Source organism: Harpia harpyja, chromosome 5 (genome assembly GCF_026419915.1).
Source record: "Harpia harpyja isolate bHarHar1 chromosome 5, bHarHar1 primary haplotype, whole genome shotgun sequence".
Taxonomy (NCBI): domain Eukaryota; kingdom Metazoa; phylum Chordata; class Aves; order Accipitriformes; family Accipitridae; genus Harpia; species Harpia harpyja.
This window is the reverse complement of record NC_068944.1, coordinates 19505719-20082434: the sequence shown is the minus strand read 5'-3', so window position 1 is coordinate 20082434 and position 576716 is coordinate 19505719. Positions and strand designations below refer to the sequence as shown.

Sequence of the window (576716 nt, the reverse complement as noted above, 5' to 3'; positions counted from 1 at the left end):
GCTCTTGCAAAATGACACACTTCAGATGTACTTTGGTAATATTTTGTGGGAGTTTTCTGAGCCCACTTGCCTATTTCCAGGGCCCTTAAACTTACTGATCAAGATAATTTTGCTCCCACTTCAAGACCTCAGGCTGAATCCAGCTAAGGCAAATGCATACTTATTTCTACAAAAGGCTTCATGAGTGCTTCCAGCTTCACCTGAAAACAAACTACCTTGACAGTTTCACCGCATCCCTAATCTCACACCTGCCCATTCCTACCAGAAAAGCACCACTGTCCTCCCGTGTGCCAGCTCGATCCCCTTCCTCCCCGGGGGCATCTCACCTGCTTTTGTCCCCCAAACCCACCGGGCTCCCTGCTGTGTCGGGGCAGCAGCCCCTCTGTCCAGCCCCAGAGCCTTCATTGTCATGGTAAATGGGCAGCTTGAATACCAGCTCAGTTCTCACCCATGTGCAAATCCTTCTGCTTTGGGGAAATTCGCAGGACCCAGGCAGCGTCAATCCTCCTGGCTTCAAGGCTCCCTCACTCAGGGTGTGAAGGCTGCCAGCAGCAGGAATCCACAGCAGCGGGGTACTGTGCTGCTTACTGCCCGTGAATTTGGTGTCACCGAGCAATTTGGGACACAAGAGCTGTATGGTGTGAGCTGAGGTCATCCTCCGCTTTTGGTCTCACATTAACATTGCTCTTGCACTCTCTGGGGTTTGTTCTGAGTTTTGTAATCGCCTTCCTCCCAAACCAGTAAGTTTTGACCATCATCCAGCCAAAGGCAAAACCTTCCTCGTCCTTAGGCCTGAAGGACTGCGCTGGAGGGAGGGCAAGGGGCAGGCGGGGAGGAAACAGGGACCAGGCGGACCTCCTTTTCCACGGGAGGGGACTGGCAGGATCAAAGCCAGCCTGGTTGCTTCTGAAAGCTGCTGGCTGCCCCCCCCTTCTTCCAGAAACCCTCTCTGCTTGCAGGAGGGGGAAATAGCTCTGGGGGCAGCTTTCCTCTGGGCTGGCAGAAGCTGGAGGCCACGTAGTCAGGAAGGACTTTAATGCAGTCAGGCTGGGGCTGGGGAGACTGGACCTCTGCCTGTAACCTGCCTCCCCGTCTTCCCAGGGTTAAATCACGGTATTGAGCAACACCTGAAATAACGCTGGCTGGTGAACTGGGACCAGGAGGCAGTGCTAGTTTCTAGTCCCAGCTTAGCCCCAACCTGTTCTGTGATGCCAGGAGACCAAAACCCCGGCATGTGCCCATTTCCCCTCTTACTCCTGACGGTTTTCCCAAGTTACTCCTTGTTTCGCTAGGCAGTGGATGAAACCAGAGAGGCTACAGCCCGGGCTGGGGGGGGCTGTCATTGCTGAGGCAGCATTGAAAAGACCGAAGCTGATGGTGGAATCTGAGCAGGTCCTGTCCTCAGCTGGGAGTGCGCTCCTGCTATTGCCAACTGAGGAAAGTCACACCGCATCCGTGCAAACACTGCTGAAGATGGCTCCAATAGCACAATATAGGGACAGACTATGGGGGAAAAGGGTGATGCCCAGTTTTGGGGCACAGCTGTTGTAAGGGGTGCCCTGGCAGTACTCCAGGTTTGAAAGCTCAGGTTGCTGTAGTGGGTGCTTTTCATCCGAGCTTTCAGAGACATCACATCAGTTGGGTTTAGTAAATATTTCAACAGTGTTTTGAAGTTCCAATGAAAACAGAGAAAGCCTTTGATGTCTACAGATCCTTTGGCCCACCGTACACCTCACCCCATACTTCTCAGCAATGTTGTTTAGTCAGTGTTCACTGAGGCCAAAGGGACGCAAGGTGTAAAATCTTGGGCCCACTGAAGTCAACAGCAAACTTTTCCCTGGTTACAGTGAGGCCAGGCACACACTGAAGTCAGTCAAAGAAAGTGATTTCAGTTTCTCTGTTTCTTTCACTCTCATTAAAACAAAAAAGAACTCTGGTCAGAAAATCAGAGCCTCTTTTGTTTTAAAAAACCCAAAAGTTTGGGAAAAATGTAAATCAATAATCAGGATGAAATAAGCAATATGTGCATGGAATTAAAATTTTTTTATTAGTCATTTATTTTTGCAGGAAAGGTTGCCTTGGGCAGTAATCCATGTGAGAACCAAACGATATTTTTTTTGACTACCAGCCTGGAAGCCCCTGTGTCACCAAAGCGGTATTAACAAAAGCCTTCTGGGTAGATAGGCAGGGATTTGCCATATGGGTTTTCCCAACAGAAAATTTGATTTTTTCAACAAAAATATTATTCTCTTGTTGAAAATGCCTGTTCTATAATATGGATATTTTGTGTACATTAATCACTCCAGGAAAAATTCCTATCCAGCAAGCCTATTCAGTGCGCTACATTATTTTCCTTCTTTGTGTTTTGTTTCCCAAACATAAACACTAATAACAACTTTTGGGTCTCCCAGGGAGGCTCCCAGGTTTAATAAAGACTATGTTGTGAGTCTCTGTCATGATACATTTCTGCTTGTTTCAAAATACAGTGGAAAACAACTGAGGGCCAAAGAATGCATTGATACAAATTGGGGATTTCTGCATTACCTGTGTGGGTGTTTAAAGGGCAGAATACTCTGCACGCTAAAGTTTGATTCCAGTAGATATACTAGTATATACACATGATTTCTAGTTTGTTTTCCTCTCTCTTTTTTCTCTGCTACTCTATTGTTCTCCTTCCCTATGTTTCCTAATATTTTGTCAGTGTTTTGTTTATGAGTATCTTTTTTCTTTTTTTTCCACTAGGATGGATTTTAATTTTCTTTCCTTTTTCTTCCTTTTCTTTTTAATTGCCTTTATCTTGCCATCCCCATTTCTCTTCCTTTTTCTCCTAGTTCTGCCTGCCTTTGTGAGAGCTCACCCTTATCCCCAATTTAGTGTGGTAACACAGAAAAAAATCCCTTGTTTTCAGAAGCTCCTGTCTGTCTCAGGACAAGAAATACGCTAGGCTGGCTCCTGACAAAACATAGCCCTTTTGTTTGGCATGTGCTGGCTCCCCCCGGAGTTGAATGAAACAGCTTTGTTTTAGGTGTAGATAGTACGCTGGGGCTGCCTGGCAGGTGCATCTTCCAGCCAGTGTCACCCAGCAGTAAATTCTGTAATTACAGGTCATGGAGGTGGAGCTCTCCTTTGAAGTGACTTTTTCAGTTGTTGCAAGCGGATACAATTTGACTGAGATATCAAATGCAGATAGCAGTAAAAATTTAATTAACAAATCAAAGCTTTTAACTGGGGTTTTAGAACTCAAGCCAACAGGTTTCTTCAATCTAAAGAAATCACAGAGATCGAGGGGCAAAGGCAGTGCCTTTGTAGTGTATACAGCTTACGACCTTTTTTATGATGCTTGCAAAGATAAAGCTTATTTAGCTGTTACTTTTCCCTTTGGAGAAGCTTTTAGATCTTCCCCAAAAGCAAGGATGTTGTTCATTGTATGCTTAATTTTCACCATTTTAACTCCTCAGTGTGCATGCATTTTCTCTCGTAATGCTGTGGATTACTTAGCAGGAGAAGATGGAGCATGCTCGCACTTGCCTTTCCTGCAGTTTTGGCTGCGCAGAGTGCCCCAGCACTCCGAATTCATGTGCTAGCTTATTCCTCTTGTGGTAAGCCAGCCGGTGGTGGTATCAGTGGCCTGACCTGTGGGGCATAACATTTCTTCCATGATTTTCTTATTGCCTTAACAATGGAAGCCTCATTGAAATGAGGCTGAAACTTGGCTCTTAGCTTCTTCATCTATAAGTGGAAAAGACAGTCTTTGCTTTCAGTGCTTTCTAGGGATGCTGTCATGATCAAAGCAGCTAGGTCCACACGCTGACTGCCTCAGTCACACTACTCATTCTACTGGTAATTGGGAGCTGGGAGACCAGCAGTCTGCCGGTTACGTGTTGCATGTGTGATTACTGCTGCCTGTGAACTGAAAGAAATGCAAATGTGCAAAGAAATAATAACAACAACAAAAAAAATCCACATGCCCAGTGCCACCTTTGCTAGAAGCCGTGTGTCAGAGCACCCCAAAAGCACATAATGAGAGACATATGGATAACCAAAGGAGGTTGCACACTCTATCTCAATAAATGGAACTGTCTTGCATTTATGGGTCAGCTGTTCCTCAGAAATTATTTCCAAGGATGTTTACAGACTAAAGTTATGAAATGCTGCAGAAAAGATTAAAAAGGAAGATGGTGACCAAAAGAAAAATTATCTCATCTCGGGTGTTCACCATGATACTATGTATTTGACTTTGCAACACTGAAAAGTGCTTCAGATGAAGGCACACTATACTGCAGTGATCACAGACTGATCTTCTGTGAGTCTGTGGAGGCGAGTTGTTATATATGCACTACTCATGTCTTTCTCAGTGCATCTGGGATTGGCCCAGGCATTTCTGCAAGTGTGCACACAAAGATCCTAGTTCAGGAAACATATACCAGTATCAGATAGCACTTAGGAAAACCTTAAGTACAGAAGCACTTCATCATGGTCTTAAGGACCTTCCTGAAATGAAGCCAAAGAACCTGAGTCAAAGACCTCTGGAATCAATGCAGCACCACAAACTCATGCTTACGCAAATGTAGGGTTAGAGGTGCTAGCCTAGAATTCCAATGTACAGCTTTGGATTTCTGAGCTGACTTCTGGTTGGACTACTGAAATAAAATCCTGCTGAGCACAATAAAAATGGCAAGGCTCCTAGTGAATTTGTAGTGCTGGGCATTTATAGTACAGTTACCCAATTCTGAAGTATAAACTGACAAATTACCACTGCTGCAAAAGCATCAAAAGCTTTCCAAAGCTGTAGCGGGAGACAAAAGTGAAAGAGAAAGGAAGGAAGGAACAAAGGAAGGAAAGGAAGGAAGAAAGAGAAAAAAGAGAAAGAAAAGGAAGATTGGCCATCTTTGTGTTTAAAGTAGTGAATGAACTTCTTGACATTTGCATTACTAATTTTGGTGCTTTGATGGAAATACTCTGTTACCATACTTTAAAGACCCAGATATCACCTCACTCAGCTAAGAAAAAAGGAGGAAAGACTTCAAAGTGAAAAATTACCTGTTGATGATGTATTATATTTAAAGACTCTGGCTGTGGATTAAAGCTTGTTCTAGGGTTGTTAATAGCCTGCAGTAAATGACTAATGAATCAAAGAAAAGAAGCAAAAAGCAGCTATAGTTGAAGGACATTCCCATTAATACCAAAGGCCAGAGTTGAAGTGTTAAGTGTAACAATAAAATACAGTCGTTTCACACTAGAGTGTATAAGAATTTAGAAAAATGGTCACAGGTGAATTATTAGTGATTATGCTTTGAGCTTTGTTCTTTGCTGCAGCCTGGCACTTTGAGGCCATGCACAGTACCAGGTTTTCCACCCCTCTGTTTTTTCTGCAGTTCATGTGCAATTTTTATGTGGTGTAATGAAGAGAATAGATTTGAATGTGAAGAGCTATGCCTACAGCAGTGGTGGAAACAGTGTGCTTCCAGAGAGGAGAAATAAAACCTCAAAGGAGGAGGCACAGAGCAGGAAATGGAGAGAAAAGAGCTGAAAACAGTGCAGAATAAATTGGATGTCTGCAGGGATCTTTCTGGTTTTGAACTACTGATAATCTTGATAAAATAGGAAAGCAACTGATTTGAAGGGGTGGTTGGGGGAAACAATCTCAATGTATTTTAGCTAAGTAGATGACAGCAGTGCTTCAATCTGTGGTCCTTCGATCATGGCCCCATCTTCTTCCCACCAAAGCAACAACTGGCTACAGCCAGTCCTCACATGAGCAAGGGCGGAGGGCCCTCATTTCATACAAAATGGAGCCCTAATCTGAGAAGCTTTAAAAGAGGGAGTGTTTTTATTTAAATGTGTGGGAATTGAGGTCATTTGTGAATCCTGAACTTTTCAGGGGAATATACTTTTTCTCTTTGAAAATTATTTTGGGAGAAATAAAACACAGTGAAACATTGTGAGCTTGCAGTCCATTAGGCTGATATATAAGGCACAGTTTTAAATTACTTTTCACCTCTTGTCAGACCTAAGCTTTTAAGGCTGCTAAGGGTTCTCACACGGGGTTTAGGAATTGACTGAAAATAAGGGAAAGCGAAATGTGGACGATACACATGCACTGAAGAGCTAGTAGATATTTTCAGTGAGAGTGATTAATTTTAAGGCTTAAGAATCAATACATTTCAAGAAAACAAACCAAAACCCAACAAACCACTACCAGACAAAGCTAATAATACCCTAGGAGTGACCTACAGATAATCCCTGTCTTTCTGCACTTTGTGGTGGATTGGGGTAACAGGGCACCTTCCCGACGTAAGTTGTAAAACCAGCCCAGCTGTGCAGCAACCACCACATCCAGTCTGCGGCATGTCTGAATCATGAGCCTTAAGTTAAGGACAGCAGAAATTTGTACTCAGTGGATTTCAAGGAAGAGCACCTGCATTGACAAAAACATGTGCCGTTCACCTTGCTCTACAGAAGCAAGGACCATGGGCTCAAGGGCTGTGTGGGAAAGTCACCCCAGGATCCCCATCCCCAGCAGGAGGGACTGCGTATGCCTGGAGCCCACCCTTAATCACAGGATGCAGTCTGGCAGGAATCAGTTACTTTTTAAGAGCCAAGACTGTTTGTTTTCAACCAGAGTAAGCCACTGGTTCAGCACTGGGACCTGCTCAGCCATTCTTCATGACATCACTCTCACTGAGTGAGGACTTATCAGTCAGCTCTGATCTCAGTGAAAGGATTGCTAATATACATCTAAAACCAAAACTCAGCCTAAAACAGGTGTCTCTGAAGCAGCAAGAAGGGTGTGAGAGAGAGAATGAGTCAACTTGTTAAAAGGCTGAAAAGGGCGGTGGTACGTGTGATGGCTGGGGACAAGGCTTCCCTCCTGACATGTAGGGTTGCTTCTGAGTGTCTGCTCCTCTCCATGGCAGTGACTGCTGAGGGACCCTGCACCCTTGTATTTTATCAATACAATCACCTGCTTATATCCTCGTGGCAAGTGTGCACTGTATGATAATTATAGGACTAAACAGAGGACAAAAGTGTCCTGACAATTTTGAATATCAGTCTTTCCCTTCCCCCCACCCCACCTTTTTATCTCCCACTTCCTTGCTGTCTCCTAGACCTCAGCTCCTGCTGCTTACCTTGCGCGAACTCATGGAACCCTACTTCAGGCAATTTAATTCAAAAATTCAGCAGATGACTAACCCATCAAAAGACTAAAACTGGTTCAGGGAAGTTTCTGACAAGCATGGAGGTGCCCCAAGGGAGGTCTGGGCAGCACCAGGAGGTTCCCTGAAAGGATGGAAGAATATGAGAGAAGGGAAAGACAGATGAGACCTGCCTTTTTCCACAGGCATGAGCTGTGAAACAGCATCCAAATGCATCTGTCTGAGTTTCCTTAGAATCCCTGGAGAGAGCTGGGCAGTCTGAGCTGTCGAAGCTGAACTGCTCTCTAGGAGTTTCTACAGAGAGAGCCTGAACAATTAATGTGGACTAAAATACAAACTTTTGGAAGCTTAAAGTTAAATGAGGTAAAGCTCAACCATAATCCTTAGCACTTCAGGTAAATGTTCACTATTATCCCTGTATTCACTGTTTCCCAAACACTTGAAATCTGTGCTTCCCCTCTCCATGAGTGACAGTACTCAACTCGCCTGCATGCTGCTCCCATGGTCCTAACCCCATCTCCAAGCTACGTGCTTTCTCACAGTGAGGCTTCACAGTATGGCAGATACTTGGCTGTCCTGTTGGGTTTTGATGAATGAAATATCAGTGAAATGCCTGATAAGGCCAAAGGGAATCACTTAACGTAAGCACACTGGTTCCTGCTCCAGAGCAGTTGTCCCAGACTCTCCACCAGCTCACCCCAAAATCTGTGGTTTGATTATGGCTGGGCCACATTTTTCACACTTGTGTTCTTCTTTGCACCAACGAGAGTTATATAGATGAGAGGTCTGTCTGCACCCCTTGCTATTGGAATTGTCCCATCAAAGTACCAAGGGCTTGAGGGTGGCTTTGCTGGGAATAGGTGGGCAGAAGCTAGCGGCCAGAGTGTATCCTGCATTGGCACTGCCTGCTGCACTGCTGTGCCCTTCTGGGCTGCACAGCCCCTGTCCCGCCTCTGTCAGTGTGGTCCCCATCTATATTAGCAGGTATATGTTGAAGGAAAAGCTAGGCAGATATTTCAAATGTGTTTCCTTGCTTCTTTCCTGCCTCAGACACATACTATGCATGTATGCAACAACTGTCTGTCTGTTTGGGGTTCTTTAATGGACCATACATATTACTGCAATAAGCTGGCCATTTCCACATCATATCTTACCCTTGTTGTCTGCAGTTTTTGCTGCTTGCTCCAAGGATTGTGTCTTGCTGAGTGTTTTGTGATTGACTCCCAGATCTCTGCAAAATCTCAGACTCGGTTTGCCAAACCTTGCCGTTTTAGTGCATTATTTGTACTGTAGCAATGCCCGGAGGCCCCTTTGTGCAGAGCAGTGTCTGTGGCTGGTACACACGCAGCTGTTTGTCCTAAGGTCCAAGACATGATCCCACAGCCCCGTCCCTGCCTTTCTGGCGCATGATGTTCTCAGCCATCGTTAAAGCTTAATATGTTCCATTCGGCACCATCATGAGAAAGCTTTCTTGTTTGGGGAAAAATGTATTATTAAGCCCAAAGCAAAGATGCAGGCACTTTTTGGTGGTGGTGTTGATTATTCACAAAATGTCATTCCCAAGTTGCCTTGTTTGCCAAGTGTGGGACATATGTTAGTAATTGACAATGCGCAGTGTGCATCTCTTCTATAAATGGCTGTTTCAAAACACAATTAGTAATAAAATAAGGCGGCCAAGAGGTTCCCCAGAAGATCAAGCACTGCACCTCTTTTAAAACTGTTATCGCTAGCAGGCAAGACTTGTTCTCCCTCCTTCTCTTCCAGACTGCTTTTCTTCCTGCAAAACCTCAGGCCTATTCCCCATTTTTGCTTATGTTGCAACTTAGGGGTTTTTTGTTCCTTCAGGAGACAGCTAGTTGAAATCTATGTCTTCTGTGTCTTAATACACTTTCTACCAACATTTGTGCGAGCCTTAGTTGAACAACTCCAGTAATGACACACAATGATTTTCAAGGATGTGAAGGAGGAAATAGTTCTAGGAAACTTACTTCATTGTTCCTGTGGATTTTATCTCTTCATTTTAGTTACATTGCACATGGACATAAAATATCATAGATACTTTAAAAGAGTCAGAGACCTGAATTTGCTGTCATGTCACCACTGCTTTAATGTGAAGGCATTAATTCAGATGGCATAATTTCTGAACACATCGGTGGGGTTGGAATAAATCTTAACATATCAACCCCAAGCGATTTACAGCAGAAGGGTTTGAATGTGCAAATATTTATGCAGGTGTGCAGACCTGCAGAGTCTATTGCTGCCACAGAGCTGTTTGCCCGAGGAAGTTATTGGTCTGTAGTGATGGAGGTAGAAACGGGCTTTTAAGAGACCTAAATACCACTGGATAATGAATGGTAAGGACAACACAAAGCACATAAAGAGAAAGGTGCCACCCGTATGAGGCACACTTGGAAATGGCACTGTCAGGTTTGTCTGATATTTGGAGGGGCAAGATTATTCAGTTATTTGGGTGGCTGGTCATGTATTTTTTTCATGGAGGATACTATGAGTTTGAGTGCGGTTGGGGTATAATGATGTGTAGGTGGATGCTGGAAGTCCAGACTTCTGGTGACTGGGCCTACTCCATCAGCTAGCAAGGAGAAGAAGAGAAGGAGGTGCAGATGACTGATGCAAAGTTATACCTGGCCTTTATGATTGTCAGTGTCTTTTTTTCATGTCTTAACTGGACTCCTCATTGCTACGGGACACTTGTGTAATAGAAGAACTGGTTTACATCTTTGCATGTTCTTTCCAATGCAACACTAACTGCTGTGATCCACCCCCAGTAAGTATTAGCTAACTATTGCAATATGTTCTGTGTGGGGTGTAGCCTAAACCAGAAGTTGATGCAAAATACCGCATCCCACTTCCCAAGCAACAACCATAGCCAAATTGCTCCATGTTTTACATGGAGCAGCAGCCCAAAAGAGCATTAAGGTCAGCAGGAATCTTTCCACTGACTTCAAAAAGCTTTGCCTCAAGCCACCCAAGACAATGTTAGGCACTGATTTTTCCCCCAAGGTGAACATGGCTTAGGAAACATTTCTGAGAGCCTGAACTCTCTCTTTTATCCAGTGTGGCCAGGAATGATCTCAAACTAGAGATGTCCTGGCTCTGGAGAGGTGGCACTGTTTGGCTGGGAATGGAGCCAAACCTTTGGCTTTTTCCCTTTGTCTGAAGTTTCTCAGCCTCCAGGATATGAAGCTTTCCCTGGCCCTTGGGTAGGAGAATGCAGGTTAGTCTTTCCACGTGGAGTCAGTATTTGTTGAGCTGCTTTTCCAGGTTGGATTGATTGTTTTCCTATTAAAGGAGGAAAGAGAGGTAAATTAGGTCACTTTTTGGAAGGAGGTAGAATTGAATTATTGTTCTTAACTACTTCATATCTCTGCAAGCCCTATGTACGGGTTCTTGTGCATCAAATGAAGTAAAAAACATAAATAGAAGGTCTGATTCCTGCTTCTCTGAACCCAAAATTTTAATGATAATGGATTTAAATTCAGCTGTTTGACTCATCATTTATGTACTTTGTATAAGGATGGTACAGCCTGACAGCATCACTGGCTGGTAAGAAGTCAGAGTAAGTGTTCTAGCAGGGCTCAGGCACCTTGACCACTATTGTAAAAAAAAAACCAACACAAAACCCAACCAACCAAAAAAGCTCTGGAAGTAAAAGTATCCCATGCAAACCAAGGAACTACCTTGATGACCCCAGGGCCAAGCCATTACTTTTCAGCTCAGGGTTAAAACTTCATATTGTACATTTTCAGGACGTAAAAAAATGCAATGGTAAGTTAGAGAGGTTAAAGTTAAGTAACTTCCTCTATTTTTATTTTCAGCTCTCCCAGCTATGATCTATTAAATTACTTCTTGGTAGCACAGAGACAGTAACAGTGATTGCAACTCTGGCTCACAGGTGTTGGGTAACAACATGTCAGGGCCTGAGCTCTTCCTCTCTCCCCCACTGTTGCTGCCACATGAGCTATGATTATTATCCAGGGAGCAGCGGGAGAAGGATGGAGAGGTAGCACGGGGCCATGCAGAGGAGGGGAATCAGGCATGACAAAGTTAACCATCACCGCCCATTAACTGATTTCTCCTATATGCTCTTCTTTCCAGTGGGAGACAGAGACAATAATATTATATTATTGCTGACAGTAACGCCTGTGTTGGGATATATGCTTTGCTGACAGGAGCTGAAGTCTTTGAGGTATTTGCTATTGGGAGCTTGGTCCCATCCCTCCTGGTTTGTTTATTATTTGCAGCTCTGCTGCCTTGGTCTCTCGGCCAGCTGGCTTGTGTGGAAAGGGGATTCCTGGAAGAGCAGTGTGAGGCTGGCTCAGGCCTTGGGGGGTCGTTACCATGTCCCTGATCATGCGCTTGACACTGACACACTGAGTGATGTAGGACCAGGCACTTGCTGTCTTTGCCTCCATTTCCCTTTCTGTGAAATGTTGTTGTTGGTGCTTACTTCACAAACTGCATGAAGCTGAGCCATTGCCAAGCTCTCTATGAGGCAGCACATAACATCAATTAGCTGTGTTGTATGGGCCTAATCTGAGAAAGGAAAAGGTTGTTTCGTCATTGTGGCACTGAGAATATTATGTTTCTCCATCCACCTTGGACAGCTAGCCTTGCAGGGGACAAGTGAGAATCAGTTGTGCACTTTGCCTTTCTGTGTTCAGATACAGAATCATCCTGGAAATATGGTGGTTGTCAGCATTTATCATCTGACCTATCAAAAGATTAAAATGTCATGTGCTTTTATTGGTTGTCTTTGCTCTGGCTCCAGTATCCAATATTTTACTTTGCTTGCTTAATGGACTTGTAATAAAAAAAGAGCTAAAAATAAACTAATAATTCTCTTTGTTTGTTTTCTTAATGCTCACACTCTTAACCCATTACTTCTTAGTCTTCTCCAAATTTCTGTGAATTATACACTGAGGATCAACTTCTGCTTCAGTTTGAAGTCAATTGCAAATTTCCCATAGACTTTAACAGAAACAGAAGATACCTCAATGCCTCACCAAAGCTTTTTAAAGATGAAGATTCTGAGTTCCTTAGAGGAGATGCTTTGGACTCTTCAGACTATGAGTTGATTCACTGAATCTTCATGCACATGAGAAAAGGGAAAAAACCCCCTTGACTCTTTCTTTCATGTTACTTGAACAGCAAAAAGCGCCTCATTTGTTTGTGATTTATACTGATTAAACAATGGTCTTATGGATTACTATGTATTTTTCTCAACAGAGGAAAAGCATACAGGGTAATTTTGACAGTTGATTATTAACATCCTAGTTCCACCAGTATAATCTTAGCCAAAAAACTTGCAGCATGGGATGGTTTCTTTGTTTAGCATTTTAGAGATGTCAGACAGCTATTTTTTGCACAGCCTACTGTGTGGCCTTGAAATCAAGTCTATAGCTGCATTACATTTGATAACAGGTTCCTAGAAACCAGGACCTTGACAACAGGCTGTCATTCATACCTTTTGCAGGGTGGGGTGAAGGTACGAAATCTGCTCATTATAAAAGGGCCAAATCACATTATTGGAGAGGATCACATTACTGGACTTCATGCACTTGATGAATCTCTGGCCTTGTGTTTGCTTCATGATTGCCTCCAAGATGTGAAAGTGGAAACAGATTCAAGAGCTGTGAGGGCCCAAATTTCAAAAGATCAGGCCTCTGCGTGATGGAGTGCATGGCGAGCAATGCAGGAGGAAAAGGACCTGTTGGAAAGCCCACATTTGTATCTATCTTAACTTCCGCAATAATCACTGTAGCTTCCTTTCTCAGTTGTTTCCTCATGATTCATTGATTCTCCTGCATCCAGGCTCAGAGATTTCATGGTTCCTGACAGCCCACCAGACTCCAAGGAAAGAAGGACCATATGCGTATGATGAAAAGGGTGAAAGCTTTATGCAACCAGCTCTACTTTCCCTTCCTTGTACAGGCACTTGCTTATCACTGTAGTTTTCCTGAAAGATCAAAAATAAAGTCTTCCTGGCTTTGGAGCAGTAAAAAGTAGTTTTTATTGCAGAAATGTGACACCATAGGTGTTAATGCAAGTCCCATTATTTTGGTTCTTTGACATAAAAGAACGGCGCAGCTGCCTTGCCATATTTAATACTGCATTGTTACCAATATTGTGCGAAGGCTTCAGTACAAACTGAGCTTAACAAGTAACAATGGCATCACACCAATAGCAATAATCCGAAGTAAGTTACCTCTTCTCCCTTCCTTTGTTTGCCTTTGCATTTCTGTTCCAGGTAAACTATGAAATGCTCTAGGCCATGCATTTCTCTGAGGTGACTGCAATTCTTCAGTAGCAAGCATCTCTGCCCTTTAGCTGTGAACCACATGGTGCTTCAAACAAGACAGCAAACCACTAGGAATGTCAGCTGCATCCCACCCTACTGGGAATTTCAGATTTTTCTGAAGACAAAAATATTTTCCTTGGCTGATACTCTATAATAGTAAATAATAATGCTGTGCTTTTAAAATGTGTTTTTCTAACCTTGGAGTCTGAACACTGTATATCACATACTTTTAATTGAGTCTGCTATTGTTTGAAAAGGTTTGTATTACCCTTAAGACTGAGGAAAAGCTGCAATCCAAAGGAAAATGAATTCTCAGCCAATGCAATCCAGAATTCCTTGGCTTTATTGGTAGATGACTAGTCTTGTTTTCTTCAGCCCACCTATTTGACCATTACACAATGGGCAGATAGGGTGTTAGCACCTTTTAACAGATAATCACCTGGCTATCAAGAATGCAAATGATTCAAGCTGAGCTGTTTTACTTTGCAATGCGGTGAATGAAGGTACCATAGCTTTATAACTCTAGCATGTTTTTCAAGCAGATACCTGAAGGTGCGTATTCAGTGGCTTTGAACGTGTTGGGTCACTGTCTTTTTGCTCTTTTCTTTTTTCTTTTCTCTGTTCTATTTTCTCTTTTTTCTTTTCAGCTTTTTTTCTCTTTCTTTTATTTTTTCTTATTTATTCTTTCTGCTTTTTTCTTTTTTTTTTTTTTTCTTCTTCTTCCTTTCCCCCGTATTACTGTGGTTTTGTGTTTTTCAAGGTTATCTGTCTGGAAGCAAAACAAACATTGGCTTGCTTTCTTTCAAAGGAGGTTTTGGTTGAGGTAATAATAATACATTTGTGGTGAGCAGCAAGGGACCATCTGTTCACTGCTGAAAAAAATAGTCACAAAGTAAGCATATCGGTGAAGTGCACCAAACAGGACAAAGCAAAGCCTCCAGAGCGCTTCTCTCAAGGCTATTATTTAAAGCTTTTGGGTTGCTTCAACCCCCATGACTTTGAACAGAGCTTCTGAGGATGTCTGGGTTAAAGCTGCCCACTGTTTTACTTGAGTGACAGCCTATCTTCCCACTTCTTCAGCCCCTGGTCTGCAGGCAGGCAGATACAGACCAACCTTACATCACACGTGCAGGGACTCCAGCATACTGAGAGGGCTCTCAACTTGCACAGGTCCTCCAGACCCCTCATATTCATGTCTGCCATTAAATCAAAGGGAAATATTGCCTGAATGGCCTCCCCACAAGCTCTGCATGTTGACTGTTTACAAGACATGCTCGCTTCCAGTGTTAGGTGGTGAAACTTTTTGGGTACAATTGCCCTCTCTGCATGAATGTGTATAGGCATGGATCCTAGGGAGAATGTTCTTTGTGTTTTCATTTCTTCTGCTTGGCAAGTGAGGGTTGCCTTTTGACAGAAGAACTGGGAAACTCGGCCCCTTCTACAGTCTCCTAATGCTGGGGTTAAGGCACTGGAAGGATCCAGGAGAGAGGCAAGGAAGGCAACAAGAACCATGCCTGCTCTGTCTTGGGAAGGTCCACGCTCAGGCTGTCTCCCTGGCAGTGCCTGCAAGGCAGTTCCTCGACCTGCAACGACTCTGCCACGGTGAGGTGTGTGCAGTGGAAGAGGATGAGATGGGAAGGCCTGACTGAGTCTGCTCAAGTTATTTCAGAGGATGCAGTCTCTGTAACATTGCTCAGGCTTTTCCACTGCTGCCTGCAGCCTGCTTATCACTGCGCTGACAGGCATTTTGATCCTAAGTGGAACTGCAACAAATTCGGGATGTGAGCTTGTCTGTTCCAGTGAGCTTAGAAGGTCCTGATCCCTTCATCACAAGAAATTTACAGGGCAACTGGAAAAAGTTCAGAGATGGGCAACAAAGATGATCAAAGGCACAGAAAGGCTCTGTATGAAGGATGACTAAGCTAGGACTTTTTCGTTTGGAAAGGAGATAATGGAGGAGGAGGTGATGGATTTACAAAAAATCTTGAGTGGCACGGAGAGAACGAGTAGACTGATTTTTTACTCTTTTCCAGTACAAGAGGTGGGAGGCATTAGATGAAACTAATAAAACAGTAGGGCTCCAAACCAAACGTCTTCTCAGGCAGCTGACCTGCGAATCTCCTTGCCAAAGGATGGTGTGGGTGCTAAAGTTTTATATGGGTTCATGGACAGACTGGAGAATTTAATGGAAGAGTAATCTCCTGAGAGTACTAAATACATAGAAACCACAGCCTCATCAGGAAGTTCCTGTCCTGAAATGGCTGGAAACTGGGAGAGCGTTACAGGGAGTTTTCATATATGCCTGTTAACTAGGCATCCGCTCTCAGCCATGGTGAGAAGCAGGGTATGGGCTAGAAGGACCTTCAATCTGACATTTTACAGATTTTCTTCTGTTCTTCACTACAGTGAAAAGTCTGCAAAGCTGTAGAAACTGAGGGTAGGGTTTGCCTCACTTAACTTTAACCATTAGAAAGCAAAGGCTCTAGTCACTTAGCTCCCCCAGTAATCAGTGGCGCAGAGGGCACGTCGCCCACCCTAAGAGAGGTATCTAAGAGGATGGGTGAATACCATGTCCAACTACCTTCTATTTCTGATTTCCCACATGGTCTGGACAGCTGCCTAGGGTTAGATGATTACTTTATAACTTTAGTTAATCTTACTTCAGTGAGACTGATCCTGATTAAAGCAAGTTTTAGCAGTAGGTTCAAGTCCTTTTACTGGAAGGTTTTAAATGCACACTGCGTTAAGGCTAACATTTGTTAGATGTGTGCTCTGAAAAAAGCTCCTTGAGCATGACTGGGAATTTCTCTCTTCAAAGGTCAGTAGACTGTAGCAGCAAAACCAGTTAAGCTCTACCTGGGGTCTGAGGAAGCTTTATTTCAGAGTGTGGGACTGCTGACATTTCACTATGTATTTAGACGCTGCATCTGAAATTAATTGAGAGGAAGGTGACTGATAGCTGATAGACACAGATTGCTGGCTTGTGTTGTACTATCCAGAAACATTACATGACCATTCCCAGCTGTTATTCCAGCATGGGGTACCACCAGCTGTCTCATCAAATCACACCACAGAGCAAGAGCGCAGAAATCTTCCATATTGTCCTGCCACAAGAAAACAACTACCACTGACGAGGCCCCAACAACAAAAAAGAAAATCTTGAAAGCTAATGTTTTTGCTTCCTCTGATTACATTTTACCTTCCAGGAAGCAGATGTAAACACAGTCCAAGTTCATTCTAGCTTTGTAATTACCAGCCTTTGTTTTTGTAAATGTATCTAAACTGCTAACTTCATTTACACAGCACTTGAATTACTCAGAAAATTCTTTCTCATCCAGACTTCTAATATGCAGTGTGACAGACCTTGGCACTGGTGGAGCAGCGTAACCTGCCTGCGTTCTGTGGGTGCTTCTGTGGATGTGTTGATCATTACAGCACAGCTTTCCAAAACAAACAGATATTGCTGAATGTTATATACATATTAATTAAAGTGAAATACTTGTATTTTTTTATTATAAGTCTGTGTTTTGGTTCTGCCTTTTACAAGAGATTGTGGCATTCAAGATGTAAAGTCAAATTTGTCCCAGAATTTAGATTTCATAGGGACGGACTTAGTAAAAGCCAAGTTTAGCAGAAATAGTCCCATTCTACTTTCCTTTTCTAAATTTGACTGAGTGTAACTGTTTAAATGAATAACCAGTATCTTAATAACACAAAGGCTACTATATTTGATCCCAGATATGAAACTGGCAGGAAATGGGTTACTATAAAATGCAGAAGTGAGAAATCTGCTTTCACCAGCTTCCCTGAGAAACAGGGACAAAGCTTAAAATTGTACTTTAATTACCTTTGAATTTTAGAAATGTCAGATGCTATTTGATAATTAGATATGGAAAATAATAATAAAATCTCTAGATACTAATGCTTCTGGGTCTTAGAGTGTCATAAACCTGGAGTAATGCCACTGAACATATCTAAATGCCATTGATATAGAGTTGGTGGAAGGCTAGAGTCAGATCTAAGACCTTTTTTACCTTCTCTCTTTAACCTGGCCAGACCTTTACCTGCCACGGTCTTTGCTGTGCTTGCAAAGCTCAGACATCAGTGCTTTTTACCTAGAGAATGAGAAGCAACAGTATCCTCAGGTAAAAGGAGCTCTATTTAAACACATTTGAAGGCTACACAGCGTGGGAGAAACTCAAAGTTTGAGCCAGCGTGGGTGGCTGGATACTCTGAATATTTTTATGGAGCTTTTAAAAAAGATGAGCTGACAGCATCTTACCTTACCTACTACCCTGAATGCTATTTCGTGCTGTCCTTGAGCAAGGCTTCCCCGGGGGAGGTAAGGCTTGTCAAGTGACTAAGAGCTAGCAGTATTTAGACATCTACCTCCCCTTCACTGCCGTTAAAATTAGGCACAGAAATGCCTTGGTGGATTTGGGCCTGGTGAGCAGTGAGATATGGCAGGGAATCAAAGTGACCTGCAGTAACAGTGTGGCGGCTGAGTGGCTGCAGCGGGCGTTTTGTGGCTATGCTGAAGGCGGACATACTGAAGGAACTGTCTCTGCCTGCACGAGGGCTGTCCTCCTCTCTGTGCGCGAGCCCATGCTCACCTGAAATTGATGCTGACTTTCTAGGATGGATGGGAATTACAGCTGACCAAATAATTTGTGCTAGCTGTCCCATCAGCTCTCTGAAGAAAGTGTTTTCTTAGAAGCACTTTTGGAAGTCCTCTGCAAATTTGTGGTGTGGCACTTTTTAGGAATATGCAAGAAGTGATGCTATGAGCAGCCAGACAAGGGTTGGACAGTGTACAAAGAGAGCTTCCAAGAAAGAAGGCTAATATCAACAAATATAGGTCAGATACACATAATCATTTATCTGTTCTGGCCATGCTAACAGTAAACCAGCTGCAAACATATGCAGATGACATGCTGAGTCTACTTCAAAGGCTTTTTACAAGTCCTTAACTTGGACCCAAGCAGGGCAATGCGGGTGCCAAGATAGACACAGAAATCTTCCTTGGACAACCATTTCTTAGCCTGGCATTGCATCTCGATCACCTCCTTTCAGCAAAGGAGAGCTGCTAATAATTAGCTGGTTTCATCACCGTTATAATCAAGAAGCTAGGCTACAGGTCTTGTATGGTTATACTTAATTTTCAAGCCTAAAGGAAGGGAGAGAAGCTGGTGGGGGAGAAGGTGGGACATGGCTTTTAGCTGGAATAATCTGTGGGACTGGGCAATTTAGCTAGAGGGCCATAAAATATGCAGAGGAAGGATGAGGAAGCTGCTTCTCATGCTCAGCAGCTCTTTTGGACAACATGCTGGAAGTTTGCACAAGGGGCAGGCTGTCCCGCAGCCCTCACACAGCCACCGTCCAAGGGCCGTGCTGGGGGCGGAGAGGCAGGAGAAGGCACGTGGAGCAGTTGGCCTGGCCTGCAAAGCCAGGAGCTGGGCAGCGCGGGAGCAAGCGGCATGCCCGCTGCGAGGGCTGTGTCCCTGTTAAGGCTGCACAGAAACTGCAATCTCACTTTGCAAACTTTCTGAGGGTTTGTCATGAGCCTTTTGCGGCAGTGACATGCACCCAGGCTCATACACACTGTGTATGACCTATGAATCAGCACTGACGTGTTTTAGGCTTGATGAATTTTCTTTTTTCCAGACAGGTAAAAGATCTTTTGCAAACCTCTTTCAGCTGTAGTCCCAGTATATTTTCCATACTGGATACAGCTACAGATTTATTCTCTTACCAGAGACAAAGGTGCCACAAGGGTTGTGTACAAAGACAGGTAGCAAATAGGGCTGATACTTCTGGACTGCAAATCCTAAAGAGATGTCATCACAAATATCTGTTGATTTTGGAAAATAATACTGTGCATGAACAAAACACTTCCTGGGATTGTGATTTTTCAAAGTGCTGCAAGTTGGAAGTTGTTTTTCATTCAACAGCCACACCTGTGACTCCAGCTGTCCCTTCAAAAAGTTAAGCTATTTGTTTCAGGAAGCCCCTCATCCAGAGGACTGCCCCTTCAAAGGGATTCATAGTCCCACATTGTTGCCCTGCCCTCCCCACCCCCTTTTGGGCTTCATTATGTATATGCTGATGAGCTGAGGGTGGTGCCAGGTGATAGATTGCTAGCAGGTGATAAATTGATAGATAACCAGCTCATTAGTTAAAAGGCTTGTAAGTAAAGTAGGGAAGAAAAGACAGTGGAGGAGATGGGCTTGGGGAGGAAAGTGCTGTTAGTGCAAGCTGATGAGAGCTCCTGTGGAATGTGATTAAAAAGAGTAAGTCTTAATCCAGCTGTATAGATGGATGTTGCGTGTAGTTAATGCTGCTTTTTGGAAGGGGTGGCTAGGCACTCCCCCCATGGCTGGAAGTTTTCCTTCTTTAGCTCCTTATACATGTGAACTTTGCTGCTTAAGAGTATATACATAGATTGCTGAGCTTGTGTGTATCCCTCTAAGGCTGCACTGTTATAATCTTAAAATGAATAGCAATGGTGTTTGCTATGGGGGGGGGGGGGGAAGTCCCTTTCTTGGGAAAGCAAGTGGTGGGTATTCTTTGGTTAATGCTGGCTCTCAGCGTGGCTTGAGATGCAGTTTGAAATGTAAGGCCATGCAGTTGTATGGCAGTGCCACCTTCCACCTAAGTAAGGCTCTCCTTTGTGTTGAAGAAGCTATTAAGTTTAGTCAGACTGCAGGGTGCGCTGAGAGCGATCTTGCTTTCCTGTCCAAGATCAAGGCGTCACATGTGGTTGCTACCTATGAATTTTAGTAAAATCCCTGTAGATAAATGTTGTGGTTTCTGGTAGTATTTTTTAGTTTAGGAGTTCTCAAGACAGTAAATGCTTTCCAACATGTGCATGGTTGGTAGAAGCTACCCCTCTGCCCTTGGTTAGCCAGAGCTCACCTTTAATGCCTATCAAAACTTAGTTCTTGAAAACTGGCCCCTGTGAGAAACACTTTTAATGAGCTGGACTTTCCTAAAATGAAGTAGGTGCAAATGAGTCAATCTAATTACTTCAACTTGAAGTAGCAGTTTTCCCATGTAGTCACTGAGGATTTTTCTCATGTCTAAAACCATTTCTGACAGAACTAGGAGGACTTGAAAATACTTCTGGTCAGTCAGGGCTGGCAGTCAGCGTGAAACTATCCGTGTGTTGGCTGGTATTGGAGTGAGATTGGTCTCTTGCCATTGTTTTTGGCAACAGAAGTTACACAGGCAAAAGACACAATACTAGAGTCAGACACAGGCTTATGGATCCCCTGTGGCTGTCTCCACACCTATGAAAAGAAAATACATGATATTAGTGATGACGCACCAACTTTAGGAGCTGTTCCAGGCCTTGTCCCCAGAGCATCCAAGGGAGATAAGAGTTAAGTATGTGCTCCAGGAAACAGAAGAGCAAACACACAAAGTATGTTAAGCCCAGGCAGCCAATCTGCAAGGATGCCTTGCACAGAATAAGCCTACCAGGAACTACAGCAGATATGTTGGGGCTTTCACAGTTTGTTCTGCAGTAGGAGATTAATATAGACTTCTGCATTTTGCCTACAATACAAGGCTGGGAGCAGGTAACCGGCTACCTCTTTCTGCAGAGGTTCCTCGCTGCAATGAGTGTAGCCTGGGGAGGAGTCTGTACTATCTGCAATGCACAATCACAAAATGGTCCTAGACACAGAAAACTATTTATGTCATTATTGAAGCATTGCTACTTGACAGCAGATACTCTGTTAAAATCTGTGCATCAACAGCTCACTGGAGGAAGCAATGCTTACTTGCAAGCAAGTGGGTTTGAAGATCTATCACTACAAAATTTTGGCAACATTCACACTGTGAATATGTGGTGACACTGGTATTTTATGCCCAAAGTTACTTTAGTGCTGCAGGCAGCTGTATTCCAAATTATCTGGGCCTGGATAAGCGTTGTAAGCGGTTAGTATTCTATTAATGTAAATTACAAAATACTTCTGAATATCTGTGCCTAGAAAGCACCATTGGTAGGGTGAGGGGGAAGTGGGACTGAGAACTTACAACAGCAAACTTTCCAGGCGGTCTCTTCTATCATTCAGTAAAGGGTCACTACTGCTAATTTTCACTACCAGTGTCTACTTGTTAGTGGTGTACAACACCACCTTAAATCCCTTCAAAGACCTTTAAGTGAGCTGCAGTTTGGAGGGAGGCTTTTTTTTTTTTTTTTTTCTTCTTCTCCATTAGAACAATGGAGAGAACTGGAAGGGGAGAAGCTAATAAGAGACAAGCTTTTGGGGTCATCCAAGATCATCTTCAGCTGAAAATTAGAAGCAGGAACATCAGATTAAGAATGGGGTGAGAACTATTGCTTTGACGATGAGAGGACAAAAAAGAGTTTCCAACCCATTCTGAAGTTTGCCAGCCCCTTGCTCAGTAGGGGCGCTTTCCTTAAAAATCTGGATTACATTGTGGGGCCACCCTCTAAACCAAGATACTTGTAGCAATACAGTCTGTGCTGTAAAGGTGGGAATAACAGTACATAGGAGGGATAGGAATAAATTCTCAATAGCAGAGGAGGTGGGGTCTTGCTCCAGGTTGTGTGAAACCCACACTGGGGAATTTCTCCATGTGTGTCTACCTTTTGGTGAAAATACCATCTTAAGAATTTCCTGCTCTCTTCCCATCCACAGGGCCTTACTCATCTTCCCCCCCCCCCCGCCTTGGCTGGGATGCACAGCTGTTTAGCAGGCCTTTAAAAATCCCTACCAAAAAACCATAAACCAGCGCTGTGCCTGAGCTAATTAACGGGCCCTACCTATGTTAGCAAGGTACTACTTCTTCCAGTCCAAAGTCTCTGTGTGGAGCTCACACCCACCTCCCCAGCCTGGATCTAGCTTGGGGACCCAGGTGTGGAGTCCCATAATATGGTGTAGATGAGCCTGGTTTATCCCATGTGCTGGCCACATCTTTGACTATGGGAATCCCAACTGGCTCTGTAAGATCTGGTCCCTCTTTATTAAAGACACTCTGAATTACCCTGTCTTCATGTGCTTAAGGGTTCTCCTGACAGGATGACTTCTTAGAGCATCATGTCCTTAAAACTTAGGTAAGTAGTAGGGACATATGAGGATAGATTACCTATACCTGACCCTATAAATACATACATAATCCTGGGATTGGCAGCCTTGTGGATGGATATCCACATAAGCCAGGCCTATCACTGGGGGTTATAAGTAGCCCATGAAAATAAAGAGAATCACAGCAGCAGACAGTGATCCCAGCCCTTAGGTTTCCTCTATGTAAAATATACATTCATAGTAATGTTTTTGGTGTTTTCATCAACAGTTCAGCTACATGGGTGTCAGTTGGCTTAAATTTAAAATTTTTGTTGATAATTTGCATTTTGAGTGGATGTCACAATTTTTTTATAATGAGATATCTACAAAAACTTGATATCATTAAAAATACAGTGTCTGCAGAGAAGCCCCAACGTGAAATTTGCTCAGGGTATTTCAAAGAAAACATAGTTATTGAAATAGCTGTTGATCCAAAACACTTCACATGTGGGAAAGCTTAGCTGAAGAAAGAACAGTTCATACACATAAAGATAGGATATCTATAAAAAATAGGCATATAACTCGACCATTTAAACTCCTAATCATGAGTTTAAATAGTGAGCTCTAGCTCATTTCCTTTTCCCACTATTTCATCTGTGGATTTATGGCTATAAACTCTAGGAGAGAGATGCAGTTTGTGTGTGCTATCCTCCTTCATCTGCCCTTTTAAAAAGGCTCACACCAATGTGGTTCTCTTTTGGGATGGCACATTTTCATATGGTAGGAATATTTTGTTTCCTTTTAAAGTATTTTTCTATTGTGGCTCTGTGTTTTAGAGAAGTGCCTTAAAAGTATACTGTTGGCAGGACATGGCTAGCTTTTTCAGTATATTATTAGCTTATAAAGGCTGGAACTTGCTAGATAAACTCTATTGTAATGTATGCCTATATCGTGCCTCTGAGCCTTTTAAATGTACTGTAACTTAATGCTAACTATCAATAGTATAGTAGTTCCTGTACTTGGAATTTAAATGCTGGAAGATTTGGCTTTTTACTGGGTTCACTAGAAAGTTTTTAAGAATTACATGCCAGAACTTCATTTTTTCAATCAAGTTTAGGTTTTATTTTAAGAAGTCTGTATTGACTTCATGCTGAGGTCTACGTGCACACACATCAGCGTGTGGGGAGCTCCATCCTGTGTGGCAGACCCCAGCGGCTTCCCTGCCCCAGGGTGAGAATCGTGGTGGATGTGTGGGTGCCTCACTCTGTGCAAAAGCTGCCCCTGACCCGCACGCAGATGAGCGACCATTGCTCTCTGATGCCACTTTGGCTTGCGATGCTGAAATAGAGCTGAACAGGGGGTCCTGGCCCAGGAGCAGGTGGTTAGGGCTAGCTCTGTGGCACGATGGAGGTAAGGGTCTGGGAAGTGGCTGGATGCTGCATGGGAAGCTGGGAATGGCTGCTGATGATGGTAAAGTACCCTGCTGTGGCGTCACATAAGTGAGGGATTTCCAAACCCATGTGTCCAGCACGTGGACACGTTAATGGATCCTAGGATGTAATTAGCCTTACTGAATGGATCAAAGTGCTTATTTGCTACAGCCATGCTTAGCACAGTTTGAATATTTTATACCTTTCTGGTTTTAGTTTAGGCTGAGTTTTCTTATCTGCTTCCAGCTGGGTCACATGAGTGTAAACAGATCAGTTTGTCTCTAAGGATATGATTCCAGAAAACTGGGAGAGCCAGTCCGGTCCAAAACACTATCTGCAGAAATGAAGATTTTAACACTCATATTAGGTTGGCCAATCCTATACTGCTTCTGTTTCCTCTTTGCTGTTTTTCTTGGGTAAGCAGATAACTTTTCTGGAACAAAGTCTAATTTGTTGAACTGATTCTGACATTCCTGCAATGTTCCTCATTGGGTCCCATTAAAACAAAACCAAAAAATTGTCTGTTCCAAAGTAATGCACAAAAATCAATGTGATTGAAGACTTAAACTTTAAGAAAGGATAGTTGTAAAATAATTTAGGTCCTTGAAAACCTTATCCTTGGACTTTCTTATTAATATTCTCCCAGAAGACTGCTAATAAACTGAGGACCACAAGTACTCATTGACTTTGCTTTTCAAGAGTTACACCTATGTGCTAGACACCTAGGCAGATTGCTGCCTAGATCTACAGCCAACGCAAAACTGGCTGTAACTGCCATAAAAGCCACCCACCTCTCGATCAGCCCAGCTGATGTTTGTATTTCCTGTAGTTTGGTCAAGTGCCTGGCCTCAGCGATTTAGGTGCTCAGCAGATGACAGCTCAGTGCAGAGACAATGCGGGGAAAATGTCAGCACTTGGAATAGGGACAAAGGGCAAGTTTGAGGTTCGGAAGCTGCTGGAGGTGCTGATGGCTGATGATGGAGCAAGCACCAATTTCTGTGCTTTTCAGGTTTGTCTTTCAGGCAGCTGTAGGGTTCGTGCTACTTGTGAAGAAAAGCAGGAGACTGGTTCTGCCTCTTACTGGGAAAGGCACAGGAAGAGTCAATTATCGCCAGTCACTCTACATAGAGGTGTGCAGCCATACCCTGTATTACTGTGGTGAAACTCACTGAAGCAATTAAACTTACTGACTGCAGATATAGACCAACTGAGCACTGAGGCCCTGCCTTCAGGTGATAGGATCACAGTCTTCTGGATGACTGCTACTCTCTATTTATCCTTGAGTAAGTACGTCTTAATTTCTCTTCTGGATATAATGCATGACTAAGATTAGTGGGACATCCAATTAGTGCTTGGAGCACAGTCAAAATCATCTTCTCACTCCCTTACTTTGAATCCCACCTCTTTCTCCACTTCTTTTCAAATGTCCACTCCCTACGTTTTGGGGCCTCTGCTAGGCAGGCACGCTGTATGCATCAGATCTCTTCAGCATGCCAGCATGTCTATCCCCTTTTCTCAGCCATTAGCAACAGGATACCATCCATTTCTCTCATCCTGCTGCTGTTCCTCCCTTCAGTGCTGCCTTTTATAAAAATAACATACTCCCTGACCTTTCCCAAAGAAGTCTGCAGCCTGCTGTGTTTGTCTGTAGTTAGCTTAAAGTGCTCTGAAACAGCAGGGTCTGAGTGCGGGTTTTGAGTTGGGTTTTTGAGGTGGTTTTTTTTTTCCTGGACACTCAGTACAGTGAGATTTATGTACAAACTGGGATATTAATGAGACTCATCTTAACTTCTTGACTGTAAAATTATTAACTCGCTTAGTGCCCTCAGTAATGTCACTCAAAACCAGGGAGCTCGGATACTGCCTTTGGGTTGATTCAGAGTGTCCAAAAAAAAAGCAGGGTTTTTACTGTTACCACTGTGAGAACCATACATGCTGTATTTAGTTGTAGTTGAGAGATGTAATGCGAGGGTTTGGGCAACTACTTTGTGTGTTTTGGAAGACAGCCCTAGCAGGCAAACCTACAGACTGGAGATCTGGGAGTGCATCTGCTGTTGTGTCCCACCAGCTCAAACTGCTTGTTTGCTAATAGCAGAGACTTTTGTCTGGTGTAAAATGTTCAATTTTATTTTTATTCAGCCATTGCAGCCAAACTGTGATACCGTCATGCACATTGTGTACTACCCTAGGCTTGTGCTTCCAAAGTCACTTAAAGACCTCTCTCCCAGTGAAATTCCCCCTAAAATCGGTTCCTTATTCTTCAGATAACCCTACTGCCATCTGTAGATTACTCACGAGTCATTTTATTGCTCAGTTTAAGTGAGGGTGGCAGACTCTGGCATCAGAAATATCTTTCTCCATACTGCATACAAAATGGAAAAGGCAGCGGATGCGTTTGAAGAGATGCGCTATTAATTTTATGTATGCGAAGGGGCTTGTTTCAGGCGGCGTTTGTGTTTCTTGGCAGCAGAGGACAAAGTGTGGGTGTGACAGCCGCCGGTGCAGGGGCTGAGGTTAAAGCTGCAGAGCTCACTGTGGGCAGTGCCATCCCATCGTGAGTTTCTGGGGGAACGGCATGGCATTAGTCAGCTGGGCTGCAGGTGCTTGAGCCTAAACAAATTCCCGGAGATAATTAAATAATTTAGTTACAACAAATTTTTTTGATCTTTCTAGACAAATACAATACTAGGTCAAGCAGCTGGTGTTTAGTTTCCCTCTAGATGTCCGTAGATCTTACTCTAAAAAGAGTAAGCATATTCTCAAATTTTTGTATGGAGACTGAGAATATGACTGAGGACCAAAGGTAAGAAGAGTGCACACCTGCACGGCTTTCTGAAGGAGGCTGTTCCTTGGTCCACTGATTAAGGCCATATAGTATGTATCAATGTGACAGAAGAACCAAACTCAAGTGGAAAGATATCCTGGGGCAGAATCTAATTTTGTTTGTGTTGGTGGATATGTGGGGTGATCCAGATGATTTCAGTGAAAGACACTTAGGGACCAACAGAACTGAGATCAGGACATCAGCCATGAACTGCCTGTCTTTGCATCACTCCTCCTTCTGACTTTTAGTTGGCTTGGGGGGTTCTTGCTTTGATAGCACTGTTTTTTAGGCACAGAGAACCTGTCAGCAGGCCAGACTGACCCTTTCAAGCCAAGGGCAGTGCACCTCTGACGTGCCCAGCAGTGCTCTAGGGACACGCCATGTGGTGGGACCTGGGGGACTGAACCTCCAGAATCTCCATGATCTTTCTATAGAGCAGCAATGAAAACCACCTCACAGAAGTGCCACGTTGAATGCTACAGTTTACTAATTTTATGATGTTTACGTATGTTAAAGCATACTGCCTGTGTGCCCTAAGACTATTCATAACAGAGGCATGGGGCAGTAACGCTCCCTCGTAGAGCCTTGGGGGGATTGCAGGTGTCAGGAGCAGGGAAGTCTGCCCACCCCTCGCCCTCACCCGCTGGAGCAGCCGAGTGAGGAGAGCCCTGTCCCTTCCCACAGCCCCTGCAGCTCAGTTGGGCTGTGGCAATTCTCCTTCCCAGCACCACAATCCATCACTAGGAGGGCGAAGAGCAAGTCAGAGTGTTCTTCCTCGAGACGGGGTGCCTTTCCCAATGCACTGCTACCTGTCTGCACCACACACGGAGCAACCTGTTTAGCTAGGCCGGATCTGACAACTGAAAGGAAAACATGATGTGCTGGTGTATCTCACCCCCAAATTTCTAGCAGCAAAGCAAGTGTCCTTAATAAGCAGGTAGCTCTAACCAGACATAAACACACAACACTGCTTGTGGTCTTTATCTTGCACTTAGGCAATATGAGATACAGTTTTAAAAAAGCCAACCAACCAACCCTGCAGTTAAAGCTGAGAAGCTTCCTGCTTATCCTGCCTAGAAGGTGGCTGGTTTTCAGCAGTAATTTTCCAAGCCTTCAATCCATTTAGAAGCTTCAGACAGCGGATGCTTCTAGCACCCAATACACGTGTGTGGTATTTTTGAGCAGACTGCTTGCTGATGAGTTAATGCATTACAAAAAAGAGCTGTGTAACCAGAGCAACTCCATGCAGCAAGGCTTTCAAATGATCTGTACATGGAGAGAGACGTTGTTGTGACCTGAGCTCCGGTGGCAGTGGCAGGGGGTGGAAAGATGTTGTGTGGTTTTCTGTGTTAAGTCCAGATTCTGACTAACCCCTGTGTGGGTGCTGGTATCCAATGCTGAGCTGTCCTCAGCTGGGTACATCACATATCTCCTTTCCAGCCCCATGGGCTGGGGGAGGGAAAAGCGCAGGACTGAGCGTAACTGGGATTAGGATTTGGCCCTTAAATGGCTTTATTAAAGTGTGAGACAGTGATATTGTTGCCAGCCAGCCAAGCGGAGAAAGTACTGTAAGGTCATCACACTGAACACCTCCTCCATTTCAAAGCAGAGGAAGGCCTTTGTGTTGGAAATCCTATTCTCCTGACCAAAATAGAAAATGGCATGGCAACCTCCCCTTTTTTGGTTCTTTTCAGGTGCTTACACGTTACTTGTTATGAATAGATGTAGGTAATTTTGCTACATTATCTATAGACTTATTTTCACTAATCCATGCAGTTGTGGGCATATTGAAGTTCAGGATTGACCCCGGTGTTTCTATGGTTCTGGATTTTCCATCTGATGTGGTTTTGAAAAATACTAGTAAGTCCTTGCAGAAATCTTTTGTTTCTAACCACAGCTCATGGATATTCTCCAGGCAGAATAGCAAAAGTTGTTCTGAACTTCCTCCTCCTGCTTTCTATTAAAGATTGGTTGATCCTTCTTCGTTTACCTTGCATTTGAGCTATGGTGTTGGGACAAGTCTGTTCTATATACATATAATCAAGTCCTTTCACCAAACTTCCCCATGGCATGTTCCACCATAGATTAACAATGGCCACTTCAGGCACAACCCACATGCGGCAGCTGTGGGTAGCAAACAAGATGTTTAACATCTCCTACAGAGAGAATCACAGGACCAGCTGCAGTCTTATTAAGTCTCTTGTACTCTCCCATTCTGATTTTGTCCATTTAAATTCTCCTGAAGAGGGAGTATCAGCTTTCCAGAAGAGAAGAAACATTGACTACTTACTGAGCAACAGATGAAAGCTATCATTTTTAATCTTACAAATTTTTTTGACATTGGATGCTTATACTGGAAGAGACATTTTTCACTACAAACTATTTCTATTTTGCTTTGTAGAGCAAATGAAATGATTAAAGCAGGAGCTATTCCCAGTTTACAATCACTTCTTCAAGATGGTAATAATAACTGACCTCAGGTTAGTCTCTCTATAAATTATATTTGAAATCGTGAAAGTTGCGAACAAGCACAGCCAGACTGTCCTCCAAACATATTTTCCAAGAGAGAAAGTTACATCAGGTTTGAGCAAGACATGGAGTGATACTTGCTTTAGTTCTTAAATGCTGGTGCACTAAACTGAAATCAAACACTTGTATCCCATGTGTGAGAAGTTTTGCTAGTCATTAACAAGAAAAGTATTATGGTTAATCTGAGGCTTTTCTAAAGCCTTTTTTGGCAATTATGCTATGGAAGGGAGCAGCTGAAATAATAATAAAACTTTATACTTACAGAGAACTTTCATCTGGGAATATCAAAATAATTTATAAGCCTAGTTAAGTATATCTTGGTATTTTTCTAGGATACTGCTTTCCTGTGGCAATTGGTAAGCAAGTAATTTTATCCTGGTTTAGCAGAAGGGTGAAGTGGGGCACTGAGAGGGTAAACAACTTGTGCAGGGCCACTGCAGCAGATCACAGGGGGGTTAGCCAAGATTCATGTGCACAGAGGTGGGTTTTGCATTGCCCTACTCATGACGGGTTTGGGTTACTTTCTGATTTTTGATGGTAGGGAGTTTCTCACTGCCAAGAGCCTTTCCCCCGTCAGTGCCAAGTATCCACATCCTAAGGCTCTGCCTCCAGGCACTGGTAGCTGCTTGCCTCCCTCTTAATTTCATTCACCCCCAAGGATCACTCAGTAAGTCCCCTTCAGATGCCCAAGCTGCTCTCTTCCTCATGCCAGAAAACTGGGCTCTGCAGCAGGCACTGCCCATCCTGAGTGAGAAGCCCAGCTGGGACATGGAGCATCCAAGTGACAGACTCCCAGAGAGCCACATTTACTGGGGAGGCAGAGATGCTGCAGCCATGAAGCATCTTCTTGTTCCTAATATGCATCCCAAGGTACCTGGAGCACAGCAATCCTTCAGTTAGAAGTGATGAAGGTCCACCTCATGATGCAAAGTCCGTAGCTGAGCACAAAGGATGAAATCCCCTGGCCAGTTGAATATGACACCACTTTACTACATCTGTGTTTAGGAGCACCCAAAAACCTAGAGTCTGTCAGCCACTCAAGAGATAGATGCCTTCAAGATATAGGGAGTAGCTCTGATCTGTGAGATCTTCAGGTCTCATTCTTGAAACAAGCTGATCCCTTGCTCCAAACAGCTCATTTCTGTCTGGAGCTGCAAATACATCTTCTTTAACAAGAAGATATTTTCAGAGGCTATAAATCAAACAACTCTTCCTCATTAAAGGAGGAATTCCCCATCTTTCAAGGCAGAGAGGTTGTAAAAGGACAAGGATACTCCTTGCACTAGCCCCAGGTCTCTCTGAATGGTCTGGGCTGGATCTGAAGCAGAATAAGCATTGTGTGCTTGAGAGAGAGAGAGATTTTCTGGTTGCTCATTTCTGCTGCCCATCTGAAATCTAACTGTGAAAACTCTAACTAACTGGGAAATCTAAACCTAGAATTTTATAACAAACCTTTAGGCAGGTGCCACTGTGTAGTCCTATGGATACTTGCAAGATGATTATGAACTCTACTTGTTCAGCTTTCTGTATTGGGCAGAAAGTGTTTAAAGGAACAAATCAAGGGGTGAAAAAAAAAAAAAGAACTCTGCATTGTAGCTCATTGTCAGTCACACAAAAGGATTATTAATTTTTTTGTCAGAGGTTCCAATAATATTTTAAAAAGCACCCTTTTCCTTTCTGGGATGCAGCATACGAGGCTTTAACTGTAGGTGTATCGCAGATTTTTCACCCTGTGCTGTTCATTTTGTTTTGCTCTCTCCCTTCTCCTTCAGTGGTGCCTTCTTCCTACAATTTATAGCTGAGACTTTCAGACAGGAGGCACGGTTTAGAGAGCACAGTGTAAGGCTCTGGAATCCTGACAGAGCATAGGAACAATTCTGGGACACCAGCACCTTTGCAGGACCAACGAGCTAATTGTTCAGGTAAGGGGATGCTGAAAATAAGCACTTGCCTCTGAAAATCTGGATTTAGATCCCATAGCCCAGTTATAAGGGGTCTCAAAACAGAAAATACCTTTTGTTTAGCTGGAATGTACCACACTGCTAATTCAAAACTCCGAAATGCCACTACTCCATCAAAGAAAAGGCAATCATGTATCTGCATAGCTTGTACTCAGGCACACTCAGGGCATTTTTTTTTTTTTTTTTTACTATTATCTTTATTTTGCCAGTGATTCTGTTCTATTAACATGACTAGATGTGCAGATCCCGATGTCATTAATGGATTGTGTAAAACTGAAGATAGCAGGGGCCAAGCAGATCTACTGGCAGTTTTGTTCATTAATGAGCTCCAACTTCAAATACACCCAAAGCAAACATATGTACACAAGTCTTAAAACCAGATCTGTTGAAGGGATTCCAGTCCGGGACATTTTATTAACCTCCACATAACTGATTGCACTTCAGCTCCACACATGTTTTGATTTGTAACTGCTCAAAAAAAAATCAACACCGTGTGCATCTCAGATGCCTGGTTGAAATATTTTGTGAAAGTAAGGGATCAAAAGCAGGTCAGATGCCTCATTCTGTCTTGCTCAAACATGTTCAAAATCAGAATAATTCTTAGCATTTGGTCAACTTTATTAATGCTTTTTGTCTTGGTTTCTTAAGTCTCTGTAGAGAAACATAATAATCTGTGACGTTTTATGAATTCAAGGACATTTTATTTAGTCACCTGTCTAGACGTGTACATGAACAAATTAATTGCTAGTTACTTCAAGATGTGCATAAAATACTGACAAACCAACATATTGAAAAAAGTCCTTTTATTGGTTGTTACCTGTTTGAAGAGCATTAATAAGGTATGAAACTGAGATGTTAAGTTAGTAAAAGGAAAAATCTCATGCAAAATGAATAATGCAGAGGCTCACCTTCCAGTAACTGAGACACAGGTTTTTGGTCTGATGGTTCACGTTTAGACTATCGTTATAGTTTGTTTTTTCTTCAACAGTTGATCGTGACAGTGAAGGACAGAAATCTCATCTTTGGACTATTTACTAAGTTCCATTCTTTTAATGAGCATTCAGCCAATTTGCAAATAATTTTGCTGCTGTTGATCACAATTCCACAAGCTTCTTGAGTGCAGAATCTCTCTCCAGTGTGTGTGGAAAGGTACCTTCAATAGGTACCTTTAATGGTCTTAAGAAGCAGCTAATTAGAACCAGCTATTTTAAAATGAGCAATGTCACTTTAAATTGGAAAGCTTTCATATGTCTTTGATTCTGTTACCATTAATTGTTTTCCCTTGAAATCTGCTATAATTTATGGGAAAACATTAGTCTGTTGTAGAATGACATGAAACTGGGATTTTGTAATCCTTCTGAGCACTGTTAAAATGATTTCCCACAATTGTTATTTCCTTTAGGACGATGAAATGTCCTTATTAACATCGTGTCCCGTATACATACCAGTTGTCTGTAATAACTTGGCTGGTTGGCAATCAATGCCTTTTATGGGAATTTTTTTTTTTGTTTAGCTGTAGTCTCACCTTTCACATGGATGATATGTCTCAACCATATTTCTGACCAATGTGTATTTCTGTTTATACATATATATGCATGCCTGTTGGGCTAATTTTTATTTTGATCATTGAATGTGTGGCAAGACTAATTACTTTCACTGTTTCCTTTGACTCAAATATTTTGAAACTTTATGGTACTTCGAAAGTGGCTAACATTTGGTTTCTGTTTGGGATGAAGCTCTGAGCCAACTTTTTTTTCCTCTCTTCCCCCTCCCTCATCCCCCAACCTGCCTGCCTAATATCTGAGCAATTTAACTGTGTGATTAATGTAAAATAAAGATCACCCAGGCTTTCACTCTCTGTAAGATGAATGATACTCCAAACACAATGTAGTTGAAGAGCCTTGCTCTTCATGTTGTTTTTTTTTTCTAAGCACGCTGGATGATCCGTATGAGAGGGACTTGGGAGACTAATGCTGTGTTCCCTGCAAGATTCTGGTGTGATGATAATGTTATTTTTAGGGCATCATTCTTGATATTGGCTAGCATTACTCACAGCCTTTAATCAAAAGGAAGAAGTGATAAAGACATCTTTATGATACACCCTTATGAGATAAGCATGAGAAATATGGAAAAAGATTAAAGACCTAGTATCTTGGCCTTGGAGAAAGGGTCTTTGTCCTGTTAAAAATAAAGCTGACCAGATGTGCTCATTTAGGCATGGCAGCCCTCATTTTCTCATTGAACTCATCCCTGGTTAGGCTTTTAAAATCAAAACCTTAATTTTGACTCTTGTCTTTGAGTTCCCATAATACTTGTTACACTACTCTGTGATCGAGCGATGCAAGGCACTTCAGCTTGTGCCTTTTTTCTGCACCTGAATAGTCAAAACAAGCTGACAATTAAATATGTGCTTCAATTCCTCACTGAATCAGGGCATCAAGTGACAAAGTTTGTCCCTTGCTGACCTGTTCCTGTGCATGAACTTCTTCATAGTTGTATTGCAGTGAGTCAGGCTGACAAAGAACCAAACAGTCGTAGGTGCAATTGTCCTAATAGGAATTACTCAACCTGCACATCTATTGCTCTGAAAGTGCCTAAAGATATTAAAAAAACAAACAAACAAAAAGTAAAATACCAACCTGGCCCCTTGCCCCTGCAGCACACACCTATTGGGACTGCACACGCTTGCTGCTGTTTGAGGATGAGCTTTGTCAGAAGCAATGGCATCTGGCAGGAAGGATTCTGCATTTACAAATTAAAGGTTCACGCAGTTAACCGAGCTCTTCTACTTCAGGGTCAGACACAGCTTGTGGGAGCATTTTTTCATTAGATTTTACAGTTTAGAATGGTCTGAATGTATCAGCCTGCAGGACTGAGAGATTAAATTTGTGAGTGGGATTTTAACAGGAATATTTGCATACAGCTGTGTGCTCTGGAATGAAGAAGTATTTTCCACTCGCTCGGGCAGCTGACTGTGTAGGTTCCTAGTTTAAAGTATGGAGGAGAAACAGGAAAGCTCTAAGAACTACATGTCAGGACAGCAAGAAGCTTCTGGATGTATCCTAAAATAAGACCTTCAGTTATGTACCAAGCACTTATTCCATCATTGTGACTACATTAACTTCCCACTTAGTGAATTCCCATCCCCTTCTGCATTTTTGCAGCAGAACCACAACTCTAGGAGAATATATATTATTAATTTAAGTGTTGTTTCCCTGTTTTCTTTATGCAGCCATTGTCTGCTTTTGAATTCTCTTTAGGGGAAATAAGTCTATCTTTCAGATGCCTTTTTCCATAGGGTATAACTGTTCTTTCTTGTCTATCTGGAAACACTACTGGCTTTTTCTGGGAAAGCGTAATGGAAGAAGAGTTGTTTGGGTTTTACAAGTTCTTAAAAAATAATTTGATTACCGTTAAGTGGAAACACTTTTAATGCTTTCCTATCCTAGATGGGAGCTATCAGTGTTGACAGAAAAGCCCCAGGAGGTGGAGAAAATAGTAAGTAGTCTTCCAAAGTGAAGGATTATATATGTATCCAAGCATCTAGCAGTTCAGGTACTAATAGTTTATCTTCAAATCAAAAGGAAAAGCCACATGGCAATATTATACTACCTGCTGAAATCCTCTTCCATTCTTTAAGATTATGCCCCAGGATTATGGAGAGGAGAGACAGGGAGATCATTTTATAAAATCCTTCAGTGGTACTTCACATCCATCATTCCCAAATGATGGCGGAGGAGCCGGTGGTGATCTGGGAAGCCATGGATCATGCTGATTCCTGTGAATCAGCACTGCAAGGGCTCCACTGGTGTGCTTCAGATCCCCTCCTGTCTTGTCTCACCAGTTGTGGCGCAGTGCCACAGCCTTTTCCCTACACTGGGACCTGCTGTGCAAAATGCATCCTTTGATGCATGGCAGGTTGCTTGGTGGGCTGTGCCCCAGGCTGCACCTTTGCGTGATGGTTTGCAAGGGGAAAAAGGCACGTGTAGAGCCATCACGTACCTACATCCAGTAATTGGCCTGACTTCTTCAGACCCTTGTATTGTTAGGAAGTGGGGTGAGTAAAGATGAATGATATCTTCAGTGGTCATTAAAGTGCAGCAGAAACCTCTGAGGGGGCAGGTGAAGATTGTCTGGCTTCTGCTGCCTAATGAGCCTTTTCCTGGAGAGTGTCAAGCTGAATTTGTCTCTTTGTTTAAACATTGGCTTTCAATTTATTACTTAAGGGACCCAGCCTTAAATTGGAGATGGGTCATTATTTGCCCTTTTTAATGGTAAACTGAACTGTGCACACAAACATGTCAGAAACAGCTGAGGGTAAAATGCTTTCCAGTCCTCTGGCAGGACATCACTTTATGTTGGTGTCACTTGATTAACATAAACTGTCAGCAATCATGGCAATTAGAGAAAAGTGCAACTTTATTACCTGCAAACTCAGCAAGACAGTTGTTATTGGTTTGGTATGGCACTAGGATGGAGAAATGATCGCTCTGGAACCATGACGCCCAGTGCTGCGTGCTATGTTAGCACCAAACGGAAAGCCTGTTTCCATCCCCCAGCACTTGGAGCAGAGGGGCTCTGGCCTCCTTGGCCACATACTATTTTCAGGCAGCCAGTAGACATCCTCCAGAAATGTCCAGGCAGGGCTCCTGTGTCGTCTGGAGACACAGCTGTGCTGTTTCCAGGTGCTGGTAGGCTTCCTTAGTACTTGGGATATCAGTAGGCAATAATATAAATTTATCCAGTAGTTTTTCCTCTTTGTAGGGTCTGCATCTCTCATTAATTTTTGTTGGCTGCAGAATATTCTGAATACCTAGTAGTAGATTAAGCCCACAAAAATAAGTATGATCCTCTTGGTTTACAATCTAAGCAGTGTCCCCCAGGTAATCCTTTGGGTTTTTTCTCCATCACTTGGTGAAATGGAGCCACATGTACCTACCTGGAGGAATCCATGTGGGAATAAAAGCATCCAAATAGCTAAACGTGCTGCTGTTAGAGCATGCAGATTGGGGGTTAAGAACCTAAATAAACCTCATTTACTGTATATAACAGACTGCATATATTACTGTATGCATTCAGCATTTCCCAACAGACTTGTGGGTTTTCTGGCTGATAGACAATTTCCTTTGTCGTATAAGTGATTGCAATAGATGATCAAGACTAAGCCGTGCTGGCAGAGTTTCATTCAGTGCTGGGATGTTTCTTCTGATGTGTAACTATCTCCCAGAAGTGAGCCTTTATGCTTACCTAAGTCACAGCTATGATTTCTCCCCACTCTGCTCCCCACCCACCCAGCTTTAAAAGTAATTTTACTTCTTGAGCGTATGTGAGAGTGATACCATTCTGCAGTCAGAAATGTTTGAGGATTGGGGTTTTCTTCAGCCTCCTTATATTTACTTGTTTGTTTCTTTATAACATCATGTTTCTGCTTCAAAATATGTTTGGCTACGCAGGAAGAGTATCCATTGCAATTTATTCTTCCTGACCTTTTGTGAATCTAAAATAAACTGCTTTTTGGAAAGAAACCAGAGGCTCTCCTCTCCATTCCCTTCAAACAAATCTGACCTTACAGTTGTTTCTCATGGAGACAGCAGAAGCTTCTCTTTGAGTCAGTGAAAAGGAAGCAGGAAAGGGTAAAATTTTCCTATGCTGATCTTACTGATTTTTTTTTTTTTAAGTATTCAGATATTCTTTAAAGGATACTGGATTTTTCAGACCTCTTCTCTCATTGACTGGGCTGCTTTGCCTGTCATGCACTCAACTTTTCGTTGCTTTAACTGAGTATCTGGCTTCCCCCTGCCAAGCCCCGTACATATGTTCACTCTCCTGGAGCCCCGACACGGCTGCTGCTGTTCCCTCTAATGCGTAGCCAGATGGGATGAGAAGTTGTGCAGAGGTTGCGCTGAACTGATGACGTAAGCGACTGCAAGCCCCTCATACAGCCCTTGTGTGAATTTGGGGGGATATTCTCCCAGCTGGAGGGGTCGTGAACTGTGAGTCCAGCCGTGAGTACCGGAGAGCGAGAGCGGGGTAGGGCATTGCTGATGAGGGTGCAACACCTGGGCACATTTATGGTCCTAGCGGTCATGGTGAGGCACATTCCAAGCACAGCATCAGCTTGCAGCTGATGCTGATCAGGTGGGTTGCTGGAGCATGGAGATTCCGGTGGTGTCCGTATAGGCCTAGAAGTCCCAGACAAGCTCTGGTGTCTTCTCTTGCACATCTGATCTCAGCTCCGGCTTTTCCCAGGGAGTGCTCAGCTTGGTCTAGGAGAGAAAGTCGGCTGACTTGTATACATAACTTTTTGTATTTTCAGACTGGGGGTGTGTGTTTGGAAGAAGATGACAAGCTCTGGCGGGCAATGACCATGAAGTTCTCAGTCTTAACTATGTGCATCTGTCTTATCCAAGTTTAAGGCTTCAGATTGTGCAAAGTACTTTAAAATCACTCTCTAAAATGAATAAGTAATGAACCGTCCTGCACATTGTTGGGGAAAACAATGCTGTTGGAGGAGATCAGGAAAGGTTCCTTTCTGACAATTATTTTTAACAATGTGATACAATTTAGCTGAAAGTTGGGGAACAGCCGGGGGCAAGGGGAGAAACATCCCTCCCATTGGTTAACCTTGCTCAGGAAATGTGAATCACTGAACTAAATAAAGTTTGTAAAAGATGCTTTGAAAATACTGTGCCACGCCCTATAATTCAGCCAAGAATGAAGGAGGAGGGAAAAGAAAACATCAAAAGTCCTTGCTTCTTTTTATATTGTTTCCTGGCACATTTCTGTTTCTTCCCTGCCCCCCCCCGCCCACCAGCCCCAATCTTCTTTCTGGTTTGGTTTTGTTTTGTCTTTTTGTTTTTTCTCTTTTTTTAAAAATCCTTTTCATTTTGTGAAGCGGGTACCATAACCTTAACCACCTTGTTGTCTACAGACAACAACAATGATGAGAAATGCCAAGGGAGAACGGAGTCCTGTTGGGATCAGAGGACAACAAAGACAGTTTTTTAACATTTTTATTAGGACCTCATGATGTACACATGAAAAATTAATTTCAGAACATGAACTGCTCTTCAGATGGCGCCGTTTAAATCTGGAGGATGTTAACATTCCTGCTGCATGACAAAGGTCCGCCACCCCCTGTGTTGATACTCATCCTGCTCAAAGGGGCAATAACATCTAAGGATGAACAGAGGCCGTGGCACCAAATCCTGCTTGAAGGCTACTTTCACAGATTTATCTTGGGATTTTCTAGCATTCCTTGTCAGGGTCAGTTTGCCCTTGAGGGCTAGGCTGCATGGCTCTAGCTCCTTGCAGGGCTCCAGCTGTTTCATCATTTGCACACACTTGGATGTATGCTTTGGCAGAGAGGATAATTAGTGGTAGAGGAAGACAGGCAACAGGAAAGTGCCTGCCCCAAAAGTATGGAAACAGGGGTTTCAGCACTGTTTTAGCAACCACTGTTGTAGTCGGGTGACGTCGTGGGGAAAAGGCGTAACCTGTTTGTATGGACAAATCCATGCATGGGTCCCCCCATGCTGGTGTGGCACTGGGAACCGGCAGCGGCACAGGGTGGCCGGGTGATGGTGGGCGGTGGGAGGCGCTGGGCTTGCAGCCGCAGCGGCGCGCTCCCCCAGCCCTTGGGGCAGCAGGCTGTGAAACCCATCCCTGCAGCGTCTGCCTGGCATTCGGTCTTCCTTCCTAAAACACCATACTGCTGGATGGACCGCGGCTGCCCTGCCCTTTCTCTGGCCCTGATGTATGCCTTGTGGGCAGCTCGGAGGGGCTGGGACCTGGGGGTAAGCAGCCGCCCGGGCTTGGTGGAGAGGTGGCAGCTCTTGTGCTGCTGGAGAGGCACTGGCAGAGTAGAACAGGGCCATGAACCTGGCTTGTCATCTGCTTTTCCATCTCTGCTTTGCTGCTTAACCCCTTGCCCCTCCTCATAAAAACAAACATGCGCAGCCTGACTTCCAGGTGCTTTTGCTAGTTAAATGCCCACGACAGCAGACACTGCCTGGGGAGGGCTGGGGCCATCTGCGGGCTGTGGAGGAAAGGGGGCTTTCTCCCCAGGCTGCCGAGCTCTGCAGCCACTATTTAGCCCGGGGACTGGACTAGCACAGATGTGGCTCAGGCGTTCCCTACAGAGCAGTAATGACCTTTGGATCTGTAGCTCCACTGTCCCCAGTCCTGGTGCTTTCCCATCTGGTTCCTGCTATTCCCGTAAATCCCTGCTGGCTGTTTAATAGCAAGCGGGACATTTCAATGAAGCTGAGGTCACTTTGACTTGCCAAATGTCGCTGCTTCTAAACTGGAACCAGACTGAGCCGAGGGCAGCATTTGTGCTGGGGGGAGCTGTGACAAAGTGTCCTACGACTCCTCATCAGACGTTGATTGTGAGCCCACGGCCTGAGCTCAAGATTTGCTTTGTGTGAGGGTCAGCCTCTGGAGCACTTTTATGAACATGCTGCTGAGTGGACTGTCTTTTCTTTAGACATGGGGTTTATGCCAAAATCCTTAAATAATTGGGTTTTTTTGTGTTTGTATGTACATGCTATTTGTGTATACCTGAAGTTGCCCAATGTGCCCAGCCTTTGAATTACCCTGTCCCTGTGAGGAATATGCAAAAGCACCCAGTAGCCCATCACGAGCGAAGAAATTTCTATATATCATTAAGGTAAGTGAAAGCTGGAAACAGATGATTTCTGACAACCACTTGGCTTGCAGACCTGTCAGTAGCACCAAGGCTCAGTGGCCAGTCAAGTGCTACTGAAACACCCCCCCTAGCCTGGCTCATCGTGCTGTCTCCGAGCACAGCCTTCCACCGTGAGAGCTGCCTCGGAGACTGCTGCACAGCAGGGCTCTGCTCTTGGTCTGAGGATGGGAGACTTTAAGCTGCTCTTCCATACAAAGCTTGGGTGCCCTGCAGAAGAAGGGATTATGCTGTTCTCTTCTCACCCACCTTTTTTTTTTTTTTTCTTTTCCTTTCCTCCTAAGAAAGAAACAGGGAGAAAGTTTGTGGGGGCATAGTGTTTGCTGATCTTGTGCAAAGCATGGTGACAAATGACAGCTGGAGAAGCATGACAAGGCATGTAAACTTGAGCTAATGGAAACCTATGTGCCAATGGACTGTTTATTCAGGCCTGTCACTGTCAACAGAGACCCCTTTACAAGACAGGTATTGTTTGTAGTAACAAGTGCACCATGAAGGGGAATGTAGCTTTGAATTCTATGAATTTGCCTCTTTAAAACAAATTAAAAAAAAAAAAAGTCCTTAACCCATCTTTACATGGAATAAGGGTGGTATGTAAACACCTGCTTATATGTCTGCATATTTTGGGTTTAATCAGTCTATTTTTCATAAATCAAGCTCCCTCTTAATTGCATTCTTTTCATTGGTACTGTTGAACCCATGTTACTGTCCCAAGTGTATGAATCGAGTTTGTCACCTTGAAGCTGTATCCTTTGATATCACTGACTGAAGCAGGATCAAAAAAAGAAACCAACAGTGGTGTCCCAATGTTTTCTTTCTGCAGAACAAAAGGAAAGATTGTTTCTTGAGCAGACTGTCACCCTTAGTATCCTGGCTTTTCAGCAAAATGTCTCTCAGCTAAGCAAACAATAGTGAGAGTTCATTTTGAACAAAATTCACTGTTTTGCAGCCACTTAGACAAAATCCATACAAATACTTAAACATGGCATAAACAAAGCACTAAATCTTGTGTCAATGCTGAATTGGGATGCACTGTATCCACTCTGTAGGAGAGAAATATCCAAGGAGTTTTGCAGATCTTTGAATGAATTTATGACACACCGTTTTGCTCTTTTTAAAAAATAAAAACATTCTACAGCTGTAGAGTTCTGCTGAGCCCATGGACCTATATGGATACTGGTGAGATGGATACTAGTTGATTGAGACTGAGAGCTCAGTGAACCTGAAATAGGACTAGATGTTTAATATGGGTAAAAACTTCATCCACATTAGGCAATTTAGAATAGCATTCAAGGTTTGGCTATCGGATCTCCTGAGTTGCATCATAGAGAAATGAGTGTGTGATGGCACACACTGGAAATTTGGGATCAGTCTGTTTCTGATTCTACTCTGGCTTTCTGAGACAGATACTTAATTTCATCGTGCCTCAGTTTCTTCTACTTTAAAAAACCCCATGCTTAACAGTGCCTCCCACAAAAAGATACTGTGAAATTTAATTGCCTGTAAAACTCTTGGAGATCTTTTGGAGAGATCTCTTCAGAGATACGTGTCTGTGCAAGGAAGCAAGTATGGGTTTAAATGATGAACATTGCCATGCAGTGAGTTTTGACCTGGGAGAGAGGAGTCCTGCCATGAACGCTGTCTCTTGTTCCTTGGCTCGCTGGGTCTTCTGCAGAGATGGCTGCAGTGCCAGGGTGTCAGTAGGGCTCCCTGCCCAGTCCGGGTGGAGCTGATTGAGGGACAGGCCTGGATGTGCTTGGGGTATGCTGGCTCACCAGCCAGACCCCTCCCCAATGTTACTTAATTCCCAGAGCAGCAGCAGAAGCTATGGGAAGGCAGTCCTGCAGTCTGCTGTTGGAGATAAAGTTTTAAGCTCTCCTGTTTTCCTTGGCACTCCGGCTGGCTGGGCGCACGGGGAACATGTTCGAGTCATTTATGCGTGTGGCATTTCTGTGCAGCCTTGGGAGGACCCTGCTTACCAGCCTCTGCTCTCCAGTTCACCAGAAACAGCACTGAATTTGTGAGCCTCTTGGGAGCTTAACTCGCTGTTATTTGGAAAAATGTCTGCTTCTGGTCTTAAGGTCTTCTTCATAGCAAAGCTTTGATGGTTGGCTGTTGAAGTCTTTGCAAAGCAATCTAAGAGGTAAAATGTAAGCAGCTGCTCCTGGAAATAAGTGGAAATGGAAAGAAATGGTATATTTGAGTAGATTGGGGACAGAATGTGCAAAGCAGTTTAAGCCAGAGCAACAGTGATCAGTGGATGGTGGAAGATTTGCTCTCAAGTGTTTCCATTTTTCTCTATCAGCTCGAGAAGTGAGTGAATTGCTGGCATTTGGTTCAGGAATTATACGCCCAGACCTCTGCAGGCAGTGACAAACTCTCAGATGTTACCAACACCAGAATTCAAACTCTACCACTTGCATCTGTGCTTAAATACTGTGCTTGCTAGCAAAGCACTTGACAAAGTTTCCTGGCCAGTGTAGACAGTAATTAATTGGTTTATACATGTTTATGCTGGACAGAAACTAACCCCCTGTTAGTAAGAACCATACACAAAAATGGTTTTGGCAGAGTCTGGACTCAAAGAATACAGGCTGGAAAGACTGTACCTTAAGTCACACAAAACATCTCGTTTCCTTTTGCTTTCATTAGGAGGTATATTTGAATTTTTGCAATGGAGTATGTTGCAGAAATCCCCTGCTGCCCGTGACTCGGAGCTCTGGATCCGTAAGCAGCACAAACGTTTCAGCATCACTCCCTGCCTGAGCCAACCGTGCTGCCCTGATGCAGGGTGGACTGTCGGGTTGCGTTGTCCCCTGCATGAGGCTACAAGGGCTTTGTGCCTCTGCATGGCCCGGTGATGGAGGGACAGGCAAACCTCATTTGAGGGCCTGGCCATGGCACTCAGTTGTGCTGTGGAGATGTAAGCACAGCCCCAACTCCCTACTCTCACTCTGCAGCACTTAAGCTGCTTTGCCAGTCTGGAAGGGTAGGACATTGCAAGGCACCTTCAATAACAAAAGCACATCGCTACTAAGAGCCCAGTTTTATTAAGAACATTTGGAATTCCCAGGCTAAAACCAGATGTGCTTTTCTAAAGGTGCTTCTGCTGAAAGGTTAATTTTGTATTAGTTACCGTGCAGGAGAGAAATGATGTCATCAGTGTACAGCAAGTCATTTGTCTCTTAGAAGGGTTAAGGCAAAGAAAACTGTGAGTCATTAGAAAGTAATTCCCTTATTTAAAGCACACATGAAACAGGAGTCCGGATGGCAAAGGAACAAAGCCTCATTCTTTCATGTGCATTTGCCGAACGCCTTGGTGTCTTAGATAAAGAATAAGTATCTACTAGTGGATTAACATTATGAAAAAGTCAGGATTAAAAGAAAAAAATGCTCAGCGAGGCTGTGTAATTGAAACTCCATAGCAGTTCAAAAGCTTAGGCCAGTAAGCTCCTGGCCACCAGCTAATTCATGTATTTTATGACAAGGAGGCAGAATGCTAATCATCAGGGCAGCATCTGGAGGGGGAGCACGAGAGGGACACATGGATATTCAGTGACAACCATCCGAACTTCAGAGGTAGTACAGAGGGCTATTAATGCACTCCCTTGCCCTGTCTGAGAGTGCTGACCTCACTTCTAATCCTGCCCCTCCAGGGTACTTAATTTCCAGCATTGCTCAACCCAGTCAGGCCTGTTTAACAATTTCTTTTCTGAGTTAGTCTCTTTGAAGAGGCCCTATTTTCTGTTCAGTGACATGAAAGAGATACTGATGTTGATTATCAAAGGCATGTGCTCCAAACCACCAAGCATCTAATGCCCAAGGGAGGTAATATTATCTCTGCCTTCAACTTTTACATCCTCCTGCCAAGAAAGATGCGGTGGTTAACTAGCACATCTTTTTTGCTTCCTACTAATTTTACATGAGCTATTAATCAGAGGGGAAAATTAACTAATTCTTCAGCTTGTAGGTCATGCTAGGGCAGCACTCTCATCTAGATTAAAAGGACGGCAGACTGCTATACCTTGCAGCAAGACAGGTTTATGTACGATCTTTTCACTATATTGTACCAAGGAAGTTTCACTGTGTTTTCTCAAAGTCTGTGCCCAGTGACTGCAAACCTTAGCCCAACGGCACAGCTGGAGGGCTGGGTACCCCCACGTACTCCTGCCTCTAGGAGGAGTCTGCTCCACCTACCAACTGCCAGGGCAAAAATGGGTCAACATCTGCCCATTCACATTGAAGGACAGAAGCTCTGCTGAAGAAGGAGCTCTTGGGCATTCAGCTTTTGGTCATGAGGGGAGCCTTGTCTACCAAGCAATCATCATTGCCTGAGCTTTTAACCCAGAAATCCTTGAAATGACACTGAGGGCAGCTGGAACTCAGAGGTAAAAAAAAAAAGGGGGGGGGGGGAAGTAATTCCTGTCTTAAATGAAACTATTGCTCAGGGTTTCTTTCTGTAAGGTTTCCCTACTCATCAGCTGAGGAAATTAATCTGATTCAGGGCTGCAGAGAGAGTTGTGGCTCAGCTTAATTGCATAAAGCAGTGACAATTGGCATCATTGCTGAAACTCATCTCCTGAAGCCACGATGATTGTACACGTGCAACAGCTGGTCCTCTGAGGCAGTGAATCAAGTGTTGTTCTATCATATGAGCTTTGCTGTACAACAGCAACCATACTGGGCATGCACAATATATATCGTTCTTCATACTGTAGATTCTGCAGTCTAGACTCAATGGCTCAAGAGGTCTCCTACAGCTTTGTGTCAATTAAGACTACACAAAAGGAGACAGTTTCTTCTTGAGATGGGAATTGAATCCTAATCTCCTCACCCTGTGCTTCTCTGCAGGACTTCCTCCCCCTCCAACTCTTACTGTATGCTTGGACTTCCAAGATGACATAAGTAAGCAAGCCCAGAAGGCTGAAGGAAACTACTTAGCTGGAGTTAGGTGGATCAGCATTTCTTCATCTTTTGCCCATTTCAAGATCTCAGAACATTGCATTTGTAGAAGCTGTTTGTTAAAAGATGCACACAAATCTACACTAAGTGATTTTAAGATACTGTGTGCACTGATAATGAAAAAAATGGTACGTGTAGATATGCTCACACAATTTTCAATTTTTGTCTGTGACAACATTTTGGCTAAGGGGCTTTAAGTTGACAAAAATAGGTCATATTAGCAGCTAGATAGATTTATGGCTATTTAAGTAGGTCAGGTACTCTTCTTGAGCTGAATACCAAAAAGTCAAGTGAAGAGTATCTAATCTCTTTTCAGTGAAATATGGCCATGTGAGTTTTTATAACATTTTACAAATAAATTGTATCAGAACACTGACTAAACACTTAGAAAAGTGTCATTTTAACAGAGTGTCTGAAAACAGAATGAACATGAACTTCTCCACTACCGATGGATCCTTTGTGTGCAACTGTCATCAGTTTGTCTGTTGGGGTTTTTTTTATAAAGATGGAAATGCACGTGCAATATCTCATATAATTATTGCAGTGGAGCGCACACAAAGGACTTTGGGCAGTAGGGTTATCTGATCTGTATGCATTCTTGCTGTGGTGCCAAGCCTAGGGAAGTCTTTCTGCTGCTTACTTGTGGACCTGCCCTTGCTGTATGCAAACCTCAGATGCCCCTTCTCTGTAAGAGCTGACACCAAATATTTTTTGAGGTTTTTCACAAAAATTATTTTGACTGAAAGATCAACACTTAGCTGAAGACATTCAAGCCTTTGCTACTTACAAGCTTTGTCCTTTATTTGGAGCGCAAAATGTAAACAAAAACCTCCTTTGGCACTCTTGCTTGGTTTTCAGCTCCACATTGCTACCAGCTAATGACTAATCCCTTCACAACTGAATTTGCTAATGAGTTTCTGCTAGGAAACACAGAAATAACATGTAGGAGCAAATGTTCATGGTGCGCCTTCATAAAGTGCTTGGATTTGGTCTTCCAGAAGAGGATTCGGCAGTGTTTGCCTCAGTCTTAATTACTCCCAGAATGAAAGAGCAGTGAGATATGTTCAGATGGTTCAGTTCTGACAGAGACCGATTTTACTCAATAGTGTGTCTGCACATATTAATATGTTTTACAATGACTGCGCTTATTCTGCCAACACTTATCCCTGGAACAAAGGACAATGGCAGCGATGTATACAAGCATGTGTGTAAAAGCCCATACTGATGAGATCTACACTGGGCAGATCAAAAAACCTGGACCCTTCCCACAGGAAAAAAATTAAGTACGATTGCAGTTTTATCTTGATTTGGAAACCAAGTGTCCTGGCTCATCACCAGCATCAGACTTCGGTTCTTTTATGCTTCAGCCTCTGGAAAGTCCAGCCTTGGACCGAGGCCACTGGGTAATAACTGGAGGCTGCCACTGATCCAGAAAACAGAAGGAATTGACATAATGGCAGGGCTGGAGCTAACCAGACTAAATGAACCTCTGTTCCTCAGTCGTGACTTGGAGGGAGCCATGGAAAGAGCTAGCAGATAGTCCAGTCTCATGCTGAAACCAGGGCAGGCCTCTGATGGCAAATCCACAAAGGTCTGAACTGAATATCAAATGCTGGTTATAAGCTGGCTGATGTGTTTTCCCAACAATCTCATTTCCCACTAGGACAGTTGGTCTTTGTTGTAGGATGTTCTTACAGTTCAAATATTCCTTGTTCCAAGCAAAGGCAAGTAACTTTACCTCGCTTTAATGTTGCATGTTACAAATAATACCTAGATGTTGTATGATCCAGCTTATTCCAATTCTGCCCTCACGTGTGCATAAACCCTGAATATTTCATTTAAAAAAAATCTTTAAAAAATATACAAATTTTTAAAATGCTTTAGCAACTTACCTTGCTTTGGGTTTTTTAGACTAGCTGTGAACTAAGCTGTTTATATATATAGCTCTTACACTGGCAATGGCAGAGCTATAATGAAAAGACTATATTTGCAGCAACATTGCTAACAACATATGCATTTGCTCTTGTCATTTGACAGAAAATGAAGAATTTTTCCAGTAGGCAAGCTGTGCAGCTCTGAGTAGCTATATCCTCTGATCTTGCATAATCTGCGGCATTTGAAAATGAAGACTTTTCAGGGGAGGGTTCTGATTTCAAGACTAGTAGCTTTATAGGAGTGGAACTCAGTAACACACCGGCATTTCCATTTCAGTGACATTCGTACCATTTTGATGGAATCTTGTGCTTTAGGGGGATTTTTTCTGAAACTGTTTCATTTTGGGTTTCCTTCGATCTGAACACTCAATTCCTGATCTCAGAACCACTGGAACCCATGGATCTTTGACCACATCCCCCAGGTATAATTGGGTATATGTTAGCCTGCTGTGAGCAGGCTATGTGATAACTACACGAATGCTATGCAGCCCATACCTAAATAAAGGCTGTTAGTAAAGCAGCATTTCTAATATCCTGCCGTATCTACCTCCATTAGACTGATACGGTCAAAATGCTTCCACTTTTTCATAACTCACTTTGTAGGCAGTATATAGATTTTTCCACTGATGAAATTTCTACCACCGAGTTGAGCCAGTTGGCTGAGTTAGGCCCATTTTTGACCACTTGAGTGTCTATAAATCAGCTGATTAACCACCGCTGCCAACACCACCCATTTTGCCAATGGGCTGGGTAGCTGTGAGCAATTACAGAGGACATTCAGGCAGGGTATGATCTTCCCTAGAATGAACTCATGTTTTGTGGAAGCTCCATGTCAGTTTTTTTCTTCTCCATCCCCATTTCACATAACTCTTGAGTTCAAAGGATGTCCAAACTGTAGGCTGTATTCTTCTTTTTCATTATAGCTCTGCCAATGACCAGCACCCTGGAAAGTGTCTTGCAGAATTCATGGGAATGTAATGTTGATGTTTAAAGAAGTCACAGTATTTTATCCTGATGGTGTCAGTTTCTCTGTGCTGTGGAATTCTGTTGTTGGTCTGCTCAGTATTATTAAACAATGTTCAATTCTTTTATACTCCGGAAAGGACAGTAAATGGGTTTATTTTTTAGTATCTTGAGTTGTTATAAGAAGCGCTGGGACCAAGTTCAGCCTCAGAGAACATCCATGCACTGTGCCTTCATGTGCTAAGTTCACAACTGATTAAGGATATATGTGCTACTTAAACTGAATAGCTTTTGTGACCTTAAAATAAGGTAGGCAGTTTCTTCTGCTTTATTCCCTCCTGAAGCCAGAATTTTTCCTGGATTTGTTCATATGACAGTAATAATCCATCATAATAAATTTCAGTTACAGTGCTGCTCTCTTTTTCATGCCAAGCCCCCCTGCAGAACTCTGCCAGCTTCTGTTATAGGGTTTATTTCTCCAAATATACTTCAGAAGGTGGTTTAAAGGTTCTATACCAAAAGTCATGCTTTTTCTGAGGCCACTTTCCCTGTGCTTATATTACTAGAGAGAGATACACAAAAGCTTTATATAATTTATTGAAAATTGGAACTGATCTGGATAGTCCTTCTCCTTCCATTACACTGCTCATCCGAGCTCAGCAACCATCAGAGAAATGCTGGTGGTCTTGAACATGAACTGATATGTTTTTCCAGTTGACAGCTTTTGACTGGAGACAGACACAGTTGGCCCAATAACTCTTTCTGGGCAGAATTTTTGCATGCAAAGCAACAAATGCAACCTGTGGTCAAAGAGTAACGTAACCATTCTTAGTCAGCTATTTCATCCTCATGCAATCATCTTTCAGCACTGCTGTCTGACACAAGATGACACTTGGATGGTTTCAAACAGATCTGCTATTGTCATTCTGATTATGGCACAGCCGAGAGCTTTGATCCGCACAGTAGGCAAAAAGGCTGCTGGCAGTATGGAAGAGCCAGTTTTAAAAAAAATGTTCCTAAAATAAAAAGCTGCAAACCCAAATTTAATCTTCTAAGCCCTAAGCTCCCCTCCATAACTCCCAGTTATGGCCGTATGTCTTGAAGAAATAACATTACATATTAACACAGGAACCAGGAATAAAATCACATTCCATTCATAAATCGTCTTGCACCTTGCAGTCCTACTCCCACCTCTAAATCCCTACTGAGATGCAGACTGGAAAAAAGAAAAGGCACAGCAACACACTGCCTCCTCCTGTGTGCTTGCCTATCAGAACAGGGCTCGCTCCTTGGCTGGGCTGCTGACCACCGCTGCGGCACAAATATTAATGTGCCCTTAAGCTCCCTCTTCTGATTTTGCCACTGATCCACTGGAATCCACTTCAAGGGGAGTTGTATAAGATTGGAGGGGAAAGCTCCTCTGCAATCATACACTGAACTTGGGAAGTGCCTATAAGAAAAGGAAGATCTGGATCAGTGTGGTCTGTGGCCCATATTTTTTTATACCGTGGCCCCAAGCAGGGAATGGAAGAGAAGGAGGAACAACTAGTTCCCTGTAAACCCTGCGCATGCTAAACATCTCCTGGTGTGCCCATGTGTGTTAAGCCACCATCAAGCTCTTGGAGAATGGATGTGTTCATGCAATTCTGCCCATATCCTAAACCAATATCTGGCCCCACTAATGAAAACATTTGCCCACCTGAGCTACAGACTGGCTTTTCCTGCTAGGTCTTGAATTGAGGATAGAGCAAAGCTGTACTGCTCTGGGAGCAGAGCCAAGGAGTTTCTGCTACAAGTTGCCTGCTGTTTCTCCAGGGCAGGCAGGATCAAGCCCCAGCCCTAGTGGAAGAAAGGCAGTGTAGCTGCTCTTACGGTAGGTCTTGCCCAACCGCAGGAGCAAGCCCCAGCCCTAGTGGAAGAAAGGCAGTGTAGCTGCTCTTATGGTAGGTCTTGCCCAACCGCAGGAGGAAGAGCAGCTTCTGTGTAATCGGCCAAGCCAGAGGGTCTCCCACGAGCAGCCAGGCTATTTGCCAAGTTTTTTTCTCTTGGTGTTTTATTCTGCCTGTGACCACATCTCAATTGTCATTTGAAAGCAAAGCCATGCAATCCTCCCTCAGGGACAGAGCCTACTCCTGCAAGGCCCCCTGCACTGCCTGCTCGCTGCTGCAGAAAGCCCTCCCTGTCTCAGTGACGTAGCAACAGTCGTGCCAAAGCTTTGCCGGTGACCGCTTGCATGCTAACTATTGCCTGCAGCTGCTTCAAGAATCAGCTGCTTGTTTGAGGCTGAAACAACAATGTCAAGGTAAAGTAGGCCCTGCTCAGTCACCACATCCACATGGAGGAAATTGTGAGAGGCAGCTTGGCCCGTGGTGTGCACCCGTGTTATGTGCTTGCATTTGCTAGCAGGGCAACAGCCCTGACAAGGCTTTGAAACACACACTTTGGGGGCAGTGAGGGAGGAGGCATTCATACTTTTGCTGCTTCTGCACTTTTTCAGTTGAGAAAGATTTTGCCACAGCGCATGCAACGGAGCAGGAGAAAGCACTGGTTCTTCCAAGCATTTTTACAACATGTTTATGTGATTCTTAGGGAGAAGAGGACTCTTCTCCTTACTTGACCTGTTGCATCCCATTGCATTTCATTTGACTTTGCTGATGAGCACAAGATGCTGCTCTTGTAAGCTGGCAAGCGTCCCTGTGTGGCGGCTTGAAAATCTCCGCAGGTGCCTTCACCCTCCTCCCCATCACTCCTCCACCTGCCCAAGGGGACTAGAGGCAGGTGGGCAGGGAAGTGGAAGCCACCAAGGAGGTGGGAGGAAGCGCAGCTGAAGGAGGCAGAGCTGGAAGCCTGGCCTGGGAAAGGGGAATATAGAGGCAGAAATATGAGGGGCAAAGAGAAGGGCTTTGGGAAAGGAAAAAGGGAGGAGGTGAAAATAAGAAATGATCCTTCCTAGTCTGCAGGTTCCCCAGGCAGGGCACTTTACCTGTCTCTGTGACCATATGCTGTCCTGCCCAGGTACTCCGAGTCCTGCTGTGTTGTGTAGACTTCTGAACAAGGTGGTGGGAACCAGGGGGCTGAGGCTGGGGGTGCAGCGGTAGCTGGTAGCTCCTCTTTGCTAGGGGAAGGGTGATATGCAGATGTTATGCATATTCCTTTGCATTGCTTGATCTGTTGAGAGCTTTCTCTTAGGTAAAAGCCGTTGCCTACACCTAAGGTATGGAAAGACACCATAAGTGGGTTCTGTGGAGAGAGAGCTTGAAAATTATATAAGAAAGGAAAATACACATCATAAAACGAGATAATGCCTGTCACAGAATACCTTACAAGACCTGTGCCATTGCTCCTGTGCTGAGCTACTAATGGCACTGGTACTTTGAGGAGGGTTTCATGACCTTTACTGATCACAGTCTTTCCCCTCAGTCCTCTTCCCACATTCCTGTATATGCTCCTGTTCTGTATTCAGCAAGCTGAATAAGTGAATGAACAAATAGTTCATATGCAGCATGAAATGCTGAAAGCAAACTTCCATAAATGGATTCTAGTCTATAACTGTCCAATTAAGAAACTGCAGCAGCTTTACAAATCAAGTGATACTAGACTTGGGCAAGCCAAGCCATCTAAGGTACAGCCAAGCCATAGTGAAACAAGCCAAAAAATCGGACATCAGCCAACAAAGCTGACTAAATACATAGAGTATGAAAAAGAAAATACATAATAGATATGTGAGGTCACTGTGGCCACCAGGAAACGGTGCCAAAATATCCTTGCTGGCTTGACTTCCCTTGGCTTAGATTTACGTGTGGATGCTGAGCTGAGCCCAAACTAGGCATCAAGCGTGAGTCTGGCCTGCTCCTTCATCGGCTCAACAGCTCATCCTTGAGAGGCTGTGTGAGCTGTTTTTGTTACGGAGATTTGCTTGTCCATAGGGAAAAAAGCTGAAAAGTCTGATCTGATTTCCCCTCATTGCCCCTGAAATGAGGCCACCTTTTAAGGTTTCACCAGGATCACATCCATTGATCTTATAATGGTAATTTCTGTTTCTGATTTTTCAGCTGTGATCTGATTCCTGAGAGCTGGAGCTACTGAAAGCAGCCAGATCTGGCTTTTTCATTTGTAGTTCTTTCTCCCCTGCACAAAATGTCATAGGTTTTGAGAAGTGTTGAATGTATGGTGAATGTTTCCAAAGGCTGAATGTACTCCAAATGTCATATTTAGGCAAAAGCATTTTATTAGTGTTTTTAATTTCTTTAATGAGATTCTTCACCAAGATCTGTAGATGGCACTAGATTAGTTTTCTATAAGGTATTTTGTTCAAGTACGTATGCATTGGGGCACGTGTTTGTGTTTCCCTCCAAACAGGGAAAGGGCTCAACCTGCACTGAAAGGAAATAACTAGATGCCATTCTCCAAGGGTTTGGGTCAAGGATTGAGGGCGTACCCAGGGTATTTTATTACTGTAGACAAAACTATTGACCAAAGGCTTTACTGTGAATACCAAGAAGTAAAGAAATTTCATATATATCAACAGTAAAGCTGAAAAGCAACAGTAAAATACGTCAACTTTTGATATTTGCTTGTCTCTGGAGTCCCTCAGCTTCCTGCTCCTTATGCTTACAATGCCTATTGGCAAGAGAGGCTAGTGACATAAAAACAGATAAGAAGAGTCAAAAAAACCCCCCTGAATCAGAAGTAGAAAGCTCTATGGGTTCTTTCCATAGCCACCGGTGGGTTTTGGACCAAGGCTTTCCTGTACTAGAAATTAGTCAGAGGTATAATGTTTGGCTCAGAATACACACTTCAGATGCCTCAAAAAGGAAGGCCATTCAGATTTGATGCTGATATGCAAAACGAATGTTAAAATTAATAGGATTACTTACGTGATAATTGTTTTTCTTCAGGGCAAAATGCTAATTTGAAGAAACAAGAACCATGACTGATCTTTTGGTTTGTAATTACCTTTATAGATACACAATTGTGTGTTTGGCACTGGCAACTGAAATTGTTTTATTTGCTTTTCTTTGTGCATGTTGCCTGTAATTACCGTATCTGAGCACAGAAAACTCTGTGTTGTTGTTTTGTAAGACCAAAAGGATGAGGGGCCTGTGGTTTAGTTGCTGGATAATTGCAAAGAGATTTTGAATACAAGAAAATTCCTAAGGAATTGCCTGCTTTGTTGAGTTGCTTTTATTATATTTCTTCTCTTTTTTTCTAGCGTTCTTAAGGGTGTGCGGTGGGAGGAGAGATGGCAAGAGCATGTTGGCTTATTTACTACTCACAGAGGAGTTCAAGCATTTCTCTGCCTGCTCTAAGTATTGTGGAATGTTGCTAACAATTGTAAATAATTTTATGCTTATTTTGCAATGTACTTGAGCTGCATGACTGAAATTGGTGGTTGTTTTGCTATTGTCATAATGGATGGAAACTGAGACCTTAAGCAAAAATGTGATGCTGAAGTGTACTTCCCCTCCAGTCACATGCAGGCCTTTCTTAGTCCTGCAGGCAAATTCATTGGTACCTTCCTCTGATTTTTGGAAAACAAAGGGTTGGATGGAAAGGACTGGTTAAAACATGAGGATTATGACCAAGGATGGACAATTCAGCATGATGGTGCCATATTTTCACTTCCCTTTGGCTTAATTTGAATGTTCAAAGCACAGAGGATTTTGTTCTGTGACCTGGGTCTGCACAAAATACTCATAGCATGTAGTAAATATGTCCACTGGCATACTTACTCATATATTTTGGTTTTTAATTTTCTAATTGGAAAGGTCCCTTTACAGCATTCTGGCATAGTAAAACAACTCCAACACAGACATCATTTTCAAGGACTCCTGACTGATGTCTAGACTTCTATCGTATTTATACACACACATACTTGTATGTAAGAGAAATGCTATGGGCTACAACCTTGCCCATTTGGCAGAAGAGGACTCTCCTTCATAAAAATGAGGTTCATGTGTGCTGTTCTTAGCCAGTGGAATAAACTTCCCCGGGAACTGAGGTCCTGCACAGACTTAGCACTGTCTGCCTGCCTGCTTCAAGTGCAAAGCTACTTCTTCAGCCTTGTCTTCTGTAGTATAAATACATATCAACATACATAACAACAATTTAAAATAATCCCTTCCAAAAAATAAGACACTTCACTGCTCACGTCTCCCTTCCCTGGGGAATGGTGAGCAAACGGATGGTATGGGCCAGATGTTAGTCGCATGGGAAGCTTTCAGGAACTGCTCAGACGCTATGGTGAAGCGTGCAGTATAGGAACATGAACACAACAGGAGGAAAGATCCCCTGTAGCTGCTTGCCAGCACTAGGCGAAACTTTCGGTCAGGGCTTAGGCCTTTCTTTGCCAGAATCTCCCTCTTAAACGCTGATAATTTTTGGTTACATACTGCATTATCTAATACATCCCACCTTTCCTTTGGCTTCATGACGGCCAAACGTGATATAAATGAGGGTAAGGGCATGCCCGAGTCTTCTCTTGTGGACTGTGAGAATCTGGTCCCAGAAGTGAGTTAAACTGTCAGACGGGAGCCTCATTAACCTAGCTATCAGTTGTGAGCATTTCCATTGAATGAGTTGTGGTTCTTGTTTCTTCAATAAATTTGTTGCTACAGAATAATTTGTAGTTTCTCTCGTCTCTTCACCTGGACCTTGCTGTGTATTTGTAGGGACACTCTACATGATGGGAGCAAGGAAGGTGAGATGTACAACCTAGAGCTATCGTACTTCCATTTTTCCCCTGCACTTTGTCTCTTCTGATATTTTCTCAGTTTAGAGGATTTCCAGGAGTGCCCAGAAAATCCTGAGGAGATATTTGATAGCCCTAGGACAACAGAGAGAAAGAAGAGATAAAGGAAAGTGGAACACAACCACAGACTGTGTTTGCTTCTCCCCGAAGGTGCCTCTTTGGGTGCGCAGGTGGGTGGCAGGAGGAGAGCCCCAGGCAGCCGGAGTGGCTGGGGCAGCCCCAGGGGACGATGAGCGGGGCTGGGGTGCCAGCCTTCTCCCTAGCCAGAGATAGGGGAAGCACCTCGAGGGAAAGGTGGGATTTTTCCCTGGGTTGTACCTTGGTAGTATCTGGCTCTGTGTTATCAGTGAAGCTTCAAATTGCTTATCTTTTGCCTGCATACCTATGTGTTTCTCTCTCTTGCCAGCCCAACATTTCTTCATCTGAACGTGTGAATAATAACCCTCTGAGTAGATATGGATAAAATAAAAGCATATTAAAATCCCCAAATATTCGGGGAAAGATTTTATCTTTTGTTACGTGGAAAGATGTCTGCAGTCTGGCTTTAATAAAGGAATAACTTAAAAGGCAGAAAAATAAGCAGCAGAACATCAGCTCTCACTTCAGTGTGTAAACTTTGGAAAGGCCACCTGTCAGATCCCTGGTGGAAAGCAGCATTTTGTTTGGCATCTGGCTGATTGCCACGATGAAATGTTGAAGTGTTTGGAAACTTGTGGGACTTTCTTCAAAAGGCACACTTCCCCTCCCCCTTTCTCTAAATAATTAAATCTGTTCTGGCTTGCAGTTAAGAAAAGATAAAACACAACGGCAGGATTCTTTCAAACACACTAGCTAATAACGTGGGGGCCTTTCATGCTATTTATTTTAGCTTTCCCCACATGAAATACAAAAGAAATTGCCTCAGTGTCACCTTAACTTTTCATCCCAGGCAGTCACCAATTCTGATCTCAGTAACAGTGAAGTAAATCTGAAGTAACTCTGCTGAAATGTGACCTACTTGCAGAGCGCTCCGTACTTATTCCAGTGTAAAATTGGCATATGAACACAATTGTGATCTTATTAGTCTTATTCTGTCATAACACATATCAGTCACTGAAGCTACTTCAGATTTCGGGGACTCACATGAGCTACTCCTGATTTAGGCAGTGTGACTGAAAGCAGAATGAGACCCACAGTTGTCAGCTGGGTGACATCTTGTCTTGCAAAAAGATAAGAATTTCACTCGAAGTCTGTTTGACGGCCAGCATATTTTGCTCTGATCACTCATTTTGACTGTATTCCCTAGCATTACATTGTGTTTCAGGGTCCTGTTGGAGGCAAGTTGCTTCATGATTCCAGCACTTCTAGGAATGCAAAACTCCAGATTAACACCATCTGTTGTTTGAAGATAAAAGCAAAGACGCTGATGTTAGTGGCTAGTTCTCTTTGTAACTGCTGTTCTGTTAAGTAGCAGACACTACAAAGCTACTCTTGCCCCAGTAGATATGCATGGGGCTGCCAGCAAAGGTATATGTGCTCCTGAGAAGTTGGACCCAAATTTTGCTACAGTTATTTGTGCTATAAAAAAACCCTGGGTTTTATTCCCTTAAGTCTCTTGCTGGCTTTAGTGCTCATGGGCAGGAGGGCCTGGAATCACCTTCAGCCACGATGCACAGACTGGGCTGCCAACATACAGCCTTCTCCACGGTGTCCCACTAACACATCTTGAATAACACATCTTGAAGCTTCCTGGGAGCGAAGCATGAGAAGCCAGTCTGCAATGTCACTGCTGCACTGGAGATGGCACGGTAGAGCCGACGGAGAAAACCGTGCACTGCTGAAATACTCCCCCCTGATTTCCAACATGTGTTATGCATACTAGGTAAGAGGGTGAGTGCTGTTCCTTCTGGGCATCTAGTGCTTCATCTTGCATATGTGAGTTGGAAGAGTGCAGGGACGAGTCAGAAGGTCGGTTATCTCATCCTGCACGCAGGTTAGTAGAGCTAAAGAGGGGAATTTGCTCCAGAAACAGGAGCACAGGCAGAACCGGGAACAAGGCTGTAATTCTCCAGCTGTCTCTGCACAGGTCTGGCAGCGTTTTGGCCTGAACTCAGAAGGACCCTGCCAAAGGCTTCCAGACAATGCCCAGCTACAGCTGGGAATTAGCACAGGACAAGGACCACTCCCAAAAGGCTTTTTGGGTGCAACCACACTGTTTGGAGGGTAAGGCAATTTACCTTACCCTATAGTTGTGCTGTGCCAGTTGGCCTCAGGGCAAAGATGGTCCTGGAGCAGAGATGGGTCATTTCGTTTACCACCACAATGAAGGTAGCTTGAGTGGCTCTGATCTACCCTTGGAGGAGCCCAGCACCTAATTACTTGAGCCTTGTAACAGGGTCACTTTTGAGCTGCATGATGTATTTCCTATTGGCTCCCATGAGGTACAAGTCAGGCTTAGCTGCCATTATCCCTTGACTTCAGCATGCAGTAGTTTAACAACAATATCAGTTTTGAGATGTGGGCAGTTGAAGATACAGGTAATCAGACGGCGATCACCAAATTCAGCTTGCAGGAAACAGTGATGTCTTTACTGACACTTGTTGAACTTCATCCAGGAATCTTGGGGTCCCATATCAACCTCTGTCACACATCTTCTGATGAAAATTTGTTTTTTAATCTTTTAATACCAAGTCTTGAATGTTTTTTCTGTGTTTTTAGTGAGTGCATTAGTTTAAGGAGGAGCTTTGTCCAAATTAGAAGTGAGGAAGTCCTCCAGGACATGACTGGTCCTCAATAATTCAAAACTGGCACCAGTGCCATTATTTTAAATAAGAGCAAGATATTTCATTGCTCCAACATGATTTAAAATCTTTTTTGCATGACAAAAAATCAGAAGAAAAAAGGTATTCCTCTCTTCATCACAAACTGTCTTGTCCTGATGTATTACAAAATACAAAAAACACTGGAATACAGAAAACATTGAAAAACTTTTCACTTTAGTATCATCTCTTGCCAAGTACTGGAATCCTTACTCAGGCAAACACAGTGAAACTCATGAGAGGCTTCTTTAAGTTAGGCCTGCAAAGATTCATCTGAAATTTCCTAAATAAGTACACAAATGGCTCCTAAGTGGAACCAAACGCCGAGTAGCTGCCGGTCACATTGCCTCATGTTCTCTCCCACTGATTTGCAGGATCTCTGTTCCCTGCTTTTTTGTGATCCCACATGGGAGTGAAGGGCTTCGGGTTAACCCCATCAACCTGCTTTCTCCCTTTGACCCTCCCCCGTGTTCCCTTCAGACCTGCAAGGGTAAGGAGACATCCCAATCTCCCGTAGCTAGTCTTCAGGGGAATTATACTGCAACCATGTTGGATGGAAAGCTGACGGACAGCTTAAAGGACTTCTTCCTAGTTTAGGATTTGGAGACAAGCCCTGTGGCATAGCCCGTGGAGAGAAAGCCTGTCCCTTGGTGGAAAAAAAAAAAAAAACAACGCACAAAAACACCGAAGAAGCTGTGTGAGGGTATTTTCTCACAAAGGTTTCCTTCTCTGGAGCCCCTTCCTGTGGGTTTAAACTACAATGGGGATAGTTCAGGCCACTGTAAATGTTGGTACAATTGAAGGAAAGCAAGAATCTAGTTTGCCCTTTCCTGTCAAGGAGTCATTTCTTCACTCTGAAAGTGATGACTGAGCCCTGATCCAAAGAAGTCCTGAATGCTCAGCAATTCACGTTAAGGAGCAAAACAAAAAGCAAAATCCCGCTTTTATTCTGCCATGGCATTTTGGTAACTTTTCAACATGCTGTCATCTGGTGACAACAAAGACCTCATATCTCCTTTCAAAAGCCTTCCTTTTGACCTTGTATTAATTAGAGTACATGTAAAAACAATTGCAAATTAAAATGCAGAATAATCTCTGTGTTAGCTAAGGCAGACATTTCTAAAAATAATGAGGAATAGCACAAAGAAATATCAAGACAACATCTTTGCATAAGCTTCTTGTGCTTTGTAGATATCTGTGGTTATTCTGCAAACTCGCACACATTTTCCGACCTTTACAAGGTCATGCTTCACTAAGATCGCTAGTCATGTGTTTAAAAAGTAATATCTTGACTTTATTTTCAAAGCAATCATTGGATATATAACTCCAGGACTCATTTTGATCCCCCTGGTACAGGGATGTATACATGCCAGGATGTACTACCTGAAGACACTACTTGAGAATCATACATGGAGCTGCTGGAATTTTTGTGTTTGAGTGTGCATATCCGAACTAAGGGGGGGTGATATAATTGTTATATTTGGGGATTTCCTTGGGACTTCTATAATATTGTGTCCTCTTGAGGTTCAGTGAAGACACCTCTAGCTCTCCACCCCATTTATTAAGCAAGTAAGATATAGAAGCACCTAACTCCTATTCAGAGTTAAGGGAACTTGATCCTTATAGGTAGTTTTGGTCACTCTATAGAGATTGCTACAGTGACAGCACAAGTATACTTGGGTCCCAGTCATTTCTTGAAGGATAAGAGAGAAAATTCCTTGAGGCAAAACCTATTTCAGTTATGTGTAGGTCTCTCCTAGTTTCTCACTGCTGTGACAAGTAATTTTTCATGGTTTCGTTCTCACAGGGTGCTTATGGAATAGGGTGGTGCTATCTAACTTCTGTTCATTTCAGTGAGTAACTGAGATATATTTTTGACTGAGAATCGAGCCTGAGCAGCCTGCGCTGTAACTCAGAAAGCCTGTGGGTGTTACAGGAATTTGTCTTCACTTTATGTTTCCTTTCTAATGTTTTAAGTAAGGACAGCAAGATGTCTGTCCTTAACCAGGACAGACTACAATGGTGAAGCAAACATTGATCCAGATCCAAAGAGGTACCTGGTATTTCACTGGTTTGGGACAGTGGGAGTTAATAGGAGCTGTGAGAGCTCAGCACTTGACAGGATTGTACGTTCACTCAGAGGGAGCCACTTGTCCGTTCATCTATCCCACCCATCTGCCCTATGTTTCTATGTGATAAAGATATAGCTAGTTATGTGAGAGGGACCCAGGGATGTATGGAGCCTGGAAGCAGGTGATGGTCCCTGAACCAAGTCATCTGGCCTTGCCTGCCTGGAGCCTGCTCCTCATGGTCTGAGAGCCAAAAATCAGTTGTTAGGGCAGCAAAAATGTGCTTGTCTGCTTTCCTAAGCCACCCGAGGATTTGCTGATGGGCTACTTAGGAACAAGCAGGAAACCTCAGCTCATTTATGCTTTTACAGGTCAACAGCAGACCTATACATGTAGTAAGGGACTGGCAATTGTGCAAAACTTCCCTTTCCTGTCAGTTCATGGCTCACATGAATAGAGAGGTTGAATATCTTTCAGCAGGTGACATTAGAGGTATCTAGAAGCAGCATGAAGCGTGACCACAAAGAAAAGCAATGTTACCCTGAAGGTGCAACTTACTGTTAGCTTTCATTGTGTCACGTCGTATGAAGACTGGAATCAGCCTATCTCAGATGCTTTAAATTCACAAACTCAAATTCACAGTACAGGCCAACATTTAAATGTGGCAAACATTGCAAATGTTGCAAAAAGGCAAGTTTTTCTGACCTCAACAGGTGAACAGCTTATGCCCAGAAGCACAACAACTGGTGAGCCTCATCCTCTTCTATCCTCATTGGCATAACTGCAGATGCTATTTTTCTTCTCATAAGCATTTAACCCTCCTTTCAGTCATACAAAACCACTTGCTTCCATAATATCCTGAGGCAGGATATTAGCTTGTACACTGGTATATTTTCTAGTAATCAGAGGTCTGTCAGGTAAAAATAAATAATTCCATGTTATCATTAGAAAGCAAACTGCTATTCAGCTTTCTACTCTATTGTATCCCCAGAAGTCACAACACAGCTATAAGAAAACAGTATACCAATTTTTATTATTAAAAAATGAGAAAAAACACTTAATGGAGACACTTTTTTCTCCAGGTGAGCCACCTCTTTTAGCAGCTAAATGTAAATAAATGTTTTAGGACAAATAATCAGACAATCAGTAACAGAAAACTGAATACAGACTTTGAAAGTCTGAAAAAGGAGCACTCACTGTCACAGACTCTATTGGGCATACCTATGCTTGGTTCATGTCTGCACATGGTGTTCTGGGCCGATCCAGCACTGCGGGGTGCAGAGTAACTATTTCACCCTACAAATCTACTCCACCATGCACAGCTGGGTGATTGGGCATGGGAAACTCTCCTGAATAAGATGTGGCCTTTCTTCTGTCTGCTAAACAATTTGTTCCATTGGTTGTTTCATGGAGAGACCAGACAGTTTTTCAGAGCTTTGCAAAGGATGAAAACAGAAAGATCTGATCAGCAGTTAGCTCTTGCTCAAAAGCAGGGATTGTAGAAGAAAGGAACTGGAGAAAGAAATACTTTTTTCCTCTCCTGGCTGAAAGCTTACTTAACTTGGCTGGTTGATGCTGAGGCTGGGAGAAGATTGCTCATGGTCCTCGGTACCTTCTCTGGTGTTTGTCAGTGATGAGACGATGCTTCCCAACAGGAATGCAAGAAACATACCAAGTTTCCCAACACCATGTTCTGCACCTTACAGCTGAATAGGATGCAAATGGAGACTGTCAGTGTGTCAAGTGAAGCTGACCACATCCCATAGGACTTTTCTAGCCACTATGGATGGGCACCCAGATTATGCACAGCCCAGCTCCATCACGGATTGTATAATTGTTTATACCAACATTTGTTCAGTATTTTGACTTCAGGGAAAAACAAGCTTAAAGGATAAAGACTTTCAGGCATTGGTCTCCACTTCAGATGGTCCTAATTTACAATACAATCAATGTCGTTGTCGCAAACCTACAAGATGAGACAAATACAAACAGACAGGTAAGACAAAAAAAAGAAACAAATTGAATAGGATATTCCCAATTCTTAGGAGTCAGTGCTGAAAACTCTTGATTCATTTGGCCGTAATTCAGCTGATAGCAGATGCTTAGGGGAAGAATGTAAGAACAGTGCAATTCTAGAATGACCTTTCCACTGCTTTACCTCCCAGCTTCCATTAGTAACTTGTTTAGCGGCTCCTTAAGCCAGAAGTTATATCCACATTGTTGTGCGTAACCATGCTGTGTGAGCTGTTTTTTCATGAATTTGTCTTAATTACTTTCTAAAAGTAATTTTGGGCTCCAGAGCATCCTGTGGCAGTGAGTTCCACATTTTAATTATTTGCAGAAACATTATTTCCTTTTGTTTGCTTTAAACTGCTTGCTTCATAATTTCATTAGTTGCCAATATATTCTTACACTTAATTGTTCCCTATTTACTTTCCCTGAACCCAGTCACTTAGTATCATGAGATCCTTCTACAACTCTTTGCTGTCTGCTTTAGTTTTGTCTAGCCTGAATAATTGTGTGTCATTTACTAACTTCATCACCTCACTCTTCAGTCCCTTCCCAATTCATTTAATGAACTGCATGAGTCAGTATAGCTCCCTTGGGCCTTACTGCTAACCTCTTCCAATTGCAAAAGCCAACCATTTACTACTACCCTTTATTTTCTAAAAAAGTAATAATCTATGTGACCACTCCTATGACAGCTTAGTTCCTTTAAGCATCTCTGTTGAGAGATGTCAAATGCTTGCTGATAAAATCACTCTTATCGATTGAATCGATGTTACTTGCAAGTTCAGTGATTGGATCAAAGAACTGTACTAGATTAATAAGGTAATACTTTTTCTCTCAAAGGCTTTATTCTCCTCTTCAAGCCTTTCCTAGGTACATCACATTTATCCATATATGCACTAACTCTGTTCCTTTTAAATTTTCCATTGTATTTATCACCTTATATTTCTCTCGTTCTCGGGCTGATTTAAGTAATATATCATGCACCACAGTTCGTTCATAGCCTTCACAGAATGTTCCTCTGGAGCACTTAGGTAAATACCACATGGTCCTGATTAACAGTTATTGTGTGGTTTACATTTTCTTCTAGGCACAAAAGTCCTTGTATCAACACTTCAGTCTGAGATAAATCTTCAGACTCTTTCTCTGTAAAGAATGGTGCTGGGATGAGAAACTCCATAAACTTCTCTGCAGTGAGCAGTGAAGCCTTGGCATCAACTTCAGGTTTTCTGCTCTATTCTGATCTTCCTTGAGTATGCCTTTTACACATAGATCATTTTTCAGGCTCACCAATTCTCTAGTGTGTTTCCTGCTTTTGATGTTTGAATAAGTCTCTATTATTAGTTTTAATACCTTTGGTAAACTGCATGTTTCATGTTGGCCTTCCTTATTACGGCTTTATGTTTATCTTGCCAATGTTTATGCTTTCTTCCATTTTCCTCTTAAATATAACCCCCAGTTTTGAAGAATACAATTTTACTCCTGATAGCTTGCTTTGCTTTGTTTTTTAGCTGCATTGGTTTCTTTGTGTTTTGACTGAACGTTTTTAACTGTTAGAAACATTTAGGCTTCTAACACAGTGCCCTTAAACTATCTTCTTGCTCTCATTCTCCCAGGTGTGTTACCCTGCTAGTTGCTCCACCTGATTAGCTTTGTCTTATCTTTTGCTGACTTTTCTGAGATTCACTGCTAACGGTCTGCATTTTTGGGGGGGGGTGGAGAGGAGGGGTATTTTTTTGGCTAGCTTTTTCTGTCTGAGAAGAACATGGATTTTCATCATGTTATGATCCTTGACCCAGAATGATTTTGAATTAAGAAGTTGTAAACCAGCTCCTGCTCACTCCTCAGGCCTAAACCAAGAGCTGCTTCTCTTCTTTGGATCTTTCATTATTTTTTTCAAAGTGCTACCATTTTCATTATTTACAATTTATATCAGCCTTCCCTCGTGGGATGTTTACCTTGTCTGCAGTAGGGTGACTGAAATTTCCAGTTACTATTGCATTTTCACCCTGACAGCCTCCAACAATTCGTTGACTGCAGTTTCTAGGACCCTGAACATGTCTTTTCCTACAACTTATGCCCTCTCCAGGTACTACAGAGCATGAGCTGTCTACCCTTGTCTCGTTTATTTTCATGCTCATTATATTCAGCATAGCTTTAGGAAAAGAAGCTCTACAACTGTGTCTCCACAGTAGCAACCTTATTCCATGGGTTCTGGTATCCTGCCTTTAACAACGTGCAATGCAGGCTCCCAGAAAAATGAGAAGCCCTGTGCAATACTTCAGAGGAAAGAATTCTTCCTAAAGGTCTCCATATACTGCCACAGGATCAGAGCCAAATGATTGTAGACTTCTACATGAATACTGGAACTGATGAATTTTTTCAATGTCTTTGTGCCAGAATAGTTTTTGTGAATGTATCCCAGAAACATTCCAAAGCAGATTATAGCAATCTTAAAGAAGGTCAGCTTTGGATATAAGACTCTTGGCAATGGACCTTTAAACTTAAAAATAGCAGTGGCCAAACCTACAGGTCTTAAATTACTGTGTCGTCGTTGCACCTGAACCCTGAAGCTGTGGTAAGACTTCATGTTAGATATCTCATAGCCTGAGTAACTTCTTTGTGTGAAGAGCGAACGGCATTGACTCACGTACTTCTTGCCACATTACAGCTGTCTGTCTCAGTGTCATAGTTAGAGATGAAGGGAGTAAATTTAAAATAGGAAAAAATACAAGCTTAGGAAAGTGGGGAGAAAAATATTTAAGGACACTATTTCTGAAAGGTAATAGAAAGGAAGATTCCTTACATATGTGGATCTAAACTGCTATAGATCTTAATGGGGAACATCAAACAAAAATATTTTATTAACTGTTAAATGGAAAGCAAATGTACCATTTTAAGGAATTATTTTTACCATCTGGTATCAGCTGTAACGTTATATTCTCCCCTCTCCCCTCTCTGCATATATAGTAAGCCATGTCTAGCTCTTTACTTTTTAATATTGTTTAATGCCAGAAGGAAGTAAATGCCAAAATGGCCTATTTCCATTAATGCCATTCGTTCCCCATAAGTTCAGTTTTCATTTCAGGTACACAACAATGACTGTACATCCCAGTTCTCTATGGTTATTTTACATGGTCCCTGGGATGTATCAACACAGACTCTGGAGTGATAAAGGGGGTGTGCACAGTGCTAAACTGTGGAAGAGGGAGTGACAGAAAATGATAAAGGATGAGGATGCTAAGATGAAAACAACAGACTAGTTAACCAATAAATGGGGTTTTTTTCCCCTTATGTTCATATCCAGTAAATTAACTTAGTCCCAGGCCTAACATCCCAGATTGGAATTACTCTGAGACTCACCTTGGGTCTCATTGTTTTGGGAAATCTCTTTAAAAATGTCATGTCTTCTCTGTTATCTGCAGCAGTATTTCAAGGACAGATGGACTTCCTCTTCACATATGATAGTGCTGTGCTATTCCCAAGCCTGATCTCTTGGAAAAAGGCACTTATTTTATCCTGTGAAAAGTCCACTCCTTGCCCGTGTTTCAATCACCCTCTGCATTTTGTCTTTCATGTCCATGTTGGAAGTCTCACAAACCACACTCCCAAAACAAATGTGTGGTTTAAGATAGTATTTTTCAATCAACAGCTCTTATTGCTGTGGATAAAGCTGAGTGATAAGTTAAAGAGGACATAAAGGCACTGAATTCTGTAGCCTTCAGTAGCTGTGTTAGCTTGGGTTGAAGTCATTGGCTCCAAGTGACTTGAGGTATTCTGTGACCAAGTTGCAGAACTTGAGTGCAAACACTTTTTCCTTGCACCTTTGCCAAGAGACCAGTTCCCCTGAGCTTGGAGGAAACAGCTAGCACATAACACAGTGGATGATTAGGGATTGTTAGTCTGAACAGGAGCTACGTCTTGAGGTATCATGACTGTTGAGATATAAGTACAAAGCTGCAATATTCTGCCCCATACTCTTCCATTTCCTCTTGTGTATGTACTCAGAGGTGTATCCTGTGGAAGCAAAGACTTCCCTGCTGTCTTAAGCTCTAACACGAATTAAGGTAGGGAAATTCTGAGACAGCTGAAGTTCCAGGGACACTGCTGGACTCCTCTTGTGATCATGAACACGAGCCTTTTGTTACCACACACTCCAGAACATGCTAGAGCATGTCTAGTCTGAGGCATCCCAATGCATGTATCGTAGAAAACAGGTACTGTAGAGAGCTGCAGAGGGGACATGTGAAGTTACAGGATCTCACTTTCTTATGGGAATTTTTCAGGTAACTTGGAGAAGGAATAGGACTTCTGAAGTGTGGACCCAAGGAAGAGTTAACCAAATGTATTTGCAGTATTACCAGTAACAGAGGATAACAGAGAGCAACCCAGCCCAGCAGAAATGTCACAGACCAGATGGACAGCTAGTGTCATTCTGGCTAAGAGAGAAAAAGTTGCGTTCCTGGAACTACGGGCAAGCTCTTGGTGAGTACACTTGATCTCCAAGAGGCTGCCTCATCTGCATGGTTGTGGTTTTTTTCTTTTACACTTTTATTTATAAACATTTTTTAAATGTATCATCTACTCTAAATGTTTTAAGTACTTTGATTTGTACTTTATCTTGGCCTGGATTAAGAGTGATTTCAAGAGAGATGAGTAACAAATAATTACTTAAGCAGGGACCACTAGACCACAGCTGTACCTATCTGTTAGGAAAGCAGTGGTCTGGTTTTGGATTAGATGTTGCAGCTTGCACGACTCAATTTTACCCCTCTGTAATATCAGCAAAATGTAGGTTGCCTTCAAAAAGCTGTACTTAGCTTATGACTGCATTCACCACCTTTTATGTCCAGTGCCACAGAAGGCTGCCAGGCGCTCTCTGGCCCTAGGCTGAGACATAGCTACTGCATCTGCCATAAGAGGTGGGTCTCTACTGCATTTTCAGGAAGGATGTACTCAGGCTGGTAGCAGTCTAGCTATGACAGGCTGACAGTCACTGTAGGATGAAAATGCACTTGAGAAACATGGGAAATTAAACCCATGTTGTGTTCTCTCCTGCCATTAGGCGTCTGGCTCTGTATTGCTTTCTGTGTAGTCACTGCTAGCTTGATACCAACATCTGAGCCAGATTGTTTAAATCTAGTTCAAGTATTTGTGCATAACAGAGCAATATAGAAGTATCCAAGAACTCTCATTACATTGAACAGACAAGCTATTTTATATTTTTAGTGGAAAGCAAAAACCCCCTGCAGTCTAAAAAATATTTATATAGGACATTGCAATTATTGTTCAGAATTAATGAGTTTTATCCCCTCCTTTTGGCTTAAAGAACACAAAATCCAAATGAAAGGAAACAGATGTAGTTGTTTTAAGCATTTCCAAAGGAAACTGCAGTAAAGTCTGAAACATCACTGTATAAAAGCCTAGTGTGTCATGGAGATGTTCTGATATTGTTTTCATTTGCCAGCTGTGTGTAAAGAGGGAGTTATGTCTGTGGCCAATAGGTCTTCCCACATCAGAGCAGTAACAACAACAAAGCAACGGAAATATTAGGGAAACGCTAACTTTACCTTCAAATACACTTGATTTTCCTAAACAAGAAAGATGGATTAGGAATCAGTTCAAAGGAAAATGGTCAGAATTTATAACGCTCTACTGAAAGAGACAATAATAGGAAGAAAGAGCATTAATAAAATGAACCACTCTAAAGGGAGTATGGCCAACAAATAAGATATCAGAACGTTACCTCCTGGCTTTCCTCCTTAGCTTGTGCTTGTCAATCTCTATCCTCCAAGAAAAATACCAGCACTTTCAGTTGGTCTGAAGAGATATGGCATAATAAACTAGCAAGGTATTTCTGGGACTGCAAATCAGGTGATTCAAGTCCAGCTCCTGCCTCTGCCTTTACCATTGGTGTTAAGTGTTATTATCTGTGTTACGGTAACACCTAGAAATTGCAGCCCCACTGTAGCAGGCATTTCTACAGCAGACTGATAAAACTATAGTCTTTGCCCTGGAAACACCTGCAGCCTGGTGATATGAGCTTCCTGTGCTTTGGTTTTCCTATCAGTCAAATGGGGAACTTCTGTTTGACCAGGATGTCTGTATGACTCGATTGTGGGTTTCCGATTGATGTTCTTTTTCACCTACTGCCCACTGCATGGGAAAAACAACTGTTTGAACACTGCAATCCACAGATCATAGGTCCCAGTTTTGCATTCAACGCTACACCTTGCAGCGATATGTTCAGACCTTACTACATATGGAGTCCAAGCTATTGAGCACATTGGAAAAAAACCCAAAACAGAACATCCAAGGGATCAAACTTCTTAAAATTCTTTTGAATCACATCATTGCATGATAGGATGACACTTTAAATTACTGACATTTTCACACAAGAATGCAGTGGAAGTGACAACATATCTTCTGTGAGCTGAAAAAAAATCATGCACAACTAAAATAAGATAATGGCTAAGATCTGGAGTGGAAAAGATGATAGTTCCCTGGGAAAACCCTGTCTTTGGTTTATATTTTCTTAATGTATTTCTCTGAGAGTGTCTTTCTCCAGTCATTTGAGATGCTGACACTGATAGTCATTTCAGTAACTTAATTTCTCTCTTTGTTTATTCTGGTCACCTTTTGCATTTCGAAGGATTATCCTTCAATTTCCAAGAACTATGGTGTTGCCCTGACAGCTTGCAATTAAACCATGAGACTTTTTTAAAAAAAAACCCTCAACCTTAAAAAACCTAAAAAAAATTTTAAAAAACCTAATACCCTAATGAAAGATTATATGGGAATAAACTTCTGGTGACCCAACAGAAAGAAAATATCAGAGAACAATAACCCTTTCAGAAGACAGATATTTCAGTAAGTACATATCCTGTTCAACAAATACTATCTAGAATGTTAATATAACACAGGGAGGCTGTCAAAGCTTACCTGCTGGACAAAAGCTCTAGAAAAGAGGACTTCTGTTTTTCTATCAAGGGAAGATACATTCTCCAGGTAAAGAGAGGGGTGGGCTGTCTTGTGACCATAGTACATTCCGCATGGCTGCTAGTACCAAATGCAGCCAGCACAGAGGAGGGGAAGGAGAAGGAAAGTCTCTTAAATTCTTTACTCCAAGCTCAGTACATCAACTCTTTTCCTGGGAAGTGACAGAGAATAGACAAAAGTCACTGTCTTTGAGCAGTCTGTATATGAGCACCATCCACCAAAGAGGATCAGCCATGAAGGTATGGATACTCTTGCTATTTTCATGTGGTTTCATCAAACTGTAACTGTGAGAGTCAATATGCTGAAAGAAGGAAAACAGACTGGCAGCCATGGAAATGCAAAGTCCACCTGTCTGTGGGACACAGCAGCCTAGGGCATGGGAACAAGCCCAATTGATTATTGGACACTCATAAGGTACATTTTGTAAACATGAGGATGCTTCTTGTATGCAATAAGAAATCTTTAGCACAGACATCTGATTACATAAATCCAGCTGAGATCAGCCTGAGTAAAACAGGAATGAACATAAAGGTTATGTTCACACTGCAGTGCTACATGCAGTCGTTTTGTCAGACAGGTTCCTGTTGAGCTCATGGCTCCAAAACTGATAGGCTCTCTGATATGCTGGTGATATCCTGTGTACGTTCTGCATTTGAACAGGATACTAGGATTTACATGCACTTTATGCTGTAGGAACTAAAGCTCAGAATGATCTATTGCACATACTTGACTGCTGTCAACTCAGCAGATTATGCATTTGAATATAAAACAAAATACTTCTGTCCCCAAACTGTACTAAAAATACAGTTCATTTTATGAATTAATACCTTGTTATGTATTTGCACTGAGAGTTTGGAGGACAAAAATTAGCACTTTTGCCTGGAACTTCATCTCAACAGCAATACGGACAGAAAAAAAAAGAGAGTGCAAGATAAGCATCCCTGTTCTGCACAGAGTCAAGAAGCCATGGGGCAGTTTATCGATAAGAATTCCCTCTCTGCAGAATCCTACAGGAGCCATGGGGGAAGAATCTACATGAGAGCAGTTACACAAAACCAGTGGATTTGCAGTAGCTCGTGCCGTACCTGCACAATGTTTCCCATCCTGCACCTATTCGGTTGTGCTGGCAGAAATTCAGCCATCATTGGGGCCTCTGGTCCCACCTCTAAGGACGTACAGCTGAGAACAGGACACTGTTGACTTAAGCTGCAGGAAGAAGAGGCTTGGAGTAATGAGCCTGTGCAGAAAGGCTCTGCACAGTCCTGCTTTGAGAATGTGTGTGTGTGTTTTTGGAGGGTGTGTGTGTGCCAGAATACAGCTAGAGAACAAAGGTACAGGGTAAGAGTCATCCTACATTCAAGGTCAAACTTTTTCAAAATCCTAAAATAAACAGGGGTCATCCTGTATTCATGATCTTATTCTGCAGCAAATGCAGTATTTATTCAGCTCTTTCCCTTTTGCAGCCTTTATGGCTGTCATTTCCAATTCTAGGCAGAACTGCAATGAACCTTGTATTTATTATCTACAACTCAGTACATGGCATTTTAACATCATTTTTTTCTTCTCTTTTGCCTGTACCTTGCAATTCTGCATTTTGGGTCTATACCTGCATGTTTTCAACAGCATTACCACACAGTTGTCCCCTAAAAAGACATCAGAAGATTCCCCTCTACAGTCAGCTCCACATTCCCCATTTTAACCCCCTGTATCTTGAGTACGCCAGGCAGCCATCCTGGCCCAGTTCATATGATACTGTTCTGGTGATTTGCAACCTAATTAGGACCCACCATTCCAGTTTATCAGCAGCACAGAATGTGCTGCTTTTCTGTGGTATTATCAGCAGAAGCTCAGCAGAGTTGAGAACCTGCATCTTCAGGAAGGCATTTCATTTTCAAGTTTTTCAAGTTTTTCAAGCTAGGAACTTGTCGTACACCTTTTTTATAACACACATGCACACACACACACCCAGTTTTAATAACTGAAAAAAAGTGTTTGAAAGGAATTTTGAGGAAGAAACTTTGTTCGGTTAAGACACCAGAGCTTAGTTCTTTGGCTACTGTGGACTTCCTAGGAGAAATGTGGCCAGCCTTGTGAACATCTCCATTCACTCTGAGTAAAATTAGAAAGTGAGAAGGCTATTGTGAGAACAAATCAATGAACAACTGTTCCTAGGTAGCATGGGATTGAGACCACATAAATCCACAGAGAGCTAAAAATCTAGAGGCTGGAAAAAAGTGAGCAGACTATAAGAATAGAGAGTGTCCTTCATACTGTCCCACCAATGTACCTTGTTAGCATGGACCAGGAGAAAACATTCAGAAATAAGAGGATAATTCGTCCCCAGGCCCATTAAATTCTTGGCCCCTGTTTAGCAGGAGTGTCCAGGGAGGTCATGTCCTTTTTTGAATGGAAGATGTTCCTTAGGATGGATAACCTTGAGACAAGCTATTAAATTCACACAGGTCACAAATAATCCTGCAAGCTGAAACAGCTTGATCTTTACCACTTTGGTCTAAAGCCACCTAGGGACTGTTGCCTTGGTAGAAGTGTTCTATCAGCCTTATTTATCTGAGATAAGTTTGTGAGCAGACTCTGAGATTAATGAAAGACAGAGAGATGTTCCAACAAAGACCTTGGAGGGATGACCCAGTATCTACACAGAAATAAGACATTAGAAACCTGCCCTCCTAAATATGGCCAGATGCATGAACTGGGCTGGGGCTATAGCTAAATGGTTTTATTTGGCTAGGCACAGAAGTACAATCTGTATACTGAAACTACAAGATATATAAGAAAGACAAATGAGAGGGCCAGAACTCTGTTCTACTTGTTCACATAAGCCCCAAAGAACAAACCCAGGTAAATCAAGGGGAATGGGCTTTTTCTAGCGTAATGATAGCAGCACTCTGTTGCGGTCCTTTTTAATCATCTTTAAAAACCTTCAAGATTTATCTTTTTTACATTCAAATTTAACTTCCTATCAAGGTTACCTCGATAAAAAAAAGAAGGCTGATCTCATTTCCACCAACTGATTTCCAAGTTGTTATTTACAACAAATAATTCTGACCTTATATTTCCAGATGCATGTTATAGGCCAGGGAAGAATATATATGGCAGACTGTCATACTCCGATCCTATGTCTCATTTCCCTTTACACTTACCAGGCAGACTTCCTTTTCAAAGAAGGCTGCTGAAAGCATTTTTTAATAGATAGAAAGCAATTTTCTTTTCCTGTGGCCTCTGCAAGAATTTAAGATCTTAGTGGTATAACTCTGTGAAAAGTGTCTGTCTTGTTGCTTCCATTTTATCCTTCACTAATCAGCATTTGCCTGTCAAATACAGCATTGTAAGGGCAGTCAGCTGGCATTAAAAGTAGTGCTGACTGAAGTCTGGCAAAGCTGCAGCAGTACAGGATAGAGCACCAGCACCAGGCAGAGATTTGGGCTTTCTGTGTTGATAGACTATAAGTGACAAGGGCCAAGAAGAGAGAACTATTGTGAGGCAGGAAAAAAGCATGCTTGCCCTTAAGTGCTATTCCTCATATAGAAGATACGTTTAAAAGACTGTTTCCTTTTCATTTTTATTTTTATTATCTTATTTTATTGTTCTTCTGAAAGATGGCAAAGCTGTTAATGTCCTCACAAACTTAAAGCCAAATACCTATACCTCCCCAAAGTCTCCGATCTTTAACAGATTAGCACTGGGCACATGCTGTAAGGAAAATAGTCCAGTGTGCAATGTATGCACTTGGCTCTAGTTCCTCACAAAAGGGCACAACAGCTGCACACATACATACAGTGCCTACAGCTAGGCACATCCAAGGGGCACAAGAGCATGCTGTCTGATTCTAACATGTATAGGAGAGTTATTTGTGTAAGAAACCTGAATGAGCTGCAGTCCCAATATGAAACCTTAATACAACTTAATTCTACTTAGAGTGGTTGAATTTCAAAGTTGTGCAATAGGCAAGCAAAATGTGAGCACATCACTTAAACCGTGTCCTGAAGCCTTGTATAAGAAGATTTAAAGAGTATATAAACCCCATTTTGGCATAAAAGCCATTTCACATCTGGAGAGACCAGAATAGGTACAGCCCTTCTTTGATTCAATCTGTTCACAGCTACAACGGATAAACTGTATATGAAGGCTGCCTTTGAAGATTGAAAGGCTGCTAAGAGTGAACCCTTTTCGGTATCTGTGCTAAGTATCTCTCTATCAGTGCCTTTCCTGAGAAATGACTCTATTGGGTATTTCAGCTAGAATTTGGCTTTGAGCATGTATGCTGATTCCACCAGGTACTAATTCGCGACAATGCGCTCAAGCATTGCCAAGTATAAGCATGTCACGCCTATTCCACTCTCAGGACTTTGTAAAGGAAACCAGTAAGTTCATAAAATCCCAACTGTCACAGACAGAGGAGAAAGGGAGATGCTGTTCAATGTCTCTTCGAGGAAAAGCACCAGGGGAATCAAATAAAGCTACTAAAATCCAGGTTTGAAATAAACCAAGGAAGGTAATTCTTACTACACCAGGTAGATGAGCTGTGAAACACCTCTTCAGAAGATATTGTAGAGGCTGAAACCTTAAATGTGTGGAAGGGAAGACTGGACAAGCTCATGGAAGAGAAACCCACCAAGGCTTATGAAATATACAAAACCTAAATCCTGCTTAGGAAGTCTCCAAACCAAAAATGTTTGGAAGACAGGAGAGTTCAAGGGGAAGTATCATATATGATTGCCTTACTACAGAATTTTCTAGGTATTTTGGGTACTGTTGAAGAGCAGAAGACTGGAAGAGACGGTTCTATTGTCTAACAAGGTGTGACCTTTCTTTGCTTCTGATAATCCTCCTCAGCCTCAGATTTGTCAAGCATGACCGTCTTCAAAGCAAGCAATCTTTTGTTTTGTAATGTAAAAAAGCCTAATAAGTATTTGAGTTACAATGTAACATTAATGAGTCATTGAAAAAGGTAAAGACCTCAAAGAGAAATTATAATGCAAAAGCTGTGAGATTTTTTTCTGGCTTGCTTTATTATACGGATATAAAGGGGATTTTTTTTCAGCTAAAAATAAAAAAGGCTCACTGGTTGCCTCTAAAATGCAACTGATTTAACAAACTGCAGTGGCAATGGTTCCAACTGAACACATGGGAAAATAAGAGAATAACTGTTTTGCTGCTGTTACATGTAAGAAATAGGCATCTGTAACAATGACAGCTGAAAAACTTGCAGATGGATATGTGATTTCCAAGCTGTCTGTGAAGGTAGAGGAGCACAGTGACCTAACGGAAGGCTGCAGAACCAGCATAAATGTGGCTGATCTGCTAGAGGCAGAAAAGTCTTTAATATCCCTTGGACAGTACCTACTAGCCCTGTATATCATCTGATCAAGCTTCCACTAGAATAGTCTTTCTTCTATTTTTCTCCTTAAGAATGTTCCTTCTCAAGAATAGTACTGGCATCTATAGCGGCTTCTGCTGCTTGCCCAGACTTTTCCCCTGATAAACCTGCTTTACTTCTCCAACTAGCTGAGAAAAGATTCTTCTCTGATTCCCATCCCCACAGGATAGCTGAAGAGAGCAGAATCCAGCAGTGACAGAAAATTCATGATGCAGGGTGAATATCCTTTAAAAATTCCTACTAAACCTTGAGTTAAAGAGATTTCCTGTCTGTGTTACATCACAAATGTGTTACTTCCCTTCGTCTTCCTCTCTGGAGGAACGCAGCAAGCATCAAATGATGCAATGGAAGAAGGCAATCCTTACTACAGTGTTTTCACTGTTTGTCTCTTTTTTTTACAAGCTGAGATTAATATGCTGTGGAGAGATTAGAATGCCAAGATATTTGTGGTTCATCAAAATGGAAGCAGTGATTGGGAGATTTGCTATATAAATGTGTCTGCGGGCCAGATTTGCTTAGCAAACCCACAGCTGTACTGCAGTAACATACTCATTTGCTTTCTGTCTTTCTAGAGAGTTACATGAAGAAAATATAGGGTCTCTTCCAGTATGTATGTACAACAATCAATCTGGACTACTTCAACAAAATTTACAATAAACATCTGAGAGGGAAAACTTGGTCTCAAGCCAACATTTCTCCTGATAATCCTAATGAAAAACCAGATGATGATCTGAATTAAGATTTAAGCCAGAGCCTTGGTCCAAACTTCGCTGAAGTAGGAGGATATTTTCATCCAGATTTAGGTCAGAAGTTTGCAGATTGTGACCTGTTTCTGTAATGAGCCAAATCCACACATTTGACAAGCAACAACCTTTTCAGAAATTCCAGTTTCAAAGCTTGGGTCAGTCTCAGCCACTGATTGCAGGTCCATCACTCCCTGGCTATTCTGTTTGTGCATGTGTAAATGTGGCTTGAATTATTTTTATAACACTGCTTGCTGCAAAGAATGATAACCCACTTGTCAAGAACAGCATGTCTGTAACATAAGAAATTAATCTTTTCATGCTGATTAGCTGCACTTTGTAGCAGTGATCCAAAGAAGAACTGCTACTTGTCCCTTTAGTAATATATTCTGTACTCTTTTGTCATTAACTTTTGAAGGGATAAGAAAAAGAAAATACTTAAGATTACTAGTAGCAAATAACAATGTCTACCATCAAAATATTTTTTTCAGAAGGCAAAAATAGATTATGAAGTAATTATCTGGGCTAAAAACTGCATCCCAACAATCCTTTGTTATGCACTTTCTTTCCCAAAGGGTTTGTAAAGGAATACATCATTTGCTATGTCAGTGTAGGTTTTACTTCTTGGCAAAAGAAAAGTCCCGGAAAAAAAACACAAAACCCCCAATTATAATAAAATCTAACTTTAAACACCAGCCTGCTGGAGGTGGTCTTAACATGACAGATTTAAACATTAAAGTCAACTAACATTATAATGGAAATGTGATGGGGCTGACAACAGTATTGCTTACTGGAGGCACTCACGTGCAATCTTAGTGTACAGCTGAACTGAGATAATTGAGTCCTAAAGGATTAATCCAAGAGTCTTGCCCAATTCTTCATCCTACTGGAGTAACTTTACCTTTGATTTCTGATTTGGTAATGAACATTTCCTTTTTGTGGATTCTTCCAAAGCAGTTTGATCTTGAGGTTTCTGTCAATAGGCCACCTTCGTTATTCCCAAGAGCTTGGATTTACGTCATCTGATTTTTAACATCTACATTATTCTCTAGAGGGTCCCTGTTGAACAATAAACAGGATGATGCACCTGTAAGGGCAGTTGAGCTCCAGAGCAGTGCCCTGGCCCCAGCAAAGCAGCACTCCTTCACAGGTGGGCATCCTCAGGCAGACAAGGAATCTGTGGCTTCCCTTTCCTTGTTATTACTGTCATTGCTAATCATTACCCGCACTGTTCTCACCAGCGCTGGAGAAATCCTTTTTCTTGCAGGGGCTGCTACATTATGGTCACAGAAAGATTTCATTTACCCTCTATTTGTTTTCACAGAATTGCCCTGCGACTGGGGTGGCAGGCAAGGGAAGCCAGCCAAGGGAGGATACCCAGCCTCTCTCGTAGCACCGCCTGATGTGAGACACATTCGCTTTGGCTGCGTGTGACACAGCTGATGCTGAACGGCTGCACAGCCCCATCGTTGCAAATCGGGATGGAGGCCTCTCCGCAAGCAGTGTGCCGCAAGCTGCATGCTGGCCCAGGCAAGCACCGTCCCTGCCTCGAGGGACTTGGAGTGATACTGCAGTGCTGCAGCAGAGCCCAGTTGTGAAAGCCTGTTTGTCTCTGTGGAGGAATGACCAAACCCCATTATGCAATAGTGGGTTTTCATTCCCTGCTGCCTTTACTCCGTGGTAGCAATATGGAAAATTTAGGATTTGTAATGTAAAATCAAGGGAAGAGACCATTTTTCCTGTCAGAAGCCAGCTTGTGATGTACTGTGATATAGCTGTGACAGCTAAACCTAAACCTGTTTCATAAAGAATGGGTACATTTAGTATAAATGACAAAATCAGGAATTTTATTTTATATGTTTCATAATGGGCCACTTCAGCTCGGTGTCATGTGATTTATTTTAATATTTCTATGCTCTGGCACAGAGACAATGTTTAGATATAAACCCATACATACCCAAACCAAGATGGTAATTTCACAGCAAACAGTTAAGAATCTTCTGCTTCTCTACACTGCACTGAAATTTAACTTAAGGTTGTGTAACACCAGAACACACCGCTCCTGTTTGGCACCACCCTAAATGTTTCTTAATACATGTTCAAATAGAGCCCTCCTGTGTTCGCTAGCTTTCATTACAACAGCCATTACATCCGAGAGTTCATTTATTGACCTACATTCACAAGACTGATCTCCAGAAGGGACAGCCAAGCTCCTCTCCTCTGGCCTTTACACAACATGGACTGTTGAATTCCACTTGCCAAATACTGTGTCAAGCTCCAAAAGCCTATCTTTTATGAGAGATTTGGTTTTGATTTAAAGATGCTTTGAGCAGGGGAGGTAGACTAGACCATCTCCAGAGATGGCTTCAACCTCAATGGTTTTGTGACTGTATAATTCTACGGTACCTTTCACATATGATTTTGAATCATACAGGCAATTTTCCACATGACATGGGAATATGTGGTACCCCTCTTGTTATCTTACTCCAGAAGCCACGGGTGAAGTGAGGAGCTGCAGTTAAAATGTTTTTTCCTCCTGCTTTTGCTGTAGACTCTTAGCCAACTATGTGGAAAAGATTACATGGTCCTTGCACCCATCTGCACTTCTGTTTCTCTTCTGCAGACTTTAAACCATTCAGAAGAATACATGTATTTTAGTCTAGTGGTACTATCACAGGACACTTTTACTATAAGCAGCACTTAGAACAAAACAGGAGAGAGAAGAAAGCAGCCACCAGGCAAAAGAGAAAAATCAAAACCTGAAACAAGATGAAACAACGGGGAAAATAAAGAGAGGAGAACAGTGTAAAAAAGGTAGGAGGTAGAAAGCAAATGCACAGAAGTGGGGCATGACACAGCGCTCTGCAATACTGTGGGACAGACAGGTATGTAAGAAGCACATCCATCCCAGGGAAGAGCTGGCACACAGAACTGTAGGGAACACTACCTTCAGTTACCTTTTCTCCTCTGTAGGGGCATCTGTAGTCTTCATTAATAATGTATGTATGCAGGGGAAGCAGATCTGTAAGTGCAGTAATTGTTCTTTGTTGAGCAGGTCTAGAGACAAGAAAATACAGTTTGCAGCTTAAAAGAAAGAATTGATAGTTGATTCACTTCCAAAATTCTTCAAAATAAAAATGGAGAACTACTCCCATTTTCATAAATTCCTTTTCCAAATTGGGTAAACATAAAGAATATAATTTTTACAAGGCAGCTTTCATTCCTCCAGCTTGAAGTTTTCCCACTAGTGCTTTCAGAGAAGATGACATTAAAGGCAATTACATTTAAGAGATGTCACTATACTCACTCTCATTTGGTTTTTACATATGAGAAACAGTTTAATTACATATCTGTGGATAGCCCAAAGATAGGCTAACCTGATCTTTTAGATTACTTTAACATAATATTAAACATTTTCTTTTCATGAGAAAACCACCTCTGGGTTCTCTCCCACATGCACCACAGTAATACACCATATGTTCTATGTATCAAATTAAGGAGCAGAAAACAAAGTCGGCGATTTTATCAAAATAAGTCACACAGAAAGAAAAGGAGGATTACTTGCACTGAATTAATTGTAACTGTTCTGTTTTACAGGACTCAGGTGAAATACAAAGCTTTGGTTAAACTAATGGGAAAAAATGAATGTGACTTAGAAAGTACTATCACAAAGGAAATCATGTATTTTCTAAAGTTTTATCTGTGTTTCAAGGGAAATTTATGGTTAGGCCACAGCTGACTATTCTGAATGACCCAAGTCACTTACTCTCCTCTAAATGTTTGTCATCAACTCACATGAGTTGCTTACAGTACAGTGGTAGTTTGTAACTAGTAGGTCTACTGGAAGAGAAATAAAAGGTCTGGTGGGAAAATGACATGAAACGCCTAATGTCTGCCTAGACTTTCAAAGCTTGTTCTTTTTTTTTCCCTGGAAGGAAATTAATAAAAAGCTTTAAATGCAGACAACAGGCTAGAGTTGGGGCTAGTGGGAATGCACATTTGGAACATCTTGTCCAACCCTTCTAAACAATTTTTCAAAGGGTCATAAATGACCAGTGAACCCAAACTGCACGTCAGAGAGTACATTGAGATGAAGCTATAAGAATTCTTCTTATAGCTTTTAACAGTATTCATTCACACAGAGGGCTAGGGGGGGTTGAATTTTTATAGAGGATGGAAATTTCAGTCCTGTTAGTGACTTGAAGGAAACTTTCTCCAGTCCACAGACAGAACTCTAAAGGAGATTTTTACTACCTTTATCTAGGGACTAATGCCTAATCTACAGATGTGGTCTTTGTAGGTGATTAAAGAGTCTTTAGGCCACTCAAGCAAGTGGAATCCTGTTACCAAATTCTCCTTTAATATTTTTAAAACTTGCTCAATGCGGTATTTGAGAATCAGAATCATCAGCTTTAATAGTGCTAAACGAACTGGAAGCTTTATTATCTTTACTTCTGATGTTTACACTGAGAACAATAGAGCTTCCCTTCTGAGTCAGCTGGGCTGCCCACAGAACTGACTTCAATACCCTGGGAGGCCTTCAGCAGCATAACCACAAGGCTGCCACATAATTTTTCATAACCAGCTCATTAAAAAAGACTTCTGTAAAGGTGCATATTTTAGGCTGTTGCCGACACATACTGGAGCAGCATGATAATAGCGTATGTAAATAACAATTCAGAGCAGGAGAACTGATTCCTCTCTAAAGAGAAATAGGCTCTGATATTATTAATGAGCAGTGTTATGAGGTAGGGTGTTCAGATACATGACCAAAGCAATTAATCTCAGAAAGCATTTTAAGCTGAGGAATAAAACATTGTATGTTGGAGGAATGCAGCAGACGTTATAATTACTCCATGCTACCATGTGGAACAAAACCTAGCAAGTGTGCATGCTATGAAAATGAACTTAACTAATGAGATCACTAGCTGTGCTTCTACCAGCATTAAAACACTAATGTGTGTCATTCACAGTTCGAAGTGGAGAACATCACATGGCAGCTTCTGTCCAAGATTGCATTCCTGGTTCAAAGGCAATCAGCTAGGATGCCAGAAGAACTACACATGCTTTTCTGAAGCAGACTAGGGAAAACAACATTGACAAAGGTTAAAACAAAACCAAGGAATCCGTTTCTGCAAATGTTGCTTCAGGAGTGCAAAACTATGCAGTCAAAAGAAGTGACCAAAAGCTTGGACAGGCTTATTGATTTTATTGAATATTAGTGATCAGGCCATTGGAGAGGAACCCCCTGATCTTTGTTTCCTCACTTCCCTGTTCATGGATGTAAAGTAGAAGCTGGCATCTGGAAGTACCATTCATTATGCAGTTTGGCAACCCTGTAGAAAAGTGGAAAAATCTAATTATGCTTTAAAAACTGATGAAAACTGTTATGTTTTCCTGCCCCTGTTCTCGGATCTATGTCAAACATCATTTCAGTGACAGACTGAAGGACACAAGCTCATGTCAGGTTATGAATGCCTCTTGATTTGGGGAACAGCACTACATTTCAAACTTCATTTCCATGTTATGTTCAGTGAGGCACTGAGCATCTCGTGGAGATTGCTCCAAAGCAATGAAAGAGCCATCAAGAGCCATTAACACTGGATGGATCCAGTGAGAGGAATAACTGGCTTTCTACCAGGACAGTCTGATGTGAGAGCCTTCTGTGGAAAACAATTCAGAAAAGACAGACAGAATAAAGAAAGGGGAGAGATTTCTAGAGGTTCTGGATTCAGAAAGCTAAGGCAGAAAAGGTGTCATATATTTAACTGATGTAGGTGCTCTATCCTGAAGAAGTTACTCATCAACAGAAAAAGAAGCTAAAGTAACACATTTACACAAGAAGCTAAATTACACATTTAGCATGTGGTACTTCAGTTGGCTTAACCAATTCCTGCCCCCACCATGTATTCCTGACACCCTCTTTGTGCAGGTGTGACTGCTTTGTAATTGCATGAGGGAGTAGAGCTAGCTAAGAAGAGCCTAGCCCCCAAAGTAAGAATTTGTTCACTGAGAGACCACACAAACATTTGTGCTGGAACAATGCAGGGTCGCAGTGGTGAGTGTGAACATTCTTGCATAATGAGGACTGGGAGATAATGAAACTGGTACTGACACCAGAAGAAATATACACCAAACTATCTCATAAAAGCAGGTAAGAAGAACTCCATAGTCCTTAAAGATATTGACCAAACTGGCTTTGTGGGACAAAGCCTTCACATATTATTCTGCAGCAGGGCTCTTTATCTCCTCCTTTTTTTTCCTAAAGCTAGATCCGTTTTCTCCAATTCAGGTCACAACATGATTACTCATGTAACTATCAGCACACAGGAAAAGGCAGCAGGAAATAAAAAGGAAAGGCAATATATCACCAGTGATTCCATCCTGGGAACCACAGGTGGGAACAACAGGGGTGGACCATATCAGATACACTCAGGAATATGTTTTCCATATATTTGCATTGGTGTATGTGGAAACAAAAACCCTGTTTCCCAAGAAAACAAATGCATACAATTGTACTCCATGTATTGGTTAATATCCCACTTCAACTTTTGAAGCTGTTAGTCAAGTGCAACAGAATTTGACAGCACTAGAAATAAGTGTGTCTAAAAAAATGGAAACTTTATGCAGGGTTTGTGAAATACAAAGATAAATACAGAGGAGAAAACTCATTCACAGTACCACTGAGGGAAGACTGTAGAGTAATCTCTACACTTGTTGCAGGAGTAACTATGACTCTCTTAAGACGGGACCATAGTTACTAGCTAGGCTCTACTGTAGAGGCTACGCTTCCTCATGGTCCTGCTGGATGCCCTTCGGGGTAACCAAGAGAGCCTCTGCCCCGGCGTGTTTGGAGTTACAGTTGCTTCCTCCCTATCGGCTGGCTTCACTGACCACTCTATAGTTTTTCTTTAGGTGAAACCAAATTTTGGCAATAGATCCTACAGATCATTGTCCGGAGCCTGTGCCCGTGGGTGTAGTTGGGCAAAGTCAGGCAGCTGTTTGAGGGTGGGCCTTGTGTTTGCCCTCGCTTTGTATATGATGTTACGGTCTGGCTGATATGGGTTGCTTGGTGGCCACACAAACAAGTCTATTGGACTCATGGAATGACGTGGTCCTTAGGAACATCAGGGACCACAAAAGACTGGTGGAAGAGGAAATGGATCTTTTGGGGCTGGAGTTTACGAACTCGGAATTTTGTGGCTTGGAACAGTGTCATCCTTCCACCAGGAGTGACTATCTTGCCAGGTTAGCAGAGGTGTATGAGGTGAGTGACTATCTGGCTAGGTTACCAGAGGTGTATGAGGTGACCACCTCTCTGATTCTTTAGGGCACTAACATCAGCCCACGCACAACTGATGTGGAACGTGAGGAGGGTGAGGAATCCCTGCCCTCCATGACTGTGGCCCAACTTCCACCAATGCCGTCAATACCTATCCTGGCTACCAGAGGAGATCTTCCAACCAATAGCACTCTGGTTGTGAAGGTCCCAGATAAAAGTCCATCATGTCCTTGTTGCAGGAACCAGATAGAAAAAAAGTTAGAACTAATTGATAATCTAAAGAGACCTCGTGGAAGCAAAAAGATCCTGTTTCAGCAAACAAATGTGAAACATAATAGTACCGCCTGCCACTTCACAAAGTGCAAGGGGGCTGTGGAATCTGCCCTGATGGAGGGCAGGAGCTGTGGAGAATGCAGTCGTGTGTTTGAAACTAAAATCAGTCTGACTCAACATAATCATCTGGCCCACCCAATTACTAGGAATGCGGAACAGATCTTAGCCTCCTGCCGGAAAACAGGTATGGCACAGGCAGTGCACACATACTAATGGGTATTGCCCAGCAGTTTGGAAAGCTAGGATCAAAAGACATAACCAACTGTGTGAGCTACTGGCTGAGGAAGCTCAGAAGGATTGGCTAGTGTTTCACAAGCCACTTTCACAAGACCACCAAAACGAGCTCTACAAGCCTGACCTAATATTTGTTAAGGGTGGTCAGGCACTGCTGGTGGATATAACCATCAGATACAAAAGCAAATTATCATCACTTGCCGATGCAGTGGCTGAGAAGGTGAGGAAGTATCAACACGTAGAGAGCAAGTCCAGGAGGTGACTGTGGCAGTACATTCCCCCCCTCCCATCCTGCCAGCAGGAAACAAAACTTCTCCAGGAAGGGAGAAGGGGAAGGAAACCCTGGAGGCTGCAGGTTGAAATTTGAACTGGCCAATTGAGAGGCGCCAGGTACACCGAGGTGACCCTCCTGGCCAATAGGATTAAATGACCACAGGTCAGATTCGACAGGGGTATAAACGGGGTCCCGCCGGAGGACATGTGGGAATCAGTCCTCCTCGGAGCAGCGGGTCTGCAGTTGGGGAGTCCCCCTCGGGTCGGGGCACCACCTGAGGTAACTCCTCGAGGGAGAGAGCCCTCAGCTTTTAGGTGAGTGAGACGCGCGTTTTGAGCCATCACTTTTAAATCCAAAGGGTTCTTAAGTCGGCTGTGTAGTACTAATTCCCCTTACATCATTGAGCCTGTGGTTTTATAAAATGTTACTGGACTTCTAACTAACTTTTGCTGAAGAATAAATCTGAGTTTTAACACCTGTTGGATTTGGTTAGTCGTGCATCCATAACAGTGACAAATGCCAACAATGTAGTTTGTCAGATTCCCCACTGGAGCAGGTGGGAAGTGGTATAGTGGTAATTTCAGGCTTTTATCTGACCTTGGGCTCTTGAAAACCCAACAGGAAAAGGTGGCTCAACTCTTCTCCAGAAGGGCTTTATTCACATCTGTAGATATTGTACATATCTTTGTGAGTCATGCATGAGCTATTGCATAAAATTAATTTGATTGTACACAAATTACATTTGCGGATTGTCATGATCTAGGGAAATGGATTCTTGTCGGAAGTAAGGGAGGCAGGAGGGATAGTAGGTAGGGACTAAAAGTGACTTGGTAATCATGACACATCATCTTACCCACCAACAAAATCAACTGGCCCTACCTAGGTGGACAGGCTACCTTACTTAACCTGGAAAAGGAACATGTAAATTATGTGTTCAGTAAATAGTGGGGAAGGCATTATGAAAGTTTCACATTGGAACACCTTACTAGACATCAGAATACCCTCCTCCTCTCTCACGTCCAATGAATCTGGAAAGCCAATTAGACATTACCTCCTTCCCCCAGTTGGGATATTTACAATGTCTCTTTATTCTCTGACATCTAATAAAAGGCATGCTCACACTGTAGTCTTCTGCTATTTAATTAAAGACAATCAGCAGGGAGACACAAATCTGCAGAAAACCAGTGTTCATTAATTTTGCTGCCCTCAGAGTTACTTGTTTGCTTTCTGCCATATCCATTCAGACAGGAACTAGTAACGTCTCACACCCAAATGAATTATATGGATTTAATGCTGAAGACAGGAAAAGAAAATGTACTGGAGCACTGAGGTGCTGGCACTGGGATGGAGTGATCACAGAACACATTTTTTGTGTGTATAACAGGCCCAGAATGTGTCTGAACCAATTGTTCATTAGACCACTAGTGTTAGTAGCAGTCTGCCTGGCAGGAGGAATATGCAGGTCCCTCTCCCTTCCTCACAGGTAATTTCCTCAGTGTGGTGGTGTAGCTGTTGTTATTGTAGCTATGACTCCAACTCAGACACTAATAAATTACAGGGTAGAACTTTCCATGTCCTGCTGCCAAAAAAGGGTATCAGAAGAGCTGGGAAATCCAGATCTAGGAAAAATTAATTCACCTTCCAGATCCAGCGGAGTAGCAGATAGGATTCAGCAGCTAACTTAAAATACAACTCACTGCAGTCAGTCCTGACTTTCTGAACAAGAACATGACATATTCACAGCACAGTCAGAGTTAATTGGGAAACAAATTTAGCTGTGGTCATAGCAATAGTCTCTTACAATGACCAACAGCTCTCTGAAGGAAGCCCAGGCTGTCCTTATTGCAGTGCTGTGGGTGGACCCAGCCATAATGGTGGAAGGCGCTGTCCCCAGCTGCCTGCCTCCAGCCTCTTGCCAGAGGTTAGCCCCATGAAGTCTCACACAAGTGCTTTTTAACCCATTTCAGACAAAATGAACTTATGCAGTTCATTTTTGATAACCTGATGCCTTTGGTTGCAACGGTGTACATAAAGAAATGCTTAGACAGGAGACAGAGACCCTCCACGAGGTGTAGTGATGGGCAGCTGAGGACTGGCTAGTGATCAATGGCTTCTACTGGTACAGCTATCTGCAGCGTTCATATCCGTCTAGTAAACAAAATGTGTAAGATTATACTTTAAAAACTTTGTCATTCCAACTGCTATCACTGTAAAATTTTTTCACATTGTACCTGGTCATTTTTCAACACCAAATTCTAATTCACAGCCAAGGACCAGATGCTGTGATATGATCCTTCCCAGATGTAAAGTCTCCGGAGGTTCCATGTCTACATAATAAAAGCTACCCGGGAATATCCTACTTCATTTAATACTAGTCTTGGAAATCTTTCATCTGGTCATTCCAGTACAAAGTGTAACCAGACAGCGCACATGTGTAGTTTCACTAGAAAGTGAACAGCTATTTATAGCCCAGGGAACACAGCACCCAGGAGCACTAGCACAAACAAACAAACACACAAACAGTAAGTCATTAACTGCGTGCTTCAGAAGAACACTCTAAGATTATTCTGTCCTTTAATGCCACAGTTCTGTGATTTCATTTTCCCAGCTAACACAAGTTTATTTGAAAGGTAATGCAGCAAGTTCATAGTCATATGGCCAGATCGATCCTGGCCATAGCAAGGGAAAGAAAAGACAGACATGATGACACAGGAATCTCTCTGATCACAGCTTCCTCTACTTTTTACCTGCTACCAGTGAGCACTTGCCAGAATCCTTTTTGCGTATGTATTATGCAAGATAGAAAACCCCTCTACAACCTTTTTTTCCTACTTTGTTCTAGGACATAGACTAATAGTATGCAAGATTTAGTGGCGATTTTCCACCAGCTGCAATAGATGATAGCCTCTCAAGTGCACTGCAAGAACCAAAGTTAGAAAATTGTTTCCATGTCATCAAGGGAATGTAGGAAATGTAAGGGAGAGTAATTCAGACCTGTGAGTTTGATGCCTACCTAGAGCAAAACAAATCTGTAAATATTGCTTCTTTTCAACATTTAAGGTAGGAACAATCGCAAAGCTCTGATTCCTGTAAACAGTATGGACTTGCAATGACTTCTATGCTCTGGTAAGAATTTTGCAAGTTTAACCAGCTTCTCACTTTGCTTCCCCCCATGTTGATAAATACTTCTCTTACTCACATTACTGGAAAACAGTAATGATGTCCAAGTTTGGAGAATAAACACCTTCTTGGGCTCAATCACTGATCTTCTGTTACTTAAGAACGTTTGAGATGATTAACAAAAATAAGGAGTCAAGGGAACTGGACGCATGGGCAGCAACTTTAACATTTTCAATTCAGTTACCCAAATTACACACTCGGAATCTCATACGATGGCGTAGCCCGTGTTAGCAACTCTGGTGTTCTCAACCACCACGCACACCTTCTGCTTTGGATTTCTGTGCCAGCCTGACTGAAGACAGCCTCTTCTTTTTGCAAATACCAAACGAGGCAGAGGAGCATGCCTCAGCAAAAAGGCCTCTGGAGGCTTCTTTCGGAGCCGGGCAAGCAGTGCTTTTCAGCCTTTGGCCCACGAGTTGTGCATTTCCACCAAACACCGGCCTCCATTTGAAAACCCTGGGACACGCAGGCCTGCGCTCGTTCCCGAGTTCTGAAAAGCTTCTCCTGGCCTTGGACCGGGGGCGGGGGGGCTGGGGGCTCCTGCCAGGGAGGCGCCGTCCGGCTCCCCGGAGCGAGGCACAGCCCAGCGCCGTGGGCAGCCATTCGCCTGCACAACCCCTGCCAGGCGATACCGCCCAGAGGGCTGCCGGCGAAGGAGCGGGACAACCCCCCGCCTCACAACCCGCGACTGCGACCCTCTCGGCCGCCGCGCCCGCCCTGACAGCGGCGGCGCCGGCCAGCCCCGCCCTGACGCGGCAGCGCCCCGCCCCCGCCGCCGCGCTCCGCCCCCCCGCCGCCGCGCAGGCGCGGTGAGGCCGCGGAGGGCCGAGCCCCTCCCCTCGAGGCCCCGTGAGCCCCGCGGCGTTCCGTAACGGGAGCGCAGGGAGGCGGAGGGGTGCTGGGCCGGAGGGGCAGGCCCGCCGCGCTGGCGAGATGGCGGCGCAGAAGATTAACGAGGCGCTCGAGCACATCGCTAAGGCGGAGAAATAGTGAGCGGAGGGGAGGGTGGGGGAAGCTGGCGAGCGGGTGCGACGGCTGCCGGCTCAGCGCCCGGGCCGTCAGGCCCGCCCGGCTGTCCCGCCCTATGCGGGCGTCGTGTCGCCTCCTGCTCGAGCGGGGCTCCGCGGAGCGCGCTGCTTGCCGCCGCGGCCGCCCTCTCCCGCGGCCTCTGAGCCCTGGGGCTGCCGTCCGCAGGCTTCGCCCGGCGGCTGGGCACCCCCTCCTCGCCCCGGGGCCGCGGGGGGGCGAGGGGGGCGGCGCGTTCTTGGGAGTTGTAGTTCTTGCCGGCGCCTGTGCGGGGAGAGGAGGCTTCGGGCGAACTACAGCTCCCATGATGCCTTGCGCGGAGTGGTGGGGCCCGGGGGGGGGGTGGCCGACGCGCGGGGCTGAGGGATACGGCAGGTGCCAGGCGAGGTGACCGCGGGGGAAGGGGAGGGAGGTGCGGAGGGAGTCGGAGGACGTGGCCGCTTGGCCCCTCTTCTGCCTCGGGGGCCCCTCCCTAGGGGGGTTGGCTGCTAAAGGGCACCCTTCGTCCCCGAACTGGGAGAATAAAGCGGCCCTAAACCGGAGAAGTCGTGTCGGCGAGGCTGTAGGGCTTGGAGGCCTGGGCAGTTTCCTCAAGGGCCAGGCAACCTTTATTGCCCTGGCCCGAAGGGGAAGGGGAGGGGAGTCGCTTCTGCTCAAGTTAGTGGGAGAAAGGTAAGCGGGAGAAAAGACTTAGGGGGATTGTGGTGAATAAAGAGCTTCACCTTGCTGAGGTGGGGGTGTGTGTGTGTGTATTTGTTTGCTCCCCACCTGTGAGAAATGTGCGGTTGTTTCTTTTTAGATGGCCTCAAAGACCTGTGCTGACATTTAGCTTAGAGGCTTTAACATCTACATATGATAGTCTTTTAATGTGGATTTTAACACTGAATATAGCCATTCTGCTTGTAAGTCTCAATTTCACAGACTACAGTATAGATGTAATACAGCTGACTAATCCAGAGATGCTATAATTTTAGTAAGAATAGTGACGGGCCATCTGGAAATCATGGATCGAAAGTATAAACTGTGATAGAGGAGAGACCTCCTCAGAATAAAAAAGTCTGTACCAGAGTATCTTAGTCAAATTACTTGACCAAAAGTGCCTTTCAGTGGAATTCATTTTAAGCTTATCCTGGAAAGCATTTGAAGTAAAAGGCACCTACATCTTAAGTTGTGTGTGTATTAAAGCGTTGTGTATTTCAGCTCAATGCGTTTGAGACTTTGCCTGTGATAAAAATAACACAATATAAAGGCTTGCTTTAGAGTTACATACTGTGGTTTTCATCCAAGTAAGAAAACAAAACCAACATAGTCTATATACAACTGTTTTTCCGAACTAAGCGTATATTGCATCTGAAGTGTCTGCCTGCAACAAATATGGAAGTGGACTCTAAAGTTATGGGAATTTTTATATTTGTTTTAGAAGTGAGGAAGTCATGAAATTGAAATCAGCGTTGCCTGATGACTCACCTTGTTTTGCAATGTATATTTTTCCCTATATGTATATCTGCGTGTGTGTGCATGGCACCATTTAGTGTCATGATCTATTGTAGACATATAAATGACACATGAGGCTTTGTCTTTGTGTTGGTAACTAAATTCTTTCATTTGTGTATGCAATGGAGAGTCTTTGATAATTCTCAGCAGCAAAAAATTACCATAGAGGAACACTGGAAACTTCGTGATGTGTAACAAAAAATATTGCCAGGTGTTGTGGTATTAGAAATCTTGAGATACCATGTTGGTGTAGGTGGAAGTATTTTTGTTCTCTTAACTTTTTACTGTTGAGGAGCTGGGCTTGTGTAGACTGTCTGGGGACAGCAGAAGCATGTTAGAGAGGATGCATGTGACTATGGGAGATCATTGCAGTGTTTGATGCAATTCCTAACAATGCCGGCATTTATTTTTATAGTCGTGATGCCACCATAGTATTGGCATATGGGTAATTGCTCCTTTTTGGAGGTAAACTAAAGTTTTAAATATATCTAAAGTGCTTTGAAGGTAAAACATAAAATCTTTACTAGTTGTTAATAGGCCTTTCTTCTTGCGTTTTAGTCTGAAAACTGGATTCTTAAAGTGGAAACCAGATTATGACAGTGCAGCTACTGAATATGGGAAGGCGGGTATGTATGGCTGTAAATATGGCCATATACTTTATGGTTTCAAAGTATTCTTTAAGCTTAATCTCTGATAACATTTTATGTATTTTCAGTACATTGCTGTGTTAAGTAAAACTGTTGTGAAGACAAAAGAAGATGAAACAACAACAACAAAATACTCTTAGTAGCACTGTAAAATAAATTTCAGATTGTACTTGGGCATCTAGAATTGTTGTCAAAACAAAATTATTTTTTTCCAAGCTTACAACTTCTACTTTGTATATATTACTACATGTAATAAAAATGCTTTCCTTTTTTCACTTGTCCACCCCCAAATCCCATGACTTTACCTACAAAACAACAAATATTTGAGCTGGTTTTAAAACTTTGCTTTTTCATCATCTTATGAAGTATGTCCTGACAAAGACTGTCTCAGTATGTTAGAGAGATGCTGCCAGGTGTTTTTTTTTAGGCATAGTAAGATCTCTTTCCTCCTTTTCTTCCACTGCAAGTGTCACACTGAATATAAAATTCTTACTAGTTGATTCCTTTTTGCTCTTAAACAATTTTCTTCTTTTTGATAATAGTAATTTATTTTGGTTTTTTGGCTTCTTACTCTAGGCATGCCTATTCATTCATTTAAGCCTGGATAAAAAAATACAAACTTGGAAGAGCAACTGGAGCATTTATAAATTGAAATTTATTTTAAATCCTACTTTAATATCCTATCAGTCTAATGGAGATAGAAATACATATTTGTGCCCTGAAGTGGTTATGTTGAGGAAGTTGTTATAGGTATGCTTTGTTGATGGTATACTTCTACTCCTGCCATACTGATTTTATATAACCTCTAATGATTAAAACTATAAACATATGCATTCCTGCAGTTCTGTAATTAAAATACAGAATGAGCGAGTTCCAAAATCCAGCTAAACACATTATGCACAATATGGTACAGTGATGGCATGGATGTGTTGTTGACAGTAAATGTTTTTAATGGTAACTAAGTGACTAATGAAGCAAGGAGGACTGTGATGGGATTTTTTGGAAGAGCTTGGTAAGCTGTAACTATTCATTTAAAGAATCTGTTTGCATCTTTTGGTGGCTAAATTCTTGAGTAGAAGTGGTGAAAAAATGAAAATGGCAAGCTGTAAATAAGAACTTTATTTGATTTCTTGCAGCTGTTGCTTTTAAGAATGCCAAGCAGTTTGACCAGGCAAGGGAAGCCTGTTTACGGGAAGCTGAGGCACATGAAAACAATAAAGCGTATCTTTTCATTGACTGATATTCTTTTTTTCCAAGAAGCTGACTAGTTGCTACTTAGAATGGGTTAATGGGGGTTGGTAGAAGATGTATTTAATATATTTGCACATTTTGTCAGTGTAACAAAGTTGTCTATTAGAAGACTATTCCTGTGTGCTCTGAGTGGGAAAACTAAAGAACTCTTTTGGTTAGAAAATCTGTCTTGTTTCCATTAGCATCTGGAGTGTTAAGATGCTGACAAGTGCCTGAGATGTCTAGGTACTGCTTCAGAAATTAATATATTTTTTTAAAAATACCCACAAATGGATAGTATAAACTAAATGCAACTCTGACAATTACAGTACTTGTAGTAGTATTTAGTAACCAGGAACATATTTTAAATAAATGTGCTTTTTACAACTTTACATGCAGTTATACTTTGGTATGTTGCGTTTATTCTGTCCTTAGAAGCATTTATTTTTGATGCCTTGTCTACAAACGTAGGTTCAATTTGCCTTTTGGGGATTCCTTGCTTTGAAACTAGTACCTGTGTAAGATTTTGTACACTAACAATTTTTCTGCATTATATTTTTGTGGCTTTTGTCCTTGACTTTGATAATATTACTTCCAGTCTCTTCCATGCTGCCAAGTAAGTATAGAAGCACTGAGTAATCTGAAACAAATTTTCTGACATATGGTACAAGCATGAACTATCATTTTGATCTCGCTGTAGTAAATGGTATGGTTCAAGTGATTTTGCTGTTTCAAAATGAGTTTAATGGAAGTGTGGGCTAGGAAGTCTGAAAACCTGCAATGGCCATCTGAAGAAATGATGATTTTGACATTCTTCAGCATCTTTTGATATCAAATGTTTTTTCTTAGATTAACTTTTTGTAATTTTGAAATTCTACACTGTTGAGCTTATAAAGAAATTTTTAATTAAAGAGTACTTCAAAGCAAGCAGTTAATGACAAATAATCCAAATAGTGCCTGTGGGTCAGATCATGAGAATAGATTTTTAGTGGGGAGCGTGGTTGAAGTATTTCTTGTGGAAGATAATGTTACACATATGCTGTCTCATTAAATAAAACACTTGAAACATCTTCAAAGCATTTAATATTAACAGTGAAGTGATAGCTGATGCGTGTTAACTTTGCTGTGTAACTACAGCTTGCTGAAATACACCATATCTAACTAAATTGTAAATTTTTTCTCTGCAGAGCTTATGAACAAGCTGGCATGATGTTAAAGGTATTTTCATTTATCAGTTTTTGATAAAAAGTTCTATTTTATAATGAAGAATATTGTGTACTGGACCATTTTACAAATATATGTAAGTGAATTGCATATTGAAGTGATATTTTTCTGTTGACTCATAGTCCTCACCAACACCCTTGGTAGATTAGGGAAGTGACACTTGTAATGGGGAAAAAAAAAAGGTTTTCTTTTTGTAGAAGAAAAGGTGAGTGCCTCGTGTTAGAGGGTAACAGAAGAGTGGTGCTGCTTCTTCTCTAAACTACCACAAATTCAGGCCTTACATGAAAGTTTGGTACTTACAAGTGAATTTGATGGAGTTGGTGGTCAGCTTTCACTGGCTCTACAAGTTTGTAAATAAAAATCAGAATCTTAATAAGATATTACAGTTTGCTTCGATTTGTTTCATTGTACATAAGCACATCCCTCTGACTGTTGCTTTGCAGGAGATGCAGAGACTCCCTGAAGCAGTTCAGCTGATTGAGAAAGCCAGTATGATGTACCTGGAAAACGGGACACCAGACACAGCAGCTATTGCACTGGAACGGGCTGGAAAGTAAGTCTGTGGTATTGGTGGCTAGGATGCATGCAGGGCATGGGTATATCTTTGGTTTTCTTTCTTGTCTTTTTGATGCTTTTAGGTAAAAAATATTTCATCTGAAGAGAAATGATTTATGTTTATTACAGGTTAATAGAAAACGTGAGCCCAGAGAAGGCTGTGCAGCTCTATCAGCAAGCAGCATCAGTGTTTGAAGTAAGTGGGGGGTTTTTAGGTTGTTGTTTTTCTTTTTTTCCACCAGCAAAGAACTTTCCAGTCCCAGAAAGTATACGAAGATGAATGAATTGGTGTTTAGGGTCAGCTATAAAGTTAAGAAAAAGCCTAAGATTACGTTCCAAATTATTTTTCCTTCCTTTCACATCAGTGGCTGAGTAAGGAGGCTGAGGGCTTCTTATGCTGCAGAGGGGGAGATTACAAAAGTTAGGAGTCAGTTTGCTTTGCCTTTTTCTCAGTTTGGGACTTGACTGAATCTGAATTTTGTATGTTGCCAAATTTTCTGCCTCTTGTTGGGCAGTCCAGAGGGTAGGCAACATGGCTGCTGTTGAGTCCTGGAGCCTAAAATAGTTTGAAATCCTTCAAGGCACAGAAGAGAAGAGTTTGCTTAATAGTCTACCCATCCCGTGAGCAGGTGATTTGCCTTTTTGCTACTGCCTTTGGCATTCTTCTCTATCGTCACTTGCCACATGCTTCCAGATGAGCAAGTTTGCATTGGTGTTACTTTGCTCTGTAGATGCGTACGGGAGTTGGCTGTGGGACTTGGGTGCGCCATTACTCTTCATGTTTCCCTTGAGTGTGTGAACTGCTGATACAATAATTAACAGTTGTTCTAAGTTACAGATGACATACTTAGATTAAGGTCTAGTGGTCTTAACTCTATGCAAATGAAATACGAATGCATGAATTCTTTTTGATCTTCTCTAGAATGAAGAACGTTTGCGGCAAGCATTAGAAATGCTAGGGAAGGCATCAAGACTTCTAGTCAGAGGACGCAGGTATAGCTTTATGCCTTCTTGGTTTTTTAAATGTAATTGAATCTTTAATAGTGATTTTTCACTGGTGGTTTTTTTTTTTCTTCCTGTTGTTGGGTTTATATACTGTTACTTAATTTTACTTTGAGACACACTTCAAACTAAAATGCAGTTTCTGTGGGATTGCCATGTTCATCCAGGAACCACCTGTTTTGTGTTCTGGGATGGGAGAATGTGGGCTGTAAGTCTTTGTTTCCTTTGTGTTTGTTGAACAGCTAGAAAGCACATACACCAGTTTTCATTAATTCTTAAACTACTTCAGGAATTATTTTTTTTCTTTTTCTTCCAGCGCTAATATGTAGAAAGTACTTGAAAGTCTTTTATAGCTGTGGAATATAAAACAGGGAAATTAGGTAACTAACCTGAGGAAAGAAATCTGTTTGCAGCAGTCTGATTCTGGACTTCTTAAAGAAGAGTGTATTTTGGAGTCTCAATGGGAATTTATTTTAATTGTTAATTGCTAGCACCAAACTTGACCTGCAGTTCAGCATAGACTTGCTTCACTGAAACATATAGTTCCTTTAAGAAATTGTCTGGGTTTCTAACTCTACGTTTAAGACACTTTATTTCACTGCAGAGTTGTAGTCAGAAAAGGAAATTTACAAAGTAACTTAAAAGTCTTTGTGTCAAAGCAAGTCAACATAGCTTCAGGACATCTGAAGGACTTGGTTGCTCTGCTGCTTTGTAGCTCATGTGCTATTGCTAATTTCTAGAAGTTTAATATGATAATTAAATTGTATTCAAACTCAAAAGCAGTTACTGTGACTTAATATTGAAAGTTCATGGATATCTGACTTAGTGATAGCTTATTGTAACCTCATGACATACAGAAATCTGTTAGGGTGCGTAACAAGGCGTTCATCTTGTACAATGTTACGAAAAATGAGGTTTCTCTGAATGAATACAAGAGATGTTCTTAGCCTGCACATATACAAAAGGAACTGCTGACTATATGTTTCTTCACCTAGTCTGTTAGTAAGATGTACTGCTGATTTTTAGTAGTGTTGCTTTTTATTCCAGTAGACTTGGCAGTGTATCAGTTAAACACTTTGTAATTAGCCTCATGTTCATTATGCTGTGTTCCTGGCACTGATACTGCTAACTTTTTTTGGTTTTTTTAGATTAGATGAGGCTGCGTTGTCTCTTCAAAAGGAAAAAAGTATTTATAAGGAAATTGAAAATTACCCAACATGCTATAAGGTAAATTCTAAGACACAATTTCTGACAGTGCATTTTGAGTTTTTCTGGGTAACTACTGACAGCTGACATCTGACTGACAATATGTAGCTCTTGATCTGGGATATGTTTCTTGCCAAATAATGAGAATTTGTGGTAGTGCATGTGTCCCCAACTTCTAACTGCTTTTTTCACTACTATAATGTTGAAGATAAGACACTGTTATCTACAGGAGCTGTCAAAAACAACAAACACATAAAGATGTGTTATCAAAAATAACAAACCACAAAACTGTTACTTGGTGCAACAGTTCATTACAATATTACAGGAGATAATCTATTTCATACTAGCTGAGGGTGTGGCTTACTACTTTCTCACTATGTTGTTCTGACTCTTTTGTGTTAGTATCGTAGAATTATTGTGGAACATAGTGACCTTTTTCACACTAAATATTAGCAGTCCAGTATTTTTCTCATATTTTACTGTTAATTTCTAAAGAATCATCAGGTTGGGTTTTTTTTGTTTTTGTTTAGAAAACTATTGCTCAAGTCTTAGTTCATCTTCACAGAAATGATTATGTTGCTGCAGAAAGATGTGTGAGGGAAAGCTATAGGTAAGTCTACTTCATATCCTGTAATTTTAAACTGAATATTTCATTAATGTAGATGTATTCTTATGAAAGAGTAATGGAAACGCTGTCAAGAAATTTTAAGCCTGTACTTCTCTTGACTTACAGTACAATAATAGCATTCCCTGGTATATGGCTATCAGGAATTTTTTTCCACTTCTAACAGGTTCAGCTGTAATTACCATGGTGATTCTTCTTAATGAACCTAAAATTAAAAGTTATTCATAAAGAAGTAGTTATGTGTGACTGGTGAAATGAGATGGAAATTAGAAATTCTTCCCATTTTTTTTTCCCTTGTTAAAAGCTGAGCAGAATATTGTTATGGCTGGGATTCTTGCCTTACTGATATCCTTTGGGCTGTGTCTTTTCTTCAGACAGAACAGAGATGGATTAGCTATTGTGAACAAATGTTCAGGATTAAAAGTGGGTATTTCTGGGTGTCGCTACCTGAATTTTATTTTTTTCAGAATCTTTATGCAATGTCATGTGTGGAGGCCCTTAAAAAGTTGAATTCTAACTTGCCATTACCATATTTTATTACAGTTTGAGGATCGAAATATGGAATGCAGTCTCAAAATGCACAATAGCAGCATCCCAGTATAATCAATTAAACTATCTAGTATGGTGATTAGATTGAAGGAAAGATTAATCTAAATGTTTTTGTTAAAGAAAAGTTTGCAGCATGTGAATTACTACGTTTCTGGTTATGTTGGTCTAGGAGATCTTGCCCTTGTCATACATCGGAAGAAGAAAAGCAAGATTTCTACTTTTTGTGACTTTTTTTTTTTTAGATAGTTGTTTGAACTGGAAGATAATTTAGGAAGCGGAAAGTAGTCCAGTTGAATACATTGAAATGAAGAAGGCATTCTTTACACATCCAGGAGAAAATTCTGGTATCAAAACCTGGATTAGTGTTTAACCCTAGTTCCAGAGGCTTTCCCAGCAACTCTGTGTTTCAGCTTTCATTAGGACTTCAGTAACAAAATACTGAAACAACATATTTTTGCTTAAACTGTGCTTTTAGTGAAATGACTTGAACATATGTGTAAGTTAAATTGTACTTTGTTTCTAGGAAGAATTTTTCAAGATCAGTCTTTAAACATCTTGCTTATATTTTCCAAGTCTTCAATTTGTATTTTATATGTAGAAACTCATTACAGAGTTTTTCTGTATGCAAAGTAGAGGAAGAGTTTATTGACTGGTCAGGAATAATTGAAAAATTTAATACTCTCTTTTTGTCTTGACTATGATTGTGGTCTTACTCTCAGCATGCAAACTAATGTTGCTGCAAGTTTAATTTTATGGTTATGATCCATGTACCTGGAGAAATCAAATGGTTATAGGCAGTTTTGTGGAATAAGCAGTCCTTCAGATTCTTAAAAGCTGCTTGCTCTTCTGCTATTGATCAGCAGCATTTAAGATGGAATAGCTGAGTGTCAAGTAGATTGCTGAAATGCCCTAAATGAACTCTTTATTTCCTTCAGTATACCAGGATTTAATGGAAGTGAAGACTGTGCAGCACTAGAGCAACTTTTAGAAGGGTATGACCAGCAGGATCAGGATCAAGTTTCTGAAGTCTGTAATTTGCCACTCTTCAAATACATGGACAATGATGTAAGTAGGCGGTTCCTATGGATTTTTTTAATAATACTTTTGCTTGTTCAGGTTGAGAGATATTTTTTTTCTAGTAGAGGAAAATAAGAAGGGCAGGGTCCATGTATTTACTGTGATTTGCTCTGTCATCCTACCCTGTGCCTGTGAACATCGGGTATTCTTTTACTTTGCTGCCTGCTAATGTAAATTCCCACATTGTTGTTCCTTTCAGATGGTGGGAAGGCTTAGGTGAAAGAGCAACTTGTTACGGATTTGCTGAGTTTGACGAGTTGACCAAAATTCAGTTCCCTTCTGCTTGGTTCCTTAGGGGCCAGAACAGTTTGCTGCTTATGCTTTATCTCAGAAATACCATATAGTTGATATGGGTGTGTAAATATTACAGAATATGATGCCTACAGGATGGCATTGTTGAATGTTTTTTCAGTGCTTATTCCTCAGCAGGGTACTAATTAGTGAAAGATTTTTTTTTTTAATTTTAAGTGGTTGTGTGTTGTCTGCCCCCCCTTCTTTTTTTTTTCTTCTTTTTTTTTTTTTTTTAAATTGTACTTGTAAATTGTAGGAAGTATAAGGATAGGAAAGGCGTGAAGTAAAGGAGACATCCATCCATGCCAAACTTTGTAACAGTATTGACTAATTTTACCTTGTTACTGTGTCGAATACGAAAAATTAAGGTGTTAGACTTACTGAAAAACACTTGTAAGATGTTTTACATGAACTATTACTAGATAACGTATGCATAGCTGCATACTGAAAAATTATTTTTAAGTAAAGCTTGAACCACAGAAGCTGTGGATGTGGCCAAATTATTCTATAATAAGCAGTATCAATACAGATCTCGCATCCCATTCTCAGAGCGTGTGAGGTGGAATAAGCCTAACATTGGTTCATTTTTTTCTAAGCTGGAAAAACGTACTCTGAAAGCAGCATCAATGTGTTTTCTGGACTGAATGTTACCTGCTTGTTTATTGTGAGCATCAGTCAATTCTGTGCAGTGTAATTCAACAAGATTTTACTTCAGTGATAGTACAGAAATTAAACTTGCCTTGTTATTGTCAGTATGCCAAGCTTGGTCTTACCTTGGTGGTCCCAGGAGGTGGAATCAAGAAGAAATCGCCCAACGCTGCACAAGACAAAGCAAGAGGACCAGCTGCAGTGGGGTCTCATGCTGATGAGGAGGAGGATGAATATTCTGGTGGACTATGCTAGCTACAGACATAGTCTTAAATATCTGACTTATTTGTGATGTTGAGCGTATCCAAAGGTACCAGATTTACCAGAGCTTCATTGCAATTGTGATATGGGAATGCTAATATGAATTTGGCAGCTTCTGGGTACAATACAGGAGAAAAAGCATGATTGTACCTGTCATCTTGAAACTTCTTTGGACTTCATTTCTGACCTGGTAGGAGCTTCCTCAGGGCCCTGCCTTCAGTTGATGGGAAAGATTTGAGAGAAATTTTTACTAAAAGCACAGTTTAAAAGAAACCAAAACCCCAGAAGCACTGGAGCAGGGGAAGTGGTACAAAATTTTAAATGCTGGGTTTCAACAGTTGACACTTTTTGGTTCAAGGAATATGTTTGTGATTTGTTTTCTGAGTTAAATATACCATCATGCATCTGGCTATTTATCTTCTGTTTAACACTGTTTAAGGCAGACTGTGCCAGGGAGGATTTTTCACTAGTACAAGCACTAGGGGGAGCATTCAGTTTATTTTCAACATGTTTTTACTCCACTGCAGAATATTATTTTAATACCTTATTCTTTGCAAGCAGTATCCATGTGGGTGTGGAAAATACTAAGTCAACTAGTTTGAAGCTATCTTGCAAGCTTAAAAGTATACACACATCTTCATCTCAAGAACTTTATTGACCTGAAGTCTTTGGAAATAAATGTGTGCATAGTGTTTGTAATGTACACCTTGGGAATGGAAGGAGCGGACAAGCTTTCTTAGCGATGTCTGAAGCATGCCATAACAAAAAAAGAAACAGAAGGTAGCAGATAATGTGCGTTGAATATAAAGCTCTGAAGACAATGTTTAACAAAAACTTAGGTGGAATGTTTCAATAATATGTTTGAGTTCATGAGTGTTCTAGGTGTTTATTTACTAATCAATACACTACAAAGACATTTTTTTCTTTCATATTTTCAAAGCATAGAACAGCGCTCTCTTACAAACGGCGTTTTTCAAACTAGCTCGGAATCCAAAGTAACCAAATTTTAATGCATCTTGTCTATTTTTATTTGGTTTCGAGTCATCATTAGTTTTGCAAGCTTCTGTAGTGTCTTAAATGTGTTTGACCATTTTATACTTAAATGTTGACAACACTAGAAGTTATACCTGTGGTCTCTTTCTTCAGAAGAATCTAATAAAGATCTGCACTAGGGTGAGATCATTTGGAATCCAGCAGGGATTTGTGTGTGATACGTGATGCCCAAAGTTCAATAAATAATACACCAAAAGCACAGTGTTAAGAGTTGGTACAGTTTCTGCCATATTAAGGAATTGGATGTCTTAAAAAATATCAAGCATATGTCTGACATATGTGATGTCTGACATCAGTGTGTCAGACATAATTGTGAGGAAGGTAAGCTTTTAGAGGGCTAATACTCACTTTCCTCACGGTGGATAGCATTCAATAGCATTGTGATGGGTGCATGAACTACAGCGTAATTTGAAGGTAGGGCTGCTGTAAAAGTCAAGCTATTCAATTTCATGGGTGTTCAAAAAACAGTTTAGTCTCTTTGTATTATGTAGTAATAACCTTGCATTTTAAAGCTATTTGAGACTACACCTGTAGTTTTTTACTATCTGACAGGTTAATTTCCCTTTGTTAATAATGATGTATATAGAAGTTTTCTATAAAATAGTCTAAACGAAATTTTAGGAAGTGAGTTGCTTTTCTCTGAGAATGATTACAGGTGTACATGAAAGATAGTTTTGAAGACTTTCCTGTAACTCATCCGTTTTCACCATTGGAGCAACTCACTCCAGTTTACTTAACTTCTGCCCTCTGGATTTGTTCATGAAGGTGACCATGCACTTTTTATGGAGAGTCTTTATCACAAGTAGAAAAAAACCCACACATGTAGGAGCACTGGGAACACTCAGTAGTTTTCTTCAGGCATTTCCTGCTGCATCCAATTCTGAAATCAGTTTTGTTGAATGGTCCCAAGGAGTCTACTTTTTTGTGTGTGTGTGAACAATTGTATATATCTGAGAAGATGGCATGTATAAGAATAAAAATTGGGAGCCTTGTGTGCTCTGTGAAAGAACTTGCAGACTTTATTTAAACTGTGCTTGTAATGCTAACAGGCCCTTAAAAGAAAAATTGAAATTTATGCATTGGATTCTTAAAGCATATTTTTCATATTGCCAAAAAAAAAAATAGATGTGCAAGACTGTCTTCGCACTCCCCCAGCTTTTTGCTTTTTTCCTTGTGCCAAGTGTGGAAAATCTGGGACAAAAGTAACTTGTACCTAAACATGTTAAGCTGCCATTAAATTGAAAGGGGCTTCTCTGAATCTTAGGAGTAGAATTTTAATCTTTGATTGCAATGTTGCTGCAAAGACCAAATCTGCAGAAATTGAAGTGTCTGAAAATAAGATGGTCTATTTTATATAACTTATTCTCCTATTTTAGGCAATGAAATTGTGATAGGAATGTTAACTGCCTTTTAGTAAATGTTTAACTATAGAAGAAGCTGTCTGTATATTATGTGTTAGTGTTTGTGTCTCTTTCAAAGCAATTTGCACACTTATTATGTAAATATCATTTCAGTGATTTAAAGTGGAAGACACCATTTACAGCAAGAAAGTTTCCAAACCCAGTGTTGACTGTAAGAAAAATAAGTTGTGCATGAAGGCTGAGCGATGGCCAATGCAATGTATATGTAAACTCAGAAGATTTCTAAATCCTCTGCAACTTAAGATCCAGTATGCCCAAGTGCAGTGTGAAACCTGTGCTTTATTTGTTCTTTTTCCAAATCTGTGGTGTATTAGAGTACAAAATGTGTTTGTAACAGCTCTACAGATGCTGCTTCTTGAAAGAGGCTGTGTGTTTCACCAACATAAAAAATAAAACATGAAACTAATGCATTTTTGCTAGCTTTCCCTGTTGTTGATAGGTTCTGCTGAGCACCACTATCTGAAAATGAATATTGTGTTTAATCTCAAGCAGATTTTGTATGTGACTGTGCAGATCTTGTCACCAAGTGTTGCAGGTATATTATGTGGTCAAAGACTAAGTCCTGGGAACCTACTGGCTCAGGTTTGAGTGTTGAAAGTCAGTTGGTGTCCAATCGTTGTGGCTTATTCATGAGACATTGGCTTACAGCCCATTTCATTTATCCTGTGATTTTTGTTTTTCTAACTGACCCTTTGGTACCTTTGCTGGCTTTCATTATTTGAGATGGTGACACATCTCAGGCAATTCTATCCACTCAGAATAAAAGGCATGTATGTGTTTTGCCTCTCCACTGATTGTAACATCTTGGTGGTTCATTGTTATCACTTCACTTCCCAAAGGCTTGTATTCAGAAAACAGAATTGTTATATTGGGTGATTGTCAGACCTGAATTTGTCAACTTTAACAACACGTAGAAATAATTGATTCTCTAGTCCTTAGTATTCCTTAATCTTGGCTAATTATGCAAGGCATAGCTATGGTTTAAAAAAAGACTTTCTAATAATGAGGAGGACATACAGATTCTTACATCTGCCATAGAGATACAGCACTTTTTTCCACAGTTAGGCTAGTTAAATGTGTAGCAAACTCTAGCAGTCTTCTGGAAGAATACACAAATATACTCCAAGATTTACCTGAATGTGCTGAAATCCAGAAAGGACTGAGAATGTTAATGGGAGCTGCAGAGACGTGAGAAAGGTTCTTGCACCAAACTGTGCTTTGCGTATCGATACTGACTGACAGATGTATCGTGTGTGCCTCTGGGCTCTGCTGGAGGCTAAAAGAGGTGTCCAGACCAAACCGACTGAGGGTCAGTTGAATGTGGAGGATACCCTAGCTATTAGAACTTCAGCATTCATTTCTAGCAAGGATAATTTGAGAAATGGTGTTTTCTGACAAGCAAGAACATGTCTAAGTGACTTAATTGCTGTTTAGGTCATGGGTTTTTGCTGACTTAAAACCAAGGCTTGGGAGTGGGATGAAGAGGAAGGTTAGTTTGGTTTTGGAATGATTCATGCTTTACCTGTGTAATTTTACTTATATGCTAAAGTGTCACTGATGTATGTTTAAGCAGCTCTATAGATTGATATAGTGTTTTCTCCCAAAGTTTAATTTGTAATTCTGTTACAGATTGGGGGGAGGGGATTTTCTTTTAAACCTGGAGTGTTATTTGTATTTGAATGAAAACTGATTCTGTTAGAAGTACATGAAATAAGTAGGTTTCTGTTTGTGCTGATTTAATACAGAAATAGTGAAGAGGGTGGGGGCATTTGAAGTATTTGCTGTGTTCTGTTCATTAGAGTTAATCATATTTATCACTTGGGTCAGGTTTTCAAAGCAGTTTTTGTCCATGGGAATGCAAGCTTGTCATTATTCAGTTGGATCCAATAGGGAGTTTAAAAAACAACTAGATTTCAACATTTCAAAAGCCATAGATCTTTACACAATTTAAGGATGTGGACTCTAACTCTTTGGAGACTTCATCGTTGCAGAAAAATCACCTTTTCTACTGTTTCAAAGGCAAACTTGCTTGAATACTTGAAGGCTGAAGAATCTGGCGCTGAAGTTCTTCAGTGTTGCAGGAATCATTCCTTGGATGCTGCGAATAAGCAGCTGTAAAAATTATAAGCACTGAGCTTCTCTTGGAAAAAATAAAACCTTTTTTTATCATCTAGGTTTATAATAAGTAGTGAACTCTTTTGGATGTAGGAAATAGAAAAAAGAAGCCACCCCAGCAGCTAGTGTGGTAATAACATCGGAGCAAGTAGATGTAACTTCCCAGAACAGGAGGGAACCACTTGGGATCTGTGGGCGTTTGAGCAGGAATGTTAATCTCTAAGCTAATGGTCTGTAGAGGCCAGCATCCCCAGGAGCTGGGCTCATCTCTTCCTGTACGGTAGTACCCGTTGGAGATGATGTACGTCAGTGCTGTATCTGACCACTTTCCAAAAGGCAGATGGGTCGTTGTTTGGGAGCCGCTGTCGTTGCCCTTCAGCCAGGGTTTCCAGTGTGTCTGCGGTGCAGCAGTGTGGCCTCCAGCCTGGAACGGGAGCGAGAGGCAGCTGCAAGGCTGCATGTACGTTTAAAGACCATATGGCTGTTACTGGCTCATCTGCCGAGTCTGATGGGAATAGTGGTAATGAGCGTGGCTGGGCTCCAAGGTGCACGCCGCTGGGACATTAACAGGTGTGCAACCAGTTTGGATTACTAGACAGAAACCTTTTGATACTGGAGTGACAGAAGTAGGCCCTATCATGTGTAAAGTGAAAATGGGTTATCATTAGTTGCCTTGCTTGTTTTGGATATGTGTTTCTGTGCCTTTATTTTGCATCGTTGCTAAGCTGGGTGTAACCCGGGATGGGTTTGTTTTCCCCAGAGAGTTGTTAGTTTGTTAGCACTAGATGGTGCCGCAGAACAACCGCAGGGCTTGCCTGTGCTGGTGGGAAGCCTTTGCTCCCTGTCTAGGGCAGCTTTTATGTTTCGATAAGCTCAGCCTGAGTATTGGTTTGGTTAGAAACATCTGCATGGGGACCTGCTCTTGCTGCTGCTCCTCACGGCCTGAGACACCAGCTTGCAGTCAGCGGAGGGAGCAGTGCTGGGGTGCTAAGCCGTCACCTCCTCTCCAGCGCTGGCTGGCACTGCACGCCCGCTGCCATCCAAGCCCTCCACCATGGACGGTACAGTACGGCTGCCCTGTGAGGCAGCCGTCCCCGCTGCTGGGGCAGGCGGGCTCAGTGCTGCGTACAGCCTTGCTCCACCATTACCCGCTCTTACAGTTGGCCTCACCATCGTGCTGAGTCCGAGCTGACACGCTTCCCAGCCGTGAATTGCGAGGGCTGGCTGGAGGGCTTCCCCAGCGGCCTGGCAGAGCTGGCTGCCAGCGAACGCTCCCGCTCCTCGCCTTGTTGGAGGGTTGGGGGCGAGGGGCTGCCTCAGCTGCCCACCGCTGGACCCTCAGGCAGTCTGTTGCCCCGTGGGCGGGAGGCAAGGGGACCCCTCTGCAAGAGCGTGGCTCTGGTCTTAAGGAGGAAGGCTTGACGCATGCTGTGTTTTTCAGGATGCCTGGGAATAAATACAGGTCCAGTCCTCCCTCCCCCTTGTGCTGATACCCACCTCCTTCTCACCTGCCCCCCCTAAACTTAGACAAACGCATTTTATTTTTGCCAGAGTGTGCCATTGATCACATCATAAATGGGCCCTTCAAGAGGTTCAAATCCCAGCAGTGATGGATATGACCGATTCGCTTTTCTCTCTCCCCTTCTCTGAACACGGGCCTGGGAAATTAGGTGATTAAGAGCCAGGTTACAGAGGGTGGATGGGTGAAGAGTACGTAAAACAGTAGCCAGTGTGCAGTATAATTTGTTAATAGAGATTTTCAACTCTAGGTCTGGCTGATTCTGCTACAGTTGCAACTCTCCTTGCAGCCACAAAATTTTATGAAATGCCTGATGGACAAAATGCGGTGTTAAGGACAGAAATCAACAAGCTGGGGCGGAGGGGGTGGAGTTAGCTGAACATGGAAGGAGTGAGGAAATTGGTCATCATGCAGTGGTATGTTGGCTGGTGGAAGAGAGGGCTCCTGCTGGAATTTGCCAGAAGGACTATGCTTCCAAAAAATGCCACTTTCTGATTCACCCGCAAAGGCAGGGAGGGAGGGATGAGGACTGGCACGACTGCTCTGTTCATGCCGGGGAGAGGTTCTGCTGCCATGTGTGATGTGAGGCAGTGTGAATGTAAACACGTTCTGGGATTTGTGTCCGTTGCCTGTCACTGACTGCAATTCAGGAATTAAAGGTAAAAACCTTATAGCAGCAGACAGGGACTTCTTTTGTGTGTGTGTGCAGCTGACAACTTTTTAGCCAGTGCTTTCTGTGCTGCACTGCTCAACAACTGTCCCAGAGTAATTGTGTTAGTAATAATATAGCAGAGAATTCATGAAGTGTAAAGACCTATGGTACCCCGTGTGTCTTATTGGTGCCAAGTGTTTTATTTAACTGACTACCATCCAGTAATTTTCTGGCTCCCGTCTTGTGTAAATGTATGATTTTCCAAGCTGAATAGCTGGAGAAAGAATGAGGATCCTCTCAGCTGCACCGGAGCCTGGAGCACAGGCTGGTGTGTAAGGAGTGAGCGGTTAAAGCTGGGTGGACTTGGAGGGTAAGGCAGCTGTGTAGCAACACCAACTGAGCAAAATATTTTAAAGCTTTGATAACAGAGATGCAGAAACACTGGTATATTTAAAACTTCTTTAAGTAAGATACTATTCTGGTGCTTCAGTGGTCTTAATGTTTATCCTCCCAAACTTACCAGAATACTGCATCTCATGGGAATTCCTGAGAACTAATTTTCTTTGAAACACCAGCAGAGAGTTATTTCTCCCCTGCTTTGAAATACTTCAGACTAGTCCTGATGCAAGACATGAGTCTGGTGACAAGCCCTGCTGCTGAGGAACATTGGAAAGGAAAAGAAAGCACCTTTGTCTTCTGTTGATTCAGACAGAGGGAGAAGTATGTAGAAGGCTTATGTGGATTTTTTTCCCCTTAGATCTTAATATTCTCTAACGTAAGGATTAGAGTTTTTTTCCTTTGTTGTTCATGCATGTTAGTATGTGATCTGAAATTCAGATAGCTGTTTTTCTGTATGTGTCATTCTGTAGCCATTAGGGAGCAAAAAATTTCTTGTGGTTAAGATGGGGACAGGAGGCAAATCAAGAAAGCAAGCATGCACGTGCCTGCACACACTAGTTACTTGTTTGTCTTTGGATGTGTTAACACAGAACTACTTCTGATCTCTTGAAGGATAGGCTGTCAAATGGTTTCACATATATATGATTTTGCTGCGTTTTTTGCAGTCCACATCTGTGATCACTCCACTGGACTTTGAAATACTTTGTTAAAAATGTAGGGGGGAAATTCAGAGTATTTTTTTTTTTCCAGGGTATTTCAGGAATAGTAAAAAAATTGAAGAAAAGCCTATGCCTGTTGAGTTTTCCTTATAGCAGACTGCATTGTGAATAGTTCTGCTGACTACGGTTATGTAGTCTTGCTATAACAAAAAATATTGGCCGCTTTTAAATATAGATATTGCAGCTACTAGGACTCTGATCTTTATGGACCAGAAGATGGGAAATGTTAATTAATAGATTCAATACGACTGAAGCATAGAAAGAGACAAGGAGGCAGTGTATGTTGTGGAAAGGAGTGGACTTAGAGAGCAGAAACCAAGGAGGGTTCCTGCCCAGTGCTAAGAGCACTCGTGGCCTCTTACGATTTCCTGACCATAAGCATGAAGAAGGGTGAAGGAACAACTGGAGACATGATGTTTTGTTTGACAAATAACAGAAAACCATAACATGAATCACGCATCTGATGGCTTGTGTAAATCACACAAGTGTCTATTTTTGTAAGAGATTTAAAGGTGTTTTGAGCATCATTGACAATTCTGCTGCAATGCAGTAGGGGAAAGCACTTTTTTATGGTGTCTCTTCAGTTAATGTCAAAGTTATGTTGCTCTGATCTAATGCATTTCTTCAGTGGAGTTTCCAGATGTACAGCAAATGAATAGAGTGTAATAAAGGGGATCCCGTTTGTTGTCTGCTGCATTGTTTCCTTTCACTTTTCTTTAGGGGTGTGTATTTTGCCTTTGCTGCAGCAGCAGTATTCCTTGAAGGCTTTGCTGTATAGCGGTTTCCATTTTTTTTTCAGTTTACCCTGAAGGGAACCCAAATCTTTGCTCTGGTGGGATATTCCAGTAAGTCTTCACCCTTTTGACCATTTTTTGCTTGATTCTCAGCATCTTATTAAAATCGTTGCTTTTTAATTGACAGAGTTCCGAACTTGGTTTGTGCTCATTGGAGAGAAACAAGTAATAAAATTAATGTGCTATGATGGAGCTGGAGCTGACGGAAGGCTCCTGGTCTCTGTCAACAGTCCAGGGTGTGTTGTGTTCTGGTGGCAGAAAGGCTGGCATTTTCTCACTATTTTGGGTTTTTACCTTTGACCAAATACAAATAATGGGTGAATGTGACACACAATCATTAGATTTAGGCCATGTCCACGTTGAGAGTTGTGATAGATTAAATGAAGGCTTGAATTTAAAATACACGAACTATTCTGCAGTAACTTTCCACTCCGAAAGCAGACTTAAGGGCTGTCATCCATCACCAAACTCTTTTTCTTTGAGTGAGGAATTCACACTCCTTTGAGTTAACTGTGGTGTGGCTCACTAATACAGCATATGCCACATGATATAGAAGTATAGCGTTTTGAGACAATTGGGTTAAACGTGAGTTATTTGCTTGAAATATGAAAGCTATGTTTCTTGTCAGTCTCTTAAGCTGTTTCAGTGTAGTTATTTGTGTCTTTGGCTCTCTTCCCAATTTTCCTAAACATCGTCTCCAAGTAGTGTTTAAAGATGTTGGTATTCCTGATGTCTAGATGAATGGTTGAAAATCTCTGGCAGTGATTTTCTCTTCACATGAAGATTTAAGTTACTCCTAGACAGCTGTGGTATATTTTTGTTCACCCCGTCAATCTCTAAATTATGTTTGCCCCTATGGCTCATTTTGTTTAAGGGATGCTACATTACATACCAACTGTGTGAGCCAGACTGTGATGCTTCATGGCTCTCAAAGTGTTCCAGGTTTTTTTGGATGAATGACTGGCAGCCTGTGGGCCTTTGGCAACCTCTTATAGCCAGGCTGTGATCAAGTTGTTTGGAGCAGAAGTCTAGGACAATTCTTGATTATAATCTTGTTTCTGCTGGTTGAGCTCTTTAATACAAAGATCTCAATGGTAGGAAGGAGAGGCTGCATGAAGAGTCTGGGAGCTGCACATCCCAACTGCACTGAAGTTAAAAGAAGCAAAGGGTGAAACTCCTGTAACCAGCAGGAGAGGATGAAACACTGCGGTAGTCTGTGCATAGATCTGTCCACACCTGTGAGTGTACATACCTTAAAAAAAAATCACTTTCAGGAAAGGACAAGAAATAACTAAAATAAGGAAACAGCAATTTTTTTTATTTCTTCAGTGATGCTTTTTTTTAAAAATTTTATTTTATAATTATGGGTGTGTTTGTAGCCAAATCAATGTGATCACAGAGCTAGGAGCAAATCCTGAAGTCTGGTTCCAGTTCTTGGTCAGCAATTGAACGTCCCTGGAGTTCAGTGTGGGAGATAAGTTGGAATCCAGCGTTCTCCAAGTGCACATCAAGCTGAAGCCGTAAACTCACTCTCTCCCCTTAATGTACTTGCCTACAGACTTAATGTAGCAGATCCTCAGCTGTGTGCAAGGTGCGCTGCCTTGAGGCAGCCAACTGTACCCACAGGCCAAAATTCGTGCAGCGAAGGATTGCAAACTTCTGGCTTTCACCGCTTTCTCCCAGACAGGCCTCCATGGCAGGCAAGGGCTTGACTGCGACTCCCGTATGTTTTTACCAGTCACAGACTCCCTCTCTTGGGGGAAAGATAGCCACTTTCTTCTCCCATCGAAGGATCTAAGTACTGGATTGTGCTTGCTGAGGCACCAAGTGGAAAAGAGGCAAGTGGACAGGAAGGTTATGTGGCCAAGGATGAGTTGGGGGCTGAAACAACATCTTCCGTTTGTCAAGGCCATTTAATTCCAGGCAAATTGTCTTTTGAGCTTCTTAAACTATACTTGGGGCTGTTTGAGTTATTACTGAAATGCAGCTGTTCCCAGAGCTGAAGGCATCAACAACATAATAGTATGCAGAAGCCCCACAGTACAATAACATGAAAAATTGTGCTCTCCAAATAATACTACAGGATGGATTTAAAATAGGAATTTGATGCTATTTAGGCTAATTGCTGGGCTGATTAGCTTGCCATCATCACTTCTGGTTCTGCTCATTGCCTTGGTTCAAAAGTTTGTCAGCTATTCGCTTCCGTCATGAGCATTTATAGTCACGTATTGCGGTCATGACCCTGTTAACGCCCAGTGGTCTTACACTGGCTTACTGTCCTTGTGTTTGTTAAACAGAAATTGTCATGTTTCACTCTGTTGGTTTGACAGACTTAATTAGGCAGTTTCTAAGCAGTAGTGCCAGGTAGGAATAAATCTGCCAGACAGTAACGTTGCTGTAGTTCTCCAGTTATAGTGAGTGGGTAACATCAGGTCAACAGCACTTGTCTTCGCATTTAGTGAAACTGGGGCTGAATGAAATGTCCTGGAAAGGTATAAATATATCTGAAGTATTAGCATTCAGAAATATGAAAAAAACCCCTCTGAACATTATGCATTGGAAGCATTAGCACAATCTGATATGCTGTCTATTACAGTCAGTCCTTAGGTAATTGATGGCATTAAAATACTCCTAAGACCTGGAGTCTGACTTTTTTTGCTTCCTCCTCTGCTCGCCTCCTTCCCCTGCCCCTTGCCCTCCAAAAAAAAAAAAAGCTGTGGTTCTCTAATTTATGAGACAGTCTCATAAATTACCACAGTGGAGTTAGTTGTCCAACTGCCTGTGACCTGTTGGGTATTTGCTGGAAAAAAAAAAAAAAAGAATTCTGAGTTTCATGAATCTTAATGTGAATGATTCTCCATCTGAAGGTTTGGACTGGATTGATTATTCCCCAGTTTAAGATATTTCCCTCTTCCATTCCAAGAGTAGTAACATTAACCTATTCTTACGGAACCTGTCACCCAAAATGCAGATAGCAAAGAGTTGGAGAGAAGAGCTGGCAATTCACCCATAATTTCAAAATGTTATTGGTCTCCAATTACCACATTAAAGGGAAGCCAGAATCATTTCATAGGTGACTTACTAACCAAGAACGGAGCTAATTTTAACAGAGGACATTAAAAAAATTTAGACCAACACTAGTGTTGATGTTTGTATCCTGAACTGGATGTAACTGGAGTTGTCCAGTGAACTGGAGTTGGGACTCCGAAAACTGTCTTGTTCCTCTATTTCTCAAAAGGAGAACATGCTCTGCAAACACGTTTTGAGGTATTTTCTGTCCTTTGTGATGAGTTTTGATATTCATATAGGCCTCACATCATCAGTACCAAGCTGGATAGGCAAAGCCTCGCTGAGAATGGTCAGTACTGTCTTGCGCCTTTGAGAGGGGCAGGTTGCTTGGGGATGGGGAAAGGCAGCGTAACGTCAGCCCTGCACTCCTAATATTAAGCCAGGAGATCGCCACTGTATTGTAGTGGTCCTGACACCACCATCCTTGAGAGGGTGAAGACAGGAGCTGTTCAGCTGTCATCTGCTTGTGTCCACAACAAGTTTGCAGACCCTCAGAGTTTCTTTAACCCAACTTAAAGGATAGGGCTGGTGTCCTGTGTTCCTGAGGTTTGAAAAGACCCTCAAACTCTTAGGAGTGTGTGGGAGTTGCCATGTGTATAGAATCGTAGAATCATTTAGGTTGGAAAAGACCTTCAAGATCATCGAGTCCAACCATCAACCATGCCCACTAAACCATGTTCTGAAGTGCCTTGCCTACATACTTTTTGAATACCTCCAGGGATGGTGACTCAACCACTTCCCTGAGCAGCCTGTTCCAATACCTGACAACCCTTTCAGTAAAGAATTTTTTTCTAATATCCAACCTAAACCTCCCCTGCTGCAACTTGAGGCCATTTCCTCTTGTCCTACCTCCAGCCACCTGACAGAAGAGACCAGCACCCACCTCATGAGAGCGTAAGCTATGAAACTTGTGATGTTTGTGCAGCTGCTTTGAGTTTGTGTTTCAGAGTCTCTGGCTCATGTAAGCCATCTGAATTGTGTGTTTTCTGTACGTCCATTTTACTGGTAGGAAGAGTTAGAAAAATACACACACATCATTGCCCCAAAGTCAGAATTATCTGTGAACCTGCAGCCCAAAGCTGTACAGCGCAGGAGACCCAATCTATACCTCATAACCCACATAATAGGAAGGATGCTTATCAGCAATAATCTTGCTTCTGTCTTTACTTTTTATCTTAGTTCATTTAGTTTTGGCTGCTGAGACACATGCATTTATAATGTTTTAAATGTTTTAAACTGGGAGTGATGGTTGAGAAGCAATCTAGCCAAAACAAGGACAGTGCAGCTAGGGACACTGAGTCTCCTCCAGACTTGCTCCCTTCAGGTGAGAGACGAACCATTCACTTTACTGCATCTGCTTTCTCAGGTAGAGCTGCCTTGTGCAAATAATGGCAAAAGGATGTCATCTTCCAAATGACCAACAGAAATGGGGAGATAATGTTCTGGTGGCTTCTCTTAATTTAAAATATGACCTCATGGGACTGAGTGGTCCTTTTCTTTTACACACCCGCTTCATCTTGCCTCTCTTCAGCCCCTAGAAGGAGATACAGCACTGAAATCAAGACAGGGTATTGTGAGAAACTATGCTCCTCATATGGGGCAGCTGAAGAAGTCTAGCATCTGATAGTAATTGATTAGTAAATTAAATTTTAACAACCTAGAGGCTGCATGCAGTCCAGCCCTGCTCCCCTAATATAAATCATTCAGATTTGCAAATATGAAACACATGTTTTCTGTCTGACCTTGTCTTTTATGGAACAGTGGAGATTGCAAACGCAGATGCTTGGGTTTGTCTGCTCTCTTGGCCGCCGAGGCCCTAAATGGCAGCTTTGCTCTCAGAGCACACGTTACGTTGACGTTGCTTTGCGAACTGGAGAACAGATACGGCAACAGGCAATAAAGCTGGGCTGGATCCTGTTCAAACAGCTTTGCTCCCTTTAGGCCTTGTTCACCTAGGGCAGGACTGTGACCTCCGATCACAGGCCCGGCCCCGCTTCGTTCCCTTGCCGGGGAGGGAGGAGGACACGAGCTGCCCCCATAATGTGGCTGACAGCAGATGGCAGTCAGTCACCTGCCACCTCTGCATGCAGCGAAGTGCAGGTTTTGCCCATTTCCTAGCTGGTCTGGCTCAAACTCTACAGCCTTGGAGCACTCTGGCTCAACTGGTCCCTGACAGCTTTCCCCAAGCTCGTTCCCTGTAGCTACAGGCTCCAGCACCGACTTGGGCACTGCCAACGCTGCTGACCCTTTTCCCAGAGGTGTTTAATGAACTTGCAAAGTCAGTTTTCCCCTTAAGGGCTGAAGCCTGTGGGCTGTTATCCATCCCCCCCCCGTCCCGTCCTCCCCCGGTGGAAGCTGGGGCTCCTTGCGTACCATTTCTTCCCCCTTTCTCATCGGAAGGGCATGTCCCAGTCTGACACCTAATTTTTAGCACTGCTATTCTGGAGCTGAAGCGGAGACTGCATGTTTAAAGCCTCAGATCTGCTCTGACTGCAGTCAGTGGGAATTTTCCTATGTAGGTGCTAAGTATTATTCAGTGTAAGCAAAACTTGGCCCATTAGTTTTATTTTCCATTATAAATCAAATCCTCTCTGTAATTTTTGCCTGAAGCCTTTCCTCCTAGAGAGGAATTTGCTGTAGCTATAACGTTGCCATGAAGTATTCCAGCCATGAGAGCTTGAAGAGAGCTTTCTTCCTTTCTAGAAGTCATGTTTCTTAGGGACTCTGACTTGGTCTAAGACCTCTGAATGTGATTTATTGATGTATTCCGACCTAGAGAGTAGTGTTGCTGGTTGTTGGGAGAGCAAATGGATTCAGTCCCGAGGCCAACAGCTTTGTAGGCTGAGAGTTTAGCAGAGCATGTAGCAGAGCTCTCTTTAGGTCCCTGATGAAGGCACGTGTTTTAATGCCCATATACTGCTGCTCTCTGGGGCTTAATAGGACAGTTTGAAAAATTTAGGTCCTGAGCTTGAACTTGCTTACACCAAAATAAAGCAAGCCCTCACTTCAGGGGAAGCTGGGGAGTGCCTTCCCTCAGGTGTGTTACAGCCCGAGGAAGGGGCACTGTGCTACTCCTCCTCAAGGAAAGGAGGTTTCAAAACAAACCTCTAGGTTGTTAAAATTTAATTTACTAATCAATTACTATCAGATGCTAGATAAAGCAGACCTCCCCATCTGTGGTCACGCTGTCCCAGCAGAGCCTTGGTGATCTGTAACACCCTGTGCTGGAGTCTAGGAGAGAAAATAGAGGCAGTGAGGATGAAGGGAGTGAGAACCGGAGAACTGAAAACATGCAGAGGCCAAAAGCTGGAGCTGGAGCATCATTTCAACCTTTTGCTTTGAGGGGACGGTGCTCTTCAATAACCTCCGAGGACTCTGATTGCCTCCTGTCCGCACCTGTGAACGGGACAGGGCAGCAAGGATGCCTCAGTGGGATGAAACAGTTAGTACCAAGGTTCTAGCACTGACGTCGTGTGTGGTTTGAGTGTTTTACAGTGACCTAGCTCTAGCCTGGTCCTGTGGATCTTCTGTACTTCTCCATGCCCAACCCTGTCACACCTCTTCCCCAGAAGGAAAAGGGCTGAACGCAAAAGGAACCTGGTCCCATGGACTGAATTGCCTGTAAGTGGTTATAGCACATTAAATGTGCACCTGCAGTGCACCCTCTGCATTAGCTTCATACCAAAGGGATTCAGTTCATGTGCTACAAAACCATCCCATAATGCAAATCAGAGTTTGGTAAGAGGGAGATGCTTGGGAAGCTGCCCTCAGTCCTGTACTTCAGATCCAAACTACAGTGCTAATGCTGTGGACGCACCAGTAACAGGAAAAATAGACATTTAAATTTTACTGCAAAGAGGAGTCCCGAGAGAGCCCTGTGATATCTTCACACTTAGCAACACTCAACAAGATTTTGTTCTGAAAGTATTTCATAGCCTTTTAATATCTAAAGAATTGCTTTGAGGTGGGAGGGAATCATTTAAAGTACTTTGGTTTAGGTGCATGAAAGAGTTTACTCACGTGACTAGTGGTACGGTGTGCAGTTAAGCATTGTTTTGGATGTTCGCAGATGATCTTAAATCTTAGTTACATTACTCATCTTTAAATCTTACTGATTACATAAGGCATGTGAAGCTGCCTTTGTGCAGACTGCTGTCAGCAGGCTTACACTCTTTCATTGCCTTCTTTCTTGTCCAGGGTGTTCGGTGGCTTTTGTGTGTGTAGCTATGGCTTTTTTATTATTATATTTAAAGGCTAGAGCTCTCATTTCCAAGCTGATGGAGTCCTTACCAAAGTTAAATGAGACTTTGGAGCAGTCAAGTATATGGTGAAGGTGGAAATTAAGTTTTCACCTACTGAAAGATTTTATGTTAATTTTTTAACATGACATCCCTGCACCAGCCACTGAATAATAGCAGTGTATATGCTAATATCATTAATGTATCTTGTAATGGAAGAAGCCCTTTCCAGTTGTTGTAGGAACATCTTCAGACTATGCAGTCATTTCTATTAGAGGGCTACAGTGCATGTAGATATTAATTTTATGTAGGAAGCTAAGTTAATGTACTTTATTCTCCAGAGTAACAGGCTTATATTATTTGAGACAGTGTTTTTTATCACTTGTTTTAGGCTTTTAAACCTGAAGATGTTAGTCATTAATGCCTATTATTGTAAAAATTAAAAGCTAAGGTTCCTGCATGAACTGATGTTGGATGACAAATTCCTGCATTTCAGTATCATTTTGATTTGTGTGTTGCTACTCTCTGGATGTGGTTTGTAGTTCTGCATTAATTTAAAGTAGTAACACTAGGAATTTTTTTTTGTTTTCCTCTGAGGGAAGAAGTGTTAACAGCTATGTTATGAAGTGAGAGGCAAGAACACAGCAGCGCTCTCTAGTGAAGTTCCCATTTCCAGTAATGTTTGCAACCAAATGATCTTTTATCCTATATTGTACATAGCCACCAGGATCATGAGAAGAGACTTGCTGGTCTGAGCTGTTACCCAGCCTTTCACTGGTGCACAGGCTGGCTTCGTTGTCCTGCTGCAACTGACTTTTTTTATTCTAAGCAGCATATTCTTTTATTCAGCAAGCAATCTCCTTCTTGCACCTGCAGTGCCTCATCTTAAACCTGAGGCCAACTGGAAGGCTGGTTGTTGTGCTTGCTTGGTCCAAGACTGCACTGAGCTTTGCCTCTGTTGGGGCGTGAAGGTGTCATGGCTCTCTCCAGCTGGACCGTAGCGGGGCTGACCCACACTGGGGAGAGGGCACGTTGCCTTGCACGACACAGCTCTGTAGCTGTTTATGTGCACTATCTGGCAGGGAAGAAGGGGAACAAGTCTGTCTCTGGTGTGATGGGAGAATTTTGAACCTTGCCTTTGTGCAAAGTCCTTGTTACTGCTTTGTGGCCACCAGCAGCTGTGGGGCTGGGGACTCAAGGCAGAGATGACTATTCACAGGTGTCCTGGTTTTGGCTGGGATAGAGTGAATTTTCTTTCTAGTAGCTGGTATAGTGCTGTGTTTTGGGTTCAGTATGAGAAGAATGTTGATAACACACTGATGTTTTCAGTTGTTGCTAAGTAGTGCTTAGACTAAGTGAAGGATTCTTCAGCTTCTCATGCCCAGCCAGCAAGAAGGCTGGAGGGGCACAAGAAGTTGGGAGGGGACACAGCCAGGGCAGCTGACCCCAACTGACCAATGGGGTATTCCATACCATGTGACATCATGCCCAGTGTATAAACTGGGGGCAGTTGGCCTGGGGGGGGGTTCGCTGCTCGGGAACTAACTAGGCATTGGTCGGTGAGTGGTGAGCAATTGCATTGTCCATCGCTTCTTTTGTATAATCCAATTATTTATATTATTATTGTCATTTTATTATCGTTGTTATTATCATTATTAATTTCTTCCTTTGTGTTCTATTAAACTGTTCTTTTCTCAGCCCATGAGTTTTACTTTTTTTTCCCCAATTCTCTCCCCCATCCCACTGGGTGGGGGGGAAATGAGTGAGCGGCTGCATGGTGCTTCTTTGCTGGCTGGGGTTAAACCACAAGAGCAGGCTTGTGGAGTTGACACTGGAGACTGAATCTTTCATGTGAAGAATGAGCAATGTGTGTATCTCCGTGATACCTACCACTTTTGGAAAAGGTGGCAAATGTAGGACTCAGCTTGCAGTCTTTCAGCATGTTACCTGGATATTGCTTTGCTGGTCTGGGTAGAACCAACTGCTTGCTAACTGCCTTGCACTGCTGGAAAGAGTTACTGCATTGTGGGGACTGCTCTAAAATGCTCATGTTCGGGATTCTCCTCATAGAAGAGGAGACGTAAACTCAGCCCATCCGCTATATTCTTAAACATTCCCTAAGCAATCTCCCTTGAGGGAACATCAGAAATTTATTTTTTTTTTAATCACTAATGACTTAAAGTTCTGCTTTTGCTGAAAAAAAAATCATACCATAAACCTACCAATGTAATGAATCAGTACACTATGTGTATACAATACGTATGAACATATGTAATATGTACAAATATATGCATTGCATTAGCAGATACAGCAATCGTTTAATGCATTGTCACTCAAACATGCTGCAGGATGCCACATCGTGCACATGAATAAGCTATAAGTGTGTTTTCCCAAGCTGTGCTACATGGCTGTGGATCTCTGCTCTTGCCTGGTGGCTATGTGCAATACCTAATGGGAGAGATTGCATAGGTTCAGACTTTGCTAGAAATGAGACTATATGGAGGGGAACTTCACTGCTGAAGGCTACCATATTGTTGCCTTTCTTCTTAATTATGACAGCTGTTAACATTCCCTCAAAAGTGAGACTTAAAGGTGCAGTGCCAGCCCCCCCACCACCATTCCAACTTATCTGAGAGCACAAAGTTCCTACAACAAATTTCATGGGTTTCTTCTGTAAGGACCTTGAGGCCAGCAAGCTGCTTATGGCCATAGCTGAGCTGGGATCAGCCATCCGGCTGTGACAGCAGCAAATTCCACTAGCCACCCAAAGCTCTTCTCTCCACGTTGTATAATCACTCATATACCTAAATTTATTTTTCCCTTTTTATTCCAGCCCCTGGGGAATTAGGGAGTTAAATTTTATTTAGTGTCAGCCCAATTGTCTGAAACTTCTTTGAGTGTAAACTGGGGAGTCCCTGGGAGAGGGCTGGAAGTCCTCCAAACTCCTAAGACCTGCAGACTTTAGGGAGCTGTTGCACGCAGTTTTTCAATGTGGATTTCTTTGCCAGATCAGCTCTGAAGCAGATTAGAGATCATTGTGATGAAAGCTAAAGAAGGCTGAACGCTAAAGAAAATACAACAGCTGCTGGAATGTGCAAATGTGGGGTCAAAGCTGTACACGACTGAGGAGAGAGATCCAAGAAATAGAAGTTCATGGGCTGAGACTCACTGAAATGATATCAATTACAGGACTGTTCAAGGTAACTTCTTCAGACGAGCTTGTATATAGGACATCAAAAACTAAGTCTCTTTATAACCTTGTCACATCTACATGCAATTGTTGCCTTTCAAATACTGGTTTGTGCCTTTGCCTTTTGATCCTAGGTGATACCAGGCCTCCATCCTTTCTTTGCCTTTCCTTCTCTGTGTGCGTCTGTCTAGTGGTCCCATTGATTTGTGTATTTCAGAGAAAGGTCTGGCTGGTGCTTGAATCGCTTTGCTTCTGTTTTCATTACAAGATGATGCCAGCCGCTTCATATTGGGCTGACCTGTTCAGTTGGCTTTAGCTCGGACTAGCTCTACTATTTCACATTCACATAAGCCTTACTGATCTGGTTTATCTTAGTCCAAGCATGGCAGCTGCAAATAAACAAAGTATTTGCTAGTCGTGAGCACAGAGAGACTCAGCCGTACAAACTTGTTGGCTCTGGAAGTAAGCCTGAAAGTTAAATAAACCAGGAGAATGGGCAACTCCCTCTACTAGCCCTGGAAAAATGCTTGGCTAAAAAGGAGATCTGGGCTTCTGTTCTCAGTTGCAGCCTTTTTGTTAAGCTCCTAGAAATCCTGGGAGTGGGTTCCAGCTCAGCTGGATGATTTCTTTATGATCTCTGGGATCCAATTAAAAATAAACAAACACATCATCCAGCAATGTCTACTTTCCCTGCTGCTAGCTCATGCCTCTTTTGGGGAGTTGCCTATCTCCAGGATTCTGAAGAAGTATCCACTTTTTCCCTGCTTATTGCAATACATCCATAAATAATACATTTCCCTCTCTAAATTATGTTTAATTCTTCTACCAAGGTTATTTCAAAAGAGTTAGCAAGCACAAGCAAAATCCATATCCCCTCTTTTCCCTCTGTTTTCCTACAAGCTCTCCTGCTTATTCAGTTACAAAGGTTGATCTCTGGGAGTTTGGAGAGACTGTGTCTGTCTCCCAGAGAGAGACAGACAGCTTCGCCTAAGAAGGGATCTGCTTACCTTGTCATTTTACTTGTAATTCAGCAGCTCAGAGGTCACTTCTGCCTTATGTTACTGAAGAACCAGAGCAAAAAGGATGTGTTTTGCATGACTCACATAACCCACATTTTCTGTAAACTTTAATTATTTTCTGTGTGGTGTTTGCCTTACGCAATGAAATCACTGCTTTCCTGGTGCAATTTCTTTATCCCACTGGTGCAAAGCTGTAAAGACAATTTAACCTTTGACAACTGAGGCTCAGCCACTGCTGCAACACATGGTATTTATAATCCTACCGCTTGATTAGGTGCTGAATGGTGTCTGGAGAGGCATATGTGATAATTCAGTTAACTTGAGTGGCTCTGTTTGAAAAAAGATAAAAAACTAACTAAATGAAAAAAACCAAAACCAAACCCAACCCTGAGAAATTATGTCATGGACTCATTCCCTAAAACCCACTTCTGTTCTGGGGCTTGCACCTCTGTTAGGTACTTTAAGTAAGCAAACTTCAAGCTTTTAAACAATATGTTGAGAATCAGTGCCATAAAAGCCTCCAAAAAGTTTTCTAAGTCTTGATTTTGCTTTTGACCGGCACCGCTGGTACTGAAGATGTGAAGAGAGACAGCAATTCTCAATGAGCTATGCAATTATGTTGGCTAGAAAATTATACTTCATTCGACCTCCATAAAACTCAGTCCCTATTCTAAGGAGGCTCACGTGTTCCTCACAGTAACGCCATGTCTCGTGTGTTGGCTAAATGTTTGGACAAGGATCATCCCAGGCCCAGGAGGGCCGGTGGGTTGCGGTGCCGTGGCTGTGCCGAGGGATGGCTGGAGGGCGGAGGAGCCTCCTGGAAGAAAGTGTGAGGCTGGTCCCATCCTGCCAGCCTCCTCCCCATGCGCCTGCCCACGCCGTCATGTCTAGACTACTGCCCCGCACGGGGTGAGGACGCTGAGCTCAGCCCTTTCAAGTCAAGGAAAGCTCCTGTCGAGTGAATTTTGCCTCGGAGATGAATGTGGGCTTAAGCATCCAGTGGGTTTATAATCAGTTTGTATCCCTAGGCTCTCCATGCCTGCATTCTACCGGCTCAGGGCCCTGAGTGGATCCGTGCTTTGGGACGTTATCACTACCGTCTGGCAGCTGGACAACTTGTGTCTCATGAATAAATTTCTCTGCGATTTCAGAACCAGTTTTGTTCTGACCCGGGGTGAGACACACAGCTCTAAAGAGTTTTATGGGACAGGAATGCCATAAAAAGTTGAAAGCCAAAAATAACTTTTCTCCCCCTCCCTCTTTTCACCTCCTACCCTCCAAGCCAATATTCACTCAGGGCATGGAAAGGAAGGGAGAGGCATGTGAAGGCTGTCAGAAACAGCAGTGGCTGTAAAACTTTGGGGGAGTGGGCTGCAGCATCTGGTTTGGTTGCTGAGTTCTGAAGAATTTCATCAGTAATAAAGCTTCACCCAAACGTTGTTTTTGACAGAACTGTAACTCCTGTTGAAAATGACTCTTGGCCATTTTATCGGCTGTAATCAGCACCTGGACGAATTTAAGAAGTAATAGCTACGTTCTAAATGCAACCAGCACTCTCTGCAGGAATAAAGTTTGAAGAAATAACACTTCCCCAGGAGATGGAGCAAGAAGATAGTGTGTTGCAGATGTCTTTAAAAACAGAGTCTGATGCAGTCAGGGAGAGAGAAATTAAGTAGAATAGTTTCACAGCAAGATGCTGGACACAGAGAACCTCCAGAGCACAAAGTGGGACCCAGCAGCAAGGACCAGAAGATCAGTTTGGGTTGGGAGGGACCACTGGAGGTCCCAGGAGCAGCCCCTCTCCAGGCAGGACCAGGCTCATAGCTGCATCAGCTTGCTTAGGGCTGTCTGGCTGAGCCTTGAACATCTCTAAGGACAGAGATCCCACAAGTTTTTTCCGTCCCTCGTGGTAAAAAAAAGAAATTCTCATATCTAATGGGAATCTCCTGTGTTGCAACTTGTGTCTGCTGCCTCTTGTCCTGTCACAGTGCACCTTGGAGAAGAGTCTGCCTCCATCCACTCTATGGCCACTTACTAGGTAGTAGATGGCGGCAGCTGGCTCTCCCTTTAACCATCCCAGTTGTCTCTGCCTATTCTTACTTGTTTCCTAACACTGCTTAATGTTTTATATCGCTTCCAGAGACTAGATCTGGGGTCAGGAAACAGCATTAAATGTAGGTTTGTCCCACAAGCTGAATCCCGGTGAGCAGCCTGGGGAGTGCCAGAAGTGGAAGGAGCATGTGTGGAAGGAGGGGTGTCATGGGGACAGAGGGGAGACTCCTGCTTTAGACCTTTGGGTTGATCAGCATAAACCTTTCCTATGGCCTGGAATTGAATGGCACTAAATCTTGACAGCAACCGTCTGGAAACTTGTGCTAGTGATCGCTGCTGGAAGGGGTCAGCTTTTATGCTTTGTAACATTCTTAATAGGTGCAGTACAGTCATGTCTCACAGGCACCCTTTCTGTAGAGGTTGGTGGGTTTTTTCCCTGGTGTGGATGTTTCTCAGGAAGTGTGCATGATGGAGGACCAGGTGTAATAGTGTACCAGCAGAAACAGCCTACTGACTGACTACAATGGCTCAATGTGGCTTTCGATCCTTTTTTTAACTGTTTCTCTGCAGCTGTGATCATTGCAGAAGGTGGTCCTGTGGAGCGGGAATGGCCTTGTGCAACAGGTCCTGGGAATTCAACGCCACTTGTTTGCTGGTTGGTAACTGTTTGCGAGAGAGGGTGGAGGTCTAGGGATACTTTCCAGAAACAGAAATAATCAGATGCTTGCACCATGGTTCAGTGTTCAGTTCCTATTCCACTGGCTGAAAGACTCTACTTAAAAAAAAAAAGAATAAATCTTGAATTGTACTGCTCTTGACATCTGAACCATTTCTCTTCTGGTTTTATATGAAAGTGGGATATAAGTTACAGTTGCTTTGGGAATCCATACTTCAGACTTTCTGACTTCTGTGAGTCTAATTTCTCAATCTGACTATTTCATTAAACATATAAATTGAATGAGGCTATAAACACCTGCAAGTAAATGTCTTAATTGTTATGTCAACAACGTAAGCATGTATGGCTTTTTAAATGGCATGAAGGACCAAATCTTCTACCAAATGTCCTGGAATCTAACTATACAAATGAAAATCTTCTTGCCAAGTCTTGCTTAAATGTAGCACACATTTTTATTACAAAAAAAAAAAAAGAAAGAAGTGAATTGCCAAGGTTTATTTTTCCTTCTTTAGGTGATGTCGTTAAACTATACTGACAGGGGTGGTAGGAGAAGGGGAACCCGTGTCCCCGTTCTGCAGCCTGTCTCTGGTAGCATCTGCCTCTCTGAAAGCCAAGTGCACCTGGACAGAGGTCTGCTCGCCATCAGTCTCCATGCCTTTGTGACGGTGACGCTGGCTGCCACAGCAAAGGTATACACCATGCTTTCATCTGTAGCATCTGTAGGGTTAAGAAAGGACAGGTGCAGTGCAGAGTCCTTGTCAGCTATGGGTACCTGCAGCTGCCTTTGTTACCTCCAATAGTCGGCCCCCATCTCACCCTCTCTAATGCTCTTGCCCCTCCAATTCCCTCTTTACTGCTGCCTCTTTTTTGTGGGGCTTATATGAGTTAGGGGTTATACAGGAAAAAATATGTTGGTTTTCATCTGTTGATTGAATTCAGCTACAGTCCATGGGAAACAGGTTTTTGAAAGTCATAAACTAGAGCGTTGGCTCAGGCTGACTTGCGGTGTCTGCCTCTTGGTGAAATGCAGCCAAATCATGCTGTTGATTAGGAACAACAGTCCTTGATCTATTTTGATCCATCTTGATAGGTTTCATAAGCACAGGTTGGGAAAACTGATGAGGAAAAAAAGAAAAAGAAAAGCTTCAGTTCATAGTCAGCAGCAAGATGCAGTGTACTGAGAGCTGGCTAACCATTCTCCTTTGTGGACCTTCCAGATGAATTTGTAATAGCAAAGGAAGAATGTTTTTGGAAATAGGTGTTGCCAGCTGAAACAGAAAACACATTTCTGTAAACACCAGTTGCTGCATTTGTTTTTTTCTCAGAATTAAAACTGATGCTTTTTCTTTAACAATCCCTCATGTCTGGTCACCCTTGCGTCATTTTTCCATATTACCTGTTGCCATAGTATCCAAGTAATTATGCCAACATGATTTGAGATGAGTGAAATCGCTTGTTGCTGTGTGTTTACCTTTAACTTGGACAATGAGAATATAATGGAAAGCTGTACCAGATGTTTAAAATTCACAGGGCTGAGAACTGTATTTGGGTAAGGGTATTCACATACACAACTTTAGGTATATCCTTTAGCTCCCTCGTTTAGCACCATGGCTCCTTGCATGGTCAGTGGAGAGAGATGCCCGAATTCAGAGAATGCATGAGCTGGCAGCCTGCTTTGCCCTCAGCCATATAGGGAGCATGAACATAAGTGTTAAACCACTGTTCTTCTTTCCTCAGCATATGTTTGAGTGGGGTTTTTTTTGTTTGGTTTGGGGGGTGTGTGGGGTGGTGATATTGTTTTTTTGCCTTGCTTTCATAGCCTTACTAGAGCTTTTTTGTGCTAAAGGAAAAAAAAATTGTGTGGTCTTATGAGAAATATTTATTAACTTAATTTTCTTTTCTGAATGCTTTATCTTACTGTTGTTCTTGTGCATATTCTGCCTTGGAGATGATCCATATTCCTTAAAATACTTTTCCCTGAGAGCAAACACACAGCCTGCATGCAGGTTGAGGGAGGAAGGTTTTTCCTTGTGGCCTCTAAGAACATGCAGAGGGGATGAAAAGGCTCCCTTCCATGTTGTCCTCAGGGCAGTTTGTTCCCTTGTGCCAGAGACATGGTCTTTCACTGATGAACTTCCCAACCTGTTGCTACATGTAGTTACGATCTGTGCTGCTGCCACCAAATGACAAAAGCTTCTCTTCAACAACTGACCAGCAGAGAGAGTGGTTTTTTTTGTTTCTTCTTCCAGATACTGTGTTGACCTGCAGCCCCAAACACAAGTAAAATAATTGTCTTTTCTTGCGCATGTGACCTATACTAATATTAAAAGATGAAGTGTTGTAGTAAATGAAGGCTTACAACTGTTTACATGTTGAATAGTTCTGATGGGAGCCAATGTGTGACCAGGAAGGACAAACTTCAAAATGAGTACATCGTCTACAGAGCCCTTTTAGAGAAGTTACTTCCTCTGCCTGTTTCATTGCACTTACTTACTCAGCTCCTGACCTGCAAGGCAGAAAAGCTCGCTCTTAAGTCACTCAGCCCTAGACTAGGTTTACCCCCCTTCAGGTTGGTTATGTTGTCAGCCTGCTCCTCCAAATCCCTTCATAATTTTTCCCGTAGCTCATGCTCTTGTAGTTGGGAGTGAAGGAAACCTCAGCGTGCTGTGCTGAGCTCCAAGGAAATGCTCCCACGTATTGCTCAGAGGAAGCTGGCTGGGAAGATGCCATCTTCACTGCTCTGCGTGGCTTGCTCTTTACTTCATGTCAAGGAGCTTGAGCTCAGTGCATGGGCAAGCCTGGCCACAGGACTCTACCTTAGATTGCAGGCGTTGAAATGGGCTTCCACAGGCTGCAGTCAGGACAGTCGGTTCAGAGGTGTTTCCTACAAAGCTCAGCAGAAGGTGGCACCCTCTCTTTGGGGTTGGCCACTTTGGTGCCTCCAGCCCCTGCCCAGGATGCCTTGAGTAAGTGCTCAGCATGGGGAGCACCTCCCTGGATGTCTTTGGGAAGAGAGCTGGGGCCATCCAAATCCATGCTTGGTCAGCTGAGAAGGGAAGGTATGGCTGGAGCTGGGGAAAAAAGAAATGCAAGGGTTGCATTCTGAGCATCCATCTTCTGCTGCAGCACAGCAGACTTGGCATCTGTCAGAAACCCTGGTGGAGACCAGTGTCCTTCCTGTCATTTGGACCCTGACCAAGACCACCAACGGTTTTTAAAGTTTTTTTTTTTTAGCTGAAAGTAGCTGAAGTAGCTGCATAAATCCCACGGCCCTGGAGGAATGGCTGTGGAGTCTGTCTAGGCAAAACAAGCAGGAGAAATATTACTTCATCAACAAAGTACTAAGGATATGTTTTGAATCCACACATCATGAGCTAATTACCAGATGGGCTGAGTACTGCAAAAGAAATGGCTCAGATGATAGATAAACATCAAAAAGGATGATTCAAAAAAGCCATCTGAAATGCATTTTGTATCCTTGCTCACACAGACGACCTCCAGTCATTTTGTTTTGCGTCTCTGTACCTTTTGTGCTGTTAGATTTCCTCAGGTTTTTGGTTGAATACAACAGTGCCATTTCAAAGGAGAACCATTGCTCGGGCTTTCCTGGTACCTCATGCTAGCACAGGAGTAGAAGCCTGCCTGCGCGGAGGGTTCTGGGGGTGGAGATGGGCTGGAACCACTGGGGAGGGGGCTGGGCTCGCTGGTGCTGGGAGCTCCGCAGCAGGACCCTGGCACCTGGGAACTCATGCCGATTTTTAAGGGCAGCGAAGGGGATCTGAGAGCTGGCACATGCAAGATGATGACAAGGGCCAAGGAGCCCAGCAGTAAAAGCCACGTTGTTCTCATTAGGCACAAAGAGAGCGAACAGTCAAGCCATGCAAAAGTGCCAGTTTTTGTCCTCCAGGTGTCCCTTGGAAGCAGACTGAAGTAATAGACTTTGTTTATTTGGCCAGCAAAACAATTGATAGATAGAAGCATTCCTTGAGGTCTTTTTTTTCTCATCTAACTATTTGTTCCTTAATCTGTTTTCTGCTTTTTCCTTCCCCTTTGAATAATAAGGCCAAAAGTAGTTTCATCTGCATTTCTGCTCATCTCTAAAGTCATCAACAGTGAGCACCATATTTGTGCTCAGCTGATGGTGAGCTATGGACTAAGAATAAAAAAAAATGAAAGCACTTTTGCATAGCTCATTTGCCTTTTTGCAGGCCAGGTAACATAGTGTCGTATCAAGCTTAGAGTATCTGGAGCTCATCGTATTTTGTGATGCTTTTTGAGTGAGAGTATTTTTAACCTTTAAAAGGTATCTTTAGAAGGGTGGAATCCTTCATCTCTGAAAAGGAGGAATGTACTGTCCAATTTTTGCCCTAACCTTCCATGTGCTTCCTTTTGAAATGCAATGAGCTTTATAGCTGGCCTTCTCTTTTCTCTCTCTGATCCCCGCCTCTCTCTCCCTCCCACCTGTCCCCAGCATTGGTTAAAAACAGGGAGCATTTTATAGCTGGATGAATATGTAGTTAATACACTGTCTTGACCTCCAAAGTTTAGCCTCTAGAATGTATTTAGAGATGTCAGCTGAAAGGGTTCATTAATATTTTACTGCATTACCTCATTCTTGCCGCCACAACGTTAAAAATGTGCCTTCCCTGAATGTTTGTTACAGGAGTCTCATTGGTCACGTTGCCATGAGCTGTCTGTGTCTGCTGGCAGCTCCCTCTTCCTCCCCAGCACGGGCTGCAGGAGGCAGCAGCTTGAAAAATTAATGAGAGCTAATACAGCAGTCCTGTGCAATTGAAAAAGAAGACACACACACACACACGCACATATGCACAGATGTGCAATGGCCATGCATGTGTGTGTTTCATGTAGACACCACTGCTACTTGAACATACAAGACCAGATGCTGAAGTTGCGTAGCAGGCATTGGCTGGCATCCAGCGATGGAGCAGCGTGCACAGCTGGCTGCCTCAGGCCCTGTGAAAGTGTCAAATTCCTCACAGTAAGACCAGATTCCCTCTGAAAAATGATACCGTCTCATCAAAGCCTTTGCAGGAGGTTTGGGTTGGAACCACAGCACCGAGAGCTTTGTGCTAGCAGGAGATCCTCATGCATTCAGTTGTGGTACCTCATACCTAGTGGTGCCAAAAGCAATGAGAAAGGAGCAGGAGAAGGAAATGAAGGGACTACATGTGATGTTACTGGTGTGGGGAGGCAGGAAGAGATGGTCATAATACATCAGAGCTCCGTGTGTGATGTGTGTCCCTTTAGATAACTGACCCTGGCTTGGGCTCATGAGCTGGTGAGTGTCGAGCCTGCACAGGGACATGGCTGGGATTTTCATTTCATGCATTTTGCTGGTTGCAAGCATATAGGTAATTTCTGCGTATTGAGGCGGGAGAAAGACAGTTTCTGTCATACATGCATAATCCCCCAGTTATTCTTGAGAGAGGAAAGTCTGCAGGTGCCCTGGTCATCAGTCATTGTCCAACTAGTCTTCTCCATAGCAAAAGATTATTTTCATTAGATTTCTGTTTTAATAACAGCTCTAAATAGCAGTCAGTGGAACTGGCCTTGGGAGGTGCCTGTCAGGCTAGGAGAGGCAAGGAGAGGTGTTTGGTGACCACCTGCATGGCTTTCTACTTGTGCAGCACATCCCTCAGGCAAATCTTGAAGCTATGTTGTAAGTGATTTCTCATACCATGAACTTTATCAACTTGAAACATAGGATTGACGGAGTTTCTTCAATCATAGGAGTCTCACTGAATGACTCTGAATACTATTTCTCCTCCAGCTCTTTTTCTGCTGTCCTAAGTGTACACCTTAATTCTTAATGATGTACCCTACAAACACCTGTAGGAGAAGCCCTTCAGCGCAGCGCAGCAGGGTCGTAGTGCACTTGTAGCTTCTGCTCCCTTGGCCATTAAACAGGGAATCTGCCTTTCCTGTTGCATGCTCACAGGTTGCTTTGCTCTTACTTTCCCCAAGCTTTTAATAAAGCATTAGATTTCCTCTGTTTTCCTCCCTCTCAAGAAAGAAGCAACAAAAAATGATCTAAAATAGCCTATATGCACTCAGGGGAGAAACACTGTTTAAATATCACATGATGCTGTGCAGAGCAGCAGCAGTTTTACTCTCACAGCATCGCCCAGGGATTAGCAAGTCAGGGAAAACCGCGAATGCTTCGATTACACAAACACCAGGAGCTGAACGATTTGCCTTGTCACACAGGCAAGTGGGACTTCTGGGATGCCTGGTGTCACTGCGTTGGGTGTGTTGTCAGAGCAGCCATCCTGGCACTGACTTCCAAACTAACACCACTGCGTGTGTAAGCACACACAGGTTTCTAAATAGAGCTGAGGAAAACATACTGCAGCTGAAATCTGCGTCTCCTCCTGTTTTCTGAAGTTATGTCAGGACCATCAATGGACGTAACAAGGGAGTAAATGCATTCACAGGCTGGGAAAGAAAACCAGCAGGTTTCTTTGTTCCCTGTGGTCTGGGGGAACTAACACTGGTGGTGATTCTGCTATCTTGTAGTAAAGGAAAGAAGTAAGGAGATGAGGGGGTTTGTTTTGTTTCTTGGAATGGCTAAAGATAAAGGAGTGGCCAATATAAATGCTACATTGTAGGTACATGTCAATTTAAACCATGTCTTGGGAGCGCAGGCTTAGCTTTTGCCTGGCAAAGCCTGCCTAGCCATTGCTCCCACCGTGCAATTTTTTTCCAAGTTCCTTAAGAAAAACCCTTTGGTAAGTGAATTTTTTCTTCTTTTTTTTCAGTGGAAATCAGAGAAAAGCGAGAGAATTAATTGAACTCCTGTTTCTCTTTGAAGGCACTGGCAACACGACTCTAATGCTGACATGTTATGGTGCAGAGGCATGTGAACGCAGGCAATGCCATGGCTGGGAGCTGCTCCTGCCCCAGCCTTGCCTCTGCCTCACCCCCCAGCACCGGCACTGGGGCAGGGGCAGGCCGTCAGCCCTGAGTGAGATGTGGCTCTTTCCCAGGGCTCAGCCCCTCAGTCTAACTAACTTTTTGGTGAACTTGGTTTTTATTGTGAACACAAGCTGCTATTGGGGCACCTCTTGGAGCTGAAGCCCAAGTCGGTTTTTGGCCGTGGCTGCAGGCAGTGGGTCTTGGCTGTGGGACCTGGGAAGCCCGCCCTGCAGCTTCAGCATTGACAGCCTGCTGAAATGTGAGCACTCTGGTTTTAAGTGGTGTCTCTTTAAACAATGTTACCAGATAAATGCTGGAAATGAGATATGACTGAAATTTCAATAAATATGACATCACCTCCTTGGCCATGCCATTCTTCTCTTTGAAAAAAGTCTATTTGAAATAGCAGAAAATCTTTATTGAATTTGCAGTCAGCTCCCTGTCACGTTACAACCGGGTGTTAAAATGCCCACAGGCTTCACACAGGTGTTCCTGCTCTGCCTTGCCTATTAGTGCAGTGTTGCACAGGTCGGCTGGACGGGAATAAATGGCCTGGACCCTGTGTTCAGCAACAAGGATCACTGAGGGAAATGCAGGGTGATGCTCGCCACTACCACATGGTTGCTGTAAGAACTGTTGTAGCAGAAACACAATTTCCACAATGTAGTGGAAAAATGAAAGCTCAGCACTGTGAGCAAGTCAGGGCTGCCAAACCTGAGCCTACAGAAAACTGGGTCATCTTCAATGTAGTGCTTGATGCTGCAGGAACCACCTGGGTTTGCTGGGAGAGGGGCAGTATGAGAACGTGTTGCTGACAACTGTGATGGCCTTTTACCCCTCTGGCTAATGAGCGCTGCCTATCACAGAAGCAAAGTATCACCTCACCTTTTACCTCACCAGAAAATTGGGTTTAAAAAAAAAGAAAAAAAGAGCAGCTGCTTCAGTTTAAAAGGTGAGTTTGTGGGAAGGTGAGGAAACAGAAAGCAGCATTCAGCTCTGGGTCTCTCCTGGCCACTTGGCTGTGTGTCCTTTTCTTAGACAGAAGTGAAGCTAAGGCAGAAACTGCTGAGGGGCCCATTTTCAGGTAGTGTAGTTAGCATTTACTTAATTGCGTGAGAGAATGGTAAATGGGGACACCTTGGTGTGGTAACAGTTCAGAAAGACTTACAGCTTTTTTTGTGTTCTGACACTGGCTGCTGTGTAGGAGAATCAAAAATGGGGTATAAAGAGAGCAGCCACAAGTGCGTGGTGTATGGCAACGGTGCATGGAAGCTGCAAGCACTCACCGGGAGCAGACCCCAGGGACAACCCCCCCCCCCCCTTTGGCACCTTATTTCATGTAAGAGAGCAGGCTAATTGGCTCAGGAGCAGTGGGGTCAGGTGGCTGCTGTTGTCCTGATGCAGCACCCCAGTGACATTTACCAAACCAAGCCACTGGGCGCTTTCCAGGCAGCAGCCGCTCCCCTGGGAGCTCAAGTGTTTTGGAGAGAGCACCGCAGGAATCAGAGAAAAATCCCTTCATGGTCTCCTGGCCCTCATGTAAAGTGAAACTCCTGCATAAAGGTGACGGCCAAGCGCTCAGGAAATGCTCTGAACTCTTCTTGGACTGAGTATTCACCAAATCTGTGAAGAACTCAAAGTAAGGGTGCCAGCATTAGATCTCATCAGACTTGGCCTCCTTCCTCCATGCCTCGTTCTCCATCTTGGACCTCGAACCAGGCCACATCACCATTTCCTGAAGCACGGCAGAATCAGCACGTCCTCTGCCAGCACCTGGAAAGCAACTTTCCTGCCAGCTAAACAGAGGAACCGTACTCTCCGGTAAGTGTGCGCATCGGACTGGTTGCATTAATCACGATGCTGTTGGTATGTGGTAGCCCTAAGGTGAGCTGCGTTTTGCAGATGTCTCCTTCAGTTTGGCCTCACAGCCGTTGTTACCTGCTAGCTAGCTCGCTGGGCTGAGGTGCGGGCCATCCAAAGAAGGGCCTGGTGGGCAGGCCCCTTCCAGAGCGTTCCTCTGACGAGGGCAGCGGAGCTGAGGGGCTGCAGGCCCCACTTGCTGGACACTTTAACAGACAATGGCTTCCCGAGCAGAAAGGACAAGTTGCCATGCTACAAAGCTGTGAGAAGGAAATCCAAACGGGTACGGGGAAAACCTCTGTTCACCTCGAGGGTGGTTTAAGCCCTGGGACAGACTGGAGGGGTTGTGACGTTGCCTTCTTTGGAGACTGCCAGACCACAGCTGGACAAGTCCCTGAGCAAAGTGATCTCATGTTGAAGTTTGTCCTCCTCTTAACAGTATGAATGGTCAGAAAAGCATAGGTTCGGCACTCTGACTGTCTGTGGTGCAAGGGTGGGGTTTGTGGACTATTATCAGCATAGCTCAGCCTCATAAAGAAACAATTTCGCAATTTCTTTTCTCAAAAGCTGTGAGCTAGGTTGGAAAAAATGCCTTTTGTGACAATACCACAGACATGAAATTTGTTATTGCTGACACCGAGGAATAGACTAAACTAGACTATATTTCAGTTGGAAGGGACCTACAATGATCATCTAGTCCAAGGGCCTGACCACTTTAGGGCTGACCAAAAGTTAAAGCATGTTGCTAAGGGCATTGTCCAAATGCCTCTTAAACACTGACAGGCTTGGGGCATTGAACAACTCTCTAGGAAGCCCGTTCCAGGGTTTGACCACCCTCTTGGTAAAGAAATGCTTCCTGACATCCAGTCTGAACCTCTCCAGGTGCAGCTCTGAACCTACAGCTTCTTTGGAAACACTACAATATCAAGTCCTGTAAGGAAAGTAAAAACACTGATGCTTATAAAGCAAAACTGGTTCTATTTTAAGGCTGTTTCTTCTTGTCTTACCTAGGCTTATTCCATTGAAGAGCTGCTCCTGTATTGAACAAAACAGGAAGGAGTCATAAAACCTGGCAAAATAACCACAAGGATCCATTTCATTTAAGCCTGACCTGGTAACCTTCTAAAAGGCCATTTAATCCCATCTACCCAGTTCAGTCCATTTGTATAGATAAGGGCTTATGTTATCATCTTGTGAGGCATGATTTCTTGATTACAAGGGTGGAAGAGGGAAAACAGAACCTTTCCCTGGCAGTGCTCAGCTCTGAAAAATTGGACACAGGGGCTTACTACAGACTTATGTGTCCGTAGGTACAAGTATTTCTGTGTAACTATACTGTTGCTTTGGACCCAATGACTTTATTCTGACAGTTTGGCAGTGGTTGTTACAGCAGCCAATACACTGTTTTTTTCGTAAGCTACAGTGTCTCTGGCAGAATCCCAAAAGCATGGCACAATTCAGGTTGTAAGGGACCTCAGGAAGCTTCAGGTCAAACCTCCCAGGCAAAGCATGGCCAGTTACAACAGCTTGCTCAGGGCCTGTCCAGTCAAGTTTTGAAAAACTCCAAGGCTGAAGGTCCCACAGCTTCTCTGGGCACTCTCTCCAGTGTTTGACTCCTCTTACAGTGAAAACAATTTTCCTCCCTTGTCACGATTTGTGTCTGTTGCCTCTTGAGCCATTGTTGTGCAGCTCTGCAGAGCTTGGCTCCGCCTTTTCTGCACCTCGCCATTACGTAGCTGCAGACACCAGTAAGCTCTCCCCTTGGACTTCTCCTTTTTAACGCTGAACAACCCCAGCTCCCTCAGCCCCTCCTCGCACGTCACGTCCTCCAGCCCTCTGCCAGACTCACTCCAGTACATGTCTTCCTTGCACTGGAGACCCCAAACCTGCATGCAGCTCTCCAGATGTGGTCTCACAACTGCTGAATAGAGGGGACTAATAAATTTCCTTGACTTTCAGATGTGCTTTTGTAAGAGCAGCCCAGTATGCTGGCGGTTTTCTTTGCCTCAAAGGGACACTGCTGATATACGTGCAACTCCCACCCCCGTCCCCGTCTCCTTTTATCATAAAGCTGTTCCCTAGCCACCTACCTAGTCTGAGTTGCTGCATGGGGGACTTTGCATTTGTCTTAGCTGAACTTCACGAAATACCCGGCAGCTCATTTCTCCAGCATCTTGAGGTCCCTTCTGAAAGGCAATCCTGCCCTCTGTGCAACAACTGCCCACCCCATGCCCCGGCAGGGCAGCTGACACACTTGGGTTATCACAAACATCCCCAGACCCAGATTTGGTGTGGTCCACAAACTAGCTGAAAGTGCACTCTCTCGTGTCCTCCAGGTTGTTAATAAAAAGACATTAGCTGGTACTGGCCCCAGTATTGATTCCCTAAAGACCGCCACTAGGAACTGGCTGCCAGTTTGACTTTATCTGGACAGTTGGGCTCAAAGGATGGTCATCCGCAGTACACTTTTCACCTGTTGTAGTTAGCTATCCAGTCCATGTCACCAATTTGACTATAGATTGTTTTAAAAAAATAAATAAAAAAACAACAGAAGAATCCTTTTATTTTCAAAGTTTGATCAATCCATGAAAGAAAGAGCAGCACATTTCTGCAAAGCCCAAATGACTGTACAGCTCATTCTGCAGATAGATAGATTTTTGTCACCAGAAAGGAAGTGCCTGTTAAACAGAAGGAACCAGGAAGGGAGCCAGGACCAACTGTGGCTGGCATGGTTCTGCTGGCTGGTACCTTTAGAAACACATTACACCCTTCACACTTCTCCTTCCAGTGTTGCTCTCCTTAAAATCACTGAACACCCAGGTAAGGATCCATCTAACCACAACGGACGTTTTAGCATCCCTGTTGGATCCTATGTCAGGGCTGACCTGCACATTTTGATTTTCATTCACAGGTCCTATGGAAGAAATGGAGCAAAATTCTCCACTGGGGAATGCTGCCTGGCTGCATGAGGAGCAGCCACCTTTCCGTTACACTTCGGAGGAAATCAGGTTGCCTTCCAGTGAGTTCCAGTCACCAAATAATTTTATTGTTACAATATGATGAAGCGATTTTTATTTTGTGCACTTTGTGGTGCTCAAAATGTTAGTTTTCACAGTATAGAATGGATGTGACAGCATTTGTCATGGAAGCACTCAGCAGAGTATGTTGCAACTTCATTTAGTTGTGCTGTTTTATGAAGTTCTGCAGTAAAATGTGCCAGCAAATCATGTTGTATTAGTTTCTTTCTGGTGATTAACTAATCATTCGTATAATAAATAGCAGCTAACTACAAGAAAGAGATTTATTTGTCACAGAGTTAGAAGAATGTCAAACTTTTCCCATTTCATGTAAAAAGGCAGAGGAAAAAATACTTCTAAAATGACTTTGCAACATGTGCTTTATTTTAAGTCATTACTGAATCAAAACTACACAGTATACCCTTTTAACATACCCTACCCACTCAATTATTTTTTTTTTCTTAATAATTTTTTTAACATGGAATGAAACCTACACTGCAATTGTAAATTTTCATGCTACAATGTTCTCTAATGAGCCATTTGTGTCACTAATAATAGTAATTTAAGAAAAAGGCCATTTTCAAGCTCATATGTATGTCTATATTTGGGAACTTAAAAAGAAAAACCCATCTCAGATGTAAAAATGTGACTTGGAATATGTAAACATTTTTGTATACCTGAAACACTGGAAGAAGAGTATCAGTGAACAGCAAAACAATGGTTGCCTTAAATCATCGAAATGGGAAAAAGCATGTCATGGGGAGCAGAGAGAAGCACACACTATTCAGTCTTTAAAGGGTTATAAGAAATGAAGTAGCTCCTTAGGTCACTGAGTTCACTTTCTTTTCTCTTTTAATGGAAAGCAGTAACTTTGAAGAGAATGGCCCAGCAGAACACCCCAATAATTCACCATCATTATTCTAGCCATTAGTTAACCTTGACGAAGTGTCAAGTTTCAGTTGCTTTTTTTTTTTTTCCTGAGAAAAGTCATTGATGTTTGGTGGAAATGTCTCCTGTGACTGTACAAATAAAATAAGGCATTTAAAGAGATTGTTACTTGTTTTCTTTTTGCTAACAGAGGCTTGTCCACAGTGTCCTTTGTACATCAAAACCTCTGCTTTTCTACAAATGGGTATGGCTAGAATGTCTTCAGTTCCCACTGCAGCTCTGGGTCTTGGGTGTCCTGAAGGCTAGTCAGTGTCCCATTACTGTAGCTTGAAAGTCAGTGATGTACAACAGCATATTGCACAATCCAATCTGTATGGCTCCAGAAAGGGTTAAGAAGGTACACTGGAGTCATCTGTGGGTTCACTCCTTTCTTTTCTCTTTAAGTTGTACTGATTGTCTGGAAAATTAAATTAGCCAGACAAAGATGCAAACTTTTTGTTGATTAAATTACAAAGCAGTCCCCAGATTGTAGAGGAGTGGCACATTAAAAACAACAAATCATCCAACCTTCTTCACTGTTGATCCTTAATTTGAAAGGCAGCATGGATTCCTAAGGCTGTAGCTTCCAGGACTCCTTCAGTGAAAAATCATTGCTACCTAACTATAAAAGGCTTAGCTCTTAAGAGAATATTGTGCTTTTTTTTTTTTCCCTTTAAAATTCAGATGAAATCAACTCGATTCGCAGTGTGACACCAAAGACATCAATTAGTTTTTTCCCTAGTCCACTTGATCATAGTCTCTGGCGAGCGATACAGGAATATTAGTTTGGCATATAGGTCTTCTTCTAGTTCCAGTTCTCCAGTCTCTCGCACTAAGAAAATGTCAGTACACAACTTCAAGATTCGGTCTACGTTGGGTAGCTCCTCAAACATGATGGAGTGAGAGATCCCACTGAAAAATTCACGGACGAACTTCCCTATCACCAGGACAACTGAGGCATATAGTCCCATGATGCTGAAAAGAAAGAAAGGAAAGAGTTCAAATCATGCCTTGAAAAAGGGTCAGCCAAGTGTGAGCAAGCTCATCTACATGGCTAAGTGTAGTCTGTCAGCTGAGTGAACATTAATTTCTAATTAGGATCTTATTTCTGCTGTGCTGCGGGATGAAGGAAAATAAGGTCTCTTCAAACACCACAGAAATCTGGGAACATAAACAGCTGAGGCTGCTGACTTAAATGGTTTAACCCAGTCGCTGACAGTCTCACGTCCTGTCTGCTACAGCTTGGAAGTCACAATGGGAAATCGGACAACGGTTGGCTGCTAAAGGCAAATGATCTGTCAGGTTTCATATCTAGTATTTTTTATTAAAGTACGTGTAACTAGTGACAGACTAAAGTTTACCTGTCCTCCCCTGATAAACCTCCTACGAGGAGTTCTCCAAAATCATGCCAGAAGGGCATACCTCCTGGGAAGGCACAGTCTCCTGCCTTCCCCTGTCTGTGGACATGTATTTCATAACTGTTTCACACCCAGGGTCCTGGCTACAAGATTGGGAAGGTCACCAAAACTGGGCAGAGTTTGGGCAGAACTTGACCTGTACCTAAACTAACATCTTTTGAATGGTTTTAGTTCAACAGGAAATGGGTGCGAAGGGTGCTTCTGCTTTTTTTCCCACTGGAGAGCAGGTATCAAGGGTAATACCATTCCTTACAAATATGAAGCTTTCTATAGGTAACATTAATAGACATGAATTTGAAAATCTCACAAAACCCCTTTTCAAAATGTTGTTATGTTCAATCACTACAACAATAAAAAGAAGTAAAACCCCCAAACCAGCAAATAAAGTCACCTCTACTTCTATCTTATCTACATGATTTTAATTTTACATAAAGATTCCTTCTTACCCATAACCAGCCAAGAATCCAAGGCTTGGTGGACTGACTTTATCACTGAATATGAAGAGTTCAAGACTCTCCTCAGATGTTTTGTATCTTTTTCCAAGCTGATTCAAAACCCACCACTCACGAACTCCCTCATCAGACACATTTTTGACCAGGGAAACTGTAATGTTTTCCCATCTGCAGTCTATTGAAAAAAAGAAATGTTAATATATATACCAAGAATTGCAAAAGTCTAACTGTTTTGAGTCATATACTTCAAACATCTGCATAATAAAGTGACTGAGCAATGTAGGAATAGAAGTTCGTTATAATTCTCCTAAAACCTATTTTACATTATTTCTGTACAAAAGTATAATATCTAGACTTCTGTGGTTTTCCTTCTGCAAATCTCATCTGAATGTGCATTAAATAAATAAAATGTTTCATATCACCTATGTTTTCTTCTGTACAACTGTCAAATTATTTCAATATTTTCAGGCCAAAGTATCAATGACAGTCAGCATGTCTGCATTTCAGGCCTAAAGACAGACATTTAACCTGGAGGGATAGTGGTCAGCTTCTGTATGTCAGACTGAAACTATCACTGTAAATGACTGTTATTCTCCTCTATCAAGAAAAGCATACTATCCTATTACGCATACTAATCACACAGACAGGAGGTGAATGCTGGCCCTCCTGATTTCTGGGGAACGTACGTTAGCAGTGTATACATTAAAGCCCTTTTGAAGAATCTCAGATTAAGAGTTCTTTAGGGCAGGACCTGACTAATGACAGTGAAGCACTTGTAACTTATTGCTACTGGTATTTTCCCCAACTAATCTAATCATGCTCACTGAACCTTGAACAGTAAGCTACTACACAGTAATGTATTACATAGTACTACTACCACACCCGAGCGCCAAATTTAACCTCTGTTGAGCAACCGCTGTTCTTAGATAAAGACTTGTTCCTACTCTTCCAACCCAACAGGTTTTTCACTTGCATGTATGCGCACGTGTGTGCATGTATTCTGGATGTCTGCGAGTACCTGTATGCATTCTGATCGGGTAATAGCACTCCAAAATTCAATGTTTTATCTAAGCTGGATTCTTTGTAGCTAATAAGGAAGGAATAGTTAAAAAAATAAATCATTCAGTGTCATTATTTAAGCTGAGGAGCTACATTAGCAGACATGCAGCACTACTGACTGTTTGTCAGGTAGCAGGGAGATGCCGAGAAGTGAAACTTGTCATCACTTCCTCAGAAAACAAGGGAAAGCAGTTCCTGAAAGCAGACCTGAAGGAAAGGAGCTGGCCTTCATCCTTAGAGTCCTTACTGTTAAACACAAAGCTAAAATACATCCAGATGCATTTTCTGCCTTATACTGTATTCCCTCATCTCTCCCCAAGCTTACAGGCACCAGGTAGAAACCACTGTAAGTGCATTTCAGCCTGAGGTGCCCCATAACAGCTCAGTGAATGTGTAAATGTGAGTGCTGTGTTGCACTTCTTTCAACCATAGTCTGTTTTCCATGGTCTGGACACATACCTGTCAATAGCTGCTTTATGGGTTTTGCCAGAGAATCACTAGGAGCCTTGATGTAGTACGGGTACACTGTCTCTAATGTTCTGGAAAAAATGAGAAAGCAAATATTTCATATTTTTATACCTCTAAAATAATTCAGAAATACCTAACAGGACTATACACACTTCCCAGTAATTCTTGGCTTAAGCTATGATTTTATAGTGTTCAGATGTCACATCTGAAAGTTAGCTGGATTTATTAACTATGTTCTGTCAGTACTTCAGCAGGGAGCTCCATCCATAATGTCGCCATTCACACACCATGAATCCTACACACCTGGGGCACGTGTGTTTGCAAGGAATGTAGACTTTATATTTTGTTCCCCTTTTTAACAAAGCTGCTTTTATAGTCAGCTATGTAAGCAGCACAAAGAAAGGTAACACATCACCAGTAGTAAACAAGCTAGAAAAATATGTAGCTAGAAAAATATGTAGCTAGAAAAATATGTGGTGAGAACAGTTATTTCTTCAGAATTGCAAGATGTTTCGATAATAACACCTGAAAAGAGTGAGAATTTTTGCCAGAATCTTTCATTGGGAAATATTTGCACAGTCTATAGGAGGATTTCAAACTTTAAAAGAAAGATGTTTGCGAAAGTTCTTCCACTGGACTCAAAATTAAATCACCTTAAGTGGGAATAAATTACCAGTATCCAGAGAGAGAGACACTTCATTAAAAGCAGAGATACTGTCCTAACTTTTTCCTCAAATGACTGAAAAATTCCAGGGAAGGGGAGCTCTCAGGGAAGTCCTGTGACACTTTGCTACATTGCATACACCAGGCTGAGGAAGAACAGAGGTGGCCGATTTAAAATCCCTCCTGACCACTCCAGCAGGCCCGAAAGATAGGTAAGAGCTTAGCAGCTAAGTTGTCCCAGCACAGGAGGTGGCAGAAAGCTCCTTGCTGAAGTAGGCAAATGGCTACGGGCTGCCACAACCATTTTTCCTTCATGACAAAGTAAAAAAAGCTTAAACCAACACTATTATTGCCACACAGGCAAATGCAGGTATATCTTCTATGTTACTGCTTGCTTCCTGCAAAGAGAGAATTATGAATGAACTACCTCTTCCCACAAAAAAGCAAAATCTACCCTCCTTGGCACTACATCCCCTTAGGAAATATTCCCTTATCCTCACAGAGCAGAAAAGTAAAAGAGGCATAAAATATTTTTTAAATGCAATGATCAGATGTGCAACCGCAGTCTGTTTGGATGTACAAGTGTGCGTGGGTGTAGAAAAATAGCTCTGCACAGAAAAGACAAGTCTCATTTGCACCTACTAACATACATGAACCTCTCAGAGTTTTCACTGTCCCAGCTGGCCTCAGCTTTAACTTTTCAACTCTTGTGGCCACAAATCAGACCGGGTGCCCCTCAGGGATGACACATTGGCTTAGCAGTATTTAAGAGACTACTGCTGTAAAGTAATCCCCAGTGAGTAGGCGGAAGAGGAAGAGCCAGACTCCTTTCAAATCTGAAAGGAGGCACCACTGCTGTTAATGCTATAAGGCTATATCCATAGAATAATGTTTGATATTCATATGAAGAGCGTGCTCTTTCTGCCTTGCGAATTTCCATTACAGGAAAAGATCTGATGTCAGAAACAACTGCAGATGTTACCCTTTGACCACAGTGATTTAACACTTCCTTGCCAATCCAGTACTATTCAAGAATAACAATGAGAAATACAGTCTGGATGGTTATTTAGAACAAAAAAATCATGAATACAACATCCTCAGATCAAGTTGAACTGAAGTAACTCAAAGGAGAGTTTAACTGTGAGTATACTGTAATGAACTCGTGCTTATCCAATAAACCAAATAAAAAATAACTGATAGCTTCACCATGCTTGTTGGTGGTGTTCCAGTGTTCATGGTCTTCTCAGCCTACATTTATCACAGGAAATAAGCTTTTACCTTTAATGTTACTATTATGAGACTTCAATGCTCTTGGCCTCTGTGAACAAGGCTCCAAAGTTATTAGAGGGGAACAGATAGGCAGACAAATGATACGGCTTCACAAGCCTGACCTCCTCAGGAAATTAGGTTTAAAAAGGGAAGGTTTGCCTATAAATAGGCAAAGAAAATAACTTACACCTTTTCCAGTTGCTGTCCAGACATCATTGTAGCAATATCTCTTCTGGTGTTCTCTGGTAGGGGAAGGGTAAGTTTATCTGATGCTATTTCAGCTTTGGCACCAAGGGTGAGATTTCTGTTGTAAGTAGAAGAGAAGACATATTGTCAACCTACAATGAGAGCATAACTTAAACACTTGTTTGCTGAACGCTAGAGGTAGTTGTCTAATGAGTCTAACTGCACTGACCCCGGCTAGCCCAGTCTTTGCTAAAGCAAGCATCATGCTGCCTGTACCTGAGATGGTGTGCATTCTCACAGAGGCTATGTAGCAGCCTTAAAGGGGTATTTTTCTAACTGACTATGCCTTTGTACGTATTACAGGACAATGGTGACAGATTAATGTTAATTTTGCTCACTGCATCAGTCAAAACAGAATGGGAAAGGGAGGATGCCTGCAGGCAACAGGACTGTCTGCATTACCACACATTCTGTGCCAGGGCAGCTAAGGATGCTGCAGTCGGCTAGAGCTTCCCAAACCCCCACCTCAGCCCAGCAGACTGGGCCAGTTAGATGTGTGGCTAACAGGATGATAGGACTCCCCTGCCTCCTCCCCAGAAGGCAGCTGGGGCAGGATCAGCTTTTGCAGGACGCCTTGTGCCATGCCCTGTGGTCGGGATGCAGCAGCTGGGCGAGCAGCTCCCAGGCTGCTGGGGGCTGCACAGAAACATCCCCGGCAGACGATGGGCAAAGGCAGAAAGCACGTATGCTGCCTGAGGGGCACAGAAGGCTCATCTTACAGCTGCTTGTGGTCTCCTGCCCTAGACGAAAGACAGCAGTTTCCCTTCATGGAGAAAAAGTGGGAGGTCACTGTGGTAAGTCTTTACCACTTTCAGTCATTCACGGTCTCAATGTAATCCACAGGATATAATTTGAGGGTGAAAAAGGTCTCTTTCAACCAGTGTATGAATGTTTGTAGTTATGCAAGCATACGGGCAAACTGAGTAGCAGTATTAAAAATTAATATAAGGTTCAGAAATGATGGAGTGATGTAATTCGCTAGCTAATAGCGTATGCTTCCAGGAAAACCAGGGGGGTCAAATAAAGTTGAATTGAGGGTGCAGATTCATTACAAGCCTATTTTTGACTGTGGAAGGACTGACCCAGCATATTCAGAGCTCCCACAGTGATTCAGCTGACCCGCTTCTTGTGCACAGTCTTTTGCTGAGGATTGCTGTAACAATCCAGCATCTGCTTCCAACAAAACAGGTAGATACTGGGGCTGCAAAGGGACTTAATTTCTATGGAGTGATGACTCAGCTCCAATTTAATCCAGCAGTCTACAGGGATCCCAGCTGGCAGAGAGTAGCCAACAAACCACCTCAGTGACTGGGTGTGCTCTAGCCTGCATGCAACTACTTTATATTCTAGGCTGTCTCTTGCAAAAACTTCATTGTAAAGTAATAGTTCACTGAGGCCAAAGGAACCACAAGTAAACAGGCAAAGGTCTTTACAAAATGGATCTGTGCCATTGTTATGCTATTTGCATAAAAAAGTATCTGAGCATATGTGTATTTAAAAAATAGTTTGTGTCAGTGCCAGACTCCCTTAATAAGAGGACCAAGGACTTCTGTTTGTATTTCGTCATAGTTTTTCTGCCTTAACTAGGTCTAAGTATTCAGTTCCCATAAATGCTAACAATGTTGCTGTTTGGGGCAGTTTATTTGAACATCTCCACCTAAAACTGGCTAAAATTTTCTTAGTTTTCCCTCCTTCAAGTCCCACTGAAAACTCCAGCCTGCTTTTTAAAATCACGTACTTGGAAGTGGCTCTACTTCTCTTTTTATTTTTTGAGAACTGCAGGCAACAAATGTTTTCCTGGGTAACAAAGGTCACTTCTCTCTGTCTCTCTCCCTTCCACTTTCTCATTTTTTTGCTCTGCAGTATAATAGAATGTGCTGAAAAACCAAAAATGCAGCGTGGAACTGTTCTGCTGAGCGAACGCTTGGCAAGTCATCCGTCAACCTCGTAACAGCTATGTTCGTTACCTTTGAATGCTCCACGAAAGAACTACAGTGAACTCAGCTGAAAAATCCAACAGTCCCTGTATCATTTTCTCTCTACTGGGAGGGCTGATGGTCCACAAAGAGTTTGAATTTCCCTCTAGATCTGCTAGAGTTATATCTTCTTTTCCATAGCCCTCTAGAAACTGCAAAGCAGCCTGTGGGTGCAGAAGAGGAAAAGAAAAATTCAGTGCAGTGATACTCACAAGACACAGAGCCAGACTTCCCAGTCAGGCAGAATTGTAAATGTTTGATTAATTGTAAATGCAGCAGTTTGCACTGATTGTTTTCCTTAGGTACCAACTGGGGCTTTAGATGGGATGTGAAATAAACAAAGTGTAACTGAGCTAAGAAGGCAAAACAAGAATAGCCCTGCTGTTTGAAGAATGATGGCCACATAGTCCAAAGTGAGTCTGAAAGTTCACCAGATAAACTCTGTAGAGTCTATTTAAACTTAAGTTAAAATTTTACTCTGTCTTTTGTTAAACATCTTTCTGCATAGAAAGATGTCTGCAAAGGATAAGGCAACTTCAAACTGGTAACTTCCAAAGTGGATCCAGATTACAATATTACTGCTATAATACATAGGCTATTTGGTAGGATCTAATATCAAAAAATGTTAATTCTTGAATGGGTTAGAAGCAAGCACTTCTTTTAAAGTTAGATCTGATCAAGCCCCAGTTACTTTAGTAATGCAACAGCTTCTACTAATTACTAGTCTTTTTCCTGTAGAAACTTGTGGTAACTGTGCATGTTGCACCATGAAATAGTGAGACTATGTTTAAATGTTTATGTTTTGACATTTTAATGTCAAACCTTTTCTAGGCCATACACACTTTCTTTTGACAGCACCGCATCTCCTCACTGGGAGTTGAAAGCTGTGTGTGCTATAGGAAGGAGCATGGGGCTTAAAAGTGCCAAGACTGTTGTGTCCCCACAGCACAGTACACCAACAGCATCATGTCTCCTGAAGGTCTGTGTCATTTAGAGGGGAGCTTTTTATTCAGGTGACAGGACAACTAGGGTTTCTGTCTTCCCTGATTTTGTGCAAAGATGTCTCGATTAATGGTAACTTGTCTCACCATAACCCAGCCCTGTCCTGACAAATAATCTGTCCGAACCCTTAACTCATGCAAACCCTCTTCATGGAAACATCTTCCAAATGAGGGCTGTGCTGATGACCACTTGCAACTACACAAACAACACTCACAAAAGGCCTCCATGGAATCATGCACGCATTTTTAAGTAATAAGGTATTCTACATTTCACTTACAGTGTTACCCCTATAGCTTCCCAGAAACGCATCGAAACCGGTCTGATTCAAATCCTTGAGCTGACTCTGTTGAGCACTCATTGTAAAAATAGGCTGGGAAACAAAAGAACACACACTTGTCACATTTACTTCACATCAGCTGCTACATACACAGTACAGCATCCTGTGCATCACAGTCCAAGACAATTATGGCACTCAATTCAACAGAAGGTTATGATCTTATTCCAATGACAAGCAAGCTACCCCCAATTATCTTATATTCACCATGTGGACCTGTAGGCAGTTACCTGAGTGCACCTGATGTAGCATAATTTATTCGCATTCCACTGCCCGTAGGTTCTGGTTTTAACTTGCAAATGAAGATAGTATTTTACATCAGTGAAAAACTAATGTGTTTTTAAACCCAAAAGGGATCATTTGTGGGTGTTTGCCTGATCTCTTGCGTAAGGCAGGAGAGTTCAATTCAATGAAGGGAATAAGAAATAGCACAAGGAAATACAGTGCAAAAACAGAGTTTGCTTTTAGTCTTTTTTCTTTTTTACCTGATAACCTCCTAGAGTTATTGTGATTGATACATCTAGAGGCTTGTTGGTGATGCCTGCAACAGATTTGATTAAAGACATGAAGAGCAGTGGGAACCAGACAATACAAATCAGCAAGACGATAATCATGCCACCCATTCCATACTTCACAACTTTCTTTTTCTTCTGGCCTCTTGGCTGGGGATATCTCTGCAAAAGCAAACAGCAACATGGTAATATCTCTTCTATCAGAGGTACACTTGGTATGATTTGATGGGTGAATATATAACAATCTTAAGGTTTCCTGTCTTCTGTGGTAATTTGCTACCCACTGTCAGGCCAGTTATTTTGAGATTTTTAGCCAAACCTGCACAGACACTGAATTTTTGGTGACAACAGAGAAAAGTGCCAAATGAACCCATGTTGAGAGTGTGTCTGGTGTGAAAAATATTGTAAACCCCTGTGGTTTTGATTCTTCACAACCGTAAAGAAGGGAAAAATTGGGTAGGGTAATTTTTTGCCTGAATGAGTGCAAGCATGAACTCACAGGAACCAAACGTAAAATAATAGCAGCAACAGTAATACAACAATTTGTTCAAAAAACTGATATTGGGAGTGACCCACTTTCTTGTATTTGTCCTTCCAAAAAGTTTTATCTCAAAGCTCCTTAAGGCAGAATTTCTCTCATATTGCTTGAAACGCTGGAAACTGTATTTCAGGGGAAAAAAAAAAAAAAATTGTTTGCCAGCAACTGACATGCACAATTAGTAGGATTGTCTGATATTGCACTACCTCCACATTCATTTCACACCTCACAGACAGTATTTCTAAGAGTTGTTCATGGCTTGATCCGATCTGTTTCTAGTGAATCCCACTCCAACTGTATTTAAATAATATTTAAAGTTTTGTTGCTGTTCCTAAAGTCTCGACACTGCTGATGTAACATCCTTCCCTTTCTTAGCTTCTGAGACCAAAAGTGACTTTGCTTTTATCCTTCTCTTTTCAAAGCATATCACACGGTACGTCTGTTCTGCCTTGTCCATAACTCTCGCCCTCCGCTACCGGCCTCATGATTGAACGCTTCTATAGCTTCACCATCCTGTAAAATGCCTTACCAGCACTCTAATTTGTTTTGGTGTATTCTCTTACAGGATTTAACTCTGCACAGTGTTTTATGATCCTGTCTTTCATGCACTGCATACTGCATGTGCAAAATAAAGATGTATTGTATTGCACTGCACCTCAAACATGTGCCGGGAATCTGGCTTTCAGGAAATTGTTCTTGCTTTACAACATGAATCCATAAAGCCCTAGGAGAATATTAAATTTGTAATACAATGCTATATTTAAAACAAATTAGTTACTTTTCAAAAGCAGGGTATCAAGTCATTTGTCTTGCACTACAGAATACTGTTTTCATTAAAATATCATATCAAGATCACCAGGGGTATATTATTTGTCTGTATGAGATTAGTTCAGGCACCTTTAATGATGTTACAGAACAGCTCAGAGAGCCTCTAGCAGTCAAAGTACTTAGGCATACCACTCAGTGTGAGAGAGGGATGGAGAGATTGAAAGTACCTTGAACAACACTCAAAGTCATGGGTTATTTTGCTACATGGCATTAGCACACACATGCTAGCTTAGATGTGGAAATCTTCCCATGTCAGATCGATGCTACACATAATGCAGAGTGATCCTGTTGTAGCATAAAAAAATGCAGTGAGATGGACAGTCAAAGTGGAACTGGATTATTATTTCACTGACTCCTGAAGCCTCTGATGACACTCCATTCAAGGCTGAAATGGAAGTCATACAGAAAAAGCCTATATACAAGATTTGTGTGCACTTCAGCTCTGAGTTAATCTAAGTGACACACTTGGAAAGTAATTGCCATTAAGAGACAGGATTATAATAAAAGTCGAAATACGTCAGTAACACTTAAAAATACAGCTGTTTCATTGCAGATGTACAATTTCTGACTGGTTGGGTCACTCTTAGAAGAATGCTTAATTTCTTTTTCAAATTGGCAAAATAAGCCAGCATATGGTTGCAATCTTTATAGCGGTTATAAAGACTCCAGAATTTGCAAGTTTAATTTGAACTGAAGCTTAAATGACTTAAAGAGACTGAAATTCAGTCAGACAAATGGTGGGTTTATCTGGCTTGCAGTTCAGTTCTGGATGTGCAGGGGCTCTCCCGAGATAAAGGAGCCAGCTGAGTTCCCTCTGCAGTTACAGGAACCAGGTGTCCCTGGGACCTACACTGTGGAGGCACAAGCTCTTCCTTCTCCTGACCTTTCTCTTCAGCCACAGCTTCCCTGCTACTGCGGGTTACTCATTTAGTTGTTATGGTCAAAGTGAGCCTGTGTGAATACCAGGACTTTCAACCCCAGCCTTGAAACTCAGGCATGCAATTAAGCTAGCAGGCGCATGCTTGTGGAGCTCATGTTAACAGTGGAAAAATCAGCTAGGCACAAAAGAGAAGCCATCTGAAATTTCACTGGTGGCGACTGCCAACTAACATAAAAGTACCCAATAGTCTGAATATTTCTGAACATAAACACCAGGTGTATCTTCTAACAAACTGTCTTTATGGTGGATTTCCCAATTGTTTAGGGACTCATGATTATTTCTCTTCAGTTCTGCATGGGGGAGAGGAGGCCCGGATCACTCATATGGGGCTTCCTTACCTTTTCTGACTCTCGCCAACACTTCAGGATAAATATATGAGCATAGATATCTTCAACACAGATCCAGCTGGAAAGACTGAGAGTGGTATCAGTCCAAACCCAGTCCATTACTGCTCTCAGCTCGGTCAAAAACGGAACTAGGCGGAACCTGAAGGGAGACCACAGCAGGTAACTCATCAGAAATGGGGATCACATTAAATGACCACAGTAAGTGTATATATGACAAGAGAGAGAATTAAGCCAATGTTAAAAGACAGTTTAGTGGGAGATTTTGCAAAAATAAATACAATCATATCCCAAGATTGCACAGCTAGTACTGATGGTTTGAGGGTGGTGTCTTTTGCCATAGTTCATGTTCCTCTAGATCTCCTTGTCGGGCCATAAACATGCTTTTACAACATTATGCCCAATAACTGTGATTAAGCCACTGATGGAATGGTACAAGAGACACTTCCTTGTATCCCCAAATTCCTCTGACCTGGGAGCAGAGTAGAGGAACATCTTTTTCCACAGGATGGTAGGAATTTGTTTTATACCTCCTTACGACAAGTGGTGCATGGCTTCTTTGCAGTAGGTGGGCAAGTCCTCAGCTGCATATGGAATTGGGTTTTATGACTCAGGATTAAGCAGCAGCAGAAGGTGCGCTAACAGGAAACCAACGTGCATATAGCAGCTGTTCAAAGTGCATCACTCCCTTTACTAGTCCCAAATTTTTCTGCTTGGCCAGGTCACAAAGACGATTTCATGTGAAGAAAGTTTTCTTCTGTAACTTTTCCTACTGGAATGCAACAAGCCCATACTGAAAATATTGGGAAAAGGCTGAAATTATTCCAGCTTTTCTATGAAATATGTCTATGCTCTGAACTGGCTTAATCACAACATCATGGTAACAGCATAAGTGGAGGGTGGGGTATGCCTCCTTAACACCACCTTTCACTCCAAGGTGATGCTGTGCCTGTTACTTGCACTAACACTCCTAACTCCTGAAGGGTTTCAAATGTGCAGCAGTTCTCAAAAGATACACAGAGGAAACATTCCTTGATGCATAGCTCTTGTTTCTCATGTGTATTGTCTTTCACGTTATTCTTCTCACCTGCTGAGTACAGCCTGTAGACCTGCTCCAAAGATCTCTTTGATTTGATGTCTTTTACTACTTTTTAGGACTGCAGTGCAAATAACATTACCTGTTTTCTAGCACAATGTGTAGCCCCTATCTATTCACAGAAGTGATTTCTTAGAAGTATTAAAAATGTCTCTTCCATAGGGACCTGAATGGCTGACTGGTATGTCACGTTTCTGGATTCAGAGTGGGGGACTGATTTTTCTGAAATTTGCATTCCTGGAATTGACTTTTTTGTGGACTACAGGGGACATACGCATATAGAGAGTGTGCTGTACAAAATCTACTGTCTCATTTCCAGCAGGCTGTGAAGAGAAGTCATGAATAACCCCAACATCTCATGATAACAGATCCTTATTTCACAAAAGAAAGGAGGAGGGCAGTAGGTCTAGACTTACCCTTGAAATAAGAACAGGTTGACATAGTTATAACTTTTTGTGAGGAAGTTGCCAAGAACACGAGTTGGATATCCGCAGCGTATCTGATATGCTGATAAGCCGAAATAAACACATTTCACAAAATACCAGAGCTGGGCAACTGTGTTCTGGCTAAATTTCCTGTAATGGAAAAGACAGATAAAGGAAAATGATGAGCTTTGTATCTGTGTATGACCAAATTAGCTTGAAATGTTTTGTGCTCCTGGCAGTTTCCCTCTCCTGAGATCCTGTGAAAAGCCCTTGGTTTCTCACCCCACTGCAGCGTTAAAACAGTATTTGAAAGATGCTGGATGAGAAAGTCTATAAACAGCATCTGTTGTCACCTCAGGGTCACAGGGCAGAGACTGGAAATAGGCTTCCTGAAGAGTGGAGGCTCTGGGCAGTGCCCTCTCCCTCTGGAGGCTGGAAGTGTCCTGCTGCCCAACACAGTCTGCCCTCGGCCCCTGTGATGGCACATCCCTCTGTGAGCCCTGGGTAGACACTGCTTTGCCTGGCTTTTGAGAGGGCTGACACCTGGACTGAATCTCAGCAGCTTTCATGGCTATTTGTGTTCACGGGGGCACCTCCACGGCCATGAACCCATACAGGAATTGGAGTTGGAGCGACCTCCGAAGATCATCTTTTTTACCCTCCCCTGTTTGAATCAGGTCTAATTACATCAAATTGTTCAGGGACCTGTCCAGTTGAGTTTTGAATATCTCTGAAGAGGGAGATCCCACAACCTGCCTGGGCAACCTGCTCCACTGTTTGACTACCATCATGGTGAAAAGATTTTTCATCCCTATCTGGAATTTCCCTTTTTTCCAACTTGTGGCCTATCTGAAAAGAGCTTAGCTTCTCAATGCCCTCTTAATAGGTAGCTGAAGACAGCTCTTCCCTTTCTCTTCTCCAGACTGAGCTAACCCTGTTCCCTCAACTTCCCCTCACACGTCAGGTGCTCCATCCCCCTGACCATCTTGGTGAACAAGTGCCATGTCCAACTGAATTTCAGCAGCATGGTGGAACTGCAGGAGACGCCTCATGATAGGTGGGATTTGTGAGCCAGATATGATCCAATATTCAATTACATCCCGCAAACCTATTTTCATTAAGAAATTTGCAGGGGCTTCTAAGAATCAGCCTGACTTAGAAGGAACACAGGAGGTTTCTGATGCAGATTTGAGATTAACAACTTGATATAAATTTCATAAAAGCACAGAAAAAGTCAAAATGATTTTACTGCCTTTCGAGTGACCAAATAAAGCTAGAAGTTTTGCATCAGTTCTCAATGTGCAGTAGATAGGACATCCACTTGAAAAATGCTCTTCTTTTTCAAGTTGGGGCACAATTACTACTGCACTGAGGAAAAATAAAACATTTGTTTTTGAGAGGAAATGAGACCTTTCAGTCTTTCTTTACACTATGCACGTATTTTGTTTTTTCCCAGTAAAATAACTTGACTGTTAATGAAGTGTGATGTGCCCATGTGACACACTCAATTTCCCTGTATAGTCAATGGAGTGAGGTAAATACTTCAAGTCCTAAGTAAGAAGGGAGTTAGCCAAGCACTGGTGGAGAGAGAACCTTACCACCTCTGCAGTGCAGACTGAGGTGGTAACTGCCTTGAGCCATGCAAGAAGAAATGTTAGATTTGGGAGTGAACCTGACCAGGGATGTGATACCACATTTCACGCAGTAGGTGACCACCTCCACATCGCCTCCCGACCCATGTGGCAGGAGCAGGGGAGGAGAACTGTTGCTCTTCAGAAGAGACATGGGTTTTAGACATTCCTCAGCCTAAGGAGATTTAAATCCACAGTTCACACATTCCAGGAAAGTGCTAAATTGTAAGTTACTCTGAGAGAGACATTTTCTACTCACTCTTCTAAACCAGTGTGCAGCAGTCTTGGGAGTAGGGAACTGAATCAGAGGCCAACATTGTCTCAGCTGAGGGCTCTAATCATTCAATTACAGGCAAGTTCTCTTTCCCCTGCTTGCATTTTAGCCTAAGTTGGGAATATTTCTGTACATACTTACATAATTAATTCTTCCTCAAACTTATGTTGGCCACAGTTATTGCTGTGGAAAGGCACTCCAACATTCTGCTTAGAAATGAGACCAAGAAGAAACCTGTTCATGATTCCAAAGCTGAGTTATAACCATCTCAAATTTAAATACAAACAACTTGATAGAGCATCCGTATTCCACCCATATTGTCTGATTATAAGGGTTATACCTTTCTGTGACTCCAGGCAAGATAAAGAACATCCAGAAATGTATTCCGAAAACAAGGATGACCTGGAAGATGACCTTTCCCATGACAGTCTTTTTGAGGTACAGTGCTCGATCTACCACCATGGTACCAAACTGAATGAGCACCATCACCAAAAATGCCTCCGGCACCTGGTCCTCTGATAATGAAGAGGTGATATCTGCTGCTGCAGAGTGTTTCTGAAAAGGAAAATACAAGAGTGGTCGAGGAAGGAAGACACATGATACTTAGCATCTACAGCATGTAAGTCCTACTGAGGATTTACAGATAGATGCCTCTGTGACATACCCCAAAAGCCCAAAATCCAAACACAATGATGATGAAGTCCACTGTATCTGCGAGGAACATCAGCACATACACATCAGTCACTGCACTGTAGTCTGGATGAATAAGATTGTAGAAAAACTGTCTGATGGGCACGTACACCTGGAGAGTCCTAAAAAAACATAGACCGCAATGTGATTTAACAACACTGTAACTTGCACTGAAGAAAAGAATGGCTGGGTGTGGTATGATTAATGTTTCTAAAGATATCTAAGATCTACTCTGACAGCCTTCACACAGCTTCACAGATACCAGTCCCTTGTTCTGATTGCTTCTAAACCACTGTATTAGAGTTTGTTCAGTAGAAATATGCATAGCCAACAAAGATCACACAGGATATTTAGCTTTTTTATCAGGAAGATGCCATTTGAACAACTGCTGATTGTCTGAATTTCAGCTGGTGGGACTTAGAGTGAAAGCATCTGCATACAATAAACTGTACACATACCCATTCATCCCCTTGAATAAACAGGAGTAACCTGCTCTCTTTAAAATGCTGTTTTATTGCTTTACTGTTTGAAACCTCCCCCCAAACCCACAAAACTCCTCACATTGCTCACTTTTTAATTGTAAAGGCCTTGGCTTTGATCATTTGTTCTCGAAACTTTTCCATAAGAAGCTCTTTTCTAGATTTTTGCTTGATGCTTAACACACTGCTTCCTTTCTGACTGCTGTTTCGTGTGCTGGTACTTCCTGAAAAAAAGGGAGGGAAAGAGAAGCTAATTAAAAATCAAAGTTTCAATACACAAACTAGAAAGTAATAAACCTCAAGACTTCCATCCCATATATAAGTCCCACATTTGATAGAAGCTTTGAAATGAATTCTTATGCTTTTTTCCCAATATGATAAAATCTTGAGAGCATCCACTAAAGATTTAATCACTGGCATATCAAAATTTGATTAATAACTATAAAAAGAGAAGACTAGCGATAATGGCAAGTATTTGATTGATCTGACTTAGTCATCTCAATTGGTAATATATATATATTCAGGCTAGAGTAAGCCCATCCTTTTTACAAGATGGGATAAGTAATCTGTTTCAATATACCTAATCAACCCTTTTTCTCACTTCAAGTATCATCAAATGTAGTTATGAAAAATACACATGCTTTGCATTCCCTCTAGCTAGAGATTATGCTGAACCAGAAATCCTGGATCTGGGCCACACTAAGCATTCCTTTCAGAACTTTTGGATAATGTCATTTTAAAAACACAGTGAATCACAAAGTATGGCTCTCCATTTGAACTTTAAGAAGGCTTGGAGTGTGTTCAAACGTGAAGATACTTTGGTTCATATCCTATTTCCTCACTGAGGAGCAGCAGCATTCAGTAGCCTCTGGGATCTCCACAGCAACCGGCACAAGGTTTCAGCAGGATGATCCTATGGGAAATGAATGATTGCTCTTCAAATCCCAGAAATGCCATGACATTTACCTCTCTTAGATCTGTGTGAGGAGAAGCTGGACCTGTGTGAAAGCTGTGATACGCTGCCAGAGCTCTTCCTCCTGATGGCGGTCTGCTGCTCGGGGAAGTGGACATGGATGGACTCCACTGATGCTGCAAGATTGACAGATTTCAAAGAGGCAGAAGAGTCTCTCCTGCCGCCTGTCAGAGACAGCTCATCATCAGTATCCTCTTTATTACTGGAGCTGTCCCCTTTCTCGTCTTCATCCCATAATCCATGGCACTAGCGGAAAAAGAAGAGAGCATTTCAACCTTGTATTTCTGTCACAGTATTTATCACAGACATTGCTAAGCTCAATCATGTGTTCACAAAGGGGAAGACAAATTCATTGTGTTGGGATATCATAGAATCACAGAATCGTTTAGGTTGGAAAAAACCTTTAAGATCACTGAGTCCAACCGTAAACCTAACACTGCCAAGTCCACCACTAAACCATGTCCCTAAGTACCACATCTACACATCTTTTAAATACCTCCAGGGATGGTGACTCAACCACTTCCCTGGGCAGCCTGTTCCAATTCTTGATAGTCCTTTCAGTGAAGAAATTTTTCCTAATATCCAAGTGAATGACTTTCCTGTATCACATGAGTGACTAAAAAAATTAAAACTAAAAATTAAATATGAAGTAAAAAACTACATGTACTCAGATTACCTTTAAAATGGATCTGTGGAAGAATAAAGCAAGGAGTTGAACAAGATCATAGTGCACATAACCCTCTTTCTTCTCAATGCCAATAATATTGGGTGGATGGTAAGGTTTATCTTTTGTGTAATCCACATATTTATTCCAAGGAAAGAACCCAAACTGGAAGAAGTACTTGATGACAATGGCCACCTGTTCAGAAACACAACACACTTGGGGTGTTTTATAAGCATGTGACATTAAGAGAGGAGAAATATGACTACTTTGTCAGTTTCATGAGAAGATAAACAAACATATTCATTGCTACAGAGGAACAACAGTTCATATTGCCTCAGTAATAAAGTCAATCAACATTTACCAACAGATGATGCTCAGTGGTACCTGAGATACCACAAGCAGTGTATACTGTCTCTTGATTACCAATTATATAGTAGCTGTTTGCAAACGGTCTGTTCTTGTGATAACTGCTTTACATGTCAGGAAGGATATTGCTCATTGCAATGAAGAAAAACACAAACAAGACCTTTTCATACCACAGAAATTGCTGAGGACTTCAGCAAATATTTATATTAATATGAAGGGCCAAAGGCCCCTGGTCCCAGAGATCAAAAACAAAAAAAGAGACCATGCAAAGGTTACAACTTTTCTGGGTTAGAAATGGGGTTGTAAAAACAGCAGCATACCTCAGTGTAGACAATGGCTGTCATCCAGAAACGTTTGCTTGGCCGAGGAACAGACAGCATGGCCCAAAGGAATATAAGGATGGGAAGCACCAGGGTTATCATGGAGGCAGAGATCATGTGGTTAAGGATGATCACAAAATAGCACACCATTTCTGAGCGGGCCACCAGCGTATTGTACAGGGCATAAATAAGAAGCAAGACTCGAGGCTGACCGACATAGAACTTCTCTGACTCCTCCAGCTCATCATCATGAAACATCCTGTGAGGAGCACAGTACCGTAAATGAAATGAAAATTAATTTCACAAGACCTGCTTTTTAAATTACTACTATTTTTCCTTTTGAAAAAGTATAAAATTCTGCTGCTGAGTTCAATGAAAAAAAAAAAAAAGGGATTTGGTATTATATGGTATTAAAAAGCCTGAATCAAAGCTCAGAAAACAAGAATTTCAGGCAAAATAACTAGAAGCACTGTTCTGCTGTTTTTTAATTTACCCAGAGAATCAGCCTGGCCCAAGAACTTCTATAAGCATCACTTTCCTACAGTTGCCCTACCAATGTATCTTACATAAATCACACCATGCTGGTGGGGCCCTGTCTGGATTCATATCTGATTTATCAACACGGGTGGGAATTTGGAGAAACTCCAGAGGTCCACCAGGAGACGTATGTTATGAATAGTCCTAATAAATGCCCTTGAGCATTAGATGTGTCCAATCTTCTCCCCTTTACCTAACTCAAATAAATATAAAAGGCTGCAAGAAATCATTATGTGACTTTCACATACATTTACAATTCTCTTTGCTTTCCATAAAGAGTGCCCTGGCCTGAGAAGAGATCTCACTGAAAAGCAGAAATTACTATGGAAAACCAGAAGAAAAGACACTGCATCTACAAAGTCAGACCTGCACAGCCTCTCTCTCTCCAGATGCAGTCAGGCTGAAAGGCATTTCTATGGTTTAAGATTTTGTCCTTGCATTCAGGGAAGCTCTCCGCTAGCTCAGCCAGGCTGGAAAGCAGAGGAAGAAGAGCAGCAGCACCATGCCCACCTCAACGCTGGTTGTGCTGCTGAGGGGCAAAGAGGGGAGCATCCTATCCCTTATGAAAGTACTTAGCAAGGTGGTCGCTCTACACAGCCCTCAGCTCCTACTGGCTTAAACAAAAAACTCTGCCAAAGGTCAGAGTTTCCCTTATAGTAATCCAAAATAATTAAAAGAGAAACATTTTCCCAGATAGACCCGGAGGAAATGTATCTGAAATCACCATTGCCTGGAGAAAGAAGCCCTCTCCACCAGGAATATTTGGAAAATCCCTTGACCCCATGACAATTGCAGCACAGAAATCCAATGCTAGTTGGAACAGTTAGGTATGGTATCTGGGGAGAAAGCGGAGATTCCTTCCAACAGGAATTTGAATCAGTTTAGAAATCTGTAATTAGAACAACTGCACAGGAAATGAGCTGCTTCCCTTAAATCAAACTTAGCGCAAGATCTGTATTGGAAACTGTAGGCTAGTTCTGAGACAAAAAACCCCAAAGTAATGACAAAACTTCACAGACTGGGACCAACAATCTTTCCCTGTCGAAGGTCCTTACTTGTTCAGAAGCAGCTCACTAGCCGTTAGCTCGTGCGTCAATGGAGGGAGAATCGTATCATTAAGTTTGTCCGTCCGACTGTCGTCTGGGCTCACCATCATGAGGCTCTTACCAGCTGAGTCATCTGGGGAGCCAAAGGGAAGGTGTTCAAAGCTGACAGCTTTGCTATAGGAAGGTGGAGCTTCTGCATTGCTATCCACAGTGGAGTACAATGGCACATCAGTATCGGGAGTATATGCAGCTCCTTCTGAACCGAGGCTATAATCTTCTACCTCCTCTTCCTCCGGCCTTGATGCAGAAGGAGCTCCTTCCTCTTCATGCTCCCCTTCTACCTCCTCAATGGTTTCTGTTGTCCCCTGACGAGAATAGAGCATGGTGACCTGTGTAGGTTCACTGTTGGGGACGGATGAAGAGAGAGAGTTGAGGCTCACAAGGCTCACCACCAAGCAAAGTTTGCTAATTGTACCATTGTGTAGACAGCTGAGGAACCCGACTGCATTCCCAGGCCTTCAAAGTTCATATAATCTGGTAGAAAATACATCATCATGACCCCCACTTACACAGATGGACCATCTGGGTCCATCGGCCCCCTGAATGACATCCCACTGAACTCACAGTGATTCACTATCTTTTCACACCAGCAAAGGGCAAATTAATATAATCATCAAGAGAAACTACACTAACTTTCTGCAAGTAGTTCAAGCAGTTTCTGACCAGAATCAGGACTTGCTCTTACATCTGTTTAAAGCATGCTCCATGGTGAATGATAGGCAGCCATGGGGTTCCTTCTAAACACGGTGCTTTTAACAACCACCATATGGGTGCTGTATGCAACTGGAACATGAGCTGAACACACCCATCAACTCTGATTCCAAATAAAAGAATAAGTAAATTGCTAACATGGAGAAATACAATCCAGATTACAAAACTGTTTCAGTAAGAGGTATCTTGCTTACCTTTAGATTGCCCTATGTTCTTCAATACAGTCTTCCTTTTTACCTTACCTGCCTGCTTTTCTTCTGTGTGTACCTATTTTCTTTTTCAACTGTTCTTATTCACTCTGTTCAGTTCTCTGCTTGTTCACCTTGCTTAGTCTCAGCTTTGCATGTCCATAATCACTTTCTCTCTTAATGCTCTGTGCTCTGCAACAGTCTCAGCTGATGTAAATTTGTGCAGCTTGATGACTCCAGATGGGAATCTCGACACCATAATTTAAAAAATATTTTCTTGGCTTTGCTTTTACCCTTTTCATCACTTACAAGTATTTTTTCACCTCTCCCCTTGAACATCACTCTCTTTTTAGTCTCCATTCCAGTCCTTCTCCATAGGTTAGACAATAGGTATCAACTCAGTGTCTTTTGTTGGCCACGTGTTCTTGTATCTCAACAGAGACAAAACCAGATTTTACATAGCTCCTATGAAATGAATGGGGCCGTGTTTTCACCTAAAGTATAACCTTTTAAAGAAAACTGGCACTGGCAAAGCTAGCTGGTACTACCATCTCCTGCCAAAATTAAAAATTAAGTTCCACCTCTTTTTCTTTCACACTGCTTTCAAACTTACTGTAGCTATGTTAGATCACTTTATTTCTAGCAGACTTTTAACTAGAACTTGTAACACTGTTATGAGGATGTGTGTTTTGATGATTCACAGTAGCACTCATCCTGGCTGAAATGCACAAAACCATATAATCCCATCATTTCAAAACTGATCAACACCAAAAATTTGTTAAGACACTAAATGCTGGAAAAGCATGATCTAATGTACCATAATGTTTCATATTTATAATATTTATAATACTAGTTGAAACACTGTTTCCCAATGTCATATAAACCCTGGGTTTTACCTGCTAAATAGTGGGTGAATGGCTCTGAACAGTTCTCTCTTGCACTGGATATTAATATTATTCACTATCTTTTCATAGCTATTTTCCCTTTCTTAATTCCAACACCTCATAGACTGTAAATCAATGGTAAAGTAATCAAAACATATTTAGCAATCTTTCCTATATGGGGAAAACTAAAAATTGAAAGAGCCAGGCCAATGTTTGCCTATCTTAGTTTCTAAAATTAGACATCTAAGTCCATATTTAGGATAACTGATTAGCTGAGAAACTTCACTTCCAGCTTCCAATCTTAATAAGAACAACTAGCAGCTTGGTAACTCTGAAAATCAGACTCTTTTTTAGATGAATAAATACAGACTTCAGCCTGGTTTTAGACAGCCAGTGTAATGTAATGGAACAACTTTTAAAAATGCATGAATTAAGGATGAAAAACAAAACCAAAACAAAAAACAGAATAAAAAGTGAAACAGCAAATGAGTCCTAGATTATGACCCTGACTTTGAACCTCAGAATTGTGCCACAACACAGAGGGGAGTAAAGCTTCCATTAACCATGCAACCACTCTGTACACCATATATCTGCAAATGCAAATTTCTGTACCCTGCAGTAAGTATAACAGTATGGGTAAATGAGTGAACAAAGCATGCATGAGTTAAGCACCTTGACACTATACTGCCACTGTCAGCTGATGAGGAGGACATATCCATGCTCTGCATTTTACGAAGCCTAGGTCGAGCGCGCTCACTTGTTTTAGGAACAGTGTCTGGTCCATCTAAATCATCAAGGGTTGACTGCCTTGAGAACAGCATGGTTGCTTCAGTGTAGCAGCTAGCAGCGCAAACAGTTATAAAGATAGTGTTAAATACAAATGATATTACTATACACATGGTTCAGTAAACAAATATGCTTGCCATGCAGCAAAACACTGACACAGAGAAAAAAGGTTCAGAGAGAAGATAAGGATTTGTTTAGAGTCACCGTGTAAACACATTTCTAGGCACAGATTGCTCGTGGTCATATTGATATAGGGGCTATAGAAGGCTAACAACCATCTATTCACTATTCAGAGAGATATGAAACAAACACAATGCTCTACTTGCTTTCCAGGGGCACCAACTTACATATGTGAGGTTTTATTTTCTTTGTTTCCTCCTGAAATTTCCAAATTCCACAAAAATGTTTTGGGAAGTGACCTCCTCTGCACAAATTCTATTTTATTAATGATATACTGTGCCGAACCTTTTTACACAGGTACAAGCCAATTTCCTAAAAAAAGCCCTTAAAACTGAGTAAGCTCATATTCCACAAATAGAAAAATAGCTGTCAGACATTGGCTAATCCTCTTTCCAAACCAAAGAGCCAAATCGGATATGTTTCTTAGCCAGTAGATGCATGCCAAATACAACCTGCTCTGCATGGGATGGCTTTTATTTTGATATTTAGTAGTAAGCCCTGATGATTCTTTCCAGAAGATATCATTATTTCAATCACAGCTTAAAAACTATTTCAAAATTGGTAACATGCACGTCTTGAAAGAAAGAACAATATAATAAACCCTTATCTCCTTTCACTTATCAAATACAACAGGACACCAGAGACATACACCATACATTGAGCATTTATGTGTTACTGGAGAAAAGAAGAACTGGATGAGTTACGAGAAAGAAAGTACATTATTAAATACAAGCATATAACATAGCAACAGGAAAGAAGCAAATACATTAATGACATATGGTAGGTAAAAGAATTATTTTTGAAAAACACAAATGCCTATGAAATAAGTTGAGGGACCTGGTGTTTTAACACATGCAGTGATTTGCCTGAGTCTCTCACACAGAATGAGAGAAGAAAGGACCCCAAACCCCAGGATTTACACTCTACTTTTCTTCTTTTGAGTCCATCTATGTTACACCTGAGCAGCAGCAGCAGGGGATTTGCTTCCTTGGCAAGCATTATGTTTGTCCAGGGGCACGGAGAATTGGGAAAGAGGTCAGAAGGGAAGTGCAATGGTGTTTGCTGCGTTACTTTGGTCTTGCTAGCTTGAAGTGAGGAAAAAAATCCGCTGGCATGAAGTGACAGTTTGCAATTATTGCCTTAAGGAAAATGGGGAGGAAAACAGCAAAATACGTGGAGCGAAGCAGCAGTTATTCTTAGGCCTACACTCACTAATGGTCTTTTTTGACAGAATGGGCTGAGGCTAGAAGCATACTTTGGTCTTTGAGTAGAAGAAAAGTATCACCAACATACCAAAGGTATTGTGAAATACTTTCCCTAGAAACAGCATTAATGGCAGGGGCACCTCTGTCCTGCCAGTTCATTTGGCCAAGACCCTTTACAAGCCACTTCATTACTTCTGCATGTGCGTAAAGGCACACAAGCATCCTCCAGCAAAACCTGGAGGGCCATCTGCGTGGTGCAGGGGTTTGGTGAAGAACCAAATGCTGCTTCCTGCAGGCGCAGGAGACCCACCCTCGAGGCCTGATTCAGCAGCATGGCAATCAGTCAGAGCTCCGTGTTACTGCCTCAGGGGGTCACGAGGGAGGAGGTTTCCCTTTGCGCATACACCCATGGAGAACAGCCAGGCACTTGTACTGTCGGTGAGGTTTTAGTGCTAAAATATAGGGAAATGGCAGCAAGTGGACAATCTGTTTTTGCAGATTACCTTTCTGTCTGTGTGCTATTTTATCCCCATGTTATTTTACATCTCAAGGGCTGAGTTTATTCTTTTCAAGAGCAACACCTCTTACTAAGGTGTTGAAGTATTTTAAATGCAGACATAGTTCAAAGGGAACCTTCCAAGGGCCTTAAGCAGAGCAGCTGTTGAAATCAAAGTAGCACATGCCTGTTCATATATTTTCAATGGAAGAAACATATGCCAGCTGCCCTCTAAAACACCTAAGTTCTGACCTGGGTCCCAGAAAACTCAAAGGAAAAACATCTATTAATCCCAATAGATAAAAACATTTGCCCAGACGGAGTCCCTGCAATAATTTGGTTTAAAGCCGTTTTTAATGAAGGATGAATCATCAGAAGAATTATTGACTGAGCAGCTGCTCTGTATCCTTGAATGTTAGATGTGTATGAGATGACACCTGTAGCACAGTCTGTATACTCCTTATGTACTTTAGGAACATGCTTCCTAACATGGAGGAAATGAGAATGTCAATAAAGTGGAGAGATTTACACTTGGCAAAGCTGATGTTGACTCAGTCATTGACTATCACATAAATTTAATCCAAGCATATCTTCCTGAGTGACTTTTCAGATTTGTGTCCTTGGAGACCTTGAAAAGCATTAGCTTCTTGAAATCATTCAAGGACTAGGTATTTTAAATTGAATGTTCATTAAAAGCCCCGAGTTCAAGCATTTTATATGAAGTTGATCGGGTATCCATTTCAAATGGGGATATATATAGCAGAGATGTTTTTATCCTCGGTAAGCGATAAATTTCTTACTTTATTGACTTCCTTTTTGCTAAACAAATTTACCCTTCCCAGAGAGTTTATTAGTTTAAGGGGTGACTTACAAATTTTGGGTTTTTTTCTGTCCATGGGCTAGTTACTGACTGGCATTACCTTTATGAACTACTACACTCCCCACACCTGCAAGCAAAGATCCCAAACATTTCCTATCATTCACACTCCTAAATCAGACCCAGATCCAGCCCCAAACTGGGACTCTCCTTTCCTCTTTTCTCCTGCCTCCCAAGGCAAACATTAATTCTCCAGTACTCCCTGCCTCAAGCCCTATTCTCCCACCTGGTGAGGGAAGAACAGCCGAAAATTGGTGTCTGTTAACACCCTGACTGCATTTGTACGTCCACTCTTACCGGAGGGTCAGGGGCTCCCACCTGCAGCCCCTATAAAAGCCTACACACAGGTCGAGTTGGGAACTGAATACGTTATTTGTGATGGACAGAAATTACACAAACTGAGCTGGATACAAAACCTTGGATATTCTGAAATCTGGCTTAGGGCCCGCGTCTAGCTGCTATTTCATAATTGTAGGCTAAGTCCCATAAAGGCAGCCAACTGGTTTTAGTAAGTTCCCAACCATGTTACTGAACTTCACAAGCTGTTTAACTTAATAAGCAGTTCATCAGTCAAATAGAAACAAATGGCAGCAAATGCTCTACCATGCTAGCTCCCGATCCCTTCTGGTGGTGCTCTTCGAAGAGCTTGTTAAGGATCAACATCAGTCGCTTCTCCTGCTGGCCCGTATGAACTTTGCACTTTGCCTTTAGGATACATGAGAATATTTATACATAAAGAGAAACCAAACAATTACATTACGAATACCTCATTATATCTCTAGCTGCTGTATAGAAAAATGACTGAGAATAAATGACAGCCCTACTGAAAGAGAAAATCCCACATAGGATACTCTGCAAAACTCCTTTTAGAGCTTTATCTAGGGTAAGAACAACAACCCTGGGTAAGACTTATAAGGGTCAGCCCTGAACTTCTCAAGAAATTTACAGTTCCTGCAACTGATCAGAAGGGCTGTTCTCTCTGAAATCCAGGGTTTAGAGCACTGTGCTGATACCTACAGTAATTCCTGTCCTGAGTACTGAGGAATATGTATTATTACAATGGAATAGCTTCTGTGCTTCTGCAGCCCTGTGTACTTCCAGTCATGCCCATCTTACTCATGGACCTCATGTCCACCACAGAATTTACACTTTGGGCAACCAAAGAAGGATAACCAGAATGCTGGTTAGAAACTCTCTGCCCCTTCCCAAAAGTTTTCCATTGCAGTCCTAGATCCATGATCACAGGCATGCTTTAGATTTAATTAGTTGCTTTTACATTTACTGGAAATCATTGCTTTGAAACGTAAAATGCCCCCTTCTCTTGTTTGGGCAATTGAAAAAAATCACTCAATAAACTCACATGAAGTTTAAAACATTTCACATTTCTAAAAAAACTCATAAATACTTTTGTAATCCCAGGAAGAGACATGCAAGGGTGCCCCAATAAACAGATGGCATTATCATTCAATCAACAGAATAATTTTTGCTTCCTCTAATTACAGGTCATTATTATTATAGCAGATGTCCACAATTTGGAAATACTCTCAGTGCAGGAATATTTGATTGTTCATTACCAGAAAGAGAATTTGAGATTAGAGAAATCAGTTGTAATACTGCCTTTGCTATTCCTCTGTTGATAGGTCCTGTGACACCTCCTGAGGAAATGGAGATGACGGTAACACATGTGAAAGATTTAACTTTTTCTGTTGCAAAGCAGCTCCACAGAATCACTGAATTCTCTGAGTTTGAAAAGAGTTTTTGAATGTGTAAGTATACTCAAAGCAGGGTGACAAATGGGTGGTTATTCTGAAAGAAAGACATAAGTGGAGCTCAACACTGGATATTGTCTCATCGAAGAGGCAGAATTTACACATGGTAACTACAGGATTTGTCTTTTTTTTTTATAATTCATTTTGGAATTGGCTTCCCTTTGTTTGTAAACGTTCTTGCTTACACAGTTGTATAATAATGATAACTTCTTTTACCTATAGTAAACAGTGTGACCAAAAACAATTTAATGAAAGCAGGACTGGTATTACTATTCTTCCTTTAGGTGAAACTGAACTTTGTGGAGTTAAATTCTGCCCTGCAGATATCCAAGTGGCTCCACGTGAGCTGGTAATAGGATTCGGCTTTACATTTTTCTCACATCATCTGACTCCTGTAAAACTTCAAGACAAAACACAAAGGTGTTGCTTAGTTGGGTAGCTAGCCACCGAAAAAGATTCGCTCGGATTCGGTGTTTTTACTGGAGTGAACCTCTCAAAGGCCGATGCTCAGCCTGGGGAGCAATTTGTGAATATTTTGTTGAAGCATAGTACTCACAGGCACTCTCTTACACTTGCTTTTCAATAACATCAGAAAGGAAGACAAGCCCTGGTTATTTTCAGTCTGCTAACATCTACCCATATGTCATTAGTAAAAGCTAAGCATAATTTACTGTACACAGAAGCTACCGAGTTTTCTGGGAGTATCAAACACAACATGATACTGCCACACTTCAGAGCAGAACAGGAGACAACAGAATGTAAAGGATTATGAAACAGCTGGATTTCCAAAGCCCTCCCTTCTCCCCCTCAAGTTGGACAATTTTTTCAGTCTCTTAAAGTCCAGAACACCAGGGACACGGTGGGAACAGGCTGCCTCTGTAAGAGAAGGAAGTGAATGTGTGTGCCTCTCTGTGCAGGGAGCAGCAGGAGCACGCAGTAGTTTTGGCAAGGCACTTGACAGCATCCGTCTTCAGAAAAGAATGGGCAAGGTGGTTTTCCTGCACTACTATGGATATTTGATCCACAAACTGTGCAGCTTTGCTGGACTGTAATCATAGCAGCGAGGAAATCAGGCTCTTCAGATGATCTTTGCCCCATGTGTATGAGAGGGGCATTTTGTTCTCTCAGATCCAGAATCTCTCTCAGTACAAAGCCTTTTTTGATTTTGTGGGCAACAGACAACAACTTATTTTACGAAGAGAAAATATTCACCATGAATGATCATTCCCCAAACTCCGTGCTGGAATTCCTACAACAGTATCCCATAAGTATCCTCAGCAATCTCTTATTTTCCATTCCTTTTTACAAGATCAGAACCCCTGTCAATGACTCCTAATTCTAGGGGAAACAGAAAGCAGTGGGGTAGTCATGCAGTGGAAAAAGAGTTAAGCCAACGACTGAGGTCACCACTATAAAGGAATAGTAACATATAGCAGAGTTTTCACTATTAAAATGGCATGGACAAATCAAAAAGAGGATTCAACATAGATTAGAAAGTTCATCAGTACTTAGACATTATCTAAAATTATGACTACTGCATGATCCCTCTACCTTTCACAAAATAAAATTAAATCAATACCTGGAGATACTGTCACGAGAAGCTGCTGAATCTAAACTATCCATTCTTTCAGATGCTTGCAAACCAGAAGCTTGACCGGGATTTTTATCAATTGAGTCCAGTCCTGACTCCTTAGAAAGTTTCATCATGTGGTTCTGGTAGTACATATGGATGCTCTCCCGCGTTGGAACGTTTCCCTGTGGAAGAGAGTGGAGGTAGAGGTACATGGCAGGGGGGAGATGTATTCTTCGAGGGACTGGTTTTTTCAGTCATTTGGCATGGAACAGACTAAGGACTGTGCAAACAGCTTCCTAGTAAATAATAACCTCCCACCAGTAGTTCCTTTTTCAGAGTACAAGTCAGATTCTGACTTAAATTACCACTGCACAAAGTGTTGGGTTTTCAAGCAAAACTGGAGCAATGCAAGCAGTTTCAGGCTATATATAGCCAGCAAAACTCTGCTGGGTGGACTGCAGATCATTCAGCATGAAAATGAGGTGTGGGCTGGGACCATGGCTCAACCTATACTCCAGCAACTTGTGAGATATCTCTTTTAGACAGCTTCACTGACTCTAAGAACAATCATACCTCTTATTACTGGTCAGTAGCAGTTTTTCAAACAGAAAAAAAAAAAAAAAAAAGAAACCAGGTCATGTACAAACTGATCTAGGTTTTCATTAGTGTCCCAAAATAAGAATTTATTCATGAAGTATGGATACAGTTGGAAAACCACGAAAAATACACTGAAGACCTTCACTCTTTCTCTGTGACTTTGAGATCAAGCAAGTTCATAAAAGGATGGTTTTATTAACTGTCAGCCCAGATCTGGGCACAGAATCAAGTCTTTCTGGCTATGATACTGCAATCAAGAATTCTAAAGGCATGTCATAAGAATAAAACTGAGAATTTTATAGCCTGTTCTTAGGCAGAAACACATCCAACTCATTCCACTAGCAGTTGCATTGACTTCAGAAGATACACTGAGAGAGAAGATTGCTATTCTTGAACAGTCATTTTTTAGGACTTAGAATGAAGCCTTATGCAAGGACTTTTTCCAGCTAAAATAATAAAAGTACTCTAAAATACTGCCCATATTCCCTTTATTAGTATTATTAGTTACTAGTATTTCAACTCTGTCCTCTACACTGTCCCAAATCTAAAATTTTCAAAATCTGAAGTTTTGTCAAAAAATAAAAATCTTAAGAACAAAATCTGAAACTCAAGTTTTTAATTAAGTGTTTTTGTATACAAGCCGTGTTGCTTCTGCAGTAATAAACGTGCCATTATGACAGCCTGCCTCTGAAATTATGGCACATGCTACATTCTAGCTCAACTGCAGGCGTGGGGTAAAGGACAAGAGCTGTGACAGCAAAAGTGCCCCACAACTAATGGAGGACTCAATTTCAGGTTCTTCTGTAGCTGGAAGAGAGACCAAAGGAACTTCATACATCAGGTTAACTGTCCCCGACTCCATGTCAGAGAAAGAAACACGTCACCATGACGGCTGCAGCAGGTTTCTTGGGCAGCAGTGACAGGCATAGGACTGCTACAGAGATTTGGGGATGCTATGGAGGGTTTGATGATTCTGATGTTCATGGGTACCAGTATTTCACAGAAGAGGAGAGAAAGATCCTAGAAAAAACCCTGAAGTTTAAAGCTATTGACTAGGGGGAAATTATCTGAAGGGCCCCTAGTACTGGAAGATTTAGGTTTGAAGCAGGATATACCAGCCTACTCAAGGACATATGAGCTCTACTGTAATCAAAATAGCATCAGGCTGCTGGCAACATGAAATCAAAATAAATAAATCTATTGGGAACAAAGGGTAGGAAAAACTCAATATATTAAGTTGAGGTGAGAAGTAGCAAAGAATGATCAAAATAAGGTCCCAAAAAAGTAATGGCCATAAAAAGGCAGTTAGCCTGCCTTCTGCATAAATGTTAACACTCTAAAAACTCAGGGGTGGTGAGAAAGAATCATGTGATTTTCAGTGAGGATGCTGAAATAGCAGGGACTTCTGAGACCTGGGGCAAAAAGGACTACCGCTACAACACTGTACTATCACAGTATGAATTTTATAGCAAGGATGGAATGGAAGATAGCTTGAGAAAGAGGTGGTATGGGTAAAAAAGCATAAAGTCTAACAAATTAAGTAAATTCACTGTGCCAGGATTATCACAGAGCTTCTGTGGGTGGACTTGAACCAATTAATATTCAGAAAGTATAGTATGAAGGCTTGATTTTTGACCATCAAACCATGAGTGCACTAGTGCCTGTTAAATATTAAGGAAGATTACAGAAGGCGCCATCAGAATAATAATGTACAATAACTCAAGTTAATCTTCAAATGTACTCATGTAGAATAAGTAAACGTCATGAAAGAGCCTGCATGCACACACACACATCACCAGAATGGAAAAGGCCAGGAGGAAGAAGCAAGAAGACATCCTTCAAGAAGTGAAAGTCATGAGGAAAAACAAACAAGGATGAACTTTCTAGAGTTAAATGTAAAACTTCAGCAAATTAGACCAAAAGAGATGCTGAGGAGTAACTTGCTAAAATAAAAAAGTCTGATAATAAAAACATTTTCAAGAATATCATAAGAATCAGCTGCCAGAAAGCCAGGGTATCAACAGGTGAACAAGGCATAAAGAGGTGTAAGGGAGTTACGGCAACAGGACAAGAAAAGACTGAACTTTTTGCATCGCTCTTTGCTGCAGAAAAAGTCACCGACATTCCTGGAGTAACTTGAATCCCATGGAATGACTGGATTAATTATTTTATAAAAGACAAGTCTGAGAACAAACCAATAAACTGAGCACTGACTGGAAGGTCCTCACCCAAGAGCTCTGCAGGAACCAGTGGATGAAACAGTGCCAGGGGAAGAGAAGGTAACACCAATCCTTAAACAGGACTTCAGGAGTGATCCTGAGTGACCCTTGTAAGAAATTGAGTGGTCATGAAATAAACCAACAGCAGACTACATCTACCTCTTGTACTCATCCTCCATTAAAAGACCAGAGACAAAGGGCACAAACCAATGTTTTTTCTTTACAAAGGAAGAAGGTCACTGAGTGGCTCCCCCCAAGGAGTTTTACTGTCCAGCATATTCAGAAATAACCTGACTAAGGAGGAAAACAGCGATGTGATAAAGTTTGCAGATGAAAAAAAAATTATCTGGGATATTCAAGTGTAAAGTTGACTGAAGTACTACTGAAGAACTTGATAAAACTGAGTGACTTGGTAAAAAATGGTAAGAAATGCAATGGGAAAAGTAACCTAAACTGTATATACATAATGACAGGCTTTACATCAGCTTTTGTTAGCCTTAAAGGTCTTGGACTCAGAGTTTATAGTCCCCTGAAAATAGGAAGCATTCATGAAAAATCAAAGGCGCTTGACTGTTAGATCTCACTAGGAAAGCAAATGAAAACACATCATACTCCTGTATAGATCTGTGATTCACCCACACCTTGAAAACAGTGTGTAGTTCTGGTCATCCAGTCTTAATAAGGCCACATGAAAACTGGAAATCATATGAGGAAGGACAATAAAGATGATCAGAGGCACTGGATGGATTCCATGTGAATAGAGGCTAAAAAGAAAGGGACTTTTTAACTTGGAAGAGAATGACTGAGGTGAAGATTCCATGCAGATTTATACAATCAGGAATACCAGAGAAAATGGAATACATAGCTGATCCACATGAGACCCCAAAATGATTGGAAGTGGGTTTAAAATGAACAAGAGTAAGTACTCTTAAACACACCATATGGAATGACACTACAGAACTCCGTATTGTAGGATCTTCTGGAAGCCAACATTAAAAATACATTAAAGAGGGACTAGCCAAACTCCAAGAACATAGATTCCTTGGTACTATTAAACATAATGACCCAGATGCAGTTTCTGGTTTAGGGTGCCCTAAACCATCCATTGCCACAAGCTGGGACTTATTCCAAAGAAGGATTTATTTTGAATATGCCACATTTCTTTTGCTCTGTTTTATTTATTTATTTATTTGCTATTATTACTATTAACCGCTTACTACTGGACACCTTGGGAAAAATAACAGTAACCGAACACTAACACTGAAGCACTCCTCTCTTCATGCTCAGTGCCTCCTGGCCAGACTGAGTACTGATTCCCTCAGACCAGGAAAGCCAGCTTCTCGAACCTCCGGGGGTGGCAGGCAGCCTGCTTATCTTGCCAGCAGATGTCGACAGTGGCTGGGCAATATGGGGCTTTATTAAGGTCAAGAGTACTAATGTGTTGTTGACCTTTTTGACCTATTCATCTCTGAGACAGTCTGCAGGTTTTAAAAAAAACTGGAAAGAACTAAAAATGAGGCTTCTATGCCGTGTTTCCAGAAATAGTTTGGTAGCTAGTGACATATGTAAAGATAACCTGTGCTTAAAATGAGAGCTTTATCCAACTTCAAGGTATCACCTACTTGCATTTTGAAGATTTAAATACATTTTTAGTTACACTATCAACATTAATCTTTGATAATAATGGGTTTTACCAATACATAACTAGTTTGTGGAGGACCACATAGCTTCATTGCGAGTGAAGAAAATTATGCCTATATTGTCAGTCATTTCCAAGGCAAATTGGTCTACAAAAAGACTGAATTATTGAGACTGAGGCAGTTTTTGAGCTGTTTAAAATGCCATGCCTTCTCCTCTCTACTTGAATCTATCCTGTCCCCTCAAAAGCACACTTTATCACAGGAGTGTTTCAGCCAAATCCTTATATCAACCTCTCAAAGAATTATTTTTCCAATAATTTGTTTTGTGTCCAGATAATAAATCAAGTAATTTATTATTTATGTATTTATAGAACAGCAAGGAGTAAAAGAGTCCAGACCTATTTTTAAAATGCATGTATAAGTGAGATTTTTAAAATTTTACTTCTTAACACAGTGATCTGAAAAGACAACCTTTCATTTTTCACTGAGCTGGAAATGACATTAGCAGACAAAAAAGACCAAAGGCGTTACCTTCTTAATCTCCCTGGTCAGCATACATCGCTCAATTCTTAGCACAGTGGAGATATCGATGTGCTCTCTTGAGATGGAATTAAGCCAAGCTGTAAAACTGTCTAGTGTTGCCAGGAAGAGGACCCAAGTGAACTTCAAGATATTAAATATCCTCTTGATGATGTTATCTAAAAGAGGGGAAAAGCACCAGAGAGTTAATGAATGCAAATATCTTTCATTGTATTTCTGCTTGCAGTTAGATTCATTTTTCCCTTGTTGTCTAATAATAATAATCCAGGCTGCAAGACCCTGTCATAGTAAGGAATCTCTGAAGATGGTTGGAGGCCTTTTGGCTGTCTGGGGCATCTTCCTGCCTGTATGTCTAGGCTTATCATCCCTTTTCCACCCCGTAACTCCCTGGTCCTGTAATCGTTAGTCATATAAACAGTCCCTGATTTTAGACAGATGCTGTATGTACAGGTCTGCAGAATGAAACCCAAAGATTTGGGCGTCTCCTGAGAGTTAGTCAACATCCCCAGCTCCTGTGATCTCAGCAGCCGCTCAGCCAGCGTGTTGAGCTGAACCCCATACCTGTCTATTTACTTGTGTGCATTTCTCTCTGCAAAGTTTGCCTTTTGTGCTTGAACCTTGCTTAGCTGAGTTTTAAACTCTAACCTGCCTAAACAGTCTTTGAATCTCTCCCCGTTTTCCAACCACCTAAACACACCTCTGTGTATTTACTGTTTCCAAACCCTTTCTCTTTTTTTTAAATAGGCTGCACTACGTCATCAGTGATCTCAGATCAACTAGCCCAACTAGGACAAATCATATAAATCATTTCTACAATATTACTCTTGCACCATTTTGCCAAAACAGTACACTTTCCCATGAGTAAGGCTTATGGGTTTATACCAACAATAGCAGCTTTATTTTCCTCAACACAGCTGTCTCAAGTTAATTTCTCATTTCAGTAGTTCCTTTAGCATTAGCAACTGCATTTCTCACCCAAAAAGCAGCACTTCCAGGTTATTTTTCTTCCACTCACAAACATACACACCACGTTACAGTTCTTATACAGAGTTGCACAAATACTAAAAAAATCCTTTCCAACTAGCCAGTTCCAGAGCTAGTTGTCCCTGCTAGGTTGCAAATCCCAGAGCACTAGCTATAAATATCAATTTTAGAGTAACCAGCCTAAGAAATAATAGAAAACTGTCAATAATCTGCAATACAGGGACAAAATATTTGTAATGGATGCTAAGGAGCCAACCTATGTGCTAAAGCATGATGCTTTCAACAACCTCACTTCCTAGCTGTACCACAAGATGGCATGCAAAACTTTGTGGAGTGCACATTCGCTCCTTACAAAGAATGCAAAGGTGAAGTTGTAATAAAGCAAAAGATTTCCTATGGAAGAATGTGCACATTTCTCCGGATGTGCAGGCAGGGCTGTATGCACATATATGTGGAGAGAAACTAAGGAAAAACCCATTAGTGGTACCTTCCTGTAAAGTGGATGCTAAAATGGCAGTATGTACTATTTACATGAGCAATGCCATGGAACTGGTCTGGTATCTTTGAGCACAAGAGGATTTAGCCCACTTCACTTGGTCATATAATTATTTCAATAATATTTTGTCCTTTTTTTCAGGCCTTTTCTACGTCATTTAGAATTGGAGATATTCTATGATTTATCTACTTAAATTTTGTTCACTCATATTTCAATGTGCAGGTCTTGAAGCTAAGGAAATCTTGTCATTGGAAATTAAATGTAAGGCTGTTTCTACTTCAAGAAGCATTCATTTCTTCTGAATTCCAGATAATATTATGAATAGGTTAAAAGAAAATATAGCACTCATACACAAAAATATACAACATATAAATGTTCTTTTTTAACCCACACTCTGCGTCTCTAATATACAATTTCTGCTACTGACTTCAGGAGAATTGCAGCTCTCAGGTTAAAATTATCTTTATTATTGACCACCACTGCATGCCACAGTCTCACCACAGTGCTTTGCCAAGCACTTCCAGTCTAATCTGAAAGGTCATTTTTCTCTCTGGAATGGAGGTGATTTAGTATACATTTTTAATGATGCTGTAGCTGTTCTGGCAGATTTGCTGTTCTCCAAAACTTTTAAAAAATAATCTTCTGGGGATCGATCGCATCTAAACATCTTCAAAAAGGGAAACAAATATTTATTTTCTGCAGAAACTGTTATTCTAACTTAAAAGGTCAAATGCAGAGAAGGCTTCTCTCTGCCTGAGAGTGTGAGACAGGATTTGATCTAAGGTTAATAATGATACTAATGCTTTATTAACAATTACCATCTAATTTTTCCAACCATCTTTAACAAATTTTACCTAGGACTGGTCAAAGTATTTCAATGAAAATATAAAGCACCTTCAATTGACCATTTCCAATATAAATTAGTTATAAACTTCCTTCTCTTTCCCTAACCCCTGTGTAGCACCAACGGTCTTTCCCTAGAGATGCGTTTAAGTGATTCACTTCAGCGTTTTAACACGGGTAACTGTATTGCCAGTAACAAATAAAAAATCTCCCCAAACCCCACCAAAAAACCCCTATAGCAATGCAACTCATTTATTTGAGACCACTGCTCTTGTGAGAAAGAAATGACATCTCCCACATCCTTGTAACATCTTCGACCTAACATATAACATCTATCTGTTACTCATTCAGGGATACTATTCTAACTGGAACTGTGGGAACCAATTTTAAATAGAGAAGAAAAATAGCTTTTGAAGACAAAGTCTCACTCAAGGTAGCCATGATGAAGATCTACTTAAGAGGAGAGTCTGTTTTCTTCTTTTACTCTAGTTAGAAACAAAGAGCCAAGCTTAGATTTATGACCTATTACACTTCTTTCTAGGAAAACTTTCAATATGGGCAAGATCTTGCAAACTGCTGACATTTCTTCTGTTGTGCAGAGCATCCTTAACCCTGGTTATGAATGAGAAAGGGTAAGGTTGGGAAAATCCCATTTTTTTAGAGGAGATTATTGCACCTTGCTGAATGGGTGAGTATCAGACAAAAGCATTATATTAACCTTGCTAAAACTCACTGAAAAAATACAAAGTCTTTGTGCTAATAATAACATATCAGACATTCAAAATCAATGCAGATTTTAACACAGGGCTGTATGCAATCAGGACTGGAAGCTATGCTTAAGTATAAGTTGTTCTCTAAGTAAAATATACAGCAAGTGATCAAGCCTGACCCTTGTGTAGAGAATGAGTAGTTAATAGTCCAGGAGTAGAAATTCCTATACTCAGGACTTGTAAATCTGGCAGTTGAAAACCTGAAGTAGTTAGGAAGTTCTCACTGCACAGGTTAGAGTGGATTTTGTGGCTTTTACGCAAGCCTGGGATCACCACAGCGCTGTCTCTGTGATATACTGCTTACGCCACTGGTCACAACTGCACCGTAACAGCAGAGAAGCCCTCTTTCTGCCTCCATACCTGGTCCATCAGATTTCTTCTTGACAGGTTCCTCTTCGCTGTCTTCACAGTCTGCATCAGTACCACCTAGTGAAAACAGCGAGTGTTACACCTATAGAAGTGTGGGTGTAAATGCCATTCGAGCTAGAAAATGCTGCAGTTATTAAGTGGTAGTGACTGGTTCCTCCCCTGCCACTATAACAGAAAGCACATTTCTGTTCCTGAAGGAGACAAGTGAGGGGACAACCCTGTCAGCGAAGGTGTTCACAGATGACCACCCCTCTCTTGCAATTCGCAGGGGCATTTTCTTACTGAAGAATGCTGCTGAGCAAGATCATCTGTTGGTGTAAACGCAGGCAATTTCCCAGTCAGACCGCTTCCACCCTCAGCAGTCTCACCTTCCGCCGACTCACACTCCAGCTCATTTCTTCAGCTTCTGCAAAGGGCAACCTGGTCAGAGCTCTGACCTCCTCCTGCCTCTGACCCAGCAAACCCGAATGAACTGAGTGGCACCTTCAGGTTGAAATGAAGCAGCAGAGTTGGTTTGAGACTACCACATGCTTTTATTTAGGCCTATGGCAGAAGAGTGACGTAGAGTTGCAGGCAGAACCAAAGGACAGACAAATGACTCTCCTTCTATTTAATATCCCATAACTGCAGCTACAGCTTCAGTGGCAGCAGTCAAATTATAAAGCTCCCTCTTTTTGACAGGTGAAGATGCCAAATGGAGGAAAAGTCCCGCTAATTCAGCCTGAATGCCCCCCCCCCCTTCCCCATCAAGAAGTTTCTGAATTTCTATTTTCCCTTCTTGTTTAAAAAAAGAGCAAAAGATGAAGAGGTATGAACCACTTATAAACTGATTTTTTTTGGAGGCATGTATGACTTTACATGCCCATAAAACCCTATTAACATTTGTATGTTTTCCTTTTGCTGCCGGCTGAATTCACTGTGGTGAATTCACTGGTTCACGGATATTTGGGTTCCTCAGTGAGTACAGCATGGAAAGTGAAAAACATTTCTAGATGTTCTTCCCCATGTATCAACTCAAGCTTCTTTAGGCAACAATATAGGAAATGGGGCAAAAAGAAATAATATGTGGCTATTTCAATGAACTTTTCTTACAGCTCCACTTGAACTACAGCTCTTCAGGAACTTCCTCATGAAATAGTTCTTCAACACAAAACGTTAAGTCTGTCACATGCAAAACTTTCCCTGGGAAAACACATGAATTTATGATCAAAATGAGAGACTTTTAGCAACCTTAGAAAAAGCTGGAGAGTAAGATAAACCCTTTCATGAGGTGAGGGACTGAAAGGGTAATGTCCTTGCTCTGCCTGATTCTGGCCAAACACCTGGCATTTACACTCCCACATTCTGGAGAAATGCTGTTAACTACCAGGTTATTGGCTTTATAAAGTTACGCCTTCACAGGGTTATGGCTTTCTTTTGCAAGTACTCTACTTCCACAAATGTTTTCATATAGTTGATGTTTTCTGCAATGGGTTGAGTCTTCCTACTTGGCAAAAGTTCTGGGTGTGTGTCTTGCAACTCCTTGGAGAAACACACATATCTCCCCTTCTCCTTCACACCCCGCAACACACACTGTGTACAAGGGAAGGACGTGGCTATGGCCGGCCTTGTCATCAGCCGGGGCAGTGACAGGCAGCCAGGCAAAGGCAACCTCAATTGTCCAGTTTCTAGCCAGAACTGAGAGCACTGGCCCTCTAAAACTCAGCTGCCTTTCACTACCAGGAACAACGGGCAGTCTAGTTAACACTACTTTTTTTTAAAATACAGAAGGCTACCTACCATCCCCAGATCCTTTTCGCCTTCGCTTCGCCTCTTTCCCGAAACTTTTCTTCTCTTTGCGCCTCTGTCGTAGTGCTGTTTTAGGGTCAGTAATCCAGGCCTGATAAACAAACTGGAAGGAACAAACTCATTTATTTGAAGGTTCTTCAAGTTTTGAGAGTAAGCCATAGAATAAGCCACAAGCAGGACTATATAGTTTGAGTAAACGCATTCAGATCTGCAGCAGTAAGGAAATATTTTGAATCCCAAATCAAACACCTCCCTTGCAGATCTGCTGAGTTTTCATGTGCTATTTTTGCAAGCATAAAACCAAATGTGAAACACTTGTGGGTGAACCAAGTTTCATTAGAACCCACAAAAATTCATGCTCTGAACTTTGGGAATTAATGCCCTGTTGTGCATATGGGCTACTTCACCTGAATCTCTCCATTTAGTTCTACTTTATCATTTTACAGGCAAGATACAGAGTAATGGAAACTTTAAGAGAAAGTGCTGCAATCAACTAACTAAAGCATCAAAAGCTGTAGTGATATCTCAGTACAGGTATTCATGCTTCTACATTCTTCGTACTTCAGGTATTTTTTTCTCACCTCTGCAGATCCCAGTGGAACATTTACAGAGTTGCTCTCTGTGCACAGTCCCAAACCTGGCAGTCAGGAATTCCTGAAATTTCATCCTGATTTTGACAATGGCTACCTTTGTTCCTTCAGATAAGTCACTGATGAATCCTTCTGCTACTGTTTTTCCAGTTGTAGAATGAAGACAGTAATACTTACCTGTGTATCAAGGGGATTTTATGGGGCCAATTCCTGCTCACAGCACTCACTCAGATCAACAGTCTGTTGACCTATATGATTACAGGAAGCATGGAATTGGCCCAAAATATTTATAAATGCTATAAAAGTGAGCACAAAAAAAAAAAAAAAGTAAACAAAAGTTACCCCAAGTAACTTTTTGAATAGTTCTGCTCAGGCTGTGAAGAAAGGTTACAGAAAAAAAGCAGTAACACTCATATCTTTTTGCCCTATATGACATAGAATGTGAATAACAGAAACTAAAGTAACTGTATCTTCTCCACAACTCTTTAGGACAAAGGATCTTCTTTTGTTCCATTTATGGTTTTCATTGAAAAGTAGTAATCATCTTCAATTGGCACTGCATTGTCTTCTATTTCTAAGCAACACAGGCTAGTAACAGAGACAGGGCAGGGAGGCACACAGATGCAGACACAAGGGTAAAAAAAAAAGCATAGTAACAAAACAGCTCTATTAATTCACAAGACAAACATGCAGACAATGACAAGAACACACGTGTATCTCAGTGAAGCTGGAACTGCCCCTGACAGGACAGAATGGTAAAATTTCTATTTTGTTTATTTGTATTTTTAAAATTTGCATACACAAATTGCTTTGGAACATTAGAAGCAATTTTTTAAAACTGTCAAACTGACTTTTAATGAATTTAAAAGGGAAAAATACTTTGTTCTGTTTTGTGAATATATACAACAATGGAGAGGAACTTACTTTGGTACTGTTGATAAGAAAGTTCTCTTCCAAATCTCTCAAGGTCTGTACATTTATTTTTATATGTCTGACTTGTTCAAAACAAGCACCACATAAGAAAATGTGTGGGATCAGAGGCACTGGTCTCTCTTTGCTTTGTAATACATGTTTTCTACTGAAGGTGATCTGGGGGAATGGTGATACTTCAGTGACCCAATACTGTGTTACTTACTGAAAGTCAGAAACTGTCAAAATCTGCTGCTGAACAGTTAGCTGAGAAACTGTAGGCTGGCCACAGTCATAGTATGAATAAAGAAACTGGAGGTAAAAGGAAGACTTGGAAGAGGGTAGAAGATTAGAATGAAGAAAGGGCATTTGATTAATAAATTTAATGTAACTACTTACGGTAAGCAGTGGATATTTTAAGAGCTGACTGGGTGCACACATATCTATTACTTTAGATTTTTACCACTGCACCAACTTTAAATGCAGTATCTTTTAGGCTTTGGGGCTGGTATGCTCCTTCTGTAACACTCACTCCTTACAAATATCATGTCACATATATGGAGTGTAAAATGATACACAGTGCTCAAAGGTAGGAAATGCTAAATGTATTCAAGGAAGACAAGAAAGAAGATGCACAAATCTTTTTAATGATGATGAAGGCCAGAAAAGTAGACCTAAAAGGGGCAGAATGTGCATTTTACAAAGGTTTTACCAACTTTCTGAGATCAATTACCACGGTGTCCGTAAGATACATGCAACCTGATGTGACCATCTTGTATAGCAGTATCAGAAGAAAATGAGAATTTGGGTCTGCATTTTCTCTCGGGGTTGCACTTAAAAAGAGATAGACCACATTTCTTGTGGCTTGACCACTCCGAAAGTATGAAATGTATTGCATTTACTAGGAATGAAGCTTTGGCTGTCATTATTTTCTTCAATCATTCATATAAGAGGAAAAATGCAGACGAGGACAGAGGTATACATTACATCAGGAACTATGGGATGGGTCACATACTGAGCACTCACAAAATGTCAAGTACCTTTGCTGCTTTGATTAAATACTGAAGAATAGTTTTGGGTAGTTTAATGACAGACTTTGGCAAGGCTAAAATGGCTGAAGCAAATTTCCCAATAGCTCTCTATAAAGAAGGACAAAGCAAGAGCAATTAGTAGAAAACAAGAAAATATTAATAAAAAGTATCTACTGAATGATTGTATCTAGATTATTAAGAACAAATTTACATTCATAGACTCCAATATGAAAAAAGAGCACTTGTGACGTTCACAATAAAACTTCAGTAACATGATTCTTAACTGCCTGTGTTCTCTAACAAATAAAATCTCCAAGTTAACCCTTGAAGTGACTATTGCACACAATTTACACTAAAAGAAAAATCAACAATTAAAAATAATTCTTTAGCAGACTCTACAACAAACAAGTTCACTTTGCTAGTATTTTTATTAAGTCCATGTGCATGGTGATGGAGGGGAAATAAGGTATGATGACCAAAGGATGAACAAGCTTTTCATAAACAAAACCAATTTTCTGTTCTATATAACTCCCCTCCTACATAAAGCCATCCAACATCTTCATGTTGCACATATTGCAGAACTGGCCACCTATACAGAACGTCTGACCAGATTTTTGAAATAAACACCAGATCCTCCATCCTCAGATTAATAGTTTCAGCACTGAGCTTTAGTAAGTAAGACCAAATGAATAAAATCCACAAAACCCAGAGTAAATGAAAGAATCTGATTAGGTTCTGACCTCAAGTTTAGAACTCTCTAAAATCTCAGTGCTTGGCACCAGCACATCTGAACAAAATGTTGTCACCAGTTTTTAAAAAAATCAGCAGAAACAAGAATGCAAACCTTCCTCTGTATCTGCATGAAAACCAGAAAGAAAAATGACCTAGAAATTCATGAGCCATTTTTATGGTCCAAGGTGAGTTAAATGCAAAATATACAAAAAATTAGTGTAAATAGCAGAAAATAAAACTTATCACATTAATTTTCATCCAGATTTGTTTTGCCTTTTTTAAGGTCAGGAAAAAATCTTTCCATGTCATTACCACATCATAGGCAGTTTAACAAATGTAATCAGTTGGTAATGTAATATAAGTATATAAACTAAAGGCACATTGTATCAATGAATTAAATAAAGTATTTCTTCTTGTAATTCACTCATGTTGTCTGGGAAGCTTTGTTTGAAAGCTGTTGGTATAAGGAATAGAAGAACGTGGAGGCAGTTTCTTGCTCTTGCTTGGGCTGGGCTTTCAGTAATGCACCAGTTCTGCAGTGACGTGAGCTTGCATGTTGATGGGAATACTCATCTGCAAAAAGCTACCCCTTTGCTTAAGCTTTAAAGTTACTGACCTGAAAAAGTTCTGTGGTATTTCTGAAAATTTTCAGCAAGTAAAACTTTACTCTTATGAAGATTAAAGCAATCCTACATGCATGAGTAGTGCGCTAACTTCTTCACCCAAGTTCTTCATTTAAGCCAGTGGATTCAATACCTGGTACTGTCTAACATCAACCAGTCTATATGCAGGAACCCAGTTAGGAAAATTCAGCTATCTTTTTAACATTACAATATCCTCTTACTTCAACACAGTCTGTCACTTAAAATGCAAACATATTAGTTAACATTATCCTGAAAAAGAAAAGAAAGAAAGTGATGTGGTCTCCTTTTGTAATTTTAAATGTTAAGCTCTTTATAACGCAAGGATGTATTTCTCTGGTCCACTAGGATGAATAATAATTTTTTTTTTTTTAAGTAGGTATTCTTTTCTATGAAAAATTGCTTACTTTTGGGATCATTTCTTCATGGAATGATAACATCTACTCAAAACCAGAAAACCACTGAAGCATTGTACAGCAGTGCCAGAGGCAAGTCAGCTTCCTCACTTGTCTTTATTGCAGTGCAGAAAAAATAAAGCTCAGATTCTTAACCTTTGTTTTTGTATTTTTGTTTTCTTCAGGCGTAAGTGAATGAAGATATGATTTCACTACAGTTTCTATAGGAATTTGGCAATGCTTAAAACAGGCAAACTTGCATTTTAAATTGGCAAGAAACTTCATTTCCAATACTTTTCAGGTCTACTTTAGATGTACTGGCTGCTTTAACATATGTGCCTGTGTTATGAGAAGCCTACATTTTTTTCCAGATGTCAACTAGAAAGCAAATTACCATAAAGTACCTGAAAAGCAGATTTTTTTCGAGGCTCTTCCTCTTCTTTTTTCTCCTCTTCCTCTTCCTCTTCACTATCCGTCTCAAACAAATAATAATTTCCACTTCTGACCACTAAGTGAAACAAAATATTTTCTTATTTTTCTGAAAATTCTATTTTCAACTGCCCCAAGACCTATGAACAGCCAGCCAGTCATTTAAAAATTCATAACCAGGAGAGGTGAAAACAGAGAAGAAGCAAGAGATGAAAAGGTCTCAGGCAATTTATTTGATGTTAGTCTGCGATACTTTGGGCATGAATGGGAACTATACAAGAACTAAGGAAAACATCACCACGAGAAGAAAATGTAAAGAAAAAGCTTGAAGTATATCAAGTTACTAGGTTACATTCTTTAGGAAAAAATGGCAGTTAAGTCTAAATTAACTGGGAACTGATGGTTATTTGAGGGAGTAAAAAAAGCCCAGCAGGTAAGTAAATGAATTTACATGAACAGTACCACTGGACAAAAAATACAGAACTTCTCTTTAAAATGCTGAGGCATCCTTTAAACTACAGAATGGGATGGTATTAGTCAATGCTTTCTTCAAACATTTAAGCTTTGATGAGGTAATGGAAAACCTTGGTTTGTTTAAAGCAAATCACTTGGATTCTATTAACGTGATCGCAAATGAGTTTCAATTTTTTGCCCATGGATTCAGAAAGATTCTGAAACCTTGATACAGTAAAGATGCACAGTGAATAAGCTAGGCCTTATATCCTTGAACAGAAGCAACGTTTTTATTTCTCAGATGGTAACAGGCCTACATGAATGAACAAGGGAAACGAAATGAAAAATAAGGTAATGAGCAAGAGAAAAATCAAAATCACAGCATTACATTCAGCAGTGAAAACTGGTAAATCATTTCCACATTTAAGCTGAGATATTTAAGGTAACAGTTACTTAGATGAAATGTCACACAATCTGGATATATGGAGCAATACATATTTATATTGAAAATTATATTTGACCCTCATTACAGGTTTCTGGAAAAGTAACAATTGCTTTAATTCAATCATACCTTGAATTTGACACAGATCCTCTGTGCACAGATGACCACACATAACTATCATAGAAACGTCAGGGTAAGCACACTGTGAAATTTGCCAGAACTCTATTGGATCCAAACTTCAGCACCTAAAACTCCCTCACAGAGGGAATTTTGTGCCTCATGTGCCTGGTTATGACTTTTAACATCAATGCATGCTCTGCAGAGGGACAGAGAGTCCACTTCAGCAGTTCTAATTGCTGAACTGAGGTGAAAAGAAAGTTTGGAAATTTCTTGGATCAAGCAAATTAATTATTTGGTGTCGGCTCTTCTAAGAATGCCCATTTAAAGTGCATTAAAGAGATGAATGTATTTTAAGACCCAGTGGTCTGCAGTTCTCTTTCACAAAAGCGTATCTTGTAGTCAGCAACAGAAATTGTCCTCACAGAAGATCAGCAGGATAAGGTCTGACATCTAAGGGAAACCTCCACTGCAGCACAGTCCCTTAAAGGCTCAGAGTAGCACCCGGTCAAACTTGGAACACTTGAGCTGGCAGAAACCAAATCTACTATGATCCCTCTCCAGAACTTTTAGGTTAAAGTGTATCTGAGGGGACACTGTAATGTAGCAGTACGTCTCTTTTACAACTAACGAGGGAGGTATGATTGAATAGCAATAATGCATTCTTGCACACATCAAAATGGAATAAGAAGTGTGTTAGTCGCCTACAGGGATTACTAAAGAGACCAAATTCTACTAGTAAGACAATTCATGGCCAGACTGGACTTGGGGGACCCCTCTCCTACTGCAAAGTGTGACTTTCTACTGAGAAAAGGGACTTTCAGGCTTTCCTTGTGGGATGAGCTGGAGGAGGCAGAAGGAGAGCCATGCAGGAGACGTCAGCATCCTCTCATAATCTGCTTGTGCCCAGAAGGAAAGAGCTCCCCAGGGCAGCTGCAAGCACCATCCTTTGCACTACATCAGACACAACTCTGTGCCCCAGGAGAAGCTGAGGACCTTGAAGCATGTGGCCCTAACTCCTGCTGATCTTTGTGGGGCTCCCTAAGTAATCAACAAGCACAGGAGGAACCATACCTCCCTGCAAGGGAGAGTGTGAGTGAGTGTCAGTGAGGAGAGCCTCACTGATGTTTCCTATCTGTTCTACTCAGACCCAAATTCATGACTGTGTTTTAATTCCTATGATATACAAAATGAGGTATCTTTCTGTATAGTAAAATCATAACAAGTGGTATAAAAATAACAATAAAAATCTAAACTAAATATCAGAATTGGCATGAAACTTCAAGCTTGAATGACTTCAATATATACATATATACAGGCACAGCCACAAACTCAGTTACTGAGATGAACACCCATGTGCAGCAGAATGCTGCAGTTACAGCACAGTGTTTCAAAAAGGACAGATGGGGAATATCAGTCTATTTCTAGTCTGTATGTCTGTGAACACTGACTGTCAGTGCCATGTTTCAGTGAGTGTGGGTGCAAGCCACATGGCAGGCAACCATGTTTGCAAGATCAGGGTCTGTGATGTTTCCCACAAGGTTTTGCATTATTGCAGTAAATAATTTCAAGAATGCTCACTGTTTAAATACCAAAACGCAAGTTGCCACCTAAGAACATTAAATAATGAGGGTGAAATAAGTAGAAGCCAAAGTCAATGTCTCTCTTTGAGCAGTTCTTCTTATTACAAAACCAGTGGTGAATAAACAAAAGACCATATCCCATTCCTTCAAAATCACTGTAGCCTGAAATTCTACAGTAAAAACTCGCAAATTTTAGTTTTGATCTGTTTTGTCATTGTTGTTCTTAATGAAACTAAAGGGCAAGAAGTTTATTTTCATAAGACTTTTGAAAAGGGATAGGTCTCTCTAAAGTGGCAGTGTGCCCTTTAGAAAAATGAAGAGAGAGGCACAGTTTACTTGTGACTTGATAGAAATAAGCATACGACATTCTGTTTAACGCTGTTGGCAAATATATATGCTGGAGTTATAAATAAATACACACAGGTAAATGAAGCAGTATGTAGATGTGTAAAAGTGTTACTTGGAGTAACTCTTTTAAACTAAATGACCAGGCGCAATATAGACATTCATATTTAACTCTGGTCAGTGCTATACACTTGAATATTTTTTAAATCTTCAGAGGTTATTAAATACCTCATGTCTGAGTTCCTTCAACAAAGATCCAATAGAAGAGAGAGATTGCAGTCTACTCAGTTTTCTTGTTTTACCCAATCCATAACAGGGAAGAACTCTATTGTATGCCTGGAGTGGGCTAAAACCAAACTAATTTATCATAATGCAACAATGGTATCAGTGATACAGGCTAATAACTCCTTGTGCACAAGGCTGAACAGATTTCTGCTGTCAGTTAAACACAAAAAAATGGAAATAACAAAACAACTGGCATCAACAGTACATTAAAGTGTGATCAGATATATTCAGCTGAGCTCTACAGAGCCTAGTCCTGGGAATAGTCTTGCTGCCTTACTGTGGTACTCAGATTTCCACAGCTGATGGTAGAATGACTGATGAACCATGAAAAAAGATGTATGATGTGTGTATATGAAAAAGAAATTATGACTGATCTTAGAATGCATTGGCAAACCTTCACCTTCAAATTTTTAAATATACTGTGCTTTGCAGTAGGGGGGATTTAAGACTTTTGAGGCCAAAGTAAGATGCTTTTTGGTACATGTTTATCTGATTTGGTATTTCTCTAAGAATGCCCAAAGTATCATGAGCTAGCTATGCTTCCAACACACAGAAGTTCAAAACATGGTTAAACTCACTCCTTGAAGATTTGGAAAATCTTGTTTTGAAAAAAATAAGCCTTCTATCAAGTCACAATCATAAAATCAGGCATAAAACAAACAGGTTATGGGAATGCCTTCATTCTGGTCAAGGATATAAGGGTTAAATCCACATATTTGTAAGATGATTGAGAAAACCTACTGGAAGCATGATCAACCCAAGGCCGCCACCACAGCTTTTTTTTGCCCTTGGCTTTCTCTTTGTCTGCTTCTCCTAAAATAAAATATGTCCAAATATTAATTTTACAAAATGAGAAACATGTTTCTTACACTGATTAGTCATTTTTAATTTCTCTCAAAAGAGCTAAAATTTCATGAGCACATCAGATGTTAGATCTACTGAATACATTCAATATTAAAATCATTCAGAAGCATGACCACTAAGCAGAAATACTCTGGTTTATGCAGCAGTTAAAACAGCATTCTACTCTAAAACAGCTAAAAAGTTCAGGTTTGTGTTTTCAAACACACAGTCACAGTTGAGTGTAATTTCAGGAAGAAAATATTTTCCCTCATCTCAAATCCCCTTACATTTCAGGCTCCAAAAAGTTTAAATCCAGTAAGTGCTGATCCCAAGTCAGTGCTAGAACTGTGGCACTGTATAGGTATCATTTTATCTGTTCCCATGTTTTAAACCACATTTAAAAGTACGCAAACATTTCAGTGACTAAAAAAACCTCACAGCATCCAGAAAATGTTGCCGGAAAAATATGACTGCTACCTATTTGTAACACTGTGGTTTATATATAATGACTTTGTACAAAACAAACTTCTGCTGCTATTCAGCTCTTTGCCAACAACTGAAAATTAACCAAAAGTAACCTTACAGAAAAACATTTTCTCTAAACCTTCTTGCAGTACAAAATCCCACATTTTTTTGGCTAAATCAAACTCCAAACTGATACTGAGCTAACAACCTTGTTATATGATGACAGTTTTGAAGAACAATTTATGATTTGTCCAACTATTAGGTCCTTAGCGCTCAACTGCAATTACGGTACAACAATAGCTAATGGTACCTTCGTCATCTTCTTCAGAAACCTTCCGAACGTCTGGCCCCTCTGAGGACTCCTGGGTCATGCTTAGCATCCTCTCTTTACCCTTTTTGTATTTTTGCTGCCTGGCTTTGATGCGATCCATTCTAGCAAAAGGAAGAATCTTATTAGATTGATGTCTTCACCCTTTCTGACCCACCCTGAAAAACAAGTGTTAAACACATCCATTCACACCCATGCACTCCAACATTTCTAATGGAAAGATACATTCCACACTGTCATTAACCCTGCACTTAAACATAAGGAGTTAAATGGCTCTGAAGGGGCTGGCTGGAAGGGTCAAGCCTAGATGTTTGCCCACTGGTCAGTGAGAGCTGGGGTGCATGCTATCACATGAGTGTTTTACCTATTCCCCCTCAACTATCTTTTATCATTTAAAAAGGAAAGAATTGCTGTCAGGAGCTACAATGCAGCAAATGAAGCTCTGAGAAAAATGGACTTCTGCGTAATGCAGTGGTTTTCCTGAAACTTGCCACTCTGAACCAGGGATGTGGCTGTTCCTGCACTATTTGTGCTACATCTTCACCCCTGAAGCTCCTTTGTCCCACGTATCTAGAAATGCAAAACACTTAAACTGGTTCAGTTTTGTCCAGATGTAGGCAAGCCTTCAATTCTCCTTCTTGCAATCCTGTAGAGTTAGCACAATCTGGTCTTTTAAGACTTCTGTGTTTTCACAGTTTGAAAAATGGTAGTAAAAAAACCCTGAAGTCAACAGGAGTAAGTTCTTTCAATACAACTGGATTAGAAGCAAATGATTCACTAACTTCAGTGATCAAAATGCACTTAAATACATTTATTAATCTGTCCATTTGTTAGGGAAGAACCACACATTAGAGAGGAAAAAACTCTTTCATCTCAGCTAGTTGCTATTATTCAATAGATAATTAGATTTCTTTCCCTGTATCATTTATCTGCTGCTGAAGTGACGCTACATCAGTCAGGACAACTTGGTTGTTCAAAACTTCTGGCCATGCTCTTCATCCTAATCAGCCTAAACTGTATGAAGTACTGATGCACATTATTGAATGAAATAAAACAAGCACCTTCTAATGTTGAAGTCAGACATCCTCCAAATACAAACTAGCGATTTTTAGAGAAACATACATCAGCTTTGGCATTATTGCAAGTAGTATCATCTCCTTGACCTTAAACTCTGCAGAACTAACAGAAAAGAATGATTTCCAAGACAGGCACGTCCTGTCAATTGGGATAAGACTGACACAAGCATAGAGCAGCAACAGCAACAGCCCAATACATCATCGGGGGGGAAACCCCAGGCATGCGGGTAGGGAGCCCGGTCCCTGCAGCCTGCTGATGCTTCTTCAATTATGCAGGTGTGGGCTTTGACATCTGGTTAGGAACCAGTTATGGCTTTTCATGCATGGTGGTGGAGGAGCTTTGAAAGCTTTTTGCAGTTAGTAAAGAAGCATGCTGGCTGTACCCAACAGAAAGCAGAGTGGCTTATTGGCTGTATAAAGAGAAAGGATCTCCAGACCAGTTAAGCTGAATGCAAATATCTTCAGTGAAGGTAAACATATGTATTTTGCACTCAAGCGCTAGCGGAAGAACCACAAATGAAACGGAAGCAATAGACATCCAGCAAATTTTACCAGGAATACACAGACACACAGAACAAAATCCTAATAATGGTAAAGTCAATGAGAATATTGTCATCCATTGCAGCAGGGCCAGGATGCTACTCAGCTTCCTTAGCCCGTAGTGATTTCAGGCTATTTGGGTGGCTCTTAACTACAGCTTCCCTAACTAGGCCCTTTGCTGTTCCAATTTCTGGTTGTTTTTTTTTTTTAAATCCAGTTCCTGTGTCTCAGTCTCCTATTTTCTAACCATCTAGGCTTGCACTTTCAAGTGAGACAGGGTTAATATGGCACTTCTGATTAGTAATCTGCCTACCCTTTCATGAGTTTCATTGGGGATTTGCATTTGACTGTCCTACTCTTCTGAGAGATGGGGAGAGACAAATTGAGAGAACAGCAGGATAATTACTGGAGGGAAAGAAAGAGGAAAAAAGATCCCCCCCCATTTCATCTGCATTGCATGCATTCATACTACACAAAACAGGATAACCCAAAACTACAACTGAGCTGGACCTCTAACAAGGAAAAAACATAGCAGAGATACAGATCATCTCTTAAAGAGAAGACTGTATGGTCATGTTACTAGGATACTCAGGTGTGGAACAGTTAAAAGCTGATCTTCTTAACCTGTCATCATTGGATTTCTAAGGTTTAGAAGAACCTTCAGAATAAGCAGGAGGGTTCACACCTTCTCTCTTGATTTATAGGAAACATCTGTTTCCATTACAATTTCAGGCTCACTGAGGAGCAGGTAAGTCAGTCCATTCCACTTTGATTCTTTATGTTAACCTCACAACCTTTGGTCCTAGAAATGTAATTCTATGTTTAAATGAAAGTTTAGATTCTGCTGTATGTTGTCTTTTTGGAAAAGATGACTCTAAAACTACATAATACTGGAATACCTAAGATCTCTGAATGCCCAGAGAATAATTTTTGTAATTGCAAAATCATACTTCAAAACCTGATCAGCATTTCTATAAAAGAAGGTGCTAGATAAATACCAACGATCAGTGAAATACATGCACATATATATGTGTGTGTATATATATATATAAATACATTAAATACATACTGTCTTTTCAGTTGATCCATTGATTTTTTTTCCTCTTCAATTCTTGCCTTTACAGCCTTGACAATTGTAGCCTGGAAAAGCTCAGCACCCCTACAGCAGAAATGGGGGCAGAAGAAAGGAAAAAAGGAAAGGAAACATTAAATGTTTCTAAGTTCCTTTATGCCAGCTAATCACAGAGAACTCTGTGTTCCCTCTGTACACGACCTCATCTGCATAAAACAAAACTAATCCAAGGCCTGAAAGAAATAATCAATTACTCCAGAATACTAATCTGTTTACAGTCAATCATTTCAAGATCTGGGGCCAAATGCTGTGATCCCTATTCAGCCTGGAAGTTCCTCTAGCAGCTGTTCAAGGAATTCAGTTTCCAGTGCTCAAGGACACAGAACACGGGTGGGTTCAAGGCCGAGCTAGGACTTCTTGCACACCTCCAGGATTTGGTCTTTATAGTCATGTCAACGTTACAATCACCTTGTCCCTCTGCCTCAGCCCCCTGGAAGTTGTGAGCTACGTCCAGCTTTATCCAGGACCATGATGAGCATAGCTTCAGCTTCACTTTTACCCTCTGAACACTGCAGTGCTTTCAATCTGATGACACAAATCCTTGAGCAAGTTTCTGGTGTGCCGAAAGAATATGGCTTCTAACTCCATTTCATTAGAAATGTAATCAACTCATTGATTTGGATGTCCAGATCACACATCTTGGCTATTCCTCATTATTCACTCATCAGCTCTTGAAGACTGTCAAAGAGCCTCGAAGTCTCTCTCAAAGAAGTAGCATATATTTAAAGCCTTTCTTTTGTCAGGATTTCAGTAAGAACAGCTATAGTTTCAGAAGTCTACTTCTAATTAATTTTTCAACCATGTTTTCTGTGAGATTATTCATTCTTCCATGTAATATGCAGGATAACCACAACTACATTTTTTCAAAGGAATACAATCAAGACTAGGCATCATTATTGTCCCCAAGTACGGTAAAGTACAACAAAGAAGCACATGTTCTCCTTAGCAACTTGATCACTCCTGAATTCTTAGGGATTATTGAAAACTGTCACTGGATACTCATCGCAATTGTTTGAATCACAATTTAATCTTATTTAGGTGAGGTATTTGTTTTTCACAATATTAACTTTAACTAGAAGACAGGCTCAGACCATGCTGTCTGAATCCAAACCTGACCTTCTCCATTGTCCATGTAAAGTCAAAGCTTGGATTTTAGCAAGGCAAGCAGCTAACTAAAAAAATTAATTATATCACTATATTTATATTACCCTCCTTCCTGTAGTATCTCGGCACTTCTGGTCATTAATACGTTTATCTTTACAAAGCTCCTGACATAGGCCAGCATGTCTCCACTTCTGCTGCTGGAGAACTCAAGCGTGGGTAGGTTCAGTAACTTACCAAAAGACACAAAGCTGGAAGTAGGAACCAAACCTGTTTCTTTCAGCCCAGGCCAGCACCTTTTACATGAGCCTGCTCTCTCCTTCTGGATGCAAACTTTCCAATTTAGGAGGCATTTGGATACTCATGATTTTGCTTTGTGCTATTTTCACTGTGAACACAGTGTACAAAAAAAGCTACAAAAAGGTGGTATCCAGCAATCTTGGGCGTCAGTGAAATTCACCCCAGAGCAAAAGTCTGAAGGACAATATGGGATGGAGCTATAAATCTTTTGGCAGCCCTGTTTACAGTGGTGAATTTTGTTCAGTATGGGCAGATAAACATGTCCCCTTTTTAAAGTAATCCCTGGAGGGGGAAGAAGAGGAAGATAAAAAATACTTCCTTTCAGGACATGCAAGTCAAATTTTGCCCTCAAACACAGACAGAAATCAATGTCTGCATGTTTTTCAGGAAAAAAGAAAAATGCCACAATACCTTTAATCCGGTATTGACAGAAATAATTCCTTAGAAATCTTACTGAAATTAAAACCATAATTTCATTCCTGATCTGCCTTCTTATTAAAAACCAGGTGAATGGTTGTGCTAGCGATAGCTTTGAGTGGATGCTTGTGGGAAAGTGTAAATATCAGGCCCAAAGAGGGTGATACTTCCTTGCCACAGCTAGTCAGTGTGCAGTGATGTAACACTTCCCGACCGTCTTCCTGATGATCTTCCCAAGCCGGATGTCATAACTTTCCTGTATTTTTCCTCATGTAATGTTTTTGGAGTCGTGATTTGTAAGGCCCATTGTCTCAAACAGGCTCTGATAGCAGAGTGTTTTCTTTCCAAGGCTTAGAAACTCTGTCATTTGCTCTCATACATATTGATGTAGAGAGAATGCTGCAACACACACCAACTTTCACAGCTTTTAATAAGGGCTGTGAGAGCAGCAGATGCTGTTTGGTAGGAAAGATGGTTTAATTTCTATCAGGTTCTCAATTGATTTGTTTTCTCATGTGTGCTTTCTCAGAGTTGGGTTTGCAGTTATGAATTTAGCATGGATTGTTTAAACCAATGTTAAAGGACTATTTTGGTACTATCTATTGCAAACAAGTAAGTACTGTAGCCATGAGAGACTTGAGCTATTTCATTTAATTTTTTAAAACTTTATGTTACCTTGATGCTAGGATCTGAGAAGCTTTTATATCTGCAACCACATGCAGGAAGTAGTAACTCATGAAGACTCTCCTTTGCAGCAGCAGGAAAGCAAAACATATACTGTCCCAAATGATTCCTGCTTCTCCACTGGGCAGTTTACAATCTAGATTGTTGGTTGCTGGAAAAAGACACCATCAGCATAAGGACTGTTAAGTATTCTTTTATAATGTTTAACCAATTAAATAATCTTAGCCTTTAAAATTATTTGAATTGAGGTAATTTAATTAGATTTTTCTTAAGAAACCTGACATGCATTTCCATTTCAAGTACACTGTATTTCCTTTTACAGCAAACTGGAAAGCTTCCAACAATGTGATATCCCATGAAAACTGAGAATTCACCAAAAGTGAGCCATTTGCAAATGAATTCACCCTATCCTAATAACTACTTGAAAACAAAGAATGGGAAAAAAGTATTTTTTGTTAGCCTGAAATATTTGATTTCAGTATTTCCTAAAATGGCATGTTTCAATTTTTTTTTCACTTCAAAGTGACATTCTGTCTCATTGTTCTATTAAGAATCATAGAATCATTTCGGTTGGAAAAGACCTTCAAGATCATCGAGTCCAACCATTAACCATGCCCCCTAAACCATGCCCTGGAGTACCCTGTCCACTCGCTTTTTGAATACCACCAGGGATGGTGAATCAACCACTTCCCTGGGCAGCCCATTCCAATGTTTGACAACCCTCTCAGTAAAAAAATTTTTCCTAATATCTAACCTAAATCTCCCTTGCCTCAACTTGAGGCCATTTCCTCTTGTCCTATCTCCAGACACCTGACAGAAGAGACCAACACCCACCTCACTACAACCCCCTTTCAGGTAGTTGTAGAGAGCGATAATGTCTCCCCTCAGCCTCCTCTTTTCTAGACTGAGCAACCCCAGATCCCCCAGACGCTCCTCATAAGACTTGTGCTCAAGGCCCCTCACCAACTTGGTTGCCCTTCTCTGGACACGCTCCAGCACCTCAATGTCTTTCCTGTAGTGAGGGGCCCAAAACTGAACACAGGACTCGAGGTGCGGCCTCACCAGTGCCGAGTACAGGGGGACAACCACCTCCCTGTTCCTGCTGGCCACACTGTTCCTGATACAGGCTAGGATGCGATTGGCCTTCTTGGCCACCTGGGCACACTGCTGGCTCATATTCAGCCGGCTGTCAACCAGCACCCCCAGGTCTTTCTCTGCCGGGCAGCTTTCCAGCCACTCTTCCCCAAGCCTGTAGCGCTGCATGGGGTTGCCGTGACCGAAGTGCAGGACCCGGCACTTGGCCGTGTTAAACTTCATAAAATTGGCCTCAGCCCATCGATCCAGCCTGTCCAGATCTCTTTGTAGAGCCTCCCTACCCTCAAGCAGATCGACCCTGCCTCCCAACTTGGTGTCGTCTGCAAACTTGCTGAGGGTGCACTCAATCCCCTCATCCAAATCATCAATAAAGATATTAAACAGAACAGGGCCCAACACCGAGCCCTGGGGAACACCACTTGTGACCCGCCGCCAACTGAACACTATCAACATGAGAAAGAAGTGTTTTATTTTTGTCAAAATAATTTTTTGATTGCCACCATCTAATATTTTTATTTTTCCTCTGCACAACTCAGTTGAATGTTTCTTTCCATTGCATAAGAGAAAAAATATTTGAAACCACAAAACTGCTTCCTTTGGGGTAGGAGAAGACAGGCAGAGAGGAAATCCCATTCCTCCGACCTCCAGATTTTGGCTTGGGCTATTTCTTTCTTTCTTTCTTTCTTTCTTTCTTTCTTTCTTTCTTTCTTTCTTTCTTCTCTAAAAGACAGTTCTCTTGGGGATATTAAAAAATTAAAACTGGGTTTTTTGGAGCTAGACTATAAACTAAGTAGCCTATGCTGCCCTACAGAATGGAGTAGAAGGACTCAAGGGACAGACTTTGGCTTGAAGCTGGCTTTACAATCAAGCAAGCCAGTCTAATAGGTCTGGAAGGTCAGGCTCCAAGAGCATCAAAGCCTGCCGTGCCCATCCCGTGGGGAGACAGAAACCTGTGTCTAAGTTTCTGTTGCTGCTCAAAAAGTTTTGGATAATACAAGAACTACTGGGAAGCATTTATCTTGTGAATTTGCCTCTTCATATTTCCTTTCTTTTCCCCTACTCCCCACTTATCTATTAGGATTAGACATGAAGACAGTAATTCAGAACTTTGCTGGCGACTCACTAGGATGAAATGGTTCTTTAAATTAAGCAAAAAACACAGAAAAAAATCAGGCGTTTTCAAACCATCAATCCAGGGTGTCAAGACAAAGTGGAGCCAAATTAATAGCTCACTGAGAGATGAAGTGTCTTGCTCTCCATAATTCATTCCTGCCTTCTCTCACTTCCATCCATGTATACTATCCACTCCCTCCCTGTTATCACCACAAACACGAGACTAACTGTAAAAAAAAAATTGCCCAAACTCACTATGACTGCAAAAAATTACCACTTTTATGCTGGCTTAGCCTCTTGCCATTTCAGTGAGCTGAACTGGTTTACCCTTTGAGGAACTGAACGTAAGACCTGGCACACGGGGAGGAGTGGGAGTCTGCAGCTGGGAGAAGGTGCCCTCTCCTTGCAGTGATGGTGAGTGACATTTTAGCTCAAGTTGTACAGTGAAACTGTACCTGCACACACAGGGAAACTGGGTTAAGCGCTGGTATCACCAAATTGTCCATTTACAGCAAATGCTGGTTGTGGGTGTGTGTGTGTGGGGTTGATAGCTCTCTCAGTATATGTATCTCCTTTGGTTCTATGAAATATTTTCAATATTCTTTCTTGCTAGCCAATATAGGACCAAGCTGTATCAACTGAACTTGCAGGTATATTTTCACAAGGTAGTATGTCAGGAGAGGGCACAACTTAAATATGGTAGAAGATTTTGAAGGTGATTCTTTATTTATAGAAAATTATGAAGAAAACTGAGCTATACTTACGAATACGGTAGCCTTTAACTGTACAAGCCAGGCTAAATGCCTGAATCAACCAGCAACTGTTCTTAATTAATGATTCAATGTAGCCACATGCTCCTATCTGGAAAGTAAAAGAACAGTTTCATATAACAAAACATAGCAGAAATAAACATAAGTATTGCACCTCTTTACATTACAGGAGAATACTGTGACTGCCATTGGCTGTATTATATCTCATTAGTAAAACAGAGATTAGAAGAAAGAGGTCTCTTTACCAGTGACACGCATCACTTAAATAGCAAGAATTTGTTCTTTTGACAATCAGTGAGATAGGAGGTATGCGGGTTTTGTTTGTGTTTTTGCAGAGAAAGTGATATGTCTGGCACATGATGCAACGTGACAGCTAAGCAACTTTTATAAATCACTGACTTAATCTTGCAAACATACATGGACAAGCTTAACACACACGTAGCTCCACTAAATTCCCAAGCATAAAATGAAGCACATATGTAAGCATTTAGAACATTTGCAAATTCAAACCACCCATAAATCAATTTTATTTCAGTACAGTGACTTGTATAAATGTAAAGAGAAAAATGTCTGCTTTTTTCAGTCCAGCACTAAAAATGTTCAAAGCTAAAAAGCAATTGCCAGGAATAAATCTAAATTTATCTTTCAGAAAGATTTAAATTACTGGCTTGTCTCAATCACCTATCAGTGCCACTGCAAGAATCCACTCTAAAGAGTTAATTAACGTAAGAAAATCTTTAATATTTTGCAGAAGAATTTGACATTTAATTATCAAATATATCTGTTTTCACCTGAATTTCACACTAGTTCTGAAGAAAACAGGAATACAGTTTGTAATTTTGTAGTCAACTTTGCTAATTACATTATATCACACAACAACTGCATCTAGTACTAGGCTTGAAAATTCTGGTTTTAAAGAAAAGGTTTAATTAAATGTGCACTATTTATCGATGCTATGACTAATCTTGCACTTCTTACTCATTTCTCACTCCACTGAGATTTTCACAAGACTTCTAAGGAAAGACTTTACTAGGGAAAGAAACCAGAACCTTGCCCTTTGAAAAGAGCTTGCGAGCTTTCACAGAGCCCGACTGAATACAAGGGTGCACATTTTCCTATAATGTAAATGCATTACCATTCCCTGGATATGCACTTGCGGTTTCTGAATTAAAATGGAGCCTGCTTTGTGCTTGCAGAAGGCTGTGGTCCTGAAAAAGGATTTTTAATGACCACTCAATGCACTGTGCACACTTCCAATGAAACCAAAGCGCTGAGGGCAGAGGAGAGACAGCAGCTACTTACTGAGAGGATGTTCTTCATTGTGATCACGAAGACATTGTAGGCAATCAGCCAGTCCCAGTAACGCAGAATGCTCCTGATGGGCTTCAGCAACAGATCTCCACCAAAGAGAAGGAAATAAAAGCAGGCTACCAAGTAGCCCATACAGAATATGCTGATCCTCGTGGTTCCCGTTATGAAGATTATAGTAAGCACAAACCAGAAGAGGTAACTAAATATTACCACTTTATACATATCTAAGTAGGACCTGGAAGGAAAAGAAGGAGAAAAAGTAACCATTTTTGAGGGCAATGCTACCTTTCCTCTTTCTGCACTACCGGCTGACACTCGTGCCTAAGGTCTTCTGAGCATTCTCATTCCGGTTCAGCATTCGTGCTCCTGCTCAAGATTAACACCAAAGTCAGTGGGTCTTAGCTCATTCATGGGTCTGCCTGCCTCATATGCTCTATTCTAGCTCATTCCTGTGCATAAGCACCTTGCTACATCTGGTCAGGGCACTTTGCATCACGCAGGATCAAGCCTTGTATCATGAAAGGGGGGAAAACATGTTCTTACCAAACTTCATGATAGAGTGATATTATCTGGCAATGCTACCTATGCAATTTAAAAGCTATCTGAGATTATCTTTTAAGAAGTCTGAGCAATATTATAGCAAATGTATCTTAAAAAGCCAGCTACAGTACTCCACTGCAAACAATTCTGTATTTATTGATGACTTCTAGGGAATTCAGTCTGGTTAAAAGCCTATTTTTCAAAGACAGCTACTAAAAATATCTTTCTCCAATGGAGATGAACTGTAAAAGTTTTGAGGGGTAAAAGGTTTCTACAGAATGTAAATGTGATAGAATTTACTGAAACATTTGCCAGAAAGCTACGAGACAGAGCTATCTGAAATCAGCCTGGCCCACAGTGGGAAAGAGTGAGAAACAATTTGGTATTTTCAGATTCCTGAAAATCTTGACTTAATATTGACTCAGTGAGCTTTCAGATAAGAATATCTGCCAAAAGCAATACCAAATATTGCATAGAGCTAAACACTGCAAAACCAACTAATTCTTAGCTTCCCCCCATTTAGTGTTTTGATTCCAGATGTAACTGTGTTTTCAGGGTCTGTTCACCCAGGCTGTGAAACTAGATTTGTCAGGAAACCAGGCAGGGATACAGCACTATAGGAGTACACAGATACCTAAGCCAAACCACGTAAGGAGTAAATGAACTAAATGCACTGTATGAAGCCACATAAAAAGGCCCCTGCTGCTTGATGTTCTCAGGCTCAGAACTTTCTAGGAGTATGTATTTATAGCCCTACATTTATAGGCCTGCGTTATACATTTCACTTGCTGAAGCCAACCAAAAAGGCATTTAACGAAAGGTAACAAGAAAGCTCCTTTATGTTTACTTCCCACAAACATTTAAGAAATTTATGGACTACTGCCTGTGAAGTCTAGAAATGTCATGACTTTAGAGATGCTACTGGGTTTTGGGTGATAAAACATTAATGAAGGATCAATACACACTGGGAAAATAAAGAAGTGGAAGCCATCAGTTCAACAGGTCTTCACTAACTTAATATGCACTGGAAATGGTGCTCTCACTGTTTCTCCAGAACAAATGACCATAATATTTGGTGTTCCTTTAATAATCACTATTGATGCGTGGGATGGCTAGGAAGAGATCACCTTCCTCACACTGCTCTAACAATTGCAATATTTCAAAAATATTGCCCTCTGCTACCAACAAAATGAATCAGCATCTTTTGAGAAAAGCCCCAGATGGAACTGAATTGATCAAACAAACAGCAATATCCTAATACTCTTCAATAAAAATGGACTCTGACTCTTAAAGACAACTGGAACTGGCTGGATTCAAACCTTCCAACATATACACATGGCATTTGGTTGAGTCACAGTCAACAGTTATAATGATATAGGTAGGTTGAGTGCTGTAAGAGCAGGAATGAAGATGTGTCTTGGCAAGGGAGTTTTCAACATATTGCCTCTCAAATCACTCGACACATTCTCAGATGCAAATGTTTAAATTCTGTCTCAAACCCCAGAAAGTTAGGAAGTGAGGAGTTTCAGTTCCTTGCTCTGGAGATTGTAATGCAACAGTGGGAGACTGAAGCACAAAGCCACTCCAACAGCCAAAAAGACCCTACACAAACCCAGGTCAGTAAGGGTGCTTACCCTCTGTTTGAAAACTTCTTCATAGACAGCACAAAACGCTTAGTCTTGCATAGCATATACCATATTTTATGCTTTCACTGCAGACCACACAGATCATTAATTTAATGCCATGTAAACCTTCCAAACCTCATCTTCTAAGTGGTCTTTAAATCTGCATCCAGTCACAGAAAGCAGAGGCCACCCTCAGGATGTGGTATTTAACAATACACCTAGGAAATCTGAGCAGCTGCCTCCCAAGGGGACCATCCTACTCCCCTTCATCCCCTCAGCTCTGTATTCCAGCCCTTTCTTTGGCTTTGGCTCTTTGAACTGGTTTCAAGAAGCAAATTTGCAAAAGCCTATTTATTTTGGGGGAGGACAGAAGGAAGAGATACTTTTCTGTCCATTCAGCCTATGAACCAACTCACTGCTGGTGTGATGATTGCAAAGGTGGGAGACTGTAGCTGGAGGCCAGGAATACAGCCACAAGTCTGAGGAAGGTTAGCCATTACACCAGTGTACCAAGAGCATCAAACTATGGCTTTTGGTAACATGATAACCTCTGAATGAGAAGTTATCCAGAAGAAGCCTGAAAGATGAACAAAAAATAAAAAATGTTGATTTGCCAACTGTGTTATTGGCAGAACCCACTGATACTCTGGATAACATTTTGGAAAAATTTACCATATCACTTTGCTCAAAACCAAAGAAGACAAAGTCTGAAGTTCATTCCACCCATCCATCAAAAGTATTGTAACCTCAGATGGCTCTCCATATCAAATGATCTGCTTTTCTCTACTAAAGCTTCATTAGTCTTATCATGATTGCTTCAATATTTTATTTCCACAGGAATTAATTTTTAACTGTAATACAATCCAGTCAGTTGCAAAAAGATTGCTCTAGGTGTAGTTGTTTTCCCGGTATGCCCAATAATGTGTTTGGCTGTGGCCAGTCCAGTGTCCGGACCTCTACCTGCAGGCACTGAGAGGTGCTGATGCTGCAGCTGACAACCCCTTTGAGGAAAGCTGTTTGTCCTCAGCCAGCACTTTGAAGTTTAGGGAAAGAACACACTTCTGCTTACACGCCAGTGAGAGCCTGTCGTGCTGTTGCACTGACCGATATAGCTCAATGCTGCTTCATGCTGGAGGAGCTGCTGTTATGCAGCTTCATTGCCTTCCCTTATCAACCACCTGTTTTGCTTTGAGTGTGGCTACCCCACCTCCATATAACCCCAAGACTCTTCCCACAGCCCTCTCTGATGACTACCCTGTCCCTCTCCTCCAGGCATGTTATCCCTAGATATATGCATTCTGTAAGCTACCCCTACTCCCCAGATTTCTTCTTTCTTTCCCCTCTTCCCTCTCTCCTATTCCTTACATTCTTAGCAGCCTGTGTGACCCTGCGTCACAGTCCATTTCCCCTTCTAATCCCAACATCGCTGATTTCTCACCAAGCCTCCATCCCCAAAGCCCTTCCCTGTAGCTCTATTTCAGCCTTCAGAAGGCCGTTTCATTGATTTTCCCTTTGCCAATAGCAACATCGAACCTTCTGAAAATTAGCTCCCTTATTTCAATGGACTTCTTCAAATTTAGTGCTGTGGATCGTATAGGTCTTAGCCTCTACTGTTGTTGTTGGTCAAGCCCGCTCCAAGGACTGATATTCTCTTACTCTCATCAGTGAGGTCCTTCCTTCATGCTTCCATCTGCTTTAAAAATTCCCAAATCCAAAGCTGTGTTATTTGTTGAGGATCATTTTATTAGTAACAAAATGTTTATCTGCTTTGTACAACAAATATGACAGGAAGCCTGTAATGATGATTTGCAGATCCTCTCTCACTAACCTAATTTAGAAGAAGTGTAGTTCCAAGAAAGGCATTACAGCAGCCTTTGAGAGACTTCACCTGACTCACTTGGTGATGGTTCCCAGGGTGCAGGTATTAAAGGGTGAAGTTCAATGACTGGCTGTTCATATTGTTTCTGCTCTTAAGAGAAAAAAAGTATATTATGATCCCAACTTTTTCCCTGTCAATGTCTAGGAGAACGTCTGAAAACTGCTTGGGAACTGAAATGAGAATTTTCCAGCATTAGAGACTGTGGGAAAGGATTATGCTCAGTGAAGTCGCTTTAAATCCTGTTTCATTTTAAAAGCTCCTACGTTTATTCTTCATTTTTATTTCTGTTTCAAAGCCCTTCGGTTATGCTCTCCCTTGGGGTCAAGCACATATCCCCTGAGAAATCTGGGGGTGGAAAGACAAGAAAATTTCAGGAAATCTCTTCCTTAGACTGTATTTATCATTGTTGAACTCAAGTATTTCTCCAGAGAGAAGAAAATCAAGCATTTGGAAATATGTTCTTTTTCTGCCACTGTTTATATTGCAGTTAAAAGCTTTTTATCCGTGCCTTCTAGAACAGTGACCAACTAGCATCTTCTCAAGTGAAGAGACACTTCAGAAAGGGTGCTTCAGTCTGCAACTGCCGATTCTTTTACATGGCAGCAAATACACATTGGGCTTCTCAGAAAACACATGAATACTAAGCACTCATTTTTTTTATGCTTTGTAATTTATTCATAACCAGGTTGTCTTCACTTATTTGTTTGGCTTTTTCTGACTGACTTCTGGAGAAATGTCATTTTTTGTTTCACTTGCTTGGATAAGCTTTGAACCAAGTTCTTGTCCATGTTACTAAATGTTTAGACCATTCTGAAACTTCTATGGCAAAGTGCAAGAAATGTTTTTAGACAAAGCCCTTTCAGTTCCAAATTGTCTTGGGTGGAGGCCAGATACATACATTTTCTTCTGAGGTATATCTTCAGTGGATTCTCCAGAGCTTGAGAATCCTTCTTCTTAAAGATTTATAATCCCTAATAAAAGATTCAGTCACTTTAAGAGACTGTCAGCCATTCTCTGGTGCTTCTTTGAAGCAAATTAGGCATTTAAGATTGCATATGTGCAGTGCAACCTCTCAAAAATAACATCATCTAAAGCCTGGGAAAATCTGCATTGTCATGAAAGCATTGAAGGAGATACTTAAAGGCTCAAAGAAAGGAAAGATACCATCAAGAGCACAAGATCTATTATGCAGTTCATACTAAAGGAAGGTCTGTTTATACCTATATACACCATTCTACAAGTATGTTCCCATTACAGATTCAGGAAGCTAACACTACAAACAAAAAAAGAGAAGTTACAGCTTACCTGCCTGAGCATCTACAAGAAAGGATATCATAAACAGGAATTTCCTCTGTTCGTGAAATTAATGGATTTTCTATTCATTTGATGGATTTTTCAAACAATGTCCCTGTTCTGTTTCATTCTCTGCCTCGTTCTTTTCATTCTACTTCTTATTCACACAATATAAAACTATCACATGAAACAGTGGTACAGCTTTCCGTATTTAGCTGGAACAATTATAAAGTGATCACAGTTTATTTGTTCAGCTCACCACTACTAATGGGATTCTTTGATCTGCTGTTTTTTTGTACTCTCCTCCAGCAATATTACTTACTGCTCAATACAAGTTGCAAACTCCCAATTAAATGGTTGCATATCGTTAATCATCTATACAGAGGTCTATTTTGTCAGCACATGCCAAGCAGTGTGTTTGAATGGATGCGATGCCACCAATGACTTCAAGCTGATGCATACCATGCATATGAACCAAAACACAGAACTTAACCCAAAGGATTGTGGAGAGGCAGCAGGCCAGTTCAGCTTGGACTTTGCTTTCCATTATAAACCTGACTCTGATTCCCATCCAAAATCTTCAAAGGACATCCTCTGTGCTTCAAACTTTTCATGCTTGGCCATTTAGGAATATCTTCTACAGATGACCAGAAATACCTGTCAGATTCTGGAGAACTTTGAAAAGATGCCAAAAGAGGCTGTTTAAAAAGCAGTGATTTTCTTGCCTCTTTTTCCCTTCTGAAGATAGCCTTAAAACACATTCTTATCATTAATGAGTTTTTTTCACAATGATTTTCTTTTTTTCTGAACTAAGGGGGGAAAATTCGATCTTTTCTTTCTGGTGTCACCAGTGATGGCCTTTGCCAGTGACCAATCACATCAGTGGGCCTGATGCAACTGCTCTATTAGCTTTTGCTAAGATGGACACCACTGCAGTGGCAAGAAAAAAACCTCAGGCAATCCCCCCTACACATTCCTCTCAACCAAACCCTATTTGGCCGATGTCTTTTGGAAAGCATCCCCACTTAATGGAGCATTTTGAAGAGAGATTATGACTTCTCTCTTTCTGCTTATGTTACTGGACCTAGAGCACTGGGTCCACTGTGTCGACTGGAAATAGTCAAGGGTGAGAACTGTTCACCCTTTGCCCATGAGTGACTATAAATCTCTGGATAAATGAGTCAATTGAATGTGTTTCAACGGTCTCCTCTTCAAAGCTATTTCAAGATAGATTTGGCCACCATTTCTAACAGAAACACCAGGATCAGCTTAAAGATCTCGAGAAGGGCTTCTGGTGACAGCACTTCTCTGGTAAAAGAAAAGTTTATGAGCAAAAGGGAGATTTTGCTAGATATTAGTTCAATTTTTTTAAATTCCTTTCACATTCAGACAGCTGTTGGTAACGTGCATTCACAAAACAAACACCTAGTCTGACAAAACACAATAGCTAAGAAATTTTACTCTTCCCATATATTCTTGTAATACTGCATCAAACTTTCAGAGACAACTTCAATTAAGAGTATGCCCAGCACAACTCAGAAGAGCTGCGCTTATCTGTGTTTGCTGAAATGATCACATAGGGGTGGCTCCATTGTTTGAAGACCATCCAGAACAGACTGTCTCAGGCTCTGCCCCCTTTTTATATTATTCACTTTCTTAAACAACCTTACATGCCATGTTGAGAAACAGGAAGACATGCCAGTTGTCCTTCCAAAACACTTTTAAGGTTCTTATGCCTAGATGAAATAGCATGAAGGACAGTCTCTTATATTAGAGTATTATTTTGATTGTACTTAGATAACAATTCAGCAGGACATGAATGATGACTTTGTGGGATTAAACATGTACATGGGCAAGTTCGGACTACAATGGATTCTTGCTAACATGCCTGTGTTTTGGGGGAAGCCACCAGACTGCTGAAGTCCACCATAAACACTGCCCCACAGGGCATTCATGGAGGGAATACATGCTTTCAGGCAAATTTATCACTGAATATTGCTCTGGGGAGAACTTAAAACAGTCAGCAGTGTTAGGAAGACTTGTTTTCATCTGCCCTCTTCTAAACCAGAAGCTAATTGCTCAGAAGCTAACTATCTGCTGTCTCATACAGCAGTGAAAGGTATGTCATGAGATGGGAACATACATGAATATAAATTCCAAGTAAAATTGGAATCTGTAAGAGTTACTTTCACACTAGAGAACTTTTACAAAAAGGAAGTGCTGTTATTTTCTATGTGTTTAAGATTCAGTTCTTACCGGCAGTGAATGAAGTCAGGAACAGGATTATGCTGGCTAAAAGATGCTGCATCAAGGTTCATGCAAATTTCCACATTGTCTCCAGCCATGATTCGTACTGCAGCTTTATTTTCATCCTCAAATGTCTGCCTTTGTAAGGACGCACACAGCAGCAACATGAAATCATCTAGGAGAAAGCAGTGGTTGCAAGGAAAAATTCAGTAGTAAACTTAGGTGTAGGGAGTGGTGGTGATATGCTACGATGTAGTTACCAGACTGTTTTCCCACACTTTAAACCTCCAAGATTGTGCTATTTTCAACACATTTAACACAGATTTGAAATTTATTAACTTTTTTTTTTTTTAATCTGTCTTCTTCTACAATTTTTACTGAGAAGAAAAGGGGAAATAATTCATACTTTTTGATGCCACTTCATTAAAAATGGGATATGGAAAAGCAGATGCAGAAATTACTAATTCTTTGAATTTTTCTACTACATACAAAGCCACACTTAGTATTCAATCCCCCACAGAATATGTCAGCTTGCTACTGAAGAGTAAATAAAGGCTGGCTTTAAATTACACTGTACAGATGTTTTAAGCAAAGGACATGTAAACGCTTCACAACTACGTGCTAAAATGCTTACAGACAAGGAAGACAGGGTTTGGTCTCACAATGAAGTCTGGAAAGTATAACCACTTTATGATGTTGGAGTTGAAGTTGGCATTACCACTTCTCCATGGATAGTCTGTATGACAGAAGCACGCAAAAATGCAATCAGTACTTTATAACAATTACTTCATCCTTTTCTTCTGAATACTTATCAATTTTCCAGCACTCTTCTGTAAAACCAAGCATCAGTAATTGTCCATAAAGGGTAAGTGTCCTTACCTTTACAAGGAGCAGGTGGGATGCCAATGCAAAGGAAGTACTGGAATGTAATGATGCATGCCAGAAAACAGCAGTATTTTGGCCAGATCTCTGCAATAGCTTTTCTTCTACGTCGATACAATACAGCAATCAGCCAGAAGGCATGAATCATGGCATAAAAATCCATTCGTTGACCAATTACATTCACTGACAGAAGAAAACAGGTCTGGAAAAGAAGTAAAGAAATATAAGCAACATTTGCAACCTCATAGCTAGGCAATGCAGCAATGATAAACTATTCTGGATCCTGACAGAATGTTTGGACATGTGCTGGGGCTGACTGCTGGAACCCTGTGCAAACCAACACGCTAAAACAGGTTGTATCTCTCCAACAGCAACCTCCCCCACCCCACCACCCCAAATTTTTTATACTCTTCTATGACTGTCAACTACATGAATACAGCACTAAAGCAGGTTTCCATTATGTGATATCTAAAGATACAGAATGGAAAGAGTACTGTCACAGTAGCCTATATGTGAAATGTTTAATTGTTGCCAAGCAAAGCACATATTACACAGCCATATATTTTGATAGCACTTACAGATGTGAAAAAGAAGAGGAACTATTAAGAATAGCAACAACTAAAGTGTATCCTCATGTGGGAACCAGACGAAAAGAAAAGGGATTTAGACCATACAACTTCTATTGGCTATAGACAAATCCAGTCAATTCCTGTAAGGCAGCTTTAGTTCTCTATTACTATAAAGGCTCTGCATCCCAGAGCATTTCTGTTCTCTGGCTCCACTTAAAGTAGTCCCTTCAGTCAGTGCCATGAAGCATGTTTTCAAACTTATTCAATAATTCATAGTGAATCATTTATTCAGTGCACTTCACTATTTTGATTTTCTCTCTCCTCAGATTAGGTTGAGGTTAAATCTATTTCCTGAAGGAAACAGCTTGCTGATTAATTTTAATTTTTGCTCATTCTTAATCGTCAGACTGGCTGTGAAGTTTACTCTGTTTATCAGTAGCAATGGGTGGTAGTATTTAATAGATAGGTCAAAAGCATCATTATGATTAGATTTGGGATGCATTAGCCTAGGAGTTGCCTTCTTCAGATAGCCATAGAAATTTGTGAAAAATCACTTTCTACAAACATTTTTGAAAGTACATTTCATGTGTCTATGAACAAACAGACAAGGTAAGGGAACAGAGATGAAGCTTTTTCTTTTTTTTTTTTTTTGTTGGCACTTCTTCAGCAATAGCTTGTCTTCAAGGCAGGTTCAATTCTGATGTTTTGCTGCTGGAGTGGGTGAAGCAGATAGAAGGAATACATTATCTGAGCCTAAACCCCAGCAGTCTGGGGCACTGCTGCTGGCAAACAGACAAGCAGATCTTCTAATAAACAAGACACCGACCAGATATTTAGGATACATCATGGATCTTTAGAAAAATCCCTTCTCTCCTTTGTACCTGCCTCTCCTAATTCTTTGTGTGTTTTTTGTCTACTGAAAAGTTCTTTGGAGGAAGAACTTTGTCTTACAATAGTGGCACAAAGCAGCAATAACCTTTGCTGGAGCTCTTGCTCCTGCAGATTGCTAACAGCTATAGTAACATGTACAAAAAAGAAGGATGCATTTGTGCAGCCAGAGGCAAAAGAAGCTTAGAAATGTTTAAATAGAGACAATGGCCTGCTAGCCCCTGCTTTCTTCTGCTGCTCCTGCAGTGCCTGGTTCCCTCTGTGTGTGTGTGCATGAGAGGGTATGCCTCAATTCTGTCCCTTGTCCCAGCTGTTATCCCTTTTTGAGTTATAAATAAGACATACAAAGAAAAGCAAGAGGAAAACCACTACTAGCAGATAGAGAGCAACTGTGGCAAGGTCTAACATGAGTGGTGACTAAGAAGCATCCAGCTGTCAAAACATAGTTCAAGCTAGTATTTAAAAATAACACAATCAAAAGGTTTGGAATGATAGTCTAAAGAAAATTAATATATAGTGATTTACCTCCAACCCAAATTTGTAGAAGAAATAGTTTATGAAATATTTGACACAGTTTACCAGTCCATCATCCAGATGTGCTCTCGTAATATCATGGAAAATGGTTTTCGTCACGGGTGTGGTAAGGTTATTTCGACATCTGTAGTACTCTTGATGACGGTAGATTGTAACTTCAAAAGCCAGAATAGCCAGCATCAGTAAGTTATTCTAAGGGAGACACAATCAGAAGAATATTAAATAAAAATCAAAACCACAAGAAGTTATAAAATTTTCAGATAAGCATAAACCCATGAATACTCAAATGGATGTTACCACTGAGCGCTTCTGCACTCCAGGATGTGCTGACACCTATTCCAGGCTACTGTCACTGAAAAAAAGTAAGGGTCCCACCACTTCTTGGATTTTGATGAAACATACTGACATTTATTAAAAAATACTATAATGAACACTACTTGTGGAAAGGAAGGGGAGGAAAAATGCATTAAACCAACCATGTGCCCTCTCATGTTTCATAGTTTCTCTTAAGATATCATGCTTTGCTTTGCAGGAGATAGAGGATACAAGCATAGACCAAGTCATCTGCAGGGGTTCAGCTGGCAAGCACTAACTTCCTAAAACTGCAAGGATGCTGGGTAGTGCAAAGAGATGCTGGATACTCTTTTAAATGAACAGTCTATCTGCCAGTCTTCACTCAGACACAGCTCCTTCTGTCCCAAAGCCAGATTTACTGGATGCAGTCTTGAGCAGCTCTGAAGTGAGTTTTTTTCTCTCAGGAGGGACATCTGCCCTATGGTCAATAGAAGAGAGGTATTAACCAACTCCAAAAGTCAGTTAAAAAGACCAGCTCAGAGAAAGTCCCTCAAGGAAGCCATAACTGAAGCTGAAGAGGCAATCTCTAGAACTCTGTTCAGTGAGAAATATTTGGACAAGATGTCCTTAGACAGGTGCCACTGGTTTTTTTTTTGTTTGGGTTTTGGGTTTTTTTTGACAAGAAGTTATTTTTGCTTGCTGTTGCTGGGCTTCCTCTTCTTGTTGGGGAGAGTTTTACATAATCCATCATAGATAGGCTCCTCACTTCAACACTTCAGACATTTTGAGTGTCTGTTATTAAAGGGGCATAACAGAAGCACACTGAGACTTGAAGCTTGGGACCTTCAGGTCTAGCACTGAACTGAATTCTTCTATGTAGAGGAGACATTTTATTTGCTAACTCAATGAAAACCCTTCTGGAATAATTTCTAATCCCAAAGTATTATCTATTTATAGCTGTAAAGCTCGTAGCATCAAGCCAGACACCATTAGGCAACTTCACTCTCAATGCAGAACTCTTGGGTCAGTAATTGCTCTTCCCCACATAAGTTCTTAACTGTGGGAGAGGCATGGCTAAGGGAGCGACAGGCAGAGGCACTACCAGGGCCTGATATATTGACCGTCAGAGCTCGGCAGGTCTTCCCTACACAAACAAAACACACAGAGTTAAGCTCTCGGGGAAGAAATGAAGAATAAACCTAGTTAGATCAAAATTTGCTGTTGTTCAGTCAACAAATTTCTGACAACCTTTAACTGTGTATGCAGAATTTTAGAGATGCTTTAAACTAAGAAGAGACGTGCAAGGTTTCCCCTGGGAGTTGGCACATTTTTATTGGAAGTAGGGTTTTTTAATCAAGACAGGAATAATAAAAATATTGCTCACAGACATCAACCAAAAACAAGAAGAAAAACAAAAGACAGCCATTTTCTAGTGTCTTAATGAATTATTCCCTTAACTTATTACATTTTCTAAGCTGTGGCTAAGGAATAAGCACTTAAAAAAATTAACTGCTTATAGCATATACTGTCATTCAAGGCAATTACTCCAATTAGACCTATCTGTCCTTTGGTACCCGAAAGCTATGTACCTCTTAATTACTCAGAGTTCTTAAATACCACATTTCTTAGAGTGTTTTTAACAGATGGTAGAGTCAGAAAGCCATACTTCTACATGCAGATTATCTTAATTGGCCCTGAATCCCTTCTGGAAATGTCCTGTGTAACAGCTATGGCTTTCTGCTGTCTCTTCCCCTCTATATTTCCCTATTATCAATGGCTTGCATTACAATTTTTTTGTGTGGCAGATGATTTATTTCAAAGACATCGCTAATTTCATCACAAATAAGAAAATATCTCAATACAGATAATTAAAGAAGTTACCCTTAAGTACACAAGCAGGGGATAAGACTTCCTCAGTCCAACCCACTCTGCAGGATCAACCGGCCCACTGTAGAGGACTGAGGTCTTGAGTTCTTCTAAATTGACCTTAGTTTCATTCTCTCCTGGCTAAAAACAAAATGCAACGGTTTATAAAAAATGAGGTTAAGGCTGCTTGTGGAGGGAATGATAATCAACAATAATACATCAGGTGAACTGTAGTTTTCAGTACTTGATATGCTTCCTTTTGCTCTTCTTCACTGAAGAAGGCAGCAGTCAAACCTTTTTAATATGCACTTGTACTCACCAATGTACAGTTACTGGAAAAAGTGCTGGGATCAATAGATGTGAGCTGGTACAACATTTTGCAGACAATAATCACACATGTCCAAACAGTGCAGATACTTGATGCCAATGGGCGAAACTGAGCATATGGCAAAGCAAGAGCCCAGGCAATTAAAAACACAAAGTTAAACAGAGACACCTGAAAACATAAAAACAGGATGGAAATTACATGGAGTAACAAGAGAACTGAGAAAGTATGACCTTTCCCATAGTAATTAAAAAAGAATCATTCAAAAGAAAGGGACATAGAGTAACTGTGAGAAAAATACTGAAAAAAAAATTACAACAATATTCACAATAACAGACACAAAGTGGTAGGTGAAGAAGGAAAAACTTAATAGTCGGTTTAGGAAGAACGTCATCTCCTACGTAATATTAATACTGTTAGACCCATAAAACTGCATACCCACCCTATAAACAGACATGAAATACAAAGGCCCACATGCTGGTTCTGCTGCTTTAGTACACATGAAACAAAGAAGATGACACAGATCTGTATGTCTGTGGAACCCACCTTCATGCTCTTGACCATTTTCCTCCCAAAGATGTGAGAAAAAGTATTTTTTATTTTGTTTTCTAGTGAATCCTGTCCTACTACCCTGTTCAAGGAATGGCAATGTCAGGTAGAGAACTCACACTGCCCACACCAAAGGCACGGCTAAAGGCATTGCTCCCTTTTTCTTTAGGTGTAGTTCCACACTCCGGTTTCTTCAGCACCAGACCCAGTTTGAGTAATTTTCCTAGATTTTCCTTCCCAACCCTTTTCTACACCCTCCATCCCTGGATGATGCCCACAGCCAGCTTGACCCAGGGAGGGGTTACGTCTCTTGAGTCCAAAGAATTAGACTAATACAACCTTAATATCTGGAGAAAAGGGGAGGGCTGAGAATATCTAGGCAGGTAGAGTATCAGTGTGGAAGAAGATGTCAAGGCAGGTCCACAGCAGCTGACAAGGCCAGCTGGATCCCACAATTTCAGTGAGGTCTGACATGAGGAAGGCATCTCCCTACACTTGGGTGTGCCACTGCACAGCAGATGCTGACCAGCCTCTACCATGGGTAGCATTTTGACAGCAGGCGTTTACTTGCCTCTTTCACTGTGACCCAGATGATGTAAGAGGAAACAATTTTGATGATATGCAGCTCCAACAGCCACCACACAAAGACTTGCATCTTATGAAAATACTCCAGGAATTTCAAAAACAGCACTGTAAGGCGGTCGATCACCAGATGCCACTTGTTCCTTAAGTCTGCAGAGATGTTCAAGCAGAACCATTGGGAGGAGAAAAACAGAAGGTCTGTGTAAAAATGAATGCTCCACTAGACAACAAGGAGCTTTCTACTTCTCTTCTAGGCCTTAGAGTAAGACAAGGAGGAAGTTAAAGCTGTGGCTCAGTGGTTAATGAAGACAAAATGGGGTTGAGGCCCACTTCGCTGTGGTGCTCTCCCTTCTGACCCACATTCACCGAAAGGATTCCCCACTTCAAAGTGGTGGTGGTGGCTTCCCTTGCTAATTCTGTTTTTATTTCTCTCTAGCAGAGCCCTTCTTGGGGTCCATTTTCCTCCAGTATCTTTGGACCTAAGCTTAGGGATCCCATCCAGGCACTAGATCTGAGATGCTCCAGCCCTGGCCCTTATCCAGCTCAGAAAGAATGGGATTTTGTTTGATGTTTGGAAGCTATGGACCCAGTCTGTTTTCTGAAAGCACAGACTACTGCTATTCAGAAAGCTTTTCAGCCAACCTGGAAGAGATCCATGCACACTAAGAGTAGGATTCTTGTCACATGGGTTTAGACAGCCATACTATAGATGTCTTCGTATGTCACAGTTATCTAAACTGCCTGGCAAACAGCACACCCACCTAGAGTGTGATTTGTGCCCTCCCAAAACAGACATCTAGACCAGGCAAGACAAACTCCGAGCTTTAGAAAGCTAAGATCCTGAAGCTGGGTGAACGTATCCCTTCACAGACAGTATTTTGCTAAAAAAGCCATCCTCCCAAATAAGAGCCCATTGAGCAAGCATGTGGCAACATCTATTACATATGATTATATATGACAATACATATGCTGAACACTGCTCTCTAAGTGCTGTATTTGCTTGTGGGCTGGCATAAAACTGTTTCACCAGGCTGGTATATATTAGTATAAAGTCTTCACACTGTATTAGAGGTTTCAGAAGCATTTTGATTAGGAAGGATTTTGCATGCTGTGAGAACATTCTTACAGTTAACAACAGAGATGGAAACATTTGTAAATGACATCAAAACACATCACTGTTTAAGCTGTAAAAATGCAAAGGATTTACTAGCTTCTGTATGTAATTATTTCTGCTTATCTGGTTATTTTATATATAAAGCAAGCTGAGATGGTTATTCTGTGCATATTTGTGTGAAAAAACACATGCACACTTGTGTGAAAAGCTGACTTTTGGAATACCTGACAAGCAAATTTCAATTTTTTTTTTCTTCTACCCTTTTTCTCCAACCACAACTTAGAAAATGCTAATAAAAATGCTGAGTGATGTAAATGCTATGACTAAATAATTAAATTTGAAAAATTAATTAAGCTATAGAACTCTAATCCTTCATGTGTGCTTTTATAAGCATGAGTGTATTTTCAGAAAGTCTTTTTTTATAGAATTAGATGTTCTCACTCATTCTTTCATTGCATTTATTTTAATTTGCGGTGTTACCACCATGCAAGGTATATCCAGCCAGTGCCAGTTAAGCGGAACAGGGCGGCAGGTAAGGTACGTAGCAAGCTGTGTCTAGCATGTCCAGGCACTACATGGACAGGGGATAAAATATAAGCCTGGCTGCATCCATTGAAAAATTGTACATCACTGTGTAATAAAGTCTGAACATGTTGAAATAATGTTAAAACTCCAGCCATATAGCTAAATAAAAATGATATGACTCTCCGGTAGAAATACATGCACGTACAGCTTAAAGATGGATCACACATGGCAAGGAGCATCTTGTGCTATTGCCAAGCCCCACTCGCTGGGGTGCAGAAGATGGCCCAGGGAGAGGGTTGCAGCTCCCCGCTTTCCTGCTTGCATGTGTCTCTGCACAGGGTAACCTCCAACAGCTGGCCTCTGTCCCCAAGTCTTTTCAGCACGTAGGGATGGCCAGAGTGCATCAAACTCATCACTCCTCATAGACCACATGAGAGCTACCCAAGAAAGGTTTCCATGGCCCATGAACACCTCTATGAGGGAAGACGTTCCAGCCAGGAAAGACAGTTTCAGCTTAGCTCTCCTGGGGCAGCTAAGCCAGGTGTGCTGCTATTTTGCCTTGACAAAGACCCTGTCGCTATTTATGAGTCACAGTCCTGTGAATATTGGCATGAGCAACTAAATCTGTGGTAAGGCCATTTCCAGACAATACAGCTTCCTTGAGTGTTAAATGCCCTTCCCTGGTTTTCACTCACGGCTCATATTCCAAACTGAGTTATGGAAATAATTCATGTTAGGAGTTCATCCTAGCAATATCAAGGATGACAACATCAGCCTTACCCACATCTGCCCTTAAGCATTTTTATGTTCATCTGGCATCAATTACACACTCCATATTCAGAAGTGAAAAATATGACACTAATGTGCACATGAATAATGAAGCAAAGCCATTGGGACTTCTGGAGTGGAGTGCCTTGAAAGCATGCAGTATCAGAGATTAAATATGTATGTGTATTTTCTTTATTATAAAGAGATTTCACTCCAAAGGAGTTGTTAGGATTTGGGGTAACCTTCTATTAATCCAACCCAGACCACCTAAGAGAAAGAGGTGGGGTTTCTTTTGTTTTCATCCTCTTGGCATCCAACAGATACAGTATGATTTTTCCCTAGAAGAGACTATAGCCTCTTGAATAATTGACAAGTAGCCATCTGCTCAGTTCAGGCTCTTTTGGCAAAGACTGTATGTAAAATTAGAAGAAAAACCTGATGACTGAAGTGAGCAGGGATGACCAAGAATGAACCGTCTGTTGCCACTGTTAACTAAGGCTGAGGAAGGCAAAATTTGCAATCTTCAGAGCTTACCTGTAGTTTCTTCTTCCTCTGATTCACTGTCTTCATCATCATCATCTTCCTTGTCCTCATCTTCCTTTTCTTCTTCTTTTCCTTTTTCAACCCTCCCTTTCCCTCCCTCCCCCTCTGGCTCTTCCATTCTTTTCTCACCAGCCTCTTCCAGCATTTTATCCTCTTCCTTTTCTCTGCTGGCTGTTAAATTCATCATAGTTATGTCAGGCAGGCTTCCATCTTGGTGCACCAGTCTGTTGGTAAATAGTAGCATGTCAGCAGGCTCAGCAGTAATGACATTGTAGTCTTTTTCAAGATGTGTAATTAGAAAAAATAAACCGTTCATGGAAAATGCCTTAGAAGTGGAAAAGTTAATGATTCTGGTACTTTCTCCAAACACACACTGCAAATTGAGTTGGAATGTATTAGTAACTACTTCTCACTCAGATACTAATGGTTAGTTAGTAATGAGTGATATTGACACTTAAACTTGACATTTTCCCCACTGGAGAAAATGGTCAGAGTTTAAGATGTAGAAGCATGAAATGACATTGTTTAAGAGGAAACATTTCATGACTTCATAGGGGACTTACTCATTTTGGTGGTTTGGTATTTTTTTCTTGAGGCTGCTCAAAGTAATTGGAACAGAAAGAAAAAGGGAGATGAGAACAGAGGGGTTACAGAAGAGGTCATTGACAAATATGTCATGCTACATCACAAGTCATAAAGCATTCCCCTGCTCCATCTGCAGAAGCCTTCTGATGCCAAGAGCATGCCATCATGACATTCACAGGGCACTTCTATAAAGAAACATGGAATTGCAGCACAGATGGACAGGGGGCAACCTATTTACACCAGTGCTAAACATGGTCAATGCTGTACCATGCTGTCAGTAATGCAGCCGAATCATGACAAGTATCTGACTGATTACTGTAAATACATTTCCACCATCTTCCAGTTGAAAGATGCAGCTGGGAAGCCAAGGAATTTCCCAATTTTCTTGCAGCTATAGCTTTGGGAACAAATGAAAGCAAAAATTCCATGGCTGTGGCTTCAGTATATTTTATCATGTCTGTCTTTGATAGTGCCATTCATTCTCTCTCTCTTTTCTACATCTCTCAGAGAATTTTTCTTAGATTTCTAACTGCCTCTTATTAAATCTATTTGTAATTTTCAGACTACTGAAACTGGGATACAACTGATTTAACATGGAAATGGTATTTCTCTATTACCACAGTGCCAATTTTTCTGAGATTTATTCAGCATATATCTTTTCTCTACTGAGAAAAGAGACATTGTCTTATGGCTTCAGGTATTTTCTTTTTTCTCCCCCAGCTGTGCTGTTGGGACTCACCTCCCATATTTGCAGAAAACCCACTTTTCCTAATTCCCTGATCCTATGTCTTTTGCTGAGCACAGAGCTTACTACCATAAATAGCCCCTTTGAATAAGACTTCTTGCAATAAGGTCTCCCTTTGGCAAGTACGTATCTCTATGATCAGGTCACTAAATGTTTAGTTATGCTATTGAAATTACTACACTCAGCATACTTTCAAGCACCTGTTAGACTGTTTGTGGACTAACGCAAGTAACTTTAATACGCTATAGTACCACCTTAGGGATTTATTTTTCATGATGTGAAATTCTGGCATACTACCATTTAGACAGGAAGTTCTGCCAATTTTAACTAGAATTTTTACAGTTTGAGAAACTAAAAATCTAGATTTAACCATCTGATCATTAAAAAATAAGAGCACAGGCCAAGCAGTTAATGAGAAAGTCAAACAAGCAGAATTATTTTTCAAATATTTGGTAGTTGCAGTTTCTTCAAGATGGAAACTTTGGTGGTTCAAATGAGGGAAAAAATACAGAAATTTGACTACACAGTAAGTAGAAATACCATACTGATTACCAGAAAGCAGAAAACGTGGTTTAAAAGTAGAATTTTAACAAGACAGTTTGGTAGGTTGACCCTGGCTGGGTGCCAGGTGCCCACCAAAGCTGCACTATCACTCCCCCTCCTCAGCTGGACAGGGGGGAGAAAATATAACAAAAGGCTCGTGGGTCAAGATAAGGACAGTTTAATAAAGTGAAAGCAAAGGTCGTGCACGAAAGCAAAGAAAAACAAACAATGTTATTCTCTACTTCCCATCAGCAGGCAATGTCTGGCCACTTCCTGGGAAGCAGGGCTTCAGTACGCGTAGCGGTTGCTCCGGAAGACGAAAATGCCCCCCTTCCATCTCCCTTTACTTAGCTTTTATATCTGAGCTGACGTCATATGGTATGGAATATCTGTTTGGTTAGTTTAGGTCAGCTGTCCTGGTTATATCCCCTCCCAAGATCTTGCCCTGCCCCAGCCTGCCGTTGAGGGGGGCAAAAATGTTGGAGAGACAGCCTTGATGCTGTGCCTGCACTGCCTAGCAGTAGCCAAAACACTGGTGTGTTATCAACACCTTTCTAGCTACCAATGCAGAGCACAGCACTATGAGGGCTGCTATGGGGAGAATTAACTCCATCTCAGCCAGACCCAATACAACAGTCAAGCACCAAAAAAATCTCACTGAATAAATACATTCCTGACTATGATTACTAAAACCCCTCATCATGGATTGGGCGATGAACCTCTGTGTCCAATAATCTGAAAATCTCTTATACACAACAATATATTCAGTAGCTTTGGCTACTGAAAATAGGGCTTTTTGTTCAATATACTTTATTTTCATATTTAAGCTAGCATATATACTAAAATGATATTCAAATCTCTGTAAAATGACTAAAGAATATCCCCTAAAATGACATAATCTAACTTCACATATCTACCTAAAACTCTAATACCAACAGGACGGTCATGTATAAAGAAGAGAGAATGAATTTTCAGTTCAGTTCAAATGTTATGGAGATCCCCAGTTACTATAAATCATCAGAGCCCATTTAAAAGGCAATGCCCCATGAAATGAAAGTATCCACATAATCAGACAGATGTTGCACATGTGTACTTGCATTGATTTTAATGAGGTATCTTCCCAACTGACTTTTATAATGGAAAAATCTACATTCACACTGGTGCAAATCAAGGACTTAATGACTTACCTCAGTGTAAACTGGACAGAAACACAGTAACCCTATAGATTTTGTAGGATAGGACTCATCTTTCTCTTATTCATATAACTCCCGTTCATATCCAGGAGATCCAGAAGGTGATGGGGTTATAAAGATGGGTACATGCAATATATGTATACTTGATAAAGCCTCGGTATGAGCTTAGTTTTCAGTATGTTGGCGCTTAGTTCTAACGACATCAGTAGGCTTGAGCACGGGACCATGTGCTCAGGAGATCCAAGGCTAGATAAAAAGCCCTGCCCACTATTCAGAAAGTTAGTCTACTTGGAAGCTTTCTTCCCAAACTGCCTCATTTATTGCCTGGGTTGGTTTTCCTCTTTTTTTTTAATTTATTTTTTTCCACTACAAGATCACATGCTATCACGTAACAGACAACACTGAGGTATTAGGATATAAAAACTGCACTGGTTTAGAATATCTAAGACAAGCTAGCCATACAGGCTTCACAGCTAGTCAGGTGTAACTTCAGGTTGGAAACCACATACTGGTGGGAAATTATTGAAAATAACACACAGGTATTCTGTCTGATACTTAGGAAGAGAAATAACTAAATAATAATGCAGACAACAAGCCTTGAAGGTACAGCCACTAATGCTTTTAACTGAGAGCATTTCTTACTCTCAAATTCATTAAATAGGGTATCACTAATGAGAAGTGTACTAGTAGATCTAGTTTTAGGCACCAAAGCAATTTCAGATGCACATGTACCCCAGGTACTTGCTGGACTCCTAGTACTTTAATCTATCTGTAATTTGCTAGAGCAGAAGATTAATTAATAACAACTTACTGGACACATTATGAAGCACCTTTTGCCTTTGATAATTTTTTGCAATCAGTTTATGAATTGCTTGAAACTTTCTGGCTCAAAACAATTTCTCAAGTATCTGTCATGCACAGCTTTAGTAACAGAAAGCTTTCTGCTCTGTGGAACATTAGTGACCCATCTCCTGAATATTCGGTATGCAAGATTCAAACTTGGCACACAGTGCCATACCTCTATTGGCAGGACCCTGAGTGCTTTCCCTGCCCTTGCAGGGGGGTTTGCTGTCTGCACCTAAGGCCAGCTGGCTGATACGTGTTGGGGTACATGGACAGGCCAGGAAGCCTCAGCACAGGGGTCCCTCTCCTTTCTTTGGGAGCTGCTTTCACGCCGAGGCCCTCACCGCGACGTTGCAGCTGCATTGCAGCTCTGTCTGTGCCTGGTCCTGTGCCCCCCTGACCCTAAGCCCGACACACAGACTGACTCCCTGCCTTCACCACCGATCCAGCTCATCTCTGTGGACTTGCTGGGAGCTCACCAGGTTGTAGCTGACCCTCATTACCATCTTGGGATCTGATCCTCACCCTCAGTTGCTGGTTCCCATTGCTGACCCCCTGCGGGTGAGAGCCCAGCTTTGCCTCCTCCTGGCCGTGCCCCTCGGCTCCTGGCTTGCCTGCCCTCGCTGCTCCCTGACACGCAGGCTTCTGACAGACCAGGTTTCCAGCTTGGGTGAACTTCTAAGAACCCTGGCCTAAACTATGTGATGACATTTGAAGAAGGAGCGTGAACATGACACATAAATTAACTTCTTGTTAGAGCAGGTAGTCACGAATATCTAAACAAGGGATTTTCTTGGCTTTTAAGTTTACAGCCAGTAGCAACAACAAACTCAGAAGTCCTTCTAAGCTTGGAGCTGATAAACAAAAGCCCACATTTAGTCCAGTCAAATATTTTGAAAGAAATCTACTTTATTGAACAGTTTTCAAGATGCCTTTTCTAAAGGGATGATGATGATGGCAATATGGGCTTTTGTAATTTGGATGCTGTAGCACCCAGCTCAGCCCATGAATTAACAGCCTTAGCATGCAGTGGTTTCAGTGTACTACATGTTCCATTTCTGTCTCTGAATCAGGAAATCTCAGTCTGTACAAACTCATAATACATACCAGACATTTAATTAACCTGGCCTTCAAATTCCCTTTCTTAGGTGCTTGTGATGAAGACAGGGACATGTCTCTGTGTGTCTGTGTGTACGTGTGTACATGCAGGCATGCATCTTTCCATGCACAAACAAAGGGTAGATAAACGAGCCTCCTCAACCAAGTCTATTGTCTGCAGCCAATTACAAATAGCACCAATTATTCCTGTATTGAGGCATGGGCAAAATTTAAGAGAAGAATTCCCAGCTGGGAGATGAACTCACAAGGTATAAATATGCAGGAGAGATGTATTAACTGCTTCACCAGCTTTAGGAGACTACAATACCTGAACAACTTTATCTCCCTGCTTACCTCACAGGACTGTGCAGCAAGAACATACTTTCTCTTCAGGCAGTTAAGAAGTAACAAAAAAGTTAAGGTTTATCTGTTTTAAAGGAAAGGAAGAATTTAAGTACCCACCTATTAATTATTAGATAAACACGGCCATTGACTTTGGCATGGCTATGAGGTGGGAGATGAAAGCACAAGAATGCATGAGATGAAAATGGGAAATGAATTAGAGAGAGAGAAAAGGAAACCATTAAACAGGAATTAATGCACCTTCCTGTCTACCAAGAAAGACACATTGTCATAACAAAGCACAATCTGACAGCTTAACGCACACCATGCAGTGAAAAGTCTAGGAAGCTTATAAATGCAATACTTAGACATTTAGACCATATGCAACTTCAGTTAGAACTACAGATACTTTTCACAGTCCCCAAAATGTGAGAACAGCCTCTACTGCTTTATCTCAACTAAGCCATATTTTTAAAAATAGCTGTTTTGCTTCTTTTTTTATTTAAAGGTAATTATGATGGAGCATCATACCGTATTAATTATCTATATCACAGCCTTTATCTCCGCCATACCATAATTCATGGTACAGCAAGGAAATGGGCTTGGAAAGTCCTAATCAGAGGATTCTTCTTTCTCTTGCAGATGTAAAATTGAGACACTCAGTTCTGCCACCTTTATAAATAGTGGGAAGTGTCTCACATTGCCAGTTCCAGCACGCCACTTTCTGTCCCCTCTATTTGCAGCTGGCAGAACCTTACTCTTGAACTCGCTCTGCAAACTTTGCTCATGTGAAGCAGCATCTTAATACATGAACACTCTCAGCAATTTTAACAGGACTCTCCAGTTAGACACAAACATAATACCATAATCATTCATGGCAGCTGAGGGGCAGATGGAGGAACTGGAGATGCTTTCGCTATTACTTTCATGACTAGCTCTCACCTGCTGTGGTTGTTTTAACAAGTTTGCTATTAAAAGGATTGAGTTCTGCCTGCTTACTCAAAATTAAGGTTCAGTTTATTTATTTAAAATTTTTTGTTTGTTGCAAAAGAAGCAGCAAAAAAGCATTTTGGAAGGTAAACTAGCTGTTGAGTGAATGCTAGTGTTTTCAAAACAAAAGGGAAAATTAAGTTTTAGTGGCTTTGTAAGAAAATTGCACGTATACAGGTGAGTCTTTAGTCTGTGTTTTAATTGTCCCTGCAACTTATTTCTATTGCTAGCATTACTGTTAAGCTGGAGCTGGTTGTTGTGCTAGTTCTTATCCAGCTTTATGCATCATCAATACAAATGTCAACTGAGGACTCATCCTGAAGCTTTGAACTATAAAGTTGGCTAATGCTCTATACTGATTTATCACATCGAGGGAAGAAAACAGCTGGATCTCAATACATCAGGCAGCGTTAATGGTAGTACAAACCAGAAAAAGTGTTCTGATTTGGGTAATGGACATACTCATGAAAGTTTCTGCAGAGGAACAAATTATGTATGTGATAATTATAATTCTGAAACACTGAAAAATGGCAATTGTAGCCCATACACCACATTTAAGATTTAAAAATATCTTGCTACTTATTTGAGAGCTCAATACAATCTAGTACACATTCAGACTGAAAAAAATAGCATTATAGTAGCAAGACAAAAAAGCTAATGATCTCACACGATCATGTTCACCTGCCACTTTAGTAAAAAGCCTGATGCAACAATGAATGTCTACTTTCAGCACTGTATCTCAAGGCTACGTACTCCTGGCAAAAATTTTTGCTCTCAACAAGACACTGAAAACATTTTCTGTCTTTAATATCAGTGGTTCCATCCTTTGGGAATGATGTGACTTTAGTCACAATGATTCTCTTCATGCCAACGCTTGGAGAGCCGTATAATATTTTGGTATCTTTCATGTATAATAGAAAGATTTGCAAGTAGTGGTTTCACAGGCACAGTGTACTGTACCATGAACCCACCTAAATCCTGGGAGTGCCTCGGGTTTTTTTTTTCCATTTTGTGCCTCTTGGATTGCACTAGGAGGGAGGAGGAAGCTGTTTCTATGTTACTCAGCACAAGTGCAAAGAGTCTGGGCTACAAAGGAGCTTGCGCAGTTACTGCAAACTGTAATGCATTCCCCCAAATGGCTTAGCCCAGGAACAACCTCCATTTCAGCTCAGACACCTATGTGGGCTCTGGTTTCAGGGCTTGGCTGTCCAGTTCGGAGATGTTAATGTGCACCTGCTGCTGCACAAGTCGTCTGCTACGGGCAAAGAAAGTTTGCTCACAGGCCATTTCGAAGGGCCCTTGAATCTACCATCACATTTAGCAGTTCAAGAAAACCAAAAGGAAAAGGTATTATGCAAACAGCCATTTAAAAAGGTAAGACAAAAAAGCCCCACAAGATTGTTAGGAAATTTTGTCAAGTTTGATTTGTTCTGGTTTTAGCAATTATTTAAATACAGAAACCAGAAGCATTCTATAAAAGTACAGCTTATTCTCAGGCACTGATGATAGGGAACGCAAACATACTTGTACCGTATGCTATAAAGTAGCTTCATATTAAATTGAATGCATAAAAATTATCTGAAAAGCTTTTGTAAATCTAGCAAGTCCTAGAGCAGAATTCTCTGTCAAGATAAACTGTCATTACTCCACAACACACTGTGGTGTACATGATGTCATGCAGCTAGTCCCCATTCATAGAAGTGCAGCTGCGTTACGCTTACCATTGGGCAGGTAAACACTCTAAAAATAGTGTCTAAATGAATTGGCTTCTTCAAAGAATTAGAGTAAATGTCATTGCACAATGTGACACTGTGTACTCTGAAACCATTTCTCTCTCTTACGCTCCTGGAGCAGGATCCTAGGCCAGATATGTTTTTATGCAGGAGAATACAGAAGAGTTAAACACAAGAAAAGTGAGGTCCCAGAATCATGAAAAAATGCTAATGAACTTCTGGATGAGATCGCTGAATGTCTCAAAGAGCTAGCATAGCCAAGGGTCAGTACTTTAAAGGCTGACCGCTGGTTTGGGATTTTTCCATTTCTGAAGCTCAACTTTACAAAAAGGCCTAATTGTCCAGTGCAAATGTGGTATTTGGCAAAGATCTCCCAATCTTCATATGGCCCTCAAAATGGACACTGAAAACCAGAAGTGACCCAAATTAAAAGCTGTATTTCCTATTATTGACAGGACTTATAAAAAGGCACACATAGCAGTTAAGCATCTAACTCCCATTAAAGGTCAAAGCCAATCAGATAAATACTCTTAGTACCTTTGAAAATGTACACCAAAATGAAAAAATTCAGTGTGTAGGGGAAAGTAGGGGAAGACAGATACTTTGGTTGTCCTTTGTTTAGAGGGGTGCTGGATACTGAGCATCTTCTTTTTAAGCCAGGTAGTCATAGCAAAGGCGCATAACGGCTGATGAAAAGTGAGCGTTACAAGACAGTCAGAAACAGCATTTTCATACACATAATCAATAGCACCATTTACTTTGTTTCGTTACCTGTAAATAGTGTTGTCCTGTTTGCTGGTTACAGCTTTTAAATCGGTGAGCTGGAGAAACCGGTCATGGAAATAGTGAAGGTGTAAGATACACGCCAGTAGGAAGGACGTAGGGATAAAGATGCGTGTGAATAGCTCAGCCACAGAAAACTGTTTTAAGCCAAGGTCTGCTAGTCTGGAAAAAAAAGTAAGCCACTAAGCCACCTCTTCACACCAAAATCTTTTTCTTGCCATAAGACATTATTACAAATCATTTGCAGTAGGGAATAAGGGGCTGGTCCTTGTTATGTGGTTTTGGTTTTTAAAATTCTTCTAAACCAGCAAGTTTTACGATGCAAGTATCTTGCATTTGGACTCAGTAATGTAGAGAGATACTGTAAATGGACAGAGTCAAATAAGCTAACCCTGCCATAGAGCTCTTGAACCAGATGAATTGTCTCTGACTGGAAGTCCTGCACTGGAGATCCACTCATATTGCATATAATTTCTCACGTAAGCTCCTGTTGAGAAATGCCCAACACATCATGAGGAGGAAGAAACTCAGCCCTCCTCATTAGCAGGAGGACAGGTCCACCTTCATCAGCTTCAGACATCCTGCAAATCTACCCTTTATCTCTCCCCGGATTTTGTTCCTATTGTCAAAGAGGAAGAGAGAAGCATTGGCACTGTACTGTGAAGAGGAGCAATGCCAAGGCCTTGGAAGGAAATACAACTCTTTGAGCCCCTGTCATGCCCTTGCTCATCTCTATTGTTACACCAATAAATCTATGGCTTCAGAGTTGAGCACTTGAAGTCAGCTGTGCCTGGGGATGGTCTCATGATGGTTTTCCCTTGTAAGAAGGAAGACTACTCTCAGACCATTCCACTGCACTGAATTCAAAAGTCCAAGGAAAAAAATGAAATTAATCAAAAACACTTACTTGTTTTCATCCAGGCCTGTCATGTTCTTCCACAACCCAGGGAATGACTCAAACTGGTATGTATAGATGAAGATAAGTACCAGCATCGTGTAAACAACCACTGACATCCAAAAGTACTTTAAAATCCTTCTCCACCATTCATAGTGCACCTGAAAATCACACACTAAAGATGCTGAAACAAGCTGAAGGCAAAGACACTGACAAAAATACTGACAACGCTGTACTGGCAAACAAAGATGAAGGATACCATTTTTCCCAGCTGGCCTGAAGTAAGCAATGCTTACCCAAGGGCAGCTACAGTTCTCTGAGATACAGTTTTTACTCCTGATGAACATGCACTCAAGTACAGGCTCTTGTGTAAAAATGTCTGTTGGGACATGGCCACAGATGTAAAGGCCAGGGACAGCTTCAATCACTCAGTTTCATCACCATTAGGTGATGAAAGTCCAGGAGGAGAGGGACTCCATGCTCACTGGGGTGTGGAAGCTGTGTGGACCAGCTGTCAGAAAAACTGGTGGCTATGTAGGACATGCACAAGCCCAGCATTCTCCCACCCAGATTCCAAAGTTCATGGTGATGTGGGGTGGTGTCCCAGAGCAGAGGTGTGTACTGTATGCATCTAATTTATGTGCACTTTGCCTGTCACTATAATCAAAAGCCAAAGGAGAGTTACTCTTAACCCCTTCAAATGATACTATGTCATATCTAACTAAAGAACAAACTCACTGTTTATGAATTCAGTTTGGAGCTACTTTATTACCAAGTTAAAGGTATGAACCGTTGCATTCAAGGACAAAATTTAGTTAACTATAGTTCTCACTTACCTGATAGAGGGCCACACAGAAGAGGAACAGTACCATATAGATGATTTTGTACATGACAATTCTACCCTCAAAGCTGACAAAGAAGAACATGCCCCCACAGACGTAAATCCAGTACTTGATGAACATAGCCATCACCAGCTTCCCCAGGACTTTCATAATATCCTGTTCATCCTCATCATCCTCTTCCTCCTCCTCCTCCTCCTTCTCTTCCTCCTGTTCTTCTGCCACTTCTCCCTCTTGCAACTCCTCTTCTGCAAATACAGAGTCACATTTGGCCTCTGTCTGTTCTAAGGACTTTTAGTAAGAATTGAAATGGGTGGAAAGCAAAATCTCTGCACAAAACACAGGAACTTGTAATATTCACAAGAGACTGTCTTTCTGAATCATACATGCCTCCAGAGCAGGGGAAGGAGTTTTAACTTCATATGAGCTTCAACCTGCTCCTGGAGCCATACGGTGCATAGCTATACATCTTACCAGACACCCGTCTTCACTTTGTCTGAAATGCAGGCAACTGTAGTGGAAAATTAGAGCCTAAGGGTTGTATAATGGATAACAGTCAAAACACTTTCCATGGCAATCCCTATACTTCCAGGCAAGAAACCTTTTAAACTGGAAAACAAAGAAACCACTGGCACTACCAGAAACCTCTCATCTTGAGTTTAAAGTTTAAACTCTCATCTTGAGTTTCGTCCTTTAGAGAATATTGTGGTTACCTCTAAAAACCACAAGCAAGAGAAAACATTAACATAAAACCAAACAAGCTTAAAAAATACAAATGCTGCACTAACGCTGCTGTTTTTCAAAGAAACTACCACTTATCCAGCTTCCTCTGCTGTACCTGAGCCATTGCAGAAAAGACAAGCTGCTTTTGCCCTATGAAGAGGTCAGGATTCCCCAGTTATTAACCTTGTGAGGCTTGTGGAGGGCAGGCTAAGTGTCCACCCAATAGCAAGTATCTAGATAACACGGCTTGTCAAACTCATAGCACGTAGCTGTAGCGCTTTTCTTCCCATTGAGAACAAGATTGAGACTTCACCATCAAAAGGCTTACCCACTCCTTTTGTCCCACTCACCATCCCTCTTCTCAGACTCTTTCCTTGCTCTTGCCTTGCAAATCCTTGCAGTGTTCGGCTCTGACACTGATCAGATGTTTTACTGAGACAAATATTGTAATTAATCAAACAGGAAACTATATCACTGCTTCCAGGGCTGGCTTTCTACCATTTCAGTAAGTTGAACTTGTTCAGATCAGCATCCAGAGAGACAGAAAAGGGCAGGAAGGTTTGGGGGAACATGTGCCCAGTAGCAAAAGAGAGAACAGGCCACTGAGCTGTTTGATGAGCTGAAACTGCAGCAGTAAACTTTGCTCTCAGGTATGCTTCTGAGAGCATGAGCCCCTGCACTGAAAGTACACATGCTTATTTTCCCATTGAAATGAGGAGTTTAACTTCTGGTTTTGTACAAGTGTTTAGGTACAAACACAACTTCCAAGGAATTTAGCAACTGACTTTTCCTATGTAAACTCTTCTTCTCCTGTGGTTAAACTCCTAGGGTAATTAATCTGCTGGTTTGAGTTTGGGACACAGGAGTAAACTGATTATTTGAACGTTCCGTGACATTTCTCAAATGAGTCATTTTAATTACCTTCCAGTAAAGAGAATTCTCATTTTATTTGAATTTCTAAAGTTCAAAGGCATTTTATTTTTATATCCCAAGAGATAGTTGCACAGATAGATATTGTAATATCTTTCTTGGCTAATAACAGGTATCTTGCTAATTGCTTTCAGCATCACAGAGATGCAGTAACTGGAATTTCTATCATGACTGAAGGACTAAGTTGGATCTGGCTTTACCTTTTTCTTCATTTTCTTCACTTCCAACTTTGACCTCAGATAAAGTAGCTTCTTTTAGCTGAAGTGCTTTCTGTTCAGTGAGGTGTTGCCTAAGCAGTAGCCAGAAAGTAATTGTGAAAAGAATCTGCAAACAAAAATCAAAACAAAAACAACAGACTAATTGTATATCCTACATCCTACTAATACAAACATATGTCTTCATAATTTTGCATGCCTTTGTTTTCTCTGGCCATCAGAAAATGGCAATGATGGCATCAGTGTCAAAGTGCATCTTTGTGGAAGTCAAGTCATTTAGGGAACATCCTGCATTAAAAACAACTTTATTTCATTTGCACTTTTCTTTGAGTAATAACTTACCACTCTACATCTTTTCTTAAAGGTATTTGCCTATGTGGTTCTATTCTACTCCGTTCTATTCAGTTTTTAACTACCGTCTTATAACTTTAAAGATCTTCTCATTATGTATTTATTGGTATAATTCCCATTTGTTCATTTTTGTTCATTTTTCCCCCTTTTCAGGGAAGAAGCACATGCAGGTGAGTGTATTGTCATTATTAGGGTTTGGCATATCCTAAATCTTTTGATTTAGGAGGTTTGGTACTTCAGGTGCTTAAACGCAATTAATTTAAAAATCAAAAATTTCTTTTTACGTCTTTAAGTTACAGAAGACCCAGTCAACTGAATATGCCTTGCATTTGGAGTAGTTACAAGATTTAAGATGGCTCTTAATTCTTTGAAGAGCTTTAAGAGATGATAATTCAGTAACAGCAGGATACCTTAGAAATAAATAAATCTCTTTAATGAAAAGTGTATTTCTGTGTTTTCAAAAAGCTAAATTCAAAAGCTTGCAGTACTGAGAGATGGCCAAAATTCAGAAAACAGCATGATGCCTATTCATCGCACACTTGATTTTATGTTTACATTCTACAAAGTTTCCACTGATTTCAGTGGTGCAGAACAGGACTTATTTCACTACTTAGCTAGAAGAATAACATCTCCAACAGGAAGCATCTAAGAGCCAAGTATTTTGCACACAACAGAATGACAAGGCCAGTAGTACAATGTAAAGAACTCTCCTGTTTTTCATCTAATGTGCAAGTACTTCACGGTGAAAAGGAGAGGTCCCAGGCTAGTGACAGCTGTTTCCACTGACACTGCAGCTAACGCTGAGCTGCAGCAGATTGCCAGCCTGTGTGAATTGTCACAGCTTCACCAGATACCTCCTGGAGCTCTGGCTTTTGCAACACAAACCTTTGGTATTGTGAAACATGGATTTGTTCTGCAGTGATTAGCTCCGTCTCCCCGCCACATTTACTCCTTGTTCTCTTTAGGATTTCCAGAGCCAGAGCTGGCTCTAAGAAAAGTCTTGAAGGGTTGCAGATCAAAGAAATGCTTTTAGTCACCTTTTACAGTATCCATTTTATTTCCTTTTCAGATCAGGAAACACACACATAGCATGCAGAAAATTATGCAGAAAGAATTACAGTGCATTTCTTTCTATTTTCCTCTCTTTGAAGAATACAGTATCCAATCTTTATTTAAATTCAACTGTTGTTCAAAGGACTTTAAACTAGGAATAAAAGGGAGGGACAGAGTTACTAGCAGCCTTAAGAGGGACTGATGGACAGGGCTGACAAGCAAAGGGTGCCTGGAGTGATGTGAAGAAAGGAAACACATAATCAACAAAACAGGGCTTATGCAGGGTGACCTCAGGCATTTGTCTGTAAGCCGGGAAATGCCTTCAAGGCACCATTACAGGGAAACCCTCCAGATCCTTTCTGGGAAATCAGCATGCCAGGTGCCTCTCTGAAGTGCCTGTACACTAATGCATGCAGCATGGGGAATCAACACGAGGAGTTAGAGACCTCTGTGCAGGGCTACGATCTTGTTGGGATCACAGAGACAGGGTGTGATGGCTTGCATAGCTGCAATAGAGATACAGAGTCTTAGGAAGCACGGGCCAGTAAGATGTGGAGGTGGAATTGCGATTTGTATGACAGCACAGCTGGAACACATGGGCTCTGCCTGGGGATGGATGATGAGCCAGGTAACCTGGGAGGAACACAGAGACACTGGCCGAGTATGCAGAGACACGGTTAGAAAAGCCAAGGCCTGAAGTTGAGTCCGGCGAGGCATGTCAAGAACAACAAGAGCTTCTGTAAGTATATAAGCAGAAAACGGAAGGCTAGGGAAAATGTGGGCCCACTGCCGAGTGGGGCAAGGGCCCTGGTGTCACTGTAGAGGCTACTTTCAATAATCTTTGGTTGTGGTGACTGGGAGAAGTGCCGGAAGACTGGAGGAAAGCAAATGTCACTCCTGCCTTCAAGAAGGGCAAGATGGAGGATACAGGCCGGTCAACCTTACCTCACTCCCTGGGAAGGTGAGGGTGGTGGGACACTGGAACAGGTTGCCCAGAGAAGTTGAGGATGTCCCATCACTGGAAGTGTTCAATGTCAGGCTGGACAGGGCTTTGAGCAACCTGATCTAGTGAAAGATGTCTCTGTCTACAGCAGGGGGGGTTGGACTAGATGATCATTAAAGGTCTTTTCCCACCCAAACCATTCTATGATTCTAAGGTCATGGAGCAGCTAATCCTGGGTATATTTCCAGGCACATGAAGGACAAGAAAATCATCAAGAATAGTCAGCATGGATTCACCAAGGGGAAGTCATGCTTGACCAACTTGATAAACTTCTACTATGAAATAACTAACTTGGTAGATGAGAGGAGAGCAGTGGATGTTGTGTACCCAGACTTCAGGAAGGCTCTTGACACTGTCTCCCGTAAGATCCTCACAGACAAGCTGATGAAGCATGGGCTGGATGAGCAGACAGTGAGGTGAAATCTGGCTGAATAGCTGAGCTCAGAGGGTGGTGATCAGTGGCATAAAGTCTAGTTGGAGGTCAGTGACTGCCGATGTAGTGCAGGGGTCAACACTGGATCCAGTTCTGTTTAACATCGTCATTTATGATCTGGATGATGGGGCAGAGTGTACCCTTACCAAGTTTGCAGATGACACAAAACTGGGAGGAGTGGCTGATACACTGGAGGGTTGTGCTGCCCTCCAGAGGGACCTCGTCAGGCTGGAGAAATGGGCTGACAGGAACATCATGGAGTTCAACAAGGGGAAGTGCAAAGTCCTGCACCTGGGGAGGAACAACCAGTTGATGCACCATTACATGTTGGGGGCTGACCAGCTGGAGAGTAGTTTGGCAGAAAAGGCCTGCGTGTCCTGGTGGATACCAAGTTGAACATGAGCCAGCAAATGTGTCCTTACAGCAAAGAAGGTTATGGTATCCCAGGCTGCATCAGGGGGAGTGTTGCCAGCAGGTCGAAGGAAGTGATCCTTCCCCTCTACTCAGCACTGGTGAGGCCACAATTTGAGTGCTGTGCCCCAGTACAAAAGAGACAAGGATGCAGTGGAGAGTCCAGTTGAATGGCCACTAAGATGAAGGGACTGGAGCACCTCTCCTATGAGGAAAGGCTGAGAGAGCTGGGACTGTTCAGCCTGGAGAACAGAAAGCTCAGGGGGAATCTCATCCAGTGTCTATAAATACCTGAAGGGAGAGTGCAAAGAGGATGAAGCCAGACTCTTTTCAGTGGTGCCCAGTGATGGGACAAGAGGCAATGGGCACACACTGAAACACAGGAGGTTCCCTCTGAATATGAGGAAACACTTTCTTCCTGTGAGGGTGACCGAGCACTGGCACATGTTGCCCAGGGAGGTTGTGGAGTCTCCATTCTTGAAGATATTCAAAAGCCATCTGGGCATGGTCCTGGGCAATCAGCTCTAGATGGCCCTGCCTGAGTAGGGGAGTTGGACCAGATGACCTCTGGAAGTCTCTTTCAGCCTCAACCATTCTGCGTTTCTGTGAAATTTACAGAGTGCGTTATATTCAGCCTAAACCACCCCATCAGACATCTTCTATTAGTTTTATGCTTGTGGCCAAATCATCATATATACTCAACAGTCTCCTTTCTTGACACCAGCCAGTTTTAGATAAGCTATTTCATGATATAGCTAGTAAGAAACAATGTCAGAGGGGCTGACATATTAAGACAGTTAAAATTCCTTAGAGATTTACAAAGTCATTGAGAGAAACTGTAGAACTTCTCTTGCAGAGCCCCTCGAGCTTTAGCTCTCTTACTAAACTAGCCCTACCTTTATGAGAGAAATAATACAGCACTCACTAATTTTCAAACACATTAAAGACCCAGAAATGGTTGTCCAAAGGGCACTGCCAACAAAGAAAATCACTTACAGAATCACCTTAAATGGTAATTAGGAGTCACAAGGGAAGTGATTCACTTAGCGCAAGGGGAGCATTGCCAACTAGATGCACTCTCTGAGACTCCCCTCTTGGGTGCTCTAGGAAACAACTTCCTATTTATGCTCATTCCCTCCCCCAGAAGCAAACTTGCCAAACAAAATGCATTTTGTAGTGCTTTCAAGACATCAAAGACAGAAATCTATGATGCACTGAGGTCAACAAACTCTCTTGTTTCTGACCTGAAATGGATTCCAACTCATGCTGCTTCAGGTGTAAGGATGAAGAATTAAAGCTCGGTGACAGCTATGTACTGCTGCTTGTGCCAAATCATAAGGGAGTGAGTAGTATTGGTAATTGCAATGACACCACTGTTCCAATTGCCATCATATTCAGAGACAGACCTGACATCCCATGGGTACTAATCTAACAAATCAAATCACATCTAGTTTTGCATCCAGTTTATAAAACCAAACAAGTGAGCAACTTCCATCCACTAAGAATTTTCTACAGAATTATCATGAAAACCTACAAAGATGTCTGAAACATTTGTTTTGGTATTAGCCGAACAAGCAAGAAGCAATTTTCTGAACACTATTTTTTAATGACTTATCCTTCACTGTAGAACTGCTACTGAACATGGTTATACTGAATACTGAGGATTCACTCTTAAAGAAATGCCAAGAGATCTGCATTTTTTATCACAATGTATTTTGTGGTTTCATAAATAGATCTCAGCTGTTTGTAACACCTACCTTTGACGCCAACTCCCCAGGTTCCTTTCTTTCTAAAAAACCAGATACTTGAGGAAGCTCATCATTCTTGAGCTCAATACTCCATATATACTGCAACGTTAGCAGTAAATTTCCATAGAAAACCATGAATGGTGAACTGATCATGGCGTATTTCCTTCGGTCCCGAATCATCCACAATGTGCAAGACCAGATCAGTAACACAAAAGTCAACCAGCTGTGATACGTGATACTCCATGCCTTGTGGAAGGAAGAGAGAAAAAAAATGTTCACAGATACATTCAGGAACAACATTGATGCGTATTGCCAGTTACACATAACTTATGCTTCTCTACTTAGTGCACATTTTAATTGTCATGAGACTCTCGCCCATATTAATCAACTACTGGGCCAGCTACAATAAACCCCTTGAAGAACACACAGAAAGTGGATGCTTAAGAAGCCCACAGCTGAGGGTGAACCCTGCTTTGTGCAGTAACTGCACCTTGGTAAGGTTTGTAAGCAGACTCATTGCTTCTCGTTACACCAAACTAAATGAGATGGAAAATACAGACTAACTTTTGGGCACACAGGATCTTCTTGCAAAACTAGCAGCAAAGAATTTAGAGTAGGAATAGCAAAACATATTCAATAGCTACTACATTCAAGGCCTTTGACAGACTTACAAAACTATGCTATCTCCATACTGTTCTAGCTTTTGCGGAATCAATTTAAAATGGAAAGCTATGGTATGCACACACTGCACACACCTAACCTGAAGAACATGTAGTCTACGCTAACCATGACAGATTACCTGAAATACTCACAACTACAGAATGTTTTCTATAGCTTCCAGAAATCAGTTACTGAAACCTGCTCTATTAAACACTCAGGGAAAAGGGTTGGTGCTTTAAGTGTTTTTTTATTAACACTGTGTTATCGATTTAGGACTAAATTCAGCTATATAGATGCTGGTATAACTGTGGAGTAACTGTCAATAAAACATTTTAGATTCCTTTTCAATTTAAATAGGAAGGTATGAAACGTTAAGAATATTTCAATCAGTTTAGCTCAGCCCCCGTGGAAATGATGTCTTTTAAGGGTATGTGAAAAACACCAATATGCTAGTTCTCTGTCCCCATATGAGAAAATAACTTACACTGAGCTGTCTTTGGCTATGGTATAAGTGGAACTTGCATCAGATCACACCATAAATAAATTCATAAATTAATTTGGGTCATATAAAATAGGGATATATCACTAAGAAAAAAGCTAGCAGTGTCTCACTATTAAACTACAAGAAAGGTCTTCATATAGATCTTCTCCATTGGTATTGAGAGATAGGACCCTAGAAATGAATTAAAAAGGCAGAGCAGATCATAAGAAGCATGTGAGTTTAAAAAATAGGAAAAAGAGGCACCGTGTCAATATGAAAATAACTACTTGCTAATGTCTCAGAATCCATCAGGCCTGATCCAGACTCTGCACAAGGAGTCTGCCTCATTTAGTTGAGAAACTTTTCCTGTTAAAAGGACAGCAAGTAAAGTTTGAAACTTTATGCAAACAAGAAGCAGCCAAGCTAATTTGTTTTACCATTTTTAATGCAAAATTGGGCCAAGAAGGTTTATGGTTAATTTCATCAGAGTTGAAACATTTCCAAAACAGTAAAACCAAAGCTTGCAATGGGAATATATAGAGAGATCTAATCATTATGCCAAAAGCTTGCTACAGTGCAGCTCAAGGTATTTGCATCAAGTGGGCTTAAAAGCAAGCAACAACACAAGAAAGAGAAATAAGGGTGGTAAACAAAACAATAGCAAAATCTTGCTTGGCACAAAGCTGTATTTTCTTTGAGACTTTTCTGTGTCAATATAGGAAATCAGGCTTTACAGATCTTTTCTTCTCAGAGAGTAACTGGATGCATGCTTCACCCTGAAATAGGAACTATATTTTTTTTAAATTTACTACATCACTATGAAATGATTTAACTTTGTAGGCAAATTTCTGAGTGGAGCAAAAGCATGACAAGCCTGCTTATGCAGAAGCTTGGGAATCAATAGAAAACTGAGCGCCAGTGGTTTTCTGACATTCAACAGACAACAAAAGCCAGGGTTCCCAGTCCTGGAAATGTGATGCTTTACCCAGAACCCCACGTGTTGCCCTATTTATAGATCTGTAACAGGCCTGAGAATTATGCATTAATAACGTAAAATGGACCCAAAATGATGCAGACACCATATTGATATTTTCTAACCCTGATGCAAACGCTTACTGAAAACCAACCAATGAAATTACTTTCAGGAAAACATTGAGAAGACACATTTATTTGTCAAATTAACAGCATTTTTGTTTTGTTTTGTTGCCAGTACTTACCATCATAGCTATCAGAGCACAAATGTAACTTTGTTTCATGATAAATTGGAACACAGAGACCAGGGCATGTAATTTAACATTTTCTTTTTCCTCCTGAGTAACTTCCTCTTCCTCCTCCTCCTCCTCCTCTTCCTTTTCTAAGTAGAAAAAGAAATTCTTATTTGCAATTCATGCTGGTCTAAAAGTAGTATATGCACTCTCTCCTGGAATGATTTCACTTGCAGTCACTCTGATGGCTACTTCTACAGCAATCAGCAAGCTCAAGATGGGAGCCAAAGAAAAATAACATCTGAGCACAGACAAGCAATGCAAAACCCACAATCACTGCGTTGGTATGCAAAGTATTTTGGATAGTATATGCCTAGAGCCCAGTTTAGAAAATTGCCGTATTTTCAGCCATCATTGTAAGGCAACAGCGATTACTTATCTTCAACAGGCCAAAGAGCTTATCAAAATGAAATACATGCTAGAGGCAGTGACTGGAGATACAGAATAAGAAAAAATATGGAACCAAGTGTAATTCCCACGCAATTCACTACCTGACATGTCATCCGAAGGCTCCCATTTGTACTGCGGTGTTGAGTACATGTCTGCTTTGGCCGGACCATTTTCTAACGGCAGTACGGGGTGGATGGTGTGATAGTCAGCAGGGTTCCCGTTCACTGTGACCAGCAGCACCTGCCAGGAGACCGGAGAGAGGCACTGCATTTAGGGTGGCTCTTTGGAGAATGTGACTCCTACTTCTGTGCTTCGCTACTGTTGGATTGCCAGTGTTAAAGGAGCTTAACAAGTAACTGCAGTTACTTCCTTCCAAAGAAATTGGTATGTTATAGTCATGTGGCATGCAAAAGTAGCGCATAACAGCTTCCAAAATTAATTGTTGTTAGCTTTTTGTGCAATATCAATAGAATTAGAAATTTGTTTCAGTGAAGTTCTTCAGCAAACAGTAAAGTGCTGCTGCAACTTTGAACTTCTGTAAATATTTCCTTCAAAAGATTTCACAATTTTTTTCAAATTCCCAGAATGCCACATTGCATTAGGTAATGCTGTAATTTACACACAAGCAGTCTGAAAAGGAATAGAAGTGTGGATACACAAGCAAAAGCAATTAAGTTACTGCAGTCAGCTGAGCCATGGTAAATGACTATTTGCATGCTCTTGGCCTGTCCTACCTATGAAATTAAATGTAAAGAAAAATCGGTGTAAAGGTGGACTAAGTTAACCCATCCACAGCTGGGGAAGGCTAAGGTTGGAGGCATGGCTCAGTGCACACACTGTAACTCAGTGAGCCCACCTTCAGACATCCTGCCGTTCTCAGGTTAAATTGGCTTTTTACAGCCAAGCTAGGAGAGTAACTTGTATCTCCTGCATTTAAGTTAAAGCTGTAACCAAAAATTCATCCTCCTCCTTAGGCAAACTAATACGTCAAAATTTTCAGACTTCAGTTCACATCTAATTATTTCCAGTAGTTACAAAAATAATGGTTATAAATTACTTTCCATTTTAAATTATTGCTGGTGAGATCTACATTTGCTGTCGCTAATAAAACCAGTTGTGGTAATTATTGTTATTGATGCCACATTTATGCCACTTGGTAGTACTAATTCAACACTTTTTCATTGTTTTATTCTTGTGACTTATATTTCAGCCCTTGTGCTTGTTTGAATTAGGGCTCCAGCAACCACAATCATAAATATCTCTGGTATCAGCAGAAATTCACATGCAATGGGTTACTGATGGTAGTACATGCCAAAGACTGACTTCTGCTTAGGCTGTGAGATAGGAGTGTATTTTGCCTGTTGCTATGCACAGGCATGTGTGGACGGCTTCAGAATAGTATCTGGGTTATGTTCAGTTATATTCAGCAGCTATACTAAGCACAGGCTGTGGAGCACATTTAGATTTGGTTATAGCTGCTCCCAAAGTTCATCCGCATCTCTGTTCTGTGGATGCTGAACTCTTTCTGCTTTCAGAGTCTGCTAGAGTCTATAGCAATCAAGATAAATGGATCATTTCTGTCTGTTCAAACAAAGACTTGGATTTTCTGTAGTCAGTAAATTGAACTCATATGTGTTGTCAGTCATGCTTTAAGGCTGTCAGCATTTCAACATGAATGAAAGAAAAACATACAGCAAAGAAGCTAAATCAAGTTTAAAGATGGCTTGCATTAGAAAGCATATTTTGATATCTTATTTAAACCCAATGAAATAGCAAAGATCATTTGCCAGTTGGTACTACTACAAGCAGTTTAACTTCAAATGATCAGTTTTAGGGTTAATCAGTGGTTTCTCAGTGCAATTATTAAGGAAGCAAAAGATAATTATATTTAGGATAATTAAGGTTATAGGGTAAATGGCAGGCTAACAAAAATAAAGACATTTTTAAAATGTCATCTGAGGTTTAATCTGTGTATGTCAGTGTAATCCGTATTTACACACATTAAGAAGAATTACAAAATTACAAAAACTAGTAGTATACTAACATCCGATGGCTTGTATTCATCTTGGGTCATTGACAGAAGCTGCAAAAAGCAATGCAAGGACAAATTATTAAAGAAGCATGGCTCAAGCATTAATAAGTCTAACTTTTTGAATACATGCATGCATATTTGCTGACTTTTGCATATTTGCACTAAGAAATTCAGAAAGAATTCTTAAAAAGCCAGCAGAATTGTATACTATGCTCCATAAAATGATACTTAGTGTGCCATAGCATTGACATAACTTTACTGTATGTTCCTGTGAATTCTAAACCAAAACTGAGAATGTTGCATTGAAATTTTAGATACTAGGTCAAAGAATTAATCAGTATGGCATTATACTGATTAACTGCTTTCTAATGTCTTTCTAATGATCCAATGCTTCAACCCTAAGTTTTTTAATGATCATTAGAATTACTGTAATTATAAAAATACCTCCAATGAAATGTTTATAGTAATATAAAATGTGATACTTCATTCATTTGCCAGCTCATTTACCATTACTATTATTATGGCAGAATTCTTGGGGCTTGAGTATATGTGGCTCAACAGAGTGTTTGTATATCCCAAATCTGACTGCAACTTGCCAAATGAAATTTTGCACTGCAGCTGGTGAGATCAGATGGCAGTGCCCCCTTACCAGTGACAGTGCTATTTAGTAGTTACAAGGCAGACCAGATCTCTACATCAGGATTTAGCTCCCTGACAGACTTTCTAGCTCTTTTTCACAAAGATAATGGCCTCATACCAAAAGCCTGGCCCTAAACTTCTTAAATGCAGAAGCCAAAAACATAGAGCACGCTCTTCCTTTATTTCCTTACACTGGCTCTTGGTTTTGTTTTACTGATTTTTACAAAATATATTCCTACTATGCGACACAGTCTTGATGTTGTATCTGATTTGTATAATCACACATGAAGATTTTCTCACTTGCAACCTATATAACGCTGCTTCCCTTAATTTCCAAGTAACTGTGATAAAATTAACTGACTGATTGAAATACAGTTAATGCAGAGACCCTTCCCCCTCCAGCCTTACTTTTCTCTCATCAGTTGTATAGTGGCTTGCATACCACAGACTGCGTCTTCTCTCTGCTGTCATTGGAACTGGGCTGCAGGCTATTTCTTTGTCATCTTCCCTGCTAACAGATTTCTCTTCATCAGGCATCTGCTAAACAATACAAATGACAAAACTAGTTATAGCTCTCTAAATAACTATCTTACCAGAGGAATTTAAATTTTCCCCTAATTGACGCTGCCTCTCCAAAGCATGTCTTTGAAACATCTTTTAGTGTCTAATGCACTTGGTCTATGATAAATGACTTACTGAGATAACATTTTCAGAAATGATGACAGAGCTTTTCTATAACTGCTAGTCTATCAATGCCAAGATGTTCCCTGATAGTTACAAGATACCAGAATTACACAGATCTCCGCATACTACCTTACCTTACTGTGTAGTCATACCATAAGCTAGTATACAGTTGTTTAATTTTCAAGGCAGTGTATTGAAAGAAAATTCACTCTTCTCATCTGCCTACATATGTGAAAAGCCAATTCTGCTTCACTGAACAACTGAAGAACTGAAAAGATCAAAACCTTTTGAGCATATATACCTACCATTAAAGGCTAACCTAACTCACCAATCCATGCCTCAATATGTAACACAGTAGTCAGTGCTGGCCATCCATCTAGGCTCATCTAGCCTTGCTTCTGAGTCAAGCCATAAAAATATCTGTGTGTGCTCATGCTCACATGTCAGACGAGATGATGGGAAAAAGCCAATACGGATTTACCAAGGGTAACCCGATTGCTTTTTATGCTGAAACAACTGGCTGAGTGGATGAAGGGAGAGCTGTGGATGTCAGCTACCTTGATTTTAGCATCTTTCACACACTGTCCCACGTCTTTGCTGACAAGCTGGTAAGATACGGACTTGGCAGACAGACCACAAGATGGGTGGAGAACTAGCTAAACTGTCTTGCTCAAAGCAGTGTAATGGCTCAAAGTCAAAATGGTAGTCAGTCATGAGTGGAGTTCCTCAGGCACTGGCACTACGTCTTGTACTATTCAGTATCTTCAAAACTATCGGGATGGTATTGCACCCACACGAAGTTTGTGAGTGACACTGAACTGGGAGGTGAGGTAGATGGGCCAGAAGGAAGAGCCACCATACAGAGATAGGCTAGAGATGGGCCAACAAAAAATGCACAAGGTTTAACAAAGATAAAGTTCTGCATCTGGTATAAACCCACATAACAGTAAAGGCTGTGGACAGACTGTGTGGGAAGCAGCTCTGTGGAATAGGCTCAGGGTGTCCTGGTGCACAGCAAGCTAACATGAGCCAGCAGTGAACTCCAGCAGCAATGAAGGCAAACAAGTCCTGGACTGCATCGGCGAGAGTACTGCCAGCAGATCAAGGGATGTGATTATCCCGCTATACCTGGCAAATGTCAGGCCGTACCTGTAATTCAGTTCTGGCAGCCCCCAGTTCAAGAGAGACATAGAAAATCTGGAGAGGGCCCAGCAGAAAGTTGCCAAGACTATTAGAGGGTTGGAGAAGCTGAAGGATGCAGGAATTAGGGTTTTTTTCAGCCTTCCAATACCTAAATTGTCATTTCAGAGAAGGCAGAGCTACTCTTCTCACAGGGAGGCATGGTTATAGGCCAAAAGGGTAAGAGAATAATTTGCTTCAGGGAAATGCCTTGTGGATAAAAAAAAAAATACATGTATCTCAAAACTAGTAAGAATGGTGAGGATTGAAAGGTAGACTTACCTTTGCTTCAAAGTACTGCTTTAAAAAAACTGTTTTCCTATGAGAAAAAGTGCTGTAGTACTAAACATACATACATGTGATTCTAGTAAGAAATGAAAAATGCTTGAGTCAGGTTCTACATTGCCGTTGAACTTACTAAAGCTCAACAAGCTTTGAAGTACCAAATTCAAAGAATTACCAAAACTACTTCCTCTCATCACAATCTCAACTGGTATCAGCTGTGTGCAGCCAAATCCTCATTCGTACAGCTGTAAGGTCTTGCTTCATAAAACCACCCCTATTCAGCAAAGTACCTAAGTGCTTGTGGAACCTGGAGCAAGGTCTTACTGACTTCAGTAGGACTTACATGGAGTTTCAGGAACTTTGCTGAGCTGCAGCCAAAATGTAGATTACACATCTGCTTTACTAGCATTATTCTGCACTTACCCTGCTATTAACTATAAAACAACTGGTCAAGTCAACTAATTGTCATATTTTATTTCAACCTGAATGGTCTGTTTGTAAGGACTTCAAATTTTTCTCTTACCTATTTTGTCCTCCTTACTTTACAGATACTTGTATTTCTGCTTCAAATGAAGTCTTACTAAGTTGACTTTTGGTTTGCAACAGGAATATCCATCTGCCCTTGTACTTGCTGTTTTACTTAAACTATCTACTGCAAACAAAGAGATACCTCGTGGTGTAAAAGCTAGTTTTTGTCTAACCTTGAGGTGTTTCAAAGGCAGGGTCTTGAACAGGGCTTTTAATGGGAACTAGCTGGTGGTAAGTGTTCTCATTGCTTATGCAAAATCAGCTGATGCAATAGAATAAGAATAAATCAGGATGCTGGGCAGAGGTCTGCAAAGCTACCCATGGGAATAGGACATCCAAACATCCTAGCTGGTTTTGAAACTCTCTCCATTCCAATCCTAAAAGTAAGGTCCTATTTTTTAAATCTTGACTTAGATAAACAGTGGTTATTAATTTACTTTTACTTCTGAGAGGCAATGGTAGCACATTTCACATATGATTGTGTATTTATATTTGATTGTAAAAGCACGTTCCTAGCCTAATTGTAAGATGAAATAAGCTGATTCTGTGCTTAAAATACTTGTCACTGCCATTTGAAACGTTAATATAAACGTGGACTATAAAGAACTGTTTATCAACAGCATTTAGTTTGGCACCAGGGTGACCAAAACAATACCCAGAGACCTAAGATGTAGACAATTATTTTAGCAACATATTTTTAGCCTAAGAGACTATAGGGAAGGGTAGGAAATCTTGTCTTCTCTTTCTCAGAAGAGGAAGAAAAGTTAGAAAACAAAGTACTAGTCATATGATTACAACTTGTGAGAGTCCTTTGACTTGTCTAATTCTTCCAGTTCTTCCACTACCTGAGCAGCTCTCAAATGCCTCTTAACTCAAACAATTCTAAAAATTCTTGAAGAGGACTCTACATGAAATTGCTGTAACTCTGTTGACTTCTGTACTATTCCTTACCACTCACTGGATGGAATGAATGGGCCCTATTCATGTATTCAGTACTAGCAGTTACAACTATGAGCTGAAATCTCCAGAGGGAGATTGCCTCTTCTTATTTGCAGAGGTAGAATTTCACAAGACTTAATGTTAGAACAAAGCAGGATCCAAAATAGCGGGGATAAAAAAAGCAAAACTTCCACTGACCGCCAAGGGTGTTTTGCATGAGTAAGACCCATACAGAATCACACACAGAGACGGTACACTGAAATCTCGTATGTGCCGTACTTTGACAGACTGTGGCGCACACTCAGAAAACTTCACCCTGAAACTCAAGATTTGAAGTGGGCATTGTTCTTGTAAAAGTGTTCATCAGCTGCAGTATTCAGAGACAATCTCAAAAGCGCCTGTCTCGGAGACAACTCCTGCTGCAATCCAGCAGGAATTTTGCCCACAGGAGGACCCCAAGATGCAATTCACACAAGAAGGAAAAAGCACCAGGTCTACATGTCTTACTCTTTTTTTAGCATCTGCTACGCTAGTATTATGTTTATTTTATGTACATCTTTTTAGACTGAATATTTCCTTATGCATGATCTATCACACATTTTGTTGGAAACAGGTTTTGTTCAAGAGATTCTTTTGAATAAAATTTCTAAGATGAGCCACTTTTTACTGTACATGACAGCAGTATGCAGAGAACAACTGCTTTATGCTAAACAGCACATAGCATATTGTCTTTGCCATCCATCCAACTGTAGGTAGGTTAGTGGTGAGATCCTAAATACAGTATAACTTTGAAATCACTGGCGATTGTAAAGGCAGGTTATATACTTAGTTCCATAATGAATCAAATGCACCACAAATTCACAAGTCGAAAAACATTTCAGTGAAACCTAGAATACAATTATTTCCGGATTTAAATAATTAGAATGGAGTCTACCAGGAGAAGGCTAGTAAGAGAAGGATTAATTCCTGATCTATAGCACCGTTAAAGGAAAAACAAAATGCATATAGACAAAAAAAAGCCATAAGGAGAAAGTGTGTTAAATACAGTAAATTTTGCAAATCTCAGCTTCTCTTTCTAATGACAAATACTTGCATCACTACATCCTGTGCATCAAAAATAAGCATTAATGCATGGGTCTAATTTTCATTACAATGTTCTCTTTCAAGTGTCCACTTATCTTTGGAGGGCAGCATCGTTCCCCTGGTAACTGAAGTTTCCATGGGAGTGCCAGGACTTTGTATTGCCTCTCATGTAGCCATGGGTTTGAGAGACATCAACTTTTCTTAAATTAATCTCTCTTAATACGTACTCGCTTTAGCTCAATTGCTTAGAAAGCATCTCTAATTTGACCTGTTTCCAGTTCTCAGAGACTGATTTTAGTGTCTTATGGGAATATCCATCTCAGACAACACAAGTAGTCTAAAAGACAGACATGCAGGCAAGCCAACTATAGTTGCTCGCTAGTCCCTGGAGGAACTTGCAGGATTCACTCTATCCTGAGATATAGACAGCCCCACTTCTCTCCACTGAAAAAGCACAGTAACTAACTTAGACCTAGCACCAAACTTTAAGATGGTGAAAGCTGGATGAAAACAACCTGGGTACTGGAAATGAATTCCCAGAGATGCTGAGATCACACAGCTCCCACTAACTGCATTTCACATGTGGTTACTCCTCTGTGAGTAGTTCTCATGATTTTACTACGCAGTTTGTGAGATGTGAAGTTTTAGTTACAGCCCCAATGCTAAAATCTTATTATTATCTGGAAATCTCAGTTTTCACTTAAGGAAAGAAAAAAAGCAAGTTTCCAGCTGCTGCAGCTGCAGAAAAAAATAATAGGAAAAAAACCCTAAAAGAACCCAATGCCAGAGGGCACTGGACTGCAATCTTGTGACTTTAGAAAAGCCAGTCTTAAGATTTCTGGAAACTTAAGACATGATTTTTTAGTAACTCAAGCTGACAGTTCTGGCATCATTCACCTTTTATTATGAAGCCCAATATACATAAACCCCAAATACCAGACATCTCAATTCAGAGGTGATGTGTTTTGTTTGCCTTTTTAAATGTTAAATTGCTACGTTATCCATTATATGAAGAAACACCCTTAAAGTAAGAAAACCTTCAACATTTTTACTTGCGATCACAAACTCCACTAATTCACAGCTCAGTCATGAGTATTTTCATTGTGGTTTATAGCACTGCTAAATGTGAACTCTAAAACTCACATCAAGCCTCAGAGGATCAGGAGATTAAAATAAATAATGTTTAGGATCATCCTTTTTATACTTCCACTTTCTAAGCTTTTAAGATACCTTTGGGTTCTTATATTCCCTATTTCCTCTGAAACCAGAAGAAGTAAAAATTTACTTTTTGTCTCCTTTTTCTCTTGGTCTTAAATAAAAGCTGGGATTTTTCACTCAGGCATACAGATTTGGGAGGAAAGATTTTAAGAGATTTTTTTCTCTGTGATAAAATTGCAAATCTCTGTCTTGTCTTACAGTATCCTGTGCCAGCCAGTATCCTACTTCAGTTCTGCTAGACAAGCCCTGTGTGTTTGCCTTCCATTTGATAGCACCTGCACTACTTCATATTGATACTGGCTTTCCAGATCAGAGTGAGCACTAATGCTCTGCCATTGCATTCCTTACATAAATAGTCCCGCTGATTTTAAGAATATCCATGTAACCCCTGCAAGATCAGACTCTTGAAGGCACGTATCAAAACCACCAAATTCAAGGTACCAGCTTGCACTTGCTGTCTCTTTCCCTTAACTTTCCTGAATGTTTGCACCTCTGTTAGCAAGTATCTGCACAGGCCAGTCTCACAGTCATTAGTGCAAAAAAAGAGAAGGAAGTTACCCTTACAATGGGCTCTTGTAGCCAGAGACGAATAAGAGTTGCGAGGGTGTAGTACATCACCAGTAGTAAGATTGGATTAGCATGGTGATACCAATGTAACTCTTGGTTTTTGATGATCATCCAAGTACTTGAGCAGTTTGTCTGAGTAAGAGAAGTGACACCGAACAACCTGTGGATATAAAAAACCCACCAGCCAAGTTAGAGAATAAACACCAAATCTTACAATGTTTAAAAATATTTTTTCGGTAATTTTTGCTCTGTTCAAAAAGAGCATTTGCCATCTTATCTAAAATGCAGTGAATATTTTCATTCCACATGTTTAGTGAAAAGGAATGGCTTTCACACTTGGTTTTCAACATAAAAAATGGGAGTCTAATATTATTACATCTACCATGTCCAATATGAGAACTTTAAATGACCTGCAGCCGGTAGGCGCAGAGCTACAGAAAAAGGGGAGAGAAAATCTGGCTGCAAGGCCATTTGGCAAATCCCAGCAACATGACATTTCAGAGTGATTTAGTAAACTGCCATACAACACTGTTCCACTCACTCTGCTAGGACAGAGCTGTGAAGTACATCTCCTTGGCACATTGAACAGCTTACTGTTGTTTTTTAAAAAAACCTAATACTATTAATAAATTGCTATCTAATTATGCGAATACATATACAGAGCTCTGCTGAATTCATTGCTGTTGTGAACAGAAAAGGAAAACATTCAGAGGCAATTGTTCTGGATGATCAATAAATTGAGGAAAAAAAAAGAAGAAAAATTAATTCCATAATTAGTATTATTGTAGTTGCAGTATTAATATCAATGACATGAGATATTTGCCTATTTCTGGAAAAAATGGGATCTCACAATATTTCTATCGAGTAAGAAACTTGTGTTGGAAAAAACACTTAATAATAAAAAAAAAAAATCCCTAACATTTTAAATTTAAGACAAGATGTTAGATGCTTTCTAGATGTGTTAGATGCTGAAACAAAACTAGTAGGAAATCATACTTAATCTGGTTCTTTCACTGTGAAATATTTTGCAGAGTTCCAAAGCTAGGGCATAGAGTTACCAGTAGCATATGTCAGTATTCAGTATAAACAGTTTCATTCTGTTGACAAAGCTTTTCCTTCCACAATGTGTATGAGAGTTTTCAATTTTTACAATAGATTTGATTCTAAGAGACGTTTAAGGAGAACTAGTTCTTGATAGAACAAAAAATCCCAAACTATTGTTACCCTGAAAGAGTAAAACAAATACATTAAAAAATAAAAAAGTTTTTCTGCTGGGGGATTTAATCATAGTGAATGTCTAAAAGATTACTTCTTCCTCTACCTAGTAAGATCCAACATGAAAGGGTGAATGAATACAAAGAGTAAGTATGATATTCACCAGAGATGTGCTGCCTGAAATCTGCCCTTTGGATGCTGTAAAGTGAAAAGAATATAAAAAAGGAGCGGTTATATCTGTTCGTTCCCCAGGGCTTCGTGGCATGGGTATAATACCATTAACTGCCAGAACTAAAGCTCTATTCCATTTTATTAAACAATTTATCAGCACTCACTTCTCATTCTGATTGTCAACACGAGCCAAAGGCTATAAACTTTAAGACTTCTCAGAGCTTTTGGGTGGATCCAAGGTTGGAAAAGAAAAAAAAAAAAAATCCTGCATACAAAATAAATTGTTGTAACTTAAAGGAGCCGACAGACCTGTGTTTGGAGTTGACCCAGATTCAAACTTTTGTAGCATCCAAGCTCATTCAGGGCTGGTGTTACGGTTTGGCTCCATCTGACTGAAATTCACGCTGGATTGTATTCTGTTCATATTTCTATCAGCATAGGGGAATATCTTGTTTTGTTTGCTTTCCTCTCTGCCAACTGACTTGTAATTTTTACCCGTCAATGATCAGGGTTGTTGAGCTTCTATTAGTTTCATCTTCTACCTCTGTTTCACAACACACTTCTTCACCTGTGGTTCATTTTAAGCTTTTCTATGTAAGCACAGTACAAATCACCCTATTTCTGTTTCATAAACATATCAGAATCAGAGTGAAATCCAATTCCTACTGAAGTAAGAAGTCTTTCCATTGACAGTGAGTGATGAGTATTTCCTACAGAAATAAGGGAAAGTTCCTGAAGGTTCTTGGACCCTTCTGCCAAGCAGACATGATCTTCATATCACATATTCCATTCCTATAGTATGTTTTATAATATACTATAACTATAAAGTCTCAAAAACTTGTGTTTTACTTTCATCTCCACTGAAAAAAACATTCCGCATAATCCTACCAGTTAGGAAATTTTATTATGTTTCAGTTAAATTCTCATCCTATTAGTTTCATTTGCTTGCTTCAAATTATACATTATACTACTGGACTTAATTCAGCTCCCTTCTGGTCCTGCATTCACCAAATATACATAAGTTACAATGCGTCTCTTCCCTCCTAGTTGCCACCTGACCAGCAATGTATTTATTTAACCCATTTCACTTTGTCTCATAAATCATGAATCTAGAGGAACTGCTCCTCATTTCTGAATTCTACTTGGTTTTTGAGACTTGTTAGTCACAAAGGTACTCAACACAACATTCCCCATCTATCAAATTCAAAATACACTGACGTCTTGGGAATGCTCATTCTGTCTGTTCTGGCCTCCAATAAGGCTACAAGTCACTACTCATTCCGTATTTATGCTTCATCATTATCTTCAATGAGAACTGCTGGTGCGGAACATTTTTCAGAGACATAGAGTCATCTTCTCTTATTCAAAGTCTTTAAATACACAGGAATGACTGCCATAAAACGTATAAACATTTATGGTAAGCAACATATATTAGGGCATTATTCAGTTCTGCATGTTTCATTCCACAGAGGTCTTTACATTCAGTATTGATCACGATCAGCTATATTTGTGCCCAACTCCAATCTTGGTGTGACTTCGTCTTAGCCAACATACATGTACACCATCAGTAAAGTCAGAATGAGTCCTAAGTGGGGGAAACCAGGTGCCAAACAAGACAAGCATAGGCAAGCCTGGATACAGAAGATAAATAAAACAAATACTGAGAGACCATTTACTAATGGAAATACTTTGCTTTTCAAAACACTTCATGTAACGTCAAAACCAACTGGATGTTTGCAAGACGTAATAGATTAATCTTTCTTTTCTTGCAAAGAAGCAAAATTTGTGTTTTTCAAAGTCCTCATCAGTATTCTGAAAAATGCATTTCATTAACAAAAAAAAAGTACAGCAGAAATAATTTGGAAAATTTTAGAAATTATAAAGGGCTAAGAGGAACTTCAATGTCAGACTGAGGAATGCTCTGAAATAACACAGTGAAAAACAGTTCTTAAAATAAAGGTGGTATCTTTTTGTCCAGTTCCTCTCTATAAGCTTGTTTTCCCAGCAAAGCTTCCTACTGAATCTGTGAATCAACCTTCTGGCAGATGCACTTTCATCTTTTGTCACTCTCTGACAAAGCCATAAGCTGTGACCATAAAACCCCTCCTCTTTTTAAATTAGTCTAGCATTAAAATTCAGAAGAGCAATTTCAATTTTAATTGAAAACAGCAAAACAAATTCCTTTTGCACCCACAGATATTTGATCTAAGGAGCTGCTGAAGTACCGCATGTTTTATTACTGCATTATGTACATTGCTAAAACTTCTCCAGCATGCATTATTTAATTATTACATTAATATAGTATAAGAATTGGTGTTAGTAATTAGTCATGGTATTAAATATGAACAAAAATGGTTACATAAAAAAATTAAATATACGTCTCATATACAGAATTATCAAACACACTAATTACAGATCTGTTAGGCCTGTGAATTTTGCCTCCAGTAAAAATGATCTGGAACATTTTTTTTTGTAAAAATGTATTTGTCAGTTCAGATCCTGCATGTACTGATGTTTTAGGAGTTGATTTCAGACCAGGATTTGCCTCATAATTTCCCAGGCCAGGAAGGGAAGTAATAATTCCGACTTCCTGCACAACGTAGGACACGCAATAATTCTTGTATTGAACAAATAACTTGCGGTTGAATTACAGTTTATAGTTTAGAAAGGCATCCAATCTTGATTTCAATTGATAGCAAATCTTCTACTGCCTTCTCATTTTCTACCACATTTAGTTTCTATAATAGTTTTGTCTAGATGAGATTTCCAGTTGCTGCATCTTCCTACAACTCTGTGCACTACTTGACATACTACTTTTCACTACACAACAGAGCAGGAGTAATTTTCCTTTATCTTCTCTGAGCCTGATTACAGTTTGAAGAAAATGTCCGCATCAAGCCACTTCAGGAGCTGCATTTCCTGATTTAGTACTTATGATTACAGGGATTTTTTTGCTGGGGCCAGTACATATTGGATGGTCATTCACAGCAATGGCATCAGAGACTTCCACTCTACTGGGATGGATTTGGGGAATCCATCTTTGTAGAATTTCTGCATTTGTGTTGGATTTTATTAACTGTCTGAATCTTTATTTCATCTGGATATCTTCTCTTGCATATTTATTTCACTCTCCTCACAGGGAAGGAGAGGGGAGTGGTGCCTGCAAGTCTGGGGTAGGAGAACGGAGTATCAAGATTGACTGAGTGAATAGCTGAGCCCTAAAATGCAGATGCCAGAAGTGGCCAAACAAGAGAAGAAAAGGGAAGAAGAGAAGAGGAGGAGAGTCGGGGAGAGAAGAGAATAGAAAAGGAAACAACAGAGAGGAATTCAACAATAGTAAATCCCCAGAAATGGAGAAAAATTTTAGCCTTTTTGAGGAGGGTGATGAAGGGGGAGTAGTGGTGGTTGTGGCAGAAACCTGTTTTTTCTGGGGGAAAGGGGGCTGACATACAGGGAGAAAAGGCAAAACTTCATGTTTCACAGGCCAAACCCTGAAGATTGAGATTCATGAGGAAGAGTACTTGAAATACTGAAAGGGCTATGTCCCAAACTCTAAGCATTGCTTGAAGAGTGAACCTTTTTTCCAAACATTGACTTAAAGGAGGTATATACTCTTGTCAAATTTGAAAATGTCCTGGAGAGGAGACGAGGGAAGGAGTGGAAGGAATTAAAAAATAAATTAGCATACAGAAAATATTCCTGCACAGCCCCCCTAAAAGTCAGGAGTCTCCTGTTCACACAAGCTATGCTGTTGAGTTTTCTGTACTTGGATGGCAGAGGTACACACAAGCTATGATCCATAAAATTATATCCATAAAGTCTCTCCCAAGTGAATCCTGTGAGCCACCCCACTCCCCCCAGCACATCATTTGGCTATATGCCCGAAGAAATACATGCCATTGGAAAGGACTCAGCCAGTCCCGTGGTACCTCCGGGCCCATCCTTGCCTTCCAGAAGGTTGTTACTCTGTAGGCTATAGGCTGGGAATTCAGACCACACTGGGGCTAATGCTCCAGGGTATGCTGAACGGACACAACATTTTTATAGAAATACCAGAACACAGGGAGGAAAGAGGTGGGAAAGTTGGCTGAAATGCATTAAGCGTCCCAAAGGATTACAGTTAAGATGAGCAGGAGACATTTGGTTTCACATGGCTTTTTAAGGGAAAAAAAGAATGAATGGGAAAATTGGCATTTGTCTTTCCAAATCACGTTATTTATAAGATTCCACAGAGAAGGAGCTGATCCTTCATGCCTTCTTCTCAGCTCAGCAGGACAACTGTGTAGGGAGATACTGCAGACACAAACCTCAGTCCACAGCTGGACTAAAATTATTAAATTTATCCATTTCAGAGTGATATAAGCTTTAAAAAGCATTGCAAGTATTTTTAGTGCTTAAAAGCCCTAGACCCTGCTTTGGTTCAGACTTGGATAATTCAGAACTGGCTAAGTGGAACTGTGCCATGTTAACAATAACACAAAAATTTGATTGTTTGGGTTGAGAAGTATTATGATAAATTTCAGCTTAACAGTTAATAACTTTTTTGGAAATACCTGAAAATATAGACTAAGACTGGAAGTGTTTTCCTTCAGTGTGTTGCTATCACAACGTTGTAATACAGGCATACACACAGTGAATATAGGCTTGGTGGGTAAGTAGATCATTCTAACTTTTGTTTTAATGTCATCATATTTCTATAGCTCTTTAGCAGATGTCTACATACTTTTTTTTCTACCAAGTCTTGGTTTCCATAGCTCCTATTGGATCAAAGCTTTTCTCGCAATGACAAAACCAGCCCTGATATATCTCCCACCTTCTTCTGAACATCAATGACTTTTCTTTTAAAGGAAAACTAATTTCATACGCACATCTACTGCATGAGAAACCTCATGAAAAAATAAGTAATTCAAAACTTGTGTGCTAATATAATCCATATAATGAAGACAGAGAGAAATTATGAGCCATTAATCCAGGAAGCTGTAGAGGAGAAAGGATAGCTTTAAGGGCTGTGAATTACATAAAAGCTTGCAAAAAATGTAAACACAACACAAATCTTAATTCAGGGAGAACAAAACGACCATAGAAGCAGCCACAATAAAATCACTTTGCTCTCAAGTAAATTAACAACTTAAAAATGGGGTGTTAAATAGTATCTGCTCTACAACCTGTTTTTTTAAAGTAACCAGATAATGGAATTTTCTCTGAGACTATGTGACTGGAAGTTGTTAAGGACTGAACATCCATTAAAAATGACCAAATTTCAGACATTCAAATACTTCGTATATCTGAAATAAAGCAGGTGCCCTGAGGGGAATTTAAGTCTGAACATAAAGATTTCTGAGCTATACACCACATTTCATCCAATAATCGAGCTTTGTACTGACCTATTCCAAAAGCTCCCAGTATGCTTTCATTGCCTTAAAGGCAATAATTCCCCACTGTTATCACTAATAGTAGATGTGGGTCTATTAATCCCTTGTTTACTGAGACAAAACCCATCGTCAAAAGCCTCACATGAAGAAGATTTATCCTGTCAGTGGGTTTCCTCTCTGGATCCCCAAACTGTTTCGTTACCTGTGACACAGCTGAGCTGTGCTCTGAGTTTCTGGTGAACGTTGATATTGATGTTACTCTTTTCAGCACATCAGTGAGCTAGAAAAGCAGCAATGTTGCTGCAGCTTTTGGGGACCTTTGCTGGGACCTTTTGCTGATCCAGAGGTGATCATCTCATGAAGACATGTGCTGAAGCAGCGATTCCAGGGCCTTTTCATCCCAATCAGACAGCTGAGCATCTGGCAGAGGGAGGACCACCAGATAGGATGGCAAGAAGAAGGTGAAATGGGGATAAAGCTGCAGAAGAAATTGCTTTAGGGCCCCTGCCTGATACCTTACCTAGAGTGTCACCTTCAACACAATCCTTCCTCACCAGAGCCAGCAGTGTCACTGCTCTGACAGGAGCAGCCTGGCTCACGCGTTAGGTAGAGAGTTAGGTAGAGAGTTGTTTGTTCTGTCACTAAAATAAAACTACTGTAAATGCAGCAGGTTGTTGGTTTTTTTTTCAGTTTCAGCTACAAACCAGAGGCAACCCAGGGAGCACAGAGGCTGCAGAAGCTGAGGCAGCGCTGCTGGGATGAGAGGATGGAGAAAGAAAAGCCACGCCAGCAGAGGAGACTGGTTGGCACCAGGCGCAGTAGTTTGCCCCCCACTCCCCTTCCTCATGTACACGCACGCTTCTGGTGACCATAAGGGGGAATGAGAAGTAACCCATACTGAACAGCACCACCTGGGGAAGGATGCCACCCAAATCGTGCCAACAAAATTGAAAATTTTTTATGTTTAGTTGCATTCTCTACTCAGAGATGAAAGTAATGAGAAAACAGGTCCAGGTTTCTAAGGAGCCATGTGGAAAGTGGGAGAGGGAAAACCCAAGGCATGTTCAGAAACATCCATGTGCACAAAGGCTTCCCCTTGCTAGAGGGTGAGCTTGGACACCTCAGCACACAGCAGGAGGCACGGCTTAACAACCTCTTTCTGCGCCAATTAATAACTGAGGTTATGGGTTTTTCAAAGTGAGTTGGCAGAGCTGCTGAAAGGAAAGGACCCAGCATTCCCACCTCAGAAAGTCTCACACAGGCAGAGCAAGGGATGTGAAGGGAGGACAGCCTGCTCCCAAAGCTTAGACAGGTAGTGCAGCCCACGGACAGCCTTCTTGTCCTAAGCTCAGGTGCTGGGAGAAGGATGGATGCGTTTTTGGAGCTAGGCCACTGAGTGTGAGGCTTCAACAGAGATCATTTAGGGAAAGGAGACCATGCTCAAATAACTCCAGTGAGCATCAGCATTTAGCAGGGTGGTGCTACGTGACCAGAACATGCAAGTGATCTGTACAACGGCCAGCCACGCAACTGCCTGCCAGCTTAAGAGATTTACTGTTACCTCTTAGAATAACATATGCAGAAGAACATAAATTGTTTTAAAGTATAGCTTCATATTCATTTTAACTTTGAGGTAACTTCATCTGTGATCCAGGAACCTAAGGACACAGGCTGCAGCCAAAAACTTTGGGTTTTATTCCAGGCTCTGGGTAGCTGGGGGGGTTATGCAATTCATCTAATTTTTCTGTTAGGGAATTTTTCCACCTCTGAAAGGGAATGATGATACTTTTCAGCCACATTGGGACAGTCTGCTAGGTTCAGTGATGCATGCAAAGGATAAAGAGATTTTCCACTTACTCAGCTGGCAGTGAAGTGGACTGAAAAAAAAGCAAGAGTTATTGATACCTAAATTAAGAGATTCTGCAGTAGAAAATATGAGCAAAGAAGATATTCTTTTTTAGCAGAGAATGCACTAAGGCAGAAATGCAAGCTATGATTCCCATTTCTTTTTAAACAGAAAAAGAAAATAAAATAGCAAGATATGGGAAAGAAGATAAGGGCATAATGAACAGTAAGGCTTGGGAAATGTGAGCAAAATGCCTCATTTCAAAACCAAAGCTGTATAACATAGATCATTTTAAATTGGTCATAAACCGTACCTGATTAGCTTAGTTTTTATCAGTAAGTTTCCAACTTCAGCTAAATGAACATAAACAAGAGATTAAGCATATCCACTCTGAGGGTTTGGAGAAACTGCTGTAGATCGCTTCTTGCACAGACAATGACTAACTCCCCGGTGTGTGCTCAACTGAGGTTAGTCAGTACTATGGCCGAGGAATGTGCGACGATGCATTTGTCAATGTTGGTACATTGAACTGAAAACACAAAGAGCTACACGAGTGCTAAATATTTATCATCACAATTTCTGGGCATGCTAGAGTATGAAAATAAATGCTAATGAGCAGACCTTAGGAAAACAGTAAAGACAAGCTTCTAATGCTAAGAGAAGTTTGCTAATTATAATCCACGTGTCCTAATACCACAAAGCAATAGTGTTCCGAACCTGGTAGGAGGAGAGGGGTTGATGTCTGTCTCTCCCTTTTCTGTCCTTGTTTTCCGGCACTTGCTCAACGATCATAGCATGCAGATCTGTGTTCTTTAAACAATACAAAAAAAAATTAAAGGGTCACTTCTTCACCGTCATCCTCTGCATGTCAAGACAGGAAAGCCCGTGATGGGCAGGGAGTCTGTATTCAAGTGTCGGTGTGGGAATCAGACACACGTAAGCAGAAGCACAGTGTGTATGGGGGAGTGGAGTGATGCAGCTCTCCCTGACCATGAGCAGAGCCTCTGTTAGCCGAGAGGTGTGCTGGTCCCACACCAGTCAGATGGGTTAGTGGATGCAAAAGGGGGAAGGCTCTGTTGCGAGAGCAATTGCACACCCATTTCAAACCAGAATCAGCAGGAAGTTTATCGGGCTACATCAGCACTTGTAAAATCTTTGCCATTTCTCTCTGTCACTCTCATCCCGACATTTCATTGCATCCCAAGAAAGAGGCACCTTCGGCTGTTCTTATGGTAACACGCAGCTATGTGGGGGCAGGAGACAGCAAGAAGTGGCAATTTGCCAACATTATGTTACGTGATGGGACTGATTTTTATGTTTGGAGCTTACACTCTGTTTCCGGCTGCAGCGTGCATGCTGTTGGGAGGGCCAAGGCTTGCCTCTTCCCACTAATGAGAAGGGTCTATGGCCAGGGCCAGCCCCCGCCAGGCTGCCCGAGAGCTCACCAGTCGCAGGCTCGCTGCTGCAGCAAAGCACGGCTTGGAAACTGGTCTTCCCCGCCTGCAGAAACTCCTTGTTTTTAAAAGGTCTTAGCACATCTCTCAATTTACATCCCTTTCAAGTCCAGGGGAAGATAGAGGGATGTAAATCACCTGTGGTACAACGCCAGTAACATGAATAAAGTTGTGCCTGCTTCTGCCAAGGCTAAATCTGGCACTTCACACAGGACAGCAGTTACGATGAACGCCGACGGCTCTGCTGCAGGGATGGAGAGCCACCACTGTGCAGACTGCCAGGGAGGCTGCAAAAGGCTGCTCCACCAGGGAAATTGCTGCAGTTTACTTACTAGTTCATCTGTTGCTTTTTTCTAAAAGTTTCCAACTTGCTGTAAATCCTGGCACAAACAAGAATTTGCTGATTTTAAAGAACTGCAGTATGTAGCAAAAAGAGATTAGTATTAATAACCATGTAAAGACCAGCAAGGGCTACAAATTCTTCCTAGTAAGGCTGGGTAAGTTTGCACTGACTGCCCAGTTGTCACCACTGGACTTCCACCAGAACCTGAGCTAACCATTTTAAATCAATGTTGAGTACAACTCTCCTATAAAGTGCAGCACGGACATTTATTACATGCCCGCTGATGAGTGAATCTCCAAGGAATCCCTCTGAATAAGCGTTGAAAGAGGTGAATTCATTTTGGATGAATCTTCAAATGCCCACGTGGCAGACACCAAGCTGGAAATCTCACAGCGGTGAGTGGTTTTGCGACGTTTCCAAGGCTTTCTTGCTACAGATGGCTGCGAACTTCACCACTGGTTCTCCTATCACATTTGGATATTCCAGACAGTGCTATCAGAATGGTTAAAAGTGCAAAACTCAAAACAGTCAAAAATTATATTACTGTTTTTCAGTCTTGTAAAAAAGTTTAATTTGTAATGAAATTCTGAGCGGGGTTCACTGAATAGGACTCACTTTTTGTCAGTCATCTTGAGCAGTTTCTGATATAAACCACACCAGCTTGTTCCAGTGAAATAAGACACTAAAAAGGAGCTAAAGACTATGCAAGGTTTGTCAAGAACCAGTAGACCTTCCTCTTAAGAAGGAGAAACAAACGTAATGGAGAAAGTTAGATTTACTATGAATTTTCCAGTATTCCTTGGTTCACTATATTTGCAACTCTTCTGCCATGCTGTCATGAATTCTGGTAACTGCTTCCCAATCACAGCCATAGGTGTGAATCTTTTTGGACACCAGATACACATTATTAGGTAGTTAATAAAAAATGAAGACCGCACGGACTCTTGATGGTTCAGCTGATAGCAAATGGACTGTTTACTGTGTAGTACAGAAACATTTCCTAGCATAATATTGAGAAACTCACTTTGTATGGTGCACAAAACCCTGGGACAAAAAATCTTTTGCAGAATCATGCAATTCAGAAAAGCACCTACAATGACAGAATCATAGAACAGCCCAAGTTGGAAAGGTCCTGAAAAGATCATCTTGTCCAGCCTTTTATGGGAAAGGGAGCCCAGATGAGCCCTGGGCTACCTCATAATTTAGAATGAGATTACAATAATAGCAAGGATGATTACTGTCTTTTGTCAATGGGAGTCTGAACTTGAATTTCGAAGCTGTTAACAGAGGAATTCACTTCTTTTGCAAAATAATCTAAAAAAAGATAATGAAGCTGAAGATAAAATTCTAAGAAAGCACAGAGGCTAAAGCCTTCTAGGTAGACTTAATAGTCTCCTAAGCTGTGGTACATTATACAGTTAAAATGAAACTCAGCTGCAAAACTCCTGTAAGAATAAGGTCAATTAGCTAACTTCTCTTCTTCTGCAAGACAGAAATCCTGGCTCTCACACCTAATCAGGTTATCGTGACAAACATGGTGGCTAGTCCGGCATCATTTGGAGCATGCTCTGTGACTACAAAGTGTGCTTTTGCTGACAGAGGATGACGGAAACAGAACAAGGGCAGTGCAGTGTCTTTACATGGCATGTATCCAGGGGTCTCTGCCCTGGCAGCAGGTGCTGCAGTACCACGGTGGTAAGTGGCTAAAAAAATCAGGCAGAAGGCATGAAAACTATTGCAGCCAAAGGGCAGCTCAATATAGGATACATAAATGAACTTCAAATACTCCATCTCGTCAAACACTGGCTTATGACCAGGTTACAAGGCAACTCCAAAAACCTCAGAAATTCATAGGGGGTTAAGAATATTCTGCCTCTCAGAGGTAAGCCACCTTTGAGACGGGTGCCAAAGGTGGTCTGCAGCAAGGACAGACAGTGTCTGCATCTCAGGCAAAACATGTTGCCCAGGTCTTGGCTCCAGTGGAGCTACAAAGGCAGCAGGAGATCAGTGCCTTGCCCTGGAGAGAGGCAAGACACTGCCAACAAGGTAATCGATCAGCTACATCTTGCTATTTTGGCAATATCTGCTCACCTGCTGAGATTTTATTAGCACACTTCGCCTCTAATTTAGAAAAAAAAATTATAGCTGGATGTTACACCCTGATGTGACAAGTCCAGGAATATTTTTGAGACTGTGCTTAAGCATTTATTCATTTATTAGCCTGGATAAACAGAGCGTTTGGGCTACAAATTCTGAATCTAGATCAAAGCTTTCAGGGAAGTTCAAATAGAGGATTTTGGACTGGACTCATCTCAGGTCTGAAAACAAACTGGATATTCTGAATCTACCTTCTGTAGCAAATATCAATATAACACTCCCTCCAAAAATAAAAGAGTCACTTAAGCAAGCTTATTACTAATCACTGTAAAACCTATTTTAAAAGTCCTGCTTAAAGAGATTTATAGGCATCCTTCAGATGAAAATTTCCTGTTGAAAAGACAGCCTTAGATTAGACTTCCCCACTCAGACTGCAACCAAGCAATCAGTTGTGTAATTCCAAATTCCCATTCACTTAAAGAAGATGTGAACTAATGTACCACTGTGAAGTGGATGACACTCCCTGGACTCCTAGGTTTGCCTCACTTTATAAGGGTGATGCCTTCCCACAGATGAAACCATTTGCATTTAAACTATTTTGAACATTACTTGCCTGAAAACTACAAGCAATACAAGACAGACCTAAAACTCTAAGAAAGCACATAGGTTTTCATTTACATCGGATTACTGGATCTTTAAATGAATTCGCTTGTAAGCACAGTTTTGGACAGGAATAACTTTCCTGACTCAGGATAAACTTCATACCGTTGCACTGATCCTATTTCCTCATGTTGGCAAGGCCTTATCATTGCCCCAATTACATCCTTTTGCCAAAATAAACAACATCAGGAAGAAAGGAGGCAACAATCTGAAAAATGGCAAACATATTATTGTATATTTTTTCAGGCACTGTGGCTCTGGCACTGTGTACATAATTTCTAAAATCATTTTAGCTCATTGACTTGTTTTTGTTAACTCAAGTGAAAAGAATTTTATGGCAGAAATATGATATTTTCTGAATTTTGCTTTAAATGGATACTTCTTGCTATTGTTTTCCCATCTCTGTAAACCACCAATTTTCGAATACGGCAGCAAGTCAACACAGAAGATACCTATTTTAAATGAAGTTGTAAATGAGCGTGGACTTTTTATTTGACAGAGATCAGTTGGTAATTAACCAGTGTTAATTTACGCAACTAGGTAACTCCTAACTGAAGGGTGGATTCAGCCTTATTCACGCTGGTCCTCCTGCGCCATGTAGGACCACACTTTCCATGACAGTTAGAGCGCTGCCTTGAACGACTGCTGCTCCCTTCTCTGCTGAGGGCTGGTCTAGGGAAGAAAAGCTGTTGGTGGCAGAGGCAGCTTCCTGCAAGCTCTGCCACTAGTGTGCCTACCCCTGACACTTCAGCTACACTTCAGACTTTTCAGGACCCTGTACATTTTTCAGTCTGCAGATCCCAGTGTGCACCGGCATTTCAGTGTGTGGTTGTGTTTATGCCACTTCCACCTGCACATCGCAGAACCAGAAAGCCACAACAGTAAATGTGAGACTTTGTAGGAGATCGATGCCTTCATGTTTGCTAATAGCACTATGGCAAATACACAGGGCTATGTTATCATGATATCCTGGTTTGGGGGGAAGTCCTTTGCTTGCAGAATCCCATAACGTTTCAGGGCAAAACATGTAAATTCACCAGATTTCAGACTATCCCTTCCAAGAAAACTGCCCTCTTCTGGTGACGCTGTTCAGTCACTTCTTACAATCACAGGTGCTGAATTTTGAGTTCAAGGTTCTTAAAAGGAAGGAGCAGCACAAGAATGATGCAAATCTGAGCTGAAAGATACTGTTAACTTGAGAACTTTCCAGCATGTTTGGGTATAGTTTAACTTCATTTAGCCTGAAAACAATCGATACAGTGGCAAGCTGAATGCATTACTATTCAGAGACAACACATTTTTTATTGATCAGAAACAACTTGGACATTTCTTGTCAACTTAGGAACTCAAACCCAGAAATACCAATGTTAGCAGCTTTTTAAAACAGCAGCCTTATGCTCTGCAGAGAGAAATAATCTCCACCAGCAGCCCGACAGGAGTAGTTTTCACATCTGCCCTTGCATCTGAGGAGAGCTTTACCTGGGGCCCTCAAAACCTTGCTGAGAAATAAAAGCCCTTCTTCCTTATGTTTCTCCCCCTGCTTCATATATGGATAAAGGTCAGTTTGTAATAGAACTAAAACTAACACACACAAATACATGTACCTGCTGTATTTTTTGTCATACAGTAAGTTTATTGCAACTAAGCAAGGAGAGTTCATACAACTGAACAAGTATGGGAACAATCTGCTGTTCTCCTCTTGCAAAAAGACATTAAACAGAATATTCTGGGTGAGAATAGCAGAGAAGAATTTGGGGAATCAGATTCCTTCCTCAGCATATAATTTACCCATGCAAGCCACCCACTAGTATTAATGGGAACTCTGCATATTTAGCTCTGCTTCAGACCAAGATGGTACATAACATAGCAAGGTATCAAATTTCTTCTAGGATGAAAAATGTTAAAATATTTTTTCTGCACCATTCCAGTACATGTGTCTCTCATTTTCCTCCTCTAGCCACTGTTTATATACCAGTCTGACTCCAGTTGTTAAAAGTCGTATTAGTGGCTTTTCCTCACACTCAGATTTGCACTTCCAAGCACTGATAACACCTGTCTTGATGCTCTTCAAATACCTCTCCCTGAAAGCAGATCAAAGTAAATCCACAGCAGAAAGAACTGCAATTAAAGAAACAAGGACGATGTATTTACTGCACCTTCTGGTGAGCTGTCATCAGTGTTTTGTATATTCAAACATAATTTTCTATGTAATTTAGAACACCAGTCCCTCACATGATATCATGTGTAAAAGGCAGAGTACCCAACAGTACCAGTTCAAGAGAAAGTCTGCAAGAAGATAAGATAATTTTTTGCTTACAAAAAGGTCAGTACATACTCCAAAGTCCAACACTGGGATTTTTTTTAATCCAACCTCTGAAGGTTCTTTTTCTTTCTACAATGAGGCAGAGGCAACTTACCTACAATCAGATTTTTTCATCTCAAAAATTATTGACTAAGTGAAAGAGGCACATTTGTACCGAATGAAATTAATACAAATTACAGTATTTACAAAAAAATAACTAAATGCAGAAAATAAACTTGAGATTAAATTAATTAAAAATTAAAGTAATTTAAAATTAATAAAAAATATTCAAAAGAAAAAAATGGACTTTTACAAATGATGTAAAACATTGTGAGATGATAACCTCATAGCCAAACAGTTGAGAACTTTGAAGCCACGTTCTCTCAGAGAGAGTAATATAACGGGTTTAGGGAAGTTGTGAGCCTTTTAGTTACTTGGTACTAGAAATCATCCATTCTCCTACCGTGACCTCTAGGTGGCACAAAAGAACCTAAACTAAGAGGATCTTTATGATTTTTCAGGTAATGTTATACCCTCCCAATCAGCCTCCTCAAGTCGGCAATTCCAACATCACAAAACACGTCTATTAACCTGTACTAAAGAAACTTGTCAAAATAAGTAGTAAAGTAACAGCTACTGTAGCTAGGCAGCTCATTTTTTACTGCTTTTAATGGTGCACTGAGATATAAATCATTAATTGATTCTCCACAGTACATCCAATATCCTTTCACCGTCAACTTATAATACTTAAAAGGAACAATACGCTTACTAGAAATAAAGTTAAGGTTTACATTTAGTTTAGTGTAAGGATTACTACAGCACTAAAAATACATACCATAAAAACTAATTTGCAATCATAATCCAGCAGGAGAAAAAAGTAGTAAGGAGTAAAATACATCCATTACCTCATCTTATTTTAGATTACAGTATGTAAAAATCAAAGGGTCACTGAAATCACATCCAATCAATATTTACTGCAGCAGTAACTAGAAATGCTGCTTTTTGACTTAAGTGATGTAGCTGTTGATATGAACATGACTGGCATGTTCTGCATGACAAGAGAGAATTTTTATATTAACTTGAACAGCATGTGAACTACCACAGCAGCCCTCAGTCTCTCCACACAAGGATGGTACCACACATGCATTTTGCCCCAGGTAAGACACTATGACATTAGACCTCCCAGTGTTTCTTCTCCTCTACCAAAAAATGTGCATGTATACACTGCCCTTGCATCAATGACGCCACCCATTTCCTTTGTCCCCTGCCTTACCCAAATCATTCGCACTCACATCTGCGGATCACTCTGACCAAAACCAAAATCACCTTCCCCTCCTAACCTGCCCCAGCTCTCTGCATACAATTGCCCAGACAGGACTTTCAGCACTCTATCATTCAACACCATTCAGTCTGAAATGCTTCAACTCTTCCAAGGCTGAACATGCAGTCATGCATAAAATACGTCAAAGCATTACGTGGAAGAGCATTTGCATCAACATGGGATAACAGAGCATTGCATCATGTGCCCACAACTGAACAGGAAAGGAATTTCTCTCACCTGGCATAGAAATCTTTTGGTGGAACAACCTCCTGAAAGAACTGTAGCTGGTACAGATAGAGTCCGATCAAGTGCCCCGCACTGAATATAGCCATTAATACACACAGACAGCTGAATATCAGCGGATCAAATGCTTGGCAACAGGACCACCATGTGCACAGGCCCAAAAATACAAAGAAATACACAGCTGAGGTCAAAGATGGCACCATCATACCTGTAAAAATAAAAGCATGGAGGGTTGGAAAAGCGTGGGAAATATTAGCACTTATTAAACCTGAAGTCTGACAACAAGTGTATTAAACAATTTAATCCAATTAGTGTTTATGCTAATTATTACAATTAGCTCTGAAGACTGCTGTTAGCTTTGAGACTAGAAGAAAAGGATCTTTTTTCTGTTCAATTCACTTATGCCATAACTTAGCACTTAGTACACAAACACTCTCCAGACCTTCCTCTGAGATGAAATCTTCTCTTTGCAAAGACATCTCACAAAGCATGGAGAAAACCAGAAACGTGGCTGCAAGGCCAGCCAACAGTGCCTGAGAGCACTGGTGTATTAGACTTCACAATGAATTTTAAGTACAGGATGCTAAAATGGCATGAGGAATGAACAGTGAAAATCCTTCTCATATAAATCTTGGGATATCTTGAGTTATTAAAACCAAAAAAACCCTTGATGCATACACTGAAAATAAAAGAGATCTAGATAAAATCTAGAGAATATTCAGTAAATGTTTGATTTTTTTAACTCCTAGAAACTTGTAATTTACATATGACAGACTCCGCTGTCTTACATATGTATATTGGTTTTGCTGTTGCACATGTAGCAGAGTATTTCACTTGTGAAAATGTCTAACTGGTGAAGGAGACCCGATGCTCTGCGGGTAGCCTACAAAAACAAGTGAGGAAGCAGGAAAGACATATATGTGGCAACCATGAGAAAATGACATAAGAGAGCTTACATCCAGCACAGCAGTCCAGGGGGGTCTCTTAAGTAACAGTCCTGAAGCTAACAGGGATCCCCGCCTCAATTTATTTTTAAGTTTTTTACTAGTGCATGTCTAGGAGCCACCTTCCTCAGGACAGACCTGTAGGCTCCCGGTGGCCCCCAGCTCTGGTGCGCCTGTTGTCCCTGCAGCTGGGCCACCACTCCAGCAGGAGGACTTGCACCTTGCCAGGCACCGGCTTGCTGTGTTTTTTGGGGGCAGCGCTCCAGGGGTTGGTCCCTGTTGGGCCTGTCTGGGCACTGTAAGGACTCTTATCCACCATCATTTAGCCTGAGTTTCACCATCACATCTCTCACATTGTACATCAGACCAAGTCTTCAGCCCAGGGTGCTCTGTCTCCGTGCTGGTGTGTAACTTGCTGACATCTCCATAGGCTCACAGTTTACAAGCATGACAGGACCACAGGGATCATCTATTCCGAATGCCTTCATGATGGGGGCTGTAAAACTTCACCCAGCAATTTCTGCCTCAAGCCTGTAACTATTTCATTTCTTCTTTCAAAGAGTTACTTTGTCTTCATTTAAACACTTTAGGAGAAGGAGATTCCACTATATCCATAAATAAGTTGTTTATTACGGCCAATTACTCTGGCTGTGAAAAATTCAGAATTTATTTCTGGTCTGAAATTGCCTGGGTTTACCATTTAACTATTGGCTCGTATTATAACTTCTACTCGATGAGATGTCTGTTAAAAAAATGGAGGCACTTTGTACCTTTGTCAGTACTTTAAGGCTGCAGACAAATCTCCATTCATCTTTTTTTTTTCTTGGCACAGTAAGTAAGGAAGTATTTAACTAATTAAGCTCAAGGTCTCTCTCTGGAATACAGGCTTCCCAGACCTCAAGTCCTTTTTGTAACTCTCCTCTGAACACCTCCCAGCTCTCGGCGTGCGTTGGAGTCCCGCAGACAAGCTGCCCATCACTGCTCAGAAGAAACTGCCCCCTGCCACTGCTGTGTGATCCTTCTGCTTCACCGTCCCTGGGTGTGGTTCACCCATGCAACTTCAGAATGACAGGTTTGGCCACGTTTGGTTTGGTTTTTTTTTTTTAATGGCATCTCTCTTCCCTGATGTCAGGCCCCATGGTGATCCACATAACCTATTTCTTTCCCTTTTTAGATTTATCACTTTGCATTTGGCTACATGTAAGGCTGTCAGATAATCTTACCTTACTGAAAAAGCCTGCCTTACTAAAAGGGCCACACCTGACCAGTCCTCGTCATTCAATATCAAACATTTTTGTACTATTGTTTTATACTTCATATACTAGTATATTTATGTTAAGTATACACTTATACTTTATATGTAAGGACTCCATTCAAATATGTGAGTGGGCAGATAAATGCTAATTTACAATTGCATGATCCAATTTTGAATTCATTAATTACAACCTACAGTGATCTTGTAGACTTTCATTCTGGCTGTGGCTGATTATGTGGTACTAAATCAAATGTCTTATAAAAAAGTTGGCTACATCATATCAAAACAGCTACTTTTACCAACCACATCAAAACCCAACATGAAGTCTGTTCATCGCTCTTTACACAGTACATGGTCGACCTCTTAATGTTTTCTGTTTTTTCTTTTCTTTTTTTAAAGGCTATGTGAATACAGTTCCTTTTTACACTTGGAAGTAACAGAACCAAATCTATGAATTCACATTATAATATATATATGTAATATATAGTAACGTATAATGTGCAACCATTCACCATTTTGTTATAACAGCAACTGTGAAAGTCGTATATGGAATGATAGGGCCACACAGTATTAGTACAAAAAATTAAGCAACTCAGTATACTCCAATGCCTGCCAAGAATTAATTTAAATAAAATCAGCAGCAATTTCTTTTCCCTTAAAAATTTCCATTGTTATTCCCGCAGGTGCCAAAGCGCTGAAAACTCATTTGTTAAACGCATAATCTAATGGGCTCTGGAGGAAATTTTTCAAATGCACCAACCTGCTGAACCAAGTAAAATTGTAACAACAACTTTTCCAGTGGTGATTATCATGTTGCCAATAAACTCCCTCAGTTTGGATGCTAGGGAGGCGATTCTACGCAGCAGTTTTAATTTCATGGTTTCCTCAAATTCTGCTTCACCACAGTCTTCGTCATCCAGATCTTCTTCATACATCAAAGCATCATCTGGCTCTAACTTTTCTCTTACAGCCTAAAGGAGGAGGGGGGGAAAGAAAAAGAGAATGCAAAAGAGAGAGACAGAGAAGCAAAGGAATTTGAAATTAAAAACCACGCATATGTTATTTAACAATGAAGTCTTCTTATAATCTTTGACTATGTGCAAGTAACGAGAGTTAAGAAAGACGTACTAAAGCTAGAGTTGTACATTGTTGGCTCCCACTTCAGATCTGTCTCAAGAAAAAAGATGTTAAGGGTTGTCTCTGAGAAAGACTGCAGTCCTCCTAGATATGCACAACAGGCTGCTTGTTCATTTTTATATGAAATTTGGTTTTGTTTGCTGAGCATTCTTTCCATCTTGCTATCTATTATCTGTTAAACTCCTCTTTGGCTCAATGGCTTTAGGTATAAGCTCCAGCCACTAAGCACAAGTGCCTTCCTGGCTGATGTTCCTCAACAAATCTCACTTTTCAAACCCTTCCCCATGAACCCTTTCTCAGACTTTAAATGCAAAACCTAGAATGGGGCAAGTAGGAGTGATCCGAGACAGGGCAACGATGGCTGAAATAAATGCACATAGTTCATTGGTGACTGAAGGGCAGTTTGGGAGAGAAAAAATACACTAAGCAGAGGCTTGGGGAGAGAATGAGAAATGGTGAGATCAGCTGATGGTGAAGGAAATGGAGAAAAAGTGAGCAAGGGAGAAGTAGTGAAAGCTTGAGTGATCTGCAACAATTTAGCAGGGGAAATGAGACCAGTGGCTTAGAACTACACAATGGAAAAAGGGAAAGAAGGAAACATGTAAAGGCCCCTCATACTTGAGCAGTTTGTTAGGATTTGGCAGTGGCCTTCACCATCGAGTCTCCATCGTATCTTGGAGACCAGAAGACATACACAGCTATTGAGTGATGCAGACTAAATCATCAACCCACGGTGAGAATCTGCAGGATTAGCAAGAGGCCCACCCAAAGATACAATTTATGGAAAAATTAGTCATTCACAGACATGTAGGGGCATATTTAAAAAAAAAAAAAGTAACAGTTTTGAGCCAGGTTCTCCCTTGGTGTAATAAAGCATAGCTTCTTTGGCACTGAGCTGAACTTATATTAGCTAATGTCAGTTCTGGCCAAGCAGTATCTCTGTGTGTGAAAGAAAGAGAGACTATTGGTATTTTTCATCAGAATAGCAGTTTTATATTTATTGGTGACCTTTGGCAGCAAAAAATTCCACACCGACAGATAAGACTGCAGTAGGAACAGCTGAACTCTCAGCCTACTTAACCAAATTCTTCAGTGCCATTTCGTTATGTGGATACCCAAAGGAACAAAATTCCCTGTGGACTCCTTCATTTCACCTCTAAGCTTGGTGCCAACTTTCTCCTCTCACTTTGGAGCATTAACAATGCTGTGAATGCCCAGAAAAAGCCTGCATATTCTCAAGAGTATCTATTTTACAGACAATGAAATACATATTAAATACAGTAGGGCTGATCTGGGAAATCTACATTTCTCTTGGACATATCCAGCTATTTCAATAGCTATACCCATTATAAATGGAGCATACTAGCATTTCAATTGCTTTGTTATTGTCACCATTCACTTATACAGCTCTCAACATAGGAATTATTAGATCCTTTTGCAAAATAATAGAGAGGAGATGGCAGCCCAAACATGCAGTCATCACATTTCAAGCCACGCAGCACAAAGAGGCATTCTGTCTGTTCATCACTGCTGCTCGTAACTGAGCTCCTGTCTAAACAGGAGCTACTTAAATATTCAGAAACAATGCTGACAGTAGGCTGAACGATACATTATGCTCTTACTTCTGCCACCGCTGTTTCAGTGAGAAAGCCATACAAGGGGCAAAAGTTGTGATCATTTCTGCTTGTGCTGTCATTACTAGATGAACCTGCTCCTAATCTAGTCCTTTTGGGGCCAATCCTGCTCCTCCTGGACTGGCCCTGGTGCTCCGTGCCTTGAGCTTAATATGACCAGTGAACAGTGAAACCTTCAATAGTGTTCATATCCCAAATGAAAGAGAATGAGTGAGACTGCTGGACATTTAAAGGTTATGAAATGGCACGCCTACTATACATGGGTGTGTGTGAAGGAGACCCTTGTTTCTTCAGCTAGTCCTTTCAATTTGCTGAAGACAGTATCCATTAAAATGTGGAATTACTTACAAAAAATGTATAGGAATAATTTCAAAATAAATAAGTTATTCCATGGGAGACTGTCAGGATTCGTATCTCTATGACATACCACAAATCTATGTTGAATATGAAGACAGGATTCATACACTTATTACAGTTTAAGCTGAATGGGAGTTCTGTCAAAATTGCTGAGACAGCACTTAATTATACATATGCAGGAACGGGAAATAAAAGTCTGAAGAGTCAAAAAAGAAAATAATAAAATGTTATCCATGCAGAAGCAGAAAATGTTCTTGAGGGAAAAATGAACAAAATGAAAATATTTTTAGGTATAATTTGGAGGAAAATACACACCACCTTCAAACAACAAAATAAAAAAGAGGACATGGAAGTAAGAAAACCATATAAAAACAGCCCAATGAAAGGTGAGACTTGACACCCTTTTCTGTCTCTTCCCCTACCTGCCTCCCTCACCTCAGGTGCCAAACACCCAATATCGGTCTCCTCAAAATGGGTCTTTGGATTTTCCTATCATGATAACTAGGACCATAATTTTTTAACTTGGCCAGGCTAATCACTCTTGCTTCATTGATCTGAAGGACCCTTAGGCTACATTTTGTCTTAAGAGTTCAGTATTAATAATCTCGTACTGACACGTATGACACAGCACACCCAGGGAGAAGCACTAGGAAAGAGGATATTTCACTGGACCAGGATACAGCTGAGAAGGAGATGGTGGTCCAAAATTCCCATGGACTGAGGCTTACACACTTTAAGCATTGCTAAAAGCTTGCAAGTTGATGAGTTACCAAAGGAGTTAACTTCCCTTGTATTTCCACTTCTGTTTAGATATGAAAATATGAATTCCAAGTTCTACAAAGAAGTTAGGACCTCACAAACACTCACAGGAAATGCAGAGCAACCTACTTCTGGTGTTACTGAGGTCATCGGCAGGGGAAAGAAAACTTCAGCATTCTGAACCTCAGCAAATACCAAACTGATTTCCCAAGTTCTCCTTCTAAAACTACAACTGTCTGTTTGGAGTTGGGGTTCTTCAACTGCTCTCCTCAGTTTAAGACAAGCTAGCAAATGGGAAAACCTGATCATCAATGACAACCATAATCTGCAGTCCCAGAAGCTTTTCCAGAACAGATGCATACATACCATTTTGCAATTTTTCAGCACAGCCTGAATTATCCGTGATATGGCTGTGTAAGGATTGCCTGGTTTCAGAGACCAGGATTTTGCACCAGCATGCTTCCTGGAAGAGGTGGGTTAGCTTCTGCATCTCTCTCTTCCCTGTCTGCAAGCACTTTTAAGGATGATACCTCAGTCCTTAGCCTTATTCTGTCTATCTCCCAGTGGTGTCATTCATGACCCAGTTGATGATTATTTCAGTGAAAAGACTATGATGGCTAAACAGTTATGGGTTTGGTATTTTTTGTATACAAACATATCTGTTTGTAATTCAGTATCCAAGGTGAAGTCAAGTAGCTGAAAAGCCATGTTCCTTTCCTGAAGTAGCTGAAAGGCCATGTTCCAGTGTACGTCAACAAGACAAACCTTGGATTCCCCCATTCTCATATTCACCACCCACCAACTGGATTATCTGGGATGGCTTTCCAGTTTCTCACATTGAGCACTTCAAATTGCTGAAGGCAGGCAAACAGTGAACAGTTTTTACATCCAACATGGTGATAATGTGCCTGTTGTTTTACCACTTTCTGATGATTAAGTAGCTATGCAAGTACACGCTCATCACAGAACACCAGTACTCCAGTCAGACTGTTTTGCAAAGCTCTTTTTACTATGTGGATTAGTCTAAAGCTACAAACCCACGCTCCATAGGCTACAGTTAGAAAAATACTTTTACTTCCATAATAAATTACTTATTATGCAATTACAGGATCCCTGTGGATGCTGATTAAATCAAATAAACTTCTCCATTCAAGGAGTATAGAGCATTTGTGAAGCCATAAACATGTGTTTCCATGACCTTTGCTCTGCAGAGCAGGGCCCAGGACTTTTTATAAACAAACTAAATGCAGTTTAGGTTTTTCAGCAATCGTGTGGAAGTCCCGAGAGTATTTATTGTAAAACACTTTTTTAAACTGCCAAATTGAGATAGAGAACAGGCAAGGAAACAGTACAGCCTCTGTGGCAGCTATGGCAGCTACTATTGTGACCAGGGCCAGAATGTCCATTAGCTACTTTGGGGGCTGCTTTATTAACATCCAACTTTTAAATGTTTCATCTGGTACAGTATAAACACTACTGCACAAAGATATCCTCTAGTCCCACAGATGTATTTACTAAAAGGAAACCTTAACTCCAACCTAAAACCCATTCTTGCTTTAGAACACTCCTTGCTTTGTACCTACATTTAATGGTATTCTATCCGTAAACACAAATTTGCTCATTTATTGACTTTTTGATTCTAGAGAGGACACGAATGAAACTCTCCAAAAATTCAAATAATGAGAGCAACAAAATTTAACTAACCAGAACTGTTACAACTAAGGATATACAAGTCTCAAGAATGGACACAACTCCCATCCCTGCAAATGCATTGCATTAATTATCGGGACCTCTCAAGCGTGCACTGCTAAGCTCACAAGAATAAGTTCTCATGAGAGTTCACGTGCTTCCTCCTTCCAGTTGGCTCATAAACGCTGTACAAATAGCCTCTTTTGCAGTATTTTGACATTTCCTCCCAGCCAGAATCAGGAAACAAACAGAGGAGTGAGAAAATGAAAAATAAGCCTTAGAAAAACATACAGTTATGTGAAGTTCACCAACTGTTTTTAACATGTTGCTTCCAGAATTTTTAACAATGGTTAAATGGATCCTGCTGTGTCAGCTCAATTTATCAATTTATCTATGTATTACGTGAGCATTTAAAAAGTTATAGACATGCAGTGATGAACCTCATTATCAAAGTTAATATCGAGATGACACTGTGTTTTCCAAGGGTCTGCATTGCAGGTGGCAGAAATGCAACCTACAGTTAGATTGCATGGCAGCACTGCCATGCTCCCAGGGCAACCTGCTTGTCATGTGGCTCTGCTCTGCAAAGTAACCTCTGTGAAGGACAGCGTGAAGCAACCTCCTGAGGAGCAGTGCCTGAGTTCACTGATCTGAACATGTTGTTCTTGCCTCTGAATTGCCAGTGGGGCTGCAGGGCTCACCCCAGCACTCAGCCACTTCCCAGAACCTGCTCCTTCCTGGCTCCCCCTGCAGCAGCCTCACCCAAGCAGCTACAGGTACAAGGTTTGGCATGAGGGCAGAGTCGTACATCACGGTAGACCATGTTAGTTATTGCTGGTGATACCAGAGAAGTACTTTCATGATCTGGATTAGCTTGAAGGTGCACGGTTTGGCTTGCAGAAGAGATAGCTGCACCTACTTTGCAAGGAGACAACAGCGAGGAAGCCACAAAGCAGGCCGCATGGTCTGACCTCCTTCTGGCAATTTTAATCGATCTCCTCAAGAACTGCTCCAAGTTGTAGCATCCAGACCTCATCACAGACTTCTAACCCCTGCTCCTGATAGCCACACCAGTTTCTTTACAGTGGGCTGGATTGTCTTCATGCTGCCCTGCAGTTTGCACACCCTGAGGCACACACTTATGGCCCCCTGCTGACCCGGTTCCTGTAAAACCATGTTCTCTGGTGGAGAATTAAGATACCGCTTCCTGTAACTATTTCTTTACTTCTAATCAGACATCATATTTTTATTCCATACCTGTGACAGAATAGCACAGATACAATTTATTAGAAATCTTTTGTAAGTCTGTTCAAGCCATTACTATGCCCAAGTTTCTGGACTTCATTTTCATTAAAAATACAACTTAATGAACAGTTTGGTTTAGGAATCATGTGAATCAAGTTATTTGATTCAACTGCGCCAGCAGAACTATAGAAATAGACTCGTTCTCTACTATCACGTTGTTCCAGTTCAATTGCCTCCATAGTGTCTAAGCTGGTGCATTCAATCTAGACGGAACATATCGTAACATGACTGAGTTCCTATTTTTAAGCTTGCTCTAAAAGCCTTCCCCCCCCCAAAGGTCTTTAACCTTTATCTTTAGAAACGAGATAGTTACAGCAGTAGGAGGAATTCATTACCTACCTGCCTTTAGGAGCAGCACATACATATAGAAATGCATATAGAAAAAATAATCAAAATAACACAATATTCTTCAGACAGACCGAGCTGTGAGTACAAAAGCTGGAAAAGAAATTTAACTGCTACTTGTTTTAACATCAAAGGAACTGCAAGCCCTTAATGGCATATAAATGACTGTAGTTTTAACCTGCAGTCAATACTAAACCACGTTAAGTTAATCATTTATTGAATTTCCAATTTTGCAAGTGAAGAATTGCAGTTATTCTGAAAGCATCAGCATGTGAGAAGCAGACTTCACTGCTTTATCTGCCACAGAACAGATACAAAAATTTCCACATAAACAATTCCCACATGTCATTCAACTTGAGCTCTACAGAAATGGGGCTGCTTAGCAAAAGTATCTTCTTCAAGGTCACCTTGTGTGAGACACATGTGGTGCTCAAAGGGAGGTCAGGCGGGTCGACAGAAAGCCAAAGGGGAACACCACTTCGCACACCCACAGGGGTACAGGTGGAGGGAGGGCTGCAGGCTGCAAGCCAGGATAGAAAAAGAAAACTGGGTAACTTCAGGGGAAGACCCTGCTAAATGAGCTGAACTAATCAAGTGTGAGACAATTGCAATGAACATTTTGGTAGGTGTGACATCAATGAGATAGAGGCATTTTGGAACTTAAACAGTGATCTAAAGTTTGTATTACTCAACTGAAAAGAAAAATCCTAAATTAACCTTAAGTCCTATAGATCTGAATGAAAAATTCTATCACCGATAGATGTCAAGTGTGCTAAAACTTGGGTTAAAGGCTTACACAGTATTAGATAAATTCATCAGGGAGGTACCATCAGAAATAACTTTCAGTGTGTTTGCAGTGTTTGATAGTAATGAATGACATACATTTCCACAGTAAAACCTCCTGTGGGAAAGAGTCATTCGTGACCAAAATGGATCAGCTATTTACTGGAAGCACATAGGGACAGAAGCATTTAGCGATTCAGAGGAAATGAAAAATAAAAAATTAATAAAGACAAGCACAGTTCTGAAGAAGGATAACAGGAAGGCAGTTCATTAAATCCTGTATACAATAGATATTGTACTGAAAGGGCCAAAGATTATTTCACTTCCCAATGTACCTATCGCACCTGAGCAAACACCAAGTGATGTCAGCACAAGACTCACTTGGCCAATATGGAAATACAGTTTCACATCTTGACTTCAAAAAGCTGTCAGGCATATAAGCCAAATGCAAACGAGAGGGGAACTCACAGGCAGAGTTTGGTGGTTTAGCCTGAGATGATTAAACACCTTTTTTTAGTGAAAAGGAAATAGGAAGAGTTGGGTTATGACTACAAGGCACAATTCAGTACAAATGCTAAATGAGCTAGTGCAGGTATGTGAAGCAGCACAGCACCCATATGGAGTAATTCCTGGACCAAGAAATATACACATTGTCCCATTATCCACCTTGCTTAGGACAATAAATAGCCCAGCCATGGTGCTGTGGTGGTTTGCAGTATTGCCTCAGCTTATACAGAAGTGGCTGGGGTACTCCTCCAGTACCACCCTGAAAAGCCACAGTTTAGTGGAATAAACAGGAGAATGGGACATCTATCTACAAGAGGATCCAAAATTACTTGACTTCTTTAGTCTTGCAGAACAACCTTTAAAGAAATATGTTTTCTTCTCCTGAAATATCAGAGAAATAAATGCTAGGGAAGGAAACAATATATTGAAGCAAAGGAGCAGAAAATCTAAAAGGGTTATAATGCAGTTATGAATATATGTATAATCTAAATTAGACATTTTCTAACCACCAGAAAAGCAAAATTACAGAACAGGGTCCTGTCAGGAGCAATGGAATGAAGAAAAATTGCCCTGTTTTCAAGAAGGTGCTTCCTACCTTCCAGAGGGAATTCTGTGATACAGCTGCCTGCAATAGCAGCAGACTGAATTCCGTGACCCAAGAGATTCCTTCTTGTACTGTGTTAGTCATCACTTAAGACTCCCCAAAGGCAACAGTATTCCAGGATTTTCATCTCTTGGTTAACACCTCTGTATCTCAACATTTGGAACTGAGGACTGTTAGAAGAGCAAACCAGTAACCTCAGTGAAGAGCTGCCGAAAGAAGAATTTCATCGTGCCATGTTTCTAACCAAAACAGGGCAGGTGCACACTAAAGTTTCACGCTGAACAGGCTAACAGCATTTGGAAATACATAATGTATTGCACTATGTAACATTATGTAGCTGAGGCACTGCTGTAGTATAATTATGTATTTGTGTTAAGACTTATCCGAAGACATGTGCATCAAACCAAGAAGCTAATATAACTCGTAAACTTTTGACCCTTGTTAAGCTGAGATGCATTAGAATTATTACTGAGGGAGGCAGCTGGGTAAGGTCTGGCAAACTTCACCGCTACAAATATCACAAGCAAAGCGGTGAGGGAGCCTCACCTACTGTTTTTAAACCACAGAAATAAGGTATTAAATTCTACTTACACCATGTCCAAAGCACACTAAGACCAACTGGGTTTGGACGAGTTCTCCAGAGGTCAAAACCAAAGAAATATTTATAACCAATTAGAAAAGGTAAGCCAATGCCATGCTAAATAGAGATGACAATGAGAAGAAAAAAGAGGAATAAAAGAGGTGTCATCAGGAAGCTAAAAGAAGCCAAGAAGTTCCAACCCTCTCTAAGATGTTCTTTTTCCCTCTTTATCACCTGTACTATTTTCCACAATATTTTCCACAATAGCCATCATTTGCTATCTCTGAAGAGATGCAAATATTGAAGGAGAAGAAGTGCATATGGGAAGAAGATGTTTAGAGAAATCAGGGCCAAAGGGTCCCACATCAGTAAGAGCTAATCAAGTCAGGTGAATGTTTGATACTGGTAAAGTAAAATTAAATTAACAGAAACACAAAACAATAAATCATCTTTGGAAAATATACCCATCACAGGCTTTAAGAAAAATAGGATGATCATCTAGACAGGGTTGTGGGCACCACTGTACACAACAGCTCAAAGGAGATCTCTGCATCTGAAGGCAAGAAAAATGGCAAGGTGCTAGCAGCTACAAGGACTGGGACATCAGATCTTTCTCGGAGCTGCGCTCTAAGCTGAACTAATTATCCATATTATACAGGACATCCAGGTAGGTGATACGCTAGTACAATTGTCCAACCCAACAATCTCTGAATCTAATAATGAATGTCATAATACCATCATTTAAATCAACAGTAAGTCCTTGCCTGAAATGCTGAGGCATTGATATTCTCTGTAGCTCAAGAGAATATTGCAGAACTATAGCTAGTTCAGAAAAACGTAATGGAAATGACAAAAGAAGTTGAAAAAAGAACAGGGATTGCTTACCTTTAAAAGGACAAATATGCAAGATAATAAGTACATTTGATTTCCCTTATACCATCTCACTCTGTTTTATAACATGTAATACAAGGGACCTTCCATAAAATTAAAGAGTGTTAAATTTGAAATAAAATCAGAGAGCACTTATTAAATTGTGGAAGTCCTTGCTTCATGACGCCACTGAAGCCAAGAAATTAATGAGGTTTTAAAAGGGTCTGGATAATTATATGTTTAACAAGATTATCCAGAGTAGCTATAATTATAAACAACATTTTTTGGAAGGGATTTGAAACCACATGTTTTAGGATTAAAGCCAGTCTCTCACTAGGAGAGATCAGGACAAATTGTAATGTTGGATATGGGGAGAAAGGGTATTCCCTTCCTTGCTTACTGTCCTTATCCAGCAGGTACCAGCTACTCTCAGGATGAGGATACTGGTCTAAATGGGCAATTTCTAGACCAGGAAGTCCTTGCATGAAGCATGGGACATGTGTAGCTCTCAGAGCCTATCTAGTCTGCCCTGTATGTATTGCAGTTACACTTGGAGACCTGGACCAAAAGAGAGCTCTCGATGTACTACGTGACCAATGTAGGTGTAGGACAAATAGCCCTGTCACTGTTTAGAATGACAAAGCTAGGAAACTGAGCATTTTTACTGCTCCTATTTGCCAAGGGACACAGAAGCAGAGAGACAGATGAAGTAATAGACTCAAGAACACAAACCAAGTTTGTGGCCGAAGTGAGAACCACGCTGGTCCTCCTGACTCCAGTCCAGTATCTTGACTCCAAGCCAAGCTCTCCTCACATTCTTCCCAAACTTGAGTTTATTTTAAAACAATTTCCTCTTTTTCTTTTTCTTTTTATTTTGCCTTTTTGAGATCCCAAACAAATCTCTGCCTTCCGCAGAAAAGAGGAGGGGTGGAGGCTCTGGGATCAAGCTTGCCTCAGATTATGGGACAAAGTACAGACCCAGTGGTCACATTTGCTTTCTAGAAGAGCGTGGATGAGAAACAAGCTTGAATGGGCAAGGCAGCAAGTGCCATGGGAGGAAGTTGCATTGAAGACTACAACCGTATATTTCAATTAAGACCAACACTTCTTCTAAAGTTTAAGTTGTGCAATCTCAGAAGGATTTTCCTCCCCACCACTGTCACTTACAATATTAGGCAATTCAGCCACAGTCTCAAGAAAAAGCTACTTCCTTTCTAAAACCTATCAGACTGTATATACTGTATCTGCATTTTGGCATATAAAACACCATCTGCACCAAATCAAAAATGTCATACTTTCAGCTGCAGCTGGGAGTTAACTGTTCTTTCTTATTTTCTTCCACCTTTTACACCTTGTGACTGGCACTGTGCTTTTCGGCATTTGCTATCCGGGCCTGTCTCCAGCTGAATTCACCTGCTTTAAATTTTGTGAGCCCTAATAAAAAAGGCCTGCAGACACGTTTGCTCCAAGTGTGCAACCATTTAAGGGTGGTAATGAGTTGGACTGCAGCCTGGTATCTGGCAGACCTTCCTACTTCATGACTCACTGTTAATTAAAACCACACTCTTTGCTTATTCCTGGGATAGCGTTACTTGCAAATAATTGAGAGTCTCTCACTGCCTTATAGCCTCCTCCCCCCCAGTTCTGTTCTGTAGAGTACACTTTTCTGATGGAGATCTGTTTCCCTTAAAGTTGGATGCAGTGTAATGAAGAAGGACATCCATTTTTCCATGAATCCTTCTTGTCCTTAATTTGGATTCTGATCCTTTTTCTTATTTTGAATTGCATCTCAAGCCATGAGCAATCTGATCCATTGTACTCTACAGCTGGTTTCTGGAGGCTACTGCCATGACGAAGTACAGCACACAACTGAATATCACAAACTACTACTCAACTCCAGGCATTTTTTCAGCATGCCCATACAACAACTGAAATGTGATGGATTCACACAGAGCTTTGAAAAGGTCACTTTTAGAAGTATTAAAACAATTAGTTAACAGGTTTTCTTATACATAAATATTGGAAGGAATAAATAGATTAATCTTTCTTTTTTAATTAAGCCTATTTCCACAGTATTTCTCTCTCCCCAAAAGCAACGAGGTCTGAGAATCGCTCAATGTAAATAATTTCATGCAAAAAGGTAAAGCTGCAAGACAAACTCTCTGCTTTTGCCTGGAAGTCACACTGCTGATTTCTTGATTTATAGAGCCATCTGTGGCTAGGCATCTAGCAATCTGAAAAGCCACCTCTCTTATGGCTCTGTTGAGCCTGTTCAAATCAGCTGATGCATTTTTAACAAAATCTCGTACCACAAACCTCTGATGACTGGTTGCAGGGACTCACAGCAAAAGCTCTTCCACTCTGAAATTGGCTACGTGGCTGGACTAACAAACCCAGGACTATTTCCTCTGGAGGCACAGTACCAAGCTCAACACTTCTCCTGAAGCGTTTGTTTGTAGGGCAGTTATTGCTGCAACTCATTTCGCGTTTTCTAATTCATTGGAGTTACAGCATCAGTAGAAAGCCTCCCCAACACGCAGCCACAGGCATCAGTCAGCTAATGCAGAATTCAAAGAACTGATCACTTAGTTTTCCCTTTTCCAGTGTATTCTACCAAGGAAGAATTGAAAATTACCATGTGAAACCCACACAGTTTGGACTCATTTTAGATCATGCCAATATTCTCCCAAATTCAGACACTCAGCTGCATACTCTGCATATGCATTAGGTTCCTTACAGTCAGTCCTGCCAAATACATATTCGTAGCAGATTCAGCTGCTTCTGCAGCCTCCTCCTAACTAGCAGAAATGATTCCAGGATGCTACGTGCAGACACCTAGAAAGAGAAAGCTGAAGTTTGGAAAAATGTGTTTAATAGGTATTTAATTTTCCACTCTCCATTTCACTCCATTTTTAAAAAACAAGCAGGTTATTCTGATGCAGATTCATCATTTCAGCTGTGAAGATCAGAATTCCTTAAAGCATTGGGGATCATCTCACATGACAGTAACCATTATCCCTTTTTTAAAAAAAATGCCTGTGATAGTTTTGGGTGTCACTAAATCTAAACACAGCTGCTGTGTTCACTAAATATTCTGTAATACATACAGTTTACAGAACACAAATAATATTTGCTGAGCTCTGATGTGAAGAAGTAAAACACATTTACGCAGATTTCTATTTGCCCAGTATCAATATTTCTTTGCAGTCAAAGTTTTCCCCTTCTCCCCCACGCTTTTTTTTCGTGGAATATTCTGGCCCATTTAGTTGCATTGGTGGATTGCCTTGAGGCAGCCAGTCTAGGACCAACCCAATTTAAAGCTACACTCTATGCTATGTAATCAGTGTTTGTTAGCTCAGTTTTTTTCCTTGCGTTCCAGGCAAATGACTATTGAACCCTGTCTGAAAGCCAGCACCTGTCCTCTCTGGGAGACCGAGCTCCCTTTGACCCAGACTCCAGGCTCAGGCTCACCTCTGAACCAAACAAAAAGTGAGTATCTGAACATCATCATTTAGATTCAGAGGAATCTGAGTGTTTTTCTTCTGAGCTTCTGCCATCAGATTATTCCTGTTTTACGCACGTGCATGCTTTCTTTCCAGGAGATCAAGGGCTTCAAAGAAGTCTGTTAGAGCCCACTTTGGTAAAATGCAACTCTAATTAGCCACACTTCTTAATACTTCAAACATTTCCCCTTATGGGTATAGCCCCAGATTCTAGCCTGCTGCTAAATCCATTCTGCACAGCTCAAATGATAAAGCAGATTTAAAGCTGACAAAACCGGCTTCCAGGAGACACAGCAAAACCTTGTGTACACTCATCAGACCCAGGCTTACATATCCTCCAACATGTAGTTAAAAGCTGCAATCTTCAGGCAATCCTTGGCTGCCAGGAGTGCCCGTAACAATTACAACTGCAACTGAGTATAAAGCACAGTCCTGATACTGATCTCTCATGTGCTAGAAACTCTGGCAATACCACAATCCAGACAACATGGCAACATGCAGAGAGGCTTTTTTTCCTGTCTATAGCGGCACCAAAATGGGCAGCTGATCCCCCTAAATAATTTACCCACTTCAAAGTACAATTTCTATTTGAAATGTGCAAGTTGTAACCGTCTCCCCTAAAAACAGATTTTTGAGAGTAAAGAAAAAAACATTCCACCCATACGCAAGAGGAGACAGAAAATGAGACCCAAGGCATGCTAGACAGTCTGATAAAAAACATGTTAAGATTAGTAGTAGGAATTTCTCTGCACCCTGGGCTAAATTCCCACTGTGGCTTTTTATATTATAAAATTGTTTCCCTTTTTCTGTGGATTTTTCTGCCTTTGGCATCTCTGCCATTCTTCTTCCCACTGGGAAAATACACAGCAAACACATCAACACTTCCAGCTAAGCCATTCCCCAAAATTATCCTCAAGCTCACTCAGTATGACCACAGTTTTAGATAATTCCTTCCATGAACGTAATACACAGTCTCTCTTCCCTTCTCCTAAGAGTCATTTCTGATAATCACTCAGATGCTGCTGTTGTTCTTGCATAACAAGTTTGGAAATATGGATGCTATCTAAGAAACTGAGCAATGTATGTAGCAAAACAACCTTGTCGGACTTAACCAGCAGCTCTGGTGAAGAATCAATTTGTGATCGACTGTCACAATCATTTCTTAACTCAAAACGATTTGAAAAATTCAGTACCATATCTACCACTTCTCATATTCTGCTTTGTTTTCTCAAGATGGTAACAGCTGTAGCTTTTCCACTTTAAAAACAATTGTTTAGTTTCCTGAAAGGAAGTTCACTTCTTAACATACCCAGTCCTCATGAAACCATTTCAGAGCACATCCAGACAGGAATGCCAAAGCTCACTATTATTTAAAAGCTATACAGATAGAAATGTGTATTTGATACCATTTCCTCATTTTCAAATTGCATGTTGCACTGTGCTGCATCCTCGGTTACTGGCTTCTGAAACATGTTGCGGCAGATGAGCCATATTGTCAGACTAGCAATGAACATCCCAATATCTGGTACAAATAGTCTGATCACGTTGCCAGCATCTGCTCCTTTCACACTGTATGGGATGAAAAAAAAACAACAAAAAAAACAAAGAAACATTTGTTACTTCTAATGACATTTTCAACTGTAACAGAAAGTTAGCTCAAGGCAAAGAAAAAACCCAAAACCCCAGTAATAAGAAAGCTTCACAATATGAGAAGTATGACCAACAACAGATCTAGATCTAGACAGACAGATATTTTTTGCTCTCCAGAAATACAGAATAAGTCATTATTCACTCGGAACTCACATACTCATATTTTAGTGATACTCAGCATTTTGATTAACCCAATTCTGAATCCATTTTGTAGAAAGCAACACAGGAACAACCTTCAAATTCAACAAGAAAGATTTCAGCTGAGTCCCTAGAAGATCCATGCGTAGAAATCACAATCCCTTTACTGGCATCCTTTGCAAAGACAACAGCATCCAGCTCCACCAAGGAGGTCAAGCAAAGACAAGACAGCATTCATGTCACCCCTAAGTATGCCCTAATCATTCCTGGCACACAGAGAAACAACCAGAAAGTCTGTAATATTTTAATATTTTTTATTATGTTAACTGTTAATACGTTTTATTCAACCAGACCTCTTAAATACCTTTTTGGGTATTTAAGTACTAATATTTAAGTACAAATATTTAAATAATAACTAAAGTGTTAGGTCCCCACCAAGAAAACCTTTCTTCTCCTCTGAAAGATTCATAAGGCTGGATGAATTTCATGTAGAAAAATAATTGCACTGCTTCATTGTACAGATCTGATTGTTTAGGCTGGGAAATATGACTTTATGGGTTTGGATGTGGTGTCTGAATTTGGTTCACTGTTAAAATGGAAAGCTTGGATTCAGATTTAGTGGCACAATGAACAGTTTATTAAGCTGCTGCATGGACTTACTGAACTTTTAAATATTAATGAGAGGATATAATCTTAATTATTTGAAAGTGTACAGCATGTACCTGCCAATCTTGAATTTAACACGTTGTAAATATGCAGCTCCAATTTTAATTTTAATTTAGTTTTTTATAGGGCTTTATGTCCATAATCAGTTCTGAGGACAGGTGAGGCATCTGTATAGCTCCTTGGGCATAGGTGAGCGTGCTAGACTAGCTCTTCATAGCCTGAACTGGTAGAAAACCTTGACAGGTTGTGTTAGAGATGCAAAAGAAAAGATCACCTCTGGCCTTCCTTTATCCTAACACTAGCAGCTTTGAAGCCTAAAAAAAGCTATTTGTGAATAGCAACTGCTGCCATTAACTGCAGATCTGGAGTATCTAGAAAGTCTCTAATGTGATTACAACACAACCACTGTCAGGAGTCTTGTTGGCCTGCTCATATGTCTAAGACCAAATCCTACATTTCCATCACTGCTGCTGACCCAGCTTTTCCACTGCCATGTATCTTGCAAAATAACATACGCCCAAAGTGGGAATAAGGGAAGTGACCAGAAAGCTAGCTTTAATGTTTGTTTCAACATGTACAAATGTGTGTATCACGGGAAGCAGTGAGCTATGTGCAGGTTTGTGGGATACTGTCCAGTAGCACAATTATGAAATGGACACAGAAGTACTACTGAATTGTTTCAAAACAGGAGAGGGAAAATTCAAGCTCTAGTTCTTCCCATGGTCAGACATAGACATGGAATAAACTGACAAGGTGCTGCCTAAGGAAAACAACTTAAGATTTGAAATTGCAGCTTCTTGTAAAAGGAAAAGAAAGAAATTGCAATCATGCAGCCAGAAAACTTCCTCCTCTGATGCTCTTTGCTGTTACAGATTAACCCTGAATGGTCATGCACTATATGGCAGCTAAATAGCTTGAAAATGTTTTGCTAATGGCTTCGAGTTGTACTGAAGCACAGAAAAAAATTCAGTCAGTCATTGAAAAGCTTGTAAAAGAGTTAGATGGCAATGTCCTTGCTGGATTGCTTGTGTGGTTTTTGTGCTGCTGCTTCAAGTAAAGCAAGCTGTAGAGTCAACTGGCATATGGCAGCATAGCCGATCTGTTTAACATTACAGAAAATACAGGCTTGACGTGTGTCAGTTCATTTTGCAGTACCGCAGCTCTTACTGCCAATGAAGGTTAGCTAGTTCAAGGCACTGAGTCGGCACTTTCTCCTTTGGCAGAAAGCAGTAAAAAGTACACGTTTAATGAACCTAATTCCCAACAACAGGATTCACAAAACCAATAATGAATTAGTTTCACTCATCCTGATCATTATGCTGAAACCTGCCTATTAAAACAGTTTTACTAAATAAGTGGCAACAAAATCTGAATTCTTGATTCCGAAAGCATCACTCAGGCTTTTTTTGGAAATAGTTGAAAAAAAACCTGAATCCAGTATCAGTCAGTGTAAGAACAGTATAAATTTGCTAGTCTCATATTGAAGAATGGATCAGATTACTTCTATGCAATAGTTGTCTAAGTGAGCTTTTTCTGTACACAGGTATGAAGTCACATCTAAAATTAATCTTGCATCACTTCTGAACTTAAAGCATGAGTCCATCAGATAAAACCACTCATGCACAAACAAATTAAAAGGTGGTAGCCTTCAAATGCCAGCACTTCTTAGTCACACCAGGTTCTCCTTCCTCACATTGTACTCCCGTGGAGCCACGCTGGGTCTTCCTTCACATATCCCACTCCCCAGAACAAGGGCAGACCCCTGCGGGAGCACTGCCTCTGTCGCGGCTCACATTTCTTTCCACTAACCCAAACCAAGTGCTTCTGATCTTTCAAAATAAATCATTTAGCATGTTGTTGTGAAAGATGTAATGTACAGTTCAGGCTAGCAATAGCGAGCCTGAACAGTGATACTTAACCACAGAGCAGGGAAAAATTCTGCACATGAATAGTTTATTCACCAAAACCAGTCACAAATGTATGCTGTCCCTGTCTCCCCATGAGAAGGAAAACAAATTGACCTCAGTGTGATAATTAAAAAGGAAACAAAAGATCACTTGAAAATAGTGAAATGTATATTCTTCTGTAAAGCAGAATAATAAACTGCTTCATTCGACCCCAAGCAATTTGCTCCCCAGTTTTTCACAGCAACAGCTGAAACAAAAATCAGTTATTCCCACTTGTTATCTCTGGCAGCACAAAAAAGACTGGTAAATACTGCAATCATTCCACAAACATTTCTCACTTTATTTGCGCATTCACACATGGTCATATTTTGCATTTGATAACAGTCTATGCATTGTGCTTTTTGCTCCAAAAGAGGCTCTCTAATGACAAAGTTAAAACAGAAGCACAGGAAACCTATTCAGGAGATCTAGAGGAACAGCTTTTTGAAATCCCTGCAAGAATCACAGCGTGCAGTGAATTGGTCATAGCCCTTGATCTACAACTAGTACAGCATCATTTATTCACCTAACTAACTTACCTAGAGGGCAACTTTAATTGTAATAGATGCCTCTGACTGAAGCTTGTAACTCAGCCAGAAACATGTTCTGAAATGTAATTACAGTAAGTGGCAGCTTTAGAATGATTTTCCCCCTTTTGTTCTTTCTTACAGAATGCCGAAGAAAACAGGACCCCAAGCCCCCCCCCCCGAAAAAGAAGTTATGGGTTTGAAATGTTTTTCTACCTTCCCTTCACCAAGTAAATTCCATTGCACGCAACTTCTAAGGCAAGGGACTACTACAGTTAGGGTTGCAAGAGGTCCTCTGTAACAAAAATAAATTTTGTGGGACAAAAGGGATTTTATGACTTTTGCATCAATATGTGAAACTGTTTTATCCTATCAACTGACCCCTAATACAGCAGTTTCCTCACCAGTCAGTCTGTGTTCCCCTGTTGGTTTTGGCTGTATACTTTAAATTTAAACTACTTTAGAAAGAGATCATCTTCATTTTCTGTGTTTACATAGATTTTTTCTGGGACTGTGTGACCCTGGTCCTTTTCTAAAGTTCATTGGTGCTAAAGAAATTACTAGGCAAGATCTCCCAGTTTATCTGCATTGAGAATAGAGTTAGCTGTGGACATACACATTAAAACTGCTCTCTTACTTCATGTATACTCACTAGCAGTGAAATAAAACCCAAATGCCTTGAAGAAGTGAAGCCAGCATAATTTAAACACTACATTCTTGCTTGGTGCTCTAGAAATCAGCATTTGAGTTTCTGAAAATAAATTTTTCATTTTTTTCCTTTTTAGAATAAAGATTTCTCAAAAATTAGAATTATTCATCTTCTGCTGAATGCACAAAGCTTTGGTGAACAGTGAAGTGTTAATACTGCCTTACCTGGTCTGATTTGATTTCTTTAGAATGGCAGACACATTACCTTCCTCTTTATTTCAGGTTTACAGAATAAAACAAGAAAAGCAGCAGAGCTGTTAGAATTCAAATTGCAATGACTTCAATAGAAAAAAAAGCAGACTATATAGTAACACACGTGTAAAGCAACATGCATAACAGTATATAAAATACTCCACACATAGCATGAAAACCAATAGACTTCAAACTCGAAATAGTTAGTATTTTGTTACAAACAAACAAATGAGAAAAAAAAAAACAGGGAAAAAAAGAACAACCAGTCTTTCTTAAACAGAACTCAAATTAATTCAGCATCAGCAATATATCACAATGTTAAGCTTATGTTAAACGATAAATCAAACAATGCCTCCAGATTAAAGCCCTGTAAAAAGCTTGATTTTATATTGAATACTGGATAAACAAAGTATTTTAAACTTTATTTTTTATCATAGTTTTAAAAATTTCTCAAAAGCCTTATTCACTGCATACTATACTATCTTTTCTTTTCTCCCCTCGGGGGTTTTCTATAGCATCTGTTTACTTTCTAACAAATTGATTTAATAAAACTGCAATCAGGTAACACTATTAACACTTTACAGGTGATAAACTACAGAAGAGATGCATAGATGCTAATACTTTCCATTCATCTTGTTTGGTCTTTGTAAGACATCTGATATTTCCAAGTGGATCTAATACTTGAGAGTAATTTATGCATCACCATAGATGTTCACAGCACAATTCCCATGGGCTTCATCTGCCACTGCAATCACTTGGATTGGAGGCAAATCAGACCTAAGAATCATGAGCATGGTCCCCTGGAAACGTGGACCAGCAGTACCACATAAGTGCTATGCAGTACTGTGAATGATTCGTTTAACACTAGCATCCCCTCTGTGATCCCAAAATAGTGGAAACTTTGAGGGTACCAAAGACTAGAAACCAGATTGCCTTAGAGATGTGCTTGCTGATCCTTGCTGTTGGAAGTGGGTCTTGGGAATGGTTGCAGCTGGAAACAAGTTAAAGAGGCCCCTTGTCCTCTCTCAGTTTGAACTAAGGATGCCTCTGTACTCACTCTGCTGGGAAACTCCCACTTAACTTATCTGGGTCTGAATCACAACCAGCGCTTCAGTGAACATAGGACGCTCACATTCTGTATTCATGCTGGCATGACTTGTCCCGGCTGGTTCAAAAGAGAAGTCAGATATGATGTTGGCTCACATGGCAACTTTGATATGACCCTCAGGGCAAACCTCTGCTGTGGGTAAAGTATGCGAGTTGCTGAGCACTGGTAGGTGTGCCTTTAGTCCTTTCCTTACCTCATGCTCACCCACAATTATAATAAATTATGTTACAAAAAAACCCCAAAGAACTTAGTAATATTAATATCCACAGGGCTGTGCATGATCAGTCTTAATCCTGCACTGCCTTAATGTGACTGTCCTCTCAGTTCATGCAGAGCATGCCATGTGTTTTACCCAAAATACCTGAAATTGCACTTTGGGAGAATTTTGTTCATGCAAAGTAAAAGAGTAGGAGGAAGAAGGAAGCAAAAATGCATAGAAAATACTTATAAAAACATTTAGCGTGCACTGACCTACCCAACATAGAAGTTCAAAGGGCTTCTGAAGTATTTGTAAAATCTTAATCACTGCTTACAAGCTATGTCTGCACAGATTCAAAAACCGAAAGTACACTGCGCTTTCTCAGGAAAGATACCTTGCAATGAAGAACACTTTCCATATTGCAACAGTGCTTAACCACATACTAACCAAACATTTGCTTTCCAAACACTGCTATGCAGAGAGAGCAGCTATTTGAAACTAAATGCACATTGCCAAGTTTTGGTGCCTCATTGCTTGCATAAAACATTCAACATTAAGAAATTATGGATATGTGCAAAATGTAAAATGTTGGTTCATGCCAATTTTTCTTTTTTAAAGCACCCACTGTTTCTTGTTGTTCACTGATGTTCTAATAAAGGGCAACTTCCAGCTTGCCCAGGGCAGCACGCAGAAGACATAACATTTAGCTGGGATTTAGCAGCTATCACGCAAAGCGCTCAGCTGTGCTACTGCCAGACTCGTGACAGTACAACATCCAGCTCGCTTTGCCCGTGTCCCACAGCTCCAAGTGTGGAGCAGGACTGATGCTGCACAGCCAAGGGGAAGTGAGCACATTCCCCTCCACACCCACGGTGCTGCACACACCAGCCCCCACTGTGCTGTGGAAGTGACAAGCCCATCCGCAGCACAAATTATTTCAGGTCAAAATGGGAATGTGGTCTGGGAATGCGATGCCAGATGGAGGCAGAGCCAAAGCGAGCAGAAGAGACCTGAGGACACCTCAGCTGTAGGTGCATTTTGGTCTGAAATCTTCAAAGAGACTTTCCATTGCGAGTATATACAATTCTCACTTGCTTCTCACTTACGCACACATTGTATAGGGATTTGGCTAAAGCACTAATTCACTATTCATTGATTGCTGTAAAACATTCACAGTTACATGTGTCTATAATGCTCATAAATACTTGGTGACTGACAGCAAAGTGTTTACATAAAGGCATACAAATATCCATATGTTCCACAATATTCCTGACCAAAAGAAGGTGCTGAAAAGAACTGAAGCAGGCTGACATTCAGTGATTATTTCAAAACATATTTGCTCCCTCTCTCTGCAGCTTTCGCTGGCTGGAGCATGAACAGATCATCACTTCAAACTACTTTTTATTTGATTCTATAGCCAGCATATAATATAATCACAGAAAGTAAAAGACATGTCTAGATTTTCCAGTCAGCTGTGGATGAGGCGGGAATAATATTTCCCCCAATTACAGCAAGCGACATTGTAAATCACCGTCATTTTACAAAGCCAGATGATCCTTGATGCAAAGTAAAGGCACGCAGCCACTAGGAAATGCCATGCTTCGAGCTGGAGTGCCCATCGCGCTTCAGCGAGTGCATGGGGGGCCCCTCCACCCCCCAGCCCCCGCCCCATTCCCAATTCAAAACTATCCAAGTGCCACATTTGCAGGGATGGGACCATTCACCAAGACCTTCAATTCTTCCACGTGAAACAGCTCCCAGCCTACCCTACCTGCTCTGGACATGCCCATCTTGCACTTTGCAGCGTCAAGCGGGACAGGACAGAACGCAATGTCTAACCTTCCCCACCATCACCTGCCTGAAAATCCCAGTGCTTAAGAGGCAAGAGCACATGGGCATTGCGGGAAGCAGGCTCTGGGCATCAGGGGCACATGTGCAACATCTTCCCTCACCCCCCAGCTGATTTTCATTAAAACTGGCCAAAAGAAACATCCTGATCTATCCTTGGTGCACTTTGTTCAATTCTACAGCACCAAGTCGAAAAAGAAGAGCAGTAGAAATCAGTGGCAAACTAAATGTCCCAATGCCCTGAGATGTCGCTTCTAATTTTTCCATAAAGGGAGCATATGATACAATTCCTGGGTGGCAAATACTCCATGTACATGTGGGAGGGGAGAGGACTAGTTCCATGTGCTGCTTGAGGCTATCTACTCAACGGCTGGGATGTGTGGCCACCAAAGACCTCTCTCAGGTGCAGGAGGCAACTGTGGTACTGTTTTGCCAGTGTGGGAGACTCTTATCTTGGCTGAGCATTGAAAAGGACAGGATTGCTCAGATCGAAACAGTGCAAAAAGGAGCTGAAGTGGAGTGCTCCCACGTTTACCTCCCAGCTGGGTGCCCTTTGTCAGCACACTGCAGCAGGCTGGTCAGACCCTGTACATGGTATGCTAGTACTCGACCAGCCACAGGCTTCCTTCTGTTTCATGTGCCAATTGCTATCTGGAGATCTCATATGATTTATTCATGAACAAAACCCAACAAAACCAACATAAAACACAAAGCCAAACCATTAAGCATGTGTCCTAGAGAGTTTTTGGATACTAATTGCAATGCTGATTGCTCTCCAGATTAAAACAAAGACTGGCTTACATTCTGCTGCTGGTGGGTTTACCACTGTATTGCTCTCAGCTACCACTGTACTGCAGGAGGCTGGGCTGTGCCAAGAAAAACACTGACAACAGTCTCACAACTCAAGTGCTCAAACGACGCAGGCCATAAAATACCTTCTATCAGATGTTTGTTTCCTTTGAATCCCTAGGTTAAATGCCATGAGAAAAGTTAGCCGAAATTAATTTAGCTGAAAAGAAAATAAGTGCAAGGGGTGGCAGGAAACGAGCAACCTAAAAACCTAACACAAAGAGTTGAATAAGTAAGGTTCCTCCTGAATGGAGATGACTTCTGAGAGGACGTTATGCCATTGCTGGGGCAGCCCAGACCATCGTGTCAACGTGACACAATGACACGCTTCAGAGGCGCAAGAATCCTACATGGAGATGATACAATTGTCTGAGTGCAGAGGAAATTTCTCCTCACTTGCAGTTAGCAAGAACATAGCTGAGGTATAAAATCTAACACTTAGTAACTATGAAGCCTCAGTTAGAGATCGCTCTGCCATCACTTCCTTCAATTTCATGATAGTCCTTTACTTGTCATAGCATCTATTAGTCTGTAGGTACCTAAGTGACATGAGGTTGCTCTTGTTTTTGCAAAGTACCTAGAATACTCTAGCATGCTGTTAGAAATGACATAGAGTAAAAACCATCCAGTTTTCAGCTTTTGGTTTCAATGTGGTAGAAATGGATTATTTTCTCTTAAGTTATTAAAAATATCCCTGTTCAACTTTAAGCTTCATTCCCCTTTAATCTCATTGGGTTGCTGACTGCACATGTGCTGCAGTTGTTAGCAGAAAGTAAATTTACCTGTTTTACATCCCTGTGCCTCATGATCTCTTATTTGTCTCCCTGGTTTTATCAAAGGGCCACCTGTGAGAATTATTAAGCCTTTTTTGTTTTTTAACCACTGGTGTCGCATAAAAAGACTAAAAGCTGCCACCATGGGATCTGAGAATTCTCCTGTCATAAATACACAGCCAGTATAACACTCTTGTGGAGGGGGCCAGCAGAGAAGTATCAGGATGACAACAGGCCTGCTGTGCTTTGCTAACATTTGCTAGATTGAATGACCCCATTCCACAGCTCCCCCTCTTGAAAATCTAAGTCTCCTACTAGAAGGGAAGGGGAGGGGAGGGAGGGGAGGGGAGGGGAGGGGAGGGAAGGGAAGGGAAGGGAAGGGAAGGGAAGGGAAGGGAGAAGAGACGAGACTATTTCAGTTGGAAGGGACCTACAATGATCATCTAGTCCAAGGGCCTGACCACTTCAGGGCTGACCAAAAGTTAAAGCATGTTGCTAAGGGCATTGTCCAGATGCCTCTTAAACACCGACAGGCTTGGGGCATCAACCACCTCTCTAGGAAGCCCGTTCCAGGGTTTGACCATCCTCTTGGTAAAGAAATGCTTCCTGACATCCAGTCTGAACCTCTCCTGGTGCAGCACTGAACCATTCCCACGCATCCTGTCCCTGGATCCCAGGGAGAAGAGCTCAGCACCTCCCTCCCCACGTCCCCTCCTCAGGAAGCTGCAGAGAGCAATGAGGTCTCCCCTCAGCCTTCTTCTCTCCAAACGAGACGAGCCCAAAGTCCTCAGCCACTCCTCAGAGGACATGCCTTCCAGCCCACTCACCGGCTTGGTTGTCGTCCTCTGGACGTGCTCAAGGACCTTCACATCCTTCTTAAATGGTGGTGCCCAGCACTGCACGCAGTGCTCAAGATGAGGCCACACCAATGCTGAATACAGCGGGAAATACTAGGTCTCTTACTTTTTTCTGAAAGCACCAATTTTAATTATTGTCATCTTTCTGCCACAGGCTACAATGCTGTCTACCTTAAAAATAATCCAGTTTTGACCTGTTGGTTTTCAGACTACTCGCTGAACATAGTAACGAGAGGAATCACCCTCTTTCTGCTCACTAATTAAAACTGTCCTCACACAGTCGTATCATTAATATTCCACATTAAACTGAATGGGCAATCAATGTTTTGCAAACATGCACAAAACTGAAGCGTGCACCATGAAAAGCTGCTAAGTTAGAGCCTGTACTGTTCCTAATGAGAGAGGAGCGGGAATGGCATTAAAAGCCTCCCTGACTCCTGTTGGAGTTGTACCGGTCACTTCTGCAAAACATTAGCATTGCCAGAGTAGCTCCCAGAGCGGAGACAGGACTGAAGGAGCAGCTGGAGATGAGGGACTGGTTTGTGAGCATGATTTTGCAAAGGGATGTGGCAGCATATGTGTTATTTCCGACTCAGGAATTGCTCTCCAGAAGTCCTCTCCAAGCACCTTCACCTAGAATACAGACTTGAAGAAAGCTGATATACCAGATAAAAATCATAATGATGCTGCCTGCAATTAACAAAGCTGCATCGCAGCTCACATGGATTCCTAAAGCACTGTTTCCCAAAAAACCAAGGCATACCAGAAATAATGAAAAGAGATTGACTAGGAGGATGTTTCAGAGACTTCATTAAAAATTAATAGAGATCTTTGTCTTTCAAAGTTTTATTGTCTCTTGGACAGTAAAGAGTAGGAGGATCAAGTTCTTTGCTCACTCATTTTGCCATGGAAACAGAGCGCCAGATGATCAGCTGATACCAATTATAAATTATTGGTCAAGATTACAGAAGGAAATGAAATATGGGGGCAGACTGATCTGATTTCTAGCAGCACTGAACTGGAGCAGATGTGAGCATCAAGTCCTGCATCTCTTCTTTCCTCCCACATGTCTTTTTCTCCTCTGAATGGTAGCCCATGAAGGGAAATCTTGGCGTCTCAGTAAATTCCCATAATTCATCCAGATTTCACAATAACAGTATATATTCCTTTGCGTTCTGACAGTGTGCAGAGGCCACATGAGTCCCCAGTGAACCGAGGGTGTTAACCTCTGCTCCATTTTTCTCATTATATGCATATGGAAAAGAATATTTACTGGCTGCTTGGAAGAGTCGGTACAGAACATTTACTCATGTCAAAAAAATGGGAAAAACCCTATACTATGGAGTTCTCTTCCAGGGTTAGATTAATTTTTCAACACAAATGTTATTTTCTGAAATAAAGAAACCTCATTAATTTCTTCTATTTTTTCCGATTAAGTTTTCACCAGTTTACATTACTCTTTCACATTAGCTCATCATTTGCCCAGAGCATTTAATAATAAACTTCCTTTTTAATACAGTCTACTAAAATTTTCTGTTCATTCAGCTACTTTCTTTTTTGCATATAGAAAAGGCCTCCATGTACCTGATCTTATTTCTCTTAGTTAGTTTTCTAGTCACTCTGAGCATTTCCAAAGCTCTCAAAAAGAGGAGTATTTGACCACACTTCAAATTTATTTTAGGACTTGTGCACAGTGAGGTTGTTGCAACTAGTGTATCATGATGAACGTGCTTTAGATACAGAGCTAATCAGTTTTTTACTTTAAAAAATCAGGGTTTTACTTAAAAAAACTTTATTAGCAGGAAGAAAATTATTAAATGAATGTGAAAGAATACTATTACAGAATCCACAAATGTATTCTTTCACCTTTCAGTTATATCAGGCTTTATTTTTATATCACTGTACAACTTCTTATCCTTGTTTTTTGCTTTCATGTGCTTTACTTTCTTCACTGACAAGTTTTTAATTTAAAAGTTACAGCTGATTTGACTGTTCATTCACAACTGCATCTGCTATAGCAATGAATCTTTCGGTTGTGCAATCACTTGCCAATGTCATCACATAGCAGGGGGATGCAGTCTGATGGCACACACACACATACACTGGAGCTACAGGAAGACAGCAAATAAATAAAAAGTAATCAAAGTAGTTTTTTACATGCTGAAGCAGAAGAAAGAAATTTTATGACACTGCAGTGACAGTGGGAGGGGAGGGAAGAAGAGATGACAGACACAAGAGAAGCTAGATATGCTGCCGTTTGCAGCAATACGGATCAAATAGAAAAAATGTACTACTGTTTCCACCCTGGCAGTTTGGTTGTCTGCAGTTTACAGAATCAGATATCTAACAGTTGCTCGGTTCATTCTCATAGTGCAGACATCAGGCTAGCATACTGGAGACAAGGTAGCTTAAAACCACCCCCCTTTTAAGACTGAGATGTAGTTACACAATTAGTGTTGCAAAAGAGTCTGTCACAGCTTACACATTACCTTGATAGTTGCTAAAGCTTTACTGGGGATCCTATGTTTTCCTAAAGTTTCACCTTCTGCAGCCATGTGACTGTGAGTGTCACCAACTTGTCCTTACAACAAATACACATATCCATTTTCAGCCCCCACAGCAATGAAGAAAAGCTGTGAAATGCGAAACAACTTCACTCTTAAAGGTTAGAAAGCAGGAGAAAACTAACATTAATTTTAAGTCATTCCACTTTGAAGCTATTCGTGATTATTTTTAGCATCCAATTTTTATTTATTACTTTAAGTTTGACAATAGCAGAAAAGCCATGAAAATACTTCAGGGAGTGTATCTTTGTATCTGCAAAAGAAGTAATAAATGTAGCAAGGAAAAGGAAAATTATTTTTTCTTTCTTGCTAAACAATTTTACATACTGAAACATACATATCTTTGGTATCTTCATCTGAGTGTATTTACAGGCAGGAAAAATAAAGGCATATTAGAAAATACTCACATTTTTCAAACAGGCCACAAATAAGTGGCCAAGTTTTCAGAAATTATAGATACTGACATTCTGTCTGAAAATAAAATTTTCACTGGCCCAAAATTATGGATTTATATTTCCATGCTAAAAACCCAACACTTCCCACCCCTAAACTGACTTCTGTATGAGAGGTCTGTCCTTAATTTAACATGCAGAATTACAAAGTCGCTATAACTAGAGATAGAGAGTCCTAATGTGCAAAATCTGATTTTCCGTTTTGATCCAAATTGCTCCAGTAGACTTTTAAGACTGGAAGTGTGGGACAAGCCCATATTAATTCCTATTTTGTACTGGGCTATTAAAACATTTCATGTCCCAAAAGCTATCCACAGGGTTGGAAGCATTGGAAAGTAACTTTATACAAGTATTTGGCTTGGCTTCTAAACACACCTTTGCTCTACTCTTAGAGAAACACTATGATATATGTAAGCAACCTTTACCCATGCTGATAAATAAGTAAGTTTCAGGTTTGTTTGAAAGACTTCTCCAAGTGGGGTATATTTCAAAGTTGACTTTTCTTAAAGAGCAAAAGATAAAACAGGTATGAAAGCTACAACATGAAGCCCTGTAAAAGGTCAGTTCCCCAGGGTGTGGTTTAAGAAAAAGCAACAACTCTAAAGTTTCTGTAATGCTTAACTATAGTCCAGCTTAAGAGAAGTTTTACATGGATTTCTCTCCAGTAGTATTTTCTATTTAAAATTTTATGCAAGCATGAAGGAAGAATGCTTAATGTAGTAAAATTATTATTACATTAGGATCAGGCATATTAGGAAGCACAGGAGTAAGGCAAGACTATTTTCAGCAAAAGTGGATCTTTTTTGTAAAAAAAAAAAAAGAACAAGGAAAAGGATTTTTGGCTTTTGAGATACTGCAGTAGAACTAGATTTGGGCAGCGCTTTCATTTGGAAAATCAGAAGCACAGTGTTGATTCAGTTAAGTTCCCAGCACTTGCAACAGAAAGATTACAGATAAAACGTTCAGGAGTCATAAGGATTCCTGAGTTACAAACGCAACTCCTGAAGTGACTCAGGCACTTGAAAGATGTTATTTTGATGCTTTTAAACAGTTCAGAATGTTAAATTGTTTGATTTTTAATGTTCCCAGAACCCAGGAGTCCCCTTTTTTTAAAGAAAAGAGACTCTTCACAGCCCTTTTGCCAAACCCAGCAAACTGGCCAAAATATACCTAGGATCAAGTAGTCTTGGTATCAGTGTAAGTCTCTGTAAGACAGAATCTAGCGAGGAAGTAGGACCACTAGCAAATGTATACTTACACTGCTGGTCCTCTATTAGATCTGGAGATAAATCCAATTTGATCCCTCAGGCCTGACAACCCTAACTTAAAAAAAAAAAAGGAAGAAAAGAAAAAAAGTGAGGAACCTGCCTATTCGTAAAGCATCTTGTAATTAAGAACACTGATGTGTTCCTCATCTACACACAGTTGAACTTGAGATTTATCATAGGCATGTCACATGATTAAGAGATTCGTTATCTGCAAGAGCTCTGCCTCCAGGATGTTTGCATACCAGAGCTTTCGGTGGGTGCACAGGAAGCTGAACAGAAAGCAGGACTGTCATGCTTCCCACGAGTAAGTGGCTTCTTGACCTTTAGCCTATCCATGCAGAGGATTAAAACACAGTGACCGCACAACTGCACTTTACTTGTATAACAAAGAACGTGATATTCCTCTGGACTACCTCGTATGATGTCCACCTTGGATTTTTAATATCTGATTTCTCTCTAAGTTAGAGAATTTAGAATTCTCTAAATTCTAGAGAATCAACTATATTCTCTAAAATCTAGTTTATTTATTTATGCCACTAGCCATCAATTTTCACCCTATTTCCATAATGTTTACTCTCCTGAGATACACCCTTGAAGTCTACTGAGTTGCTTATATAACTAAGGACTGTGCGTTCAGACATCTAGAAAATTCACATTGCTGCTTTCAATGTTGTTTAAAAAGAAGGTGTCAAAGAGGCTGCAATGAACCCAGAGGAAATACCTTTCTTGGCATATTACAGTGATGTACTCTAGAGAATAGCCATGATGACTATAATTATTTTAGGTAGAGATTGTTTATGTTACCATTAACATAATTGCTTAAACAGAAAAACAGGGGACTAAAACCTACAAAATCTCTTAAATCTGCTCAAAACAAATGAAGTTATTTTAGTGAATGTTTACATATTTCATGATAGATAGTTTTATCACTTTTTAAAATAAGGACAGCTTTCAGAAAATCTGGTAAGGAAGCAATTACTAGTCTAAGTGTTTTTAGCCATATAGTGATCATCTCCTGAAAAGCTTCTACAAAAAAGTCTCACTCAGTGAATGTCTCTTTACCGTCTCACAGGTGTGCAGCACATAGGCTACAAAACCATCACTAGCAATACATTAAAAAGTATTCTATTACATGACTGTTAAGAAGAAATGTGTTTATTTTGCAAAAGGTAGGATAGTATATTGCAAAACTTACACAAATGACATCTGTCAAAAGTCAGCTTTTCTTATAACTAGCTTAAGTTTAAAAGTTAGCCTGAGTTTAAAAAGTATGCTAAAAGGACCATTAGTAGAGGAAAGAATAGAATAGAATAGAATAGAATAGAATAGAATAGAATAGAATAGAATAGAATAGAATAGAATAGAAAAGAATAGAATAGACCAGAACAGAACAGACCATTTCAGTTGGAAGGGACCTACAATGATCATCTAGTACAAGGGCCTGACCACTTCAGGGCTGACCAAAAGTTAAAGCATGTTGCTAAGGGCATGTCCAGATGCCTCTTAAACACCGACAGGCTTGGGGCATCAACCACCTCTCTAGGAAGCCCGTTCCAGGGTTTGACCATCCTCTCGGTAAAGAAATGCTTCCTGACATCCAGTCTGAACCTCTCCTGGTGCAGCACTGAACCATTCCCACGCATCCTGTCCCTGGATCCCAGGGAGAAGAGCTCAGCACCTCCCTCCCCATGTCCCCTCCTCAGGAAGCTGCAGAGAGCAATGAGGTCTCCCCTCAGCCGCCTTCTCTCCAAACGAGACGAGCCCAAAGTCCTCAGCCACTCCTCAGAGGACATGCCTTCCAGCCCTCTCATTGGCTTGGTTGTCGTCCTCTGGACGCGCTCAAGGACCTTCACATCCTTCTTAAATGGTGGTGCCCAGCACTGCACACAGTGCTCAAGATGAGGCCGCACCAATGCTGAATACAGCGGGATGATCCCCTCTTTTGACCGGCTGGTCATGCTGTGTTTGATGCACCCCAGGGTGTAGTTTGCCCTCTTGGCTGCCAGGGCTCACTGCTGCCGACCAGCACCCCCAGATCCCTTTCCACAGGGCAAATAACAGAATATAATCCATATCTTGGAATAAGCAGAAGATTAATGAAATTCTAAGCAGGAGATTCAGTTAACTGTGACAGATGTTGTGTTTGCCCCAGAGGGTAAGGTACTTGCTCACCCGACACAGAAAGTGCTGTACAAACATCCCTACATGGGTGGGGAAAAAATAAAACAAACACAGTAAAAAGAGCAACTTTAGGAGAGATGGAGCCTCCCCGAAGGTCATTCCATGCCAACAACGAAACTGCCCTGAAATGGGAACAGCTGCCCAGCTTTATGGATACAGCCCTGGGCTGGTGTTAAAAGCAGAAATTCTTCATAGGCCACAGCTCTTAGAGCATGATGAAACACAAGTGGTAAATGGGATAATAGTCCAAACCAGGACTTACTAGTTCTGATCTCATTTCAGATGATGCTCGCTGTAGGGGCGAGGGTGGCTGTCCTGAAATTATTTCCTTCTCAGTGGGAGCAACAGGATGAGGTTACTTCACAGGCTACTACAGCATGTCCAGTACAGGGTATGGTTTGTTAACAGGCAACAGGAAAAAGCTTTATGCACAATAACTTGTGCCTGAGCACACGGGACTCACTACACACTGCTTTCAGCAACATTAGAATAAAAATGGACATTGGAATAAAATCCACAAAGTTAAACTGGTTTAAAACTAGATGTAATGTGCTTATATTTCAGTATTTAATACTGACTAGAAGTTCTCAGCTGACACAGTATTAGGGGAAAAAAACCCCTTCCATTTTCTTCATATCTTTTTAAACAATGTTTTTGTTCTTTGCAAATATAATCCAATTCTTATTCTGGCTTTCTCTGTAACTCAGACTTTCATTTCAAAGTCTCACTTTTTGACAGAGCAGTGAAGAAAACTCAATTTAAGATAGAACCTCAGGCATGCAGTATATATCAAATGAAACTGAAAACACATTTCTTCCCTATTTCCCACACTATAAACAACATGAATACTTCAGCACACACATGCACAAATTCCACAGTCCCGGTCACCGCGAAGTAACAAAATGAGGGAAGCTTTGAACATGAAATTAAAGCAACCTCAGCTCCCCTGTCTTCCCAGGACTCCGGACCCTGTGCTGCCCTTCACCTGGAGACAAGTGCACATGCACGGGAAGCCCCCTCACTCACCGTCCATCGCCCCTTGAGAAAAGAAGTGCAGCGTTGCAGCTGGAAGGACATGAATAAGCCCTGCCGATGTGGTCCTCTGCCCCCAGATCCCTACCTATCAGTTCAGTAACAGCCAGCCAGAGAAATGACTAAACTGAGATATCACCCAGAAGACAACAATTCTGTTATAAGCAATAAACTGCTTTTTTATTCACAGCTTCCCAATGGAAGGTGGGAAATTGGTTCCATCTCCTCAGCTCCCTACATTACATTTATCTGCCATATTTTTCAAAGAACATACATAATTGTAATCACTACAGAATAAATTCACATTCATTAACTCCTACAAAAGTACGATGGATGTCATATATTAAGACAAAGATGTGCCAAGAACACTGAGGAAGGCTATGAACTAACCCTTGTCAAATGTGAGGCCTGAGTGGGCACGGCAATAGAAAGTATAAACAAAACATCAATTAATCAAATTTCTCTGATATGCAGCAATGAAAGGATGGTACGCTGTAGAAGAGAACTCTGTCAAAGCAAGAGGGCATGCCTGGGCACTGAAAACTTAAGCACTTAAGTGCTTTGTGGGACAGAGAGACCAAAACAGTCATATAGGCTACTTCAGCTATTTTTTCCAAAATGGTGAAAGAGGTGCCTGGCAGGGCTTTCCCCACGTCCCTCCGATTGCATCACTGCACCCATTTTTCCTTGTCTTCCCAGACTCAAATTATTCAATATTTGCAAAACACATTCAGACTGCACTGTTTCTTTTAAAATAACCTCTCCAGGATCAGACCCTGCAGCCTCTTGCAGCCCCTGGCTGAGGCAGTGCTCCCAAAATGATGTCAATGGGAGCCTTGCCCAAGGATGGGCTACAGGATTCTGCTGTATTTGAAGAAAGGGCTTGAAATTATGGAACACGGTATCAGGATAAGACTTTGTATTTCAAACATACATTTAATCTTTTTACTAAATCACTGAAGAGTGTGGGGAGGAGTGGGGCATGTCACTACAGAAAACCATATGGTACTTGGGATTTCCAAGCCAGAATTGTGCATAATAAATATTTATAGAATCCAGTGGTATTCTCTTCTTTCTGTTTATTCTTTACATGTCACCCAGAGAAACTCTGGCCAAGCACCAATCAAACATCCCAGCAAGTTACAAGCAATCTAAGGATGGGGGAAAGAGAGAAAACAGATCACCAGTAGGCTCATAATTAGCCACCTAGACCTGGAAGGAGGCGCTTGGGAAGTCCCTCTGATGCGTCTGGATTCCAGTGCTCACTGCACGTCACGAGTGGTTTCGGAAATTGAGTTCTCAGTCTCTGCAAGGGGTAGGGAAGATATACACAGTATTTTTGGCTAGACTGAGCAGAGGCATGTGTGGAGCAGCTGCAAAAGCAGACATTCGTTTGCTTTCAGAGACCAACGTAGGAACAAAAACGCATCTCTTGGCGATGACAGCTAACTTGCTCCTGGCGTCTACTGGGAAAGCTGTGTCTCCCTACCTGTGGCATGCGGGGCTGTTGCATTTATTTTGCTTCAGACAAAAACAATGCGGATTGTCCTCCTTGCCACCTTGTGATTAGGAGAGTAGTTGAAGGAGTTACTGAAATACACAGAAGATCTGGAATATATCTTAATAGGAGCCAATCTTCTTATCCAGGGTCGAGCCTTGACATAGCAATCTTTTGGTCTTTTCCTCTTTGCTTGACAATCTTATTCCCTTCCCTGCTCCTACCTCCTTTCCATTTCTTTTCCTTCAGGTGTGAGAGCTACCAATCCACAAATACCATTTCATTCTTCAGAAATAGTAAAAGGATTTAAGAAAGAGCATAACAAGCCCGCAAGTCAATACACAGTACTTGACTAACAGGAGCAGCTTTCACTGTCGATCACCCTCAGCAACACTTTAGCCAGAATCTGGAATGCTGCATGTTGCACCTTCTACATAGATGTTGCTGCTGTACAAATGGTGCAGATGTGTCACATTAGCATTATGTAGAGTGGAAGTCACATACTTTTGCATATATAAACACATAACTTCAAATTAATAACAAATTTTTGCATACCACAAAAATAACAATTATTTCATAATCAGTTTGAAGCTATCAACTAAACAGAAGTTGTATCTTCAATACAGAAAACTCATTTTTGTATACTGATAATTACATTTTACTAAGAAATTGGTGTTCAAAAGTTCCTTTCTCTGTGTCACTGAAACAGCTATTTATTATGAAAAACATATTTATTGAATGTTGCCAAAAGTGTAATAACCACACATCTGTTATTCTTCAAATATATATTTTTTAAAACAGTTGGTATTTACTTAGCATAGAATAACAGTTATTAAATCATTCTTAAGCCTGTTTTGGGGAATCGTAACGTAAAGCATTACGCAGATGAGAGAAACACCACGGGAACAAATGTAAAAAGGGAAATAGATGCGTTGTTAGTAGTGGAGTAGTTACTAGTCACATTAGAAATTACAACTGAGAGAAGAGTAGTAAGAGGAAGACTGGAAGTCTGGTGACCCTGCAGGACAGTGAGTTTTAAGAGGTCCAACACCATTCATTTAAAGTTTTAAGATGATTAGATCATTTCTAGGTCAACAAATACATACCAACAGAAGACATTTCTGTAATCACTATTGAATCTTCTAGACAAGGACATAAATTCCATCATCTGGTAGCTCAAACTAGAGACATTTAGATTTTTTAAAAAGTCCTTCTTTTGGTTTTAATTTTCTGTAGTGTGGAAGTAGCAGTTTCCCCAACGCTGGCCATGGCTCTTTCCAGGCTCTGCAATGCAAGCCTCACCCCAGCCATGAGCTGGAGAGACCCTACAGACTGCGTTACAGGAGAAGACCAGCTCAATGACTGACCTGATCCTCTTCCCTTTTGAATTTTAACCAGCTTTGTGCATTAAGCTCTCATTTTAATTGTGGGAGTAGCCAGGAAACAAGGACAGTCACTGTTAATTGTTCATAACTATATCACTTGAGAGTTTGAGGGAGCCATTTCCACTGGGTCCTGTGTGTGACTGAAAAAATCTTAAACCAGTGAGATGAACAATGCCTCCTGAAACATATTTTTAGTCATATTTGGAACAAAGTAGAACAGAGCTGACTGCTTTCCAGACATTTTCATGAATATGTGGGTGTTGTCTAAACACGCACCAATAATGAACAATAATCCCCAGGTGAACAGTGGCAAAAAAAGTCATCCTACTTATCCACAAATCTACCTGCTTTGGCTTATTAAAGACTATTAAAGAAACCATGCAAGGTGACAGTTTGCTTGACATGCAGGTATCACACATGCTCAGCATTTTAAACCATGTTTCTTTTAGGACAGCATCATACAAGCCAACATTTTTCATAACTCTCCAAATTTCTCCAAAATGTTCTTCAGAAAATGCAGTCAGGGATTGCAGTCAAGATCATGTTGGATGAAGGTGATGACTACCATAGTATATTAGAATTAGCTCATTTGTAATGTCTCAAAAAACAATCAATAACATAAAGACCTTCATTTAAATCTACCAAACCCACATATACTCCATTTAATTGAAAAGCTCTTAACTCCAGTAATTTCCTGGATATAAGGCTACTTTACTCAAGCTCCAGCATTTTTAATTTCTCTTACACTGAAAAGCAGCACCCTCAGCTCACAAGTAATGCTTACATAAAAGCCTCGCAGTCAGATCTCTTGGTGCCTCTATGTTTTTCAGGATATGAAGACAACAGCAGTGTAAACACTTTACTACTGCAAAATAAACATGTAACCACAAAGCAGTGATGACATAACCTGTATATTATCTGGGCTTAATTTTCTGCAATGTAAACTGACTGTCTGCCTTTCCTGTTCCTCAATCTGCTCTAAACCAGCCCTTTAAGAGTAACATTTTATATGAATTTTCCAGTTTTTAAGCAAAGACATATTCCTCCTTAGGACATTACTTTGAATGTCTTTCATTTTGTGTATCTAAAAATCTTGCTTCCTCCTGAATAAGAATGTCCTTGCTCAAATAACACATTTAAATGCTATTGATATTTCACAGCTGACTCAGGTGTGCCTAAGTCAACAGCTTGCAGACAGTATGTTTTTAAGTAGCAAAACATATGCTGCTGCTGCTTCTTTTGTTAGTCTTGATATTCATAATAGAAGAACAGCTGTAGGGGATCAGACCTAACACAGACGTAGCCCGCTATCCTTCTCTATCAGTGGCCGTAACCGGATGCCTACTGAAGAAGAGAAATCCCTTCTTGCCCGGCCAACAGCGACCCAAGCACATTGGTGTACAACTGCAAGCCACTCTATTGAGGGAAAACAGCAAATCTTTATTCAAGTGGAAAGCAGATTCTTCTGCTTACCATTTGTAGAAGAATGAACCTGAGATTGAGCATCTGAATCTCAGCATCGATCCCTCTTCACTGGGCTTGGCCTAGTTTAATTTCCAAGAGAGACTTATGTTTCTGGTATGATGACCCTGTGGTTAAGTTTGGCAGCAAGAAGTTCTTGCACTTGAGGAATGCCGAATTCTGAATTTTCCTCTGATGCTAAATAGCTCTCTGCCAGCTTTGGTCCTCTTTCAACTTCATTTACTTTTGTCAACTAATATGTCACAGGTTAGAAGTTTCATGGAAAAAATAACATAAGTGAGACCAGTATTTTCATTCATAACTAAGACTTCTGCCCAAATAATGTGTCATCTTTTTTAATACTAGCATGCTATATAGTCGCCAGCAAAAAACATAGGAGCCAAGTTCATATGGTGAATAAGTTGCTTCAGATCGACTGGGGAAAGAGAAGAGTACATAAACAGAAGAGCTGAACATATATGTGCATGACACTGCATAACTTCCTCTCTAAAGTTGAAGTCATAGATACATTCAATCAGCTAAAATAAATAATTCTGCAAACTTGCCCATGCAGTTTTTCTTCCTTTTCTTTTTGCACTGGTAAGGAAACAAATTTATGGCTTACCTTTCAAAACCAATCTGCCGTAATGTTTTCTCCCATGTTGAACCTATACAAAGAGGAGAAAAAACAAACACCTTCAGTAAAGAACCTTTATTGTATGAACACTCTTACTCTCCTCCTTTCCTTGTGCAGCTGGGATCTGTATAGTAAGATGATTTTTCCACCCCTACAGAAGTACTTGTAAATAACATATATTTTCCTCAGAGTGAAAAACTGTTAAGAGAGGCTACCACCGGGTGACATAACTGTGTGGAGGGGTATCAGCCTATGTAACTCCTTTACATTGCAGAACAGCCGGTCACTGCTACAGTTCACTGCAATTCCAAGGGTGGTCCCCTCTCCTAGAGCAATGTGATCTGTACACGACTCTTGAAAGTGCTGAGCTGGCATCTCACATCATGCACTCTTCACATTTCAGCTTTTCATTTTACTGTAGTGTTCGCCTGATTCTTGTTGAAAGCTTTACAGCTCCTTCTGAAATCCAGCCCTTTTATTTTTAAGCAAAAGCATGAAGATGTATTTCTGCTTTATTGTTTAACCCTTCATACTCATACAAACAGCTGCAAAGGACTCTTTCTCAAAATGACCAAGGCCTCAGCCCCACAAACTACTCAAATGGGCAGACTCATCCAAAGAATTGCCCTAAATATTTCTGATGCACTTAATACAACATTTACCTAGATTTTCTCAAAAATACACATACATCCCCCCCCCCCCCCGCCCCCGCAAGCATTACGTGATCAGTTTTCAGCTCTTGGTAGTTTTTTGCTTTTTGCCAGTCTCCTGCTACCATTATGTGGTTATTATAAATACAGGCTACTAGGAGCACAAATATCTCAAGTCATGCAGGTCTGCAAGGCAAATATGTGGGAGGACATGAAGCTGCGTTGTAGTTTGCTCTCTGTCTTTTTACGCTCCTGTGGGAAATGTAACAGGACTGCATGCAATGTAAGCAACTACATTTCTTTTGAATGCTTCATCATACTTAAACTGAAATCAGAGAAGTGACAATAACTCCTGTTGCTGATACAGTCCATCACCTAAAGGGAAATACAAATTAGGAACAAACAGATTCCCTGTGAATGACATTTAGTAGCACCAGAGAAACCCAGAGACAAGCAGCAATGTTGCCGAGAAGTACTGACAAAGAGCGGAAAGACAAGAAGGAAAGCAACATTGATTTACAATCTGGACAATTTCAGATTAAATGCATATTGTGCAGTGAGTGCCCATACAACAACTATAACAAAATCACGGATTAGATTCTTTCCACTGACAATCCAAGTCCTACTTGCCAAGTTAGTCTGAGAAAAGTGGTAACATAGTATTATCAGTCAGAAAAACCTCTGCAGATACATCTCTCACCATCATTACCTTCCCATTCTGTTAAAGTTATCAGCTCAAAAACTAGTGACCTGCTGTGTTTGTAGTATGGTACTTATCTCTAATCTGCAATATGCTAAATACTTGAATAAGACCTAGTAGATGCTTTTAATCTTTGAATTCAGGACACTTACTGCTGATTTAGGTAAGAATCTAAAAACTCAATTTCTAAGAAGTTTTGGATTTGAGGGTTTTGGGTTTTGTTTGGGGTTTTTTTTTTAAACCTAGCAACAGAATTCCTTCTACTCAATTGAGTAAACTTTCCAGTTTAGCCTGAGGAGAATGTGGTAAATTTCTAAAGTAATGATACAATTTTTCTGTACAATATTATCTAGTATCTGTCTGGTTTGCAAATCACAGACTGAGCAAATAAAAACTGAAATTAATAAAACCCCCAAAGTTAATTTCCTTATAGGCCTATGTCGTGCAAGGCTTTCTTCACAGTTCCTAACTGGACAGTCAAAGAATGAAGTTCACATGGGCCTGTGGAAAATACATTTCTTGTATTAATCTCTGTTCTTCAGAAAGAGGAAAAGAAACTACATTAAAGTATATGCTCCTAAAATCAACCAAAGTCTGACATTTCACTCCATACAGGAAGGATTTGGGTTGGCTAAGGGGTAGGTTCACGGTTGGTTCCAAACATGGTCAGTATAGCACATTACACTCTTCTGGCACCTGTTCTTCATTCAGCTTCTCACCACCAGTCGCTTCAAACTTCAGTCACACACATCTTTTCAGTGAAAGGCTCTAAAAACCTTTTCTAATGATACTTTAGGGCAAGGGACACAAGACTTTTCTCTTCAGCATTGTTACAGCTACAGCCAGTGATCAATGTAAAAACACTTTTAATTGTCCCCATTCAGTCCAAAGCAGGCAGGGATTTCAGGCCCATATCCAGCAGAGTACACAGCGATAAGAGGCTTCAAAACTGAAGTGGAGAAAGCTCTACCTTCAATTTTGGGGAAAAAATGAGTCAAGTTCTGCTCTGGAATAACTGAAAAATGAACGTCGTTTGATCAGTACAGGGAGCTTCTACTGTGGTACCTGTATTTGCTTGAGGTAAGGCGACACTTCTGCCTGCACAACTACCTACATATAATACCTTTCATCAACACTAAGTCCATATTTTATAAAAAGAAGTCCTCTAAAGACATCTTTAAAGCAGGACAACAAACATTCTCACACACATTCATTTCAAATAAACATGAAAACCAAAGATCATGTGCAGCACAATAAACTGTCAACATTTCATTGAGTTAAATAAAGAACCACTCCATTAACATCTTCTATAATGTGTTATGCCCCAAGCCCATCACCTTCTGCACGCCCCTGGAGTGTATCTGGTTTCATGTAGCACTGGTGAATCAAGTTATTGTTAAAAAGATGACTGTGCCACTCCACAGGTAAGCGCAGGGCAGACGTAAGCAATTCTCCATATAGTTTATGCAATCCTGCTGGCTCTGAAAGAGTATTCAACAGTTCTTGAAGTTTGAAGATTTGAAGAGTGTTGAAGAAAAGAAATCTCAACAGTACTTCTTAAAGCACAGACTAGTACTGGCATCTTTAGTCAGTGTTTCTATGCTTTCCACTGTTGTGTATACTAGTTGTATGAATTTTTCACCCCATGACTGGCTACACTTCAGTTGTATGATATATAGACAGTCCTACAGAAGAGAGTGTGAGAGAAAGGAAAAAAAGCAAAAGAGAAAAGGGAATTGGGTCTCCACTGGTTTGAAATAATCTTTTGGCTGCAGCTGGCTAGCAGAACACTCTTTGAAATGCATGTGACTCCTCTGAAGCAAAGCCTGCCAAGAACACAACTAACATTTCATATTAAAAAAATATACATCTTTTTTATGGAGTCTTATTTTAAAATGTTTATGATCTAAACATTCTGTTTTAAGATTTGCCAATTCCATTCTCAATAGTATCAATTTCTACACTGCACTAACAGCCAAAAGTAAATACCCTGAGGTAACAGCAGCACTAAGAAGAATAACGCTATTAAAAGTCTAGAAAACTTATTATTTGATTTAAACCTTACCTGGTGCTTCCAAAACATTGAACAAAGTTTAAGTCATGTAACTCTCATTAAAATCAAAACAGGAGTTTTTCACGAATTAAAGACTTGATCCTGCTCCCAACGAAATCAATAGGAATTTGGCTATTCAATTCAGAGTCTTTCTTTCTGCTGTGACTGTGGAAAACGTTCACCTGTCGACTTTCAGAATCAATCCACTGCTACACTTCAGTTGCTAAGTTAATTTGGCTTCTCTTTGATTTCTGTTTTTTACCATTATGCCAAAAATACTGAAACTGTTTATAAGAATGCCCTAATCTGGTACTCATGTAATTAAGCTTTTGTTCCAAATATTTGCTCCAGAGTGCCTGACCATTCCCATCTGTTCCAAAGATTCTGTTTCACATTAACAGCACTAGCTTTAAAATTCTTCAAAAAGATGAAGCATAATGTACTTCCAGAATTACTGCTCACATTTAATAGGAAGAGTCATAAAATGCACATCATGCTCACATATGCACTCAATGAAATCCCAGCATAAGAATGAGAGTGTAAGAATATGAGATTTAATAAGATAAAATTAAAAACATCTTTCTCAAATGAAAAGTTGTCTTCTTTGACAGGAAGGCTTTCATTTATATGGCAGTTTCTGTATTTGGTTTGGTTTGGTTACAACTCTCTGCTTACTGTGCACTTACTATGAATGAGAGGACTCCTAATCCACTGGTAGGCTGCTCACCTTTACAAACCATGAAGTTGCCTAGGTGCTGAAGTGCAATGGTAGGCTTAGGAAAAACACAGAATAACATATTCATAAAATCATAAAATCATAGAATCATAGAATACCAGGTTGGAAGGGACCTCAAGGATCATCTGGTGCAACCTTTCTTGGCAAAAGCACGGTCTAGACAAGATGGCCCAGCACCCTGTCCAGCTGAATCTTAAAAGTGTCCAATGTTGGGGAAAAATATTGGATAAGTGATTTTCAGCCATTCATGGAGGTTGCACAACTATTCACTTTGAACCACATCATGCCCTATCTGCCAGTACAGCAGAGGTCTGTAGCTCTTCAGGGAGAAGTCCGGCAGGCACTGTAAATGCACAGCAGAACCATGTGCCTCCTATACCATCCTCATGCAGGTATGCATGAAGTTCCCTATGGATCCTGTGGTCCCTATGACTGTGTGTAGTGATTACCCACAGCCCTGCTACCTTCTCACTTCTCCAGAGTTAGTGGCTACTTTAAGAACTACATGCCTGTGTCTGGCTCTGCTCTTGAGGCTTTCCAACAGTAAAAATAATAATTCTTGTATTCTTTTCTCACTGTGATCTGACATAAGGACCAAAGGGAAAAATACAGCTTAATTGAACCAAAAGACATTGTTTGATATTTTTCAGTAAGGATTAAGTAGGCCCATCAGAATTCAAGTATACAATGGGAATAGTACGAAGATTTTCAATGACGGGAATAGGACAAAATATCTGAAAATTACATCACCTCAAAGGTAAAAAAAATTTTTGGAGCCCATCAATGGGGTATCACAGAGAGTCACCCAGGCTCTCTGAAGGAACCAGTGAGGTACCAGACATAGTACAGTCACATTTAGCTCATGAGAGTTACATGCAGGTGTGACCTCCATAACCCTGTTATGATACATTAGAAACAGGTAGATATTCTTGGAACAGTAACTGCATTGATCTTTTCTCTAACATTCTGAAGCAAAAGAGTTTCAGAGGAACTGCTGATTTTGTACTGGTCAGAATATTCCTACCAATTTCAAAATTTTGATCTGAAGCCTGTGACACTTCCTAGTATTCTCCAAACCAGGAGAAAAAAAACCAAAACAAACTACCCTGAAACTTTCACATATTCAAGAGATACAAAACAGTGATACAGAATACTCCAGAAATGGAAAGAAACACTTTGCTAAACCTTTCCATTGCAGGTGCCACTTCTCAACTCTGTTTCTTAAACAACTTAGAAGAGAACAGGGCAGAAGTTCACAGAGCCTAGACCAGCTGGACAAGTCGGGGACCCGAGTACCTGAATCCACACCTAAAAGCTCTCAACAAACTGGATGAACACACTGGCTTGTCCTGCTAGAGCTTCTCTTTCAGTAGAGACACAGGTACCATCTAAACCTTTCGAGGTTTCACAGTCTATTTTCAGTGGATTGGGGAACATTGCTCTACTGTATATTCTCCATCACCTTAGTACTTACTCACCAGTTACTAACCAGTACTACTAACTAGCTGAAACGTACACAACTGCAGTTGATAAAAACTGCCATGTTTAGAACATGTTGGTTTCAGCAGCTTCATCTATTATTAACAGTCATTCCAGCTGCTTGTTTCCAGTAGTAAACTTCTATCTTCTCCCAAACAAAGCAAATGAACAAAAATAAAATGTTTTCTCAGGAATTCTACTTTTTTGATTTTTAATCTATATAGAACCACTGGTTTTATGAAACAGGCTAGTGCATGTGGCATAGGAAAGAACTTTTTCTTACATGCTTCACGGTACCATAGAGATATTATTAGCACTTACTCACCAGTACATTGGCTATCCAATACCTAGTTACATACAACAAGCCTTTTACAGAAATGATCATTTCTCTCATGTGAAGTGCCATCAGACAATGCTACCTTGACATTTAGCATCTATCTGTCCATTTTGAGAAATAAATCTCTCTTACACTTCCTCTCCTTTGATTCAAACTACCTAGGCTGCAACTCACACTCATCACTGCAATTTGATTACCACAGTATATCATCTGGGATAATGACACGACTTTCTTTTAAAATGAGGTCTCTTAATATGGCATATTACTACTCTGCTGTGTCCATACTGGTGTTTTAATTCAGATCAGGAGAGTATTTCTTGAGCAAATCTCTTACCATGCTTTGGTTTGCATGACAGTGATCTCTGAGTGCACAAACTGGATTCCTTTCACATGAAACTAAACCGCACCCCAAGGACAAAACTGCTGTGTTTCAACCACTAACGGGCACTTGGTCCACATGACCAGACCAGAGCTAATCCACAGTAAACCCCTCTCAAAACATGTATCATGTGGCAGCCAGGGACTCTGCACTGACTGCTTCACTCCTATCATGCTGTGCTGCTTGGTAAGGCAGATGCAGCTCACCCCACCACTCCCGTCCCAGTCCTGGAGTGCCCCCAGAAAAGCTTTCCAGTTACAGTCACCTCGAGGGATGAAGGGGCAGCTCAGGGTGCTCACCCTTAGGATTGTTTTCTGGGCTGTATCCCATCCACTACAGTGAACAGGAGCCTTTCTACTGCCCAGGTGTACGAGCAGGGTTGGACTGGTTGCTCAGCACAGCCACACTCCCCACAAAACCCCAGGGAGCCAGTTCTGTAAGGCACAACAGCAGATTATTTCATTTTTAAAACAACTTCTCAAGGAGAAGGAATAAGGGAAAATCTGGGCTGTTATGGTGTGCTGTGCATACTGAAGAGACTAAAACCACCAGTAAAAAAGAAGTGGAGGGCCAGTGGTCTAGGATTCTGGCTAAATGAAGAAAGTGATTACTGAATATGTACCAAGAAAGAGGTCGTACCAAGAACAAAGACCAGATGCTGCAAGTCTTTACTTGCCTTCCACTCATACCGGCTTTCAAGTGATTTCTGACAGAATGAAGAGTACAAATTTGATCCCTACATGATAATGTCATGGAAAAGATTTATTGTGTATTTTCGACTGTGCGGAAAATATTAAATTATTATTGTGAGATACAAAAATTGCGTTCCTATTAAGAAAGAAATCTTGACTCATTCCATGTTAACCAGAAAAGTAATCATCATCAAAAACACTACTTCTGCTCTACGGAGATTTTGATGAGTGGGAACTTTTACTAATAAAATGAGCAAACTAGGAATATAGAGACAAGTGCAACAGTACTGACACTATGTTTATGTGTGTGCACAGAGATGCATTTTGCTTTAAAATGAGCATTAAGAAGACAATAGCTACGGTAAAGCGATTAATGGCCATATCTGGCAGTCACCTCCTCCAGTCTGTGGCTTCCCTGGGAGCTCTGGGAGCCCAGAAGGGTCAGCAAAGCTCCCACAGATAAGTGGGGACCCTGAAAGCAGCTGTTCCATAGGCTTAATCCATATTCTTTGTTTTGATCTTGATTAGCACCAGAATTGGAGGGCTGGGGGAGGACTGTTTTTAGAATTGATCATTTAACTTCAGGTAGAGAACACGATGTGAAATACCCTCTACTGCACCAGGGACGTAAGTGATCCAGCATTTCGCTGCGCGCTGTTCAGACCGTGCCAAACAGAGGCAGGGAAAGATCCCAGCTCACTTTGTGTGATGGCAAGTAAGACCAGTGTCTCTGAGCCTGATCCAAAGCCTACAGAAATAACTGGAAAGATCTGCATTGAGTTAATGGGCTTTGATAATTTGTCTGAAATGGAAACAAATAGCAATAAGGAATAGTAAAAAAAAAATCTGTTTTTCAGTAACATAAACAACAGCTATTATTTCTACCCCAGTAATAAACTGCTGAGGTACAGTGTTCTGTGGATAATTTATCTGGGAAGAATGGGAGCAGAGGAAGAAAAAGTTTCAGAATTTAAAACATTAAATGGGACGCAGCTTGTTTTCAATGTGAAGTTTATGTATTTTCATATGAGAATCACACACACTATCTTTTTACGTGAAGATGACTTGCTAATTAAACAGCAAGTTAAGAGATGTGAGGAAGAAATAGTAACTTGGAAAAAGAAATTTTGGGAAAGTACTTTCTACATTTGTTCTTCCATGCCAGATTTGTTTAAAATGATATACAGGCAATAAAGCCAATTTAAATGGGCTGAATTGCTTCACCTTTTTTTAATCAGCTTTTTCACAAGGATGAGAGGTTCCATAGTTTTTATAAGAATCATGACTTCTTTTGTCTGCTTAGATGTATCAAAACCACTTATAGGACACACACATGCTTAAAAGCACTCTTATTTTAACCTTATTTCATTTCAAATTTGTTTCCTGAACAAGGCAGCAAACCAGGAAAACCGCAGCACTAGAAAAACTTTGGGGCATGTGTTTCAGATGAAACCTGAGATAGCTAGTTAATGGAAAGCTTTTGTTGTTGTTGTTTAATCTGTTATTTATCTGTTTGCTGTAATGGTTGTTTGGTGGTTTTTAACCCACATTTCCAAGGATACTGGAAATTTGAATTCATTCTGGTGTCTTTTGTTTTTAAAATAGACCTGCTCCCCTTTCCCCATGACAGTACACCACTGCAAAAAAGCATGAGGGAAAGGACTTTGCACACTATGCAAAGCAGAAGTTTGTAGGTCACCAGCACAGAATCACACTGCAGGAGTAAAGTGGGAAAGAATCAGACGGTCCAAAGATATAACTGATCCCTTATTCTTTTTTACAGCAGAAAAGGGTGTCAGGGCTCTGAGGAGCAGCCTCAAAGGAAGGCGACATTTCCTGCCATTGCCATGGGGGATGTCAACCTCAAGTCAGAGAGTCACTGAGCTTAAGAGCATCAAAGCTCTGCTCCAGACCTTTTGAAAGGAGGCCAAATAATAACTAAATGGGCCCTTTTTCAAATATGGAAGACTGGCTTTGCTTTGGTTTTCAAAGTAAAAGCAAAAGAACTTAAAGAAAACTTGTAGTAAGTTTTATTTTTCATAAACCTGAAGAAAATGAGATTTTTCTCCATTTTTGTTGGCAGAGGAATTCTCTCCTCTCCCACCCCAACCAACACTGCTGTCTGCTAAATAGTATCTTACAGGCAAGGTTTTCACTTCAGATTGTAATTGACGGGCATCCTTCCAATTTCTAGAGCTACCCTCTGCTTAGTTTTATTGTAACATAATATACTGTTATTAATAATAATGTCGACCTAGTTTCCTGCCATGATGAACATGTGCAGCGTGCCAGTGCAAGGAATTGGCTTTTCATTGTCTCGTTTTCTCTTTTTGTCTCATCAGAAGAAGGAGAGGTGGGCAAGCATTTCTTGCCAAATTCTGCAGTATGGACATATGGGAAGGGGGACATAAATAACAAGTATGTGTTCAGTAGCACATCCATATGCAAGAAACTATGGATGAGAGAAATAAGGATAGGAAACTAGGAAATCTTGCACAGAAACAGGAGGAATATTAAGATGACAGAAAACTAGCATTCCAGTGGTGGTGTCTTTGATTCCACCAACATTTTGTAATGCATGCCTTTTCTCTGAAATTGCCTTTTTTTTCCCCCAGCTTTTTCTAAAGATAATAAAGAACCATTTCATTCACATTATTTCCCTCACAGATTAAGGAGACATTCACATAGTATGACAAAGACAGCAACTCATTGTTGGTAGGCCTGATGACCTGCCCATATTCAAACTTTTCAGCAAAAAAACCCCAAATTGTTTCAGTAGCTAAAATGACACTAGATACAAAGACCTGAAGTAACGAGTGAAGGATGATATCCAGAATAAACTTCAGAAAACTGGCTTGAGATGTGTACAACCTCAGCACACCACCTTCCACAGAAGCAGCAAACAGCACCTTCAAACTCTCCCTGTTTGCATGCCATTAAGAGAAGGCAGCAGTGACTGCACCAGGCAGCAAGACATTTGAGCCATAAAAACTGACTCACTCCCAGAGATCTCTTCAGGAGAGAATTCTGGATGCAGAAGGACGTGCTCCTCTGGCAGTAGTGTGAAGCGTGCATGCAGGCTCAAACAACTGGGGAGAGGGAAATGCTTCCAACAGTTGTTATTTTTCCTCCCTAGCAAATATAAAGATGCCTTACCTAGTTCAGCTGACAAGTATAAACACATATGCACTGAACAAAGGGTTTCTTTTGTTTTCATTTTCTTTGTCTTTGCAGAGCTTAAAATTCTGTGATTTCACTCAAATTTTCCCAAAGCTCTATCTGTGAGAACAGAAAGGGCAAAGCTCTCCCACCTACCAGCTCCCATTCCTCTCAATCAAGAGACAGCCGACTGCGTAGCTATTAATCCACTCAGGGAAAACGAACAGGTAAAAGAACTGGGGAAAGCAGAAGGCAGTGGGGTGCCAGTTGCAGATGCAGCCCAATTCTTCACTTCTAGACAGCTGTTTTTAAACCACTGCTGCCACTCCCTGGGTGAGGAGCCTGTATGGACAAGGGGGTGGTGAGGAGGAGTTCTGGCAACAAAAACTAGTGAGACGCAGTGTCAGAGAGGCTCCCCACCCACCTGCACCTCTCAAGCACACAAATTTCAGCATCCCCTGCAAAGCCAGGAGAGCCCAGCGTCACATACTTTGCCTCCTGCAACTTGTTCCCCTGCACACTTGGAACATCTGCTGGATTTCACTGCCACTGGCTGGGGACAAGAGCCACATGTAAGTGTTACTGATCGGTGCTCTGCTCATGATCTGTGGAATGGCCACGTTCAAGCCACCAGAAGTGCCCAGACAGATTTCATAGGGATCCAATGCTATGTGATTGTGTTTAGTTTCATCTATAATAGACTGCAGGATTGCATCCAGTGTACTAGCAGATCATTTCCCAACACTTAATTAGTTTTCATTAGGATGCCACAAATAGCATGAGTACTATCAACAAATTAAAGAAATCACTGGGTTGCCTAATCATTTCCATTTTTAAAAGCACTCTGTGCTTTTTATCTCGCACTTTTCAAATAGTTTATGAATAGTTTGCTCTTGCTACAGTTACATGCTTAATTAGGAGTATTAGGAGTAATTTCTCCCCACTTTGTTTGGCTACATCTAAGCCAAAAATCAGTAAAAGCACTAAAACTTTTGCCATTCTCACAAGCTGTTAAGATGACAAGAGTATTCTCACACTTACTTAAAGTGTGGTTATTTTCCTAACTGGAATGCATTTTATTTAAGTGCTTCATTAGGGTATTAAGACAGTCATACCTTTTGAGTAAATACTGAAGAGGATGATGAGCGGTAATAATTTCCTACTCAGCAGGGATTTTCATGTCACAGGAATCACGGGCAATTTAGATGTGTGATTCTCAAATGGATTTTAAAATCAGGTATTTTATTTATTCATGTGCTGCTTCATTGCCTTTAGAACTGATATTACATCAGGCCTAACAGAAAAGGGACAAACAGCACACTGTATTGTTTGCTTCTTTTCAAAGATACATGGCCAACAACAGCAACACTTCAAAGCTAGCGCCAGTTGGCGGGTTTTCCCAATCCGAGCAGATCTGAAGAACTGGAAGGTCCCACAGTAGGAGCAGTATATCAGGTGATGGAGCACAGGTGCAATCAATGCCCTTAGAGAATAAGCAGTTTATAAAGCATCTTCATGAGTGTAGTAAAAAACATATTGGAAACGTCCTTGTTGTGCTCAAAATAAGACACGTGAAAAATGCTACAGTTCAAGACGACTTGTATGAAGGATATTGGCCCAATTTCTAAACCCATTTGTCTCATCCCAAACTTTTCTCTGCATCAGTTTTAGAAAACTACTTATACTGAGTATACAAATCAGGGCACCTTGGCAACATTTTCTGCAAGGCATAAAGCCTGTCAAAATTTCTTGTCTTTGCCAGCTGGAATACATTGAGTATATTTTATGTGGTTGCAAATGTGAGCTATTCACAGCAGTGGGGGACACTGTACCCACTACAGGCTGGAAGAGAAGCAAAGAAGTGGAGGAGAGAAAAAATACATTCAGTAGGAAAATGGGCTGAAAAGTATAAAAGGCATAAATTTCTAACAAAGAACAAGTCATACATAAAAACACTGACTTATATCAGAGAGAGATGTAAATGCCAAATTCTGCCCTAAATCTAAACTTAATTTAGATCTAAACTTAATCACCTTTTATCCGGAGTGACTTCTTTAAAGACACTTTGCATGAGCAAAAAAATTAACTCACAGTCTTAAACCTGCACATCACCCTTTCTAAGTACTATTCTGGAAAGGAGGTTAGGTGGTGGAAATAATAATAAAAAAAATTCTTTACCTCACTAATCTGTGTTTGTATTTCATATCAACACTTCAGTATGTTTCTTTTTTAAAGTCAGTGGATGTAAAGTAATAAGACTTCACCAGGGCTCTCTGTAATATTTCACCCAGCTTTAAAAATTGTATTTTCTAGGGTTCATTTCCTGGTGTTTTTACATCTTTGACATCATCACTGTATCTGCATGGGACAGAAGGACAAAATGACACCTAATTGATTCTGCTTATGGGGGAAGAGGGCCCTGGAGAAAAGGGCAGAGGGCTCCATGTACTATTAACTAAGCACATGGAGATGCAAGAAGGGCTCACTTCAAAAGGATGCTGCAATTGTTTGTGCTCGCAGATGTCTGTGCTACAACATCTGGTCTCCAAAATCAGGCTGCAAAGCAGATGATACTGAATCACAGTCAGGATCTCACCCCTCACTCCATCTCAGAGAAAGCCAAGCTGTAGCGTTAGCCACACCTAGCCGTAGCCAGGTATGTACCCACTGGCACATCAGTGGAGGTTTGATGATGAGCAGCTTCAGACTGCAAGCACTTCCCACTCCTCCCTATGCAGAGGTCTGGCGGGAGGATAAGTCAATTATGGAGGCTGCTTGCCGCTGCCCATCAACTAAATTGGGCAGCTGTGATGGGAGGGCAAGCTCTCCCTGGCAGGTACCTGTGCCCACTGCAAAATAAAAACGTCAGATAAGCGTAGTCCCAAATGCCAAAACTCATAGATAAAAATTGACGACAGCTATCCATTAATTTCCCTGATTTTGTTCGTGCACATTTAATAACGCACATCTCCATGACTCTTGTTTAAAGGTTTATTGTAGATATGCTAATCTGAAAAAACATACTTTGTTTCTATGCGGTTGAAAACTGATGAGATTTACAGTACTTCGGCAGAGGTCTTGGCTGGTGACAGTCAGCCTGGGATACATCTGAGCATCAGCTTTTATAAACAGTCTATGCATTGCCCTCTGTTGCAGTGTAAATCAAACATAAAAATACTCCCACAGACACGGTTAACTTGAGGATCCTCACTGACAGAACAGAAAATTGTATCACCAGGCCAAGCACTTAGAAAACTGAAACCACAGCAACTACATGGAACAAAGTAGATCTGGAACCTGAGAGACCTTTAGAGGATTCAGAAATCTGTAATCTCACATGGACCAACCTTCCAAAATCTGCATAAATTTTCTTTTTTTTTTTCTTTAAGTGTCAATTTTTTAATAATACCACTCATCTTTAACAAAACAGCAACATACAATAAAGGGGTTGGTGGACGGCTTAACATATATTCAATACAGCAAAGCTTGGAAGCTACTGGTTAGACCAGAAAAGTTGTGACCAAAAGCAAATACTACTTGACAGATATTTGGAGGCCTCTGTGTAACACTCCCTGCCTGCTGGTGCATTTTGTTAAATGTCCATTTTACTATCCACTGTGTACATCAGAAGAGGCACCCAAAAAAGCAGCAAATGTCACTGTCCAACTTAATGGGACTCAATTTTATGATCTGAACATTCGGGCTTTTTAAAAAGGGGAAACCTGTCACTCTAAAAAATTTAGTCAAATTCACCTTACATCTTCTAGAATGTGAGTGAATCACATTGATAATAAAAGAGGCAAGTCCTTACTGCTGTTACTTGCCCTTTCCAGAAAAATAATGAAATGTTAGTGGCCACCTCTGCAATCCACAGAGGAGTCAACTGCACTCCTCCTCCTCTTCCTTCTACTCCTCCTCCTCCTCCGGTGCTGCTCAGTCCACCCTAATATTCCATACCCATAGTAGGAGGGAAAACTTGGACTCTTCATGACCCTGGCTTGAAGCACTCTTCACGCCAAAAACTCCAGAGCCAAACGTCTGGAGGCAAGCAAGACCAACCTTTCAGAGGAAAAACATGGAGGAAGCCCAAGAATAGTCTACAAATGTCAAAGGCAATCCCTCACGCCATTAAGGCTAGATGTTAATTGTTAATTTTCTACATCCCTGTTCTCCACCTCTTTCCAAGGACAAAGATGCCGACTAGGTCAAACTCCCTGCACTAAGTTAGCCCCACCACCTAGTATTCATTGCAGCTCCGGAAGAGAAGCTGTATTCAAATTGCTCAAGAATTTTGTTTCTGTCTCAAGAGGGGAAAGGAAAGGAGAAATGAAAGGAGAAAGGAAAGGAGAGAGAAGAGGGGGAGGGGAGGGGAGGGGAGGGGAGGGGAGGGGAGGGGAGGGGAGGGGAGGGGAGGGGAGGAGAGGAGAGGAGAGGAGAGGAGAGGAGAGGAGAGGAGAGGAGAGGAGAGGAGAGGAGAGGAGAGGAGAGGAGAGGAGAGGAGAGGAGAGGAGAGGAGAGGAGAGGAGAGGAGAGGAGAGGAGAGGAGAGGAGAGGAGAGGAGCTTCAAAACTACTTATGCACAAATAAAGGAGAAGCAGCAACCTTACACATTATTCATTATTAATCAGACTTATTTTCTCACATGGCATTAGTCACATGTTACTTGAGATTTTAAAGCAATTTCTAGTTTTAAGTAAATATCGGTCACATCAAAATTATGTACAGAATTAAGGATTAATTCCTGAGAAAGATTTTAGACTTTGAGTAGATTTTTTCCTATTAGTGCCTCATAACAAATTGTTGAATTAGTAAAACATTTGTCAATGCCAGTAAGCAATTATAGTTAATACATATAAAACAAATTACTGCTCCATTTTAGAACGTGAATAGCGAAAGTTTGACATGAGGTTCTAATTATCTACTCAACGTGAGTCATGCCAAAACCGGTGGGACAAATCATATCTTAACTCCTAATGCTAATGTGACCCTGCTGAATACAGCTTCCCTGCATCATGGCACCAACCCTGAGAGCAGAGCGCCCAGCGGGATTTGTACAGGTGCAACAGCTGGCCCATGTTCACGAGAAGTTCAAGGGTGAGGGTGCGAACTGCAAAACGAGAACAAATGCAACTAGCCAGCTCAAGCGATTCAGCCAAGGGGGTCAAACTTCTAACAGAAATAACTAATAGCTTCTTTTCTACACCGCAGTGAGCAAGTAAATTTGCACACTGTGTCAAAAATAAGAGCTAGTACTCCAAACTTACCTGAAAAGAGATAGAAGAACAGGCACCAGTGAGCGGTTTTTGGTTGACAGGTTTTCATACATGAACTATGGACCCTGAGAGATGCTACACACCCCTACCTCCTACTAACTCACTGTTGGCAGTGAAAAGGAGGACTGACACCGGAGATTTTTTTTTAAAACATGTTAAATAATTCAGGGCTTTCTCTCTCGCACAGCTGTTCTTCAGCAGTTTTCATGGAGTGATGTGGGTGCTCTGGGCAGAATTAGCTCTTAGCTTTGAGAGGTGAACGTAACTTTCTATTACATTACATGCTGAAAAGTATGCACTACAACTGACACAAATACTGAATTTCACAGGAAACAGTGAAGAATTAAAAGTATAAAAAGGAAAATAAAGAGTCATTTTAATGTGTTTCCAATACACATGTGAAATGGAAACCAAGAAACAAATTCTGCACTTTGATTTATGAACAAGCTCACCAGGGATCTAGATGACTTGTCTTAAGATATCTTGCATTTTTGCATTCCTGTGCCAGGAACTCGGTTCTCTAAACTCACTTTCTACATTCAAGGAAAGTATCTTCTCTGGTGGATTTGCTGGCATCAGCACTGTCTAAGGGCCAGGCAACAGTGCGATCCAGCTGGGTTGGGGGCTGTAAAAACACAGAAGTGCACAGACAGTGCTTGCCTTGAAAAATCTACAATCCAGACAGGACACAAAAGCAGAGGGAAATATTAAGATTCAGTGTATTAGGAAAGGCTGAGAGAAAAGGAGGCTCTAGGCTGTATTGAGCTGGGGTGCAATACTGAATCACAATGTTCAGTAACTTGCTTCTGTAGCTTCTCATCTCTTCTCAGACGGCTGGAAATTTCTCTTTAGGTAGCTCACAAGTGACAGAGACACTGTCTGTCTCCTCTTGTATCAGGCCCAACAAATCCATACCTTTCTCAAATACTCTCCCTTGTTCTTTCCCCTTTGAAATTGGCCTATCAGAATGGCTGTGGATGATGGCTGTGTCCTGGAAGACCTCCTCTGGTTGCACACAAATCCCACATAAAGTAAGAAAATTAACACAGAATGACTTCTTGATTTAGTGCATATCACATCTCTCCCTCTCTCCATCCTATTTTCACCATTAGGGCTGGAAGTCACTGAAGAGAAGTTGTTTTGCCGCTGTTTCCAAGTGCCTCAAACCTGACAGGTGGAACCTCTGTGCCTGCCTAAAACGTACCAGAGGTCCTGGCTGTTGGAAATATCCTGAGAGCTTTTGGAGTGAGCTGCTAGCATGCATGCCTGAAAAAGTGGATTTGCCAAGCAGTGGTATCAGGATTATGAGACCCAAATTACTACCAAAAGAGCTTTTTATTTTATTTTCAAGACATTCTTTCAGTGTCAACAGAGAGGGGCCACAAAAATACTCAGGTCAAATGCTTATGTGACAAACCGGTTAGCAATGGCATTTGCACTTCTGCAAGAAGTGTTAATGTTGAGACACCTCTTGCTGATCTCAGGAAGCAGGAACCAGGAAGCATACTTAGAAATGTAAGCAAAAAGAGAGTTCAGAACGACTGAAAAAGAAGGTGTCCAATTATTGTAACAAGCCAGATGTCTGCAGCCAAAGGACTAGGGAGGGTCTACGCTGGATATACATGGTACTGCAAGAGGAAATGCACTGCAGAAGAAATCCAAATATAGCATGTAAAGGTATGTTGGACTAAGGGAACATAGATGCAGCTAATGAATGACTTTTCCATGGAGGCTGACTTATGCTTGGCATATGGAAGAGCAATTAGCCAATTAAGAAAATTACATTATATGACAAGAAGTAATAATGGTACAATGTTACACAAAAGGAACTGATTTTAGACACAAAAGGAAACCATAGCCTGGTTTCTGTGGATTCAGGCTGCAGGGCAATTGGGACCCTGCTGTACGCTGTACATCCTGTTATGCTTGTCACGACACTGCCCTACAGTGAATGAACATGAATGCAGAAAACAATCCTGTATCAGGGTTTATACCTGAAAAAAGCCAAATAAACTGAGAAAGGCAATTAGCTGCCTGACTGAGGGACTGGAAACTGACCCTGGAAAAACCTTTACTGTGTCTGATGCACAGGGAGCTGCATCTCATGGGAACAGCTGTGGTTCCTGGCATACTGGCAGCCATCAGCAGGTGAACCCTGAAGAAAGGAGACAGAAAAGAAAGCCAGTGGGAGCTCCCCACTGATGCTCTTCAACATGAGGATCTCACTGGATGCCCTGCACAAGTAGAAAGATGAAGCTCCTGTTTGAGAACAATCAGCATCTCTGTCAGCAGCATATTAGATCCGTAGCTGAGCACCTCTGCAGATAGATACACATTTCAGGTGAAATTCTCTAATGATTATTCAGCACATTAAATGTTTACATTATTGGTACCTTACTGCTTGATTTTTTTATGTATCACAGTAAGTCTTTTGGAGGGAAAAATCCTATTAGTTTTTTGCACTGATGACATAGCATACTTCCTACTAGGAAAAAAAACTGAGCAAGAGAGAGAACCAGAACATGATAAATTGAAGGGGAGGTCTGCAGGAATACCCCTGAGATAGCTCTATGAAATCTGCTCCTGCAGGTACCAATAGAAGCATCAGGGTAAACAAACAGGTTAGAAAGTAGATCATTGGCTCACTAATGTTGTTATAGTAAGAAATAAATACTCACATGCAGAAAAGTTTCCTCCCAGGGGCTGGCAGGCAAGGTATGCTCAAGGCTAGGTGGTTGGTGGACCACAATATGAAAAAGCGATCTATGCAGGGAAACTTGAAAATCTTCTTCGTCTCTCAGCAACTGGTCAATCTTTCATGCACCAAGGAGTATTAACTCTCCATGGTCAAAGCACACCAATCCTGAATTAAATGTGTTCTTCTGTCACCTGGAGGTATCTGCACAGCTGTGATGGTATTTGCTGACAAAATCCAGCCTAACTTATTATGAGTTGGGGTAATGACATAAGACCAGGGACCACACCTCATCCTGGTCCTTGTTTATGCCCTTTGTATAAGAGGATCTCAGACCTTTGCTTTTGATATATGTTGAACACAATCTTAATTAACTGTCACTCTGTTAAAAGAAACCTTCTAATAATGGCTTCAAAAATTTATTTGATGAGATATTTCATCTTCATCTTCGCCTTTCCACAGAGGATGCAATGATTTAGGACTTCCATACAATTCCTGCAGATATCAATAAAGCCTTGATAGCAAGGAAATTGAATTGTCGCAAACTCCAAGAACAAGAACTACAAATGGGTATATCTTGACTGAATGCCAATGTTTAAACAGGAAAGCGACATCTAATTCCCAAGACAGAGCAACAGCAGAGACAGACCAGTCACAGAGGTCTCCCAAAATAGCACAGGGTGCAGATGGAGCCACACAAATGCTTCTAACATAAGGTACTTTTAGTGTGCAACAGATTTAATGAAGTTTAAAACAGAAGCATCAAGTGAGATATTGTCACACCAATTAAAACAAATGTCTTGGTGAAATGGATCTGAACTTATGAAAACATATGAAACGTATGTGAATGTATGAAAACATATGTGAACACTGTTCATTTCAAAGCCCCTATTATTTGACTCGACTCTACATAAAGAAGCACAAGATTTCCAGTAACAGAGATCATCATTCAAAGCCTAGCCAAACACTGGGAAATATCCAGAGAGGTTATGACCTAACTATCCACATCCTGGACTAAGAATTTCAAAACAAAAAAAGCCACTCACATTGTTATTTATGCTGAAATATCACCCAACTTTTCTACCATTTCTGAGTTCCAAAATATACTAATCATCTTCACAGGAATACATTATTTATTTCATTTTAACAGCTTTCATATACAACCTCCAACTGTGGAAGGAATAATGAACAAAAACATGTTAGGGTAAAGTATCTAAAGAGCAGAGTGCTCCTGAAGGGTTTGATTTACATCTGAAGGGATTTAGCATCAGCATTTGGAAATTGCAAAAGTCTATATTCCCCTCTCCAAACTCAAATTTTTTCAGCTTGTAAACCTTTTTGGGATTTATAACAGCTTGTTTTGCAGTGTCTTCTGCATCCCATATGCTAGGGAGATGCGTTTTATCAATATTATTAGAAAATTATAGAGGCCAAAATTTGTGAGCACTGACCCAAATATAGAGGATACTACCTCAGAATTAAACACATCCAAAAAAAGGTACAAATCCAAGGTGAAAGTAGCTATTTGTACCACAAACAGTAACATAAACAACCCCCCCCCATAAACATGGGATCACTTTGGCAGTGGTCCTAACTCAGAGAAGAGAACATGACAGTGAAGGTTTCAGAGATGAATGCAGTCACTGTGTGACATGTAGAAGGCAGTGAGGGAAGGGAAGCAGAGCAAGTGAGAAATATTTTTCTCATTTTCCATAACCTGGTGGGTTTTTCTCATATCTAAAATATCAAGACCCTATTAGCAAATCTTAGGAGAACTAGCATAATGGCATGTAAGTCTGATATTTAACCTTTACTCATTCTCAAAGCTACATATCCTATCTTTTTGAATAGAGAACAGAAAGCAAGGTTCTGTGACTGCTTTTGCTAAATACTGCTTGCACAACATGGGCAGATACCCAGCTAAATCTTGTATTCTACCTCCATGAAACAGCCTAACAACGCACCTTCTACCTGCTCATGTAAAAGAGAACTGCTGTTATATGCATCAAAGCTTTAGAGAGCAAAAAAAAATCTAGTGCATTTAGGAAACAGTGAGCTACCAACTGTAGGCAGTTCTCTCTCACTAAACCAGTACCAGTGGTACATCACCACAGTGTATGCAATGGCTTAGCTGTAGCACCAGCAATGATATATGCAGGAGAGCTTTTATGACTTTCAGGTCGCGTCAATCACGGCTAATGAGACATCTATTTAAAATTAAATATCCTTTACATAAATTAATATCCTAATAAAGTGTGAACACTTCAGAATGTTTACAATAACTGTATCATTGTACAAAAAAATGAAACTCTTGTAAAAAGGAATAAAATAACTGAATTTCATGATGTTGTTGACGTTCAATATTTCCAAAGTAAAACTGATACTTCAACCTACTTTTGAGAAGTCTTTGAAATGAAGAGCTGCCACTACCTAAAAAGTAAAATTTTTTGCTCTTCTACAAGAAAATTACATAGCAAAACACAAATGTTAATTTTTACCTTTTGACTAAACACATGACCCACCAATTCAATGCAATATTTCTTGTCAATTACCACAGCTGCTGTTGTAGAACCTTTCACTCTTTGCTATAGCTAAAAAAACAAAGCGACAGGAAAAACTGTGAGCTCTGAAGAGGAAATGCAGTATCATTTTCTTATTGTTATCCAGAATGACATAGGATAGATGTGGAAAACCATCTTTGACTTTTTCCAGATGTCCATGGAACTGTATCAGCATTCCAGCTCTGTTTTAGGTGGATGTATGTTCTGTGAACTTCCTTGCTCAGGATTTTTTTTTATCATATATGAGAATTTTGACAATGTTTCAGTGGGGACATGAAAAGTCATAAAAATAATTTAAAAATTCATGTATCATAGGTGTTGTGTAATCTAGTTTGTGGAAAGGCTATTGAGAGAACAGGATGGTAATGAAAAGGTGCTATTTTCTCTCTCAAGGAAATGCAGTTTCATGTGCTGAAATTCATTTTGGTTAAAAGTCCTCATAAAAATATGATACGATGAGAGTACAGTAGCAGAAGATAGGCCCAGTCCTGCGTGGCTGTAGAACTGCTGTGCTGGGCAGAACCATGGCTCACACCTATATGCCAACAAGATAAATCTGATCTCAGCCAATCCCAAAAGTTTTCATTTACAAACTGCCAAAAATTCTTAATGACACTTAGAGGTAGGACTGGAAAGTGAAGGGTTTATTTGAATCAGTGTTGTAACCAACAAATTATTCCTATATGTCAATTCCCTCCCCCAAATCTTGTTGAGGCAACAGCTACATGAGTAGTAGCCTCAAGGACTGCAGAAAAGCAAGTCCACCATGGACTCTGAGCTGCTTAACCAGAGACCGGTGGACAATATGCATGTATATCTGCTGACTTCCCCCCTGCTTTCATGCATCCTCTCCTCCTGCACATTTCATGGCTACTGAGCATCCGACCAAGGAGAAGTACAAGTTCAACAAGTCGCTGCTGCTCAGTATCTCCGTTCTGCAGAAAACAGTGATTTACTGTGTGATAAATATATGCACTGCGGATAACAATACTAAAATTATTTCCATCTTGATAATAAAAACACTGACTTCTTTTTTCTGTTAGATCTCAAAGTATTGCACCCCCTGTAATCTTGCTTGTTTTATACCTCTTTTTGCACATTCTTGGAAGCACCCATACCTGGAGTAAAAAAAAGTTGAGCTTCTATGCCATTGTCCACGACAGAGTACCTTTCTTCCTCACTGGTACTTCCAATTTTTTAAACTTTGGACAATTTCATGAAATTTTATTATTGCAAAAACAGTGCTGCAATGTCCTCCCGCCATTTAGCAAGGTTGCCTAATGGGGTAATTCAATCAGCCTGATTCCTGAAATTGCACAGGTTGCTGTGCAGTACTAAAATTTAATAATCACAGAAAGCTCCTGCTGTAATGAATGAGGCCCCTGAAGATGAAAATGTGTGTGCGTGTTTACATAAACAGAAAGAAATTGCACACAATCTGATAGCAGTTTAAAAGGCATCCCTTGGCCCCTTCGCACACTATTGATTGTCAGTGTTTCTGCCAGTCTTGTACTTTATTCTTAAGCAAACGTAAAACAACAGTTAGCCAAGAATAAGGTAAAGGATAACTATGAAATAATGAGAACAGGGAGACCAAGAAGTGTTACAAAGTTAGAACTGTTGCCAGCACAATAACATCAGCTCCAATTATTTTTCACTCTCGCGATGTTTGTCTGGGGTATCGGCTGCAGTTTGGGAGAGTCCCTACCTCACATCTGCATGTATACAGGAAAAAGTTAGCCACAAAAAACCATTTTTTATCTCCGTTCTGTTAAAACAAACAAACAAACAAAAAGTCCATACTTATAAATAAGACTTTCACCAGTACCTTTGTCATTCCACAAGTTTTATACTGCAGCTGTGTTTCATTAGCACTAGACCACCACACCTTCCAGGTGGATATATGATTTTTAGGACCATTAAAAACCACCTCAGCACCTAAACTAAGAACTGTGTTTCTAAGAATGATGGTAAGTTGCTAGACTCTACAATGGAGCCTGTTCTGGGTGTAATTTGAGTCCTTTGACATTTCCATGGTGGAGGTAAGAACATGGGTTCTCTCATGAAACATTACATTATTCACAGACAAACCTGTGGGGTCTAGAAAAAGCAGGAATTTCCTGGAACCTGCTATGTAGCCATCTGTGGTGTCACCAACAAACCGCAGGGACACAATTCACGACCAGGTCAAACTCCACTGGCTGTAAAGGATGAGTTACAAATCATCCTTTTGCATTTCAACATTCTAAACTTGTGTGCTGAAAAGACCCTGAAAAAGAATTTTCTATATGACATTTCTTGACCATAATGACTTTGTAGGTAAGGTTATGCATGAACAAAAATGCATAAAATGTTATCAGTTCTTATCGCTGTGTCCTTTGTATTGGGGGCTGGCTGTCTTCTTTTGAAATGCAGGACTATATGCATTACATAAATATACTAGTAGGAGCTTTTATTAATTAATGTACTCTGAATTACATTACTCCTGATTCCCTTCTGGAACTACTTCTATATACTCTTCTACACCCCAAAAAGTTTGAGAAAACTCTTATCAGCCACTGGCTGAAGTGCATCGTAAATGCTGTTCAGTGTTTCATCCTACTTCAGTGTAAAAACAGTGTTAAAATTGTTTTCAGTTTTAAAACAGGCATTTGGTATCACTGATGATATCTGGAAATCAAGCTCATTCTCTAGTCACTGGACTTTGAAAGATAGCGTGTTCTACTCTCCTTATTTCTAGACACATAAAAATAGCATTAGAGTTTTGTCATGAAATATTTTTCATTTACTACAACTTTCACTGATGCTGTTGGAAATCTTTCTGGTTTTAGTCTAGAGGACGACTATAAGATCTCTGAAAATCAGTTTATTGATTGCTTTAAACAAATCCCTAAAGGAATGCAGTATGATAAAATTCGGCAGTAAACACAGTGTATATGAATGGAAATGGTGCAATGCTCCAGATCTAGGTATCAGGAAAATGCTAGAGTTGCAATGAAACAAAAGAGGGATGTTTAAGCCTTTAGAAATCAAGTCTACCTTTCTAAACTCATCTAATGAGTTCTCTTCCTTTCCAAAAATGTGAAGGGTATTTTTTCTTCTTTTGCGAGTGTTAAGGAATTTTTCTTATTTATTTTGCTCTGTGTTAAACACAAGCATGACAGATGTGCTGCACATTGTTTACGCAAAAGGTGTAAGGTACAGCGCCTTCTTGCATCCTGTGTGGTTACTGATTCAGACTTGTATATCTGGCAGAAACTGAAGGGAATTTTAAGACAGATTTTCCATTTGGAAGTAAACCTGAAGCGCGCAAGCTCACATTCTATTTGACCCAGGTTTAGGACTATGTTCTAACACACTGACGCAGCAGAGCCCACCAAGGCATTTTAAGTCCAAGTCGGTGAAGAAAACATTTCTTTCCAGATGGCTCCAAGCCATACTTATGTGAGCAACGCCTTTTGCTTTGTTTCACAGGGTGATTGTTTTACATCACAGATTCCATGAACAGCTCAGTAAACCCAGTCCTTTCAACTCAAGGTTAACCTCAAGTCAAGAGCTAGTTTTTGTCCTGAGCAGCCTCCAGCCCACACCAGAAGGGAAGCCCACCCCGCTGGTGGTGCTGCACTGCCAGGGATGGCCCCTTACAGCTGCCACCCCCAGGCATGACACCTCACCTGTGCTTGCAGCCAAGATGCCCAGCTAGTGGTCCAGCCATGGTATCGTGGCTGTGGTGAGCAGCTGTCATCACCTCAATTCAAATTTGCTGTTTGCTTCCCAGCTGAGACCCAGGTCACGCTGCTGATTTAAAGCATGAAGAGGTGCAGAAGGCTCAAGCCCAAGGGCTCAGACTCAGGGACCAAAACCCCCTCAAACTGGCAACGTGGGCACAGGCACATGCAAAGGCTCACAGTATCACACTAACGAATCAGGTTTTCTAGAAATACTCAGAATGATTATGTGATGAAGAGCAATACAGAAAGATGTAAACAGCCAAACAGAAACAACAAATCCTCAGAAATAAAAGTGAATTATTTATTCTCAGTGGAAAGCATTTGTCTAAACAGTGTCCAACGCACAAATATAGTTTCCTATTCCTGAACAGTAATTCTACAGTAAGACTCCCCAGTAAAATATTTATGTTACAGTGATTTGAATGATCAACAAGGGAACATTTCAACATGGTGCTCTACACCAGCCCAGAGATGCTGGCTGCTAAAGCACCGTGGTGTTGGTCCTTACATACCCCATACCGCTACAGCAAAACACTGCCAATGAGCCAAGATAACCACTGTAACAGCAAGGCTGGTGTCAGTGTGAAGGTCTAACCCTGTAGACAAGTTTTCTCACTGTAACTGTTTGTGTGAGCAGCCTGTTTCTGACTTTGCTGGTCTTCAAAAACTTTTCACAATATGGAAAACAGGCTTTCTAGTAACTTGGGTCTTGAAAGCAGTTGGCAATGCATTCTGTCTGATAAGCTTTTCATAGGAAGGTTAAGCATATAACTAGAGGACAAGCCAAGGAGTGGCTACTTCCAAAATACAGAAGACTATTTGTATGTTTGCGTCTTAATTTACCAAGAGCGCTAACCAAGAGTATAAATCAATAAAACAGTTACTTTCTTCTCCTTTCATTTCTTTCACACACACGTTCTGCCCTCCTCTGCTATTCAAGTTTTATCAAGTGCCTTCTCCTTCACAGCTGGCCTTGGTTTCTTCCTCACATGTGCTACTTATGTTCTTCCCTTTAAGAGAGCAGAGGGAGACAGATAATGGCTACTCTCTCTCTCCTACCAACAGCCCTAAAACAAGGTGACAGCGATGGTCACATTTTTTTTCTACTACCCCGCAGTCAGGTGTACTCATCCTAGCTACAACTGGGACACAAAATAGAAAACTGCCCAAGTCTGCATCACAGCGTCAGCAGGCACACTGGGTGCTTCCTTGGGTGCAACATGAGAATACCTTCCAAAGTCCATCAGCTTCAGAAGGAAGCTGTACACCCCACGGGCCACCCAGTGTTTTCCCAGCTCTTCTCTCCAATGCAAATCTGACTGTCAAAACCACAAACTGTGAGTGGCAGTGAGAAGGATCATCTCCTATGTCAGGTTCTCTGAAATGGTGGAACACAAGTTGGTATGCTAACATCATCACAGTGTAATTATACACATTATACAGAAGGTGTTATATATCAGGGCTGAAAATGAATATTTAGAATATTGCTCAATTTTCACATGGCAGCATGTGAGTCCAGAAATAAAGACTCCATAAGTACAACAAACACCAACCTTCTGCACTGCTAGGCAGTAATACCCAGCAGGAAATTAAGCAGGACTTATCATACATGCCTAAGAAGCAATTCCAGAAGCTTCTATTTCCCCAGTCATAAATTTCCTGGCTGCATAAAGTTGCACTAAAAGTGTTGAAGAAATGTTGACATTCAATGTGTACTGAATTAACGGAAAATTAACTTTCATGTGCAAAAAACCCTATTGTTGCAAGTTTCTGGTGAGGCAAAAAAAGCGTGCTAACACCTTTGACTGATTAAAAGTTTATCACAGCATGTGTTCCACATGCTATACATTCTTGACTCTTGGAAACATTGAAGTGACAGTCAGAAATGGTCATGTACAACCACATGCCTTTCTAGGACCTTGTGTAATGACTATATTTGTGCCACCACAACCTGATGTCACAGCGGCTTTTATGGCTAAACATTCTTTTCAGTCCCAAGTTCTCCTTGAACTCCATAGAGAAATTCCTTTTTACATATTTCATGACTCAGACACTGTCTATCACCTACACAAGAAACAGCACACTATGAAACCAGAGAATGACAGGAACTACATTAACTTTTTTTTTTCTTAAAGTCATGTCTCATGCCTTTCCATCATTTGTTAGGTTTTCAGAGGTACTTGCCACGTGAAGCAGTACGACAGGACTTTCAGCTATGAATGCTCTACTGCGATCCATGTGTGCACTACTTGTTCTTATCTCTGCAGAATTTTCTCCCTTAGGAGAGATTTGGATAAATGGTTGTTCATTGCTTTTAAGCTCATTATTCTGCAAGGATAGTCACTGGTAAGAGGGAAACTCTGAAGAAATCCTATTCTCATTATTCTTTAAGCTGTGGTATCTCCGTAAGCCTGAAGCCATACAGTCAACTCCTGCTGCAGGCCATAGAGCACATGCAGACCACAGAACAGGAAAAGCCCCTTCTCAGAGGAGTTTACAAGCAAAGTCAAGGCAGGGTTTTTTTCAGTCCACATGGCACTGGGCACATGGAAGTACCACAAAGAGACATGCTGCTTGGGGTAAGAAGGACAAAATTCATATTTTGACTTTGAATAAAGAACGGTAGTTTTCACAGTTCCCTTTCATTTTTATAAAGTTATATTAACCTGTATTCTGGAAACATTTTCAGCTTCTCATATGCTCAGCTTTTAGTATCTGGCTAATAATACAAGCAACAAAGCTCCAGATAGCTTGGTGAGGACATACCACAAAGCCAAACCACATGAAATAACTGATCTCTCATAAAAAACTGAACAAAAAGTCTTTCCAGGTAGCTAGCTGTCTGTACTGATTTAATAATCAATAAGGACTGTAGCTCAGAACTTCAAAAATATGTAGGTATCTGAATTCCGTTAAAACTAGATTTTTATATTACGGGATTTAGCATTGTCAGTCTTGCATGGCTGCCAGAGAGCACACAGAATCTGTACAATCTCTTCTATTAAAATATTGGCGTATAATTTTTTTTCGCCACTGAACCACCACTCACTACTTTGGAACTGGTCTAGTTAAACATCTAACACTGTAAATTTCTACTGTATTTGCTGTAGTAGTGTTGTGGTTTAACCCCAGCCAGCAACTAAGCACCACGCAGCCGCTCACTCACCAACCCCCCACCCAGTGGGATGGGGGAGAAAATCGGGAAAAGAAGTAAAACTCGTGGGTTGAGATAAGAACGGTTTAATAGAACAGAAAAGAAGAAACTAATAATGATAATGATAACACTAATAAAATGACAACAGTAATAATAAAAGGATTGGAATGTACAAATGATGCATAGTGCAATTGCTCACCACCCGCCGATCGACACCCAGTTAGTCCCTGAGCAATGATCCACCTGCCCCCACTCCCCCCAGTTTATATACTAGATGTGACATCACATGGTATGGAATACCCCATTGGCCAGCTTGGGTCAGCTGCCCTGGCTGTGTCCTGTGCCAACTTCTTGTGCCCCTCCAGCTTTCTCGCTGGCTGGGGATGAGAAGCTGAAAAATCCTTGACTTTAGACTAAACACTACTTAGCAACAACTGAAAACATCAGTGTTATCAACATTCTTCTCATACTGAACTCAAAACATAGCACTGTACCGTACCAGCTACTAGGTAGACAATTAACTCTATCCCAGCTGAAACCAGGACAAGTAGACATCACAGGCTTAGCCAATGTCGAGTTCAACACATATATCCCCTCAACAAAAGGTTATTCTGACTCTTCTGCAGTACTACAGCTGGTTGTTTCATCCTACAAAAACTTTGCTAAACTGGGTATTCCACCATTGTTCTTGAAACATGCATTAATTTCCGAACCTTGTCCTCTTGCCGCTCGTACAGACACCACACAAGCATAATAGAATGAACTGTTTCTGAAACATTTAAAGGCATTTTTTTTACTCAGACTTAGGCCAAGATTATAATCTTTGAGATGACACACAAAAATATGATGAAAATGCAGATGTTCTGCAAGATAATGTCTACTCTTAATGGAATAAAGGTTTGCTTTTAAACACACATTTTCAAACTGAGATAAGCTTACAGATGACATCTATTTTAGTTTCAACTACAACAGCCCAAGGCAATTGCTAAGGAGACGAAACAATTCAGTCTCTACACAGAATAAAGAAATGTGAGAAAATGAGGTCAAAAGAAGGGCTCAGGTTTGAGGTAGACCTGGAATGTTGAAACAAAGACCTCATTCAACAAAAAAGGAAGAGTATGTTACACATATCATGGAGGTGACTGAAGATCTCACAACTCTGCCACTAAACCAGTTGTTTGGAAGGTACCTTGAGCATCTGCTTGGTCAGTGAGAAATGGATGTGTTTGTTAGGGAAGAATGAGCTGGTTTGTCTGGGATGCAAGTGCTTGAGCACTGTTTAATGTGGGTAACTGTTACCTTTGATTTTGGTAAGTAAAACCATTCCAGAGGACACAGTGACTTTTTCAGTATTAAAATGAATTGTTTAATTTGATGACTTCTGCTCAGAAGCAGAACCTTCTTATATAAACTTATTAGTTTTCTTAGTGCCATTTGGGTTAATTTCATTTCATATGAAGTAACATTCTTGAAATTAAAATTGTCAAAATTATCAAGACAATTCATGGTCAGGAAATTATCAAAATATTTGTTTCATGAAATAGTATTTCAAATTTTCAATATTTTGAAAATATTTGTTTTCAAGGCAGCCTCTTGTGAAATGTTGTGTCCAAAGAGCTGACGAGCCTATAAGACATGCTCAGACTCCAGGCAGGAGTTGGGCCAGTAAGTCATGGTATTTGAAAGACCTGCATGCATCTGCCACCCACCTTTGAAACAGAAATATGAAACTCTGTATGAAATTTCTTAATCTTTTGCCCCTCTGTAAGTAAAACCAGCATCTTTTTTTCCAATGGGTTAATAAATGTAACTAGAAATACAGTAGCCTTTACAGATGCAGTACTTTTCAAAACCAGCACAACCTTATGCTCAGGAGGGTATAAAAGACATGAAATCTCACCAGGTATATCGGAAAAAGTAATTATTAATTCCTATGAAAGATCAGCTGCAGTCCTGAGTCTGAGCTTTCAATAAATGGTGAAACCTAATCTATTTGTACTGGGTATTGCTGCTTCCTAATATAACCCAAAACCTCAGGGACACACTGGTAGCAATGCAAACACAGGATGATCTTTTAGCCAAGAAATAATTTCAAGATTTATCTAAAGCAGAAAGTTATTATGATTCCACAATGGTGGCATGCATTTGTTTGACATTCACCATGGCATACTGGGGACAGAGAAGTATCTGAATTTAGTTCCCATGATGTAACAGAGAAGCTATCTAGGCAACTTGGTGCTTTAAGCCTATTCTCCCTTTTTCTTCACGTAACGATTCTGTAAATAAAGCACCCAAACTGTACACAGTAAACAAATGCAGAGATTCATAGAAAGTCTTTAGAAGGATTTCAAGGTATCTATTTCAGCTCCATCAGTTCTATTATTTGATGTATAAGAAAAATATCCAGAAATACCTTAAATGCCTCTTTCGGTATTCTAACAAACATTGAATACAAACTCAGTTAGCAAATAGTTGAACTATTCTTAGTTGCATTTCTCATGGACTAAAATACTGTTCCGAAAGAATAAGCGTTTCAGCAGATCCGTTTGCAGAATTCAAGACCAAGAGATGGTAGAGTCAGCACAAAATAAAAAATGGATATACACCACTACAACTAAGAGAAAAAGAAATTGGAGTATTTTTACAGACTGAATAAAACCAAGAAGAGGATACACTTACAGAGGAGTAGTATGATGAGGAATAACTGCATTAATTTATCAGAAGTAAAGTTTAAAATAAGCATTGTGGAAAACATTCCTGCTGGGAGAAATGCCATTTTTAAGATGTTTACAATTAGTCCTAGGAGAGAACTATAGTGTGCATACTGAAGAATGAGACTCTATATTACCTTGTGATCTAATTTTCAATTGCCCGTCTCACAGATTCTATACTCAAAAGATGTTACCTAATCCGATAATCAGAATTTTATTCCATCAGAAGTACAAATTTAATAATGGAATTGTATTACTGCATGAATACTACTACATCTCAAAATCAGATTCTGTGTTATATGAAGATACCATCAGTGAAACAAGACTGATTGCCTAGCTCTTGATGGCTTAAGAAGATTAGCCCAGCTCACCCTTTCTGTATTTATTCTTTTCCTCTCCTATATGAACTCTGATTTAAAAAAGAAACAATCTGGGAGGTGTTCAATGTTAGTTCCATACAATGCAGCTGTGGCTAACCAGAAAGCTTTCATTAAGCTAAATAAGGAGTTCTAACAACAAAATTTTATTAGTGCTAGGCAATACTCACAAGGCTCTGAAGAAACAAGAACCCTCTGTTGGCTAAACATTTTTAAACACCTCTATCAACCCACCAACATACATCTCCTATATAACTTCAAGAATGCTGTAGCATTTTGTAGCCATCCTGAAAGAGAAGGTATATGAGCTCTAAAAGAGGAAGGGGATGAAAAAAATAACTGAAGAAGTTAAGCATTCCAGGACTTACTTATCCTAAACACTATCTACCAGCTGATTTTGAATAACATAAGTTCAGGATAAGAGCAGAATATTTTAAAATGAGCCTGAAATTCTACATGTCTCTCTGCTCTTGCAGATGGCCCAAATTAAACTGCTTCTAGATGTAAAAGATAAAGGGATGGTTGTTCTTCATTTCCAAAATGAAACCATAACTGTATAAGGTTTAGGAGGTGATAGTCTGTATCACACCTCTAATTCAAACATTTTTCAAGTGTTTCTATTACCAAAATGAAAATATTTTCAGAAGCTTTAATACAGCAGTGTGAAAAGAAAAACTAAAACCAGAAAATGATCTTTTGATTCAAAAGTTGGCATTTGAACATACTGAGACAAACTAACCTACAGAATTTGAAGACAAAGGTACATCCCCTTCTCACCCACTTCTGAAACTGTGAGGAGTTAGATTATTAACTACACAAAGGCAACAAATTCCAAAAAAATACAGAATTAAGTTGAAACATTTATTCATTCATTCCTGAGGTGAAAATTATGGAGTTGTAGAATCAGCTTTCATTTCCCTGCAGGATGAAAGCAAGAGAGGGAACAATAACTGTAGGAACGCACAAAAACTTCACATGCTTTATCATAGCAAAAATAAGCAATTGAACATAAACCAAAATAATTGCAAGGTTTTTTCTCCTTTCTGCTATTACACTTTTTTCCTTTCCTCCTCATATTGTCTTTTTACTCAGCCTAGAAAGTAGTGCACCAAAAGTGCACATTTACAGTACTTACTCTCACCTCATATACATGAGGGCAATATATAGAATAGAATAGACCAGAACAGACCATTTCAGTTGGAAGGGACCTACAATGATCATCTAGTCCAAGGGCCTGACCACTTCAGGGCTGACCAAAAGTTAAAGCATGTTGCTAAGGGCATTGTCCAGATGCCTCTTAAACACCGACAGGCTTGGGGCATCAACCACCTCTCTAGGAAGCCCGTTCCAGGGTTTGACCATCCTCTCGGTAAAGAAATGCTTCCTGACATCCAGTCTGAACCTCTCCTGGTGCAGCACTGAACCATTCCCACGCATCCTGTCCCTGGATCCCAGGGAGAAGAGCTCAGCACCTCCCTCCCCACGTCCCCTCCTCAGGAAGCTGCAGAGAGCAATGAGGTCTCCCCTCAGCCTCCTTCTCTCCAAATGAGACGAGCCTAAAGTCCTCAGCCGCTCCTCAGAGGACATGCCTTCCAGCCCTCTCATCGGCTTGGTTGTCCTCCTCTGGATGCGCTCAAGGACCTTCACATCCTTCTTAAATGGTGGTGCCCAGCACTGCACACAGTGCTCAAGATGAGGCCGCACCAATGCTGAATACAGCGGGATGATCCCCTCTTTTGACCGGCTGGTCATGCTGTGTTTGATGCACCCCAGGGTGCGGCTTGCCCTCTTGGCTGTCAGGGCTTACTGCTCCCGACCAGCACCCCCAGATCCCTTTCTGCAGGGCTGTTCTCCAGCCACTGCTCTCCCGGTTTATACTTGTGCCTGCCATTACTCCATCCTAGGTGCAGAATCCAGCATTTCCACTTGTTAAATTTCATCCCATTAATCACTGTCCAATGCTCCAATTTATCTAGATCCCTCTGCAAGGCATCTTGTCCCTCAAGAGAGTCAACAGCACCTCCCAGTTTGGTATCACCAGCAAACTTGCTAATGGTGCATTCAACTCCTGCATCCAGATCGCTGATAAATATACTGAACAAGACTGGCCCTAGAATTGAGTCCTGAGGAGCGCTGCTGGTGATCGGTCACTGGCCAGATGCAGCCCCATTCACTACAAACAACCCTTTGAGCTCTGCCCTTCAGCCAGCTCTTCACCCAGCGCACCGTAAACCCACTCATCCCACAGTTGGACAACTTGTCCAGAAGGATGCTGTGAGGGACAGTTATCAAAAGCCTTACTAACATCCAGAAAAACTACATCCACCTCCTCCCTTTCATCCACTAGGCAGGTGACCTTATCATAAAAGGATATCAAATTAGTTAAACACGGCTTTCCCTTTGTGAACCCATGTTGACTGTGCCTGATGATTACATTATTCTACAATTGCCTTTCAACAGTACCCAGTACAATCTTCCCCACAATTTTTTCCAGGAACTAAGGTTAGACTAACAGGTCTGTAGTTCCCTGGGGCTTCCCTCACACCCTTCTTGTAAATTGGAATAACACTGGCCAGCTTCCAGTCAGCAGGGACCTCCCCACACTCCCAAGACCTTTGGTAGATGATAAAGAGGGGTCCTGCCATAACATCCGCTAGCTCCTCCAGAACTCTATGGTTTAATTTATTTAAACTCAGGGAGGTATTACAATTCCAGCAAAATCAAACCAAAGTTTAAATTTAAAGGGAAAATCAAACATTTTAGTATATCCAAAACACCTTAAAGGTCGTATTTGCAGATGGCCCTATAAGAGGGGCCACAAGCAAATTGGGAGACAGAATTAGAACAGTCTTGATAAATAAAACCATTTTGGAAGAAAAAGGGCAAACATAAATTTCCAATATACTGTAAGAATACTCACCTACATAAATACGGGATTAAAAAAAATGGTCTATTCTGCAGAAAAGGATTTGTGGGTTACAGTGAATCACAAATAAAGTGTGAGACAATGCTACCGTTGCAAAGAGTACCATATAGTAATACGTGAACAGGGAGTGCCACTTGCAGACACTTGGGTAATAGTTATACTTCAGTATGTGCTAGTAAATTCTCAGCTGAAATACTGCCTAGCTTTGGGGACTGAACTTCAAGAAATATCTGGAGCACTTGGAGAAAACAGAAGTAGACCAACAACGGTAACACTAATCTCCTTCCTGGAAAACATGATGCATGAAGAAAGTATGGAGGGACTGAAGTTAAAGAGGAGAGAAAGAGAGAAAAGAGTACATACGACAGACATGGCTGCAGCCTTCAAACACATAATAGGTAACCATAAAGATTAATGGAAAGTTTTTCTCCATTGCTGGATAAGGCTGAAGGAGGAACACAGGCTATTTTGACTAATGGGAGAAAAACTTCCTAATGATAAGCATCAGAAAAGACTGTAGAATATTTCCAGTGGGGCACATAGGGCTTAAGAGTAAGACAAACAGCTGTAAGAAAATGCTTTATTAATAGTTGATCCGGGTCTGGATAGGGAAACAGAAAACTCCAGTCTTCCAGTCTACACTTCCGTACTTCTTATTGAGTGAAAAGAGTTGAATAAATATTAACACCTAACTCTAAAATGCAGAGATCATGACACTGTGCAGACGTTATGGGCACAGTGCTGTCATTTCTCCAGCTATGGCTTAGCACACCACTGTAGTCAGTTTTGCAAAGCATTATTCATATAGCTGGGGAACAGGAAATACAGTGGGGGTGTGTCACCAAATAATTACAAGCAGAAGTACTACCAACATACTTTCTGGAGCAGGAATTCTGTCTCCTCCTCACCTACACAGTACCATGTATGCTCTGGTGCCATTTAATGACAATAATTGATCTTACTGCCTGATCTAGCAAAGGCCTTGGCCTTTTCTGTCCCCTTCATTCACAATGGTCTTTATACCTTCTTTTACTTCTCCTTCAGCACCCTGGGGGTCCAGCATCCATTATGCCAGTATCACATTCCCCTCTTCATTAGCTTCACCTGAAGCTCATGAACTATAGCTATACCAGAAAACTAAATGGTGCCAGTTTACCCTGCAAACATATTCAGGCACTGAAATTCAACAGCTGAATTCTTCATATTGCTAAACAGTTAAAACAGTCTTGGAGGAACTTGGGTTGGCCAACTTCCTCTCTGCCAAACAACTCGAGCACAGTTTGGGAGTTTCTGTGGGACGAATACCGGTTCCAACAGGAGACTTCAACCCACCCTCTGCGCCCGGAAGGCAAAGAGATCTTAATGGTGAGGACGTGGGTCATCTCACGTCAACTGGCCTTGGTGTCAGAGAGCAGGCTGAGGCACGTTTAATGTACTACTACAGCCATACCCATTGTCTTGTTAGGCCCCAAGTAAGGAAACCATTATTAATGGCAGCTAGAATAGAAGCTGTTGCACTCAGCAACTGTTAATAAACAGACAGAAATGGTATGTTCTCTCTGTTTCTTCAGAAGAGGACTCTTCAGGATGAAGTAATTCTGTTAATCAGTTCCCACTGTAGACCCCGGTTCCCACCAAAGGAGAAAGAAAAAGCCAGTGGTCGCATCTGTCTTGGACAGTTAGGAACTCTCTACTCACACAAACAGTGTCTAGCTGATACAATTACTCTAATCTAAGTAAAAATCTTGTATTTTTAGCCATAAGAATGTTAAACAGACACAGGAAAGCAACTAATCTAGCTCACTCAATCAGTAATATATTTTTGACAAAAAGAAAATTTAGACTCTGAAGGTCTGATTTGAACCAACAAAGCCCAAGACATTCCAGTTAAAACTGATATTTCATTAACACAATTATGCCTTTTACTTTAAGAAATGGTTTGAGTTAAAGGTGAAATGGTAATGCTCGCTCCAGGTTTCCTTAGGATTTTGTTACTTTACGTCAAATGCTTTAATTCACATAAGGTTGCTTGTGTTGAATTGTACTGCAACTGTTTACTCAAGTGGCAGCAGCATACTCTGTGATAAATGAAATGGACATTTATCAAAGGTAAGTTGACAGGTTTAAATGTTAAACGTAAGCATTGCAAGACAAGTACAAATAGTGTCTACCTGAAGGTTACGTATCCAAATCACTGGATAGATATTTTAATTAACTTCTGCACAATAAAAAACATTTGCTTCTGAATTGTTGAAGAGCATTTCCTGAGAGAGGAAGATAAAAATATATTGCATGACGTTTTGTAAGTAGTGTTTACATAAAAATAAAAATTGAAAATCCTTCTTCCCATACGACACAGGCAAGAAAGAGACAAGTACTGTTTAGAAACGTAAATCTTGGGGTCAGGATTTAAAGTTAAGCAGACAAATTAAGAGAGTTCCATCAGACAGAGGCATAACACATGGGTAGAGAGGTTTTCGTTACTATATCTCATTTTATTCTTAATACATTGAATTATGATCTAATAACACAAACATGTAGCCACCTCAGGTTCTGAGGGAATTTTGAGGAAGCCTAAAAGATGAAGACATACAATAGTCATTGCTAAACAATAGGAACAAAATAGGTAATACACTTTTCATTTCTTAAATCCATCTAGTCGTCTTGCCCGACTAACAGTAATTCTTAAAGCAACAAGCTGGGAAACAGAAGCAAGCTGCAAACCCACAGGAGCACAATGCTAAGTGCCTTCTCATCAGTGCTTCACCTTTCAAGCCACTGAAGCATTTGGACACTTAAAATGCTAATAAAAACTTAAAGATTTTACTCACAGTTAAAACCAGGTTCGATAGTTTTTCCAGCTTCAAGACTGTTTATGGTAATCTGAAAGATGATGTGCAGCAGCAGAAATGATAGACTGGTGAAACACAGAGATTTTAGTAATCGTCCTGTATGCCCTAAAAGACAAAATATACATACATATAGTTGGTGAATTTCTAAACACTGCTTAAAAGTTTTCAGTATAAAACCAGTAAAAATATTCTGACCAAGGATATTTCTACAAGTCAGTTCCAGATTACTCATGATTGTCCCTTAAGGGTCAAAATCATAGCAAAAAACATATTTAAGTTGGTTGTGTCTTTGAGTACTCTTTAATCACAAATCCCAATGACTGTCATTACCAATATTTCCTTTTACTTTTTGGATTTTTAAAAAAAAAAGTTTCTCAAGTCTCCAGATGGCAATTTTACATCAATAATAACATCACAATGCTTATCACCATATTACCTGGTACAAAGACAAAATATGGATGCTACTTCCAATCTGGAGAAAATAAAAACTTGTTAATCTAATTACTCTTTCCAAAACAAATTACATGGGAGGGGGGGATAATGCCACAAAAGCCTCAGTTTGGCTCGGGAGTATATACATACTTTCAAATGAATGCTTTGCTTTGTGCAGACTGCCCTCTTTCTCCTCCTTTAGAAGTTTTTGAAAATAATTTTCAGTACACACCGAAGAATCCTGTGCCAGATACACTTTCTCATAGTTCCTCTATGATTTACTGGATATCTATAGCCAAAAGCCAATAGAAAATGTTTGATGAAGACTTAGAAAATGCCTTATAAATCCTCTAGGAAACACTCAGCTTAATCACAGGCAGCCAAACTTGCAAGGTATGAATAAATAAAGTAAACCATTAGTATTTCAGAAAATATGCATCTTCAAGAGTAAGTTGTATTGCTGAAAAAAGACAACATTAAATATCACCCTACCTTACCTATCTGCAGTAAAAGTTCTATTTCCAAAGTATTTTATACCTAGATTTTACATGACCTGCTTCATGCATTTGAGAGTAATTTTTGTATTTACAGATTAAAAAAACCAGCACTGCTGGAATTCTTACCCAGGGCTACAAATAAAGCCAAGGCTATGGAGAGCAGAACTAGCAGAGTATACCTGGGAAATGTTCACTCTACATGCAGCCTGTTTCATTCTTACTTAATTCTGCATGTGTCTGTTATGAGCAACTACTGAAAAGAAGATGACGGTTCATATTCTGTATCTAGCCAGTAAATCAGCTTTTTGCTTTATATTTGTTATAGTTCAAGCTTGTCACCCATGGCCCGAATGGTAGTTTATAAAGCAAAGAATCAGATAAACATGATTCAACAATTTTAGAAAAAGTTATAGACTATCTCACTCCATTAGACTCAAAACTTTTGTTATATGATCACTATCTTGACTGCAAATTTTGAATACCAAATGCCTATAATGAACTTCCCCCCCCCTTTTTTTTTAAATAAGAGATTAGACAATTCAAAATATAAAATGACAAGAATGAGCCTATGTAAGAATTTCTGTGATCTGAAAAGATACATTCACTAGATATGTGTTTTGTATGACCTATTCACTAGTCTTTACTGGTAAGACACCAGAGTCTACACAGAAAGCAGACAACCTGGGCTCCACAGCATTAAAAAAAAAAAAAAGAATAGATTTTAAATTCTTTGGATCAGAGGTCATTTTTCATTCCTCTTCTACAGAGGCTGGCCTGGTGTCCTGGCTTAGGACAACCACCTCTAAGCACTATAAAAGCATAAGTAACAAAAAACCTCATATTTTCAAAATCATTAAAAGAATGAATATATCACAAGCTGCATGTTATTAAATCATTTGTTAAATGTGATGTCATATGAAATGCAATCCAAGGACTGCTAGCTTTTACAATTTTTTGGCAAGTTTCAGTATTTGGTGGTTTGTTCCTGCATTACCAGATCCCATGCTCATGGTATTATGTGAGCTGCACGTTCAGAATATATTAAAAAATTACGTATCTCAAAGCTGGAGACAAACAGTTTAACAACGCAAACTCCATGGACTTAACAGCTGTGTTAAAATGTACAGATTTTAAAGACAGCCTGGTAATTTCTGAAGTTCCGAGTCACAAACTCTCCTCAATGCTCAAGAGTTAACAATTCAATAGATATCAATCACTGAATTTTTCATATAGAAGTGGATTTGGAAGGTTTTTGATAGAAATGTTTCAGTCAGCCTCCAAAGGAAAAAAAAATGCAATACAATTAGCGCACATTCATTTCCCAAACGGTTTCCACATAAAGAAATAAAACTGTTAAAAATCTTGGGTCCATCTTTCACTATTTCAATGGCCATGTCTCTCCAAAATTTATCTAAATTTTAGACTTCATTTTTTTAAAGCTTGAAAACAAACATATTTGAATTGTAGATTGGACAAAGCATTTCTTTAACAAAGCCTTAACTTTTCCAATTGTCTTCCTTTTAGGAACTGTAGAAAATGTTGAAAATATATTTCTCAAAATGCTGAAATGTTGAAAAAAGATCTCCTCCTGCACAAAGCTAGGGAAAATTTTAAAGGACTATTAACACCCAAGATAATAAATAGTCTCTCAGTGTACTGGTAAATATGGCAGGGGAAACACACAGCTGGAAGGCAGCTAGACATGGGCACTGCAGGTTACAGCATTCCTCAAGGGCTGTTCCCTTCATGGCCATCAGTGGGACAGGACCACCATCAATGCTACTGAGGAGCCCTTTGCCTGCACCACATTCAGCTGTGCCAGCAGAAACTAGACACAAGAAGTATTTGGAGAAAAGTAAGAAATGCTATGCCCCTGATTTCAAAAGTTTTGGAGAGACATCAACAACTTGGGAGAAATGGGAGTACTAAAAATCAGTGAATTACTGGATACATAATTTATGCCAAGAAAGAAGTGACAGATTTGGATAAGTGATGAGTTTCAAGTTATAGTGGGGTTTGGATAAATCCATTTGACCGTATTTTTACTTACTTTTTTTTCTTTCTATTGGAAACAGTTCTAAATTACACAAAGAGAAAATTAACAGTATGCGTACAGAACTGAGATGGTGAGAATAGAGACAGCTGAAATTAAACTCCTGAAATAAAATAGAGCTTCTTATGATGAGGAAGAAAGATTTTTGTCATACTTCTTTAATTTTCATTTATTCTAATTCACTCACAGTTACAACCTGTGCGGACAGAACAGACACACAAGAGGACATCGCCCCAGCGCACACTGAAAATCACAACACCGATTCGTTAATTCTGTCTTAGATGTATAGACGTGTGTATGTCCATTAAGGCTAAAATAAGAAAAATCTTCTGGCAAAACACCTGGGTTTGTAGCTTGTATGCTGGGTTCTGATTTTACTCACACCACCGTGGTGCCACCAGCTTCAGCAAACTGTGGGGGGTGGAAAGGAGAGAGCAGATTTGCCTCAGAACTGGCCTGAAAGACTAAGAATAGTGGGTTTGCTTTCAGGTGCAGTGTGTCATTCCTAATGGCACCCAGTGGGACCAAAACCTGGCATATGGCTTTAGAAACGTACCCCGGTGTGTCCCAGAAACACACAGGGAGGTTGCTCCAGACTCCTTGTCCCTCCAGACGGCTCCTGGGAAAGGGCTTTCTCCCCTCCGATCAAGCCTACAGGAAGCTGGTCAGGATGCAAAGGCTTCATTACCCTCTTTCTCTCCAGCCCAGCTGCAACACTAAACTGGACTCAAGAGGGCCAAAAGCTTTTCACACATGGCAGAGGAATCCATTTCTTATTTTTCAAAGGTAATCCAGCCAAGAGCCGGATTAGTGATGGCATGTCCCCCCCAGCCACAGGCATGTAACCTCAGTACAACTAACTATTTGAACGTGTCTGACTAGGACTGCTGCTTTCAACAAACACATGCACCTCCTGACTGCCTACATCAAGATTGTACGCGAAGGTGGAGCCTGCTCCCACTTCGTTTCCAACACAGAAAAACAGTACATTTGTGTTTAGAAAGGCAGTCCTGTGATCTTTTCTGCTACCCTTTTCCCTCCAAACAGCAGAGCATGACAGAATTCAAATTTTTTGTATGCCTGGAACTTCCTAAGAGCTTCTTCCAAAAGGGTGTGCTAATAGGACATTGGATAACTGAATGGCCAATTGTCACTGACACCTGCTTTAAAATCACATATATTAGCTTTTAAAATATAATCTGACCACGAGACTTAGGCTACTGCAAAGAGTCTCAACATATCATATGGTATCACATCACACTGTATTTCCAGTTCCTTGCAAGGTGCATTTTCATTCCACATTATTTTTTTTCTCTTTCTGTTCTATTGGATGGGGCACAACAAAAAATTGGTTGAGTCTCTGCCAAAGTGAATAATACTGCTAACAATTTATCCTGATTTTTTAATAAGAAGTACTAAGCATCTATATGCAGAAGGTGATAAGTTCAAAGGGTCAATATCCATTCTGCATGCCATAATAGTATCAGGAAAGGGAAAACAGAGGATGAAAATAATGGATTCTAAAAATTAAAGACCATTTACTATTCCAACAGTGTAATCCTTTCATCATAATCATATGTATGCTGCATGGTTTCACCTAAAAAGTAGCTTTAAGAGTGTTTGGGTGCCTTATTTGAAGCTTTTACTACTTTGCAGTGGGATTTTTTGTTAAATGTTACCTTATTGTTGCATTTTCTGAAGTCAGTTGGGTTTTGGATAATTCTAACACCTCTTTAGCCATACATTGTACCCTAAACTGCTGCAACACTTTCAATTCTACGTCAACAGTTTTGCTTGGGAATTTTTTTTACACAACACTTTTTATTCAGATCACAGCAGATGAAATACCAAAGCACATTTCATTTTTCACATACTCTTTGATAGCATACTGTGAGTGATAAACATTAATGTGCATTTATCTCCTGAACTAGTGACACTTCAGTTAATAAACATACTCTATATCAGCCATTCAGGATTTATTTTTTAATAATCCTCTTCATCAGTAAGTGACAAACATAGAACTAAAGAGCTCTGGGGATGAGGCTTGGTTGCAGTAAACTTCTGCAGCACAGACAGGGTCAGTCCCACAGAATTTGTTTCAGCTAGAAATCTTAAAATCTTAACTTCTTGATTTTCCATCAGGAAACCTAGCATCACCTCAGAGCCTAGCTGGAACCAGGGTCCCAAGACTTTCATCTCCTGCTCCGCGGTTCCAAATAGGAGTCTGTCAACATCATCTATACTGTAGATCGGGGCAGCTGGGGGCAGGAAGTTAAGAAAACATTTAATTCAAAACATCTGTCCTTTGGAAAAATGTGGAAGTTTGGGGGTCATATGATCTGCAAGAAAAAAAAGTATCAAAACATCATAATTTCCCAAATAAAAGGAATCCCATCTTTGGTCAGCTCTGCTTTAAGTGCCTCAAGATACCACAACTAACTTACTGAGATAAATGCAAGAAAAGAGTTCTGATTTGAAGTTGGCTTCTGTCAAAGTTTCAGACGTGATAAAAAATAAGAGTTGGTTCCAGCTAACCATCAGAATAATGTCATCACTGAGACCAGCACGAACATCTGCCACTTTGGCCACAAGTGTCAAACGTAGGTTCACATATTTAAATGCATACACAGATCAAAGTTTATAAGCATGAAGTAAGTGCTGATATATCCATCTTCCATTTGACAGGAAAACCTGGTATTTCAGTATGGCCAATCAGCAATAGTGAAGAATATGGGCCAGTACCCTTTCCTGAATTCATCAGTACTACTGTACACTAATTGATGCTTAAGACAGCAGGACACCTCCCGATGATCATGGAAGATGAAGAAGGGGTTCAAATATGAGTTCTAAACTCAGCTGAGATTTTCAGTGGTGACTACAGGGTTAAACTTGCAAGGCACAGAGCAATTTAGCCCTGTCCAAGAAAGCACTTAAGCACATACATATCTTTGAGCATATGAACAGGGACTGAAGGGCTGTCAATGTTGCATAAAAAGTTCATAAAATAAGACTGACTACTTCACTGCTAGGGTATTGATACTTGATATGACCCAGCCATAAAACACACAGCTTGCAAGTCAGTGGAAGTCAAACCCTTTTAGATACCTCTCCACTATCCACTGTCCAAATGGGTGCTCTGCAAAGGCTAATTTTCTCTATTTCTCCTTACAGTTACAATGTGTACTTATGTCCAAGTGTGCAGGGTAGGCATAACCTCAGCATTTTCAACTCTTCCTTGTGCACTTTTGGAGGTGCAGAGAGATAGTACCCTCCAATTTCAGGTTCTGTAAGAATGATGCTACATTTTTGCTAGTGCCAGTTACATCTATTATTAAACAATCTCTCCCAGATGTAAAATATCCGTAGTATTTCTACACACAGAGTACAGCTATGCCTAGAGGTTTGGCCTCTTGAGTGCTGAAACGCAATGGGACAAAGCTATGAACAAAGGATAGAGGAAGGCAATCGTTTGGAACGACTATACTAAGAATAAAATTTGTGCCTTGTACGCTGTATATTGTGCAATGGCAAGCCATTGATCCGCCAAGTAAAGTAACTGCATATCGGCTCCTATTCACTAAGTCTTCCATGTAACTTCTTAAATAGACTCAAAAAAGATAATGCTTAAATCATCTTGAAGCTGCCATGAATTATTTTAATGGTTAAAAAAGTGTTATTATTTTCTACCCAAAATAAAAACAAAACTTACTTCCTCCTTTCTTGAAAGCACTGCCATCCTTCCACTGCACAATAAGCACAGTTATCAGTACATCCATATTTAGCTTAATAGAAAATGCATTAATTTTTTTTTCTCCCAAAGCGTATCTTACATTTCAACATCATCTTCTACCCAGAGGATTTGAGCTTACTAGAGCCTTAAACAGTGTGCAGACATCACCACTGCAAAAGTACAAACCCACCTGGTTCACTCGCTGGATTTCCAGCAGCAAGACAAAAATAGAGAACAATTAACTAATGCCATGGTCTATTCTGTACCTGCCCAGGCCCAAGTCTTAAAATGCATGTCCACAGACAACAGCTCAAGATTTCATGCTATTATTTTTATATGTTTAAAGCTATGTGCTCAAGCAGCCACAGTGAAATCCAGAGCAGAGAAGTACAAGATTTCAGATTCAGAATTTCCAGCAAAAGTTTCCCAATGTTTTGTCCATGCTTTCTGGAACATGCTGATTATTCCCATATGTAGCCACATGTCACAATCTACAACTGTGCCCAATAGAAAAGTGTTCTAATAAATTTACAAAAAAGGCATGATTCCTTAATTTCAAGCAACTTTTTCTACTATAATGTATTCCTTTGCATTTCAAATTATATTATTTCTTAGATCATAAGAACACAAGAATTTGTAACAGTTTATCACAAAATACATAATTACCTAAAAATTTTACATTACTTTTTAAGACAAAATAAGACACATTGTTCCAGGCTGTGCGTCGGCATGTAAAATGCAGGTTCTTTTATATTCTTCCATATAATGTATTTAATTACATTTCTCTTCCTGTTTCTCTCTCTTTTAAAAATACTACAGAGCTCTAAGAAGGGAAAAAAGTCAATTTAGAGATAGACACATTGCAGGAATGCCAACCAGACTTGGGTAAACACAGTCAAAAATGTTATGTGTAATTAAAAAAAAAAACCAACTGATTTAGAAATGAAAACATAAAAAGACATAAAAAGTGCTGCATAGAATAATAAATGCCTACTTACTCTAGCTTCTAGCAGGATTTCCTGTTTTTCCTAGAAGTTTTCATGCCCAGAATACTACTAGAACTGAGCTGTATCCTCTGCATCAATAGACAATACCATCGTTCAAGCTAGTCATAATCTCTGAGTTGCAAGTTTACACAGGCAATTTACCCATTTTGTTAACAAAATATTTTGTCAGACAAGACTCAGAACTTAACCATTCATTTTTTTTTTCCAGATGACACTCATAAGCTTCCACAGCAAACAACAGCTACTTGATGTCTGCTTCTTTATTTGACAGGTGACTGTACCAAGCTAAACACAGGAAATAAATATCATCTCAGATATTAGTGCATACGAACACTGAGCAATTTTAAGCCAGAGCTGCTCTTTCACAATAGGAATTGAGCCTTTTAATACAGAGTTCCAGTTACTTCCCTCAAGGAACCAGACTCTCCATGTTTGCTACTAAGAGATAATAGTTATTTTGAATTCAAATTCATTCAGCCATTATTATCTGTTAGAAGCAGTGCTTGCAACTTACTTTCCTCACTCCTCTGTCATAGTCATAAAGAGCAGGTAACTCTACCCAGTACTAAGCTCCTTCAACAACAGAGAGTCCAAGCAACTCCCAAGTAATGGGAGGTGACAGCAGGTCATGTGCTACAGAGCTGAAACACATTTTTAAAAAAATCTGTACTTACTAGGAAGTAGGAAACTTTCTCCGTTGAATACCTACCCGCGTATGTTCGTAAGCAGCAAACAAACGTGATGCAAGGCAGAGTGAGATGGGAAGGCTAGAAGGCTATGTAAATAAGACTAACACAGCCATGGCAAACCAAACCCTACACCATGATGTTTTCACTCGGGAGTAATCATGCATAAATCTGCGTACTGAACTCGCAGCGGAAGCTGGGCTATGAATTTCTACCGTTGGCAAAACTTTCCCAAGAAGCTCTAGAGGCTGCCTCATCTCAGGCAGGAGCCTTGCAGAGTTTAACTTCTTTCCAAAGAGTTTGCATTAGTATATCTAGCACAACATAGTGCAGCTCATGACCCAGCTGAAGAGCGCCTGCTCTGCCCCCTGAAATGCACTGGCGTTTCAACTTCAAATTTGCATTTCAAAAGCACAAACAATCTGAACTGCTAAGCCCCACTGTCTATGTAAGAGCTGAAGTAACCTATGCAAGGGCATAGTTTTGTTCCCTCTTTATCAGGGGTGCTTAGGGAAGAAGACACACAAGATGGAAAAGCAAATTATTTATGGAAGAAATTTGGTTCCAAAAGTTTTCTGGCATTTGAAGAACATACTATGATGCTAGTATGCCATACAGCCATGAAACTTTCTTCTTTCTGAAAAAAATATTATTACTTTCAAAAAAACTACTCCAATGAGCAAATGGAAGAGGACCAGATAGCTTCCTATAAACATTAGTAGTATCCTTTCACCAAAATCAGGTGGTTTTCTAAAGAAATTAAAATACAAACTTCCCAAGGGACTATGTTGTATCTTCTGTAAAATTCTGTAGAGAAATAGATTACAGGAGTCAAAGAACCACAGACCAATAAATCTGACTTACATTCTTGGCAAATTGGTGAAAACTATAACACAGCTGAGAATTAGACAGTTAGGTAAGAACCATACACTGAGTCGTCGTCCAGGTAGTTAACTGTCAAAGATGGTCATGCCTAGCAGACCTCAGAAATCTTCATGGAAACCACAGAATACGTGTATAAGGATATTTTAGATGACACCATAGCAAACTTAGTTTTCAATAAACTTCTGGCGACTATTTCAGAAGAACAAACTTCTGTCAAAGGCTCTTACAGGAACTGATCTGTCATGGGAATGGAGGAAATGTCATCTTGGGACATATCAGCTCTGGCTGATGGTAACTTTTGATTTATCTCCCTGTCCAGTTGCAACAGGTTCAGAACAAAAATACTTTTTTTCCATATTAACAACAGAATTCATCTTATTTGCTACATTCTGCCTAGTACTCGTGTGGAATTAAATGGATGTAGATGTACTGCTTTTGGCTGGGATAGAGCTGATTTTCTTCATAGTAGCTTGTCTGAGGCTATGTTTTGGATCTGTGCTGAAAACAGTGTTGATAACACAGGGACGTTTTTGTTACTGCTGAGCAGTGCTTACACAGAGCCGAGGCCTTGTCTGCTTCTCACCCCACCCCACCAGTGAGGAGGCTGGGGGGGGGCACAAGAAGTTGGGAGGGGACACAGCCGGGACAGCTGACCCCAACTGACCAAAGGGATATTCCAGACCATACAATGTCATGCTCAGCATATAAAGCTGGGGGGGGAAGAAGAAAGGGGGAATTGGGAATGATGGCGTTTATCTTCCCAAGTCACCGTTAGGTGTGATGGAGCCCTGCTTTCCTGGAGATGGCTGAACACCTGCCTGCAGATGGGAAGTGGGGAATGGATTCCTTGCTTTGCTTTGCTTGCACACGCAGCTTTTGCTTTACCTATTAAACTGTCTTTATCTCAACCCACAAGTTTTCTCACTTTTACCCTTCTGATTCTCTCCCTCATCCCACCGGGGAAGTGAGCGAGCAACTGTGTGGTGCTTAGCTGCCTACTGGGGTTAAACCATGACAGTAGACTATAAATATACATAAAATCTGGACATCAAGGAACCCATCTATGCTTGCAGAAGCACTTGATTTCTTCAGGAGAAGAAATCACAACATTTCTCAATATTGCAGAAAAGGCTTACACTAAGAAAGAGTGGAGCTCAGTGAAATGCTGAGATCCTAACGACACCACTTGTGTTTTCCTGCAAATGGTATGCAAAAGCCATTTGTTGGAACATCCTGCAAACCAAAGCAGAGAACAACTAGATCTGTATTATCACTATTATATCAATTCCATGTGTGCCTACACAAGACTTCTCCCCTCTTAATCTCTCTGTATGTAAAAACACAGCTGTCATATTGTCTATCATGTTCTACGTAGATCAGACAAAGGAATTTTGCACAAATAATCCATTACTTTCAACTCCAAAATGTTTACTATGAAGTTTTCTTGATAAGCCTACAGGTCAAGTCCATAAATGAGCTATCATATTTCCATATGAAGATACCTGTTGTATTTTTTGGACAATAACTGCAGAGAGAAGCAAACAGTTATTTTTCACTCTATTGTACGAATCCTTTGTTTTCCATAGTGGAAAAAGGTGGTCAACATTATAGTAAGTCAAGTCCTTGCTAGTAAGGTATCTTTCAGATAAGCATATAGTTGAGTAATGAATGAACAGTGATGCCTTTCCTTCCTAGGATGGTTGCTACCATGGGCCAGGCATTTGGTGGCAGCAGTCCAAATACTTACAGGCTAAAAGATAGAATCCATACCAGGTATTGACACTCTGAAATCTTAAATTGCTTCTGTGAACAAAATGAATACTTGATACTATAACCACAGGTAAGGAAAGGTCAAGAATTGCATATTACTACACAAATCTGGAAGGAAGAAGTTTACTGTTTTTTAATTACCCTCTTAATGTAAAGGCTATGAACAGAGATCCAGATTTAACAAGTCCAAGACTAGAAGGAGGAAAATATCCCTCTGAATTTTCAGAATTATTTTTAAGCAGTTGGAAGGAGTTCAATTTCTGATGAAACAAAAACTCGTGAAACGGAAACTAAAAAGAGTGAGATGTCAAGGGGAAAATAAAAAAAAAATCCAACAGTGGAACTGACTAGTAATCTGGAATCTCCATCATCCTACAGTCCACTATTAAAATATTAGAAATTGTGAACATGAAAGAAGCTAAGAACATCTGTATGTACATTGGTACAAACCAGAAGTCCATTCTCACCAGTAACCAGTAGCAGCCATAAGCAGATGTCTAGGGAAGCATACAAGAAGATTAATACTCCCTCCAAGCCTCCAACCTTTTTCAGATTGCTTGAACCAGATCTGTTTGGTAAATTTCCCCTCCATTAACTCTCCCAGTGTTACTCTCAGCCATGCGAATTTTCAGCATACACAATATCCTGCAGCAGGAATTGTCAAAGATCAACTGCTCACTGTATGAACATCCTTTTGCTTGTTCCCAGTTCTCACCTTATGAGACAAAGAGAACAATTGGTCACTATCCATCCTTTCCCCATCACTTGTGATTTTGTACCTCTCAGACAGTCTTTCACTTCCATCTTTTCCCAGCTAGAGCCCTAGCATACTTCTCTGTTCCTCAGACACCGCTGCACATACTGCAGTTATCCCCATCAACCATCTCTGAACTCTTTTCCAGTTCTACTACATTCCATTTAGGGTAGGACACCACTACTACTACAAAATACAGGCATATCATGGCTTTATACAGCACTACAATGTTGTTTCATTTTGTTCTCTGTTTTATTCCTTTATGTTCACATTTCTTTTTTCAACCTCTGCTGAGGCTCTGAACTAGTGTTTCCATGAACATATGTATGACAAGACCTGGATTGCATTCCTAAGGGACAATGTCAGCTCAGTGACCATTGTGATATTATGTGTGATTATTTCTTTTTTTAAACTTTACCTTTATATACACTTGTCCCACAAGAAAACAAGTGGGGTAAAAGGAAACCAGTGCATTCACTGACGGAAGGGATCATCTTTTTTTCTGCAGAGATGCAGCTGAACGTATAAAGGTTACCAGATGCATACCCTTTTAAACATGTGATAGTTATTTGGAAATTCCACCAATCTGCACTGTGGGAAACACCCTACAAAATTCTCTTGTCACATCAGACACTTTCAAAGACTGTAAGTTTTATCTGCTTGCTTCTGAATAAATAAGTTCTCCCAAAACACAATTTATCTATTCTAGTGCCTGGAACCTATAGTGAGGAAGACTGCCTAACACTGAGTCAAGTTTGCCACAGAGCAACTTATTTCATCCACACATCAAAAACTACCTGAAGGAAAGTACGTGCAGTCTTCAGAGATAAATATTTGAGTTCTTCTCTGCAGCCCTGTGGGATTTTATCAAGGTTTTTCAAAATAGTTATATTTCTCCATTAAGAATAACCAGTTACCAAGCATTCACTGCAAGACGCTGGCTGAGTAATGCTCGTGTCCAACTAGATCTAATATATCTGGCATTTTGTCCTCTGGGGTAGACATAAAAGGATCAGTAGTTTCATTCTTTCACGTACAGCAAAAATTATGGGGATCCTGCAGCCAAATGTAGTAAAACTGCTTCAACACTGAAGCTGAATTTGGCACCTATGTTCTGTACACATGTCGTCCAATTGTTGTCCAAGCAGCGTTTCAGGATCCAAGAGGCCTCTGGAGTAGTATACGAGACATCACTGTGATTCAGCTGGGACTTCTCACACATCTGTCTTTCTGGTAGGATTTGGAATCATCCCCTGGACAACAGTAGGGCCGGTGGGACAACAACCTCAGACTACTCTCGCAAGAGGCACTAAGGACTGGAACAGAGGACTGCACTATTTGCACCTCTTCTTGTGGATACTTGTTAGAAAGGGTTGCGGCTTGAGCACTTTTAAATACTTTTCCCTGTGGTAGGAGATCTAGGTACGGAACAAGAAAGCCCATATATACAGAGAGTAACAATATGGAAATAGTATGTAAGATGATGGACTGGAATATATGTACTACCATGTTTCACAGGGTATGGTTTTAGCATTCTGCAAAGCAAGGAAGTGCAACAGAATTGCTTGCTGTTTTCCTGGCCTGGATTTTTAAATGACTACTGAAGTTCCCTTTGCAGACAAAAAAAAAAAAAAAGAAAAAAAAAGAACACCAAACAAAAAACACAAAGGGAATGTTGAGAGGCATGAAGTGTGGAGATCATGGAATATATGAAGGATGAAGACATTCCTGTGCTCTTCACAACTAATAAAAGTAGTGTCTCAGTTCCCTACCAGGGAGTGTGAGCTACAAGCCTCGATCTGGAGAAAGGACCAGAAACTTGATCTCTACCATTCTCAGAGACTATGCAGGAAGAGGAGCAAAGTATACCTCTAAAGACTACTTAGGTGTTTTTAATCACCCAGAAGGTTATAATACAGTCAAAGAGACTTTGACACTGTAAAATACCAGTTCAAAGCTGTGAAAGTGGCCAAAAGAGCCCTGTGATCCTGTACTTTGTGCCTTTTGTTGAATGTTGAAGGGCACCGGAGGTTTCAGGCACAGTCTTCAAAAGTCCCTGAGAGCCTGAGCTTGGGTGCACAGAATATGTATCTCTCCTATCCCTGCAATTCTAAGAAGACAAGTGATCAAAGAAGAAATAATCTGTGACTGTCAAACCTGGAGATTCAAGCGTGGAAGACAAGAAAAAAGCTCTTGTTTGGCTACATGACCTCTGAATGTCCTCTAAGTCGCCGACATCATTGAAGCAGCATAATGTCTAATCTGCAGTTGGCATATTCTCATTATCATGACTATTGTTATGACTATTCTGGAAAATACAAGTTTTTTTATGATTAGAAGAGAACAATGAGTTCTCTTAGTACATTTCTAATATGAAAGAAATTGAAACATACAACATGTTCACTTGCATATAGATTGGTCTTTACTTTTGGATAATCTCAAAAATATTGCTATAAAATAAGAAATAAAGTTTGTTTTTGACATTATTATGGAGACAAGAATGGACATACTTCAGTATATATGTAAGTGTTGTGTACATGCAGGGGTACACAACACATACTGGCCACATACATATATGCTAAGTAGAGAATTGTTTCTCAGCTCACAGCACAGTTAATAGTCTCACTTGTACACTAAGACAACAGTATGCAAAATTTATTTTGTCGTCTAGATTCAGCCTTATAAGAAAACACTTGTGCTTCAACAGGTCCAGCATGGCATGTGCCAGACACTGGGAAAGGAAAGATTTTTCTTTGTACAGCTTTATCTCTATACCAAAACCAGAACCGAATGTAAATGTCACCTGGATATGTTTCATGTTAATATACATAACACAAAACCACTTTAAAATTTAGTCTTATTTGAAAATAATTTGCTATTTTCCATTTTCACATACATAATACTTTGCTACTTGTCTGTAAGATTGAAGTAGAAGTGTGTAATTTACAAAGAAGCAACTCAGATTCCACACAACAATGGTGTGTTGCTGAGTGTATACTAGATTGAAGTGTCAAAAAAAATCATACTTCTGTGAATTTTGTGAGATAGTTAAATACTTTTTCAGTTGTAACAATGAAGTGCAATAATGAAGGGAAAAATGTGTATTTGATGTTACACTCCAGCATCCCAACTAAAACACTGGAGTCCAGTGTTAAAACAAAAAATAGCTGTATGTCTTACAAATATATACTCATGGTATTAAACACATCTGTATTCAGTACAGAGTCAGTAGCCTAAGCTATTTTCCAGTCAGACAAATTCAGACCTTTTCTTAGTCTACAACATACTAAAAATATTTAATATGAAGCGATGTTCACAAAGCTCACAAAAGTGGAAGTCTGATGCTATTTTTGATTGCCAACATTTAATAATCCAGGCTGAAATTCAAGTTGCTAAAGGAACTTTTACAACACTTGGCAAGAGGGATGTAATGCCACTGTTCAGCTCAAGAAATCAAAAATACAATTATTTGGTTTGAACTTACTAAAGCTTAGGTATTTTCTTTGTATTTTTTTCAACATAGCACAGTGAAGAATTTCCACTTCAGCAAATATCAACATTTCCTCACAAACAAAGCCTGATTTTGTTGCAGCACATATTCCTCCTTTAAAAGTACATCCCAATTAATAACAGTTCACTAGGAATTTTTCATAGAAAGTTATGAAATCACAGAAAGAGAACGGACATTGGAGAAAGAACAGCAACAACACACAGCATTACCAAGCACCCCCTGAAGTGTTAGTGACACTTTAAAGCAGGACTAATTGGCTGTTTTCATACAAGCGTGGGGTTTGTGTAATAGATGACAGCAAGGGCTGCTACAAAGGTTTCAGGGCCATTTGCTGGGGATAACCTCTGGAGCCTGTTCAGGGCTTTTTGCCACATGTAAGTGATGCAGCCTTGCAAACCCATGCTAATATAACCATGTTTGTGTTTATACACCACCACGGCAACATTTGATCTCTCTATATAATAGATAGCGCTCTCTGTAATGTGTGTCTGAGCACACTCGTGAGTGCACAGTTACATTAGTATCACCTTAAGTTCATGCTGTCCTACACCTAAAAGGTGGGGCATTAAAAACTAAATAAAACTCCAGCTTGACCCCATTGCAAAAACACTGCACCGGGCACTCCGGCACGGAGACACGCAACCCCTGCCTGCTGCTCGCATCGCCCAGCTCTGGGGGAGATGCAGCAGACCAGCCTGGTCTGCCTTAGCATCCCACAAGGGGCACGCACGCCCTCCCTTGAAAGCTGGGCTCTGCTCCGCTGTCGACACAAGCTGAGTTTCCAGCAGTGCAGAATACAGATATTTCACTCCCTGACCCTCTGCTGACGCCCAACACAAATATTGGGAGCGTGACAGCCTGCCATGACAGTAGTTGAACAGCTCTCTGGGTTTCTGCTCTCCTCAGGTGCAGGAAGAAGCAGTATTCTCCTTTATTATTATACCACGTTTCCTTGTGTATGTCAACTGTTCCTTAGTTACAGAGAACTGTACTCTTTCCAGACAAGTGTAATGAATCTTCAGAAAAGGAGTAAATTTTTTTTTTTTTTAAGCATTTTAAAGAAACTCCCAGAAGGAATTAACATTTTTATTTACAGCCTTGTCTGCTCAGATGTGAACATATTTCTATGTAGCCACCTCATGGTAGCATATCCTAGCCATCTTGTAATGAAATTATTGCGAACATATCAGCAAGACATGATCCCACATATTTAAGTCATTACGGCAAACTTTGGCATGGATCAAAGTACATTAGTTATTTTAATTACAGTTGAGTCAATCTCCATTAGGTATGATTAACATTTGGCCTAACTTTTCTCTGTCTTGAAGCTAAAGGAGCTTCCTTTAAATTTCAAGATTAAACTCATGGTTTTGAGGTTTACATAATTATTACAACTCTGGGTCAGCCTTCACACTGCCATTATCTCTTGTTTAGGTAAAATAAAAAGAAACCTAGAACAATACAGAAATCACTTTGACCAACATTTGTTTTTTAGACCAAGACAATACCTAATTACTGACACATGGAGGATAACAGATTAAGGAACATGGCAAAAAGTTTGCATTTGCAGTATTCTGAAGATGACATTTTTAGACACGCAAAGATCTCTACAGAGACTTTTCCAGAGAATACTGACAAGAATTTTAGATGTGTTGCAAGATGTTATAGCAGCGATGCACCTCGACCGACAATCCTCTACAACACACTGCAAGCTCTCTGGGACCTTTAAGAAAGCATAGGTGGAGACTGAAAAAAAAGAACTGGGAGAATTGCACTGACAATACCAGTCTTATGCAGTCACTTCAATTCTCCAGAATATTTTTTATGAGTGTTTCAGTGATCACATTTACTTGCCAGGATGCTGTCAAACAATTTTAAGCTTTCTTCCACTGCTGCTGATAGTAAGACACTGGTGTCAAATCACATGCAAAAAGGGAGCACGTCACGTTGGGGACAAACAGGCTCACAGGGTGCCCAACAAGAGGATGCCTAACCCTCAGCAGGGCTGCTGGGCAAGGCATCCCAGCGACTGCTAGTACTCAGGCATCTCCTCTAGGACACCAGAGCATCCATCTCGCTCGTGGCAATGTGTTCATGTTGAACGGCAACTCAGCTCGCCTTCCTCCCTTGTTTGAGGGGACTCACATCCCATTGCCCAGTGCACCACCATTGGAGAGGCTGCTGGCTGAACCTTCCCAGACCTCGGGGTCTGCGCAGCTCCAACGGTCAGATGAACTGCACAGTCTGTGATCACAGCTCTCCTTACTTTCCCATGCCATAATCGCTAACCCAACTATCCCATCCTCTCATTGTCTTTGAACCTGCCAGCTTTTGTCCTTGGGGAGCACAGGGTAAGGGACAAGAATCTGTGTCTTTCAATGGCTACAACACTGATGCCACACAACTCAGCCTTGCCAAGACAAATTGCGGAATGTTGCTGGAGATAGCTCACATACTATGAACTTGAGATACTCAAGGTTAGCTGGCAGCTGGTCAGAGATTTTGAGGAGCCAGTGTTTGTATTTGGACATCTGAAGTGGAGCTTAGGCAGCATTAAGCATGTAATTGCTCCTGCAATTCTACCTTCTTGCCCTGACCTCCTTCAGAAATGCCTTGACCCAAGAGTGATCTTTCACAGAGTTCCTTTCACAGCTACACTCATCTACGGGTATAGCTCTAATGCACAAACTCTTCTGTGAAACAATGAGTCCTGTGGTAGCTTAGAAATTTCTAGAACTGATATCTGGACAACAGGAAGGAGGGCAAGATGGAAGTTATTCCATACTGTAAAAAATATGCAGTAATCTTTATCTACCACCTGTCTCTCAATCACTCCCTGTCCCCTAAATATTTCCTAAAGACTTACTAAGACCAGTCAGGGAACAGAGGCAGCGCCACATGGTTAGCATAATCATTCAAAGGAGCCTCAATGATAAGCACTCAATGAGTGACAAGCCACAAAGCCAAATTCTGAATTCTGAAAATGATGAGCAGCTTTCAGGGACATTTACTGATGCAATCACTGCTTCTCTTCCAAACAAAAACATGTTTAGGAAAACACATGTCTAGGTCCTCACAAGCATCTAGAATAAATACACAGAAGAATCCAGTAATCAGGTAAGGTCCCAGATGATTACTCTCTGAAGCATTTAGATTCTGCATTATTGAAAGTTTAAAAAACATTATTCTTCCTTCAGTAACCTCTGTACCCCTTGAATGGATTTTTGTAGATACCATGAACATTCTTACTGTAGTATCACAATCAGTATAGTAACTGATATCTTACCATAACTGTAGGACTTAATGCATTCAGAAGGGATCCCAGGCCTGACAGCCTATGGAAGCACAGAAGAAACTTAGCAAAGACTCTGGCTGGTGCAAATGTACTACCAGACATGTAAGAGGGTATATGAAGTAACCTGACATGGTGCTGTTAAAAGTTACTAATGTTAACAGTTTAAAGAGAGTCAGTACAGGAGCAGGTTGTGAAAAGATTCAAGAAATGCAGCAATTTACTGCAGAAGTGTATTTCAGGTTCAAGGATTGCAGAGACAAGGAGGAAAAACTGCTATGCACATGTATGTGTGCTTACCTCCTCCACCCCCCAAATTCCAGCAGAATTAATGTAGAATAATCAAACAGCAGGTAAGGACTCTAAGTCATTTTATGATGGGTGAATTAAGTACTAGAAAAAGTTCTGAATAAAAGCACAGTATTTAAAGAAAAAATAAAGTAAGTAAAAACATATCTGTGCCATACAGAAGACATGGCATGGTAAATTAAAAGGACGCTTTTTATACCTGGAAATTACAGGCTACTGAATGCAGAAGGGAAACATTCTGGAATTTGAAAAATGCTTAAAAGGCCTGAAAACCAGAACAGGTGTCGTCTGCCATCCAAAATTACTTTGAAGAGATGACAGACAATTAAGGGAAACTCTGAGTCATCATCCAGCATTGCTTGCTTAACCATACAAAAAGACTGAGACATAACACTACCTTATTTTCTACAACTTGAATGCTTTTTCTGTTACTGAAATTTATGATTTTCTGAAAGATAAAACCTCCACACTCCGTAAAATCCAAACTGTAAATGAAACATAAGGCACTGGCTTAGGAAACCAGCCAGCCAATCTACAGTGAAGCACCTGAATCTATTAATTTGAGATTTAACGGACATGGCTCTTCCAAAAAAGAATTGCAAGCTAAATGTGAAGGGTGAATGCTTTAGCTGGTGTGAATCAACACTGCTCCACTGAAGTCAGCTGAACTGCATTGTTCAAAGAGGCAGAGGATCAATGCTCTGTTTAACATAAACAAGTATTAGGCAAACATTCCCAATTTTCTGCTGAAATTTTACATGCCAGTCAGATTGCATTTCCCACCTCCGGTTCGAGAGTATAAATAAAATGGCTCTGTACAACTTTCTGTTGGTAACATGAAGGCAACATTTGGCAGAAGGAAGCCTTCTGCAAACATCCAACGTGGGCTTAAAAATATTGTTGCTTTTCTACTGACAAAACTGATTTATCTTTAGCTACCAGATGGACTCAGGAAAGACAGATGAATTCTGTAATGGAGATGGAATGCCCTATTTCTTGTCTCTCTCATTGCCACTCTGTATGCTCCTTTGCTCAGAATTCAATTGGATTACAAAAACAAGGGGAAAACCTTCACAAAACCCCCTATTTTTAAGAGTTTGTTTGGTTTTATTTGCAGAGAAGTGTTTCAGTCTGCCTGTCTTTAAACTCCAGGGCATTCAGATAAGTGAGAAACTAACTAGGAAAATAGTTTTAAAAGCAAATACCAGATTTGTCACTTCAACAACCTCCTTCCTTTCAGAGTCCTAACAGCCTTGCACTGAGCCCTAAAGGAGGTTCATATTCCCACTGGTTAGAAGAATAGCAAAGCACCTGCTCCCACCATGAACAGCTTGGGAACCAGGAATGGTCCCCATTATCTGTCACCAAAACATCACCTGAGGGTCAGGTTTTGAATTGCACAGGTCCAGTCTTGGCAAAATAACCAACATGTCCAGGAGTGCAAATGATCTAGCTTCTACAGCAAATCTACTAATTAAAAAATATAAAATCTATAATCATCTTATTTTACTGTTGTGCAATAACTACTTAGACCATTAAACAAAAGGTGCAAAGTCCTGCAAACACAAGCAGCAGGAGAGCAGTGCAGGAAGCTGGACTCTCAATCTCTGATCCACATCATGACCACAGCAGATAGGAGAGCACCCTGGAACAAGCCAGTCCCTCAACAGGGCAGCAGGAGTGCAGAAAGGATAACTCAAGTGTGTGCTGCTGGTGAGAGCTGACAGTTGCTCTCAATTAACCCCTTCTTTCCAAGAGCTTAGGCATGGCATCTCTGAAAATCTGCCCTTTGCAACTAGCTTAATGTGAGAACAAAACCAAAGTGTGTACGCATTTTTCCAGTAGTATTGTTTCCAGGTGGTTAGCAACCTTCTTTCTTTTTCATTAGATGTGCCTTTATCCTCAGCTGCCTGCGTGTTTACAAGCTTCCCTTTCACATTTCCTGTAATGTTCATCACAGGAAAATAACTACCAGGTTTTTTCTTATTCATCGCCTCCCTTGTGAGCCAAAACAGTTTTAACCATTTCCCTAAATGGGACAAACTTAGACTTAGTATTGCTGAGAGTCACCTAGGTACGGCACACACATCTGAGCAGGTCACTGACTTCTGACAGTGTTTATCCTCTTGCTTCCTATCCCACTCTCCATCCCTCCTATTTGAAAGGATGCAGGTTGGGGCTTTGAATACGCCTTTGTGTGTGTAGGCTCCCCGCCTCAGGAAGCGGCATCTGTTTCAGCTGAGGTTTCAAGGCACTATACTGTGAATAACTGTACAGTTGAAAATGCACTGTGCTGGTCTACCATTAGGAGGGATTTTATCCTCAGACAAAAATAAAAAACCCAAACAAACCCTGTGGCAAAATACAACACTGTGAAATCAAGGTGGGCTTTGGTTTTAAGTTTCTGTCCTACGATGGGAGTGGCTGCACAGTCAGCATTCAAACCTAGGAGTTATCAGTCCCACAATGAATACAGAAACATGGCACTGAATTGCCTTCAGAAAAGGCAGTCATCCTGAACACTTGCACTGCTGGTTTGGTTTTGCTCTACTTTTCCCTAGACAGTAAAAAAGCTGGGTGGGTCGAGGGGTGTTGAGTGGGTGAGATGGGAGGTGATGAGCCTAAACCTCTGCAAAGTTTTCAAGAAAACTGCCATGGAATTAGCTGAGCTACTGTTTGCAAAAGGGCTGAAGTTAACTGTCCAGGTTATAGGATGCTGTACCATCTGGCAGGTTCAGACTGCATCTACCCTCCATAACCACTGCACCAACTGCCTCACAGGGTTTACTGTGAGGATCTTCCTCTGCTTAAAATCCATGAAATACTTTTTCAGACACTACTGTTATTTCCTGTACTACTAAAACACACAAGTAGATTAATTGGTCAGGCCTGGTTAATTTATAAATAATAATCATGGGTTTGGTCTCTGGATGAGAGACTCATTTTGATTCTTGTCATCTGTTGGGCATCATTTGTTTGAGTTGGCTATAATGTGCTAGAAGTGTGACTCATACCCTGAGAGCCAAAGTCTCTCCATAGAGTTAAGTAGCCTCATTCTCTCTCCATGTCTGAAAAAGAATTATTGCCTTGTGACCATGTTTCTCACTGCCTTGTTCAATAAGTTTATTTTTTTATTGGTAGTAGTATCTTGGGTAAAGTATATAGATTGTAAGGAAAGATACAGACCTCAGTAGCAAAGTCCCTGCTCACATCAAGACAGGCCTGGCCTGAAAGAGTTTTTAACCTTAACAGGCAAGGGAGGGACAAAGGAACAGGGACACAAAAAGGTTGCTGGCAACATGGTTATAAACTATTAAAGCCATTGTTACAGGAATGATGAATTCATCCTCATCTGCACACATGTGCTCTTGCTGGAGTTTCCCCTCCATTAAAAACTAAAAAAAAAAAAAAACTAAAAAAAAAAAAAATTCCCCTATCTTGTATTGCCAAAACATATTGCCATATTACCATCACATTTTTTTTGGTCCTTCTTGAACTACACGCAGCACTAGGTGATCACAATAAAAAGAAATTCACTTGCTGCGGTTTTATGGGAAGTGAAAGGGGAGATGACTTACTAAGCTAAAATTATCTGTCATCACAAAATAATGTCTCTAGGAGTAGGGAAAGAATTAGATCTGGTTTAATACACCCTTGTACTGCATGGCTGTGTTCTCCAGTACCTGACAAGGGGCACACTAACTGCAGTTCTCCCAGCAGTCTGGCATTCATAATGCTGAGCGCCATTTGAGAAATGTATTGGCACAGTTCTGCTACAGACAGTACATAACTGATTTCAAACATTGCATAGCTTGAACTGACACAACATCAGGAACATAATTAGAATTACTGAGTCTATCTGTATATTCTCCAACATGAAACAACAGACAGTATTATCTTTAAGTTAAAGTTTTACAGGAAGAATATTAGGGTTATTTAAATACTTATTTTGGGGGACAGGTTGTGGTTGGGGTTTTTTTATTTGTTTGGGATTTTAAAGTGTATTAACTTGGAGAAGATAGGTAACATCCCCAAAACATTCCTGGTTCACACACTTCCTGTAAACTTGAGCAAACATGGCAATTTTCAGGCCAGACCAATTTTTTGACTCAATTACATTTGGCTTAAAGTGGAGTTTATAATGAATCCTGGCAACACTTTAACTAAAGAGAGACTATCTCCCATGTATAAATAAGACTGTTTTAAAAGTGAGTCATCTGAAAATCACCATCCTTGAAATGGGTTGATGTTCTAAAATGAACTTAACATTTTAAGGAACCAATCCGTATTTTAAGGTAAGACTAAGATATTCTAAAAATTCAACTGTTACTGAAGTATCACATAAAATGTAATTTTATTGCACAGCACTGTACAGAAAATTTATGCTTGTTTTTAAATGACAATGCTTGTTTATAAATGACACTGCATCTAAAATCTTTCCTAGAAATCGCTTTTTTTGCATATGTACGCCAATGGTATGTGTGGTATGTGTGCACACAAACAATTTTATTGTGCTTGCAGAAAAAGAACTTAAAAAGAGTGTGACTGATAAAGCAAATTATTGTGCTGCTATTATTTCAGATTTTTTCAAGAGCTTTCTTTTTTGTTTGTTTTTTGTTTTTAAATTCCGTTTCAGATTTTGCAGCTTAAAGTAGAATACAAGCCTACAATAAAGTACTCCATGCATCTGTACTCAGATTAAGTTTTACCACTTTGGTTTTCATATTTGACAAGTTCTAACTGTAAATATTATCTGAGTTCACTAGGGACCAGATTCTTAATTTTCTCCTTGGACAGATCTGCCATTTAACCAGTACTGAGAGGGGCTGAAAATTTTTTCCATGAACTTCTCGTCTTCTGGTTTCCTCACTCCATGTGAAAGTTCAAAAGAATGGAGTGAAGTAAGGGGACATGCCAAAAGAATGGTATTAATACACAGCAGACCTAAAGGTATCTCTGTCAGAGATGGAATAATGTGACCCACTGCATTCTGCAGAAGCTCTAGTATTTATCTCAAAACAGTCTATCCAAACTAAGTTCATTTACAATGCTGGTATCTGATGAGCAAGAGGAGCTGCATAGAAGAGATGACACAAAGTGATTCCAGCAGAACTGGAAGAACAAGACAAATTGAGGCTACACAGATTTCTCCTCTTTAAATATGGGGGGAAACATGAAATCTGTCTCCTTCACAAGTACAAAGGGCTCAGGATGAGGCTAAGCCAGAGTGGTTGACGCAAGAGAGGTGAAGCATTCAGAAAAGGAGTATATGAGAAAGAACCTCAAAATATGCCTTGGGCACCAACTCACATCTATTGCAAAAATTGGTGAACCTCATGAGTATCAGTCTCGCAGGCTATGGCTTCGCAAACATCACTTCACCACAAGTTTGGAAGGCCTAGACATGCTGCTGCAGGGGCACTGGCAGCAGACACCTCCCACAACAGCAGAGGGAATCTTCAGGAAAGATTTTCATCATCAGAAACAAGTGACTGCATCCCCTTCTGCCACATGCTAAGTGACAGATGCATCTTCACATGCAATGTATACAGTCAGTGAATACCCACAATGGTCATAATATAACTTAGGAAGAAAGTGTTCTCTGAGCATGTGCCAAATGTGTACACTGTTATGTGCATTTTTCAAAAGTCACATTGCTGTTAATATCCGATTTGGTTTCTTTGAGCAGGCTTTTATTGATCTTTAGGACAAATAAAGTATCTGCTCGCAACACTTAATGGATAGCATGTGTGTGCATGTGGAAAAATGCTTTTCAAAAACTACCATCTATTTCAGAAAGCAAAAAGTGGCAGTGAGCATTCCAAATCATCATAAAAGTTACTAGAATTTTAATAATGCCATGTTTCAGAATGAAAAAGCTATATGCATACATACATCCTAAATAAACAGATAAAATGCGGGAAAAAAAACCCATACATTTTCCTCATCCTTACACAGTATATTACTTCCATCAGAGCATCCACAAAAGACTTCATCTGGCACCACAATGAGTTTTATTGCTGAATCTCAATTATCATTATCCCTCACACATCTAGTTATATCATTTAAGTGAGAGGTAAGTACCTAGAAGCAACTAGACAAAGACAGAGCCTAAATCCATTTTGAGGTTTCCCAATCTAATACCCTTCTTTTAAGGTATGTTTTAATGAAAAGCAATGTGTTTTGCTGAATAGAGGAGGAAGTCAGTAAAATTTTAAACTTTATTGCTTTGTAAGGCTGTGAGAGACGTCTAGATCATTTTTTTAATGTAAAGTGGTCTAATGTTTAGCTATACAAATAATCACTGAAGCACTTTTCAAGCAGTCTGACATGCACAGGAGGGTTTTAGTGTAAATGTGAATTATGGGTACTGAATCACAAATTAGTGTTTTCCTGTAGTAAATCCTGAACCCGGCTTATGTCTGGATTTCCCTGCATCTATCATAATGGTATCTAGTTTCCAGAATTATCCTATTTATTTCTGTTATTAATTTCTTTGTCTAGATATACAACAGCATGAGCAAGTACTCATCTAGCCATCTGAATATTTTCATGACAGTAATATTAAGGCAAGTATTTAAACTACCATATATAAAGAGTTTTTCAATATTGTATTAAAATGCCTTTTTGATTTTAAGTTACATTCCAATACCTGACTCCTTCCCACATGCCCAAGAAAAAAATTCCCCAAAGGTCACTAAAGAGTGCACATCCTGGAAATGGCTGCCAAACCTCACCCAAGTTCTTCTTTCATAATCAGGACATTGTCTCCAACCATACATCGGTCATTTCTGTTTTGCAGATTTGGAAAAGGTTAAACCACCAAATAAAGAAGCTGAGGTTAAAAGTGGATTTCTCTAAACAGTCATATTTTTGTGCTGAAATGAAACTAAAGGCTCACAGAAGAAATCTTCAAGTTTAGGACACAATAGATCATCTTAATAGCGGATAAAGCATATTTGTACTGCCTACATAGTATTTCTCCTGTACATAAACTCTTAGTCCTTTAGGAGAAGCAAAGAAAGCAGCAAAACCTCAAACTAGCTTTTGTGCATAATGAACCTCCACATATCTCTTGTTGATTTAAGCGCACAGTACCATAAATTACCCCATATGGCTTGCAAAGTGCTTAAGGTGCTGATGAGCACCAGTAGTAGTAGTGAAAAAATGGAATCCATTTTAGAGACTGTTCTTTCCAATCATTATTTTCGTGCAATAGTCAAGCATATGGCTGCACATAGTAAGAAGTGGCTTCCCTGGTGCCCACTGATGCTGATGTATTTGGCTCAAGGTTTAGGCTCATCATTAGGGGCATTCAGTTGTAAGGAACAGGTTGCACATTTGGTAGTGTCAATGACTGTTTTCAAAGTTCCCAGAGAAAGCAAACAATTTCAAATCGTGTTGCACACCACTTGGTTTCAGGTTGAGATTGTTGCTGTTTCTGAGTATCAGTGGAGGCCAATTACAGCTTGGCTGACCTACTACAGGAAAACGTCTAGCCAAAACCAATCCCATCCTTGCAAAATGGAGATTTTGCTTTTAGGAATATATCATTCTAAATTCTCTTGGTTATTTATCTGAATGCAGAGATAGCTTGCTTATGAACAGTCAAGCCAAGGATTTTCCAGGCAGTACAATAAAAGATCTTAGTGAGTAAGACCTTCTAACGCTCTCAATAAAAGGAAATGGAACAACTTGACCCCTAGCTTTTATGCGAATGTATTAGCAGAGATTATCATCAACCTTCTATCCATGAACCGCCCAAACTGCTTAACTGCTGCCCAGGTCAGATGTCATATAACTGCAGACATGTTTAGGAAACGCAGCAGTGAAGAAGTTGATGAAAACATTCACCAAGACATTAACGGTAGCAAGATATTTCTGAAAAAAACCTATTTTAGATAGTTGCAAGTGACCATGGCTTACACCACTGCCACATAGGAATGAGAATTACCAGTCCACTGTTCGGTATCAGTGATTCTGCATTTCCTATCCATCTAATTAAACTTTATTTCAGCAGTCAAGCAAAACTAAACACTACCCCCTTCACCCCCAGAAAAAAACAGAAAGAAAAGAAAAAGGGAAAGGGATACAGTTTTAAGAATGATAAAACAGCATTTAAAAGTCTCGCTGATGCTTTCAGCTATTTACTGTCTGGCTCATTTTATTAATGTGAGGTCTCCACCAGGAATTACTTGTTTTCAGAAGATTATTATTGCGTTAATGTCAGGATCTGGCAAGTGAAAAAAAAACACAAAAGCCAAAGACAGCAATAAATCAGTCATTCTTTGGCTTCTCCTATATCCCAATCAGTCTTTCATGATATTAGATACATTTTAAATGTGGATTTCAATACTTTGCCTGGACCTTGTAACTGTTCTACAGTTAATAGTTTATAACACAGACTGCCATTATCACGTTACAGTTCCTTTGCTGATGCAACAGTCTTCACAAAACTACTTCCAGTAATAACATTTCTATTTGGCTTACCCTGATCTAGCCCTTAGCATAATTACTTCTTACCATCAAGTCAATCTAATGCTCAAAATTAGCAGCTGATTTGCACATTTTACAGTCAAATCAGATGAACTGAAATCCTGGTTTTGGTAGAGTATATTCTTCCCACTGCAGAGGTGGAGGCAGGGGGTGGCCAGGGGATAGCACAAAGAAATGTAAAGTTGTCCATGTTGGCCAACGATTTTTAAGAAAACTCTTGAAACTGTTAGAACTACAAGCTTTCACTCCTTTCACCTACCTTTAAACATAGGTTAGAATAAAGACAATGCATAAAAATTACACTTTTTTACATTTTAACCAGTCTCTTCGGACCTCTTAACAGATTCCTGGGTACATTTTCAGTGCCTGTCCATTTGAATAGCAGTGAATATTCTGTCACTCTGAATACTTTACTTGTTCCACAAAGCATTCACTGGCTTCCTCAATGATGAGCAAATACTCATCAGAGCTCTATCTACCCAGAAAAGCTGGGGGGGTGGGCATGGGAAGCGAACTAAAATCAAAAGAGTTGTAGCACCTGAAACTTCTGAATGGGCACAGTTAACTGATTTGAAAATGTCTTGTTGCAGCTTAGCAGAAAACAGTTCCCAAACCGTTCAGAGCAATCCAAAATAAACCTCTCAGATACAAAAATCAGAGTGTTCACATGGGGATTTACAGATTTAAATCACAAAACAAGATCTTTGTTTTGGAGTTGCTTTGGAGCCGAGCTATAGTTTGGGGGATGAAGTACGGATTCAAGTCAGTGACTTCATAGTTGAGAGTCTAAGGGATTGGACTCATCTCTGGTGAGTTTTTTGTAAAACTAAATACCATAAACTAAACTAATGTATTATTAAAGGCAATCAGGAGAAAGGTCTTAATGTAAGTGAAACCATCATATTAATACAAATCCCAGTGCTGTGCATGCTAGCTTGCTCAGTACCTCAAACTTTTATGAAAATCTTACAAAGCCTCCTGATGCCGAGCTAAGTTTCCCCCTTCTGAAATGCAATTGCCTCCAGGCTGGAATACAACAGTTATCTTGCAAACCAAAGCAATGCTACACAGCAGTTTATGTCAGAGTTAGAGAGTGCCAGATCAACTGAATCTCACTGAGGAAACTCTACAGCCAATAAAGAAAATATAAAAATATCTAGGGTGCTCTACGAATGATAAGTTTAAGAACATGTAAACATTCCATTAATTGATAAGTTGCCAGTAGGTAACATTCAAAACTAAATACTATGTATCAAGAGATTGCTCAGACCTCTTGCTCTTGAGACCTCATGGTTTCCTCTTTGTAGTTCTTCGCAAGATCTTAGTTGTAATTATCAAACTTGAAATCAGGCCAATAAATTTAATTAGGGAAAAAAGGGCCAATGGCCATACTTAGAAGAGAATTGACCACAGATTTTTAATAATGTTCAGGAACCTGGTGTAACTTTTTTATTCTAAATTTGCCTCCTTACTAAGGTACTATTTGAATACCATGAAGACAGCTGATAGACCCAAATTTTGCCTTTAAAACTAACTGGCCTCTAACTTTCTCTCCACTCTTCCATTTCCAGCCCACACACAAAAAAACCTTGTATTTCAAAACAATGCTGAGATAACATTGTAAGATGTACAGTAGCTGAAGCACAGTACCTCTGGCCTATCCACCACTCAGCTTTTCTGCCCCTTTGATCTCCAGATCCAGACCACCGCTTCCAAGCAAAGACCCCTGTGAAAACAACTGCACTCCTTCAGTAAGGAACAGACATGTAAGATCTGTATCTCTTCTACATGGCAATTAAGTTTTTCTTTTAAAATTAATTTAAACATTTATTGGTCTAAGCTGCCAGATTAATTAAACATTTTTTGTTACAACTCCAGAGTTGAAATTCTGGGGCTCCAGAATGCCTATGCCAAAATCCATTTGGCCAAAGCACATTTTTTTGTTCATTGCCAGCTGAGTATATAGAATTTGGCTCTGAAAAATAGGCCAGGACCTGTAACACTGCACCACATGCATATGAAATGACTGAAGGTGCCAGCAATATGTACTGCACACAGCTTGACTTTACAAAATGCATATGTTCAAATCACCAGGTCAAGACTTGGAGTAAACTCCCCCAAATTAAGCCAGAAAACGACTCCTTTCTGTTGTGGTTACTGTATCTGTTTCTATCCTAGCAACATTAGGGTGCACTGAGCATTCCCACAACCGCAATTGAGTCTGATGCCTGTTTGTACGTATGTAAATAAGTGCTCATTCTTACCAGTCCCCACATGCAGTTAAATCAGACACATTTCATCAGTCTGCTTTTCAAGCTAGATTCATCACTATGTACCTCAGAGTTTTCAAACTGACTGTCACAGAGAAATAGAAAGGAATCATGGCCATAGTAACCCTGTTGCTAAAGAGCTAGGGTATCACTAAAAAAAATAAAAAAAATAAAAGAAAATTTATTGATTCATTAGGATCTCTCTCCATGCCAATGTTCACAAGTGATAAACGCAGATGGACACAAGCAATTCAGTCTATTAAAACATCTGATTAAGGGAAACAACAGTGAGGTTAATTGTATCTTCTATCTAGAATCATAGAATGGTTTGGGTTGGAAGTGACCCTTAAAGATCATCTAGTTCCAACCCCCCTGCCATGGGCAGGGACACCTTCCATTATATCACCTCTGCCAATATTCAAATTCTGAAATAAGAAGGGTGAGACAAAAGAGATCCTTTTGCATATTTCTGAAAGTTCCTCAGCCCAGCGTATCATGGTGAAAAAAGGAACAGATAAATACTATGAAAAAAGATTATAATATTGGGAAGAGTTTTAAAAAAAGGGATCACCCCCAACTCACCAATGACCACCAAGTAGATTTAGACATGGTCCAAATACCAGGCTGGAGAGCTGTCCACCAAGACCACTGGGCACCATAGTCTCAGTAATCATTTTAAGTATCATCTCTTTTCTTCAAACAAGACTCACGGGATTAATTACACAGAAGAATAATAAAGATAACTCAATTTAAGGTTTATAAATAGCACTTTCCAGTGCTAACACACACAGGCTTAGCAATGGAAGGTAAATTAACCTGAATTATTGGATTACAGTCATTTCACTTTCCAGACTGAGTGTACCCTGGAGGTATGTTTATGCTGTACACACTGGCTACCCTCAACCTACCACTCACCAGCTGGCCCAGAGGAGCCAGACTCAAGGTCCAGGAAACTAGTTACAAATGTCTATGCAAGAGTCACATTTTCAACTCCATTCCCACATTAGACACTTCATCCCCTATCCCTTTGTGATCCTGTGGGGAGGACAGAGTGGATTCCCTTCTATTATTTCTCAATTTACGCAATTCTGCCCACAGTAAACTGTTCTGTAGACAGATTAAGCCTCCTAACAGCTGCATCTACAGTGCAAAGCAGGTGCTGTCCTTGTCACTCTCCATGGATTTCCTTTGGAAAAAAACCCACAACGCGAGGATGGGAGAGGAGGAAGGAGCTGTGATGGGCTCTAATAGATTTCCCAGGCTGAATGACTGGGGGTGAGGCTGGAGGGATACACCATGAAACCCATTTTCCCACAGTGCGGACACCACCAGTGGCCAGCTTGATGTAGGACAGGCTTCAGCTCTTCTAGATACTGATACTCAGCAAGCACACATGCTTACACTGCTTTTCTCATAAATTACATCAACTTTCGTTTCACCTGTGAGACACAAAGTAAGCTTTCTTCCACCAAGCACATGGACAGGAACTAAAAATATATAGAAGAAATGTACACCACAGTCTACACATAATATAAGGCCAACACTGATCCATTCTAGGCAGAGATCTGCTAGAGTAGTAGTGCTGCCTAAAATATTTCTGCCTGTGCCTGTTCTCTAATAAATCTTTCATACAGAGATGAAAACTTTTCATGGAAAGTGTCTGCTTTCTTCAGGACATTTTTCAATGAAAGCCAAAATTCCACTGTTTTCACCCTGAATGTCAAATCCTCATTTTTTGGCCAAAAACATTAAAGCCTTACTAAAAATTTTGGTAATAGAAACCTGACAAGTTTTCTATATATTACTTTTTATCACAAAATGACAGGTTTTCTACAAAGACTATTCTGATCAGGTTAATATTAGGAACACTCCATAAAAGAGATGTTTGCATGCACATAAATAATTATTTAGCAGATGTTGAGGCAAACAATAGATTTGTTCACCAGTTTTGTCAGTTCAGTGAAATCTGTTGTGCCCTGTAAATGGTCTCCTGAGAGCAGTACTTTATATGCCATGTTCAACAGATATGGAAACATTCGATAGACATCAGGCCTAACAAATTTTTAACTAAGTGACTAGAGAATCATCTAGATGCTCCACTTCACTTGTTTTACCAAGGATACTTGTTTTACCACTGCTGTATAGCAAAGGGTAGTGCTTGTGCACCAGGCCCTCATTTTTAGTACATAGTCCCTAATCCCAAAGCACTTTCCTGAGCTGCAACACCTGGCATATTGTCTGAGAAAAAATGTGTATCATGGAATAAAACACTGGAACATCAAACTGCCCCATTTAACAGACAGATTTTTCCACAGAGACAGTATCTATAAACAATCTAGACCTGTATAAGATAGATCCATGTTAATTAACAGCCCTTGACAAAGAACATTTTTCAGATGCAGATTTGCAAAATGGCAATTATTTTTTCTTGTGGCTTAGACTCCAAGTACATGCAGTCTCAGCCTATAGAAGGGAAGGGAAGAGAAGGGAAGGGAAGGGAAGGGAAGGGAAGGGAAGGGGAAGGGAAGGGGAAGGGAAGGGGAAGGGAAGGGGAAGGGAAGGGGAAGGGAAGGGGAAGGGAAGGGGAAGGGAAGGGGAAGGGAAGGGGAAGGGAGAGGGAAGGGAGAGGGAAGGGAGAGGGAAGGGAGAGGGAAGGGAGAGGGAAGGGAGAGGGAAGGGGGAGGGAAGGGGGAGGGAAGGGGGAGGGAAGGGGGAGGGAAGGGGGAGGGAAGGGGGAGGGAAGGGGGAGGGAAGGGGGAGGGAAGGGGGAGGGAAGGGGGAGGGAAGGGGGAGGGAAGGGGGAGGGAAGGGGGAGGGAAGGGAAGGGGGAGGGAAGGGAAGGGAAGGGGGAGGGAAGGGAAGGGAAGGGGGAGGGAATCAGTCTCCCATAGTGCCAGAGTCTGCAAGCTCTCCAGTGAACTGATTTTTTTTTTCCCATTGTGTGTTATTTTTTATGAGGAGAACCAGAGGAAATAACCAAATAATTTTAGAGAGACTGCCTGTTTACACCCAGTTGACTTGACACTCACCTGCTCTGATCCTGCTTTGGCTCCCTAACACCAGCACCACATTCACACACAGATGAAACACAGACAGTGGTTAGTGGTGTGAGACCAGTCTCTAAACTTAGGCACCTGAATTAGCTGGTCTGAACTTGGCTGTATGAAATTAAGTTTCCCAATACCATTTATCAAGTAGATAAGAATTACAAGCTCACAGGTGAGGAAGCTGGACATGCAGCACAAGTGCCTTTCCTTTGTGCGCAGTATAGGCCAAGACTAAGGGAAACTTCCACTGTACCCAAAATTCATTCCTTACTCACCATCAACACGCCAGGAACAAAATGATTGTGGTTCCAGGTTATTTAGGGTAGCAGAATACATCTTGGTTAACAAGGATAAATTTGACTTCTGTCAAATGGTCAAGCAAGTGCCAAACAGCTGTAAAATATATACTATGAATTTCACTAAAAATTGCTAACTTCCACTTAAATATTTTTATCTGATTTCACTATAAATAAATTCACCACTGAAGTGATTTCAGGAAAAAAAAAAAAAACCAAAACCAAAACCAGAAAACTACTCAGGTCAGCAGTGAGGTAAGAACTCACTTGAAAAACAAGTTACCTCAATGTAACAGACAAAAGAGAGTCACTGTCGATCAATATACAAAACAAGTGGATAGTAAAATGAGATAATTAGTGGTGGAATTCAAAATGCTCAAAAACATAATTACTCAGGAAGATGGAATGGCTTCAGTGGTCTGCCATAAAGTTGTGTAGCAACCTTCCTGTCTTCAAGGATTAATTTAATAGCTAAGGTTAATACCATTTCTCACGTTTTTTTGGTATAGAAATCTACTCAGTTTGAAGGTTATTAAATTTCTAAAGACGTACCTACACTACCCCTAAGGGTTTTATTTACGAGATGCTGATAACTAGGGCCCAGAATATTCAGGTCAGGAAACTGAATGAGGACACGAACACACCACTGAGCAAAAGTTATCTGGCAAACCAGTTTTTAACATCCTGACTGAAAACCACAGTGCTCCAAACAACAGAAACGATGAAGACAGAAGCAGAGATAGAGCCTGGACATTGTATTAGGGAATCTCTCAAAGTTCCTTCCGTGATAAGACAACATTCCCTTTTGCACTGTTATTAGGAGCCCCCCTAATGCACAAGGAAAGGTGAATTTCTGATGTATCAACAGAGATAACGGCCTACCCTTACCTTTGCATTACCTGACACTGTACAAAAATAAGGGGAGTATGGAGAATAAGGGAGAAAACAGAGAAGGGAATTGCCCCAAGCACGAAACTCCCTGCCTACAGCTCTACATGAATGTGTGCATGTGAAAGCTCTAACCACAACATCCAATTCTGGGGTATTAAAGAAATACATAAAGTCATGACTTGGCATCCAAATCCCATGGTTTCCAAACCTTAGATGCCTTTTTAAAAATCACCTACTTCACTGAACTGGGGGCTATGTCATTAAAGAAGATACACATAACAGTGACTTTACTGAGGAGTAAGCACAATTTTGAGGTCCTTGCTTCTGATTTTAGAAAGGCTTTACCACACTGCCTGCTACTGACTCACGGACAAAACAAATGTGGCATTAACGTTAGCAGCAGACTGGCTAAGCCTACTCGTTTCCCCAGGAACTGCAAGTTTCTGTCCCTTTCTGTGATTCTGGAGAGAAATTATAGCAGCCTCTGTGTTTTCCTGACCTAGACCCAAGCCAGAGCACACAGAATTTCTTATGAAATGAAATGACAAAGAAATATCACCAGCATTGAACCTCTCCACAGACAAAGTGAAGAACCTAGGAGATGGTACTGTGTGATACAGGGTCAGAGCCTCTACAAGTACAAATCAACAAAACTGTTTGGACCATAATGCCTTACCAAAAATTCCCCTGTTTTGTTATCATAAAGTGCATTTTTTTCAGGCGTTTCTATTTCAACTTTATATTTATCATGTGCCTGATTCTGTACTAACTGAAGGCTATGGCAATGCTTTCACTGAACTTGAAAAAAACATATCGGGCCTCTGAACACTGCTTAGGAATCTTTTCAACTTTTTTCGGATTGTTCTTTGAGGTTTAGAAACACAGCTAATAAAACAGATTTATAGATTAAAAAAAAATAAAAAAAAAATTAAAATCCCTGAAGTTCCAGAAGAGAGCTTTAAAATGTCAGGACTATTTCTTCTATGGAAACCAACTCATGAGTCTTCTAAAGCAGTCAGTCTTCCCTACTTTCACACTTCAGGGCTATGAGAGTGATTAAATTCAAGGCAATACCAACAAGCTAACCTTCATCCCCATCACATTACAACTTATCATCACGAAAGAGCACATGAAACTACAGATAATCGTGAAATATATGATGCGGGAGACTATTGACTCCCCATTAGCAGGGATATAGTAAAGAATGCATAAAAATGAGAAAATTTCCTGTGTTTCCTGACCAATTACCTACAAATATAAGAGTGTTTGGGTACACTCCCAGGGTCATGTTTATGTTAGTGAATGTTGACAGGTATATATCGCTATGTTTATTTGCCAGACAAATTGTTACTACGCTACAGTTTTTGACAACACGGCTGCCCTTGCTTGTTAGGAGCCCTCCACAACAAATATCTGACTCATAGAGGCTAACTTGGGTGTTTACATTACTTTATTTGTATCAACCCAAAGGTCAAAATAAGTGTAATTTACTGAAACCAGACTCAGTCCCAAATTATACACCATAGAAGACACAGACACCAAATACCCATAATGAAGTACTTTTCATGGTGCTTTTATAGCCTGAGGGAATTTTTACAATCAAAAACAAACAAAAAAAAAAAAAAGAAAAAGAAGGTGTTCACATAAAAATCTCTTCAAACCAGGTATTTTGCTTGTGATAATTAGCAAACCGGAAAAGGAAGAAAGCTCTGTGGCCCCGCTGCCTTTCGCCACAGACTGCCACGTGTCTGTGGAAGGTTTCTGTAACCTGATGATCTGCCCCATGGCACACAAGAGGCCGTGGAGCTGGGTGAGATGAATTACCATTAAATGATTCTGCAATTATTGCTGCTGCAATAATTACTGCACCACCAGAGGCATCAAAGTCCAAGGCAAAATTGCAGAAGCTATGCCCACCTAAAGGTAAGTGGTTTCTGGCACAGAGCAACAGGGGAGTATGAGATATCCTAAGACCATTTTCTTACCACCTTGCTACCCTTTCCCCATTGCAGCCCTACAGGCTCTCTCCCTCCCCAGGCTGCAGCACAGACACCTTTCTCAGATCACGTACTGCATGGACAGCAGACCACAAAGCAACAGATGTGACCTGTTCTCTCCTACTGAGAAGCACTGCTCTTCTTCTGGACAGCAGTGCTTCAAAAAAAATACCCAGGCTTCGTAACCCAAAGCATTCTGCTCGAAGGTAATTGCCCAGCCCACGTCACAAGAAGTACTTTTGTAATGAATGTTGCTGTGAATGAGCCTCTGAGGGAATTTGTTGTTTTATTCAGCACTTCCTTTAAGTTTACCTTGCAAACAGAGGCAAATTGTTTCTTTTTTCTAAGCAGAGAAGCTGTTAATATTAAAAACAAATCTGAATCTCCTACTGAGACTAAGTTTTGTTTTTGTTTTGTTTTGTTTTTTTTTAAAGAGGAGCATCTTGTGAACCAAGACAAACATGTGAGGCTTGGTTCATGACCAGCAAAAACACATATTCTAAATATCAGTGGACTGCAAGCAACCATAACTTTTGCTACTGGTCTCAAAGTATTTGCACAGGACTCCAGCTTGATTCTATTATATCTTTACCTAGAATAAGAAACTAAAACTGACCAACAGAAACGTCCCAATTAGAAGATCCACTGTAAAAAATGCAAAGCCACACAACCCAAGCAAAAAAACAGCCCCTGCAAGAGAAATTCAATGCACTTTCTGTATCTTCTCTTACATGTGGCTGCACATTTGTGATTTTAAGAGGAAGAGCTTTTCAGAGTGGGATGACTTTAGTGAAAATCCATGTATCTTGAAGAATTTGGAAAGCAAAAGAATGTGGATTATTCTCAGGAATTAGTTTATTAGGAAAAAACCCCACACAAACACATGGTAAGTGAAGTTCTCCCGGTAGGAGAACCTCAGACCTATGCAATCTTCCTTTTAGACAAAGGCTGACAGTTTGTTCAGCAAAGCACCTGCACAAAATTAAACACTGTCTTAGTGGCTTCACTTCAGGAGGACTATCTGAAATCAGACTCCTTGATTCCTTGGTCATGCTAAAATAGCTCACCTGCAGTTCTGCTGCACAGTCAGGACAAGGACAATCTTTGTCACAGTGCAAGCAGCATTCTCCAAGCATGCAGCAAATTTCTTCCTCACAGGGATGTTATTTGTAGGGGAGCTGTTCATGCTTCCCTTAAGTAACAGAACAACTACTTTCTTTAAAATTTACTTACACAGGTATCATATATAATAATATGCCTATTGTTGTCTATATTTATACAAGGGATACAGAAACTGAAGTTACGGGAACATGTCTACGTATGTACCTATTTGAAGACCACTACTGGGTATATTAAGGCATGGCTGATGTACTGCAATGATGCAGGTGTGCCAATAAAGATGTCTTATGCGTTTCCTATAGGGGGTCTTGATGCAAACAATCTCAAAGCCTAAACACACATCTTCTACAAATATCCAGTTGGAATCACCTAAGCAACAAAAAGCATCCCTTCTAAGTGATGAATTTTACCATCTCTACCAATTTCTAGTTAGTAAACTGTCTGTGGCAGAAAGTATACTGGCCTATGAGACCACACAGCACCTTACACATTTTTGTAATAACTCTATTATAAATAACAATAAACTATAATAGCTTAGAGTTTTTTCCAATCTAAAATTATATATGACAAACCCAAACAAAAACATAGGGCTAAGTGCAAGTGTAATTGTCATGGTGGTGGTGATGGGTGCACTACACTCTCTAGAATGGTCTAATATATACAACATCTTCTGAATAAGAGCATGTGAAACAGCCACAGCAAAACAAAACACTATTAAGGCCTGCTTAAGATGAGGAGCTCAAGATCATATCATAATGAGAACATTTCTACAAGTACAAGTAATTGAGTGTAGTGAGTACCCAGGGGATTCACAGCTAAAACAATAGATTGAGAGATCCTCTGCTCTCCCAGCTTTGCAGTGCGTGTTTTTTCCCTTGCCTCCCATGCAATGTGTGGTGAATGGCAACCTCCCTCTGCCTTGGAGAGCATCTGTACTGCATATTGTAAGGACAGTTAAGCTAAATTTCAGAGAGGAGCAGTAGAAGTTGCAGCAGCAGTGTAGCAGTGACCCACAGTGCATTTTGCCTAGAGCCAGACTGGCTTCAGGAGCCAAGCTAACCATTTAACTGCTTAACATACCTTTACACTTCAGTGCAGCTCGCTCAGTACTAATTCAATGCTCTGATAGCGTAATAATACAGCTTGCAAGACTTAAAATAATAAAAGACTATAGCCAAGATCTGAGAAAACTGAATGAGGGGTGCATTTTCTGCTTGCCAGTATCTGCGTGCAACCAAAATTTTTTTCAGATGCCAGTATCTGCATCTGAAAAAAAGAAGAAAAAGTTAATAAATTCCATTTTCCACTTAAAAGCAAATGCTTCCATTGTGGACTAAACTTCTTACTGAAGGCTTCTGTTTATCACTTTCTCTCTGATTATACTGAAGCAGACTGCTAGCTGTAAACAGAAAGCAAAAACTCTAAACTAAAAGCAAAGACGGTCACGTAACATTCTCATGGCTAATGTGAAAAATAACATTTAGCACATCCATTCCAAACCAAAGCACTTTTAAAGAAGATCATGTTCTGTGTTATAAATTTACATAATGGGAGGTGTTAAGTGGTGCATGATCAGCTGTATATTTACATAACTCTTTGTCATCACAGCCCCTTGTATTTGTGAGCTGGACCTGCTCTAGTAACAGTAACGGGCCAACTCAGTCAAAACATGCTGGGTTTTATAACACTGCCTATAAACTGAGGATTCTCCAACTTCATCGTAAAAAAAATTAATCTATACATTATTAATTTATGTGTAAATTATCTTTACACATATTAGTTATAAGTCTACTACATTTAATTTTACATCCTCAGATCCAAATTTTTTTTGCATTTTTTATTTTTTTCTGAAGGAATTTCTTAAAATATTCTGCTAGCCTACTTTATGCTTTGAATATTGTAGGGAAAGATACTCTGCTCAAGAATATGTTGCTGATAATTATTTAAGTGTAAGTTCAGCAGCAGCTTTCAGGGCCGGGGGGGGGCAGGAAGGGCACAGAGAAACCTTCAGTACCACCCCAGAAACATTCATTATCATTTTTCCTCGCTATTTCTTCACTTTTAAAGGTGTTTCATACCACAATGTCTTCAACTCAATTTCTCTGGGTCACCCCACTAGAGAACTAACACTTGTATACCATATGCGGTATCAGAGCCAGGCTATGCTTAAATCTATTGGATCACAGTGTCATTATCCTAAAAGTCAAAGTAGTGCACAGGTCCGTCCGCGTAACAGTCCGCTTTCCCCAGCTTGGAGTTCCCCTCGCTGTGTGCCAGAACACAGAGATCCCAAAGGAGCACTGCAGTTTATTTCCTGTCCTTTGTCCTCATGGAGAGGAGGATGGAGAAGGGACCGCCCCAAACCCTGCAACTACACACCGCTTCCAACAGCAGCTACGGAGGAAAAGACACAACAGTGCCACCTTGCAGAAAGAACTTCTGTGTGAAGCTTCTGATCTTCTCGAAAAGCTACTGCTGAAGGAAAAAGATGTATCAAAAATAAAAAATAAAAAAATTAAAAAAAAAAAACACAAAAACCCCCCAAACCAACTCAATAGGATATGACTTTTTTTTTCAAAAAAAGGGTTTTTTTCAAAAGCTGATTTTCCCCCCTCATCCCAACACTTCAGTATGCATTAGGACTAGTCAAATGAAGCCAAAAGGGACAGTATGCCCCATTCAAACAAAACTGTTTTCACGTTAGCAGTATCCAACATAAACTTTGTGACTTTGCACAACATTCTTCTACAAAATAAACTCGAGCCATTTGCCAGCAATAACCTATATATTGATGTGGTATTAACAGAAACTTGGAGGCTTCAGCTGGGAGACAAACTGTCAACCAACCACTAATTGGTTTTTATGACGTGACTCATAGTTTAGTAATTTCCCAGAATTTAATCACAGGGCACCCAGAAAGATCAATTAAATAACAGGCTCAGAATTTGTTAGAGCCCTGTGTGAGACGGGGGAAGGCAATGACCTCAGCAACTTTGCCACAGAATTTTATGAATGAACAAAGAAAGGATTTAAAAGGTAAGTTAAACTAATCTTGTGCTTCCTTGCAGACCTGTTCATTGTTTTTCCAAAGGAGTGAGTTTTTTAAATGAAGCAAAAATTGAAGGATTGTGTGTTGTAGCTACTGTTTATTTTACAACTTCATTTACACATGACCATTATGTGTGTAACTTGAATTGCTCCGTTATTTTTGGCTGTGACTTCTTTTATATCTCTCTCAATAAAAAGCAGGGGAAAAAAAATCAGAGTAGGAATAAACTCCTTTGGATTCTTGTACAAGCATCACATCACATTATCAGAATGAACAGTACAGAATGCCTCCTCCCACTCTCCAAAAATCATCATTATTAAAATGATTCTAACAGTTTTTAATACAAAGAAAGATAAAAATGTTATTTTGGCCACAAAATACTATGATTTCCCTTGTCTCTTCATTCATTTTCAAGCTTCCTCCCCCCAACTTAACACAATGAAACCTGGAAGTGTTATCTCCCTTCCTGCTTTCCACCATGGATTTTTTCAAAAGCTGAGTGAAATTCACAATAAAATGTTGAAAACTTTTTTCTTAGTTCTGAAAATGTTTTACTCAAACTTGCCTAATCTGACCAGTTTTACTCATTAATGTTGTTCTTCTGTGCAGATTTATAGAATATAATCCAGACGAGTACTGCGCAACTGTGATCAAACCTCACTCCCTGCCTTTCTGGTTTTTATTTTGCAAAAAGCTGTTCTTCAGAGAGCTCTCAGAAAAGGAGACTTAACTTATTTTCCTGCCCAAGTTAACTGAAACAAGATTATATTGAAATGGTCTGAATAAGTGAGAATTTTGGGAGATCTACTAATCCCTGCTATGATTATCTCAAATATGATTTAAATATGAAAAGCACTAAATGTATCACTTTGGTTTTCCTTACAATAACAATCAGCACCAGACTGAGTCATGCATGTTACATGCTAAAACAAGGGAGAAAAAAAAAAGAATAAAAGGAGGAGCTTTGTGGACACACATACTCTCTAAGAAAGCACAGGAACATTCAAGTTGGTGTTTTGCACCTAAATGAAAATGTTTCTTAAATTTCTTCAAACCAAAATGTATCTATTGAATAGGCACGTATTCAGACTTACTGTCTTCGTACTGACTTTTATGATGATGGTGAACACTTCATGAGGAAAGACGGAAAGCTAGGGTATGGGAGAGTGGATTGGGAAGAGACTGCTTATCTGTCTAGCAGCTGCTACTATTTTACATGATTCACAAGCCCATTCACAAGTTACATGACACTGTCACATAACTCAACGAGAGAAAACCTTCAGCATCTTGAAATTCCCATACTTCCTCGGACGTGCAGTGACTACTCGGATGCTAGGAGGGCATCGGGTACTGCAGCACCTCCATTTTGCAAGAATAATCAAATATTTAAGGTGAGGGATATGGAGGAGAAGAGGAGGGATAGCAAAAAGGTCCAGCTAGCCAAGAGCACTTGGGGTACAGGAGAACCAGATTCAGAATTCTGGTCTGAATTAGAACAGGATGTTAACAAATCTGCTGGGGGGGGGGATGTGTTTTAAAGTTCCCCACTTCATCCAGAGGCAGAACAGAAACATTTGAGTAATGAGAAACTGCACACCTAGCTCTTCCAACAGCTTCATTTTCAAGAGTTCACAGCTCCCCCTAAATCACATTAAGACCAGAGTTTAGATGTTAATTATGGAGCATGTGCATATTAATTTTCTGCTTCCTTCTCTCTGTAAGTAATGGGAATGCTTTTAAATGCCTTTTGTTTGGTTTCTTATGGGCTTACTTGGTTTCTTAATATATTACAGGGCACTTCCTGCGCTGCTTGCAGAAGCAAATTTCCCACTGCTAGTGGGAGTTTTCCCCGAGTAAGGTCAGCAGATTTGGTCCCGAGGGAGTGAACTGATCTTCAGGCTTAGCTACCCTGAAGATCTAGCAGAAAGCAAAACAGATATCATTCGTGTTTAAAATTTGCTACTATATTGTATCCTTCTCAGCCACATTATCCAACACAAACAACTAGGAAACATTTTGCTGCAATAATCCGTTCAATTAAAGCTCCCATTACAGTGAAACAGCTGCTTGTTACAATACATCTTTGTCATGGAACTATTTATTTCCCAGAAAACATTTCTTTAGTTGTTAAAGACAGATGCAATAAACCAGATCCACGGAAGTAGCAGAAATCAAAGCAGCGAGCAAAATCTGACCAGCTCAACATCCTCACACTGAAAAAGGGGTGTTTTCTATGAGGGCACAATTTATCATTCTGTGATGACAAAAAAGCCCACTCAATTTAAAGCACATTCGGTGTCTCACTCTCAACATAATGTCAATGAGCTACAACTGAAATAGCAGCATAAGCCCTCACACACACATCACTGGAAAGAGAAAAGAAAACACTCCAAAAAGTTCTGCCCTCCTTAAAAACCTTTTGGAATGCCCACATGATAAATATTTGATGGACAACCTCTTGCTTAATGACAGGATCAGGTGGTGCTCTTGGCACGTAAAGACAAATGAATCAGCACCTTGTTACTGCCTCCCCTTCCACACATACATGCTCACACCCCCCCGGCCCTGCTGAATGCTATTTATTTATTTTACTAACAAGTCCAACTCACATTAAATGTCACTAGAATATAAACAGTAGTGACAAAAAGCATTATCATTAATAATTTAATCCAAGTTTTGTGAGTGCTTGCAAATGAGCAGTTTTCTTGCTGTAAACTCAGCCCCTGTGATTGCAACTCCAGGCAGCTTGCCTACCTTTCAGACAATGGCGATCGCAGGAGGAAGGGACATTCCTCTTCCACCTACATGTTCCCAGTGATTTGAAAACCTTCCTTGTCATCTGCACCTCTGATAGTGATCTGCAGTTAGTACTGCAGAAACCAAGGAAATTAAGAGAAGCACCTTCGGGTCAGAAGCTGGATAGATGGTAAGGTGCCCTAGAGGACCGAGACATGAAGAACCAAGACAGTTCTCACAGTTGGACTCGATGATCTTCAAGGTCTTTTCCAACCTAAAAGACTCTATGATTCTGTAAGATCAGCTCTGTATTCCTGTTTTCAGGCATGAGGTCCAAATCCAGCACTCAGTCTTTGCCCATAAGGGCCTGACAGGTCCACAGGCCGAGTTGGGCTACCAGATCTATACAACTTACATAGATATTTGCCTAGATACAGTTGAAGACACCAGGTCCTGTATCACTGCAGCACTAAATGATTTCTCAGAACAATCAGAAGTACAACCCGTGAACAGTCAAGACTTTGCTACCTCATTCTCCTTTCACTGTCAAAAGCAGTTCATACATAGTATCTACGTGCCATGCCCTCCTGGCTTCTTGTTCATCCTCTTAGCACCAAGGGGTAATTCAAGGGTAGTTCTGTGCTCATGAAAGGAAGAAAGCAGCGGGAGCACAAATCGCTGCACTACGTGATCAAGAAACAAACATGTTAAATCACACAACTAACAAGGAGAAAGGAAGGTATACCACTTCAAGAGAAGAAAATAAAAACACAAGGCCACAGTACTCTCATAGCGGAGATTGTCTTTGAGGATCACTATGACATGGAAGTACAGTACTGATCTACAAAGAAGTAACACCAATCTAGATTTCTACCTGAGGCTTTCCAAATTCCTGGGGATTCAGTCTCTGGATTCAAATGCATTATAGACACAGTATCATCCACAGGAAGTCAGGCTCAGCTATGAAATCTGATAAAAGAGGTCTGACATCTATCAACTACTGTGCTCTAGAGCCAGTATTATTTTCTGTCATAATACTCTCCCGTCAAAAGACGTACACGCTCTTCCATGTGTGAGGAAGAAATTCAGAATGAAAAAAAAAAAAAAATCTACGCTCAGCATTCAATTTGAGGAAAGCAGCAAGTCCCTCTCTTGCTGACCAGAACCTATTTTAAACAAAATGAAGTAGGATGGGAAAGGAAAACACAGAAGAAAAATAAATTATGTATGAATTTTGAAGAAACAGTGTTTACCTCTGTGGACAAACTTCTGGTATTACCAGAGAGTAACTCATAGCCAAGGCACTGCAATGAGAAGTGATGCTAATGCCATCACCTGCCTTGCTGGGTAAAACAGTCCAGGGCTCACTTCTTAATGCTTCTTTAGACATCATCTACTGTGGTAGATTCAGGACATGCCTTACTGTAGTGTGACTGCCTTCAAACAAGGCAACAGCAACAACAGCGGAGTAAATGGCAACAGCTGCACTGCCTTTAAAAAATTGCACAATGCTTTTATTGGAATTCCTCTCACCTACAGGTCACTCATAATAATAAAAATGCCTACCTAATAGTTTACTGGCTTTTTCTCCTCTTCCTTTATGACAGCATAATAAAACATGGTTGTTTAACATAGTGGTATTAGAAATAAGAATAGGGAGGCCCAAAATGTGTTTTATATTCTTCCTACTCTTTTATTTTCCAAACCTAATTCTCTAAAACAACCTCTCCTCTAGCATAAATGAACTTAGTTCTTCTGACTCTTGAAAACAGTACTGATGACCACAGTAATGCTCCAAAGTCTTCCGACGTTGTAAAAAAGTTATTTTAAGATATATGAGATGTACTGTTTCCTTCTCACTCTTGTACATTAGCATCTTTCTTTGCTTGAGTCGCCACACAGTCCTTCTTGGGACTTAGTCTGAATTCACCTTATCAAAACATTATCTAGGTTGTTTGGCACAACCCAGTTTTAGAAAAGCCATTTTCATTTCATCTCTTTTTTTCCAGTTGCCTCAAGATATTTATTTATTCTTCTCTCCCAAATGCATTCCAAAATTTGAAAAATGAGTTCATAGGAGTTCATATGCAAGATCATTTCCCCCCTTTTTTCAGCTTTTGAGCTAATATTTTCATTCTTCAATCTAGGGTATCATACTTGCTTTGAGGAGTGAGATTATTCAGCCTTTAAAACTTAAGCATTTACACTCCTTGGGTCTTACTTCTAGCTCATATACAGTAGTTTTTCTTTTTCCAACCTCCTTCCCAGCAGGCACTTTTGCCTTTGTCTCTGTGTTTAACAGTACCGCCCTAATTCAAAACTGAAGCACAGTCCTGTTTAAAGTTTTGGGCATACCCAGACAATATTTCATTCCTACTTCATCCCTATTACCAGCCACGCTTTTTATTATTTTATATTCATGTGGCTAAACACATTTTTATTCCTTGTTTCAGTTTCCTTTGCAGAGTTTAACTCAGCTTGACTTCTGGCAAATTCTATTTCATCCGAACACTTCTTGACCTCTAAGATGATTTCTATATAAATTATTTCCCTTTTACTCATTCCTTGCAAACTCTCTGTTTATTCTTAATGTTGTTTGTGGGAGTGGTTGGTCAGCAAGTCAGGTCTGGAGTTCACCCCTAAAAGCCACCAGTGCTTAAGATGGGAGTTCTAGAAAGGCTGGTGCATTTTTAACTAGAAAATGTCACCACATTCAAATGCCTGAGCTCTTCAGTCACTATCTAGTTTCCCTAAACTTATTTTGTACTTCAGGTTAAGAAAACCTTAAAGGCTGATTTTTGTTAACTTTGAATTGTAAGAATAGTGATGACCAACTCTCTCTGACATCCTCAGTCCCTCCAAAACCAATTTCAAAATAACACCAGTTCTTCACAAGTCAATAATTCTTTGAGAAGTTGTTTGCATTAGAGAAAGATCTGGCTGTATGGTTATTAGGATCATTCATCCTCTAATTTATAGTATACCATAACAATTCCATGTTGATTTTCTCCTCTAGTATTATCTGAATGCAGCCAGATCTTATCAACCTCTTACCTTCTTCCTGCAATGTAATTTTGACTTCTAAATGATTCCACTGTAGATGTAGATTCAATAATAGCCCTCCTATTTCTCTACAGCCTATTTACTGATTAACAGAGCTAAGAAACTATACCACTATAACCACCTTCAATTCCCTTTTATGTCTCTGTCACAGACATAGAGCTTTTGACAGAGCTCGATCAAGACATCTCAGCAGAATCAGCACAATGAAACTTTGCTACCTCAAGGGCTGGTCCATTCCTGCTACGGGGAAGGACAGGGTGGGAGAAGGGGCATGGGTTGGATGAAAGCTCGTGCTTGCTGCTGTGCTGCGCAGACTGAGCAGCAGAAGGGACGTAAATGTTGCATCTCACACCACCATGCTCCTAGCAGCCAGCCTGGCCCTCCCACGCACCATCACAGCTACAGCGGACAGGAGAAGGGTGCTCAAGGAAACTGCCTCCTTTGTCCATGTCTAAAAGCCAAGACTGCTTCCAATATATTGCCCCAAAAAATAAGCTGTAACGTTTACAAGCAACAATCAACTTCCATTACAAGCTTTTGCCACCAAGATTCCTCAGCATTCAGATCTGTATTTCAAACACGTGGATCCTAGCCGAGATGTACACAAATAATGCACACAAAATTACGCCAATGAACAAAAAAAACATATACATCCCTGCTCCTTAAAACCAACAGAAATAACTGTGAGACTTTTCAATCATTTACATATGCAACACGCTAAAAAAAATAGAGGAATTTAACTCAGAGAAATTCATGCTGCAGGACAAAGAGGAGAACAAATTCTTAAAGTTTGGCTTTTCCCAGCATACTCAGCACCATCCTCTTTCCATCAAAATATGTGGGCTGACTGATCAGTATTAGGATTGCAGGACTGCATGACACGTACTCAATCATATTCTACAGCCTAAGATGCTGCTATTTTTATATGATTTTGTAAAATTCATTTTCATAATTTCATTATTTAATTCAATTCAAAAACATGCCACAAGGTCATTCTGAGTTTAAAATCCTTTTGCAACCACAGTAAGCCTAGATCAGATCCCGAATTTGAGAAAGTGTGCATGCTCAGGACAGCACTCTTGTCAGTGTTCAACTTCACAGCTGGGTCTAAAGCACACTTTTTGCCCTTGTCTCGCTGTAACTCATGGCAGAAATTTCTCCTTACGCTTTAGTGGTGTTAGCTGGGAGGACTGCTAGCTTATAGCAAACTCTCATAATCTACCATGTTGTTTCTAGATTAGATTCCCATTTCTGCACTTTCACCTTCCAAATAGAACAAGTTTTATTTTGCACATACTTCCTGGAAAGGAAGAAAATTGACTAATTTTCAATGATTTTAACATAGAAGAACACAAAAGACAGGCTAGAAAAGTAAACTTCACAAGCTGTTGAAAGTAAAATTGGTATTATTTAGGCATTGCATGTAGCTTAATGCATTGGGAAAAAAAAAAAAGAATGTTTTCCAAGTTACTGCCAAGAACAAAAATTTTTGAAAGGCATTATCTGTGTCTCTGAATTACTTCTCCATGAAATAAATTTGCATTTACCTATACCTTGGGGTGAAAAGGCAGCTTTGTTTTGGCTCTAGGTCTTTATTCACCATTAGAGTTAAATTAAACAATATTAATTAAACAATGACATATTCAGTCTGAAGCTGACTGTCCCCAGGACAGGGGTTAGGCTTGGGATCAACTTCAAACACTAAAATAAATAAAGAAATCACTTCCAACTTAAACTGATTTTTTTTTTCCCTAAAACAAAAGGTATTCAATATCTAAGGAGAAATATTGCTTTAAAATAAATAATACAAAAACTAATGCACCTATAAGTGTGCTCAGTTTTACAATGAAAAAAGTTTGCTGAATTTAAACTTGTGATAGTGTCAACCCCCTTTAATATGGCTTTTTTTCCATTTAATTTAGTATTTCCATCACCATCCACCACCCCCTCCCCCCCCCCAAAAAAACACACCAGTCTAATTGCAAGCACCTTATTTCAAAGCCCTCTGAAGAATTCTTGCCCCAAGAACACTATTCCTCTTTTCATTTGAATCTTTCCAAAGACCCACGGTCATTGATAACCCAATAAACAAGCCCATATCAATTATTTAATTGCAAGTTAAAATAAATTTCTATTTATCTTCCCCTCCTGGCTTCTACATTCATTGCCCCAACTCTGCTGGCTTTGCTTTGTTTGCAAGGCTTCAATCAACATGCTGCTGAGTTTCTGCCATACCTGGGTCCAAAAACATTGCCAGCACTCATATAATAAAAGATAATGAAAATGGGTGACACATCATCTAATCAACCACTTAATGGGACTCCCTGCTTACAATTTCTTCTGTGGAAGCCAAAAAATAAAAGAGCCCAGGAACTGGAGTCTACCTTCTCAGAGTGGAATATGCCGTTTGGGAACAGCATTACAAGGCAGTGAGAAAGGCACAGGTATTATTTATCATATGCAACAACCTAAGACAGATACAAGATTTCTGTACCCAATGCTGTCAGTGCAATGCTTCTTGTGAGTATGCGTTCACTTAGTTGGAGAGATTTTTAATTCATTTCTTAAGAAAATGTTTTGATAATAAACAGTGAGAGAGCACACAGTATCATTAACAGAATTTTTTTCTGGCTCATAAGATGCAAGAGGACTTCTGAGGTTGGTTAATGTAAAGGTATCGCTTCCTTTTCACTCATCCATTGCTAAAACTTCCATGAATGAGTACTTCAGGACTTGGACCACTGATTATAAGTAACACGCTCCATTCTTCACTCCCAAGAGAATGCTTACAATGTTGCAAGTGAAGAAACCTAGCTGAGATGCAGTATTTTGAGCCAAAGGGTGTTTATGTAGCAGCCTGGCATGCCTCCATAGGAAAACACATGCCCAATCCAGTCAAAATCCCATTTTTAATTGCTGAAAAGCATTTTCTGAGTTATAAATAAATCTTCATACTAATGCTTTGGGCTTGTACAAAGAAACTGAGTAGTTCCAAAGACATCTTAAAAGAGTTCTCCCACCTCCTTTAATCAGCACCTCTATTATTGCCCAGAGTACTTTCTATTGAGCACTTAAGGATAACAGGTAATAAATCATTTTCAAAAAATGGAACAAATCATCTTTGTGGTTACATATGCAAAATGTGGATTAAACCCTTCTCAAAAGCATATAAACATACAGTAAATCTAAAGAGAAAAAGGTCAAAACTCAAGTTGCACCACCCAAAACCATCAAGATTTTTCACTGAAATACAGTTTATTTTTTAAACATGTTTTAAAACATATCCCTTCCAGTGTAGCCAATTAATACATTTTAATTCATAACAAGATTAGAACATGACTAGGTCTATGGCCTGTCAACGTGCATTCTGGCAGACGTGACAGAAAACTGTTCTGAAGAACAAAGTGCAGCGCACAACTTGTCAAATACTAGTGAAAAATCCAGTAAACAGGTATAGCTTTTACCCCTTGCAGGGGTGCATGGGATTTCAACCATACACCTCAGATGCACAAAATGGGTACCTCTATTTTGGCTGCACTTTCAAATCGTGAAACTAGGTGGGCTGTTATCACCTATCTGGAGCAGTCCAACTACAATGCCACCAAAACAATATCCTAATAGTAGATGATATAATTGTTATGAGATCAAACTAAAAACAGTCATGAACTCCAACTGCTTGAACTAAAAACGTCTCCTTACACTGAAGCAGTAACAGACTTGTAAGCCTTAAGATGCACATTTGATTAAATTTCTACTCAAAGCAGGCAACAAACCATGCAAGCAAGTCTTTTCAAAATCAGAGTCTGTATTTCCAACCTACAAACTCATTTTTTAATGCATATAATTTAAGAAAACCAGGATGCTTGAAAGCACCCAAATTAGCTATAATATTTGTCTTTTCCATGAAATCCTGTTAATAATGCTGCTGTGAAAATTATTAGAACTAGCTTAAAAGGAAAAGACCAAAAAGTTTAAGGAACTTTTTCAAATTTTTGATGCAGAGAAAGCCATGTAAGGTTGCAAACATCACCATTCCATAGTAGCAGACATGAAAGACTATCCCAATGTATCTATTAGTGAATACATTAGGTTACATTCTTTAAAGGTTTCATTCTTTGTGGATGGTCCTGTATTACGGTTTTAAGTATGACACTTGCCATCAGTAGGACATGATTTTAACAGGACTAATGAGGGAGAGGAATTTTGTTAAACCCTTTTTTAAACATATGGTTCAAAATCAGTGGTTTGGTTTTGTTTGGGTTTTTTTAAAGTTTTCAAGTGATCACTGCATATATACTTTGGGCAGCAGCTCATTTGCAAGCAGTATTCAGAAAATCTTGAAAACCTAAAAACTGAAGCTGTTTCAGAGTAGAACATCTACTAATATAGAAAGTACTTTTTTTTTTTACTACAAACCACTCAACCATGAAGATTTCAGTGCAAGAATTTACAATTAAGAGGTTAACAATCTGTTTTCTCTTTCATGAGTATCACTTGACAATATTCACTTAAGCTCCTTATTTTTTTCCTAAGTCTTAATACCATGCAATGTAGATCAGGTATAAAATTAAGCATCTAATTTAAGATTTTTGGACTCCCTGGAGGCTCAAATGGCCAACTCAGAGCGCCATCATGAGGAGCCTGTTCCTATTCACCAAATACATGACCCAAACCATAACTTGAACATGTAAGTTAGATGTCTGAAGTCAGATGTCTAAAGTTAGACAGTGTGAAACTCCAAAAAACTAGTGCAGCTGAGCATAAAAACACTACTAATAATACAGATGCATTACAGAACTGATGCATACCCATAGGGGCATTGTTCACACAGGGAAATCAAAATAACGTTTGTATAAAAATTTTTGCCATATTCATTCATTTGGATCAATACTCCCCAAAACCTCTTCAGCTATATTTGGTCATCCAAACTTGTCACTGCAATCCTTCTGCATCTTGCAATTTTGTGCAGACTATTCCATATCACAAGCCCTTTCATACCTGCAAAACAAACTCCACTATTTCATTTCTTTACCATGGTTTCAGAAATACTTAGAATAATGTTCAATTAACAATTATAATGATTTGGGTATTGTTCATCAATTTATCAATCTACATATTTTTAACACATCATTTTTACTGATCTGACTGCTATGCCAAATTAAGTTTTTCCAATACAGAAGAGAGAGAAGTTTTGTCATGCTGAGCAGTATTTTAATTCAGAAGCAACCCCATTCTTTTTGCCATTAATATAAGCAGAGTCAGCAAAATGCAGTCCATCTGTGGAATTAACTGATTCCCCTCCCCCTCCCCCCCCTTTTTTTATTTATATGGTGACGGGCTACAGTGTCTTATTAATCAGAAATTATGAAATGAAATAAAGGAAAGTTAACTACCTAAATGCAAACTCACCTCTGTTACAGAAAAAAAAGCCACATAAACCAGTTATTTAGTAGTGCAAAATGAGCTACTGACCCAAGACAGGGTGAATGCATATAGTCATGCTTTGTTATTTCTGTCACAACAGCATGTACAAGCCTTTGTTAAGGACAAGGACACCATTCAGTAGACTTTAGACACAAAGAAAAAAGATCACTAATATAATTATCTCATAATCAAAGAGGTTAGAAACTAGGCTATTGCACAGTTTATTCCCTATTTGTCATCTCCAGAGAACTAGGTAACTAGTCAGTTGCTGATTTTACAGATAATTCATATAGAAAATCACTGCTGAAATCACATGGCTTTACAACATGTGCAAAGAGGTATCTGCCACAAAAGCAGTTCCCATCAGCAACTCTTGAAAAATTGGCCAAGTTTTCAATTACTCCTGTAGACAAGAAATGTTATGTACAATGAAACTTTTTTTCATAGTTGTCTCATGCAGAGTAGCACATTTTGCTGTTTAATCAGCTTTGTAATCACTGATTTCAAGGATTATAAATAACAGAGCTGAACAAGAGCATTAACCAAATACATTTTCAGCTGCACATAAATGCTCATGAATATATTTTCCCTTATTCAGCCAGCTTAATGGAGATTTAAGCAGTATGTCTGCAAACAATACATTCAGCTAAATCTTAAATAACTCAACGTTTCAGCTCTAACTGAAGGAGATGTCTCCTGTAACTTGGAAGAGGTTGGTATTTTCACCTGGCAGGTATTATCTTAAAACGAATATACTGAACATATGCGGAGACAGGAGACTGTGCCTTATATCCATAATTAAGGATTAATATTACTTTATCTTAGTAATTAAATATTTAATCTTCATTAAAAATGTAAGGGGGGGGAGAAAAAACTTTACTCATTAAGCTTTAAACACCATCTGAACACCATATTCCAGCGAGTATAATTTTTTTTTCCCCAGTGTTTCTAACCTTTTACGTTTCTGTCAAAATTAAAGTTAATCTAGACTGACATCGTCCATTCCAGACTAATTTCTAATTCTATAGCCTGGAAAAACCCTAAACTTGGTGGAGTGAATTCGCCTAAGTTCAATAACTGGAAAGGCGATTTGAACTTTGTAGTTCAAAAACTGCAAGGCAATAAACTGGGAAAATAGGTGGAAGTACAAGACATAGGAATGTTAGTCAGAGATTGTGACTGGGGAGCTGAGTAAGCCAGAAGGAGATGAGGAAGGAAAAGCTTAGTGGAAGGACACCAGAAAGCTCAAAAGAATAAAAAGACTTAATCAACAGAAGCAAAGGCTTCAGGAAAAAAACTATTTGAACAAAACAGAAAGAGAAGACTCAAAAATATTATTTGACAGAAATGAAAGGAAAAAAAAAAGAAAAGACAAGTAAAATATATAGCCATGTAGTGGGTTTTGCTGGTTGGTGGGGGTTTTTTTAATATTGTTTTATTTAATTTTCAGTCTTTGATTTACTGGTGGTTTGGCTGTTTTTAGCTAAAATAGTTAGAGATTTCTCCTTTCTTTTCTATCTTCTGGACATGAAAAAAAATCCCTCAACGCTTTCAAGAAAGATACAGCTACACACACAGGCACACAATTTAAAAAGGTGACAGGGATAGTGGGCCAAAATGGTTACACTCAGAAATACTGAATTTATGTAAGAAATTAATTCTCATTAACAAACCCTAACATGAAATTCAGAAGTGTAATGCAGTATGACACACAATATGGGGAAACTATCCAAAGTCCTAAGAAAGCATTTTCCTCTAAGAAAGATTGCTGCCATCAGTGATGCAAAATAGATGATTTAGCGTCTATCAAATCACACAGGAATTAGTTTTAATGAAATAGACTTTTTTAGACTCTAAAAGAGAATTAGGATGTCTCTCCACTGTCGCTCTTGGCATCTAGAAAATGCCTCTGTTTATTCTGTCAATCACTTCTCCTGGCACAGAAGGGGCAGCAAAAGTAAAACACGCAAAACCAACTGTCCTGGTTTCAGCTGGGATAGAGTTAACTGTCTTCCTAGTAGCTGGTACAGTGCTATGTTTTGAGTTCAGTATGCGAAGAATGTTGATAACACTGATGTTTTCAGTTGTTGCTCAGTAGTGTTTAGACTAAAGTCAAGGATTTTTCAGCTTCTCATGCCCAGCCAGCGAGAAAGCTGGAGGGGCACAAGAAGTTGGCACAGGACACAGCCAGGGCACCTGACCCAAACTGGCCAACGGTGTATTCCATATCATGGGACGTCCCATCTAGTATAGGAACAGGGAAGCAGGGGCGGGGAATCGCCGCTGGGGGACTGGCTGGGTGTCGGTCGGCGGGTGGTGAGCAATTGCACTGCGCATCATTTGTACATTCCAATCCTTTCATTATTGCTGTTGTCATTTTATTAGTGTTATCATTATCATTATTAGTTTCTTCTTTTCTGTTCTATTAAACTGTTCTTATCTCAACCCACAGGTTTTGCTTCTTTTCCTGATTTTCTCCCCCATCCCACTGGGTGGGGGGGGGGAGTGAGTGAGCGGCTGCGTGGTGTTTAGTTGCTGGCTGGGGTTAAACCATGACACCAACACAGTAATTGCATATTATTTGGGAAGCTGCACCCAAATTCCCCAATGAGTGCTTCCCTCTCCACTGCCACCTTCAGCACTTTTAAGGGAAACTTTAAACTCACATCTGGGCAATACTGATGTTCCATTCTCACGCTGTCCTGGTAATTTTTCCCTGTAAAAATGACTGACAGCCTTACCTAGAGTGGGATTTCCTACCTTTTATGCTTACTTTATTTATTTTTCAGCCCTGGTTTTGCTGGCTCCACTGGATGCTTTCACAAGTCAACATAAACTAAGCCCACCCAACTGGTATGGGTCCCTGCCAAAAGACAACGTGTTCTTAGATGGAGTGGTAGAAACTGGGTGAAAAATGGTGTGGGGAAGTAGAAGAGTGTGGAGAGACATGATATAAATGTAGGAATTAAGGCATGAAATACCAATGCTAATCAGACCTTTTCCAATTCTGTACTGTAATACTTCATGAAGATGGCTTCTTCACCAAGGGGTGAGAGAGTTGATCTCTATAGTTAACAAATCAAATCTAAAAAGCACCCTAATTCTCACCTGATTCCTTGCCTTGTTTCATAGCTCTGTCAAGATACTTACTTCAATTGCAATTCACGAAGACTCCAAATTTGGTAAAATTCAAATCTATCCCACTCTAAGCAATTTTTGGAAATATACTTTGATCTATTTATAACTCATATCCCATTTATGAGTAACATTTAGCAATAATACTACCCTTGTGACTGGGTAGTCAGTCACAAGGGCACTTCTTTTCCGTTAGCTTATGTGTCAAGACTGTGTAGCACCATGGGTATCTCTGTCAATTGATACTAATATAATCACACAAAATAATTATAAAGTAAAACCAAAAAAGAATGCAAAAGGGATTAATTCAATGCAGATTATCTTTTAAATGAACCTAGACTGTGAAATGCACTGTGGCAGGATATAATTTTGGTAAGTCCTTCAAAGATTTTAAAAAAGGATCAGCATCTACCCTAGCTAAAATAAAAGTGAAACAGTGAGCCATAGTAATTACTGTAGGTCAGGATACGCTTTCCACAACACAAGTCTAAGTCTGCCTTGCTTCTCCCTGCTAGAACCTGGAGGAAGAAGTTCTCCTCCTTATACAGCTTCCCCTATACACAGACTGGGTAAAAATCTGCATCAACAGAAACCATATGCACAAACAGATGAAAAAAGAGTGTTTTCTTTAGTTTTGTCTCCTGCCCCCCTCAAACTAATTATTAACGGAAAAGACTAGTGAAAACTGGTACAACAGAAGTTGTACTTCCACTTGTAAAAACTGATTGGTACTGTCACTATGTGCCATGAAATAATAAAGAGTTCATCAGACAATTCTGAAACTCCTGCTTCCTCTCTTCATCTTCTCCATAAAGAGAAAAAAGGATGACAGCTTGAGGGGTCGCTCTAAACCAGAACCTAAGACTCTCCAAGAACCCTTCTCAGAGAATTCAAGAAAAGTTTTATACATTTCTTTTCTCAGGGGAAATAGACCAATAGCCATAACTATAGGCAGGACACAGAAACAGATGTTTAGAAGGAGACCTGTCTATAAACCATTTGAAAATATGTCATTCTTCAGCTAACGCACTGAAAACTACATGTTTTGTGTCAACCTGTTGCTCAGCCAAATCACAGTGAGTTCTTCAGGTAAGAAAGAACATCAGTTTCTGTTGAACACTGTTTAGAAGACAGACATGGGATTGAAGAAGAACCTGGAATATCTACAAGCTCTTCTAAGGAAACACAAAAATATGTGAAAGTGAGGGGTAAATCCAAACCGCTAAGGAACTACCCTGGCAGAACAAAGTCAAGATTAAGGTTGCCCAGGAAGCCACATAAAGTGCCAAAATCTTTGGGTAAGAACTTCATAGAGGCCCTGTAAACTCAGATGTTACTATACTCAGTAGATTTTCCAATTCTTTTCTTTAGGGAACTATGTTGATTAAAATAGTCTGAATTTCCATCAGCCATGAGAATGGATTTGTGAGTAGAAAAATTATGCCAAAGGCAGTATCAGATAAGTCAATATTACTTCAGGACCTCTTTAAAGGCCTCCTTTTTGTTAGTGGCATCATGGAACCAGCTTACTTTCGAAAGGATACTCTTTACATTATTTCCAGCAGAAAAGATGAGAGATGAGTCCGTTTGACTTTAGCACTGTATGATATTATTTTTTATACTGGTCTGAAGAAGAATCAGGTAAGCAGGAACAACAATGATACAAGCAGCAAGTGCTTTGAAATGCAGTCAACGGCAATCTCATCCAACATGCTACTAGGTGACAAAGCACACCACTAGATAATGATCTGTAATTGCATCCTCACTGCAAATTCCACCAACAGATCACAAACCCTTAAGTTTTGATATTGTTATACAGCCATTTCTGTTCACTTTCAAGAAGGCATTCCTCTACACAGACAACATACAGCAAGAATGTAATACTGCTGAAATGGATTCCATCTTCATAGGTCTGCATAATTGTTTTCATATTTTAAATTATAAAAGTTTGATTGGTATGTGGTACACAAATGCTTGAATGCCTGATGTAGATATTTATTTGTCATCTCTACCAGTTAGCCTTTTTAGTTATTTTTACTAAGGCAGTTGTTTAAAGTCAGGATGAGAGTGATGTTTAAATAAGTGCCTAAAATACTGGTACTTACTAGGTGAAAAATCTGAGACCAAATTTAATTCTCAAAAGTCACTACAAACCCGGACCTTGGGCACAGTCTGTGATAGGATGGCTTGGGGGGGAGATGTTCTGAAAGCTCATTTTTCACACGGACCATGTCAGTATTCCAGGTGAAATAATGCCATAAAAAGGATCCCCCAGTATCATTATCAGTCAGTCCTGCTGCACCTTGGGGCAAGAATAGCATCATGGTTGGAAGTCCTTCAGCAACAAAGCCAGCCTGTAGTGAACCTACAGTGTCAGGGAATTTACAGTATGTATTACAAGTTAGCTCACTTAATGAGGGGAAAATGCTCAGGACTTCAGCTTCTACTATACAAAGGCTTTTGTATGTATTGTGTCCACCACATGTTCTGAAGAATGAAGCAATGAACATCTTACCTTGCATCGTTGTTTTTGTGGGTTCTGAAAACAGAGGAATGAGCAGGAGGTAGATGAGGTAGACAAAAGAGAGCCCATTGTAACGGAAAGCACAGGCTGCAATGAGAGAAAAGAAAAAGGAACGTATTGCTTAATCAGCCTGGAATAATCAAATTCAATAGCACAATGCATTTCACATTTGAGTTTACTGTTTACCTTACCAACTTTTCACTCACTTAAACCATTTCTACACAAGTATTCAAGTTTATGCTTAAAATAAATAATAAAATTAAATACACTTCTGAAGTATTTTCACAGTAATATATATTTTAAGTTTAGCAAAAGATGCATCCAAGCTACAAAGACTTTGTCCAGAATGATGGACAAGTTAGTTGTTACCTAAACTTTTTACTCTCCTCATCCATAAACTCATCAAACCATTCCCCACAAAAATATATAAGGAAGGCTAAATCAACATTTATGGGCTCTCTTTAAGAAGCTACATACAAGTTCATTATATTACAACTAAGAATTATCAGTAAATAATGAAGAAAAATTATAAAGTATATTCAGATTCCAAATTACAGCATGCTTAAAATCAGGTTACCCTTAAAATAGCAATGTTTTTAAATCATTACAGACGTCTTCAAATTTTACTATTGCCCATTTGTTTGCTCATACAAACTTCTTCCAGTGAAAAGATTGTGAACTACAAATGAAAAAGGGCTTCACAGCAACTTGCAACTGGTGTTACAGAAGTTTTTGTAAAGAATGGAACTACTCTGCTAACTTTGTCTAATATTTCCTTTTCTATTTTAAAAATTTAGTGTATTTTCCTGAAAGTATCCAGGTCAGCAGGCCATTACAACAAGCAACAATATTGCTACAGCAAAGGCACATCTTTTCAAAGAATGTCACATGTATTCTGTGCTGAAAGAGGAATATACGGACTTCCATACAAAAAAAGATAAAAACAACAAAACATGACAAAGTAATCTGTAATTCCACTGTGCAGCAGATGTTGAAATATTATAAGACCTACCACATTCAAACATTCCCATGAGATAAGCCAACTGCAGAGGAGTCAGGAGATGAATTAACCTCTACATTTATTTACTCGTGGAACGTAACTACTATCAATTAAGTCTTCTCAGCTATATCCAAAACAACTTGGAGGATGGATACAGTCTTAGTCCTGCCAGAAACGTGTATTCCAAAAGAAAACAAGTTTCTCCAGTCACTACTTCATGAAATTTCATGGATACTATACTGGAAATGAGTTAACAACTTCAGCATTAATTGGTCCTCATCCTCATCACATATGCCCATTTTAGTTATAAATACAAAACTGAGAAGTCTCTCTAATAACAAACAAATCCACACAACAGCTATAATTTTTGTTTCCCAAGTTTACCAATGTTTTGAACAACCAGCACAGTTTCCTTTAATAGCCCTGATAGAAAGACTCTGGATTTACGCTCCATGTCTGCACCTTAGCCGAGAAATATGTTAACTTTATGGGTAAGTCTGGCAAGAAGGAAGGACAAGAAACACCTATGCCCTACTTCTAAACTGATATGATTCTGCCACCAGCCTTCAAAAAAATCTGTCAAGGACTACAAAGACCATCAAAGCTTGATAGAGGGTTTTTCAAAGTGAAATCCAGAATGCTTAAAAGCAGCTTCTCATTCGCCTGTAAGAATTTAAACTCATACTGCTCCTGTCATTTACTACTTAAGCTCCCTTTATAGCCATCTCCTTTAAACGCCACCCCAAGAATTACACCTACACTTGTAACCAAGAAAAACTGCCAGATAAATAGGACCTATCCCACTGGGAATTCTGTAAGGAATTATCAGAGCTTTAAAGTGAATGTACTTGAGAAGAAGGAGTCAATCCCACTATTATGTGCCTACTCTCAGGGTGCTCTGCAGAGAACAGGCAATGGCCATTAGCAGCCTTCTTGGAATGAATGGCAAAGAGGATGCTCCTGAGATCAGGACAAATCCATAAATCAACCTGTTTGCAAGTTTAATTTGGGGTGGAAAGAAGTTCTTTGGCATTCATAGAAAAAGGTACAACAGTGGTTCAAGGCTGATCTAAAGCCTGAAGGCTTTTCCACTTCAAGGGGGAGGATCAATGTTCTCAGTCCTTCTGGTAGCAGAATAATAGTATTAGCAGATAATACTATTATCCATTTATTACAGGGATTGTGTCAATCAACTTTTAATTATGTTAAACAGCTTGCTTGATTTCAGTGCAGTATTATACACATTTTCTTCTTTCTTCAGAATTGAGCTTGCTACACTTCTTGTAGACCACCTAGCACTCAGTTTTCTCAGTACAAAGATAGAAAACAGCAACTATGTGCTTCAGATACCCTCCTCTGTTAGCCGTATGTCAGTACCTTGCTAACAAGTCCATGGCAAATATTTAGAACCTCTATTTATAGCGAAGCATCCTCCAGCAAACTAATAACCTTGGCTATACATTGCCTGGAAAACTTATGCTTATTTAAGCAGTTGCAAGAGCACTAGCAATATATTTCTCAGAATTAATAAATTAAAAACCCCAGAACTTAGGTGCAACATTTTTACTATTTTCTATTGCAACTACATCAATATTTCCATATCATGTTTATCTCCATTTGTCTAGCACATTTCGCTGAAGACATTAGTGCCTTACCAAGCTCACGTGCCAGAGCAAAGCACCATGATTGAACACACTTTTAGCAAGACACAAGATTAGAAAACAGCAGCTGCACTTTATTTACATATTTACACTGCACTGCAACTTTATTTATCAAATATATGTATTCCTGCCATGGTTTCAGCCCAGATGGCAACAAAGGACCAGGCGGCCACTGGCTCACTCCTCCCCCTCTGGGATGGGGAAGAGAAAATATAAAGAAATGCTTGTGGGCTGAGACAAGGACAGGGAGGCGTCACTCACCACTTATGGTCACGGGCAAAAGACAGGCTCAACTTGGGGAAGAAACAAAATCAATTTCATTTACTACCAATCATATCAAAACAAGATAATGAGAAGTAAAACCAAATCTTCAAACACCTTCCTTCCCTCCTTCCCGGGATTAACTTTACTTCTGGTTCTCCCTCCCTCCTCCCAACTAGCGTCGCGGAGGGACAGGGAATGGGGGCTGGGATCAGTTCCTCACACGTTGTCTTTGCCGCTCCTTCCTCCTCACACTCTTCCCCTGCTCCAGCGTGGAATCCCTCCCACGGGAGACAGTCCCCAGTGTGGGTCCTTCCCACGGGCTGCAGTTCTTCATGAACTGCTCCAGCGTGGGTCCGTTCACCTCCCCCGGTGCACCTCCTCCCCCCCTCCTCTTCACTGACCTTTGCCGTCTCCACAGGTGTTTCTTTCACAGCCCACTCCCCCTCACTGCTGCAGGTTTCCCTTCTTAAATCTGTTCTCCCAGAGGCACTACCACCATTGCTGATGGGCTCGGCCTTGGCCAGCAGTGGGTCCGACTTGGAGCCGGGGAAGCTTCCAGCAGCTTCTCACAGGAGCCGGCCCTGCGGCCTCCTCCCCCCCACTGCCCAAAGGCCGCCACACAAACCCGAAACACTGCCTGAGTTCTGATACTCAAAACCGTCTAGGACAAGTTGCTGGGCATAAAATCAGCTTCAGTTTGTCACTGATATAACAACAAAGGATGATCCAAAAAAGCAAATGAACCCATCCCCTGCGTGCTTGCCAGCATTCACAAAGGTCTCCTCCTGCAAAGGCAGCTGTACGCAGGTGTCCGCCGCAGTGGAAGGTCCCGTTTAAGGTCAACAGAATTCCATCAACGGACAACACATCTATGCAAATCAATTTCTTGGCAAACCAGGTGGTACAGAAATTTCTGGATATTTGTGTTGCATTGGTCAGTTTGCACTGTCGAAGTTAATGTAATTTTAGCATTTTAGGCTTGTTACCTCTTCTCAAAATTGTCTAATCGATTAGCGAAATTAATTTCAGAGGAATTATTCTTGAACTATATTTACCTCAAAATTTACTGCTTTCTATTTCTAGACCTGAGGAGACTGTGATCTCAAAAGCTTTTTTCTCCACAACTACATAAACTGGACTATTAACAGAGATTACTTCTCCATACAAAACTTCCCTTATATATTTTTTTCATATAAAGTGTCCTGCAGAAATATAAAAATACCTTGAAGACATTTGGTAAAAAGAAATATTTCCTAAGCTGAAAGTGTTAGTTTTATTAGTATCCAAGAAACCCTTCAGTTTCTTAGTTTCAGAAGTATGGGTCTGCCTAAAACAAACACTAAACAAAAAGCTTAAACAGGTAAATATACCATACATGCAAAGTCCATATACACTTTTTTCTCTTCAGTCTTTTTTTTAACCCACATTTCTCACCATGGTTTCTAACAGCCTCTAGTAACCAAACTTCAGAAATGTGATTTTCATCTCTGAAGTTCTGCTACTGTTCAGAGTCCAATGATAGCAGTAATACACAATTGTGAAGAGACATAAAAAACCCACAGCTATTGATATACATTATATTAGTATATTCGAAGCAAACTTAGCTCTTTTATAATCAGCTGAAGTACTTTAGGGCACCTTCCCTTGGGTGCAAGAAAAGAGTGCCTTATAACATATAAGATTGACTTCTCCATTCATAAGTTATTACTTGACATATTTCTGGTTTAATGCATAGTGTGCTAAAAAAATGCTACCTTTTAAGACAGAATCAGAATGTCATCTAAGACAAAGTTAAAATAATTTCATACATCTTTATGCCATAGCAGTCAGAAAAACATATAATGAAAAAAGTAACACGCAGATGCATAAAATTTTCACAAAAGACTGACATGCAAGTTATTTGTAGCAAAATCTGATAGCTGTAGAATATTTCATCTTTCTGGCATCCAATCATTTGTTCAATCAAATGAAAAACTACAGTCACAGATAACTGATGTTTTTCTCTTTCACCATTGCCTGTAAATGTATTCATAATTCACTAATCCTGCTACATGTAGTATGTATCTTAAAAAAAAATATGCACAAAGAAAAAAACCTCTAAAGCCACCTCTGCTGACATATTCTGGGACTAATAGAGAACAGAAATCAGCTCTGAACACTTAAATCTTACAATGAAGAACACAAAATATTTTTACAAGATTTATTAGGAAGTGAGTGATTACCTCATACAGGTAAAACCACTCAGGTAAGAGGATTAATTATATCATAATACAAAATCTTTCCTATTATGCTACAATCACTAGAGCAAATAGTTATGTACAAAGCCTTAAAAAAAGTCCCCAATGCTGAGCACTGTTATTAACATAATGATCCAGAATTTCCATTAGATAAGAGTATCAGTATATGTTAGGTTTAAGAACAACTCCTTAGACAGCCTTACACAAGAACTGAGTTCTTTTCTTCTTGAAATTAAGAATTGACATTACAACTGGGAACTTATAGATTGCTAATATTTTAAGGGCTGCTTGAATATTTCTTGGCATTGTCAATAAAAACAGTCAATACGTCAGCACTAAAAGAGGACATTCATTTGTATGCTGCTTTTTTCTAAATTAAAAAAAATTGAAATGTGCATTCCACTGAGATTTCACAAAGTCATTGTCTAAAATTCTGTGAAAAGGACATACTCTTAAGTGAGATACCTTTCAAAATTATGTTTCCTTTCCTTTATTAGACAATACACTTTTAAATGCCCCAGACTGTGATATATACATGCTCTGTACATATGCATTCAAAAAAAAAAAAAAAAGGACTCCCAGACAGTCCACAATTTATGTTTGAACCATATCTCTAATGCAGAATTAGAAAAAAAAATTTCTTCAAGTTTTTATTACAATAAAGTTGAGAAATTTAACTCATTCTTAAGATAGATATGTACAGTATGCACCATACATAATTAAAAAGGAATCTTAAAAAACCCAGAAAATCATAAATCACATGACATCACATAACCTTGTCCTTCTAGATTTTATTTTTCATTATTATCTGATAGCCAAAGAAGAATGCTTCTGAACTTGAAGAAATCTACTACTGCTTCTTCACCACCAAGTTTCTACATGTAGATACAGGGTTTTTCCAACATCAAAATTCTAACAGCTGGTACATGTTACTATTTCATATTTATACCAACAGTTCTTTCCTTTCTTCTACCTAAAGAGGATAATTTGTATAGAATTTGTATTTTACCTGTTATACAACAAATACTGGAGGGCAAAGTGGGTGGCAACAGAGGAATTTGCACTGAGCTTGGTCTTGGAAAGCAGAGGAAAAACATAGCCTCATGAAAGATATGTTTAGTTTTATTCTAAAAAAAAAAAATTAAAAGGTATTTAATTCAGAAGTGGAAACTACCTGTTCAAAAAACCCCAGCCTTTAAGAGTGCAGGCATAGTACCAAATGGCTACCGACTTCTCATTTTTAAGCTAGAATTGTGTCAAAAGCCACAACAACAGAAAATATGAAGGACAGGTAAAGACAGAATTAGTCATCCACTCGCTATTTCTTAATTTACTTATTTTACTAAAAAGGCACTGTCATTAATGTTAACAGAATGTATTGCTTCCTATACGCTTTTCTGTTCAAGAACTACGTAAAAACAGTTTTTTCCACATATTTCTACTGTAGGTTCTTAGCATTATCATCTCCGGACTAATGTGTTCATGCTAATTAGCATGAGAAGGAATAGATTCAGCCAACTACAATGAAGTCATGCGTCCTCTACCTTCAGCAGGATATTGCATATTGTTTACATCCTCTTTTAACAACTTTACAGCCACAAGATTGTTAAGAAAACTATGAAAGGATATTCTTCAAGATCGCTACCTTTAGACTAAAATTTGGTTTAATATTCATGCTTATTTTTCCAGTGACAAAAAAATACATTCAGTGAAAATATTCATTGGAAAAAGTGCTGCTGAAAAAATGTCTAACCCCGAGCAGGCAAGGGCTGTTGGCTGAAAGACAGAGCTGATGCTGTTCACACATTCTCATACCCAGCTGATCTGAAATAAATCTCTAAAAGCAAGGGACCAAAAAACAAAAGGGAAAGGGAATTGGTAGTTGATTGACCTGTGAAACTACTTGGTCTCCAGGAGGCCAAGTGTCCAGCTCTTAAAGCTAGGAGAACGCAGCACCACGTTCCTGTCTCTAATGCTGTAATTTTTCATGGTTATCCCATGGTTAATATCAAATTTTCTACCAGTTACATCCTTAGAATTCTGAAAACACCTAATTAACACCTAATTCAGACAAAAACAGGCTACGCAAGACAGCTTTTGCTACTAGGTGTAAGACATGTATGAGACACTGGTGTACACCCAAGATGAAAAGCTTCTGGTACCAAAGCCCAGTCTAAGAAGTCAGAGTAAAACAACTGCTAAAGCAAATACATCTCCTCCTCCAAACCAAGGTGCTCTGCAAGACCATCCATGAAATGTGTGCCATGAATGGTCAACTCTTCCAGGAGGATATACAGTTAAGATTCCTCTTATCAGTAAGGCACTGTCCTAATGACATGATTATTAGGCCTTTCCACTTGTGCTGCCCTCTGGCAAGACATTTATCAGCCAGTCCCCACATTCTTTATAATATTCAAAATTAGGGGTTATTTTTTTATTATTCCTTTTTGTTTTGTTTTGGGGTTTTTTGTTACCCCAAATCATCTTACTGGACACCAAAACCTGCCTAACCAAGGCAAGTAGGTCCTGCATTAGGCCATATGGACTCACCCATCAGAAGACTAGATTTGCTCCAGAAAGTCAGCCAATAAGAACAAAAGTACACGAGAAACTATCAATGGTGTTTCTAAAAGCATTAATACTAAATTCAGTTACCCTCCTACACAGGCAAAGGCATTACAGAATCAGTGACAGAGAAGGAGCTAACCCACACACAGCAATAAAAGGAATATCCCCCCCCCCAAAATACACACTTCACCTCTAACTTTAAAAATATTGACTTGTAGTGGCACTCCAGTGCAAAAACTCCAGAAGACCTTTATTTTCATTGTCCAGTACAACCAGCTTAAGAGATGCAAAAACATAAGCCACTGCAGTTTCTCTGTATGTATATATGTTCCTATATGCCACGGCAAACCACTTCACAGATACAAACATAAACACAGCTTTCCTTGCTGACAAAGCAATAACAATTCAGAAGTTTTGAACAACATTTTAAACCACGGTAAAGTGGACTATATGGACTATACAAGAGCTCAGTAAGGAATAAATGTAAATGTCAAAAGAGGTAAAGTGATTTAAAATTTACAGAATAAGAACTACTTTGAATAAATGTTTTTCAAGGAGGAGTTTAAAAGCAAATCAAAACAAAAAACCCCACATCTCCTGTTAGCCAGACAAACAAGTATTTGTAACAATGTGATACAGAGTAGAGGTCAAGACTGCTGAGAAAAGTCTGTTTTACTGCTATTTGTATTTGCATAAAGCTTTTATGTTTAAAGCTTTCTAATTTCTAGTAATAGTCTCTCTTAATATCAACCAGTAAACGTAAGAAGAAATGAAAACAGAGTTTTCCTCCCCAGAGTTCATGCATGCAGCAGTCTTTATCCAACACACACACGCGCGTTCACACAACGCATCAGCAAACTGCCCTCCAGTATTTCCTTGCAGTTCCTGGTGCCGTTGTTGCCCCTAGGGGCAGTGGTGTGCTTGAGGAGAAAGCCCACCTAACCCCACATCAAAACGAAAATCCCGAAGGCTGGCTGTACACGGCTTGCTCTGTTGTCTGATGAGCACTGCTTACGAACTAACGTAATAAAAAGTTAAGCTCATTCACCATTGGCTGGATAAAACGATCCAGTATTAAATAGTCACAGAAGAGAATCACTTGGAAAAATGATGGAGCAGTTACTCTCGTCTCCTCTACAATGTTATGAGCCAACAACTGTTCAGGTACACGGGGGAGCAAACCTCACATCTCCTTTTCAGCTTAGAGACACAAGTGCAAATCCTACTAAGTCTCTGTGGATTTCCTGCTTTCACCTGACATGTCCGTGGCTGACAAATGCAGTTAAAAATAATAAAACAAGTAGATTAAAAATTAAGTTTGTTGTGATAAGAAATGTGTGTTACCAGTTTCTGAAAAAGAAAGTTGTACTACTTCTATAAATTGCTATTTTTTGTATCTTCTACACTTCCTCACATTTCAAATTTCTGTTTCAGAAATACAAAATTTGTTTCAGAAGTTTTTCCTCCAAGATTCTTTACAATAACAAGGAAACAATTGCCACTCATTGTAAAATTAAGAGACACTGTAAACAACCTATTTTTCAGCATAAAACTCTTAAAGTGACCAAAAATGTCCCTCTTCAAGAACTATACCTTCTAATAACGACAAGTATCTGATAGGCATAGTGCCCAGTGAACTTTAGCTATCTGTGAACTTTATTTTTTCTTACTGAAATTCAGAAGAAGGGGTTAACTCTTGGCACGGTTTTGCTCTCTCACTCCTGAGTAATTCCACTTAAAATAACGTTCATGACAGATGAGATTCAAATTATACACTGCTGTGCAAGACAGTTCAGTGAAATACATGTAATCTTACCATCCTTTTAGAGCAAATTTATGGTTATAGCCTATGGTGTGCAGTGCAGAACCACACAGAACTGTGTCAGCTCAGGACAAGTTACCTCCTGCATCAACCAATACTCTTTCCACTTTAAACAGCTCTGCTGATAACAGTGTGCTAACGTATACCACCCCCCACCCTGCTCCTGAGCCAAAATTTCAACATGGTGGTGCTTTGTGCAGCATCACGTATCTAGTGTGTGCTACACCCAGACAGAAAACTTGTTTCTTTTGGGAAAAAAACATGAATGCTTTGATAAACAGATAAATACTATGCATTTGGTTCGTGTCAGCACTTATACAATCACATTTTTTCACTGGTCAATGCTCATCAGGAGAGATGACTGCTGGACAGTGAACACTTTTCAAAGGGTTTGGGAGGTTTTTTTGCTTTGACTTTTTTCCCCCTTTCCTCTCTTTCTCAGAGCAGCTGTTTCTGTAAGCTTTCTCTCCGTCAGAAACCACCTGGAACCGATCTTAACTTTGTGGCAAATATTGTCTGGGAATTGAGTGCAGAGAGAGAAGACAAAACAGCTTGTTTGTCATTTTCTTTCAGCTCTTAGGGACAGAAGCTATGCTCCCTCACTGTCTTTGACATGAGGAAAATGAACAAAAGACCTCAGGTGTGAGCATACCACAATCATCACCTTACTCAGAATAATGTCTTTTAAAGGAGTATCTACTCTCACAAGCAAATCTAATGTCATTATGCTTTATTGACATGACTAAGTACACAAGTATTTCCAAAATAAAAAACATGATGGACACCATCATCAGTAATCAGAAAGATCTACTTAACATTATACCTCATTTCAAGCTCAGTGGCAGATTGGAACTAAATTAAGACTTTCTACTATCTCTTAGATTGCCTTAGGGTTTTGACATTTCTACATTGTGTTGGTAATCTCTTACTCAACCAATCAATTGGAGACAAGGTTGGGGTTTTTTGGTCGAGTAGCTTATTTATGATTTTTGACACTTCTTTACATATATACCTTTTTAGTCCCAGTCTCTTCTCTCACAGTGATTAAAGCTCATTGCAGGCACAATCTTTCCCCTCCCCTCACCCACCTCATACAATTAACACATGCCAAAGTAAGCTCCACTCAAAAAACAGTGGTCCTAACCTCTGTTAAAAAAAAATGCAGTTGGCAAAGAGTTTCCCCTTTTTTACATAACAAAAATAGGTGGCAAATCTGGGATCTATGTTGTCCTCAGGCTTTATGATCAGGACAGCATGCCAGCCGCCGAAACAGTGAGCACTCAACTTCATGAGCTCATTTCACTGAAGTCACAAGAATTTGCATGACGTGTACACACATATTCGTTCATTGGTCTGGGAAGGGGAAGAAGACATCAGATTCCTCCACCGAGGTGGCTGCCTGCCTGTGGAAGGGAGAATGTCTGCATTCTCATCCCTGCTCCAGCAACAGCTCTTCTGTCTCCAGGCTTCTCTCTCTAGGAAGGTAACTGGGAGCTAAAGAAATCACTCTGCTCCTCATTCATTTTCATGGGATGAGAAAAGCGTGTTCCTTGCCCCCCGGACATCTGGAGACAGCAGTCCGATTGTGCTGTTACAGTTGCATAACCCTGGCAAGACTTGAACTAAAAATAAATGCAGAACACAGATGACGACCAAACGTCACACAGTGCTACTGCTAAACACAACATCGACCAGGGACAAATGTGGAGACAGTTGTGTGACAGAGAGATCTCCGCGAGCAGAAAGGGACCAAGACCTTCATTTACAGCTGCTAAGAAGCTATCAGACACCAGGAACAGCTACTCAGTCAAACGCTTCCAGCAACTAGAAGTGAAAATTTTGTCACATGTTACCAATCCCCCACAGCCATCCACACTCATTGTCTTCTAAAACACATAAATCGCCATAAATCAATTGACATAAGATGCAGAAAGAACCAAGTAATTTTTTTTGCCAGCTGTTTCTTACACTGACACCAGTCCTAAAAAACCCCCAGTCAGATGAAGGACGGGACAAAAAAAATGCCTCTGAGGAATATAAACATCAGAGAGGTGTTAACACTAAGAAATATGAGCATCATTAGTGAAGTTACAAATATGAATGCAGTGTTTAAAACCCTGCCATTATTTATTCCAGGAGAGGAAAGGATAGATAAACTTCCTTTCCTGGTCCATCACTGAAATAAAGGCTCAGAGGGTTGCAACTGCAAGCTATAAATCTGGGTGATGAAGGAGGACTTCAGACAGTGCTACAAAGCCGCAGTGTTTACCAAAGGAAACTGAATTTTAAAAATAGTTATCTCCAGGATATGTCAATTGCGTAAAGCAGATGCAAGCTCCTTATTCTTGTAATGTCACTATTCCTAACTGACATTTCCTGTAGAAAATAAGAAGTCACTTTTTGTTTGAAGAAGAATTGTGCATTTCTTTCTCTCCTTAAAATATGCTAAGTAATTTTCTCTTATTGAGAAGAAGTTTCAATCTACTACAGGAATCTACTCAGGAATGCCATGAATTGCCTTGCAAACTATTTCTCATAACTAGGAACCAGGAAAGGATCCTAGAGAACCCAAAGAATCACAGAACCCAGGGAGATGTTGGGAGACTTTATAACTGCAGATCTGGTTTGATCACAAAGATTGCTTATTCTGCAGAAGTAGTGCTTAAACCCATCTGACTCCCAATGAAATTTCATATGCACATGAGCATAGTCTCTGCAAGACAGAGTCCTTCTGGGACAGATGCAGTTTACTATTGGTTTCAAATGTAACGCTTACCTCGCATTGAGTGAAAAACATCTGTCAGAAGCCCTATCGTTCGAACAGGACCATCGCCTTGCCCAGTTTTCAAACAGAAAGATAGAGTGCGTTTATTCTGAGTAGAAACATTTCCCAGAAAGCACAAGGCACATATGTTCACACTGCATCTGTTTCTATGCACATCATTCAAGACACTTTCTCTGCCCCCAAAGTGTTGCAATCTTTGGTACTTGTGGGAGGCCTTCTTCCACATATCGATTTTCTATTACACGACATCTGTAGCAATGTTTTCTTCCCCTGGAATATGAATTGCAGAAACTCCCCCAGACCTTTGATAAGCTCCCAGCCAAATTTTAAGAGCAAGACTGGAAATTCAAAATGATTTAATACCTCTTTCATGTTTATATAACAAACCATTGTGTCCTTGTCCAAGAATATTTGAATGTGGGAAGTTAAGAAGAAGTTTAACTTGAAGAAAACTTCCCACGCAGTTAGTAATTCTAATCTGTTTATATCTAGGCTCAATATAAAGTCTGGCTACGTATTTCTTTGGAGTCAAGCCACTGTCCTGAAGATACCCAATGATATTACGCAGTATCCCATCAGCATAAAAAGTAAAGCAGCCACATCCCACCAAGGAAATCAGGGTCTGGGTTCACCACTACCTACCTTCTAGAGCTCTCAGTGTAGCCAATCACAAAGTAAAGACTTGTTTGTTGCAGGGGAAGACAGAGATAATAGAAACTTGTCATCATTAGGCATGTTCTGAACACATGAAGATGGGGACAGGTAAAGTTAAGGGTCGCAACGCAAATCTTCATTCTCAAAAAGTAATAGTGTACTTTTCTCACTTACAAAATAATAATAATAAAAAAAAACCACCAACAAACAAACCAAAAAACCCAGCATCTCTTTAATTGGGCAAGATCTCAAATTTGGAGAAATGAGTCCACTGAGAATCTCAGAAGATCCGTTTCTTGAGAAAGAGCCAAAGTATACATCCTGGAGGATTAAAACTAAGTGAAGGGCACATTAAATTTGATTTAAACATATCCTGAAAATTTAAGAAAGATACAAACACCAAGCTGTCTTTCAAGTAAAAAAAGATGTGTTTTTCTTTGCAATCTCTGCAGGGAAGCCAATGATCCCTTACTGACAAGGGTTCTATATACAGCAAAGATGACAGCAATAGAGACTTACATAATCCTTGTAACTTTCTTTATGAGCACTTCCATTGGCATAAATTTTTATCTGGTCAAGAAAGTATTTTTGTCAGTAAACTGACAAAAATTTATACCAGTTGAGAACACAAACCATGGATTTCAAAGTGGTCTTTATGAGTAAATTGACCAGAATTAGTCTTGGATGAAGTTTGTAGCTCCAGAAATGTGCCAGAATTAAATAAAATCTTGGGGTTTGTTCGAACACAGTGGATTCTCTTCATTAACATCTAGATCAATGTGCAGCAGCCAGTCAGTTTGTCAGGAGTATTCTTGTTTATCATGCTAGAAAAATAACTAACTCCATGCTTTACCACATGGTGTTAAGTGATGGAAATGGGAAGATGAAGCTGCAGAAAGAAAAACAGCAGTCACTTACAAGCTTGAGAGATACCTAACTCAGTAACGTTGTTCTGCTAATGTGTTATCAGGTCAAAAGAGGATAGTTTATTTATATTTACCACAGAGGCAAGACAAAGTTCTTCCTAAAAGCAGTAGTAGTAATAATAATAATTTTATAAAAAGGATTGATGGAAATAAATTAGTTGTGGGTTTTTTTAAACCAAGAAAAATGAAAACTATTTTTCAGTTTGAAAGGGGGAATATAATGCCTGAAACAAGAACTTTCTCCTGCTTTATCATTCATATGAGATTCCCTCTGCCCCCCGCAAGTAGCTATCCATTTATAAAGCACTTCAAAGGGGCATTATAGTTCATTTTGAATAGTCAATGTTCCCACATAATTTTCTTGGTTTTTGTCACTGAACAATTTTGACAACTAATTTTTTTTTTAATCTAAAACATTCAAGTTATTTCATTATAGCTACAAGAAAATACACCCTTTAAAAACAAACAAAAAAAACCCACCCAAAATTGCCTTCTCAGCTCTTTGATCAGAATAAACACACCAGCAGCAAAATTCACATTACTTACCATAATATCAATTGCTAGCATAAATAAGTTAGGACCCTGCGACAAACATACATTAAAGCAAGCTGGAGTTAGTGTGATTTCATAACCAGGAAGAGATTGTCAGCATGACTACAAGCATTTATCCTTTGTTTAGGGCATCATGGTCTACTCGTAAAAATATCGCTCTTCAATAAATGAGTATGCCATTGCTGCCCCCGGAGTTCTACCAATTCAGAAAATGCTCAGAATTCCAATTTTGGAACAATTCTAGGAAAATCCTGCCTGACTTTGTTCCCCAATAAATGCTCTACGCTAAGGATTTTAAGATGACTGCTAAAACCCACCCAGAAATCCTGCTCACCCGTTTTCAGCTTGTATTTTTGTACCTGTAAAAAAAAGGGAAAATATTCTGTTGCATGTTTGGATGCATATGCATCAGTGTCCGCACTGTCTATCTGTTATCTACCATACCAGGAAAAAGGTCTTGTTTGGGGCTATAAGAAAAGGAGGTGTGAGGATATTTTCACTTCAACAGTTAAGCTGAAATGAAATAACCATCTTACATACCTGAGGAAAGACATCTTCCCAATATCTGAAAAACCCAAACTACTAGATACCAACACTGAACACTCTGAAAGTGAATTTCAGAGGTAACACATGTAGAGGAACCATTCAAGATAACACAAGGGAGAGACTGATAGGACAGTGCGATGCAAAGTTTGGCATTCAGTCTCAAAGACTTCTTCCCTTTACAATCTTGTTTATCAGTGACTGAGGGTTTATTAGGACAGGTACAGTGCCTAGCCATAGTCCACTAGAAAATGCTTAAATTTCCATTTAGTCTCTAACTTGAATCAAAGAGGAGAAGCAGAACAGCTGTGACTGACAGCCACTATCTTGATGTCGTACAATCAAAGGGTGAAGGATGAATACCCAGTCTCCAGCTATGCAGGCATGCTTTGCCATCAACAGCACAAGACAAATTTGTACCCCATTTAGACTTGACAGTTGTGGAGCCATTGCCTCACCTTGGGGCCTGCTGAACTTTATCAGCCTTTAAAACAGCCCTTTGCTGCGCCCCAGCCAAGAGCCATCTGCCAAGGCATCTGGTCCCAGACCCCGCTGCCTCCACACTGAGCAAATCCCAAGTAGCACAGTACATGGGGCTCCTGGCATCAACATTTCTCCCCCTCAGCAGCTGCCACAAGATTATTTAATAGCTCAGGTGGTTCTGCTGGCACAGAAACAGTGGCACTGTTTTCTGAAGGCAAAATACTTGATGTGTAAACAAAGCAATGGAGCATGTTAGCCTATGCCTTCATATTTAGGGACGTGCGTTTTCTTTGGCAGCAAAGCTAAAGGAATCCTTCTGCCAGGTGTCCCCTGTGACTCCCAAGCCATTGCCACAGTCATGCCAGCACAGCTGCCTGTGGCACTCAGCACTGGCACAAGCAAGCAGGGAGCACCCTGTGAAAAGGGGAGAGAAGGGGTGACCAGGAACTTGAGAAACTCACTACTGGAGAAAACAGTGCAACTATGTGCCTAAAATGTAGAAATAAGCCATCTGTAGCTCTTAAAAGGCACCTTGTCTCGTCACCATCATGAGCACATCATGGCACATCATTACTGAGAAGGTGGAGAGGAGAGAAACTTTCAGTGGCACACAAGTTGTGAATTCATTGGGCATTTATTACAATTTTTTAGGTTTTCAGGAAAAACACCAATGTCAACTCTACACATAGTAAAATCAAAAAGGTATTTTACATTTAGTTTCATATCTTTAGTTGTTGCTTCCTCCCCACCTTCACACAGATTTCTCAGAAGGAGGAACTTTGAAGATGAAAAGGGAGAGGATAAGATGTGGAAAATCCAAACACTTCTCCAAAGTATTCTAGAGAAAAGGATTTTATTGTAATTATCAACCAGACACATGCAGAGTTACCTTTCTAAAATCCCATGGAATGGAAAAAGTACATGGAAATCTTTCCAGTAAAAAAAATCCAACCAAGATTAGTACCTCGTTGTGCTAGGGTCTACCCAAGCACATTAAAGAGCAGACAACTTCAGTAGACAAGACTATTTAGAGTGGGAAAAAGGGAAATATCCTTACCTGGCTTACACAAATAAGAAGCCAAACCACAGAAAATTACTTGACTTTACCATGTTTACATGACAGCCCCACAGCAAAGTGACTCCAAGTTCCCAAACCTAAACCTGCAGTTCCAAGGGCACAACCTCTCCACAAAAAGATATTCTTGCCTTTCTTCCAAACTGGTGGCAGATGTACATACAAGCAAGAGTTTACTCTGAAATCAATCATTTGTTAATCACACAAAGCAACAGGGAATCCTTAAGTTGCAAAATGACTCTCCTAGTCACATTTGCACCATTTTTCCAGTTGTTTTCTCCTTACTATTTGCGTCATTTTCTGCTTGAAAACATCATGGAGTGAGTCACTAGTTCTAACTATGTTTGTGTTCTTATACTGTGCCGACCACTGCAGCATCTGACCACCTTTCAGGAAAAGATGCACACGTGCCAAATACAGCCAATGCCTTTTGAGATAACAGAGGTGGTAAAGGGACAAGCAGCAGTCCAGGGATGCAGCTCTAGCGCAAGACAATGGTATTTCCACCCTCCAAGATGACAGACTTAACGCTCCTCACCTGCCTCCAAATACATTCATTAGCAGCCTTACACAGGATCTTAAGAGGGGATGGCCCTGTAGCCACAGACACTTTTATTCAAATAGAGAAATATTTGTGAGAACATGTTTGTTAATAGTAGACTGTATTACAGGAAACCATAAAGCTAATATTAATGCCTCAGAATTGTCAACCATATCTTGTCTAAAACCTATGTTTATTTCTGCATTTATGATTAAACTCACCAATTTTTGGCACTCAAAAAAAAAAAAGTGCAAGAGGATACCCATTTGAGAAAATGGTGCATTTGCTTTCCTGGTGGTCTTGCGTTTTAAGCCAACAGGTTGGTTTAAATTTAAAGTGTTGGTATCACTAAACTAATATATCAACCTTTAAGGGAAAATTAGGTTTTACAGAGACAGCAGAAGCAAATTCATACTTTATTGCAAACCACTAGGTGCTTTTCTTCTTTCTCTAAATTAGCAGAGTCATTGAGGTCTCTCGTTTCCTTCACTTCATCTTAGTCTCTTCCCTCAAATTCACAGCAATCCCAGAAAAATCACAGTTCAAATTTAAAGGATAAAATTCCAACAAACATTATGCAATGATCTGAAACAAGCTAATCATTGTCTTCACTGGTTAATCATGCCAAATCTGATGCTTGGCTTACCTGAACTACAAGGAAACAACAGGAAACCCAAGGAGCTCATCCAAATGAGCACAGTAACACCCTGATCCTGCATTCCTTACTGAAGCATTTCTGTCCTCTTTCCCAGGACTGTTCCAGTAAGGGCAGATGAATTCATAAACTTTAACAGTATCCACAATCTAGTAGCTAAACTTGCTTGTGTGTTAGACAAAATACATTGCTTGTTCACAAAACACTGTAACCTGATCAACCATAGTGACTCAAAAACCTTCACACCAAACTATTTCTGAAAACAGGAACAACCAACTAGAAACCTGTCCTTTAGAAATAGTTTTGCACTGTGCTAAGTGACCCTGAACCAACAATATTAGATCTAACATATGACCACCTCAAAACGTCTGGGAATACTGTTTTGTTTGTGGGTGTAATTTTTATAAAGTAAACAGGTTTTTAGTTCAGCTCCATTTATTGGCATGGCAAGACAACAGCACGCATGCCACGCTCTCACACTCTCAGTCAGCAGACAATCAACTGTTAAATTTGTTTCTTTTAGCCAAAAGCGCATGGAGTAAAAAAGCAGTTCTAGAAGAAGCCAAATACTGAATGGTTTCATCCAAAAATGGGAACTGTAGCCCAACATATCCCAAAGAAGAAATGTTATTTTTGTGTCTGGAAGACAATTTGAATCGAGCTTGATAAGAATATTTCTAGCCTCTGAAGTGCTGTGTGAACTGCATCCTGCGTTGTACAGCCTAACAAGGTTGCCTTTGTTGATGTTGATACAGAACACGAGTAGCGAAGTGGCTGATGTGCTTGCCCATACAAAGTTACAGTTTTAACTCCAGATTCAGAAAAGTACACAACATATTTGTGATTATGTGTGAGACAGACTCGTAATTCAATTTATACATTTTTGTTAATTTAGCTCGTCTCTCCTGCCAAAGATGCAATCATTTTCCTGAAGATGAATGTCAACCCAGTAAGCCAAAAGCCATTTATCAGCTTTTAGCTAAGAAATATTTGAAGAGCTTAAAAAAAGGCAAGTATTAAAATGCTGATTGAAACAAGTATGAATGGTTTGATTATTACATGGAGTCCTCGAGTGGGGAGAGGGGAGCACATCCTGTTTTGTGGTTAGGAAAAGTTGGCAATCTGAATCTGACCCCCACCCTTTTTTGTGCAATCTCTGCATAATAAATCTGACATTTCAGAAGAAAGCTTCCATTCTCCTCCAATAACCCTGTGCAGAGGAATAAAGAAAAGTGGGTCCTACACTCCATTTTTTTTCAGTGGTCCACAGGATTTCCAAAAATAATACCCTGCCCAGATGTTGAATCAGACTTTCAGTTTATTTGCAGGCAGCAGAATCAGTAGATTTCAAATTAGCTTCAGATGCTGTGAGTGAGGAAACACCACTTCCCTCCAAATTCAACATCTAAAAGGTTTTTTGCATTTTTATGCTTATTTTAAAAAAATTATAGGCCAAGAATTAACAGTTGAGCTCTAAATCAATGCTTCTTTCAAGTTCAAAACTTCTGGACTCAAAGAAATCCTTAATCTTGGTAAAACTTGGGCGCTAATGGTACCCAAACATTCCACCTCAGCCACCTGCACTTCTTATTTCACTGAAAAAAACCCACAACCAAGACTGTAGAAGCTACACATGGTACTAAAAATGGCAGATCATCTCAGACACAATAATGAAAATATATCTGTAGTTTTTAGTCAGTTTTCCCTTAGTTTAGTATCAAGAGTTATTCTTGACCCCTTCCAATCCTACATTTTTTATTTGATTACCAAATTTAGCTTCAGAATAGGGCAAAAAGACGCAGCCTGTAACTCTAATGTTTTATCACTATACTCAGACTTGGATGAGGTGGGAGGGGAAGACAAAAATCCCCCTCGAAACAATAAAAAAACCTGTTCACCAGGTAGGCATACCATGCTACTGTGACACGGGAAAGGTTTGCCTCAGAAAAAGTACACTTCGTGGTTCAAACATCTGCTATTTCTTTTTAGTCAAAGCACATCCGGAGCACGCAAAAATACAATTGCAGCATATTCTCAAATATCTGGATGCTTCTATTAGAGCAGTTTATGTCTGGGAAATGAGGATTTAAAATAAAGATTGAGCCAAACCCTAAAGCCCTTAACCTGGGCAAACTTCCACTCACCAAAGTACAACAAAAAGTCAAATTCTTCTCTTTTTTTAGGTTTATACAGATTTAAACAGATTCAACCACATTTCTTGAATTCAGATCTGTCCATCTGAAAGTTAAGACCATCTGCTGGTGCTAATGGAGAAAGAGTAAAACTCTAGCCCAGGATTATTTCAATATGAAGCATCAGGTCTAAGAGTATAGCACCAAACAAGAAAAACAAGGCATTCAATTAGCACAACCACCCTGCCATAATTTCGGTGTTATTGAACTAGCCTGGTTTTCCCTATTATTAATCCACTTAGTAACAACAACAAAAGGACAAAGATTATTCTTTGGAATACTAACAGAGACGAGATATTTTAAAAGATGCTTTAAGTACTATTCTTGACATGTTTTCATTCGATCCACTTCTCTATAAACACTCAAAGTCACCCATGTTAAGATCCTGGTCACCAGAAAGCAACAACTTCTCTGGTTCTATTTTTACTCGTTTGGACACAGATGAGAAGCACACACTTCTCTCCTCCATGCCCCAAGGCTGACTCTGCCCTCAAGCATGGGGGCACAAAACACCTCGCCACAAACACCATCATGCAAATTCAGCTAGGTATAAATATGATATATCTCAGGGGACTTTGGAGAAGCATATGACTACTTTGTGAAGAAACCAAACCAAAAATTTAGGGTGGTTTTTTGGAGGGGGGAGAGTGATGTTCAGATGCAGAGCATCAAGGTTATAATAAGCAGAAATCAATTCTGCATGCTGCACTTAAGCTATTCCTGGAACCCTTTTTTTCCTATTTGTTCTTGAAACACAACCAGCCACACCACCAAAGAAACAAAACTCAAAGAATATCCCTCTAATAAAAGATAAAAATAGTATGCTGATACATGTACATGTGCTTACACACACCCCAGACTAAACCAGCCATAACCTTGCATCAATATATTTTAAGTAGTCTGACAATATGCCTGCATGTCTCATGTAAATAGCAATCAGGCTGAATCAATAATTAAGAGTAGCCAGAATTATACAATATTGCAAGCATATCTTGTCCCTATGGTAAATGTTGCTTATCACAATATCTGGAGATCAAAAGTTGTCACTTAGCACGTTAAGAGTGATGGCCAACTTTCTTGTGATGATAAGCAGGTTGGTTTAGTCCCCCCACCTTGCAAAAGTTCTAATCACTGTAACACAATTACACATTAACACTGCATATTTTGGGCAGCAAACAAGTTATCTGCATTGCTAATCATCTTGTTGTACCTTATTCTTACACAAACTACTGTAGTTCCAAGGCAATCACAGTTACTATTCCTGTCAGTTTGCTCTCCATAAAAATAGTGACCTCAAACCACTGGTTTTCTCTTCACAGAAATACCAAGCAAGTGTCATGATCTCACAGTGCGAGAACATAAACCTTTATAAGAATTCCAAAAACCTGACCCCCCCCCAAAAAAACCACAAGAATTCTTTTGAGCTATTTATACTGTTTATTCATCAGTACTACACAATACAAACTTGTGACATGGTCTGTGTAATCTTTGTCCATCATATTATTTACATTTAAATCATGCTTTATGTGGCATTCAGTTAAAAAGACTCCAATAGTCCTGTGTATATATCTCTTGTGCCATTGAGTCTGGATATAACCATTTAGTTTTGGACTGCTAAAATACTAACAAAACACTGGAGGTAGTTCACAGAGTATATTATTACTGGGAAGTGAAGTTAACTATCTCTGTCAAGATTAAGAGAGATTAATTGTTTGACTAAGGCCAAGAGGAAGATTCTGTAAAAAGATATCTGAAGGGCAGAGCACACCAAGGAGGAAGAGGGAGTGCATTACACACTGGATTACTATGTGAAATGACTTTATCTGAAATGAAGAAATAGTAATTTTTTTTTTTCTCTTCATCAGTAACCCCACCCCCAAAACCAATACAAGGTGCATTACTGATGGACTTACCACTGTTCAGGAATCTAGAAATTACATTTGAGCAGATTAGTAGAAATTCTGTGGCAATGTATGACTTCCCATTTTGTATAAAATCCTACAAGAGTGGGGAAAAGAAGGTCTACTCTCAAACAAAATCAATAGCTATAGAAAGCCTCAAAACTAAATCAAGCTTGGGAGCGCAACTTGGGCATCAGGTTTAGCCACAGCACCCAAATCAATGTCCACACTAATGAGGAGTGAGAAACTAAAGCTGAGTAAAGAACCCAAAGGTCCTTTACCCAGAGTAGGCTGCAAAACACAATTGCTCAACTAACACATTAGCGGCAGACTAGTAAGCTAACTGAAAAACAGGTTTGCTTTCAGGTTTGTTCAGGTCCCCTAACTTCATTAGAAGCCCACACAAATGAATGTCACTTGGTGGAAGTAGTATCTGTTTTAAGTAATTAGCAACTCCCAAGGAAGAAGAAATGTGTTTTAGAAAATCTCCCAACTAGCTCAGCTGAGGAGAAAACTTTATGTTTGCTAGGGTGATCCAACAGGGCTTCTCTATCTCTGACTTCTGATTCTGTGATTAACTAAAAAAGCAAAGACATAGCAAGTTACACTAATTCATAGTGAGGAACATAAGACGTCACATAATGACAGATAGGTTAATACCTGCAGGGAGTGAAATCTCAGTGGCAAAATACCAAATAGCATGAAGTCATACATATTATGCAATCATCTCCTATTTCTTCTAGTTTGGTCTCAAAATAAAATAAAGCAAGCAAGAAAGCAAGGAAAAAGGCACACAAAAATTTCCAACTCAAGGTAAAACATTTCAAATTATTTTAGAAACAAGCAATGGCCACTATTGCCTTAAAATCTGCATGAACTCTGTAGTGATGCTCTCCTAACGGAAAACACCTCCTCACTCCGCCTTGCATGCAAACAACAATCCTCCTTCCTCACAGGCTGCAAATTTCAACTCACCTTGAGAATACATATTTTCAAAAAAAGAAATATATTTATTTCATTAGAATTCTAGGTTAGAATTAGAGCTAACCCTTCAAAGTGAGCATAAGGATATTGAACTCCCTGAAATCCTGGATTTCAGTTTAAGCCATTAGACAGATACAGCAAATCACAAGTTCCAGTCCCCAAATGCCACTGTGCAGAGACACATTTCTCAGATACAGTTTCTGTTTGGGCTCATCTCTAATTTGTATAATTAGTGCAATGAATATATGCATCAATACTCATCTGGGATTTGGTTTACTGAATAGAAATATGCTGCTCAGAGAGAAATACTAATAATGAGTTTGTCTTTAGATCAATACCTGGATCCATCTGTGGACATGAAAATAAACAAGAATCTGTAGCTGCTTACTAGAATTTAGTATCACGTTCTGTCTTTGGCAGGAACAGCATTAAAACCTATTGATTAGTATAGCTTCATGGCTTTTTTTAATGAAAATACATGTTCTAAGTACACTGTCAGATTCATGCCTTTAATATTAGTCTCCTTTATTATTATTATTCTTTTACTGTATTTCCTGCATTTTCTACTTCCTCACATTTCTATAAGTCTTTCCTTCATTACTGCTTTTCAAACCACTGAGTGGCAGGTCTTCAGCCAGTTTCACCTGCAAAATCTAATGGAAGCGCCCCATCTATGAATTTGACAACTTCTCTTGTAGGCACCTTTTCAGCTTTCCCTTTTCATTCATCAGTTTCACAGCATCCTCTGCCATCCCAGCTCTTAGTCCTTTCTCTACACCAATGTAAATCAAAATCCCAGAGAAGACATGATTAGTGAATTCAAATTTTGGCTGAGATTTCAGAAAAAAGCTACCTCATGAACCACAAACATTCTCAGCTTTTGCTTGTAACCTCATTCCCTACCCATTTTCCACACAAAAGGTTAGTAATAGCCAACCTGTGGCTTCAGTATCTTATACGTCTCCCGAGTAACTCAAGGGCAGCTCTGTGGCTGGAGCTACACAACAGAACTGACGGGAAGAAATAACGAACCTGCACAAGCTCGGCAACCTTGGCACCCAGGCACGGTGCCACTCTGGTTGCTTCTTTGTCACTGGGAAGCCACTGGCACCTTCCCAGAGCACACTAGTCCTGCCTAGCCCTTTCCCATTAACTGCTCAAGAAATGGGCTTCATTGGCTTTCAGCTAAATGAAAATTCTGGTTAACAAGTCACATGTCAGCTGGCTAACAACGAGTGAGCAAAAAATTTTAAAATGTTGTACATTTTTTAAATTTTAAATATGCCATTTTTAAAATCTGAGAACACAGATTTAATCACTCTCTACACAAAAGCAAGAATTTTTTAAAGGTATTTTTAACAGAAAAACACAAGGGAGTTTTGTTCATGTCTTTGGAATTTGACAACAATTTAACTTAACTCCTCAAATAAAATACACCAGTTCTCCATCATTCAAATACTCAATACAAATATATACAAAATATCAATAAATTATCACAGATTTCCCTTTATTTATATAAATTACAATCAATTTTATCCAACCCAAACTTCATGCTAGACTGCATACTTATTTACAGTGAAATCATTAAATCATCCACTGTCTTCACACACTCGGTTAAAAAAAAGTCAAAGTTCATTCTTAACAGCTTCATAGATATCTTGTTTCTTCCTTAACTGACTTTTAAGGTGTTCTGAAATGCAGATTTTTCTTTAGGAATGAAAAAAAAAAAAAAAGTAATCTTTTTCCTCTGTTTGTCCAGAGTTCAACATGGCTAAAAGAAAGACTTCAACAGACTCACTACAAATTTTATTCCAGAATAGTATTGTGGAATATTAGGCAGGAAAAAAATGTGTGATTAGGATATTACAAAAATTAAATACTACCTATTATGTACCTATTTATGAGATTTCTAATTTGCTTCACAAACAGCTTAAGAGGCTGATCATAAGCAAGACAGGAAATACCAAGAATGTCAACCATCATCCACAAGCAAGCTAATGTGAAACAGAATTTGCAAGAATGCAGAAAACAGCACAAATTAATTTAATTGAATCCTGTAGCACCAAAATTTAGCTATATTTGGAAATGAGAGGTAAGATAAGATCCTGAGAAAGAATATAAAGATCTCCAGGCCTCTTTCCATATCACAGCCGTCTTGACAGGAAGACTTTCCAGGACTATCCTGTCTCAAAGAAAACATTATCACACAGGCGATATGACATTATGAGAATAAAATGTATTTTGACTGGGAGAAGTTAAAAGAATCTTAACACCGACTATAATTTACTTGGCTTTGTCTCCGAAATAGGCATGTATGCAAGGTAAATTATTTCACACAATGTGATTTTGATTTACACTGATGTAGAGAAAGAACTATGAGCGGGGATAGCAGAGGATGCTGTGAAACTGGTGAACGAAAAGGGAAGCTGAAAAGATGCCTACGAGAGAAGTTGTACAGCTGAGACAAAGCATTAAGGACTATTCTTGAGTGAGAGTTGCAGTGAAACAGACAATTGTTTCTATTACAGCTTGCAAAAATGTAAGCTAGGTAATTGGAAGATATTTACTACAACCTAATCTGACAAATCTAATTCTTCATATTCCCCAAGACAAGATCTGTGTTCTGAAAATTACTGACGGCAAATGCTAAAATTACCACAGAAAATTCATGCTTAACATGATCTCAATCCATCATGTTAATTTTGCTAAGACAAACAGAAAACTGGTAGAACATTGATCAAAATAAAACATGTCCTGAAGAAATTTTTTTTGCAAGTATTCTCACCTCATAGGGAAAACCATGATCCCCATAAAGCATTAGTTCAACTCTTTAAAAGCTGGCTGTTTACAGCAAAACAAGATTCCCTGATGCCATCAACACTCCCCAAAAGACGCTACTCATAGTAGCCCTAATGGTTCCAGTGAGATACTGTCCTACCGAGCTATACAGCACAAGCTAGTAGGAGACATTTCTGATAGTCAGTGAGATAGGGTGGGATCTAGTGCATCTCTGTGGCCTAATCTCCAAGACTAGCGACTTCTGGGAATGTGGATGCTTCAATTTCTGATGACTGATTTGTCAAATTCAGACCTTTTCCAACTCCCATTCAACTAATCAATTCAGAAGACAGAAAAACAACAAAAACCTACTTTGTGTGTTCTGAGTTAACCTGTAGATGAACGTTAAGGCTGTGAAGTCAAGTACTCAGAAATTCGAAGCCACCAGAATTAAGCCCTTACTGACCCCTTTTTTGCATGAGCTGAGCCTTCCTCTCGCTGCAGGCTGGCTAAGGCCATGATCCTCCCAAACCAAAGCTTTCTCATCCTTGGCTCCTTATCCACCCCCCCACCACCACCACCACCTCCTACCACATCACCCAGTACTCCTTCATCACTCTCCACCAACACCCTCCAGTTGCCCAGGGCTCATCATCACCTCCCCACCTCCTCTTCTTCGCTATCTGTCTCGGGTTTTCACCCTACAAAAAAATAACTGTTCCTTAACACCAAGGTGCCCAACAAAAAAATTTGCCATCCTCTTTCCCATCACTAGGCCTTAATTCTAGTCCCCTTGCTCATCATGACCTCCCTGTCAGGCCAAATGAGTCTAATCAAGTTGTTCTTCATATTTGCCAACTACTTCCCCATTCCAGCATATTTGTCTACTCCAGACCTCACTGATTTCCCCAGCAAGTACCCAGCCCCAAGTTTTTAGCCACTGGAAGGTGACAGAAGGTCTAGCCAACATTTAAACAAAGACTATTAAAAAAAAGTCAAAGCTCTTTATTGTCTCTGCTTGCTAGTAAGAACAGGCCATCCAGAAAATCTCTAGCTGGTTTTGGTGTCACTATGGTACAAGTACCTGCATACTTCTGGATCTACGCCGGACTTCTTCATGAACGATCACAGCACGCTCTCACCAGACCCACCGGTAACAGTGGGACCTTGCTGAATTGTTAAGTGCTAGACAGACATTTTCTTGACCTTCAACCAGAGCTCAGAAAAAGAAACAGAAGTAACGTCTTTATCAGATAGAGTGTGCGTGGGTAAGACGAGAAATAGAAAAGACAAGCATCTTTGTGTTCTTCTCTGACAACTGTAAATTGAGGTTAGATTCAGAAGATGCCCACCAGGAACATTTGTCTTTATGCCATATCCATCTGCAAATATTTATGTTGTACTTTTTGAGTTTGTGTCATTTGTGCCTGCATACAGGAGCTCTGAAAACAGACTGAAACACTAACAAGTAATACATGAGCCAAAATAGTTTAGGACTGGGATGCATTTCATTCAAAACCTGAAACATAAAATACTTATCATGTGAGTTACGAATAACCTCTGTTAATCTGGATGACCTTATTGCAGTATTTTACAAAGAACAAAGATTTCTGAACTATACAAGACTTCAAACACTGTCTTCTCACTTGGCACATCTAATGTAAAACCTAAACCAATCCCACTCTTCAGATAATGCTCCTCTCCCTCCTCCTGCCTGCTCCCCCCTCCCCAGATACAACCCTTTTCTACTCCAGCTTCACCAGTATCCATCACCCACAGGCACCCTGGAAAGGAGACAGAAGCTGGGAGGCCATGTGAAGGCCAGGTGGCTATAACTGTGATAAAAACTAAAGTCATTACCTTTGGGGAAGTTACACTTGATCCATCTCTTCATGTCTTACTTGGAAGAGCTACAACTGCTACCCCTGCCCCTTCCACCTATTTCCCCAGTATGGAAGTAGGCACAAGTGTGAATGAAGATTAAATGATAAATGGAAGAAGAGCACCTTTAAGAAAAGATCATCATGATGGTATTATTTGCATTAATCCTTCCGAACACAAGTCTCCTAAACCAAAATTAAGACGAACTAGAGAAGAGTTTGTAGCCTTTATGAAGCTCAGGGAATTCCCAAATCTTGTGAAAATTATAATTTCCCATGGATAGGGACAGTTTGAAATATAAACAGTAAAAAGGCCTTCCTACATTCTTCCTGCTCTGCAGTAGTATCAAGAACATTGTCTCCAATAGAAAAGATCTTTTTTTTTTCTCTGCAGTACTTTGGAATTGAAGAACAGACATCTACAGCCTAAGACCAAACAAATTCATAGCTAGGACTGCTTTAAAATTTCAGAAAGCTAGCAAAGACAATGGCAAATGCCCTCAAAAAAAGTCATCTACAGAAGCTACCTTTACATGCATAGAACAGGAGGCTTACAAGCTTCCCTGAAATTGAGTTTTGCTTGTATTTTTATGTGGGAAAAGATATTTTTCTCAGATATCGGGGACCTACAGCTCACAGACAGGATGCAAAGTCCAAATTGCAATCGGACTAGCTTGAGCTCCTCCTCCTGCCTCTTGTTGCCCCTTGCTCACCCCCACCAGCATGTCTCTGCCTTCCCCAGATGCCGTTGCTACTTGTGCTGCTCTCGCTACTCTTCTTTTGCACCGGCCAACAAAAACTGCTAATTCTACCCAGTGAGGCAGAAGAAGGGGGACATATCCATCTGGCCCCTACTGAGACACAGGAAAAAACCTGAATTCCCAGAACAGGATATATGAGAGGCATTAAGTTAGGTCGGGTTGTGGTAAACTACCACAGCTCTCTGACCCCAAAATCTAAGCTCCTCAACCAGTATCAATACCTAAGTGGGTGCACATGTTGCACACAGCCTGCATCTTCAGTATCTGTACAGTTCATTTGTGGCTTCCCATATTTCAAATACCATGCTCAGAGTTAGTTGCTCACCATTAAAAGAGTTCAAATATTATTTTGCATTAGGATTTTTTAATCAATATTGAAATAAACTCTGGGAGAACAGATCTGAAAACATATTATAACAGAAAGCTAGAACTTTAATGGAGACAAACCATTATTACTAATAAATTATACTCTGGGTAATGTCCGATGGATGAACGACAAAAATCTAGACACAGGCATTAATCATATTTTTCTTAATCCGTAACTTGAGTTAAAAATAAAAGGCTCACCATTATGACTTAAAATCTTCAGCTGCACTAATATAGCCAAATGTAAAAATGAATATGATGTAAAACAGATTTTAAAAAGGATATTAAAAGAATCAGAACTACAGTTCAAATCTCATATGATTTCCCATGCTGACACTTCAAAAGGTTTGCCAATGCCAATATATAAGTCCTTCCCTGTCCAAAATCTACCTTTTTAATATTAGCCATTAACAAAATTCATTGTGGTGTTTTGCTTTGGTGGATTTTTTGAAAAAGATATTTGATAGTTTTCACATAAAATACTGTAACAGATATTCACCATCAGCCACCTCCAGGACAGCTGTTTTTTAAAATGAATGTTATTTCAATTACAAGGTTTCTTTTTGGTGACTCTTGTGAGTATAAATATGTTCTGATTAATTTTACAGATCTGCATGAAGTGGAAGGGTTTGTGAAATCTCTACAATATTACATTCGTGGCTCAAATGAAGAGAAGCTTTAAGTAAGTATACCATCTACAGAAGCTTAGTGAAGTTTGACAATCATGACATCAGTAAGTACTGATATACTACACTGACAAAGCACAGGAGACTTACTGGTAGACGATGTAATAAATAAAAAGTAACCCAAGGAAAGAACATCAATGATGAACTATAAATGTCATCAATATGTAATTTTGACTCATATAAATCTTGTTTCTGATTTGAATACTTTTGTAGACATGATATAGACAACTTCTGTTCAACAATGCCAGAGATGCTGTACCTCAGTTTTATAAATACCTTACCACAAAGAAACACTTTAATAAGGATCTACTCTGTTTGATAGTCAGGACTACAGATGAAAGCACCTTACTTTCACCTGCTCACAAAACCATGTATTATGTTTCTAGTTTAATATTACAGATGATTTGCATGCTAAATACTGTAACTGCTTTGTTCCACTGTTCCCAAGTTAAACAGGTGAGATTCTACCTACTTCCTAGAGTTATTGTCAAGTTTTATTTGAAACTATTTTTCATGTTCTTTTGGATAGCTTAACCCTGAAATTAATTCAGTTAGATAAAATCATTGCATTTTTTAGTCAACATTTCATAGCCTTACTTACCTCAGTCCAAGCAATAATCTGCCCAAAGACATAGAATAATGAATCATTCAAAACTAACTGCAATATGAAAAAGTAGAAAAGCCTCCTCTAGAAGAAATTAAGCCTGATCCTCTAGTTGACTTGCTCTGAAAAAATTACCCTTTTAATGTCAAATGAAAGTGTTACAGAAGAATTAATTTGAGGATTCAATAAAGATATAAAAAGGAAGAGGGAGAGGGAAGAGAACAATTTTGTTTTGCAACATTCACTGCTGAAGTTAGAGTCAATGGACAGACCATAAAGCCTCTTCTGTCTGCGCTGTACTAATGCAAGAGACCTGTGAATTACTGCAGGCACCAGGCATGAGCTGCCCCCTCACTTCGACACCCTCCTGCTGCCTGAAGAGGGATGGTGAGCCATTTTGGGAAGAAGGAGCCTGTGAACTGCAAGATGAAAGCGAGAAGGTCTGTGAAAAGGGGAGGAGCCTTTGCTATCCAATTATCACTGCCTGATAGGAATGTGTTATTGAGATACTGTAAGACAGACAGCTGGAGCCCAAGCCCTTGTCTTGTTCCGTAATGCACCAAACACATAATTTCAGTCACAAGTGGAGCCTGCTTTGTAATTAAACTAACATCTGTTGATACTTAATCCATTTATTCAACTCCTAATACATGCAAGCTTTTTGCATTTAATCTCTTATCCATAAGGAAGTTCTTTGACCTGTGCTTTGGCATTAGGCAAATCAATGTTGACTAACCTTAAGTACAACTTTAGGCCTCCTGTGCTTTGGAAATTAATTTTTGCCCTGGGATTCTTGTTTTTCAGTTTATCAAATGACACAAAGTTAGAAGTTCACCTTACTTGTTAATCTTTATCAGTTCTCCTATTTCAAACAGAAATATTGCATACTTCCTTTAGTCTTCACAAGTTGCATTCCCTGAGCTCCAGGGCTCATAAAAAGCAAGTAAATTAAAATTGTCAAAAACGTATATATTTATTAGGTTTGTAACCTGTTGCACATGAGCACATTATTACAAATAGGGCGGGTGGAAGGGGTAAGAAACATTCTATATGGATTTTCAAAAATTTTCTATTCCTTTCTGATAACAGGATTTCTGTCTCCTTAACATCTTCTTTCACTACAAGTTTGCCAGGGGACATTTGTAGGTATGTTTAAGGGCTAAACTTTAATTCTGTTTTGGATTTTTTGGTAGGATGGCTAGAAGCTAGGTAAAATGAGAAAAGACAACCACAACAGAGACAATTCAGGCAATCAGCCCGTGATCCATAAATCCTGTTAAAGAATGGGAGCCACCACAAGAACGGAGTCAAAGTACTAACTCAGGATCAATAAAGATTTTGTAAAACAAGCAAAAGATTTCTGAAAAGCTAGGACAGTAACCAAACTCATAGCTCACAGAACATTATTCTCAATACCCTCACCCTACTCCTAAAATGAAATAAATAGGACGTAACAGTCCACTGTAACTGTTAATAAGATTATATACATCAGAAACTATGAAAAATGTATTTTGCAAATGAAAGAAGGCTGAAAATCAGCATTGTCAAATTAATTTGGAAGAGCTTTACCTTGAAAGACATGCTCCACTTTCACGCTTTAAAGTGAAAATTGCATTGCTTTTCTTTCTACTTTTTTTTTTTTCTCTTTCTTTTTAAACTGCCTTCATTGCATCATGCAATATAAAGATTACAGCCACAGGCCCACAGAGAACTATGTAAACAGGTGGGAATGTGTTTGGAAAAGTCACTAGATTATTTTAAGTGCATAATTTGCAGGTGCAGGTAAACAGATGGCAATTCAGCTTTGCACTGCAGCCTCCTCCCCACCCCCCAAATATTCAGGTAGTGTATTCATTGTATGCGCATTCTGTGTCTCCAAGTATACAGCTGAAAATAATGGGAAATTTTCTCTAAGACTCGAAAACATGTTTAAGTGCTCCACACAAATATCAAGTTTATATGGTCTTAAAATACACATAGAAAAATTGGGGGTGTTATTTAAAAAAAAAAAAAATCATCAGTCTCGATGCAAATTCCTGCAGAGCTCCACAACATGGATTGTCAACTGCTTGTCAGAACTCTGCCCCAAAATTTTACAAAAAAATTCTGCATGCTTTTGTCAAAGTATATATCAAATACATTGTACATCACAAATTTGAAGGACTGTGATAAACTGATCCCTTGCAGTTTAAAAATACTAGCAAACATTATTACATTTCTAAACAAAATTATGAGAGCTGGTAATAATGTGCCTTCATGGGCATGGTGCAGGACAGGGCCCAAACTAACATAAAATCCTGTTTAGCACTGCACTGGCTAAGAGTCTCTGCATTCAGGAGGTTTCAATTAAAGAAAGAGGAATTTAGGAAGCCTATTTAATGACAGTTCTGGTCTGTAAATATGATTGAACAGACCAGCTCTTGTTTAAGAACTTAGTCCTACAAAAAAACCTAAAAAAATCTGGGTTTATAACATTTTCTTCCAAATGCATCTCCAATCTCCTTTCTTCTGTGAAAGAAATGTATAAAAACTATATTAATGTCATGAAGATTTACTTCCTGCATAGGTACCCAACCCCAGATAAATAAATACACTGGACAGAAATAACACTGAAAATACGAAACAAGAAACAAAAATCTTTTCCGTTTATTCATTCTCCACCAAAGAAAAAAAAAATTACAGAAAAATATCGTACTGGAAATTCTCAGGAAAAAATACTTTTGAATAGTTAACATGATTTGTCAGCATTTCCTCTACTTTAACACTCCTCACCAAAGTACAATGGATGGAGCCTTCCTACCACCAATGACTTGGCTTTGTACTACCTATACGCACACAGGGGAAGTCAGAAGGCTACTCAGCTTTCCAAGTCAAGTTCTGTTTTCTGCTCCTGAATGATAATCAATAAACTGAAGCCAGAGCCCAGCAGAATCGAAGGTTGGCAGTCAGCTATTACCTCTGGCTCTTGAGGGCTGGAAATGCTGTAATGAGGCACCATGCTTGCCCAAGCAAAATGAGGGACAGAGCAAGTATTTTAACTTGTTCTCTCTAGCAACCCGTGGTTGACTTTGAAGCAATCGGACAATTTCCACAGAGAAATCCATAGACATATGTAGGACCCCTCAGTCCTTCATTGCAGGAGGGAAACCCTGCCTGCTCCACACAAAAGGGAAATAATTAGTTTGGATGATGGGTTTTCTCATCTATTTCTTTAATTGTTTATGTGGCTAGGAAGGTTTTCTTTCCAGGGGGGTTTCTAAGGTAATTCATTCATGCCACCTGTCAGCACGTTCTGCCACTTTTAAATGGTAGGGCAAGCTGTGAGCACACCCAGGTGTGCAGCTGCTGATGCCACCTTTGTTCTGGTCGCCCCCGGAGGAAATGGGACCGTGCCAGCCACGCTATGCAGCAGGTTAGCAATGACAGTGAGTGAATAGTCTGCGTAGTGTCAGAGCCACATGTCTGACAGCTCTGCTGGTCATGCCTTGCTGTTATTCAGCCGCTCTGTAGCAATATATTTTACTGGGATTTTTATTGCCAGCATGATAATTTAAGTCTGGTAAAAAGCTTCTCGGGCCAAAAAGAGGAGACAGGCCTGAATTAGCTCAACTCATTGACTACATAAATTTTAAAAAATACTATCACCAGCTGGAAAAAACTCTGGGTGGAGATCTCCAATGAAAATCTTCATTGGGCACAAAAGACAACAAAATAGTAAAGATCAAAAAAAATCAGGTATGGGGGGGGGGAAATTTAAGACGACGTTTAACCTGTTTAAACCAATAGATAAAATAATGTCTATCCTTGATACTGGAAGAATTAATGAATAAAGCTCAAAAGCTTCTAACCAGCTCATCAATCAGCAGAGGTAGCATAAGAAGAAAAGAGCAAATATTTAAGGAAAAGGAGAAAAAAAAAAAAGAGAACATTGTCAGCCTCTTTTGGATTCTATGCAAAATCTTACAAGCAGTTCCAAAGAGAAGAAAAACAGACATAGAAAGGTGTAAAACCCAGGTTTACCTAAACCAGACCCACAAACTATGGTTCTTAACCAGTCTAGACAATTGCAGTCTTTGTTTCTATTTCAGCTTCACTAAAGTGGCTGATAATATATTACATGGGAAATGAATTAAAACAAGGTTTAAAAGTACGAAATGGAAGTGGCTACAGAAGAAGTGATCTGAGTAATGCTGGAAGTACTTTGCAGCTTCAGAAAGGTCATTAGCAGAAGTCCTCAAGGACAGATCTTGGCATGGGCCTTACTATTTTTTTAGTTGACTTGGCAATTAAAATATGAGTGATAATGAAGCTTGCTAATAACATAGAGCTGGGAGGTACAGTTAATACAAACTAAAACTAGTCTCCCAGAAGAACTGCATGATCCTGAGGACTGAAAGAACAGGAATGGGATTACATTTAGTTACTGAAAAAGAATGACTACATACTTAATACCAACAAAACAAGCTGGTGTAAATGTGGCTGGGTGGCCATAAACAACAGTGTTTGCTCTATTAGCAGATCAAACAAAACCAGTATGACATAGCTGTACTGGAAGACAGTGTGTAGTAAAAGACAACTTCACTGGTACAGGAAATAGGTATGCAATTATACCAGTCACTGGTAAAACCTCATCTAGACAGGCGTGTACAAGTTTTGGTTATCCTTCTTCAATCCAAAGTAAGGCAGAGGATTAGTAAAAGACTTAGGGAACAATAAAAGAGTTCAAATTGTTTAGTCAAACAAAAGACAGAGAAAATACCAGGTGTCCATAAACATGTAACAGACAGGAGAGTAAAGCCAAGAGTGAACAGGGAACAAAAGCTATTTATGCTAAAGAAATATTTTTTTGCACCGCAGTAAAAAAGGCTATGAAGAAATTTTCATTGGGAGTTAACAGGGTTTTACCCTTGCAACAACAATGGAAGGCCTGGAAAAGCATTCCAAAGGAACTTGAGAGAAGGGCAAACAAAAGCTAGATTTTAAAGTGGAGTCCGGTATGTTTGTGTGGAGACCATATGTTGCCTCAGTCTGGGCTAGCAGAACACATTTATGAATCAGAAGGTCCCCAAAGATACCAGCTTTATGCCTGGTCTAGTTCAAACATACCTAAGAATGCACAAAGATGGGCTATCACAAAGTACACTTTAAGTGCAGTGCTGATACACAAGCTAACATAAAACAACAGATGACAGACTGTAGGGAACGCATGTAGACAGCTGAAGGAGAGAAAGAGACTTTCCTTTTTTTTTTTTTTTTCCTTTTTTGGCAGTAAGATTGGCTGATGTTTTACCACAGAAAGCGTCTCTCTAAGTGTACCAGGTTATCATGGCTCTGTTTATAGCACCCTTGTTTGCAGTAGTTCCTGGCACTTCATGCATTTTTCATAGCTGTTTCTTGTTAATATATACTGTATTCCTTGGAGTGCCAACAAAAAGGGCACTTAGTTGTTACTAGCATTTTGCAACTTTATTTTAACGACAAAACAAGTAGCAAGAAGAGCACCTTCTGAAAGTCTTACAGGACTGCTACTTATTTGTGGTGAAAGAAACCTGACAACTTAACAGCATCCTGAAAGAACAGATGTAAATACAACTTTCAGTGCCTAGTCACTAAGCGACTGATAACCACAAGGGTTTTTAAAAGCAGATTTCCTTACTTACTTGTGCACACAAACATACACGCAGTTCTATGCACATCCATTAAAACACGTTAACACCATGTTTCTATGAGCAAAACTAGTTATTATACACAAGCAAATGCCAATCCGCATGCATAATTTGGTATCTGGCCTGAGAATTATTGTTTTGCATATAAAAACCTGGTATTTTCAGAAGCAAGAATCCAAAAAACTGATACAGCAGTGAAGGAGGCACCCCGACCCTACAGACAGTTCAGTATGAGGTACTCTTAATTAACAAGCAAATCTAAAGATGCACTACTCTGTTTACATAAATCCTTCCCTTTCAAAGCTTTGTTCCTTCTTCCCGCCAAATCAATAAATGGCCTCTGCCCTACTTAGTGACTCCCCCTGTGCACTCACTTTCATGTTCTTCCTCTCAACTTCAGTATAAGTTTACATTTTCCTCCACATACGTCTCGTCCCTAACTACATACTTCTCATGTCATCACAGAAGGGCAAAATTCATAGTTCCTTTCACAGGCTTCAGCTTTCTCCACCAGAAAAATAGAATAACAGCTAGTAAATCTACTGTCAGATACCCTTGATCAAATCAAGATGCGTAAGATACATGATTTAGTACTTTCTAAAAATTAAGGTGATTCCTTTTTCACTGCTTAGCTGTGTTTGGCTTAAATGTAAATTCAGTTTGAGGTTTTGCATATATCAAATCAAAGCAACATGTTTACAGAAAAATGTTCTAATCAGCCTAATGCTAGCATGCAAAGCTCTTTTAAGAGAACAGCTACACAAAAAGAAGGAAAAAAACCCCAAACAATTTCTAGCAAAGACTTAGCTTCCCAGTAGAGACAAGGCTAAGGAGTCCCAAGAGCATTGCAGCCATGGCTGCATTGGTTTATCTCATTTCAGTACTTCACAATTGTCCAGATAAACACGTTCTGTTTTTCAAAAACAGTAACATGCAAGACTCACAAAGCAAGTAAATGTTTAAAAATTCTGCAGGTTTTCTCCCTCCCCGAGATCACTGAAATAAATCCACCTCCATGTTTTGCCTTAAAATGTTCATATTTTAAAAAGCTAGAAATGAGAAGGCAAAGTTAACTTACTATTATGAAATATTATTAAAGAATGCTTATAATAAAACATACAGACAGTAAGTGAAACAGAAGACCTGAGAAACAAGCAACTTTTCTCTGTCTGAACAAAAAAAAGTAAATGTCAATAAATTAATTTCCAAATTTTAAAAAATTCTGTAAGAATCAAAGTTTTAGGCATGTACAGCATTTCATTAAATTTAAATTGATCCAGTGATATAATATGAAACACAGAACGAATGCGCTTGTATGAATTCTTGTAGTTGGTGTATGACAGCACCACTTAATTATTTTTACATGTCCTGGAAGAAGAAACTTAAAGACCTAATTGCTGCACTAGTACAATAAGGTCATAACCCAGTGAGACATGAGATGACTAAAATAATGTTCCCAAGAAAAATCAAATTTCCTGAAAAACACAAGAATGTAGTTAATTTATAAAAAGTATCTCTATGTGGTCATGACATTGTTTTCTTTTTATATTTGTTACAAAGCATAAGAAAAAGCATATTTCTCTTAAAGCAAAAACTAGTATACAATTCAGAGACATATGACAAAAGTGAGCGGACTCTTCCCTGGGCAAGCGAACCACCGAACGCCATCACTGGCTGACTGGGGCTGGTGAGTCTGACCATGATTTTAACAAACCAGAGAGCCGCTGACTCATAAAATGAGAATGTATTTGACACTGGCTGACTGCCTAATTCAGAGCTCGCTGCACCCAGCAACCTCGGGTTCACTGTGAAATACAATTAAGACGGAAGAACAGGACAGATCACCACTGCCCTAAGCGGCAAACCACAATAACGCAAACAGCTGCCATGCGTGAGTGATGACAGAGGAGCCAGGATCTCTCTCCACTGAGGATGCAGCAGGGTTTGTCATGCCTGTGACACCCAGCACAGCCCCAGGATTGGCAGGAGGGCAGTCTCCCTGAGCCGTGTGCCAGCAGCCCCAAGGAGCCCAGGGCTCGGGCTGGAGAGCCGGGGGAGGCTCTCTGCGCCAGGACAGCAAGCCCCTATCTCTGCTGAGCTGATGGCCACACACATAAGCTCCACAAGTGCTCAGCCCCAGGCACCAAGACCCTACACCTGCTGAGGGACCGCCATCCTTGCTGGTGACAGCCACCCAGCCCACAGCCACCCCACCACATGCAACACTGGGACCATGTCTCAGGGACCCCATCCAGCCCAACATGGGAAGCACAAGGTGGTGGTCTGAGTCAGGCAGTTGCTCTGCTTCGCTTTTTAAAGTCACCCCTCCCATAGTAACTCACACCACTACTTGGATCAAATTTTGAGAAGCCAGTCCTAGACTGTCATAGCCATTACTTCATTCTCTGCTGTTCATCATGGAGACATTGCATACCAAGGCGGGATGAGGAGGAAGGACAGCAGCAGGAATGCAGACCACTGAGCATCTCAGAGACCTCCGTGGACCACAGAGCCCAAAGAAGGACACATGATAGAGAGAAGAGCAGGAACAGGGAAGGGAAACATTCAGGAATAGCTTTTAGGACAAAACAAAAAATATACTAGCATGATAGACACCTTTTTTGTTTGTTTTTTTGTTTGTTTGGGTTTTTTTCCATTTTTTGTTTTTTAAATGCAAGCCAGCATCAGTTGATTCCCAAATTAGGTGGGTTTGTACCTTGGGCAAATTGCAACAGGTAAGATTATTTACCATGGATCCTTCCACAATTTCAGTCATCTCTGGGAAAAGCACATTACTCTGAACCACACTAGAGGCTGATGTAAGTCACAAAACCAGATCACTATCTCCACAGTAACACCCTTCACTCCCCCGAAATCAAACAACAAGCCCAAAATACCAACTTCTGTCCTCAACAATTTCCAGATGCATACAATTCCCCAGTCCCTCCTTTCAACACCACCCCACATTTGTCACTTTCGATGTCTCTTCTTGGGTGCCTGGTCATCTCCTCAAATTGAGGCTCTTTGAAACACAGCAAGTCTGACCTTTGTCTTTCTTCTGGATTTCCATTTCTGTTTTCACAGCCTGTTAATTTGGATGTGATCTTTTATTCTCTATTTCTGCATCCCTTCTGCTACATTCAGTCTTTTATGGAAGTCCTGTCACTTCCTTCCCTGTCATTTCTAGGATTCACACATTCTTGCTGGCCACCATGACTAACATACTTTCTACTGACAGTGTTATTTGCTATTTTTATTATTGGTCTCCCAGCTGGCCTAGCTGGCTGTCTTCTTCATCTTCCTAGCCTCCTTCCAAACATCATTCATCTCTTTGAACCCGACTACTCATGTTCTCATTTCTCAAAGAAACAGCCAGTGATTTCTTCACTCTTTTCTATAAACACCTCCTACCCCATCTCTCACTCTACTAACATCTTCCTTATTCTCTGTACTCTCACCTTTCATACTCCATTTGCTTTCTTTCCTATTCTGCGCTTAACTGCTCTTATCTGCCTGCCTTCAAATCCTTCATAAAATGGGCTTAAAATACCCTGAAACACACAATCTCATTACAATCACATTATTATATAATTATCTTCCCCTTAATGATTCTCTCCTGTGACATTCAGCAGGTCAGTAAATTACACTCCCTTTGTATTTCTTCAAATGTAACTCAATTTGCTTCTAATGAAGACGACTGTTTCTCTGGAGTCACACCAATACAATCCCTATAACCCACGGCTCGCTTTTTCAGAAAAATGGCAAGCTCTGAAGACCAGCTCCCACACGAGGGCATGTGGTTTCTAAAGGGGAAAGGCAAAACACCAACAAAGTTACAGCTTCAGACAAATATTTATTCTTCTGAAATCTGTCCAAAACAACAGTCATCCATCTTGGTACTTTGATACATCCCCGTTCTTCGCAAGAGCCTCACACAGAAAAAATGTTACGCATACATAAATATGATTAACTTCTGTATACATTAATAGCCAGGAAAATCGTGTGCAATACTTATCCAAGTACTGGACACTACTATTCATCAACATGTACACTAAGATCCACCACAGAAAACTAGCTATGTGGCAGCAGGCACTTGTCCTGCTCAGTCAATCTCTTCAGGCAAAGTCAAGTAATTATGTTTCCTCATTGTTGCCAAAATGATGAAATAAATTTTGTAACATAAACAAAAGGATCAGCCAGTGCACAATAATGCTAAAAGGATAGAAAATATCTGTACCCCCATGCAACTGAACAAAATAATCCAGTATTTTACTGCAAACTAAGGAAATCTGTTTATCTTTAGATGAAAGAGTTTAATTTCACCCACCAGGTACTTTAAATATACTTTCAAATGCCTCCTGTGTGTGTTCACATACCCACTGGTTATGTAAAAAATAAATCCATTCCCACCACTAGACCTGAATTTTTACTATTCTGCTCTCCCACTCTTGTTTCAGAGACAGGATTTCCACATCCTTTCTCTCCAATGCCACCTGGGAGGATAACGCAGGGTAAAACTCTTCCACCTACCAATTCTAGTACTGGAGCAAACATTTATTTATACCTCTGCCACAGATTTATAGCATTTACCACAAAAGGAAATAAGATAACTTCATGTAGTAAAACTAGGTACATCTACACTCTCACATTTTTGAAAGCTGGTTTACTTCACTACACTTTAATGAATATAATCTGCAAGATAATCCATTATTACTGCACAAAAGATGTAACTGGACTTCCCCTGCAAAGTTTTGTTCTTTAGAAGAGAAACAGAGCAATCATCATCCCAGCCAACAAACTAGGCAGTTTATCTGGTGATATTTCCACAAGCACTGTAGGAAAAACCCACCAAAAACCCTTCTGAAATTTTTTTGACAGACAAAATCATTCACAAGTTCCTAAGAGAGAGATCTTCGGAAGGAAACACTCTCCCTTCCACATTAATTCTCACGGACATTTTTAGCAGACACTAGAAGACCAGGCAGACACTACGCCTGCTGACACTAAGCATCGGTGAAAGATGAAGTAGGCATCTGACCAAGCACATGTTTATTTTCTGCATGTACTACGCTGCCTTGACCCTCAACCCAGTGGATGTTTCCAACAGTGGCAGTCGTGTTCTGAACCATGCAACCTGCTTTCACACCTTTGCAGATTTAACCACAGCAAATTTACCTCTCTCACATCATTATGAACATATTTATTCTCTTTACAATTTTGACTAGCCTGTTTCATCTCATTGTAGCCAGCTAGGTCTTTCACAGGGACTTTGGACTTGCTAACACATCCATGCACAGAGACCCTTTGAATGCTGAATCCTTCCGTTTCTACTTCCTAGGAAGCCATCAAAAAATGTGATGCGTATCATAGTACTCAGTGTTGTGTGTCTTACAGGTATCTAATGAATAGCATACCTTAATTACATTGTTAATGTTACATCATGTTTCATATTCATACCTAATTCATACAGTTAAGTTTTCTCAGATGATTTTTCTTTTGGTCATAACCCCAATCTCAGATTTGTCAGGGTGCATTGAAAGTAACTATTTTCAAGTTACCAGAACTCCATCACATATCACAGAAACACATTTGGGGCCAAGTCTGACTTTTCCCCCTGCCTGTTAAATAATGGCAAAAGATTCTGCTTTCTCTTACAGGAGCATCATTTAAATTATTAGGATATAATTGTTTGATATTACCACTTTCAATAATTCTGACTCACAGAAACCAGTCCTATTGCATCTTTGCTATAATTACTTTTAAATTATAAGGCAGTTCAGGTAGCACTACCCATTCTATATTTGACTAACGCTATTTCCAAAAAAAGAAGACAGATGGTTACTGCGGGATGCTGACAACTCAAAATTCACAAGAAATCAATGCAAGATATAAAGATTCAAATACTACAAGGTCAAAGCCATCTGTATCAGAAATCGTGTGGCCAGCAGGACCAGGGCAGCGATTGTCCCCCTGTACTCAGCACCGGTAAGGCTACACCTTGAGTACTGTGTTCAGTTTTGTGCTCCTCACTACAGGAAAGACATTGAGGTGCTGGAGCGTGTCCAGAGAAGGGCAACAAAGCTGGTGAAGGGTCTAGAGAACAAGTCTTATGAGGAGCAGCTGAGGGAACTGGGGTTGTTTAGCCTGGAGAAAAGGAGGCTGAGGGGAGACCTTATCGCTCTCTACAACTACCTGAAGGGGGGTTGTAGTGAGGTGGGTGCTGGTCTCTTCTGTCAGGTGGCTGGAGATAGGACAAGAGGAAATGGCCTCAAGTTGTGGCAGGGGAGGTTTAGATTGGATATCAGGAAATATTTCTTCAATGAAAGGGTTATCAAGCATTGGAATGGGCTGCCCAGGGAAGGGGTTGAGTCACCATCCCTGGAGGTGTTTAAAAGACTTGTAGATGTGGTGCTTAGGGACGTGGTTTAGTGGTGGACTTGGCAGTTAGGTTTATGCTTAGACTCGATGATCTTAAAGGTCTTTTCCAACCTAAACAATTCTATTCTATTCTGTAACACCTTTTATTATATTACCTCTACCTTATTAGTAATTGATCTTTTAGAAGTGATCTAAATATATAATGAGCTTAATTATACTATAGTACAAAACTGACAGACAGGGAGCTGGGGCGAACTGCAATGAAAGATGCACTCTTCACATGGTTACCAACAAAAACACATAAAGGAAAGTGCAAAGGAGGATATTAAATGATGGAGGCGATTTGCTTGTGTTTTTGTTCAGAACACTCAACATCCCTGGGGGCCCTAAATCTGTTATTCTGGATGCAACCAGACAGGAACAGCTAAAAAAAATTAAAGAGAAGGAAAAAAGGCTAGCAGCAAAGGCTACTCTGTCAGCCAAAGGAATCTTTCTTCCTTGTTCGTGAGGAGAGACGATGATGTTACAGCCTGTGGCAGTGATCCTTGAAGGGCAATGTTTTCTACCAGGGTTTTGATAAAAACCAACATGAAACAAGCAACTTCACTCTAATGTGCTAACAACAGCTCTGTGAACAGCACTGATAGTATCTTCTGTAGTTTTGATTAACCACTTCATGAAACATACCCTCCTTCTCTTGTGCCCAACTGCCTTCCTAATGTCTCTTTTTCTGCTGTTTGTGCATACCCATGACATCATTAATTTACTGACATCATTTGTGGTCTTACACTAACCACAGACTGCTACTGCTGACTTTGAGGCTGCATCTCAGATATTTCTTATTTTAAGTACAAGGAACAATCTAATTAGAGACAAACATACCTCGGGAATAAAGGGACTGACAAGCTGATGATTAGTTATCTCAAGTTACATAACGCAGCAAAACCAGCAGTTTCTTTCTAATTTTGTTTTACATCTTCCTCTGATTTACTCAACTTTGTTAAGATGAGATGGCATGTTACATGTTATCTGATTCATGGAATGAAGACACTGGCCATTCTGAGTAACCTTCTGGCACTGGCAGCATTTGTTCTTGGATAATTGCCTACAGAATCATTACTTTAAAAAAAAAAAAAAGAAAGAATAATAAAAAAAAGCCATTTGCATTAAAGAATCTGCTGACCTGAAAGGTGACGTTTTAAAATCAGTTAAGCAACCAATGTGCACCAATCCTAGCTACCCACATCAACATGTCAAAGAATAAAACTGTATCAATTCGAGTACAAAAATGTTACTAACAGAATTAATTACCTGAGCACATTTCATATGCACCACCTCAAGAAAAAAAAAAAGGGGGGGGGGTTATATCTGCAAATAGCATATGTTTACCTTGATTTACCTTACTACCTTTAGTAATAATACAAGTTTGTAAAATGCTATTCTGCAGCATCCTCCTTCTCCCCACCTATGCAAGATTTGACTCACTCCTTATGCACAGAAGTAGGATGCAAACAGGAAACTTCTCAGGTCTGATTTGCAAAAAGGATGGGTAAACACAGACAAGCATGATTCAGTAAATTACATGGAGTCTGGCAATTCTGACAGTCAGGCACATCTTCTTTAGCTCTTTTTCTACTTGCACATGCTAGGAGAGATACACACACTACTTGCTAGAATATCAGAAATATCTGAACACTTTGGTTATACAATCTTTATGAAAGTCTAAAGCTAAAATTACTAATATTTATAGACCACTTTTTAAAACACACGCTATCTTGATATTTCCCTGTACATCTAAATATACTTTTAAAATGTTTTATATTTAGAAAAGAAGGTGGTCTCACAATAAAACACCAGTTTGAGCAACAGATGAAATAGGTTGCCCAGTTAGGCAACCAAACGAAAAGAATAATTGAGTGTGATGCTTCTGCAGTGATATGCTCAGATGACATAGTACATATTTTAGTCTTAGTGTTGCATGGGGGGGGGGGGTTAATCTGTCAAAGAAGAGCAACAGATGAACAGTGAAAAATGCAAATGCTAAACTACAGGAACCGTGAGGGCATTTCCCACAATTACAACAGTTAACAGCATAAATAGCCCTCAGAAAAGTCATCTGGGCAGCTACAAGTATACTACAGCAGTTATTGTTCTCCATGTAATCATCTATTACCTAAGGGCAGACATGTACAGAACAGGAGAAAAAACACTAGTCGCATGTAACTTCTGGCATCGGTAACTTCCTTTTATCAAACGAAGGCTAGCTACACTACACGCAGTGAACAGTTCAACTTTTCATACGGTTAAACTGCAACTTCTCCCGTGCTTCTTGCAGAATGAAAGAGGTTAGAGAAGAGAATTTCCAATATACAGTGGATTGACCCTCTAAAAGCAGCACAGTTAACTAAACACTACAGTCAAAGAAACACATAAATCTTGCACCTTTCAGGCAAAAATTTGGAAACAATTCATTCTGCTGGGTCTATAAAACCCAGTACAACAGATTCTGTGAATGACTAGCACCAAGTGTTTCATATATCCAAAACGCAAGCCAGCTTTTCAAATACTTGTTTCGAAATTGCAACCCAACAGTAAAATAACTACTGCTAAAAGTAATTTGTCAATACTACACGAGATGGAGATCACCTAGGAGAAAAGAATGCAATACAGAAACATGCAGAACTGATTTTTTTCTGTGGTTTTAAAACAAATTAGCTGTCAGTGATTTGCAGAATAACAAGAAATACTGACTAATTAAAAATATTCAAGTATGTGAGCATGATTGCTGGGAAAATAATGCCAATGATTTACTGGCTAGTTAGCCCCTTAGAGAATGCCAGGATTGGACAATTCTTGAAATTGAGAAGAAATGGTGTAGGTCTTGTATTAATTCATCATTCTGTTCATTGCAAGTCACTGACAGATGACTGTGCCAATGTTACAGAATAACGTTCATTAATATTCAGCACTTCCAGCGGAGAAATGCAAGTTGAACCTTTTTGAGCCTTTGGATGCATATTGTATGTGTTAAGATACAGCAAATCGGAACATGCCCTACAGATACTGGCTATGGTTAATTTATTTGTTTTTAAAACCAAGAATGGAAAATTGCACTCTCTGACATCTGAGGTACCAGTGAGTTCAGAGAAAGACTGAAGAAACAATTCCTCATAGCGGGATTTCCAAGACCCGCTGCTATACAGTTTAGAACCAAAACCCAAAAGCCATAACCAGGACATCTTGAAGAACATACTTAGGCATCTACATTCATGTGAGGAGAGAGAGAGTAGGAGTTACTGTAAAGACTAAATACTTTGGTCCTTAAATCAAAAATGAGACAGAAAAATTCCTACAAGTTCTGCCTGGGTACCAATGCTGACTGTTCAGATAAAATATCCCAGATCAATTTATTTTTACTTATGATCCTTTGATCACAGTTTAGAAATTTGGGGGTTGTTGGGTTTTTTCTTTTCTTTTAAGGAACAATAAAAATAGTCAATGTCTACTTTCTGTTTCTCACACTCAACCAAGGTGAAAAAGTTTTTGATCAGATCTCCCTTGTGACATTCAATGTAAGCTACTGGGCCGTACCAACAGCAGCACAGCCAAGGGAAGTGATTATTCCCCTTTACTCAGCCCTCAATAAACCATATCTGGAGTACCACATGCAATTTTTGCCCCTCTCAGGACAAGAAATATGTTGATAAACTTTAACAAGCCCAGGGGAGGGCACCTCACAGTAGCCCCCCCCAACACCTAAGGGGAGGTTACAGAAAAGACAGAGCCAGGATCTCTACAAAGGTGTGTACTGAGAGACAATGGCCACAAACTGAAGTCAGGAGGATATAAGGGGGGAAAGAAAAAAAAAAAAAACAACAATCGCTGTGAGGCTAACTAAGCACTGGAAGAGGTTGTAGACCTCCATTCTCAGAGACTTTCAAAACCCAACAGGAAAAAACCCTGAGGAATCACGTTTAAATTCAGTGTTGCATTGAGCAGGAGTTTGGAGAAGAGACCTCCTGAGGTGTCTTCCAGCCTGGGATGCTACGAAGAGGGAAACACAGAGACAGACCAGAGCCCATCCTGTAATCACCCTAGAAACCTGGCAGGGGAGCAGCCAACCTCAATTGCTTCAAAAGAATGCATGAGAAGCCCAAACTGAGTAACTATGGAGTTACTTGCCCCACCGGAGAACATCATTCTTTCTCCTCAAAACAGATGCTGGTTTCAGTGACTTAGCTGTCTCATCCTTTTTGTGCTTTTTTAAACAACTGCTGCATTCTTATTTTAGTGTTATTTCAACAACAACTAACATGCATTACTTATGCAGGCAGGATACTCTGGTAATGAGACTTTCTTGTTCCTTCCAGTTTGCAATATTCTGTAGCGTTGGAACAATTGTACTACTTTTCCATTTCAAGGGCAACAGGAAAACAATTGCCTCCATAGGGGGAAGAAACAAACGGAATTCCCCCAAATACAATAACAGTAAATACAGGCAGGAAATAACCTGATATCGTTCTTCTGCAATTCTAGCAATTCCAACTGCTTCCTCCTCCGGGGCACACTAACGACCATTTGGGACCTTCTGCCATTTCCTTACTGTTGCCAGTACAGCTCATCACCAAATAGCCAAGTTGTAGGAAACAAGATTTTTGTATTGCTTCTTTTCTGCATTTTAATGTGGACTTCTCTACAGGGAGGGATCAATGTAAATGATTAGGCCAACCCTCATTTCTAGACCCTCAAAATGGCACAGTGGGGTTGTCTTACACCCCTCAGTATGTCTGCATGCTATGATAAAAATGTAGGTGTCAGGAATGGCTTATTGAGGCTGCCAAAAATTGACAGTGGCTTATTTCATGTAAGGTTATTGTATCTTAAAGCAATTTTTGCTTAAAAGCACAGCGGTACAATAAACTGCAAGGATCTTTTTAAACACACATAAAAAGAGTATGCGTACTTTTGCTTTCAGCAAATTAACAAGAAACATATTTGTAGAGGTCTTCAAATAACTGTGATGCTATATTTGCAGATGACAATGAAAAGCTGTGAGAAACAGGTTTTGATGTTTCTGTACACTAATGGGCATGATGATTGAGTTTGTTGACTCAGTTCCATAAGAATAAATGGCTGACAGGTTAAACACTACAGAAGGGTATTTTAAGATATAATACGTCATAAAATTGTATATATACGCACTATTTCTTGTATTGTATTTTGCCTCAGAGTAAACACATAGACATTGTGTTTCAAGGTCAAACAAATCAAACGATTAGAACTTGGGGAGGAAAGTTGTATTGGGTTGAGGAGGCATAAAATAGGGTCGATTTTCTCAGACTTGGGACTTCTCTCATGACAAAGCCATCACTTGCAGAAGAGCGATGGAAAATAAACGTCACTGAATGCTAATCCTTCTAAACATTACAGGGCCCACCGTTAAGAGCAACCAGCTGTTAAACAAGGAGATTAAGTCAATTACTGGATTTATTTTGAAAGGAGGTGGGACTACACTTAAGGTTTGTGTGGTACAGAGTAAATATGACTTGTGTGGCTGACGAGGTTTCTCTCTCCCATCCATGGTGTTTTCTGTGCTGTATCTTAGGGAATATGAAGGCCGTTTCATCTGAGAGTAAGGAAACAGTGAAGCTCTGAGCTGAGCTGTACAAACTGCCATGCTAACAAGTACAGCCGTAGGCTCACATAAGGAGGACTTCTGAACACAACTACACCCCATGGAAATGACAGGCCCCTCCCAAGGAGCAAGAAGGGAAATTCATTTTTATAGTAATATGGACATGTACATTATTGCCCAACAATGATCAAAGGTCCTGACCAATGTACTGTATGGTCAGAAGAGCACAAAAGCTTAGGAAAAGAAAGATGTGCCACATTAAGCAAGAAGGAGAAGCTCATTTACCACAGAAGTGAATCACAAAGAGTTCCCCTACTCAGCATATGTATTAATATAGTTAACAAAACATCTTTAAAACCATAGGAGAGGCTTTTGTTCAGTTCTGTTAGAAGAAGAGACCTGATCAGACTTCAGAAGAAAACAACCAACAAGGTCAGAGAAAATGTGACATCAAAGTCTATATACAGGTTTATAAGAAGAAACGTAGTGAAAAGCATGAACTATGGAGATTAACATCTTTCCAGTTGAAACATATTTTCACAAAGAGACAAACAGACACAGTACCACACTGGGGTTTTTTCTTTTCTCAATTATACACTGAAATGAAGAAAGAAAGTGCTAATCTTGACTATCTTTACCAGGAGCTTTGTTTTTAAGAACAGAGCAATGGCATTTTATCCAAAGCACTTTTTTTTAAAAAGCTGGTTATTGATTTCCTTTCAATTTAGAGCAAATAAGCTATGGAAGTGGTATTTCTTATTTACATGGAACTATACTGCAAATACACATGCCTAGCATTTAGCTAGCAAATAAGAGAGATGGGTCATATTTCACAGATCTTTATTCTCTAAATTAAACAGTAATTTGACGTGTTAAATGTCTAGAGAAGAAAGAAGGAAGAGGAAGAATCAAAAAGATCATGCAGCTTTTCTGGCTGGTGGCACATGTATCACAACAGAATTTCTTTCACCGACAGCACTACAACCTGCAGAAAAAAAATTTATAATCTAGCATTTAGAAAAGGTATAAATATTTCTCTACCATTTTCTACACAGAAACATAAAATTATTGCCATCAAAGAAAATGTTGATGTTATCAATGACTCATGCAAAAATGTATAAAGTAATTATAGTTCCATGCTTGCAACAAAGTGTGCTCCTTCTAAAAGATGCGCTGCAATATACATGTCCCAGAAAGTCTGGTCTCTGACAAAGTTTCAAGAGGGTAAAACATGTAATTTCTTTTTGGTTGTTGTCTTGTAGAAGTGGATGTATCAGTGTCAAAAAATGCAGCGTTATTAAGGAATGTAATAGGACAGGTCTTTAAAATTCTAAGCACTGAGCGAAGGACCAATGAATTGAAACACGTTTTAGCAATCACATTACAGCTATGAATACTGTTTAACAATACTCTCATAGAAGTAGGCCAACAAAATAACAACATGAGCTAATATTTATTTATGGCAGTAAAAGTTTTCTACATAAATCAGGACTTGTGGAGACAAATTTCCCTCACTTGCTTTTGGCTTCTGAATTAATCTATTCTCAGTGACCAGGAAACTACTATTCTGAAAGATGTTGTAAAAAGCCACAAATATAAAAAGGGAAGAAAGACACAACACAAACACATGCAGCCACCATGCAGACATTTTGCATGTTCCAGACCTTTTCCAATATATGAGCATGTATTAAAACGAAATTCAGAGTAAATGTCACTGTTCTTGCTTGCTAGAGGTTAGCAGGTGATTTCCTAGACAAGCAATTCAACAGTATCAGTGACACGTAATGCTGTGATCAGCATCACGTTTTACAGTTGGAGCTTTATCAATTTGGAGAAAGGCTTACTTCCAGATTGCAAGGTGGGGGGTATGCTGGCTATCCAGTATGTTTCACTGATAGTTCCTTTCAGGGCCTTGCAACCTCAGTCTGCATTTAACAAAAGCTAAAATAAAGTTAAAGGCTAAACATACACTTGCAACTTGGAATACCTGACTGCTAGCAAAAGCAGTTCAATGTTCCCCAAATTACCCAGGAGCTAATCTCTCTAACAACGTGTCTTTTACCAAAAAAACCATCAGCATACAGTTTATTGACTGGTGACAAGGGAAAAGACAGCACTTGTTTAGCATCTCTTTACCCACATAGGGTTTGCATATCCTTCAGCCCAGTGAGGATCCAGAACACACCCCCTTATCTGTTAAGGAAATAATTTTCAGTCTCCCATGCCAGTTCCAAACAAGGGGCAGAATTGACCCTCACTCTAATACCACTTAAATACTTCAGTTTTAAGTTACGGTTCTGTCAAGCTACATTAACAAATTAGTGGCTTGGAAACAGTAGACAGAGTATGTAATGTCTGCAATCCCGTGCTTTACAGTATTTTGCCAAAAAGGGAGTGATTAGTGTACCACTCACAAACACACAGACTCACTTCTTTAAGTTTTACTTCATTTCCAAAAGAGCTTCCAAACTGAAGACTACATGAATGAGCTCAGAGAAGAAGCGCTATGCTGCACTCTCTAATGGTTCAAATTGTAAAAGTATAGTCTCCTAAAACTCTTTAATTATGGGGAAGGCAGATTTACATTATCCTCATCCCTTTCTCTTCAGAACTGGACAATTGATAGGAAACTCAGAGCTGTTAATTTCTACAGTTAATCTTAACGGTTGATTTTATGCCTTGCAAATGTTATTCTAAAGTGTTAGAGTAAATAGAACACTAGACTGTTGTTGATTTAAGTGATTATACATACTTTTTCCCATCCAAAGGATTATTTACTAAGGCAACAAACTGAAAGTGAATTAAAGAGTACTCCTTTTTATTCATGGTGGAGTTCACCCACGGAATTCATCGCTACAGGATATTATCAAAGCTAAAACTGCAGCTCAGGATTAAAAATATAAAAGAAATTAAGATACAGAATAGCAACCTTAATGTGACATTCAGGTTTTACAACTGCCTACTCGAGATGGGAAATGGACAGGTAAGACTCTCAGGAGAAGAGGAGAAGTGCATTAATTCAACCACATCCTGAAGGTAATGCATCAAAGGATACGCTTCAACAAATGCATCAAAATAAAAGATATTATATAATTGAACTTGTGGACTTTTTTTTTCATATTCAAAATCTTAAGCTGGTTTATCTGACAAAATAATCCCCACTACACCAGTTTCTCTCAGTACAAGAACCAGAGGACTCCGTCACTCATATTCCTGCCAGCAACACCTGCACTTTTTCTGAAAACTTATCTGCATGCTGCCAGCTTCTGACCTGCTTAGCTTCAGAGATCTGTCAAGATGACAGCACGAAGACCTGTGATCACCACAGAAGTAATGTTACGGAAAACTTCTACCCTAGAAAACAAACCTGGATTGATTTAGTTACAAATACTGATCAATCTGCTGCAGCACAGAAAAAAAACAAACCAACCAACCAACCAATCCCAAAAAAACCACTACACAGCCTTTTACTAGCTTAGCAAGTCATACGTACAGTATCTTTAGAACTGCCTAAAGATATCAGAAAGGCTTGTACAATCTACTTGACTACACAGACTTTTTCGCTAATTAGCACTTGCTAACATCCTTTTTCATGACAGAAAGCAAACAGCCTGTTTCTTGGAGTGCTGCAGTCCAACAGGGTAAAGTAGGTACTGATGTTCTTCAAGTGAAACGTTACCCTTGAAAGAAGATGCTTCAGCTTCACAGGGGCTATCATTTCAACGTGAAAAGAGATACAGAGAAGAAAAACTGGAGTGCAAACATCCAGCAGCTTTACATGCATGTGAAAAAGATTTTACTGTTACAAAGGAGCGCATAATTTGAAGTCCCTCTCAGATACGATCCATTTAATGATATTCCCTTCCAAGAGTCAGCACCAGCCATTCTGAAGTTGGTCTGCTTTTGCCAGCATTTGCAACTCTGCTACTCCAACTGACATGCCGGTAAAGCTGCACCACTAAATTATTCTAGCGCTTTAGTGGTTAAAGCTGTTGCACTCCGTCCCCTCAGCCTGCTGTCTAAAAATTTTTGTTTCCCACATTTTTGGACTTTTAGCAAACTACCCGAAATGAAAGAGCAGTGTGGCTACATGTGTACAGGTGCAATAACAGTACCATTCTCTTCCTTGACCTCCCTCAGAAACATCCTCAGAAAAAGTGAGTTATCTGTTCCCAAAATGCAAAGTTCAATACTGTCTGTGGAAAAAATTACCTACCAAGCAAGCCCTACACCTTGCAAATTTATAGGTTCTGGTTTTATCTCATCTTAACCATTAAGTGCATGCAAACCGCTTAACAGAACGGTTAGGATAAACAAGTAGAGGTGGTAAGAACTTAAGGAGAGATGTTTTATTCCCATTTTTTGTGGGATGCATCTTTAAATAGAGTTTCCCAGCCTGCATGCTAGGGGGAAGCAGAGACAGACAGCCTGGGATGGTTATTACAGAAGAGAGCGAGCACTGTGCTGGCGGGTGACTGCTGCCTCCACACTCCCCCTAAAACACTTTTCTCTGGATCTTAATTGAACTAAGATGTAAGCCACAGAGACTGAAATTACATTTGCTTTTTGTGCACAAGAAAATCTAACCCTGTGCCTACAAGCCTGGAAAATGTTGCTCCTGCAAGGCTGTATATATTTCTCCCACTCGACACCCTTCATCTGCTCCCACCAAACTAGGCAAAACTTCCTTTAATAAAAGAAGCCAGATAAATTTCTAAAACATTTCAAGAGGGGAAGGAAACCTAACAGCCATTTTAGGATCTCTTGTGCAAACTGGCATTCGAGTTAATTTTTTTTTTCAGCATGCTACCCATTAAGGGGTTCCTAAACTTTTTGTTGCTGTGACTAACGTTTTTATGAGTGTTCTGGGACAACAACAGAGTTTTAAAATGTAACAGGAAGTCTATGTGAATCTCTCTCATGCTGTTCCCTATGATTCTTCTCAGTACATCATAATGAATATTCCCCAATGCCACCATAATAACAAAACAAACAAACAAAACAAAACAAACAAAAAAGAAAAAAAAAGAAAAATTAGTTTGATCTTTCTTTGCCTTGTTTTCAGTAACTGGTCAATTAATCGTAGAGCATAACAAGCAGCGCTTTTGTGCTCTTGCTGACTATGTGAAGTTTATTTCAACTTCAAAAATACGTCAGAGTTTTTTAATACGTATGTATACACCCATATCCACACGTACATACTGTCACATGCAATGTCACTACGCAAATTACGCTCTAGTCTGAACAGTCGTGCACCACAACTTGCTTTGTCTCATCACCTTAACATCACCTGTACGGACTGGCACATGAAAATCATTCAGTCACCCGAAAACTGCAACACAATGTCATATCATACCATCATTTTTAAACAGCCACCTCCAGTGAAATCAATGACAGGCACCCAAACAATAATAATCCAAGCATGGCATGGTTCACTGCCTCCACAGACTTGCCTTAATATTACAGAGCTGTCCATCTTATTCTATCTCCAGAAAATGTGAATAGTAATAATTCAAAGCATCAAAACATATAGGGAGGTACTGGATTCTGAAATACTCTTTAAAACACATAATTTTAACAGCATTTTAGTACCTCTTAATGTAGCAATGCAGGTATTTCCCCTTCAAAGTTTTCATCAATACTTGTTAATTTGGGGATAAAAGTCAAAGAGCACCCACGCATGCTGAACCTACCTTTTCCTTTCAAGGAAGAACAAGGACCTCAGTCCCACTGAGGCGCTTCCAACAACTGAATATATGTGGTTTTGAAAATACTGTGTATGCTTTCAAAAATATTCTCTATAACACGTTGTTTATATCCTGAAGAGATGATCATTCTGATTCATTCAATATCATTCTGATGAATCACGGTCACTGAAAGGAGAAATAAAAGCAACTCCTGCTATTTACCAGGAGTTCAAAGATTTGGCTTGAAGAAACAAGTGAAAACTTCCAACTAATATCTGAACTCTGTCACCTACAAAAACTCTAAAGTATTTTCTTTTTACCTGCCATCACTTACCAAACACTGATACCTGTGCTCACTCCCTCAAAAAACGCCAACTTTCTAGAAGCTCCTACAATTCTGACTTCATCTGGGTCAAAATCCCAGAGTTCAGAAAGCAAGGGTAACTTCTCGGAAGCGCTTGGGCCAGGCAGCTAGCTCACTGAAGTTGATTTGCCGATAACACGCAATCCAGCAGCATCGGTCAAAAACCAGAGAAAGCTGTTCTCACTAAGCATTTTTCTTCCCAGCACCCCATTTGAAAATAATAATATTTTTCTGAAAACTAATGAATTGTGTGTGAAGTAAAACAATTGGAAGCAGAATAATTAAAAATTGTTATCAAGTGATGTAAACCGCAACTTTGTGGTTCAAGTCTTTATAAACCAAAGAAAGCAATTAGCAAAAGATTGTTCTGATGCCTTACTTCAGAGAGACAAATCACATTTTGCATGTTTCAAGTTCATAGGAGTAACAAAAAAAAAGACAGCTTCATGCCAAGGCTCAAGCTTTAAAAAACAAAACACAAAAAAGCCCACTTCCCACCACCACTGCCAAAAGCTCCCTCTCCTCCATTTTATTATTTGTTTTTTCTGCGTTGTACTACTACGATACAGGAAAACATCACATTGCAGTAATCTCACCAAAAAAAAAACCAACAACAGATCCAACTCTCTGTGTCTTATTACAGAACACAGTACTTCATTTGCAACAAAGTTTCACGTTACTGCGAGTTATCATTTAAGCTCTAGTTTCGCATCAGACCGAACATAAGATTTTATCATGAAAATAACATGACAGTGGATCAACTGTGAAGTCATAAGCCTACAATCAGCTTTTCAATCTCCAAAGTCTTTCATTTTGTACATGTTAAATTTCCTGCCTTCAGCAGACACTAGAGACACATCATTCATGAGCTTTAAATTGATATGTCTGGGCTCACCTGCACTCGTCAGTGCTACAGATCTGATCGTACAAAATTCTTATAAGGAATTGTGTTTTCCCACTTATGTGGTACTAATCAACACTTGGAAAGTATTTCATACCAGCAAAGGTAACCAGCATTAGTATTTAACTTTACTTACTTTTAAAATAAAGGTTTTAAAGTATTAAGGATTTAAAGCATTAACCATTTTTGAAGTATTTAAAGAATCATCTCTCAGCTTAGCAGATGTGTTATTTTTAACAAGTTTGCCACAGCTGCCGTTGCCCTCCACACACCTCATCAGGGCTCTCCAACCTTATTATTTTCTACTCTCAGAAACAGAAAAGTAAATTATACCACAATAAGAAACTACAGTAATCTAGCATTTTAAAATCCCACATGCACAGATTCTGAACCAAAAGAACAACTCGGTATTTCCACCCTTTTGGCACTGCCAGACACATTTACTGCCCACACAGGGGTAGGAGACACCAGGCATCGCTCTGCACAGTTGAGTCCTCGCCCCGTGGCAGCTTTTCAGCTGCGGATGGAACCTCACCGTAAGTCATACAAAAAATCATCACTCTGGTATATGAACTCTAAAAAGCCTTTTTCCAGAAGCCCACAAAACACTTCCCTGATGCTTTGGAAAGGAGGAGAGCATTGGCTCAGGGGTAACTCAGGTGCAGGCACAAGAGAAGTGGAGAAGCGAAGCAGGCTGAACTAGGTTTCACCCTAGTGAGGACTCTGCTAACAGCTTGTAAAAGGGAAAAAAGTAACACCTACAGAGACAGTAAATGAAGGGAAGAGAAAAGCGCTTTGTCCATTTACTGGTTCCTCTCTCAAATCCAACTGAACAAGATCACTAGGTCCAAAACCAAAAGCTCCGCAGTGAGATTCCTTTTTCATACTCAAGATGGGAAGTCCCTCCTTCAGGTTTTATATTTTGATTAATCTTGAGATGAGTAAGATTTACGACCACAAGCAATTCATGACAACATCAGTTCTCATCTGTGGGGGTATTACTGCAATGCGAAAGTACCTCTGCATTACTAAGTATCAGGAATCAGGACGGCGAAACAGTTTTATCTGAACTTGCTCTGATACAGAAAGAGTTTGGCGAGAAACAGATTGAGCAGCTGACAGAACAATACCTCCACTATTGAAGTACCACAGCTAGATTAGAGTCACATAAAAAAATTCCACCTGAACACAATTTATCTTCTAGAATCTTTCCCTCTCCCCATGTGTCTTTCCAGCAAATTCATCGTCATCCGTAATCTAACCGTCTTTCCTAAGTTTGAAGAAAATACGGACGGGGCCCAACCAGTTTCAAACGGGGGTGCCCTATGCCCAACCCTGGCATTGAAAGACCCGCCTGGTACCACCACCCCTTGGCCTCGAGGGCAGCCGACCCCCAGCTCCTGCGCACACAGCATCACCGCACACCGGCCACCAAGGCGCCAATGCCTGGCCGCTCAGGGACAGCCTCAAAGCAGGTGGCGGCCCCTCACCTGCTGCCGTGGGCCCGGGGAACTGGCCCCCAGTGGGGGCCACCAAGCGCGGGGCTGGGCACCCGCAGGGGGGCCACAGGCTTTGGAAAGGGCGGAAAGCGGGTGCTGGCGAGCCGCCTCCATCTCACCCTTCGGACAGCCCCGCTAACAGCACCCACCGCACCGCCTCAAGCAAAGCGATGGGGAAAAAAGTACATTTTCACGAGGGCACCTGGAGCCAGAGCGTGGGGCACCTCCCGGGCAGGGCGGAGGGGAGATGCTGAAACCGAGGGCCTCTGGCCGGGCCGCCGCGGGGCTCGCCGAGGGCAAAGCCCTTCGGGGCGGGGGGGGGGGGGGCGGGTCGGCCGGGCCCCACTGAGAGCGGCACCCGCGGGGGCGGGAGGCGGCCCCGCAGTCCCCGCGCCCGCTCCGCGCGGCCGGGGAGGGGCTGGCGGAGGCCGGGACCGGCCCGGGGGCCCCGCGGAGGCGGCCGCCGAGCAAGGTAGGGCCGGCACCGCTCCGCCGCCCGCGGAGGATGCGCGTCGCGGGACTGACCGCCGAGGGGCTTGTCTCCGCGCCGGGCGGGGCGGAGGGCGCAGCACCTCCGGCCCCCGCTTTCCCTCCCCCCGCCCCGCAGCCCCCCACCGCCCCGGCGGGCACCAGCCCCAGCCGCGGCCGAGCCGCCCTCCGCAGCCGCAGCTTCCCAGGCGAGCCCGTCGTCCGACCGATCGAACGGGTAATCGTTGCTTATTCAGAGTTTTATTTTCAAATTGTGCGGAGGGCATGGATTAATATTAACATATTCACCCATGGCTGGACACCGCAGTTCTCCATCCAAAAACAATTCGGTCCTTGGACGGCCGCCTGCTAAGTAACGCGATGTAATAAACTGAAATTTCGCGCTCTCAAAATAAGAAAAATCTCCCTCCGGCAAACCTCCGTAAATTGGAGAACCGCTCCTCCTGAAAGAGGCTCGCTCCCCGCTTTTACAAAGCGCCCCCAGCCCCTCACGAGGCACAGGAACCAGAATGCCGGGAGGGCGAGCACCGAACCTCCCCTCTCCCACGCCTTCCCCGAGGATGCGGGGCGGCGCGGGCCACAGCAGCCAGCGGCAGCGAAGAGCCGCCGAGCCCCGCCGAGCCGGTGCTGCGGCAGCGAGCAGAGCCCGCCACACGTGCGAGCCCCGCACCCCCGGGCGGACAGCGACAAAAAAACCCCAGTAACGACAGCAACAGACACGTAAGAAATGAGGGGTGAGCTACGAAGTTTCTTGGGGAAACAGCGGAATGGGGGAGCAGCCGCGAGGAAGGAGAGCGGGAGCATCGCCCAAGCCCGCCGGCCCGGCGGGCAGCCAGGACAGCCCCGCGGCCCCGGGACGCGCACCCGCCCGGCGACCCGCCGACGGACGGAGGGAGGGAGGGACGTACCGGCAGTCAGGCACACGGGCAGGAGCAGCCGGAACGTGAGCCCGCACACCACCTCGGTGGCCATCGCGGCGGGGCGGGGGTCGCGGCCGGCCGGCGGAGAGCCGTCCCTCTCTGCGCGCCGCCGCTGCTCCTAGGTCCGCCCGTGCGCGGAGCCGCCGCGGCGGCGGAGCATCGCCCGTCCCCTCCTCGCCTCGTCTCGCCTCGCCTCAGCCGCGCCGCCTCACGCCGCCCGCCGCATCCCGGCGGCAGCCCACGCAACCAGCAGCCGCGCCGCACCCCCGGCCCGGGGCACGCACACGCCCGCCCCCTCGGGGCTCCCCCCACCGCCCTCCCGCCCTCCTTCCCTCCGCCGGCAGCGCGGCAGCGCGGCAGCGCGGAGCGGGCCCCCCCCGCCCCCGCCGCCCCGACGGCGCGGGCCCAGCCGGCGGCACCCCACGGCGCGCCCCGCGATGAAGCCAACCGCCCCGCGCCCCGCCCCGCCCCGCCGGGGCCAGGCCGTCCCCCGAGGGGGGCGGGCGTGCGCTGCCGGCCCCGGCCCCTACTCCTGCCCCGGGTCGTGCCCTTGCCCCTGCCCCTGTCCCTACTCCTGCTCCTGCCCCTGCCCCGCCGGCCGGCAGCGGCCGCTGCCTGCGCGCCCCCTCCGCGCCGCGGGGACCGTCCTGTCCGTCCCCGCCCCCCCCCAGCTGGCTCCTGTTCTGCGCTTGAAACTTTACCGGTTTTCCCTAACGCTTCTCTTTGTGCTGGGTTGGCGGGGGGGGGCGCTTTATTACTGGAATTTTTTTTTTTACCTGATTTTTTTTAATTTTTTGCTTAAATTTTTGTTCTTTTGTTGGCTGTTGGGTTTTGTTTGGTTTTTTTTTTTCTGGAGGGGGGAGCAGTTTTCTCTAATTTGTTGATTTCCCACCCCAGGTTTCAGCAGCACATTTAGGTCCACAAGAAAATTGTCGCCTGGAAAAAAAATAGATCTGTGGTCACTGGAATGTATTTGACTTTTCTGGAAAGCTTTTTACCCTTTAACACACGGTGCTGGTTAGAAAGTGCTGTGGGTTTAAAGGGGCAGTTTCAAGGCTCAGCTGGTGCATCCCTGTGTGTGTGCTGAATAAACCTAGTCGTTGGGGTTGAAATAGTGATGCCATAAAATAGAAAGTTATTAATGTTGGTATTCATACAAGTAAAAATCCATTTAATCTTCAGCAATATATTGCAATCCCTCCCACTTAAATGGGGCAAGTTTAGGCAAAACATCCCCTTCATGGGGGCAGTGCTGGAGATGGTAACTTTTCACTTGCGTGCAAGATCTGCAGTAGGAGAAAGCAGGAGCGGTGCCCCTGTGGTCCTTAACATAAATTCTCAGTGATTCTTCCTGGTGAAGGACCTCACCTGGTCTTACTTCAAATCTAAGAAGCCTTAGATTTGCTTTTGAAGTCCTGGATTTTTGACTCTTACAATTACTTAAGCATCCTTTGCTTTCCCGTGCTTTTTTAAAAAAAATTTTTTCGTATGCTTGTTGCAGAGAAGAATGTTTGCAAACACGAGTGTGACTCAAAGGAAAATACAAAGGGTCTTTTAAAGAAAAAAGAAAAACTTTGTGTTTGGGAAGTTCAAGTGATATGAGTTGAGCCATGTGGACATCCGATTTTTGTTTTATGAATAATGGCAATTACTCAGATATTCAAATATTATATAACAGGCTAACTGACTCTGATACTAGTATCTTTGGAAAGTAAAGAACTCCAGACTTACATATGTGAAAATGCTCAGGAAATCTGAGAAAAATCCACAACAGATGCTGATTCAATGTGCCTAAGGGGTCCATTCCCATGTCACGGAGGACCCACACCACAAAGAGCCTAAGCCTCATCTGAAGAGGTACGGTCCTTTCACACTCAGACATGAGTGTGCGCATGGAGGTTAAACATAATGCCCGTCTGCATTAGCAGAGGTTGTAGTGAAGCCCCGTCCCAGCAGGATGAGTGCAGCACCTTAACCCGGCAGCAGGGCACAGCCCGAGGAGATCGCTCCCTCCCTTCCCGCTTTCAGGCCCAGCGCAGCTCACCTGGGCATCTCGACAGTGAACCAAGCCTGGGTATTTGATTCTCAGTCTTCTGGCATAGGTTTCTGTACGCATCAAGCTTTGTGAATATGCCTAGCGATCACGTCTGTAGATGGTAAAACACTAGGGTCGAGTAATACTTAATCTGCTAATGAAGTATCTCTCTGATTAGCCCATGGTAAAGTCAACCCCAGCACTGTTTTAAGACCACAGGATCTGTCGCAAAACTCAAAGTTACGAAGGAAGCTCTCCTTGCCTTAGGGGCTACAAAGCAAGCAGTTAATACGAGTAGTCTGTTTGTGTAGGATACGTGCACAGCTGAAATACTCTGTGTGCTTTGGCAGCACATTTTCAGATATTGATTGTGTTTTTTTGTTCAGCCGGTCTGATTCACTAAAGCGAGGATAAAGTATTTATTACTTTTATAGTACAGTTACCAAATTGTTTGCTTCCTTAAGCACTGATTTTATTCTGATGTTTGGGAAATAATTAGCCAGTTTTCAATACCTAGCGTTCACAAGCTATGGAAAGCGGAGTTAAAAACCACGCATTGAGTGGCTCCTTACCGTCTGCCAGACTGCGCATCTACTGCAAAATCTATGCAGCCGCAGTGCCACCTCTTGGCTGAAATGTCTTTTGTGTAAACGACAACATTTCTTCCCCACAGCTGCTGGGAGTTAACCGTTCACATACGCAGAATTTTGAGAACGAGACATCCATCGTCCAACCATACCTCTGTATGGTAAGAAGTGTAAAAAAAAATATGTGTAGCCTTACCAAGAATCGTGTACACCTTCTGTAGTCGGCTATTGACAGGAACAGTAAATGCACTAACCTGAAAAGTGGAGGAGCGCTGTTGGCCAGCATGGAAACAATAAAGCATAGGACAGACTATAATAGGTAATATGGAAAGAGAACCTGAATTAATGGAGAAAGTGTCTGTTGAATTAAGCATACTTAATAGAGAACAACATCTAGAGGATAGCCAGGAGTTTGTTTAGCTGATACCAGTTTTGCAAGTGACGTAAAAAGCAATTTGAATATAAAGCAGGAGGGCTGCTTCTTCCCTAAGGACATACATACAACTTGGTGAAATCACACTGTGGGCCACACAGTTTTTCTCCTTCCCTCTGCAAACCAGAGGAAGTTGCCTGGCTGTGCAAGTCCCACAGCATACAGTAAATGTGTTAGCAGTGGACACAGCAATCTCACCACCTACCACCATTTGTTTCCCTTCTTTTCAGCTGCCGGGATCTCAGACCCCCATTACCAGGTGTGTAACATCCACCTTAGGTGAAAACATTTTAGCAGCGGGGAGGTTGAGGAGGCCTTAATGAAGAGACGGAAGAAGAACTTACGTTTATAAAAGAATAAACTTCAGCAATGAAGAGATTTTGCTCCACCTTACCTTGTCGCCTTTCCTGTAGAAATAACTTGGGCGAATTTCAGAAAAACATTGTCCCTGCTTCATCCAATATGCAAAATCAGTTGCAGTTAATAGAGTTCAGAAGCCAAGAGAATTACTGGGGGGGGGGGGGGAAGTCCAGAATATACTGTGTTGCTAATTCTATTAGGTAGAATATAATCAATTAGAATTGCTAGTTGAAATTAACTGTGTTGAGCTGACTGACTGTCCAAAATAGCACTGTTCAGAAACATCTTCTAATTGCCTCAGCTATCTTATTTGTTTGGCTGTTTGAATCATGAACTCATGGCATTGTTCTAACATCTACAGACTCGGGATAACAAACAAGGGCTTGTGTATGCATAAATATACATACACACACACATATCTGTATATGCGTATATATGCATGCTCACACAATCCATACAGTTGGTGAGCTCCATAAATGAGTGCTAAACTAGCTGAAGAAATAAAATTCCGCTATACAAAGAAGCAGCAAGGCATTAAGTCCCACTGAGAGGCAGGAGAAGTTACTGAAGCCTTTTCAGGGCAATCACTGCTGTACAAAGCTGGTTTATATTTGTTATTCTTACAGCATGAGAGTCCTGCTTTGGGGACCTGTGAGGAAGGAAATGGCTTTAACATTTACAGTGATGATTAACTAGTGTGTTATGTCTCTTGATCCATGCTCCCTAAGACGACACGAAAACATCCTGCTCCTCTTACCTATTCTGGAAGTCCTCCTCCTGCTCAGCCCTGTCAGCAGCTAGGGGACCAGCCTGCAGTGGTCCACCAGGAGTCAAGCGATTCAGTTTTTCAGTTTAGTTCACATTCAGCTCTGACTGAAGCTGTTATTGTTCACTTCCAGCATGAAGTCAGCTACGCTTGAAAACAACATTCAAGTTCAGTTCTGGTTCAAGAAAAGTTAAAAAAAACAGTTCAAACTGATGTTTGGTTCAGAATCAGTTTAACTCACCAGTACCAGCAGTAGTCAGTAACTATTTTATTGTCTTAAATGATAAGCTTGTCTTGCCTTGCAATAAGGAAATTCATTCCACTTGAATGTATGCTGAGTAGGATCCTTAGAAATGTTTGGTTGCCCCAGCAAAGCAGGAAAGTTTCCTAGGAGCCTCCAAATTTCCCTCATGCTTGATTTATCTTCCATTCATTAATCCATAATTTCACCACTCATTTCAGCTGAGTTAGAAATGGGCAAAGAGTTTGCAGAAAACTTTCTAAAATCAGATGCATTACTAAGGGTCTGATTTTTTCCCCCTCCTAGCCTTTGTTAATCTTCACCATTCATGTTTACAGGGTCTGTCTAGAATTTTTGTCTTGCACAGTAAATATCTATTTAGAGAAACCGTTGTTGATTGCTGGTCTTGTTCTGCTGTGTTTTACAATCTGATCAATTAGGAAGCATCAAAACATTATTATCTTTACCTGAGAATAATGTAAAACACAATAGGAGAGATCTGTCGCATACTTAAGCAGTTCTAGTTTAGTCACATTTTGTAGGACATCGAACCTGGCAGAATCCAAATGGTATCTCAAGGCGTCATTAACTTTAGCTGTAATTAGAAAGGAAATCTGTTCTTGATTACTGCACACTTCCACTTATATCAGAAATGAATTATTAGGAGCAGCATTCATAATGAGTGTTTAGAAAAATGGAATTGTCTCGTGGTCAGTGCAGATGACTAACAAAACAGAGCTGCTGACTGAACTGATGGAAACACATCCCCAAGCTCCTCCCGCATGCATCATGTGGCTGAATCAATAATACAGGAAAGTTCTTAGAGATCCATTAACAACAGAGGCTAGACAAGGTGAAAGGAAAGTGGGACCTTCTCACGGAGCTGTGACATTACATACCTGTGCATTTACTCATAACGGAGCAAATTTTAGCAATTACACATGAACTATGTTTGCTCCTTTCAAATCAAATAAGTTTCAGCAGATGAGCCACTGTTTTGTTTGCTTGCAAGTTTCTTCTTTTGGTGAAATAAGAAATAGAGGATAGCTTCCACAGTGAAGGATTATTAGTACTATTAATAATTTCTAATTAGATTATTAGTATTTTAAGATTTCTGGGGCAAATTATGCCAGGGAATTTTAAGCACCACTCCTCAGTAGTGAAAAAAAAAAGTAGGAATAATAATTCTAATTCAATGCGCATAGTTACCTGCCTGCATATAATCACATTTTTACATTGAAAGAACTTTGAAAAAGATTGTCCAAAACCTGAAAGGATTCTTCAGTAAACAATGAACTATGAATTTTCCCCTGTGTTAGGAGTCCAAACATGAGCAGACTCTCAAATAACAAACAAACAGGCATGTCACATAATTAAAACTGTCCAGTATAAGTGCATAGCTTGTCAAGATTAATTTTTCAATCTGAAAAAAATACAAATAATAAACTTCCTACTAATCGCTGAATAAAAATTAACCATTTAGGGTATTTGTTAAATACATTTACATTTCAAGTGTAGTTTTAAGAAAATTTTAAAACAAGTCTGGAACAATGACATAAAATACAATTGTTCTTGGTTATGCTCTGTAAGTGAGATTATTGGCTTGACTCTGGCTAATTATAAAGTGATCATAAAGCGCACAATGAAATGAAGTGGTTCCAAGACAGTCCTACACAGATCATTGTAAACACACAGCTATGCAACAGATCTGAGCTAGCTGGAATAAAAACATAAAACGTTGCTCTGGACTCCTTTGGTAATGGCTGTCAACTTTGGTCTCCTGCAGTGGCGATATGAGTTACATTTGGTTTAGTAGCCAGTGGAGAGCCAGGCCTTTGCATCACAGAAGCACCGTTGCAATTTACACTTCTGCTGGTGGCATCAGCTCAGAGCAATGAGAAGTGAGGCTGAGCAGATCCCAAAGCACACTGGACCAAAACCAGAATTCCCTGTGGAACAGTATAACAGTAAAATAATAGATTTATTACCCAAGTGAAAGAGCAGACATCGCTGCACACACCTGTGTTTCAGCCAGAACTCCTTCCTCCAGCTGAGCCTACGCAACCAAGGAAACCACTAACTCCTCCAGGTCCGTAGTTCAGATCCAGTTTAAGCAGACTGTGACTGAAATGCATCATCCCTGACAGCTGGACAGTGGGCAGGCATGTCCCAAAACCACTATTCCTCAATCACTCGGGACTCACAGGCAGGGAGCCCTCCCTTCTAGTGAGACAATGAAATGCCTCCAGCCTGACGGTCTGTTTTCAGTTTCCCCACATCTCTTCCACCTCATCCCTCCTTGCCTTTCTGCAGAGCCTGCTATTGCACCACCCTCTCCGAAAGGACTGGAGAAGCACATCCTCTCCCTTTTCTTCCCTTTAAATGGACACTGAAAAAGTCCTTACAAACCCCATCCGTGTTGTTACCACACCTTAGGCAGCCTCAAGCGGCTCTGCAATGTAAGGAAGCAGACGGCAGTTTCGGGTTGGAAAGGGAAGTGGCTCCAGCAGGGCTCTGCTAGGAAAGCTGCTGATATAGTGCTCCTTAGTGCTCTGGCATGCCTCCGCCCCATCGCCATTTAATGGGTGAGCAGATGCACAGCCCTTCCCCTCTCCCCCTTTCTTATTTTTCTGTCCCTGCAGGATAAAGCTCCTTGAGAGAAGCCCTTAGCAACTAAAGGAGAAACTGGGCTGGGAGGAGACAGGCAAAATGAGGAAGAGAAGAGAAGGAAATGGGTATGTGTGTGCACATACGTGTGTGTTTCATCCCTGCCTTGGGTAGGAAAGAGGGAGTCAAGAAGAAGTAGGAGAGTAAGTCAGCTGATGAATAGCTCCAGGCAAAAGAGAGAATACCTGGCAGGGTTGCTCTGTATAGCAGCGTACACGTAAAAATAATTTTTAAAACTAACACATTTGGATAGGGGTATCTGTCCCTAGAGCAACCAACAATGGAAAAACAGGTAACAATAATTTTCCATTCCAATGACCAGTGCTATAATTACATAATAAACTTAGAAATTTAGTCTACTTTGAGGTGAAACGGGAAAGTCATGCATGCTGCCTGACAGCTAACAAAAAAAAAAAATCACTCTTAATTCATTTACGGGGACTATTTCTCCGGTCAGACAGACATTTTTTTAGTAGGGAAAATCCAGCAACTCCAAAGAATTATCACTGAACTAAGGAGGGAGCTTCAAGCTGAGCTCTCAAAAATCCTGTTACACCAAGGGCCAGACAGCTAGCCCCCACACACATCCTTGATGACCTGGACAGTGGGCATGGACTGCAAACTCTGCTCCAAGCCAAGGAGTCAAAGGGCAAGCACATCGGCCAGCATGAGAAAACCTGTAATGCCACTGCTTGTAACATATCTGTTTCATGGCACAAAAGGTTAAGCTTGTTGTAGAAAAACACTGTTCATTCGTAAGAGGAAGAAAGCCACTGGAAAAGGAATACAAAAGTTATGCAGCACATGACTGGAGAGCACAGGATGGAATCCTAATTAATATTTTTCTTTTAAAAAAGCTCAATTCTAACTCTTCATTCAGACACCAGTTTGATTCAGCATTGCATTATAGAATAAAAATTAAGAATGCATAGAATCTAAATATCGTCCTCTCTCTAGGACGAGAGGAAATGGCTTCAAGTTGCACCAGGGGAGGTTTAGATTGGATATTAGGAAATATTCCTAGCATTGGAACAGGCTGCCCAGGGAAGGGCTTGAGTCACCATCCCTGGAGGTATGTAAAAGATGTGTAGCTGTGGCACTTAGGGCCATGGTTTAGTGGTGGACTTGGCAGCGCTAGGTTAACGGTTGGACTTGATGAGCTTAAAGGTCTTTTCCAACCTAAATGATCCTATGATTCTATATGTTCCTATGGTCTGGGGTACAAATTGAGATTTAGATGTGCAATCGATGCATGCATGTGACCAGGGAAAATATTTTGGATCCCGCATAGGCATCCCCAAACTGGTTTCATTAACTAAAAAAAAAAAACCCATAAATTTAGATGCAGCCCTATTTTTAGTGTTTTCCAATGGTAGCTAGTGGAGGTTCCTTTCACTGCTTCTGAGTCTTTTAGATCATTATCCAGAGATGTAAAATTTTCTATTTGCATTATAGAGAGAGCATAAACAAATATTCTGGAATCCATTCTGGGAATAGATTCTTTAAAGTAAGTACTGAGGACTTGTACCTATCCTGGCAGTTCTTATTATGTTATCCCATTAACTCTGTTTTTTTCTTTTCCAATTATATTTCTGCATTCAAAATTACTAAAATCTGTCTGAAAAGAAGACAATAGTAACTGAACACACTGTTGGATGTGCCCAGCAGAAGCAGAAATGCATGTTCTAATATGGCAAGTGGATCCAATTTGTGAGTATCGTTCATTATAATTCACAGCAGGGTCAAATCCATCTTCAGAGGAGCACAAGGAGCTCCACAGTATCAGATTCAAATGTTGTTGTGCAGCTGTCTGACACTGTGGGATTTACAAACCAATTGTTCTGGGTTTGGGTTTTTTTTCTCTTTTCTGCAGAGAGCTGTACTGGGATCCAGGCAACACATGTGTGACAGATCTGTGAGGCATCTGCCTGCAAGTGGCACAAACAGCAACAATGCAGGCACAAGTCATTGCATCTGTCCTACTCCTACAGGGCTTGTGTAGGTGGTTCCCAGCCCCAAAACATGCACGTAGTATCAGAAGCAAGGCCAAAGGATCTGCACCACAACACCTTCCCAGGTGCTAGTGCTGCTGCACAAACCTCTGCTCACATGGTGACTTGTTTGATTATTGAATTGGGCACATGTAAAGATTAGATCTGTGATAAATTTTACATACAAATGCCCTATGGATACTTTTACCACTCAACTTGGGAGCCCAATCTTCCGATAAAGTTAACAGAGAGCTGCAGGCACCTCCAGGGGGCAATCCAAAGCATATAATTAGATAGCAGCTGAGCTCCTGTTTTGGGAGTGCTGGATTTTTCTCTGAAGATGCTCCTCTCTCCCTGTACTAACTCCCTAGCAAGACTAGAGGGGTGACAGTGAGTGTCCTTCCTGGGTTACATGCCCATTACAAGCCCGTAAGGGCAGTACGGCAGCAGGCTGCCAGGACTCCCCGGCACCCGGGCACAGTAGCATCCTGTGCCATAAGGTTTTCCATCATTAGCCTAGAGCCCTAAATACCTGACATTAGGCTGTGCAAACATGCCCTTTGCATCCTTGCCTCTCCTTGGTCAACTCAGCTCAGCTGGAAAGAGAAATCAGCATATCTGCCATCAAAAATGCAACAGTGGAAGGCAATGGGTTTTGATCAGCCCAGAGATACATACACTGTTTAGTTTGGACATTACGGGAATTCCTGAATTTAGAGCAAACTGTCTTACAAGGGAAAATGGAGCTCAATGGCATAGCATTATCCAAGTGCGTATTTCACCTGGGCAGCCAAGCTGATGACTGTATTTTTTTGCAAAACTCTGCATGGGTTTTCTGCAAATTGCAAATGGTCAACATCCCATTAATGAATCTCATCACATAATTTGCATTCACTTCTTCAGCATGTTCAGAAAAATCCTGAACGATTATGAAGAGCACAGTGACAACTAAAGATCAGTTGTAATAGTCTGTCCCTTTCCTACAAGTTTCCGTCAGAAGAGAGGCAAAAGCAACTAAAAAACAAGTTCTTCTTGCTGTAATTCAGGGACTAGAAAGACAAAACAGAAAAGACAGAGGGAGGAATGCCCATAAAAAATAAAATTTTGCTACTGTCATCGTATGGTATATTTTCATTTCCATAAGGAGGGACATAGTCGAGCATAAGGCTAAATCTTGTACTCAATCACCTTATCCAAAGTGATAAAAGCATGCTGGCTTTTGTAGATAAGAGACACAAAAGAGTAACCGTGTCTAAACATTGTCACTAGCCCCCGTGGACACCAAAGCACAAGTAACCAAGTATGGTAACCAAGACGAATAGGCTGGATGTATGATTTGGCCTAGACATGGGACTGGTGCCTCCAGAACTACAGTGAGATATCTGGCTCAACCACTCTGAGCGCAGAGTGAGAATTAGTTGCTTCAAGTATCACGCAAATTGGAGGCAGACCTGAGCTTTATTGTTCTAGGAACAAGGCAGGAAGATCTACTCCTTGCTCTTCCCTTAACTCCTCCTGTCCCTTGTGTTTGCAAGTATACACGGGAAGGGAAAAGTCTTTTCCTTTCTTCCAATGTCTTCTATGTATTTGCAAAATACCCACAAATAGCTTTGCAGTGGTTATGTTCCAGGCTGTTCTCCTCTCACTATTTTCCATACCCATATCAAAGTGGCTTCTGTTTATTTGCAAACAGAGCACAGAACTAACATCCATGGAGGAGGATGGGAACTCTTTGGTTGGGATCAAATTTTTTATTAAACATATGGTGCATGTCTCTTTGCAGATGAAAACACGCTAGGTAAGAGGAATGAACTTCAGTTTCTATTTAGAGAAATGTTTTCCCTTATTCTCTCTTGTCTTTGCTTTGTTTTGAAGCTTCCTCCTTGCAAGAAAAGCTTTTACAAAGACAGTAATCAAATGGCTCATTGCAAAACTTTTAATGGCAGAAAAAGCTGTGAAATTACTCAAAATCATCTTTTAATAATAAAACAGCTATTATCAATATAAAACTCATGTCTGGTATAGTTATTAAACACTATTGTGGGGGAAACATGAGTTCTTTTAAAAACGTACTTGTAAAGCAGTCTAAAAATAGGAAGTGAATTCCGTATGAACCATGTTTGGTTTGTACTTTCCCTGCATACAAGCTGGAGTATTTAGTGACACACATGCTTCTATATTAGTGCAGAGCTTCTAGGTGCCAGTGTTGACTGTTACCTGTGTATAAGAAAGTCACGAGCAGCATACTCAAGGCTTAGGCCCAATTTTTAGAAGCAAATTGTTGTCTAACGAGCAAACTGCTCAAGATGCAGGTGCAGAAATAGTTGCAGTGCTTTTGTGTGTCTCTGCGAAATATGTATAACCTCAGAGGCATTGCATATCTAGGAGGGGTACAGACCATCCATCACCTCTGCAGTAATGTGGCTTGTTTGTACAGAGAGGACAGGGTTTACATCAGGCAAATGTCTCTGAGTCTCTCCTCTTCTCCCCTTCCTACTTGCTTCATGCACCCAGTCACAGATCTGCAGCTAACACCCACCCAAAATGCAGGTGCCAAACATTAAGGCATGCTTGAAGGAGCAGTGTCTTTAAAACAGAGTTCAAACCCTAAGCAAACAGCTCGGTGCAGCTGTGCCTCTCCGGAATGAGCTGCTGTAATAAGGCACAAAAGCTGCTAACGTGATCACCAGTCACACTGTACAGGCCATGCTCCGACCAGAGCTGCCGGATCCAGTGTTACAGGAAGAGTTACATTTATATTCTTGCAGCACTTGTACTCACAGACCATCTAGTCAAGATCACAAGACAGGAATGGTTTAGCCTTGACATCACTGGCAATTCTAAAATTGAAAAGGGTTTGTTGTTTTTCTCCCTCCCTTAGAGAATTATTCCCAATATTTTCAAGGAACTGTCATTTCCTGTAAAATAATGTTTACGGTGGCAGGCTCTCAGTCTTTCTGGTGTTTTTTTTCACAGGGTTATTATTTATTGTAGCTGTTCTTTGTTCTCTATTTTTTTCTGACTTTCAGAAGGGCTGCCCCATGCCTTTCAAAACTGCAAAGATTTTACAGTAGAGTGGCTTAGAGTAATTTCAATCTATTAAAATGAATGCTCAAAATGCCATCAAACCTTGGTGTCCATTTTAAAGAGATTGTAAGATGAACATCAAAGGAAGAAGATGTTCATATTATGCCCCCTTTCCATGCCCTCATCTTCCCCTCCAAAAGCACTGAATATTAAAGCAGCTTCATGCCATGGACCTGTTTGTTTAAATCAACACAGCCTGTGAAACCATGCTAGCTGCCTTTCAGTTTGCTGCTTTACCTTAGATCTCCCATAGCTACCCCATATCCTGATCACCATTAGGTCCATACAGATGGGTAGTGTCCAAGCCACACAAATTCACAATGAAAAAGAAAAAAGATGCTGAGGACATTGGCATGACATAATAGATTCCTGTTACCAGGTGGCTTAGTCCCACCTCTACCTCATGTCTTCTGGATGAAGCTGCTGCCCAGTTGTAAATGTAAGGTAATCACACAATATCAGAATGTAGATCTAGATCTAAATTTCCTTGAAGGAACTTATATCAGCATGCCAGGTTAATTCTGACCAGAAACCAACAGACTACATGAACATGCTTCCGCAAATAAGGAGCTGCCTTGGCATTTTCAAATCTTCTAGGCTGCAAAAGCAGCAAGAGGAAATTATTTGACCTGTTCACGCTCCTCGTTAGTAATGCACTTTCCAATGGCTGTGGAAAACTGTAAGAATTGCTTATGGTGGCAAAACATGTGCAATTTGGTAATGCAGTTTGTGGTCACCAAAAGGAAATCCCATGACAACAATGACTTCAGGGAACAGGTTATGGCTCAGAGGAATGAAAGAAAGGAATGAAAGACTCAGGTTCTGTGCTTGCCCCAGGAGATAAAACGTTCACCAGAAGTGTATTGTGACCAGCAACCTACTGGGGCTGAGATACCAAGTGCATTGGGTCATGAGAGGTGCTAACAGCATCTCCCTAGAATGTGGGGTTAGGGGGAATATAGGCATAATATTCTGCGAAGTTTTTACTAGGAAAAGTGGAGACAGCAGGCAGTGTTCGCCCACATCCCCTCTGCTCTCTCTCACAGACACTTCCTTTGTCTCTACCAGCTGGGTTATTAACAGAATATTGTTTTTCATTCCACTTCTCCTCCCTTTGGGCTTTCTATACTTCTGGTCGCAGAGAAGAAGGTAAATAAACCTTTTTAATTATATAGTCTGTCAGAATTTTTCCATATTCACCCAATTTATTAGATTTTTTTTTTTACTTCAAATTTATTTTTAACCCCCTTGCCTTACACTTAGCATTTCTCAGTTTGTATCTGAATGTACCAATAGAAAAGAGCATGACCCTTTCCCTGCAGAAACCCAGAAGCAATTCTTGCAAGACACATTTTACAAGAATGTCAATTTTTTCCCTTTGTGTAGAACTGATATTTCTATAGACCTGCGAAGTGGTCCAGAAGAGGAAGACATTTAGCATTACCTTCCAGCTGTGCAAAATATTGTAGTTTTCACATCAGAGAACCAAATGCTTGGGTTCCTTGTCAGATGACTTTCACAGAAGTAGAAAATACATCTCTCACTTTCCAAGCGGACTTAAAATGTCACTAAGTTTAAACAGTTGATACTCCACAGACCAAACTCTGACTACAGAGGGAAAATATAATTTGGTATATTAGCTTCCAGACTAGCATTACTTTAGCTTTTCGAGCTAAGTTGAATTGGTGCTGAAATGTGTATTGCTATATGACTCTAGGAAAACAGCTATTCTAGCCTTGGGGCATTTTAAACACAGGGCATGGAGTCAACTAACATAAGTGAGTACAAAGACAGTTTCTGTGCTAAGTAAGAAATGAATTCCTTATTTGTAAGCATAATGGCTCTGATACAGGGAAGATCAAATAGTAGCTCTTTTCTAGATGTATGTGCATGCATATTTTCATTTTGGTCTCTTCTGTCAGGTGTCTGGAGATAGGACAAGAGGAAATGGCCTCAAGTTGAGGCAAGGGAGATTTAGGTTAGATATTAGGAAAAAGTTTTTTACTGAGAGGGTTGTCAAACATTGGAATGGGCTGCCCAGGGAAGTGGTTGAGTCACCATCCCTGGAGGTATTCAAAAAGCGAGTGGACAGGGTACTCCAGGGCATGGTTTAGGGGGCATGGTTAATGGTTGGACTCGATGATCTTGAAGGTCTTTTCCAACCGAAATGATTCTATGATTCTATGATTTGTACCATCCAGTTTTGAATTACTCCCTCTGTGCTCACCATTTTCTGAAACTACCTCTTCTCCTTGGACCTAGCATCCTGCCGGAGACTCATCCCTGGCTGTTCCACCCTTACCGATGGAGACCTGGGTTCCTGGCTTCCCTCTTCAGGCATACACACAGAAAACCCTGAGCTACTACACTTGTAAATTCACTTTCCTGACCCCTTTCCCAAGCAAACAAAGCAAATAGTGGAGAGAAGTAATTACCAAATGGAGATAGCCAGAGGTTTACTGTCATCAACTCACACAGACAACCTGGCCACTGAGAGAAGAATAACGTTTTGTGTGCTAGCAAAGTCTTGGAGAATGAGAAATATAACATATTTTCCAGCAGTGTGAAAGAACAGCTTTTCTCCTTTCGAGAAGAATATGTAAATTTCTTGTAAAACCCTGAGAATATACATATTCTATTGAAATATATATTTCTCCTGTATATATATACATACATAGTAACAGTCCGAGAAAGTGATGAACTCTCCAGAGATTTTTCAGTTCACCTAATGAAATGAGAGCTTACAGCTGCCAGCAGTGGGTAGGCCAACTATATTACAGCTGCATTCAGATTCAGACTATTTCATGGTGCTTCCCTCTCTCTCTCTCCTCCCCTCCCTCCCTCCATTCTCCAGGAGGGGTAGTACAGGTACAGAGCCAAGGACACTTCCCCGCTCCAGGAGCTCACTTTCAAAGTCCAACTCTTAGACCAGATCCTTGTCCTACCTTCCTGCCAGCACTTGTGCCTGTACCCAGCAAAATACTGCTTTAGACTAAAAGCAGGAGGCAATGGAGGCTGAAAGTACCAGCCTGCCCCCTCCCCACTTCCCCTGTCCCTGTGCACCACTCCTCAAAACGGCAGAGAGGCAGGGCAGAAGCAGGTACAGGGACCGCAATTACTTTTTTGTAATGACTTATGAGTCTGCTTTCGTCTTCCTGTCCAGAGCTGCCTGGAGGAGTTGCCTCACCATGATTCTGAATCCCATTTCAGCCTGTTGTTATGAGCAAGTGGTCCCTATGTGACCCTCTCCCTGTCCTGCTACAGCCAGGAGCAGGCAATCCCTCTGTAGTGGACGTGTGGAGCTCCAACCTCAGCCTCAGCCCTGCTGCGCCTTTCAAAGCCATTGCAGAAAGGAGCTAAGAGACAAATGACCACAGACTGCTTGCTCTGGTGTTCAAAAGCCTGCACCTGGATAAGGAAAAGGATTGGTGAGATTGGGGACACTTTGCTCAAGTTAAAATGAACCCATTAGATAAAGTTCACATATTGCCAAATTTAACAAAACATACACAAAAGATGTGCACTTGGCTCTCCTGACCCGCTGTAGAGGCCTTCATTGCGCTACTGCTGCATTACCAGCCCTAGCCAGGATGTCTGTGCTCCCACAAGGCAGTTTCCTACCCACAACTCCTGTGGAAAATGAGGCTCGGTGGAGTGGCCAGAGGGGACCAGGCAGAGGTGGTGGGGAGCCTGAGCACTCACCGCATCCTTTCCCAGAAGCTGTGATACGGCAGCTATGGACTCACCTGCATGGGGGCTTTCTGGCATTGACAATAGCGGGAGAGCAGAAACCAGCGTAGCCATGATAGCAAGGAGCAGGGCAATAGCTATCAGTAAAACAGGACAAATCCCCCGGTATTGCCTCAAATGTCACATGGGTGACACCAGTGATCCTAGTTCAGGGACAAGCCTGAAATCACTAAGAGAGTGGCACAGAAGAAATCTCTTCAAGGTGAAAAACTCACCCTTCCTCTTTAAATCTCTCTGTCTTCTGCAAGGGCCCAGGTATGTGCCATAAACATCACAGGCAGGCAGCAGTGCTGCCATTGAGCACATTATTAACTAGGTTATTGTTGTGCCCATTGGAGCAGAGCATAGAGAATTCACTGAATTTTTGGCTTTAGCCCCAGTCTTTTGGTGGTGGAGGAGAATGGCGGTGAATAAAAATATCTTGGAAACCAACTGGCTCGATAAGAAGAGCCTTGTAGGAGGCAGAGTGTAGCTCATGCTCAGTGCTTGATTCTCCCCCTCTGTGGAATACTTTGACTGCACAGTCCTCACTACATGGTCAGGAATGAAAATCCTGTGCTGTCAGGCAGCTTGAGGGCCATCCAGCTCATAGTCTGGCATTCCCAGGTTAAGAAGGCTGCAAGAGACCTTCTGCTACTTGGGTCCATTTTTAGAACAGAGGCACTGCTCCCCGTCAGTGTCACTGGGACGTCTTTGGATTGTCAATAGGCAAGGAGATAAAACAGACTAACTCCTTGCTGCCGTGACACACATGAATTTCCATGGTGTGCAAAAGTTCTTAATTTAAGGAATATTGAAAATGAATATATCAATTCCTTTGTGCTGAATCCTCATCTGAAAGCAGATTTTAAAAATAAATCAGCCACACTGGGGACTCAGCTGTCATAATTTGCTATTATGTAAAAAACATATGCACACAGAAACAACTTTGAGACTGTTACTCTCCTTTTTACATTTTTTATATCCTCAAGTGAACAATAAAACCCAAATAACAGGTAAATTTTTAGAACAAAAAAAAAAAAAAGGAAGCTGGCCTCATGTCTTATTGTATCTGGATCTTTTCAGAGGAAATGCTATAAATTGCACATGTGACTATGTAAGCATGGTATCAGTGCCCATTGAAAACAGTCCTAAAGAGAAGAATGGGTTTATTTCATGCAGTACTTTGCTGTGAATGTATAATATGGTCGTCTTTTTTTTTTTTTTTTCATTATTATCGAATCTACTATGGTTAAATCCTTAGGCAGTAAGGTGAAAGCCAGAAATGAGAAAGGCAAAAGGAGGAAGAAATCCTAAAGGACCAAACTGAGTGGGTGTTAGCTGGGCAATACCCCTGCCTGGCGGCTCCTAAAAAAAACCCTAGCTCTTTGCAGCAGTGAAATTTTAGCATGAAAGATGTTCCCACACCACAGAGGTGCTGGATTAAGGAAGAAGCTGGGGAGTCTGACTGGCCTGTCAAGACTGGTGGCTAGAAAGGAGATAAAACAGAAATAGAGAGAGGTAAGAAAAGGATATTCATCTCTCCTCAGGGCTCTTTTGTGCAGTTTTTAGCCAGCACTGAATAAGTAATTCTCAAAAAGAGGTCTTCTGGGCACTCTAGTGCCCAATTCTCAGCGGTCCTTCTAGGCAAAGGTTTGGCAGATGCTTACCTTGGGGAATCTGTCATCTTAATGTGTGTGGAGACACCCAGGGTACATCCGGGGAATGTATCACAGTCCTATTGCTATAGCACTACATGATTCTGTGCACAGAATAGCTAAGTAGGGAAATCTGTCTTCACTAAGCTGCACAGGGATATAACAAAAAAATATTTAAGGCCTGCGCGATGCAGTCACTGTAACAATTTGTGATCATATTTGGCTGTTCTCAAATCTTACCTTAAAAATTAGAAGCCTTCCTATATCTGCTCTTAGGACACAGACAGTCTGACGTGATTGTGTCTAAGGAGCTGCATGCTGGGAAAAATAAGCATTCTTTCAACAAGTTGTAACAGCCTCCAACTATCCCAGTTACCAGACCGAATCAATATGAATTAAGGACTGCCACCCCACTTCAGTCAGTGCAGAAGCACACACTAACCACGTCCTTGCAGGATAGCTTTGGTGCTATGTTGTTGAAGCGTATGTCATACTTAGAGCACTCTGCATCCTGAAATTCCCCAACTTCAGCTTCTCTTTTGAACTCACAAGTTGTAACTGAAACCAACAAAAAGCTCTGTTAAACATTATCCTTACCTAATTGAATATATTAGTTGTATATAGCAATTATGTTCTCCTTTTTACAGTATAGTAAAGCACTTATGGTATAATAAAATCTACCACACAGTGCTCAACAGCCTAGTGTGTTGAGCAATTCAGTTTTTAGTGCCTCGTGTAGGTTAGGAATTGATTTTAATTGCCTGGCGTAAATCACACAGTCCTACTGTAGAGACCCTTATTATTTCACAGACAGGGCTGGTTTTAATCCTATATGTTCATGGGGAATAAGAGGGAAGCAGAATGAAAAGAAAATCACCTTCTGAAAATTTACTTCTGAGGAAGAGAGAAAATTTAACAAATGCTGTGCACATTAGTCAGTATAATTGTCATAAGTACAGTAGTAAAGAAAACTTTGTGCATCACCACTAAACCTCAGGCACTGCAACTGTTTAAAGAAGTAAACCTTGACAAACTATGTGAGTCTTACAGCAAAGAGAATTTGCAGCACAGATAGATAGAAATTTCTTCTGCTTACACATCTGTCCTGCACTCTCTGCCTATCACAGCCAGCAATAATATCTCCATGCATTTTGCATGTATGTTTGGATTTACAAAGCATGCAAGAGGGAAGCATTCTCTCATGAAGTTTGGCTCCCATTTGTAGATCTTCTGTGCCAATGCAGTTTAGTCATTTGTCTTAGTAGTAACTTAAATAAAAGGAAAACTAAACCTAAAATCAAACCAAAATACCCTGTGTTTAAAAAAAACATAAAAAACTCCCATGCAAAGTTGAAAATTTATTTGGAGTTATTGCCCTAATTATTAAGCTTTCTTTATCAAATTTTGACCTCTGGAAAAATATCCAGCATTTCAAAGAGTAAAATTGAAGTGGAAATGGTCTGCACATGATTGTGAGCCACCATCCAGTTAGTACATCAATGGTGATACCATTTTTTGTCTATACCACACAACAGTTCCTGGGGGAATGTGAAGATTACAGGAAAGAGATTTGCACCTCGTGTCTTAGAACACCTAGATCCCAAATTCAGGTCCACTCAATATTGATTTGCCTTTTTGTACAAATATCAGTCCTGACACTTAATGTCTGCAGGAGGAAACTAAGTCCCCTCGGCATTGCAGCATTCTGATGTATCATTACCACTTGCATGAGGAAGAAGCAGTAGATGAGCACTCAGATACCACAGAAATGAATTCAGTGTAAGAGTCAAAAGCAACATTTAGGGTGATAGAAATAGATATCTTATGTTTGATTTAGTTATCAGACCTTATAGATTCAAAGTTATACTTAAAGGCTCAAAGCCTTTTTTTATGTAAACAGAGAAACATAATTCAGTTAAAAAAACTGAAATAATTTGCAGAGGAAACTGGGAAATCATTTACATGTAATGAATCCCATAAATATACCACTTCTTAAAATGTTTAATTATTGCTCTCAGCATTTTTGAATACCTTTTATTTTCATTATTGGACTATCCGCTGCACATTTATCAAGTCTGGAAAGGCTAGGTCACCATTTTTAAAACCACATTATACAAGGGAAAGTTAACCACCACATGCAAACGGGCTTTTAAAGTTCATGGTGCTGTTATAAAGGTCATGGTGATACTTAGTGAAAATTGAATCATGCAGAAGTCAATACAAAAAGACATATTGTCTTCCTTCAATAAGGAGCTTTTAATGCTGTGCCAGTTTATTTACCATCAAACTCTGCAAAGTCAGCAAGCTAATAAAGAATTTAGGATTTATGGGCCCTTTAATTCAGCATAGAAAATATAATTAGAAAGTGACAGGCTAATAGGCCAATTATCTAAGGAATATTTTGTTTATTTGGCAGAAATTACAAGGAGATGCATAATAAAAATACCTTCAGTAACCAATTTATTCCTACATTAAAATAAACTCATTCACGACTACTGTGCTACAGAAAGTACCATTAAAATGTTCAAAGTTCTTCCCTGATGCCAAACAAAAACGCTTAACCAGGGCAATATACAATATTAATATTGGTTTATGGTCAATTTATGTCTAGACACAAGCAATAAGAAGTGGGAGGATACTACAGAAATTACAGCTTCTACACAGGAAACAGGAACAAAGCCCCAAAGGATTGTATTCATGTTTGTCTTATTCCAGATTTAGAAACATTTATTTTTTCCCTATTAAGTATGGGTCTAAAATATTAGCTGTTTTCTTTGCATGAATGAACTCTGGAGAGGGAGTAGTCTGACAGGTTTTTTATTAAAAAATACTTGAATTAATTTTTACCTTTTTTATTTAGCTAACATAACCTAATTGTACTGCACTTCATACTGGCTAACAAACAAACTTCATGAAACTAACTACAAGTGTTCATAGATCCTGACTTAATAACACAATGTAAAAGACCACAACCATCACATAATTTAGAAGTTTAAGTTCTGCTGAAAATTAAAGAAATGCAGGCTACTAAGTCTCTAAAGCAGTCAAAAAAGTGGTATCCCCATATTTTCTGATTCTACAGGCTTTGGCATGAGACATGAAAGAAATTTTAAGCCCTGTTCTTCATGTTGGGGACTTTTTTTAGAGCATTTATGCATTAATAATCATAGAAAGGCATTATAGTTCCAGTATGAAAGAAAATAATAAAATCCCAATATATATATTTCACATCTAATTAATCCAATACATTACCTCCTCTGGGCATTGACTTTACTAAAAATAATATAGATAAGGAGGTAGTAACCGCACAATTGCCTTAGAAGGTCATGGGAAAAATGTTATTAGAAAACAATACTTTATTCTCAGGATTTTTTGAAATGACTAGTGACTCTGAATGCCCTAATTTGGGTCATTTATCACTATTTAGGCAAAAGGGTTTTCATTGTTAGAAAATGTGCTATTCATTTTCTAAACCCAAGATTCTTCAAGATAGAAGAAGCCAGACGTTGGGAAATTACAACACATGCATCACTTCTAAAGTTCTTGGCTGAAATTTTAGTTTGAGTTGGGAAAAGAAAGAAAAAATCATAAACTAATTCCAGTGGCCACTGTGTAACCTTTGGACTTCCTTAGACCTGGCTTGTTCCCATGTACAAGCTCCCAGGAAACCAAGAAATTTTGTTCTTAGCAGATTACAGTGAATTCTTATTAAAAAGTTACTTGTTTTCCTCTAAGAACTCAAATTTTGGATCAGTTGCTGAGATACAGTGGCCAGTGCTATCCTGTCCAATTTGTGCTCCTAGGACTGTTAGTATCAAGAATAGTGTTTGCTTAGTGGAAATACAAATCAAAATAACACACAAGCTTAAAGAAAATGTTAATACTAAATTTGTCTGATTTTTACAGTGGAATTTTCCACTTACCAAAGAAAATGCCAGCAGACAGGGAACTATACAGTGTCGCAGCTTTGTTTTTTTCATTTGTGGTTAATGGAGAAGGTTAAAAGAATTATTCTTGTGGTTTAAGCAAATGAATCAAACTATCCTTTTATTGAAATATAATTGTAGGTATAGCGTACAGAAAATCAGACTGCTAAAGTGATCCCATACTAAGACAGTGGTTTGATAGCTTTCTGTCCTGCTTTTATGTCTCTGCAATAAAGTCATTTTTTTATGAGGCAACTGAGACACACTTTCACTAATCCACAAGATGCTTCATAGCTGGGACAAATAATTTATGGATCTTTCTTTCTCACAGTGGCAAATCTCTTACTGTCCATAGATCACAGAATCATTTAGGTTGGAAGGAACTTGTTGAGATCATCTAGTCCAACGCCCAGGACCAGGGCCAAATCTGATATAGATTATCAGGTCAGACGTTAATACTAAAACTGCCATCCACTGCAGTGGAGAGGAAGGTAGGAGTTTTTTCAAAAATATAAGGCAACGATTTTATGTTTTCAGACTGAATCTGATGTACAATGCTAACACAGTAATAGGTATTATTCATTTGGAGATACAAAGCATAAACCAAAAGAGATTTCACTATTATGCCATATAATGTATCCATGCTAAATAAAAAACTAAGTCCTTTTTCTTTGACCTTTATCACCTTCCTTGTATCTGCAGGTAACTGCTGATTTTAAGCACGCTTCTGGTGTCTGCCACCTGGCTCTTTGGTACGCCAGCTCTCCCTCATGCAGCAATCCCATTTACCTCATATGGCTCACAGTAGCCCATTTCCACTTGCTGGAGTGGCAAAGAGGGTGCAGCAAGGAGATATATGGGTCAGGATGTAGGCATAGAAATGAAAGCAATTTTCTTGAGAACCCATAGAAATGCAACAGAATGAGATAGAAAAATTCTTCAATTTATGGGGAACCCTCCTGCTGTTATACTAACAGTTGTCCATTGTGTCTTTCAGTACAGCTATTGTCTTTCTTTTCCCTTAGCAAAAACTTTGATTGTGGTATTCCACAAACAACTTAGGAATGTGGTGATTCATGAATACAGGTGGAATCACCAATCTTTTTTTAAAAAATCCACGTAAAACTTAAATCTTTCACAGGGGTACTGAGTGATTTCCTATAATAACTCTATATAGTCATCAGTGAGGGGGGATGGGAAACAGGGCTGACATACTCAGCTTCAGTATGCCAAAACTTTCAGTAAACACACTTTTCAGTAAGCTCCTGTTCTGGAAAGGAACCTCTGTGTAGCACAGAAAGAGGGTAGGTACTTCTACACTGAATGACTGAAAAAATCTATTTGTGAAGTAAAGGATCTAGGAGGGGGAAACAAAGAGATAAAGAGATGCCTCTCACCAGGGCATTTCTATATGCAACCATTTGATCAAGAGCCCATGGGCAAGTGCCTCTAATATAAAAAAGGAGACAGAAAGAAACATTGAGTACAGAACTGTTCACTGAATACTGTGTATACTACATGTATACTACAGGAGAGTTTTTTCAGGGACTTCAGTCTATTTTCACAAAGTTTGCAACAATAAAAAGGTGGCAGAAACAAGGACAGAGGAAGAGAAAATGCCTTACAGTAACAGCTTTAAAGGACTTAAAGATTTTCTCTCTTGGTTTCAGGCAGGCAGTTCTGCTTTTGCCCAGGGATAGGTGAAAGCAGAGCTAGGTTCTGCAAGTGCCTGCCCCAGACGAGGGAGCACAGCCCCGACTTCTTGTCATTCCTTTGTGCATCGGAGGCAGGGGAACCGCGGGACTGCCGCCAAACAAGAGCAATCCTTAGCAATGTGACTACTGTCATGGCTAGAAACCAGGCACTGCCTTGGCAAGTTTCCCTATGCTACTCCATCTTAAATGCCTCATATGAAAGGGGTGGTTTTTTCACCAGGGAAAGACCAGCTCTGTCCGTGTGCCTAATAAACTCCCAATTCCTTCAAAGAGGCTGTTGACACAGCTGCCAATTAACGCCATTTGTGATGTACACAAATGACTACAAAGTCCTTACACAGGCCAAACAGCACGTGGACTTTCACTCATTACTGTCATAGGTTAAATTTAAGCTGGTGACAGGGAACAGATGTGAAAGGTTCTTTAATCTTGAGCTTTTCCATCCAGTGCTGGAAGTTATTTCCAGGGATTTTTTTGAGCGCTATAGACCCCGTTTATACTGCTGAAAAAAATGATTGAGGTCACCAAAGGTCTGTGTTTCAACAGTGTCTAAGCAAAAGCCACTCTTTCCTGAGCACCTTTGACATAACCTTTCTCCAAATCACTTGAGGTATTATTCTGCCATACAGAAGCTGAAGGAAGACTGTCAGTGTCCATGTCTCTGCACTGATCAGCCCCCCAGCATGAGAGGAAGAGAATGTCACAGGGACCTCAGGAGCCTTTGTTATTGTTATGTGAGTCATCAAGAGTCAAAGGAAAAGGAGATGAATCTCCCATCCTACTGAAATGCATGTGGAAGTGGCAGGCAGGGCTAGTTTCTTCCAGTGTTTCCACCTCAGAAGCCCCAGATCCCTCTAGGATGCTCCTGTCACCTCTCCAGCCAATCCATGAGCACAGAGCATCTACAGCCATGTTCTCAGGATGCATTTCCACTGCTGTGCCTGTGCTTCAGCCCCAAATTCCCTCCCTCTCTGGTGCAGTGTTGACGTTCATATGTGTCTGAATAGAGACATGTGAATTTCCTCTTCTGTCTTCCTTTAATCTGTGAATCCTCACATATCCATGAAGATAAATATATTATAAGATCCAGCATCTTTTACACAAAGAAAAACAAATCCCATGCCGACCAATTGCCCAGTTTCTTAATGTGTGGTATTCAGTAATTGCATGCACAGGGAGGTGATGGTCTGTTGTTCTTTAAAAAATGGAGGAAGGATTAATGCATATACATCACCTCCATTCCAAGCACTTGGACAACAGATATCACTGTAAAAGAGGAGAGACCTTGACCCATTGACTTCAGACAGAGCCAGGTGTTTACTACACCCTTCCAAAGCTGTTTGCACTTCTGAACTCTGCAGCTGTTAGTATCTCCCCACACTCATCTCGCCAAGCTGCTTCCATGCACATCTGTGTCTGACAGGCTTAATTCTCCAGAGTACTTGAAAAAACATAAAAGATGCAGAGATACCATTAAGAGGTGTTCGGCTGGTGAGGCTGATGTTTTCTTTCTTGATCAACATCAAGTATTTTCCTGAGAAAACAACACTTTCCTGCTGTTAGATTCTATGCACAGAAGCAGAAAAGGGAAATAGGTGAAAACTAGTAAAAGCATACAGGAAGGCAGACTGTTTGTGCTGCACTGTGGAACTCATTTCAGGATCATCCGCTATATTGTATGTCCACAAGCAACCTTCTGGAGTAAGACTGTGAAAAAATGTCACAGAAAAATCAGATCTAATAGAGAGAAATGGACCACAATTTATACCTCTTTTGCTCTATTAAAACACATTAGGGCTATTTCTGCTGTTTCCTGGCTCTTTGGAAGATGAGGCCACTCACATCAATGAATCTCTCCCTGATGCATTGATTTCATTTCACTTTGTTTCTTTTACTGGCAACCAGGTTAAAACACATATTTACACATTAATTTCTAAGATCTTTGGCTCAGGCAAACTAATCTACATCTATAGAAAAACAAACAGCCAACAAATGGATTATAGAGCAGTTGCCAAAGGTTCAGACTTGTTGCTGAATAATTTTTTCCTTTCAGTTTGGGTACCAGCCCACAGTCCTGAAAATTTACATGGCAAGTATAAACAATGACCTCCACTTTATCTATTCTATTGTAAGCACAACAGTGAAAACAACAAAATAATTTTGCTCGAAATCAGCTTTCCATCTTGCTTCCAATCCATACATTGATTTTCATAGAATCACAGAATTATTTAAGTGGGGAGGGACCTCTGGTCCAACCCCCAGCCCAAAGCAAGGCCAGCCTCAAAGTTAGACCAGGTTTCCCAGAGCTGTCTCTGGTCAAGTATTTACTGTCTCCAGGGATGGAAATTGCACAGTCTCTGTGCAGCCTGCTCCAGTGTTTGATGACTCTCATTATAAAAATAAATAAAAAATCCTAATATCTAATTGGAATTTCTGTTGCAGCAGCTTTTGTCCATTGCCTCTTGTCCTTTCACTGTGCGCCTCCGAAAAGAGTATGGCTTCATTTTCCTTCTAACCAGACATTAGGTAACTGAAGGCAGCAACAAGATCCCCCATTGGCCTTCCCTTCCTCAGACTGAAAAAACAGGTCTCTCGACAGCATTTCCTAACATCAAGTGCTCTGGCCCCAGCCACCCTGGTGGCCTTGTGCTGAACTCACTCCAGTGAATTAATGGCTGTTTGCTGCCATCTATGCCTACTGTACCTTGGTACTTTTCATAAATACTTACCGTAATCTAATGTCATGAAAATGGTTTTATGTTTAAATCTGTGGGTGAGTCTGCTACTAATAACACACGAATGATCACTGGTAGCAGCCAGGTATTTTGCAAGCAGAATCTTAGTTCACTTCTTTCCTCTATGTGCCAGTACACCATAGCACAGCCAGCCCAGGATGTGTCTTGAGAAGACTAGATACACATCAAGTTCTTTGGCAATTAGTTATGTAAAGTGAGCCAGTGTACGAGAAGCCAACTCTGTAGGTTAAAGGCTAGGCAAAATTATCATCTTATTATTAAAAGACGGATTTCAACAAGCAGCTGGCCCTCATTACAACATATATCACAAAAAATGCAATGTCCCAATGAGAAATACAGCAAAACCAGAACTCAGACCTCTCAGAAACAGCAAGTAAGAAGCCAGAGCTGGTGTTGCAGAGAGGACCATAGGTGCATTTTGATCCTGCAAATGCCTACCAGCTCTTGCCAGGTATGACTATTCTGTAACATTTGTCAACAAATTAAAGACTAAATTAAAGACTCATTTAAAACTGTGTGTGAAACAGTTCTTCACTGGTTGTGGAATGGCCTATTAATACACCCCATCTAAATTCTATGATTCATGTTTCCACAGATAACGCAACATATGCAATTGTGTTAACAAAATGTAGACATAATTTTCTCCCATGGTCTGGCAATAATAAAGCATTATGGTTTGAACAATGGATCAGTGTTAAGGCAACTGCAACTCTCTATTGCAGTTCAGTTCTATTTTGCCAGCTATGGTATAGCAGTGACTAAACAGAAAGCAATTCCTGTATGTTAGACACTTTGAGACCAGCTATTGGAGCCAAACGGTGCAGTTAACCAAGGGATAGCATGCAAAAACAAAGGCATTTTTCATAATCTCATCGCTATGAATCAAATTTTGCCCTGAGGACTACACTAAATTTTGTTTATTTGCTTTTTGGGTGTGTTTAGTAATATTTTACATTAGTGAAAGACTGAAGCCATCTATGCTGCGTTCATTTCTATCCAGCTAGGAAACACATGTTGTCTGCATTAGAAATCCCAGACTCCTAAAAAAAGCTGTGTTTTCATCAAAGTGCAGGAAAATGCTGAAAATCTGTTTTCTTCTCTCTTTTGCAAACAAATTTGTCTCAAATTCATGCACTAAATTACTGCTGATGGTTAAGGTCATGTTTTAAAATCTTTTCAGACATGTTGTTACCTGGTACAGTCTGCATAGCCTTAGTCTCTTTACTACTGCTTCTGTATAAGCTGTGAGCTTATGGTTAGAATGTCAGCCACCATTTCTACGCACTTACTATTTTAATGTATGCAACAAACACAGATCTTTTCTTACATCTGTGACCTGACATCACTCCATTACTTTTACAATTCAATCAAGTAAAAAAGGGAAAAATAAACCCCAGCCCAACTCCTTCAAGCTTTTTATCAACATCAGACTGGAAATCACTTTTAGAGAATGCTGTATTTACTTCATAAATTGTAAATATATTTCATTATAAATTGCTTAGGAGAGCAAAAATTAGAGTACCATTTTCACCAGTATTCATTAAGAAATAGCTAGACCTGATGTATATGTTCCTGTACACTTCATAAAAAATAATTATCTGGCATTTTTCTTTCTTTTCACTGGTTGATGGATACTCTGACAAACAAAATTATCATCTCCTGCAAAAAAAGAACCCCCTTTCTCATTGATTTGCATTATTCTGAAAAAGAATCAATATATTAAAATATAAGATGAGTAGAATTTAATTCCAAGGAATATGAAGAGATGGTATGACCATGAGAACACTTTTCAAATATCTATCTTCTCTTAGTGGTGAAACTCCTGAAGAAGGGACTATAGCTTCCTCAAGACTATTTTGTGAATACTTACTCAGGATGACACTTGTGAAGAATTTGATTCGGGTTTCACAGGTCTCTGACTCGGAAAGAAAATAAATTTCATGGCTTGGTTGCATGTCGTCATCTGAAAGAGAACAGCAAGGCAGAAAGATAAGCTTTACTCATTTGAAACTGCCATTCGTATCAGAAAAAAATATGTAAAAAGACAAAAGACAAAAGAGACAACTTTCTTACTTTTTGCAGATTCTTTTACAAAATGATTTTTTTCCATTTTGCCCCAAAAGAGCAAATATTTACACCTCTAGACTTCTGAGAGGGAACTCTTCACATTATAGAAAAAGATAATTTTCTTTTTGCTATTATAATCTAAGAAGCAAAACAAATGCTGTGCTCATAAACAGTTATATGTTTGTCACATTTCATGAGAATCTGTATCTATCCTTGATCTCCAGCTCAGCCTACAGCTTCCTTAGCTGATCTCTGGTCTAGCACCAATACATTGCTTACAGTGTATTTGCTCAATATCACACTGAAAATTATTTTGGAAATATGATATTATCTGCCAACCTAAAACCTTAAAAAAAAAGGAAAATTACAAAACCTGAAGTATTGTGGTAAATGTCCAGAATGTCAAAACTTCAAATAATAAAATTCGAGAGCTAAATAAACTTTAATTACTATGTATAGAGTGCATAAAGTCCTTACTAAAACTAGCAGAATTGTTTGCAATCACATCACAAATCCTCCATATAAGATGAAAATATATACACTAAGCAGTTAGCCCTATGCCAAGCAAATATTCATGAAACCATGTGAAGTATGGAGTTTGACTAACTGCTTCTATAGGGTAACAATCATAAATTCTTACAGTAATGTCAAAATAACATCAACATGGAAAGGACTCAAAAGACCTCAATTTTCAAAATGAAAATTCAGTGCTACTTTTGCTTTCCCGCTTTAACTAGACATCGCTATCAAGTACTTTATGATACTGCTAAGTATCATTGCATGCTAAGATAATAAGTTTCAAATGGAAAATTGAAAATGTACCATACATTTTACAGTGGCATTAACTCAAAGTAAGAGTTCAAACAAAAATGGTTATATGTGGATGTGTATTGACATTAGATCACTGTTAGAATTTAAATACAGACTAGATAAAGATTCCAATTCAATTAAATCACCGTCATCTCTATCTTCTCCATCAAAGCTCAGGGTTTCTTCACAGCTGCTTCATTTCAGTGCATGAGGGAGAGAAAGGCCTATTTCTAACTATGCAGTAGTTCTGGATCCAAGATTTCCACATGTTTGGATCCAACATTTGGGTCCTGGCCCACTTTTGCAACATGTCAGAGCAAAGCCATGAGATATTGAGTAAAAGGGGATCCTGGGATTCCAAAAAAAAGCATTTAAAAACATAATTGGAAATACTATGAATTATCCCCTCTGCATTATACACATTATTTCAGTATGTGCCCCAGGCATGACCCACTTCCTGATCAAAACATTTTAAAAAGGGACTGGACTACTGAATTATCTGTAGGCATTTTGGTGATTCTGTTCTCTGTGGCAGCAATGCTGACCAAAAGCTTTATTTATAACTTGTTTCTAATATCTCATCTAGAAAAAAAAAAATGTTTTGGCAAAATTCTCAAGAATGCATATTGTTTTTTAAATTACAGTGTTTCTGCTAACGGATCATATTTCAGTAAGTGCTTAAAGACTAACTTTTAAGATAGACAAGTTGATAAAGTGTTTAAAATGTATTTGCTTAGGATTTATAACACACAACTTGCCCTACTGGTATATACTAACGAGATATTTTATTTAGTTTAAACTGATTTTTATGCTAGAGGAATGATCTCATGCTAAACTAAAGTGAACATGAGAATATACCATTGCAATATGATATGACTGTAGTACTGTGACTCAGCCTGAGCCTAGCCTGTACGATGATGGCAGAGCAGCTCCAGTGAAAGTCTATGAAGACCTTTATTATGACATTAAAAAAAAGCCAGAGACAATCCAGGTCAGTCAGTGTTTTAAAAGTCAATTAATATTAAGCAGTTATCGTTAGTGTTTGATTTATACATGGTGCTTTACTTAGCTACTGACATTCCGCATGCCACATCTTCTATTTCTCACCTTCACATGTAAAGGGTCTGCCAGTATGACTGTAAAGCTGTGATCAAAGGCATATTGAAGAGTTTCCCTTGGGCCTAAGCAAAGTTGTAATCCTGGCTTCTAGAACTGAAATGCCATTGCATTTAACTATCTGCATTGCACCTCCTCAGATCTAATATCTTGTGATATACACTAGATGATGAACATTCTTTCATTAATATTCTAGTATTTTCCAACTTCTGAAGTATGTGTGCAGGCTTTTCAGAAGAACATGTTACCTACTTTCTGATTCTTTTCAAAATAATCTCTTAATGCTTTTGTGCACCCATACAAAAATATGAAATCTTCTTGCTCAACATTTCATTCCAAGGAAAATAGACAGTCATCTCCCAGAGGGTCTTTGAAATAGTGAAAAAGCAGTACAGTTTAACCAATTATTTGAATTTCCTAAATATTGCATATTTTACTGCAAATAAAAAGATATTAAATGAAACTGCACTCTGGAGTATAGTTCTTTTGGTACTTTATTGTCTACATCCATACAGAGGAGCTAATATAAAAATTGGAAATGTGACATAATGGAATTAAAGTGCAGTCAAGCTAGGTAATATTGGAAATTTTTCTGCAAAGTGAAAAGTGAATTTGATTAAAATTAGCCCTTAACTGAAAAGTACAGGTCAGCTCCAAAAAGTGACTAAAAATGAAATTGAATTACAGTACCTCAGTGACTGCTAGCAAATGCACCATATTATAGCTAAGTCATAGATTCCAGACCAGTCAAAGGAAACAAAACCTCTGAGAGTTCTTGAGTGCATCCCACAGGTATGCATGTGTATTTTTTATGAGAAATAAAGATCCATTCCAATGGGTGCATGTAAGTGTATCATCTCAGCAATTACAAAGTATGTTAAACAACTATGCTGACAACAGAAAACTTTTACATGACAAGTCTCTCGTCCATATCTATTTGTCTCTATAGGAATAAGAAGAAACTAAAAGGAACCCCAGACATATTTTTATTGCTAAGACTTCTTCTGAAGTTTTATTCTAAACTCATAACAAAATTTCCTATGTTGACTGATGTCATTGTGATGTTTTCTGACTTTCTCGAATCACCCCAGAATGTTCCTTGAATTGTACTGCAAAAGCTTAGAATGTTTTGCAGATGAAAATACCACTGCAGAATTCACATGGAAAGCAATTTCTGTTTTACTTCACCATTTTCTGCATGGCCATCACTAGCTGAGAATAAACAAAAAATATGTCTAATTTGTTTCAAAGCAAGTGATGGAGTTTTAGGAGTCCTGCTAATCTCTTTAAACTTTTCCCTAGGCTAACACTAATTTAAAAATAATTTTTTTCCAGAAAGCTTATTCTTTCTTCAAAAACTATTCTTCATGAGGAAAACTTCCAAGTATCAATGAGAAAAATATGCCTTTATTTACAATGATCAAAACCTAGCATTATTTACCTTGGAGCAATTTTAGCAGAAACAACAAAAACATTTTCCAGTTTTTTTTCCATTAAGGAAAAACTATTCTCTGTTTCATTTTACCATCTCAAAGGCCGTGTCAATGTAAATGCACAGCCTAGAGTGAAAATGAATGGAAGGGAAAAGTAAGTCATTCTCTCTCTGAGTAACTAATTTAAATCTTGTAAGAGGTGTTGGTTCTCCCTAATAGCTAGGAAATAAAGCTCATGTTGTGACAGACAACTAATGTGCCACAACAGCTGCTGATTTTAAAAGTATGCAAATCTATTTTAACCAGATGGAGGTTTTTGCAGAAAACATTTGCATCTTTGTTGCAGTTGATAATGTCATGTCTCATCATCTCACACAATTACATTTAGGTGATCCAATGAAAGTGAAATATTTTTGTTACTTAAACTATATTAGCACAGATGCACAGAACTCTATGTACCTCAGCTGTAAGTGCTGTATTCTTGTTAATATCAACCCATCTTAGTAACAAGATGTATCAATGGCTGATTGAAAGAAATTATGAACACATTATTCATAATTTTATAACATTGAGTATGCTATCCTGAAGATATTTAAGCTCTTTGCATAAAACAGTGACAAAAAAAAGTTGACCAGCACTCCAAAATGGGCAGATTTGTGGTAGCATTATTTGATTTTCAGATAATGTTGTTTATTTATTTACATTTTTAATCAATTTCACATACATGGATTAAAATCCAGAATATTTAGTTCAAGGGTATTGTCTAGTAGACCCAAAGGACCTATTCTCTAAGAGAAAGGTGATGATTTCATGCCGCTTTCTGTCAGTACAGTATCATTCGTAGGGAATGGCATTTTCTGCATCAAACTGTACAATAATTCCTAATTTAGCATAAAAATCTCTTGTAGTGGAGCGATCACACATCTGGTGCTCTTTCACGTTCAGAACAATCATGTTAAATTCAAACACTCGTTAACAGTATTGTTAATTGCATGTTATACCAATCTTTCGCATAGGCAGGGGTTACAGATGCTGTTAATATCTGAGGAGATTAATAGCATAAGGCTACAGTGAATTTTTTCTATTTTTTCTAAGCTAGAAACTGTGAGCCTCAGAAGTAAGGTTGAAATTTAAATTTCCCTGAGCCCAAGGGTGGCTGACCTGGCCAGCCACAGGTGTAGGACATGCAAAATATGCTTCCAGGTTTCCCCAGTGTATGACTAGACCTTCCTTTAGTTAGGGCAGCCTGGACACCATGGTGAACACACGGATATGTCCAGGCAGGCATTTAAATATGAAGGCCTTAATCCCACACTGAATCCTACCCAGCATAGTTTATTGTGGCCTCTGATTTTGTAAAGAGGCAATTGCGGACATCAACTAGACTAGTAAGTCAATAAATAAATAAATAAAAAACCACTGTTGACTTCATAACAGCGGTGACAGATTTATCTCAGGATTTTAATCAGACCTCAGGAAGGCAATTTTTAGCTGTGGCTTTGAATGCCGTCTATCTGAAGAGAGTAGCTGAATTCCTCAGTCAAGAGGCCTCTTTGCAAGGAGTTGACACAGCTCTTCAGGGTTTGGCATCCCAAGGAAGTGGCAGTAGCTAATGAGCAGCCCTGAGTCTGTTGTCTGACCTCCAGAGACACACTTAAGTGACTAGCATCCCTTCTGCTCAGCACAAGGCTGCTCTTTATCATCTTTAAGAGGCACATAAAACTCTCTTTACTTCTTACACCAGAAGGTCAAGGGAAGTAATTCTGCCCCTCTACTCCACTCTGCTGAGACCCCACCTGTACTACTGCATCCAGCTCTGGAGTCCTTGGTATAAGAAGGACATGGACCGGCTCAAGGGAGTCCAGAGGAGGGCCACAAAAATGATCAGAGGGCTGGAGCACCTCTCCTATGAGGAAAGGCTGAGAGAGTTGGGGTTGTTCAGCCTGGAGAAGAGAAGTGAGACCTTGTTGCAGCCTTTCAATATGCAAAGGAGGCTTATAAGAAAGATGGGGACAGGCTTTTTAGTAGGGCCTGTAGTGATAGGACAAGGGGTAATGGTTTAAACCAAAAGAGGGTAGATTTAGATTAGATATAAGGAAGAAATTTTTTATGATGAGGGTGGTGAAACCCCTGAACAGGTTGCCCAGAGAGGTGGTTGATGCCCCATCCCTGGAAACATTCCAGGTCAGGTTGGACGGGGTTCTGAGCAACCTGATTTAGTTGAAGATGTCCCTGCTCATTGCAGGTGGATTGGACTAGATGACCTTTAAAGGTCCCTTCCAACCCAAATCATTCTACAATTCTATGACTCCCTGCCTACCTTGGGCAGCCTGAGTTACCTTGTGTTACTCACCCATAGCTAGTCTGAATCCTACTGAGCAAGGGTCACATTTGCTTCATGTTGCTTATCTCTTCCCTCAAAGAAACTGTCTATGTACGTGGCGTTTTCTTAGTGTTACACATGGATTTCTATGAGTTTGTGACAGAGAAAATGAGACTGCAGAAGCTTGCCTGGAATTAAGTTTGGAAAATGATGAAAGAAAGGGAAAATCCCCTCTGCTTCAGTACCAAGATTACAGGCAGTTTTTCCAGCAAAGAGACTCTTATTTTGTTTTGTCTCTGGATAGATACTGTTGAAATAACGCAAAAGAAAAAAATTTAAGTCATATCAAGGAACTAAAATGTTTCAGCTTAGGCCAATTCCATTTGAAATGACACTGAAGAGAGGAAATATCCAAAATATCATACAAAACATTTATATCTTGTGAAAATTGCATTTTTCAGTGAAATTTTTGTTGGTTGTGTTTTTCATCTGAACATTTCCAGCAAGCACGATTGCACATGTATAGGATCTTAGGAGAGTAGGTCTAGAAAAAAACCCTCAAGAAATCATCTTGTCTACTTCAATGTACTAGGAAAGGATCAAGTATAGATATGATCAGAATAAAAAATCTATGCAGTCATAATGAAATAGTCTTTCCATCAACTTGTTCTCATCAGTTTTTGTGTCATCTACCACTGAGACAGGTCACAGCTTATGGAAAGTGTCTTGCACAATACTGACCTGCTATGCCTCGGATCCCTACAAACTTGCATTCTTTTTTTCAGGGGTGGGAAAGGCAATCAGGAGGAAAGAAGGAGGGGAGAGGGATGAGTTCAAGTGCTCCCTGTTTAGAAAGATTTAAGGCAACGTTCTTACAGACATTCAGATTAATTAGATGTCAAAAATAGATAAGGAAGTGCAAGCATCTTCATCCTCCTCTACACTGTACTGAAGATACTGTCCCAAAAGATACAACAAACTGCCTCCCCTAATGTATCTCTGGACACACACACACACAAAAAAGGCAGTATACTGTCACAAAGGAGAAGGAGAACTTCATACATCTTAAAGCTCTTTTTCTCCATATGCTGCTTTCATATAGTCTTCCCTGGAGACATGTGAATTTTTGTCTGTAAAATAGACTGACTTCATTTTTAATTCTCATTAGTTTTCTGTAATACAGGAAAAGAAAAGAAAACGTGTTCTTATTGCGGCATTGTTAGTTTTATCCATCTGGAAAGCATAGGTTTTCCTCTGTGGCAACCCAATGACAATAAGAATGGAAACATAGTGACAAAGTTAGGTAGTTTAATAAGCTCCTAAACCTATTTTGATTAAGGAAAGCCTACTGAATTCAGCTTTTAAACATTTGTTAGCACATGAGATAACATGCAAAGAAAAGATCCCTGTGCTTGCATCCTGATTCAAGACCTTGAGAACTTGGCACTATGTTCAGTGTACGCAGGTTCCAGTGACCAGAGGACAAGCATTCTCTGTCCCTTGTGATATAAAAGAGACAAGATAATATCTTGTAACTTAAAACACTTCTGAATAAGTGAGCTAGCTAAAAGCACTGAGTGCTTTTAGACTTTGACCATAATGGAGGCTAAAAATCCACACCATGTTGGGTAAACAGGAGTAATCTAAACCTTTGGAAAAATTGTTTATAAACAAAAGATTTCAAAACAGAGAAGCACTGAGAATTTATAGAGGGCTGGAGAAATGGATCATAATAACTAAAAGGTGAGAAAAAAAATTGCCCTGATAAATAAGAACACAAAATGTACAGAGCTGCCCAATATCCCCTAGCCATTCATTTATATCAAAATTGCTGGGCAAGTGGTGCCATATAAAATTGATTTCTTAGATTAGCCATCAATGGATACTGCATACCTAGACTAGCTTACATATGCAACCTGAGAAATCAATCTTGTGCACTATTAAGATATCAAAGTTGCTCATCTGAAGGGTAAATCCAGCACTAAGTGTACAATATTTTGATGCTCCATTAACTTTGAGGATACATTATGTTTCTAAAATTAACATCTGCTACTCAGTAATCAATGAAGAGTGTGAAATATATTTCTAAGAATCATCATTTTATAATAACAGAGACAATGTTGGCCCAAAACTGAAGAAAATGTACTGAAGGAGGAAAAGGGAAGAAAGGATTCTATTGAAAGACAGGAGAAGTTGGACTTATATTCATCACAGGTAGGGAAGCTAATAAAAAAAAAAAAATCTACCAGTGGCTGTTAGACTAATTGGACATTTGCCTTCTCAGAGTTGGGGAGAGGCAACTGGGATGCCTATCCCCAAGGCTGGGGATAATGCTCAAGGGATGCAACAGTGTGAACTGCAGCATTCAAACAGCAGATACATGGGGAGCACAGCAACAAAGCTTGGGCCTGGCACTGCGTGCACACAAATATGGCAGGACAAATGTACCTGTTGCACTGACTTCCGAAAAGCACTTGGTGTACATGGCTGTGGACTGTTATGGGAAAGATTTACCCGGTTGCCAGCACTGCTAAAAAAATACTGATGAAGAGGTAAAATCTTCAGCACTGGTCGTAGGCGACCTGTGCTACCCAGTTTCAGCAGCACAAATGGCAATCATCTACCTCCCAGCATTTTTCTGTTTTAATGGAGCAGAATAAGCAGATTATTGTCTGAGTGCCAAAATTTTCAAGATGAAGAGGCATCCATCAACAACTTAATCTTTGTTCTCTGGACACAGAGGTCCTGCTCAAAAGGTGTATACTGACAGTCCTGCTTTTAGATGGTGATGACACAAACCTGGAAAAGGCTGAAATGTGAAGACCTGCATAGGGAGGCATTACGATGAGCTGCCTGTGCTCAGAAAGAACTGAAAAAAAATTACTGGTACAAAAAGAAGTTGTTGACACAGCCAAGAGGAGGAAGCACAATTTTGACATTTCTCCTGCATGAAGATTCATCCAGAAGCCTGGCAGCAGCCTGACAGCAGGCTAGAGGGAAAACTGTGAAGGAGGAGGCTGGATAGCACAACAGAATGGCACAGGAGGAGGATGAAGATGCTGCACACCAGTGCGCAAGGCAGTGCCAGAAGGAAAGAGCAAAGTGGGATCCTGTGATCTTCAGACAAAGTGATGGAGGCACAGTCTGATACAGGGAAAGGCCTTTTTTACCAGCATGTATAAAAACTAGACACACAGCACAGCACTACCAAACTCCTTCCTGAATCTGCAGAAAGACAGCCATCCAACTGACATCGTGTGGCATCAGTCCCTTAGTCCTGAAATAACTGGTATGGTCAATGGAGGTCTTATCAAAAGATCATAGAAACAAATAGAGGGCTTTCTGTTGCCTCTCCATGGGTCTTGGATCAGGCCCAGCAAGCGCAGTTTATCATATGGGTGTATGTACGTATGGACTGATGTGTCATACTCGTACAACTATTTACAATAGGCTGAACCCCCCCCACCTGGTTCAAATTTTCCTTGGACCTCACTTTTCTCTAAAACAGCTCGGTCCCAATATTCGTGTCAGGGCCTTGCATGCACCAATGGGCCTTAATGGCCCAGACCAGCCTAACCTGGGACCCCTACCCACATACCTGCTGCCTCTTGGTCCAGGAGCCTAATTTCAGCTCAGCTCTGGGCAGCTGGTCCCTGCCTGAGCTACACCACAGGAGTGCCAGTCCCAAGCCATGTCTCTAGCTCTCTCTCCTGCTGTTATTTACTGCACTCCCTTGATGAACCCCATCCCAGGTTCATCACCTCATCTTGTCTGATGATTGCCAACTGTCCACAGGACCTGTCACTGTCACCAACATGGCCTGGCTCCAATGCTGTGGGATTGTGCCCTGTCGGTGAGATCCCCTGCATCTGGGTTGCCCCTTGCTCCCAGCTCATGCTCCTTCATGGAACAGCCTGCCCTTACCACTCCCTGTCAATTGTAATTATGCCAAAAGCACTCTTAAATGAAATATCTCTATGAAGGGTCAAACCCTAGAGAAAAAAAAATTCTTGTGTTGCCAGTTCAAGAGGAAATTAAGTTGCACATTTAATATGCAGGCAAGTGAACTGCTGTGGCACCTCCAGATACTCCAGACTGTGTAAAAAATCAATTCAGACTGAAAGTGGGCAAATTAATACCATGGAATACAGTGGCTATATTGTATAATCTGTATAAACATTGACTGTCTTTCTCCACCTTTCAGCAAAGATTTAATACAGGAGTCTGTGGTGAGCTGACATAATACTGAGATTTCATTTTATTTATAAAATACACCACAGATCATTTATTAATACATGAAGGATCATAAATAATTAAAACAGGTCTGTAATTGTCAAAATCAATGCACAAAATATATTAGCTGATTTCTGCACTTACACTGTGTTTGTTCGCTTACTCAGTAATTTGGAAAAGTCTAATTCACAATGGATTGCACCAGTAATGACGTTCCTCTATAAACTTATTTTATAAACTAAATTATCTGTTAGTAACATAAATCTAGATAGTCAGTCACACCCTGAGAAATTCTCTTTTGTCTTCAAAAACAAAAACAAATCTTTCTAGTGTCTAAACCTAGAAGTTCTTGGCTCATGGAGAATGTCTCATAAAAGTCAATAGCAACAGCAGATCAACAGAAATTCTACATGAATGAGGACTTTGTGAAACTTATAGAGGAAATTTTTCTTGTCATCACACAGAGGAAAGGATAAGAATTTCTCTTCCCTCCTTCTTCATGACTCCTTTTTGCAAAGCTGATGCCAGAGCAAGCTATGAACAATAATCCATGAAAGATTTTTTTTTCACACAGCATCATTTGTTTTACAAAACTTAGGAATGGCGATAAGTTTCCTAGTGTGTTAATTATCAGAACATTACTTGTTAACTATGTTCAGAGGTACGTGCATGTCTTTGTTATACAGCATTCTTCTAACGTTCATTAACTGTGGTCTTACGGGGATGTACACCCAAGAGATGGTGTGAGGGGGAAGGGGAGGAGAAAGAAGGAAACCTGTCCAAGTCTTCCTAAACAGCAGCCATCCAATTAATAAATTACAACCTGTGAAAGGGCATCAACCACAGCTGTGTCTTTGTACAACAGCTAGCTCCCAGGAGGCATTCTCTGAGGACTCTGGCATAACTTGGCATAGCTAGACAGCTACCAACACAGGAGGATGGATGTCTGCAAGCCCCATTGAGCCTAGAAGAAGATTTTGGCCCTACATTAGATTTTAGCAACTCAAACACAGGATAAATCCTCTACAAGAATAAATCTATGTAAATACACTGACTGCCATGGAAAAGCAATGATTTAGAGTAGTTAAGATCTTAGCTATTCATTTAACAGTGTATTTTGATTTCAAAATCCATTTCACTTGTGCACCTCTGGTTGAACTATGTTATGACTTAGTCATTCTTTGGAAGTAGCAACCACAGCCATGTCATTTCATGTAAGTTATGACCCAATATAATTGACTGCAAAAACTTCAGTGTAAAATATTACCGTAAGAGCTTGAAAGTAAAAAAAAACAACAAAACCCACTGTTAAGAACCATCCCTTAACTATTGATGTTGAGGTTATAAGGCCATTTCCAAGCAAAATCTTAAAACCACTTTTTTTCACGATATTAATGCAAACCTTTTGCTGTTAGAACGCAGGCAGCAAAACCAGAAAACACCTGGTTTTTCTCGTAGAGGATTTTTGAACTTCAGTTTCTCCAAAGTCTCTCACATCTGGGCTGTTTTCAAGTCTTGCTAGTTTCGCTTTGAAATATCTCCAAATACAGTCTGTTCTCCCTGTTGAGATTTACCCAGTCGCTACTCATCTCATGTCCCAACTGTTCTGTCTTCCAGATGTTAGCCTTGTTTCCCAGTATTAAGCTGGCTTCCCCAAATCCATTCAAAGTGCTGCTGTCAAAATTATCATTCTGCTTGATGACTTTTATCATGATGACTCCTCTGCTTCCTCATTTGGGAACTGGCGGAGGTCCTTGCCAAGCCACTCTCCATCATCTATCAGCGATCCTGGTCAACGGGGCAGGTCCCAGAGGACTGGAGGCTTGCCAGTGTGACTCCCATTTACAAGAAGGGTCGGAGGGAGGATCTGGGGAACTACAGGCCTGTCAGCCTGACCTCGGTATGGGGGAAGATTATGGAACGGTTTGTCTTGAGAGCACTCACATGGCAAGTCCAGGACAAGCAGCGAATCAGGCCCAGTCAGCATGGGTTTATGAAAGGCAGGTCCTGCTTGACCAACCTGATCTCCTTCTATGAGCAGGTGACCCTCCTAGTGGATGAGGGAAAGGCTGTGGATGTTATCTACCTTGACTTCAGCAAGGCCTTTGACACTGACTCTCACGGCATACTCCTTGAGAAGCTGGTGTCTCATGGCTTAGACAAGTGTACTCTTCGCTGGGTGAAAAACTGGCTGGATGGATGAGCCCAGAGGGTTGTGGTGAATGGGGTGAAATCCAGTTGGTGGCGGGTCACAAGTGGTGTTCCCCAGGGCCCGGTGTTGGGCCCCGTTCTGTTTAATATCTTTATCAATGATTTGGATGAGGGGATTGAGTGCACCATCAGCAAGTTTGCAGATGACACCAAGTTGGGAGGCAGGGTCGATCTGCTTGAGGGTAGGGAGGCTCTACAGAGAGATCTGGACAGGCTGGATCAATGGGCTGAGGCCAATCGTATGAAGTTCAACAAGGCCAAGTGCCGGGTCCTGCACTTCAGTCACAGCAACCCCATGCAGCGCTACAGGCGCTGGATAACCCTTTCACTGGATAACCCAACGAAAGGGTTATCCAGCATTAGAATAGGCTGCCCAAGGAAGTGGTTGAGTCACCGTCCCTGGAGGTATTCAAAAAGCGCGTAGACGGGATACTCCATAACATGGTTTAGTGGGCATGGATGATGGTTGGACTCGATGATCTTGAAGGTCTTCTCCAACCTAAATGATTCTATGATTCTATGATTTACCTCTCCAGTTAGTAAAAGTTTTCTACCTATTTAGGGCTTTTGATGTTTGGGTTAATTGAGATACTCTTTGTGCTGGAAATAGCAATAACTCTCCAGACCTTTTCTAGCAAATCAAATACAATATAAAGCATTTCTTGAAAAAAAAAAATAAAAAGAATTCTGGTCTGTGTGAAAACAGTCCAGTTTAAAGAGCCTTCAATAATTTTATTTAATTTTTTCCCTGTTACCGTTCTTTAAAATGAAAATGAACAATATTTCCTTGCACCTTCAGTCACAAAAAAAATGTTATTTATTTCAATAAGAAAAGCAATAGCATCCTTCTTAGTACTCAAGCACTTCTTTGCAGGCACTGCAGGCCTTCTTAGAACCTTACTCACACCAGGACAAGCCTCACAGCCTCTCCTACAACCTGCCCTAGCTGACCCTACTTTGAACGAGGGGATTTGTATGGATGATCTCCAGAGGTGCCTCTCAACCTCAGCCATTCTGTGATTCTGTCAAGTCTCTGCTCCAAAGAATAGGAATAGCTCAAAAAAAAGAAAAAAAAAGGAAAGTCTGAGAGACATCTGCCTCGTACAAGCCTTGTGGTGAGCATACTGTCCTGTGGTATGAGAGTCCAAAGCATCTGGTTCAGATCAGGAAAGCAGGGCAGTGCCCAGACCAAAATGTGGCTGTCAAATCCAAGGAGAGAATCTTTTTGGAGCAAGGCATCTCTATCCCTGAAATGCCCCATGCTAATCCTACCTGGTGAACTTTTCAAAAAGGATGCATTTCTGTAGAAAAATACTGACTCGTCAAAACAATCTGCTACAAATATTCCAGTCAGGCGAATAGATAAACACATCATTTCCTTCTTAAGCATGTTCTGAAGCTTGTGTCATTAATCATTATAAAGCCCAGATATATTCTAAAAGTGCAAAGCAAGATGACTACAGTATAAATTTCCATACATCTATCTTACTTAAAGTGTGTTTGTGCCGTTAGCACAAGCTAGGGAGGGCATGTTATCCAGGCCTCTTAACCGCAGGTATCCTTTTCTTTACTAGGCCTACCTGCTCCTGGTAAAATGGAAAGGGACAGTCTTATGCTACTATATAGCTTTTTTAAACAGAAGCTGTGTATCTCACCTGTAACTGAACTTTCTGATTTTCTATAATCTTGTATTCTCTAACATAATTTGCAGTCTTCCTTCTACTTAATTTTTTTTTTTTATCATGTTCTTTTCACCATTTCCTCAAGGTTATACTGAAAAGGTATCTCTGGAATGCATTTTTATGTATTCATCAAAATTCATCCATTCATAGAATCATAGAATCATTTAGGTTGGAAAAGATCTTTAAGACTGAGTCCAACCGTTAACCTAACTGCCAAGTCCACCACTAAACCATGTCCCCAAGCACCACATCTACAAGTCTTTTAAATACCTCCAGGGATGGTGACTCAACCCCTTCCCTGGGCAGCCTGTTCTAATGCTGGATAACCCTTTCGGTGAAGAAATTTTTCCTAATATCCAATCTAAACCTCCCCTGCCACAACTTGAGGCCATTTCCTCTTGTCCTATCACTTGTTACTTGGGAGAAGAGACCGACCCCCACCTCGCCACAACCTCCTTTCAGGTAGTTGTAGAGAGCAATAAGGTCTCCCCTCAGCCTCCTTTTCTCCAGGCTAAACAACCCCAGTTCCCCCAGACGCTCCTCATAAGACTTGTTCTCTAGACCCCTCACCAGCTTCGTTGCCCTTCTCTGGACGTGCTCCAGCACCTCAACGTCTTTCCTGTAGTGAGGGGCCCAAAACTGAACACAGTACTCGAGGTGTAGCCTCACCAGTGCTGAGTACAGGGGGACAATCGCTGCCCTGCTCCTGCTGGCCACACTATTTCTGATACAGGCCAGGATGCCATTGGCCTTCTTGGCCACCTGGGCACACTGCTGGCTCATATTCAGCCACCTGTCGACCAGCACCCCCAGGTCTCTTTCTCTGCCGCGCAGCTTTCCAGCCCCTCTTCCCCAAGCCTGTAGCGCTGCATGGGGTTGCTGTGACCGAAGTGCAGGACCTGGCACTTGGCCTTGTTGAACCTCATACAGTCGGCCTCGGCCCATCGATCCAGCCTATCCAGATCCCTCTGTAGAGCCTTCCTATCCTCGAGCAGATCAACCCTCCTGCCCAACTTGGTGTTGTCTGCAAACTTACTGAAGGTGTGCTTGATCCCCAAATCCAGATCATTGATAAAAATATTAAACAGAACTGGCCCCAATACTGAGCCCTGGGGAACACCACTTGTGACAGGCCACCAACTGGATTTAACTCCATTCACCACAACTCTTTGGGCTCAGTCATCCAGCCAGGTTTTATCCAGTGAAGAGTACTGGTGCTCACTGTCAGGAATTGTATTTATTCTGGACTTTCAAGGATTCCCGCAGCACCACTGTCCTGTTACCTTTCAGGTCACTAAGTAGGAAAAAGTAATTTTGCATTGAAGGCACTATCAGGCACAAGAGCTCTGATGTCATGCCTGATGTCTGACATTGTCTTGCTGTGACTCAAAGATTAAATGTTATTTCTGAAGATAATTTAGAAATAAGCAGAATATGTCCTTATGTAATAGACCAAAAGAAATAAGTACTTCTCTTGGACAAAAATAAATATTTGTCCCTGTATATGTAGGTGGATATAGTTCCGACTTTTTGAGTGTACAGTACAAACAACATGAAAGATAGCCAGATGTGCACCAGCCTTTTTATATTACTGCCAAAGCTTAATAGGCAAAGCTGCTCTAAATGAGTTAATCCACAGGAATTCAAATACAACAAATAGGAGCTGAGAGCAAGGAGCTAAAATCTTTGCATTGCTTCATCCGTTGCTGCCCGTGGAAGTGCTCTGCACAGTTCCCAAGTCATAACTTTGAAGAGACACTGACGCATGTTTTGCTGGATAGGTGTAGTACAGCACTACACTCTTAATGTTGGCTTTATTACAGGGCTTTTCTCAGAGCAGGCTCCCAGCTGAAATGCTAGAATGGAAAGGTTGAATTGGTGCAGCAAACCAGACACACAATAGTAAGCAAGCTTAGCACTAACTACTGCTTCTTTCTTTTTCACATGTCTGTATATACCTGGTGCTCCATGATTGTCCCCTTTTATCCTTTTGCTCATAAATTTTTCACTGAGTATTTTTTTTTTTAACAGAGTAGGGTTTTTTAAAGTTGGACACAGTAGAGATAGCTGTCTACCCATGAGATGAAAAAAGGCAGCCTTTCAGGTGGTCTCCCTTCTTGCTGTGCAGGGCATTGGGGCAATCCTGATTTGAGTTATGTCAACTGTGGAAGGATGCACATCATGGCTGAATCTTGCCTAGGGAGGCAGGAGATGATGTTGTACTTGACAGTTTTTAGTTTTGTGAAATTTCACATCTAAACCTGACAGTTCAAACTCATGCTCTGTCTGTATCACCTCTTTTTTCCTGAAATATCTTGGAAATGAGCATAAACTGTATACTGAAAAAATATGACAATTATTTCAAATAAACTATAAATACATCAGCTGAAACAACTTTATGAAGGATTAAGGAACAAATTGCTAGAAAAGGCATTGTCAGCTAGAACAATAATCAGGAGATCCATTTTCCTGGTTAAGGTGAATCATCATAATGCAAGTCTCTATTTCAGGGTGCTCCAGCTCTTGTCAGAAATTCAGATTAAAAGGTGAAATAAAAACCCAAGCGCATCTGGAATCTTAAGAAGGAATCAAGCAGTGGTTGTAGTTACAAGGCACACAATTCAAGTCTTCTCTGGAAAAGAAATCAAACTTTAAAGAAGGGTCTTTATTCTATTTCATACATACTCAACACCAAGCAAACCCCTGAGGCATCGACGTTTGCTTTTCTCTTAATGTGGTCACAATCCTTAAGAATTATTCTGCCTGCTCCTAGCAGCAAACCTCAGGATGATTGTGACAGAGCAGTAGATTGGGCAAGGTATTATATTAAAATAATCAACTTAAAACAAAATGAGTAAATAAATAGTCTGCAGGTGTTTACAGTCTAAGATTTTAGAACAAATGCTATTTTAGATTTGAATTTAGAGGCCTATGAAAAGTAGTCATAATTCAGAAAGGTTAAAAATAAATTATTTTAGGGAAACAACAAAGGGGAAAAGCATTCAACGTTTCAAGACGAAGAACATGCCTCTGAACACAGAGGTTAAACATGTAGGTTTTCCCTTCTCTCTGTGATTCAGTCAGGCAGTCACACACTGAGCCTTCTTGTATCATGATGCAGCTTCAAGGACACTACAGTGTGTTCAACCACCCTACAGCACCTTTTCTGTTCTAATCCACCTCTTACAATCCATTTCCTATGCCTCATGTCTTCAATACCATATCATTTTATATACGAACAATCATTCATAATGTATAGAAAGCAATCCATGTCACTGCTCCAAAACATTCACACCTTGCTGTGACAACACACAAACAGAGAACTGGGGAGGAAGCCAGTTAAAAAGCAGCACTCATATATGGAGAGGAATATGTCATCAGATGCCAGTTTCCAAATACATCTCTACAATTAGTAATTTTAATTAATTTTATTTTAGTAGGCATTAGGAGCAGTCTGAGCTCATCTGGAGACAAAGAAGGGTTTGTGCTGCTCTGAGGAACGCACATCAAACATGGGGAAAGGCACCACAGCTACAGGAGCACTGCACTGCCCTCACCCTGTCTCACTACTCCCATTTCCCTCCATCCTGCCTACCCCAAAATCTGGGGCAGTAACAGATCCAGAAGCCACTGCCAGTGCTGAGCTCTGGTGAGTTCATGCTTTCCTCTTCAGAGGAATGCAGAACAGAATATCTTGCCCTGACAGCTTCTCAGCTCTTTCATTTTCTATATATGGAAAGCAAAACTGCAAGGAAAGACCCAAAGGACAGACATTTCAGGTGCTTATTCCCGAGTATGTTGCTCCTACACACATTTCATGCCCTCTCCATGTAATGACATGCCTGTGCCAGCAGGGCAGGCTGCCCAGCTGTGTTGCAGCAGCTCCAATATTTAATAATAATCAGCTAATGATTTTTAAAGGGTACCTAGTAGTATACATAACCAGCACTACACAAGCAGGGGTCATTAAGGTCAGTGCAGACCTCTTACAAAAACAACTACATGACAAAATGAATGTGGCCACATGTATATGTGCTTAGTTCCTATGTGACCCTGTTTTGCTTTCACTCTATAAATCAATGCACTATATCTGTATGGTAAAACTTTTCCTCCGCCAACTTGTCAGGCAGGACTAGGCCATTAGCCCCACCCTGACCTTCAGCTGCAGACCTCACATGCTTGATAATGGTCATCGGGACTTCCACCTGTACAACACAGGCAGCAGATTTTAGGGAATAGATTACTCTGACCTGCTTTTGGCACATACGAGCCTCACTGTACTTTAGCTTGTGAAACTGAGTTAAAAGAGCATAGCAGCAACAGCTGAGGTACAGTTGAACTGGAGGAAGGTGTCCTTTATGAATTTAAAACATGATATTAATGCAATCTTGTATTATCCTGCCATGCATGTCTACATGAGTATATATCCAATTACATCTACGGTACATCTCTTTTCTTTGGAAATGCTGATAGATGACGTTCTTGATTTTGATCTACGTGCCTCCATCTTAGACACTAAATAAACAGCAAACAGCAATCGTGACAAGGATACACTGAATATTTTGAACACAGCTTGGAGATGGTTGCATCTGTGTGCAAGCTTCTGCAGCATCTGTATTATTGATCTAACAAAGTGTGGGCTCATGACACAGGCTCCACATGGGAGCTTTAAACTGTGGCCATAGACAAACAAAAGAAATCCCCAGAACAAAGCTGTAGTTCTAGCTGGCAGGATTGCACACCAGGCACTCATCCTAGGGACCTAAAGGCAGCCCATGGGATCCCAAGGGGCATCAGGACAGGGCCTGGCAGCCAGGGCCCGTCCCACCACCCCAGCCAGGAGCAGGGCGGCCAGGGGCACCGGGGCAGCCCCAGCCCCGGGCAGCGGGCACCTCCCTGGGGACAGGCATGGGCCAAGGCCTGGCTGGGCTGTGGGCCTGCGGGTAAGTCCAGATCTCTGGGGCCTGCGGCCAGGCAGGGCAGGGCCGTGGGGAGCCGGAGAGCAGCCCTGGTGTGGTGTTGCTGGGGCAGGGGGCTGGCGGCCCTGGGGAGCTGAAATGGGGTCCTGGGCTGTGGGCAGGGTGGGTGGGGGAGCCCTGGGGGACAACCAGTGAGGCCCAACGGCAACGGGTCATTGGAGTCAAACAGCTGGTGCTGAGGACATGATTTTGATCCTCTGCTCACTGCAGGAGTTTTATTGCAGGCTGGGTCGACTCCAGTCCTGTGGACTGAGCCCCTGTGAGCAGGTGGAGCACACAATTTGTGCTCCCAGAGTACATTTGCCGATTTGCTTTCATCTAAACAGAGTCTGGTCCAAGCAATCCCGGCCTGTTTTGCAACCTAAGCAGGGAAAACCAGGAAATTTTGCTTCAGAAGCACAGCCCTGATGCGGATTCAAATACTAACGAAGATGCGCCCAGTACTCTCTGCCCTCCTTATCAATTTCGTTTTGATTATTTCTAATCTTTGTGCACAACATGCAAAATGAACAACCTCAGACCTTCCCGTTGCCAGCAGAGGTGGCAGTTTGTGATTTACGATTTTTAAAAATGAACGTTTCCCCCATCCCTACATACAAAACAGAAATAAAAAAACTCTGCACAAAAATATGGAAAGAGCTACTTGTAGGAAATTCTTGAAAGGTACTGAAACCAAGGGACTTTAAAAGCTAGTCTCTATGCAAGTCGTACTGAAAGCTAAAACCTGGGACCGGTTAAGTCTCTTTAGAATTCAGGCATGAAATGTCTAGTATTACAGTGTATGCTCCGTACAAGTAATGACTGCTTGGAGAGACATTACAATAATTTTGCTTCCTGAAATTTTCCCCAGTCCATTTTTTAAAACATGTTTTAAATAAGTAATACATTGTTTGTAGATGTCTACCTTTGAAATTTAGAAACTGAGGCAAATAAAAGTTAAATAAATTGTTCAGGGTTCCATGGAAATCTGTGGCAGAATTTCATTTTCAGGGGTGAATTATGCTGTGCTCATTAATAATATAAATTGTAGTGGTCCGAGTTGCCATTTAGCTTTTGCCTCTTTTAAAAGGAGGAACTTTTCCTATGTGAGTAGGGGGAACCATAGAAAAATAACTGTGTTCTGGAAAATACTCAAAATAAATCACATTCCTGCTGAGTCTATGGTGGTTCTATTAAGCTAAATCATGGGGGATGCCACTGAATAAAAGATTCCACTGACAGCATTTCTAATAGTACAAGGATCCTGATATCAAATCCTCAGTAAAAGACAGAATTCCTCATTATTAGCATCCTGGAAGAAAAAAAGATATCTAGGAGAACCGTAAGTGGAAGAAAACAAACAGCCTTATGTTGGGCTCAAGCGGATTTTAAAATGTAGGATTACTATTATTTGAGCATGGATAAAGGTAGTGCATATGTAACAGGTAGCTGACCAAAACCAGGTGGATAAAAGATAAAAGTTACGAATAAGTTTTGTTAGTATCTATGTGGAAATTCATATACTTTGTTAATGCATTTGAAAATACCTAAAGAAATAATTGGTTCTCCCAAGTTCCAAGCCTGTATCTTATCTTTCTCTCACCACTATTTATCACAATGGAAGTGATGATGCATAGTCCTCATCAATATTTTTTCTAAAAATATGTGGGCTGATTGTGGAATATACATATTCCTTAGACACAGCTCCTCTTTTGAATAAATATACCCTTTATTTGTTAAAGATATGGATGCATCCTTTATTCATGTTCAGCTCTGAATAAATTCCCATTTATTCATTACCAAAGCTAGCACTCCCTCTGATTTCAGCCAGCTGTGAGGCAGAACACTATCCAGAGAAAGTGCTCAGGGTGCCCTGAGCACAGTGCAAAGCACAGAATAAAAGTACAGTAGACCTCTGCAGAGAGAGCTCTAACTCCAAAACAGACACTTTTAAAATAAAGAAATAAGTTCATTAGGACAAAATGCAAGATGCTGAGGGCAGTATAATCATTCTTTGGAAAGGTTTACTTTACACAATGGGGCAGGTGGGGGTGGATGTTGGGGTTTTTCGGGGGGGGGGGGTTGCAACAGGTATTGGGTGAAATTTCTTCATGGATTTGCTCAGTGCAGTGCCACATGCCCTTAGTTTGTCCAGCTGCTGTGGCAAGACATGCTTCTGTCCACTGTACTTCACATAATCCTAAAGAATATAACTGGCTCCAGAAGAAAAAAGGGGGATATATGTCCATAATATATTTTAAAAATAAACAATACCAAAACTAAAAGCTACTGGGCCACTGCCCCTATATGAGACCAGAAGATTAGAACAGAGCCTGCCATGAGGCAGGTATGCAATTACAAGTGACTGAGCCGTGAAAGACAGACAAAATCCCAAATTTTTTACTACTTAAAATTAATTTGAAAAGCCCAAACTACTGCCTTTTTGCCTGTGCATCTAAAGATTTTACCAGTGTGGCAGTGTCGAGCATGATGCAAAATCTTTTTTGTCTAACAGAATTATTTAATGTTGACCTCAATTAATTCAAAATTAATTAGAGATGATCATCACCAAGCTGATACATACTTAAAACTGCCACAAAACCACCATAGCCAGAAGAAAAAGAAAAATCAATTAGTGATACAAACCCTCCAGGCTTCAAGGCATCATCATCTCTTAGCTGATGAGCTTAGGAAAAAACTTTCCCTATAAGCAAGTACTGCAGATATATGCAGCAGTCAAGCTACTGGCAGCAATAGCCCACCAGATGAAATGGGCTGCTATTCTGATCCAAGAAGGCAATGCCTCTATTACACCATTACATTGAACTCAAAGGAATTAGTTAGGGTGAGATAGCTTTTGAATTTTTGACATTTCACACAGCAATCAGGTGGAGTCCGTATCTCAATGCTGATGGCGATAGTGTCATGGCTAGGAATTTAAAGTAGGACAGATGGAATTTCCTTCATTTAGGGAACCCCAAAGCCTGCGAGAAACATTTGACATGCTCAAATGGTTTTTATGAATAGAACAGTGTCATCTAATGTGAAATTTTGCCACTTCTAGAGTAGAACTCAGCTAGTCTAAATCAGTGCATGCTTTCATGCAGGAAGTAAAAAATAAACATATCCTGTTGGAACTACAGGGGGAATTTCAGGTAGACAAAATCTAATTACACGAGATGGAATACAGCCAGTGATGCCAAGTAACATGCTTACTCTTGTGAAATGTGCCCTAGGATTTTCTTTTAATAGTTAGACTTGCTCTAGACCTTCCTTTTTTATTTCATCTGAAAGATGGAGAATGTGCTCATTTGTGTGAAATCAGTTATAATGGATATAATGCAAATTTACACAGGTCTTGTATAACTGGATTTAATGGCTAGAATCTGAAGTTTAGGTATGGATAGCATTAGGCCACAAAGGCACCTTTGTATAGTGTCAAATTTTTTTGCAGAGACTGGAGACAAGTGGCAATAAAAATTAAAGTGTTGAGACTGTCTTTTAAAATACTTTGCACACTTCATAAATAAAACCCTGTATTTTTAGAATATTAATAAAACTGTCCTGCTTCTGCCCCTCTGGTTTTAAGTATCCATCATGTCCCTTTAAAGCTGTGACCTTGAAAAGGGGAAGAAGGCAGAAAGCAAAGCCACTAACATGGCTCATATCCTGAAGAAACAAACCCAGAAAATGGTTGAAATACCCCCACCCCAACAGTTCAAAGCCTACCCGTCTAATTTCTAAACAGCACTAACGTGTGTGTGTGTGTGTCTAATGCTGGCAAAATGACATTGGAAATAACATATGATTTCTGCATTGCACAAAGGTATAGGTGGCTCATTGAACCATGTGCCAAATTCAGTGAATTCCTTGTGTAATGGCAAGCGTTTGGCACCTTAGCACTGTTGGTCATTGCAACAGCTAGTAGTGGTGCTCTGCACCAAAAGCTGACATTTCTAGCTCACTAGCTGTTAATTCCTGCCTCATGCCTTTGTGGTGGTTCTGCTGTGAAAGAACTTCACTAGCCTGCCACTCAAAGGCAGAAAGAAAATCACAGTGTACAATTAGCAAGAGAAGAAACCCAAAAGCAGAGGGCATGGATGCACCCACCTCTTGTATAGACAGCTCTTTGGCTTATTGGCTAAGGTTCACTGAAAGCAGAAGCAAAGGAGATCCTTTGCAGGAGTATTTATATCCCACACACTAGCATCATGAAAATAGTGAGAAAAATCAATATCAGCAATAGTTTTTTGTTTGTTTTGGTTTTTTTCCACCCAGTTTCTAGGATCTTTTTAGTACATGAAGCAGTGCAAAGTCATGCCCCAGACATCTCACATTACATCTACATATGCCTTACTCATCACCCTTCTTTGTCTGTTCAGGTTCCAAAACAAACAAAATCCTCTTCCATTTGTTCATAAAAGAAAATTTGTTCATACCCATGTTATATGGTGAAGAGATTCCAACCAGGGTGATTCCTGGTTATATCTGCAAAGCTGAAAAAAAAACCTCACAAAGCGATTTTAATATCCAGCCATGACAAAAAAAATTCTCTTGTTGTGGGGTCTCAGCAATGAAGTTTAACTTTTGCAGAGCCACCTATAGGCCCTGTGACATAGTATGCGTCAGGAGTTACGATTTTCTGTGTCAAATCTTGAGCATGACAGCACATGATGAGTTCTTGGTTTTACTGGTTCCCATTTACACCCCTTCGTCAGCAGGTGACACAGACCATGCACAAGCAGCGGACAGAAATGTCCCCACAGCACGTCGCACCGTCCACAGGCATCCAAATCATGGATTTGACAGGAGGCTTCCATGGGTCTTTAGTCCCACAAAAGTTAAGACACTGGAGGGAGAGGGTGCAGTTGAGAGCATTTTTCTGCTGTGGAGTGGGGCTGACATGGTACTGGGCTTAGCCAGCTGGTGCTTCACCTCCCCTAAAGCTCCAGTAAGTGGAGTGAGCTCCCTGATACCCAAACTGAGCGTACACATCTTAATAAAGGTAATTTTTTATTTTCCAACCTCCTTTATGTATCAACATAAAGTAACTACTTTTGCTCCAGAGTTTTTGTCTTTTACTCTCTGGACTTTCAGTTATAAACTTTTTTCTCAGGTACAGACCTTAGAATTTTGAAATAAAAGATGAATCACATCTGGCATATGCACAGTCCTGGATTTATAGGCATTTCAGAAGCTTATCTTTGTCAGCTTGGAACTGAGCAGGAACTGTATGCTGAAAGGCTTAACTCTTGTTCTATGAGATTCTCTCTTTTTTGATTTGATTCAGTAAATACAACTCCATCTGATAACTAACTGTACCAAATAATGTCAGCAAAACAAGCCAGTAAACTGAAACAACGTTATAAAACCAAATACATATTCAAGTATCAAAAAACCCTGGTTTTTGAAAGTTAGGAATTTAATATATGAGTATTTTGATATTTTCATCAGCAGAGTATCTTCCCATTGTAGCAATCTAACTCACATGTATATTGCCATGATTTAAATTCAGTTAGTAAAAAGAAATTACTTTTTTTACAAACAAAAGTAACATTTTGGAACATGTACTGTTGGGATAAGGGACATAGTTAAGGTAATACCTTTGGCAAGCTCTAGGCAAAACCAGAAAGTGTGGATTTGGACCAGAACACTCCCTGTGTTCAGAGTTGCTCAGCGGCAGAGTATTTTTATTCAGGTTTCTCTGGAAATTGTTCCTGTAAGCACAAAATCTACTCTTTGACTAGCTTCTAGCACTTCAGAGTCTGGGCTTGTGCCACAGGATGAAGTAGCTATTGAGTGAGAAAGGGAGCAAAAGCTTTCTGAAGCCACCTTGCCAACATGCCAGAACAACTATGAAGGGACCATCTATAAAGCTTGGAAGTTAGTTTAAGCTCTCTTCACACAGAATTTTTTACCTTTCTGCTAAAACTACCAGAAAACATCAATTAGTGCTTTAGAGCTGCTGGCATCTCCGACTGGCCTGAAACCACCAATTCACCTACTGAAGGGCAATGATTTTTTCATGTCTTCGCTCACTGTAACAGTAAAGATTTAATAGTATGTGATCTATGAATTCTTTATATTTGCCTTTAATATTAATTGCCATAACAGGAAAATGATTGTGCTGCACAGCCAGTGCATGGCTAGACAGCAGAGAAAATATTTCCACAGTGAATAAGTGATATACAGGACATGGGTACGCATGAGTTTATTTCAGGTGATCAAGCAATTAGCTGTTGTTTGAATTCCTGAAAGGAAAGTTCAAAGCTGCCGTCACCAACGGTGGGGTTTTTTTTATTTTTCTGTCAAGTAAACAGGTATGTATACAGGAGATTTCCTCTAGTACCATAGCATCTACATGCAGAGCATGAGCAAAGCACCTGATAAACAAAACCAAACCCCAATACTTCAGCCAAAATGAGGTTCTGTTAGCTGTCAGGTATCATTTAAACAAATCAGATAACAAAAGAAAAGCAAAGCAGTGGAGAAAGGAGTAAAACAAACTGTGTATGTGATTCTGTTTAAAGATTTGCCAAACAGACCTTAACTACATCTTAAACCCATACATGACAGAAAAAGGAGGAAAAATCAATTTCATGAGCCATATTCTTTTTTGTATATTTTTTTAAATCGTGTTGATCAAATCTTTTGTATTTGTGCTTATCTACAGAATTTAAAGCTACTCCCCATACATACTTTAAAAACCTTTTGCTTGATCAAGAAATAGGCATTCCACAATCCCACAGTATGAAACCTGGAATTTTGTCCACGTTTTCTCTATGCCTTGTGTCAGCTTCTCATCTTTCACACGGTTGGAAATTTTCAGCATTAAAATATGTGTAAATTATTTCTTTTGCAAGAAATATTAGGAAGTCATTACAGTCAGTTAAAAAGAAAGAATAAATATGGAAATAGGAATATTAATAATGCTGTCCTCCCACAGTTCCTGAATGTAAGAAGTATCCAGTTTTACAGAAAAAATCCAAAGTATTCCAGACACCATGTATGAATCCAACCATTACTGCTCTCAAATTCAAGAAGTTTTCAGGAATGTATTAGTCTTAGTAGAAGCTATACTCCATAATTCTAAAAATTTTCTAACACTATTCAAAGACCAAGTTGACAAAAATATTAAAATTCCTTATAAAGGAGTACCTATGTTCTGAATCTCTAGATATGTAACTTTAATAATAAAAAAAGCATTTTTGATTTGTTGTCTAGAATAGCATTGTCATAATTTTTTAGAGTTTTAGAGTGCCAGAGCAATATGAGGGAATGAAAAAGCAAATAAAATTGGAAATAAAATCCTCAGGGGGGTTTAGGTAGTTTAAAATTATGTGGTGATGCTGGGTTTAGTATTATTCCTGCTGTTTCTTCCCTATAGATCATGACTTTCTCAAATATTATTTAATTTTGAAACTTCTGTCTCAAAGTCATCAAGAACTGCATTATCAACTAAGGTGAACCAGTGCTACCAAAACCACTGCCCTCTGTACTTTTGACAGTAAAAACTTCAGGTGACAGAAATTCAGTGTAGTATGCAACTGCTAAAATTTCTTATTTACCGAATTGTTAAAAAAAGGCAATCACCAAATGACATCTGGCCCTTTAATATTATTTTACTTTTGAAAGTTTTTGATTTAAGCAAGGAGACAAATCTTCTAACAACAATAATAAATGTTGATGTTCTAGAAAAAAAATAAAAACAAACACTCTAATTGTGTTTCCCTTTACTAAGGGTATGAGAATTATATGAGAAAAACAGTACCCGTGTGAACTCACTAGATTATTGCTAAAGCTTCTTCAGAGATTCAATTGATAAAGTGGGTCTTTGGCCAGCCGATCAGAATGAATAACAGCATGGTTAAATGAGAAAATTGTGCAGAGGCCAAAGCAGTGGTAAATGGAAGCTTCACTTAGCTGTACATAGAGTATATTGTAGTAGACAAAGGAAATAAAGCTGATGGTATGCATTTGTATCTGGTAGTGATAGCTTTATAATTCAATATGTGCAACCACCAAAGAGGAACAACAGCATGCCAGTCTTAGTAAAAGGTATGGAAGTTATAACTAAAGAAATAATGTAGAAAGCAATAACATAAGTCTAAGGTAGCTTATCAGATCATGGTAAAGTAAAGGTTGTTGGAAAAAGGGACAGCTATTGAGCTCTGAAAAGACAAGGATTTGGGTAGAGCAGCTGTGAATTTCAGTGCATGAAATGATGGTTGTGGCCTCTTCATGGAACAGAAACTAGTTTGTTAATCAATGGATTAGGAATCAGAAGATCGGAACACTCTTCCCACCTTAATCAAAAGAAGCTGGGCAAGTTGTGTGAATATCAGATACCTACTTTGTCACTAACACAGGATAATTATTTCCAGTCGCACTGCTAAACTGCTGAGTGTAGAGCATAGAGAGGAGGTGGACAACCAGAGGAAAAAGGGAAAGAGCAAAGCACAGATGGACGGAAGGAAGATTTGAAGCAACTGTGAAAAGTCCTGAACTCTGCTGCTCTAATTCTCTGAGCAGCACTTCGCCGAGTCCTGATAGCCTCCTTAGAAGACATGGAAACCAGAAACCTGAACCTCAGCTCTGGCCTACTTCTGTTCTGGCCATAATCAGGGGAATTCTGCATAAAATCCATCCCCACACATGACTTGATTCCCAGCCAGTTCTAGGTGAGCCAGCCACACACCATCAAACCTAGTGAGCAGCAGAATCCAAATTTTATAAAATATTCTCCCTCCTTTTTTCTCAGTTTCTGTGGCCAGAACAAGTGTCCTTCTTGAAGAACAAGTCGGAGGGGAGACTACTAGCCCAGACTATTTCCGCATCTATTTTATAAGTAACATAAAATTATTTATATGCCAAAATTGGAGGTTTGTCCAAACTGAAGTAAAGCACCTTTGTGCTAGCTACATTAAAGTAGTGTCTAAAAGGCTTAGATCTACCAAGAAATGTGTGTCTCACATACTCTTTTATAATGGCCAGTGAATCCATAGGAACATAAGGGAAGCTGAAGTATTATAGCTTGTGTCCTGAGAGAATGAACAAGGGAAATGTACCATGAAAAGCATGGATAATAAAAACATTTTTTGGTTCAAAACTGATCTCTTTCGAAGAATATATAAACATACTAAATTATAAATTAAATAGGGAGATCCATGTCATTTGTGGAGAACAAAACACCAATAAGCTCTGTGAAGTTTCAGCCCATTAAACACAGGGCTTTTTATATTATAATATAAATATTTTAGAACAATTAATTGTTGGGATCCTATTGTACTGAGAAAGTATATTCTTAACTCTGACACCAAGCCCAGTCATAGTGAGAAAATATTTAAAACACAGAGTTCTTACAATGTAATTGAAACAAAAAGAATGGCAAGAACATCATAAACAACATGAGGAGAGTGATTATTTTGCCTAAGACAAGAACTAAGGAACATTCAGTCAAACCGCTGGGTGCCAGATTTTAAGCAAATGGAAGGAAGTACTTCTCAATATAATGTATAATTAAGCTGTGGAATTCATTGCCACAGGACGCTGTAAACGCCAAAACTATAAATACATGGCAGACAGGTCCATCAGGGGCTATTAACACACTAGATGCAACCTCCAGTTCAGGAAGTCCCTAAACTTCTGATGGCCAGAAGCTGGGAAGGTATACCAGGGGAAGGGTCATTTTATTCTTGTTGTGCTTTAAACTTTCATCCAGTGGCCCTTGTCAGAGGCAGAACACTGGGCTAGAAGAGCTGTAGGTCTGCTTAGGTATGGCAGGCCTTATGTTCTCTTGATGCAGACGCATGTATCAGAAGGCAGCCTGGCTGACCTCAGGTCAATGAAAAAGTAAATAGTAAGGAGCTTGGCTCAGTGTGGCCTGGAATGCATCATTTAGAAAAAGAAAAGCATGTAAGGACAGAACTGTAAATGCAAGTATACACACAGGCTACTCAGTCATTCAAAGTCACGGCAGGTTAAACTGAAGGAGGAGACCATCGTATCAGTAACTCAGAGAAACCCATTTAAGTTAATGGAATAAGCTGCTGATGGAAGTCCTACGGAAGCACCCAGTTAAGATCAATCCAAGTGAAAGGTGGAAGCGTTTGGGGGAAGTAGGATATCAAATGATATACTGGATGGCTACACAGTTTTTTGATTGAGATCAGGAGATAAGATTGATTAATGTTTTTATCATAAGCATATACCACAGAAAAAATTAGGTCAAGTCAGTACATAACCCTTAAACATTCTTAATTAAATCAGGAAAGAATTTTGAATTTTGTACTGATCAAAATTCACACATTCAAGAGATATTCCTTCAAGTATATCCAATGTCTAGCACCACTCATCACCATATTTTCTGTATAGTAGTGCAGTGCTCTACACAGGTACATCTTCATGTGATATAATACATCACCTTTAATGTGTTAATAATGCTCATTTACAACTAAGCTAACATCAACAACACTGTGTAAATAAATGAACCCTGTATCTAATATCATATGTGGTGACAACAGCAACCTGTATTCTAGCTGGCACATGACGTTAAGGTAGACAAGTATGGGCATTAGTCTACAATATAAACCAGCTGGTCAGTGAAGTAAGAAATGCTTATTTGGAAAACAGGACATGAAAATGCAGCGCAGAGGCAGTTTTTAAGCTTATATTGCAGATTACAGATTACATTATAGATTTTTCGAACAACCATAAATTGTTCATTCAGGCTCAGTAATTACAGTTTCTGTTATGTCAGAAATGTCCCAAAGTAACAGGTTAATAATAAAGATAGAACTTAACTTCTCTGTGATATATCAGAAACCCTTTTCCTGAATGAAATTGGTGCATAAGACTCTCATTTGTGAACTATTTGGCATTACCCCTACGTAAATTATGTCTAATGGTTTCTACACTAATTTAAAAGCCATTAAAGCCCACATGCTTTCTCACAACTCAACCCACTTATTAGGGTGAGGACAGTCATATTTGCATAATGAATGGTCACACTAGTGAGCCTGTGCTTGAGTTGCATGGAAAAGGCCATACAGTTTAACTGGAGCTGTTCACATTTTCATGCCCAAATCATGGGCAGCTCAAGCATTTTAAGGAGGCTGAGTAACAGTCCTTTGTGGAAGCCCCCTCAAACATCATCTGTTTTAATATGTTAAAATGGAAATAGGTCTAAATAGAGAAAAGTTATAATTTGTGTACATGTAGAATAAGAGGAAGTGAACTTCTAGGTGACCACTATCTTTCTGCCACCAATAGAGGCTGTTTCCTGGGGAGACCTCAATTCCTAACTGACTACATGTAAATAAGTTTTGTATGGGACAATTGCCTCCGTTAGAGGAGCTGTCTGACAGTAAAATCCTGCCTTTGAGGTGTTTTGGAGGATGGTCTCACAAATGAAATTATTGCAGTGTACGAATATCACCTGAAGCATCACTGGCAAATTTATTAACAGACAAATGATAACAGGAAGATTAAGTGTCTGTACCCAGGCAGGGAATCCATTTTAGGTGCAGAACCGTAATGTAGCACTACAAATGCTCAAAAACCTTCCACCTACCCGGGGCAGATGGTATATCTCATTTTTTTTGTAGTTCTGGCTACAGTCAGGCACTTGGATATGAATAAGAGGCAGAGATGACACTGGCTTACTTTGTAGGAACTGGCTTAGTTTGTAAGAACTACAAGCCAAGAGCCACAAGACTATTTACAATTGTACAGGTTATGGGATGAAAGATTAATATCTACAAAAACAGTAATTAACTTTCATATCCACCAAATGTGCTGTATTTTCAGGAAGGGAATGAAAAGAAATGTATTTGTCCTTTTTGAAAGCTGAGATTTCAACTCAGCATTTTCAAAATTTGCAGGTTTCTAGCTTACAGAAACCTCTCACTCATGGGATTGGTGAGCCCTGTAGTGCAGTTATACTGGAGCAGCATTACTCAGAGTGGAAAAATGAAAGTGTAACACTAAATTCACTTTAAAAGTGAATGTAGAACTTTGTTATAAGAGTTCTCTTGGGACTTTTCCAAAAGAAGGTTTGTTTGATAGGAAGAAGTTTTTTAGATGATTTGGAAACATGCAACGCTTTCAATAACTTTCAGGACTCTATCCCAAACTGTTTTACAAGCCAGGACTTCAGCAGACAAGCTAACATTAGTGTCTAGCAAGTAGTTCAGTGTCTCTGCACCGGGTAGACATAGTTCTTTTGTATTTCATATTTTTGATTGTACTGACGGGCTATGTTTCCAAGTAAGTGCAAGTCCAGTCCTTCAGCAGACATGCTGACTGCCATTCCAGTTTCAGAACAGGGACTTCTGACACAAATAGTTCATGGTTTCCAAGGAAGCTTACTGCTTATGCTCCAAATATCTGGGAAGTATGGAGTTGCAAAACTATGCTAGAAACAATTAATTTCACCCCAAACACTTATATAACTCAGTCTCAGACTTCACTGGCGATAGCTTAAATAAATGTCAGAGCAAAATACCAATCCCAGTCTCTAGACAAAATGCAAACCACAGCCAAAGGGCTAGATTTGTGCTAGAAACAGCAATATTCAAAAAGAATGGTCTCACAAAAACTTAATCTTCATTCTAATCTGGTTTTCTCACAATTGTTCTTCTTGTGCCTCTTCTATCTTTGCCTCTCACATTTCTTTAATTGCTTTCCAATTTTTATGCCTCCTGTGCTGTCTTTTGCTCCTCCACTCATTCTCAAGTGGTTTTCACCATCCTCTTGTAACACTAGCACACACTTTCTATTTATTTCCACATCATCACAAATTCTTTTTTGCATCCATTCTCTAAAAGACCTACCTTTGTAAGGACAGTTCTACTCTGAAACTAGAGTGGGGAGCAAGTCAGAGATATTCTGCCTTTTCTCTCTGTTTTTGCCTTCTTATCTGCTATTTTATTCCTCTTGTTGTTTTCTTAATACTTACAAATAGGCACACAAAGACAAAATAAAGAAAGTTAGATTTTGTAAATTTATAAAGAATCAAATTATTGGTTTACAACTCCTTTGTATTGGGGACTGCAGCTAAGAATGATTTAATGAAAACTTAACTGCCTATAACTACCAATTTCAACACCTATATCAGCTATAGCAGCAGAGTGGTTTGTATTTAATAAAAAAGTCTTAGATCCAAGTTGGCAAGGTTAATTATGTGTGCATTCACGATGATCTTAGTGGTGAGAAAGCTGTACACTTAACAGACAAGAATAATTATACTGTGAATTAATATGGGAGCAGATATTGCTCCCTATAAAGTCCAAAAAATGTTTGTTTCCCCCATTTACTGCCCCCTGTTGTAACTCAATGTAAAGGACTGTTTTTAAAAATAGTGACTGTAAATGGATTTGGATGTCATTTCAAATTAGGTTTCTAGTTCAGTTCTAGTATCATTAAAATTTCTAAGCTGATTACATGAGAATATCTCTTTCTGTGTACCAGGTCCAAGAAACAAGAACCTTACAGACTTTCCTTCAATTTGAACTACAAATGTGCAAGAAACCACATAGCAAAAAGGTATAATAAAAAATTTAATGTGCTTTGCATTTCCATGTTCTTTGCACAGATTTGCTTGCCTAGAAAGCATCAGGGGTTATTTTTCAGGTTGTTTGTATATGTAAATCCCATCTTCCTAGACCTGCAGAAACTGAATTATGTGCCAAGACCAGAGTTAGTTCAAGTAACTCATCTTTTAATTTCAGTTAAATTTTAGTCTCAGATGTTCCACTGCCTGTGAGGCTTTGCCTGGGGTGTGGGGAAATGTTGGAAAGCCGCCAGTCGAGTCGCTGCTGATTTCTAATGCCGGTTCTCATATCCAATACTCCCACAATTTGCTTTCTCTGCTTAACAAGAGTCTTATCTCATTGGACTCTGCTGAGTGGACTGAAATGTTAGAAATTTGTATCTGTTCATGTTACAGATGTCCCATCCTCCTGCCTGGATTCATTGTCAATGGTTGGTTCCTGAGTTTCTCCAATGTAAGCATTTCAGTTTCGACTTTCCAAGCACCTTCCAGCAAGTTTTTAGGTACTGTACAACAAGGGTTGCCTGAGACTATTTTTATTTTGCTTTTTATAAAATGAGATGTTTTGCAGAGTTGGCTCCATTCCAGTTACACTTCTGTTGAAATGGTTTCACAGGCGCAGGAACTCTTTCCTCAGCGGCAGTGCCAGCCCCACAGCAGAGCAGCTGGCAACGCACATACTCAAAAGCTGATCACTGACATGCAAGCCTACTCTGCCTCAGTTTGAGTGGGGATATCATCAGTGGTCTCCCACCTCCCTGACAAATCCAGCAGCCAGAATTCAGCACCTTCCCCTTTAGGTCCCCTTTGGACCTTTTCCAGTTTTTATGTATATTTAGGTATTAATTTGGAGCGGGTAGAGGCAGCAAGGGAGAGAACTGAATTTTATGGCCCACAGTCAGAGGACTCAATTGGGATGTGGGAGACCAGTGTTCAAGCTGTATGAATTAAAGTAGCTTTTCCCACACTGCGGATGGAAGAGCTCAACGTCTGTGCCAATAACTATAACATACTTTCTAATTTATTTTGTAATGTCAAGAGTATATGATGCATGTTATTTTTTCTTTTGCCAGTTTGGCTGGTAATTTCTTTTTCTTTTAGTTTATGGGTTTCAAAGACAATTTTTTGCTTTTCATTTTAAAGTGTTGCCCATGCCTGAGTTGACATCAGACAACTTTGGACAGGCTACAGATGTTTAGAGATGCCAGCCAGTCCACCTACTAAGCAATGTCTGAGCAATACCAGGCCTTTTGCCAGGCCTTGTTGCTATGCCACTGTGACTGCCATTGGCTCTACTTAAGACAGATGGGGTGGGGGGTTAACATTGCACATTTGTTCTACACTTTAAACTAAATGAAAAGTATTAGGATTATCCATGAATTTAAAGCACAGCGAGGAGTGGGTAAACCGAGAAACTCTTTGAAGTGTCATGTAATTCCTGACCATTTGTTATTATCCTTTTAAACCTATCACTTTGCAGTGTTTACTTAGGAGAAACGATTTGTGCTGGTAGCTTCACTGTTATCTAACAAAAAATGGCTTTACATTGCTGCCGACTTTTCTCTCCATTAATTCTCCAGACATGTTCTCTCTTATCCGTAAGTACCAGGTTTTCTCCTCCACCTTTGCTGCCCCCTCCTCTTTGTCCAGAAAATGGTCTTCATGTTCCTGTTCAGAGGGCTTTCACACAGCAATTAGAGCTCATGGGAAGAAGATTCACAGAAAACTATTTCCCAGTGAGATTCTTTTATAAAGAAACTCAGCATGTGCTGCTCTTACTTAGCACCTTTCACATAGTGTTCTCTGAACTATCTTTTAAGAGGAGCCGTATTGTATGAACTTGCTGCATTTTTACACCAGAAGTCCCAGCAGAGCAGGCTAGGACTAGAATCTAGTGCAGGATGATCAGAGTCTAGCAGTTAGTCACAGGACAAATTTTAGCAATTCATCACACAGCCCTAGGCAGTCCCAGATTTGGGGTTCTCTCTTTCCTACAGGAAGGAATAACAAATCCTCAGTCCTCTTTCAGTCAGTGAACAGATGGGTAGTTGCCTAACTGTAGCAACCAAAGGTGAGCCTATCTCTATGTGCCATCAAATTCAGATTAATTTACTTTTTACCCACTCTTACGACCTCTTATATGGCATTTAGATTCATAAATAAGTAGCACAATCTTGTGAAATTTCTTGGGCATGTAGTTAACTAAAAGGAGCTGCTCCCATCAGAAGCGTATGGATATTTTCAGTTTTTCTCAGCTCACATCATGTTTTTCTCTGAGAAACATAGGAACTGCCATGCTGAATTAGTCTAACAGTCCATGAGTGCAGCATCCCCTTTAGTAGGATGTGTTTCTGTGTTAGAAATTTCAGAGAACAGTGCAATAGTAGTGTGGAATAACATGCCATCAGGCAGGTTTCTCCCACCCAGCAACAACACTAGCAGCTGATTTATGTTATACAAGAGCTGGTATCTGTTTCCCATGTGTTTAAAAGAAACAGTGGTCATCACTGATAAGTAGGAATATTTGTTCTAAGCTCCCAGCTTGGGCAAGAAAGTTTTAGATGCTGCAGACACACTGCCCAAATCCACCCTAAGTTCTAGGCTTTGCGCTCCAAAGTATTTCACAGATCGTTTTCTAGAACATAGCTTGCACATCTCTGCTACAGTCCAGCTCTACTTAACCATGGCCTTGTAACATCATAAAATCCAAACAAAGCAAATGAGATTTGAAGCCTCTGAACTGAAATGACTTATTGCCAGCTATATAACAAACTTTCAGAGAATATAGGACAACTCCAGATTTTGCCTATCTTTAGGGAACATCGGAAAATTTTCTTTTCATGTATGTGACTTTATTGCAAGTCACACAATAGTCGTCTTTTTTTTTTTTTAATCCCAGCTCCTACAGTAATAGTTACGTGGGCATATCAATCTTGATCTATTTATTTTCTTAAAAAGACTCTAGCATGCAGGTCTACAGAGAAAGGCTTATAAGTGTGTACCATAAGGACTCAATCTATAAGAAGATTTTTTTAAAGAAATGAAGTGAATTATTTCTTAAAATCTCATTAATTTACACAGCCTTCAACATGGTTTCGTGTATTAGATGAGGTAAGGGTAAAATTGTGTTTTTCTGGCATGTTTTTTTAACTACAGCTGCAGTTTCTAAATGTTTGGATTGGTACTACTTGGTAGATGATAATTTTTTTCACCCTGGGAAGAATTACTTTCATTGCATCATTTACCTCCTTGGCCTGCCTAAGCATATAAAAATACAAAAACATATGTCTTATCCTTTAGCTCCTAGAAATGTATAAACACCAAGATAGTTACACCAATTCTCATCCCTGACTACAGGACACTTCTTGCTCTTTACACCAAAAAGAAAGTAAGTTACCTATTTACTTTATCATTCATCATTTTTCATATTTGTCTTGTCTGTCATACCATATTGGCCACTTCCTTTTCCAATTACACAGTTCTAATCTCTTGTGATATTTAAATACGGAAAATGTTCCATCCTTCTAATCTATGAATATCTGCTACCAAAAGAAATTTCACTTCTCCCTGTTGTATGAAAGGAACATACTGTACCAATTAAAGAGCCTTCTATGAAGAAATCTAATTATAAAAACACAAGGCCTGATTCAAAGCCTATTTTAGTCCATGGAAAGACTTCTGTTGACTTCTTTGGGCTCAAGTCCATATTCAGCAATGGTTAAATTGAATAAGAAAAGAGCTTATTTCCAGTTAACAAACAATTCATGGGCACGCTGAATGCAAAAATATATTTACATTATCTCTACATATTCCACTAAAGCATACAAATTGACCACTTCTGGAAATGCAGTATTGTACCACAGAAAAAAGTTCATATGAGAATTCATGTATTTCTTATATGTGGGACTCTTCTAATATATCTGTCCTATATATCTGTACAGCAGTACAGATTTTTACAGAAAGCATATGGAAAGAGGAAAGTATTTTCTACTGTGAATGTCACATGATGGAGATGTGAAACCTGCTTTCTGAAACATAGCCATTCTTCAAAAGAACTACTTTAAAATTCCTCATTCAATGACTTTCTATGCCCAGATTTCTACAGTAGTTCCCAGTCAAATAGCCATAGACTATTCTTTGTTATTAGTGGGCATTTCTACAGCCTTGAAAACCTGTATACATCAAGAGGCCTGAACACAGAAATCAGAGTTGACTTTTTTTCCCTTTCTGCCCTAACAGCAGGGCAGCAGAAGCACTGGGATTTGCTCCTTTTTTGCATTGCTTGTTTTCTGAAAGATGCAGCGAGGAAGCCATTACTAAGTGGAACTGGCAGAGGAAGGATTTCCTTTGGTCAGTAATACAGACTACACCTAGATCCAGCCTCTGTGCCTGAGACAGCTTGCTGTGCAAAACAAAAGTCTCTGTGTGTAAATTCCCCGTTCACACAATTTCTTTCTCCAGTGTGTGAATTCAACCTGGCTGGGAAACTGCCAGAGCTACCAGCTGAGTAACTCAATAGAGGAGAGTTTGCTTTGAGGCAAGGAATGGGGCCTGTGGCTCCAGCCTATCTTTGCTGTAGGAGCTGGAAATAAACCACAAATACTGCTGAGCTTACGCTGTTTTCTCTCTTAGTAGAAAGAATTATATGTGCAGAATTTTGCCATTGACATGAATGGGATGAGAACTACATTTCCAACCTTTTTTTTAATAGAGAAAAGCAGTTGAGTAATCACTACAGCAACTAAAGATTGTTGAGGTGAAGCCAGCTATGAAACACACATGTATGTTTTGAATGCCAGCCAGCACAATTTTTAAGGAACTTTCTTAACCTACACAGCCTATAGATAAAACAGTGACTTTGCTTTGGGTATGTGTCCTGAATGCAAGCAGAGCATATGCCATTTCAAAGTGGAGATGCACTTGAAAGAGACAACTGGGTCTAAATCTCTGCTAAATTCAGTGTAATTTCAGAGGACAACTTTGCATCTTGGGCTCATTCTTTTTTAACACACATATTAATGTTTATTTACCAATCCATACGTTTAACACAGCTGGCTAAAACTGCCTTTCCACAACTTTATTTAAGGAAGGCTATCCAAGTGTTTTCTGGACATTGTTAGCTTCCCATTCACATCAAAGCTACATCTCCAGAAAGCAAAATCCTTTCTAAAGGCAGTTTGCATCATAGCACATTCTCAGCAGCAAAATATTATCAAGCCTAATGGTTTATATTATGAATTGTGCATCCAGAACCCTTTCTGAAGTAAGTATGAGTGACAAAAAAACAAATTTCCTATGCAAATATTGAAACCTCATAATGATAGGCACTAGGATAACAGGTCTTGACTGAAGTTTCTGGAAATTATGTCTACGTACATAATAATATAAATATCTTAAACCTTGCTTAGATGTGTGCGTGAAATTCACTGTAACTCATTAGACTACTCATTAAAAAAAAAATAAAAAATAAAAAAGGAAAGCCAGCAAAGTCAAAGTACAATAGAAAAAATCACTAAATATGTACAATCTGGGGATATTTTTCAGTATTCAGTCAATTCAGAACAGTTCTATTGACTGATTCTAGAGGACTAGGGCAGCGATCGTCCCCCTATACTCGGCACTGCTGAGGCTGTACCCTGACTACTGTGTTCAGTTCAGGCTGTACTGAGTTTTGGGCCCCTCACTACAAGAAAGACATTGAGGTGCTGGAGCATGTCCAAAGAAGGGCAACAAAGCTGGTGAAGGGTCTAGACAACAAGTCTTATGAGGAGCGTCTGAGGGAACTGGGGTTGTTTAGCCTGGAGAAAAGGAGGCTGAGGGGAGACCTTATCGCTCTCTACAACTACCTGAAAGGGGGTTGCAGCGAGGTGGGAGTTGGTCTCTTCTCCCAAGTAACAAGTGATAGGATGAGAGGAAATGGCCTCAAGTTGTGGCAGGGGAGGTTTAGATTGGATATTAGGAAATATTTCTTCACTGAAAGGGTTATCAAGCATTGGAATGGGCTGCCCAGGGAAGGGGTTGAGTCACCATCCCTGGAGGTGTTTAAAAGACTTGTAGATGTGGTGCTTAGGGACGTGGTTTAGTGGGGGACTTTTTGCAGTGTTAGGTTTATACTTGGACTCGATGATCTTAAAGGTCTTTTCCAACCTAAATGATTCTATGATTCGGTGATTTATTGATACATGGAAAACTAGTTCCTCTATCACCTACCTTTCCTATGTCTTTTATTTGTCAGGACTCCCCCTAACAACTTCAGCTTTCCTCATTCAGAAGAACAACTATGCTAAAGCAGAAAAGATACTCTAGATATACTAATTCCCTTTCAGGGTTCCAAGGCAGGGACCAAACACAATTCAAAGTCTTCTCTGCTTTTCCACGCTTTTCTATTGTATCAGAGACTAATCATCCTGAAATAGTCCTGTACAACCAAACCAAGCAGTCAGCTTGATGAATCCTTCAAAAATATGTAGAGTTAAAAAAAAAAAAAAAAAAGAAAAAAAGATTAAAAAAAAAAAAGAAGAAAGATTTCCTGGATGTGGTCAGGAAGAAGTGCATAGAAACAGTGTAAACAAAAGACGGTGGACTAGAGATACCACTGGTCTGATACACTATGACAATATAATGTTCCAGAAAAACAATATGCTGACAATCAAAACCGAAACCAATTTTAATTTATGTAACCCTTTGTTCTTCAATCCAAAAAAGTCTGGAGATGTTAAGCCTTTTATCCATGTCATCCATGGAGATGACATTTCCTGCTTGCAAAAGATAAAAGAAAGTAACATGAACAAAGTATACATGTAGTGAGGAGCACTGTGAATATCATTATCTCATACAGAAATTCATAAGGGGTTTGCTTTCTCTTTTAACCCAGGATTCAGTTATAGCACATTCCCAAATTCAGTGTTCTTTTCAAGCCTTTAGACATGAAAAGTTTTTCTGATTCTTCTTTCTGAAACACAAGTCAGCATTTTAGTCCTCATTTTTCTATGGCTAGCTTTCTGTGAGTCCTCATCATTGTTGCAGCATAAATATTACATTACACTGTAAAACAATGGACAGTAGTAATTCATGCAGAGCTCCATTATTAAACAAACACAATTTCTGTATGTTATGGATTGCTCAAAGAAGTCCAAAACTTGTGAGTTACAAAAATCCACTGTATCTAAGCAGTTTAAGAATTGACCATTTAGGAGTATCTTTTAAAAGAATATGAGAACGTATTAATGTGATAGAAAAACTTGCCTGCTAGAAAAGACCAATTCACAGTATTGGAGATGAAGGGATTAATTGGCTATAGCAGTTACTAAAAGCCAGTCAATAGAAGATCAGATCTCTCAAAAATGGAAGGAGAAAAATAGATTGTAAGCAATCAGTGTTAAATTAATCAGTTAGGCTGTAATGACTGACATATGTCTAGCCTAAATGTCCTTGAATAAAAATTCAAGATGAGTTTTTCTCAACCTATGTGCAGCAGACAGGAAAATCTGTTCATTCCTTTCCTTTCTGTTGCTATCTATTAATGGGTGACTGGCTCAAATGCCTGATGAAAACTTCAAAAAAGTCAAGTGGAGTATTTCTACTGATTTTTCTGGACTTCAGATCAGAACTTCAGTACGCAGAGAGACTGAAATCTTCTATCACTTTTGCCATTCCCTCAAAAATATCTAGTCTTTGATAAAAATCCACATTAATTCTGTAGGATTCAACTAAATGAGCTTGAAATGCATCACATTGATTTGTTGCTTACAGATATTTTAAATAAGAAAAGATAAAAAGTCAAAAGCTTGCATACAGTCAGAGCACATCAAGCAGAAAAAAATTGGCAAACACTGAACTACAAGCTGAGATGAGGGAGTGAAACTGGGCTATGTTGTACACTAACTAGTTCAGTATAAGAACAGAGGCAGGCATAAAATGGGAGTGATAAATATTCAGTACTGGATGAAAGTAATTCCAATTGGAATTAAAATTCCAATTTTAAGAAAGAGCTACTTTGTAGCACAAATAGATAAACTGATTCAAATATATTTTAACTGGCCACTGAAGTTATCTCTAAAATCTGTACAATTGATTTCTTCTCTCTTAAAACTGTTTTTAATGCCTATTTTCTTTATGACATTACATACGTTTTCTTTTAATGACTCTCTGTCTCTCCATTCCTTATTTGAACTAAGACATGGACTTAAGCTTTAGGTCTCCTAGAACAACTTCTCTAGTGTCAGAGAGAAGCCAGTCACTAGGAAAATGAATTCTACTTGAGACTTGAAGATCCTTGTGGACATCTGACAAGCCTAAGTGCCATTGTTTTCAGAAGGTAGAGGAAGCCAATAACAAAGAACAACTCTTACAAAAAGAAACCCAGCTGCCATGTGCAGGCATGAATACTGTATTACCTGTGTGCCTCTCATTTTACATGGATGAAACATTATTCTTGACCCACTTAGTGCACTGGAGGTTGCACCAGTCTTGTGTGCGTTCAGAGGATTGACCCACCATTGTGCTGTGGAAACAGAGTGGGAGGGGAAGAAGCTAATCCAAGCATCCTCTCTGATTTTCCTTTATGTCCCATCTCTGAGGAGCTGCTGTCTGAATTCCTTGGACGTGGAGACGTTCCAGAGCAATTAGAGAGTGCATCCCCTGAGACATTGTTGTGGTTTAACCCCAGCCAGCAACTGAACACCACGCAGCCGCTCACTCACTCCCCCCCACTCAGTGGGATGGGGGAGAAAATCGGGAAAAGAAGCAAAACCCGTGGGTTGAGATAAGAACGGTTTAATAGAACAGAAAAGAAGAAACTAATAATGATAATGATAACACTCATAAAATGACAACAGCAATAATGAAAGGATTGGAATGTACAAATGATGCACAGTGCAATTGCTCACCACCCACCGACCGACACCCAGCCAGTCCCCGAGCGGTGAATCCCTGCCCCCCCCCACTTCCCCGTTCCTAAACTGGATGGGACGTCACATGGTATGGAATACACCGTTGGCCAGTTTGGGTCAGGTGCCCTGGCTGTGTCCTGTGCCAACTTCTTGTGCTCCTCCAGCTTTCTCACTGGCTGGGCATGAGAAGCTGAAAAATCCTTGACATTAGTCTAAACACTACTGAGCAACAACTGAAAACATCAGTGTTATCAACATTCTTCACATACTGAACTCAAAACATAGCACTGTACCAGCTACTAGGAAGACAGTTAACTCTATCCCAGCTGAAACCAGGACAGACATGACTGCAGATTTTGCTGAGCTTTGTTAGTTCTTTTTATTCTTTTCTGTTCAATTAAATGGGAAAAAAGGCTTAGGGCTGTATCGTATGTTCACAGCCTTTCTAAGCAGACAAAACCACATGGTTCTCTGCGACGACTTGCCAATGTAGCTAACCCTTTCTCTTCTTCAGCTCTTCAGTTTTTAAGATATTTTGAAAGTCTGTATGAAAATGACTTAATATTCAAGTTCAGCACTATTGAACAATGGAAAGCTCATTCTTATCTGACTTTCTTTTTACTGACCTTTATATTTGATTCAAACACTGTGATGGGACCAACAAAACAGACCAGAATCTGAATACCAAATGTATTCAAGAGTCACATGCTAGCCGAGAAGTACATTCAAACAGCAGTTCATTCAAACTATTTTGTATTATTTCCTATTTGACAATATGTGCGTAAGGGTTCTCAGTTACTACCAAAACCAGGCAATGTCAAATCTAGAAACCTTTAGCCTGAACAGATTTAAAACCAGGGGAGCCCTAGCTACAGCAGAAGAAAGTTGAAATGTTAGCAGTATTGAATCATGCAAACTCCAGAGGTCAATTCCTCTTCTTATGTTTTGAAAGATGGCTCTTTAAACGTTGATGAAACTCCGAGTTTATGGAGTTACTGGCTGTCTGCAAAGGCTTCTTTACATCTCCAATATGATTTGATATACCTACCAAAGCTTTTTAAAGGTCTAGAAGCGTGCTATGCAAAAGAAGGAGCTCTCCAGATACTAGACTTATAACACTGCACTTTTCCAAGTATTGGCACACTGTTTATGACAGACTTCTATAAACCCCTTATTCTGTCTGATTCAGCAAAATAAAATGGCTTGCTGTGGAAGGGGAGAAGATGGTAAGTGGAATATTGCACAAGAGTACTGAGGTAGGAATACAGTGTCTATGTGCATTCTTTCCAATTCTGCTAAGAAAAATGCATTATAACTAACTGAACCTGTGAAACAAGCTTTAAATAAAATATAGTCATCTGTGTCAGAACTTGACTAAACAGCATTTGTAACAGAAGTGTAACATTGCTATAGCTACTTCTATGCTTCAGTCTAAATGTTTAGCTATGTGATGCTCTTCTGAATCATGTATTAGCTGAGTGTGTGTACTGGGGGAAAGATGACACTTTCCAAATCATCTCCACAGCAGCAAGTTCTTGGAGATGCTGTAACTTAAAATACTGGTAGTACTTAATAATCTCAAGCTTGTAAAGTCTGATGATGCAAGACAGCCTGGTTGTAAGCCATACAATTAATCTGCCTGTATTACACATGGTATCTTATACAATATACAACTACAATATAATAACTACAAAAACATTTGCAAATAATAAAAAGCAAGAAAGACAGCTGTGAAGTCACTGCAAATCAAAATATTTTGCAGTCTCAATTCAAATTTTGCTAAAGAAATGATGTGATTTTTAACTGTCTTTGGTCACATTAAAAATCAAACGTGGGCTTTGCAAAAAAGTTCAAGACTAACAATTAATAATTAAACAATTTAACATTTAAAACAAGTACCCTTGTAAGATTTCTGAAAAACTTCACTACAAAGAAGACCCTTGGTAAATACATACAGAACTATTCCTTTGGTTCCCACTTGCAATATTTTCAAAAAATAAAAAGAACGTAGAAGAATTCGTATTCTCTCTGTCATGGCCCTGAGGCACTGCCAGCCTGGCCTGCCTCTGCCCAACCCCTGGGGCTCGCCCCACCCTGCCCACAGCCCAGGACCCTATTTCAGCCACCCAGGACCGTCAGCCCCTGCCCCAGCGATGCCACAGCAGGGCCGGTCTCCAGCTCCCCACAGCCCTGCCCTGCCTGGCCATGGGCTCCGCTGAGCCAGGTACACCGGTGGGCCCACATCCCAGCCTAGCCTTGGCCTGTCCCTGTCCCCGGGGACGTGCCCGCTGCCTGGGGCTGGGGCTGCCCCGGTGCCCCCGGCTGCCCTGCTCCTGGCGGAGGCAGTGGGATGGGCCCTGGCTTCCAGGACCTGCCTGCTACCCCAGGGAAGCCCCCGTAGCTCCCAGCCCCCAGGGAGGTCCTGGCCAATGTGATGCCTGGACACTCTCCTCCTTTGGCAAAAATACATGTAAATATTCACTTTTTATCAATCAGCTCTAATTTTTGCTTTATGTTATATTTTGTCTATGAGATTTTAAGTTAAACAATTAAGAACAAGTAAAATATGTATGTGCACAGTGTACAGCCACTGGTCTTAGTGTGGGAACTTTTTGCAGCAACAGAAGAATTGCACTTTGAGTGTTACAGTGTCCCATTTTCTCCAACATTATGATATACTGAAAGTGGTTTTATACTGACAATACTGAACGACAGTGGAACTGTAAGAAACTATCATCTCAGGGCATTAGCACACAGACATCCTTCTGTGTCTTGACACCTCTCCCTTGTCTGATCACCTGTGCTAAGTATTAGCTCACCTACCCAAAAATTATATGCAAGCAGGTGCCTAGAGCAGAAGTCCTAGAGCAGCAAGATACAAAAAAATGATGTGCTTAAAAAAGAGCAGTGTAATTCCTTTGGTGAGATGCAGAATTAAATACTGTGATGCCAGTGCCAACTTGCCCCAGTGTGGGGCATTCACACTGTGGCCATGACATGTTATAAATCACACCTTTTGTATGGCAACAGGTCCAGGCATACTGCAACCTACTCCTCTGAACCAATGCAGCCAATCAGAATGAATGGCATGCTCGGGAAACACATACTATAAACATAAAAATGCCACACCTGGGAGGTTGGAAGACTTTTACCATCGAAACCTAAAGAGTTGCCTACTCCTTCCCAGATATTGCATGTCTGTTTTCATTTCCTACTTTTATTGCCTTAACATAAATTGTGCTTTGCTTTCTAGTGAAGAGTGATTTTCTTGGTAATGGACAGATATTGCTGTAGTTTTATACCCAGAAAGCCAAGTTCTTTGTCCTCTTTGGCTGCAGATCTTTTCTTACGGAGGGGGGTGAAGCACAGTGTTGAAGCCCAAGAACAGTCCTGTTTTTTTGGTACCATTTACAGTCTCGCTGTTTCCCTCGTGTGCCGCCTTTTCTTACATATTGCCTTATACTATTCCGTGAAACCATTAACAAAGAAATTATCCCTCAATACACAACATCTAAGCCTCTGAACGCAAATGTCTGCATGGTAAGTAGAAACAATGACTTGATTAATGTGTGAGGGCAGGTTTGCCATGATTTTGTTTTGGTTTCGTTTGGTTTATTTTATTTTGTTTTTATAACCAGATGAGCCATAGACAAGTTGGTTTCCATAAAAGTATATTATCATCTCACCTCACTCCATCTACTGTCAGGGGGAAGGGGAGAAGAAGCAGAATGGAGTCATGCTTGGAAGTATATCATCTCAGTTCTCAAAAACCCAGATGCTGGTACCTGATCAATCCTTCATCTCTGCCAAAGTCTCCTGGTTCACCTTGTATCACAGACAGCAATCAAACTTCCCCCTTACATGACCTGTTACATGTCTTCATACTTTTGACCCATACCATGCAGAGTGGATTCTAGCAGCCAGCTAAAGCTGATCCTGGGATTGTCATGAAGCAGGAGATGTGGGAAAGTCAGTCAGTCACAAACTTCCTCGTCATAGAATCATAGAATTGTAGAATGGTTTGGGTTGGAAGGGACCTTTAAAGGTCATCTAGTCCAATCCACCTGCAATGAGCAGGGACATCTTCAACTAAATCAGGTTGCTCAGAACCCCGTCCAACCTGACCTGGAATGTTTCCAGGGATGGGGCATCAACCACCTCTCTGGGCAACCTGTTCAGGGGTTTCACCACCCTCATCATAAAAAATTTCTTCCTTATATCTAATCTAAATCTACCCTCTTTTGGTTTAAACCATTACCCCTATCACTACAGGCCCTACTAAAAAGCCTGTCCCCATCTTTCTTATAAGACTCCTTTGTATATTGAAAGGCTGCAACAAGGTCTCCCCAGAGCCTTCTCTTCTCCAGGCTCAACAACCCCAACTCTCTCAGCCTTTCCTCATAGGAGAGGCTCCAGCCCCCTGATCATCTTTGTGGCCCTCCTCTGGACTCCCTTGAGCAGGTCCATGTCCTTCTTATGTTGGGGGCCTGTGATGGGTTAACCCTGGCTGGATGCCAGGTGCCCACCAGAGCTGTTCTATCACTCCCCCTCCTTCTCAACTGGACAGGGGAGAGAAAATATAACAAAGAGCTTGTGGGTCGAGATAAGGATAGGAGAGATCACTCACCAATTTCCGTCATGGGCAAAACAGACTCAGTTTGGGGAAAAATTAACTTGATTTATTACAAATCAACCGGAGTAGGGTAATGAGAAATAAAACCAAATCTCAGAACACCTTCCCTCCACCCCTCCCTTCTTCCCGGGCACAACTTCACTCCCGGATTCTCTACCAACCCCCCAGCGGCACAGGGGGACGGGGATGGGGTTTACGGTCAGTTCATCACACGTTATTTTCTGCCGCTTCATCCTCCTCAGGGGGAGGACTCATCACACTCTTCCCCTGCTCCAGCGTGGGGTCCCACCCACGGGAGACAGTCCTCCACGAACTTCTCCAACGTGGGTCCTTCCCACGGGCTGCAGTTCTTCACGAACTGCTCCAGCATGGGTCCTTTCCACGGTGTGCAGTCCTTCAGGCACAGACTGCTCCAGCGTGGGCCCCCCACGGGGTCACAAGTCCTGCCAGAAAATCTGCTCTGTGGGCTCCTCTCTCCACAGATCCACAGGTCCTGCCAGGAGCCTGCTCCAGCGCGGGGTTCCCACGGGGTCACAGCCTCCTTCGGGAACCCACCTGCTCCGGCGTGGGGTCCTCCACGGGCTGCAGGTGGATATCTGTTCCACCGTGGACCTCCATGGACTGCAGGGGGACAGCCTGCCTCACCATGGTCTTCACCACGGGCTGCAGGGGAATCTCTGCTCCGGCGCCTGGAGCATCTCCTCCCCCTCCTTCTTCACTGACCTTGGTGTCCGCAGGGTTGTTTCTCTTACATGTTCTCACTCCTCTCTCCGGCTGCCGAATACCGCCGTCCCAACTTTTTTCCTTCTTAAAAATGTTATCACAGAGGCGTTACCACTATCGCTGATTGGCTCGGCCTTGGCCGGCGGCGGGTCTGTCTTAGAGCCGGCTGGTATGGGCTCTGTCGAACACAGGGGAAGCTTCCAGCAGCTTCTTACAGAAGCCACCCCTGTAACCCCACCCGCTACCAAAACCTTGCCACACAAAACCAATACAGGGCCCCAGAGCTGGATGCAGTAGTACAGGTGGGGTCTCACCAGAGTGGAGCAGAGGGGCAGAATCATCTCCCTTGACCTGCTGGTCACACTTCTTTTGATGCAGCCCAGGATACGGTTGGCTTTCTGGGCTGCAAGCACACATTGCTGGGTCACGTCCAGCTTTCCATCCACCAGTACCCCCAAAAGTCCTTCTCTGCAGGGCTGCTCTCAATCCACTTATCACCCAGCCTGTATTTGTGCTTGGGATTGCCCTGACACCTGTGCAGGACCTTGCACTTGGCCTTGTTCAACTTCATGAGGTTCACATAGGCCCATTCCTCAAGCCTGTCAAGGTCCCTCTAGATGGCATCCTGTCCCTCAAGTGAATCAACTGCACCACTCAGCTTGGTGTCATCTGCAAACTTGTTGAGGATGCACTCAATCCCACTATGTCATTGATGAAGATATTAAACAGTGCTGGTCCCAATACAGACCCCTGAGGGACACCACTCATCACTGATCTCCATCCAGACGTTGAGCCATTGACCATGCATCAGATATACATCTCTCTCCAATGTCCTGACATTTCAGCCTGTCAAGAAGTATGTTTGCACACACTGAACACAAGCACTCACAGAAATATGGTAACAGCGTGTTTATTTCTGCTGTAACTTTGCTTTCTTAACATCCCAGAGCAACTGACAGCATTAGGGACTAATGAAAAACACGTATCTCTTGTCTTGTGCCTCTGGCTGAAAGTTCCTTCAACTATCAATTAAATGCCAATCTGATTCCTTTTTCTTGAAATGGACCGGTCCTCCATTCATTTTCTGCAATTAAAATAGAACTTCCATGCTAGGTAATGTTTGCAGCAGCGCATGCCTTAGCCTTGACTAACTCTATAGATATCAGCAGATTTACTCCAGTTTTGCGATATGCATCAATCAACTCTCTTAAATTGTGTTCACCATCCTGGCTATTATTTCCTCCTTTATGCCACAACTGTAGCTCAGTCAACACTGCTTTCTGGTTCTAATGGGAGTATCGGTTATTTTGGAGTGAAAAGTATGTTAAATGCAGCAGACATATTTAGCTCTAACAGTTGCTTTATCCATAGATCAGAAACAGTTGGGGAAAAAAAAGTCACTATCATTATCTTTATTATCGAACTAGGGAAGCTAATACATCTGGTAGTACAGTGACTTTTCCAGCATGCCAGAGCTGGCACCAAGGCCAACTGGATCTCCTGAGTTACAGTGTAGTGCTTTGATTATTCAGCCTTTGGTCTGTCTGGGAGGGTTCCCCAATCTCTCCAGAGGACTTCCCAGACAGAAATATTAGCACTGCACAAGTGACCTGCAAACCAATGAGCATACAGTCTGACCACATCATGCTTGTGACAAAAATGCTTGTAATATTTACTAGCTTGGGCACAGAGCACGTGGCAGACTTCCAGTCATTTCATAGATATTGCTACTGCTTCTGCAAATAGCTGCAAGACATCCACTATTCCTAAGTAGGTGCCCAAAGTTCTCTTTCTCCACTCAAACAAAATTTCTGAGAGGTTAAAAAAATAAAATTAAAAAAAAAAAAGGAGGACAAAATACAGATATTCTGACATGTGGTAGCCTTAAATTCATGGGATGTGTTTCACGTTAGTTTTACTTCTTCCTTTTGTCAGAAGAGCGTGGCTTTGACCAAACCCTGTAATTATGCTTCCCAGGTATGCTCTGTCTCCAGAAATGTGTGAATTAGGTTTATAAACTTGTGTTAAAAATATGTATACTCTCCTTCATGTCTCCACAATATGTATGGTTGAGAGCACTGTGGAAAAATGTACTTCCCTGAATAACCAAGTATTAGATGATAGCATATTCAACAAACTGAGACCTAGACATAGTGCAAAATTCCTTCCAAAAGGAGTAAATGCTGGACCATTGTGTGCTGCTACACAAAAGCTGTCAGAGCAGGTTTGGCCCAGATATGACACAAAAAGTAGACTAGATAACACAGCCAGATCCTACCTTAATTAGTCTATTGCTATCAGTATTTTATAAACCTTCTATTATTTGGAGGAAGAGAAGAGGTTTCCAGGAGCACCAAAGAGGAAAGATTATCCATATTATTTATGACATTTAGGTTCCTACCCCAGTTAAGATGTAAAACAATTCCACCTTTGGGTAAAAGGTTATTTATAAGGGCAGTTTGTTTAAACATATCCATTTTTGAAAGTGTTCAGATGAAGATTTACTGTTGCTTACTTCATGGTGTGAATAATTCATTCTTTTCAAGACAGGCATATACTCATTTCAGAGAGGAAATGCCTCCAAAAACACATTTATTGACTGGGGGACCAGCATTCACCAAGCAACATCAGATAAGTAACTCACAGTAGGGAATAAGAGGAGCTTTAAGGAATGTGCTGAAATGAAAAAAAAAAAAAAAAGGTTTTGCCCTTTACTGGTCACAACAAAACAAATCTTGTTTCTGCAACAATAAAAAACCTATTTCACATTCATTAGTGCCAATACTCAAAAAGACATTCAGGCTGCAAGAGTGAGCAAACGCTGTACCAAGAACAACTGGAAACAAACAACTGCATTCTGCCCCAGTCAGTGACTGGAGCTCTCCTGCACAGGGACTGGTTAAGAGGCCCAGCAGCATACCCTGCCCTTGGAGAAATGTAGCCAACTGGTTTGGGGACACAGCCAGATCCACATAACTGCTTGTCATATTTGGCTGCAAGCTCTGAAGGGCTGCACAATGCTCCATTCTTAATCTTGCAAGTGGAGCACTATGCAGCCCTCTTTTGCATCACTCCCTGAGGCACCCCCCTGTGACTGTTCATGCTAGTTAGACGTGACTATAGATGCTGTAAGGTATTCTTTCTACCAGCTTTTATAGAAATTCTTCAGACTGTGCTGTGGAATGGGTTAGTCTCTGATTTATAATGAAAATGACATGAAAAGAAAGATTTGTGGACTAAATGAAATGAAGCAAGGAATTGTGGGGTACTTGTGACAGAAGATGGCAGACTGCAGATTCATATTTCACTAAAGTCAAAGGATCCAGAAAATACATGCCTTAAGAAAGGAAAGAAACTACCCTCTGATGTAAAAGGCACCCCATTGGCAATAATAAGCACATTAGTTTCACATTCATATTATAAGGGTTGAGATAACGTTAGACACCAGGGATCTATTTTCCACTGTGCCAGGCTCCTATTCACTCGACAGAGCTGGGGCTAGCCCCTGGTGTGCACATTCACATGCAGCAGCAAGGACACCAAAGAACTTCTGACTTCTATTCAGTGCCACCTTTTGCCATCTAGATTGTAGACCACTCTCTAACAATACAGTATTTAGATTAAAACTGGATGTAGATGTTTATTTTCTTACGTTTTGGAGAAGACAGGGAAGAAAGGAAATTCTCAGATGTAAATGTCCAACTGATGCCTTCAGTCTCATTTTCATATCTTCTTTCTTTTGTCTTCCCAAACACATAAAATAATTGGAAACCCACCCATCAGCAACAAGTTCATGGCAAGCTACAAAACCAGTATACTTCTCTAAAGCAAAGCAATCTTTCAGCTCGCAAATTCAGTTACCATTCCTCAGTGAAACAGCCAAAATGATCAGCTATGCCAATAAAGTGTAACAACAGACATGTCATAGAAATCCTTTATGCATTTAACAGCCAATACACTGCATATATTAAAAGTAGGTGATATTTATCAGTGCTAAATCCAAGCATCAAAATAGAAACTTGATATTAGCTGTAACAAATTAAGGTATTTCCGTGGAGGCAGTCAGGACATCACAATGACTATACAATAATTACTGAAGAGTAGTTAGCTAAAGAGTAATACTTTTCAGTCACACACTAACTGAACGCCTCCAAAAGTGTTGCAATAGACTTTGTACCTGTAGCATGACTGAAACTCAGGAGAGAAGTGGAGAAACTCTAGTCCTGTAAACCTTTAATCACTAGAATAGCCCCATACTTTTTTATGGCAATGTTCACACAAGTAGTATTATAGCTCATTAATATTTGCAAGGTAAAGATTAAAAGCACTTCTGCTCCGGTGGCAGTTAACTAGTATGAAATGGGATTAAGTCAACCAGAAACAAGTATTTTTACACAATACTTAAGAATCTTGATACTTAAGAATAACAAAACCAAGTACCTTGATTGGCAGGGCTGAAGATAGGCCCTCCCCAGACAAGTGAACACAAAGCAAAAGTACTCCTTTTAGTCATGATTAGAAGAGCATTGAAAAAAATTAAATCTTTTTTAAAAGGACATAAAGTATTTTTGATGTTATGGAAATCTAGAGCATTTATTAATGAACATACATACATACATACACTCACTCACTTCAATCCAAACCACCTATCTTCACTTGCTGGCCATCCCTTTTGAACAAAAAAAATCCATCTTCCTCTAAGAATAGATCTTCAGTCATGTTTACAGCTTCACTCCCATTATATTTTTATTAAGTCATTTTTATTTCAGTAGCTCTATGAACAAACCAGGAACAGAGACTCATTGTGGTGCACACTGCATAGACATAAGCCAACGTAAAGTACTGCCCTGATGAGCTTGTATACAAAATAAGAAATTAGACATGCATGTCAATAGGACAAATGCCCTTATACACCAATGTAGAGATAGGCACAAGAAGAGGGACATATTTTACAAAGCAATCAGGAGGGAACATGCCAAGTTAATATCTCAGAGCATATGTGAGCTGATGTAGTTTCAAAATAGCTGTAATATTTTCCATTGTATTTGTCAGAAAAATGTTCTTATGATTGTACCTAGGGCTTGAATACAAATAAGCGGATCAGCTTTCACACACTGCCAGATAACTTCAGGATCAGTTCAGCTCTTACCCTAAAAGCAGCAAAGGCTGTTCCAATATCAATAATATTTTCCTGTTTTAATAATCATTATATTTGCTCATACATGCTTTGATTTTACCTTTCATGAATCTGGTACAATAAGCTCTACATTTATAAGAAAATGAATAGCTGAGGGAAAAGGTTATTTCCTTTGGCTCAGGCCTCATTCTTGCTGGGCTGGGCAGAACTATTCTTGACCCAGTTTTATAGGTTTCACAGTTGGCTGACCCATTCATTGTCAACTGATATGGATGTTAGCTCAAAATTGTCCTAGCAACCAAGAAAGCACACAAAGATCTGAAGGAACTCCAGCATTTAACATTTAATTTGAGATCTCCCATTCAGTGTGAGCTAGGCAAGTGCAGCAGAGAACATTAGCTAGCATGGAGTAGGTAACAAGCTACTTTGTAAAAAGACCACTAGCTCAGCTGGCTAAACCAGGGCTCACAGCATGCTGTAAATGACTGTCTAATTAATAAACAATATAAAGAACATGTGTCCAATCCAGAGATCGTGTATTCTCTCCTCAAAACTGAAGGACACAGAACAGATGGGACAATATTGAAGTGCATGCGTATGGAGACAAGGTTCCTCTCCTTCCAGCAACAAATGACAGAGTTTGTGCAGATTCAGAAAGGTTGACAGTGTCCAAGAACAGCCATGGCAACCTTGATACCTCCTGAGAATCCACAGTTTCAATGTGCTGTTAATCACTAGTCCTTCCCCTCCTTGTGTTTTAACTAAGTAACAAGATGAGCCAATGATGTCACACTTTGTAAAGTGCATCAAGTCCAGGTTCAAGGGGAAGCACTGCTGCAAATCATTTGAGGTTTAAAGGGAAACATGTAGTAATGCAGTAAGTAAAGTTCACCAATACAGTATAATCTCCACTCCCACCCCTCAAAACGGCTTGGAATTACCATGTTAGTTTTAACCTGAAAATCAGGGTAACAGTAAGAAAATGGAAACTTCAACTTATTTAAGTATGTTTGCCAAGTAGAAAAATGCTCAGAAAAAGAGATTTAAGGAATAATAGCTTGCACTGGGAAAAGGCTTTATTACTGTGTCAACAGTTTTATAGGTGTTACTCTTGTAATTCTTGTAACAAGCTTCTTAATCATATTGTACTACGTGAGATACTTTTATTAGTCAGCTTTTATTCATTCTTTAATTGATTAAATGTCTTTTTTTGTCCTTTTTTCCTGCTTTACATGTTTTGGAATATCATTTTGCTCTTCCATCAAAGCTGTTTAGATAGGAGCAAAAAGGTCAATTTGCAGTATGTCTATTTTTCGGCAATCTGCTTGGCATTCTATGGACAAATTACAGTTTTCCTGTAACTAAGATATGTGTGACACTATATACAGATTGGTACTTTTACAGATTTGGAGGAAAGCTCACATGTAAAAATCCTCATGAAAAGGACTTTTATTGAAAAGTTGTATTTACCTTTACGAAGGTATTCCTGCTATTCCCTATAGTTAGAATGAGAAATTCCAAACCTGCCATAGGACGTTTAACTACAATGGGTCCTAAAAAGTCAGATTTTAAATGGCATTCACAGCGCTCAGTGTTTGTTTTTGCAAAGTCTCTTAGTGCACTCTATACAACCAGCCAATTTCTTTATTTGCCCTACAGAATTGCCGACTGGCGTCAGGCACCAGTCAAGGTGCTAGTGTTTCATGTGTTGCTCCAACACAGAGCAAATACATGGTTCCCATCCCAGTTTTACTATGGAATAAGAATAATACAGATTAGTATGACAAGCAGTGTCTGATGTATATAGGTCATCTGACCACTGATACCAATAAGATTATGAATTTAAATCCATAACAAGAAAATTCTGCTTTCATATAGAGCTTCTGAGTCAGCATTTGCCATGAAACCAACAGTTTTCAGTAAACAGTTTTTATTTTGTGGCTGATAAATCGGATCCATTCACTCAACATCTGTTCAGCCAAATACTCTGGAAAGGATATAATTTTTTACCTGAGGGGATCATTTGTTTATTGGCAATGGTGTGCTTGGCTAGTACACAATATATGAAAATAAATATTGTCCTTATATTGAGAAGACTGGAATCAAAACAGACAAATCTACAAAGACAGTATTCATTAGGAAGTGCAGAGATTATTTGTTTAAATTGTTTCATTCTTGCAGAAATTAAAGTTGCATTTCATCATGGCTGATGGATACTACACTGTAATGGATGATAGAATTTTAGCTGAATGTACTATAAACTCTGAATGTGGTAGAGAATCATTTTATTCCCTAACTTGAAATCATGTTCTGACAATATTTAAGCTATGTTTAAATTTAAACCATTTTCTAGATTATAAAGCTTTTCATAGTGTACTTTAAGATTAATCACATTCCAGTACTCCAAACAATTGTTTAAGTGGACACCTACTCCTTAAGTCCCTGCATGGTGACATATTTTAAATCATGCATTCTGCTGTCCTATTTTCCTGATATGTCTACTTTTAATAAGGACCTTAAAAGACCTATAAAATCAATGTTTAAATAATATTTTTCTCAAATAAAGTTGGGGTTTTGTTAGATTTCCTCTGGCAGTACAGACTGCTGTCTCAGACTTTTCACGATTCTGGAACAAGAGATTTTTCTTAAGTATTAAAGAGTTCAAGAGGGAATTGAGATTTACTATGGAACATTTTAAAATGAGCATTCATAAAACGATGTTAAAGAAAGAAAAGTTGGAAAATCTATATGCTTTAATGTCTTCAACATTCACCATAGTTTGTCATCAACTGATTACTTCTCCTCCTAACTGATCAACATTATTTAATAATTTTGTGAAGTAATTCAAAATAGAATTAGAAGATATTGACCCAAGCTAAGATCACAAATATTGCAATAACCTTTTAGTTAAAACTTTTGAAATCTCATCTCAGGACACGAACACAACTCCTGATACAAATAAAGGAGTAAATACTATTTATAATGCCACAATTCTTAGTTTTGCAGACTTGTCTTGAGGTGTCATCTGAGAAGCAGACATTTGTGTTTTGTGGCCAAGTCCAGGTCTTAAATTTCCTCCAGCAAAAAAGAACTGCATGTCAAAGACTGCAGCAAGGTAGGATGAGTTCAGAACCAAGAACAGAAGAGGAACGGCATATATGTAGGGGGTGCTTATTTTTTCCTTTATCTCAGCACATCCAAATGGAGTCCTGTGCGGCCCACGACTATTTCAGTACCACATACCCTCACTTCTTAAGAAGGAACACAGTCCTTATTTTAACATAATAGTAACAGTGAAACAGTATTTTTCTGCCCCATTAGTACTCAGCAGTTACTCAACCCATGACCTTGGGCAGAACACTGCTTACTAAACTGTAAGCTGTTTCAGGACTTACATAGCACAGTCGGTAATCACTGCAGGTGACCAACCTCATGCAGTGTCAAATAGACCAATTCTTGGTCTGCATCTTGCACCGGCAAGTGAAAAGTAAACTATTAGGGAGAGATAATTTGCAAAGATGGGCATCTTTTCAAAACAAAAGAAGGTAAGAAAGAAGTGTGACTATGAAAAAATTAATCTTTATTTAAGGTTCTTTTCCCTTCCTCACACTTTCAACCATTTTGGGGGAAAATAAGAACTCCGGTATTCCTTTTTCTAGGATAACAGGTTTTGGTACTTTTGCTAGAGAGCCATTTCAAATTGTAAGTGCTATTAAATTGATCTATGCAATTTCTGCATTCATGCTATTCCTCACATTCTGCTGCTCTTTCAGATTTGAGTAGATCAGCAGCATTCAGGTCTGTATGCATCCTTGTCCCAAGCCTGTAAGAAGTACATAGAACAAGTAGAAAAAGACCATAAATAGTTAATATGAATATCCAGTGCCTCCACTGGCATGAGTGTTGTCTTACGGTAATTTTCTGTACAAGATGTTTCTCCCTTTTTGAAAAGCGGCTGTTTTAGGGAGAGGTTGTGTTCTATTGTCAGAAATAAATTCCTTTGGGTTTCCAATCCTGCTGAAAATAATAGAGAAGAAACTGCAAGAGTAGGTGTGAACTGTGACATTAGTGAACAGCCAGAAGTACCACAGTAACAAACAACACAGAACCAATTAGACCTTTGATGTCAATGGTAATATTATCCCATGCTGAATGTGGTTAGAGGGACAGCTTGGAATCAGAGTCAGCAAATTCTTACTGTCTCACTGTGAGATTTAGAAGTAACACAATTTTTTAGAACAATTTTAATCTGAGTATTCAATAATTCCTAATTAAAAACAACTGCAGTTCTACCCAGGTTTTGGAGGAAGAGTGCATGTGGGTTGCCAAACACATTCGAGTACACAAGTTTGAAGAAACTTAAAGTGAACAGATTGGCAATAACCATATCAAACAACAAAGTTAGGACTAGCACGAAAAGAGGAGAGAATCACGTAAGAGTGCCTCAGCTTTTCTCTTCACCAGGCAAACAGCACCAGCACCACCACAGCTTACAGGTCAGACAGGAATAGCTTTATGTTAGAGTTATGAGGGAAAACTATGGTATTGTTTCTTTAATTCTTACCGATATAACAGGCTGCTGGATCTTGGATTTCTTTGTCTACTTTTCTCTAAAGCAACAGCTGACTCATGGATCTCCCCAGTGGCCTCCAGGGAATACCTTTTCTTTATCTGGCCTTTGTGCCTCTGTTGTATCTACTAGCCTTTCGGTAACAGCATTCTAAGATGTTCATGTATTCATCGCTCTTTGATGACACAGGGACCAGATGGCATAACGACAAAAGAACAAAAAATACACTCCTGACACAAATCTAAGACAGTCATATTTCAAAGATTCAGCACTGTTCAAAAATTACTAAAAAATGGCTACTCTGACCATGCTTTTAAAACACAGCTAGTGTATTAAGTTAAAAAAGTGTATTCTGTCATCTTCAACTGTAGACATTTTGACTCAGAAGTCACAGAGTAAGATAGAAGCAAATATGGCAGTCGCTGTTTCTCAAGCTATATAAGATGCATCAATCACTGTTTCATCAATGTAGTTATAAGCATTAAATTCTGTAGCTTGTAGATATTTTGTTAAATAAAAATTTCTTCTTATGTCAACAGTCTGGACTTTTCCTATTACTGCATCATTTATAAGCTGAGACCCTTGCTTGTTGTGTGCACTCCACATGAAATTCAGCTTGAAAAAGGATTGTGGCAGAAGAATAGGAAATGCTGAAAATACCACAGAGATTTTATGTGATATTGCTTAGCGAATGCACATTTTTTTAAATGGCTAAAAAAAAAACCTGTTCAGAAGTATGTAAGAATGGAATTTTAGTTGGAATGTCCATGGGAAAGTGAACTGGCATGATAAAATAAGGGTTTTACTAGAAATGCTCAGATTTTAGACTGCTAGTTATGTACCAATTTCTTCCATCAGTGACAGCATTGAAATCATAGTACACAAAATAAAGGGTCAATGAGAAATAAAAACTGATTTTCCATCTTCTGTATAATTCATTTTAAAGTAAAGGATTTGAAGAAAAAATGAAAGTAATATAATCCAGTTAAAGAATAAGGTTTTAATTAGGCAAATGGCATGACTTAATTTATTTTTGTTAAATTATATCCCTCTGTTCCATAATAAGAGTTCAAATGAGGTTATGCTTTTCCATTATTAAATCAAATCCATCATAGACTCATGCAAAGGAATATTTTTCCCCAGTAAGTGACAAGTGTTTTCAGTCTCCAAAGATGCTGCAAGGATTCTATGAAGTTCTGAGACTTTCACTATTAATTCATTCCCTTGTGGATCAAAAAACAAATAAATTGTATTACTATGGAAATCCAGAATCCCGTAATTAAAATTTCTGCCCTTTCATGCCTACAGGAAGACACTTTATATAATATTTTGGACTGCAGTATAGGAATTTTTGTTAGTTGTAGCTAACCAGGGCTATAGGAACCAAAAACACTGTCACTAGCATTTCCATGCTGAATAATACATTGAAGTTTTTTGCTTAAAGTAAGCTTTGCATGTGAAAGATTAAATTGTCACCTATCTAAATTCCCATGTGTATCAGTAAAACACAGATATAATAATATTGTGCAAACTATGGACTCAACTTTAATTACCTTAATGTCCAAGAAATAAGGACCTCCCAGGGAAATCCAGATCCTCCCAACACCGGTGCATATGACAGTCAATAACAGACAAGTTAAGAACAGGCCAGTCAAATGTCAGATTTTTTTCACACTCAATTATTGGTGCATTTTAATGTTTGAGATGCAAGAACCATACCTAAATAAGCCATAAACTGATTCTTGAACAACAAAAAAACAAGCAGATATCTGAAGTCCAAAAATCAACTCCTACTTCTGCTTTAAGCCAATGAGAAAATTCTCATCAGTCTAAAGGGGAGAGGAATTCAGCCATTGGGCAAAAAACCATTCATTTAAAAATCCTTTGTTCCTGTTGTTGTACACGGCAATTTTAATTGCAGAATTACCTCAGGTAAACATAACTAAGTCAGTCTTCTGTTACATGCTTTCCAGCTAAGAACTCTATGTTTTTACAGTGATTAAAATTCTTGTGGCTCAGAGTAGTTGATATCACACATCCAAACTCTTGCACCTTATTTCCCTAATTTCCTCATTCAGATTTTAATTTTTTCACTAGCTGGCTTAAAGTTTCATTTTATTGGAGCACATACGTCTGTGAATATATAACACAAAACACATGTTCACTTTTTAGGCCCCTGAGAACTCTGAAATCAACTAGGAATTCTAACTGCAGTCCATTCACTTCACTATGAAGTTTTCATGTCAAAGGATTCATATCAAAATGAAAGATTTTTATGAATGGGTATTTTCCTCGACCTATCATGTTAGGAGAGCTTATACTGTGACATCTCACACCCCAGCTCAGTTTTTGTTTTCCCTTTCATATACTCTGTATGTAAATTGCCAGGAAATTCACGCACCAACAGGCCTGACATCAGAAACCAAAAGAGTTTTTTTAATTTCTTTCACAACTGGTTAATGGCACAACACAAAAACTGTGTTATTTTCTTGAACTGAAATAACACACTTCCCAGCTGTACAAGAGAAACTGCCATTTGAAAGAAAAAAAAAATCATCAGAACCTTTAAAGGAATAAATTTTCAGTGATTTCAGGAACACTTGGTCGATATAAATGTCTTAGAAGTAAAAGCTTTCAAAGGCACTGTTCAAGCAGTAGGCAAAAGGGTTTCCATTTATAAAATGGTTCCTCTTTATGGGAAGGAAGGGAGTGCCCACTCCAGCTAACATGCCAGTGGCTGTCGTTATGCTGCCATTAAAACTTACTCTCAACTCATAAATAAACCCATTTCAGTTTAAATGAAAAGGGAATAAGTCATAAAAAAATAAAGAACGTGCAAAAGGACGAGACATTTTGCAAAACAGTTACTTGCATTAGCTTTTAGAATCACAAACAATATTGCTGTTTAACAGAAGCAAAACTCCCAACTATAGTGACTATAGCTTAGGCAATTTATGAATTAGTCTAATGTAGCCTTCTGCTCCCCAAGAAGTCTTTTTTTTTTTTTTTAATTAAAAAAAAAGCATGTTGCTGGAAGGATCATGGAAAATCCCCCACATCCATCCACTTTCTAAGCTGAATACAAAAACTACCAGAAGATATAAAATGTTACATAAAGTTTTAAAGAATTGTTCCAGCATGTTTTTGGCAAGATTTTAGGCTTTGTCTAGCAAGTTCTTCAGTCTAGAATTCCTTCTGTAGTTAATGGGAACCAAGGACTTCCAGAAGTGAGCACAGGTGTATTTGGCAATGACATTTCCTGCTTCTGCAAGAGGAAACCCATCTTCTGATCAGCAAGCATAAACGGATTAAAGAAAGCTATATGGCAATGACATATATATATATGATTGATAATCACTATAATGATTGATAGCACTGCCAGGTACTCCTCCATCTCTATAACCCCTGTAATAGGTAGTATTAAGGAGGGGATAGCAATATATGCCATAGCTTTTTCAAACATCATGTGTTATACCAGTGAACAATTACTTTTCCTTCTAGCTTTGCTTCTAGATTGCTACAGCAATCTCTCATTGAATACATCCACTTTTCAAAGCTTCCAGTTTCTTTCTCTCACCCAATTCCCCTTCTTTATGTGACTTTATTAGAACCGTAGCTTGTCCCTGAAAAATTGATACTGGGAAAATATGGAGCAATCACAACAAAGTAAAATTTACTGAACACAATTCTTAAGAAGCAACTTTTGCAAGAACATTTTAAATCTTTTCTGATATCTGAACAGCACTCAGAATCATCTTTGGGAAGAGTATAATGTGCCTTCGGGGTTTTCTTTGGCAAATTAGAAACTCAGTTCCAGTCAGATTTTGGTACTTACCAAGGTGAGTACCTTGAATGAATCAATGCAAATAAATAGACAAATAAAGAGAACCCTCATTTAATACTTTTTTTTATTCAGGGGAAAGATAGTCATTTGAAGAAACAACAAACACAAGGCCTCTCTTCAACAAGTTAAACATCGGCTTCAGGTCTTGCAGTGAAACAGGAAAAAAAACCTAACACTTGTTGGCACAATAAAGGTAAAAACCAGCTGCACCAATAGGCTTGAAATATCCTTCCTTACAGAGAAGCCAAATTCAAATCTGCTTTAAGCAGTAGTAAATCCATTAACTGTAACAGTATATTCAATTAAAGTTGGATCTGTCATAGATCTGAATGTAGCATTATAAGCCCACATTAAGAGCAGAAGATTGCTTATTCCAGCTCTACGGTATGGCAGGGACAAATGCAAGAAGATAACCTCAGCCTCTGTAAAAGGGAACTTTGTTGACTGCTAAAAGCTGAATTTAGAGCCAAATTATAATCCAATCTGATTTATGCATGTCAATGCAAGATGAATGTCATTCATTGGCACAAATGTCTGCTTTGAAGTGTAAGAAAGCCCCTTCTCTTTTCCAGGAAATGTGTAATTTTAAGATCACATAACAGAAACTGGGAGCACTCATAATAAAATAGTCAACAAACTGGAACATGATGCATGACGCAGTCGGGAGCTAGGTCCCCATCATAATGAAGTACCGCCATTTTCCTGGCCCACACTGTACAGATTCCAATTCTGCAATGGGAACAACAGAGAGTTTTAGGCCTACGTTACTTCCATGATACACGATCAAGTCAGAAAGTTCATGATTTTGCACGAGACTGTCGCCTCCTGCAGCATTCCAGTGTAGATTAGCAAGTGTATTGGAAGCCTGGATTTACCCATTTAAATGCAAGACTGAAAATTGCCATCCCCCCAGGTTCTACAGACATTGGACAATCACTTCAGTACAGAAGTCTTCTGGTTTATCAGTTTATCTTCAGCCATGTTTGACACAGAAGTTACCTCCACAGATAATTTTTTCATGATAAGATCAAAAAGCAGCTTTTACAGGCAAGATCACTGATCTGTTTTTAGAAATGTTCTTTGGGCAAATGTTCTCCTTAATTATACTGGCACAACCATATCAACTTTAGCAAAGTTACACAAATATAAACAAGAGCAGAAGTTGGACACACAATTTCAAATCAACAACTAGCTGTTCCTGGACGAAAGGCTCTGGATAGACTTTAATGAACTTAGTTCCCTTGCTAATTCATTGAAATATCAAGCACTAAAACATAACACAATCTCTGGAAAATATATCAAAGAGGTATTCAACAAGCATAATCACATGAAAGACTCAAATAACATGAGTTGGTAAAAGTCTATCCAGAGGCAAAAAATAAAGAAACAATTAATGAGACTAAATCAAACAAATGGACTGATTCCATCTTAGAAAACATAAAACCGCCAATTGAAAGCTTGAAACTAACACTTCAAAGCCACTAATAATCCACAGTATTGTAATGTAAATCACAGAAGAGAATAACATTCTCAAATTCCAGTTTTAAGAACTTAATTATGCATATTCATACAGGATAAAAATATGCTATTAAGAACCGCACTCTCATTTAGGAAGCAGAACAAGAGGTTCTAATTGCTGTATAAAGAACCTTACTGTGAAGTGAAGAAACGTTTGTTTGGTTTGATCAAAATATTCAGTCCTGCTTTTTATATCCATGATTTTAGGTTTTCATGTTTTGCTTTTAATAATATTTATCCCTTCTGAAAGCTCCTTGCCTACGAGAAAGCTTCTTCTATTTAGCTGCATTGGCTTTTAAAGTCATTCATTTCTGTAGACTTGAACAGAACAAATTTCAATTTCAGCCTCACAGTCTCCTAAATATTCGCTCACTTGGAGTAGATTTCCTAGGCGCTCTGTATAACTGAAAAACAAAATACAGATTCACTCTACGCCCTTGCAAAAAAATCAGGCTCTGCAAGGGGAGAGGGTGTCTGCATAGCTTCCTGTAGGGTTTAACATTGTCAAATACGTCCCACCTAATGATCTTCTAAGCCCAGTTTCTACAGTCTACTTTTTCCCCTCACAGGTTCATTCTTCTTTATCATTCTTGTCACTTTCCCAGGCTAACTTCATGAGAAATCGCTAACTATGCAGTCTACTAACAAACCACTTTAGAGAGTCATCTATTTTTTCCTTTGGACTCAGAATGGTTAGCTCATCCCATGAATAACCAAACTCACCAATTATAAGGTTTTGGCCTTTTCACAGGTATCAGTTTCCAGATTTGCCCATGCCACCATGGAAGTTTGTAGTATCATTTGGAATCTTTTCTTTTTTGGAGGGGGATGTTTTAAACAAAATGAAAATACAGTATCTGGTAGATGATATCCATCTCTCCTCTACTAAAATCAGATGTGTCAAAACCAGATCTGGATGTTTTGAATCCAAGATTTTAAAATTATTCACCTGAAGAGTTGTCTGAATAGAGAACATTGATTTTTAATAAGCTTTTTAAACCTGGGGGAGTTTCAAAGAACTGGAAGGAAGCTGGCGTGTTTTAAAAGGATAATTCAGATATAAATCAAGTAACAATAAGCTTGTAAGCAAGGCACTGATTATGGACAAAAGCAGAAAAAATGGCTGATATGGAACTCAATAGCAAACCATAAAAGAGTAATCTAATTAATGGGTATTTACATTAATTTATGTAAAGCAAATCTTGACAAATCAAACTGACATAATTTTGAGATGAAATTGCAAGTTCAGGTGATGAAGATAACACCATTGGACCTGCTGTCCTAAGAACTGTGGATGGGAGTTACCAAGCAGATGTGTTTCACATGGAACCTACCACGTAGTCCCCTAATATGTGTCACCACCGCTAGTAACAGGCTATAAGCTTTGTCTGAGTTTGCAAGAACTGGGGACTGAGGCTTTTCAGGCTTGTGCTGTCTGAAATTTTCTTGGCCTACGTGTTGCTTTTTTTTACTTGGTTTAGCTGTGACAGCCATTTCTCTAATCAACCAGGTTTATCTGATTAATTTGTTTTACTTTTTTTGACTTTGTGTGGTACAACCACAGTTTTATAGAGATAGCAGTAGAAAACAGTTATTCTATGTAGCATGAGATATTTTATGACTAAATCAAAGATGCAGTGTAGAGAAATACAGGCCTAGTACAATAACAGAGGCCTTGAGAAGGGGAGACAAGGGTGCAATGTAGAGGAGTACAGGCAAGATGAGAGATGGGGCACAGGCTTGACATTGGAGAGCCCATGGCTGTAAATCACTCACTAATGGTCAGTTAAAAAATGCATACCTGGAACTGGACAAAATTGATTTTACAGGTAACAAAAAGAACAAATATATAATATGTAAAGGGCACCATATATCATAAACACATGAAGCTGCAGACCAATGAAGAAAGTTGTGAATGTATTTTATTAAACATATAAAATGACCCCAGTACATCACACGGGGGGAAAGAAGAAACCACCAACATGAAGATCACATTTCTTCTGACAAAGGACTTAAGAGGCTGACAACTGCCCGTAACACTCCCACAGTGAAACTGTTGACTTTAGGACCCAGAGGAGCAGTGGAAAGGTAAACGTGAGACTGGGAAAGGGGACAGAAATCAAGAAGTGTGTGTATACCGATTTTAAATGCATTATTATTCCTTCTTTTCCTGTAACAATTAGAACTGCACTTATAATGATTTGCCTCTTAAGACTTCAGTTACACTAACAATAAATTCTTGGCTTTACTAATATACAGGTGTGTTTCCCCTTTGCCCATAAACAAGATTTTGAGCACAACAAAATGAAAGATGAAATTGTTGCAGATAAAATTTTCAAATTATACAAAATCTTGGGCAAAAATAGGTAGGGAACCTACTAGGTCATCAACATGGAGCATGCCGGCAGATAATGGCATAAAAGCACCCAGTTGGTATCCATCCATACTTCTAGAATTATGTCAGCAAGTTGAAGAGCCGCTACAATAGCCATAGACTGAGAGAGTTCATAATAGTTGAAACTAAGACTTCTAGACAGTCTAATACAGCCAGAACCTACTGATTGCATTGCCCAGGATTTACATAATTTTCTTTTCTCTTTTGCATCTTCTATGAAAATAATGTTTTCAGGCTTCCCTAGTGAGTACTCACAAGCACAGAAAGTAAAATGCTAACTAGCTTTAGTGGTTTAGGGCTATATTCGACAGGATATGTAAATATCTGCACACTGAATCTTGTTGAATCAGAACTCTCCAAAACTTTAAAATAAGAAGTTCCATGTTAAAACGTTGATATAGAAGAGATGTGTAGTTTGCTATTTCTAACAGTATGTGTAAGCATGGAAACACAGAATTATTCAGGCTGGAAGGGACCTCTGGAGATCATCTGGTCCAATCCTCCACTCAAAACAGAGCTGATTTCAGAATTGGATCCACCTTTGAAGATATGTCAGGTTGCTCAGGCCTCTGTCCAGTTGAATTCTTAATATCTCAAAGGATGGAAATTTCACAGCCTCTCCAGGCAGCCTTTTCCAGTGTTTGACTACCCTCACAGTGAAAAAAATTCTTTCCTAACATCTAATACAAATTTCCTGAGTTGCAACTTTTATCTGTTGCCCCTTGTCCTATCACTGTGCACCTACTAGAAGCATGTAGCTCAATTTTCTCTGTAGCCACTTAATTGAAGAGAGTAGTAAGATCCTCCCTTAGTCTTTTCCAAACTAAAAAAAAAAACATTCTCTCCACCTCTTCTTCCGTGTCATGTGCTCCAGCCCTTAATTGTCTTGATGGTCCTCTGCTGAGCTTGCTCCACTGTCTAATTCTGAATGTATAATCGATCATCTAGCTAGCTCTCAGTGTATAATAACCTGCCCAAAGAATGGATTTGTCAAGTATCATATCAACTAGAAGAATGGTGGAATAAATATGTAATGACTCACCAAATTTATGCACCAGTTAAGACACTGTATGTAAGACTTTGTGAATTTATCAGAAACCATTTCCCCCCTGTAAAACACCTTCCAGTGTAGCACAAAGAGTCTGAAAACCAGGAAGAGACATTTTAAAAAAGCAGTGGGATGCAGATAGGAGTGCAAAAGGGACAAAGATTTAAGCATGCCAGTAATGGGGTTTTGCTGTAGTATCAGCCAAAACTAAAGAGCAGAATTCAATGATCAGAGAGAAATTGAATTGGAGAGTTCATCTTCCAGATCTGGAAGAATTTGTAGAGATAATGATAAATTCCCAAAGAATGGTCAAGGGCATTGAAGAAACATATTTATTAGATCATTGGGAGCTTTTATACTTAAAAGGAAGAAGATTTATCCAGGAAATCTTCTGCCATATTGTGATGGGTTAACCCTGGCTGGATGCCAGGTGCCCACCAGAGCTGTTCTATCACTCCCCCTCCTTCTCAACTGGACAGGGGAGAGAAAATATAACAAAGAGCTTGTGGGTCGAGATAAGGATAGGAGAGATCACTCACCAATTACCGTCACGGGCAAAACAGACTCAGTTTGGGGAAAAATTAACTTGATTTATTACAAATCAACCGGAGTAGGGTAATGAGAAATAAAACCAAATCTCAGAACACCTTCCCTCCACCCCTCCCTTCTTCCCGGGCACAACTTCACTCCCGGATTCTCTACCACCCCCCCCCAGCAGCACAGGGGGACGGGGATGGGGTTTACGGTCAGTTCATCACACGTTATTTTCTGCCGCTTCATCCTCCTCAGGGGGAGGACTCATCACACTCTTCCCCTGCTCCAGCGTGGGGTCCCACCCACGGGAGACAGTCCTCCACGAACTTCTCCAACGTGGGTCCTTCCCACGGGCTGCAGTTCTTCACGAACTGCTCCAGCATGGGTCCTTTCCACGGTGTGCAGTCCTTCAGGCACAGACTGCTCCAGCGTGGGCCCCCCACGGGGTCACAAGTCCTGCCAGAAAACCTGCTCCAGCGCGGGGTTCCCACGGGGTCACAGCCTCCTTCGGGAACCCACCTGCTCCGGCGTGGGGTCCTCCACGGGCTGCAGGTGGATATCTGTTCCACCGTGGACCTCCATGGACTGCAGGGGGACAGCCTGCCTCACCATGGTCTTCACCACGGGCTGCAGGGGAATCTCTGCTCCGGCGCCTGGAGCATCTCCTCCCCCTCCTTCTTCACTGACCTTGGTGTCCGCAGGGTTGTTTCTCTTACATGTTCTCACTCCTCTCTCCGGCTGCCGAATACCGCCGTCCCAACTTTTTTTCCTTCTTAAAAATGTTATCACAGAGGCGTTACCACTATCGCTGATTGGCTCGGCCTTGGCCGGCGGCGGGTCTGTCTTAGAGCCGGCTGGTATGGGCTCTGTCGAACACAGGGGAAGCTTCCAGCAGCTTCTTACAGAAGCCACCCCTGTAACCCCACCCGCTACCAAAACCTTGCCACACAAAACCAATACACATATGAAGACTGAGTATGTTTGATTTACAGTTTAGTTTTTCAGAGAAGTTGAAAGGGTCCCTAAAAGGTGGGAGCTGATGAAACAAGAGGGGCTGAGGGAAGTGGCTCTGTCTCATGAAGCAGACAAATGCTGGGAACAGCACCCGCAGCAACACAGAGGGAAGCCTTTGCCGCATACAATGTTGGGAATCCACCAGAATCCAGACAAGTCCCAAAAACATGGCAGCTTGAAGAGATCAGGACGGAAACTTTGATTAGAGTTGCAAGAGCAATTTATTTCACTTCATCTTATACTGGTCTAGCAGTCACCTTGGAAAATGACACAAGGCATTATTCTGATCTCTTTCCTAGTGTCATCCTCTTACCCCCAACCTGGAAAAATCAAACCCGTGGGATTATGGATTAGCAGATGAAGGAGGAGGGTATTCTGCCCAGTTTTCATCTGAACACAGCAACAGTTGAAATAGAGTGTAAGGTATGCCATGTCATGTTCTTGGTCAGTAGTGCTTATTCTGCCACGGAGGACAAAGTATGGCCAGGAAATCAAATGGAAGTAGATGTGCCACTGCAGCAAGTGCTCCCCTTGTTGCCTGATAGGGAGGAATGCTTCCCACCACACTCTGTTTGTGCACTGCTGGAGCTGGATGTGGCCCTTATGGGCACAGCTACTACTACATTCAGTTTACAGCTAATATTTGCACTTAATAATCTATCAGAAAACAAGAAAGTAGTCTCTGTCTCAGGGTCTCTGATATGCTTTCAAAGATTCTTCTTGTCTTACAATACCAAGTTTTACCTTAAATTCCCAATTCAACCTTACTTAAAAAATACTAATATAGGAGTTCAAACACCGTGGAGAAGGTGGGAAAAAACAGTCCCAGGGAGAACAGGAAGGCCCCTTTGGGTGGTAACCTGCATTTAGATTGGCTCGCATTGCTTGTGAACTCACACCCTCACTCTTACTAAGCATTTTTCTTTCCCAGAAGAAGGAGTTCTTTATTTTACTGTATACTGTGACAAGAAGTTTCAGTGACTTTTTAACCTCTACCGTATAAGCAGATCAATTTGACAGTAACACATAAACCAAAACCATTTTTTAGGTATAGCAACAAACTACTATGCAAAAATCCCCCTCAAATCCTCGTTTCATAAGTTACATTTTGTTCCATAGTATTTGTTGGTGGTATCAAAGAGTTCATTTGGTTACCACAAAAAAATAATTTCTGTTTATTAATGCTTCAGCAAGCAATTTTCTGGACTAAACAACACAAAACAGCATCAGAGAAAGAATCTGTTTGCCCCTCTTTTGAAATACATGTTACCAAATATGTTAGGAATAGGTATCAAAGCAAACAATTCTGCTTGTCTGCAGAAGCAGGCAACCACACTGTATAATCCCATTCAGAATTATCAAACTATAATCTGAAAACAAGATAATGCAAAAGAAACCCCCGGCAAATCTAACTGGCTGTATAGGAAGGCTGTTTCAGAATCTCAGTGTTTCTGTGGCTGGAAGCCCTTTCCAAATTTCTTGCATTCTTTTGTTCATGACCAGTCCAGACGTTTTTCTTGTGCCAGATTATTCTCCAGGTTAAAGAGTTGAAACAACCTATCTTTATTTACTCTCAAAGTAGCTTGCTGGCCTCCCTAGCTATAAAGGAACATGCAATGGACAGAACGAGAACGTCATTTGAAATTAAGGCAACTGCCTCTTCTCTGTTACCACAACATGGCAAACAGCATACCAGTCCTCTCAGATCTACCTGAACTCTCCTTTGCAAGAGAAGAGCAGAGTAAGAGTAAGCAAACAATTAAGGTTGTCATTAGCAAAAACCACCAGTGTTTTCACTCCAGAAAGATAGAACAAAAGTCTAATGCTACATCTACACAAGATTCATTTGGACAAAACCAGGTTTCCAAGATGATTGATTTGGAAACCATGAAGTTTGGGGTCTTGTTTGTGGGCTCAAGTGGACAAAAAAACAGCTCATCACCATTGTTTTAACAGACATTACTCTCAAAAACATGTCTGGAAGAACAATAGCATTTCTAGGAACAATTTTATAAAATTTTCAAATTACATTAAAGAAAACATTCTAGGGAGACAGGAAGAAAACTGCCTTCAAAAACTGGGGAAAAAAGAAATAGGTCCAAAAAATTATTTTTTTTAATTGCACAGGCTTAATTTATGGGACACTGATGGATCATCAGAGCATAAAGACAATCATGCTGATATTTTCAAGGCTAAACTCAGTGCTTGGGGAATATAACTGACTCCAGGATTTTTTTCCTTTTTCAATTCTCAGTTCAGTCTTGATTTCCTCCAAGGCAGTGAAGTTCCATGACTTTCAGCAGGGTTAGATGCTCTCAGTTCAACTTTGAATCTGTCATCTACAGTATGAAAGATTCCTTCTTATTTTTATCATCCTAGTTGGAATGAAAGAAGCATTTTCAGCTATCTTATCAGCTAGCATTGCAAGACTGTTCTCACTCCCATCTTAGGATGTATTATTAATGATAGAAGAGCACAGCAGGCAACAGAATTTTACACAATTGATGGTGCACAGTACCACGCCAAGATATTATTAATGTAGCTTTTTGTGAAAACTAAAACAGATTTAAAATACAGCCTGTAGCTCATGGGGCCATGGTTTCATATTTCAGGATGGGAATCTTCTATTACGGACATTTTGATTCAGAACAAAAAAGCAAGATGGCTCTCGGTCAGCATTGCCTATGTCTGTGTCTCTACACCCTTCTTTATCTCCCCAAATCACTGGGCATCGTCAGTACTTCCTTGGTGCTTTTTTTCCCCGGCTTAAAATCCTGCAGGAAACCTGGAAACAGAATCACTTGTTTTTATTGTGAAGATAAGTAAGAGTCTCATATCGCAGTCCCTCAAAAACACTTATTAAATCAGAATAGGAACGGAATCTAACTTGGTTCCCATTCAAGACTTGGTTTAACTGTTAATTGTTGTCCAAAAAAACCAGTAACAGACCGCATTGCTTTAGCTGATTTTCATTACCAGAGTTAGTTTGCTGTTCACATCACTGCTGAGACATAAAAATAAGCAGCAAGAGAATAAGAAGAAAGGAGTAGATCCACCCAACCTACAGTGCTAGTGCTCCCTCATTGAGACTGTAGATAACAGGCTACTGAAGTTCTTACCAAGCAAAGGTGTTTTGAAGAGAACCTGATACTTCAGCTCAGGGTAAGATTATGTAAAGTATCAGTTTGTGTCTAACCAGCAGTCAGGTATCAGTGTTGCCTTTCTGCTTGCAAAACGCCCAGCACTTGGAGCTGTGGCTTCCCTAAAGGAATTTTCTCTCAGCAGTTTCCCGAAAGCCAGAGAAAGATGAACTTCATTTCCACCAGTGAACTGTAACGGGAGAGCTCTGATGATACATTACACATAAGAAATGAGTCATGCTGCGGTTTCCTGCTTCAGTTTATTGAGTGCAGAGTTGCTTGGCCTTTTTCTCCAGCTATGACCCTTCTCCTGCTCAGAAGCCCTTGAAGATAGCTCTTTCCTTTCCCAGTCTCCATAGTTACAGTCAGGATGAGGGATACAAGTTTGTTATGCAGGCTTCTACTCTTGGCTCAGAGGCAAAAACTTACACCCACATCTTGTAAAATCATGGTGGCCAACAACAGCCTGAAATGCAGACAACAGCAACACAGCTACACGGCTAGTGTACAACTGCACCAGAGTTTTAAATTTATGTAATTTATGTAATTTTTTTTTTTTTAAATCTAGTAGTATCCCTAAGCATCTCATATTATTAAGGATCTTTATTGTAAATTCCAAGTAGTTCTACAGACTCTCTTGCAGCATGATGATTGTGAACAAACTAAGAGCTGCCTACTGATCGAACATGACAGGGCACGAAGTGCAGGGCACTCTAGAGGTAACTTACTAGTTGAAGGAAAACTTGTGCAGTGCCTGGTAATTCTTATATCTAATAAGATAATGCATTCTTATATATACATCTTCATCATGGGAAGTTAATGGGTTACAATCATGGTCAAAAATGTTTTCTTAATAGCTTAAATATCAGGTAGTTATGGGAAAGGAAAGCAAATCGTGAAGTGGAAGTGCCTAAAGAACAAGTCAAAAATCATTGCTTCTAAACAAGGTAAACAGGATCCTAGCTACAAAAAAAAATTCAGATGGTCGTTTTTGACTCCATAATGTGTGCAACAGATTGTCAGTGGTACAAAACCATGGATCTCCTTGGAAGCCAGTCAGGCTACTGCAGTTTATATCTAACTGCGATCTGGTCCTCAAAATCAAGAATGCTCTTGGCTACAGTACCAAAAGGCAGAAGTGTCATGTTTTCACTAAACTTTATCATTTTTCTGTATGCATACACATGCAAACACCCACTGTCAGCCTGCAGATTACCTACAGTAATTGTGAATTTTTCATTCTTCTGACCAAATCTTCTCTCACATCTCCCTCATTGATTTCTTTGTCCTCATACCGTCTTTACATATTTTTTCTCATTTTCTCACATTTCAAAAAGATCTTCCATACACTTTCTTATAAGCTTCTCTCAGGATAATTCAGATTTCTCTTGGAGCAGCAGTGGCCAGAAATGGCTTCCTCTTAGTATTTGTGTAGTTATCTCTTCTCCAGTAACAAGCTTATCTTCAAGCTGTTTAACATATCTGGAAAGCTCCTCAACACATGTTCTCCATGAAAGGGAGTTGTATTTTGGCAACTTTTATGCCATTTTCTTTTTGTTTGAGGCAGAGCATATTCATCTGAAGGGCATTTTTGTCATCACAAATAATATTGCGGTGCCATGGAGTAGGCATTCTGAATGCTTCTGCAATGCATCTGCTGGTCCCGGACTTACCTCTTTTAAAGCCAAATCCTTTATGTCTACAGCAGGGAGGCCGAGTGTGCAAGCACAGCTCTGCAGATACTTGAAAGTATTTATCCACCATGACAGGTGGGACCCAGATTGAGCAGATCTTGTGGTGGTCTCCTAGCTTTCATGCCCTGGATTTCCTAATAATAAGGGTATAAATTACAACCAATTAGGATGATGGTTATTGCTTGAAAAAAAAAGCTACTGAAAGGAAGCAAACTCTTACTTCATATATGTTGGGAAACATTTGAAGAGGACATTCACTGATGGGAATAGTTAATTTTTCTGGGGTCTTTGTAGTCTGGTTTCTAAGTGCAATCTTAAGTGGAAGTGCAATCTTAAGTGGTGCTGAAAGCACTGCAGTAAGAGATAAAGTGCATTAGAGTCTAATAGTACCCAGTGCATGATGCCCAGTCTTCACATAGGAGCAACTTTCAAGGCTAGACCAACCCTGGATAACATCTGGATAAGCACCTTTTCTGTCAGTGGTCCATTAATGCAGACCCTGGTCTTCCCTCCTGCCTTCCTAACACTGAAAAGGCACATTTTAAATCCCCAAACCATATCCCCAGTGCTGCTAAGTGACTGTCCCTGGCCTTAGTCATTCAAATACAAATGGAAACCCTTGAAACACTTTCTCCAGTCACTGGTAATCTAAACATAATTCAAACTATTAATCTAAAAAACTCTTATGCACCCTCTAAATTGCAGCTGGATTCTTCTATTAGCTTGAATAGTCATTATTATTTTAATTTTTTGTTGTGTTTTAGTTTTAACACAGCTGTTCATGTCTCCCATGAAGTTCTGAGAAAAATACAAAGGTGAGCAAGTTACAAAACAGCGTTTCTTTGAAATAGCTTGAAGGGCAGGAGTTCAATTCTACTTTACTAACCATTTTTGCTGGACATATGTTACTCTAATTTGCAAGGAGACGAGGAAAACAAACCCATATCAGCTTTTTCTGCTGAAACTCCTGCTGTGATACCACTGCTCTTTTCAATAGTATAGGGGTTAAGTCTGTGCCTATTGCAATGTCCCTAAGCCATCCTCTGGTTATGCCTGCGTACAAACTGTTAACCAGGGCAAATGATCCTGGGATCTTTACAAGTAGATTAGCAGAGTCTGGCAGAACTCTTCCAAAGGCATTATTTTCCTGGGTTGTTTCTGCACTTGTCTGTGGGTGTCTGGACGCACAGTCAGAATTATTTGTTTCAATACTCCTTAAGATTATTTCCCAGGCAATTACTTCATCTGCAAAAGATTGTATCTGCTGCTTAGGTGTGGGAGCCTGCAGAAAGCTCTCAGTATTCATATAGTATTTTCTCATGCACATGCATTATAAAATGGGTGGGTTCCAGAGGGAGCTAAAGTCATACCTGGTTTCCAATCACTGAGCCCAGTGGGTAAACCGCGGTGAACTTCCAGCTCCTTCAAACCCTGCTCAGAAATGATTTGCTTTGACTAAGAATGGTATGGCCAAACTGCACACCTAATATCAATGGCTGGGTGTGGACACGTTCCTCCCCGCTTTACTTACACACAGGGTACATACAGCACAGGCATAGCTCTGCATCATGTCACACGGCAGGGTTGCTGCGCAGGGCTGCAAGTTCCCACCTGAATCTCACACTCAGCACAGAAATTGGAGAGAACCTGCAGTGGTGTGCTGGCAATAAGCTCCAGTCCCACACCAGGATGGGAAGTCCACATTTCCAAGCCTTGTTAGGCCCACTTATCATCACTATGCAAGGGCTAAAATTCAGGTAACAGCTCTTGCTACTTGTGCCTCACAAACATACCCAGACAAGTACTGCAACCAGTGACAAGGACAAAGGAAACACTGGACAAGTTTTAAAATAATGCCCATGTCAAAATGCTACTCTATTACAAAGTCTCTCATGCCCCGTAAGGAATAACTTCACATTCTTACTTCATGTATGAACGGTATAGAAATCAATGTAGCTTACACGAAGGACAGAAGTGAAACATCTTTCTAAAATGAAGTGAGATTGTTTTTATCCTCCTGAAGTTTCGTTAAAGTAACAGGTAACAGCTGCTGGTTTTCCAAAACAAGCAGTGGACAATTTTCATCACTACTGTTTCTTCTTATCTGTAGACTCCAAACTCCTAATACTGAAAAACTGACCTGGAAATTTCAAATGAATGGAGTCTCAACAAATAACTTTATACACCCTGCTTTCCATTTGTGTCTGACAAAGAACAAATAGGATAACCTTTCCCAGAAGTCTATTGGTTCTAGACTTAGGAAGTATAAAGATGCAGAAACTAAAGACAGAACTTAGCAAACTATTTTTGAATCTCAAGAGATTTACATTCATTAATAGTTCTAATTTTGAGTCAAAGTTGAACATAGTTCTCTTTTATCCAGTTTACTAATCACCTCTGAAACGAAGTATGGTTAATTAAAAATAGTCCTCTAAACTTGTTGTAGTAATTATTTTGGTAAATACTGTTGTAACTGCTTTCAGATTTCATCTAAACATATTCATAGTGCAATAGTACATCATAACTGAATTGACAAAAGTGAATAAAGTTTCTTTTCATTCAGTGAGCCTGATGTTGTATATTAAACTGATAAGGGTGATAACTTCTTAGATTATCTTTTGTCCACGCATTTCTCCTGGGCTGAGTGTTGCAAAAGATATTGCAACATAATACATCCAAGTCCCACAACCTAATCTCTTAAAATCAAATAGTACTTAGGTGGTGGTTTGGAAAATCCAACCAGTAAAAGCTATTCTATACAGTATTGTTTTGTATGATTCTTACTTACACATGCACACAAACAATATATATACATTCATATGTATATGTAAATGTATGTTTATAACCACAAATATTATACACCCATACATAGATACTTTCATGCAAAGCATAAATACGCTATTTTAAACAGAATAAGAAGGCAGCAGCTGGGTAAGATGAATATAAACATGGAGGTGTTGCTGCTTTCCCTGTCACTACTTCCGCTTACTCTCTGCTTACAAAACTAGGACCCAATTATCCTATTTTACTCCCAGTAAAAATGAATTTTTATGCAATCGTTTGTTCCATCTAAGATACTAATCCAGACTTCTTGCCTTAACAGTTTTCAGATTTCAAAAATCCTAGGCAGGTATTTATTTTAAATTACATACAGGTCATATCTTTCCTTCTTCTGTTACTCTTATTTAAAGAACCCCACCCCAAATTTGCAACTATGGTAAACATCTCATTTTCCTATCCAAGTGGTTTTTTTTACAAAAAGGAGATGAATCAGGAGGAATAGATGTCTGCAGACATGAAAATATACAGTTAAGATCAGTCTGCTGAATTCATTGACACTTCTTGGATTTTCCTAAATGCTAGTCATATTTTTAGCCACAAACTACACCAATATCTGGCTAAGAATCAATTTACCATGACTAATCTAGAGTGCCTTCAACACACATCTATCCTGAACTGCAAAATTTCTCTACTTTAAGAATCATACACATATCTTTCCATGGACAATGGACAATCTGCCACCTTCTTCTGATATCTAAGCTTCTACCACAAGATACAGAAGTATTAGAAAATGTAGAAAGCATGACCAATGGTTAGAAGTACATAAGAAATTCTTTCTAAAACTGCCACACCGCAAGTAGCAATAGCTGTAGGACACAAAACGGATACAAAATAATACTGACAAAGAGAAGCATTTAATCATTGCGTAAGTTTGAAGCACTATGAGATGCCAGTGAATATATGTGAAACTATTACTGAATACAATGCACCAATGCAATCTGCTACATGTCAATGAAACCAACAGAAAAAGAAAGCTGATACTTTTGAGTGCTCATTTACCAGTTGCCTCAAAGCAAATAAGCCTATCACTCTCTTCCAGAGAGCACTGAAACAGGTACACATACATGGAGTCCTTTCTGGAGCACTGAATTGCAATGCCCACCCAAACAGCGCAGGCCTGGTGGGTGCTGTCAGACTTCTGGCCAGCTCTGTGGATCTCTTCATTCTGACATCACTAGATTTGAGAGAACACAGTGAGAGCTTCTTCTATAGACTGTATTTCTCTGTGCTCTGCCATGTCAATAGCTACTGGTTATCCACCTGACAGAGCAAACTACAGAGATGGCCTTCCTAAAAGTACTATTGACCAATTGCGCTCTTCCTCCTCAGAGAATTACTGGCATAATTATATTTGTGCCTTTCTGTCAGAGAGACAGAAATGAGAATATGAAGATATGTAAAAATAATCTTTGTATTGCTTGCAATGATCTCTAGTAATCACTTACAGATTGAGGGTGGTTTTGTATATTGGGTGTTCAGGATATGCCTAAGACAATTGCTTTAGGAATGTCTGACCCAAAGAGACATGAATATATACTTCTGTACTTTTCTGCAAATGAATTAACCATTACAAGAATCATGTGTGCACATTTGAGAAATAATATACAAGATAAAAGTTAACATGGGAAGAAACGAATGTTAAAAGCTGTAAACAAATTGTTCATGGAATGGATTAAAAAAGATTATTTTAAGTTAATAACTTTTTCCAACAAATTTTACATAGCAGTTATTAGAACTGGTAAATTTAATGTGCTCGACTTCAGTTTTAGGATGTTTTCTGCTTTTTGAAAATAAATCATATTTCATTTAGGAATGGGATAAGATAGGCTGGGATGGGTTGGGATGGGAAGGGATGGGGCAAAAAAGAAGCACTGGCTGTAAAATAATGTTGCATTTTTCAGTAAATAGATCACAAGCATAAAAAAACTTTACAAATTAAATATAGATGTGAAATTGTTGCTTCAACATGAAACAGCTATCTATGCATCTTTAAAAGAAAAGATTTACTCTAAAAAGCCAGTGAAAATGTTTGTGTTGGTATTCAAGATAAAAATCTGTGCTTAACAATTTATATTTCTGAATTCAGCATCTGAAGAATGTAAATCACAGAGAAGCAATGAAGTTACAAAAAGGAGAAAGAGTTCTTCCATGGTGGTTCAGTTATTTTTTTTCTCACACTTTGTTATGTTGGGACTCAAACAAACAGTAAAACTTCTTGTTTTAACTTTGTCATTTCAGTTAAATTCTTTTCCCCTGTCATCTCTGTTGTGGATTCTACAGACAGGATAAAATACAAAGAGTTCATTTATAATTAAACTTGATTCAATCTCAGCAGCAAGACAGAGCATGATAGAAGGCAGACAACGTATGTGGTAATTTTAATTAGGATAGTTGGGAAAAAAAAAATCACTGAATCTTAATTTTCTTATATGCTATCTAGAGAGTGAAGCAGATTAGAGCCTTTTAAATTAAATTCGTTAGGTAGATGATAGAATCTGTGTTACAATTAGTTATGATTATAGGTAGGAACTACAGGAAAATGTAATTTTAAAACTGGCTTTACACTTTAAGTGAGTTTTGCAACCACGTTAGGCAAGGAAAATGAGGAAAAAATCCTCCTTCAATTACAGATTTTTTCTGTTTACCATATGCATGGATTTAGCATATTTAACAACACCTCTGTTACTGTGTTCTTTCATTTCTACTCTTTCTTGTCATAATACAAAGTATTATGTATAGTGACACAGTATTTTCACAAAGCATAAACTCAAATACAGTTCTTTGCTTGCTTGATGACTGTATGACATCTTGCTATACCAGCATTTACCGGCCATTTAAGTGAATAGATGGCTGTAAGATGAGCCTGGACACTACAGGAACTTCAGATACATGTAATACACCTAAAAATCATTACAAATTTGCTTAGACAGCTGTACTCTTCGCTGGGTAAAAAACTGGCTGGCTGGATGAGCCCAGAGGGTTGTGGTAAATGGAGTTAAATCTAAGCTGGTGGCCGGTCACAAGTGGTGTTGCCCAGGGCTCAGTATTGGGGCCAGTTCTGTTTAATCTTTATCAATGATCTGGATGAGGGGATCGAGTGCACCCTCAGTAAGTTTGCAGACGACACCAAGTATGGTGGGAGTATTGATCTGCTTGAGGGTAGGAAGGCTTTACAGAAGGATCTGGACAGGCTGGATCAATGGGCCGAGGCCAATGGTATGAGGTTCAACAAGGCCAAGTGCCGGGTCCTGCACTTCGGTCACAGCAACCCCATGCAACGCTACAGGCTTGGGGAAGAGGGGCTAGAAAGCTGCCCAGCAGAGAAAAACCTGGGGGTGCTGGTCGACAGGTGGCTGAATATGAGCCAGCAGTGTGCCCAGGTGGCCAAGGCGGCCAACGGCATCCTGGCCTGTATCAGAAATAGTGTGGCCAGCAGGAGCAGCCAAGTGATTGTTCCCCTGTACTCGGCACTGGTGAGGTCGCACCTCGAATACTGTGTTCAGTTTTGGGCCCCTCACTACAGGAAAGACATTGAGGTGCTGGAGCACGTCCAAAGAAGGGCAACCAAGTTGGTGAGGGGTCTAGAGAACAAGTCTTATGAGGAGCAGCTGAGGGAACTGGGGTTGTTTAGCCTGAAGAAAAGGAGGCTGAGGGGAGACCTTATTGCTCTCTACAACTACCTGAAAGGAGGTTGTAGTGAGGTGGGAGTTGGTCTCTTCTCCCAAGTAACAAGTGATAGGACAAGAGGAAATGGCCTCAAGTTGTGGCAGGGGAGGTTTAGGTTGGATATTAGGAAAAATTTCTTTACTGAAAGGGTTGTCAGGTATTGGAACAGGCTGCCCAGGGAAGGAGTTGAGTCACCATCCCTGGAGGTATTCAAAAAGCGTGTAGACAAGGCACTTCGGGACATGGTGGGCTTGGTTGATGGTTGGACTCTATGATCTCAAAGATCTTTTCCAACCTAAATGATTCTATGATTCTACGATTCTAAATTTATTTACCTGTTCTGGAGAAAGACTTTTTTTCTCCTCTGAGACATAGCTCAGAAGACATTCTTGCTAGAAAGTTAGTCTAGACAAAATGCCATTGTGTCTATTACCCTTAAGCTAATGCACAAAATTTCTGCTAGCTCATGTTTGCTTTTACTTAAGATGGTTACTACAGTAGTAGTCAGACAGCAAACATATTGTTGTGAGACTTTTGCTGAACTGTGGACTTGCTTTCATACTTGAGAAAATCTAAAAAGACAAAGAGAGGGGCACTGTGTTGGGTCCTTCCTTGCAAATCAACCCACTTCGGAGAGAACTTGCTTCCCGTAGGAGCCTCTTCCAGCTGTTTTCTCTGTGGAGGATATACATTGAAAAGGAAATACACCACTCCTGCCAACCTCAAACACGGAAACAATCTTGAAGAAGTATCCAAAAATTAGCGAGTAGCAGCAAAAAACCAATAAAGTTATGAAAAGATTGAATTTAAAATTCATTCTTAATTAGCTCTGAGTATTTCATGCACATTTGTAGTCTCACTTTTTCATGCTTTCCCTCCCTAACCTGGGGTTTAGAAATTCTTTCTCAGTAAATGAAGGCCAAAATTCTTGTGCAATCATATGACTACAATTGTTTGGATGGAGTAAGAAAAACAGCAGCAAGTCTTGCAATAAAATCAGAAAAGCTGGCAGACCTGATACAGGCACTATTTCCACTATATTTTCTACTCAAATGTCCACACAGCTGGCAATGATACAGAATAAACCTACTGTCCATTGCCTGTCCTCCTGAACAACTTAGATCCCTACCATCACCACTGATTCCAGATGGAGGTTGCTGCAGCAAGTAACTTTCCAGCATGCTTGAAATTTGGTTCAACTGCCTCCAGTTTTCAAAACCTCGTGTCCAGGTTCAATGAATGACAGATGGTGCAGTCTGCGACAGCCACTAAGTTTCCATTCACTCCTTTCAATGCTTTAAGAAATTATAATACTTGTTAGCAGCCTTACTTATACAAGTGAACAGAAATTATGCAGAGTGAATTCAAAATGCATAGAAAACTAAGACTCACAACACATTTTTATAGCGGATTTAAAAGGAGTCAGAGGAAGCTGACATCCGATTCCTGCTTAGCCATCTATAAGTTAATGAAAGTAATAAAACCAAAAACCAAACATACACAAATGCATGCACACACGCAAATGTGAACTCTGAGATGACTCATCCCTTGGTGAAACTTCAGCTCCCTGCATTTATTCCCCTTTCATCCTTCCCACAGCCCTTCCAGAATCACAGATTTAACTGGAAAGGGGCTGAAGTGGGATCCAGGGCACTGGCAGGTGCTGCAATGTCTCTACTCCAGTTTATATATGTACTTGCACAGATGTTGATCTTTGCTAATGAAAGCTGCCACCACAATCGCACAGGAAAATTTGAAACAAGGCCAGAAAAATACACGCAGATTCAAACCCAAAATGTAGGGTCATCATTTTTTTAAAAACCCTAAGGAGCTGGAAGGCTACGACTCCTGATTTGTAACTGTATGCTCTGAGGAGATGGCGAGTGTTTTGTACAGTGAAGACTAAGTATGACCATGGAAAAAGGCATCCACTTTTTACAGCAGAATGTCCAAAAACTTCACAGGGTAGGGAGATATTCTTATGGGCAATACCTGGCATGAAGTTGCACATCCAGAAGCTGTGTTCCTTCAATTAGAGATGTGCAGCCAGTCATCTGCCCACCTTCTCTACTCTCTTAGCTGCATGAAAAAGAAATGCATGTTCCCCTGACTTTGAAAGATACTGAAATTAAGTAAGTTACTAAAGTTAAATAAGTAATTCCCAAGTGAAATGAATAAAGTAATACTGCAACTGAAGTGTCTCATTTTGTGGTTGTCTCCAGTAGTATAAGCCACACAGGGACAGTACAACCTGTTTTTCTTTTATGATAATTTACTTTTAACTGAAGGGTCAATTTGAAAGAGAAAGCAGAAAAAAAGTCCACATAGCTACCAAGAGTCAGCCACTCACAGCCATTTAAAGCAGTATAATAATACCATGGGACAGGGCAGGTTTGAAATCATTAAGGACACCAAATCTTGAGAGAGGAAATTGTAGCAAGATTGCATTATTTATAGAGTTAAACTATTCACTGGAGTGAATCCAAAGTAGTCGTTATTAAGCAGTGAAACTTTGCCCACTATGAACAAGCCATTCTGTTCTGTCTCGTATCAATATTACAACAGCTGGTTTTAGTAAAACTTTTGGTAATGAGTTTTGGACCAATGTAATTCTGCTTCTGATCAACTTTATCAATTTTATCATTACAACTCTTTTTGAAAGAAATTTACAAATGCACATATACAAAAAATTCCCCTGGCTATAATTACAGCAATTTCAAAGGAAAGAAAGAATTTGAAGTTTGATCTGCAAACTGTCTACTTTGCATTTCAGTGTCTCTTATCAACATGCTTTATAGCTTGAAAATGCTCCTGAAAACCTCTCTAAAAATTTCATTTCCTGATTTGGTGGCCAATCCTGTAAAAATGATATAACATGTAGATGGACATCAAAATCTTATAGATTATCCTGTGGGAGCATGACCTTACCAATCATTCCCATAAAGATTTTCCTTCTCAATAATCCATGAAGAAATCTGCAAATGCTTTCACTGTAGGCACTGAGAGACTTAAAAAACTGCTGTAACATTTCATTTAGGTTGGATAAAATAATTTGCTGGAGACAATGTCATTATGCACTGCACCAGAGCCTTCAAAGTACAACACAGAAAAAGGACTTGGGAGGGCACAGGAAGAAAGAAGGGGTCAAGCATGACAGCAAAGTAAGCAGCAAAATACAGGGGTTTTTTGCTTGAGTTCTCATTGAATGTCTTTTGTCTATAAGAGAAAATGCAATATTCTTGCCCATGTTTAGTTTTTTTTTTCCTTTCTGCGAACATAGTAGGACATACAATGAGGATTGAGAGGGGTGAAGGTGCAATATTTAGTTTCATCAGTGCTGAAAAATAGGATACTCTGATGCAGAAATGGGAATGGGAAACTTACCTAAACAGGCTTACAAAGCAAAAAAAGGTCAGATATTATTATACCCTATTATATTATATCACACTTACTAAAGTGCTTATTAAAGCAGCATTCAGACAGGTGCAGGCCCTGATGGACCTCTATTTGACCTTTCCCAAACCTTCTGGAGGTCTCACACCATGTCTGCAAGGAAAATTTTACAGATCCCCACCAGGATCCTTCAGAAATCCGAGGGAAGATTTCCCAGTAGGAAGCATCAAGCTGTGACCATGCTACCATGCTAATGATGCTACAGCTGGCAGCAGCACACATTATTTCCTCTGAAGAAGGAGAGTTCTAAGAAATCACTATCCTGTGAAGGATTGATTTCCCAGTCACACAATGCACAGTGGAAAGAAAATAGAAGAAAAGTGTTCATGATTTGATATTAACTAAACTACAGTAGGAGGTGTTGAATTTCGTGAATGAAAGCAAAGGGGCCATTCCCATCCCGCTCCAACACTCCAGTGCTCCTCTTTGAAAGGAGTTCTGAAAATAAAGCAACTCACTCTAGACAAATAAATATCTGGGAAAGATGACAAATCAAGCACCTATTGAGCTGCAGACATCTCAAAGCCAGAACACTGGAAGTTGTCTTCTTGTCAATGTGTGTATGTTTATCATTTTGAACATGATATATTTGCTATAGATATAGGTCAGCAAAGAAAAGAATAAAGTGACATTATCAAAATATTTTCTGAGTATTATTTATTTTTCAGGAGATATGGGACACCATAGAATAACTTTTCTTAATGTTTGACATATACAAGTGTAATGTTCAGTCCATATCAGGAAATGTCTTGTTCATATAACACATATTTCCCAGAAGGCATTATAAAAAGCTTTTCTAGCATAATTAGCATAATTGAATAAAAAGAATAAGGATCAGGTTTCACATACATAGTCTTCTGGTTAAAAGCGGAAGCTGGAATATGTTTTTTGGAGTGCATGGAATTATTTTCCAAGGAGGATACTCCACAGCAGAAAGTACCAGAAAAAAAGACATGAAAAAAACCCCACTGGGAAACTCAAGTGCTTTCACATAAATGCATTTCTTTCACGTACTTTTTGCTTAACTGGGGTGACTACTAAAATTCTTTTTAATCACTGTTCAATTGAGATAATTATTGGAAAAGATACTTAACCTAAACCAACCTAACTAATGTTACTGCAAAGAGACCAAAGTACAAGACTGAGAAAAATGGAACATATCTGCTTCTGCTGGACTGTTATATTTTAATCTTTTTTGGTTTATTTACTTGAAATTGAATCTGAATCACAACATGATTCTCTATGTAAAGAACTTCTCTATACTTCAAGGGCAGACACAGCTGCATCAAAAGCTCAGGCACCACTATCAGCATGCTGTGCAAAATGCCAGCTGAACCCTGGGCTTCGCGATGCACCGATTCACCAGACGTCATCGTATTGGAGGTTAGGTATCATCACAGGGCAGGGTCAAGAAAATTGGAGCTACCATTGGCTGTTACACATGCCAAAACTAAACAACTCACAACAGTGCAAGAACAAAAAGGTTATAAAATAAAAACAACCTACATAAGCAAAACTGTTTGAAGTTGATTCCTGGCATGAAAAACAGTATCCTCGGAGGGTATAATGCCTTCCATTCCTGCCAGACATCTGTGATGAGGTTACAAGTCAGTCAGAGTAGGGAGGTAGGTTTGCCTTGATCTTCTCTCTCAGTGACTTCCCCAAAGAAGACTAAGAAATTTAGACTTTTAAATGTAAAAAGCAACGAAAGAATTGGGGGGGGGGAGACACACACGACACATGGACAACCGAAGAAATACCAAAACACAACTTTTCCCCAGCCATTGTACATTTTTAGTTCTGTCTTGGCTCCCAGGCTTAGAATCAGTGATTATCTTAGTTGCAGCAACCTCCACTCAGTTGTCTTTTGTCACTAAGAAATTTTATGACCTCCAAGATGTGGCTGTTTACTCCCTGCTCCTCTCAGGAGTCCTCTCTGGTCTTCTCTGCCTGACACTGCTGTTGAGGAGTCTTGAGAATTTTCTCTTCCCTGAAAAGACAATTCTTCCTATCCTCTACCTGATCCAATTAGTTTAAAAGGAATACAATAGGATTGTCAATAAGAGTGAACAGTCCAATACTGTTCACCCAAGAGCTTCAGTGTTTCTTCTCTTGGCATATGGGCCAAGCTTTGCAATACTTCTTCCAGGGCCAAATCCTCTGCTTCTGCATTATGAAGCATGGAAAACAAGAAGAGAGCGAGATTTGCTGGATCACAACTCTATTGCCACATCTGTTCTGACTGCAGAGACATGGTTTGCAAACAACTGCCCAGACCAGAAGCCAGAAGGACAAATATACCATTGTGCTTTCCAGGAACTGCTGTTATGTATGTGCTAGACTGCATTAAACTGCAAGGTTGGGGTTTTAATAATTTCTTCATGTTCCTTTTTGTTATAGAAACCTTTAGAAGTTAATGAATTAATTTGCAATTAACTTTGACCAAAGTCCTCAACAGTTATTTAGATGTTGAAATATCTCAGTAATGAAAGCAAAGCAAAAGGTAACATAGCTCTGTTAAGTATCTTACTTTTAAGCACATCTTTCTCTACTACAGCTGTGTCCACATATGTCTGACTGTGTTTTGGCATAAGCTAATGTCCTGGTTTCAGCTGGGATAGAGTTAACTGTCTTCCTAGTAGCTGGTACAGTGCTATGTTTTGAGTTCAGAGCGAAGAATGTTGGTAACACTGATGTTTTCAGTTGTTGCTCAGTAGTGTTTAGACTAATGTCAAGGATTTTTCAGCTTCTCATGCCCAGCCAGTGAGAAAGCTGGAGGGGCACAAGAAGTTGGCACAGGACACAGCCAGGGCACCTGACCCAAACTGGCCAACGGTGTATTCCATACCATGTGACGTCCCATCCAGTATAGGAACGGGGAAGTGGGGGGGCAGGGATTCACCGCTGGGGGACTGGCTGGGTGTCGGTCGGCGGGTGGTGAGCAATTGCACTGCGCATCATTTGTACATTCCAATCCTTTCATTATTGCTGTTGTCATTTTATGAGTGTTATCATTATCATTATTAGTTTCTTCTTTTCTGTTCTATTAAACCCTTCTTATCTCAACCCACGGGTTTTGTTTCTTTTCCCGATTTTCTCCCCCATCCCACTGGGTGGGGGGGAGTGAGTGAGCGGCTGCGTGGTGTTCAGTTGCTGGCTGGGGTTAAATCACGACAGCTAATCTCCATGTTCCCACACAGCTCAGTGCTCTTTTAGAACAGCTGCATGGCATCTAGGGTGGGGAAACTGCATGATGCAAAGTATTCCAGTGAACAGTATGCACTCTGCAATTATTTTGCCCACTGTACAATGTCTAATTGGATTCTAGGACTTAAAAAGGGATAAAGGAAACAAATCTCTCACTTACTTAAATCTTCCAGTATCCCATAAATCATCTGCTTCAACAATGCAGTCCAGTTTTTAGATAGCAGTAAAGCAACATGTGGAAGATGCTATTGGATGTTACAATCTTGTCATTCATTACCATCAGCAGTTTTATAGGTCTTAGGAGCCATCAGTCCAGCTGACTGCATATGAGTTGGGAGACTTTAAAAGTGAGATAGCAGAGGAAGATAAGACCAGGCAAAATCCACATAACTTTTTTTCAGAGCAGCATTGTTCAGTGGAACACCAGATCTTGTTTCAGCTTGGACACAATAGTAATGGACACCTGGCATGACCTGCAGGGAGTGCTGTGATGACAAAGTCATTTTTCTAGAAACCAGTGCAAATTCACTCTGAGCAACAGAAGCTGAAGACAAACATCAACAGTTTCCTTAGCAGGGTGAAGAAAGTGGCCATTACAATTTGGAAGTTCACTATCCCAGCCTCCACTAATTGACAGCTAGTGTACTAGAACAACCTTCAAGCTATTCTCCTGGAGGCAGGCAATACTTAGTGATACTAAGCTGTATTAGAAGTGCTATTCAGACTGTCCGCTTCAGGTACAGAGTAAAAGAGTTCAGAACTGCTTCTCTTCTTTTTTTCAGAGACTTACCTCTCCCTGTGAACTGTGGAGGGAACTCAGTCTCTGAACTTTGATTATCTGAATTACATTTAAACAAGATATCTGATGTATCTAGCACCTAATCTTTCCTTGCACCAAGTCACAAATACTCCAGGGTGTCTCTGGTTGTTTTAAGGCCCATTTGACAGCTGTGGAAACTTCCTGAATAGTAAGCATAATGAATAGTTCCTAAATAGTAAGTGTAATGAATAATGACAAGACTCCTTGATGGCAATGGAAGAGCATTTTGCTCCCACATCCACAGTGTTCAGTAAGGATGGTGGAGGTACTTTTGTCATTCCAAGAGGCTTAGCATACTCTGTGTTTTCTTAGGTGACAGATAAGAAAGAGAAGTTTATCCAAAACCTAAATAAACTAGCTGAAAATTGATCTGTGGATTCAAAAGGGAATGTGGGTGTCCCACTCGAAAAAGCCAGTATGTGGTTCTTGAAGCATAGGTTCCACTTTGCATAAACTCTTTATGAGCAAGTGAAAAAGCTTCTAAAACAACTAGGCAAGAAAGAAGCTTTACAGACATACCAGTCATATGAAAATGATGCATCTAAAAATCTCCCAAACTGATGAGAAGGTGTTCTCACACCTTAAATGCTGGCTGTAAGAAGACCAAAAGCATTCTGTAAAGAAGGAAATTAACTGCATTTGTGTAAAAATTTATTAGTCATTGCTGTTTGGGGCTGTGTGTGTGGATGAGCTGAACCTCAGATTCAACACAATAGGATGGACTTAAAACACATGAAACTGAAGAAGTCGAAGAAGCTGAGCACACATATGTACCTAGTACATAACAGTAGCATACCCAAGTCACTGTGTTCACAAACAATGCATTGAGAAAGCCTTAGGAGACTCTTCCTGTTCCAAAGGAGGCATTTCACAGCAGGATCAGCTAACCATCCGGGAGAGGAAAAAAAAAAAGGATGGCTGGCATTATATCTCCTCCTATACTGTGGAGAATACTTAAATAGTGTCTCAAGGTTCACGAGCAGAGTTCCTGCATTCCATGTCAGTTCAAATTACCATCCCTAAATGTGAATACTCTCCTGAAAGCTCTCTGCCTTTTCCAGGAGCCCTTCTTCTATCCCTTTTTCTACTTTCTGAACACACTGACAAAATGCTCTAATAAAAGTTTGTTCTTTTGCTTAATTACAAAATAAGCTGCCACCCACAGCTGACATATTAGAGAGCAAGCAAGTTTAATCTCACAAGATGTTGTTATTTTGCCTTTTCCTCTGTATTGGGTCTGGCTGAGATGGAGTTAATACTCCCCATAGCAGCCCTCATAGCGCTGTGCTCTGCATCAGTAGCTAGAAAGGTGTTGATAACACACCAGTGTTTTGCCTACTGCTGAGCAGTGCTCCCACAGCATCAAGGCTGTCTCTCCAACATTTTTGCCCCCCCCTCAATGGCAGGCTGGGGCAGGGCAAGATCTTGGGAGGGGACATAACCAGGACAGCTGACCTAAACTAACCAAACAGATATTCCATACCATATGACGTCAGCTCAGATATAAAAGCTAAGTAAAGGGAGACGGAAGGGGGGCATTTTTGTCTTCCAGAGCAACCACTACGCGTAGTGAAGCCCTGCTTCCCAGGAAGTGGCTAGACATCGCCTGCTGATGGGAAGTAGAGAATAATATCATTTGTTTTTCTTTGCTTTCGCGTGTGACCTTTGCTTTCACTTTATTAAACTGTCCTTATCTTGACCCAGGAGCCTTTTGTTATATTTTCTCCCCCCTGTCCAGCTGAGAAGGGGGAGTGATAGAGAGGCTTTGGTGGGCACCTGGCATCCAGCCAGGGTCAACCCACCACATCCTCTTTCCCCCAGTCTTTATCAGAAGAAATCTGAGATGTCATGAAGCATCATGAAAATCCAGAAACAGTCCTCTCGTCATAAAAGAGTCCATTGTTAAAGGACGTACCTGGTGTAAAAGATACCACCCTGGGCCACTCTGCTCTGGGTACAAGGCAAGTGCTCTGGACTGTTGGCTGTTTAGGATAAGGGAAGATCTCTCAGCATTCTTTGAACCTAAGAAATAACAATTCTTCCAATGGAACAAAGTTTCCAAATACATAAAAATCAGCTGTTTCCCTGTTATACCAGCATGCCCAAGGGTCATGATGCTTGGAGTACTTACTAAGAAATATCATGTAGCTGTTAATCAGAAGAAACAGTTATGCTACAAGTTACTTTACCCGCACTGTCTGACTACACCCAACAGGAAAGTGAGAAGAGTAGACAAAAAGGGAAGCAGACAAGAGGTAGTGGACGTCTTGCCTTATCTTTTTTTTTCATGTTTAGTAAACAAAATTAATGGTCTAAAAGCTTGTTCTGGAATACTTTCAAGTAAAACAAGACCTAGGAACTGGCTATAATTTCTGTAGTAAGAAAGATGAGGATTTGGGGCTAACATGGGAAAAAAATAAGACAAGAAACTAAGAGATCGCTGCAACTAATCAGAGAAAGTATATAATGTATATGGTCTTGTATTGGCTTTGTGTGGCAAGATTTTGGAAGCGGGGGGGGTTACAGGGGTGGCTTCTGTAAGAAGCTGCTGGAAGCTTCCCCTGTGTTCGAGAAAAGCCTATACCAGCCGGCTCTAAGGCGGACCCGCCGCCGGCCAAGGCCGAGCCAATCAGCGGTAGTGGTAACGCCTCTGTGATAACATTTTTAAGAAGGAAAAAAAGTTGGGACAGACAGTAATTGGCAGCCGGAGAGAGGAGTGAGAACATGTAAGAGAAACAACCCTGCAGACACCCAGGTCAGTGAAGAAGGAGGGGGAGGAGATGCTCCAGGTGCCGGAGCAGAGATTCCCCTGCAGCCCATGGGGAAGACCATGGTGAGGCAGGCTGTCCCCCTGCAGTCCATGGAGGTCCACGGTGGAGCAGATATCCACCTGCAGCCCGTGGAGGACCCCACGTCGGAGCAGGTGGGTTCCCGAAGGAGGCTGTGACCCCGTGGGAATCCCGCGCTGGAGCAGGCTCCTGGAAGGACCTGCGGATCTGTGGAGAGAGGAGCCCATGGAGCAGGTTTTCTGGCAGGACTTGTGACCCCACGGGGGACCCACGCTGGAGCAGTCTGTGCCTGAAGGACTGCACACCGTGGAAAGGACCCATGCTGGAGCAGTTCGTGAAGAACTGCAGCCCGTGGGAAGGACCCACGTTGGAGAAGTTCGTGGAGGACTGTCTCCCGTGGGTGGGACCCCACGCTGGAGCAGGGGAAGAGTGTGATGAGTCCTCCCCCTGAGGAGGATGAAGCGGCAGAAAATAACGTGTGATGAACTGACCGTAAACCCCATCCCCGTCCCCCTGTGCCGCTGGGGGGTTGGTAGAGAATCCGGGAGTGAAGTTGTGCCCGGGAAGAAGGGAGGGGTGGAGGGAAGGTGTTCTGAGATTTGGTTTTATTTCTCATTACCCTACTCCGGTTGATTTGTAATAAATTGAGTTAATTTTCCCCAAACTGAGTCTGTTTTGCCCGTGACGGAAATTGGTGAGTGATCTCTCCTATCCTTATCTCGACCCACAAGCTCTTTGTTATATTTTCTCTCCCCTGTCCAGCTGAGAAGGAAGGGGAGTGATAGAACGGCTCTGGTGGGCACCTGGCGTCCAGCCAGGGTTAACCCATCACAGGTCTGCATAAAATATATGGAAAAGCATAGCACCTTAGTAAGGAATGATTCTTGCAAGTTAGTCACTTAATCTAGCTCCTAAATAATAAGCATATTTAAAATACTTCCCATGACTCATTCTTAAAGTGCATTCCAAAGCTTTTAGACATTTCAGAAAACTAATTGGGAAGTGTAGACATTAAGTAGCAAAATGTGGAAGTTTCCAGAGCTACAGAGTCTAAAGTATCAGGTTTTTCCCTAACAAATAGAAGTATGTTGTAGGAATGGCCTCCAAGGTAAGCAAAATGATAATACTTTGTCTTTTTAGTCAAGTTCTGAGTGTCAAGTTTGAATGAAGTCAGTGAGCTTATTAGTCTTATTATTTTTATCATTGTTGACTTTCTTTAAAAAATAGCAGAATGGTAAAGGCGTGGTCAACTTTAAGCTGTTTCCTCCCAAATCAAGATAATCCTAACACTTGAGAATAAAAAATCTGTGCATAGGACACCAAAGACACTAGAATAAGCAAGTCTGAACATGTTCCAAGAAATGCTTTGGCTTCAATACATGGAAACACCAGCACCAGTGTTTAGGGATAGAAGGATAGATCTCTCTACTATAAAGCTGATCCCTTTTTATTTCTAGCAAAAAAGTCTTACAAAACCAAGAAAAGTAGTTTTCCTTTCAATCTTCCAACATGGAAATAGAAAATCAGAGCAGATGAACTTCTATCATCAAATCCTTCTCAGAGAAAGCCTTTGGACTACTATCAAGTTCTTACCTAGACCACAGTAGCAGGACAGAAAATGTATGTACCTGTTTTATCTTCCTTTTCTTTGCTTAAAAGGGTTTTGATTAGTTATCATAAGGAGTAAGTGCTAGCTCTCATTTCCTGGGGAAAAGTATGCCCTTTGTCCCATGTGGGCAGAGACTAACTGCTGCAATCTACCTATTCATTTCTGCAAGTGACATCATTTTAAAAGGACTGGTTCTCTCAATACAGAACACCACAAGTGACTGATAGCTTGGGGCAATAGTCTACTCATCTCATAGCCAGATACACCTCTGATCAAAGGTTTAATTTGTATGAAAAAGAAAATAAAGGATTCTGAAAATGAGTAATTTTCCCTCTAATTTCCTTGCGTATGCATTGGCATTTTTAAAGCTTCTTTGCTGTGGTTTCATGATTACTATTTGCCTGCATCATTGTCTTGTATTTACTACCAAGTGAAAACAGTTTACTTCATAAACCACAAAAGCCTCTTGATATCCCTTTCAGTGTAGCATTAATAATGTAATCTGATGTCCTGATCATTATCCTAGATAGTTTATCAACAGCACATTAACCACTTTTAGTCTCAGTACTTTCTGCACAGTGTTGCTATCTTATATACCATCAGTTCCTGTCTGTTTCACATCTATTTTGACGGAGAAAGACAAGCACCACCATCTTGCCACTAACTGGTGGCTGTTAACTGTGGTCTCATCTTGGAGACATGTGGACACGATTTTTGAGACATCATAGATGGTTCTTCCTACACAGCATCTGAAAATGCAATTTTGTACACAAGTAGGCTGTAATTCTTCCGTAGACTCACATTCAGAGTGCTCACTGCAACATCTTTTTTTCTGACCTTGCAAAATCCATTGTTCACAGAATCACAGAATAGTTTAGGTTGGAAGGGACCTCTGGAGGTTGTCTTGTCCACCCCCACCTCTGCTTAAGCAGGATCACTTACCTCACTTGTATTCATCAAGAAGTGTATGAATAACAAACAAGAAAACCCCACCCTTTGCAACAACTCACCAGTTTTTGAACCAGTCTGACAAAGAAGGGAGATAGGCAGCTGACAGCACATATTCTGGATTTCCTCACTGCATGTTACAGTGGCAGTTTATTGTCTCCCTGCCTACCATACTCCATCGTAAATCAACAAACCTCCAACTGCCTAGACCATGACTTCAGCATCCTTCATATTCATCTTACTTGAATAGGTCCTTATATTTTCTTCCAGCTTGCTCCTCATAGTTTTCATCCCAGTAATGATGTAGTTACTTTACTGTTATCCTCAAATTCATCCATACCATTCTTCTTTGCTGTAGCAAGCCCGGAAGATTTGACAAAAACAGATCATCCAGACTATAGCTTTGGCTTAAACTTCAGGTTTGTATACCCCATGATTCACCACTTTGTTTCAGCATTTCATGTCTTGAATGTACCTTACTTGAACAGGATATCTCAGGAAGAACCTAAGTTTATTTTATTTGATTATAAGCTGACCATTAGCAGAGCTTGACCAGCCTGACCACTATGCATGCAACTTGTGTTTGACAGAAATGTTTGTGAATATTTGCTTATGTTAAAAGGTGATTCAAACACTTGAAACTACAGCTCCTTTAAAATAGATATTAGAGTAGGTTCAAAGCCTAATAACTAAAACTCTGTGCTTAAGAGAAATCTCACTTACCGTAATTTAGAGTTTTCACAGTATCAACCATTTTTAAGATATTCATATCACTGCACTCAGAAAACTACTTGAATTTTCTGAAGTCTCATGCTGGATGACACCAGAAGTTCTAATAAAACCTCCAGATAAATACCCACAATAAGAAACTAATATATAATTGTTCTTCTTAAAAAATAAAACCAGAACAAAGGAATTTGGTTTTCTGGAGCCAACTTTGACATCTGAAAAAATGAGCAGTCCAAATGACCTTGTCTAGTGGTTAGAAAACCCCAGAAGTCTTTGTTCTTTCTGGACACCCTGACAGTCAATAAATAACATGAACCTACTGCAGTAGGAACATCAATAGAATCTGTGCTGTGCATCTAGATATCCACTTTTAGTAAAATTTGTAAAAAAAATTATTGATTTGAAACCCTTAAACCTCTGTCAGATTGGTTTGGAACTGGTCTGGAGAGGGTTCGGTTTGGTAGTAGAGAAGGACAGCGGGTAGAAGGATTCTTTTTTTTAGCTTGGTTGTTTATGGAAATTAAAATTTAAAAAAAATATCAAAAGATAACTGTAAGGGATATGAGAAAACTGAAATCATGAAGAGTTATGCAAATATTGTTTATGTTTGATTCAAGACACAGACCTGCAACCCATAGCTGTCCTTCATACAAAATGATGAATAAAAAAAAAAAAAAATTGGCCAAAGTAAGTGGAAAGTGAGCAGCATGTTCAGATTTTAATGGTAGTTGAGAGATAGAGAAGTAATTTTGCAAACCATGGACATGTAAAGCATGGGGCCTGAGGTTGAGAGAATTTATTGCTGTTGACGTTTACTTTAAATGTTGTGACACCCACCATAGATACTTCTTCCAAAGAGACTGGGCGCCTGACAACAGGTGTACTGCGTACAGCTTGTTTCTGAGGACTACAATGCAAAACCTCAAGATCCTGAAAAATTACAACTGTCAAACTAAGAACAACATTACTAAAGAATCATCAGAAAACAGAGCTATTACCTTGTCTAATCTACCTGCCACTGCTTTTAAAACCATGCAAAATTCAATCTCTGCTGCAGTTTTAGAATCACAAAATTTGATTCACTGTATCAACACAGCAATGTGCTTCTGGCTCCAGGAATTTCTCTCTATAGAAACCTGAATTATTATCACTTATTTAATCTACCACACAGAGGATGCATGCATCACTGTATCACTTCCTTGTTGGTCAACTAGGCCAATATCTCCCTCCGAAATTGTTGCATCATTTGTGAGAGTAGAATTAAACAACTGGCATACCTAAGTAACTTTCTACCTGGCTCCTTCTGTCTACTGCTGATGATGTGGTCAAACAACTGATTTAAGTTTATAGAAATTGTATTTAGCTTTTCAGTTAATTCCTTTTCCATAAGGATCAAAGGTACTGCAGTTAATCATGATACCTCCCACAGCATGGACAGAACTTATGAAAAAATACTGCTTTGTGATCTTTAATGCAAAAGAGGGAGACCGTTGTTGTCCATTTCTATTGTTTTTGTTACCTCACCAGTAACATTGGTGGTGCTATTAATATAGACATTAATTTCTTCTCAAGCCTTAAGCACTTTGATTAAATTTTATTAAGTTTCATCAGTGATTTCAGTCAGTTCCGACTGAACTAAGACTACTATTCTCATGCAGTATCAAACTCTATACTGGCTGTATAAACATCTATTTACACAGAATATACGCATTGTGTATAAATCCTCAGGGATTTTTTTAATTAAACTTTGCTCTTTCAGAAACAACTTGTTATCCCTGCTCACATCAACCAGCCATGTAACCTAGTCCTAGAGAAATAAAATGCAACGTCATACGAATTTCTTCATGCTTTTTACATAAATAAAAATTGATCTTCAGAAGGGATAATATTGTAGAGACTATGAAGGTATAAAAAGACCAATTTTCTCTTTCCAGAAAACAATCTCCTTTTCTGCTGCTTGACACTTAGACACTAGCTGTTAGCTTTACCTTTTAAATTGATGTTTTTGAAGGACTGCAAGATACTTCCTAATGATTAAAGCATTAGTAGGCTAAGTCCACAGCTTAGGAACTGGACACAATAAAGTTTAATCAAAAAGCTGCTGAAAGACCACTAATTTTAAGTATTTCTGCTTGCTATCAAATCAGAGATCTTCAGGCCTAGTTTAAAGGCATGTTCATCACAAACAATGTTATCTGAAGTTGTAGATGCTTAACACTCCCAAAAGTGTTAAGTTTGTTTATAAGTTTGTATTTACGTATAATAGGCTTAAAAGGTTATAGGAGAACTAAAAATAGAACTCTAGTGCATTCTCTTTTAATTATTTAACCGCCCAGGTGGGGGAGGCAGGGTTGTTAAGGGAAAATAGTAGTCATTTAAAGTTATAAACATGTCTTGTTGAGGCTGGGCAGCAACTGAGTTACTTAAATAGATTCCCATGATGCAGTCTTGTTGAAAGAACCAGGTATCAGAAATATCGTAGATATCATGGATGGGCACATGAATTTTTATTTATGCATGAAAAGATCACAGCTGCTGAGCATTAATGCCACAGATGGGTATTTTCATGACATCACTCTTCTCACAAAGAAGGGTCAAGATGTTCAATGTTTATGTAACTGCACAGAAAGAAACAGATGATTGGTTTTGCATGTTGCCAGAGCATCAAAAGCATCTACAGTGAATAGTTATAATCACATAAATAGCTGTCCCCTATATCATGTCCTCATTTGTGTAATGCCATTAAAGACAATACTGATCAGCACCAGCAAGAATCTGGTCTTAGAGGCAGAGTCAAACTCTACCACTTAACGTTTTAACACAGGTGAATAACGTATCTTGGAAATTGCATACAAAAACTGTCTCTTTTTAAAATCTGAGTGATTATGTTTGAAATGGCTGACGAGTTCAAGGCAAGCAGGCAGATAAACAACATGTAACCAGAGCAGCTAGACTAATTTTCATACTTCCCCCCTTATCAAGACCACTCTTGATTATCTTTGAAAGGTCATGGCAACTGGGGGAGGTTCCTGAGGACTGGCAGAAAGCAACCATCACTGCTATTTCCAAGAAAGGCAAGCAGCAGGATGTGAGGAGCTATAGGCTGGCCAGACTCACCTCAGTGCCCAGAAAAGTGATGGAACAAGTAATCCTGGAAACAATTTCAAAATATGCTAAGGACAAGGCGGCAATTTACACTAGTCAGCATGGGTTTATGAAAGGTAAATCGTGCTTGAGCAAACTGATAGCCTTCTACAATGTGATGAGTAATTTCATGGATGAGGGGAGAGCAGTGGATGTTTCTCACCTTGACTTTAGGAAGGCTTTTGTCACTGTCTACCATAACATTTTCACAGACAAACTGATAAAATACAGACTAGATAAGTGGACAGTGACATGGACTGAAAACTGGCTGAACTGCCAGACTTGCAGGGTTGTAACTGGCAACACGAAGTCCAGCAGGAGGCCATTCACAAGTGGTGCACGCCAGGGATCAGTACTGGGGCCAGTACTGTTTAACCTCTTCATTCATGTCTTGGACAATGGGACAGAGTGCATCCTCAGCAAATTTACAGATGATACAAAACTAGGAGGAGTGGCTGATACACTAGAAGGTTGTGCTGCCATTCAGAGGGTCCTTGACAGGCTGAACAAATAGGCCAACAGGAATCTCATGAAGTTCAACAAAGGAAAGTACGAAGTCCTGCACCTTTGGAGATATAACCCCATACACCAGTACAAGCTGGGGGCTGACTGGCTAGAGACCAGCTTTGAAGAAAAGGACCTGTGAATCCCGGTGGCCAACAAGCCTGCGAAGTGCTCTGTTGCAGCAAAGGCGGCCCATGGCATCCTGGGCTGCAGTAGGAAGAGCATTGCCACAAGGTTGAGGGAGGTGATCCTTCCCCTCTACTCAGCCCTTGGTGAAACCACATCTGGAGTGCTGCATCCAGTTCTGGGCTCCCCAGTACAAGAGAGAGATGGGCATACTGGAGTCAGTCCAGCAAAGGGTTGTGAAGATGTAAGGGACTTGGAGGATCTGACACCTGAGACTGCTTAGCCTGGAGAGCAGAAGGCTCAGGGGGGGTCTTATCAATGTGTATAAATACCTGATAGGAGACAGTAAAGAAGGCAGAGCTAGACTCTTCTCAGCAGGGCCCAGTGACGTGACAAGAGGCAATGGGCACAAATTGAAATCCAGGAAATTACACGTAAACATGACAGAACCTTTATTACTGTAAGGGTGGTTGATGACTAGAATGGGTTACCTACAGAGGTTGTGGAGTCTCCATCCTTGGAGATAATCAAAACCCAACTGGAGAAGGCCCTGAGCAACCTACTCTAATTGGAGCAGGGGTGTTGGATGAGATGTGTTTCTTCCAACCCCAATAATTCTTCTTTACAAGGACAAAGTTGGAAGAAAGGAATATTTTATTATCTCTAGGTACAGGTACTTACCATTTCTGGTCATAGTAGAGAAGCACTAAAATTGTGTGCATATCTGTCAACTCTGCATCCTTCATGTATCTTAAATGGTAACATCTGCTTTGGACATTTCTTTAATAACAGAGAGCTGCACAGATCATTACTTGGCTCAGGAAGTTAAACTCCTGAGCAGAAAACAAGAGAACTCATAGAAAAGGAAAAATAGGAAGACCAATGACCAAATTTCTCTCCCAAATAGCATCAATGCATGGCCATGGTTCCCACTCAGCTCAGATAAAAGGCCACAGAGGGAAAGATGGCTCTAAATTTTACCAGAAAGGATAGGCCTCAACCAGAACACCTGATCCCTAAAAACAAGGATCCAACTGTGCCCCTTTTTATGGAAAACAATCTATTCCAGATCTGCAAAGGCACAAAAGTGAAGCTCTGGAGTAGTGCTTCATATCCTGGGGGTGTCTCTAACCACTTTATTCTTCTTCACATAGCAGCTGCTTTCCAGAAACCATTAAAACCTCATATGTCATTTCACCTTCTCTCCAATACATACCACTCAAAGGAAGCAAATTCTTCATTATTTCTCTCCCAACATTACAGAAGCATGGAAGAAAAATAAAACAGATTCCCACTACCCATGTGCAATGGCCATCTAGCTGTTTCCTTCATGAATTTCTCCATACCCCATCTGTGGCAGAGGACAGAAGGGGTATTATGTCCCCCCCTCCTCAGAAGTCATGGCATAATGTAAAACAAACAGAATTAAATAAAAAGACAAAACAACCTTCACCCTCAATATTAGTTGTGGCTGCTTCTGGTACCATTCATTGACTGCAGCCAAATGAGTTCACCATGCATCATGTTATGCAGCTCCTTGAATCTAAGGAAAAGAATTTACTGCCAGGACAGTTTCTCTGAAATTCTCTGAGACTTTTCTCAACTCCAATTATCACAGCCTGGATCTGTTAACTTGCAAGAGATTCTTTAAAACTGAGCTCTTATCCTCATGCTTAAGAAGGGGGAGGCTGTGTAGGATAAGAACAATAGGACTCTCATTTATGTGATTTAATTAAACTCAGTGTATGTTCCTTATTAGAAGATGTGTGGGGAGTGGTTTTTTCCCCTATTTAAAATGTTATTAGTGGGACTCCAATAAGTGTTTCATTATTGTTAAGTGCAATCAGAGAAATTGTTTTCTACCAATTAAATGCTACTAAATAAATAGTTAAAAGCAGTGGTGGCTATAATGCTTTGCAGCTGGTGGATATCTCCTCAAAAACTTTAGATGTGTGTGCCTGTCTGCACACATACAAAACAACGGAAATCTGAGGAAAACACCTTAAAAGCCAGAATGGTATAGGTTATTCATTATCAGGATAATACTAACGACGCAAGAATACTAGCTATTTATGTAGTGGAAAACAGGAGAAATGGCCGTTACCTTGCATCTTTCTCTTGCATGTCCCCTTTCACACTTAGCCTGAGTTGCTGCATGATAGCTTGCCTATAGCCCATGAAAGCCCCACTGAGGTCTTCTGTGCTGATACACAAACACAGGAGGACTCTGTAAAGCAAGAACATATTTGTTCATCATCAGTTTAAAATGGAAGGCTGAAACACAGGACTATACAATAAATTATCACCACTTGTCTCATGAACAAAATCCAGGACAGCTGGGAATATGTAACCTTCTCCCATGTGTCACTTCTCACACTTAGCCTTGTGCAGCTCCACGGCTTTGGGAACAGATAGACAGGAAAATACTGAATGAGGGCTACTACACAGGTACAGCATACTGCCTTTTCCTGTGTGTCAAGGTGCTGGGCTTTGTGCAGCACAAGAGGGAAATGAGTCTCAGTAACATTTTATCAAGGGTTATAAACCCCTGGTGTGAATGTATCCCACCCACTATTCCCAGGACAAGGGCTGCCCCTGGTTAGAAGGACCTTAATTGCAGAGGTGAACATGTAGGATGACAAAACCTAGTGTATCACTACATTTGCTACAAAAAGGGGAAGTTACAACTTCTAAGTACACAGCAGAGGGAAGAGGTAGAAAGAGATCTTCTTAAAGTACCCCATAGCTAGCTACATATTTGTGATGGGCTGTACATGCTGTAGTGAAACCAGCAGATTTAGGGCACTTCCATTCCTAATCAAGCATCACTGTGCTGACACAGACATTTTAAAAAGAACTCAACTTGGAGTTGAGTCTTGTTGCTGTCTTAAGGCCCACAGAAAGCCCTTAAGGCAGACAGCAGTCAGAGCATAAACAGGAAGTGGACTTTGCTCTTGACACATGCCCATCCCATTCCACCAGCAGAACATCTGTGAGGCATTTCAGACATGAATGTTACATTGTTCTACACCTACAATGGGAGGTGAGGAAAACAAGAGAATAGACTCCCCGTTTCAGCTCTGCCTTTTTTCCCTTTCCAAAATCCCTTTTGTTTTATTACCCATGTATGCTTTGGCTGGCAATCCCAAAGCACATTTGTTTCCCACTAATACTTGTGATTTTTTTTTCTCCTTGTTTCCCTCACAGTTTGGTGTGGTTTCTTGCATAAGCACAGCATTCCAAGCACTGAGTTATATTTAACACTCCTCCCATTTCATTGTTTGTATGTCGAGTCTAACAATGCAAAACCACATTAAATGCAGACATATTTGCTATTTAAAGGTATTTTCAGTCATGACTTACATGATGGAGTCACATGACTGTCTCCTCAATAATATAAGAATGTGTAACCCTTGCCAGGCAGAGTGATACTTTGATAGTCCTCAACTTATCTGACTTACTGAAAATAAGTGATCTCACTGTATCCAAAATGCTCTCAGATCCCCTTTTCTTCATCTGCAAATAAAGTGGGGCCCTTTCTGCCACTCTGTGCTTTCATGAACTAAACTTAATTGTCTGGAAATGAGCAGTCTTAAAGATTACTCTCAGCTGATATAACCTCATGTTCTGCATTCACTTACAAGTAAAGTTACTCCTCCACGGTTACCCTGCCAGGTACACAGTCAGAACTCCCAGTGTGACCCATATTTCTCCCTGCTTATTTTTAGCAAACAAGTTAAGTGGTAACCATTTGGCAGAAGTGCCTCCATCAGAACTGAGGCATAGGCAGCAGGAGAGACATGTGAGGTATCTGTGCACTATCTCTCAGCCCATGACGTACTCTTGACAGGTACAGGGAATAGCAGATTCCCAGTATGAGAAGCCTGTTGCCATGTTCCAAGGAATATATATGGCCATGATTTTCTTGGTCTGTTGAGAAAAGTCTTGGTTTCTTGAAACATGGAGCAAGACACTGAAACAAAGAGCTTCCCCTGCAGTGGTTTTCTACAGAAATTTTAAGACCAAGATAAAGGTAAGAATCTGCTCAGAGCCTCCTGAAGAACCAGAAAAGGAAATATGGAGAAAACCAAAAGGGGGGCGAGACAGACAAATCCCCCTGCATAGTTATCAGAAGACAGAAGTATGGGATACTCAGAAATTGTGGAGATGACATTGCCGCCCGGGGACAGGAAAGCCAGCTGAGGGTCTAGGCCTGTGAAAGACTGGGCATCAGTGCTCTCACCTACCAGTTTCAGCACACAAGCTGGCACTGATAATTTACTGATGCAGGAGCTGTCACAGAGAGGTGATGTGCTCAGCATTGAGCAACTGAGCAACCAAAAAACAGAATTCATGATGTAACATCTCTTTCTTTGATTCTCACTCTAGGTCTTTGTATTGATCTTGACTGAGAAACTGTTGCACGTTTAGGAGTTAGCAATCCACAGAACAGTTAACCTGAGTAGGTGTAGGCCTGTGCTGTGCTGCACAAATTCCTTGGCTGCAGTATAAACCCAGCTAATTGTAACAGAGGAGCCCGCAGGCACGTCCCACTCAAGACCAGCAATTACACTACCTTGGTGGCCTTCCCTTATCTGAAAGTGTGGCAAGAAGTTCTCATGATAACATCCTTTAGGAATAGAGATGTTTTCTTGTAAAGAAATTACATATTAGCTCAAAGGACCAAAAGGGAGAGATTCTCTCCATAGACAGGGTCAGATCTGCTCTGTGCAGCATACCAGGGGAAAATCCATCTGGGCACCATCTGATGCTGCACAAACGCGGAGTGCCTAGTATCTGAAGGGATGTACAATTTACTTGCTATCTATATTAATTTTCTTATTCTGTCTCATTAAAGCAGTTATTAAGACATTTGTTGTTGGGCCTTTCTTATTGAGATCCAGAAAGAAACCTGCACTGCCTCTCTCCTCTCTCTCACGTCAACCCCTCCTCAACTCCCCAGCCTCATGCAGAACAGACTTGGAGGCCTTTAGGCCCAACCAACAGGTGAATACTGGAACTTCCAGCTACAAGAGGATGATATTCACTACCCTAAATACCTTTTCAGAAATGGAATATGCTCCTTAATCCCTAATTTGCAATTCCCACAAGACTTCCATGCCACTTCCTGGGTTTTGATGTAACAGCTAAGACTGGAAGAAAACTGGAGCCAGAATAGAGCACAAATGAATGGGGCTAGATGAGAACCAATGTGCAGGCAGCAACAGGGACAACAGGAAAATGGGCCATCGGTAGAAGAGGGATGGCTGCATAGCTATCAACAAAAAGTTGTATCACTTGAAGAGAAAAATCTATGTCGGGAAGTGAGAAAGGTATTACAGTAGAAACAGTGCTAATTATGCTGCAGTGCTGAAGAATTCCTATCATTACACAGAACTTCCTTTCTGGACAGAGTTAGTTTTCAGGAGCACAGAGAATGAATACATGCCATAAATTCAATCAATACAGTTTAAGAATTTAAGAATCTGACTGAACTCCCTAATGTATGACACAGTCTGTTCATAATGCTGTTGAGCCCCTGTGTATTTTTAATTGGGCTTCATTTGAACAGTGGTACTAGAAAGATCAGTGTTTTAAGTACAATGGATAATGTTACGAAGTTAGGAATAATCTAAAAACTACATTACAGTAAGTTGCTCATAGTGCATCAGCTTATCCTCAGTAGGACTACAGAACCACTAAACTGGATCAGATCAATAGCCTGCTCCAGTACTGCCCTCCAGCTATGACCAGTACCAGACGTTTGAGAGGAAGGAGTAATAAACTCCACAGGACACAATATTGGAAGACCATCCCCCAAAATAAGTTTCTTCCTAGCTCTATACCATTATTTACAGCCCGGCTTATACTCTTGACTCATTACTATTGTTATATATACCATTAGTCTACAGTGGCTGGAGATGCAACACAAAGCACACCCGTAACAGCTGCCTCAGTGGTAAAGCTCCTTGGGTTAATAGCAGGACAACAGAAGGTTGACATCAACAAGTGCTGCTGCCAGCTTCAGCCCAGCTCTTCTGCAAGCCAGTGCCCTGAGCACAACTCATTTACCACTTCCCACTTTACAGTGAGAATTGTTCACCGGAGGCCAAACCACACAGTCTAAAACACTATGATGCTAAGCATTGTTTGTCAGTGTGATCTGAACCTCACTTCCAAGATGTTTCTTCTTTCAGTGTTCCATGACCAAGGATTTCTCCACAGGAGCCTTCTCCATGCCGTCAGAAAAACAGGAAAATTCAACTTGAACTTTTTGTAGACATGACTTTGCTTTCATATTTCTGGTTTTTTCTTGTAACAGAGTAAAAAGAAGTCCTGGCTGTAATCCTATGAGACCTAGGTTGCTGACCTACACATGCTTTTTCCAGTCACACTTCTAGCTCAGCTGAGCTCTTCCAGCAGGTGGGTCTGTTAAACTAGTTGCCTTCCTCCAAATACAGAGCAACTATGTTGGCTGAGTTCACCAGCTGTCACTAATCGTTCCTTTTCTGGGGTGGATTCCCAGATTCCTGTAAAGCTGTTGCTCTCGACACAGTTTTGTAACAGCATTAGCCAATGTATAATAGCTACCAGTTTCCAGTTATATGCACAAAATGTCTGCATATTGCAAATGTTAATAAGTGGAACAGGTTCAGTAGGATAGAAAAAGGGAAAGGGATAGAAAATGACTGATTTTTTCTTTCATAATTTTAAACAGAGGCATAGCCAAGGCAGGGTAATTATTGTCTGCTTATCACACAATCTGTGCTACAAAAATGTGTGCACTGATAAAATATCATTTATTCTAA

At 40.5% G+C, this 576716-nt stretch overlaps 2 protein-coding genes and 1 long non-coding RNA gene across 3 annotated transcripts; 1 reads left to right on the top strand and 2 right to left on the bottom strand.

Moving 5' to 3' along the window:
- Window positions 1–60477: 60477 nt before the first annotated feature.
- LOC128142476 (uncharacterized) lies at window positions 60478–86583 on the bottom strand. Its single transcript, XR_008235413.1, has 5 exons — window positions 86155–86583; window positions 77547–77646; window positions 75491–75648; window positions 68392–68599; window positions 60478–61405 (listed from the first exon to the last, which is right to left on the bottom strand). It is a non-coding gene; the product is annotated as an uncharacterized LOC128142476 (long non-coding RNA).
- A 138-nt stretch (window positions 86584–86721) lies between these two features.
- Window positions 86722–100611, top strand: NAPG (NSF attachment protein gamma). The gene is made up of 12 exons (XM_052787394.1): window positions 86722–86881; window positions 88971–89038; window positions 90196–90280; window positions 90888–90905; window positions 91477–91507; window positions 91957–92066; window positions 92198–92264; window positions 92991–93061; window positions 94219–94297; window positions 94807–94886; window positions 96386–96515; window positions 97572–100611. Exons 1-12 carry the CDS (start codon window positions 86826–86828, stop codon window positions 97719–97721), a joined length of 945 nt encoding a protein of 314 aa, XP_052643354.1. The 5' UTR covers window positions 86722–86825; the 3' UTR covers window positions 97722–100611.
- A 31373-nt stretch (window positions 100612–131984) lies between these two features.
- On the bottom strand, window positions 131985–446852 carry PIEZO2 (piezo type mechanosensitive ion channel component 2). The gene is made up of 56 exons (XM_052788207.1): window positions 446583–446852; window positions 389129–389224; window positions 332144–332269; window positions 295688–295730; window positions 273167–273329; window positions 258448–258658; window positions 255483–255696; window positions 238456–238624; window positions 232390–232521; window positions 231355–231393; window positions 229412–229550; window positions 228873–229009; window positions 226524–226760; window positions 221501–221624; window positions 219645–219895; window positions 218821–218969; window positions 217902–218075; window positions 214528–214569; window positions 209622–209654; window positions 209050–209282; window positions 206098–206258; window positions 204972–205148; window positions 204668–204793; window positions 202484–202684; window positions 200499–200703; window positions 200254–200355; window positions 199629–199794; window positions 192027–192270; window positions 190719–190815; window positions 187738–187897; window positions 185182–185271; window positions 182479–182600; window positions 181602–181673; window positions 177611–177714; window positions 175448–175546; window positions 172900–173011; window positions 171112–171177; window positions 167650–167816; window positions 162669–162844; window positions 156449–156616; window positions 153943–154335; window positions 152351–152609; window positions 151677–151859; window positions 150994–151246; window positions 150119–150251; window positions 149523–149670; window positions 149199–149413; window positions 146945–147103; window positions 145427–145574; window positions 142756–142944; window positions 142214–142306; window positions 140926–141098; window positions 138900–139016; window positions 136772–136851; window positions 135248–135428; window positions 131985–134358 (listed from the first exon to the last, which is right to left on the bottom strand). The coding sequence occupies exons 1-56, from the start codon at window positions 446644–446646 to the stop codon at window positions 134106–134108; spliced, it is 8568 nt and encodes a 2855-aa protein (XP_052644167.1). The 5' UTR covers window positions 446647–446852; the 3' UTR covers window positions 131985–134105.
- Between the last annotated feature and the right edge of the window lie 129864 nt (window positions 446853–576716).

What these genes read in the sequence shown, in the direction of transcription:
- NAPG (XM_052787394.1), top strand. Translation starts at nt 86,826, where the DNA reads ATGGCGGCGCAGAAGATTAACGAGGCGCTCGAGCACATCGCTAAGGCG. An exon ending in GCACTGGAACGGGCTGGAAA is followed by an intron (nt 92,067 to 92,197) that starts GTAAGTCTGTGG and finishes TGTTTATTACAG; the next exon opens with GTTAATAGAAAACGTGAGCC. An exon ending in TGTGTGAGGGAAAGCTATAG is followed by an intron (nt 94,887 to 96,385) that starts GTAAGTCTACTT and finishes TATTTCCTTCAG; the next exon opens with TATACCAGGATTTAATGGAA.
- PIEZO2 (XM_052788207.1), bottom strand. Translation starts at nt 446,646, where the DNA reads ATGGCCACCGAGGTGGTGTGCGGGCTCACGTTCCGGCTGCTCCTGCCC. An exon ending in TTCTGAAGAAGATGACGAAG is followed by an intron (nt 181,674 to 182,478) that starts GTACCATTAGCT and finishes ATTTTATTTTAG; the next exon opens with GAGAAGCAGACAAAGAGAAA. An exon ending in GCGAAAAGGATCTGGGGATG is followed by an intron (nt 171,178 to 172,899) that starts GTAGGTAGCCTT and finishes TGTTTTCACTAG; the next exon opens with GTGGTACTGATGCAGACTGT.